Source organism: Mauremys reevesii, linkage group 1, assembly GCF_016161935.1.
Source record: "Mauremys reevesii isolate NIE-2019 linkage group 1, ASM1616193v1, whole genome shotgun sequence".
Classification (NCBI taxonomy): domain Eukaryota; kingdom Metazoa; phylum Chordata; order Testudines; family Geoemydidae; genus Mauremys; species Mauremys reevesii.
Genome location: NC_052623.1, coordinates 33,892,836 through 34,469,551, shown reverse-complemented (window position 1 = coordinate 34,469,551; position 576,716 = coordinate 33,892,836). Strand labels below are relative to the sequence as shown.

General features: G+C 43.8%; 5 protein-coding genes and 4 long non-coding RNA genes across 28 annotated transcripts; 5 read left to right on the top strand and 4 right to left on the bottom strand.

The window, feature by feature from the left end:
* Positions 1–117,492: 117,492 nt before the first annotated feature.
* On the top strand, positions 117,493–143,251 carry CCDC82 (coiled-coil domain containing 82). 6 transcript variants are annotated; one of them, XM_039490619.1, is made up of 8 exons: positions 117,493–117,623; positions 119,250–119,808; positions 120,495–120,714; positions 121,696–121,788; positions 130,662–130,786; positions 132,383–132,553; positions 139,506–139,691; positions 140,999–143,251. In XM_039490619.1, the coding sequence occupies exons 1-8, from the start codon at positions 117,562–117,564 to the stop codon at positions 141,062–141,064; spliced, it is 1,482 nt and encodes a 493-aa protein (XP_039346553.1). In that variant the 5' UTR covers positions 117,493–117,561; the 3' UTR covers positions 141,065–143,251. The 6 variants fall into 6 exon arrangements, with proteins under 6 accessions (XP_039346553.1, XP_039346563.1, XP_039346590.1 ...); XM_039490629.1 differs by lacking the exon at positions 117,493–117,623 and adding an exon at positions 117,632–117,767; XM_039490656.1 differs by lacking the exon at positions 117,493–117,623 and adding an exon at positions 117,808–117,851.
* Positions 143,252–148,148: 4,897 nt separating this feature from the next.
* MAML2 (mastermind like transcriptional coactivator 2) lies at positions 148,149–415,707 on the top strand. Of its 7 annotated transcripts, none has more exons than XM_039501509.1 (6): positions 148,149–148,462; positions 148,783–150,041; positions 329,996–331,420; positions 396,341–396,547; positions 405,012–405,123; positions 409,642–415,707. In XM_039501509.1, the coding sequence occupies exons 2-6, from the start codon at positions 149,616–149,618 to the stop codon at positions 410,619–410,621; spliced, it is 3,150 nt and encodes a 1,049-aa protein (XP_039357443.1). In that variant the 5' UTR covers positions 148,149–148,462; positions 148,783–149,615; the 3' UTR covers positions 410,622–415,707. The 7 variants fall into 7 exon arrangements, with proteins under 7 accessions (XP_039357443.1, XP_039357460.1, XP_039357494.1 ...); XM_039501549.1 differs by lacking the exons at positions 148,149–148,462; positions 148,783–150,041 and adding exons at positions 290,565–290,646; positions 318,840–318,928 and having other exon boundaries at positions 409,642–415,705; XM_039501532.1 differs by lacking the exons at positions 148,149–148,462; positions 148,783–150,041 and adding exons at positions 290,582–290,646; positions 301,832–301,893 and having other exon boundaries at positions 409,642–415,705.
* On the bottom strand, positions 258,063–259,761 carry LOC120383427. The gene is made up of 3 exons (XR_005588474.1): positions 259,632–259,761; positions 259,006–259,115; positions 258,063–258,303 (listed from the first exon to the last, which is right to left on the bottom strand). It is a non-coding gene; the product is annotated as an uncharacterized LOC120383427 (long non-coding RNA).
* Positions 279,835–280,749, top strand: LOC120383434. The gene is made up of 2 exons (XR_005588475.1): positions 279,835–279,968; positions 280,546–280,749. It is a non-coding gene; the product is annotated as an uncharacterized LOC120383434 (long non-coding RNA).
* Positions 386,438–409,699, bottom strand: LOC120383423. The gene is made up of 3 exons (XR_005588471.1): positions 409,612–409,699; positions 391,565–391,750; positions 386,438–386,592 (listed from the first exon to the last, which is right to left on the bottom strand). It is a non-coding gene; the product is annotated as an uncharacterized LOC120383423 (long non-coding RNA).
* Positions 415,708–438,442: 22,735 nt separating the features above from the next.
* On the top strand, positions 438,443–512,092 carry MTMR2 (myotubularin related protein 2). Of its 3 annotated transcripts, XM_039521021.1 has the most exons (16): positions 438,462–438,583; positions 454,266–454,399; positions 464,913–465,018; positions 485,169–485,244; positions 489,382–489,476; positions 489,629–489,739; positions 491,993–492,094; positions 493,891–493,974; positions 498,279–498,428; positions 500,077–500,265; positions 501,629–501,814; positions 503,538–503,744; positions 505,349–505,441; positions 507,250–507,363; positions 509,078–509,254; positions 510,133–512,092. In XM_039521021.1, the coding sequence occupies exons 2-16, from the start codon at positions 454,389–454,391 to the stop codon at positions 510,292–510,294; spliced, it is 1,863 nt and encodes a 620-aa protein (XP_039376955.1). In that variant the 5' UTR covers positions 438,462–438,583; positions 454,266–454,388; the 3' UTR covers positions 510,295–512,092. The 3 variants fall into 3 exon arrangements, with proteins under 3 accessions (XP_039376954.1, XP_039376955.1, XP_039376956.1); XM_039521020.1 differs by lacking the exon at positions 454,266–454,399 and having other exon boundaries at positions 438,443–438,583; XM_039521022.1 differs by lacking the exons at positions 438,462–438,583; positions 454,266–454,399 and adding an exon at positions 463,417–463,440.
* Positions 457,433–482,467, bottom strand: LOC120396104. The gene is made up of 4 exons (XR_005592983.1): positions 482,248–482,467; positions 480,252–480,333; positions 460,794–460,882; positions 457,433–458,101 (listed from the first exon to the last, which is right to left on the bottom strand). It is a non-coding gene; the product is annotated as an uncharacterized LOC120396104 (long non-coding RNA).
* Positions 512,093–513,104: 1,012 nt separating the features above from the next.
* CEP57 (centrosomal protein 57) lies at positions 513,105–539,433 on the bottom strand. The gene is made up of 11 exons (XM_039521023.1): positions 539,277–539,433; positions 532,237–532,393; positions 528,227–528,406; positions 525,028–525,149; positions 524,251–524,367; positions 520,825–520,902; positions 518,359–518,463; positions 518,124–518,204; positions 517,148–517,392; positions 516,196–516,340; positions 513,105–514,410 (listed from the first exon to the last, which is right to left on the bottom strand). Exons 1-11 carry the CDS (start codon positions 539,304–539,306, stop codon positions 514,174–514,176), a joined length of 1,497 nt encoding a protein of 498 aa, XP_039376957.1. The 5' UTR covers positions 539,307–539,433; the 3' UTR covers positions 513,105–514,173.
* A 152-nt stretch (positions 539,434–539,585) lies between these two features.
* On the top strand, positions 539,586–571,058 carry FAM76B (family with sequence similarity 76 member B). 7 transcript variants are annotated; one of them, XM_039521029.1, is made up of 11 exons: positions 539,672–539,814; positions 541,310–541,374; positions 541,799–541,853; positions 543,861–544,016; positions 544,626–544,689; positions 545,217–545,413; positions 548,752–548,799; positions 548,992–549,072; positions 549,723–549,858; positions 556,038–556,139; positions 570,565–571,058. In XM_039521029.1, the coding sequence occupies exons 4-11, from the start codon at positions 543,943–543,945 to the stop codon at positions 570,700–570,702; spliced, it is 840 nt and encodes a 279-aa protein (XP_039376963.1). In that variant the 5' UTR covers positions 539,672–539,814; positions 541,310–541,374; positions 541,799–541,853; positions 543,861–543,942; the 3' UTR covers positions 570,703–571,058. The 7 variants fall into 7 exon arrangements, with proteins under 7 accessions (XP_039376962.1, XP_039376963.1, XP_039376961.1 ...); XM_039521030.1 differs by lacking the exon at positions 539,672–539,814 and adding an exon at positions 539,858–539,876; XM_039521024.1 differs by lacking the exons at positions 539,672–539,814; positions 544,626–544,689 and adding an exon at positions 539,971–540,252 and having other exon boundaries at positions 570,565–571,048.
* The last annotated feature ends 5,658 nt before the right edge of the window (positions 571,059–576,716 follow it).

Below are 576,716 nucleotides of genomic sequence, written 5' to 3'. Positions count from 1 at the left end.
AGCCCCTTTAGTTTGCTCCGGTCAGACTGGTTCTTTGACTCTGAATTTTGGCTGAATCTAAAACCATGCCTCAGTCTCTTAGCTGTGGTCAGGGAAGCAGCCTACTGCAGAGGTGTTGCACTTTTGCTGTCCCAGGCCTTTCTGCCTCTCCCTCCTTTTCTGCACTCTCTCCTTCATAGTAGGCCTAGTTTCCTCTATTGGGCACAGCTGTGAGTGCCTGCATGCATGACTGGCAGCTGTCTGTGGGTGTGATTGAGCTGTTTGCCTGCAGATAGGAGAGGCTCCCTTTCTTCTCCTGCCTAAGCCCAGAATGGGCTTTGTAGACCCCATTACAAGCTCCCATATAGGGTGACCAGACAGCAAGTGTGAAAAATCGGGATGGGGGTGGGGGGTAATAGGAGCCTATATAAGAAAAAGACCCAAAAATCGGGACTGTCCCTATAAAATCAGGACATCTGGTCACCCTACTCCCATGTCAGTTAACAGGAGTTTGCTTCCATCCTCAGTGGAAGCAGGAGCAGGACAGAAAGAAAATCTGAAAAAGCATTCAATAGTTTCATTTTTAAAATTTGCAACCTCACTCGGAATGGGGTAGTTTGACTCTCTCAGAGCTAGTGTTTCAGTGTGTCAGCAGACTAAGACAGACAACGTTGCATCGGGTTGCATAGAGAAGGAACACATCACAGCCATAATGTCTAGAATTCATTTTTTTAAAAGCTTACATTTTCCTAATCCATGTGGGGATCCTTTATCTAGAGAATGTTTGGAAGTTCCAATCACATTTCTAGTGTCAGAGTTTACTCCACCTGTACTTTTGTTCTGTTATGTCCCTAAATTACTTTTCATGACAATGCATGAGCAGTAGTTATGCTTTAATGGGTAAGGGCCACACAGACACACCCAGTGTGAATAAGACATTCACAACACAACTGTTCTTGGGTGTGACTGATCACCAATGTGAGGCACGTGCTCAGAGTCTAGCCCTAAAGCAGTGAGTATGATCCTCCATAGCTTTGTACCTTGTGTAGTTACTAAGACCTGCACAAAATGTATGTAAAATGCTCACCTCCAGTGCCAGAGAGTGGAGAAATCTGAGCTAGCAGCCTTTAACATGCATCTGAGACAGACGCATACAAGCACACAAGGTGCAAGACAGTGGGGAATCTGTTCCCCCCACACTCACACACACCCATCCCATCAAATTTTATTTCAGAAGTATCTAAATTCATTGATTCACAGTAAGGATTAAAGGTGGCCTCCTCCCATCAGAGCTGCAGCATAGATTTCAGATAAGCCCGGGAAATAGTGTTACCTTGGCTTTAGCAGGACAGCAGGCAGGGGAGGCTCTAGGCATTTTGCCGCCCCAAGCACGGCAGGCAGGCTGCCTTCGGCCGCTTGCCTGCGGGATGTCCCCGGTCCCGCGAATTCGGCAGCAGCCTGCGGGAGGTCCGCCAAAGCCACAGGACCAGCGGACCCTCCGCAGGCATGCCGCCGAAGGCAGCCTGCCTGCCGCCCTCGAGGCGACCGGCAGAGCGCCCCCCCGTGGCTTGCCGCCCCAGGCACGCGCTTGGCGTGCTGGTGCCTGGAGCCACCCCTGACAGCAGGGATCCTCAGAATCCCTTGTGCCAGTGCTTTACACTGGATCTGCAACACCTCAGGGCATATTCTCAAAATAGGGAGGGATGTGGCCAAAAAGGGACAGAAATTAATATGGCTGTTCATTATGGTTTCTTGTACAAAAAGCTTATTTGCTTTAAGGTGGCTAGCACCTTTCCCCTCACAAAAAGGCAATATTAATAATCTTCATTATGAAATATTATAACACTTTCCATTCAAGGATCTCAAGTAATTTACAAACAAGAATGAATCCTCACAATAGCTCTGTGAGAAAAGAAAGTATTATTAATGGACCCCGATACTCTCTACTGAATTTCATCAATCTTGCAGGCAACTGCACAAAGCTCTCTCACCACATCCAGACAGCCAGGAGCAAAACTGGATCACACTGCATCAAATTTACCCCCCTTATGTTCTCACCCTATGTTCCTAGAACAGGATAAACTGTCTCAATTATGAACTATTTAACCTACAAATTAAAGGGTAAACTCTCTACAACAGGGAATACTCTACTGTCTCCGCATTTAGTCAGTCCAGCAGCATTCGAGCTGCTTAGCAGTCAGCCCAGTTCTGTTGGTTAAAGTTTTCAGATACTATGCTAGAGACCTCTTATTTAGCCTCTTTTGATAATCACAACCAAAGTATCCAAGGGTGGAGATAGTATGGAGCACTCGTAGCCACTGTTTGAAGTTACTGTTGGAGCTACCGCTACCATTCTGTTCTACATAGGTTCTTGTACTGTGCTCATCACCATAGTCTCTGAATGCCTTCCAGGAGTGCATTAAGCAAGAGAAGTGGCCTGTAGCCCACGAAAGCTTATGCTCAAATAAATTTGTTAGTCTCTAAGGGGCCACAAGTACTCCTGTTCTTTTTGCAGATACAGACTAACACAGCTGCTACTCTGAAACGTGTCTCTTTTTATTTGTTCTCTCACCCACTACCTCTTCACAACTCCATCTAGAGAGCCTGTGAAAATGGAGCTAGGCGTATCAGTGGCCTGTGCTCTACAGACTGCACAGCCATTTGAGGCTACTGCTCTCCTCAAGGGTTCTCTATCCACCGGAGCTGCGGGTGGATAGAGAACGCCTGTGGGAGGTCCACCGGAGCCGCCTGCCACCCTCCCGGCGACCGGCAGAACGCCCCCCGCGGCATGCCGCCCCAAGCACGCGCTTGGCGTGCTGGGGCCTGGAGCCACCCCTGACAACACCATTTACAAGCTTTCCTTCAAATGCTGCACCACATCCTCCTCCTCTTTCTGTCCCCATATCTTTCTGTCCTCCATTGGCTGCCTGAGTCCCATTATCACCACACTTTGTGCATTACTTGTATGATCCAACCTGTTGCTAATAGGCTTTTAGTGGAAAGCATCACTTTCAGAAGCTACTGCATGTACGGGATTCATGACAATCTGGGAATGATTTCCCACCTCTGCATTCCATGCATTACTGCAGGGTAGCTGAAGCTGTTTCATCATGTTAAAAGGAACACAAACAAATATGCTGCAAATGCAATTATGCAAGTTATATTAAATGTGGGCTGTACTGGAACACAGTGTGGTCAGGCTAATAAACAAACACCATACCACCCTTTCCACCATATTTGGTGCCACAACCCAGAAACTATTAAACATAAGTAATTATCACGGCACCTCCCCTGGAACATTATCCACAAAACTGCTCTCAGACAGATTAATGCTTTCTTTTTCTGCAATAAAGTCTTAGTTTTCAATTTTTGGTACAATTAAGGAAAGTTGTAAAACACTTTTATGATCTTTTGCTCTATCAGAGAAGCAATTATTGCACTGTTTGTATATGCAGCAAACTATTCAAGTATTAGTCATTTTCCTTGTTATTCGCTTCTGGCTTAAAATGTGTTATAATGAATTATGGACACATTTGTGATCACACAGAGTTTGTTTCCTTTTGCCACAGTGTGACAGCTACAAATGAAAAAAGACAGCTCATGCACTGGATGTGCGGCTGCAAAGAAGAGATTGCACTGACAATTAAGAATAATAATTTGACATTTGGGGAGTCGGGGGGAACATTTATACACACACATACTTTTAAAGCCTCCCTATAATTGTTGAGTTCCAGGTTTAATCTACATTTATTTACAGAAACAATTTTTCATTTTCATAAATGTCAGACCAAACTCTCTTATGGCATAAGTGCATTGATTTACACCAGCAGGGAATTTGACTCAATGTCTACCACTGGCAGAATTTTGGAACATTGCAGACTAGCAGCCAGGCCTTTAAAGCTACCAGGTAGCTAGCATCTCCAGGCTGCCACCCAATACAGCTGTAACCAACTCATGCACACCACAAGGGTTTGACAGACAGCAGCCCCATGGCTCCTTATTGGCTCCCTGCCCTATATAAACTCAAGAGGCATTCCAGGCAACAGCATGGATCTTCTGTAGCTGCCACAACCATTCCTACTCTTTGCTCTTGAATTCCTGGCTTGACCTTGGCTTTGCCTTGTGAAGCAAGGAGATTCTTCTCCCCAAGAATCAGGCAGGCGCAGACAATACTGAAGAGGTTTATTCACAGCATCGGCAAGACTGATAAACAGCTTCAAAAGTATGGTGTTACAGTGACCAATTATATACCTTTTCTTATTAATTCATTTGCATTTATTTTGTACTTACAGACACAAACATTGTTTGAGAGAGAGAGAGAGAGAGAGAGAACACTTGACATGATAATGACAGGAGCAGAACATACACATAGAAACTATTCTAATTACATCACTTATTTAGGACTGCCCTTAAGGCGAAGGGGCGGGGATGAGTGTTCACAGATATCCGGAGAGTCGTGGAGGGTTTGTATTGTTTTTTCTTACTGAGAGGCTGAGTTACTGGGCAGACATCTGACCATGTACGTTATTAAGTGTTTATAATTGCCATTGTCCTTGGCCTGTGGTATTTCTGCTTGTTTGTTACGTGGGTTTCTGCCTCAGCTGCTAACTGAATTTTTAACTCTTGCCTAACAGGCTCCTGACTCGGATCCTGAAACCTGTTTTGGACTCGGACTCTTGTTATTAACCCTGGCCTGGACCTAACTACCAACTCTTCAGCTACTCCTAGCCTCAGGTTTGTCCCTTCTCTGACCCTTGGCCTTGACTTCCCTTGTTGGGATTCTGACAATTTGCCTGAACCATGCTAGCCCCTGGTGAAGACATACCCTGGGGGGAAATGGAGCCAGCGGGCCACTCCGTGCCCAGCCTATCCCAGAGGGTACTGGAGATGCCTGAACTGGCTGACCGCCCCCTGGAGGTGCTCCCCACGCTTGCAGCCCAGTTATCACAGCTCACAACAGAGAATCAAGCTCTACACAAGTAGTCCACCGAGCTCCATGAAGAAAACTTGGCACTGCAGGCCAACCTGGCACAGCACACCGTAGACAACCAGACATCATGCTGCAGTCGCATACCCAGACCCAGTCCCCCCATCCCCCAGAACATTTCAATGGGGACTGCCAAAAATTCAGTGGCGTTATTAACCAATGCTGTCGGCTGTTTCTGCTCTGTCCCCAGTCCTACCCCACCAACCAAGCAAAAGTAGGACTCATTATTAGCCTCCTGACAAGAGATGCATTGGAGTGGGCCTCACCCCTACTTGAACGAGTGAGCCCAATGCTGTTAAAATGGGATGCCTTCCTTCCAAGCATTCTCTGTCCTATTTGATAATCCCTACTGTGCCTGCTTGACAGAGGTAGCCTTGTGCAAACCCCAGCAGGGACAGGGACCATCCTCTTCCTACACCACCCACTTTCAATTTCTAGTCTCTGACACTGAATGGAATGAAGCAATCAACTCTACCAGTTCCGGCGGAGGCTACATGAGAAGAGTAAGGATAAGCTAGCCCACGTTGAGGCCTCAACCAACCTAGATACCTTTGTGACCCAGGGTTTTCTGAACCCAAAGCTCTTGGTAACTTTACTCTTTGTGAGGCGGTGTCAGGAAATAAATTAGTGGGGATATGCCATGTCCATCTGATACATGTTCAGTATAAACAACATAAACAAGAGTTCTTTTACTTAAAGCTTTTACTTTATTTAGTCTCAAGCATTTACACACATCCACAACAGGTTAGTAGAACATCACAAAAATCAATAACTACCAAAGTCTGAAGCGGTCTTTGAGTGGTATATTGACAGCCTTCCAATGGCCAGTCTTCTGTCTGCCATTGGGGACCCTAAGATGTGTGTGTCCAACTAACTCAGACTTCCCTCCCCTTTTAATTTTGTTAGCGTAACAGTAACATGCCAATCAAAAAAGTTAGGAAAGCAATTTTGAGCCGTTAGTCTTGTAGCTATATTTCCACATAACAACAGTTCTACAGATATAGCCAGACTTCCTGTTCTTCAGGAAGATGCATACCCCAGCAATTTCAAAAGAGAGCTTATCAGGAGAGGTGGAGGGCCATGTTCACTTCTCGTGGTCACTATGTTGCCCCCCTCCCCTCCAACTTGTCTTCGTTATGCTAAAGTTCCTGTAAAGGCCTACTGATTAGCTAAGTTGCTTTTAGCAATAAGCAAATTAATTAATATTCCAGTTACTGGCAATGACCTAAAAGCATTAGGCATTCTGCTGGTTGTCAAAATCCCCCTTACACCTTCATCAACCTTGTCAGACACCATGACAATCAGCTCCACAAACAACATGAGAAAAGGAAGGAGTCTGTGTTACCAGCTGACCAGCGCCCCTCAGTACCTGTCTCCAACCTGGACCTCAAACTCATTCAGCTGAACAGTGCCTATTGTCTTGTGAGGAAAAAGAGCACTGTCATCACCATAAGCTGTGTTTCTGTTGTGGGGGATCCAGCCATGCTCTTGCCAACTGCCAATCCCGAGCTCCAGCATGACACAGTTTGGGAAATGACCACATGCAGGCCCAGTACAGGGGGTTGGCCTGGACAAACCTTAATATAATGTCCCCCTACTCCTCACTGAGGCATGCCCCAGGGATAGCAAACACTCCCCGGACCTAGAAGTCCAGTCCACCTCTGCATTTCAGGGTACCCCTACCAAATTCCACCACAGTGGGCACTGGCGGATTCTGGGTCAATGGACAACTTCATGGATGCTGATATGGTCCAAGCCCAGGGTATTCCAGCTTGACAAAAGACTGCTTCCAACCCGGTGGAAACTATAGATGACTCACTATGTCAATGGGGCCAGTGACATAGGAAACAGTGCCTCTGGAAGTTGTATCCAGGACCAATGAGAGACACTCCAGTTTGGGATGATCCACTCATTACATTTCCCCATAATCCTTGGCATTTCATGGCTGGTGCCTCATGATCCACACATCCTTTGGCATGAGCACCAAGTTAGATTCTGCTCCAAGTTCTGCCAGAAGATCTGCCTAGGAGCCACCTGTTGAACCCCAGAACCAAGACATGCCCCTCCAGCCCTGGCAGTGAATCAGGTGGGACCACCACTAGAGATGACTCCAGTGCTGCCCAGCCCAATTATGGCAACTACAGTGATGTCTTCACAAAAAAGAATGCTGACAGCCTACCACCAGTATTATGACTGCCTGATCAAGCTGCAACCAGGGGCCAAGGTACCATTTGGTCACATCTATGCAATGTCAGAACCCGAGCTGGATGCCCTGCATTTCTGTCTCCAAGAGAACCTGAACAAGGCCCTTATAAAACTGTCCATCTCTCCCAGCAGGGCTCCAGTTCTTTTCTTTAAAAAGAAAGATGGAATCCTGTGCCTATGTGTGGATTACTGGGCCCTTTGTCAGGTTACTATCAGGAAGCAATACGCCCCCTCCACTCGTCCCAGAGCTACTGGACCATGTATGATTAGCCCAGGTATTCACGACGCTCAACCTACAACCTGGTTCAGATCCAAGCTGGGGATGACTGGAAAACTGCTTTTCAAACCTAGTACTGCAATTATGAATACTTGGTAATGCCATTTGGCCTCACACATGCACCTGCAACATTCCAGCACTTTGCGAACAAGACCTTCCATGACATCCTAGATCACTAAATCAAAGTCTACTTGGATGATATCCTCATCTTCTCTGAGGATCCAGAGCAACACACCCAGCATGTCTGGTCGGTCCTGGTACAGATGTGCTCAGCTACAGGGAAGGAGCCCCATCCCAGGGAACTCAAGACAGCAAGCCAGGGACAATACCAAGTCCAGACTGGCTTGTTCTATGTCAGTGGTTCTCAAATCTTTTTTTTCGTGGGCCACTTGAAAATTGCTGAGGGCCTCGGCGAACCACTTCATGATCTTTCCAAATGCTGGTTGTACCGTTAGCTAACTACTGTAAAGCGCTTTGGATAAAAGAGCTATATAAAAAAGTTTAATAATAATTGTTTTTGTTGTAAAAATAAAAGCACACAAATCATATTTTAATATCAGTAGTCTTACCTTTCTAATGCGATGGATGTGCCCTCTTTCACCCGCCGTGGCAGCCCCCAAGCTGGGGCTGGGAAGGAGGGTGGGGTCTCTCCCTTCTCCCCCACCACAGCAGCCCCTGAGCTGAGGATGGGAAGGAGGGGGGTCTCTCCCCCACCACAGCAGCCACAGAACTGAGGCTGGGAAGGAGGGGGGTCTCTCCCCAGCAGCTGTGTCAGTCCCAGACTATTAAAGAGACAAGGTGGGTGAGATAAAATATTTTATTGGACCAACATCTATTGGTGAGAGAGACAAGTTTTTGAGCCATACAGAGCTATTCAGGTCTTGGAGAGGTTCTCCTGGCATCACTGAAAAATGCAAGGTGGAACAGATTGTTTCGCATAAGTAATTAACACATATTGAAAGGGACTATGACTGCAGAGGTGTTAATAGGTGGAGGTTAACATCCCTTAACATAGAACAGAGGTTCTCAATCTATGGTCTGTGGACCACCAGTGGTCCGTGAGCTCCATTCAGGTGGTCCGTAAGTAGTTCCCTCTAAGGTGTGCACCTGGGTGGCCGCACACGAGAGAATGAAGGGTCACCCACCTAATTAGTGGATCTGCACAGGCATGACTCCACTAATTAGGTGCCTGGACCCTGGAGAAGACGCACATGTAAAGTGAGGTAGTGGCCTTGGGGGAATAGGTGTGAGGGGGCAGTGGGGTGAGAAGACAGGATGGAAGGAATTTGGGACATGCAGGGCTGTGGCGGCCAGAGAAAGAGGTGACTTTCCCCTTGGAGATTGCAAACAATAATCATGCCAGAAGGGTGATCGGCTTAGTGGCTTCCTCGCGGCTTTCACCACCCAGCGTCATGCATCTTCGAGTTGAAGACCCTTCTTTTTCCAGGCTAAAAGTCTCTGTTAACTCTATTGTTGGCGTTTCTGTAGCAAGCTGATTTTTACAGGGTGGAGTTGCTAGCCCCACGCCCAACCCTCCTCCTTTACCCTGACTTGGGACAGGCAGATGGCCCCAAAGGACCTCTCTGGTGGAGTTAATCATGCCAGTAGATATACAATAATGTAGTGCGAGGAAATGTATTCTCTGGATTTTTTAAAAACCTACTGTGGATAATTTTTAGTATAATAAACACTTGTGATATTTTAATGCAATTTGGTTTTTTTCTCTAGCCAAACCATCTACACATCAGCAACACCATTGGACCAGAAGAGGACTTCCACACACACACAAAAATCAATCAGATTTCCTAGCACCAAGGAGTACATTTTGTCAAGATTCCAGTCCTGGTAGTGGCATCTGTATAGACTGAGTATCCCTTGCATTTTGTTTTACCTCTAAGTTATGACATCGAGAGGCCTGCTTCTTCTCTCATTTGTAAAAAACAGAGTGATTCTGATTTGGTTAATATGGTGGCAGAAGAGATGTATGCTATGCCTAACAGCAATGTTTAATGGCAGGTTGTTTGTGCAACATTTTTCATTAGGTTCGTTCCTTCACTATCCAGTTAGTTTCTGAAAATTCTACTTTTTCTAGTTTTAAAATAATGTTTATTACTGTTACTGCATAACAAGGTGAGATAGCTCTACTCCTATTTGACTCCAAGTAAGGGTCTGTTCCTCCATTCCTTACTCAGGCAAAACTCCCACTGAAATCACTGGAGCCTTCCATCAGGGGCGGCTTAAAGCCAATTCCCCAGAATCGGGCCCCGCACCTAAGAGGGTCCTGCGCCCAAGAGGGCCCTGCACCTAAGGCGTCTTTTAAAAATTTTTTTTTTACTCACCCAGCGGCAAGGGGGTCCGCTCTGACATTTCAGCAGCGGAGGGGGGGGTCTGCTCTGGGGCTTTGGCAGCATTTCGGCAGTGGGGGGTCCTTCAGTGCCACGGAAGACCCGGAGCGGACCCCCCACCGCCAAAGTGCCACTGAAGCCGCGGTATTGAAATCGGGCCCCGCCGTTCAGAAAGCCAGCCCTGACTTCCATGAGTAAGAGTTCAGGATCAAGCCCTAGAGAAAAATACCATTAAGGCACAAGAACTTGGTCTATCGTAACTGTGACTCAAATGTTCTACTTCCTGTGAAGGCCTTTTCCTTTGTTCTTAAGGGATTCTCTACAAATGATCATACTCCAAGCTTGTATGCTAGCATTTGCCCATCTGCAGCTGACGCAAGGTGGTGACTTTTATCTGACTAAACCCACTGAAATGCCAGGAAATGACCCCTTACTCCTTCCCCTCTGCCCCCACCCAAAAAATAGAGTAAATACCAAAAAGGACAAACACTAGGCTTCTTACATAAAGCAAGGTCTGAACTTTACCTTTTCTCAGACAAAACTTCCGAGTGAATGGCTGTACTAATCTAATTCCCATTTGTTTTGCTTAATGTACCCTTTGTAAAAGGTTAGAATTCCATCTGCCTGTTCTTTCATCAGAGACTCTGAGACGTCCCAGTTGCAGATGTGGCAGCCCCAGTGCAAAATATCAACAGCTTAAACATTCTCACTTCCAGCCTAAATGTGAGAGATTTTTGTCTTGAAGGGAAAAAAATTCTGTCCCAACCTAGCACTTTGTGAGTGTCTCTCTGGGTCTATAAATAAAAGCACAGCATATGGTGGGCACAGCTGCAGATAACCTTGTAAGAGCCTTGATAGACAGATTTCCTCATCTTAACATCTCCCAAGTATAATAATCGTATTCCCTCACCTCTTCTCCCAGGCAGCTTCTGAAGAACACATATCAAAGACTGAACTTCCAATCTGAGGGGTGACCTGACTCACCTACCATGCTGTAGCACCAGTGGAAATGTTTTTAAAAGTCTGTACTACAGAGAAACCCTCTTAGAGGGGAGTCATAAAACTCCATTTCTGCTGAAGTCAGATAATGGGCTTTAATGTTTTTAGTAAACTGTGATGTCACTTGCAGAATTGTAATCTGCACAATTAATAAACCTCATTAATATACTGAAGGTATAAGGGATACCAGTCCTTTGGGGTTAGAGGCGAGCAGCCAGCTGATTAGCCCTGTCTGCTGCACCTGAGAAAGTGCTGGGACTTAATTAGCTGATCCTTACAAAAAGGGCAGCAGGAAATAAAGAGGGAAATTGTAACACCCCCAGAAAGCTGGAGGATGCTATGCTTCTAATGGACTGTTAGAGTTACTGTAGAAAGGAATTGCTCCAGAAACCTAATGGACAAAATGGAGAGCATGTGAAGTCCTTTATTGCTGAGGCTCTGAGGTAAGAGGCAGGAAATTTGGGGTTAAGTTATTGATGTGAGGGACAGACTCGGCCTTCACAGACTTTTGAGGGAAAGTCTGAAGTTCTGATTCTTCTTGTTAATAAGGCTTAAAATAAAACTAACCCTGCTGGAAACGAATTCCCCGATAGAGCTCAGACAGAATTGCCCCAGGGAGTGAGCTGGCTGAGTAGGTGCCCAACCTGGTCAGGTAGGAGGTGGGTTCTATAAGACAGGACTTAATCCTTTATACTCAGTGTATAATTAAGTTCTTTAATTTCTATTCCTAGTTATACAGTATAAGCCAGAAGTAATGGCACTAGTGTCAGTGAAGTAGGGCAAGAGAATGTAAGACATAGCAGTGCATGATCTTGCGTTTGCAGTTGGCTTGCACTGATTGCAGTGGAATTCCACCAGCATAAAGCCACTTCCTTGACCAACCTGAGAGGGCACCAAGGTGCTGCTGAAAACATACAGCTCAGCTGCACACCTTGAACCTGACTCTGATCTCTTTCCCTCAAGTAAAGCATGAATAAATCCCTTTAAATCAATAAAACTACACCAGTATAAAACTAGTGTCACGCCAGAACCAAGGCCTTGAACATACATCTTACCAAGACCCATTTGATCTAATATATAGGGCCATATTTATAACTGCCTTTCTGACCTCTTTGTGCTGGCTGTGTAGGACAGGTTTCTGTCTCCTCACCAGTGCAAAGGACCACTATCCCAAATGCAGTATCAGCTCTGTGCTGCCTCTGCTGAACCTCTGTGGTAGGCAGAGGCATTCCAGGACAGGGGTTTTGGGAACAGACCAAGAGAGCAGATCTGGGGCAGGGACCCACTTGACTGGGTCAGCCCTTAATCCTTGTAACTTTCTGCTGCTACAAACTCTATAAGAGCTACGATGGTGGGGACCTCAGTTTAAATCAGCCGTAGACTGCAAAGGGGCCAAGCAATCTTCCCTCAATCCCTATCACCAGCACAGGGATTAATTTCCCCCGTAATGCCTAAACTGAAGGACAGATGAGAAAAGGTGATACACACAAAATATATCCCACACACACTGTGTGGTGGGGGGACATGTATAGGTCTATCTCCCTTCCCCCATCCTTTGTACTAGTATGCTGCTCTTAAATTGTAACCTCTTTGGGGCAGGGAACTATGTTTTTAACCACACCTAACACACAATCAAGCTGATTGGTGCCTCTGGGTGCTACCCTACTATAAATAAAGCTAGCCTTATCTGTTCACATTTCTTGTGGAATGCTGAGCTCTTACTTTCTGGTTCACAACCTCTTTTCTCATCTGCATATTCTGTGCCAAAGAAAAATACTACTTCAGGACACTCTGAAGAGACAAAGCTTCCACTGAAAACTAAAAACTAATCAGGATGGGGTGGGGAAGAATCTAGAACTAGGAACTCTGTTATGAAAGACATCTGTATACATGTAAATCATTACTAGAGGAAGTGCCGGTAGATGGTGCTAAAGAATACATAGCATAGCTCCTGGGTTTTGCAGGACCAATAAAACTTCTTGTTTGTGTGCACTGCAAATGGTTTCCTTTGTGCAGCTCTTTATATCAGTTGTTAAGTCTGGGATTTGTCTTGCAAAAAGAAGAAAGGAAAAAGCAAAGACTTTAGAGTATGACAGAAAGAATGGAATATAGTATGTTTAACTGAACCCTAATGAGATATGCCAAGAAGGCACATTGACAAAGATGAGATGTGTGAAAACCCTGAGTAGCAGCAGTGACTAGGAGACTGGAACAGAGAGAATAGTTAATACTGTTCTGACTCTTGATAGATATGGATGTTGTGAAGAAATAATTGAAGTACAATACCTTTACCAAAAACCTTGTATGGGATTTTTTTGGCCTCTACTAAATAAGAACAGTCAACACTGAGCACAGAAATAGAAAGTGTTGTCAACAAAATGAATACATGAGAACTCCTGGAGGTAATATGGTGCCTGCTCTGATTTTCTGTGTGGATGGAGGCAGTGGGGATTCTGGATGGCTCAATGGATTAAACTCCCATCCAGTGCCCACTGAAGTCAATAGGAATCTCTTGACATAATGGGCATTGGATCAGGCCCATGACAACCAAACCTTACTGCCATCTGTACTGTGGAGCAATAGCTGTCATAGTGGGGGACAAATTCTGCCCTTAGATCTATGTAAATATGAGTTTACTGAGATCAGAATTTGGCCCAGAGACTTCCACTTACTGAAACTCTTAACTATGTTTTATCCACCATCCTTTTTATAGTCTGATAACTGAGACAGAGGTCACTTCCTGTGGTTGCTAGGATGGCTTCCTGTTTTGGCAGGGGCCAAGGTATGAGTGGGTTCTCACCACTTGAAGTGGATCCTCCAGATAAAGCTTGAGACACATCAGTGAGGAAGCGTGGGGAAGCTTGCATTTCAGTTCCCTGAGCTGCATGTTGACTAGACAGAGGACTTCAGCTTTCAGTGCTATCAATCTAGCAACTTTGACAATCGTCAACTTTTATGATATAAAAGCTTCATATTGATGCTTATTGAAATTGCATGTTGACAACTGGGCAACAGGCAGCTGTGTTAATATAAGGCAGTTCTCGTTCCCTTCTCAAACAAATTCTGGTTTGGAGGAGACAAGCACATCACTGATAAATCTCACTCAGTTCTGTAGAACAGAAATGCATCAGCTAGATTCTACTAGAATAACATGGCAAGATGAGACACAGTCTGAAAATGTTAATGTGGGGTGGGGAAGCAATAGAGCACAAACAGATGCTGTGGGCAACAGTAAATAACAAAAACAAGTGGTTTGAATGGTTTGTCCTATAAAACACTAAATTGGGGACGTGGAGCTGGTTAACCGGCTGTGCATCCTTATTGTGACAAGAAAGCAGCGAGGAGAGCAAGGCAGCATCACAAAAGTGGACCTAGAGGTCAGGAAGGGAGTTTGCCAGGGCTGCATTATTCCAACTAGTCACTTTTGTTTACTCAGATGTTGCTATGAATGACTGACTATATGATTAAAATATTGGTTTCTATCCAGGAAGCAAGTGCTGTGATCTCAGCTATCCTGATATTTATCTTAGAGTCACTGAGAAAGATATTACCTAATTTGTGGGTATGTATTTCCCACAACCTTTGAATGACAGAATCATAGAAATGTAGGGTTGGAAGGGACCTCAAGGAAGGATTAAGTATACCTAGACCATCCCTTATAGGTGTTTATCTAACTTGTACTTAAAGATGCCCAATGATGAGGCTTCCACAACCTCTGCAAGTAAACTGCTGCAGTGCTTAACTATAGTTATTAGAGAAAAATTTCTAACCTTGTCCAACCTAAATCACCTTTGAAAAGCAGAACAGATTCAAGGGGAGTTCCAGGAAAGAACTTAAGATACAAAAAATATTTTAGCTAAAATGATTCAACAGTTTTGTATAATCTAAGAATAATTTGATTAAAACTTCAGTTTGTTTAGAACAGTTTTAAATCTCATGGCTTTCATTCAGAATGAATATTGGAGATGATAGCCCAGTAAATACCTGAATGAATAACCACAACTAGCACTGGAATATTATTCACTGCAATTTCCTTTGATTTTGTTACACCCAATTTTGAAAGTCACAAAGTAGATCACAGTAGTGTCACTTGATAGCATTTAATATAAATTTAGATAAAAGGTTGTATCACTTTTAATATCAGCTTTACTTAGAATGTACTTGGGATGCTGAAACAGCCAGACTGCCATGATCAATAAAAGTGAATATAATTACTGATATTAGAATCTTTCTTCTCTAGTCAGTTTTTCACATAGTACTTCATACCCAAGTCTGTCTAAATTTGCCAGCCTAAAAAATATAATTCGTATATTTAAATGTCAAGTAAGTCTTGAGCTAGAGATCTAATTAAAGTATCCAATTTCATTAGGAACTCACTCCTCAAAGATATATAAGAAACTACTAGAGACGTCTGTCAACATTCTAACAGTATATTTGTTTTGCTAGAACTTAACTTCCTCCTAATAAATCACATTTCAAGAGAGCACCAACATCTAATTACTGATTTACACTTACACGGTATATTATCCTGTAATGAAGATGAAGCCTATCAGAGCAGGCAGTTTACTGCAAGTTCAAATGCTGGGGAATAGTAATTCTGGGATTTCTGCAAGTAAGTATTGGCCTGGGTTTCCTGCTTTGTGCTAGTTCAGCCTGCTGATTCAGTGATAACCGGAGCTGGCTGAACTCTCTGGAAGGAACAAGTTCAGACTGATTTACCCATGAACAGGCTTCTAATTTAGAGACTCTTTAAAGCTCTAATAAAGTACAGTACTTACGTTCTGTACTTGAACCACAGTGAATATGCAGGGCCCTGGTTCTCATTTACACTAAGGGCAGGTCTACACTACCGCTTAAGTCAATCTAACTTATGTCACCCAGGGGTGTGAAAAAGACACACACACACCCCGAGCAACACAAGTTACAGCAACCTAAGCACTGTCCACACCAGCGCTATGTCTCTCGCAGAAGTGAATGAATTATGCCAATGGGAGAGCGCTCTTCCATTGGCATAGAGAGTCTTCATCACACACGCTACAGCAGTGCAGCTGCGCAAATGTAGCACTTCTAGTGTAGACCTGCCCTCAGGCTACTTTGCACACTGGTAGTGTAAAGGGACCTTTGTGAAAATGAGAATCAGGCCTGTAGTTCTTAGACATAGCAAAACAGTGTCAGAGTATTACTTCAGACACCAGGACCATCTCAATCTTCCTAAAAATTGACCTAGAGAATTCATATTTGAATTCTTTAAACATGTTTTGTGTGACATAAGAATGGCCATACTAGGTCAGACCAAAGGTCCATCTAGTCCAGTATCCTGTCTTCTGACAGTGGCAAATGCCAGGTGCCCCAGAGGGAATGAACAGAACAGGTAATTATCAAGTGATCCATCCCCTGTCGCCCATTCCCAGCTTCTGGCAAACAGAAGCTAGGGACACCATCCCTGCCCATCCTGGCTAATAGCCATTGATGGACCTATCCTCTATGAGCTTATCTAGTTATTTTTTGAACCTTGTTATAGTCTTGGCCTTCACAACATCCTCTGGCAAGGAGTTCCACAGGTTGACTGTGCGTTGTGTGAAAAAATACTTCCTTTTGTTTGTTTTAAACCTGATGCCTATTAATTTCATATGGTGATCCCTAGTTCTTGTGTTATGGGAAGAAGTAAATAGCACTTCTTTATTTACTTTCTCCACACCAGTCATGATTTTATAGACCTCAATCATATCCCCCCCTTAGTCATCTCTTGTCCAAGCTGAAAAGTCCCAGTCTTATTAATCTCTCCTCATATGGCAGCTGTTCCATACCCCTAATTATTTTTGTTGCCCTTTTCTGAACCTTTTCCAATTCCAATATATATTTTTGAGGTGGGGCAACCACATCTGGACACAGTATTCAAGATGTGGACATACCATGGATTTATATAGAAGCAATATGGTATATTCTGTTTTATCTATCCCTTTCTTAACAATTCCCAACATTCTGTTCGCTTTTTTGACTGCCACTGCACATTGAGTGGATGTTTTCAGAGAACTATCCACAATGACTCCAAAATCTCTTTCTTGAGCGGTAACAGCTAATTTAGACCCCATCATTTTATATGTATAGTTGGGATTATGTTTTCCAATGTGCATTACTTTGCATTTATCAACATTGAATTTCATCTGCCATTTTGTTGCCCAGTCATCGAGTTTTGAGGGATCCTTTTGTAGCTCTTCACAGTCTGCCTACGACTTAACTATCTTGAGTAGTTTTGTATCATCTGCAAATTTTGCCACCTCACTGTTTACCCCTTTTTCCAGATCATTTATGAATATGTTAAATCGGACTGGTCCCAGTACAGACCCCTGGTCCCCACTATTTACCTCTCTCCATTCTGAAAACTGATAAATTATCCTTATTCTTTGTTTCCTATCTTTCAACCAGTTACCAATCCATGAGAGAACCTTACCTCTTATCCCCTGACTGCTTACTTTGCTTAAGAGCCTTTGGTGAGGGACCTTGTCAACATTCTGAAAATCTAACTACACTATATCCACTGGATCCCCCTTGTCCACATGTTTGTTGACCCCCTCAAAGAATTCTAGTAGATTGGTGAGGCATGATTTCCATTTACAAAAACCACGCTGACTATTCCCCAACAAATTATGTTAATCTATGTGTCTGGTTGAAACTATAGTAAAGAACAAAATTGTCAGTTTCCCGGTATGGAAGGCAGGCCTGTAATTGCTGAGTTCACCTCTGGAGCCCTTTTTTTAAAAAAGTGTCACATTAGCTATCCTCCAGTCATTTAGTACAGAAGCTGATTTAAATGATAGGTTACAGTCTACAGTTAGAAGTCCTGAAATTTCACATTTCAGTTCCTTCAGAACTCTTGGGTGAATCCATCTGGTCCTGGTGATTTATTACTGCTTAGTTTATCAATTTGTTCCAAAACCTCCTCTAGTGACACCTCAATCTGGGACAGTTCCTCAGATTTGTCACCTAAAAAGAATGGCTCAGGTTTGGGAATATCCCTCACAGCCTCAACCGTGAAGACAGATTCAAAGAATTCATTAAGTTTCTCTGCAATGGCCTTATCATCCTTGAATGTTCCTTTAGCAGCTTGATTGTTGTTTAGCAGGGTTCCTGCTTCTGATGTACCTAAAAAAAAAAAGTTTGCTATTACTTTTTGAGTCTTTGGCTAGCTGTACTTCAAATTCTTTTTTGGCCTTCCTAATTATATTTTTACACTTCACTTGCCAGAGTTTATGCTCCTTTCCAATTTCATCACTAGGATTTAACTTCCACTTTTTAAAGGATGCCTTTTTGCCTCTCACTGCTTCTTTAACTTTGTTGGTTAGTCACAGTGTTCTCTTACTATGTTTTTTTTAAATTTAGGGTATATATTTAAGTTGAGCCTCTATTATGGTGTCTTTAAAAAGTTTCCATGCAGCTTGCAGACATTTCACTTTTGGTGCTGTACCTTTTAATTAACCTCCTCGTTTTTTGTGTAGTTCCTCTGTCTGAAATTAAATGGTGACAGGTAGCAGATTGACATCTTTACAAACTGAAGCTCTTTATTTAACCAGATAATTCATACAACACTGGCAGCAGCAGTCCAAGTCTTCGGAAGTATACGGCCAGAAAGCTTTAAGCTCCATGTAGACAGTAACAACTGAAGTGAAGGAACCACAGATTGCCATCTCCTCTGTAAGAGTGCACATCTAAAGGTGTGGAGATCACTGGTATTACACTGGAGTGTAACTGATGCAAGCCAAATATCCCACTCTGGGAATGCAACTCAAAACTTTCTAGCCCATGGGCAAGATTCTTACCAATACAGATAAGCTACACAAATGAGCCATTTCTCCAGCCTCACTTTTGAGCCAAGCAAATAGATTGTAAGAGAACACCCTGTATCAGCAACCCAGGCAACTATTGGAAATTGGAATTAGGAATGAGACAAATGCTGTGATAAATTTAATTCAGTGACAAACACAGAAGAGTATGAGGAACAGAACCACTGTGACAAGAATATCAAGTACAGACTCTGTCAAATCAAGAAGACAAAGGGTAGTTTATAAAACAGAGAAAGAGAAAAGGGCCTTAGACCAAAAACTGAGGTTTGAGAATGAATGTAACAGCACGAGAAACTGATGTGCTTTTGGCACTAAATGACAATTTACATAAAGTTGGGGAAAAATAATTGGTATCAAGCAAAGGAGAAAAAAATACCGAGTAGGAACAAGTGACTGAAGTCATAGCAGATGAAGAGAGATGCAAACACAACAGTAGCCTGCAATAACTGGCATGTGTGAAGAGCCCAATGTGCTTCACTGGCTAGCAGCACTGAAAATGCAGTTATTTCTGGAGTGAAGGGTAACAGTTAGCTAGTGCTCAACACCACCACTCTTTCAAAAGAAATACTATTGGATTTTTAGTGTCCTTCTGTTTAGGACCTTCTGTTTAAGTGATAAGCTGACTTTAGTGGAATCTTTGTTTTAAAAAAAAATCTAGAGTTAGTAGATCTTGAGTTCCCCAGGGAGGGGAGACCCAGACTGGTGGAGTACTGCCCCAGTTAAAAGGGCACCGGGGTCCAGGGAGGGACACAGGGGCCAGAGGACAGGTGTATCACCGGCCTGCAGAGGGTGCTCCAGAGGCTGGAAATTGAGCTAATTCCCAAGCGCAACCAGCAGGAGGTGCCGCAGGGGTGAGTCCGCACGTCTACAGAGTTGTATTCTGGTATCACAAGCAGTGACCACTTCACTGTATGCTGCCTTCAGTTTCTATGGCAACACCTTAAATCCCATAAGGTCACTTTACTTTTTAGTTATCTTTAAATGACCTTCCAAAGCAGAGCCCAGAATTTTTGCCAACCAATCCCATCATTAATTGGCGTTTACTGGCTTGCAGGAGCAGTGCAGCTAAAATCCTACACGATGCTTTGGAAAATTTATTCTTGCTAATCTTGCCTGCCAAATGCACAGAAACCTTTCCTGTGTATTACACCCTGTTGAAGCACATGTATTACAGTGCTTCTCTGCAGCTAAATGTTTTCACGATAACCACATGGATTATGGTTAGAGCCGTGACCACAATACTGTCCCATCTTAGTCTTAGCACTGAGGAGGCAATACAGCTATGAGAGAAGAGTATCTAACTCATGATTCTTCATGCATTAAGACATTTTATTGCTGATGACAATGGCAAAAGAGTGTGTGCCCTTCAGATCAAGGGTGAATTTGCAGTGCTGGCATTCAGGAGAATAACTTTACTTGTAAGTTGAGCTAACTCAATAACTATTAAGACAGAAGATAGGTGGGGACCCCATAGCATCATTCTTTGAATCACTTACTCTCTTTAAATGGAATTGGCCTTTAAGGTGGCAGGGTGGCCTGCTCCTTTAAGCCCCAGGAGCTTGAGCTGGTGAGCCCCATACTACACTTAGGATGCGCTGTGAAGCTAAATTAGTAGAACCAACTGGGATGGAGAAGTGGATTCTCTCATAAAAAAGCATCAGGAAACTGCATAGAATTGCTACAGTGACATCTGGGAGTGAGTAAGCTCCATCAGGGACCCGGAGCCTTTGGGGAAAAGGCTACAGGCAGGAAAGACTCCCTGGGGAAAGACTGGCAGTGAATTGAGACGTTAAGATTTGAGAATGCTGTTTTGAGATTGATATGTGAATAAATTCAGCCCAAGGAGGCATGCTGTGGAATCAGTTGTTGGGTAGCTTGATATAAGAGGTTCTGATCAGAAAAAGGAAACCAAGGCAGTGTGGCTTTATAGTGACCTCAGGCCATAAGGAAGTGCTTGTATATGGGCCAGCCTGGTCATAGAGAGGCAGCTTAATTTATCCCCAGCATAGGAAAGGTATTACTGATCCTTCCTTTCCTCGTCAATTGGTTTAAGCTGATATCAGTTCACCTACTTACTAACTTGACTTTTTTTATTATTATTATTCATTATGTCCATTCTGCTTAGGGCATAACAACAACATGTGAAGTACAGAAACAGTCAATGCTCACTACACAACTTAAGCAGTGCATTCTCTTACCTCAACTAAACCAAAACAACATAAGCATTGTATTTGCTGGTTAACTGAGACTCTCAGGTCTCCTTGGTTCTGCAAGGGCAGTGGCTCTCCTGAAATAGACTGTCTGTAAATGCTAGACTTCTACTGTCCTTTATTTATTAGTTATATTGCCATAGCACCTACAAGCCCTAGTCATGGACCTCCGTGTGTAAAAACACAGAAAGACTGCCCCCAAACAGCTGTTTAGTGCTTCAGGGATCATGCCATGACAGGGGGAGGAAACAGACCAACCCTTAATTACACCTTGTTCAAGTTGTGTATGGATCAAAGGGAATAAACTCAGTAACACTATTTGTTCACAAGTAACCAACACCACTGACAAGGAGTGATATAGATCAGGCTGTGCCATCTGCCAGCCGTGAGAAGAAAGATGGAAAGCAATTAAAAATATTAAACTGGGCTTGAAGTACCGTGTGATTCATCATATGTGAAGAATAGCCAAGATACAAATGCTGTGTTTACTTGAAATAAAATAGAAGCCATTTCTTAGCTTGGTATTTCTAATGTAGTCGAATATTTCCCCAACTGCAGAGAAGTTTATATCAATGCACCATGACTCATTTTAAAAAAACTACCCTCTTTCTTCTTCAAGCATTTGGAAAGGATATAAACCCTACAAAACTCTAGCCACCTAATTTGGGATCCTGATCGTGGATTATTTAATGGTATTTTGTTAGTATCAGCAGTTTAAGTTCAGGGTAGTAGATTGAGTTACATCACCAAATAGAAAGCCTCACTTTAAATCATCAATTCTAATCAACTTTATTTTCTAAAGAAAGGTACATTCACTTTTTGATATAACCATTAAGACATATTTACAACTAAATGGAGCTTTTATACTACTTTTTCTTAGCTTGCAAAAAATATCAGTGGCTTAATATTTTCAGATTCTTAATTGTACGTTTTTAATATACTAGAAAATGGTGAATGATAAATTGCTTATTTACTAGACAAATTAACTCTGTGCTCGTGATTTGTGTCAAGGTGTTTGACTGGTAACAAGTTTAATTAAAACATAATATTAAACAACCTTAAGTGTTAAACTTATCAAAACATTTCATATTTACAACTGCATTATTTATTAAAGGAATAGAGGGATTAATTGTAGTCAGTGAATTAAACTCATTACAGGTCAGCCCCAGGGTGTAGCCACAGGTGGGCCTAGATAGGCCAGAGCCCACCAACTTAGCATTCAGGCCCACTACCATCTCCGCTCTGCTCCAGCCCACACTTGGAGGACGCCGTATGCCAGGTGCACTGCACACACACTAGAGCCCTGTGTGGATACAAATTTATATCCATAGATGCAGATATCAGATAAATCTGTATCCACAGAGCTGCAGGACTCTACTGGGAACCAAAAAGGAGCAGCATGTCAGGCTGCCGCTCCGAGGAGCCAACGCCCCATGCTGGCAGCTCCTCTGGCGTGGCTGTACCGTCTCCAGCCCTGTCCCAAGCCCCACCCACTGGGGCGGGCACCAGGTTCACCGACAGCTGTCCCTGGTCACGCTCGTGTTCAAACAGAGCACAGGCTCCTGGACAGGAGTCTCTTCCACGCAGCGATCTGTGTCTCCTTTCCAAGGCTATGGAAATAGGCTTCAGTATATTCAGCGTATTGTCTACATTTCTCTTTAGTTTGATGTGGACTACTTTGGCTGTGATTAGATTAATCTATTTTGTCACAACTTTGTTCACAAATAATCAGAATAGGCCAGTTCCTCATAAATTGCTCAACAATCAACCACTGAATTTAATAATATATCTTGGCAGAAAATAGTATGAATCCTCCTGTACTCCTCAGTGAAGCTTAAACAGTGGGTATAGAAGTATTTTGCAATTTCAACATTTTCCTTTATTCTTGGAGTTGTACTTAAGACTCTAGCTAAAAGATGCATTGAAATGCGCACTCCAGCCACATATTAGAAATTTCACATTCCCGTCATATCATCTTCTGGATTTCTTCTAATCTTTGCAGCATTCTCTGTGACAGAGGTATACAATTGACACTTGAATTTGTTATAGCTTTTTGTTCTGCTAAAGCATTTAGCAGAATACCCTGGGCATTTCCTGGGGTATCAATTCTATCTAAGATAGACAACACCATTTCTGTTAAATAAGCATATATTATTGGATCCTTGTGTACACTGATGCATCCATCAAGACTCAGATTAACGAGTTTCCCCATCAGTTTTTTGCACCATTGCTCAATTTCCTTCTCTCGTGCTGCATCTAGCAGCCTTCCAGCAGCGCCTGCTCCACTGGCTGGTGCATAGCCTGGTCATAATGATTGAACCAGGTCAATAAAATCTTTGTCTGAACAAAATGAAAGGGGGAATTTGTTAGATGAACTGAGCAATCTTTTCACCTATGGAGTCTTGCTGGAATTCACTGGTGCTGATTACAAACTCATCCATGCTTTATTGGATGAGTCTTTAGATAATCGACTGTCTGATGTATGTTTAGTTGCAGCAATGCTGGTGGTGCTAGCAGAGGACTTGAAGATTTAGACATTGCAGATGGATGTTCAAAACCCCTTGAAGCTTGACAAAATGGTAAAGTCACTCACGGAGTGTTACTCAGTGCACTATCTTAAAAAAAACAGTAAATGAAAGATTCCTCCTACGGCAGCTGTTTGTACCACTGTTTAGGTGATTTGTTCTAAACCAGGTTTTATAGGGAAAAGAATTAGTCATAAGGATTTTTTTAAATCTATTAACCCTTATTGCTAGCAACATACTAAACAGCTTGAAAGTTTTTTTTAAGTGTTAAAAAACCTCAAACCTAAAAGTTTTAAACAGGAAATCTTCACCTAAAATGTTTGACTATCTATTAAGCCATTTCAGAAGTCTAGCAGTTACTTTTTATTGTTATTGATACATACTCCCATAACCATACCAATTGTATTTTGAACACAAACACTTTTAAATTCATAAGTAATCCATCCAAAACTCAAATGACAATCTGAGTTATCCCTTATTAGCATAGTAAGACATGATAGGCAGTCCATAAGAAGAGTGCAAAAATAAATGTACTAACCAGTTGATCCAGATTGTAAAGACCTGTCTTAATCATCTATACAGTCATTGCCTTTTGAGAAATGCTTTTCATAATGTTTCATTCCGACAGCCAGGCCTCGCATCTTTGCTGCACTGTTTCCATTTGGCACATGTTCCTTTTTAACCCAGAGGTACAGGAATTTCTTGAATATATTCTCAAATAGGGTCTCTTACAACCTGCAGCCTTGGCAGTTTTTTCTCCAGTTCCCAGATATTGAAATCAACACTAGAGGCGGCAATCTGGAAAACACTGTTCCTTTTTAGTGTCCTTATAATAGCATGGCACCCACCACACACGAGCATCCCCTGGTCAAGTGCATGTGCCTGCACCCTCTCTGATTGTGGTGACCCCTATTGGTGGTTTCTCAGGCCAGTTTTCAGTGACTCAGTCCTCCAGCCGAGTCTCTCTCACAGTCTGTATGTGAAACAGAACAGACCCCTTCCAGCGTATACAATCCACCAGGTACCTATCCCAGTACCCTTCTGTTGGTATTTCTGCAGCCCTCCCTGGGCTCAATCCTTACTCAGTTCCACCAACCAGCCAGGAGCTCTCTCTTGCTCCCCCAGTCCCTGCCAGCAACTGTCCCTTCCATGGTCCTGCTGCTCCTTCAGCCAGGAACACATTCCTCACTTCTCCAGCTCCAGAAAGGTACTGAATGACTCTGGCCTTGCAGCAACTTTTATCTGAGTCTGCTGGGCCCTGATTGGCTGCTCCCTACAGCCTCCCACATTGGCTGCTTCCCCGCAACCACTCTAGGCCCCTTGGAGGACTTCTATTCTGCTCCTCTCTGGAGCAGAGTGTGGTAGGACCCTGAGGTCTCCAGCAGGGGGCCTGTGGGCATAGTCCACCCTGTCAATCCTTGGCTCTGACACCAGCATTGCTCCTTTCTAGCTGTACACGCTGCTCTTTCTCCCTTGTTATATAATTCTTCCACCCCAGAAAAACAAAGCTGTCCAAGGCTTCTATTTGTAAACCACATTAGGGTGGCCAGGTGTCTGGTTTTTGACCAGAAAGTCCGGTCAAAAAGGGGACCTGATGATTTCTGGTGAGATCTACTGACCAGATATCCAAAGTCCAGTTACTACAGGTGGGGGAAGCACCTTGTCATCACACGCACTAGCCCGTATTCAGCAGGGCCACCTCCTACCTGCATCAGATGGCTGCAGCTCCCAGCCCTGGCTCTGCAGGTGAGTTCCTCATGACCCACGCAGGGAGGTGGGAGAGAGGAAAACAGCGAGCGACAGAGGATGGGGGAAAGAGGAGCAAATAGGGGGCGGAGCTTGGAGGGAAGTGGCAAGGCAGGAGTGGGGCCTCAAGGGGGACGGGCGGGGCAGAGGTGAGGCCTGTGGGGGGGAGAAGGGGTGGGGAAAGGGAGGTTCCGGCACTCCTGCTGGAGTGTCCAGTTTTTAAATATTACAGAGTTGGCAACCCTAACATGCCTTTTGTCTCTAGACAAATATTGCAAAGCAAAGGAAGACAGTTGAGAAATTAATGGAACTGGTTTTTTTGCATTTGTCTATGTACACATGGCATGAGGCAGAGCAAGGCCATTTACTTTGTGCCTAGAACCATCAAAAAAGGAAGGCTGATAGCTACTCGGCAAATCAGTGTTCTTCCATGAGTAGCACAGTAAGCTTCCATGGAGGGTGTAGTCAAGGTTTCATAATTTGAGAAATCAGACAATCAGAGTTATGGTAGGCAGAGGCTATAAAATAGGAGTATGAGACTACCCAGGCAGTCTGTGGATGATGCTGGTGATGCAAGATGTCTCCCTGGAGTCAGAGGCTGCATCCCAACACATCTGATGTGGCCAGTCTCTTGCACCCAATAGCACAGCTCCCTAGGTCCCCTCACAGGATCAATCCCTTAATACAGTGCATGACCTATTGTGCCATGTTTATAAAGCTTGATCTCAAAAATGAGATGGTTTTTCCTCTGATTTTAAGAGACATTTAAAATTTTTAAACAGGCTTATTTTTAAACAGGCTTATTTTTAAAAAGAAAACCTAATTTAAATTTACAAATTTACAAATTTAAATTGGATTTTAAAAATTTATTTTATTCACCTTGATCGATTTTCTTAGTGATCTTCACTTTTGTATTTATCATTTCAGTTGTCATCCCTCTAGGAGTTTTCCATAAGAATGCCTTTTCTAGAGGATTTCTGGGACTCCTGGAGAACTGGATCCTTGCTCTACAATTCTATAGGAGCATTTTAAAACCCTCTAGAACTTGGAGAAATATCTTTTTATATGTTCAAGACATTGCTAGAGAATTTTAGCTTCTCATAGTGAGTTCGTCTGAGGTAAATGAGGGCCAGATTATTTAGGTGCCTAAAGAGGCATGCAGAGATGTACTTCTGAAAATCCCACTATGTACCTATCTGCATCTTAATATCTTTAGAAATCTGGCCCCAAATGCCTTCCCCTAAGAGGTGGTGAATGCAAGCAAAACTTGCTGTCTAAAGAAATGTTAAAATTTGACTCTCAAACCATTTCTCTCTGTATGAGACAGCAAACTAACATTATACAGAGTATCTAATATTTAACCATTTGCCAAGTTATGTTGGCCTCTTACTGTACCAGCCATTTGTGACACAGAATGAGTAGCCAAAGTATGGCTTCTCCAGAGCCAGACAGCATTTCTCTGTGCTCAGGCATAGTTCCAGGACACTCAAGTCCGGGGACCAGAAGAACAGTTTCCGCACGTGGAAATAGACTCCATTGTCAGAAGTTAAGCAATGAGGGGCAGTAATTCTGTTACAGGGTTTTTACTGAACTAGTATGTATATAAATAAAAGGGGAGGGGATATGAACCTGATTCAGCTCCTACTGTAGTCAGACTCTTGCTCATTAATGGGATCTGGCTTAGGCTGTATAAGACGAACTACAAGAGGATTTATATTGCCTTGATGTCAGCAATGGATTCCCCCACCTCTGTTTTAGGTAGAGTGAGCATATTGAAGACAGAGGGGCAGGACAAAACTGTGGGAGGGGGTGGGCACTTTGGGGAGCCGGAACAGTCACTAGGAAACCATTCATCCAATGTATAGCAGTCAATGGGCTGTTGAAAGTCATGATGGAGGTTGTTTGAATCTGGCCTGCTCCAAAATCGGGGGAGTGAAAGAGTAGCCTAGAATAACTAAGGAATATTTTCTATATCTAATATCAGCAGCTAGAAGTGATAGACCAGAATTAGAGTTTCCCCAAATTAGGATCAAAGGCTGCATCCTTACCTGAAGCTCTCCAAAGGATTCTGATTCTGAGTCTTCTTTAGTAGTTCTGAAGCATGATGGACCAGATTTTTAATGACCCACAGTGAGTCCTTTTTAAAAAAAAGTTACCCCCACAATTTTGCACATGTGCAATTTTTTTTCTGGTTTTGGTCATGCAGAAATTTGGATTTGTCAAGACAGACCTGTAGGTCTGTGATTTGCATGTGCGAAGTACAAATCCTAGCTTTTAAGTAGGCAAAAAAAATCAGTATATATTAACAAGCCAAATTTTCTGAAGAGGCCATTTAAAAAGTGAACTTGTTTTGAAGAGACTTTGCTATAGTAACATCAAGAGAACACAGGCTGCCCTCTGAAACAAACAAGACAGGAGTCTTAAAAGTCAGGACTGTTTACTGAAGGTCTGGATAATAGAACCACAAGCACTTGCTATCCTCTAATTAACATTAAATAGGTGAAACCAGATGACACTAAGTTAAATTAAATATTTAGAAAGAAAAAGCAACTGTATTTAGAGAGAAGGCCACAGGTGTAAAAGTTTTGTACAAGAGTGCTGGTGTGTGCATAGCACAGAGAGTGTATATGCACCTTCACTGCAGATACCACTGTAGATACCCAAAAGCATTCCTGGGAAAATTTACCTGCTCAAAAACCACCTATGAAAAGGACCACTGACTTTGAAACAAGAAGCCTGACAATGGATGAGTGAGTATCCCACTCAAGTAACTATTGGTAACAAATTCTACTCTCAACTACGCTAGTGTAAATCTGGAGATAATGTTTCCTGAAACACAGGACTGGGACTCAGGAGATCTGGGATCAACTCCTGCCTCTTGCCATAGATTTCCTGTGTCATCTCAGGAAAGCCACTTAATCTTTGTGCGTCAGTTCTCCATAGGGACAGTATTCCCGTAAGTGGCCTCTGCACATTCCCACCTCACAGAATGTGCCAATGGTGCAACCTGGACTAGAGCAAACCTCTAGAAAGCAGTGTCACTTGGAACAACTTTGTGCCCCTCCCCCCCTCCCTGATAGCTCTGAACAGTTGGAGGGGGAGCACATCAAGGGGGTGAGAGTCACCAAGGACACCCGTTCCATCCAAACATGGTTGCGAGTTGTCTGCCTTACGTATTTAGGCTGCAAGCTCTTCAGAGCAGCAGCTTTCTCTATATAGTACCTAGCACAAAAGGGCCCCAATCTGTGTTGAAGCCAGTCCATGTTATTGGAATACAAATTAACAATAGAGTAACACTGGATTGATGCCACGGTGCGGTGATTGAAAACAACATTCTCGCACACCCACACACCTGCTTTGGGCGTCGTGTAATAGCTGCCTGTTCCTACAGAAGATTTCATTTCAATCAAGTCATTATGATAGCTTCACTTTTAAAAAATTATTTTGCTACACCTGGTCTTTTCTGGACCTATTCTGTAACAGATCACAGCAGTACAAGTGATGCACAGCTACTAGCCGAGTTTAGAATTCTTTCCTGCAGACACTTACCTATATGGTGGCTTCAGACAGAAGGGATTTCTTATACCACTATCAAGAATTGTCAGCATCCGCTTTCACAGAGCTGTCAGATTAGATTCCTCCTCCTTAACTGTCAGCCACTAACTGTTCTTCAGGGTCAGGGGAGAAGAGAAGGTTTGCGGTAATCCTGGTATATAGTAGATGGCCTGCAGGAGAAAGATGTCACTTAATGGCATTTGTAGAACAGCTAATACCAAATGAAATAAAGGGCAGGGGGGGTTAATTTTGCCCTGAACTCCTTGAAGAAATGTTTTTTTTTACTGGTCTTTCTTAAATTGGCTTTGCAATGTAGCTTTGACTTTATCTGAGATTGCTTATAGATCACTGGAAGGGATAACAATCTCTCCCCGTCTTCCCCTCTCCCACTGCATTGACTATCTCCCTTTGCCATTTCTGACTGACAGCATCTTCCTATCATCCTTAGGCAGTGGGCCAATGAAAAGGCAATCACGGCCCTGTTTCCCATTTGATTACTGAACGAAGATTTCCTCTTGGCTGCATCAGAAAGTACTATTGTTGGATACGAGCTACTTTTTCCCCTATATAAAGTAGAATAAAAAGTGTTATCTGAATGTGTCAGGGAAAGGTGTGTAGGTTTTGTGCTGGTCCTTAAATGTTTTGAGCCCCATCTTGCATCCCTACCCACAGGTACAGCCCTTGGATTCCTATTGATTTTATATACGTAGGTAGAGGTTACAAGACCTGGCCCAGAAGGGTTACTTTGCAGGGGTGAGACTATGCTGCACCTCTAATTTTACAGCAGCTTCCCAGGGGTTGCTCTTGGAATCACAGGACTGCCCAGTAACTTCTCAGGGTTGTGGACCAGCCCACAATGTGCCCCTGCTTCCCACTGCACCAGGGTTTGCAAAAGGTCTCCTCAAAAAGCAGCCTAACAACTTTCTTCCATAGGGCCTGCACTGGGGGAGCCAGGGCTTTTAAGGCTCTTTTGCACCTTTTACCCAGGATACGGGTGCTGGATACCTAGATATTAGGGTCCTGCTTATTTCTTCCAGTAAGGCTGCTTTACGGTACTCTGGTAAAGTAAAGAGGCTTTAAGGGAGTGTAGATCTAATTTACATCCACTCTAAGGTCCCTTTAGACTGTCATAGTGGTGTAAACGAGCCTTAGTGCAAGTGAGAATCAGGCCTTTGGCTTTTCCCTGCCCCCATCCTCAGCCACCGATAGCCTCCATGAGAGACCTCTGAGGTTTTCTATGGTTCACTGATTCTGGAAGACGGATGATCTTGTGATTAGTGCACTCAACTGAGATTCCAGAGCTCTGGATTCAGTTCCCAGCTCTGCCTGTGTAACTTCCTGTGTTAGCTGGGGCATGTTTACACTGCAGTTAAACACCCACCGCCAGCCCATGTCAGCTGACTCAGGCTGCAGAATTGTAGTGTACACATTCGGGCTTGTGCTCTGGGACTCCCTAATGGGGGAGGAGAGTCCCAGAGCCCGGACTCCAGCCTGGACCCAAACATTGACACTGCAATTTTACAGCCCCACGAGGCTGAGTCTGCTGACACAGGCCAGCCACAGGTGTTTCCTTGCTGTGTAGGCATACCCTTAATCGCTATTCTTCCAGCTGCCAAATGCAGATAACGCAGCGGGGTGTTGTAAAGCGAAGGGTGTAGATTCCCCATCCCCCAAGGCTCAGATGGTACTAGATGCCTATGTGCCATTTGAGCCTTTGAAAGTCTACCTCACATCCATAAATATTTAGGTGCTCAGCTACTGTGAGGATGAGCGGCTATCGCAATCCCCCCCTTGTAACTGTACACAATATTGCCAGGGTTACTGCCTCAGTTTCCCCTCTGACTCCTTAAAAATTCTACATATGTTCTCGTGTCCAATATTTCCCCTACCTGGGGCCTGCTTGCTGTCCCACACAATGCAAAATAGTCCTTAAAAATCCCAAAGTACAGTCCAACAACTCAGCCTCTTTCAGCCTTCCAGCACTGACTCAGGAAGGTCGGTAAGCTAGCCCTGCCTCCCTATTCCCAGGGAGGCTCTGCAGCTTACTGCTGCAACGTGCTCTCCCTTTTGAGCCCCTTCCTGGAAGCTGACCTCCTTCTCCAGGTGTCTGTCTGGGCTGATTTCCTTGTTTCCCCTTCTGGCTCTCAAGTCTGATTCTCTCCTGACCCCACCCCGGCTAGGATGCACCTGTTCAGTTGCAGGAGAATTGAGACCCTTATCCTTAAAGGGGTTCAGTCGGCATGTTCCAGAGGAGATATAAGCAGATGAACAGCATGGTTTGGACTGAGGGGGGGGGGCAGCAGTTTTACTGTTACATTACCAACAAGTAGTATGGCAGCTTATCTAACTCAACTTTTCTTCGCTAATGGCAATGTACAGTGGAGAGCCTCCAGTGGCAGAGTAGAGGTCATTCAGCATCTGCAGCACTGCAATGGCAAAGGCACCTCAATATCTGAAAATTTGGGCCTAACTTCCATTGATTTCAGTGAAAGTTAAGAGCCTAAATCAAAGGTCCTGTGTAACAGCACGCTCAGCCTCTACCGCAGGGTGCACCGTGAGATATTCTAATTAACCCTGCTGGTCAAGTCAGAGTAGTCTTGACAGAGTCTAGAGGCAGCAGTGTCTAACCCTCCTCACTGGAAGGAAAGATTTTTGTAGGCACAGCGCCTTGAGAGCAAGCTGCTTCAGACTGACAACTAGGGCTAGGCATTAATGAGTTTTATCCTTTAAAGCGTGTACTGGAGCAAACCTAAATACATCCCAAAGGGGAAAAAATAGAATACTGTAGCTAGAGAAACATTACAACAATCAAAAGCAAAGCTTGTTTCATGTCCCATACATAATGTACCAGTAACAGAGTGGCAGTGGTTACAACTTGATTTTAAATCCAACACGTTTAACTTTCCAAATAGTAAATGCACATGCATCACCTGCCTCTAATCCATAGATTCCAAGCCAGAAGAGACCATTGTCATCATCCACTGTGACCTTCTGTATAACACAGGCCATAGAACTGCCCCAAAATAATTCCTGGAGCAGAGTTCTTACAAAAACATCCAATCTTGATTTAAAACTAGTCAGTGATGGAGAATTTACCACAACCCTTGGTAAAGTGTTCCAAGTTACACCTTATTTCCAGTGTGTCCATGTGTCCAGCTTTAACATCCAGCCATGGAATTGTGCTATAACTTTCTCTGATATATTAATGAGTCCTCAGCACTAATACAAGAATCCTCTGGCCCCTCACACAGGGTACATGGATCTCCAGGAGATATGGGCTCCATGCCACATAGGTGGCATCTTCTCCTCTACCCACCCCACCTCCCAGGGAACTGCCCAATATCCTGTTCCCTCATGTTGAACCCTCCACTCCCAGAGTATCTCTGTTCTAAACTCTTAGGTAAAGCTATCAACATACCAATAGCCCTATAGCTACTGCATTCTTCTAAATGAAGATATAACAAGTAGTTTTTCCACTGAGTTGCTACAACTACTATGACCAAATGAATATAGATTTATAATATCAGATTAGGGAATGTAACCATTAAAGCTAAAGATAAATTATTATTGTTGCCATCTGGACTTTGTGAGAAACATCCTTCTGAAGCATGTAATGCATTTTCTACCAAAATAGAATTCGGTGAAAAAGCAAACAAAAAAAGAGCTTAATTTTAACTAAATAGGAGAATAGACATTAATTTAGAATCTACAGCAGGGAGAACTATTGACACTAACAAATGCTATTTGCACAAAAATATTCATGAAATCTTGTAGCTATTTTTTAGCTTGTCAAGCGTATTGATGTAGTAGAATAGCTTCCTGATTATTAGTCCTTTTAGTGAAGATGGTGTAAGCCACATGATCTCAGATGTGAGAATGTTTTGATATTTCCCCCATCCAGCTCCCATAAAGAAATCGGGTTAATCTTGAAGCAGACAATTATTGCATTTAGCTGAAATGTATAATAGTGTTTTGGGTGGCTTCCTTGTGCTGTATACACAGCTGGTGGGGAACTTTGACAAAATATTTGTCAGAAAATGGCAAAGAGAATCCAAAACCATCAATACTCTGACATTCACTTAGGATATGTGTGACACTCTGTACTTCAAAGTAGCACCCTGGAGCCCCCATATTCACCATGGTGATATGAATATGATATGTTTTGTACAAAGTATGCCTTGTGAGGTATCATTTTAAAAGTCTTGATCTGTTGAACATGAATATTCTGTTGGACTGTATGTGAAGCTATGAAGTATTGCTGTCTGTGTCACTGAAATATGTTGTGAGGTTGGGAACACCCACAACCAGCCTTTCAGATACAACAATGGAGTAGACATTCATAGCCAGACGGTCATCAATGGCTCATCAGCACCCATCGAAGAAAGAATCCACTATCCCAGAGACTTCTCAGAGAAAGCATGTATGCAATGGAGACTGTTTGAGCAATGGGGACTGCCTGATCCCCACGTCACAGCAAACATCTTTCCAGCAAGCTGGAAGAAAATATAAAAGAGGGGAAGTGACATCATCACTTGGCCTTTCTCTTGCCCCGCAGCTCAACAGCCGGAGGAACATCTGGAGAACAAAGATTTTGAACTGGAGATGGGTGGTCCCAGGTCAGAAATGGAGACCAGTCTGTGTTTGAAGATCTGAGACTTGTTTGTACCATCTGTCCGGATGAGACACTGCTTGATTCAAATTTTGTTTAGTTTGTAGAACTCAGACTGCAAATTTATTTTTATTTCTTAACTAACCAACTCTGATCTCTATGCCTGTTACTTATAATCACTTAAAATCTATCTTTCTGTAGTTAATAAATCTGTTTTATAGTTTACTTAAAACAGTATTTTGGTTGAAGTGCTTGGGAAATCTCAGCTCAGTTTACAAAGGCTAGTGTGTGTCCTCTCCACATCGAGGGAGGGGTGGACTGGGTAATGAACTTACACGGGCCAGGCTTCTGACTAGTGCAAGAGGGTACAATTCTGGGGTGCAAGACTGGGGAGCTGGGAGGAATTGGCTGGAGCCTCTCCATTGTTGGTTCATGAGTGGCTGGGAGAGCATTTGTGTAACTCAGTTGGGGTGTCCCTGCCAGTGGATGTCTGTAAGTGCAGTACTTGCCAAAAGTTTGTAGCCTGACATCAGCATCACAGTGAGAGAGGCAGCCCAGATTGGTGGGACAGAGGGCTCAGCAGTCCTACCGTCCAGGTTGCACCGTGGTGACTCTGTCACAATATGGGAGACCCATGCTCAAATCCCTGCTGTGCCTGATTTGGAGTGAGGACTTGAATGACTGTCTCCCACATCCAGGTGAGTACCCTAACCTCCAGAGATTAGCTATTCTGGATGCTTTCTCTCCTGCCTCCCCCTCCACCAGTCACATGTAATTCACCTGTCACATCATAAGATTTTAGGGTAGGTATGAATGCAGCTCACATAAGTGTATCTGAGCTAGCTTTGATCTAGGGAGATCAAACAATAGCAGTGTGCCTGTGGCAGCATGGGCTAGCCTCACAAGTCCAACCTCACTCAGGACCCTGGGTATATACTTCAATGGCTAGCTAGTGCCATCCGCCCATGCTGCCATGGCTACAGTGCTACTGTTATTCAAGTTAGCTTTGATCTAGGGAGATCAGCACTAGCTCAGGTATGCCTCCATGAGCTACAACCACCCCTCCTGATTGCAGTGTAGACATAACCAGACTGTTAAGAGTCACCAAACAGATGTTTGTTTGAGGAGGAGAGAGGGAATTAGTGTTCTGATCCTGAAGTCGGTGAGAGTTTGGGGAGTACAAGATATGCAAAATTGGGCTTTGGATGGTGGTAAGGTGAGTCTGAGCCAGTGCTCTTAGGCAAAGAGTATCAGGGCCATAATACAGAGCCCCGAGGATGTTAAGCAGACAGAGCAACAGCTGGTGGATCCTCTGAGTTCAGATGGGAACTCAGAGGTCCCAGTGAAGAACTGAACCATTTTAGAAGAGTGCAGGAGAGTTGTAGAATTTGTATAGGATTCTCTAGGCAATCTCATTCTACTGAAAGAGCCAGCCCATTTTTGCCCATGTATATTAATGATGACGATCACAGGAGGCATTCTCAATTTTCTAGGGAACAGCTGATCAAAGTTCATAAATTCATAAAATATTTTAATGAAACAAGATAATTCATTGTGATGGATATCTGTTCTGTGAGATTCACTGAAATAATAAGTCGTAATTTGCCCTCCAATTTATTTCAAATACAGCATAAATAATCCAATCTGCATCTGAGTCAAGTAAGCTTGCAAAACGTACTTCATAAAGAGAGTTATCACAGAAACAGAAAGTATTTAGTGAAAACCCATTTCCTCTGATTTTTCAGGGCTGACATTTGGATATTTGCTATGCCTTGCTTGCAAGAGCTGGCAAAGTTTAACTTTTGTCAGACTGAAGTAATGTTCAGATGTTCTCCAGATTGAGAACTTGCCTCCTCCTGCATCTTGTCACAGACACAGGGGCGTGCATCAGGAGGAGCAAGCAGGGGCATGGGCTCCCCTAATAATTGATGGGGGCACAGAGCTCTTCCAGGTCCAGGGCAATGATGGAGAGACTGAGTAAGCATGCTCCTCTGACCCCAGGGCCACCGTGGGGGCACAGAACTCCTCTGGCCTAGCTCTCTCTCCTTGCTGCAGCCTGGGGCTGGAGGAGCTCTGTGACCCCCCCCCCAACCCCTCACAGTGATAAATGAAGTTTGGGGGAGCTCCCTACTGTTCTCTACTTGCTTTACCTGTAAAGGGTTAACAAGCCCACAAGTGAAAGAAAAGGAGTGGGCACCTGACCAAAAGGGCCAATGGGAAGGCTAGAACTTTTAAATTTGGGAAAGACACTTTCCCTTTGTCTGTTGTTCTCTGGAGGAGACACCGAGCAGAAACACTGTGTAAGGTTTGAACCAGATATGGAAATTCATCTTCCATACCTAGAAGAAATTATTTGGATAGGGAATGTTTAGACAGACACAATTAGGTTTATTTGTGGACTCCTCTGTGCTAACCCCTGATGCTTTTGTTCACTGGTAACCTTTAAGCTGAACCCCCAAGAAAGCTAGTTTGGGTGCTTAATTTTTTGGAATTGCTCTTTTAAAATCTAGCAAAAGCCTAAATTCTAGATGTATTTTCTTCCTTTTTGTTTTTAATAAAATTGACCTTTTTTAAGAACAGGATTGGATTTTTGGTGCCCTAAGAGGTTTGTGCACATGCTGTTCAATTAGCTGGTAGCAACAGCTAGTTTCCTTTATTTTCTTTTTTCAGCTGGGACCTAGAATAGTGGTGGTCCCAGCTCCCCCCATAGGCCACTGGGGAAGTGGCCTACAATTGGACAGCAATAAATCCCCAGAAGGGGATATGAACTACTTAGTGGCCTAGCTAGGGCCCGAAGGGCCCAGAGAGGGTGAAGCCATTGCCTTCAGTGAGGAAGCCCGGGGGGTACAGCTCAATACCAGGGCTCAGACTGTTTAAAGACTACAGACACACCTGATCAGAAGGGGTGCTCATGAGAGGTGGGTGCCTTGTCATTACAGTGACCCACGAGCAATCACTGAGTTATGTGCTCTAAGTTAGCTATAAAAGATTAAGCAAAGGAATACACTTTGGAGCAGACCAAGGAAACTTTTTTCAGGCAAGGAATTGACACCTAAACTCCTCAGCAGCTGGAGGGCCCCTGGAAGCCCAGCTGGTGATCATTTGAAACAATCTCATACTTTGGATAACTATAATGTTTAGAGTGCTCTGAATCTATTGCTCTGTGTGTGTGTGTGTGTGCGCGCGCACGCACACTTGAGACCTAATAAAAAGTAGCTTTAAGTAAAAGTACTCTGGTTTGCATCAACCATTTATCAGATGGAGGAGCTGTGTCCCTACTGACTTATTCCCAACATTGCCTAGAGAGAAACAGTCAAGTTACCACTACTTTGGGTTCAGAAAACCCTGGGTAACATAGCCTCAAATCTTTTAGAACAAGAGCAAATCCAGCTCAGTTCTGAACCATCCACCAGTCTTCCTGTGGGGTATCCCCAGAATTTCCTTTGTTCCCAAACTCTCTTACTTGTGCATCACTTGCCTCTTAGGGTCTAAAATGCTCCTCTCCACAGGCTGGCTAGCAGGCATATCATTCTGCAGGCAAATCTCTCTTCAGGCACATCTCCATCCACTCTGTTGGCCAGTCAGCCCTGAACTGAGACAGCTCTTTCTTTTCATTCCCCCTCCTGGCTTGGCACTGGTTGCAGGTATAGTGGGGGGGCGGGGCTAGGCAGGCCCATAGATACTCCTTAACCCCTTCTTTGCTGGTGTGTGTCACAAGGCCCCATCCCTTTGCCCATTATTCCTACTTATGGCTAATTACAAATACGTGGGCCTTTTAAATGCTTAGCTATCCCAGGGTCATGATCCATCCCTACTACTTACAATTAGCATCTAAAACTTGTATAGCAAAAGCACATGGTGTGTTGAGCAAGTGACTTTATAGGAGAAAAAAAGAGTGCTGGGAACCCAGGCAGCAACTTGGACAGGATTTCCTCTTTGTGCTCTTGAGCTCCCAGAAGGGAAACCAGCTGATGTGCACCCCACTATTCTATGGCCATGAGGAGGTGCAGTCTGCAAGCTCGAGAGTTGACCACCCCCACCTAGACATGTGGTAGAGCATGGATCTCAGGGAAATGCATGCTATCCTTTTGCAGAGCTCAAATTATGGGCAGGGTCTAGAACATACTACAAGGCCCCCGGCTCGAGCCAGCCATGTACCAGCAGGGCACACTTGAGAGGTTTACACTGATAAGCAGGTACCAGTGTAATCCAAGTGATTTCAGAACCAGATTTAAAATATCAGTAGAAGTTTGTTGTACCATCTCACACACAAATTCCTAGCCTCTTCAGCCCAAATCTACATATCTAATGTAGAACGTTAGTTAAGCCCAGAGGCTACCTTACAGCAGAAACGAACAAAGAAACAGCTTTAGTCAATATAACCCCATTTCATAGAAGGAAAGTGTAGTTTATAATAACCTTACCAAAATGAGATGAAATGGGACTGTTAATTTCATGTAATGCTCCAAGAGCAGCTAAATTTGATGTGCTTATCAGTTCATAACACTGCTGGTCAGAATTTGCATTTTCATATAAATCTCAGTGGTGAGAAACTAACATCGCCAACTGGTGAGAAGTGACACTTGTAAATAAATATGCTTTGTGAAAATCATGTAAGTGCTGCAGCAGCAAAGTATTCTATGTGCTTGCCTTCCTTCCAGTCATCTAAGTACATTTATCCATAAACACCAGAACTGTCATATTTATTAGTTACACTTCTCCTTTTCAGTGTGTTTGAAATGCATTTCAGGACAATTAGGCTATTCTGACACTGACATCTTTGTTAGAAAAAGGTTTAAAAATCTGGTGTTCTGAAATTCCAGAACAGTTTGTTTATGTATCAGGGATACAGAGGGGGGTAACAGCAGCACAGAAAAAAAAATCATGGTCACAAGTTAAGACTGATCTTCCTAGCCCACTCACAGTTATTCTGGGACCAGCTCTCTGGCTCTAGAGATGTCAATGGCTAAGCTCCTGCACTGCTCCCCTGCCTTGAGCCCTCTCCAACCATTGGCTAGGGCTCTAGGGCTTAGAGCCAGCAGACAGCTCCCTCTGGGTGTTCTCCTGCTTTCAGCCTTCTCCCAGGAACCACCTTCTGCTTCCCCCTGCAGCCACTCTAGTCTTCTGGTCTCTGGCAGCTCTCACTTGCCCTTCCTGACTGAACCAGCTCACTGGGACTCCCCCAGGTAGAATCTCTCCTTGATCTTTTATATCATCCAGCTGCTGCCCAGCCCTCATAATTGGCCAAATGGAGCACCTGCTGTGGCACAGGAGCACTGACCTACTTCATTTACTGGGGTCAGCCACCCTACGACAGCATCACAATAAAAACCCCATGTCGTTAAAGGTCTTTACATCACCCAATACTGTAACAATAAATACAGACAACAAAAAAAGTTTGAAGAGCAATATTTAAGGACTGAAATCCATAGATTCACTAATGAAGAGACCACATCCAGTTAAGAACAACTCAAGCTTCTCATTTTCACCACACATTCATCCAAGTGGTGCAAAACATTGCGGGGGGCGGGGGTCCTGTTCTGGCTCCTCAGGTCATCTGGATGACCAGTTAGCGTTATTATCTAAAAATGTCTTTGATCTTCAGCTCGCTAGGAAACTTCTTCCCTCACTCCTGGAGAAGGACCTGGCCACAGTGATCCATGCATCTGTCACCTTCAGGCTGCATTATTATAATTCAGGGTATCTGAAGCTGAATGTGAAGTCAAGACAATGCACAGGCTCCAGCTGGTATAGATTGCAGCTGCCTGTCCTCTCCATGGTTTCGATCCCAGTGAACATCAGTCTCAAGCCCTTCCCCTGGTTCCCAGTCAGTTTCCAATGCCATTTAAGGCTTTGGTCCTTCTCTTTAAAGCAATTCATCGATCGTTAAGACCAAATTTTCTATGGGAGAAGGAGATGGATTGTATTCTGGCTCATGCTTCACCAACAGCAAGATTAACTAAGGCCACAATGAGCAAACACCTATAATCGAGTAAATTTAAGTTCAATCCAGGTACTCCTGTGCATGAAGTTACGTATATAGATTAGTTTATGCAGGCTCAGGGCTTCAGTTCCAATTACTGATTCCAGTTCTGTTGGGGCCTTTACATGCTACTGTAATGCAAATAGATAAATGACACTTGTGATGATGTCGTGACACACTGAGGTTATAATTTACACATTGAACTGGTGGTGTAGCACGCTGGCAGTTAGTCAAACACTTTTCTTCTGCTGAGGAGGGCAAAGTTGATGTGAAAGTCACCTAGCCAACGAGCACTGGACTGCAAAATACCATTTTTACAGCAGGGTTTCACTTCCACCAGAGCCTGTTGTGATTTCATTGCTTCAATTTCATAGAATTAGTCTTAGTTTTGAAAAATAAAAGGGATGATCCTGCAAAGTCAGGCGAGTAGTCCTTATTCTTACAAGTACAGAGATTGACTTAAACAGTAATACTTGCCAGAGTGAAGAGTTCTCAGATAGGTTCAAAGTATGCAATCTTGTCACAGAGTATCACTTACTCAGCTAAATAGCCCCTTTGAAGTCAACAGGGGTACTTGCAAGAGTCAGTACTACTCTGTCTAAGGATTGCAGAATCTAGTCCATGAGTAGGGGGTTTTCAAATTAGACTCTGTGTCTTAGTTTATTCTCTTAGTTCAGTTTTATATCTAGTGCAGGAGTAGGCAACCTATGGCACGGGTGCCAAAGGTGGCACGCGAGCTGGTTTTCAGTGGCACTCACACTGCGCAGGTCCTGGCCACCGGTCTGGGGGGCTCTGCATTTTAATTTAATTTTAAATGAAGCTTCTTAAACATTTTAAAAGCCTTATTTACTTTACATACAACAATAGTTTAGTTATATATTATAGACTTATAGAAAGAGACCTTCTAAAAATGTTAAAATGTATTACTGGCACGTGAAACCTTATATTAGAGGGAATAAATGAAGACTCGGCACACCACTTCTGAAAGGTTGCTGACCCCTGGTCTAGAGCAAGGAAAAGCTATCTTAATTACTGGTAAATCCAATCTGAAACTCTGATTTTTGAGTTTGTTCAATGCATTCTGCTATATAAACTGTATCGCAATTCCTTCTCAGTATAGTCTTGCAACGTAGAGGTACCTAAACATAGCAATTAGTGCAGAGAGAAAAAATGAGACCAAAATAAACAATATAGAGAAAAATAAATTCCAGTTGTTAGTGTTTTGTTTGCTTTCTTTGAAAAAAGAAAAAAAAAGCAAACAAATTCCTCATTGGGGGAAAAATCCCATTTAAATTTGAATTCCATTTCTTCTGCTTCAGCAACAATTTTATATCTATCTATTGTAAAGCCTATCAGCATTTAAAAATTAGTTGAGGTTGTGTTGCTATTACAAAAGGTTAAATGAATAGATTAGGAGATGCACAGATGTTTATGGTTTTGGTTTATAGCTCTGGGACATCCCATTCTGGAGACGGTGTGTTCCAGTTCATTTTAACAGTAATTAGAAGTACCCCCGTAATGAGGTATTTCCTGCTGAAAACAACTTCATTAGTTTGGGTGATTTTATTGGTTTCCTTTAGGGTAAAGAAACTACTGCTAATAGTTGTAATTTAATAGGAAAATTACTGAAGCACGAAATATTCCACTGAATCTTAATGAGGCATTAGACAGAAGTTCCTTTTCCAAATAATGAAATAACAGAAGAGCAGCTACCTGAAGACGTTATCATATGAATACATTTAAGCTGGCATCGCAGAGCCATTTTGTTTAAATATTGTTTAAATAAAGTCATTAGGAAGCTATAGAGAAAAGGCTTGTCAATTAAACAAATTTTAAATAAATTTAGCTATGCCCTTGGGTATTTGCCCTCTGCCCCCAACACTGGTTTTAAAGCAAAGCCCTGTCAACAAAACTGACCTTTAGAAAAATGATCTTCTCTTTCAGTGAAAAGGGACGTTTTTATGGCCCAATCTTTCATGGTACTGAGCTTCTTCGATGGGATGCAGAGCACCCTCAGTACTCACTTACAGCACATCAGTTGCTTGTTATGGTGTGTCACATGCCATGAAGGAGAAAGGATGAACTCATGGCTCAGATCTGGATTTTGTTCTTGCCTCAGTCACAGACTGTTTGACCTTAGAAATAGGGTCAGCGTGTGTCTTTAGACATGCCTGTCACAACCAGGATAAGGGTGATCAGACCCAATAGTCAAAGCAGGAGTCAGGTATCGGGAGGTCAGAGTCCGAGACAGGCCAATCAGACGTCAGGAAGCAGGAGGGTCAGGTTACCAGTAGGTTGTGGTCATGCATAGACAGAAATTAAATAGCAAAGTCAAGGACACACTAGGGTTAGAAGCCGGAGTCTAGGGTCTTTTGCAAGTAGAGACTGCAACACAGAGGAGTCGGCATCTGTGTAATTTCTCGGATAGCTGCCTTTCATGGCTTCCTGGTTTAAGTACTAGTACTGGCTAATCAGGGGACTGTGAGGAGCCACCACTCAGGTCCTGGTGGGCAGTACTTCCTGCCATGCCCAGTCTCGCAAGATCCTCCAGTGGAAGCCAAATTCTTCAGCAAATTAGATTTATTGTCTGGATTTTGGGAGATTCCTTTGCACATTGAGAGCTCCAAAATCTGTACTTTCAATACACCCTTTTCATATACTGCTTCCTAAGACTGCCTGTCAAAATATGGTTGGCTCCAGAAGTATTTAATTGTACAGTGAACCAGATGCTAGAGGGTCTAGCAGGCATAAAAGTGTATGTTGATGACCTCATAATTGGGGGCAGCAGGAACAACTGAGATGAATACTAGGAATTGTGAGAGCTGATAACCTTTAACTGAATAAGATCAAACCATGGAAATGCATACTGGGGAGAGAGACTGCCCTCCGAGGGACTCTTGCCCAGTGAATCAGAGATTCAAGCAACACTGAACATGCTGAAATCTGAAGATAAAAAGGGAATTCAAAGGCTTCTAGGCATGGTGAATTATGTCAGCAAGGCCAAATTTAATTAGACAGCTTGCACAACTCACCTAAGTCATCTCTCCCACAATGTTACTGAATGAATATGAATGTCAGAGCATGAAAGAGTTCAGTGATTTTAAAGCACATTATGACATCAGCTCCAATGCTGCAACTTTTGGGCCCACTGAAAAACAAACTCTTCATGGATGTCTCCAAGCAGGGGCTGGGAGCAGCCCATTAGTGTCATGGAGCTGACTGATTGCCAGTCTCATATCCATCTGCAGCTATGACAGATGTAGAGAAGACATATGCACAGCATTGAAAAAGACACTAGATCTGGCATAAGATTTCATAACTTTCTCTATGGTTGTAGCTTTGAAGCAGAAACTTATCACAAGCCACTGATAATAGACAAAAAAGGGACCTGGAGAAGCACCACCTAGGATTCAGCAACCTACTTTTGAAATATAGAAGTATGATGTGACCCTGACGTTCCAACAGGGGCATCACTTAGTAATGGCAGAGACACAAGAGCATCTGACTACACGGCCTGATGATCTGGAACAAGCAGTAAACATACATGTGATCATGATGAAAGTATTATGTGCTGTAGCTCCAGACATGAGGGATGAATTGGAGACAGAAACCAGTAAAGATGAAAGGCTGCATGCAGTGATGCAAGTGATAAGCAAAGGAGGAAAACATCAACATTTCCCACCTTTCTATTCCCATTATAAAAATGAGCTTTCTGGGAGCTCAGGAGTGCTCTTAAAGGCAACACAAATCATGGTTCTCATTGTGATGAGAAGAAAAATATTGGAACAAATACACAGAGGGCATCTCGGAATGCCCAAATAAAAAAAAAAGAGCTAGTAAAGTTGTATGCTGGCCACAGATGAAGAAATAGTGAGAACAATGTGGAACAAGTCTGCACTACAGAAATTCCCAGCAAAAAGAATCAATGATAATGCACAGACAACTCAATTCCAGGGGACAAGGTTGCATTGATATGTTCAACTTGGAAGACATCATCACCTGGTTATAATAGACTACTGTACCAATTTCCCTGAAGTAGTCACACCTGAAGATACCAGAGCAGCAGCAAGTCAGGCACATTAAGTCTGTATTTGCACATCATGGAATTCCAATATCAATAATAACTGACAGACCACGGTTCAAGAAAAGGGAATTTCTGGATTTCGCTAAAAATGTATGACTTTTACCATGAGACATCTAGCCCCAGGTATCCTCAAGCCAATGGATGAGCTGAATGAGAAGTATATTCAAAAAAAGCTAATATAAACAAATGGAAGAAAGGGAAAGTTGATAGTAATGAATATAAATCAGAAATTAGCTATTATAGAAAATTGATAAGGGAAGCCAAGGGACGTAAGGCACAATCTATGGCCAGCAGAGTTAAGACAATAAGACCGAGTTTTTTAAATATACTAGAAACAAAAAAATTCTGACAATGGTATTAGTCCATTACTAGATGGAAATGGTAAAATTAGCAATAATAATGCAGAAGACACAGAAGTGTTCAATAAATATTTCTGTTCTGTATTTTGGGGAAAAGATGATATAGTCTCATCATACTTGATCATCATGATATAGTCTCATCATTTTTTCCATTACAATAGTATCTCAAGAGAAGGTTCAACAGAAGCTATTGAAGTTAAACATATTTAAGTGAGCAGAGTTGTAAAAGAGCTGGCTGAGGAGCTAGCTGAAACCTTATTGAAAATCAACCTTAAGTCTTGGAGCACTGGCAAAATTCTAGACAGCTGGAAGATAGCTAACATTGTGCTAATTTTTTAAAAAATTAAATGGGATGACCTGGATCATTATAGGTCTCTCAGCCTCACATCAATCGTTGGCAAGATAATGGAGCGACTGATCTGGAACTCGGTTAATAATGAGCTAAAGGAAAGCAAAGTAAATGCAAATCAGCATGGGTTTATGGAAAATAGATCCTGTCAAACTAACAATCTTTTTTTTTTCTTTTTTTGAGTTTACAAGTTTGGTTGATAAAGATAATAGTGTTGACATAACATACTCAGATTTTTATGAGGTATTTGCCTTAGTACCACATGACATTTTGATTTAAAAAAATTCAAATGACATAAAATTAGCACAGCACATGTTAAATGGAGTAAAAACTGGCTAACTGATGGAATGTAATTGTAAATGGGGACTTGTAATCAAGCAGTTTTGTTTCCAGTGGGCCTACACAGGGATTGGTACTTGGTCCTATGCTATTTAACATCTCTGTCAATGACCTGGAAGGAAACAAAATCACTGATAAAGTTTGCAGGTGACACAAAAAAAATGGGGGATTCAGAACTGATTCAGAGCTATCTGGATCACTTCATAAACTGGACAAAAGCAAACATTATATGTTATAATATGGCTAAATGTAAGTGTATACATCTGGTGACAACAAATGTAGGCCATACTCACAGGATGGAGGAGTCTGTCCTGGAAAGCAGTGTCTCTGGAAAAGATCTGGGGATTGTGGTGGATAATCAGCTGAACATGAGCTCCCAAATTGACAATGTAGCTAATGAGCTAATGCCATCCTCACATCCATAAACAGGAGATTCTCAAGTAGGGGTAGAGAGGTTATTTTACCTCTGTATTTGGCTCTGGTGCAACAGCTGCTGGAATTAAAGGATTAGAAAACACACCTTACAGTGACAGACTCAAGGAACTCAATCTATTTATCTTTAAAAAAGAGAAGGTTAAGGGCTGAATTGATTAATCTGTAAGTATCTCCAGGGAAACAAATATTTAATAATGGGCTCTTTAGTCTCTCAAAGAAAGGTATAACACGACCCAGTGGCTGGATGCTGAAGCTAGACAAATTCTGTATGGAAATAAGGTGTTAGTTTATAATGGTGAGACTAATTTACCAAGGGTTGTGTTGGATTCACCTTCACTGACAATTTTTAAGTCAAGGTTGGATATTTTCTAAAAGCTTTGCTTTAGAAATTATTTTGGGAAATGTCTAGGGCCTGTGCTATACAGGGGGTCAGACTAAATGATCACAATGGTCCCTTATGGCCTTGGAATCTATAAATCTACCTAATGAAGAACTTGATCAAATGGATGCAAGAGAAGATCTGTGTTTAGCACTATTAAAAAACAAAGTCTTGGTGAGAATTTAGCAAGATGGACACAGACTAATCAAAGCTTCAGTGATCTAAGAAGAGCCATCTTCCTCATATTCAGTGACAAGGGCGCCGGAACAGTGGGGGCCAGGGGGCCATGCCCCCCCCCCACACTTTTAAAAGGGCATAGCCCTCCCACTTTTTACTGGCCATAAGGACGAGTGACGGGGGCGACAGGGCAGAGAGGAGCAAGCTAAGGTTACCAGGTGCCTGTTTTTTGACCGGAATGCCCGGACAAAAAGGGACCCTGGTGGCGCTGGACAGCACCACTGATCGGGCCATTAAAAGTCCGGTTGGCACAGCTCCCGGAAGCAGCCAACATGTCTGGCTCTTAGGTGGAGGGACAACCAGGGGGGCGCTGCATGCTACCCCTGCCCTGTGCACCGGCTCTGCAGTTCACATTGTCTGGGAACCGCAACCAATGGGAGCTGCAGGGGCAGCACCTACAGGCACCTATGTCTAGGAGCTGAGGTACATGTCACCACTTTTGGGGCACCCACCAAGGTAAGCACCGCCAGGAGCCCACTCCCTGCACCCCCTCCCACACCTCAACCCCCTGCCCCAGCCCTGAGCCCCCTCCCACACCCAAATTCCCTCCCAGAGCCTGCACCCTGCACCCCCCCCTGCACCCCAGCCCCCTGCCTCAGCCCAGAGCAACCTTCCACACTCCAAACCCCTCAGCTCCACTCCCCCAGCCTGGAGCCCCCTCCTGCACACCAAATCCCTCTTCCCCAGCCCCACCCCAGATCCTGGACCCCAACCCCCTGCCCCAGCCCAGAGCCCCCTCCCACACCCTGAACCCCTCATTTCTGGCCCCATCCCAGAGCCCACACCCCCAGCTGGAGTCCTCACCCCATCCTTCACCCCAACCCCCTGCCCCAGCCTGGTGAAAATGAGCGAGAGCGTGAGGGTGTGGGAGAGTGAACAACAGAGGGAGGGGAGATGGAGTGGGCAGGGGTGGGGCCTCAGAGAAGGGGCAGGGCAGGGGCATGGCAAGGGTGTTCGGTTTTGTGCAATTCGAAAGTTGGCAACTCCAGAGCAAGTCGAGGGTGGGGTCTTGTGGGGGAAGAGGCAGCGTGGGAGTGGGGCCTCAGGGAGAAGGGGTGGTGTGGGGTGGTGACTCGGGGGGGCAGGGCAGCACAGAGGGGCAGGGCCATGGGTCAGGCACCTGTGGCCTCCCACTTTTAGGACACTTCCGCCACTCCTGCTCAGTGATCACAGGTGAAGGCAAACTCTTACAAAGGCATCATAAACATTTGTGCTCAAATAACTGACAACTTAGCTAAAAATAGTGAAGTGAGAGCAGCCCTACAAGCTGAAGATAAATGGCGACTGAGTAGTCTGTCCCTGACAAGGACTTGCCTAAAGAAAGCGGGCAATATAGCAGATATGGAAGACTGCGAAACACCCTAAGCATTTGATCGAGATGTTTAAGTTGTGTCAGAGCAACCTGAAGAATTGAGTCAGGAATCGTTTGTTAATTGAATAGTGTTTTACTTCAGTAAAGAACTTTAGAAAGGGAACTAAAAAAAGAAAGACATACTATAGATTAAGCCCTCCAGGTAGTGTAGAGTTGCCACACTTCCTGTATGTTTGGATGCAGTCTTTGGTTTCCTATGACACTTCCTGCTGGGGCAGAAACAAAGAGGCCTGGAGCAGGGCAGTCACAGGTGGCAGCTACACAGGAGAGGAAACTTTGTTATCTCATTTCTGTACACAGTTCTGTTCAGAGTAAAGGGTTTACCTTGAAACTGGTCTACTTGTCATTCCCACTGGTATCAAAACAGGTTTGTTCTCGGCCCAGCTCAACCATGCCTCTGCTGCTGCGACCATAGCTACCCCACTAATTATACTCACGCTAGCTTGGCGAGAGCTAGCGCGAGCATGTGTGCATGAGCAGGGGAATCACACCCACAGTTGCCAACTTTCACGCGGTTAAATAAGCACCTCGATTTTCACAATAAGCCAAAAATCAAACTAATCCCATTTCAAAATAAGCCAATCCCTAAGAATCCCAACACTCTCTGTGATTAGATCCCCCACACCCCGGCGTGCAGTCTGGGACTGTGGTGGGCCTGCTGTGCACCCCTGACTCTCTTCCCCCCCTTACCCCTGCTTGCCCTTACCCCTGCTTGCCCCCTCCCCCTTTCCCCTGCTTGCTGGAAGTCAAGCAAAAAAAAGAAGCAACAAGCTACTAGCCAACAAGCAACTCACAAGCCAAGTAAGCCAAAAACAAGCCCAATTTCTGCATTTTTTTCATGGGTTTGGCATGTCTGATCACACCCCTAGCTAGTAATATAGATGTACCCATAGGCCTGTGTCGTGCTTTGGCAATATCATTAAATAAAAGAATAGTAGCCACTAGTAACAGCTCATCCTGCCTGCTAATTCCATAAATGATGAGTTTCTGAACCCTTCTTTGATGTGCAGGGGAAACTAATCCAAACCGCAGTTTTAAAAGGTATTTAATGAAAGGAAGTGCAATGAGATTTATTCCAAAATGAGCCTAATTAAAGATTCCAAAAAGCAGCTTTTTGACACCTGTGAATAGCAGAGCAAGGAAGGATGAAGTGGTAGAATGTTATCTTTGATCCTAGCCTAAGTCAAGGAAGTTAAAAAAAATGTGCATCTCTCTCAGCAGATCCTTCAGGCCTGGCAGGTACAAGATAAATTTAATAATTAATGTCCAGTGTGGGAAAGGGAAGAAGTCTGAGTCTTCTGATATTTAAACCAACATCAGCTTAACAAGCTTAGTACAAGAATATACCTGAAGGACCCAAATGGACAAAGATATTCAAGACGCAAATTCAAATTCTCAGGCATTGAGAACATACAGACATGAGAAATGTTAGGAAAAGGAAAATGTTATCTGGCCCAAAATGTCCCTTTGTAGAGAAAAGTTCTAGAGTAATGGTCCACAACACTCATTCCTCCAGGGCATAGAATATCAGAGTTGGAAAGGACCTCAGGAGGTCATCTAGTCCAACCCCTTGCTCAAAGCAGGACCACTCCCTAGACAGATTTTTAACCCCAGTTCCCTAAATAACCCCCACCCCAAGGATTAAGCTCACAACCCTAGGTTTAGCAGGCCAATGCTCAAACCACTGAGCTATCTCATAGAATCATAGAATCTCGGGGTTGGAAGGGACCTCAGGAGGTCATCTATTCCAACCCCCTGCTCAAAGCAGGACCAAACCCAACTAAATCATCCCAGCCAGGGCTTTGTCAAGCCTGACCTTAAAAACCTCTAAGGAAGGAGATTCCACTACCTCCCTAGGTAACCCATTCCAGTTCTTCACCACCCTACTAGTGAAAAAGTTTTTCCTAATATCCAACCTAAACCTCCCCCTCTGCAACTTGAGACCATTACTCCTTGTTCTGTCATCTTCTACCACTGAGAACAGTCTAGATCCATCCTCTTTGGAACCCCCTTTCAGGTAGTTGAAAGCAGCTATCAAATCCCCCCTCATTCTTCTCTTCTGCAGACTAAACAATCCCAGTTCCCTCAGCCTCTCCTCATAAGTCATGTGCTCCAGCCCCCTAATCATTTTTGTTGCCCTCCGCTGGACTCTCTCCAATTTATCCACATCCTTCTTGTAGTGTGGGGCCCAAAACTGGACACAGTACTCCAAATGAGGCCTCACCAGTGCTGAGTAGAGGGGAATGATCACATCCCTTGATCTGCTGGAAATGCCCCTACTTATACAACCCAAAATGCCATTAGCCTTCTTGGCAACAAGGGCACACTGTTGACTCATATTCAGCTTTTCGTCCACCGTAACCCCTAGGTCCTTTTCTGCAGAACTGAGAACTCTCACCACCAATCTTCAAGTCTCAGCTCTCCAGACTACAGTATGTCCAGGATGCCACTGCCACCTCCTTACACTTACAAAGAAACGTGAGCCTAGTCTTCAAAAGATTGCAGTTGCCCCCTTTCACCTCAGGATCCGGTTCCAAACTCCAATTTATGCCATTGACTCCTGCTGAAATCAAAGGCAAAACTCCCACCGAGTTCAGTGCGATCAAGAACAGGCCCTCAGGCTTTCAATTCAAACATGAATTATTTCCAGGAAGTTCTATAGCCCGTGTTACACAGTTCAGTCCAGATTATCACAATGGTCTCATCTGGCCTTGGAATCTAACAAATTAAATCTCTAAATGATTTTTATAGCATACCTCACTGGTCTCTTTCTACTCACTTCTCCACACTCCACTCACTTCTCCTCTGTGACTCTCTTCACAGTCTCACCACAGCTGATACCAGACCCTTCCGCTTTGCATCTCCTACCTTCTGGAACATCCATGATGTAGATTTTCCCCAATGACTTATTATTGAATGAGATGGGAACTAAGCTAAAATGTTCTCCCTCAAATGGCTTTTAACTCACTTTTAAGAGGTGACTAGATTTCAAGTTGATACTGAGAGTAAACAATAAATAATAGCACTGTAAGAACAAAATTAAAAATATAGACAAGGACAAAAACTTTTCATCTGGTTGTTGTCATGAGATGATGATGCAATGGACCAAAAGATGATTCCAGAAGACAGGAGCTGCAGGGCTATTGCATCAACTACAGTGTTTAGTGAATGCTGGGTAATAACAAGATGTTTCTAAAAACTAACTTGGATCTTTAGTAAAGAAAACTATTTATAGAGATGTGTCAACTTGAAGCTAGAATTCAAGCCACATGCACACAGACTGACTTCTTGGTACCTCCTCCCAACTCTTCCCTCCTACAATCTGTGTTCCTCCCACCAAGTTCCATGCAGATTGCTGCATGCAGGGCATGTCTACACTACAGGATTCTTTCACCGGTATGTAGTGTACATACATGCATAGCCCCCCAGCACAAGTATAAATAACAGGGTAAAGGGTGACGCGTGGATTAAGCCAGTAAAGACACACTTGGACGGCATGCATATGTATTTGTTCTCTTGTGTGCACATTCTGTACTGTGGGCTACACATTCTGTACTGGTCCAGACCATGCCTTGTCTACATTGTATTTTTAACAATGTAGTGTCCGCTTCTGGAGCCTTTCCCCTCTGCAGGGAAAGGCTCTGGCAGCTAAGGGAAACTGGGAAGTTCCCTGCTGCTGGAGCCTTTCCCCTCTGCAGGGAGAGAGAGACTTTGGCAACAGAGAAAGGTTTCAGAAGCAGGGAACTGCTAGAGCCTCTCCCCTCCTCAGGAGAAAGTTTGGCAGTGGGGATGGAGAGTCTTCCAGCTCCCTGCTGCTGGAGCCCTTCTCCTCTGGTAGTGGGAGAACAAAGCTCTGGCAGCAGGGGCAAAAGGCTCAGCCTTTCCCTGCTGTGTCTCCTCTGCCAGAGCCTTTCACTGACATTTGTAGCTACACACCACAGTGTGCTTTTCACAGTGTGCTTTTCACTGCAGCATGTAGCTACGTGTACACTACATGCCACCTAAAGTGATGCGGAGCGTAGATGCAGAGAGACTGGGAGGAGGCCTCTAGGTACTCAGAACTGTTTACAACGCTTTCTCTACTTTTAACCAAAAGTGGGCAGTTATGTACAGGAGTGTCCAGATTGCTCAAACAGCATCACACACCATATTATCCTGTGGCACCTTATAGACTAACAGACGTTTTGCAGCATGAGCTTTCGTGGGTGAATACCCACTTCTTCGGATGCAAGCCAAAGTGGGTATTCACCCACGAAAGCTCATGCTGCAAAACGTCTGTTAGTCTATAAGGTGCCACAGGATTCTTTGCTGCTTTTACAGATCCAGACTAACACGGCTACCCCTCTGATACTTGACACACCATATTGACAAAGTTTCCACAACTGATTCTTTAAAAGAAGCCAGCAACCTGCCCTCCCTAAAGGAGGCTTTAGCAGCTTCCACAAGCTGTTGACCCAATGCTTACCCACCAGGCTTCACCAGCCAAGGAAGCAACAGACAATCTGTGGAACAAATACCTCTGGGCCTGATCCAAAACCCGCAGATGTCAATGGCAAAAAATCCCATTAACTTCACTGGGCTTTGGAACAGGTTTTCAGGGAGCATCACTGACCTCAGCTCAACCAGAGCAGACTTGCCTTTCTCCCTTCCATCTCACCCTGCATCCTCATAAGCAGCTGGCTTGGTCAGAGTGTGTTTAACCTAATACAGAAAGAACTCCGAAATTTTCTCATAATAGGAAAGAATTTGAAGCAGCCACCAAATCTTTTTAATCATTTTTTAAAATTATATATATTAAAAATAACACATTGCCCCTCCACGCCATCCCACAGGGAGTCTGCACAAGAGGGAATAGATCCCCAGGTTGCATTACCTTTTGCACTCAGCCCCTCTGGGCTCAGTGACTTCCCTTCACAGGTGGATTCCCTATGAGGGAAATAGTGAGCTGGAGGGATCTGAGGGAACCTGAGCCAGCCCAAAGACACAGAGATTGATTGTGCCTAGTGGTCAGGGCACTAGCCTAGCACTTGGGACAATGCAGTTCAATTCTCTGCTCTACCACAGAATGCCTGTGTGATATTGGCCAAGTCACTTTACCTTCCTATGCTTCTGTTCCTCATCTGTAAAATGGAGATAATCCCTCCCCTCATTGGGGTGTTGTGAGGACAGTTACATTCGAGGACTGTCAGGTGTTCAGATACTATTGTAAATACAGCCCAGATGTCTACCTTAGATTAATAAAGTTAAGACAGAAATTTCCATTTTATGAAAGAAGGAACTATTTAAAGGCCTTTTCATTTCCTTTAATCCCATTCTGTTTTTTATTCTGAAGATTCTAATTTATCATATGTTTTTAATAAATGTAAGGAAGGGTTTTGCTATGACTCAGTGGTGGGCTGCATGCAGCCCATCAGGGTAATCTGATTGCATGCTGGCCACCGCTTCCCGCAGTTCCCAGTGGCCTGGAATGGCGAACCGCAGCCAGTGGGAGCTGTGGGGGGCTGTGCCTGTGGATGGTCAGTGTCAGTACAATGTCTCGCGCCTTGCAGGCAGATGACCCTGATGGGCTGCATGCTGCGGGTTGCCCACCACTGCTATAACTGGTTCCTGGAAGGTAACATTGCCTTTGTCAGGTTCTTCAAACATATACTGAAATAGAATAGCACATTATTTGAGAAAGTGAAGTGAATAATGGAGAACTGTGATGATTTTTACACATTACATAATGAGTTTCAATTAAATTAATTGATTAACAAATCAAGCAGATGCCAAATGTTTGCAAAGACTTTTGCCCTCCTGGAACTCAAATCTGTTCTTTAGCCAGGTGTATATTTATTATATTTAAGATAAAGATATTTATCTATTTATTTATTTTAATTCTCACACAACTTTGCACCTGAGGTGAAGGAGAGAAAGAAAGAGACACATGATAGTCTCATCACTTAATGCATATCTGGAAGATGCTCAGATACCACAGTGAAAGACATGGCATCAGAACCTGAACAGAACAGACGTGAAACAGAAATCAAGTGACCTGATTATTTCCTTTTAACTCTGTCCAAATGCAAATACAATAGAGCAAAACTGATCAGCGTGTTACTCTTACTCAGTTTTTACCAACTCAAAGGCAGTTGTGGATGCTTAGCAGTGCTGAAAATCAGGCTATTTACTGCCTAGCTTTAGGTACCTCACTTCGAAAAATGTTGGTTTAAGAAAATACCAAGAAAAGACTTTGGGTAAAATCCTGGCCCCACCCACTGAAGTCAAAGGCAAAACTTCCACTGGGTCAGGATTTGGCTCATAGGCAATAGCACCATTTGTACAAGCGTAAAAATTAATCTCGCCTGGTGCAGGCCAGCCAATGTTCACAGAATATTAGCATGTGGACATGTATTTTTCTGGCTTTCCTGGAATAGACTACTCTTCATAGACCTTATATCTCTTTCCCATAGATTGGTAAAGAGGCAGTCAAGGGATAAGAAGAATGGTCAAAGACCTAAAGACCACGCTCTAGAGTCATTATCTCACCCGCTGGCCCAATGAATATTAATTATTTATACACAGTGGAACAGCTCTAAAGGGATAATTCACTCTATAGCCCAGAGCTCTGAGCACTTGCTAGAAACATGAGAGACTCAGGATCAAATCCCTATTCTGAATCAGATAAACAAGACTTGAACGTGGGTCTTCTACATCTCAAATGCATGGCTTTCTTTTGTGTTTTTCCACAGAAGATGATAGTGGTTCCATTCCACATTGGATCAAACACAAATTTTGAAACCCTAAAATATTTTGGGAGTGGAAGTGGAAATTTTGTTTTCCAGACAGCCCTAATCTCGAGCCCACCTAAATCTTGGTTCAATCCTACTTTATGAAAAGATTCACAGTATCAGGGATTCAACTGGAGAAGTTTAAAAGAAATATCATTGCTAGTGCAGAACTTTTTTTTATATTGTCATAAAGCCAAGAGAAGTCAGTTAGGTCTAGTACTTCATTAATGACCCTCACAAATCACATTTATGGTAAGTTTCATATCTAGTGCTATGCTAGAATGTGCCATTTGGAAAAACTACTTTTTGACACCCTTGTATTATGGCATCGCAGCAACTGCTGGGATAATTAATTTTTACTTGCACAGTGGTGAAACCAAGCAAAACTTTCTAAGACATTTGGCCAATTACAGACTCTTTAGGGCAATGAAGCCTTTGCAGTAAGCTTGGCTTTATATTACTAGTATGATCAAAGCTTTAATGAAATTGCTGCATGGCAGAAACTACTGGACTATTAAGAAAAAACTACAAAAATGAGTGCATAGCTGTGAATTTACAATAAGAGATGTCTTCTAGTTTTCTGTGATTTCCTATTCATTTCCACCTCCAAACAGCCCCACTGTGGGTGGTTCTAATAAATGTTAGAAGACTATGTTTTCTTTTGGGTAAATTAAGGCTAAGTGTGTGTTCTTCATAATGGATCTTTGCATCCCCCCTGTGTTTTATTATTATTTTTCCAGGGAAGAGGTCTTACTTCAAGCTCACGAGGCAAACTTGGAATAACTGGAGTTCTTTTATGGACATATCATTATAAAAGATTACATAGGCGTCACGATAGATGCATGCTGTTTTGCAGCTCTGCCACTACCCATTCCCACTATTACTACATGGGTTGGAATATTGTCAAAAAATGGCAATGAACTTTGAAGAGAGCTCTGAAAATGTGTAGTTTAGCAAGAGACTCAACTTTGAAGTCCTTTCCAAGCTGAGTAGCTCTCCCTGCTCATGTTCTATACAGACAGTCTCCAGGCTTTCTAGCACACAGTAAGTCATGGTGGGACCGGAACGCTGGTAGGCTGATTGTGAGCAGCCCAACTTGGGGGCTACAACAGCAAAGCATTGCAAGGCACCAAAGGTTACAGAGCAAATGATGACACAACCCCGCACTCATATGGATTTGCACACACACACCCAGCCGTGATACCTGGCAACAGCCCTATTAAAAGGAAAGGTCTTTTAAATCTACTTGAGCTAAACTATGTGCACTGTGCCTTTCTGACTTAGGTGCTGCAGAGTATGAGACTAGATGTGTAGGCAGAGCAGTTCTTTTTTAAAAAAAAATCTTATTTTCTCCCTACTCTTAATAAATCTTGGTTTTTTTATTAGACCACACAAGTCTTAGAACCTTGCTTATGAAGGTCAAGTAGCCCATCCCAGAGAACAACCACCACCCTCATCCCTTAAGAGTAGATAGCAAAGGGATGGCATCTGGAGCCTTCCATACTCAGGATGCATTGGCAAAAAGGGCATGGATTATGGAGCGCTTTCCCATGAAGCATGTAATTTGGAAAGCTGGGGCATAACAGGTGCATGAGAAATGCCTAATCAATGCAGATGAGAACCAGGTTTATGGGACAATTTAGAAGAGATTATGAGCACAGAGGCATGAATAAGGTTAGCCCTAAAAATCTCTAATGCTGATTCATGTGTTTTTACTAGAGAGGCAACGCTGTTAAGTGCATACCGCACTGCACTGGGAACCCCGGGTTTCTAGTCCTGGCTGCCACTAGGTAACGCTGAATAAGTCAGTTAACCTCTTTGTGCCTCAGCCCTATTTAAACAGAGATGATAATTACCCACTTTTGTACAGGATTTTGAGATTCTCTGATCAAAACCACTGTGTAAATTCAAAATAGTTTTTAAAACCTTCAGCACAGGCCACCCTACTAACCTCACCAGTGCAAGGATTAATCAGCCTCCAATATGATACCTTGACTCTGATCTCTGTCTTCAGTCTGCCCCATGCTGGGTGGATGCTTCCGAAATTGTTCAGGGCTGGGCTAACTCAGAATAGAAGTTGGTTATGCAAAGAGCCAAAAGGCACATATGCGCGTATGTGTGATTTTTCTGTGATAAACTCCCACTGGCATAAAGAATGCAACATTGTACAGGCAGTTACTGATTTAGATATTGAACTTCGCTCCACCTGTGTTATTAAACATTGCACTGCTGCCAACCTAGACCAGTAGCATAGTCACAAAGTTGATTAACATTATTAACTGTTGCCCAGAAGTGATTATGCTCAACTGGAAAAAGCACAAATCAAGTTTCTCTTTCTCCCTCAATCTAACATAAAAAGATCACATTAGAGAAAACACAGTTTGCTGTATGTGCTTTATGATTTTATATTCCTTCTATCAGAGCATTTTGACATTTACCACCAGGTTTAAAGGGACACTGTCCGTTTGAAAAAGATGCATTATAAAGACATTTCTTGATTTATGTTACTGTTATCACCTTAGGATATGAAAAGTGAATGAAAATTAAAACTCCAAATTATTTATCCCTATTTATGGTTTTCAGTTACTTTTTGCATTTCTTTCAGCTTGGATTATGAAAATCAATAGTGCCATTTTCTTTTATGCCTGCATTATCCTATGAGGTGTTAACTGGCCATTTCGCCTTGAATTGTCCCTGGAAGTGTGTTAACTACTTGTGCTAAACAATCTGTTCCACTTTATATTTAGTTGTGACACTCTTAGACCAGGTCCATCCTACAAATTTATGTCGACTCAAGTTACGTTGGCATACAGTCGCTGCAGTTAGTAAGTACATCGCTTGTATGTGTGCGTACTTGGCTCCTTGTGTCAGCGGTGTGAACACTCACCAGGAGTGCTCGTATTGATGCAGAGTGCAGTGCATCATGGGTAGAGATCCCACTGTTGAACTTGCCACTGTCTTTTGGGAAGTTTTGGCAACGCATGACGGAGCTGAAATGAGTAATGCAGGGCTGAGTGGGAGCATGGGGTCAGCTTCCCAGTTTGCAACGGTCTCCATCCCAAAATGTTATCTGTGTCCTCAACAGCGCCAAGGAACAATTCAATTACTGGCTCAGCCATTTGAATGTGCTTTTGATCATTTGTAGAGAGACTGCCATTGTTTACTCGCATGACTGGACCCCAGTGAGAAAAATATCCCAAGCGTTATAGCTGCCTGCTGTGTCCTGCATAATATTTGTGAAGCAAAGGGGGAAAAGTTTTGGTAGGGTGGAGGTGGAGTGGCTGTCTGCTGAATTTGAACAGCCATATATAAGGGCTAGTAGAAAAGCTGAACACAAAGCTATATGGCTCAGGGAGGCTTTGAAAGGCCATTTTAACAGGGAGCCAGAGTAGCATGTGCTAACTGTAGTGTGCTCTGCCTAGCCCAGCTCTTTTCTGGCCTAGTAGGAATCATGTGGTGCTTGCTGTATATGGAGAGAGATAACATTGTCAATGCACCTATTAATTTTGTTTGCAAATGATCTTATGGGTTGAGTGACACTAGGCAGTAACAGGTAATTGGTTGCTTTCAGAAATGCTGAATGCTCAGCAGCATATGTTGTGAAATAATAAAGATGAATTATGTTCCAAATAATAGAATTTTATTCTGTAACAATCGGTTCAAAAAACCCCAGGCAATTTAAAAACAAATACATTAAAAACTAAGTAAAACTTAATAAATTAAGAGGACAGAACTTCTGAAGGGGAAAGAACATTCATGTCCATTTCAGCTGCACATACACCAACCCTGGCTCTCACAGGTCAGTATATGTGACTCTGTGATTGTCTTTACTGTCCCCCGGGGTGGAGTAGTAGGGGTGGTGTAGCAACCCTTGATGCCATGTGGAATGTTGATGCGGGGGAAGGTGTAGGGAGGTCTCAGTATGAAGTTCTCAATGGGCTTCAGAGGGAGGCGAGCCCACAATTGTTGAACCTGCAAGTTCACCAGAGTCTATAGCATCTGTGCTTGCTGCCTGGAAGGCCACATTATGTCCTGGTGCATCTCCCTCTCCTTTTCCTGATGGGACTTCTGGGCCTTTCTCCTCTCCGCTCTTTCCTTCTCCACTCCAGGCTGTTGGCAGTGTTCATCCTCCAGGCCCTGTGATCACAGTGCAATGCAGCAATGGCTTACAGGATCTCATTGAACATCTCATCCTGAGTCCTCTTATTTCTCCTCCTTATCTGGCTCAGGCATACCATGGGTGTGGAGGGGGAGACACAGAGATACCGTTGTCAGTGTATTCACTACAGAAAGTAAAACTTAGAGATATTGAACTCATTCCCCTTGCTCCCCTAAAGTTTTGAGCACTACATTCTCATTTCCGCTTGGCACTGCTTGTGCACAGCGCAGTCACTGCACCAGCCATGGTGAATATGGCTTGCAGGGAGTTGGCAAAATGATGAAGGAATTATTCAGTTGCATGATTCTAGTAGTATAGGGCAATGGCACTGAATACTGGCACCATTTTCCACAGGCTGTGGTGATTTTAGCTGGTACCTCACTCCTGAGGGTAACAAAGGCAGAGAACACAGCTGCTGCTGATGTCCTGAAGCTGCCCAGGCCCGTATGCTGCTAGCCTGTGTACTGCAATGGTGCCTGCCAAAGTTATCCTTCAGTGGTGTGGGAAAGTGTCCTGCCATGGAGGAGGAAATAAGGCAGCCATCCCTAGAATCCTTTGACAGAGAATTGCAAAGTACCTCCATGGAAGTTTCATCAAGATTTCTCAGGAGGATTCAAGGGACATCCCTGTGTACATAAACAAACTGCTCCACATGGCCCCCACTGACTAACTCTAGCAGGGAATGAAAAGCAGATAGCAACTCTACCTCACTTGGTTGTACCACTACTTCTTCTAGCATGAGTAAATTAATATCAAAAGTCAAAAGACTGTGCCTTGCTACTTTGGGGGGCGGGAGGAGGGAGGGTGACAGAGTGTATAAACCCTGCACTGGAGAGCAGAGGGTTAAAGAGAAGCTCTAGGCTTAGGAGGTCCCGCCCCTCTGCGCTGGCTGAGCATGCTCCAATTGCAGGCGGGGTTTAAAAGGGAGCCAAACAGCTCAGTTGGGGCTGGACAGGGCAGGGAGAAGAACCTGCTCTGGGAGCTCTGGAGCAGGATGTAGCCAGACCCAGGCCGGGACGAGGAATGTCAGCAAGTAGCAGCTCCTACAGGCTGGAGATGTTTAGGCAACCCGCAAACTGTTGTTTAAGTGCACACCTTGCAAATCAGTGCAGGAAAGAGGGAGATGTGACTCAGGGAGGCTAACTTGAGGCCACTCAGGGTGCAAGGTGCCAGACAAGCCTCACAGGGCCCTGGGTCAGGACATGGGGGCATGGAAGAACCAAGTTTCCCCTACCCCTCATGTGGCTGTAACCAAAGCGCAGAGCAACCAGCAGAGACTGTAACCACTAGGTGGCAGGCCATGGACCCATTCACAGGGTACCATCCCTGTAATGAAAAAATTATCTACATGCTTACCTAAAGTTCCTTCCCCTGCATCAGGCTCACCAATGCTCAGCTGGCAGGACTGGCTGCACTGAGGTGGAGTCAAAAACAGGTCCTGGCTCACTGCATAGTTGGACCCCTGTTGGCCTGTTGCCCATACTCCTTCTCCTCCTCCTCCTCCTCCTCACTGTTCACAGCAGTGTTCTCTGATTCGTGGACCTCAGAGATATTCGTGGTGCTGGGGCAGGGGGCTCTGCCGAGCACAGCATGCATCTCTTTGTAAAAGTGGCAGGCCTGTGGCTTGGCACCCGATTGATTGTTGGCCTGCCTGGCCTGCTGGTATGCCTGCCATAGCTCCTTGGCTTTCCCATGGCACTGCTACTGGTCTCTGTCATAGCCCTTCTCCTGCATCCCCCGAGCAATCTGCTCACAGATGTCCACATTTCTACTGCTGGTCCATAGCTCTTCCTGCCACAGGCCCAGGAGATCCAATATCTCCTCTCTACTCCAGGCAGGAGCACATCTGGAGCGTGTAGCCAGCATAGTTAGCTGGGCAATTGCATACAAAAATGGAGCGCTCCTAGGTGTACTTGCTCAACTGGACACTCAGGAAAAGGAATTTAAAAAATTCACAGGGATTTAAAGAGGAAGGCAGGTTTCTCATCTCTGTAACCCCTGGGTAGTAGAGTTCACAATGTTGACCAGAGCGGTTGCCATGGAGCATTGTGGGACAGCTGCTGGAGGACAGTTACAGTCAACATAAGTAACACAGTGTGTACTCTTGTACTGTGTCAACCTAAGTACATTGACAGTGGCTCTACACCCTTCAGAGAGGTAGGTATTACTAGGTTGATATAACAAGGCACTTACAATGGTGGGAGACTAATTTAAGTGTAGAGCCATGCACAACTAGGTTGACATAAGCTGCCTGCCATTGACATAACTTGTAGTGTAGACCAGGCCTGACCATCTTTCCCAGATCCAAAGAAGAGCTCTGTGTGTCTCAGAAGCTGGTCTTTCACCACCAGAAAATGGTCCTGTAAAAGATATTACCTCATCCAGCTTGTCTCTGTAATATTATGGAACCAAAATAGCTATAACAACACTGCAAACAGTTTTCTCTTATACTAAATTTTATTTTCATACTCTTAGAGCTCCAATTTTGGGGAGGGGAATATTTGTGTTTCAAAAGTAACTTGTTTTGCTGAGTGTAACAAATAGGATTTTTTTTAATCTGGCCTTTCAGGTATTCTTTATTTTGTATATACTTCAGTACCTTGTCTGACATGGCCAGCCTATCCTTTGAACTTGAGTCTCCTCTCTCATCAGTTGTACACTAGTGGCATTAACTCCTGATCTATACTAAGGTAAGCGAGATCAAGATTAGGCCCAAAGAATCTCACTTGCACTGAGTCAGCTACAATTCCACTGAGGTCAATGGAGTTTAATGGTGTAAAACTAGCGTGAGAAAAGAATCAGGTCCTAGAAGGCAGTGGGATGGTGTCATAAGGATGATGGTTAGGACTTAACAAGCAGTGGTTAGTCAGGCTCCCCAGGCTTGTTGGAGGGTAGCTAAGGGGTAGAGAAAAGATCCTTTGGAAGAACAGATTTGAGAGATTCCCTTAGGGTAGTAGTTTGTGAATTGAACTTGCAAGTAAAACTGAAGGATGTGGTTTGCTTACAAACCTCATGAACTGAAGAATATTCAGCTCACGCCCAGCCCAGTGGCTAGGGCACAGTGGGCATTATGAGAGATGGGTTCTACTCCGACCCCACCTACCTGGGTGTCACTTGGATGTCTACACTACAGCTGGGAGATATAATTCCCAGCTTGAGTAGATGTACACACTCTAGTTCTGATTGAGCCTGTCTGAGATCCTAGGCATGTCCTCAGGCAGCTAACCTGAGCCTCTGCACTCACACAGCTATTTTTGGTGTGATAGCTTGATCAGAAACTAGCGTGGGTATGTCTACCCAAGCTAAGAATTACATCTCTCTGCTGCAGTGTAGATATACCCTTAGTGACCTTAGCCAAGTGTCTTAGTAACAGTGCCTTTGGTTGCTGATCTGTAAAATGGGGACACTGGTACTTGCTTAAATCACTGTGCAAGGTACTGAAGAAGAGTATAATTTATTAGTAACTGACCAGCTAATCAAATTCTGCAGGCTTTACACCTTTTAGTTTTGTTCTGAGATTCAAGTTTGAATGCATTCAAAACCTTAAAGCAAAACTCAGATGAACCACAGTGTTGTGCCTGGTTTGGTGTAAAAACTCTCATGTGATTTCCACCTGAAATCAGAAGTTTGACCCACAATGAAAGTGACCTGAAAGTCAGCCCAAGTTTACCAAAAAGTTCATGGGTCCCAGGAAAGGCTGCCCAAGACAAGGATTTGTAACTTAATCCAAACCAGCTGAAATGAAGAGTGCAGTGCAGAGTATAGCAGAACCCTGGGGGACATACATAACTGTCATATTAACCAAGAGTTTCAGTTAACTGAGCTTCAGTTAAACAGTTGTACATTCGAAGAGTATAAGTAGCTATCATAACTGAGCAGGCTCATCTTCTGCAGAAGAGTGAAGTTACTGTAGTATTTGGGCTTAGTGGCATACTCATAAAAACCACTAGCGAGATACAGAAAATAATAATGTTTAATGGAGCAAGATTATTAGTTCTCTTCAGTGTGCCATTTATAGCACATACGGCTTGTTCCAGGAAGGGAGACATGCCTTAGAGAGCAGTCCTCACAACACACAGGATATAGTAGGAGCTTTTTTATTCATTTTTGAACTTATCCTTACCATTGGGAGACGTTAACCTCACTTTCTCTATCATGACAAAACTCATATCTGCTTCCACGAGGGCTAAGCCATCTCTTCTATCTCCATGACTGAATCATCTCTCAGTCAGAAAAATGCATTTACTTAGAAAAACATCATCATCTGTCAGAGCCCAGGCAATAATAAAACCTCTGTTGCCAGAATTCACTTACACTGAGTGATGGGTGGGCGGATTCAACAGCCATGAACTCTTAACTAAATGCATCTTTCCTAGAAATTCCCCCTGGTACATTAACTTTTACCAGTAGCAAATAGCTGTGCCATCTCTAAGGAAACTGGTATTAATCTTACCAACCCAGCACTGAAGAAAAATAGCCAACTATTATGTTAAGATACATAACCTGGCCCAGATTCTCCAATGCTTTGCAAGTCATGTAGTCATTTATGCCAGTGCAAAGTTGATACCAAAGCAGAAAGCCACCCACATGGCACAGGGGCAAATACTAGGCTCAATAAAACCCTTGAGTTTACAGAGAGAGAGAGCCCAAAACACTAGAAGCATGAAGTGACTCCACCTTTTTTAAACAGGTTGTAGAATCTGAAGCTTAAATGATGACTGTTTAAGTGATGAGGCTTAACTACTTCAGTGTGGATGATTTTATCAGAAATATCCTACTAATATGTTTACCCCCACAGAGCACTATTTTATGAGTGCTAGCCTCTCCATCTCTCTCCTGATTCTCAGTGCCTGGGTCTGCCTTCCAACTAAGATCCCCACCTCCTTCCAGGAGAGAAGGTCAGGGGATGAGAGTGAGCTGCTGCTGCTGCATTTTCAGTCCCAGGATGAGGGCCCAAGACTTCTGAGTGGGCAGACCAGAACCAAGTGCAGGAAGTACCTTTTCCTACAACTTTGCCTTTTAGCCAGTAGGGGCTACTCTTGAGGCAATTTAGCAAAAAAGTTTGGGAGGGCCATGACCCTATCTCACCCAGGCCTTTGGGGGAGTTTGCTCACCAAGATTAGAAGTCAAGCAATCCCCACTTGCAGAGACTGCTTTTGTGACTGGCCTGTGCAGGGGCTATAGAAGATGGCGAGGGAAGGTGACCAGGCAGGTCTTCAGGAGAGGGAGCCAGAGAGTGGTGTTGAGGGCAGTGCTGATGGGTGACAATAACAAATAAAGGACTTTGGGAGGTGGGAAGAAAAAGGTCTTGATTTCCATTTTACTTGGAAATTGGCATTTTGTTGTGTTCACAGTAATTTTCCCTGGAAAAATTTTTTTTTTCCAAATAGTCCTGTAGGATTAATGGAAACCCTCAACAGCTCAAGGCTCTGAATTCCCAAGGACCAGGGTCAGTGTAACCACTAGGTGAACTAGGCGGCCACCGAGGGTGACAAGATTTGGGGGTGCCAAAAAGCATTGCCCCGGGATTTTTTTTTTTTACACTACATATTCATTTTTGAAAGTTTATAATAAGCGATGCTCCAGAGGAAGGGGAGTGAGATGGGGAAGGGGGGCACAAGTTTGAAGTTTTGCCTAGGGTGCAAAATATCCTTGCACCAGCCCTGCCAGGGACCAATACCTCCAGTTAACATTGTCTTGATCACTTGGCTTTAGTAGGTCAAAGAGTGAAAGCATGTTACAGGAAAAGTCAGTTCAGACATGCAGCCAATTAAGCTAGGGGAACATTCAGGTGAGGAAGCCACATGACTGGGAAGCCCATCTGGAGTTTTGCTGACCACGCTTATCTTAGTAAAAAGCAAGGTTGTCTCGCTTGCTTAGCTTCTCTTAGCTAATATTGTTCCTGGTGGGCTAGGCCACCAGCTCAAACCAAGCTTTGGACTTTGGGCCTATGTGAAAAGTTGCTGACAGGGCCTGTGGTCAGGGTTTTACAAACACAGAAAATGGATTTTGGCCCTTCACTCTGCGCATTGTTCTCGCACCCGCAGGTTCCGCTCCCATTGGTTCCCAGCCAATGGGAGCTGTGGAGCCGGCACTCAGGTGGGGGCAGAATGCAGAGCCTCCCTGTCCACCCATGTACCTAGGGGTTGCAGGGAGCTGACTGCTGCTTCAGTGAGCCACACGGAACCACAGGGGCAGATAGGGAGCCTGGGTTTTTAGAACACTGAAAATCAATCAGGGTTTTAAAAGAAGAATTTTATTTTTAAAAAAAGTAAAAGAATCACACCTGCAAAATCAGGATGGAAGATAACTGTACAGGGTAAATAAAAAGATTTAAAACACAGAGGATTCCCCTCTAGGCTCAACTTCAAAGTTACAAAAAACAGGAATAAAACTCCCTCTTAGCATGGGGAAAATTCACAAACTAAAACAAAAGATAATCTAATGCATTTCCTTGCCTTTACTTACAATTTCTGTCATTTTAGATGTATCATTTCAGGTATCTTTTCAGGAGATGATTTACCTGCTTCGTCTCTCTCTCTATCCAGAGAGGGAACAAACAAAGAGAGCACAAACCCTCCACCTCTAGATTTAAAAGTATCTTCTTTCCTTATTGATCCTTTTGGTCAGGTGCCAACCAGGTTATTTGAGCTTCTTAACCCCTTACAGGTAAAGTGATTCTGCATCTCTGGCCAGGAGGGATTTTATGTTACTACATACATAAAGGTTGTTACCCTTCCCTTTATATTTGACACTTGCACTGATATCTTACTACTCTGTTTATTTCCACAATACTGTTATGAAGTACCACAAATAACTAAAACTCATCTGAAGCTGTCAAAGTAAGTGTACAGAATCTATGCAGCAATCCATCCACTGTTACTTCACCTAGGCTCTGGTTCTGCAATCAGTTGTGCAGATGCAGCACTGAACTCACAAGAGACCACCACCCCACCTGCCTGCTATTAATCACCCTTAATCTCTAAGGGTTTGTTTCCACTTGGAGCAGAGGATGTGATTCCCAGCTCATGTAGACATATTCATGCTTGATCTCATTGAGCTAGCACACTAAAAATAGAGTAGCCATAGTAGCAAGGGGTAGCTGTGCCAAGTACAGACCTCTCTGAATGCTATGGGGACATACAGAGCCTGGACTAGCTGTACTGCTGCTCTTCCCCAGCCTGCACTACCCAAGCCCTCCAAGTTCCAACCATCAGGAGAACAAGGACCATAGAAACTACTCCAGCCCTGAGGGTGGAGCAGCCACAGCAGAACAGATGGGTCCAGTACAAATGCCTAGATAGGCTGGCTAGGTATTCTGGGAAGGATAATTTTCCCATCATGCTTCCTCACAGATCCCCAGCACTTAGCCCAGTTACTCAGGCTATGGATCACTTGACAATTGTCCTGTTCTGTTGATTCCCTCTGAAGCATGTGCCACCACCACTGTCAGAAGACAGGATACCTTGTTAGATGGATCATTAGTCTGACCCAGTATGGCCATTTTTATGGTCATAACACAGCTAATATTGTGCCAATTTTTAAAAGGGTAAACAGGATGACACAGGTCTCTTATCTGGACAGTGATCCCCAGGCAAGATAATGGAGTGGCTGATATGGCACTCTTATTAATAAAGAGTTAAAGGAGAGTAATTAATGCAAATCAACACAGGCTTAGGAAAATAGGTTCTGTCAAACTAACTTTTTTTTGAGTTTACAAGTTTGGTTGATAAAGCTAATACTGTTGACATAATATACTCAGCCTTCTGTAAGGTGTTTGACTTGGTACTGCACAGCACTTTGTTTAAAAAACATGAATGATATAAAATTAACATGGCACACATTAAATGGATTAAAAGATGGCTAACTGATAAGTCTAAAAATGACTTGTAAACAGGGAATCATCACTGAGCGTGTGTGTTTCCAGTGGGGTCCCTCAAGGATCTGTTCTTGACCCTGCACCATTTAACATTTTCATTAATTACCATGAAGAAAACCTAAAATCATCACTGATCAAGTTTGCAGATAGCCCCAATTGGGGAAGTAGTAAATAATGAACAGGACAGGTCACTGATTCAGAGTGATCTCTATTGCTTGGGAAACTGGGTTTTAATACAGCTAAATGTAAAGGTATACATCGAGGAACAAAGACCGTAGGCCATACTCACAGGATGGGGGACTCTATCCTGGGAATCAGTGACTCCAAAATTTTTATGGGGATTATAGTAGATAACCAGCTGAACATGTGCTCCCAATGTGACTCTAATGCGAATGCTATCCTGGGAGGCATAAACAGAGGAATCTTGAATAGGAGTAGAGAAGTTATTTTACCTTTGAATTTGCACTGATGCAACCACTGCTGGAATACTGTGTTGAATTCTGGTTCCCACAATTCAAGAAGGATGTTGATTAAATTGGAAAGAGTTCAGAGAAGAATCACGAGAATGACTAAAGAATTAGAAAACACACCTTATAGTGATAGACTCAAAGAGCTCAACCTATTTAGCTTAACAACGAGAAGGTTAAAGAGTTACTTGTAGACTGTAATCAAGTATTTACATGGAACAATACTGAATAATGCCTTCTCTCTTGCCGAGGAAAGGTATAACCTGATCCTATGTTTGGAAGTTGAAGCTAGACAAAGTCAGACTGGAAATAAGGTATAGATTTATTATAGTGAGAGTAATTAACCATTGGAAAATTTACCAAGGGTTGTGGTGAATTCTCCATCCCTGACCATGTTAAAATCAAGATTGGATGATTTTCTAAAAGCTGTGCTCTAGGAATTATTTTCAGCTAGTTCTATGACTTGTGTTGTACAGGAGGTCAGACTAAATGATTACAATGGTCTTTTCTGGCCTTGGAATCTATGAGTTGCACTTGAAAAGGCTGTGAACACAAGAAGTGAAGTCTGAAGTCTCACACTGACAGGCACAACAGAGACTGACACAGAAATTAGTAGAAGCACTTAATCAGAATCTGGACATGGAAAATTGCACCTGTTAGTTTCCGGAGTTATTCAGCCTAACTGCACCTCAACTCATTAAAGTACCTATTCTGTAGAGACTATCTTTAGGGCAAAAGCCTGCTTCAGTCTCCAAACTTTTTTAAGCTGTGGTCTCTGCTGAAATTACCTTCTAGTGCCAGCTGAGGTGGACACGTCCACTGGGCAATGGAATGAAACCAGTCATTAGATGCTAATGACTTCTTGTTACTAATGATCTGGTCAAGATTTGCCCCAGTGACCTATGGTTGAAAGAGCTCATATCTCATCACCATTATGAATATACTGTGCCTGAGATTAATTTAGAAAACCAGAAAGACTTTACAAGAACTAATGAGCCACTTCATCGTGCATTAAAATAACAGGATTTTTCTTAAAACCAGAAAATTGAGAATTGTGGTTGAAATTTTCAAATATGGCTATCTAAAATAGGCTCCTAAGTCCATATTTAAGCACCTAAATAAGAATGGCCTGAATTTCAAATGTGCTGAGCCCCCACCAATCCTAATGAGTCAAGGGAGCTGCAGATGCTCAGAACCTTTGAAAATTAGGCCATTCTTATTTGGGTGCCTAAATTTGGATTTAGGGGGCTGACTTCAGGCTCTCAGGTTGGGATGTTCAGATGTGCCTAGGTAATTTAAGAGTACAAGGTGCTCTTGAAAACCCCTTTCGAGGGGCTGAAAATTGGGGTCCATGTCTCCAGTTTAGGTCCCTATTCAGCACAGGGAACACTGGATTGAAGGGAAGGTTTGCCTGAGTAAGGAATGATGAATAGGGCCTTGAATCACTAATTTATTCCATTGCACTGTTTTGCCTGTTCTAACAGTGGCTGCAATTCCTGGGCACAATTGCCTAGGGATGGTGACATTTTAATGTGAACTCCGTATGTCCCTGCTTTAATTAAGACCATTAATGTCTATTTTAGGTTCATATAGACCCTTCCCCTTATCACATAATCTGAGTGCTTCACAATTTTTGATATATGTGTCCTCAGAACACTTATGTGAGATAGGAAGTACTTACTTCCATTTTACAGATAGGGAGCTCAGGCCCAGAGAAACTAAGGGCTTGTCTACAAGAGGTGGGTCTACTAGCTAGAGAATACTTAATGCACCCTGGCTACTCCACAATAACTCTCTGCATGGATATGCTTATTTTACTCAGAGTGCCTCTGTGCCATTTGGCACTCTTCATGCAGAATAAGCTAGGGTGTGAACTTAAAGAGCCCTAGATACTCTTCACTAAACTTCCCTTCCATGACTTGCCCAAGCTCATCTAGGGAACTGAACCCCGGTTCTCCCGTTACGGGTAAGCACCCAACCATCCTTCCCCTCTTGTGCTACTTTGAAACAATTTTCTCCTTTAACCAGAATAATAAACTGTAGTGAGACTGTGGCTCATCTATTAGCAAAGCTACATTGTGAAGTGTGCTAATTTAACACAATAGTCAAAGCAATTCTATAATGCTGCCTTTTGCACTATGGGTTGGTCATGCTGGTTTACATGTTTATCTTTTAAAAAGCCCCATATTGGCACTTTGATATAGGCAACAAATAAATTCAAGCTTCAGAGATAAAGCATGTACATATCTCTGTGTTTTTAATTTTGTACAAATGCCGACCAAATATTGTGACTGACACTGCTAAATTATGGAACCAGGGTTTAATGAGATGTAATTATAGGTCCAAAAATACTTTGTGTGTGGAAGAAAAAGCTTACTGTACGCTATTAAAGTGTTTTATGTCCAGATATGCCTGAGACAACACATTATGGGGACTGAATAAGCATAACTGTCCAAGAAGAAATAATTGAAAACAATCCTTTAGATGTCAAAATAAAACCATATATCCTGTGATTTTGTCAGTGGTTATTAAATACCTTTGCTACAATAGACAAGCTTCCTTAGTCCCTCATAACTTGTTACTAGGCGAACAATACTTATAGTCTGCAAGATAAGACCTTTGTTTCAGTAGGTGTCAGCATGGGCACTGCCAGGGGCGGCTCTAGCAATTTCGCCACCCCAAGCACGGCAGCACGCCGCGGGAGGGCGCTCTGGCGGTCGCCGGTCCCGCGGCTCCAGTGGACCTCCTGCAGACGTGCCTGCGGAGGGTCCGCTGGTCCCGCAGCTCCAGTGGAGCATCTGCAGGCATGCCTGTGGGAGGTCCACCAGAGCCGCGGGACCAGCGGACCCTCCACAGGCATGCCTGCGGGAGGTCCACCGGAGCCGCCTGCCGCCCTCCCGGTGACAGGCAGAGCGCCCCCCACGGCATGCCGCCCCAAGCACGCGCTTGGCGCGCTGGGGTCTGGAGCCAGCCCTGGGCACTGCACAATCATATTAGCACTAAAGGGCAAAATCTGTTGGCAAGGCCATACCCTTAATCATTTTTGTTGCCTTTCTCTGCACTTTTTCCAATGCTAATATACCTTTTTTGAGATGGGGCAATGTAGTAAGTCGAGCATTCACTGGCACGGCGCCTCCTGCTAGTCAGTCTCGGGAATTAGCTCCTTAGCCTCAGAGCACCCTCTGCCGGCCAGTGTCTCACCTGCCACAGGCCCCATGTCCCTCTCAGACCCCCGTGCCCTCTCACCCTGGGGTACTGCCTACAGCAGCACCTCCACACTCTGGGTCTCCCTTCCCAGGGGAGGCCCCCTCCCGCTATGCCCACCTGGCCTCAGTGGCGACTGCCAGTCATCATCTAGCTCCCATTCTCTGGGGCAAGATATTCTAGCACTCGAAAAGGTTCAGAAAAGGGCAACTAAAATGATTAGGGGTTTAGAGAGGCTAGGACTCTTCAGCTTGGAAAAAAGAAGACTAAGGGGGGATATGATAGAGGTATATAAAATCATGAGTGATGTTGAGAAAGTGGATAAGGAAAAGTTATTTACTTATTCCCATAATACAAGAACTAGGGGTCACCAAATGAAATTAATAGGCAGCAGGTTTAAAACAAATAAAAGGAAGTTCTTCTTCACGCAGCGCACAGTCAACTTGTGGAAGTCCTTACCTGAGGAGGTTGTGAAGGCTAGGACTATAACAATGTTTAAAAGGGAACTGGATAAATTCATGGTGGCTAAGTCCATAAATGGCTATTAGCCAGGATGGGTAAGAATGGTGTCCCTAGCCTCTGTTCGTCAGAGGGTGGAGATGGATGGCAGGAGAGAGATCACTTGATCATTGCCTGTTAGGTTCACTCCCTCTGGGGCACCTGGCATTGGCCACTGTCAGTAGACAGATACTGGGCTAGATGGACCTTTGGTCTGACCCGGTACGGCCGTTCTTATGCAAACTGCAGTCTGTAATGGCCACTCACCATGGGCATGGGAGTTGAACCTGCTGCCTTTCCCTGCAGCCCCAGTACCTCCCCTGGCCTTTAGCCAGGCCTCAGCCTGGGGACTTGCCTGGCCCAAGCTTCCCAGCTCTGCCTGCCCTTCCCCAGCCCTGCTCTGCTTCAGGTATCCTGTGCACCCAGGCAGCTAAGTCCTTCCCACTCCAAGGCTGAAGTGAGATTCTGTTGGCTCCTCCCTTAGCCCTCATATCAGGGCCAGCTGTGGCCTGACTGAGTGTGGCCACAGCCATGGCTGCCTTTCCAATCAGCCTCCCCTTTTCCCTAGGAGCCGGGGAACTGCCTTGCTACAGGCAACCAGAACTGCACAGTATTACAGGTGTGGCTGTACCATGGATTTATATAGTGGCATTATATTTTTTTCTATCTTATTATCTATCCCTTTCCTAATGGCTGCTAACATTGTTAGCTTTTGTACTCCTGCTGCACATTGAGCAGATTCTCAGACTGTAAGGCCAAAAGAGACCATTATGATCATCCAGTCTGCCCTCATACACATCAAAGGCCACAGAACTGCTCCCAACCACTCCTGCAGTAGACCTATAACCACTGGCTGAATTACTGAAGTCCTCAAATCATGATTTAGAGACTTCCAGGTACAGAGAATCCACCACTTACTCTAGTTCAGGGATTCTCAAACTGGAGGTCATGAGGTTATTACATGGGGGGGTCACGAGCTGTCAGCCTCCACCCAAACCCCGCTTTGCCTGCAGCATTTATAATGGTGTTAAATATATAAAAAGGTGTTTTTAATTTATAAGGGTGGTCGCACTCAGAGGCTTGTTCTGTGAAAGGGGTCACCAGTACAAAAGTTTGAGAACCACTGCTCTAGTTCATACCAGTAAATGACCAATGCCCCATGCTGCAGAGGAAGGCAAAAAAAAAAAAAAACACTCAGAGTCTCTGCCTATTTGACCTGGGTGAAAATTCCTTTCTGACACTAAATACAGTGATCAGTTAAACCCTAAGCATGTGGGCAAGACCCACCTGCCAGAAACCCAGGAAAGAATTCTCTGTAGTAATTCAGAGCCCTGTCATATCTCTGGCTGTTGAAGATATTTACTACTCGTTGTCGGAGGTGGGCCACGAAATCATACCATCTCCTAAACTTATCTCCCCTAAACTTATCAAGCTCACTCTTGAAACCAGTTAGGTTTTTTTGTCCCCACTGCTCCCCTTGGGAGGCTGTTCCAGAACTTCATTCTGCTGATGGTTAGGAACCTTTACCTAATTCCAAGCCTAAACATGTGGATGGCCAGTTTATATCCATTTGTTCTAGTGCCAACATTGGCCCCTAACTTAAATAACTCCTCTCCCTCCCTGGTGTTTATCCCTCTGATGTATGTATAGACAGCAACCATATCTCCCCTCTGCCTTGGTTTTGTTAAACTAAACAAGCCAAGGTTCTTAAGACACCTCCATAACCATCATCTCCATGGAAGATGCAAACCATCATTTCTGTTGTGCCATTTTTAAAGCTGCAGGTGCAACAATTCCACACGGCTTCCAACCATGTTTGAATGAGGATTGCGCAGACTTGCTGAGGCAGTATGAGCAGTCAGGTGATCCAGAGATTACGGAGCATCTTATAGAATCATTGGATGCTGCTCGCTGGGCTCAATGGGAGGAGGCGACAGTTGTGCTTCACTTTACGCGGTCAAGCCAGAAAAGCTTAATTTGTCGACTAAGTGCGGCTCAACATCCATGTACACAAATCAGGCCAGCAGTTACTTCAAATCAGATTGCCAGTCATCTGTTGAAGGTTGCCAAAACTCCTGTTGACAAAGCTGTCGAATGACAGGTATATGATGAATGGTGGCATTTCCTAAGGAGTAATCCCACCGATAGTCAGATGAAGCCATTCACTTGTTTGGAACTGGATAAACTGCTGAATGATTTAAAACCGAGTGCAGCTCCCAGTTATGACAGAACTGCACCTGAATTCATGAAACATCTGGGTCCTCGCACTCAGGAATGGCTTGTTCAGTTTTTCAACAGAGTTCTGCAAGAATCCATACTGCCCAGAATCTGGCACCATGCAGAGGTCATTGCCTTGCTGAAACATGGGAAAGATCCACACTTGTCTTTGAGCTATAGACCAATTTCACTTCTGAGTGTCTGCTTTAAGGTGCTTGAGCAAAGAATTTCACCATCTGTGGAAAGTATGCTGGCACCAGAGCAAGCTGATTTTCGCCACAGTTGTAGTGCCTGTGATCAAGTGCCAGCACTTACAACTTTAATCAAAAATGGATTCCAACATACACTGAAGACTGGTTCAGTTTTTCTTGACCTGACCATGGCATATGATATGGTTTGGCACATGGGGTGAGCAAACTCTTTGGCCTGAGGGCCATATCTGGGTATGGAAATTGTATGGTGGGCCATGAATGCTCATGAAATTGGGGGTTGGTGTGTGGGAGGGGGTGAGGGCTCTGGGGTGGGGCCAGAGATGAGGGGTTTGGGATGCAGGAGAGGGCTGCGTGCTGGGGCAGAGGGTTGGGGTGTGGGAGGGGTTATGGGCTCTGGGCTGGGGGGTGCGGGTTCCAGGATGGGGCCAGAAATAAGTAGTTACGGGTGCGGGAGAGGGCTCCAGGATGGGGCAGGGGTTGGGATGCGAGAGGGGGTGAGAGCTCCGGCTGGGGGTGTGGGCTCTGGGGTGGGGCCAGAGATGAGGAGTTTGGGTGCAGGAGGGGGCTGCAGGCTGGAGGTGCAGAGGGGTTCAGAGTATGGGAGGGGGCTCTGGGCTGAGGCAGGGGGTTGGGGTGTGGGAGGGGTACAGGCTCTGGGCTAGGGGTGTGGCTTCCAGGGTAGGGCCAGAAATGAGGGGTTCAGGGTGCAGGAGAGGGCTCTGGGCTGGGGCAGGGGGCTAGGGCAGGAGGGAGCTCCAGGCTAGGGCAGGGGGTTAGAATGCAAGGGTGGTTGAGGGCTCTGGCTGGGGCTGCAGGCTCTGGGGTGGGGCTGGGAATGCTGGGTTTGGGGTGCAGGAGGGTGCTCTGGGCTGGGACCAAAGGGTTCAGACGGCAGGAGGGGGAATCAGGGCTGGGGCCGGGGGGTGGGGCACAGGCTCCAGGCGGTGCTTACCTCAAGCAGCTCCCAGAAGTAATGGCATGTCCCCTCTCCAGCTCATACGTGGAGGTGCAGCACCAGCCAGGCAGCTCTGCGCGCTGCCCCATCCACAGGCGCTGCCCCTGCAGTTCCCATTGGCCAGGGTTCCTGCCCAATGGGAGCTACAGAGCTGGTGTTTGGTGCAGGGGCAGCATCCGGATCCCCCTGACTGCCCCTATGTGTAGGATCCAGAGGGGAGACATGCTGCTGTTTCCGGGAGCCACACGCAGCCTGGCACGCATGGAGCGGGGCAACCCCCCCAACCCCGCTGCCCAGCTGGAGCGCCAGTGCAGAGCAAGCCCCCGACCCCGCTCCCTGATGAGAGCTCAAGGGCCAGATTAGAAGGTCTGACAGGCTGTAGTTTGCCCACCCCAGTCTACAACTATGCCAAGTTGGTTAATATGTGCAATGGCTTTTTTTTTTTTGAGAAATCACTATTTCCGTGTGCATATTGGTGACAGAACAAGTGCTTGGAGTCACCAGAAGAACAGCCTCCTGCAAGGATCAGTATTATCTCCAATATTATTCAACTTATATTCAAATGACCTACCATATACCGGGTCACTTTTCAGCTTGACACATTATAGGCTCCCCTTTATCCACTTTCTTACCCACCTGTCAAGTCTCATATTAATCCCCATCTTCTCCAATTTAAATGAATAATTTCCCATGTGGAACTGTATCAAATGCCTTATTGACATCCAGATACATTAGATCCACTCTATTTTTCCTTTATCTAAAAAATATCAGTTATCTTCTCAAAGAAAGATCAGATTGGTCTGGCATTTTATCCTAATTACCGTTCACCTCTACGTCCTTAACTACTTTCTCTTTCAAAATTTGTTCCACATCCTTGCATACAATTGAAGTTAAACTAACGGGCCTGTAATTTCCCGGATCACTTTTTCCATGATGACTCCAAGATCTCTTTCAGAGTGGTAACAGTTAATTTAGACTCTATCATTTTGTATGTATAGTTGGGATTATGTTTTCCAATGTGCATTACTTTGCATTTTCAAACACTGAATTTCATCTGCCATTTTGTTGCTCCGTCACCCAGTTTTGTGAGATCCCTTTGGAACTCTTCATAGTCAGCTTTGGACTTAGCTATCTTGAGTAATTTTGTATCATCTGCAAGTTTTGTAACCTCACCATTTACCCTTTTTACCAGATCATTTATGAATATGTTGAACAGCATTGGTCCCAGTACAAATCCTTGAAGGATCCCACTATTTACCGCTCTCCATGCTGAAAAGTGACTATTTATTCTTACCTTTTGTTTCCTATATTCTAACCAGTTATTGATCCATGAAAGGACCTTCCCTCTCATCCCAGGATTGCTTACTTTGCTTAAGAGCCTTTGGCAAGGGACTTTGTCAAAGGCTCCCTCAAAGTCCTAGTACACTATATCAACTGGATCACCCTTGTCCATATGTTTGTTGGCACCTTCAAAGAATTCTAATGAATTAGTGAGGCAAAATTTTCCTTTACAAAATCCATGTTTACTCTTCCCCCAACATATTGCGTTCATCTATGATCATTCTGTTCTTTACTATAGTTTCAGCCAATTTATCTTCCAGTCTTCAGAAACTTCCCTACTGCTGCAAGACCTATAGAAAAAAAATCAACATTAATGGTCCAGACAGCTCATCAGCCATTTATTTTAAAACTCTTGCATGCAAGTTATCTGGACCTCCTGATTTAAAAATGTCTAACTTTAGTTGCTTCTGTTTAACATCCTCCAGAGACACTAGTGGAAGGGAAAGAAAGTTATCACCACCATAAAATGAGACTCACTCCCTCCCATACAGAACAAATGTTTATTTAACACTTCTGCCTTTTCTGTAGTATTACTGATAATACCATTTCCATCTAGTAGTGGACCCGTACCATTGTCAGAATTATTTTGTTCCTAATGTATTTTAAAACCTCCTTCTTATTGTCCTGTGCTCTGCTGGCCATAGATTTCTCCTTGTGTCTTTTTGCTCCCTTTATCGATTTTCTACGATTTCTAGCTTCTGATTTATGTTAATTTCTATCAACTTCCCCTTTCTTCTATTTGCTATATATTATAGATGCCTTCTCTTCCTCACTAAACCTCAATTGTGCAGTTGTGGCTTTGGGGACATGTATTAAGTTGTTCTTACATTATTACTGATCAAAAGTGACTATTTTTAAAAAAGCCTTGTGGGGCTCCATATTTTACACCTTTTACTAGTTTTCACATGAAGTTACAAGCCTGAAGCTCAACCAGGGCTCTGGGAGTCGAGCTCCATCCCCAGTGAAAAACATTCTGCTAATCAAATTAAGGCCTCTTGCATCTTCTTGAACCCATGGTCATCAAGTTATTTCTTCAGGCGACAAAGAGGACATCTATTGTCTTCAGTGAGTTTGTGCAACTGGAACACATTGGAACTTACTGTACCATTCTGTTGCTTATGCACAAGAAGGAACAGAACACAGCTCACAGTCTCAGCTCTCATGGGTCAATAAGAATAAGCAATACAAATGTATTTCTATGCCTATTTTATGTAGATTTGACTCACAATGCACACAAGGAACAGCTCTGAGTAAGGAGGTGCTATTTTTGTATTATTGACCTTTGCTGTTCATTAATTTTATTTTTGCTTCTTGTTCAATTATCAGAAGCTCCTGAAGAGTTTTGGGTAACCTCATGGGAATTGTAAATGTGAATTAATGTAAAGCCTTTGTTTGCGTGGTGTAGAACTCTGAAGTACTTCCGTCACCATGTGTTTATAGTAATTAAACCTTAGTGAAGATTTTATTGCTGAGTAAACCACTTTTGAATGTGCAGCCATGACCTACAGACTATTCACCTTTTGAATATTTTGCAATGTTTTCCTCAACACTCATGCTGCTGAGAAATAAATGAAACTACGGGGGAGCTGTATCTAGTGAACTAATCATTAGAAACCAATATTGCAGATTGTAATCCATACACTTCCCTTTACTACAATAAACAGAGCTTGGCTAGTCACCATGTAAACAGATAGCAGTTATCAAACAACTTTTATATTTTAAGTAATTACCAGGTAAACACAGTAACTCAAGGCCCTGATTCTGGCAGATATTTAAGCACACATCTAATGTAGAACAAGTGATATGTCCCAATTCAATAGGAACAGGAGTACTTGTGGCACCTTAGAGACTAACCAATTTATTTGAGCATAAGCTTTCATGGGCTACAGCCCACTTCTTTGGATGCATAGAATGGAACATATATTGAGGAGATATATATATACACATATAGAGAGCATGAAAAGGTGGGAGTTGTCTTACCAACTCTGAGAAGCCAATTAAGTAAGAAAAATATTTTTAAAGTGATAATCAAGATAGCCCAGTACAGACAGTTTGATAAGAAGTGTGAGAATACTTACAATGTTTGGCTCAGCCATTACAAACATTGAATCTATCTCCCCTTGTAAGCAGGAGAAGGAAGGGGAAGGCGCTGATCTGCAGAGTCTGCCAGTGGGCTGGAGGCACTAGGGGGAGGGGGTCGTAGGGAGGCTGCCAGCTGTGGAGAAAGCAGGCAGCCAAACAACATCAAAGTGGAGCATTGCACAACTTTAAATGAGTATGCTCCCTAACTGATCAGCAACGTAACAACGAAACAACGTTAAGTGGGACGACTTTAAGTGAGGAGTTACTGTACATTAACACAACTTTATGGTTGGTTGAAATTTAAACCCACAAAAAGCCACAGATTTCACAGCTAAGGTTCCTATGGCAACCTTAACTCTACCCTTTAATTCTGCCCTTTCTCATGATGTGTACATACAAGGGAAGGAGGGGGTGAAGTTGAAGTTGTCATGACAACGTTAACTCTAAATTCTCTAGCTTTCATAGATTTGCAGCTTCAGACTTAATGTTGCATTAGTAAAGTTCTTGTCAGTACATTAGTCTCTTAGAAGTAGTTTTACAGGTTAATAAACTTAGACTTAATTTTGATGAGAAGAGGGTGTATGCAAGTATGCATGTGACCCTCTTGCTCTATTAAGAATTCAGAATAAGATCATAACCCTGAACCAGCCTTCAGCTACATCGGACCATTTAATTCCTGCAATCAACAGGCTTATTCTTGCAAAAAATCTCATTTTACAGCCCACCCACCCTCCACATCTCCCGCTCCCCACGCACACACACACACACACACACACACACACACACACACACACACACACACAGTCGATTCTGTCTGCATTGGCAAAGAGAACATAGTCATCACCATCCAGAGCATGATATTTCCAAGCAACTGTATGTGTGTCTTTAGAAGCATCTAACAGCAAACACCTGCCTCTTCCAAGACACAACAAGGTACATTTTCAAAGCAGTATGCGTAGATTTAGCTGCAATGGGAGTTGTGCAGCCAAGTCTCTTTGCATAATACTGATTATTATTCCCCCTGCCCACCCCAGGATTTAAACTCTGGGCTTTTACAGCACAAAGGAAACCTTTTAATATATTTCCCTAGCAGAACACTGGTAAATGTTTAATAAAAGGAGAACGTTGAATACAATAACTATCTTTACAAAGGCAAAGACATCTTCGGCAAAACTGCTGTCTTTCATTTAGTTTTTAGAAAACCCTGATTCAGAAAAATAACAAATGCCTCATTTAATCTTGTGACAGATTTATTACTTTGAAAAGCAATTTCAAAAGTTCTAGCCAGTGATCATTCACAGACCGATTTCTTCTAAGAATATTTTTAAAGTCACATCTGTGAGTCAGGTGCAGATCAATACACTCATTGCAGAAAATGGCATAAAAATTAAAATCTGATCAAATCTATAAGCAGAACTCGGTAAACGTTTTATTTTTTCTTTGTAGGTTTTCTAACACACCTTAAACCAAATCTTCATCTATACCCAAAAGGGAATCTCTGCTGAAACAGGTTTCAGAGTGGTAGCCATGTTAGTCTGTATCAGCAAAAACAACGAGGCGTCCTTGTGGCACCTTAGAGACTAACAAATTTATTTGGGCGTAAGCTTTCGTGGGCTAAAACGTGGGTTTTAGCCCACAAAAGCTTATGCCCAAATAAATTTGTTAGGCTCTAAGGTGGCACAAGGATGCCTCGTTGTTTCTGCTGAAAAAGGGTCCCATGTGGTATGGATTTGTGAGGAACCTCCAACATAATGATGGAGTGATATGAATATAGTGAAACACTTTTATAGAGTCTGATCCAAAGTCCACTGAAGTCAATGGGAATCTTTGAAATTACTTTGATGGGCATAGAATCAATGACCTGCATTGACTTCAATGGACTTTGGATCAGGTCTGTGGTGAAGTCACCTTTTCTCACTAAACAGCAGTGAGCAGAAATGTACTATTAGCAGAATTGCAATTCTCAGTGAACTAAAACATATGTGGAGTTTCACTACATCTGAGTTGACTATGAGTGGGTTCCACTACATGTCTGGACTCAATTAGGTTAGCAAAGTGTTGCTGAAAGGCAGAGTCAGTAGTGCTGCTGGGACTTAGTACAAAGTAGCAATTAAAAGGAACCTCATGGATTGAAATTATGGTGCCAAAAGATCAAAATGGGCCCCTTAGAGAAGAGAACAAGATAGCCAAAGCATGAAAAAAACCCAACAGTACAGATGAAGAAAGGAAGAAACCTGTGAGGAAAGAAAGACAAGACCACGAAAACAGAACAAAGGAGATTAGACAGGAAGATCTGAAAGTCGTGCGGAAAAGTTGTTTTTTGATTGGGGGTGGGGGAAGATGGCTCTTATTTTCCTCATTTCTACTTAGAAAACTCTGCTTTTATCATACATTTAGTAGAGCATTACAAACCTTCATAATGGATTTCACTGAGGCTAATACATTCAGTACATTACTGGTGTAATACCACTGATTGCAAAGGAGTTACACTAGCATTGAACAGGGACCAGTGATGCTTTCTCAGCCTGCTAGTCTCAGTGAAATCCAGCGTGAAGTTTTGCACTCTAAACTGATGCTCTAGGACGAAGAGTTTTCTAGACAGAGATGAGGAGATCTGAAATATGAGCTCCTTCTCTGGCTTTCATCATGATAGTTACACATGCCAAACAACAGAACATTTCAGATGTGTCTTGCACAAGATTCGTGACAGCTCTGTAACAGGGGAAATATATTTTCCTAGATGCAATAACAAGGAACACAATGTCCTTCCGAGCAACTTAGCAAAAGGAATGATCTGGCTCCTAGAAAGCTTTTGCAGACACCACTTTTTCATCTCCAAACCTTCTGCAGTTGTCTGTTTTTGAAACAATAATCCTCTCATGCTGTCTCAGTGAAAGCTTCCTTCCCTGAGGTAGATAAAAAGTATTTTTAATTACTCAGCTTTACAGCATAGCAGGACATACTCTCCTCCTCCAGTCCTAGATCACCTCAGAAGCCGTTCAGACTCTCTTGTTTCATCATCCGCTCCAGATACTTAATTCAAGTTTCTGCCACCAACACTTGTATAGTGCAATACAACAATTCAAATACCTACAACTCTATTGCTTTCAGCCCCAGTTCATCAAGACTCTGAGAAGAAACAATATCTCCTTTCCTTGGGAGATCTTTAGTCCAGGCTGGTGGGGACAGACAGCTAGCTCACTCATTCCCCCTCCCCCAGCTAATACCTCCAGCCAACCTTTTAACAAGCTAGTCAGCTGATGGGCCAATTAGTTCCTTAAATCACCCAGCCTCCCTTTCTGATTAGCTAATTCCTCCCTGTTTCCTCAATCAGCCATCACCAGGGAAACTAATTGAGGCCACAGTGATCAGCCTTAGCCCTCTGTCATAGCAGTAATAAGCTAGGATCACTACTGTATTTTGTTTGCATTTGTACTACAGTAGTGCCTTGAGATTGGGACCCCATTGAGTTTGAATTGTGCATACGCATATTAAGAGATTCATAGATTCATAGACTCTAGGACTGGAAGGGACCTCGAGAGGTCATCGAGTCCAGTCCCCTGCCCTCATGGCAGGACCAAATACTGTCTAGACCATCCCTGATAGACATTTATCTAACCTACTCTTAAATATCTCATAGTCATGACCTTACAGTCTAAATAGCTGAGCCAGGAAAAAGTAAGGAATTATTATTAACCCCATTTTACAGATGGAAAAGGGAGACAGGGTGAGATTAAATTAGTTGCCCAAGGGCACACAAGAAGTCTGGGGCAGAGCTAGGAACTGAAAGAGATCTCCTGAGTCCCAGTCCAGTGTCTTAACCAAAAAAACATGGTCAATATTGCTTCATAATATTGTTTGTTGTTGATTGGCTTATCGTGGGAACTACCAAGGAAGTCAGCCATAAAATCTCTGTGGAAAAGGATTAGGCCTATTTTTGAGCGCCCTTCTCCTACCAGACCAAGCTTTGTTCTTGCTGGGTCAGTTCACTCCCTGGGGATTTCTCAAGGTATCCAGGAAGATGTTTTCAGCAAGGGGTTGTTGTTTTATTTAAGCCTTCTTAACAAAACATAATCAAACTCCTTGCAGACTCTTCCCTCAAAGTCTGTGCAAACAAAGTAGTTCCTTCCATATCTTCGAGCCTCATCAGTAGAGGGCTCCAAACAATCTCCCCTCCTGTCCATTGGTTTTTCTAGACCAGTTCTTCTCCATAGTAACTCTAGTGGCCATCCATTGGTAGCACTGCCCCTGGTCCTGGCCCTAAGCTTTCTGGAGGGTGTTGCAGTTTCTGGTCTCCATTTCCTGATGCCTTCTTTTTTTTTTCTTTTTTTTTTCTTTTTTTTTAAGGGTCACCTAATTAAGTTCCAGCTCTTTCTTATGCTATGTCTACCCTTAAAATGCTACATTGGGACAGCTGTGTCCCTGTAGCACTTCAGTGTTAACACATACTACAGCAATGAGAGGGACTCTACCATCACTGTAGGTAATCCACCTCCTCGCCAGGAAGTAGCTAGGACCTAGCACTGTCTACACTGGATGTTAAATTGGCTTAACTACGTCTCTCAGGGATGTGGATTTTTCACACCCCTGAGAAAAGCAGCTATGCCGATGTAACTTTTGAGTGTAGACAGACAGCTACCCCGAGGCGTCTGATTTCAGAGGAATGGTATTCCTTATACTTCTACATTCTGAAAGGTACTACTACTTTTCATTGAGCTAAAATAATGAAGCTATCTGGATATCAGTTATACTTTATCTGGTCCTCTATGCTTATAAATGCCTTAAAAAAAAGCACTAAGCCTATGAATAAGTGTGTGTGTGGGAATATGTATCTATATATAGATATATATATAATGTTAAAGCATCTCTGTAGCATTTATCACATTGTATTAAATATTCATTTTTCCTTCACTGTAAATAAAATAACCTATTATATATCATATATAATATATAAAATTCCTACTATATAAAAATTCACAGAAGACAAAATATTACAGTCTAGCAGCATTATACCCATAACAAAGAGTTTTTACACACTGCAATACATCTTTTCAAATGTAATCTGTCTAGACCAGGCGGTAGTGCACCTGCAAAATACCAGCTAAAACACATTATTTTTCATCACTTACAGAGATACAGAGTTTTCTGTTTTGAAGCAGAGACAAAATTATTCTAAATTACACGCAGTTTACTTCCCTTTTTATATCATTGTATTGTTATTGCTTTCTCAGGCTGAAGTGTAATCAACTTCTTTCATAGGATACTATTTCTACCTTCCATTTTAAATAAGTTTCTAACATCAGTGCTACCTAACCAAGATTAATATGACTTTCCTACTTAATATAAATCTTTTGATTTGTTGCTGAATGGACTGTTCTCCAGTATTGCTATCTAACTGCAAGGGACAATGCTGTTTATAATTTTCCCCTGAAAGCTGCCATTTAGATCTGTAAAAGCAGCAAAGAGTCCTGTGGCACCTTATAGACTAACAGACGTATTGGAACATGAGCTTTCGTGAGTGAATAGCCACTTCGTCGGATGCATCTTTGCTGCTTTTACAGATCCAGACTAACACGGCTACCCCTCCGATACTTGACATTTAGATCTGGATACTACAGTACTTTGACTTTAAAAACCATGAACTATAAATGTGCTCCTATCAAGAGTGAGCATGAATTCAATGAATAATATTGACTTTACATCTGAAGTACCTTTTACATGTACTTTACATTTATAACATCTGGGTTAAAAAAATACAGCAAAGTGTAGAAGGCATTTGTGGAAACAGCATCTTGCTGGAACTAAAGAAGGTCAGACTTAAGTGCAACATAATTACGGTTTTTGTGTAATAGTAGTAATAATTGGAACTGATTGAAAACTTTCAAATGAAATGTTTTGCTGTCAAGAAACACCAGTTCGTCAAAATTGACATGCTTTGCAGGAATGTTGATTTCAAATAAATTTCACTTTGAAAAAAAAATCAAAGCAGTATATTGATATGGTCTAAATGTTTGAAACATTGATTTTTCATTTCAAAATGATTGTTTCAAAATTCATTTTATTTTATAATATAAAGTCAAAAATAAAAAAACAGTGTGATGTTATCTCATGCAATTACAGTTAACTCATGCAATTAACGCAAAGCAAATTAACTAGATTAAAAAAATCATGATTAATCACAATTTTAATCACACCATTAAACAATAATAGAATACTAATTTACATTTATTATAAATATTTTTGGATTTTGTCTACATTTTCAAATATATTGATTTCAGTTACAACACAGAATATAAAGTATATAGTACTCTATAGTATTTTTGATTACAAGTATTTGCACTGTAAAAAAGATAAAAGAAATAGTATTTTCATTTCACCTTATACAAGTACTGTAGTGCAATCTCTTTATTGTGAAAGTGCAACTTAAAATATAGAATTATTATTTTTATTACATAACGGCGCCTTCCAACAAGACCTTCCAACTGACTCAAATTTTATTCTGCAAGAAATTTAGCAATCCTTGCATTTTGTTCTGATTTAGAACAAAAACAAGTTGCAAAATCATGGAATTTCCCACAAAATGGAAATTCCATTTCCCATACAACTCTAACAATAATATTTACTATTCACACACTACAGTGTCCTTTCCACTGCCAGTCCTCTTCCATAGCTGGTGTGCTGACAGGATTAACTGGAATGGAATATTAGAACATACAGTATATTCAGCAGTTGTCATCAAGAAGTTGATTATTCATACAATGAAACTCTCTGTGCTATAGAAAGGAATCATCTCCTCACTAACCCCAGTGTAGCACAGGGATGAGGCACAGGAATATCTTTTGTAAATTACAAAAAACTAATAGTATTAGTTTAAGACAGATCTCCATCTGATGTAAACTGTTGTAGTTCCCTTGGCTTCAATGGGGTTAAACCCATTTGCACCTGAGAATTTGGCCCTACAGATATATAAATAAAATTTGAACTACAGGTTATATGCCTGTCATCACCGTAACTACCTTGCTTTTAAATTTAGATCTCTTTCTGCTTCCATTCATATATATTTTGTCTCTTCTGCTGTACATTTTATGGGATAGGAACAATGCCTTCTTCTGTGCCCTCTCCTAGCACATTTTGGGCCCCTCCTAATCTAATTTAAAAAAATATTTATTGTTATTACCAGGGCTGTCAAACTATTTAAAAATAATTCCAATTAATCATATTAAAAAATAGTTGTGATTCACCACAGTTTTAATTGCACAGTTAAACAATAACAATTTCAATTCAGCATAGATCATGTCCTCTGGAATGGTGGTCAAAGCATGAAGGGGCATACGAATGTTTAGTATATCTGGCACTTAAATACCTTGCAATGCCGGCTACAATAATGCAATGAAAACACCTGTTCTCACTTTCAAGTGACATTGTAATAAGAAACAGGCAGCATTATCTCCTGCAAATGTAAACAAACTTGTTTTTCTTAGCAATTGGCTGAGCAAGAAGTAGGACTGAGTGGACTTGTAGGCGCTAAAGTTTTACATTGTTTTGTTTTTGAGCGCCATTATGTAATAAAAATAATAATTCTATATTTTAAGTTGCACTTTCACAATAAAGAGATTGCACTACAATACTTGTATAAGGTGAAATGAAAATACTATTTCTTTTATCTTTTTTACAGTGCAAATACTTGTAATCAAAAATACTATAGAGTACTATATACTTTATATTCTGTGTTGTAACTGAAATCAATATATTTGAAAATGTAGACAAAATCCAAAAATATTTATAATAAATATAAATTAGTATTCTATTATTGTTTAATGGTGTGATTAAAATTGTGATTAATCATGATTTTTTTAATCTAGTTAATTTGCTTTGCGTTAATTGCATGAGTTAACTGTAATTAATTAACAGCCCTAGTTATTACTTCACTTCAGAATTAGGCAATTAATCAATTTACATACCTTGTGGGGACTGTTCCTCTTCCCACCGAGGTCAATTGTAACTTATTAACTTCAGTGTGACCAGTATTGGGCCTTGAGGGCTCAATTATGCAAGATGCTGAGCACTGCAGCCCAATTCAGACAACACTTAAGCACATGCTTAATTTTAAGCATGTGATTAGTCCTGTTGACTTCAGTGGGATTACTCAGATGTAGGAGACACAATAAAATATCTTTGCCAATAGGGAAAGGCATATAGTGTGCTGGCTAATGTATATACATGCCACTGCTGCCTCCTCTCTGGAATATAAGACCTGTTCAAGTGGATTCAGTTATGTCACCTTTTAGTGTCTAGCCTACAAAAAATATAAGCCCAAATACTACCACTACCAATAGTAAAGATTCACCTTCAGCTCATTTGCTAAAGGTTATTATTTTGATGCAGAAACTCCTGAGTTCTGTTCTCTATGTCACATGCATGACGTTTAGCTGGGATGTGTCTGTCTATCACAATCATTACAGGTACCCTTCACATTTTACTTCTGATGTGTCTCAGTGAGAACTGGGCACGGTTTAATTCCCTTCTGTTTCAAGGAGGATCTATCAGAGACTGCCTAGAGTGAAATTAAGAAACAATTTTATCTTCTCACTGTTCCCATTTTATCTCCTCTCTCCATTTCATCCTGAAGCTGCTGCCAGTAGTGCTAGCCGTGGAATTAATGTGTTGCCAAAATGGTGAGAAAAGACTTTTAAAACAGTGAGATCTATTAAATTATGCAGTAGTTTCCCCAAGGGAAGTGATGGACACCTTATTGCTTAACTGGTTTAAAAAGGACATGGACAAAAGAAAGCACTCTAAACTATATTCTAGAAACAATCCTGTACTAATCCTCTGGGAATGGATAAGACCACAAAAGCGATCTTTCCTCTTCTCTAACTTTTGTAATTGGCGATTCTCATTGCTTCATTCCATTCAATTCCTTAATTAGTACTATCACTTATGACTGGTTCAGAAGCAAAAGGAACCATTTAGGTACTATAAATAGCACTGGGGAAGGAACATGGGGCCATGTGTTTGTGACACTGTACCCCATATTCTTCACGGTGATAGTATTATGAAATGATTATGGCATATTTCTGATGTATTTTATGCAAGATAGATCATGTAAGATATCTTTGGAAAGGTTATGATTTAGTGAATATTATTATCCTATTTGTATGCAGGTATCATTTTTGTATCTGAAGTTAGGAATATTGACTATATATCTGTATTACAAATGTGTTTGCACCTGGGGAACGCCCGCTAGGCAGAATGCATTTAGTCTAGATGGCTGGCTGGCTGGCTGGAAGGGCCATTGGAGAAAACAATAGGCCTTAGAAGAAGTTTATTTCCCACCGTGGGGTGGCGGGGCCTTCCTGAGGATGCTACAAACAGCCTCTGACTCATTGCTTCTGTGGCACTACAGGGACATGTAACCAGGTCACCTGGTACTGCACTCCATCTTGGAATACCAGTGTTTTTCCACTGACTGGCGTAGGAACTAAGCTTTGAGACAAAGGGTTCCTGCCATATGCAAAAGCTATTTAAGGTAGGGAAGTGACATCATTGCTGTTCTTCACTGACTCCCCACCTCAAAGAGATTCTTGGAAACACCTGAGGAACAAGGACTGAACTGGGGGGAAGTGCTGGACCCAGGCTAAAAGGGATTTTTAGCCTGTGAAAGGAACACCTGTGGTTTTTAAGCTGTAAGCAAGTGCAGCTGCCCCTTAAGAATCTCTGCAGCCTGCTTAAATCATCATTTAGGGTGACAATTTGCTACTCATATCCAATCCCTTTAGTATATTAAGATTAGTTTGCGTGTTTTGTTTGTTTGCTAGGTAATCTGCTTTGATCTGTTTGCTATCTCTTATAATCACTTAAAATCTACCTTTGTAGTTAATAAATTTATCTTTGCTTTGTATAAAAATCAGTGTGTGGGAGTCATAAATTGGGCAAAAAGCTGTTGCATATTCTTCTCCACATTGAGCAGGGGAGAATTTCATGAGCTTACACTGTACAGATCTCTGTTCATATTTGACACTGGAGCTGCTCTGAATGGACACACAGGTCACATTATGTTTCTGCTCCCTGATTGGATGAGCATAACCCTTAAAACTACTTTCTTGTGTAAATACTCAAAATTACCAGTATAAAATTTGCTTTCTGCCAATGGTTTGCAATATTTGCTTTAAAAGTTCTGTTTCAGCAAACTTTCCTATCTCAACACTCATTTGTGAGAATATCTGTGGAAATGAAACACAAGTGAGGTGTGAACACACACAAACTGAATTCATTCAGAAGTTCAAAAGAATATTAACAGAAAATATATTTGCAATACCCAACTTGCTCTGCTTGGCATATTTCTTTCTAACAAAACAAGCTATGTCTGACAGCCGATAGCCTTGACTCTCGTGGATTGTTTTCAACTTTCTATTTTATTATTAAGGTCTTGCTGTCCTTCTGACAAAAAATCCCTGTGTTAATTTAAATAGCTTTGCAACTCTGGCAAATGTGTGCCAGCATTAGGAGAGAGAGAGGATATTTCCCCAGTACCAAAACTATCCAGTTGACTGCAGCTCTTTTAACTTCGCAATTGGAATGAACACCTAGTGAGTGTGGGAAAAAACCCTCTTTTTCTGAGTCTTTTTTGTCCCACTTCTTCAGTGTTTTTAAAGGTGACAAATTGCCACAACGCTGGAGACTGAAGTGTGCTGTGGAATAGGTACAGTACAAGCATCAGCAACAGAAACAAAGCTGCTCTCCTAAGAACGTTCTTTACACCTCACTTGGAGGGAAGCCTTCTAGGACTGAGACGGTAGTTCAGTATCCATGTACATTCAGCACTTTGCCATTTTGAGACTTTTATGCTCATTAGTGCCCATTCCAGCTGTGTAGTATAGTGGGCTTATAATGTGGACCACGTGCCCCACTTAGAATGAGACCAATTCATTTCATGGAGGCCACTGCACACCATCAGATGGCAACTACCTTTCCACAGCTATTGACCTGGGCTGAATTTGGCGACGTGTTAGTGACAGTCACCCCTTTACCAATCTTTTTAGGCCATCTAATCTGCCTGCAAGTTACTGTACACATTTTTATCTCATATACTAGTTTTAAAGCATTTGTACAATAATCTGTTAGGAAGAAATGTGAGAAGAGAGCACTCAGGGAACTCTAACGGAAGGCTAAGTGGGCTGTGAAATGCTCAAATATATGGTCATTATAAACTTAATAGAGTGTGTATTCGGTTCTGATTGGTGATGGTGAGCCATTTAACTATTAGAAAGATACCAATTTGTCAGTATGGCAATTCTGAAATTACATTTAAAACATAATACCAGTGCATTGGGAATTATAATTACTAAAGAACACACTATGTACCTCATTTTATTAAAATATCTTCTCATTTTCTGCCCACAAGAAATTGGGGGCACAAATAGCAAATCTGAGGGATGAGATTTTCAAAAGTGACAAGTGATTTTGTAAGCTTATGAGTGCTCAACTTGAGGCACCTTAATGATGCTTGATTTTCAGAGTGTGGGCACTCGGCATTTTCTGAAAATCTAGTTCTTTAACATGTCTCAGATTAAGCAGCCAAAAAATGAGGCAACCAAAATCACTGGTCACTTTTGAAAATCTGTATATATCTAATTACTTGATTATATTCACAAATCAGGCAGCTATATGTGTCAGGGTATGTCTGCACTTGGACCTGAGGGTGTGATTCCCAGCTTGATGAGACATACCAGGACATACCATCTGGCTTGCATCCAGCCAGCACATTAAAAATAGATGTAGCTTCAGCAGCATGATCAGTAGGGGGAGCTAGCTGCCCTGAGTACACACCTATGGTCTCTGACTGGCATATACTTGGGATGGCTAGCCCTTCCTGGCACTTGTGCTACCATGACTACAGTTTGTCTTTAGCACTCTAGATCGATGAGAGCTAGCATGAGTGTCTCTCTTCAAGCTGGGAATCACACACCCAGCTCCCAGTATACACTTAGTTAATCGTAGGCTCGTTTAAGGTGTGTGTCTATTTTTTATGCCCACAGTATCTTTCAGGGAAAAGTTCTTGGTCAGATTGAGGCTCCCTTAAAATTTGGCCCTACATTTTAACTTTAAAACAATGTTGTATAATGACTATTAATTGTTAATAGAAAATGGAATTTGCATGGACACTAGTAATAGTCACAGAGCTAATGAACACGGGCCACATTCTGGAAGGTGCTGATCATTCATGGTTGGAAGCTGAATGCCCTCCGTTTCCATGGAAATAATTGGGAAGCTGAGGCAGTTCAGCCCCTCTCAGGATATGTACAGCATCTAGCAAAATCAGATCCTGATTTATTAGAGATCATACATCATGGCAATGGAATGGTGTAAGAACCTGAATAGAAATAGGGCCAGACTGACAGGATCAAACATCAGTTACAGTCCCTCTGCTCATGGGAGAAAAGGGACAGTTCCATCCAGGCATTCCATAGGAGGCAAGGAGGAGGTGGCATCATGGCCCAGCCTCCCTCCACACTGGCCCTTGGGTTGGCTGCACTGGAAGATAGTGCATCAGAGAACATGGACAGGGACTGTACCTTCCAAAGGAACAGTCCCTCCCTGAGTTCTCCCTACAGCATTTTAGCTCCCCACTGCCCCATCACAAGATTGCCTTAAAAGCACAATCTAGCTCTTTGGAAGAACATGATTATCAGCTTTGTCTCAAAACCAGACAACTGAGCACCTTGCACATTTATGGCTCTATAAACAACAACAATAATGCATTTACTAACTTCTGGTAATGACTTGTTTCCTGGGGATTACTGATACTTCTACCTCTATGGTAGATAAATCTCTCTGGAACATTTACTCAACTGCTTTCTGAAGACACGAAAATGCTGATGAAATTCCTAATTGCAAATTAGACTTTTGACAGGGAAGGGAGAGCAGACGGACTGAAATAGCCTCAGACTCCCTGTTCTCTTTTTTTCCCCGATAGCAGAAGAAAAGTTCATAATCCAAACATATTAACCGATTGTAACAAACAGCATGAAGGCAGGACCCGGCAATATTGTGTCCTGGCATCTGGCCGCCAGACACAAGAACGGTAAATGAATGAGCAAAGTCCCCAGTGTGGTGGCAAAATGCACATCAAGAGCAACTGAGATGCAATACGGGACATTCTGTGGTCCACAGAAAGCAACTTTATCACTTGGCCAAAGAGGGGAGACTCTCTGCAGATGAGTCAATCGGGGCTGTAATAAACTTGAGTCAGCTGGAAGTCACCCTTTGCATTTCTGATTGGCTAAACTGCTATCATTTTAGCTGAGCTGTCTTTCAGGTGGGTTTAGAATGACACTATCATTACACTTCTATAGCACTTTGAGATTATTTTAGATAGGTGTGTTTTAGTACTGTAAAAAGTGTAAAAAGTGATTCTTTTCCTGCCCAGACACCATAATAGTGCCACTTGATGAAGTAATAATTCTTTGTGTCTCTATAGTGCCTTGCCTCCCAGGTTTTCAGAGCACCTTACAAACATTAATGAACTAAGGACTCAATTTTCAAACTAACTTCAAATGACTCAAAAACTCTGAAAATCAGGCCACTTATTCATGTGCCCTCAACGTGGGTTTAGATACAATCACAGTTTTAGTCAAATCCCCCCTCCTGGGCACTCACCAGACTGATGTGAGGGATCCAACTGCCTCTTGAGTCCAGGACCCCCTGGCACACTCTTGGGAGGCAGATCCTTTGTTTAGCACCCCTCCTGAGAACTAACATCTCATGGTCCAACTTTCCAGCCCCTGCACCTAGAACTGACCCTCCTTCTCCACCTTCCTAAATCCTTCATATCAAACTCCCTCCCTCAGAACTCCAGCCATGTAGGCAGTCTGGATTCACAGGTCAGGGGTGTGTGATAGGTGGGGCCCATAGCACACAGAGACATTCCACAGGACTCTAAAACACCATTAACCTTTACTTACCAGCCCAAGAGAGTCATTTAGAGAGCAAACATCCTGAATGTCATGCCCCTCAGTCTAGCTCACCTTTCTCTTGGGGGATTGTGTGTTCGGAGCAGGGGCGGCTCTAGAAAATAGGCTGCCCCAGGCAGCGCGGTGTGCTGCGCCGCCCTTCCTCGGTCCCGCGGCGGGTCCCCTCTTCCCGCGGCTCCGGTTGAGCTCCCGCGGCAGGTCCACCGGAGCCCCGGGACGAGCGGACCTGCCGCAGGCATGACTGCGGGAGCTCCACCGGAGCCGCGGGAACAGCGGACCTCCCGCGGGCACGGCTGTGGACGGTTCGCGGGTCCGGCGGCTCCGCTTGAGCTGCCACAGTCATACCTGCGGGAGGTCCAGCTGAGCCGCAGGACGAGCGCCCCCTCCGCAGTCATGCCTGCGGCAGGTCCGGTCGTCCGCGGCTCCGGTGGACCTCCCGCAGGCATGACTGCGGCAGGTCCACCGGCCCAGCCTGCCGCCCCCTAAATTTGGCCGCCCTAGGCAACAGCTTGCTTTGCTGGTGCCTAGAGCCGCCCCTGGTTCGGAGGCAGGGTTCCCCCTGACTTACGCGGCTGCTTCCCTCATCTTGAGGTGGTGAAAGTGATCCAAGACCCTAAAGAGAACAGCCTTTATAACCCTTTTATAACCTTCCAGTTTCCTCTGTCAGGAATTTTCCTAGCATGGATGTATTTGAATAGAGGACTATCCCAATGTAATGACTCTCTATTGTCAGTCCTCTATCATTACCCATTGGAATTTCAGTCCAACATAGAGGTAAAACACAGTAAGCAAAAGGCTGCCCCACTGGGTATGGTTTGGAGCTTGGAAAAGATACATACAGAGAGTTCATGATCTCACCCAGAATTCATAAACTGTACAGACAAATCATCACAGGTACTCATGTCTGAAAACTTTACTAAGGGGCTTGCCTGATGCAATACAGAGGTCAGAACAGAACCCAAGTCTCCTAGTTCTGTGCCTCTCTGGGCACAACACTGACCCTTCAAACTCTCCAGTACTAAAACACACCCCTCTTCCAAAACTCCACTCCAAAGGCATGAAGATTCTAGTTTAAAGTGTAAGTCTCTCAGGGGCACACAGCAATTGTGAAGCAGTTGACATACAGAGACACTTTGCTCAGAGTCTACCACATGAATGTTCTTTTATACTTAACCATACAAAGCACAGGAGAGCACAGATCCAAACCCATAACACTAACTGCATGCCTCTGCCTCAGTTTCCTCACTACTCCAGGGCATCCTTTGTGAAGCTAGCCCTTAGTGACTTGCCCAAGGTCACCCAAGAAGTCTGTGGTGGAGCAGTGAATTGAAGCCAAGTTTCCTAAGGCCCAGGCTAGTATTCTAACCACTAAACTATCCTTCATCATTATTGGATTTTATCCTGACTTATACCCTTGTGAGGAAGTATCGCAAGAGTGGCCTTGTTAGAAATCAAAGAAAAACCAAAATACTGAAATAGTAATTTCTGTGACTGGAAGATGGTTATAATGACTTCAGTAGTTCTATTTTATCTTTTCATAGTGCCTTCAACCTTGGGGTCCCAAATCACTTTACCAAGTATTCTGCTCAGCTTCATACCCCGTGCAAGGCTGAAGTAAAAGAAGTTGGCCCAAAATACAAAGGAATCCCTTCACACATCATTGAAATGACTTGCTGCAGTAGAAAAGAGTCGCTGTTCAACAGAGCATAGCATGACATGAGAATAAAAGAGGAAGTGATGTGGTGAAAGTTTTTAAATCCAAATGTCTAGATGAAAGCGGGGAGGAGAGTTTATATAACTGTCACAGATTGTATGCACTGCAAAAGTGAGGTTAGACAATGCAGCGCCTGTAAATGCCTCAGGAGCTGGTTTTAGACAGTGAGGCTTTTGCTATTCTATTGAGTTATTTCATATGCAGGGTCAATACTTCTTTAGAGATTAGCCTTGCAAACCAGTGTTGATTGACTTATACTCAAATCAGCTTACACTGAAGTGTAATGGTAATTGAAACTGCAGGGGGAACGTAGGTAGCCATGTAACCCCAACTACAATTAGGCAACAACTTTGGAGCCACACTTTAGCAAACAACTCTAAAGGCTCTTTCGTGACCACATGTGGTCAAGAAAGACCTTGGTATTGCAACGTACTGAGAAGATAGTGCTACTAGCAAAAAAAAAAAAAGCAAAAGCCTGTTAACCTCCTACTGGAACGTTCATGTACTACTGATTCAGGCTCTGATCTCCCACATTAAGATCCTCTATCACCGATCCCTGTGCCCAGTAGGACTCCACACAGCACAGGAGTCTGTGCCAGCAGATCACAATGCAGAACAGGGGTTTCACATGAGGGTGTATTGACTCACATTTACCAACAGCAGCGGCTGGAGTTCTCTGGAAGTCTAAATAATGACTAAAGCCTCAATCCCACCAAAGCATTTAAGCACCCATTTGACTTTAAGAACATGAATAGTCCCTTTAATTTCAATGGGATTATAGCACATGCTTACCTTTAAGCACATGACAAGTGCTTTGTGGAACCAGAGCATAATTATGCATAACTTGTATGCTTTCACAAGCACACAACCAAAGGTGATACTCTCATGGAAATAGCTCAGGGTGCATATCCTGGAGCAATCAAAAACTTAGTTTCCTATGTGTTCTGTTAATAATATATTTATTTTCTGCAACATTCAGCTAAGCAAATATTTGACTTCTATAACATACTGTGGAAGATTCAACACACAAAAGAGAAACAATTAGCAAGTTATTAAGAGTTAGGTGATTTCTTACACAATAACTGAAATTATGCCTTAAACTCACACAAATAGTGGGAATATGGAGGTGCTGAAAACCATGTAAGAAAAAAAACCCATCATGGGTCAACTTCTTCCGTCCTTGTATATAATATAGAAAATTAGATTACCTAGAAGAGAGCAAGTCTCCAAGCACATTTCTATAATTCTTCCCCCAGTGAGAATAAGAACTGAGTGGACCTTGTTCTCATAGACAGATGCATAATAGAGGGAGTATGCTGTCCTAGACTATAAGATATGACATTATTATTCCTCCACCGCCTTTTTTCATAAGCTCATCAAACATTAAATAAAATACTTGGGCCTGGATTCTCTGTTGGTGTAAATTGGCAAGAGAGCAGCATCACTGCACAAGAGCAGAGAATTTAGTCCTGTTTCTACAGTACTGGAGGTGCTGGTCTGAACATGTAGAAGATGGCACAGTAAGCACTGCACTCTGGAGGCCAGCCAGGGCCATTGCACTGTATAAGATGACTTCTCAGCCTAGACCTCACTTTCAGAACATTTGAACTGAGAAAGCGAAAAGTCTACAAACTTGCTTGGGAACCTGCTAAAGCACAGAGAACTCTACTGAAAGGCATTCGATTAATGCCATGTTTTGTGGCAGCAATAATTTTCAGTACTTTTACATTACTTATTCTCCTTGAAAAGTAACAAGAAAGGGCAAATTTGGCTTATTTTCTCATATCTGTAATGACATTTGCAAATCATTTTCAGAAAGTGTAGATCACAAAAAAAAAAATTCAAATGTGCATTGGAATGAAGCCTGCATGATTTGCAATTTAGATTTTGTTTTATTGATTACAGAAAAGAAAAATCACCACTTGGCAGGTCTCTGACATCATATATTTCCAAAATGATTACACATTTTATTAATGAAGGTCAAAGTGACCTCATTTGCCCAGTGCTGATGAAAACACAGAGGTATGTATTAATTAACAATCACTTCAGCAATGAAAACTAAGATACATTAAAATTACATTGATAGTGGTTTACAGTGTGGGGTTCAGGTGCCATCTACTGGGCAAATCAGGCTATGCAAATACCAAATATATATTGTTTTTCCTCTGGTTTCCCAATTATGGCCCCAGTTTAGGGTGACCAGATAGCAAATGTGAAAAATCAGGTTACTTTTTTTTTTGTGGGGGTGGGGTGGGGGGAAGTATAGTTGCATATATAAAACGAAGCCCCTAATATTGGGATGGTGATGGTCCCAATAATATCAGGACGTCTGGTCACCCTACCCCAAAGCACTTGACAAAGCACTTAACGACAGGCTTACCTTTTAGCGTATGCTTGTGAAATCAATAGGCACTATTTAAGGGTTTTGCTGGGTTGGCGAGTTGTTGCCAAGAATAAGTACTAAAATTTTAACGTATAATAGTCATATAAATCTTTTCTTTATTGGTAAAATATTTGAAGGGTGTAATAACCAAGGAGTGAAAAGAATTATTTAGTCTTGTATAATTCAGAGTAAATGGATAAAATTAAGGAAAGGAAAATTTAGGATGGCTATCAGGAAAGAAATTCTGACACTGAAATATTAAATACCTTGCAAGTTATTAAATACCCCAGGAAGACCTCTTTGTACCCCTGGCTGAGAACCACTGACTCATGTGCAGAATCAGAATGTAGCACTAGATAGAAGGAAGAGAAAGGTCTAGACCCTTAGGGTACATGCTGTCTCCTAAATGTCTTGTGAAATTTGATCCATTTTATTTTTAAATCTTAGGCCATGGACCTGTCATGAGTTTTCTGGGGTGGCATCTTGAGCTGGTGCAGCGCTCCAATGACTTCACTAAGGGTACGTCCATACTACCCGCCCGGGTCGGCAGGTAGCGATCAACTTCTCGGAGTTTGATATATCGCGTCTCATCTAGACGTGATATATCGAACTCAGAACGTGCTCCCGTCGACTCCGGAACTCCACCACCGCGAACGGCAGTGGCGGAGTCGACGGGGGAGCCGCGGACTTCGACCCCGCGCCGTCAGGACGGGTAAGTAGTTCGAACTAAGGTAGTTCGAGTTCAGCTACGCTATTCGCGTAGCTGAACTTGCATACCTTAGTTTGAACCCCCACCCCCCCCCAGTGTAGACCAGGCCTGAGATTCCAGTGGATGGTAGTATAACTGTTGAGTGTTACAGGACCCCCTTTGTGACAATCTAGAGTATATGAGATGATAGAGTCCTACCCTCAAAGCTTTAGCTTAAGTCATGGTAACTTACGCTTTTAGCCCAAGAGGGCCCTGGTTCAATCTTAGAATATCAGCAAGGCAGGTGGCTGTCACATAAGTGGGTCTTGTCTGGATTTGAACCACTGTGAGCCTCAGAGGCTCTGGATAAGCTTCCTTTGAGCAGAGGATGTATGTAATCCACTAGTGAGGGCTTCTCTTCACTACCAGGGTAAATTGACCTAAGCTACGTCCACTCCAGCTACATTATTCACGTAGCTGGAGTCGACGTAGCTTAGGTCGACCTACCCCGGTGTCTTCACTGCGCTGCATTGATGGGAGATGCTCTCCCGTTGCCTTACCTTAATCTTCTTGGGGAGCTGGAGTACCGGGGTCAACTGGAGAGTGCTCTGTCGTTGATTTAGCAGGTCCTCACTAGACCTGCTAAATCAATCTCTGCTGCATCAACTGAAGCAGCGTCGATCTCCCTGTAGTGAAGACCAGTCTGTGTTACTGGTGCCCCTCTATACCAATCCACACAGAAGAAGGAGGTATTATATTCCCCAGCCATATAGCCTAGCTCTTTCGCTCAAGTGGTAGCAGTCTATACTTTTAGCTCTAGAAGTCCTGGGTTCAATCCCTAGCAAGTCAACTATGAGGGTGGCCATCACAGAAGGATCTGTCCCACTGAAGCCAATGGGTCTCTATTCAGACACTAGGGTCAACCCATGCAGATCCAACTGGGACCTTAGATTGTATCAAAAGTAGAAAATGCTGAAGTTAGAATGCAAATTAAGCTACTGGTTTGAGCACAGGCTGACCTCAGGCTCCTCAATTCTTCAGTGATTTACTTGTACTGTAATTAATATTCCCTTCCACATTCTCATATTTTTCTGCTACTTCCTTTCTCTCTCATTAGGACATCTGAGCCACACGCAGCCAGCCTTATGCAGGACTGCACAACCCATCCCAAAAACCTGGAAACTTGGGTCAGCAAATCATATTTCAGTAGTCTGCATCACACACATCTGTACACCACATGTCAACCCTAGATTTCAGGGGAAAGGAAAGGGATGGTTACTTTCATGCCACCAGCTCATGCTCTGATCCTGAAGCACAGGCAGGAGTAAATCTCCATGCTGCATATCACAGCCACTGCTGTCATTAAGTTTCTCCCTTGCATTTGCCTGGCTGCAGCACTTTGCAACATAACATCTAAAAAAAAGAAACTTCTGTCAGAATCCTTATTAATAGAGCCCTTGGAGAAGGAATTAGGCTCCAGAAACCTGTACCCTTCATTACCTCATATTAGAGAATGACGTGTTCACTTCACTTTGAGGCAACCTGCAGGAAATGACCCAAGCAGCAATGAAAGACACATTATATTATTAAAAACAAAACAAGATACACCTCTACCCCGATATAACATTGTCCTCGGGAGCCAAAAAATCTTACCGCATTACAGGTGAAACTGCGTTATATCGCACTTGCTTTGATCCACCGGAGCATGCAGCCCCGCCCCCCCGGAGCGCTGCTTTACCGCGTTATATCCGAATTGGTGTTATATCGAGTCGCATTATATCAGGGTAGAGGTGTATATTAAGAAATAGAGAGAACATGGGAGTAAAGCAAACCTCACTGAATGCTTTGGGAGCTTGGGAAGGCAGGTTCGTCTAAGCTTAATGACTGAAAAAGGAAACTTGCCTCTAAAAACTAATGTCTAGTCTTCCTCTCACCCCTTCATGCCAGAGACCAATTGTCTGCAAACCAGCTCCTTTCAGACAACCCATGATTGTCCAAAAACATTAGGCCAGATCCTCAGCTAGTGTTGATGGAGTTATGCTGATTTACCCCAGTTGAGGATCTGGGCCATTAACTTTAACTCTCAGGACAAATTTTTGATATTGACCTCAACAGAAAGCTAATAAGTGCTTAATATTAAACTGTACAATAATCTCCCAAGGGAATTGGTGGAAACTCCATCCACTTGAGTCATTTAAAATGAAAAGCAAGCAAGAGTGTCCATTCTGCTATTGCTGGGATTCAAATCGGAAGATCTGCAAGATCAGTTACAAGCAAGCTACTCACTTCTTGATAATCTCCATATGCACAACCAGTTTTTAACCCTCACATCCATTTGGAGAAATCTGTGTTCAGAATGGCAACGGACATGTTACAAGGATTCAGCTATAATAATAATAATCTCTTGTATAGCACTTATGCATCAATAGATCTCAAAGTGCTTTATGAAGGAGGTAGGATGGGGTGTATAAACCTCACACTGGAAAGGCAGAGGTTAAACAGCTACTTTAAGCCCAGACAGCCTCTCCCCACTGCACCTGAAAAGCCTGCACAGGCTGGAGGAGGAGCCCAAGGGCAACAGAGGGGTTGTCCAGCGTAGCTCAGTGGCAGGCGCGCAGGCTGTGGAGGTGAGCTGCCCTATGGTCTGAGCTTCTGAGAGAGAGCCCCATGAGAATTCCCGCTGCCTAAGACCTGGTTATAGTGACCTAAGCCTTCAAAGAAGGGACCTGTGACTCTATGAAAGGCAGAGACTTTATCTTTGCCTTTTAGTTCTTTACCCTGTGGGAAGAGAAGAGGCTGGCAGGAAGTGATTCTGCAATGTAGTTGCATAACACCCAGGGTGTAGGACTTCACTGCCGACCAGCGGACACTGAATTGGAACCTGGTGGAAAGCGTGGGTCTGGGCTCCCCTGCCAACATCTACAGTGGGACAACTACAGAGACCTATCTTTAACATGGGGATCCTAGCTGGAGAGAGAAGACCCTGAAGGTGAAAGGTTTTGGGCTGTGAGATCTTGACCCTAGGGGGCGGAGTCCTGAGGCCTCCTACTTAATCCCAAAGGTTCTCCCACTGTTGGACTCCTTGTACAGATCCTGAAAGGGGCAGCCTTGAATACACGATGCAGATGGAGGGCGGAGTCACTGGAAGGACCAACCACCATAGGGTGGAGCAGTAGGAAAATGGGATGTCTGGAAACACAACCTGCTTCACCCCTTCCTGACCACAAGGTGGTGTGCATTCCCTTTCACAACAGGTCCGTATCATTATCTTCATTTGTATACTACATTGATTTCTGCAAGAAACTTGTGGTTTTATATTTACTATACTTGCTTGAGCGGGGGAAAAATCAGTGAGAGATATGTGCCTACATTTCATTTATTAAGGCTCACCACCATGCCTCCAGATTTGTTCTGAGATCTTGAATTAAAGAAGCAAAAAGCAATCCCCACTCTTTCAGCTCTTTTTTTAATAGAGCTGGTCAAAGCCCTCCCCTCCCCCAAACAAATAAAAACAACCTGTTTTCCTGCCCTAAACTGCTGAGATTTTGAAAAGTATTCCCATCCCAAATCAGGACAAAAAGGTAAAGTCTTGAAAATGTTAATGAACCATTCAAAAAATACATATTGAGTCCCCCAAAACACTCTCAAAGAGAAACTGCTGAGCTTCAGTTAATCAGCAAATTTGACACCATCAGCTCAGGATTAAACAAAGACTGTGAATGGCTAGCAACTACAAAAAGCAGTTTCTCCTCCCTTGGTGTTCACACCTCAACTGCTAGAAGAGGGCCTCATCCTCCCTGATTGAACTAACCTCGTTATCTCTAGCCGGATTCTTGCTTGCATATTTATACCTGCCTCTGGAAATTTCCACTACATGCATCCGACAAAGTGGGTATTCACCCACAAAAGCTCATGCTCCAATATGTTTGTTAGTCTACAAAGTGCCACAGGACTCTTTGCCGCTTTTACAGATCCAAATTAACACGGCTACCCCTCTGATCCAGTAACTGCAAATTGTTTCACTTTTGATCCTCTTTTTAAAATTCTAATTAGTTTGTTTCTAAATGAAAAGCTGTTTCCCATTTGGCAACTTCAAAAATTTAAAGTAAAAAAATTCATCAAGACTGACTCTACTGTTTTATACTAAAAGGGCTAGTTTTGACAAATGGGCATTTTTCTACAAAAAGGCTTTAATTGAAACATTACCAACTAGTTCTATTTTTTAATGGCACACCAGCCTGAACTAGTATAGCTCAAAACTTCTTTTAAGTGCCCCAACAAAATGAAAAATGAAAACAAACCCCGCAGAGTTTCTTGAGATCAGGAAAGCACGTTATCTACCAAATCTACAAATCCCACTCCTTCCCATAATAAGAATAGTGTTAAATCATCTACAGTAGTCATATATAAAAAATGCTAAATTAGCACCTACCCAACTAAGAAAGGAATTGTTATCATTAAGTTATCCAGTAGTCACTGTTCTCTTCCTGTCCTCTAAAAGACACTTTGGAAAGTCTATTTGAAATGTTTATTTTAAAGTATTATGGTTAAAATATAACTTTCTATACAAAATATTTTTAGAATTCTTTTTCTCAAATTCTGTGACCACAGAAAGCCAATATGGCAGCAGACATTTCTTTAAAATAGAGATGAAGATCTCTTACATATAAAGTGAATGCTAGTACTAATGAAGGTTGCTGAACTGACAGTCCTCTGACTATTTACAGAAGAGAGACAGCCTGGGCAATGACCAGGCAACCTTTCCCACACTGTCCTGCCAATGTGCCTCAATCCTGACCGCAAGTGATTGCTAACAGAGGTGACAGGTCCTAATCCTGGTCAGTGAAATCCATGGGAGTTTTGGACTCAATGGGTCCTATGTTTACTCAATCCTGGGATTCTCGACTTGCTTCATAGCACTTAATTCTCTAGTTCACCTCAAGTTTTTGTCCCCTCTCTAATAGGAGAAATATACACAGTGGACCAAACTTTACCTTCATTTAATCACTGAATCTAGGGTGAATGACCTAGTTTTTTTCCCTGTCCTTCTCCATTCCATTTGTGCACTGCACCCCAGTGAACTCTTTACTGTACCCTTTTCAAGACAGTGACTTATGATCAAGACCTTATGTTCTCCACAGCATGATGGTACCAAATTCTGCAACAAGCAAACCTGCATTCTGTGGCAATGTTAGTTTATTGTATCTTCATGAAATACTCTTCATTCCTATCACTCCAACTGGAATACATGGGGGACCATGCTGATGAGTGTCTGTTCCCTTATCTTCCTGTTCTCCTTGACATGTGCAGATCCCTGACTGACCCATCAACTAATTTGGGATAGCTTCCTGAGATGTGGTTTCTACCGTTTGGTTTTGCTTCCTCTCACACACAAGCAGAGATTTCCAGCCTAGTGGAAATTCTCTATTGGTTGTAGCTGACCATTTAGGTTTTGAGAAAGAGCATATGTAGAGAGGTCAGTAGGACATAGGAGAGACCAGTCAATCCGACAGTCCCTAGCTGAATCCAACTGAATTTCCACTAGGGTATTACAGCTACCCTTTAGATTTAGCTGGTTTCAAAATGGATTCCTGAGATTTTTCTCTTCTTAAATTGTTTTAAAAAATAAGCTATGCTGGCAGTTCCTGGTTAAGTCTTTGTCTTATTTAAAAGAAACACTTTCTTCCTGGTGGCAGCTCCATAACTAATGACTAGATTTTAGCAAGGATGGGCATTGGCAAGATAAGATGTTACCTTGTGACTCAACTTGAGAATCACTTTAAGGAAATCTGAACAGCATAATGATCGTCCTAAAGGCTGCTTGTGTCTATCTAATGGAGACAAGTATAGAAATAGAGCAAGAGTAGAGGAAGTTGTCTCGCTTTTATATAGTTTGCATCACCACAGCAGTACCTAAGATATTGCTTAAATAGAGTGGAAGGTTAATATAACATTCAGGTATGGTATAGACACCAGCTTCATGGAGGCTACTTTTCTAGGGAGGGTCATTCTATTGAATTTTGCTGGGTTTTATTTTTTTAATCCCATAAGATTATGGTATTGATTAGAACTAGTTTAATTGGTCCTACTATAGCAATAAATATATTGTATATCATCATTCCTCAGAGTTTGACCTTCTCAGAAACGTTCTAAGCGGGACAATTGCATAAATCTTTCAGAATTCGCACAAAGCATATAGAAAAGCATTGGACTTTAGGAGAACTATTTTTTCTCCTTCCCTTTATTTTTCTAGCCTGCAGGGGTCATTGTCAACCAAGCACTGTTATTTCTCACTAGGCTAAATTCTGATATCCTAGCTGCCCAAGCATGGGCAGGAATTGTGGCCAATTTAGAGGATAAATCTCTCCAGCTGCAGGAAATATCAATGCTAATTATTTAATCATGTTCAAGTAGAGTAAGCAATTGGGTGTGAATTTGCCTGAAAAACCTGCTGAATGTATATATGGAGCAAGTTTGTTCCGGACAAAGACGCCCCCTCTTACTTCTTACAGAGCCCCCAGCTTCTAGCTCTTGCACTGTAAGGGGTACGTAGAGAGGAATTAGTAAAGCTACTACAGAAGATTTTTTTTGCCAGAATAGCACTCGAATTCCAAACTCTCCTTAGATTTAACCTACAACATTTACAAGTGTGGAGTCTAAAACAGCTATCACACTAATTTATAGATTCTAAGGTCAGATGAGACTACTGTGACCATCTAGTCCAGGGCTCCTCAGCCTTGCCAGACTACTGTACCCCTTTCAGGAGTCTGATTTGTCTTGCGTCCCCCCAAGTTTCACCTCAACTAAAAACTAGTTGCTTACAAAGTCAGACATAAAAATACAAGTGTCACAGCACACTGTTACTGAACAATTACCTTCTCATTTCTACTGTATAATTATCAAATAAAGCAATTGGAATATAATTATTGTAGTTACATTTCAGTGGATACTTGAGCCTGTTTTTTCACTTATGAGCCTTGCCTAAAGTTCAAGCCCTGCCATCTGGGGCTGAAGCATGTAACTTAGCTTTGTGTGTCCCCCCCTGTGGTGTGGGGCCCTGGGCCATTGCCCTCCTTGCAACCCCCTAATGCCAGCCATGCACTTGCGACCCTCCTAAACACATCCCATGACTCCCGGGGCTGCAACCCCCAGGTTGAGAAACATGATCTAGATGAATACCTCTTGGAAGACCTTTGAGTACCCCCTGGGGTAGATGTACCCCTGGTTGAGCACCCCTGATTGAGCACAGTCTGACCTCTTGTGTAACACATGCCACAGAACTTCCCTGGATTAATTTGTTTGAACTAGAGCAGATCTTCAGGGGGATGGGGGAGAACATCCAATCTTGGTTTAAAAATTGCCAGTGATGGAGAATCCATCACAACCCTTAGTAGGTTGTTCCAATGGCTAATTTCTGTCACTGTTAAAAGCTTGTGCCTTATTTCTAGTCTGAACTTGTCTCGCTTCAAATTCCAGCCATTGCCTCTTGTGAGAGCTTTGTCCGCTAGACTGAAGAGCCCACTATAAATGTTTTGTTCCCCAAGTCAAGTAGGTATTTATAGACGGTTTCACTGTTTCATAGACTCATAGAATCATAGAATATCAGGGTTTGGAAGGGACCTCCGGAGGTCATCTAGTCCAACCCCCAGCTCAAAGCAGGACCAATTCCCAACTAAATCATCCCAGCCAGGGCTTTGTCAAGCCTGACCTTAAAGCCCTCTAAGGAAGGAGATTCCACCACCTCTCTAGGTAACCCATTCCAGTGCTTCACTACTCTCTGAGTGAAAAAGTTTTTCCTAATATCCAACTTTGCTTCCGCCATCTGTTGTATCTACACTTAATCTCTGCCCCAAAGAGCTTACAATTTAAGAATGAGATGAGAGAGAATATTTTTGTTATACATGTCTGTACAGTGCCTAGCACCACTAGGCCTTGACTGGGTCTCTAGAGGCATTACCAGAATAAAATAATCGTAACAATAGTGAGCTGAAATTGAAATAGAATCATAGCACCATATGGTTAGAAGGGACCGCAAGGGTCCTCTAGTCAAGTGGTTCTCAACCAGGAGTACACGTACTCGGGGGGTACACAGAGGTCTTCCAGGGGGTACATCGACTAATCTAGATATTTGCCTAGTTTTACAACAGGCTACATAAAAAGCACTAGTGAAGTCGGTACAAACTAAAATTTCTGACTTGTTTATACTGCTCTAAATGCTATACACTGAAATGTAAGTACAACATTTATATTCTACTTGATTTATTTTATAATTACATGGTAAAAATGAGAAAGTATGCAATTTCGGTAATAGTGTGCTCTGACACTTGCATTTTTGTCTGATTTTTGTAAGCAAGTAATTTTTAAGTGAGATGAAACTTGGGGTACACAAGACAAATCAGACTCCTGAAAGGGGTACTGTAGTCAGGAAGATTGAGAACGACTGATCTAGTCTACCTCCCACCAAGATGCAGGATCTGTTGTATCTAAACCATCCAAGACAGATGGCTATCCAGCTTCCTTTTGAAAACCTCCCAAGGAATTTCCACAATGCCTTACTTCCTTATATTGCAGTAGAGCTCCTCACAACCCCAGTTAAAAATTAGGTCCCCATTGTGCTGTATAAAAACATGGGAAAGCATGCACACTACCTATGTTACAACCCAGTTAGTGTTGTTCTGTCCATGTTCCTTAGCTACTACATTGCACATAAGTAATAAGATTCTTGGAACTTATCAAGACGTAACTTGAACCATCACTTATGTCACATCTGAATTTAGCCTGTCAACTTTTATGGATGAAATTATTGATAATGTAATTTAAGCATTATCATAATACTTTATACACCAATCCTGAAGCAGGCACCTTATGTGAGTGCAAGAATCAGTGCTATTGCATGACATTCACATGCAAGGGCGGCTCTAGCTTTTTTGCCGCCCCAAGCACGGCAGTCAGGCAGCCTTCGGTGAATTGCCGTCGAATCCGCGGGACCGGCAGACCTCCCGCAGGCGCCCTGCTGAAGGCTGCCTGACTGCCACCCTCGCAGGGACCAGCAGGGTGCCCCCTGCGGCTTCCCACCCCAGGCACGTGTTTGGAGCGCTGGTGCCTGGAGCCGCCGCTGTTCACATGGAAGAAACTGGAATTTGTTAACTTTAAGTTACCAGTAATTTGTTATGTGCAATCATAAAAGTTGGTAGCAAATTTTATATTGTGTCAGGCTTGATTATGTTAGTTGAAAAAGCAACTGCATATGTAACAACTTTCTTTTAATTTGCCACGTATTTTTGTGGCATCTGACAAGTAGAAATTGGATTAAATTAAGTTCAATGGAAAGTTTTCCAAGTTTCTTCTGTAAATTTCTGGCGATTCCTATAATTATCTTCAATTTCTGATACCTGATCACAGTTCTAAACAACATGTTGGTGTTTTATTCCATGTTTGTGTTTACTGCTAACAATGGGAAAATCATACTAACTTCCAGGAAAAACAGGCAGTACAGGAATTTAACTGAACAAAAGTATAGTCTTTGTTTGATTTGGAATCAGGCTGCTGACAAATGCCCATGCCTAATGAAAGCAAAACAATTCTCCTCATCCCCAAAATACTTGCTACAGCAATTAACAGGCCTGTTGTGTGGCTTGTATTAGTAATTAATGAACTATGTATCTCAAGTTTAGAATGGAAAAATACACCATTTGCTTAGATAACATCAGAGATTGAAAAGTCCTGGGAACTGAACTTGGTACTACATTATTAACCTAAGAAATCTGAGATAAAATCTGGTCCAAGCCTCTGAGGGCCTCCTTATCTCCTTATCACACAAAAAGCATATTTCATCCTTCACAATGTTATTTGGGCCTCTGTGAAAATTTATATAGAACATGGCTGGCCATTTTTGAGTGGCATTTCTCAGAGCACATTCCACCTCTGCTCCATGGTCTGTGCTAGCTTCCATTTCATTTCTGGGTATGTCATAAGACAATGGTCACCAACCGGTCAATCGCGATCGGCTGCTCGATCCTGGAGACTCTCCCAGTTGATCTTGATCTCCGGCTGCTAAAAGTCCAGTGGTGCAGTGGGGCTGCTGCTAAGGCAGGCTTGCTCCCTGCCTGCTCAAGCCCCATGCTGCCCCCAGAAGAGGCCAGCAGGGGGTGGGGACAGGATGACAGGGGTCAACACATGCTGCTCCTGCAGCCTCCATTGGCCAGGAACGGGGAGCTGTGGCCAATGGGAGCTGTGGTGGTGGTGCCTGCAGAGAGGGGCAGTGCACAGAGCCAAGTGCCCCACCCCAGGGGGCGCAAGGGTGCATTGGTCCCTTCCAGGAGCAGCATGGGGTCGGGGCAGGCAGGGAGTGTGCCTTAACCCTGGTGCGCTGCCAACCGGGAGCTGCACAAGCTAAGTGCTCCCCGGCAGGAGTGTGCACCCACACCCCTAGCCCTGAGCCCCCTCCCAGAACCATCCTCTCCTGCACCCCAACCCCCTGCCCCAGTCCGAAGCCCCTCTTGCACCCAAACTCCCTCCCAGAGCCTGCACCTCTCATGCCCTCCTGCACCCACTCTGCCCCAGCCTAGAGCTCCCTCCTGCACCCAAACTCCCTCCCAGAGCTTGCACCTCTCATCCCCTCCTACACCCCAACCCCCCTGCCACAGGCTCAGCCTGGAGCCCCCTCCCACACTGCGAACCCCTCGGCCCTGCCCAGAGCCCACACCCCCTCCCACACCTCAACTCCCTACCCCAGCCCGGTGAAAGTCAGTGAGGGTGGGGGACAGCAAGTGACGGGGGGGGATGGAGGGAGGCGGGGGGCTCAGGGAAGGGGCAGGGTAGAGCCTGGGTTGCACTAAAGGTTGGCGACCACTGATGTAAGGTATTGGTGTTAACCTGGACAAAATTAATTTGAAGTCCTTCTCCTTCACTTATATGAAGGCTGTTACTAAATGTTTTTGCTCTTTCCACTACTACACTTTGAAAAGTCCAACTCTTCCTTTCTGTCTTGTGTTAAAATACTTGTCTATGCTCATGTCACTTCCCATCCCAATTGCTGTAATCACCTCTCTTCTCTGATTCCTTTGTACCAAGATTGCTCCTCATCTGCCCAAAATGCTGCAGCCAGAATTATCATTTTTTACCCATCAATCACAATGTATCACTCCCCTCTTCGGATTATTCCACTGGCTTTCCCTTGTCCACTGTGTCCAGTTTAAAGTTGTTATCCTTGCCTTCATGACTAGGCACAACTCAGCCCAGGCCAACAGCTCAGCTGTCATCTCCTACTGCATTCCAGCCTCACTCCTTTCCCTGCAGCCTCTACTACTGTCATTTCCTCCTTCTGCTTCCCCCATCGTAAACAGCCTCTCACTGCTACTCTGCTGGGTCATCACCTGCTCCTCATTTAAGTTCCTCCTGAACACCCACTTCCATGAAATCTATAATTACAAAACTAAACTAGATTAAATAAAGGATTTTATATATACACATGTGCCTTCCTCCTCTGGATCAGTGAATCTCTTCTATCTATGCTGGGCTTCTAGGCTCAATCCTGCACCATTAAAGTCAATGGGCCAAAGACTGTCATGTCTAGTGTCAGATTGGACTATAAATAGACACATTGTTCTTGCATATCCCATGCATAAGAATATAACAAAGAATAAAACAGGATAAGCAAATGAATGGATATTGCTACATATTTATTATACTTAATTATTTCTTTACCATTCATAAAATCTTTTCATTGAAATTTAATTTTTTTTTAAATGAAGCAAAGCAAAAAGCTTTTCATGCTTAACAGCTGTTTCCAAACCAGGCCAAAGACTATTAAACTGTGAAGGCCAAGTCTAAACCTGGAAGGTTTTGCTGGCATAGCTATACCAGCATACTGGCAAAGCACTCCTAGCATGGGCACAGCTTATACCAAAGCACTCTTGCCAGTAGAGCTTATTCCTCCATGGCATGTCCCTCCCCTGACCAGAGTTAAAAGCTATACTGCCAAGAGCGCAGTCTTGCCCGTATAACTGCACCTACATAAGTGCTTCTTGCCAGCACAGCTATGCTGGTCACCAAACATACTGTACCCCTGACTGACCTAGCTATGACAGCAAAAGTTTGTAGTGTAGACTTGGCTGAAGAAATGTTGCCTATCAATTAAACTTGAGTACAAGACCTGGAGAAAATTTGACCCAGACAAAAGTTTGATGTAAGCCTTCTAACGAATGTCAAAATGCAAGTGAAACACTAAAATATGAGAGAGCGAGCGAGAGACTCTGAAGCTTCCTTGTGTAGTCTCTGGGGATGTTCATGGGTTAGGTCTTGGGTTCATCTGGTTCAAAACTCACATCAAAATTAGCATGGTGTGGTCTATGCTGCCCAAAGGTTGACACCATTCCAAATAGAACCATTCCATTGCTGGAAACGGATGCCTTGCTGATATGGACGTATGTGATTGATGTTAAATGTCAAATCTAACCTGGAAAGGAAACACTCTGCTCTTCTTTTTTTTTTTTTTAAATGTGGCAGAGTACAATTCAAACCCTCTAAGCCTGATTCACCATTGTATTACTACAGTTTTATGTGTGTAACCTCAGCAAAATCAAAGCCAATAAATTGTTCTTTAAACAAAGCGGTGCTCAATCTTACCTATAGCAGAGCTGGTTCTCTGTTCTAATCAAGCCCTATATATTTAGGCTTTGAAGATAAAAGATTTTAACTCCCCCACAGAAATGGGGAGGTATCAACAATCATGACCAACAAGTTCCATGAACAAGAATTCCCATAGGCATGACAGACAGCTTTTCTAGTAAGAATGATTTACCTCAACAGCACACAAAGAGAACTCTTGTCCATGGAATAGGATTCCAGAATCCCAGGAGGACAGAGCCTTTAGAGAGGCTAAATATTAACTCCATAAAGCCACTTAATTTATGAGTTGCTCTCTGTGAAATTCACTCCTGGGCAGAAAGCAAGAATAAGGATTACAAACCTCATAAATCGCATTTAAAGCCTCAAAACAGGCCTTGTACTGAACTGTTGTGTTGTAGTTTATTTCATTTTCTGTGAAGAACTGATGTTGTTCTGTGTATTAATGAAGCTATGACAAATTCTTTGCATTGCAGATAGGTATAAATGGTTTTAAAGAATAAAATCACTGTTTTAAGATTGTTTTCTTAGCTAGTCATATATTGTGTTCTAATTCCTTTATTACTAAAAGTGTACTAAACATTTTGCTTTATTTCATATTTCTTGCCACTAGATAGGGATGTTATCAGCTGTCTTTTTCTACTTGTGTTTTTGGGGTTTGTTTCCAATAACATCGAGCAAACAGCATAGGGAGAAATACACATAGAATAGTACTCCTGAAATGTAAAATGTCTCACTCTTTGGAGGAAAAAAAATACTAAACTTTGGGTCAATTTCTACCAGCGTGGATAAAAATCAATGATAAATAGATTTTTTTTATTTAAATCGGATTTTTTAATAAAATGTTTTTTGAGGAAAAAACCTATCTAAAGATAGTTTTAATTAAGATGAGATACCTTTGAGCTATAATGTATCATGGAATAGGGATTATACATTCTAATTCTATAGTATGAGACAATATATTTATGTCATGTTTAAGAAAAGTTTGTAAATGAGTTCCAATAGTTCATGGATTAGGGACCCAATCTTATGGGGTTCCAGAGGCTTCTATATATATTATTTAGGTTAATCTTTCTACCTACCAGTGGGACTCAGTGCTCAGTCTAGAAGATACCATCAGAGATGCTTAGTTTTGCTGGTCTCAAACTGTGGATTTGTGTCTCCAGAGATAACATGCTTGTTAACACCAAAAATATTTTTAAATAAATAAATAATAGAGGTGAGAAATAACAGACCTCAACCCTGTTGTTCCTCTGCAAACTTGTGTACACAGAGTCAATCCCTTACCTCTCTCTAAAAGTGCAAAGTTTCAAAAAGTTCAATGAATAGAAGATTGTTGGGGGCGGAATAGATCTGGATAAAGCGAAGAAGTCTGGAGATAAATGTGAGAAGGGAGGGACAGGCAGCAGAAACAAAAGTGAAACTGTTTGAGCAGCATATTCCAGAAGTCTTGAGGTCTTTCTGAGCGTGGCGTTCATTGATTTGAGATCTACCATACCATTCTCTCACTAGAAGGGAAAACCTATAACGCAGCAGGCTGTAAAAGAGACCCAGTTTAGGAATAAGAACGATGCAAGAACTATATGTTTGCTGATGATGTTTTAAAGAAAGTCACACCAGTAAACTGGTGGAAGTCATTTAAGCACTTGGATTCAGAGACTGTTGAAGTGATAATCTCACTTTTAACAGCAGTAGCTTCTTCTGCAGTGTAGAAAGAATATTTTCTTCCTTTGGACTAATTCATTCCAAACTGAGAAATTGTTTGGGACCTGAAAAAGCAGGAAAGCTTGTTTTTCTTTTCCAGATTATGAACAAACAGGAAAATGAAGGTGAAGACAACTGAGTTATCTGCAAAAGCCAATATTTTAAGTTTCTCATGTTGACATGGCTGATGATTTAATTTTTGTTTTAAAAACATATATATATTTCATTTAACTATTTTAGTTAAAAACAATTTTAACAAAAACAAACCTGATTTTTTAAAAAAACTTGAATGTTTAACTAAGTTCAAAAATTCATATGCTTGTTTTGTTAAAATATTATATGTTTGCTGTTGAAGAAAAAAATCCAGAATACATAACGTTGTTGTTTTAGTTGAATAAAACAGTTTAAATGTCTGTCTGGTGATGTTCTCCTCATAATACAGCATGGCAAGAAAATCCTCCAAACATTATTGATTAACCTGTTGAACTGGAGACAGTTCACGTCCCAGTGACTTCATAAATATCTGCTTCAATTACCTTTGGTAAATGAAATAACCAAACAATCATTCATTTTCTGATACAGCTGCAAAACTAATCTGCAAAGTTTTCAAAATAAATCACTTTAAAATGTATAGTGTATACCTTCTAAAAATGAAACCTACATCTAGCTCTGAGTTGTGAAGAATATGTATTAAGGTTATAACAACCAACAAGAATGCACTATTGTCATAACTATAAAGGGAAGGGAACAGCCCTCCTGTGTACAACACTATAAAATCCCTCCTGGCCAGAGACACCAAAATCCTTTTACCTGTAAAGGGTTAAGAAGCTGGCTGACACCTGACCCAAAGGACCAATAAGGGGACAAGACACTTTCAAATCTTGCTGGGAGGAAGGCTTTTGTTTGTGCTCTTTGTTTTGGGGGTGGTTTGCTCTTGGGACTAAGAGGGACAGGACATCAATCCATGCTCTCCAAATCTTTCTGAACAAGTCTCTCATATTTCAAACTTTTAAGTAACAGCCAGGCAAGGTGTATTAGGTTTAACTTTGTTTTCTCAACTTGTAAATGTTCCTTTTGGCTAAGAGAATTTACCTCTGTTTGCTGTAACTTTGAACCTAAGGCTAGAGGGGGTTCCTCTGGGCTCTATGAATCTGATTACCCTGTAAAGTTATTTTCCATCCTGATTTTACAGAGATGATTTTTACCTTTCTTTCTTTCTCTAATTAAAAGCCTTCTTTTTAAGAACCTGATTGATTTTTCCTTGTTTTAAGATCCAAGGGGATTGGAGCTGGACTCACCAGAAATTGGTGGGGGAAAGGAGGGGGGATGGTTAAATTCTCCTTGAGTTAAGATCCAAGGGGTTGGATCGGTGTTCACTAGGAAATTGGTGAAGAAGTCTCTCAAGACTATCCCGGGAAGGGAGTAAGTACTTGGGAGTGGTGGCAGCAAAACCAGATCTAAGCTGGTAATTCAGTTTAGGGGTTCACATGCAGGTCCTCATATCTGTACTCTAAAGTCCAAAGTGGGGAAGGGACTTTGACAAGTCATGTAGAAATCCATGATTAAATCGAGGCTTCCTGATTAGTGATTTAAATCAAATCCACCCTGATTTCTACACAGTGTATTTACACAAGTATTTTATTATGTAATTAGACTTAAAATAATGAAAAATGCCTACCCAAGATAGCTCAGTGGTTTGAGCATTAGCCTGCTAAACCCAGGGTTGTGAGTTCAATGCCTGAAGGGACCGTTAGGGATCTGGGCAAAAATCTGTCTGGGGATTGGCCCTGCTCTGAGCAGGGGGTTGGACTAGATGACCTCCTGAGGTCCCTTCCAACCCTGATATTCTTTGACTCTAGACACCCTCACACACCATTGATAATAAAATCCCAACAGCATTAAAATAATAATTTCAAATAGGAATGCAGCCAACCACCTAAAGAAACTCATATGATTTCCACAATGAACAATGGTATTACTGTGCAAATAAGATGGAAAGGTTTTTGGCCATTTAGTTCATATTATTTCATACCATTGTGATTTTTATTATCACCTATTTTTCCAATAATATACAGAAAGGTCTGCATGTGACTATGACCTTGCTGCAATAATAATGTCAATAGGAATAGGCTGTTCTGTAGGACCAGTATCTGTTGTGCTACTGCAGACCAAGAAGAGGGAAACAATTCTGTGTTGAGTAACATTTTTTTAAATAAATGTTGAACCCCAACCAGAATCAACTGCAACTTCCAGATAGTAAAGACAGACATGTTATCCACCATGTTGGATAACTTTTGATTTGAACTGTTTATAGCTTTCTCAAAAGAATATATTTGTCCAGGAAAAAAGGATGTCTGATGGATGTTGTCAAGGCTGAATCCCAACTCTGTCACTCCGAGTGCAGAAGTGGGGCCGACAAGGATTTTAAAAATTAATACTTGCCACTCCCAGCTTTATTAAACTCCCATGATTACAGCTTTTCTCTGACCTTCGCTTGGTAAACACTGCCACCATCCAAATGCAAAAAAAAAAACAAAAAAAAAAACCCTTTGAACCCAGTAAGGAGCACTTGGGAATTCCTCCCTGTGGGGTACCCTCAAGCCCTTTCAACCCCCCCGCCCCCAACAGCCAGGGAAGAGCTGAGAAAGAAAACAAAGGAAATTAGCTGTAGCTACCAGCTTATCAAACAACATGCACAAACCTCTTAGGACACCAAAAATCCAATCCTAATCTTAAAAAAGGTAAATTTTATTAAAAACAAAAAGAAAGAAAATACATCTGGAACTTAGGCTTTTGCTAGATTTGAAGAGAGCAATTCCAAAAAGCAAGCTCCCAAAATAGCTTTCTTGGGGGTTCAGCTTAAAGGTTACAAGCAAACAAAAGCATCTGGGGTTAGCACAGAGGAGTCCACAAGCCAATAAGAAATAAAAGAAATAACCCTAATCATGTCTAGCTAACCATTCTGATTTACTTACACATTTGGAGTTCAGATAAGTAGTTCTAGACATGATCTGATCATTTATGATCATACCTGGCTTAAGCTGCTTATACCATGGTTGCTCTGTCCCTCCAGCCCAGAGAACAATAGACAAAGGCAAAGTTACTTTCCCAATTTTAAAAAGTTCAATCTTTCCATTGGCTCTTTTGGTCAGGTGCCCACCTTTTTAACCCAGTGGTCCCCAACGCGGTGCCTGTGGGTGCCATGGCACCCGCCAGGGCATTTACGTGCGCCTGCCTAGTGACACAATGTGAAAAGTAGTGGCCAGTTGGGGAGAGAAGCCGCGGCCCCGTGCCTGCCGGGAGCAGAGAACTCCGGGGCAGCAGGCTGCGGGTGCCGGTGTTCTCTGACCCCGGCAGGCACGGGGCCGCGACTTCTCTCCGTGCTGCCCAGAACTGCCAAAAAAAAAAAAAAAAAGTGGAACTGGAGTATTTGGGCCATCAAAATGATATTGTTCTAAAATTCTGCGCAACAGATGAAAACTTTTGGAATCTGGCTGACCGAAAAAAGTTTCCTGCCTTTAAAAATGTAGCATACAAAATAAAATACTATTTCAGTTCCACTTATCTATGCAAAGTTCTGTTTTCAACAGTGAACATCATAAAATCAAAATACAGATCTCGGCTTACAGATGCCCATCTTGATGATTGCTTACGAACGGGAATATGATCCTACTCTCCCAACTATGAAAAACTGGCTGAAGAATTGCAGTGCCAAAAGTCACACTGACTTCATTAGAAAAACCATGTGAATTAACGATACCTATTTTCCATTAAGTGCTGATGAGCGCATATGATTAACTTGTGTTTAACTGTTTTTCATATTTGTTTGTTTGTTTATTGAAATCCAGATACAAGTAACAATACAAAGAATATTTTTAAGTTAACCATAACTGGCTATCTATGTTAAAGTAAGAATAATAAATATATTTGGACCAGCAGTTCAACAATGTTTTACTTTTTTTAAATAAATAAAACTGTTTATGATACCATTTTGAGGCCAATAGCACACTCATGTTTTCAGAAGAGTGTGGCGGGCGTCAACAATTTTTCAAGGCTTATTTTGTATTTGTACATTAAATAATACAAAAAACATCATATTTAATATTACAGAATATATTAACCTATAAGATAAAAAAGGTAATTTTACATGTAAAAGGTATTAATTAAATTATTCGGCAATTACTCTTTCATCTTACCATGTGAATTTGCTCGTTTTTCTCTACCTGTAAGAAAAATTAAGGCGTTTTTACAAAATAAATATCATAAACAGTTTTCATCTTATTTATTCACCATCTTGAAAGGGTTTTTTCTTCTTTGTGAGCAGATGAGCAATTTTAAAGGAAGCAATAGTAGCACTTTTAGACTTTACCACTTGTCTAGTGAAAACAAATTCCTGGGCAGATAGAAGAAAATTAATCAACTCAAATCAAACCTTTCTCATCTCAGTTTTAAGTGGATGGCTAATGTCAAAAGAGCCGTGATTAGTTTGGAAATGGCGTTCAATATTATGTTTTTTCGGCACTGCAACAGTACCACTACACAATAAGCAAACACATTTCCCTTTATTTTCAATAAAACAATAGGGTTCTTCCCACTCTGTGTTAAAATAATACATATGTTGTCTTTTATTTGAACCACTCACTTTGGGGCAAAACGTTAAAAAAATAATAAATCACAAAGCACAAGAAAACAGCAGTATTGGTGCAGCAGAAGAATACTCACATACAGGGCTGGCTCCAGGCACCAGCAGAGCAAGCACGTGCCTGGGGCGGCACATTCTATGGGGTGGCATTCCGTCCATTCTTGGGGCGTCAGAGTCCAAGCGGATTTTTTTTCCTGATTCGGCATTTTGGGCTTTTTTTTTTTTTTTTGGTCAGTTCTGGGCAGCGCGGAGAGAAGCCACAGCCCCGCGCCTGCCAGGGTCAGAGAACACTGGTGCCCGCAGCCTGCAGCTCCGGAGTTCTCTGTCCCTGGCAGGTGCGGGGCCACAGCTTCTCTCCCTTGCTGGGCACTACTTTTCACACCGTGTCACTAGGCGGGCGCACATAAATGCCCCAGTGGGCGCCATGGCGCCGGGGGGCACCGCATTGGGGACCACTGCTTTACAGATAAAGCAAGTAAAGAACAGTGACCAAGAGGGATTTTACAGCTAACTGGCTGTCCATCAAAGGGAGATATCCCCCCTTTTATTTATCACAGATGTCTACATAACAATTACACCTGAAAATAAAATTGAGAACAAGATTCAATATTTATCAACACACCTTAGATCAGTGCAACTGTAATATTTGTTCCAGCTAAAGAATGCTTTGCAAAGGTCATGAAGTCTCAATTCCTACCCAACAAACAACTTGATGGTTTCATACTATAAAATGCTAATCTTGGTCCAAAAATATATATTCTCTTATGTATGTGTGTAAACAGACTATTTATATATATAGTGTATATCTAAATACTGCCCTGCTGCATTGACTTTCGAAGTAGGACTAGCATTAAATATAGAGTATGGCATTCATTGAGAATAGCCAAATTACTTACAAGCGGCAAAGCCATGACTTATGGAGATTATCCCAAAAGAAACATTTTTGTGGGAGGTTACAACTGTTTTGAATAAGTCCCAAGGAGGATAGAATACTTAACAGAGTGCAGCTTAAGTGGTCAAAAGTGCATGAAAAATGCAATTTATCACATGGATATCACCACCAGATGTGCAATATTATGGAGCAGCTATAGCTACTCCACAGTTAGGGCTGCAACTAGCTTCTTCTGTAAAGATTTGATTTCCAACCCAAAATTATATGGGCTGGAAAACTAGAATTGTCAGGTTTGCTCTGAAGGCAAAGGAGAATGTTTTGATTTGGTTTTGTTTGTACAAAGGTTGAAGAAAATTCAAATTATATTTAAGCTAGACGGAGACAAAAACAATAGAAAAAAAGACCATCTCAAATCAGGACAGTGTTTTTTTTTTTTAAAATGACCTGTAACTCAAACACAGCTTGCTACTCCCTCTTCAAACTCTTTATGTGATTAAATCTACTTAGAAATGCATATGCCACTTTAAGTTAATGTATTGTAAAACTAAACAAAATTCTTATTAATAGTTCCATTCCTAGTAGGAGCAGGATTGGTCCCAAACAAACAGATGTCAATGAGGGATTTTTGCCATTAGCTGAATAGGAACAGAATTAAGCACTACAGAACTGACTTTTTGGGGGTATTGAGTATTGACGTCAATGAGCCCTGTGGATGCTCAGCACTTCTGAACATCAGGTCCCATAGCTGAGAATGATAAAGATTAGAACAAATTACTAAAATGTGATGGATTTTTCCATCTCTTCACGTTTTCTGATCAAGACTGGATGCCTTCCTGGAAGATATGTTTTAGTCAAACACAGGTTATTGGGCTCAGTACTGGCGTAACTTGGTGAAATTTAATGTCTTGTAATATACAGGAGATCAGACTAGGTGACCTAAGGATATATTCTGGCCTTATCACTGTGAATTTATAAATAGTTGAGATATGAAACAGGGTGCAGATCCCCAAAACAAAGCATTGACTTCCACAGGAGTTAGTCTCTTAAAAACCTTTGAGGAGTTGGGCTATGGTCCTTTTACAAGGCTGATTTTGATCCATCTTGTGACACAAAACTAAATAGTAAAACACAGTATAAGGGAAAGCTTCATGACTTCAAATTTTGAGAGCTAAGTATCATTGACAACATGAACTTGTTCTGAAAATATTAATAGGCCTTACAGCATGATACAGAAAACATCATCTCTCTCTTCTGAAATATTTGTAAAATATTTAATGATTCTTTACATCTCTCTGTTATCCACTGATTGCACTACACCACAAAATGTGAAACTGCAATAGATTTTTACAGTTGCAAGGGCAGTAATAGTTAAATCTTTACTATTTGAAAAATAAATGCAATTCTGTCAATAAAATGTGGGGGAAGGGGAAGGGAATGACAATAGAGAATACTTGTCAACAGCCTACAAAATGGCCTAAACTACTCTTTAAAACCAAAATAAAATCCTCAATTGATTGAAAAAAGTTCCTGTATTCTTTTGGCATGGGTAACTCAGCCACAGGGCTGCATTGCCCTTCCTCTGTGGTGTACAGTGGGTGTAAAACAGTCCCAAAAAAACAATAGTAGCATTTACACCCACTTAGCACTGGTATAAATGATGATACACAGTTCAGGGAGATGGAGAATCAAGCTTACACTTTCAAAATGACTTGTCAAAGTCCAAAGAGGAAGTTTGTGGTACAGCCAGAGAAAGAACCTCAGGTGGATAAATGTAGGCACAGCCCCCAGTAAGATACAGAGCTGGGTCAGGACCCTGTCTTCTACTGGACTCTGATGTAGGCAAAAGCACACCCACTACTTTACCTTTCCATCAAGTGAGGCATGTTCTGCCTGCGATTCTCAACATAGTATGTGGGCTGATGTGCATAGAGAGCCAACTGAGAGCACTGCAGCCCCCTGGTCACTGTCTCCTTTAGGTCACCATGCCTCTTCCAGGTCAGGCCTGCACAGCCCAGGTCTTTTTCCACTGCCTTGGCCAGCCAAAGATGTACTGATTCCCTACCCTCACTGGGCAAGGTTGGCTCCAGCAGCCTGTCCCCCAGCAGGAGCCAAGAGGGTCCTGGCTCTAGTATTGGTCCCAGGTGCTCGCTCTCCATCTCTCCCCCCGCCTCACCCCGCCCTGCCCAACCCAATGCCAGTCACAGCCAAGCCAGGAACCTCTTCCATCCAACCCAACACCTTGGGACCTTTCTGCCTAGGAGGGAAACAGTTCCCACCCCGGAAGTGACATCATCCTAAACCTCAACCTGCGCCCCAGGCATCTGGCCCAGGCAGGCAGCATGCCGGGTCACGCGACGCCATTCCAACTGCCTCCCAGCACTTCCGTCAACACAGAGTGGGGGTGAGTGACAGGCGGGACGCGCCAATCACTGCCTGCGAGGCCGCTGAACTTGAAGGAAGGAGGGAGGGGCTAGGTGCTGCGCTGGGGGAGCAACGGCAGTCAACGCGGGGACTCCTGGGGGGCGCGCGGCCGGAGCCTTTAAATGTGCGTAACGGGGAGCACCACCTGACCCCCTCCCCTCGGGGTGGAGTCCTGTCGGGGCTGCCGCGAGACCCCCCCCCCCCGGAGGTGCTGGCCCCGCGCGGGGCGCTGACGGTTAAACCTGCCCGCCGCCGCTGTGCGCTCCGGGCTGGGCTATTAGCGGGGCCGCCCCGCCCCTCCCCTCCCAGCACATCGAGCCGGCGCCGGCTCCCCGCCGCGCCACCCCGCCGCCTTCCCCTCGTCCCCGGGCGGTCGGGGGTGGGGGTGTCGCGTAAGGCCCGGCCGCCCGTTTGAGGCGTCCGCGCTGCGCTTGTCTCTCCCCCGCCCCGTGACGGTCCTGGGAAATGGCCGTCGCCCTGGGGCGGACGGAGGCGACGGGCCTCGCCTCGGTGCCGCTGGGGCTGGGGCGGGGCTGGCGGCCTGGAAAGGGCCGGAGCGCGGGGAGCTCTGCCCATGTCGCCGCGCGGTAGCCGTGGGGCGGGCGGGGCAGAAGGGCTACGCGCTTACCAGGATGTGTCGCCCGGCGGGCGGGCGGGCTCAGCTCCTGAGCCGGTGAGGCCCCCATTGCAAAAGCTGCCACCCCAGGTACCGCGCAGTTCCTTGCAGTCCCAGCATCCCGGGGCTCCCCTGCTCAGCTGCCTTCTGCCAGGGCCTCGGTTCGTCAGGACTGAAAAGCCCTTGCTCTGTTTCACCCCAAGGCAGGGGGTTGAGGAGCTGAAGCGTTAGGAATTTGGAATAAACTAAGGAAACTCCCCGTCAAAAAGTCACTGTGCTGGGTATAATGCAGAGATATCGTCATAAGGCCGTGTGAACGAACGGTCCTAGGGAAGCCAGAGTTTGCACAGTAAGAGTAAAGCATGCTAGTGTTTTTGTTACCAAGGAAATGAGATGTTCTGTTAGGGGTATCTTTCAGAGTAGCAGCTGTCTTTTCTGTATCCAAAAAGAACAGGAGTACTTGTAGCCCATAAAAGCTTATGCTCAAATAAATTTTAGTCTCTAAGGTGCCACAAGTACTCTTGGTCTTATTGTTATGGATATGTGTCTCTTGTAGTATTTTCCTATTCTGGTCTTTTTACACGCGCCCTTCCTCTGGACATCACTAAGGGGCAGAGTTAAGGTTGATTAAACACCGTTACTGCACATTTAAATGTAAAAATTAAATTAAAATTTTCAAATTATGGGATTTTTCCCCCTCCCATTTTATTTGTGGGTTTGACTTTCCTCTGTTTCTAATGCCCGGTGTTTGGGAGTGTGTGTGTGTGATTCTTGATAACAATAACATTATTATAAAGTATGTCGTACCATGAAATTATTGCTGTGCACGCTCAGCCATTTTGTCTGAGAGCTTCTCTAAGCAATAGACCATTAATCATAGATTTATTAGGTTAATAATGCATACTCTCATACTGTTTTGAATATCTTGGTATCATAGCTACTCTGGGTTTTTTTTTGGTAATTACAGTTTGTTTTTTATTATTGTGGTAGCCTTTCAATGGAAACAAAACTAGTTATCAGAAGGTATGAAACAAGGAGGAACACAAGAATAGAAGAACCAGCATCCAAATCTCGGGTTGATTGGAGGCGGACTAAAAGAGAGACCATATTGCTTGACAGTGATGAAGAACCCACATCTGCTTCAGAAGATGAACAACTCCCCTCAACGTCAGAAGACGAAGTGGCTGAAAAACAAGAAACTGTAGTTAAGAGGTATAATCTTACAGATCATGAGGAGAAAGGCCATGATGACACAGTCGTAGAGGATGTGGAGGATGAGTGCATCACTCCAGGGAAGCGTAAGAGGTCAAGCACGTCTGTAATGTATGACAGTGACAGGAGTGATGACAGTGACATCCCTGTTAGAAAAGTATTTGCTAAACGTTATTGCATAATGGATGAAGATGAGTGTTCTCAGGAACAGGAACAATATAAAACCCCTACTACAGAAGACGACTTGACTAATGGGAAACAGAAGCAGCTAATGAAACTGAAAGAACTCGCAAGACAAAGATCAACCCGCGCATCCAGTAATAGTAAATATTGTGGGGTATGTTTTTACCTTTGAAATTCAATACTTTGTTTTTTCATACATATCACCTCACAGAATTTTATTCTCAAGATAGGTTGGGGGCTCCTCAAAAGTTGCAAGAGCATCATCCCCTACACTTTCTGCAGATGCATGTTGCAACTATGTAGTGGTACTGTCCCTGATGCCGTTATTTTTGGGTTCTTTTTTATTGCCAAGGTCTGAAGAGCTCCTTTTGTTTGTTCTCATAGTCAGCCAAAGACTGAACTCATTAGAACACATCTGTCCATCTTCTCCAAATAGTTAAGGATATGTTCCCATCATTTTTAATTTTCTTTTAAAATTCCTTTTCTTTAAAAGGACTTGACGGAGATATTGGAGGGGGCTGCCAAACCTCCTCAATGGAGGAACATGCTACCTAATTGAGGTAGCTTAGACTTTTAGAGCTAAGAAAATTGCTACAGACAGACACAGGAACAGAGATCTATATGAATTACATGTGAAAGTAAACTTTCTCTTGTTTGGACTGTTAGTCAATTGAAATCTCTTTTCTTGTTAATTGAACATGCAATATTCAAAGGCCGAGAGAGAGAGAGAGTGTGTGTGTGTTACACACAAAATTGCATATTTTACTAAGCAAATGTTGTTGAAAATTTCAAAGGAGAAGTATTCAAATGATTGTTTTAAGATGTTTTTAATTTACTTAGGATTCTGATGATGATGTGGAAATAATAGAAGAATCATCTTATCATTTACCCCTCACACCAACAGAAAGCAGTGACATTGATGATGATGATGATAGTATGAAAGACTTTATAGTTGAGGATGAGGAAGAATGTGCAGAACATTCTGAGGATGAAAACCAACCACAAGGGAAAGAACTGGCTACATCAAAATTCCAATTACTGGACTATTACATTCCACGCTGTAAGGTTAAAATAAGCCACAAGTTGATATGAATACTTTGCTTGTAAACCCATGATTTGGTGTTTATTAGAACTTGTCTATATTAGCTCAAAATAGCGTGAAAGTGCATGATAGCTTGAAAGTAGAAAATTAAAATTAAAAAATGCTATAACTTATTGTGGAGGCATTGTAGCTTCCATAACAACACTCAATCATTTTATTCCTTTATCATACTGTTGTGGTTTTTTGTTTTGCGGGGAGTTGGTAAGGTGCTGTAAATGTATTTTCAGTTAGAGGTGAGGTAAATTATTCAGCCTCTGATGTTGGGTATCAATCCTATTGAGACACGAAACTTCTGGCTTCTTGTGGTTCTTAAAATTTTTGCTGCATTCTTCAAAATCAGCCAAGTTGTTCTGGCTGAATTCTGTTGTTGGTAATTACTATTCTTGGGTAGCTACCTAAAGTTCCTCCTGCAGTTTCTCTTGGATACAGTATCCTTTGCTTTCTGTCATTAACTATACTGTGTTATTGCCATGTACTGTTCAAGAGAATTTGTGTTAAACCCCTATCTCCAAGGTATAATCAGCTAGTGGAGGGGTGTGTGTGTGTGTGTGTGTGTGTGTGTGTGTGTGTGTGTGTGTGTGTGTGTGTGTGTGTGTGTGTGTGTGTGTGTGTGTGTGTGTGTGTGTGTGTGTGTGTGTGTGTGTGTGTGCGCACACACACACACACATATAGCTTGTATAGTAAAGTTCTTTGATATTGTTTGGGAAGAGAGGCACTGTTTAAATGAAAGATTTTGTACGGAAACAGGACTTTTGAAGTTATATTGAATTGAAATTTTGAATAATTGAAAAATTACTTTAAAAAATTGTATTTAGTATTTGAGATTAGGTAGATCTTTATCAAATTTTGCATGAAACATGTATGGTCTGTATATGAATTTGTTCCTTGTGTTGCTTTTTTACACTGTTAATTGCTTTATCTGGTTGCATTTTTTTCCAGTCTCTCGCTGTGACCATTATGTCCACTTCCAAAGAGTTGTAAAAGCTTTCCTCATCAACACAATTGATGACACTTTTTTGAGCTCATTGTATGGTAAGTAACATTACCTGGCAGAAAATGTAATGCCTATGTGGTAAAACATTATGGTATTTATGCATAAGAAAGTCATGTTTGGTAGTTGGTGTGGGTCTGGGCACTAGAATTCCTGGGTTCTGTTCCCAGGTCTGCCACTGACTTGCTTGTGTGGCTTTAGGCAAATTGCTTAACCTTTCTCTGCTTCAGTTTACTCTATCTGTGAAGTACGGAGAATAATCTAAGGGTTTGGCTGTGTAGAGATTTAGACTTTGTCTACACTACACACCTTTTAGCGGCACAGCCATGCTGCTGAAAGGCATGCAGTGTAGCCACTGTTTGTCGACAGGAGCGCTGTTCACACTGGCGCTTTTCATACACACAACTTTTGTCTTTTCGGTGTGGGGTTTTTTTTTTTTGTTTTTTTTTAACACCTATTTTTAACACTGACACAAGTCTTGTTATTCAGTTGTCAGTGTAGACCAGGGGTCGGCAACCTTTCAGAAGTGGTGTGCCGAGTCTTCATTTATTCACTCTAATTCAAGGTTTTGCGTGCCAGTAATACATTTTAATGTTTTTAGAAGGTCTCTTTCTCTAAGTCTATAATATATAACTAAACTATTGTTGTATGTAAAGAAAATAAGGTTTTTAAAATGTTTAAGAAGCTTAATTTAAATTAAAATGTAGAGCCCCCCCGGATCGGTGGCCAGGACCCAGGCAGTGTGAGTGCCACTGAAAATCAGCTCGCGTGCTGCCTTTGGCACACGTGCCATAGGTTGCCTACCCGTGCTGTAGACAAAGCCCCTGGGTGGGATCCACAAAGGGACTTAGCCCTGGTCTATAGTACAGAATTACTTCAGTATAACTACATTGCTCGGGGCATGAATAATCCATGCCCCCAAGCGACTTAGTTGTACTGACCTAAGTGCTGGTGAGCTTTTTGCCAGCGTAGCTACCGCCTCGCACGGGGGTGGATTAACTAAACCGACAGAAGAGCTCTCCTGTCGGTTTAAAGTGTCTTCATTAAAGCATTACAGTGGCACAGCTGTGTTGAAGTGTAGACCTGCCCTTAGGTGCCATAGTGCTCAGCATTGCAATGCCTAACTTTTAGGGCCCCACATATGACTTAAGTGGACCAATATCTGTCTTTCCCTGTTTGTGAATTGCCCTTGCACTTACGCTGGGAGATAGGTGTCCAGAAACTGAGGGAAGGCAGCAGTGTGCATGCTCAGAGGGGGAAACGGGCATCTAGGGAAAACTTAGACACTGATTGAGTTTAGGTTCCTACAGGATTTGGTGGAGTTTTGTGCATCACAGTGGAGCCAGGGTGTGAAAGTGTGCAGAAGGCTAGGGCGCTGTACAAAGTCACTGGGGACAAACCCTAAAAAGAGTGCTGTAGGGCTTAATTCTTTAAGGTTTGGAAAGTATTTTGAAATCTGGATGAGTTCCTCTCTGTATCAGGGATTTGTCCTTTGAGGCGGATGATATGAGGCTTGATTAATAAATAATTATATTAAATATAATTAATGCCACTCAGCATGGATTTATGGAAAATAGTTTGTGTCATAGAGTTCATAGACTAAGGTCAGAAGGGACCATTATGATTATCTAGTCTGACCTCCTGCACAATGCAGGCCGCAGAATCTCACCCACCTGCTTCTGTATCAAACCTGTGTCAGAGCCATTGAAGTCCTCAAATCATGGTTTAAAGACTTCAAGGTGCGGAGAACCTTCCAGCAAGCCACCCATGCCCCATGCTGCAGAGGAAGGCAAAAAAACCCCGGGGCTTCTACCAATCTGCCCTGGAGGAAAATTCCTTCCTGACCCCAAATATGGCAATTAGCTAAACCCTGAGCATGTGGGCAAGACTCACCAGCCAGACACTCAGGAAAGAATTCTCTATAGTAACTCAGATCCCACCCCATCTAAATTTCCTTCACAAGCCATTGGGCATATTTACCGCTAGTAGTCAAAGATGAATTAATTGCCAAAATTATGCTATCCCATTATACCATCCCCTCCATAAACTTATCAAGCTTAGTCTTCAAGCCAGATATGTCTTTTGCCCCCACTACTCCCCTTGGAAGGCTGTTGCAGAACTTCACTCCTCTGATGGTTAGAAACCTTCATCTAATTTCAAGTCTAAACTTCTGATAGCCAGTTCATATCCGTTTGTTCTTGTGTCCACATTGGTACTGAGCTTAAATAATTCCTCTCCATCCCTGGTATTTATTCCTCTGATACTTATAGAGGACAATCATATCTCCCCTCAGTCTTCTTTTGGTTAGGTTAAACAAGCCAAGCTCTTTGAGTCTCTTTTCATATGACAAATTTTCCAGTTCTCGGATCATCCTAGTAGCCCTTCTCTGTACCTGTTCCAGTATGAATTCATCCTTCTTAAACATGGGAGACCAGAACTGCACACAGTATTCCGGATGAGGTCTCACCAGTGCCTTGTATAACGGTACTAACACCTCCTAATCTCTATTGGAAATACCTTGCCTGATGCATCCCAAGACCGCATTAGCTTTTTTCACAGCCATATCACATTGGCAGCTCATAGTCATCCTGTGATCAACCAGTACTCCGCGGTCCTTCTCCTCCTCTGTTACTTCCACCTGATGCCTCCCCAGCTTATAACAATAGTTCTTGTTATTAATCCCTAAATGCATGACCTTGCACTTTTCACTATTAAATTTCATACTATTACTATTACTCCAGTTTACAAGGTCATCCAGATCTTCCTGTATGATCTCCTGGTCCTTCTCCGTATTGGCAATACCTCCCAGCTTTGTGTCATCCGCAAACTTTATTAGTACATTCCCACTTTTTGTGCCAAGGTCAGTAATAAGAAGATTGGTCCCAAAAAGATCCCTGAGGAACTCCACTAGTAACCTCCCTCCAGCCTGACAATTCACCTTTCAGTATGACCCGTTGTAGTGTCCTCTTTAACCAGTTCCTTATCCACCTTTCAATTTTCATATTGATCCCCATCTTTTCCAATTTAGCTAATAATTCCCCATGTGGAACCATATCAAATGCCTTACTGAAATCGAGGTAAATTAGATCCACTGCATTTCTTTTGTTTAGAAAATCTGTTACCTTCTCAAAGGAGGAGATCAGGTTGGTTTGACATGATCTACCTTTTGTAAAACCATGTTGTATTTTGTCCCAATTACCATTGACCTCAATGTCCTTAACTACTTTTTCCTTCAAATTTTTTTCCAAGATCTTGCATACTACAGATGTCAAACTGACAGGCCTATAGTTGCCCGGATCACTTTTTTTTCCCCCCTTTCTTAAAGATAGGAACTATGTTAGCAATTCTCCAGTTATACAGTACAACCCCTGAGTTTACAGATTCGTTAAAAATTCTTGCTAATTGGCTTGCAATTTCATGTGCCAATCCCTTTAATATTCTTGGATGAAGATTATCTGGGCCCCCTGATTTCATCCCTTTAAGCTGTTCGAGTTTGGCTTCTACTTCGGATGTGGTAATATCTACCTCCATATACTCATTCCTATTTCTCATCCTACTATTATCCTTAAGCTCCTCATTAGCCTCATTAAAGACTGAGGCAAAGTATTTGTTTAGATATTGGGCCATGCCTAGATAATCCTTAACCTCCACTCCATCCTCAGTGTTTAGCGGTCCCTCTTCTTTCTTTGTTTTCTTCTTATTTATATGGCTCTAGAACTTTTACTATTTGCAAGGGAAAACTCTACATGGCTTTTGGCCTTTCTAACTTCATCCCAACGTGTTCTGACCTCAATAAGGTAGCTTACCTTGCTGATCACTCCCATCTTCCATTCCTTGTAGGCTTTCTGCTTTGTCTTAATCACCTCGCTGAGATGCTTGCTCATCCAGCTGGGTCTACAATTCCTGCCTATGAATTTTTTCCTCTTTCTTGGGATGCAGGCTTCTGATAGTTTCTGCAACTTTGACTTGAAGTAATTCCAGGCCTCCTCCACCTTTAGATCCCCAAGTTCTTCAGTCCAATCCACTTCCCTAACTAATTTCCTTCATTCTTTAAAGTTAGCCCTTTTGAAATAAAAAACCCTAGTCACAGATCCATTTTTGTTTATCCTTCCATTTAGTTTAAACTGAATTAGCTCATGATCTCTCAAACCAAGGTTGTCCCCTACAAGCATTTCTTCTATGAGGTCTTCACCACTCACCAAAACCACATCTAAAATGGCATCCCCTCTTGTTGGTTCAGCAACTACTTGGTGAAGGAATCCAGCAGCTATCGCATCTAGGAAAATCTGAGCCCTATCATTAGCACTTGTCCTCCAGTCTATATCTGGGAAGTTAGTTTCCCATGATCACACAATTCCCATTAGTATTTACTTCATTAAAAAGGTCTCTGTCTCTATCCAAATCAGATCCTGGCCGTCTATAGCACACCCCAAGCGCTATCTCAGGGGAGGCTCTTGTATCTTTCTTCCCCAATGTGATTTTTGCCCAGACAGAGTGTCTTATCCATTCCATCCCTTCTTATCTCTTTTCAGTCTACCTCATCATTGATATACAATGCTATTCCACCACCTTTGCCTTTATTTCTGTCTTTCCTAAACAGCACATAGTGTTCAATACCTGTACTCCAGGTATGACTACTATTCCACCATGTTTCTGTTATCCCTATAATAACTGGTTTCACTTCCTGCACCAGTAACTCCTAGTTCCTCCATTTTGTTACCTAGGCTCTTCGCATTGGTGTACAAACATCTTAATTCTTGCTGTTTGGCTTCACTCACATTCTTTACCTGATTAGGCCCAGGCGTTCTACTGCCAGTATCACCTATTAGAATTGTATCTACAGTACCCTTCCTCCGTATGTCCATTCTCCTACCCACAACAGTATCCTTTCTTGCTTCATTTTCTTCCCTCAATGTTAAAATCCGGTGTGGAGATTACCTGGACATCTCCCAACCATCTCCCCCCAATTCCTAGTTTAAAGCTCTGTTAATCAGTTGTCAGCCTCCATCCTAGAAGACTATTTCCCTCCCTACTCGGGTGAAGTCCATCCTGAGAGAACAGTCCTCCGTCCATGAATGCCCCCCAGTGACCATACATTCCAAAGCCCTCCTTACAGCACCACTGCCTGAGCCATCTGTTGATCACCAAAATCTTGTCACACCTTTGTTGCCCTTCTCTAGGAACATACAGAATCCCACTGAAGATCGCCTGAGCCTCAATTTCCTTAAGCATCTTCCCCAGCCTGGCATAGTCTCCCTCGATATGTTCCAGTGAGAACCTAGCCATATCATTCGTTCCCACATGAAGGACAATCAGCGGATTCTTTCCCACTCCCGTTGTAGTAAAAGGAGGCCCTAAGATATAAACCTTGGTATAAGAGGCCTGGTATGAGGCCTGAGGCCTAAACTAAAGTAATGGTCAAGATTTTGCTAACATAAAGCAAAGTTAAGCTGTGAGCCAGAGGCAGGCCCTGCTCACAGAAGCTGGCAAGGAAAGGGCTGATGCTGCAAGAAAATACGTACCTAAAAGGTACTGAACACTAGATATCAGAATATTCACATACTTGTACATTCCACACAAATAACAAGGAACAGGCTGACCCATCCCAATGACAGGGCCAAAAGGGTAATATGATGGATAGAGTTGTTTTGTTCGAACCAACAAGTACAAGGTGAAAGGTGGCACCTTGCTACGTAGAAGGGTTGCACCTCAATACATCAGGAGTGATGTGTAACTTGTTTGTACCTGTGTATAAGAATGCATCCCTGGGGCGGTGTCTTTGTCCGGCCGAGGGGGCAGTGGAAAGTCCCGCCACTGACTGAGCCGGGTCCATTGCCAAGAGGCACTTTCTCGTAGTATGCCCTGAATTAGACTAAGAAATCTACAGGGAACTGCAATTATGTCCAAGATCGCAATAAACCTAGCCGACGTGACTTTGCATCTTACTAGACTCTGTGGTTATTGGGGGTTCTCATCGGGTCTGCTGTGTCAGCTATCTTCGAAGAGCTGGGGCAGCACACAAAGGGAACACACGCATGCAGCTGAGTGATATCAACATTGGAGAAAGCAGAGCACCACACCGGTAGCATCTGACAACACCCGTTAAGATCCTCTTCAGCCTAAGGTTCACATCCCGTATCTTAGCACCGGGCAGACAGCACACCCTTCTGTTCTCTGGATCAGCTCTGGTTACAGGCCTGTCTGTCCTTCTCAGTAAGGAGTCCCCAATCACATAGACCTGCCTTTTCCTGGTGACGGTGCGATTCTTCCGTCTATCCCCTGTTCCCTCTGGCTGCAAGTCCTCTCGATTCCTATTCACCCTTGCAATCCTCTGCAACCCATCGCGTATCCTCCTGGGGCTCATGTTTGGTGTTGTCTCCATTGACTTTTCCCCCCCTCCTTATAGGGCTAGCTGCGCTTCTCTTCCTTGCCCTCTCACCTTCAGCGACCACCTGCTGTGTCCCTTCTTCATTGTCCAACTCCGCAAACCTGTTCCTGAGCTTTATTGCTCCTTCACTAGCCTGTCCTTTTCCTCTGCCTGGTTCGCTTAGTCACATGCTTCCACCATCCACTTTCCTCACCCAGCAGTCTCCCCTCAGAGTTCTTTGGTCCTGCTTCCATCTCAAATCTGATCTTTTCCCTTCAGCCTCATCATGTTTTTGCTCCATCATCCGCTCGATTTCCCCCTTCTAAACTCGACCAGAGTTTTCACTTGCATCTCCAATCCTTGATATCTTTTTCTGGATAAGATTACAAGTTTGGTTGGTCAAAGTAAAACTGTTACATACTTCTGTAAGGTGTTTTGACTTGATACTTGACTGCATGACATTTAGATTACAGAGCTAGAACAATATAAAATTAACATGGCATACATTAAATGGATTAAAAACTGCTTCAAAATGTAATTATAAACAGAGAGTCATCATCAAGTAGATGTACTGTAGGGACCTGTAGGGATTGGTTCTTGGCCTTGTGCTATTTAAGATCTGTATCCATGATCTGGAAGAAAACACAAAATCACTGATGAGGTTTGCAGTTGACACAAATGGAGGAGTGGTAAATAACAGAGAACAGATCACTGATACAGAGCAATCTGGATCGCTTGGTAAGCTAGGTGCAAGCAAACAATATGGACTTTAATATGGCTAACTGTGAATTTATACATCTAGGAACAAAGACTGTAGGCCATGCTTACAGGATGGAGGGGTCTATCCTGGAAATCAATTACTCTGAAAAAGACTTGGGGGTTGTGGTGGATAACCAGCTGAACAGAAGTTCCCTGGGCAATGCTGTGGCCAAAAGGGCTAATGCAGTCCTTGGATGCATAGACAGGAGACTCTTGAGTTAGAAGCAGAGAATTTATTTTATCTCTATTTGGCACTGGTGCAACTGCTGCTGGAATATTGTGTCCAATTGTGGCATTCACTCTTCAAGAAGGATGTTGATAAATTGAAGAGGGCTCAAAAAAGAGCCACAGGAATGATGAAAGGATTAGAAATCATGCCTTACAGTGATGTAGACACAGAGTAGTCAGTCTGTCTTGTTTAACAGAGAAAAAGTTAAGGGGTAACTTGACTACAGTCTGCCTGAGGAACACACATTTTAATAATTAGTTCTTCGGTTTACTAGAGAAAGGTATAACACGATCAAATGCAGATTGGAATTAAGGTGCAAATTTTTAACTGAGAGTAATTAACCATTGGAACAGTTTACATCACTGACCACTTTTAAATCTAAATGGGATGTTTTTGTAAAAGATACGCTCAAGGAGTTACTTTGGGGAAGGTTTGTGACCTGTGCTATACAGGAGGTCAGACTGGATTATCACAGTGTGGTCCTTTTTGGCCTTGGAATCTATGAATCTTTTGAATTATTCTATATTCATCACACACAACATCTTCCAAGGAGGACTTACAAGTAAATCTATTCATTAGTTTGAGTTAAAAATATTTTTTAAATGAGCCATTTTAGCACAGTGTCACACTTTTGTCCTGAACTATCTTAATAATTGACTTAACAGGCACTATTTCTTCAAACTTTCCACATAGTTAAAACTTACTGAAATTTTGCACATATGCTACTTTTGAGGAAATTAGCTGTAATTAAGATAATTAGGTAAAACAGTCAGTAAATATATGATTATATAGACCAGTCATATCCAACTTTAATTTGTTCTGTAATGTTATCATTGAGCAGGAGAAGGGGGGAGAACCTATGTGTTTTAAAAATCCATTGTAATTTAATCTGTGACCACAGAGAGAATAATGATTAGTGCATTTTAGTATGACATTGCTAAGAATGGAAAGTTGAGATTGTTTATATGTTTAACGTATTTGAACTTTGTTTTTATGTAACATTCTGATTTCCTTGGTTTGTAATAAATGTTTTGGGGTTATTTACAATACTGTAATGTTACTATCATGTACTCCCTCTTCACATAAGTTAATTCTGAGATAAAAAGTTAATGGGTCTGTATATAAATATAGTTCATTAAGCAATTATATTACAAACGTAGGGAAGAGGACAGGAGCATCTGTTTTTTCAGACTCTCAATAAGTGTGAGCGGTTATATTTTGAGATTAACAGTTCTCAGATTGAATGGGCAGTTTATTCATATTTTGAGTTTTTATTTCTATTCTCCTTTTTATTATTGTGCAGCACCTACTGTGGACGGGTGTCTTTATGACTATATCAAAGTTAATTTTAATGATTTGTGTATCTTTCCTGGACAACAGATTTTATTGTAAATATCCCTAGTAATCACTGAAGTTACCGTTCTTCAATCAGTAAATAATTATATGGATGCTTTTCAGTGTGCAGACTCATCATCTCCCTGAAGATTTCGTGGCTGGAAGAAAAACATACATTAACTGAACATCATATATTGTATTATAGTGACTCTTTCTTTGAACAGATGGAACAAGGCGAAAGAGATATGCACAAGAAATGGTAACCTCACTCCATTATTTGGATGATCGCTTTATTCAACCTCGTCTTGAAAACTTAATCTCTAGAAGTCGCTGGAAAGAACGATATAAGGTATCTAGCTTCTGTCTTGGTCAATGAAGTGGCTCCAGGTGTCAAAAAATATATATACACTCCACTCCTAACTGAAAATACAAATCCTAATAACTATTTGTCTTTCCATATTTTGGGGCATGATCTTGCCCCCTAGTATGCAGGCATTTCTGCATAGTTTAATTAGCTGTGATTCTTGCTGTGTATCCAGTAGTTAGTTGCACAAACTACATGCTAATACACATCTGAATATTGAGGGGTAGTGTGTAAATCCATCATGGCTGCTTTCCTGTATTTCTGGCTACTTCTGCTCTGAAAGATGTATTAATGCTTGTCCCGCTGACTTCGATAAATGCCCCACACATACACTTCAAAGAGCATCTTTTGACAGTTGTCTCAATAAATTTTTGCAGATTTCTTTTAAAGAAACAAACCAGTACAAAAATTGTATATCTTCCAAGAAATTCATAATGTAGTCCATACAACTTATAATATGAAATCAATGTGAAATAATTCAGTCTCGTGCATGTGAATGAGGAGAATAATTGAAATATGATCAAATAAAGTGAAATAAATGGAATATGAATGGGGTTGGTTAGTGCCCCAAAGACATTGGAGTTGAGGGCACTCAGAATCTCATGTAGTCAAGAGTTTTTGCCTTGGTTTAGGGCAGGGGTCTCAAACACGCGGCCCGCGGGGTTATTTTCTGCAGCCTGCGAGCACCTCGTGGCCCCCCTGCCCTCCTGTAGCATTTACCTAGAGTGGTTCTGGCCCGACGCGCACCGGGGGAAGGGCAGGCTCCCTCCCTGCTCTGGCCTGCCCCCGCGCCGCTCCGGGAAGCGGACAGAACATGAGACGGGGGGGCGGCACAGGGGTCTGTGTGTTGCTCTTGCTTCAGGCAGCGCCCCCAGCAGCTCCCATTGGCTGCGGTTCCCCATTCCTGGCCAATGGGAGCTGCTGGGGGCGATGCCTGAAGAAACAGCAACATACAGACCCCTGTGGCCCTCCTCCCCCAGGTTCCAGCTGCTTCCTGGAAGGGGGTGTGTGTGGCAGGGCGGGTGGGCAGGCAGGCAGGGAATCTGCCCTGCCCTTGGTGCATGCTGGGCCAGAGCCCACCCCCCGAATCCCTGCTGCACCCTGATCCCCTGCTGCACCCTACATCCCCTGCCTGAGCTCTCTGCCGCACCTTGACCCCCTGCCCTGAGCCCCCTGCCGCACCCCACACCCCTCTTGCAGCCCAAACCCCTGTCCTAAGCCCCCTGTTGCACCCTGACCCCCTGCCGCACCCCTCACCCCTCCTGCACCCCACACCCCAACTCCCTGCCCTGATCCCCTGCCACACCCCTCCTGCACCCCCTGGGAGCAGGGAGGGGGCAGAGTTGGGGTGGGGATCTCAGGGAAGGGTTTGGAATGGGGGCAGGGAAGAGGTGGGGCAGGGCCTCATGGAAGGGGTGGAGTGTGGGCAAGGCCGAAGGTGGCGGGGGCTGGGGAGGTGTCAGTAATGTGGCCCTCAGGTCAATGTACTAGTCTTCATGTGGCCCTCGTGGTCATTTGAATTTGAGACCCCTGGTTTAGGGGATATCCTGTTGAAGAGTTTTATGTAATACATCTTTGTAGGAGCGAGTGGATTGTTACCCTGAAGTCCGCATAGTAATGAAGACTCCAATAAATAGATCCTGTCAAGCTTGTGAACTGCATCGGTACTGTAAGTTTGCTGTTTTGCTGTCAGGAAAGCTGTACAACTATAGAACTTTGGAAACCGATGACTTTATGTTGGATGACAAACAGGTAATTTTTTTTTTTAATTCTTGTGTTCTTGGCTGGTCCTTTGTACGTTTCAGATGGTGAAACAATCAGAGATGATCCCATCATCATAACTAATCCCCCAAGGTGGTGTGCATGGGGTTGGGTTTTTTAGTTGCCCTGAATTTAGATGTCGGAATCTTTATTCACCATCATTCTTCACCTTACTGGAGCTATAACCTTGGAAGAACCTTGAGTAGAGGGAAGCAAGTAATTATTGATTGACCAGTGCCTGGTGAAAACACTACATTTCCACCATAAAATGGAAAATTAATATTAAATTTCATGCATGATCTCAGGTTTATCTACACCTTCTACGAAGTCTCCTCCAAAAATACTGTTCTATAGAATATCAATATTTCTTTTATAAGCATAGTTAGTAATTTCTGTTAGATTACTTGAATCTGATTTTATAGGGAACTTCTTGAATTTTATTAATCCATATCTTTCACAGTTTCTTGAACAAATTTTCAACACTATTTTAGCATCATTTGTAAATTGCAAAACTTGATTCTTTTCTTCTAAATTCATATTTGAAATCACCTATCCTAAAGCTCTAGGCACTTGCATAGATATTTAAAAATAAAGAAATTAATCCCATTCAGCTAGTTAACCTATCCATACTTACTCCAATCCACAAAATTTAAATCAAATAATCAGTTAGACTATAACTTGCAGCTCACTGAAAACCTGAGAAAATAGATGAGCCTTGTAGTGTGCCTGACAGTTAACAGATTCGGGCTATTCTATACCAGGGTGATGGGAGTAAGTCCCTGAATCTAGTTTTCTTCTTTTGCTTTATCTGTCACAGGACAGCAATAAATCCTAATGACCTGTGAGGACAAAGTCGGTGTAGAGTGTGTTACAGTCCAATCGTAAATCTTGTATTGCTGCCCTCGGGAAGCACATGGGTCTCCAAGGGCAGACATCAAAACCCCCACCTAAACACAAGGAGGTAATGAATTATTGAGGACAAGGATGTAATCTCTACTCCCTGTTTAGGACCAGAAAAAAGTCAGTAAAAAGTGTCGTGGTTCTCCCTTTATCATCTGCTCAAGGGTGCCTCCTTATATCATGGTACTCCAGCCATCACTCCTCAGTGGGTGATGCCCCTTTAGGTCTGGGCCTCTAAACCAGGGATTTAGGCTTTCAGTCCTCCTGCAGTTTACTGTGATTGTCCCAGCACATCTGACCTGAATCCAGCACCTGCAGTTCACGCTCTCAATGACCAGCCAGCTATCACAGACACAGTACGCTTATTTTTAGGACAAAAGCATTAGAGTTAACATACCAAAAAACAATAAACAATCTATATAAGGGGTCAGCATCCTCTGAAATGCGGCTCGCCAGGGTAAGCACCCTGGCAGACCGGGCCAGTTTGTTTACCTGCCGCGTTGGCAGGCTAGGCCGATTGCAGCTCCCACTGGCTGCAGTTCACCATCCCATGTCCATGGGGGTGGTCGGAAGCCACGGCCAGCACATCCCGCGCTGCTTTCTGCCGGCCAGTGGGAGCCGCAGTCCGCTGAACCTGCCGACGCGGCAGGTAAACAAACTGGCCTGGCCCGCCAGGGTGCTTATCCTGGTGAGCCGCGTGCCAGAGGTTGCCGACCCCTGGTCTATATGAATAATAAGCTTACAAGGTGTTATGCATCACATGGAAACCCTAGTAAGTTTCCAGTTCTTCAAACCCATCCAGCAGGGTTTTTCTCCCTTGGTTACAATCACATGTCAGTTTGAGGAATACTCAGCCAGTTCAGGCTGACCCTTTATATTCAGACTCTGTCTGCTGGGCCTCTTGAGCCAAGCCTCAGTACAGTAACTCCTCACTTAACGTCCTCTCGCTTAACATTCTTTCATAGTTAAGTCGCTACTCAATTAGGGAACATGCTCATTTAAAGTTGTGCAATGCTCCCTTAACGTCGTTTGGCTGCCTGCTCTGTCCACTGCTTGTAAGATTCTTTGGAAGAGCAGCAACTTTACAAGGGAACATTGCACAAGTTCCTCTTCTCCGCCTCCTCCCCCACCCTCCCAGTGCTTCCCTGTCACCAAGCAGCTGTTTGGTGGCGTGCTGCATCTCCACTCCTCCCCCTCCCTCCCAGAAAGTCCTAAGCGCCACCAAACAGCTGTTTCGTGGCAGGGAAGTGCTAAGAGGGAGGGGGAGGAGCAGGGATGCGGCACGCTCCGGAGAGGAGGTGGAATGGGGGTGGGAAGAGGTGGGCCTGGAGTGGAGCGGGAACGGGAAGAGCATCCCTGGGCAAAGTCGGCAGCTGTTCTGCTCCTGGGAAGCTGCCGCTGCTGCAAAGGTGCTTCTTAGCGTCCTTGCCTGCAGTGGGCTGTGCCTGTGTGGGGTAAGCCAGGGGCACTTCCCAACCACAGTACAGTACTATACAGTATATAATGCCTTTTGTCTGCCACAAAAAAATTTCCTTGGAACCTAACCCCCCACATTTACATTAAATCTTATCGGAAAATTGGATTTGTTTATCATTGTTTCACTTAAAGTTGCATTTTTTCAGGAACATAACTACAACGTTAAGTGAGGAGTTAGTGTATATGCAATTTGTTCGTTCTTCTCTAGAGTTGTTTACCTATCGTGGGATCTTTAATAATCAACTGCTACTGACTTTAGTTCCTGGATGAAGCTCGATAACCCTCCCCCATGTAGCTAGAATGCAATCCCTAGTTCACAAAGATACCGAGACAAAACTTTGACTAATCCCTGGACCCATGGCATACAGCACATCTCAGTAGAATAAGTTTCCACAGTTCCCAGGTCTTGCATGTGTCACCAAACAGAATCTTCTTTATTGGGTCACCTCCTGGATGGCCTGTTATCCCAGTTAAGAGCACAAGCCATTTTAAAAATTGGAACAGATGTACAATGCCAGACTGAATTTATAGAGTTACTTTCATTACAGTTCATCTTCTCAGTTTGGGTTGGACTACTCAATAGCAAAAGGCTGGAGCTTAGATTTTCTTTTCTTTTTTAACACTTACACTATGATGGTTATCCTGACCTGCAAAAATGCATCTTTTGGGGAAATGAAAAGGAAGTAGGGTCTAGTTCAGAGGCCACAAAACAAACCAGGGAATGTTACATGACGCTAGATTTGCCCCATTTTGCTACTGTAAAATGGCTCCTGGGAAGCTGCCCACACTACCTCCTTGTTCCTGTGGTGATCCATAATCTGGCCAGTAATGGGTGCTGCTCATTGGTCCAGTGCTGGAAGTTTCATCTGCAGCTTGTTGACCCAAATGTCCTGTCTTTGCTCTTATGGCAATTAGCTTAACTGCAAGAGGACAGCACAATGCTAAACTGACACATCAGGAAAATAACTGACTGAAGAAAAAGTCAGTGCAGCCTCAGTGGATCAGAATGGATGGTACTATGCAATTTGGGTTTTTTTTAAAAATTATATAAAAGCACCCCAGAGAGAGGATGAAAACTTCACTTCAGTCCTTTCTTCTGCACCTCAACACATCCCCTTTAACTGTAACAAGTACAGTTTTCTTTTTCTCTGATCTCTGGATTTTTTTCTTTTCATACCATTGGCAGTGGGTGTGGTTGCTATTTTACTTAGGTTTCCAGTGACTATTTTTGGTTTTTGGGCATAGCCTTCTTTTTCTTTCCTACCCCCTCCTTGGTTAGGCCAAGATGTCATATGTAGTTTAGCATTATAGATGTCAGAGCTTTGCTGCCTTGTGCCGTATTATCTGGACCAGGTCTTCTGCTTGCCAACTTGGTAGTAACATTGTTTATATTAAGAGTAAACATGACAGTTGTGGTGTGTCTTTTCTCATTCTTCTCCTCTGTGGTCAAGTCACTCTGTGCATTCCACATCAACAGGCATAACAAGTTTGGCCAGTAGAGCCACTCAACACAGATAAATTTAAGCATTAGGAAAAAGTCAGTGAGATCTCTGAAATTAACATTAGAATGAATGCAATATATGGACTTTTTCCAAGGCTGAGTTCTAAAGAAGCTTTTGGTAACTTTAACAAAATCTTTCTTGCTTAAAAAAAGTGAAATGTTTTCAGATATAAAGTGTAGATTGTAATATTAAAATTGTACCATATTGGGGAAACTTGAAGGTAAAATTAAAAACATAAAGGATTTTGAATTAGTTAATACAAAAATAATATGCTGAATGCAACAAGCTGGATAGTGAATACAGTGAATACACACATTATTTTCAACTACCCCATAAATATCTATAATCCAGCTCTTGATTGTTGGGCAATCTGGGATGGTGCAATAAGTGAAGCTGGATTCCCCAGGTTACTAGTGATTTTTACAGCATTCTTTGAGGCATAAAGGTTGAAGCCCTCAAACTTTACAACTGTTTCTGGTCTTGAACTCTTGCAGTACCACTGGGACCCAAATACGAGTCCTAATCCTGCAGTTTGTTGTGGGTGGGTGAACAGTGGATCTCCATGTGGGTGCAGCAGTCTGCTCACATGCAGTCACTTGCAGAATCACAGCCATAGCAAATCCTGGACCTCAAGCCAGTGTACTTGCAATCACTGCATATGGGACAGATCCTAAATTGGTGTGTTTCCACTGAAGTTATGCTCATTCACATCACCTGAAGATCTGGCCCTGTATTTTTAATGACCGGAATTAGAGAATTCCATTGAAAATTAGTCCTAAATTTCTACTATCTATCTAGTAATTGCCAACAAAATAAATACAGCAAGTACCAACCTCTGCTGTGGAAAATGAGGTCAAGTATCTGGGACCACTCACATAGGTAAACATTTAGTCACGCGTACTGAAATGCTTACAGAAAAGCTAGGATGTAGACTTTGTTTAAAACCTAGCCTGCTTAAGGTTTAAAAGACCGTAAGCAACCACTTAAGCCACACACAAAAATATTCAGAATATTAACAATAACAATGAAATGTATCATTGCTTTATGACTCAGAGGAGAAAATCCTGCAGCTATAATATGGCTAAGCAAAAATGCATGCAATCTGAGATCACAAATCCCACAGCTTGAGTTAAACACTCTACTTTGAGGAGCAGTGGGCCTTAGCCAGTTAAGTACTTGTTGCACACAAGAAACAAAAATAACCTCAAGCTAAAACAATACTGTACTGCACTGGAAAGATGTCAATCTCTTATTTGTATACCATAAAGCAGTTGCTCTCAACCTTTCCAGACAACTGTACCCCTTTCAGGATCTGATTTGTCTTGGGTACCCCCAATTTACACCTCACTTAAAATCTACATGCTTACAAAATCAGGCATTAAAAATACAAGTGTCACAGCACACTATTACTGAAAAATTGCTTGCTTTCTCATTTTTTTACAATATAATTATAAAAGAAATCAATTGGAATATAAATATTGTACTTACATTTCAGTGTATAGAGTAGTCTAAACAAGTCATTTTATGAAATTTTAGTTTGTATTGACTTTGCTGGTGCTTTTTATATGGTCTACTGTAAAACTAGGCAAATATCTAGATGAGTTGATGTACCCCGTGGAAGACCTCTGCGTACCCCCAGGGGTACACATACTCCTGGCTGAGAACCACTGCCGTAAAGTGAAATCCATTTCTCTTGCATAAAGCCCGAGTTACCTGAGCTGTGTGCAGGGGAAGTGCTGGGCTGGGAAGGTAAAACCCACAAAAAACCCAGGCCAGATGTAACTGTGGGCTTTTTTTTTTATTATTCCCAGAGGCTTTACTCCAACCTATAGGCTAAAGTATCGATCCCTGCCCTTCTGTGCCACTTATACTGGATAAATCCCTCTTCTGATGTGACCCTATAGCCACTCAAAACACGGACCTATGTGAAGCTAGCATGAAGCTCCCTTCTGTGGAATCTAAGGGAGGCATAAGCACACCTGAACTGCTACTCCGCCCATAACTTCTCCTCATGATCTCAACGTGGATTTAAGGATGCAGAGGGTCTCATAGTGAATTTCACTCATTTTTAATAACACCTATGTGTTTACCTGAACATAATCATTCTTCATCAATACCAGCTTTGCATAAAATCTGTTCCAACTACTTAATAGGTATCTGTGTACTTGCTTGTATGTAATATTACTACAGCTAAAACCTGTCTGTGTATATGCATGTATACTTACCATTTGCCTACCTGTAAATATCACTGAGTCACATACTGTTAAATATACAAGGCCATCAAATGCAACATCTATATCTTTGTATCACAGAGGCTTCCCAGGTATAAAATGGTGATGGGTGTGGAATACAAGGATTTATGTTCCCACAGTGCTGTTAACTTAGCCACCGTAAATGCACTGCGTATTTTGTGGTTATATTTAAAACCAGTATTTTGTCAAACTCTTCTATAGCTTTAGCAAGAGGAAAAAGTGAACATGCATATATGTGGATTTGGTGCATCTCTGGAGATTGGGTTTTTTTTTAATTTCCTGAATGTCCAAAATGGTTGTGCATCCTTAGTGTGACCTTGATATAGCTTTTGCTTTTTAGGCTTTTGAGCTTTTATTCTTAATAAGTCCAGACTTTATTGCATACACTTTTTAATTCCTTGAATGTTGAAGTGGCTACATCTTATGACTTCAGCAGGTAGTAAGTATAAACTAGAAAGGATTTAATCAGTTTTCCTCCAAACATCGGGATTTTGTAACAGAGTTGCTCATGTGAATCTACTGGTAGCATTTCACTTTTTCTGCACAGCAGTGCATAGTGGTTCTTGAGGAGCAGGGGCAGACAAAACTGCAGTTGCGTTGAATCACTGGTCATTGCCCCTGCATGGTTGGGGTGCAAAGAATGTGGGGGCTACATTGCTTATAAAATAGAGTAAATCATATAGTATCAAAGGCTGTTTAGTTCATTACTGCAAAATACCAAACTGATTTAGCCATGCATTTTATTGTCAAGATGATCATTGCTTCATGTTAATTTATCTCAGATAACCAAGTTTGTTCACTTTTTTTATATAGGTTTTGAAGGTTGGCAGCGTGTGCGCAAATCGTACAAGGGTTTATCATAATCTGAAACATTTTAAATTCAAGTTGTATCAGCGCTGCCGTTCAGTTACAGAGGTGGAGGGCATTCAGGATGAGCCAGTCAAAGACACAGTCGACAGGCTTTTCAGTCAATTGGAAGAGAGTGGCTGGATTCAGGAGGTATGATGGAATCTGTCATTGAGTTAATTCCTTTGTATCAAAGGAGGTGGTGACAGCAATGCTAAATAAAATTTCCATGGTTTAACTAAGCAATAAGTTGTAAGATGATGTGCATTTGTGGTCTACTGTAGTTCATTCAAGATGGTAAAGGGTAGACATCAGCCATGCAAGACTTGTAATAACTTCCCATAAAATGCAGTTCTGCTCTGAAAGGTGACTCAAAAATAGTACTTATTTACAGAACAAAGCTGCTCCCTGCAAATAATCAGTCTGATTTTTAGTCACAGAAGTAAACAAGTACCTTACTGATTTTTACACTTTTTAGCACTGCTGGAGAGGTAAGATGTGGGAGCCGGATTCTGTTCCACAGCACCAGCAAAATAATTTATTTGGTTCCAATTACAGTTAAAGATTCTGAGTTTGCACAAGTGTAATTCAAAGCATAATATGAAGGCAACAGTGTTACACAAGTGTAACTGAGAATGGAATTTGGCCTGTAGTACTTTTATTAATAGTGACAATGTATGAGTTTGACTATTGGGAAAGGCCCAGTAACTTGACCCAAAGGAGGGAAATCCTTAAACTGAAAGAAAGTGTAAATCAGAGACAAAGGAGGGCTTTGCTTGGGCCATTTAAAATACTTCCAGCTTACATACTTGTCTGATAGACTTTCATCCACTGGATTTCAAATTCAAACTTCCAAGCAAATTCAGCTTCTTTGGCCATTTATTCTTCTCCATTTAAAAATGTGACTTTCAGGCCAACTCTCTTTTGGAATGGACCCATTTTTGCTTTTCTGTTTAAATGGACAACTTCCAGTGGAAATAGTAGGGCCCTTTTAAAATGAGTTATTAAAGCATGAATATTTTTGGCAAAATGAGCCCATATTAATGTCATATCAAAATGCACAATGTAACATTATTAGTAATACATACTAATTTATTTTTATTCTTGTATTTATTTTATTATGTGCTGCTGCAGTAGTCAGTCCATTTGCTACATGGTACAATACTAATGCAAGTACACCTAGATAGTACGATGTATTTCATGGGTAAGCTTCCATAGTGTTTCTGTATCAGGATCAGTTTTTCTTAATTATTTTGATTTTCTTAAAGCTTCATGAAACACTATAGGACAAATTACCTGAGTAGAGCCAGGCTTACCAAATTAGGCTTTGGTTCTCTCTGCTTCTGAATCAGTGCTGCTGCTCTTGTTTATGAATTCAGCTTGGCACAACAAGCAATGTATTTGCTTCATTCCGTTGCTGTCTTTTTGATTAATTGACATGGTTTTTATTTTATATGCAGAGATATGATTATCTGGAAGAATATATGAATGATGCAGATTACTTCCAAGAAGAGAAAATGGACTGAGAGGTCATGCATCTCTTTGAAAGAAGCTTTGTAAAAATCTCTAATTAGCTGTGATATCCACCTGTCCACAAAAAATATCTCCAAATGATTTTCAGGATGTTTTCTTACACTGCATTGTATTTAAGTCTGTAGCTGTGCCTGTAAATTGCTATACATATAAAAAGAAAAAGCAGCATATTCTTTTATACCCCTTAATTTTAAATGTCAAAATAGTGATTTAAAGATGTTTTAGGAACTAAACAACTGTCTGTTATGCATAGGCCACTTGAACTTTCCTTTGTGGTTAAAAAGACTAGTGTCCAAGTACCTATGTATTTATGAAATAAAACTTCTGTATATTGATGCCTAGCTCAATGGCAGAGATGTGAGAGATGGTAAGCCCCAATTAACCCTTTTGGGGGTAGGAATACTTCAATAAAAAGTATAAATTGCATCCCATCACATCCCTGTGAACTTGAAATGAGCATTAACCAGTTAGCCTGGTTATAGTGAGAATGAAACATAACCAGACACATTCATTCTTAATCCAGTATCAAAGCCACCTTCATTTCTCATCCCTGGAGACCTAGAATAGTGCAATTTGCACATGGCCATAGCGTCTGATGTGAAAGATGTCTATATGTAGTACAGACGCCACAATAGCTACTACCATGTTCTGGAAGATAGACTAACTAATAACAGTAATCGCCTGGCTGACAGGGGCAAAGGTGCACAAAACCTTGTTTGTGTTATATCTACTAGCATGTGTGGTGGGGTGTCGTACCTCTCTGGGACATGTAAAGCCCTAACCCAACTTTCTCTCTCCTGGGTCTTCAGAGATGTAGGAGGAGTTTAGTGATGTGGTACACATTAACCCCTTGGCCTACTTGCTGCACATAAAAGAAAGCAGGCTGTGGGGGAGCAGAGAGCTTAGTGATAAGGGGGAAAGGAAATGCTGCTCTTTTTTGCTTGAGTTGTGGACGAGGATAACTACTTCAAACTCTTCTTACCTCCTGGGAAAGTGAAGGACATTTTTTACTGTTGAGTCATTTGTTTAAATCCTACATAGGAACAGATATTAAAGTGAATGTTGTTCTTGGGGTGTAGTCTGATCATACCTATGAAGAGAACCTACCATCTAACAGTGCTTTGTATTCAGTATTATAATACTCCTGTAGTCATTTATGCTTGTCACCCTGGGAATGGTGGTTTTATGGCTGAGCACGTTGCAAGGATAGTCTGAGTTAAAAAAAATTTTTAAATCAACGCAGTAAAATGAATCCATATTAAGTACATGATCTACTCACAGGCAGTATCCATACACTTCAATTATGTAGGTCCTAGTGTGCCTTCACGTCACTAACTGCATGTTGTCAGAATAAAATGTCAATACATTAATCACCCTCCAGATTACCTCTGGTAGATACCCAATTGCCCTGCTTCCCATGCTAGCACTTGTATGATCCCGCAAGGTGTGTGGCAAAGGTATGAGTTAACTCTGCTTTCTGCAGTGAAGACTTGCTTTCCTCCCACTTTTTTTTCCATTGCTATTTGGGGCCTGATGCAAAGCCTGTCAGAGTCAAGGGAGAGACACCTATATTCTTTAATGGATTTTGGATCAGGCTCTTGAGGAAAATCCTACTAGACTTGGCCCTGATCACATCACTTTATAGGAAGACCAGGCCTCTTGTACAGTGCACCAGAAGAATAAAACCTGTGTACCGCATTACACACCACCTTGTCAAATGCACACCGTGCACCAGTTATGGTTGTGCCCTGGGCATTCACAGTTAACACTTGAGGGTGAAATTATTACACAGTACCACTTTACTGTTGCATACTACTTTTCCTTTCATGCAACTTTTTTTTTTGACATTTCTAATAGTCTTCATCTTTGCAGATGAATACAGTTTTGCAACAAGAAATCTATGTTTAACCTCCTTTGCAAAAGTGGGCAACGACACTGATTTTTCCAGCTGATATTTTGTTAGCGTTCAAGAAGGTTTCTGTATGTCTCTAACATTTACCATGATTAAGATTACACTATTCATGTCTAATAGCCTTGAGCACATTATTGTTAAAAAGTACAACTGTGGAAAGTGGTTTTGTACTGCATAATGGAAGATATCTACTGCCACCTCTTCAGTTAAGCTGCACTGACAAAATAGGGGATGCATTTTAATAAAAATGAATGTGCTTTGCACCTTTTCCCACCATTTCTTTCTCATTCATGCAAAAAAAAAGAATTATGAATAACCAGTATTTAATGTAGAGTAAGTGAAGAGTCCTCTTTTAGGTATGTGCCTTCTCCTGTGTTGGCTAGAAACCATATAGTATATTTAATGACTACTTTGTACTATTTTTTTAACATACTTCATATTTTTTCCCACCCAAAATAAAAAGGGGGTTAATTAAAAAAAATAATTTATTTGGTCCACAATAGAAAAAATATTCACCTCACTGTAGAGGCAGTACAGGAACAAATTGATTATCACTCTGGCAAGGAAAGGGCAAAAATGTACTTGCACCAGGGAACCTGCTGCAAGAAGACTGACAGATCAGGTGGCAAAACTGAGACATCTTACTGTAATTACACTGTTTACTAGCTCATGTGGATTGTACCAGCTTAGACACATCCCCATTTACTGATTTGCACATTCCAGCTCTTGTGCATAGCTTCTGAATTTGGCCCTTTCAGTCTTCCCCCATATGAGCAAAAGCAAGAAACAGAGCAAGGCATTAGGGTGAGGGCAGATCAGTAGCTGCAGTGACATTAGCCATTACTTGTTACTGCGCAGAGCAGAGACACGTACTTCACAACAGAACACTGTTTAAGCAGTTATGGCGTGTTGAGAGGGCTTTCCCCAATTTCCAAAAGCCTGGCCTTAATTCCTAGGACTTCGACCAGGATATTCTTGTCAAAGGTAAGAAAATGCAATTAAGGCTGTGGATGGGTTTTTCCGGTAACATTGTGGTATCTGGAAAGGAAGAAGCTGGTGGGAATTGTGGCCAAAGAGGTATTTCAGAACCCTACATGCATTCGCTCCAAAGGGTTACATGGTGCAGCACTGCCACATAGAATAAACAGCTCCTTTCCAGCTCTGCCTCTGTGGCCAGCTAGAATTCCCAGAGAGCCCCAAACACATTTGTTGGAAGTGGGTGAGATGTATGCTGCTTAGCAGCCTTTCCCAACTAGCCCCATCTCCCATTATTACATATGTTACCTTTTGCAAAGTGGAGAGGAACTTATGGTACCTCTTAAAATAATGTGAAATCTTGATTCCACTACAACATTATTCCATCAAATCAAATTCTAGATTTCTGATTTAATATTACTTAAACTGATCACTACAAAATTCAAAAGACTACATTAATGTAATGGTAACAATTTAAACATGCTCTGTAAAGTGATTTTAATTTCCATATATTGAGAATATATATTTTAAATCCTATTAACCATATGACTATGCAGTGTGTGCAATGTGGGAGAGTTAACGTTAATAAGAGATGCTTAACTTTTTCATTTCTTAAAACATTTGCATTTAAATTTGTGACCTAAATTTTGCATTAATATTGGGTTTTGCATTTAATTTCCTTGTTATTTAAGAAAATAAAGTAGAGTCTGTACTTACTTGTTATGGCAGGAGTCACGACATGGGGTTGTCACACACAGTCATCTCACAAGTTACAGTAAACTCCTCACTTAACGTAGTTATGTTCCTGAAAAATGCAACTTTAAGTGAAACAATGTTAAACTAATCCCATTTTCCCATAAGATTTAATGTAAATGCTGGGGATTAGGTTCCAAGGAAAGTTTTTTGGGGACAGACAAAAGGCATTATGTACTGTACAGTATTGTACTGTGGTTGGGAAGTGCCCCTGGCTTACCCCACACAGGCACAGCCCACCGCAGGTAAAGGCACTAGGAAGCACCTTTACAGCAATAGTAGCAGCTTTCCTGGAGAAAAACAGGTGCCCACTTTGCCGGGGGATGCTCCAGGCCCATCTCTTCCCGTCCCTGCTCCATTCCAGGCCCACCTCTTCCCATCCTTACTCCACCTCCTCTCTGGAGCATGCTGCATCCCCGCTCCTCTCCCTCCCTCCCTCCTTCCCTCCCAGCGCTTCGCACTTAGGACTTTCTGGGAGGGAGGGTGAGGAGTGAAGATACAGTGCTTCCCCGCTTTTCCCCTTCCCTCCCAGAAAGTCCTAAGCGTCGCCAAACAGCTATTTGGCAGTGGGGGAAGTGCTGGGAGAGGGAGGAGGTAGAGAAGAGGAACTTGTGCAATGCTCCCTTGTAAAGTCGCTGCTCTTCCACAAAATCTTACAAGTAGTGGACAGAGCAGGCAGTCAAGCAACGTTATAAGGGAGCATTGCACAACTTTAAATGAGCATGTTCCCCAATTGAGCAGCGACATAACTTTGAAACAATGTTAAGCGGGAGGACATTAAGTGAGGCGTTACTGTATTTTCTTATGAGCACCTTTGAATCTTTAAAGAAGGTCTGTGTTAGTTTTGTGATGCAAATTATTTTGGGAGGAGTTGCTGCAAGCAGAACAGCATGTGCTCTCTGCCTCAGTCTCTCTAACTGGAGTCAGTTCTTGGAGCAGAATGGCTTCTTGGGAACTGGGCATTAGTGTTTTTGCTGAAATCTGTGAAAGAGGGGATTGCATAGGTGCTCTTGGTGATCACCTTTCAAAGACTGGTGTATATAGTGTTGGTAAATTCCTAGATTTTTAAGGCCAGAATGGACAATGAGCATCTGGTGTGAGAAAGTAAATTTCTAGCATATCAGAAGGCAATTACATGTATTCCCATATTTAACTTAGCTAGTTTATTTTTATTTGAATAAATAAAGGCCTTCAGCTCTGACCTTCTTTTAGTCATTCTGGATAAACAGTGTGGTTGTGTTAGATAAATACATGTAAATATGGTAAATATCTTGCAGACAGTAAACATGGTCTATAAATTTGAATTACTGATTACATCTTGTTGATTTTTTTTTAAATGAGAAATGTACATTTATAATTTGAGTCCAGAGGTCAGAACCAAAGAGCTTAAGAAAATATATGATGTAGCAAATGTTAGAATGATCATTTTTTCTTTTTACTTCTCTTAAATAGCATTGCAGACAACTGATAGGATACCACACCTTGTTGTTCATTTCATTGTTGTTCATTTCATTAACCTAGATGTTTTATATATATTCAGTGTTACTCTGGGCAATAAATGAATGTGATCTAAAATTGAAAATTTGATATTTGTGAAATAATATGTACACAAGACTAACTCTTAAGGACTCTGCTGTGTTTTTATTAGTTTTTTATATCTTAGAAATGAGTTTTATATTTAAGAGGTCTGTTTTTCAATGTATGCAAAATGTAAGCACATTAACCTCATCCATAATAAGGGCATTGTAGTTGTCCACAAGAAAAAATGGACACAGGATGAACATAGCACTCCTTGAACTTGTTAAGTTAAACAATCCCACAAAAGCTACAGAATGTGTTCAAACAGTATAAATGGGAGCCCAAAGGTTTACAAACTGCAGTCATTTTAATTAGAGACAAGAAGCATCACTGAAAAACTAATTGCTGAAATGGCTCAAAATTCAAGGCCCCAATTTAGTAAAGCACTTTAACAGATGGTTAACTTTAAGCATATTCTTCAGTCCCATTGCAGTCAATGCAACTCTTAAGCAATTTAGGTTTTTCAAAATGTTTGCTTTAGGCATATGAATGCTATTTTCTTTTAAATATATCAAATAAATACCAATAAACTCTTCCACATTCATTCAACCATTCAGGGCTAAACAAAAATCCCCTCTCCACCTTAGCCACACTTCCCTCTTCTTAACTCAGCTCCTTCAAATGCCTGCGATGCCAGACAGGGCTTGCAGCATGCCTTAAAATCAAAGAACTGGGTTCTGTTCGATCAAAAAGAACAGGGCAGTGAGGTTTGGCCCTGCATGTTAACTGTGCTGTGGGACCAGTCCGGCAGTTCTCTTAGGCACAACAACCACTGAGAACCCCTTATGAGTGGTTATTTGAATGTGCAGTTTCTTGGATCACAGTGAAATAAGCATGGCTGGGTTTACTTGCATATATATGTATGTTATATGCATGTATGGTTTAGGTGATTTTTAGAATCCTTTTGCTTCATTATTTCTAAATTTAAGTAAAAAATGATTTGTGTGTGTGTGGAAAGTGATAAGCACCTGAAAATGAAGGCTCATAAATGAGAGTACATTTTCACCTTTAATCAAGCATCTCTAGTGTGTCACTATAACACATCCACATTATTACTATTCCAGTCCTACCAAATGAGAAGGGGGGGGCATTGTACTAGGCACTGTACAATCACAATCACAAGCAGTGCCTTCCCCAAAGATCCTACAGCCTAAATGGAGAAGGCAGACAAAAGAAGTACCATTGTGTTCATTTTACAGAGGGGAATTGAAACACAGAGATTAGAACCCAGATCATTAAAGATATTTAGGCACCTAACTCCTATTTATTTGAATGGGAGTTAGGCATGTAAAGACCTGGGCCTCCATGAGTTGCCCAAGCACACACAGGAAGTCTGTGTCAGAGCTGGGAACTGAACCCAAAGCTCCCAACTCCCAGCCTTGACCACAAAGACCCTTGGTCTGCTCAGATATGTACACACAGCATTGCACAAGAATGACTACTTTTGTTTTTCCACTTATACTGCAGAGCAATGCAGCTGCTAAGAGAGTTCATAGCTGTGATGTATCTGTGACACTCCTAGTAATTGTACAAAGGGCTTGATGCTGGGGCAGGAGGGTAAGCAGGGTGCCCTAATATAATTAGTGGATGATTAGGCAATACCAAGATATATATACACAGAAGGAGGGAAATGCATTCCCTAGGAATAAGGGAAGTTATTGGACCTTCAGAGCCAGGGAAGAGGTAGCATATAAACCTGCGGATGGAAAAGGGGATTTCCTTGGCTTCCATCCATGCAAATAAACCACTGGGATCATAGTTCATAATTTGCTTCTCTCTTCATTCATCTCCTTTGCCGCTTGGAGGCTTCGTGTTTCTCTTTTGCTTCTTCTCTGTGGCTATTACTTCTTCCTGCAGTGACACCGTCCTTCCACTAGGGCTTCCCAAGACGCTTTCTCCTCCGCCGCCGCTCTGCCTTACCCGAGCACAATGAAAGCCTGTGTGTACCCGTAACCCCCGTGCAGTGAGCCAGTATCAGCAAAGCAGCTAACAACAGACAAGAAAGAGAAAGGGATATTACAAGGTACTTTTCACTTATCAAGCCGGGGAATCCAACAGAGTCATCGCTGATAATTGCACCACAAGCACCTAGACCCACTGTTTGGGGGATGGAATATGCAAAAACACAAAAGAAAATCAGTGGACTACTCTGGGTGCGAAATGCTGGAAGTTTGTAAGTTTCACTATCATTTGTAATTGCTCTGAAGAGCGATATGTCTCCGTGTGTGTCTGTGTTGTCTCGTGCTTTTCTTGATATTGTACTTGGAACGGAAATATCGGGGGGAGTGAGAAGTGGGGTATAAGGGAAAATATGCTAAAGGTGATACTTGCCTACGTTCTGAGTTTGCTTTTAATGCCTGGGGTGTCGGGGGTGGCTATAAACACTTAATACGGATTTTACACAGTGGCTGGATTAATAGAAAGCAAAGCATGGTCTGAAAGTCCAGTTACTGACACTGTTACCAACTGGGGATCCATCTCTTTTATTTTTAGAGGCGCTACAATATTAGCAGCAGACAGTCGGAGACAGCAATAAAACAAGAAGACTGGAGAGCAGAGAGAGACGAGAAAACACAAAGACTTAACTCATCTGAACCTCCTCCTCCTCCCGCCCCTTTATCTGCACGTTTACTGAAGGCTTATAAAAAAAATCCTCTCGACCAAATTAAACCAAACCAAAACAAGGGAAAGTCTTTGAGTTCCTCCTGCGCCCCATCACTGCGATTTTCTTCCTCTGGAGAAATTTCCCCTTAAAGAATCTCTCCCTCCTCCCCAAAATTAAATAAATAAAGCCGCCAAGTTTCACTCGTTTGGGAGGGAGAGTCCCTCCGTCTGGGGGACTGGTTCTTTTTTTAAGGCAGTGGCTTGGTGGTTTGATTTGTTTTTATTATTCCCCTTTAGAAAGGTCTCACCCCCAAGCCCCCCTGGATTTTTGCTGTGTTCACCCATGAGCCCTTCGGCCTCCCCCTTGTTCTAATTTGTGTTTATCTCCCTCCTTCAAATGGTTCTCTGCAGTCTTGGGACGCAAACCGCCCATCATCTTTAATTCTATGTTGGCAAATACCTAGCGATCGCGGGTCAGTCCCATCCCGCCCCCACCCCAACTCCTCCAGAGAGGTCAGGTCCGATTGCTAAGGGGTGGGGGTGGGGGAGGCTGATCGAGATTTGGGGACTGCCTGGCCCGGGCCCCCTTCTCCCCCCGAGCCAGCCCATCCCTCCCTCCCCGTCCCCATCCATGTGGCAGTGAGAACAGAGCTCAGCGTTGTCAGGGGCAGCATCGCAGGCGCTACCCAGTCGCAGCAGCGAGCAGCAGCGTGGCCGGCAGGATGGGGGACACGGCTCCCCCCCAGGCCCCGGATCTCGGGGCCGGTCTCCTGGGAGGGGGCTCGGTGGCCCCCCGGGTGCACAGCGCCATCGTGGAGCGGCTGCGAGCCCGCATCGCCGTCTGCCGCCAGCACCACCAGAGCTGCGAGGGACGCTACGAGCGGGGCCGGGCGGAGAGCTCGGACCGCGAGCGGGAGAGCACCCTGCAGCTGCTGAACCTGGTGCAGCACGGCCAGGGGGCCAGGAAGAGCGGCAAGCACAGCAAGGGGGCGGGCAGCGCCGGCCCGGCTCCCCCTGCCGCGCCGCCGGACTATCACCCGCAGCTGCTCAGCAACGGGGCTGCTGGGGGCAGGAGTGGGATCAACGGGGAGCAGCAGCAGCCGGGCTCAGCGGCCGACGGGGGGCAGAGGAACTCGGCCCTCATTGCGGTAAGTCAGACCCTGTCTCCTTCCAGCTCACAGCGCCGCCTGCAGGTGGTGCGCCCCTGGGTGGGCACCTGGTGCCAGTGGGACAGGGGCAGAGACACAGGTGCGGTCCGGTCGATGTGGGGTGTGTGCGCATGGGGTGCCACAGATGCACAGTGTGTGAGCATCAGGCGCCACTGGTGTCGGGAGTTTGGTACTTGGAGCCACAAGTATGAGGCACTGGGTGCCACTGGTGTTGGATGTTGGGGACTAGGTGCCACTGGTATGGGACATTGGGTACTGGGTGTCTCTGATATAGGACATTGGGTGCCTCCAGTATGGGGCATACAGGGTGTCACCAATATGGGATGGGAGTACAGAATGCCACTGGTGTGGGAAATGAGTACCCGGTGCTATTGATGTAGAATGCATGGATACTGAGGGCCATTGGCACAGGTGTGTGAGCATCAGGTGCTGTCAGCCCAAGGGGCATAGGCTCTGGTGCTACTACTGTGGACAGTATGGATAAATGGGGCATGAGCACGGGATGCCACCAATGCAGGGTGCCTGGGCAGCAGATGCTACTAGTGCACTTGTGTGATGTGCGGGAACCTGCTGTCTCCTGTGTTTACTGGCATATATACAAAATGACATGTCTGTCAGTGGCGAAGGCAGGGAAAGCTTCCAGCACGCCCATCACAACTTGTTGTTTCCTGCAAAGGAACTTTATTTGCCACTACGATGATGTATATTTCTGATGTCCCCAGCGTGCTGTGTGTACTGTACATCTATCCCCCCCGCCATTCATGATGGCCTTAAAAATACACCAGCCTAGGCACAACATTTATTCACCCACAATTTAGTTTTATGATTGAGGGGGGAGGGGGGAATCTGGCATTGGGTGAATGAGCAAATAGGATCTTCCAAAGCTGATGTATATGTAATATATATAAATCAATATCTGTAAAAAAACAAGCCAGCTAAATCTCCCCCATACGTACATGTCTCCATTTCAGTTCAATTGAATGAGGCTTTGTTGGCATGACAAGCTATACAAGTGTTTCTAAAGTGTAAAAATACAGTGTAAAATATTACTGTCTAGATGGAGTTCTGTATAGGTGGGTATAGCTACATTTTAACCTTCTTCTGAAGCCACTCTTGGAAACAGGATGCCATACTAGATGGATCATCGCTTTGTTCCAGTCTGGCAATTCTTATGTTTTTACACATGCCGGTACGCATAGGTCTTATCCTGCACTCACTGAAATTAGTGGCAAAACTCCCACTGACTTCAATGCTGCAGGATCAGGCCTGTAGACCTCAATCCTGCAAACACTTGCACATGTTCTTAACTTTACACAGATAAATAGTCTCTGACATGGACAAAGTTAAGCAAGGCTTTGCAGGATCGTGGCCATATGCAGTATCTAGATTGATTTATTAATCTTTTGGATTTTTGAATGATTGTAATCAGTTTATATGTATGCATTTGACCCAAATTAGTATGTGACTTTGCCCTCCAAACTAGCATGATTTGTCATAATTCCACACACAGAAAATACCAATGGTATCATTATATGTCTGCTCTGTGAGCCTCTTTAACTTCCATCTCAAGCAAGCTCTAAGAAAAATACATAATCAGTAAATGGTTAAAACAAAATTTAAAAGGTTAAAATGAATATTTACTGATTTAGAGGACAAAAACAGCATTAAAAATATTCCCAGTGGATTAAATGATCCCTGGTGTATTTTAACGTATTGTCTAAGGCTTCAGACAATCGCAAGAACAATTTTAATTCTGGGCAATAATTTGTTGCTATTGCTTTTGCACCCAGTGACCCAGTCAATATTTATACAGTGTACAGATCGACAGCAAAAAAATGTGTGTGTGTGTGTGTAGGTTAGCTTTAAATTCAGAAGATCAGCAAACACTTAAATATGATGAATTCTTAACATTATATAAGATTGTGTTGCTAAACAACTGCTTCTCAGACTTGGTGTTTAAAGTATGAACTTGACCCAGAAAGGGTTTATTTGCTGTTATCACAGGACACATTTTATGGAGCAAAGTTGCAAGAGTTTTACAGATAATGCCACTTTGTAAATGGCATGATGAATAGACATGTTGAGCTTTTTAAATTGGAAAGTGTAGGCCCGAGTGTTTTAGGTACAAAAGAGGGAAGTCTCACTACTCTTTTTATGAGGGGTCTGCCTTGCTCTTGGAGCATGTACTATGCTGCTTTTCCTCTCTACCACGACTCCAGAAAAACACACAAAGAATGACAGTGATGGTTGTTATTTGAATGACTGAAAATAGCTTCATACACACACACGTGTGCACCCTTTTAATACTTAATTTATTCTAAAATGGGACTAGCGTTGTTGTTTCGCTCATGTTACACTGGTATTCTCTACAATCTGTGGATCTAAATTTGGGGCCACATTATTCGGCATTGTACTGAGGGTGATGATGTAAGCATGAATGTGATAACATTGTGTCCAAAGGGAGTTAGACACTCAGACCAGATCCAGTGTTCAGATTAAATCTCTGAATTTCCCATCACAGCCAAGTAAGCCATTATCTTATTTTTTCAGTGAGTGTTAATTAAATGCTTTGCATTCATCTTTAAAATGATAAAAGGCTTTTGCTTAATCATGTACTTTCCAAAAAGCGTCACTTTCTAATTTCAGTGAGCAGGCCGGTGTGGTTTTTAACTAGTGGTGACGATTATCATCAAATAACTGGAGGCAGCTGGTTGAAAGTGCTACGGATACAAAGAAAGCAAGTCTCAAGAAAATACTTTGATTTTCTTCTTTTGAGTGAAGAAGGCTTTGCCCTTGTTTGTGGAACAGTTTTAAAGGTTGTCTGCCTGCTTTTTGCTGTAAAATGCTGTACTTAGCTTTGATTTCTTGTGCCCCCAGATCAGTTCAAAGTTAACTACAGGATGGAACTAAATTTGTGTGCCCCTGAGAAGAGATTTGAAATAGTCACACTAGTTTTTGTATACCTGCATTTTGAGGGGGTTTTAGATCTTACTAATGCAGTGGATGACTTCCCTGATATGTTTGAATACCCAAACCAAATTGTGACTCTGAAGAAGAGCTAGCTCATGAAGCAGCACTGGTTTAGTGGCATCACTGCACATTACTAATTTTCCTACTTTGTGTTGGACACTATACACAGACATTCTTTTCTGTTTATTTGCTTCTTTGGGAGGACTAGCTGGGTGTTCTCCTTACCAATCGTCCCTTAGAACATTATCTGAGGTATTCAAAACCCCCTGACAGGATATGGGGATGTAAAATTCAAATAGTCAAATATCACATGGCAAGTAGAGGAGAACCTCAGAGTCATGACCACTTCAGGAATGGAGGTTGTTTGTAACTGTGAAAATATTTGTAACTCTGAACAAAATGTCATGGTTGTTCTTTCAAAAGTTTACAGCTGAACATTAACTTAATACAGCTTTGAAACTTTACCATGTAGAAGAAAAATGCTGCTTTCCCTTTATTTTTGTAGTAGTTTACGTTTAACGCAGTACTGTATTGTATTCGGTTTTTTGTTTTGGTCTTTGCTGCTGCCTGACTGTGTACTTCCGGTTCCAAATGAGGTGTGTGGTTGACTGGTCAGTTCATATCTCTGGTGTTTGTAACTCTGAGGTTCTACTGTAGTGTACTGAATTACTCTATTCAATTCTTGTGCTCTCAAAATACAGGACGAAATTATGAGCCAGAGAATAAGACCATGTATACACTAGCACAGGGGTCGGCAACCTTTCCGAAGTGGTGTGCTGAGTCTTCATTTATTCATTCTGATTAAAGGTTTTGCGTGCCAGTAATACATTTTATCGTTTTTAGAAGGTCTCTTTCTATAAGTCTATAATATCTAACTAAATTATTGTTGTATGTAAAGTAAATAAGGTTTTTAAAATGTTTAAGTAGCTTCATTTAAAATTAAATTAAAATTTAGAGCCCCCCGGACCAGGGGCCAGGACCCGGGCAGTGTGAGTTCCACTGAAAATCAGCTCACGTGCCGCCTTTCGCACCTGTGCCATAGGTTGCCTACCCCTGCACTAGCACTTAGGTTGGCAAAACTTTTGTCACTCAGGGATGTGAAAAAAATACCCCCGAGTGACATAAGTTTTGCCGGCATAAGCGCTTGAGTGCACAGAACTGTCAGTGGGAAACACTCTCCCACTGACATAGCTACTGCCGCTTATTGAGCCGGTTTTATTATGTCAATGGGAGAGCTGTGCTGCTGTAAGCTTGTAACTGTAGACATGGCCTAAGGGGACCCTTCATGGGTTCCAGCCATAGCATGGCTGGAGAGAACAAGCCTGGCTCCCCACTAGTCGTTCAGAGTGTGCTCACTGCTTGAAAGGGTGAGGTCCTGGTAGGATTGCCAACTTCCTAATTGCACAAAGCCGAACACCCTTGCCCTGCCCCCTGCCCTGCCTCTTCCCCAAGGCCCTGCCCCCCACTAACTCCATCCCCCCTCCCTCCGTCACTTGCTCTCCCTCACCCTCACTCACTTTCACTGGGCTGGGGCAGAGGGCTGTGGTGTGGGAGGGGGTGCGGGCTCTCGGGTCAGTCTGGGGATAAGGGGCTTGGGGTGCAGGAGGGGCTGTGGGGTGCTCCAGGAGGGAGTTTGGGTGCAGGAGGAGCCTCAGGACTGGGACAGGGAGTTGGGGTGCGGGAGGGGGTGTGGGCTCTGGGAGGGAGTTAGGGTGCAGGAGGGGGTTTGGGAAGCGGACTCTGGCTGGGTGGCGGTTACCTCAGGCGGCTCCCAGAAGCATCTTGCATGTCCAGCTCCTAGGCGGAGGGGCCAGAGGCCTCTGCATGTTGCCTGCACCCGCAAGCGCTCTCCCACAGCTCCCATTGAACACGGTTCTCGGCTGGTGCTCAGGGCAGAGGCAGCACACAGAGCCTCCCTGGCCGCCCCTGAGCCTAGGAACCAGACATGGCGGCCACTTCTGGGAGCCACGCGGAGCCACCTTAGCCCTGCTGTGCCACAGACTGGACTTTTAATGGCCCGATCAGCGGTGCTGACCAGAGCCACCAGGGTCCCTTTTCAGCCAGGCAAGCCTAGGTCCTAGTCCTCTGACCCTTCTTCCCCACACATCAGAAAGTGATGGGTTATGCTAGTAAACTCTCTCCTCACCTTCTCCAAGGGCAGCAGAGCTACTGCTCTGGGGTGCATTCCCATGATCTCGCAAAGGAGCTCTAGCTAAGGTGTTATCTGCACAGAGGATTTTTTGCACTGATTCAACCCCCTAACATGGACACATTGCACATATATGAACTGTGAAGTTGCACTGGTGCAAATCACAGGGGTATTTCAAGGGTGCACTTACCCTGGTGTAATTACCCTCATTGTAGACAAGGCCCTGAGATGGGCATAACAACTTCTGGGGACTCAGGCTGCAGCATAGCCCTTCTGCTTGCATGAGCCAGGATCGAGGTCTACGGTTTATCTGTTGAAGAATGCTGGATCATTACATTTGTTACTCCTGGGGGAATTCTGCGCCAAAAAATTAAAAATTCTGTGCACAATATTTGAAAATTCTGCATATTTTATTTGTCAAAATAATACAATATAATCATGACAGTTTCAATTATTTTGGTAAATTATTTCAAAATACGTGTCAGCAAGTATGTCTGTAACAATATGGACAACAGCAACAACAAAAGATTCAGGGAATGTTTTTTTGACAGATAGATTCCTAACTAGATATATTAATACAGAACGTTGAGTAATTAATTTAAACTACAATACAGGAACGCATTTCCTGCACTCCCCAGAAAAAGTGAAAAGGCTGGGGGAAGTCAGGCATAATGGAGGAGCTGAGGGAGAGGGAAGTAATTGCTGGGGAGGAGCCTGAGAGTGAACCTGGAGGATTACTGAGTATGGGCAGGAGGAGTATGGAACAGTTCTTTTTGTGAGGGGGAGGGATAGTTAGGGAGTTGGGGAGCCTCTCCCATGCAAATCCTGGCTGATTTCCTAGCCTCTCCCATTCAGTCAGGCACATCTGCCCCGTGTGTCCCTGCACCCCCCATCCCCATGTGGCCCTGCAGCCTCCTCCCCCATCCCCATGTGTTCCTAACATCCTATCCCCTGTTCTCATGTGGCTGCAGCCCCCATCACCTGTCCCCATGTGGCACTGCAGCCCACCCCACCTCCCATTCAGCCCCTGGTTCAATGCTGTCACCCACTAGCTCCTGAGCCCACACCCCAGTCTGTCTCTGCCACTAGCCTTTCTGAACCCCAGTCTGTGACACCCCACCCCAAACAGCCCCATGTGCCCCACTCTGTCCATCCAGTGCCACCTCACCTGGCCTCACTGCAAGGAATGCAGCCTTTCTGGCTGGCTGCCATCTCTTCGGGTGCCACAGCAGCCTCTGTTGGGTGAAAGGTGTAACTGCAGAGTCTCTCCAGCAGAATCTGTATTCTTCTGAGAAAAAAAATCAGCGGGGGACATGAATTCTGCACATGCGCAGTGCCACAGAATTCCCCCAGGAGTAATTTGTTTTACAGATCCTGTTAGAAGTTGTTACAAATCCTGGTGCTGTCCAAGTCAGTGGCAAAACTCCCCTTGACTTCAGTGGAAGCAGGAGCTGGTCCTTGGTGAAGAAAGATGAACTGAGTCCACATGCTTTAGGTCAGGTTTTCATATATATAGCAAAGGTACGTCTACACTTCAGTGTAAGCCCTGGGTTCAAACTCAGGCTCGAGCCAAACCCCACTTCTGTCTACCCACAAATCACCCAGGGATTGTATCCAGGGTCCCAGGATCCCATGAGGGTGGAGGGTCCAAACCTGAGTCAAGCTGGGACCCAGGGTTCAAGCCCAAGTACTTTGTAGTATAGATACAGTCCTACTGGAAAATGTGCTTTGGGAGTCCACCAAAAGTGTCCCACAGAATGACTTTCTTTGTTCTCTGGACAGTCAAATTTGGTGGACAGTCAAATTTTCCCACCCTGCACCATGAACAAAGGGCTAGAGTGGCCACATTTTGGGAGGGTGCTAGGAAGTCTTGAATATGAGTGGTTGGACTCAGGCTGCATAATGCAGTGTAAATGCTGGAGCCCCAGGTTGGGACCCAGGGTTCAACAATTCCTAACCTGGGGTTACAGATGAGTATAGACCCTCAAGCCCTAGGTTAACAGACCTAGAGTCTGCTAACATCGAGTTCTATTCCTGAGTTTATGTTGCAGTGTAGACATACCCAAGCAGGCTCCAGTGAAAGATTGGGTGTGGCCATATACAGTCCTTCACATTATTGAAAAGCTATCATGTTTAGGGGTATCGGGTGGATGTTACACAAAAGTAAATATTTGACACCCCATGAAGTTTGAAATATTGTTAGCTATAAAGTGTAAAACAGTTCAGTTAGAACAACTGTGTTGGGTTTTTGATTTGATACTAATCGGTTTCCAGTTAGCAGTTTAAAACAAATATTTTTTTCCCTAGTAAAGCATTTTTGCCAGTAATATTTTCTGACGGGCGAATAAAGACCAGACTTGTTGGCTGAACCCCTGTGACTGTATCTGACCGAGTGACAAATTTCCTCTCTAGGAGAGTGTTAGGAGACCTTATTATGCTGTCTGTATACAGCCATCTTTTCCTAAAGAACTGACCTTTTTTGGTTATTCTTCCCAGCGCAAACTGTAATAGCCAGACTGTTCTGGTTTTCATTACATATCTGTTACAGTTATGTGCCGGAGGCCATTTTCCAGTGGTCTGAACAGTAGATTTGTAATACCTAGAGACTCTGGAACTGCAGGTTCTAATCCTAACAGGGCTGATACATCTCTTTGTTTTTCCAGTGTAGATTGAGTACCTTGCACTGGGGCTTGTAGGGATTTCCTCTCAGAGGCATTACTATTCTCTTCGGGTTCTTATACTATGACCATCATGATGGTATCTGAACTTCTTGCCACAAGTGTGCTAAGTGATGTGACTGTCACTTGTGATATATGATTCTTTCCTACGTTCACTCTTCCTCTCCACTGGGGGAAAACTGCCTGTGGAATTTTTTATTGTTCTTATTTTCTTTATTTTGGAAAGTGACTGGGTGGAAATGGCCTCTTGCTCCACATGTCTTCTCCCTGTGTGTGCCCTGTCTGGTTTGCAGCTCTGTAGAGCGGACATAGCTAACAGAGGGGGCTGGATACTAGCCCTTCTAGTTCACTAAGTTCCAATCAGTCACACCTGTGCAAACCTATGGATGGCAATGGGTTTGCACAGTGTCGCTGAGAGCTTAAGTGGAAGGCAGTAAGAGTGCACAGCTGAATTTGGCTTGTAGAACTTTTATTACAGGTGGTTATGCTGGACATCATGGAGAGACAGTAAACACTGAGCCCTCACCACGCCAATGCCAGTTTGAAAGTCATGTTTCAGGGTAGATTCACACTTGAAATACTGAGGTTTGGTCTGCTCATTAAAGACCTTCTGGCACTTTCTGTAAGAGTAGGTGCTTCACCCTAGTATCCTCGGCCCCAAGTTTTCCCCTCCGTTACCCCTGTGCTACTCATTGTGAATGAGAGTTGATTGCCAGTCTCCGCCCCCAGAAGTGGTTGCATTTCACTGAAGCCTGGTCTACACTAGAATTTTACACCAGTATGTCTCTGAGGGGTGTGAAAAATCCACCCCCCAAGAGACATATGAACGGCCAGACTGGGTCAGACCAAAGGTCCATCTAGCCTAGTATCCTATCTTCCGATAGTGGCCAATCTCTGGTGCCCCAGAGGGAATGAACAGAACAGGTAATCATCAAGTGATCCATCCCCTGTCGCCCATTCCCAGCTTCTGGCAAACAGAGGCTAGGGACACCATCCCTGCCCATCCTGGCTAATAGCCATAGAAGTAGCTTTACCGACCCAACCTCCGGTGTAGACAACACTAGGCTGACAGAAGAATTCTTCCACTGACCTAGCTACCACCTCATGGGTAGGTGGATTAACGACACCAATGGGAGAATCACTCCTGTTGGCATAGGTAGTGTCCACACTGAAGCGCTACAGCTGTGCCATGGTAGCACTTTAAACGTTGACAAGCCCTGGTTCTGGATGTTTTAAAGCTTGTTAGGCTGCAGTGTGCTGCAGCTGTGTGCTGATAAGGGAAGTTTATGTATCTGAATCAGATAGAAATGCATCAGCTCTGATCACTTTGTGGGTAGAAAGGCTTTGAGTCACTGTTGAGAGACCTTTGGCCTGCAGGGAACCATTGTTTAGATTGGATCTGGGCCCCTTTTGTCTTAATCTACTTTGGCTGTACAACCATTCTCTGAACCAAAATCTGGGGGAACCCTTGGGAGCCATATAAAGTGTATTTTTAATTAAATGTTGAGTAAGTTACACTTGTTAAGTGTCTGCTAGTTGAGAAGCTTGGCCAGGCTTGTTCAGGTCTAGCTTCCCAGCCAAAGCACCTGCTTCCTTTGAAGCCTTTACACCATTGAGTAACTTTCATGGAATTCCCCTCCATTCTTCAGTAGTTTAACTTGCAGTTTTTACCTGCAGGGCTTCTGTAGCTATCAAGCAGCAAAACAAATTTCAAATATGACTTGTCCTGACAAATCATCCAAGCCAAAAGAATTGGTTAGTTAGCCTCCATTGGCCCTTTTGCCATATTTCACAGCATGGTTTACACATGTGCTGTTACTCATCTCCAGATCCCTGGTGTGTGCTACCCAAGCAGAGGAGAGTGGTAATGCTTCTAATTCCTCTGTGCTGAGAAGTGTGACTCCAGCGAAAATGTAAATATCTCTGTGGGGAAGTCTGAACTCTTGAAAGGGTGACTGTGCTTCTGTGAGTCACATGAGCTGCTTCTCCAAAACCTTGACTTAACTTGGTATTATAATTTTGTCAACAACCTTAAGATTTCCCCCCAGGCCCGAAGGAAAGCTGCCTGCCTAAGTGCAAAAGAAGGTGTACGTGGTCTGAAGTTGTAGTAGAGTTTACAAATGATCAGGACTGGAAAAATTTGCTAGACACCAACTAGCCAGAAGACTAAACTAACTAGCCAAAGTCTTAGATGAAAGTGTCAAGTATCAGAGGGGTAACCGTGTTAGTCTGGATCTGTAAAAGCAGCAAAGAGTCCTGTGGCACCTTATAGACTAACAGACGTATTGGAGCATGAGCTTTCGTGGGTGAATACCCACTTCATGCATCCGACGAAGTGGTATTCACCCATGAAAGCTCATGCTCCAATATGTCTGTTAGTCTATAAGGTGCCACAGGACTCTTTGCTAGATGAAAGTGGGATCCCCACTAGTTAAATGCAATAGAAGTATAGGATGGTTAAATAAGCCTCTGTTCAATAGTGTAGGTTTTTAGCAGTAATTTCAGTAGAGTACATTACATTTATACAGAACCCATGAATCTCTATCCATCCCCCAGCCTTGTGGCCTCTGTCAAGAGAAGAAGGAAATGAGGTCTTGGATCTTCTGCCCCTCCCCTGTCGCCAAATCTTGGGTCCCACTCCCCAGGGGGTGCCTCTCATAGCTTTGCCAACAGCAGCAGGATGGAGCTGATGTGATTCTCGACAGCACATTGCTTTCCAAAGAGCTCAGATTAGGAGCAGTGAAATGACAGGGCTCTTACCCATTTTGCTCTGCTGCTGCCCAGAAGAGCTCTGAGCAGTGAATGAGGCATCTGTATTAGCTGCAGACTCAGAAAAACCACATTGTACCGGTTGATATTTGGATCACTTTTACATCATAGCAACCACAAAGGCTGGATTTTATTGTAAATGGAAGCATACACTGGTGATATATGTCCCCTCACTTGCCAGGGGAAGGCTTCCCATTTGCCACTGGAGAGTTGGCACAGGGATAATTAATTAATTATAATTAATAATAATTATTATTATGTAAGTGCCAACGCTATGCCAAGCAGAAAATGCTGACAGTTCCCCAACAAAGGTGCTTGTAGAGGCCGAGCTGGGACTAGAAATCGCTTTGCCTGATTCTCAATCTAGCACTCTAGTCACTAGACCACGCTGGTATAAATCAGCTCAGTTCTTTTTGCATCAGTTTCCCCATCATAAGTCATCAACCGCAAAAATTCAGCTATCATGAGTCAGGCTCCCAAAAATCATGAGATTGGTTTAAAAATCATGAGGTTTTTTTATATAACAAAATTTGGCTTCTTTTTACTTGCCTTCTGTTTTTCTGAGCCATCATGGTGCCCTCAGGTCACATTTTCAAGCTTTTCTCTATGGCCACGAGGGTTATAAAGTTATTTTAAAAAACAACAAAGTGAAAGCTGCGAGTCTCGCGTGATCACATGACTCCAGGAGCTAAGGCTTTTTGTAAGGCGTCAAATATTGCAAGACTCACATTAAAATCCTAAGTGTTGACTGTAACTGTCCCTCCTTTTTAGAGAAGAAGGTGGCATTCTCATCTGAAAGCCTTTTACATTATTATCATTTATATTTGGGTGTATTTTGTTGCATGTCTGTCGTCTTGCTGGCTGTTTTGCCTCTGATTATTGTCTTACTCAAACTGGCTGCCTCCGTGCAGTGCTGCTGCTCAGCACTTGTGCTAACTAGTGACAGACAGTGGGAGTGGAATCACGAGCATACCCAAGGCAGCTGCTGTTCAGATAGGCAGCACAAGCACTGCCCAGCGGCAGCTGGCAGCAGTGTGTTTTCACGGCTATTCACATTACCTGTTGTTAAAACTGTGATTCCACCCTGGTAGCATCATGGGCAGATTCATGGCTGCTGCCGCTGGGAGTCACATTTGGAGAAATTATCTGAAAAGGAAATAATTAACAATCAAAAAATCAAAAAATAATTATTTCCGAAATACATTTTATTTCAAATCCACCAAAAGAACTTTGACAGCCTAATGGTTTGATTTCTGTTGAGTTCACCCACTCCGATGCCTGTGCCCTTGGGTCATTTGACTTGCATCATTCTTGTCAGGTCTCCTGCTGAGCTGTGGAGCCAAGCAGCAGCAGTATATCAAGGAAACTGGCATGGATGGCATATGGGCATGGAAGAGCTCAGACATGGAAATGTGCCATTAGAAAGTTCAGTGAGATTACTGGCAAAGCAATCTACCTGCTGTGGAAACAAAAAAAAACCCCACGCACTTGCTGCAAATCAGAAACCTAACTGATGTTTGCAAGAAACCAGTAAGATACTGCACCAGCAAATAAATCATTACAAAGGGTTTGTACTGTCTTCTCTCTGTTGTCACCAAACGCATTTATATGCTGTATGCCTTAATATGGTACCCAAGCCACTATTGTTATTGTAATGATTTTATTTATTAAAGTACTGGCTAGATGCCCCAACCAAATTTGAGGCCCTGTTGTGCCAGGCACTGTACAAATACCTAGTGAGAGACATTCCCTGCTCTGAAATCTAAAAAGACAAGACAGACGAGTGGTTGGAGGAGAAACAGAAGCACAAAGGGGTGAAGTGCCTTGCTCATGGTCAGACAGTGGATCAGTGGCAAAACTGGGAATAGTGCCCGGATTTCCTGACTCCCAGTCCAGGCCCCATTAATCATGTCTTTGCTTTGTGTGCCGGGACCTGTAGGGAATGTAGGGAGAACTTTGCAAAAGCTTCAGAGTCAATTTTTAGTTTTGGTAACTAAATCACCAGCGTAACGTTGAACAAAAGAGGTCATGTACTGCATTGCCATGCACTGCCGTCACTGGCCATAAGGGGGTTATCCCATTATACGTGATCCTTCAGCTGTGTAGGGGGCAAGCATTCAGATCTAACTGATGTTTTGGTGGATGACATGCTAATCTCATTATAGGGCACGGGCAAGGTATTCTGCATAATTTAAAAAATACCATTGCTTATAATCTCTTGGCGTTTCCAAGCGGAAATCTTTCCCAGTTTTGTTTCCTTCCATTGTTTGCACCCTGGTTTATTGTTATAGGGTTACTCATGACTGTTGAGTATTTAGCACTGATGCTTTTGCTGTAAATTATTGATTGCGTGGAAGCATGTTACAACAGTTATTTTTCATGGAGTTTACCCTGTGTACTAATAAAACATGCAGCAAGTAAACAATCAGCAGTAAAGAGATACTTGAGATTTGCATTTATTTTCATTCCTGGCTGTGCGATGCTGTCTCCTTCTGAAGAAGCCTTAAAATTGGATTGTCTTGAACAGAAAGTTAATTGCATCGGTGGTTTCTTTCTTCAGAAATGTGACTGGAGGCAAAACTCTGGCCAGAGCGGTAATGACTTGTCAAGAGCCTGTAGTAAACAACGGGAGAATCCCTTTCTTATAGTCATGGTGACAGCGGTGTAAAGAAGCAGGCTTGCTGAACGCAGTGCGCACTGTCTGCTGAATAACGGGCACCATGTTAAGCACATACTGTTGATTTCTGCAGGTCTCCAGAATATTAATTATTCAGCAGCATTAACCCTCCTTTGGAAGATCTCTTGGAGACAGGCCTGTTTTGTGCCAGCTGGGGAAGGATGCGTGTCAGTTCTGATCACGTTGTGTCTGATTGCTGCAAACGGCCTTGTGCAGTGTGCTCTTGGGGCCTGATCCAGCACTCACTGAAGTCAAAGAGAGTCTTTCCGTTCGCTTTAATGGGCTCTGGATGAGGACCTTTTCAGAGCAAACAAGAGCATGCTGCGTATCAGCAGGGCCACAACTGCCTCCATTCCCACGGTTGGGTAGTACTGCAGCACAAAACGGGAGGTAAATATAGGTCGGAAAAATTCTTTGATTAGGCAGGCTGCGGAAGCAATGCCTAGTGTAAGGGAATACAGGGGTCATTCCAGCTCAGGTTCCCCCGTCCCTCGCATAGGTGCTGAGTGGATGCATGATAGGTCAAGTGGGGAGAATGCCTTTGAGAATCCAGGACTTCATGCTAAAGCGCTGAGCTGAATCCCAAACTGGGGAGTTTTCAATGATTTTCCTGCTTATGGTAATTTTTCCCTCCGCTTTCTTATTAGAATAATTAGCCCTGCAGGAAAAGACCTTGCTGACAGCAGCAGTTGTTTTCTGTGTAGCCAGTCCACCAGATTTCAGACATGTCACTGCAATGCCATTTGGCGAAAGTGCCATAAAGGTTGTTCAGTTTAGGCTTCTCACTTTAGAAAATCAGACAACATATTTACGAGCCCAACTATGGCTTTAGAAGGCTAATTTTAGGCACTTGCCTTTCTATTCTGTTCTGTACAGGTTATTAGACTGTCTTCATCACTGTAGTATCTGAGCATCTGAGCTTTGAGAATCTTGACCCCAATTTGTAATGCACTAAGCAATCAGCAGCTCCCATTGCAATACTTCAGTGGGAGATGTTGGGTACACAGCACCTTAATAATCAGTCACCTATTTAGAATTTAGGACCCTCATTTTTCTGTCATTACCACTCTGTAATAGTTGCAAGAGATGTTTCAGTGCAATAAATATTCTTGTAAGACCCAGGTCCCTAAGCCTCTGTCCTATTTGCTTGCAAGGAAAGGAGAGAGAGTAGACAACTGCATAGGGATTGGCAGGTGTTTGAGGCTCAAGATAAAAAACTACTGCTAGAGAGATTTCCACAGGAATGTGGGTTTGATCTGGATCCCATTCAAGTCCATGGGAAAACTTCCATTAATTTGAATATATGTTAGTGTACAATCAGAGATGGTTGCAGAGAAGTGTATTGATTTCCATCCCATGAAAGGATTTGATTCTGTGGCATTCTGAGATAGATTTATTTAGATTGCATGATCTTCAAGACAGGGGCAGTCAATCTCTATGGCCCTGATCATGCAAATACTTATGCATGTGCTTAACTTTATATGCTTGGGTAGTCGCATTGAAGTCAATAGGACTATTCTTGTGTAAAATGAAAATGTACATAAGTATTTGAGTTTGTTCAATACCTAACACAGCAGGCCCCAATCCTGACAGGGGCCTCTGTGCATTTTAATAAATAAATAAGGAATAAGTAATAATAATAAATTAATAAATAAGTAGCATCTTTATTGGTGTTTGACTTGTTTTCTTAACACAGCCAATCACATACTTTTTCTCTTTTAAACTACTTTCTACTTTTACTGACAGTCCAATTGATCTTAACTTCATATCCATGCCTTCACTTTTCCTTCTGATTGTTTAACTCCCCAGTAGATTCCAGCAATTGACCTGGTGATCCATTTTCACAAGTTGAGTTCTTTCTTTAGTTTCTCCCTACTGACTTTGTATATTCAGATAATCAGTTTCTATTATACTTTTTTGGCCAGCTTTTGAGGAGAAAGAGGGTCATGGGTTTTTGGCCCTTAACTTCTGAGTAGAATATTAAATATAATCCTTATAATGATAGCAGTTCTGCTTGTGGTTCAGGCTGTGTCAGTGTGTCACCAAAAGCTCTCTTTCTCAGGAGCTGGAACACACTTGTGAACATTTGCTGTAGACTGAATTGACATTTGATGGCCAACAGCTGGGAACACTTTTTTTTCTTCTTTTTGCAAGTTGACTTTAAAAGAATCGTTTAACTTTTGCAAAGTTATGAATTTACAAAACAGACTCTGTGCTAAGTCATATTCCACCACCGATTGACTTCAGTGTGGATGCATGGATATGAGTAACTCAGAGCAGAAATTTGCACTAAAAGATTAAGACACATTTTTTTCCCACCAGTATAGTTGAAAAACAGGTTTGAGTTGCAAAATAAAATTTGGCATCGAATTACTCTGTGACATGATCCAGTCACATTTGGTAGTTAGAAACCAACAATGTTGTAACCGGAGGTATTTAGCTTTGAAAAGTTTATTTTGCACATACACAGTAACTACTTTTCATAAGGACTTTTAACACACATATTTGCAGGGTAGACCAGAATAGCTCAGAGGAAGTTAATCCAGTCTGTTGGGTAAACAGCATGTACTTTAAAAATTTTCTATATATACACACATATATAAAACCTTCAACAGGCGTATTTACTATACCTGATAAATTCTAGTCACTTCATTAATGCCATGACGGCATGTGAAGTCAATAACATCCCTTATGAAAACTCTCTATATGGGCTGTGTATTTATTCTGTTTGGCCCATAGTTCATAAATATGCATTTGGATCACCCATGTATCTAAAGGCCTATTTACAGAAATACTCCATAACGTTGCTGTAATGTATATTACTCCCAGGGTGTACTGTATGTACCTGGATCTCAGAAAGTCCCCCACCAAAAACCACCCTCAAATCCGTCCCTAGTGGTTGACTGCTCCTCTGCCCCCAACCCCCTCCTTAACTGTCCTTCTTTATCCGCATTCACTCCCCTTTCACCTGGGGTCTCCCCCTGCCTTCCCTCCTTTCATGCTCCTGACACTACCTTGTAATGTTGTTTTTCTACTGAGCTAGAGGCAGACTAACACAGACTTGCTGAACACATGGTTTCCACGTGTTCTCCTCATCTCTCCTAATGTTTCTTCTATAACAATATCTCCCCATTCTCACCCTGGTCATGTAACATTTCTCTTTTTGCCTCCTATTTCCTCCTCTCTCTCTCCTTGAACTGATCGTTTAATGATAGTATGTGCACTCCTTCCCTTTTGTTAAATGTTTCTATGGGACTAGTTCAGGAGTGTTATTTTTTCATTGTTATAAGAAATTCAGGGCAAAAAACTATATTAATATACACTAAGATTGTGGATTTTATATGGCTGGAGTTTAACCACATAATATTGAAGCACACACATGACTGTGCATGAAAAGTCTTGCATCCAGGAAAACACTTAAAGCACATGCTTAAATGCTTTTCTTACAGCTTTTCTCATAGCACACGCTTTGCTGAATCAGGGCCTAATTTCTGAGAATCTGGTTTTATGGTCCTGTTTCATCAAGATATCAGACTTTAAGCAAGTGAATAGTCTCATTGCCCCAGACTGTCCAGGGTTTGAAAAAAACCCAACCAACTTGCCATTGTCACAGTTCTGCATCCAAGAAGAAACTGTTTCACATTCATGTCGATGTGCAGATTATCTTGGCAAATTAAAAATAAATGAAGACGCATTAAGGTTAAAATTAAAATGTTCTTGCAAATTCAATGCAATGTCTGTGACCCTGTCAGTTTGTGAGATGTAGGCAAATAAAATAGTCAGGAGATGCCTGGCTGAGCATGTCTGATCACAAGTGCCTTTGATTAATATGCTGCATCCACTCATTGATCAAGTACCACAGACAGTGATGCAGAAGAAAATGCATCAGGCCCTGAGGACTGTCCGACTAAAGAAAGAAAGGGGCGAGCTGTTCTCATCTCAGTTTGAAGACAATGGGTAATATTTTAAGTATCTAAGTGACTTAGGAGGTGATGTCCCATTTTCAAAAGTGACTTAGTCACTTAGGGCCAGATCCTCAAAGGTATTTAGGCTCCTAATTTCCACTGTAATCTGAATAAAGACGGAGGAGGGCCTATGTCCCAATGATGATGCACCCATATAACTGAGAGCAGAAATGAGTCCATAGTCTTAGCTTAAGAATTCATTGTACTTCCTGGATTCATGTGATTATGAGACAATCTCAGCTTTATTTAAGAAAAATTAAATTTCTAGCCCTTATGGTTATGGAGGAAAGCTTGAAAATGAGACCTGAGTGCACCCTAGAGGCTCAGAAACCAGAAGACAAAATGAACCCAAAATGTATTTGAAAAAAAACCCAAACTCCTGATTTTTAATCCTATCTCATGATTTGGGGGGGGGGCTGACTCATGATTTTTGAATGCTGGGGCTTGGCAACACTGCAGTAAGTCGTAAATGCACTGTAGATAACTGCACCATTAGTTCATTATTCGTTTTACTTTTGTTTTTAAAAGAGTCTGTCCAAGGTTTTAGATGCTTATACAAAATATTAAACATATGCAAAGTAAGAATAACAGTTACACTGGGAGCAAGAAGACACGTTAGAGACTATGTTCCAAATGGAACAGCCCACTGATCAGAAAAATAATATGTAGGATTACTGCCAGAAAAATCATTGATACAGCCCAGCCCAGTGCACAGCAGTGATAGAATAGGCAATCTAGGTACAAGGTTATATTATTAGTGCTCTAGAATACAACACTAAAGAGATTATACTATTGCTGTATAACGCATATGTTAGGCCTCCATTCAAAACTGGTGAAGAGATTCCACTCTGTAATCTGTTTTATCTTATCTAAAGTATCAGCATTTCTAATTCATTTATTACCTTGTTATCCAGGAATGACAAGAATGATATTAGTGCCTTGGTAGAAACATAGTGTAGAGACACAGAAATGAGACCTGAGGTTCATAATCTAACTGACAAGTTAAAAGTCTGGGACCATGACCCTGCAAAGTGTTCCACATGGCAAATCCTTGTGGAGTCCCACTGAGTTCCACCAGACTCAGCAGTGATAAGGGGTTGCCTGCACAGATTGGTTGCTGGGATCACAGACTTGCACTTATCTTCATTAAAAATAAGAGACCGTGAGATGATGTAGCTGATGTGCCGGTTGTTGAGTGGTTTCAAATGGCTTAATAATATTCCTGCCATTTAGAAAAAAATCACATTGAAAAAAGCAAAAAAAAAAAAAAAAAAGTGCTTTCGCGGTGTTACTAATAATATCTCTGATTATTCAAATTGCCATAATATTAATGAGATGTTTTCCCCCCCATTCATACTGTTTCTGCACTGTCTGGATTTCACTCAGTTTGGGGATTGGAATGGGCTATAGTCAGTTTTACTTTTATTTGTAGTCAATTTCACTTTCTGGTTCTCTGCAGATGTGTGGGTGAAACAACCCTGACATTTTCAAAAAAAATAATAATCCCAAACCTGTTTTCACTTATGTTAATGGTTTTTAAATCATGAAAGCCTTCCCATTGACTCCTTTTACAAAGCGTAGATATTGAGCCCAAAGGACTTGATGTTATCCCTTAAGCAGAAGTTTATAAAATTATTAAAATACTGAGAGATGCACAATATTTATATTTCTGAAGCGTTCAAAAACTAGAGTGTGACAGGATGCTGGACTTTGGGTGCGTGTGCGCATCCCAGAGCACCTGTTCTGGCCTTTTAAAACTGGGAACTGTAGTCTTTGAGCACATGATTAGGAATAAACGTGACCTACAGACAGATACAGGGTTTGTTGCCTGTTAGGCAGAGGCAGGAATGTTGTTGCCGGAGGTATCTTCTGCCTTCCCATTTTACAGGCAAGGTCTCTGTCACTGAGGCCACATCTACTCTGTGGACCTTACAGCGGCATAGCTGTACCGCTTCAGCTGCGCTGTTGTAAGGTCTCCCGTGTAGCTGCTCTATGCCAGTGTGAGAGAGCTCTCCTGCCGCCGGCATAATTAAACCATGCCCAATGAGCAGCGGTAGCTATGTTGGCGGGAGGGCGTCTCCCCGACCGACATAGCACTGTCCACACTGGCATTTTTGTCAGCGAAACTTGTGTCGGTCGGGGTGTGAGTGTGTGTGTTTTTTCACACTCCCGATCAACAAAAGTTTTGCCAACAAAAGTACTAGTGTAGACAAAGCCTAAGTAGTTTATACTTTGAGCCTTTTGCAGCTTCTGTTTATTTAATAAAGCACACCCTGAGGAAAGGGACCTGGAACTAAACTTGGGCGTTTAGGTTTGATTGGACTGCCCTGGCTGGTGAATCCACCCTTCAATTTATCTAAAGCTGATAATCTAACAGTAAATAGTGGTAAATACTAGCACCCACAGAGTGAGAGGGGCAGATGATAGAAATACATAAAAGTGAAAAATGGGGCCAAGATCTTCAGTTAATGGGAACTGAGCATCTACTTCCCCAAGGCACCTTTGAAAATGTGAGCCTCCATTTTGTTTCTGGAGTGGGAAGAGATGGCACCATAAAGAAGGAAGGTGGGATTAAGAACTCCGAATATTTCCCTATCCTGGGTTAAATTGTTCCTCGTCCTGTGTAGCAATGCTGGAAGAATGGTAAGGAGCTCTTCCCCCGGTGCAATCACGGAGTGGGCAGGCACCACCAGCCTCCTCGCACTGGAGTGTTCAAGGGTGCCTGAAATACTGACCATCTCCAGCAGGGCTGTTTCTGGGTAAGCAGTGGATGCGGATGCAGGGTCTGATTAGCCTCTCCCCAGATTTACACATGTGTAACCCCAATTGACTCTTGATTTACATCAGTGTGAGAGGAGAATCACATTCTACCTGTGCCTATGGAAAGAAGGCTGAAATTCCATCTCAGGTTAATAAACCATTTGATCTTTGCTCTCTCCTGGGTTATGATGTCACTGGAATCCCTCGGTGGAATTACATCCTTATTACATCCAACTTGGTGAATGTTATCCCTTATAAGGTAACTCAAAACACAGTTGCTATGATCGTGTTGGAGGCTGCTAGAGTCAGTGGGAGTTTCATCATGGCGTTAAATGGGAGCTGGATCACGCCCTAAGTATCTAAATGAAATTTTGTTTTGAATCCTGAAACTGTCTGTATATAATACTAGGAAAGAATTTTCTTGCAGGAGTCAGACTTTTACTTTGCTATTATTACTCAGGCCTGAAGTCAGCACTGAACTACTGTGTAATATATATATATATATATATATATATATATATATATATATATATATATATACACACAGTGAAACCCCCCCAACTCTGCCGCTCTTCCTCATGTTCATTTTACCTTAGTATGCAAGTACTTGAAAGGCAACAGGGATCAAATCACAAGCCCCTGCAGCTTGAGCTAAAGAGACAACTTTTTAGAGAGAGTCATATCCTCTGGGGCTCAGGCACAAAGGAGCCTGCATGACACATACTGGCCAGTGGGCTCCATTTGTAGTAAGGGTGACAGAATCTGACTCACATTGGTGACTTGATCCCTCTGGTGATTAATAAAGGGGTAAGGGGGATTCTGTCTTTCACTTGAGGTTGCTAGTTAGAATCTAACATAAGGTCCCGGCCACGGGTTATTAGCATCTGACAGCTGTTCAGTTGCCTACGTGAAATATATCGGTGGTCTCCCTTCAGTTCTTTCTGGACAAAAGTCTGTTTTAAAAAAAGACCAGCACTGCTGCTGGTACTGACTGGCATCCTTCCTGGCAGTGTGGTTTAGGGAGTGAGCAGTGAGGGCAGGTGGTGGGTAGACGTGCCTCCTGGCTATTGAATCGTCCCTCCAGGTTGGGGTTGAAATACATTGGTTGGGCTGTGTGGAAGCTTGGATGGCTGCTGCCCAGCCTGCACTTGTGTTGGAGCTAATGTGAGGGGCTGAATCTCAGAGCTTTGATTTTTAACACCTTTCACCAGCACAAGGTTAACTTATTTGGGGCGTTTTTAACGTGCATAAGAAATGGTGTCGGGTCAGTCCTGTGATGTGTGTGAATGGTTTGGTGGGAGTACTAGAGGATGAAGCAGGTGGGGATGTGATCCGAATTTGGGGCTTGTCATTATGTTAGAGTAACAGGGCTTTTTTAAAATGTGCCTCAAAGTGGGTGTCACTGTGATTTTGCTAATTCACAGAACACTGTTTTCATTTGTGTGTAATTTATTTATTCTCAGCTCCTTTTGTCAGCCTTAGCCCAGCAGATATTGGGCCTAGCATATGGGCACTGCAAAGGCAGCTTGAAGTGGGTAGAAAACAATTTTACATCCACTTGAAGGCCCCATTACAGTGCTGGAATGGCGTCAAGCAGCTTTAATGGGAATGAGAATTAGGTCCATTGTTTGAGAAAACCAGACCTGATTCTCACTAAGACCCCTTTAACACTGCTCTGGTACGTGTAATTTACACCCACTCCAAGGCCTCCTGTGGTCCCAGAACAGGGTAAATAAGAATCAGGCCCACCAAGTTTAACACCAAATTGGAGACAGAGTTTGAACTTGTAACAATGAAGCCATTTTTCAAACACAATGAAAGAAGTGGGACAGTTTTGTGAAGCATGAAATACGCCCTTTTGCACAGGGAGATGACTCCAAAGGGGCCCAGTGGAATTTTACCAAACTTACCCCCAAAAAAATTCATTTGGGGGTCTGAGAAACTTCAGCCTGGTGGGCCTGATTCTCATGTACAATAAGAGTGCTTTACTCAGCTTTAGGGGTGTAATGCACCCTTCATATGGGTGTCAGTGTAATTTCCTACTTTAAGGCCCCTTTGCATGGCCAGAGAGATGCAAAGTGGTCTTAGTGTAAGACTAAGAGCCCAAAGGTACTTTTTTCTGGAAAAGTGTTTACCTGATTATAGTGGTTTCGAAAAAACGATGGGGCTGATTCTCGTTTACACTAATGGCTTGTCTATTCTAGAAAGTTGAGCTGCTTTAACTATGCCAGGATAGTGAAACTAGCAAACCCCTCCTCGACCACACTCGCAGTGTAAAAGTGCATATCCTGGTATAAGTGCACGCACTTCAGGGTTTATACTGGTCTGGCTATATCTGCAAAAAATCACTCCCTAAACCACATAGCTAAAATGGTATAACATTGTTAATGTGGACCAGAGCTAGGGCCCTTTGGTACTGCTCTGACAGTGTAAAGGGGCCTTGAAGTGAGGGCATGTCTACACTATAAACTTAAGTCGACATACAGCCACCTCGGTAATTACTGTGTTTTTTCATGTCCACACTACCCTCCTTCTGCTGGTGGAGTGTGTCCTCACCGGAAGTGCTTGCACAGACTTACGAAGGCTCCCGGCTCCCCGCTCCAAGCTGCTGGGGCTCCCAGCTCCTGGATCCCCGCTCCAAGCCAGACTGTTGCCCGAGCTCCCAGCTCCAAGCCCAGGCAGCAGCTGGGCTTAGAGCTGGGCGCCCGGACAGTAGCCCAGCTTGAAGTGGGGAACATGGAGCCGAGAGCATGGGTGGCAGCAGGGCTCCCAGTGGGGAGCAGGGAGCCCGGGTGGCAGCCAGGCTACAGCCGGACGCCCACACCAAAGCTGTGAGCCAGGCAGGAGACTACCTGCCTTTCTTGTCAATGTCACAGCTCCAGTACAGAGCTGTGACATTAACAAGAAGGACAGCCAACAGTCAGGCCATGCCTACACCAGACAGCTTACGGCAGCACAGCTGTACCAATGCAGCAGTGATGATGTAAAATCTCCCGTGTCGCTGCTCTATGCCGATGGATAATTAAACTACCGCAAATGAGCGGCAGTAGCTCTGTGGGCGGGAGACGCTCTCCCGTTGACAGCGCCGTCCACACCGGTGCTTGTGTATGCATAACTCATGTTGCTCAGGATCGGGTTTTTTCACCCCACCTCCGAGCGACATAAGTGATACCGACAGATGCGCTAGTGTAGACGTAGCCTTGGTAACGCAGTGTCTGCACGGACACTGCGTCGCCCTAACTACACCGACCTAAGCCCTACACCTCTCGGGGAGGTGGAGTTATTATGCTGGTGTAGTAAGGCACTGACATCGGCGGGAGCAAGGCTGTAGTGTAGCCATAAGCTACCTTACGTCGCCCTAACTCTGTAGTGTAGACAGGCCTGAATGTAAAGGGAATCCAGCAGTATAAAGGAGCTATCGTGGAAATGAGATTTGGGGCTCTATAGGCCTTATTTGCCATGGCCTTGCAGCTTGTGTAGTCATTTGCACCTGTGCAAAGTGGATGTAAAATGCGACCAGTGGTGTTTTAACCCCACTTTGCACAGGTGCAAATTACCATGTCAGGTGCAAGGCAGTGGCAAGCCAGGCTCTTTGGTTCTGCTTAAGCTCTCACACCTGTGTACATCAGGAGTAGTAGTACTGAAATCAGGCGGTCAGGGGCAGGTATCAGTTGCACTGTGAAGGTCTGGAGTAAATCCGCTGAAGTCAGAATCTGGCCCAGTGGAGCCACATGTGGGTAAGTGAGAGAAGAATCAGGCTTTCAGACGCTATAGACTGTAGCAGGGTTCTGGAGAGATAAGTAAATCACTCAGGCTTGAGGAACACACTTATGCATACATTTTTTCAGCAGTTATACACCGGGCATACAGCACCGGTCTTGTCTTTTTAAGAAAAAGTACATCTAAAAATGTTCAGCATTTCTATGCCTGTTCCTTCCTTTGATCTCTTTTAAAGCTGGGAGCAGAGGGTAACTTGCTCTCAGACTCGCTCTCCTTTCATGGATGATAATTAGTACAGGTCCAGGAGCTGGGTGCAATGATATCCTTCTCTGTGCTACAAGGGGAGACGCAGAATGGACTGGAGTGATTGTTTGCTGTGTTGATCACTGTGATGTTGCCATGGCAAAGCTGGAGACTTCAGGGGAGTTTGTGTTTTGTTGGGCAGCAAGCCAAGCTGTTTTGACTTATTACAACTGTGTGAGTGAGCGAGCCCTGCAGAACTATATCCCTGTGTAGCAATTCAAAGGAGGAGGGGGAAAGCACAGGATTGCTCTAATGAGGGAGCAAGAAAGAGTGCACTTTACCAAGTCTGCCTTTCAATCAATATGGGAGATGCAAACAAAAAATCTGTTTTCTTCTTTGGAAAACTGTTCTACTTACTCGTAAGTACTGGATTCTGAGCAGTAAAAACAATAAGATCTCAAGTAATCCCCCCCTAGAAGCCAACAGAACTGTTTAATTGCCTGTATCTGCACAGAAAGGAGCTCTTAAAGTTCCGCCGAGCCTGAGTCCATTAAAGCCTTTGATCTATTCCAGAAACAAAAGTGGAAAGAGACTAGACTGTTTTTGCTATCTCAGCTGAATGAAGTGCAAAAAGTAAATAAGAAGGGTAAATAGTGCAATGTAAATGAATGTTCTGATCCTGCAAAGTAGTCCCATTACTCATGGTGTGTAAAGTTAATAATTCTTAGTTCTGATCTGATGCTTTTTCATCAGCACATCTCAAAGTGCTTTACAAAGGAGGTCAGTATCATTAGCCCCTTTTTACATAAGGGGAAACTGAGGCAAAAAGCAGCAAAGTGATTTGCCCAAGGTCACCCAGCACATCAGTGGAACAGAACCTGAGACTCCAGAGTGACAGGGCAGTGGATTATCTACGTAGATCACTGCCTCCTAAGTTAAGTGCCTACATAAGTCTCTGCAGGATCTGGGCCTAGGTTTTAAAAAAATCTATCCAAGAATTATTCACACAGCATTTTTTTAAATACAAGACTTTTATGCTGACTGCATTCCTTTGATGTGATCTGCTACACCCTGTTTTCATGTAGGTGTGTGGGTATTTTGTGAGTGCATCTTGGGGTGCTGAAGAGCCATTTGCTCCAGTTAAATACTGCTTTTTTTGTTTTGTTTTGTTCCAAACAGTGCTGAAAAAGATGCACTTAGGAATTATATTTTAAAATGCACATCTCAGGGGTTGATGATTTAAATGTACTAATAAAATAGGGGTATTAACTTGCAAAAGTCCATTTTTCTAAAACAAATTCTGATCTAAGCTTTTGAAGGAAACCATTTCTGAGTGAGTTTTTTGTTTAGAATTTGGTATAAGAATATAGGATGAAAATCTGGTTCTATTGACGTCAATAGCAAAACTCCCATTAACTTCAATCAAGCCAGGATTTCACTCCTAGGGTGAGTCCTGCAAACCCTTTTGTCATGATGTGACCGAACCTATGAGGACCACTGGCTTCGGTGGAGCCATGGTGATTATCTATCTGACCCATGGTTTTCACTGAGAAGTTTGGGTCCAGGCGCTGCAGACACTGACGGCAATGATGAAACCTTCTGCTGACTTATTGGGAGCTGGACAAGGTCCTAAAACTGTGTGCTTTGCTGTACTTAGCAAGATATATTTGGCTTAGTTAAAAAACAAGTTTCTAAATATTTCAGTGTCTGAGTTTTCCAAAGTATACAGTTGTTGAAATGTGCGGGGGGAGGGAGAAATCAAAGATAGAGAAACCTTGAAGTGGATAAAAAAAACATAAAGCCACAGACCCTCAGCTGATGTAAATGTCATGTCTCTATTGACTTCAGTGGAACTATGACTATTTACGCAAGCTGAGGATCTGCCCCAAAGAATCTGTGACTTTTGCTTTAAAGTTGATGAGCTGTTGTAACTGTTTTTATATATTCCTTATTCCCCTTTTCTTTTAATATCAGCTGTTTTGTGGTGGTAACATTTTGGAACGCAAAGTCAAGTCCACAAATTCAAGCTAGAGTTGGAGTCGCTGCCCATTCAGGGACTCTCCAACTTAATGAGAACTTCAAGATTTGTAATCATACCTCTCAGACTGCCAAGTCTGGGATGCAGTCTGTGACAAAGAGCAAAAATGAGGGTCATAAGAAACGTGTTCACTCAGGAAACTGAAACTGCCCTGTGAGTCATTCTTCTAGGGTAAATCACCCTTTCTGTAACCTCAGTTTCCTGAGTCTTTATTTCTCATGTAGATGGGCCAAATTGGTGACACGCCACTGAGTTCAGTGGAGATGCTCTCATTTATACCAGCAGAAAATTTGGCCTGATAATGTTCAACAATAGACACCAGATATGTATGGAATGTAGATAACTTTGGGATTAAAGTGAATGATGTTCCTTGAAAGGAGAAGATATATTACATTGGTGGACGTGCAGGTGAATGAACCGGTGATTGGACCTCCGGGATGTTTGTGTAGAGAGCCTCTCATCCATGGTGGCTAGGATGGTGTTTCTGGAACACCATCACCGGTTCATTCACCTGCACGCCACCATATACAAAAACCTGTAGAGAACACTTTCACTCTCTGGCCACACAATAGCAGATTTTTGGCCATCCTCCATCAAAAAACCTCTGATCCTTGAAAGGAGGGGGATGTTTTTACTAGCTGATAGGCCAAATAGACTACTGGCATTAGGGGGCACAACTCCACCATTGGCTTCCAAAGAGAATGTTGCTACTCAGTACAGACTAAACCCATCCAAATACACAGCTTTTAAATCAAAGGCACTAACCTCCAAATCAACCCAGGTGTTGTCAGTGCACGTTCTCCTGGGTAGTGCTTGCACATCTCATTCTTCATAACCTTCATGTTTCCTTCCCTAGAACTTTTCATTCTTCATCTTCCTTCCATTACGTTGGTCTGCCAAGAGTTCTGCAGGAAGAACTGGTATAGACAGTCAGAGTAGCTTTCTGTAGTAACACAGACTGTGGAGTCAGAGATAGTCAGGACGTCAGCTTCCAAGCTCTCCTGGTTTGTTTTTCTTCCCCCTGGGAAAATGGTCCTAGCAGATACAGAGCAGCTAGTGGATCACGTCCAGCCAAGGAAAGAAACAACATCAGGGCAAACTGCAATGGTTTATATGGCTTCCCAGCCCCAAATGATGGTCTCAGAGGCTTACATATTCTTCTACAAGCATCAGGGAATGAAATCCAACAGACCTGTGTTAGGAGTCTGCACTCCATGCTTCCTCCTTCCCTGACTCTGTGGAAACTCACATTGGGCTTGTCTACCCTAGAACAATGGGCTGGGATTGAATTGGGGAATTAACTAACCACAACCTTGTCCCTAGTGTGGACTCATTGTGATGCCTTTTGCCTTGATTGAGTAGGTCAGGGTGTGTAATGGCTCCCTCAAAACACACTTTGGCCTGCCCAGTCGAGGTAGAAGTTATTGTAATGTCGCCATGCTAGGAGAAAGGTCATGGTTTGGTGGAGGTTAGTTAACATACCCAACCTGGCCTTGATTCTTTTTGCTAGAGTTGACGTTACCCATTGTGGTAGACTGGGCTGTGTGGATCAAGCAGTAGGCATGTAGGCTCTCTGCCGGACCACAAGGCTCAATAGGGAGCATGCTAAACTGCTAACCTTAGTTGCTGTAAGCACTGTGAAATCCTACTTCGTTTCTGCACTCCATGAAGAGGGCGGGAGGTTTCCCTGAACCCAGGCAGAGTATCCAGTGACAGTCTGCACCATAGCAGCAGTACTGCAGCTTCCGTTCTCCTAGACGTCTCTAGAAGCTGCAGAGTTTGGAGGCCATATCCCCCACTGCTCAACGGCATCTTAACCCCCACCCCCCACTCCCTAAGACGAGAAACCAAAGGAACCTCTGTAAAGTGGACCTTGTGGAGTCCCCTAGGTCCTCTGGTGCCCCTCTGTATTATACCCCCAGAGGACTTTGTCCTAGCTGTTTAGCTACACATGTAGACCAGCATGCCTTGGGGCCGGATGCAACACCCAGTGAAGTCAGTGCAGAGACCCACACTCCCATTAAATTCAATGGACAAGCGATCAGGCCCCTCTTACCTTATACTGTCTTAATACAGCTCCCAGTTTAGGAAAGCATTTAAGTTTCATTGACTCCAGTGGGATCTAAAAATGTGCTTAAAGCCACGCATGTGCTTCCTGAATAGTGGTGCTTTGCCGAATCAGGGCGACAGGGCTTCGCTCAACTGAGTGTTTGTTGTTGCTGTTTTGTTTTGTTTTTTTAAATCAAAGAAGAGATTTAAAACAACAACAAGCTCTGTGGAAACAGCATGAAAATAATTATATTACACTGGGCAGATTACAATCTGAGTGAATCTTCAGTAGTTCATAACTCCATCCATACGTGTTTCAAGGGCCCTGCAGTAGTTCCAACATGTTACAACTAATAAATCCATTTATTGCTGGGGTTGTTTGTTTCAGCCACCAAGCAGAAAGTTCACTTGCAGGTGCAGAAGGCCTGTGTATAGAAGCAGAATTCAGATTTACAGCTGTTGTGACTTATCCCAGTCTCTATTGCAACAAATCATTTTGTTAGGGGAAGAGAAATGTGCTGTTGGCTGACCAAGACACACAGTCAGGCATGTGAAATGTGGCTTTGTTTGTTTAAAAGAGAACATCGCCTCAGATGTTGCATTGGGTTGTTTTATAAAGATTTAGAAAAATCAGTCATAAATCGAATGCTGGTTTAAGCTACACACGTCTTGTTTTCCATCATCAAAGAAGTCATTTACTATCTTCTTTCTCTTTAATCGTAAGTGTGGATCAAGCACAGGGTTGTAAAATTTCAGCAATATCCCTCTAAGGCCAGTTATTACTTCCGTCTGTGATCTTGTTTGATTTTCTAAAAATGAGTCAGTTACTTTCTTTAAAGCCTTGTAACAGCTTGGTGCATGTAAGCTGCACTCTTAGCTTCACAGGCTAAGCAAGTCTGCACAATAGAAGACTTCCTTACAGCCTGAATCTGCCAAGTCTGCGCTCAGTGCTGCATGGAGGAGTCATGTTACTGTTCAGCAAGGTCATACAGGCCTAAAATAATCCCTGATGTTTATCCTTCCCAGAGGGTAGTAAGCACTCCGCAAACACCGGCACAAGAAAACCCATTAAGAAAAAGAAAGACGTTTCAGAATAAAACATCGCTGGTAGCTTTTGACATCAGCGATCAATAGGAAAGCCTGGGGAGCACCCATTATTAGTTTGTGATCTCAGAAATCATCTGCTAGGGCAGGGAGGCCACTTGATCATCTCTGCATTGCCAGGTTGTCCCCAAAGATTGCCGGGTATATTTTTAATAATGCTGCACCTTGAGTTTGTACAGGAAAGGAAAAGCATGGTGAGGTGTTGCTATTCTTAGGCTTCCCCCCATGGATAGGGAGAGCTGGCTGACAGGCTAGTTCAACTGATATCTTAGAGGCTATATAGCTGCCCCCAACACGGCAGTATCTGAGCACCTCACGATGGGTAATGGGTTTGTCCTCACCACACCCCTGGGAAGTGCCACCAGCACACAGTAGCTTGCCCAGGCTCACATAAGAAATCTGTGGCCAACCAGGAAATTGATCTGTTGCCTCCTATTCCCAAAGCCAGTCAATTCCACTTGGTAGGTATGTTGTTTTGCTGCTGACCCAGCCCTGTAGTGACTCTGCTGCACCGGGAAGACCTTGTGGAGGAGAAGGAATCGATAGGAGAAAATGGCTCGCTGGGGAGTGCGAGATATGTCCCTAATGCTCCTCCTTCAGCGGGGAGACTTGGCAGGCAGAAACTTATCTCACACAGGTTCTTTATTTTCCCAAGACTTTGCTCGCTATTTAGGGCGCGATAGCTCTGACTTTAGCCAGCCGTTTTACTGGCAGATGCTATGTAAGCTTTCCACCCAGCTCTGCAATCCTGACCTGCAACAATCCAGCTATTCCAGTCCGGGGTCTGTCTTGAGCAGAGATTGCTATCTGTGCCAAATTGCGTGGTGGTTTTCTGATGTGAACAGATGGGACTGGAGGGCAGGCTACATCTGCTCACAGAATTCTTCCGCCTTCGCAGTTGTTTTGAATGGGTGAGAGTTCTTGGGGGATTATTGATTTGGGCTCAGATGCTCCTTTGCTGTAATGCTCGTTGTGCTGGCGAGGGAACCCGCACTGCAAATCACAGAATCAGGCTGAGGAGGAAAAGACATGTTAGTTCATCCAGCCCTTCTCCTTCCCCGTGAAGGATTGAACCCTGCAGGACCTTTGCTTGTGCTTCATTTAATTTAGCTTAAAAGTTCCAACCGCAGGAACTTCCCCTGTTCCACAGCCTAATACAGCTCTCCGGCAGCACATGTTTCCTGATATTCAGCCTAGCTCTCTCCTCTCTTCATTGCATGCGTGATTCCGGGTTACACCCGCCTGCAGCAGCCTAAGGGCCAGGTTTTTAAAAAGGGCCCAGCACCCAAAATTGGGGCTGGATCTTCAAAAGAGCTCAGCTCCTGTTTGTTGTGGCACCTCAGGCGTGCCCAGATGGGGAGCAGGGGAGTGCTGAGAAATGTTGGAAAATAAGTTGCTTTCCTGCTTGCTTTTTGCACCCTTCAATATTTGCAGCTCGTTATCAGGCAGGCCCTCTCTCCCCAGTTGTTTCAGAGCCAAACTATGCAGAGTTTTCCTCATAAATCAATCCCTCCTGCCCCTGGGCTGAGGCCTCTGTTGTGCCAAGAGGAAGTTGGGAGGGGGTGGAGGGAAGGTGGATCTCAGCCACTTTTCCACTCCCCTAATCCTGGGCCGGACAGGGACACAGAAACAGCCCCCAGCATCATTTAAAACCACCTCAGGACTGCTCTGAGTGATGCTGCCTGCAGTCTGAGGGGCTGGTGGAGTGCTATGTATTCTGCCCCAGCACGTTCCCTATAGGGAAGGGGGGTGTAGAACTGGCTACGCTGGCCTTGTGCCACCTATGGAGGCCTGTGTCCTTATTCTCCTTTAGGGCAGCCAGAACCAGGGCCAAGGATTGAGCCACCAGGGTTTTTTTGTTAAAGGTAATAATTGGAGATATACCAATCTCCTAGAACTGGAAGGGACCTTGAAAGGTCATTGAGTCCAGCCCCCTGCCTTCACTAGCAGGACCAATTTTTGCCCCAGATCCCTAAGTGGCCTCCTCAAGGATTGAACTCACAATCCTGGGTTTAGCAGGCCAATGCTCAAACCACTGAGCTATCCCTCCCCCTCTCAAAAGTCTCTTTGGTTCATCAGCATCTGTCTGGTCCAAAAGTTCCTAGCTCAGGCCACCCTATTCTAGGTGCGATCACTCAGTATCGATACAGCCAGGGACTCATGCCTCCTAGCTCCATGACAGGGTGCCTTGGAGGATGTGTTCCAGAACCAAGTCACATTGCAAACTCATGGTTAATTTGTGGCTCGCTATCACCCCTAGATCTCTGTCAGCATTAGCCCTTCCCAGGTTTTCCCATCTCAATGAGTGAATGTGTGTCAGGTGGTTATTCCCCATATGTAGCAGCACGTATTTTTCCATGTTGCATCTCAGGCTGTTATGGTTTCTGCCCATGTTTCTGTCCTCGCTAGGTCCCTTTGCATCTGTCCTCGTTGTTTGCTGTTTGTCTGTCTTAACGTTGATACGTGCATCACGCCCCCCATGACTTGCTACACTGCCATCTCGTAGCCATTGATTATGCTCTTCCAGCCAGTGTTCAGTCCATCTGATAGTGTCCCTAGCCAAGCAAATCTGATTTCACTTCTCATTAAAGATTTTGTCCACTAATAATTTTGTAATTCTAACAAACAAACAAAAAAAACAATCAGGTTTGTCTGGCAAAACTCATTGTTTTAAACCCATGCTGCCTCTTATTCCTGGCTCCATTACCCTCTATCTGCTTCCGTATTTTTCTTCCTTAATATTAGCTCCATTATGTTACTCTGGAGAGTGACTGGAATTAAGAGATTATAATTACCAGGACCGCTCTTCAAGTCTTCTTTAGAAATTGGTCCTAGTGCTGCTTTTCTTGAATCTTTGGCTTGGGTTTGGTTTACCTTGATGTTTAAGGATTGTCAGTCGGGTAGTAAGTCCGTTACCTAATTCCTTTAATACCTTATGATGATGATGTGCAGCAAGGCAAGAAGCACGGGGGTCTCGGGGGTTAATCAAGGACTGAGAGCAATAGACTCCTTCATTCTAATCATGGCGTGGAGATGGTCTCTCTGCATGGGCTTGGTCAAATCCTCTGAAATGGGAGGATTAATACTTATTGTCATGGGGACAATTTGAAAAGTTCTATTCATGTGCTAAAAATCCACCAGAACTCACATAAATAGGACTTGATTAGCCCAGTAGTGTTGGAACTATTTGGCTAACACTCCCTTGCAAAACTGTGTACTGTGTTGGCAACTATGCACAGCCCCAAGCATCTGGATTTTGCTTCTCTTTAAGCATGAACTTGGTACTAGAAAGACCTGAGGTTCACTGTTTAGCTTAAATGAGTCAGTTAAGCTGCTGTACCTCTCTAAGAATCATCTCATTAACCCTCCTCCAGATTTTCAGGCTGTGCCCTGTGCATGCAGTGTGCTCATTAGGACAGGCTGCATATGCTGTGAATAACTTTTACATACCCACCCAAAACTACCTCCACTAACTCTGGTTACTCATTTCAGTAGATAGCTACTGCCACACAACAAAATACCCAGGGCAGGAAGGAAGGGAGAGGGGGGTCAAAATGTCCCTGCCTTTTTAATGGGAGCAAAATTATACACATTCGTCACGCAGCTACAATCAAACTCTAGCTGGCTCTAGTCAACTCTTGTTAAATGCTGGCTGGAGACGTCGGTTTTTACTGCTGTTCTCAAGCTTCCAAGAAAGGAAATGTGACTTTGCTAAATTAAATTTCATTCACAGTGCTGTTTTCTTCTACATACCTGCCGTGGCAGTTTTGTTTCTGAGATGGATAGTTGGCAGATATATTTTAGACTGTGAATCAGTTATTGTGAGTTCATGCATGTTAAAAATTAATGTGCAATTTGTGTTTATGGTTTTTAAAGCTTTTGGTATGGCTTGTGAAGTATACTTCCTAAGTGGTGCCGTCGTTTGTGATTTTTATCATAAGTCTCATGATAGTGTTTTTTCTTCAATCCCTAGCTCCTGGAGTCATGTGATTATGAGAGACTCTCAATTTCCAATACGTTTTATCCCTTGTGGTTGGTGAAGAGCAGTTGAAAGCATGAACCTTGAAAGCACGAAATCCAGAAGGCAAATATAAAGAACCTGACATGTAGCACCTCCCATGTTTAGGGCATCACTGGGCTCTTACATTCTCTGGTGAAGAGCAGCTTCTAGTTGCCTTGCTGTTCTGCAACTTGCTCCCTTCCTGGTGACTTTGCATTTTAGGGGCTCTGTATCTTGGTTTATACCAGCAGAATAGATGTACAGTTCAAAGCAGTGTGAATGGAGTATGCTTTGGAGATCATGGGGTATAGCGTGCGTGTTGTGACTAACAAGAGGTGCCCATGAGGATATTTTGGTGTTTGGGTTGTCTTCTTTGTAGACAGCACAGGAGTATGTGGTATCTTTCAGATAAATAAAGGGTACATTCCCTCCCTGAAAGAGCTCACCATCTGCACTGGCCCTGGTTTAGAAAGAGACAGCCATGGGCAATAGGCTTTCAATTATAATTGGACCCATTTTCAGCAGTATTATCTCCTCGGTGTGGGAAGAAATAATGCGAGTCTCAATCCGAATTTCCTCTGAGTTTTTTCTTCCCTCTAGTACAGGTAGAATGGTCCCTTAAATCCTCAGAGGCTAATGCTATCCACACAGGAGCCGTGTGCCTCCTCATTGATTCCCAGTACAGTTCCCCTATGCTGACTCCTTTGTCCAGTTCCTCAGAATCCCCATCAGGGTGTCAGAGAAGCAGCGTAACAAAGTGATTACAGCGTGTGCATTCTTTTGGTCAGGGAATGCCTATGAAGTTGAATTTGGGGTGATGGGGGATATAGAAAGGGGCCATTTCTCTCAGCCCCTGCTTGATGCAACTGCCAAAGCCCAATCCCTGTGATGCAACCTCAGCAGGGCATTCTGCGCAGCAAGCTTCTGCTCCTTCCATCCACCCTACAGCCCAGATATGCCTGCCCTGGGTTCCCTGGGCTTCCAGAAGTGGGGAGACAGTTGGGCGCATTTAAGGGGTAATAGGAGAAAAACAAACAAACAAAACCAAAAACTCTCCTTGAAGTTTGGCTTTAGAAAGTAAAGACCCTGCATTTCAGAAATCTCCAGGTAAATGAGTAGCTGTCCTGAGAGACAAGTAGCAGGACTTTATTGCTCCTTGGCTGCCATCTCACAAGTGCTTCTTCAGATCCAATGTGAAATCAGCAAGCCATCCTGCAGCCTTTAGATTAGCCTCCTAGCGTCTTGGATTGATCCTGCCAGGTGCTGGGTGCCCTCACCTCCCATTGATGTCAGTGGGAGAGGAGGGCATTGAGCACCTTCCAAGAAGCGGTCTTCAGTGCAGGTCTTGGGTGCTCTTCTGCCTTCTTTTGTCCGTGTCTGTTAACAGCCCCTGGGCAGTGGGGCTAAGACTTTGGCTTCAGCCCCGAGCCCCAGCAAGTCTAACGCCAGCCCTGTCTAATGCCAGTCCCGACCCACAGTTTGAGAACTGCTGGTACAGACCATCTGCAAGGTGTGGGTCTAATCCTCTGAGTTTCTGAGCACTTCCTGGACAGTGCTGGGCCTCTGAACTCTAAATGGGAACTGAGGACAAGTCTACACTTAAAAGGCTGCATTGGCGCAGTTGCATCAATGCAGTTGCACCACTGTAGTGCTTTAATGAAGACACTCTATGCCGATGGGAGAGAGAGAGCTCTCCCATTAGGTTAGTTGATCCACCTCCTTGAGAGGCTGTTGCTATGTCAACAGGAGAAGCTCTCCCACCAACATAGCGCTGTCGACATGGGATGTTAGGTTGGTATAACTGTGTCGCTCAGGGGTGTGGAATTTTCACACCCCTGAGTGACATAGTTATTCCACTATAGGTCTGTAACGTAGGCCAGACCTGAGGGTAAGTCTACACTTAAAATATTTCGGTGGCACAGCTGCAACGCTGGGGCTAGGGCCAGCTCCAGGCACCAGCTCAGCAAGCAGGTGCTTGAGGCGGCCAAAGGAAAGGGGCAGCAAGTCGGGCTCTTCGGCGGCAATTCAGCGGCGGGTCCCTTGGTCCCTCTCGGAGGGAGGGACCTGCTGCCGAATTGCCGAAGAAGAAGAAAGCAGTGCAGTGGAGCTGCCGCCGATCACGATCGCGGCTTGTTTGTTTTTTTCCGCTGCTTGGGGCAGCAAAAACCCTGGAGCCGGCCCTGGCTGGGGCTGTACCGCTATCATGTTTCAGCTTAGACACCAACAGGAGGGGTTCTCCCATCGCTGTAATTAATACACCTCCCCAGGAGGTGATAGCTAGGGTGATGGAAGAATTATCCCATCGACCTAGCAGGCCTACACTGGGGGTCAGCTCGTATAGCTATGTCGCCCAGGAGTGTGAACTATTCGCATCTCCGAAGGAAGTAGCTATCCAAATGTAAGATCCTAGTGTTGACCACCCCTGAGGCTCTCAGTAGATATTCTGCACCTTCCAGAATTGGGTCATCACTTAAAGACAGTGTATACTGCAATTAGGCAGCATAGTGCACTATGGATTATCTTAATTAGCTACGATGGGACTATTTGAGGTAACAGGGTCAGTTTAATTGGTTTCTACAGAACACGGGGTGCCCAGTGACCAAATGCAGTGGTGACGTTTAAAAAAGAGAGCATTTACTAACTGTAGCCTCTTCCTTAGGGCAGTGTTTTTCAACTTCTGAGTTAAAATGAAAGTGACCAATGAGAGCAGAGGACCAAGTAGTAAGGGACCAATCGCCTGCTTCCTTTGCAGTCAATTGGAGGCTTGCCATTGCCTTCAACGGGTGCAGAATCGAGCCCGAGGCACTGTGTCAACCGCTGGCAGATGGGGCTGTTCACTGTTATGCAAATATTTTTTCCAGAAAGCCTGGCACGTCTGTTATTTCTGCAGTGCATGCAAGAGTCACCAGAAAGTTGGAGACTCCAGGTGCCATTTGCCTGTTCCTAACAAACCACGCTTCAAAATTACCAGTAAACAAAGGATAGGTGGTCAGGTCTAGGACCCAAACTCTGCCCTCACTTGATTGTAATGGGGTTGTGTGAGGGCCAGACTCGTCTCTGGTGTCAATTCATTACAGTCCAGGGATGAATAAATCCAAGTGAGTTTATTCCAATATGTTCCACCCTGCCCCCGCTCCCTTGTACTGTTCTTTGTTTTTTTAACCTAGATTTTAATTGAAAAAGTTCCAATACACAATAAGCAGAAAGACACAAAAGAGGAGGTGAGGCCAATGTGCTGAGGCCAGTGTGGTTCAATCCCTCTTCGCACTCTTTCGGGATGGATAAATATTATGTGCCGTGTCCTCTGTTCAGATCCCGATTGCTTAGCACAAAGCAGCTGGAAAGCAGAGGCTCTCCAGTGACAGAGGGGGGCCCTGGGGTGATGTGGAGGAGCTTAAATGGCTCCTTGCCATCCACTTCTCCACTTCCACATTGGGGGGGGGGGGGAGGAAGGGAAGCATGGTGAAGGCGGGAGGGGCGGAGTGCACACCCCCCCGCCTGACCTCAACCGATGTGGCAGTGCCTGTGGGCTCCGGGCCACTGTCCTTCTCTCTCCCCTCAGCTGCACCAAGTGTAAACTGGTCTTGTGAGTCCATGCAAAATGTCAAGTTAAAACACGCGCCCTCTGAGTAAAAGTACTGGCGTCTGGGCATGTCGAGGAACAGATTATTAATGTGAGTTTGGATTGTGTTTGGGGTGCCAAGCTAGCACGGCCATGCCTGAAGGCCTGATCCTGTGTGGTGCTGAGCACCCTCGGCACATCATAATTAGACAGAGCTGACAGCCAGGCCTTGGCTGCACACCTATGGGAAGGTTCTCCTCTCGTTTACCCCAGTGGCTGCAAGGCCCCAGGGGCCATCCGGCCCAGGGTCAGTAATAGAACTCAGGCCTCCTTGTTCCCAGCGCGTGGTGTAACCTCCAGGCCAGGCTCCTCCCCTCAGCATGCTGCTGTGAATGGTCTGTTTTAGCTTTAAAATCTTTTGTCCATATATCACACCAGACAGCGCCTGTTAATCAAAGTTACATTCTCCAGAGTATCTCCCATCAGATTAATATCCCCAAATGGCCTGTTAACTGCCCTCAGCCCTTATAAATTTCTGACTGTGGCTATTATCTGGAGTGAATTCCCCCAGATGTTATTGCTAAAGTACATGAAGCTACTGCTTTTCTTCCTTTGCTGATGGTGTGATGCCCTGTGATGGTTATTTTGTCATAGTGTCTCTTCTCTCTCACCAGCACCAAGAGCTGTACCTTTCCCCCGCATTGTGAGAGCCAGCTTTCTTTTGTTGGCTCACCTGACACTGCATTGTTTTCTTGATATAGCTTTGTTGTTTAGGGCTTATAGCAATATTTTCCACTTTGTAGCTGATGGTTGACTATTTAGAATCATAGAATCATAGAATCATAGAATTCAAGATCAGAAGGGACCATTATGATCATCTAGTCTGACCTCCTGCAAGATCACTATTTGCTAGTATAATTCTTGTATACCGTTGTATTCTGTATCAGAGGGGTAGCCATGATAGTCTGGATCTGTAAAAGCAGCAAAGAGTCCTGTGGCACCTTATAGACTAACAGACGTTTTGGAGCATGAGCTTTTGTGGGTGAATACCCGCTTCGTCGGATGCATGCATGTATTCACCCACGAAAGCTCATGCTCCAAAACTTCTGTTAGTCTATAAGGTGCCACAGGACTCTTTGCTACGTTGTATTCTGGTCAGCTTTTATTTTGATACCCAAGAGGGTAATTGTGCATAGGCTCATGAGTGCAGGTATCTGCTTTGCAGGCACAGGTACCTGTTGTGTAGTCAGCAGTCCTTTCTACAATTGCTCGTTTTCTGCCAGCATTTAGGCCCATCCTTTGCAATGACTTACTGTGACCCCAGATGCGTTCCTGAGTCTATAAACTAAAGAGCATTGTTGCCAGAACCTATGTGTTTTCTACACCTGATTTCTGACTCCTCTCTTCCACGGGGAACACAATAACTGCCTGTGTGAACTTGTAAATGGGGATTTTGCAGGAATAATTTAGGCAGTTATTGTGGCAGGGTTGCAACCCTATTTAAGAAAAATACTTAAGCACATGCTTAAATCCATCCTTATTCATCAGAATACTTACGCATAGACGTTAAGCACATGCTTAAGTGCTTTGCTGAATTGCGATGGTTTGCTGAATCAGGGCCCTGACCCTTACTGAAAATTATTCTTTTGTCTCTGTTGACAGATTTTAATCACTGGTGTGAGAAGTATTTTCAAGTGTGTGATTATGGTTTGTTTTCTTTTCCAAGGGATTCTGTCCCACCCCTCACCTTTCACTGGTTACCTGACAATTGCCAGCTATTTTATTAATTTTTTTCATAGTTCTCCTTGCATTTTAAATAACCGAGCCAAAGTTAAAGCTGACGGCTTACACCCCCTTTTGTTTGTCATTGCTGATGGATCAGTTTCTGCCTAGAATAGAAATAATTAAATGATAAGAAAGGATCTTGTTTGCTTCTTATTCCCTGGCATCATTTATGGAAAAATATTGCCGTTGGTTGAATTGTCTATTAGAAATTAGCCTTTAAAGGAGAACAAACAGAAGGGAGTTGTGCAAGTGGGTCCTTTAGGGCTGGTTCAAAACAAGGAAGGAGAAAGCAGATGACTGTGTTCATGTACTTGTGGATTAATTTATCAGTCGTTATGGGTACATGAAAAGAAAATTATGGCTACCTATAAAGGTCTAATTAGGGCACCCAGTGTCAATTTTCTGCAGCTAATCTGTTGCAGATCATAAAAACACAATAAAAGCATTATCATGTGTTGCACATTAAATGGACTGTTTTCAGCTAATGAGGCCAAATTAAAAAAAGATCTAGCTGGAAAGCACACTCTTTGTAGGTCTTAAATGCAGGATAACTCTTTAAAAACCCCCATGTGTTTACTGTGTAGCCCAATAATGACTAACATATGCTGCCTCCACATTATTGGTCAAATTCTGCCCTTTTGAGAGCATTTGGCCAGTTGCGTTCATTTTTTGTTTGTTCACGGGACAGAGCTCATGCAATTCTAAGTAAGTCCCACGGATGGGCATTTACTCATGCAAGCAATGCCAATTGCACTACTCACTTGAGTAAGGGTTTTACACTCAGGCTTTTAGATAGGACAGCTGAGAATTCAGAAAACCTGCAAATGAAAAATCTTTGGCAAAACCTCAATTCTAGCAGAAAATAGACATTCACAGAGAATTAGGTACAATTAGTCAAACTCCTGATACCTCCAAACATGAAGACCGACTGAAATTATAGCCATTCAAAACACTACTGCAAAGATAGCTGGTCTCTTTGACCATGTCATGCATATTTGGTGTCCCTTCCACTGTCTCCATCATATCAGATGTAAGCTACTTGTCTTCACTTTCAAAGCCCTTCACAGCTTAGCTTTCATACACTACTGAGAAATAGCCTCCTGTCTCTGATCAGCCAGTGATGCCAGCTTCCACCGGTTACATTTTCAAACAAACACCTTTGTGCATTCTCCCACACTGCCCCTCACAATTAGGAGGAGCTCTCCACAGACATCCACAAAGCTATCTTATTATCCTCCCTCAAACTCTCCTTTGCCATGGTGCTTATGCAACACCAACAGACCCTGGTTGTCGGTGGGCAGGATTGAACCAGGGACCTCTGGAGCTTAGTACATGAACTTTTACCGCATGAGCTGAAAGCCAACTTGCTGTTAGCTAAGGCTGTAGAGCAAACTCATTTAACTTTCTCTCTGAGTGGTCTCGGTCAGGGGCGGCTCTAGCTTTTTTGCCGCCCCAAGCACAGCAGTCAGGTAGCCTTTGGGTCCTGGGTCCCCAGTCCCGCGGCTTCGGCAGCTTGCCTGTGGGAGGTCCACCAGTCACGCGGCTTCGGTGTATCCGCCGCCGAATTGCCACTGAATCCACGGGACTGGCGGACCTCCTGAAGGCAAGCTGCTGAAGGCTGCCTGACTGCCGCCCTCGCAAGGACCGGCAGGGCGCCCCCTGCGGCTTGCTGCCCCAGGCATGCGCTTGGAGCGCTGGTGCCTGGAGCCACCACTGGTCTCGGTGCTACTGGATGGGACAGAACACCACACCCAGGACGTGTGGGGTTACATACTTTCCCTAGCTGAGGAAGCGCATCCTAAGCTTCAGAGACTTCCCAGTTGAAATCCCGGACGAGCCCACACTTGTAACACCGACATAGCCCAGTCGTCAGCGGGCAGGATTGAACTGGGGATCTCTGGCGCTTAGTGCATGAGCCTCTACCGCATGAGCTAAAAACCAACTGGCTGTTAGCTAAGGCTGTAGAGCAGACTCATTAATCTCTCTCTTTAAGTGGTTTTAGTGCCACTAGATGGTACAGAACACCACACCCAGGAGGTGTGTGGGTTACACTTACACAAAACGTGATGCTAGTTAGACAGCTGGTATACTCAATCCAGTGTCTGTCATGCTGACCATACTGTCTCACTGTATCCTTGTGCTCCTCTGTCGGCCTGTATCTGCCTGTCCACTCTTGTCTTATACTTAGATTGCAAACTGTTGGGGTCATGGACCATGTTTGTGTCCTGTTGGTATAGCACCTAGCACCTGACTGGAGATCTAAGGTGATACTGCAATACAAATAATAATACAGAAGGAGAGGCAGGAGCTTTATACCTTCAAGGATGACGATGGGCATTCTGCCTTCTTGCAAATCAGTGGCCAGCTCCACTTTCAGAGTGGTCATTTTCTGGAATGGGAGTATTTTCAGGAGATGAATGAATCCTGTGCTCCCTCTGCTCCAGCCTGCAGGAAGCACTTTTCAGAACCTTAACTCCACTCCTGTGGTCCCTGCTTTCTTGGCTGGTGTGGAGAGGGCAAAGATAAATCTGCCTCAGCCAAACGACTTTGGGTGTACTACAGGCCAGCCACACCTCCCTCCATGCCAAAGGTACTGTGGAGACTAGTATGATACACAAATAGAAGTAAACAGAGATGAAAGGCAGAATCTCGTACATAAATGACATTGTTAATGAGATTGGATCCTTTTCTGGATATACAGGAAATGTTCTTGGTAACCCTATTTGTATCCATGTCTTAATGATCCCTTCTAGCAGGCGGTTCCAGACTCTGTGTGTCATGCAAATGCTGACTCGGAAGATTTTTAGGTCCAAATGATCAGGCCAGTTGGTTGGTGGAGGAGGGGAGCCGTTCGAAGACCTGGCATTCTTTAACATTAAGTTGACTGCCTTTAGCAGAACCATTCTGATGTATTTGTTGCTGGAGAAAAATGTTACGGTGCAGAGAATCATAGGACTGGAAGGGACCTCAAGAGGTCATCTAGTCCAGTCCTCTGCACTCATGGCAGGACTAGGTATTATCTAGACCAACCCCCACAGGTGTTTGTCTAAACTGCTCTTAAAAATCTCCAATGACGGAGATTCCACAACCTCCCTAGGCAATTTATTCCAGTGCTTAACCACCCTGACAGTTAGGAAGTTTTTCCTAATGTCCAACTAAACCACCCTTGCTGCAATTTAAGCCCATTGCTTCTAGTCCTGTCCTCAGAGGTTAAGGAGAACAGTTTTTCTCCCTCCTCCTTGTAACAACCTTTTATGTACTTGAAATGTGCCGAGGAAACTTGTTTTTAAACATTAAAAAATATATATTTTTGGTGTGAAAATATTAAAGCTGCAAGAGTTCACAATACAGACTAATGTGCTGTACAATAGCATTTTATTGTAGCTGCTTTTTCAGCTACTAAAGCGTATGCAGAGGAAAAGGCTGCACTGCAAATTGCGGAGTGAATTTTTGTATCTAATTTATAAGCCCTTGCAAACAGGGGTGTATATCAGGGAAATGCTGATGTGCTGGAATGGCTCTAGCAAAAATCCCAGCAAGCGACTTTCGTAGTTCTGTGTCTATGTTGTCAGCAGAGGGCTATCCTGTATTTCAGATATAATACCTGTGAAGTGCTCTGCAGCAGCCTGAGTCTGCTCCTGCTTACGCTGGGTTTACACCTGTGTAACTCCATTGACTTCAGTGGAGTTGCTCCCGATTTGAATGGGCGGGAGAGGAGAAACTGGCTATCACTGGACATGAACTGGGAGGCCATGGGGTGAGGAGAGAGTTTTCTCTTCCCTTAGTCCCCTGTCTGGGGGCTTGGCCCAATCATACCCTTTGAACTCAGAGGAACACAAGTCGTATGACAGTCTAGCGCCACTGCCAGCACTAGACATCTCTCCGGGGTGGAGAGGGATGGGGCTACATTGTCACTCTCCTCCCCCTCGTGCCATCCACAGAGATGGGAGGGAACCTGGCCAAAGAGCAGTGCAGTGGCCATTATGCCTGCCGGAAGAGCAACGTTTCTAGGAGCCCCGGCTGAACGGGTGCAGCTCCATACTGCTCCATACCATGCACTGTAGCTTACAACTAGACTTGAGCCCTTCGGTTGGGATGTTCAAAAGGGCTGATGAGGGTTAGGCACCCAAATACCACTGGCATGTATTGAGAATTGGGTGCCTGTGCAAATCCCAGTCTCGGTGCTCAAGAGGACTGATTCCACAGCCTGAAGCAAACCCTGAGCGCTTACATAGCATGGTATGTCTTCAAAGCCCCGGACCAGCATTGCATTAATCCTTCTAACGTTAAGCACTTAATGGAAATAGGCTGTAGGAGGACGATCGCACAGCTGATGTGCCCCCTTGTATAAAACACTCCGATCTGAAAGCTGCTCTGTCTTTAGCTGAGTACACTCAGGCACGCTCCTACATATCTCCCCATTGGGCATCTCAGTGAATTTTTTTGGTTGTGGGAACCAAAATATGAAAGTGACCTCCTTCGGCTGGGAGTTGCCAGGGACATGTTTGCCTTGGCTGAATTATGCAGCCATATCTGTAAATTTCCTTTTTTTTGTCAGCTTGTGTCACAACCTTCATGTTATTTAAACAAGTGGGAGGGGCAGTTTGTGTCCAACAGTCATTCTTAGGCATTTTTTACTCTCATCTTATCAATTATTTACAGAAATAAAGCATTTCAAAGTAAGGCCAGTCCTCCCAGGATATTCAAATCCTCTGGCACCATCCCACGGATGAAGTAAACATTTCCATACCTTGCGGATCCAGTGCATCCCAGCTCCCTGCCTCTACATGCTCCTTACGTACATCCCAGGAAAGCATCGCTCAATATATAGAGGATGCTTTCCAGGGATGTTTTCCAGCCTGGATGTCAGGGCACATCCTGCCCCTGCAACTGCGTAGGCATCCTTGGAAGCAGAGGCATTGCACACCAGGGGCGGGATTCTGTGGGGCTCTGGTCCATGGGGCATGGGGCTCTGGTCCATGAGCAGTGGCCCCCTGCATGGCAGGTGGTGGGTAGTGGCCAGGGAATCTCTCTCTGCAGTCTCGGGTATGGTGGGGCTTAGCACGATGTCACAGAGTTACACCACAGCCATTCTGCAGGCTTGAGCTAAGATTCCTCCCCCATTTCCTTAGGCATCTGTCCAGTCCCAGCTTGGCTATTCAGGCCAGGTGCTGCTTAGAAAGTTTGTTAAAACAGCATAAAACGACTCCGAATTCATTCTTGCAAATAGGTATTTTAGCATCCTTCTTTCAGCAGCTCTTTATCCTTCCTCAGATCCTGCTCCAATTGAAGTCAATGCAGGTGGGGCGGGGTTTGCGTTTGATTTCAACAGGAGCAGTATCCGACTCAATCCAGTGCAGGCCTTTAACAATGAGAATGGCAGGCACAAAAATACAGAAGCCATTCAGCTGTCTTAAAGGAGCCATTGGAAACTTTCACTTGCACGCTCCCATTTTCAGAACTGAAAAAGATTTGGGGGCCGACCAAGCCCCACAAGGATCTGATGTGCAAAAAGCCAGCAGGCTTTTGATCTGTGCTGAGTCACAGCTGGGTTTGTACCAAATGCTCCTTTGCTCTTGCACACAGTTTGTTGTCATCTTCACCAAGCCCCTTCCATAAAGTCAGGTTTTATTGTCTCACTCTCATGGTTACACCATTTGTGGACAATTATTCACAGGAAAAATATTTCTCCTGTTTTCCCATCTCATTTCTACACATGCCAAATCTTCTCACCCTTTCCAGTAAGTCTAAATGCCCATGAAGAGTCCATAACTAACATTTTTGTCCATTTAATCTGCTAAAGAATACATTGGAATGAACAGATCCACTCTGACTGCCTTGTCTAACCCAGTCTATTATGTATAGTGCATTATTCTAAAGTAATATAGGGTCTAATTGTCTCCTGGCATCAGTCCCTTGAAGTCAATGAAGTTACATCAGTGGCAGATTTCACCTACAGTGGTTGACTATCTTTTGTGTAAAAACTAATGTGAATTTGCATTTGAAGCATGACCAGCTCCTTGCAATATTTGCTGTGTGTTGTAAAGCCCTAGCCTCTGGAAGCGTGTGATTAGGTGAGAATCTCAGCTTTATTTGTATTTTTTTTCCTGTATGTTTCTAGTTCCCATGGTTACAGAGAAATGAAAATGTTTGAAAACATAAGCAAATGCACTCAGAGGCTCAGAAACAAGAAGGGGTGCTGGAACTAAGGGTGCTGGAGGTGCTGCTACCCCCCCGGCTTGAAGTGTTTTCCATCATATACAGGGTTTACAGTTTGATTCAATGGCTTTAAGCACCCCCATGATACAAATTGTTCCAGCACCCCTGGAAACCAGAAGGAAATAAGTATTGGATTCTTTTTATTATTATTTTAAGCCAATCTCATGATTTTTGAAGTCAGTCATAGTTTCAGAGGGCCCAGCTTATGACTTTTAAAAGCGTGGGGTTGGGAGTACTGCATTTTAATGAATTTTATGGCTTATTTTAAAACGTCAGTGTTATAAACGAGGGAGCTTAGGACATCTGCCAGACATTTGAAATATACAATTACTTCCTGATTAAAAACCTACTGTCATTCCAGAATATAGTGGACTTATGGCTGAAGCAAGATACGAGACAGATCCATGGTGTGTGTGTGTGAGGTTTTGATTCTAGCCCCTGTGGTAGGAAAGTTTATGTGCAGTTTCCTCTTCTTTAATAGTTTTTTAGAATAAGAGTAAAGGGTGTTTGTGCCATTTGGGACCAAATCCTTCTTATGGCAGTAATCTCATGTGAAGGGTCCAGGACTAGTTATGGGCCTTATCCACAGGTTGCCGTTGAATCAGGCTCGAAGGTCTAATCTTTCTACACGGTCCACTAATATGGGTGCTACAGTTCCTGAGTGTCACAGGACTGGGACATGGGCAGTCTGACCTAGTGGTTGGAGCAGGGGTCAGGCCTAATGGTCAGAGCCAGACTCAAGAACCAAGCAAGAATCAGATCCAGTGCAGCAACCAGTCACTTAGATAAGTGGGGCTGGTCAGCATCCCCAGTCAGGATCCTCATAGGCTGTGCCTCGGGGAAGGTCAGAGATCTGCTAGCCCCTCACTTCCAGTAGTCCTGGGTGGGCTGCCTAGTGGCAGGGTGTGAGGGCTGTGTGTGAGGGCTGCTGGGGAAGCCATGGGTCCTTACATCATGCCTGATGTGTGTCCTGATGTTCAGAGGTACTGAGCACTCATAGCCCTCCCTTGACATCAGCTGGAGGGGTTCTGTGCTCAGCACAGGAAGAAGACCCAAAAATGCAGTCCCCCAAAATTATAAGTCAATTTGCAAAATTAGGCCTAAGTGAGCAGATATGCAAGTGAGAGTTAGCTTATGAAATTCAAGGTTTACTTATGGCTTTTAGAACAGGTGGTTCGCTGGGCAAGGAAAGGAGGTGCAGCAAACACCTGGCAGCGGATGGATGATCTGTGCCTGTAGGCGTAAGGACAATGCAGATATAACGCCTCCCGCGGGTGCTGGAACATGGTCAGCAGCCACCAAACCAGCTGGAGTTTGGCCCCCATCTCCCACTGCCACCAACAGTGCTGGGTCTAGTGGGTATGAAAATCAAATCAGCAGGCTTGTCAGAAAAGCTCTGCACTCAAATATTATTATTTGTTTGTATTGTGGTAGCAGCCGGCAGGTGCTGTACAAGCAGAACAAAGAGCTCCGAAGAGCTAATAGTCTGTTTAGAATGAGGCTTACATGAAGGCACTTTAAAGTTAGCATAGTGAACCTTGCAAAACAACCTACTCGTTAATTGAGATAAACACTGTGCAGACTACAGCTCACAACAGACTGGCTTAGCAGCATCTCTGGGTATTTGATTTTCCTCCAGTTTTCTAGGCAGAACATCCTCAGCTCTGCTCGCTTTTAGGAGAAAAAGCCAAAAGAACTCCTGAGGGACTGATAGAATTGTCCTTGTCCAGGGATAGCGACATGGGAAGAGCTGGGGACGCTGCCTGCTGAGGCTGGCCCAAGGAACAGATCTCGATACCATAAAATAAGCAAGGAACGATAAAGGGCAATAAACATACGGAATAAAGTACCAGGAAAGGCTATTGAAGCAAAGAGTATGCGGGAGTACAAGCAAAACCTAGATTTGTTTGTGGAAGGGAGAATTGATGAGTATGGCGAAAAAGCAGGAAGTTGGGATTAAGATAAATCAGAAAAAAAGGGGAAGGCATGTTGGACCAGATGACCTTTCCCTTGTTTCTGAAATATCTTGTCTCCTAAGCAGGGCAGAGGGACAAGAGTCATGAGGAGAAGGAGTCTGAAAGAGGGACAAGGGGCAGGAGTGACGTGGGGAAAAGAGAAAGGAGACAAGGACCTCAGTTCTCAAGTGACCCCCAACCTCTGTATAGTGCAGGAGCCAGAGGAGGAAAAGATGGCAAGGGTGACTGCGTATGCTGGGGCTGGCTAGTAGTTTGGTCCCTTCTGTATGTAGAGCACCCCCAGGGCTATTCTGGTAGGAGGAGCTGGAGCCCAGTTGCACTCTGGAACTCCTCCACAATCTTTAGCCCTATCCATGCTCCCAACTTTCATGCCATTTTGTTGGCTCTGCAGCAGGTGAGGACACCTGGCTTACCAGGAGGATTCCCAGTTGGCCCATTTTGCCAGCTGTATGGTCTCTTTGTCTAAGGCCATCAGGAAGCCAGAAGGGGAAGAACCGAGGGATTCTGAAGGCCCCAGACTGGGGTGAGAACAGCAACAGTAGGAAAAAAGAGAAGAGCTGGAGCTTGGAAGATGGGAGACAACCAGGAAAGCGCAGCATCTATGAGGAATATTTTCTCTTTTGTAACATGCTGCTGTCCACATTTGCTCCAAAATATAATATAAAATACAGGAAATCTGCGAACTATGTTATAAACACATACATAAATGGCTCAGATTTCACTCTTCTGGGTTGTGATTGTTTCACCAGAACTTTGAACTGTATTTATAACTTTCTAAGCTGGAATATTGTAAGACCCGTTCCTTGTTTTAGAGCGGTTACAGGCACTGTGGCCTGGAGGAGTGATCAGAGCACGGACAGTCAGGAGGTCTGGAATCCTGCCACTGATTCACTGTGTGGCCTTGGGGAAGTCACTTCATCTCTGTGTCTCGGTTCCCCCCCATAATAAAGATGTGGGACTAGTCATACCCACAATAGTATGAGGATCAGTTAATGTGAACACTGTAATAAACAAATAAAGAACCTAGCACACTTTTGGTGCTAAACAGATAATGGTGCTGCTGATTTATAATAATAGCTAGCTACATAATAATTAGTGCAGGGGAACGGAAGCTGCCGGTTGGGTCCCATCAGTTATTCTCAGGACATTTTGAAGGGAGTGGCACTAGGGATCATGCCTACTTGTGTATTAGTGTCTAGCACAACAGCGGCCAGGGCTTAAATTCTCAGAGTATTTCCCAGGGCCTCAGGGCTTCTGTCCCGCAGGAGACACCAGGGTTTGGGGCTTCTGCCCGTGGGAGGTGCCAGGGCTCAGGGCTTCTGCCTTGAGAGTTTAAAAATATTTACCAGAGCGCTGCTCCAGATAGCTCCGGCTGAATTTAAGCCCTGACAGTGGTCTATCCTGACTGGGATCTCTGGCTGCTACTGCAATACAGAAAGAGAAGAAACAGCCTGGAAGGGAGCTGTTGGCCACAAACAAACAAACAAAACCACAGTTCTTTCGCAACGTAATCTTAAACATTAGAAACTGTACTTCCGTACGTTTTGTTAACCCTGAAATTCTCATGGTTTTTAATGTCGTGTGGCCCACTCAATAAAGAACACATCTAAGGGTACGCCTACACGGCAACAAAACACCTGTGGCTGGCCTGTGTCAGCTGACTCAGGCTCATGGGGCTATAAAATGGCAGGGCAGATGTTCAGGTTTAGGACCCTGCAAGGAGGAGAAGGTTCTAGAGCCCAGGCTTCAGCCCAAATGTCTATACTGCAGTTTTATAGCCCCACACTGGCCTGCCAGCGGTGTCTTTCTGCCATGTAGATATACCCTAAGGTACCTATGTGTCCTCCCCACAGTTCCAAGCATCTCACAGTCTTTAATGCTTGTATCCTCGCAACATCCCCTGGGATGAGGAAGTGAGGCCCAGGGTCATGCAGGAAGTATGTAGCAGAGTGGGGATATGAACCCAGATCTCTCAAATTGTAGACTGGTGCCCTAATCACTGGAATGTTCTTCCTCTATAACACTGGTTCATTATTTTCCTGGTATCTCCTTTCTGTAAATGCCAAGCAAACAGAAACAAGCTCCTCACTAAATTTGTCCAGGTGATCATTTTACTGGAGTCATGATATGTAGTAGTGTCATATTTTGAAAGTCTCTTATCTCTAGTGAACAAAGTGTTTTGCAAGGTTAATTACCACAAATGGCTCTGCTAAGTAAAAATTGATGGCTTATTTTGACAAATTTTTGCATGAATGAAAATCAAGTTCGTAACTTTAAGAGTTGCTCACAAGTGGTAGGAGTACAAAAGGCTTTTCTCTCTTTTAGCACATTCCTCTCCTCAACCTGTACAATGCTGTGAGCCGGGAGATTATGATATCTTGGCAGAAGGATTTTTATGTTGAAATTATGCACTGTGCTAAACCCCGTCCCCCACCCAACGCACTCTCTGTGCACTCCATAGCATGAGGAAACTGCTGATCTCAACTGGACAACAAATGATAATTCTGATAACACTTCACACTTGAAGAGTTGCCAGCTTTCAGTTTTTTATCATGTCACTTGATAGTTGACATTTTCCTTCATAGGCGTTGACTCCGTGGGTGCTGCGGGGCTCAAGCACCCAGCACCCACCAGCCACAACTGTTGGGCGGGGCTTCTGATCAGCTGTTGGGCAGGGCTGCCGATCAGCTATTGGGCAGCTGGCGGGAGGTGCTTGAAGAGCAGCGAGTTGGGGGGTGGTCTCGGGGAGGAGGGCGGAGTAGTAGCAGGAAGAAGTGGAGTGAGTGCGAGGCCTCAGGGTGGGAGGAGGCAGGGCGAGTCTTGGGGGAGGGGGCAGAGTAGGGGCAGGGCCTCAAGGCAGAGCGGAGATGGAGCACCCACTGCGAAAAATAAGTCCGTGCCTGTTCCCGGAGTGTTGTGGTTATTACTAATTTGTATTAGCATAGCACCTATGAGCTGTAGTCACGGACCAGGAACCTACTGTACTAGGCAGCGTACAAAATTTAAAAACACATTTCTAGCCCTCATGGTTGTGGAGAAAACCTTGAAAACATGAACATGAAAGACTCCAACCCAGAAAATGAATATAAATAAAAACCCTACTTTTTTTTTTTTAATATCTCATGATTTTTAAGCCAATCTCATGGTTGTTTTTTTTTTTGATCACTTGGGGGTTGGAATGTGGCACTGCTGCAGAGCCTTGTAATCAGTGATCTTCAAGTGCTTTCTAAACATTAATTCTTTAAAGTTTCACACCATCCGCTTTGCGGTGATAAAGGATAAAGTGAGCCCATTTACAGATGGGGGCAGAGAGACGGTTACGCCAAAGTTTCCATACCTGGATAACTAAAGTTAGGATCCTAAATCTATATTTAGGCCTGTAAATTTAATATGGATTTAGGGGTCTAATTGTAATTGTAAGCCAGATTCATCCTTCTGATCCAGTCAAACAATTCCTTTGTTCCTATGTCTGCGGGTCAAAGGCCCATCTAGTTCACTGTGCTACCTCTGAGAATGGCCATCACCAAATGCTTCAGAAGTAGGGGCAAGACACCCCACAGTAGGCAGATTTGGTTATCCCCCTTTTTGCCTCCCCCAAATATGCCAGCACCGGAACACAGGGAGGCAGTTTGGGCATAGCCTATTAAGGGGTTGGGGCCTTTCAAAGTCCATGCCAGCCTCCTTGCCTCAGGCTCCTGTCAGAGTTCTCACTGCTTCCAGAGCTACTGCACAGGAGGTACAGAGATGATGAAGCCAGCATTGCACCTGGTATGGGGAACCAACCCTCTGGCACCAGGGGTATTTCCTAGAAGTCCTGTGCCCACAGTAGCCTAGCTGATGTAGAGGGGGAGCAGCAAAATGTTGAATCAGGCTCCCCTCCTGCCAAGTTTTGAAAACATTGGCCTAAGTCAAACACTGACCAATCCCAGGAGTCTTGCCTCCTGGTCCCCCTGTGCTACATATTAGCATATATGGCTGTCATGGCTCTGCAAGAATATGAACATTTGCACAAAGAGGAGCAGAAGAGATAGATTGGCCAAATTCCGATGTCCCTTACAGTGTGAATCCAGAAGACTGAACTCCACTGATCCTCCTGGAGTTACACTGGACCAAACCTGCTGTCAGTGAGATCAGAACCGGACTCAGTGCCATCCAGGCTGTTACTCTGGTTTTACACTGATGTCACTGAGTGCTGAATATGGCCAAATAGCCTGACAGGGCTGTATCCTTTTTTCAAGGAGCCGCTGTGGAATCAATTTTTGTAACAGTGGAATATGGCAAGGCCCTGTTAGTATTTCAGCTCTGATCCTCAGGGCTCTGATTTAAAAGAAATTTCGCCAACAGTTTCATGACTATCTGAGCAGAAAGTCTGGTTTGCTTGTAAATAAGACTTTGTAGAAAAATGGCAAGAGGCAGAGATACCATGAACCTGTAAATGTTTCCAGATGGGGGGATTTCTGGTGAACTTTTTACTCCTGCATCTAAATGAGGCATTATTAGCATTTTAAAAGGTTGCAAAGATTTGAAAGTTAGGATGAAGTTAGGATCAGTTCCCACAGCTTCACTTTGAACGAGGCAGCTTCACAGTAGGATTGGGGAGGAAACACTGTCTTATTAAAATATATATCTTAGTTTATTCCCAGAAGCATAGAACAGAAAGAGAGCGTGTGTGCACGCCCAACATCTGACAGTAATAGGAACAAGTCAGGGGAACATCTTGAAAGGAACTGGGCTTGTCTTAGGAAATTAAAGACACATGAGTAGCCATTAAGAAGCCTGAGAAAGAAAAGGGGCTGGGGTTCTCGGGTAAAGCAGTCCTGCAGGAGTGGTTTACCAGAGCTAGGAGCAGTAGCATGCGTGACTTTAATCTGGTGTTGGAAATTATTGGTTCTAAGTAGGCTGGAAGAAATGAAGACCAAACAAGGTGTTCCAGTTCTAGAATTGCCGTTTTTGATGCTTTAGGAAAGTAATTTGATTGCAACAAATGGGTCCCAGGGACAGGAACTTAGTCCATAAATATCACCGAACCACGTCATTTAAAGAAAAAACAAAAACCTCACTCTACTCAATTTTTTTTTGCAGAGTTAATATTCTTTGACATAAGAGGCCTGCAGCTGAGTCAGCAGAGAGATTGATTTCTCTCTCCCTTTAAGAGAGAGAAAGAAGGTCCCTTTGGGTCAGGATTAAGGGCTTGGAAGGGGCCTAATGGGAAAGTTCATCTCACAGCCACCAGTACTATCCAGTACTAGGCCCAGGGATAACAACAGGATGTGGGTTGTGAGCACTGTCAGCTCCTCCATGATGTATTTCTTTTTAATTTTCTTCTTTGAAAATACACCAGCAAAGAACATTCTTTATTATCATAACAAAAGCTCTGCTTGACTGACTTTAAGACATTCCTAATTGTTTTAAATCTGTCAGGAGCACTTTCAGTTTACATTTCTGCAACCACTCAAGAGATTGCTGTAAAGAAAACAAACAAAAATGGACTGGCTGGCTCAGAAGGTGGGTAATGGGTTATAGTGTTTTCTCCTCTAGCTCACTGCTTCTGATCACTGACCAGAACAGGACTTGTCTACCTGTTGTTTAATGGCCTTTCTGAAATGAACTGGTTGGTACCATTCAGTTCTCAGGGGACAAGTGTTAATTCTGGTGGTGGTTTCTGTGATGCTGACATTAGTTGGCAAACTTGTTTGCCAGTTAAATAACTGAATGTATATAATAATCAGCAGATAAAAACTAGGTCTCATTGCAGTAGGGCACACCTACCCTCCCAAAACCGGAAAAGGATGTACATAAGATGTTAAGGGGAAGACTTGTGCGTTTCTCTCCACCTTCATGTTGCCCCCAATTCTAAATCGACAAACTGTGATGCTCTGTTGGGTTTCACTTCCATCTCCAACAGTTACGTACCCCAACTCCGTCAAACTGACCCTGCAATGCAAACCTTAACAATGACCCCAGCAACAGTCTGGTGGAATAGCTTCCCAAGCGCATGGCACACGTACATTCAAATGTCCTGACATGTTGACAGGATTGATATAAAAGCTTATGATATCAGCAGCTTTATACCATCATAACTAAATCAACACTACGAAGTTGTACTGTTTTTTTCTAAGTCAACATAGAGCAGTACACAAGCTGCATGGAGGACACCCAGGTCTCCCTGTGCCATGGAAATATCTGTGTGGAGAATTTGGGGGCACAGACACCATGGCAGGGTAACCATGGGATATCTCCAGAATCTCTTCCTGTGTGTGTGTGTTGCCTCCCACCAAACAGAAAACATTCTGTTATTCGTATTTGTTTTACAGCGGTGCCGCTCACAGGTGCCATCTTTCTGAATTGCTGGGGGAAGAGGGGTGTGCTCGACCACTGGTCCACCCCAGTGGTCCACCACTCCACCCCTTCCCCCAAGCCCCACCCCTGCCCCACCTCTTCCCGCCCCGCCCAGTTCTGCACCTTCCCCCGAGCACACCCCACCTTGCTCCTCCCCAGTGCCTCCTGCACACCGCTAAACAGCTGATTGTGGTGGCCGAGGGGAGGGGCAGGAGCTGACCGGGGGGCTGCTGGATGGTGCTAAGCACCCGCTATTTTTTTTTTCCTTGAGTGCTCCAGCCCCAGAGCTAGACACACATCAAGAGACAGGCCGCCACACTCTGAAGCATTGCCGCCTAACTAGACAAAGGATGGGGAGAAAGGGCTACAACATACAAACAGAAGATCAGGGACTGAATCGCAGCAAGAGTAAGGTCCTGACTCAATGAATATTGAAGGCTTCCCAGTGCCTTTGGAGCGAGCCCATCAGGATTCCTTAAGCTCGCACAGGCAGCAGATGGAAGAGCCAGGAGCTGAACGTGGTTCTTCTGAATCACAGCTTAGGGCTTTAACCACAAGACCATGCAGCTCCATGGAATCTATGCTGCCCAGGCTTTTTCCAGATGCCTCTGCCCCAACTGTCTCTCTATTTCCGAGGCTGGTGGGGAGGGGAACCATAGGAGAGGCAATGCAGGCTTTGCCCATGTAAACAAAAATAAAGCCAGATGACTGTTATTTAAATGCACAGATAGATAGTTCATCACCCTGGTATCTGCTGAACCAATGTCAGCTCACAATAATAAAGAAATCTGAAGACACACGCACACAATTTTTTTTCAGAGACCCAGCCACTCAAGTCATACCCTCAAGAAAAGCCTGAGAAAGTAGTTAGTACTTGTGACATGCCCTGACAGTCAGCAAAATCTGGCTCTGTCAGAATCAGGAGCACCGTGGGCGTCAGGGTTGAGAGCTTTCATTGAGAAGGGAGGAAGGAGGGGCCAGTGGTTGGGGCACTGGCTTGGAATGCAGAAGATGTGGCCTAAGTTCACTGCACTGCCACGGACCCCTGTGTGACCTGGGTCAAGTCACCTAGGCCTCATCTCTGCTGGCAGCAGCGTGTAGGGTCCGTGTAACTACACACCACAGTGAAAAGCAGGCTGTGTCCACACTGCAGCGTGTAGCTATACCTGGCACTGAGAGGCTCTGGCAGGGGGGAAAATAGCAGGACTTTACACAGCTAAAAATAGCAGAGTAGACATGGGAGGCACCGCTCGGGTGTGTAGGAGCCCGTGCGGAATACACAACTCGTAGTTCTGGTGTGTCTGTACTCTGCTTGTGAAAGCAGTGCCCCACCGGCTACACTGCTGCATATACCAGTGCTAGCTGGGTGTGCAACATCTGTCCTCTACACACCGCTATCAGTGTAGGGCCTACCCTGAGTCACCCTGGGCCTCAGTTCCCCAACTGTAAAATGGGGATAAAACCCCTACCTCAGAGGGATGTTGTGAGGATTAAAGACCGTGAGATGCTCAGATATTACAATCGTGGGGGCCATATAAGAACCTTAGATAAACATGCTTTGTGCCCTGGGGAGCAAATTTAAAGGACCGTCATCAAGTGCTCTGGTTTACCTGCATAATCAGAGTGAAACACACAGAGAACCAGGGCCTGATCCTCCCCTGCCTTGCCTAGGTCATTGACCTTATGCGCAGTGGGTGTCTAATGCTACTGTTTGGATTGGGCCATGTTTTGCGCCCACCCTGTATGAGCCTAAATGGTTCTGCAAGGTGCCAATTGCTGAAGAACCAGGCCTCTAGTTTCCACCAGGAGTGTGGGACACAGGAGATGAGCTCACTTGGAACATAGTGGAAGCTGCCACGGTAACCAAAAGGCAATGGGAAATTCTGAAAAACTGTTCATTCAGAAGCAATTTCTGTGTACGTGTAATATTTTCTGAATTTCTTACCCTTCCCTGCTCACTACTCAGAGCACTTCCATGGAAAAGAGGGCCAGGTCCCCTGCTGAGATTTATCGCAGCTGAGGAGCTGGCCTGGGGGTCTTTGTTTCTTTTGCGATCCTCTGCTTCTGATCTCCCCTCTCTCTGCCTCCTCCCAAAGTCCTTCATGCCTCCTTGTGATGACATAATTTCTACTGCAACTTGTGTGATGCCAGAGGTGGAACAACATGACTTCAGGTGGAACAGGAGCAGATCGACTCTATCATCTCGTCAGTGATAAAGAATGAGTGAAGAAAAATGCAAAATGTAAATATTTGTCTCTATTATTTGGGTGCCTTCTTCTCTATATTACAGCTGTGTTCACCAGGATTAACTTCACTGCACTCATAGGAGTTATATCAGGGAAAGGAAAATCAGCCCTTTCATCTTTCCAATTGCCCATCTGCACAGTGGAATTCCTAATACTTCACAGGTTGTGAAATTTAACCAGTTAGTGTTTGTAAGACAGTGACATCTTGGGATGTCAGCGTTGTTTAAAAAAAAAAAAAAAACTTGACAAATTACGATTTCTGTCGTCTCTTGATTTCAGTAAAACTCTGCATTTTCTTAGAACTCTTCCACTTCCTGGTTGTCTTCGGGGAAGAATTCAAATTTCTGTTAAAATGATAGAGTTTTTTTTAAAGTTCAAGCAAATGCTGGCTTTGTAACACTCAGCAAATAAGTGTTCTTTGGCGACAGTGCTTCCAGCAGTAATTGTGCCTCAGCAGGTAGTTAATTAGTTTAGGCTACTGGGCTGTGGGTCACTACTGAGGAAATTAGATGTTTTGAAGTTGCAATATATACAGCATGTAGGTACAGGTAGAAGGCATTGTATTCCTATGTCCATGAATCTCTGCAACAACCTCAAAGACAATCCCAGGCTTCCAGTCCATGGGTTTTTTCTGTTTTGTGCTAGTCATTAATCTCAGAAATGCATACAAAATTGATTTCCTTTTCATGACATTGTTTTCAAATGACTCTTCTGTTTTCTTCGGCTCATTTTGGCAGCCTCTGTAGCTTTGGAGCTGTATAGAATCTAACAGATTCATCCGTGTAGCCGTCTTTTAGTGTCTTCTGTATTTCAGGGGGGAAGACATGTTACTGGGGTTAAAATAACAGTGAAAGCTTTGGAACCCCAAATGGTTCTCTTTAGCTGTGCACATCAGCCTTGCATGCCGGGGCGGGGGGGGGGGGGAATAAATGCAGCAGCATTCCTTTCACACTCCTACTCGCCTCTGAGGTTCTTCCACTTCCTTCCTATGGCTTTTTTTAGAAGCTAGTGTGTTTTTCTCACGTCCGGCAACAAAGGATGTTTTGTGCTGCTGCTGAGGTTGTTGAGTTGTCTTTTTTTTTTTTTTTTAAACTTCAGTTTGTAGCTAACACGTTTGAAAGGGGAGCTCTTGTTTGCGTGGGAGCCCTGAAGCTTTTCACTCTATAGCACCTTGAGACAGATCAAATGCAAGGGACTGTTTGCTTTTTTTTGCCTTCCACTAGTTTACATTTGTATTTTCCTGAAACGGTCTCATTTTCATGTACCACTTGCATTCTCACAAACTGAAACATAGGGCCAAATTCAGCCCTCATTTCCACCAGTGGAAGTCTGCAGGGACTCGACTGTTCTTAGTCACACTTGGATTTACATGTGTGGAATTGAGGGCAGAACTGGGCCTGTGAACTTTTTAGTGCTTTGTTAGTTTTTGGCACAAAAACCTAGAAAAAGTTGATACATTTAACATATACCACATCTTAGAAAACCAATTTCCATTCTGCCCATGCTGTGGTCCTAATTTACCACTGCTACTCCAATTATATGCTGTGTAACCTCATTTACTCGAGTTTATTTCCACTGATTTCAAACTGGAGTAATGCTGTGACAGATCAAGTCTTTTATTTTGAATATATTTTTAAACGTTATTGTCTCCTTCTACCATAGCTGTATCACTGCCACCATAATACATTAACTGTGGTCACATACGTTGGCATTACATGTTTCAGGGAGAGAAACGCCAAAGGGAAACACGGGTGCACAACCAGCCACAATGTCAGGGAGCCTGGATATTGGATACTTTGGTATTAGGTGTTTCCAATGGATTATTATTTGTGGGCCGTTAGACAAGGTGAGGCCAAAATACCCCTAGACAGCCTGGAATTGTATCAAAAATCTCAGACAGCACTAATGTAATCTTTAAGTCTGTTTGTGGATCCTTAGATAGAGAGCGTGAGTTATAGCTTGGGCCTGATTTTGATCTCTCCCATACCGGTTTTACACAGGTGTGACTCCATTGGTTTCACTGAGTTACTCCTGATTTACCGCAGTGCAGATGAGATCAGAATTGGGCACAGCACGCTGTCAGATCTTTCCTTTTACCCTATGCATATAATTTGTTTGCAGGAATATGTTATTGGGGATACACCCTGCCAACTCACATACGAGCTGCCCTCAGATTACGTGTTGCAGATTTCAGAGCAATACACATAATTGCAACTTTTTAATATTATCAGTAATATCCAGTAGCTTGCATGGGCTGTTACCAAGAGTGTTTTGACCATGGTGGATTAAAAAAAATTGGACTATTTTAAATTTAAATTAAGTATACTTTTGTTTTTAAAAATAAACCAAATTTAAAATTAATTTGAAATTAGGACAACCTCTATGGCCTGAATTTACTATAATCTATTAATCATTTACATTAAATAAAAATATTATTGAGCAGTATACATTTGCTGCTGAAGTTTTAAAGAAAGTCAAAGCATTGAACTGGTGGAAGTCATTGCCTGAAGACCCTGGCACCAGAGTTTGTTGAAATGCTAATCCAGCTTTTGACAAGAGCCTCTTCTCCATTTCAGTTTTTCAACTAGCTCACTTCCATTACTAGTTCATTCAAAGTTAAAAAGCTGATTGGGAGTTGAAAAGGCAGGAAAGCTATGAATAAAACTAGGTGGGAGAGGATAAAAACTACTACTTCTAAAGGACAAGAAACAATCAGTTCAATTCACTAACTGTAGATGAAACTTCCTTTGTTTATTAAATCAGTTCACTTAAAATGCAAGACATGTTTTGATAGACTTTTTTCTTGTGTATCCAGCTCATTTAAGGTAGTTTTATTTAACTAGTAAAAAACCACAAATACTGTTTTTGCACATTTTTAATTGAATTCCAATTTCCTTTTGAATAGAGCTTGACACAAATCCCAAGTAAAACAAATCAATCAGAAGAAATGCATCATTTTCCATTTTCTAGCATAACCAAAGATATGTGAAAATTAAGAATCTGAGTAAATGTATGTTAATATACATAATTGATTAAATAAATGTATATAGATCTAGGGCATTGTCCTGGTTAGCAAAAAGAGGTACCAAATTTACTGTAAAGACTATTTGGTTCTCATTGGCTGGTAGCCATTAAAATAGGTTGATTTCCAAACTTTTCTTTAAAAAAAACAAACAAAAAACCTAAGTAGTACAAATACAAAACAAGATTAAAATTGATGATTTATATCAAGGTTTCCTGCTTGTTGATTTAAATCATTATAATTGGTGATTTAAAATCAAGCCACCCTGGCCTTGACCAGGAAAAATGGTCAAGGCAGTCTGTAACTTATTTACGTTAATGAGTTGCTGGGTTCAGACCATTTCCACGCAGGCTCCGCAGAAGGGAGAGGCAAGTTCTCCCATAAGACACAACAAACAGTAGCGTAGCTAGCGGGGTTCAGTGGAAGCAGCCGCTTCCCCTCAGGGCGGCAGGCACGGAAGCGGCGCCTGCTGGCCGGCGCTGCCAGCAGCATGGCCGGAGGAGCCGTGGGGCGGCCGGCCGGTGCGGAAGCAGCGCCTGCCGGCCGGCGCTGCCAGGAACACAGCCTCACTCCGGAGGAGCCGTGGGGCGGCAGCGGCAGGCCGGCGCAGAAGTGGCGCCTGATGGCTGGCTCTGGCAGCAGCACAGCCAGAGGAGCCATGCAGGGGTGGCAGGGGCGGCCGGAGGAGCGAGGGGGCTGGCTCCTCGGCTCAGGGCTCGGCGGCCAAGCACTCCCCGCCCCCCCCGCCCCTTGCTAATGTGGCGGGCGGGGGGGGAGGCGAAAGGGCCCCTGTGTCTTTTAGGCCGCCTGGCTGGCGAGCCCCGCGTGGAGCGCGCCCAGCGCTGGGAGCAGGCCGGGGACAGGCGGCAGCGCAGGACGGAAGGTGAGCGGGGTGGTGGTGGTGGTCCGGTCAGGGGGCATGGCCAGAGGAGGAGCCAAGGGGGGGCACCTTTTTCATGTTTGCTCTCCCTACACTGAAAACCTGGCTACGCCACTGACAACAAATATATTTCTATAGAATGGCATGGTTTACTGTAGTGCAAAGAACCATGGCATGTGCCCCCAGAAACCTTCCCTCTACACATACGGGAGTAGAGCTCCAGAGGGGGTGTTCCACTAGCCCTTAGAGAACTCAGCTGTTATTCTGTAGGGTGGTTGCTTTCCCTCATGATGGTTCTCAAACTGGGGGGTCAGGACCCCTCAGGGGGTCGTGAGGTTATTACATGGGGGGGGGTCACGAGCTGTCAGCCTCCACCCCAAACCCCGCTTTGCATCCAGCATTTATAATGATGTTAAATATATTAAAAAGTGTTTTTAATTTATAAGGGGGAGGGGTCACACTCAGAGGCTTGCTATGTGAAAGGGGTCACCAGTACAAAAGTTTGAGAACCACTGGGCTAACTCAAGGGAAGTAACTCGGCGGTAGATCACTAAATTTAACTATGGACATACATCCTCTGTCAGGCTTAATGTGCTGGCTAAACCCAACCTAAACTTATCCTTTTCCATAGTGCAGATAGAGGGTAATCCCTTTAGCCTAATTTTAACTGATCAAGTGGTTGTACTCTAGCCCAAGTATCTCAGGCTACGTCTGTACTGCAGTGGAAGGTAACTGCTTGTCCTCTCAAAGCAGTCAGGGTGCTGGTTTTTAGGGAGTAGTCGAGATTTCTGCTATTGAAATCGTATTGAGACTTTATGGCTATTACGTGGGGCCTAGTATAAGGTAATAAAAACAACAGTACTTTGCAGCTTCAGAGCACCTTCCATCCAGGATCACCAAGGTGCTTTGCAAACAGTAACGAACCACCCTTTGAGGTAGGGAAGTGTTGTATCCTAATTTTACAGGCTAGGAACTCAGAACAGGGAAGTTGTGTAACCCTCCCAGAGTCACACTGTGGCAGAGCCGGGCATTTCAGACAGCCCAGTGCCCTAGTGGGCTCAGTTAGACAATGCTTTTCTCATCAGATGGCACTTTTACTCAGTGAGCCAGTCAGCTCCAACCTCAGAAGGTCCCTGCTCCAGACTGTGAGGTTACATATGAATTGAAAATGGTTCACAATCAGTTATAAGTGACAGTTCTCTAGAAATTGAGAGTGGGGGAAGGGTGGAGCTTGCAGACATTGAGTCACAGAAGTCAGTAAGGCATCAAGAAGTTATGGGCACACTGAAATCCCAGGGAGAGGGCCGCTCTGGGAAGTTAGCCCAGCTCACACTCTTGTAGAGCATATTTTTAATCCTAGTTTATTGTCACAGTAGATTGTGATGGGCTGTTCTCTCAGTGAGCTGGTCTCAGGGTAAAGGGATCTTTAGACCTATGGCAGGAGTTCTACTATCTTGCTGCAGATTCTTGTGGCATTTGTGAGGACAAATGGCTAATACACATGGGTAATAATTACTCATCAGATATTTAGCAGCCATTTCACATTTTAAAAAAGCAAAAGCAATTACACCTAGCAGAGTGGTGTCTATAGTGCTACTTATAAGGTCTGGTTAAGGTCATATTTGACACTACCATGTGACTCAACCCACACAACATCTCCCAAAACACCTTGTTTCAACTCAGAACGCAGCAAGCCTGATTCTCCTCTCACTTATGCTGGTGAGAATGAGGAGTTACCTGACTAAAATCAATGGAGCATCACAGATGTAAAGCTACTGAACAAGCAGCAGCTCATCTGACCTGAACTGCAGCCACTACAGGTTTGAGGCTATCCAGCTAGGTCAAAAGATTTAAAAAAATAATAAATAAATAAAAGCTAAGAGTCTTTGGCCTCCCAAAGTCCTGCTGCTTTGCCAATGAAGATCAAACCCAAACTAACCCAGAATTTGAGTGTGCTTGAGCTAAACCTACATGGCTTTAATTTTCTCTTCATCAGTGGTTGTGTGCACGGAGTCTTCGGGCCTGGACAGTGAGAGTCAAGCCCTGGTTTCCTGTATAGTGGTGCAAAACACTAACCACAAGGTTGCTAGGCTGGCCCCAAGATCCGGTACTTTTATTTTATTCACCTCTCTTCCCCCCTAGTTGTACCTAGCCCAGCTAGAGCCATACATGCAAAGAAACTCTTGTTCCAGCCTTCTGAATTACAATATTCTCTGGCAACAAACGGTCAGTTATAGAAACATTATTGTGAAGTACATTTAAATGTGGTCTCTGTAACCTTTCTGTGGTAGCCCATACAAGGATGCAGGCGTAGCAAATCTTAATGGATATCCAGGCCCACATTAAAGAACTTTGGGGCCTTGTGCATTATGAAAGTTGTCCCCGCTTCCTTACACTAGACAGAGCATGTGATATACAAGACAACTATCACCCTAGGCAAAACTTCAGCCTGCCACTCCCCTGCTGCCCTCCTAGAAGAGAGGGTCTCAGCTTTCTGGGGGAGCACGACAAGTCTTCTGATGGGTCAGTGGTTACGGTCGAAGTGAGGCAGGGCCAGCACCAGGTCGCAGTGCCTCTCACTCAGGTTTGTCCCAGATACCCCTCTGTCACGATGGAAGGGCAGCTGGACCAAATCTGAGCAAGGGATGTTGTGAGCTGGTGCATGGGGTTGCAGCACCACTCAGCCTTTGCGTTGCTTTCCCCAGTGGTCAAAGGCCCCCCACCATAGGCACTGAGTTTTATTTTTCCACAGTGATGTTCCACCCTGGCTCTGCCCCAAGAACTCGCCCCCACCCCCGCTCTGCCCCAAGAACTCGCCCCCACTCCACCCCTTCCCCTGAGGCCCTACCCCCGCTCTGCCCCTCCCTGAGACTCCACCCTCACTCTGTCTTTTCCCACCCCTGCTCCAGCCCCTCCCCCGAGGTCCCCACTCACCCACCGCTCGCTGCTCTCCACCCTCCCCCAGCCGCCAAACAGCTGATCAGCTGTGCCACCAAGCAGCTGTGGGTGCTGAACACTCACTATTTTTTTTCGTGGGTGCTTGAGCCCTGGAGTACCCACAGAGTCCGTGCCTGGGCCCCCACTGAAATGAGGGCCCTGTGCAGGTACACCAAGTGCACATAGTTAATCTGGGGCTGTGGACACTCAGAAAGGAGTCAGACAATTAGTTATTTAAGCTCTACAGATATTACATGTCACCAAATGCCTCTTCATTCTGCAGATCGCAAAGTGCTTCACCCACTCTGGCTGAGATTCGGGGCAGGTGCCATTCCAGGACCCACCTTTGTGCCATCTAGATGCTGTACCACACCAAGGGCTGAATCAGCCCTCAACATAAATTAGATCAGCCCTAGGGGTGTGTTAATGTTCAGCTGCCTATTGCATACCCTTTACATGGAGGCTTATGAGGGGTCCAGCATATGTTGTATCTACACTGAGGGAAATTCTGCCGCAGCCCCTTATGGTACAATTCTAGTCTGTGCACATGGTCTGTTGGCGGACAGGATCGAACCGGGGACCTCTGGAGCTTAGTGCATGAACCTCTACTGCAGGGATCGGCAACCTTTGGCACGTGGCTCGCCAGGGTCGGTTTGTTTATCTGCCGCATCTGCAGGTCCGGCCAATCGCGACTCCCACTGGCCGCGGTTCGCTGCTCCAGGCCAATGGGGGCGGCGGGAAGTGGTGTGGGCCGAGGGATGTGCTGGCCGCCGCTTCCCGCCACCCCCATTGGCCTGGAGTGGTGAACCGCGGCCAGTGGGAGCTGCGATCGGCCGAACCTGCGGATGCAGCAAGTAAACAAACCGGCCTGGCCCAGCCCTGGCGAGACGCATGCCAAAGGTTGCGGATCCCAGCTCTACTACATGAGCTAAAAGCCAATTGCCTGTTAGCTAAGGCTATAGAGCAGACTCATTAATCACTCTCTCTTTAAGTGGTCTTGGTGCCACTAGATGGGACAGGACACCACACCCAGACAGTGTGTGGGTTACACACAGACTAGAGCAGGAGAAGAGAATCTGCCCCTCCGTATCTGCATATAGATGCATATATCATAAACATGCAGCACCACAGTGAAATACAGCTGGCTGGAAAATTTCAGCAAAAACATTTAAAAAACAAAATGAAAACAGAAGTGACCCTCCCCACCAACTTTCTCACCAGCTCCATATGAGTCTGGTAAACTGATGCACTCTCCTCTTCTAACAGGATGTACTGTGGCACTATAGGGGTAAGTGGACTTAGGAGTAAGTGGTTTCCATCATGTACAGGGTTTACAGTTTGATTCAATGGCTCCCAGCACCCCCACTATACAAATTGTTCCAGCACCTCTCTGTGGTACTGTTACAAGGTCAGCCATCTCCTGAGCACCTCCGCACCCACCCACCCATGGCGAGAGGCCACTCTGCAGCACCCTGCCTCTATTTCCCCTCTTCAGGGCCCCTCAATAATTCAGTCCAAAAGTAACTAATTTTTCCCCTCCTGAGGTCAAATTTATTTGGTCTTTATAGTGGCCCTCCAGGCCCAATCCCCCACTCCCTAGCGCTCTCCCCTTGGGTAGGGGATTCTCAGCCTTTCTAATGAGAGCTGGGACCCAGTTCACCAGTCACTCCCAGGCTTTACCTGGCTGCAGCTCAGCTTCCAGGCTCATGGCTTCCAGACTCCCCCAGTATCAGGATCATTGTGCACGATCCTTTCCTCGCTCCCTACCACAACTTTCCCCCTTTATTGCTGCCTCCTGCTGGTCTTTGTAGGGCAATCACCTGGTTCATCATCTCCCAGGTGTGTCTCCTTAGTAATCAGGGCTGGAGACACAGGTCTTCCAGCCCTGAGCACCAGCCACCCTCCTACAGACATCTTTTAAAGTCCATCTCTTAATATCCTGGTTGCCCTACTCCCACCAAACACCCTTTCCCTTGATTTGTAAGGGCTCATCTAACAGACCCCTCCCGCTAGGATTTCTCCTTGCCTGCGATTCCTGTGCTGTATGTCACAGTGCCGAGAAAGGCAGTACGGTCTAGTGGATTGAGCGCTAGTGCGGGAGCGCAGCATTCCTGGTATCTTATTGCCAGTCTTACCACTTGCTCTGGGCAATTCATGTGAGCCCCTTTATAGCTCCGTTTTTCCATTTGTAAAATGGGGATAATAATATTTGCCTACCTACCTCACAGGGCTGGCATGGAGATTAATTCATTCAGATTTGTAGAACAGTTTGGAAATATTAAGGGCCAGATTCTCATTGAAAATAAATCTCCTTTACGCTGCCAGTGCAGTGTTAGTGTCAATTAGATTCTGTCCCTTTGCACCAAATTTAATTACTGTACTTTAGCGTGTGGTTCTTGGGAACCTGGCTGTTCCAGATCAGACCACTTAATTATCTCCCTCTAGTCCCCTTACTGAGCACACACTTATATTTAGTTTCCCTGATTGTTAAATGCCAGAAACTAATTTCATTTTAAATTATCTTTAATATCACACATTTTATAAAAGGCTACAAAGCTCCCACGCTTCAGAATAGCAACTTGACATCCAGTTCCCATCTGTCTCCTATTAACAAAAACAACCCAGATAATCTAAGGCTACCTGTTGAGTGGGATATGAAAAATTAACAAGAGATCATACAGTGTAGACCACCAACCAGATCCAGTCAATAGTCATCCCAGTGCTACAGATCTTACTCAGTGTGAAGTTTAAGGAAAGAGCAGCTGAAAATGAGGAGATACAATTAATGTACAAAGGGAATGCCGATCTAATGAAACTCCACTTATAGATAAATCCCATATTGTCTCAGTGCATTGCAAACAGCAATTCCATTTACAGTGACTCTCTGGTTATAAGGTCAAACCTCAGCCCAAGGAACCTGGGGGAGACATGCATGGGGTGGCTTGGATGACTCATCCTTGCCCTATGCTGCTCCACTGAGGTTACTCAAAGTCCTGAACTGAAGTAGACCTTTGCACTCCTAATAGCCAACCAGTGGGGGTGGTAGGATTGGAGGATGCCCACTGACCCGTCTGATATAGACTCATAACGCTGTAGGGCTGGAAGGGACCTTGAGAAGTCATCTAGTCCAGCCCCCATCTCCATTCACCCTGGCTCTGCGTTGCCCCGGCATCGTGCATCCCTTGCGTGATGATAGCACAGTAGTTCTGCCTCTTGGGCGGTGGGGAAGGCTCCGCAGCTGAAGAGGTGGGGGCTGGATTTGACCCAGAGTGAAGCTCTATGGGGAAAAAAAGACAGGAACCCCGCCACAATCCTTCTCATAACAATCTCCAGAGCCCATTTTCCTGTTTACATGGTATCGGATAGTCATTACTGCCTTTCTTGTTAACAAACAGCTTGGTTTCAGTGAGCTGAACAGGCAAAGGTGATCTTTGAGTGAAGTTCCCCACACGTAATTAACTAACAGAAAAACAAGGACTCCCCACCCCTGCTTTTCACTTTGAACCCCAGTATACTCAAAGAGATGGACTGAGTTTGCTGGGGTGAACAGCAGGTCTCTAGGGAAGGTCTCTAGGGTTGCCAATTTTGGTTGGACATATTTCTGGAAATTTAATCTCGGGACATAATCTTTAATTAAAGATAAATCTTTAATTCCTGGAGACTCCAGGCCAATCCTGGAGGGTTGGCAACCGTAAAGGTCTCAGAGAAGGCAGACTGCTCCTTGGCTGAAAGCTGAGGCTGCCTGTCTGCAGAACGAATGGGAGGGTTTGCAGACGCACAGCGAGTTCTTTATGTTAGGAGGATCACACGCAATTTTTGTCCTTGCAGAATTCCACTCTGTGTAATTATCCTTTTGATCATGTTCAACATGAAAAGAGAAGCAACTGTGTGTGAATCATGGCCTTGTTCCGCGGTGAATTAACAGTTTGGACAGGGTACGGAGGCAGGGAGAACTGCTGGGCGGAGAGACGGGTCCATGACGAGTTCCTCATTTTCAAATGTGTAAATATTTCAGGAAACCGTGCTGCTGTCAGGACAAGCGGGACCGTCCCGGAACTGCTTTCGTGGTCGTTAGCAAAGTGGAAGTCCTGTGTAGTGTTTGCTTTAGGCCTAGGCAGCTGCACGGGGCCCCAGCACTTCAAAGGCCTCTTACTGCACTCACCCCAGAGCACCACTCCTGATTTCCTAACCACAGTCTCCTCTGATTTGGGGCCTGGTTCTTCTCTCCTTTCGCTTTTGCTAAGGTGCACTGCTCTAACTTCACGGGATGGACACCACCGAGAGGGTGAGGAGAATAAAGCCCTTTGGTTTCAGTGAGACACAGAAGAAATTGAAATGCTTTATCCCCACGACCCCACCCTTCCTCTTTGGAAAGATGCACTTCAGCTCCATCTCCCACTTCTTCCTCTATTTGAGGGAAGTGGGTCTTTCCAAAAAGGAAGGGTGGGGATAAAGTGTGTCTGTAGATAGTGGGAACGTGGAGGTGGGGGACCTGATCATGGGAACAGAAGAAGGTGACCCCCCCCCCCCCCGCCCCGCCAGAATCTCATTGGTAGGGCTTGAAAACCTGAGAGCCGACCCTGAGTCTTACTTTGGGAAAACAGCTGCACCAAACTAGTGGGTTTTGCCTTAATAGGATTAAGGAGAGGTTTTTCTTCCCTTCAGCTTTTTCATCCATCAAATACAGGCCTGAACCAAAGCCCCAAATTTGAACACCTGGAACGCTAGAAGAGTTTGGATCTGGCTCAGAACTTTGAACCTGGCCCCTCTCCTTATGGCGTGCTGAACCAATCCCCCAGATCTGGAACTCTTCTGCCTTGACCTGAGGAAACATTCAGAGCTGGCTCTCACAGGAGCTCTTGAAAATACATTGCAAATTGTATTTTAAAAGGAGTAAGAGGCAGGTTCTTGCCTGCAGCCCTTACTTCTTTTTAGGTTGCAACTGCCTGATCTCAAGTTTCCTGGCCTTGGTGCAAGTTAGAGCCGCAAAGGAGAAACTCCAACTAATGGCACTGTCCTCAGGGCCCCCAGGGCCTGCCTGCCATGAGCTACCTCCAATATACCCCCTTCCTCCCCTTATGCTGTGGGCTAGGGTGGTATCTGGTGCAAACAGTAGCCGTGCTGGCAGAGTTCCCTTAAACACAAAGAATTTTCTACTGGCCATCTCTTAAATCCACTTTGAGCAGTGGACTAGAGAGTACAACTGGAGATTCCCTCGAGGTTTTAGGAATATTTGCTATTTGTGGGTCTCGCAGATCTTACAAAGACTAAGGCAATTTGAGAGGCAAAGGAGACTGTTGCCCTCTAGGGCCCTGTCCTGAACCTGCCACAACTTATATACAGTTAAACACGTGCTAGGTCTTTACAGAATCAGGGCCTTACTGCCCGGTCCTGGTCCCACTGAAGCCAATGACAAATTTCCATTGACGTCACTGGGAGCAGAGTTGGGCCCTAAATCTAAGTGCGTGTACACCAGCACCAACAGCAAAAGCCTTCTGTGATACACTAACGGAGAGGTCAGTAATATTTTCTGCCATCTAGTTTGCTGTAAGATTGTACATACATACAGCTACGTGCGAGACGAAAAGTCTCCATGCAATTCCAGCTGAATGCCCAGTCAAACAAGTTTGATTAAGCTGGAGTTCAAGTTGTGAAGAAAAACAAAATTACTGGAGAACAGCAAAAACTGAAAGGGCCTGATTCACCACGGAGCTACTCCAGTTTTACACCAGTGTAACTCCATTTGCTTCACTGGGGTTACACTGGCAAAAAAACAGTAGATCAGTGCTGAATGAGGCCTGAAGTGAACTACTCTTTAAAAGAGCAATTGCACTTCAAAAAACACCCCCCACATTGGAAAGCCGGTTTCTACTGTCATGTTAGCTTTCGGACACTCGCAAGAAGTGTCCCCTGCACCTCACTCCTTTTGAGACATGATGTGACACAAAAGCATTAAGAATTTGCCACTCCAGCAAATTGACTACATTTTTCAAACACCCAAATCTCAGAATCAGCTGGGCCAATTAATGTCAAATTTTGGCAAGTGATTCTTCTTGACCTTGCTCCCTCATGCCTTTTTTCTGAGCCTTTTGAAAAGATGTCAAACATCTGGTATACATTGTGAATGACACTGGAACCCTAACTACTGCGAGGCTGCTGTTTCTCCCTAACATAGCCTTCTCCTCCAGCCCTAAACCTTCCCAGTGTTATGGCTGTCTCTCTTGGGATTGTCTATCGAACACATCATGGTATTATTTAGTCACTGTTATGCTCTGTTAAACAGCTCCATGTTTCAGCCCAGAGCTGACTACAGTTTGATGGTGGATGAAGTAATACCACTATATATTTTGTATAGTGGGTCACTAAGCTGGAAAAGCGGTTAGGGATCCTGTAGGTAGAAGTCACTTCACAGTGCTGTGCCTCGGTTTCCCCATCTGTAAAATGGGGGTAATGATACTGACTTCCTTAGTAAAGTGCTTTGAGATCTCCTGATGAAAAGTGCTATATAAGAGATGGGCATTATATTAATTTATTATTAATTATTATTATGTACCAGTTCTTTAAAAAAATATTTAATTGAAAGAATGTATTTGACGTTTCACTGGAATGATGTAATTTTGTTAGACGCCTGGGAGGAAATATGGAACCACCTGAAAGTGCAAAACATGTAGATAGAAAAAGTTTTGATTCCACCTTTGCTAGAAAATGGCGCACACAACATTTAAGGACAGCAAGGGGCGAGATCAGACAGCTGAGGTCCATCACTTGCATAAACAAATAAATAGCGTAGGCCAGGAAATCGTGAGACTAGTGAAAGAGGCTTAATTGCATTATAATTCCATTAAATGGAATATATATACACCTCTACCCCGATATAACGTGAATCCAGATATAACGCGGTAAAGCAGTGCTCCGGAGCAGCGGGGCTGCGCACTCCGGTGGATCAAAGCAAGTTCGATATAACGCGGTTTCACCTATAACACGGTAAGATTTTTTGGCTCCTGAGGACAGCGTTATATCGGGGTAGAGGTGTATATATAAAGGATGTGTTCAGCTTTTCTCGCAGACTGAACATCTGGGCCTTCTGATTTGGGCTCAGCTGCACTCCGCCACTCGAGGGCTGATGACAGAGGACCGGTGACACTTCTGCTAACTCGCCCCAGCAGCCGTTTCGCAGTCCTGAGGTGCTCAACTTTGAGCAACACCTCCTGCTTCCCTCTGTGGCCTTCTGTGCTGGATTTATGTTTGGCTAGCGTGGGCCTCCTCCAGCAGGAAGTGGCTGCCATTTAAGGCGTGCAAGTGATTCTTGGCACGGCTGCCAGCAAAACAGCCCAAACACTTGTTCCTGATTGGCCAAAAGGCAAAGGGCTGTTTAAGCTTGTGAATGTGTGAGCAGTTTAAAAAATGTCTTCTTTTGTCAGTCTGAGATTTCCCAGAATTTAGAAGCGGAAAGAAAGAGAAGGGTACAAGGAAACTATTAAAGATATATAAAATAAACTTGAACTGGGAAAGCCTGTTTCATTGAGAAACTGCCTGCTGTATTCAAGGGAAGTATTGGTGAATGCTTATTATTTTAATAAAGACTTTTTCTGTCGTGAACAGGAGAAGCAGATGTTTAAAAGACGGACAGGAAGTGGCTGTGACAAATGAAAGGATTTTTGATTGAATTAATGAGCTGTGCTTCCTGCCAGTAATTCATTCAACTCTAGGCTACATAAAACACATAGTATTATGGTTTAATCAGCTCATTTTTTAACATGAAGCCAGAACATACAATTCTTGGTGCTACAGGTAAAAAAATCATTAGTATTGTCAGCTGGTGTTTGAGCTCATGATTCATTTTTTTATTTAATCAGATAGTCTGTCCGTGAGCAAACACCTGAGAACTTCCTAGAGCAATGTTTTGGGAGTTTGTTTAAGAAGGTGTAGAAAGGACTTAGCACTTTCTGAGCTTGGCAAATGGAAACATGCTGTTTAAAGGTGCAACACGACTCTCCGAATTCAACTGCCATTAAAGTCAGTGAAAGACTTAAAAACCAAACTGGCACAAGGATTTTTTTTCTCGGCACGATTCTGCTGAAAAGGAGTTTTTGCGTGTATCTGATAATTAGGGTGTTTTCTGCCTCTATTCCTTTCTCCTTAATGAATTCTGTTTGTTTACTGCCGCAAGGAAAGCTTGTCACTAGAAATTTCCTTTCGAATTTTCAGCTTGAGGATTTCACAACAGCAGAACCATTGCAACATAGTGATAAACAAGCCTACGAAAGAGTCTCTGGGGAATTGAAGCTTTGCTTTTTCACAATTGAGTTAAGTAAATAGTTACAGAATGTGTCAGGAGATGGAGAATGTGGGCCATCCATAAAAGTATTATGAAAAGTTGATTTTGGAACGGTTATTACACTGAACAGCCGACGCTGCTTCTTCTGCATAATGGGTCAGGTCTTTGGATCTGGCTCACAGCACAGTCGGGGTGACAAAAAGTTCACTCACACAGTCCAGGGGTTACTGGGTGCAGGGCCGGTCCCCAAGCATAAGACAGAGCAGACTGATGCCTGGAAACAACCACAGGGGATTAGGGCAGCATTTAGGTAACCCAACTCCATCCCCTTTCCTCTGGCCATACCCGGACACCAGCAGAAGGGAGTGCAGTGATGAAGAAGCTTCTATACCAGATCTGCACCTCCAGAGGGGCATTACAATGGTTTGATCTTCCTGGGGCCAGATTAACTGGCTCTGTGGTCAAAAGGCACTGGCGCTGAGGTACTAAGCAACTGCGCTGCAGCAGAGGAACTGGCCCAATGACATTTGTGGAAAACAACAGCAATGCATGAGCTTTCGACAGCCACCTGTTTCTTTTTTGCCACTGGGTTCTATTGGAGAGATTGGGTGTGTAATCTGGTGGCTAGGATGGAGATCTGCTGTATTGATCTTGCAAAGTGCTGAGGGCCCTGCAATTTACCTGTGAATTGAGAGTGCTGAGCATCTCCTAGGAGACATTCAGCACCTTGCAGGATCAAGCCCTAGGAGTAAGGACTCTGCCACTGAGTCACTGTGTAAACTGGTGAACCTCTCTTTGCTTCTGTTTAGCTATCCTAAAGGGTATATCAATAAATCCTGCATCATAGGGGCATTTAAGGGCTTAATAAATTGATGCTTCCAAAGCGCTTTGAGATCCTCCCCTGAAAGGCACTTAGTTAGGTGTGAGGCATTATTCTTGCTACTAGGGAACATGAGAATCAGGCGCCTCCTTCATATAGGGGGCACACACCTCATGCTGCATGGCATGCTTAAAGAACTGATTCAGGAGGCCAGAATCACCAAAGGGACAGTGGTAATGGGACAAACTGTATCCTTGCTCTGCTCCAGAGGGCTAGCGACGGGGTGGGGCAGAGGTGTGCCGAGGCACTCCCCAGGGAGCATGCTGCTTAGCACGACTTACAGCTGATTTTGAAAGAAGCAGCATACGTTCCTCAGAGTGCCTGCCAGCTGCAAAGGACCTGGGGCTTGGTGTCACAGGGCGGGGTTCCCTCACCCTTAATTCCTTACTGCAAACAGTCCTCACACGCTTCTGCATTGGTTCACCACCGCCTGCTTTATTTACAATGTGCTAGTCAAGTCCTTGTCCCCCCACAACATAGGGCTTTTACCTTCTCCCCAGGCACAGAGCAAGTGGAGGGGGGAGGAGGGGCTCTGAGCTCCTAGGCTTCTCTGCCCCTTCCTTCTGGCCTTCCTCTCCTCAGTGTGGCCCATGGAGGGACACTTGCAAAGAGTGATGAGTCAAGGCTTCTCTACACTGGCTACAGTGATACAGCTACAGCTCTGCAGTGTAGACACTACTTATGCCGACCGGAGGGGTTCTCCCGTTGCTGTAGGGAATCCACCTTCCTGAGAGGTGGTAGCTAGGTTGACCTAGAACTGTCTACACCAGGGGTCAGGTCGGCTTAACTACGTCTCTCAGGCGTGTGGATTTTTCACACCGCTGAGCAACGTAGCTGGGTCAACCTGACCTTGTAGTGTCGACCAGCCTTAGGCTAATCACATTCTGTCACTCACCTTCCCCCTCTTCCCCCCCCCTCCGCCTTTCCCTCCTCTCCTGGGCTCAGCCTTTCCTCTGGGAGCTACTGTCCCCACTGATGGACAAGGTTTCTCTCAACTGGCTCTCTAGGATCACTATGGAAGCCTTCTCTGTCTTCCACCTGCAAAAGGTGTATTCAGATGGGTCACATCTGTCTCTGCCCCCCTGCTCTCACACTGGAGGCAACCCTGTCCCCCACTGGACTCCTCCTCTGCTTGTAAGGTCTCCCTTGCTCCTACCTCACCCAAGTTACTTCCAATGTTCAAACCAAATTGTGCGTGCTCAGGGGCCTTCTGGTCCTCATCCCCTTAAGCCTTCTTTCTCCACTAAATCCTGTTCCATTTTTGCCCCCTTTTCAGTCCCCTCTACCTTAGGGTGTTCTCCCAGGCCTTTGGATTCTTGGCTTGTCTTCTGACTAGCATGCCCCGTTTCTTCTTTCTGTAGCCCTCCTGTTGCTTCCTGACCTATTCCTTGGTACCTCACCCACCCTGGTCGTGTCCTTTCTGGCCATTTGGATCTCCGTGAATTCCTTCCCTTCCTAAAAGAAAAGGGCTCCAATCTCTTGTGATTAATAGCAGCTGGGGCTAGGTCCTGATCACCCTAACCTGCTGCCTTCTAAATGTTCCCCACATGTCCAGAGGTACTCTGGGCAGATTTTCTCCTCCCCATGAATACACATCAGTTTTAAACTCTCTCCCAGCACCATCTCATAGGGCTTCACCCAGTCGCTCCTGACCAATGAGCATCCTGTGACAGTCTATCAGGCCAGTCCCTTGTGGGTGCCCTCGTCTCACGGAGATGGTGGGTGTCCCCAGGGTTTCTGTTCACCCACAGAACTCAGCAAAATTATAGTCCATGTGGGACAGTTCCTTTTCAAATATTCTGACACCCCCCCCACACACACACACGCTGATAACTCTTCATTGGATGGTGAGTGGGTGCGGTCTCCTTGTTGGCCCTCTTCTTTATTGGTGTCCTTTTCATTGGTGGGTCCCTGCCTTTCTCCCTTGGGTTGTGTCCTCTAAATGGATGGGCTGGTTCATTGGGGTGTCCGCCTTCACAAACTCCTCAGAGAGTTTTACAGCAATGTCTCATGTGGTGGGCTGGTGTCTCTGCAGCCAAACCCTAGTGACCGCAGGGAGACTGTGTGCTCCAGAATAAGAGTAATAGTAATAATCCCAGCTCCTCAGTCATCCAGTCTCAGCCTCCTAGTGGCCTCAATCAGGTAAGTTTTGGACAAAGGCCCTAGACCGTGTTCCCTCTGACCATCTTGCCGACCATAACATCTGCCGGTACCGTTCAGCAGATACTCCCATTCAGTCTAGAATGGCTGCTTTCACTATATCAGAGTCAGCTGCTTGTACATCACTCACCACCATATACACAGCTTGTGCCTCTCCTGAGAGGAAGGGAGCTAATCGGAAAGCCAAACCCTCTTCTCCTGGCCCACTCCTGAATGTTAACAAAAAGGTATTGGTGTCAGGCCCATTTTGCACAGCCCTATGCCCATCGCCCAGCGTTCCCTGCCAGGGGCTCACCAACTTCTCCGTGAGCTGTTGCTGCACCTGCGCCTGGCTCGTAATAAATTGCTGGAGGCTTCATTGTTGGCCTGCCTGCCAGGATAGCCAGGACTGTCTACTCTTGTCGCCAGGTTTGCTGAAACTCTTGGAGGTTTTCTGCGACTCCTTTTGCTGTTTGGCTACCTGGCACACGGGGTGCTCCATGCTCCCCGGTCTGCCATGCCATCTTATTGGCATATTGGAGAGTGGAGGCTTTTGGCCAAGCCCCCAGGATGGATACACATTGTAACCAGCCAGCAGTGCAGTTTGGGGCTGTGGAGTGGCACTAGGTTCAGTGATCGGGCCTAGAATTCAGGGGAACACTAGATGCCAATCATTTCTATCTCTGGTGGGGGCAAAGCAGAGGTTCCCTGTGCCTTTTTCTACTCTCACTGCATTTCTACAGAATTTTGCCCAGTGAACAGCTGCTTTTTGGTAAACACTGCGATCATTAAATGTCAGTTACTGTTTATGGTTTAACTGCTCTTGAAGGCTAGTGAGCCGCTCTCTATTTACAGCAACCTGGCATTTCACACATTTGGGATTGTGCTGTTAGCTGCACAATAGAGAGGTCAGTTTTCTGTAAATGTTGAGATTTGGTAATTATAACCAGACAGTCATTAAAACTCAAAAACAGATAGAAGACTCTGCTGCTGAATCTGCTGTGGGCAAACCTCCTTACAGTAAAGGGGATGTTATCAGTGTGATGTGCAGGGACTGAGCTGCCATATTTTATTAACAGTACATTAATGAGCTAAATCCCCACACACCACAAGGAAAATAAGAACATAAGAACATAAGAAAGGCCGTACCGGGTCAGACCAAAGGTCCATCTAGCCCAGTATCTGTCTACCGACAGTGGCCAATGCCAGGTGCCCCTGAGGGAGTGAACCTAACAGGCAATGATCAAGTGATCTCTCTCCTGCCATCCATCTCCATCCTCTGACGAACAGAGGCTAGGGACACCATTCTTACCCATCCTGGCTAATAGCCGTTTATGTACCCTGAAGTGGCACAGATGGGCTCAGAAGCCAAAGACATACAATGGAGAACCTAGGAAATATATCCAGATGAAATATAAAACTGGAAAGGCCAGTATTTGCTGACTGTGCCTCATTATGGTATGGATCCCAGAATAAAGGGCAATCTTAGACATTATGGGAGACATACTGACCCCACTGAAGTCAGTGGGAGTTCTGTATAGTTTGTGCTTCAATACCAGTGCAGAAAACACTGTACATTGACTTTGTGCTGTATTTGCAGCTCCTCTGAAACTCGTATCCGAAGTGCCTGGAACACTAGCAATTCAGGCTTTGCAATAATTGCATCTGTGGATGGAAGGCAGCGTCTCCTGCCTAGTGGTTAGAGCCTAAGGTGGCAGTAATCCCCATGGTTGGTCTCCAGCGACAGCCTCGCCTAGTGGGCGCAGCTCTCGAGTAACAACTCTGCCTGATGGGTACAGTTCTGGACAGCAGCCCCGGCTTGTGGGTGCAGTTCATGGGTGGCTGCTCTGCTTGATAGGTACAGTTCACAGGTGGAATATGGGAACTCCACTGGGTTCTGACTCAGGGCCTTGGGAGCCTGGTTTGGCTTTGTTCACCCAGTGGTGCCTGATGTCAGCCTCAAGTGAGCTTCCCTGGGTCACTTCCTACCTCCCTCTGCATCCCAGCTGGCCGCCGTCTGTCCCTGGAGAGTGCCACCTTCTGGGCTTCCAGCCCTGATCCCAGTCTCTGGGTGCTGCGCCTCCCCCATTCCCTGGCTTACATCCTTCCCTGGAGCTCCCAGAACATGTCCTTCTCCCTGGCCTGCCAGCCCCTGACTGAGCTGTCTGGCTCCCTTTTAAATCCTGCCTAGAAACCAAGGTGCTCAGCTTAGCCAGAGTTGCTCCTTAAGCCCCTCCTGTCCAGTGAGGGATTTATACACCCGGTCACAGCATCAATAACATATTTTGAATGTCAGTGGAATTTTGTGACAAGATTTTATTGATTCTTTTTTCAATGTTGATTTCCAGGATATAAAAATACCTGATTTGCACCAACAGGGAGACCTGATGCATGTTACCAAAATCGGCAAGATCAGCGAGCAAACCCCATTGAAAAAAGCACAGAATGTCATGTAGTGGTATGTTATTAATGATACCCAGAGTGTACTGGTAAACCTACCACAGAATCTTTTGCAAGAGTAATGAAATCTTAGCAACAAGAGAGGCACTAGTGTTCCTTACTAGTGAATTTTTGCTGAGAATCAGCATGTGACCACACTTATTTTTAAAAAAGAATTACCTGTTTTGCGGACTGTCCATCTATGCCCCATCACTGGATCTGAGCATCCTTAGTGAGGGAAAATGCAAAATTAAAATCAAGCCAGTTTATAGTTAGGAATGCTAGCAATAGCAACCTTGCCTGCCCTGCTTGCAGGGATCATTCCTGGCAACACTGTGTGTAACTACCACTTTTTGCTACTCCTGCGCATAAAGTAATATTATTATTATCCTGAGCATTCCTGAATTTGATCCAAGGTAACATTTCTGCCGGTTCTGCATGGGAATGAAAATGAAATGCAAAGGCTTTCAAAACTCCTTGCCACACCATGAAAAAGGTGTTTGCCTACACACTATCCAGCACAGCCATCTTGCCGTGCCAGGAGGATGGGCCAATTGTCCGACCCATGCCTCTCCAGATATGCCATCCTGAACCACCTCTGTTACGTACAGAGAGACACGGAACAGGGAAGGCTGCTACACCATGCAGTTGTGTGTGTGAGATAGTGAGACATGTGGAAGTAGAGAAAGAACTGACAGGGATTTGTAGGGGATTGTAATGCATGAGAGTCTCTGTTAGCAACCCTGTGTCCTAGGGCTCTTTCTCTCTCTATGCAATTGTAAAGAGAAAATAAAGTATTTGATTTTGCTGCACCCAAACGAAAAGTGAGAACTGAGTTTTTCTCCGACAGACGGAAAACTACATAGAGACCTGATACAGTCCCCTGTGTTTAGTCCTTAGCAAAGGACTGTCAAACATCTTTTTCACGGTAAGGCAAGGAGTGCCCCTAACTGTTTAGTCCCCAACAGGTCAGGTGGAATTATGCCTTCCTGGCACCACCGCACAGGTGGTGTCCCTCCTGCCTCTCCCCTACCTGAGTGAGCATTGTGGGAGACATAATCTGGTCCCAGGCATGTAGCAGCTTCCAGCAGCTGTCAGTGGAGTCTGCATTTCAGCTCATTGTGCTGAATTGTGGATACAGAGTGGCTGGACTAACACGAAAAGACAGCCTAATAAGGAAGGAGGTGGGCAAAAACCTAAGGACTGCAGGGATCACCTCACGTTCAGCACCTTGATGAATCAGGACTCTAGTCAGGAAGGTGAGAGGCCCCTCAGTATGGATCATTGCAAGGGTTCATGGCGCCAGAGCCCATGAAGCAGGAAAGTACTTTCAAGCAGATTTTCATAGTCCTCTGCTATGGCTAAAAATAGAGAACAACCAATAAAGTAAAGCAACCAAATGCACTGATTAAATGTACAGAGTGATCATTTTTATGCTCTGATATTTCAGGAGTGCAGGCGACAGACATTCCCACGCATACGCTCTGTGTAGCTGAAGTGGAATTTTTATTAGTGGCATTTTCTGATTAGAGAGGACTTGTGTTTCCTCCTAATACAAGGCACTTCTCCTTCTCCTCAGCTGTTTTCATGGTAGAGGAAAACCAGTTTGTACATCTGGGCATTATTGGGAACACTAAGCTCGGCCTCGGCTGTAATTTGGTAATTGTAGTCTCAGCCGAACTGTGCCAATGCACTATAAATACATTTGCAACTGAGCATGCGATATTGACACATGGCAGTTCACAGACCTTTTTGGGACAGTGTGAGAAACTGACAGTGTCTTTCTGTATATGTGCGGTAAACCTCTGCAAAATAAAAACCTCACCAGTGCAGCAAAACACATCAGTATACAACCCAGTGTAAAACTTAACAACAGCTTGTTTGCCAAATGGTTTGTTTTCTGGGGGGATTCCATTGCTCATGTACAAAAGCTTGCTTCTAGTCTTTTGCAACCAAAAGACACCAAACCAAAATAGTAAATTTTTACTCTTTGTTGGTCCTCTCTGCTAAACAACAACACATGACATCTGGTACACCACAGAACCCAGAAACCTAATGCAGAACATGACAGCACACTTCTGGCAGCATCCTGTACTTTATAAAGCAAAAGGGGAAGGTAGTGTAGGGACCAGCAGAGATCTAATGTGGAGGGGGGCATATGACGTCGGGGCCTCGCTTCCTCCTCATCTTGACCAATCAAAGGCAACTTAAACATTTTTGGGCAGAACCAGTAAAACAATACTCCCCTCCCCACCCCCCCACAATTTATATCCATTCCTATCACACTTAGATATACAACAGCACTGGCCTGAGGATCTGGGGGAGGCAGAGTGAGAGGACTCTTTGGAGTACACACCCCACACTCAGCTGACTCACTTGAAATCAAGAAGTGTTGTAGAGGGAAGGATGGAAGGGGTTGGGGGGACATGGAACTTTAGGCAGCTTCCTGCTGCAGATGTTTAAGAAAATGAAAGCAGAGACTCTTCATTTCTAGACCCCACCCCCAATCAGGGGGCTCCCAGCCATGGATTTTGAAAGACCCAAAGGCTGACATCTGTGACAAAGAGTTTAAGCCAAGGAGACCTCACTTTTCCAAAGCAAGTACTTGAGATGGCAGATCATTCCAACCGGGGTCCTCAAAATTCCACCGGCCCCAGGATTCTTGGAGCATTCATTTCCTCATATCATATTCAATATCCTTCGTCTTTCAGTTAGAGGCACTTGCAATGGGCTCCTGCTGACACAATGGAGAGAGATAAATAGCGGGGACCAGTATGGGGACCAGTCCTGTTCAGCATTTTGTAATGATCTGGAAAAGGGGTTGAACAGTGAGATGGCAAAATTTTCAGATGGTACAAAATTACTCAAGACTGTTAAGTCCACAGCGGATGGTGACAAGTTATAAAGGGATCTCACCAAACTGGGAGACTGGGCGGCAAAATGGCAGATGAAATTCAGTGTTGGTAAGTGCAAAGTAATGCATGTTGTAAATAATAATCCCAACTATACACACAAACTGATGGGGTCTAAATTAGCTGTTGCCACTCAAAAAAGAGATCTTGGAGTCACTGTGGATGGTTCTCTCAAAACATTTACTCAAAGTGCAGCCGCAGTCAAAAAAGCTAACAGGATGTTAGGAACCATTGGTTAAGGGATAGAAAATATCACAATGGCACTGTATAAATCCATGGTACACCACACCTTGCAGTTCTGGTCACCCCATCTTAAAAAAGATATATTAGAATGGGAAAAGATGTAGAGAACAGCAAAGAAAATAGTTAGGGGAGTGGAACAGCTTCCACACAGGAGAGATTATAAAGATGGGGGCTGTTCATCTAAGAACAGAGATGACTAAGAGGGATAGGGTAGAGGTCTATAAAATCTTGACTGGTGTGGAGAAAGGAAGTGTTATTTACTGCTTCACACAACACAAGAACTAGGGATTACCTGATGAAATTAACAAAAGGAAGTCGTTTTTTACACAGCATGCAGTCAGCCTCTAGAACGTGTTGTCATGGGATGTTGTGAGGGTTCAAAAAAGAATTCCATAAGTTTATGGAGAATCGGTCCAACGGCTATTAGCCCAGATGGGATGCAACCCCATGCTCCATGTGTCCCTAAACCTCCAACTGCCGGAAGCTGGGACTGGACGACTGGGGATGGATCACTCTAAATTGCCCTCTTCTGTTCATTTCCTCTGAAGCATCTGGCACTGGCCCATGTCAGACACAGAATACTGGTCTAGATGGACCATTGGTCTGACCCAATGTGGCTGTTCCTATGTATGATGCTCTGATACTATGGTGATGAGTGTAGTATAAGAAAGTATAGAATAGAACTTTAAATTTGACTGCAGTTACAGCAGTTGCTGATGTAACTTGCTGAATCAGGGCCGTAATGTCACAGAGGACCAAGCACAGCCCCTTCGCGGCCCTATGTTCCCAAGGTGTAGGAGTTTCTGGGTCTGGTGTGGGAATAATATATGGCACCTTTCTGATATTTTAATTCACTTATATGTGGCATTGTGTACTGCATTGATGGTATTTGTAGTAGAGATGGTTTTATGACACAAAATTTGGACTCAGATCTGGATGTCACAGATATTGGAGATGCTCGAATCGGATGTTTAGAGTGTATATGGCCCAGTGCCTAGCTGTCTTTGTCCTTGCAAGAAAGTGTGAAACATACTGCAGCCATAGTGAGCCAGCCCTTTGAAAAGCAAAGAGGTGCGGCATTATGGGAGCATTGCAACCCTTTTATCTCTGACCTCTTCTCAACACACCTTTGTAGTGGCACATTGCGACACAAGTCTTAACGTTTTGTTTTTCGCCCCCATATTCCAAACCTTTAAGTGACATTGGGTGGACTGACACATGCATCACGAAAGTGCCTATGTGTATTCACTGGGGTGTTCTGGCGCTAAAAACAAAAGGGTTGATCCTGCAGGCATCTCCATATACAAATCACCCATTGACTTCAGTGGGAGTTACGCTAAGAGGAAGAGTAGGACTGGACTCAGAATAAAAGAAGAGGCACTGGGCGCATGGCAGGATCAGGCCCCGAATGCATACACACAACAGAAGAGACAGAAATTTCTCTTACATGTATAGCACATGGAAACGTAAAGCCTGCGTCCCTTCTTTGATTCTCAGTAAATTTCCCACTCTATTTTCAGATTGTATCTGCCAGGCTCTTCAGCTGCTGTAAATCAGTATAGTTCTAGTGATGGAGCTACAGTGACATAACAGCCGTAGGATCTGGCCCTAATTCTGTAACCAAAAGATACCCATTTTTTTTTGTGAACAGGGAAAAATACATCCTTTTTGTTTGACTAAAATGGAATAAACCATCCAGTTAGCTGCTGAAAAGGAAAATTAACTTCATCTTTAGCCTTATGCTTTATTGGTACAAATATTGCGGCTCTATTATCCATTCCACATAAAACCCCATACAACATACCCTTTTAATTGTCTGGCTAATTGTTTGGCCTCCGAGCTGGCTATTTCCGATTGTCTAATTCTCATTAGAATGCCAGCTGACAGTGAGTCCTCAAAAGCTCCTTTTAACCACTTATATTCTAACTGGGAAGTGCTGAAAACACTTCCAGAAAGGCAATCAACAGTAAGAAACGCAGTGTGAGTGTTCCTCTTCTGTAATACATTTCAAAATTTGAAATCCTGTTCTAAAGTCGTGTTGGTGCTGGTTTAAATTAGTATGTCCCTACAAATTCACAGCATGTTTATTAGTGTTCAGAAAGGTGCAAAACACATGGATTGAAGATCTAGGGACAAACCCTGCAGTCATTATTCAAGGAAATCTCCCCGTGAAGTTAGTGGAATTTTATTCTTGAGTAAGGGACAGATAATGATGGCAGGGTTTGGGCCGTAGACTAGAGCAGTGCATGGTCATGCATAGTTATAGTACAGTACTCCCAACCATTTGTGTTAAGTGTTTCAGAGGAAGCTGTCTTGATACTGTAAGGCTACGTCTATACTACCCGCCTGGGTCGGCGGCTAGCATTCGACTTCTCGGAGTTCAATATATCGCGTCTCATCTAGACGCAATATATCGAACTCCGAACGCGCTCCCGTCGACTCCGGAACTCCACCACCGCGAACGGCGGTGGCAGAGTCGACGGGGGAGCCGCGGACTTCAATCCCGCGGTGTCTGGACGGGTGAGTAGTTCGAACTAAGGTAGTTCGAGTTCAGCTACGCTATTCGCGTAGCTGAACTTGCGTACCTTAGTTCGACACCCCCCGCCCCCAGTGTAGACCAGGCCTAAGAGTCAAAATCTTGCGTTCATGTTTTAAACCAAATCAGACAAATTCTGTCCATGCAGCTCTCCATTCATTTCAGTGGAAGCTATAGGCACAACTCTGGGGGCAGAATTTGGCCCACTGGGTAGGATTAGCTGGCATATTTCTCTGTTGTCTATTCCTTCCCTTTTTTTCTTCGTAGCCCTTTCCCAAAGTGGTGTAAGATCTGGGGCTGGAGCAACATATTCTTGGGAAGCGATCCCACATTGCCTTCAAAATGTACAAGCACAGTCTAGTATAAAGACTCTCTTGTTCAAACCTATTTGAAGTTCATATGGAGATGACTACAGCTCTGCTCAGTATTAACTAGTGTTGGGCTGAGAGGGATGGGTTTGGGGTTAGAGACTACTCATCAATCAGATTTTGCATTTGCAGGCCTCATTTTAGCAAAACCAAACTGCAAAACTCTGGAATGGATGGGGAGGGATTCAATGCAAGATTTTGGTGGTGCCTTGACTTCATAGCAGGCAAACAGAGATAATTTTCATTTCTCTTGCAAGACTTTATTGATTGAAGTTTGGTTTTGCTAACCTAAAACCATGGTGGCTTGGATGTGGGTTCTATGCTATCCAAGCTACTGAGGTTTGAGGATTTAGATAAAAAGTTCTGCTTTGGTTTTATCATGAATATTACACTGAGGTATTTCAGACGTGCAAGAGAAGAGTTATATTGAGTGGTTTAAACACTTGTAAGGTGATGAGTGCCCTCAGGTCTCATGGAAACCAATGGAAGCTGAAGTCTATGGGAGGTGACAGTGCAGAGCATGTGTTAAACTGGGCCCCATGTGAAGGAGTTTGATCAGTTTCACCTTATTCAGTGCTGGGCTGTGTGAAACAGACAAGAATCATGTCAATTTCAGTTAGCAGGTGCCAGGAATCCTGGGGAGCTTATTTCCTTTTGGAAATTATATATTTTGGGTTTTTCCAAAATGAAATATTGCAGGATTTTCAGTCCCACAAAAATATTTGAGTTTTTGGCTTTTCATCCCCATTCAGGAGGGGGGGGAAATTCTGAAAACTTGAAAATTTTCCCAGGACTAAAATTTGGTTTCCTGGCCAGCTCTAGAAAATGCTCTTTACTGCTCCCCTGAAAACAATACAGTTGAATTCATTCTTCACTGCACAATGATCCCCCCAAGATATGGTAAATATATGTGGTAGCATGAGCAACGGTCAGTACTATTAATGACATTTCCTGCTAATGAGGGTAGACCATATGCCTGGCATAAATGTTTGTTCTGTTTATATCTAGTTCAGAGGATGTAGTAGCAGGGTTTGATATCAACAATCTCTTCTGTTGTGAAAGATAAAATGGTAAAGAGAATAAATATTTATCCCACCTCCCAGCTCAACGTATTTGTTCTAAAAGCCAGTCCCAGAGACCACAAGCAGAGCTATTGTAGTTCTTAGACCCATGTTACCACAATGGAATTTATTCATACTAGCAGCAGTGTTTCTTTTGCTAAGATGAAGAAGAAAATCCTTACATTTAGAAAGATAACCTCAATTTTTCATTATAAGTTTTATTGCACTGTTATCTTTACTGAATGTTCTGTTTAAAGTACTTTATCTGCTTTAACATGGATTACACTTGCATTATTTTTTTTTCCTTTAAGAAAGCCCTGAATCTTTCTTCACGTTCTTTCTCTTTGCATGGAAAAAAGATGCTGTTGCCTTACAGGAGTTTCTTTCCGTTGTGCAAATTAATCAATAGAATTTCTGTTTTTATAGTTTTCTTATTTAAAAGCCTGGGAAATTTCATCCAAAGAACTTTTTATCCATTCACTTTCTATATCTCTTTACATCAGGGGTCGGCAACCTTTCAGAAGTGGTGTGCCGAGTCTTCATTTATTCACTCTAATTTAAGGTTTCGCGTGCCAGTCATACATTTTAACATTTTTAGAAGGTCTTTCTATAAGTCTATAATATATAACTAAACTATTGTTGTATGTAAAGTAAATAAGGTTTTTAAAATGTTTAAGAAGCTTCATTTAAAATGAAATTAAAATGCAGAGCCCCCCGGACCGGTGGCCAGGATCCGGGCAGTGTGAGTGCCACTGAAAATCAGCTCACGTGCCACATTTGGCACGCATGCCATAGGTTGTCTACCCCTGCTCTACGTCATTCTCTGCAAACCTTTCAATTCCTGCTGCACGGAGCAGGAGATCTATGCTTGACTTTGAGTAATGTTTATTTTTGTGTGCCTTCTGGGAGGAGGGTATTCTTAACCAATGTATAAGAAGACAGATCCCTGCCCCAAAGGGATTGCATTCTGCACAGAAAACACTCGCACGCACTCCTTTGTATATATGTTGTAAAAATGACATGGAAAGGCTGTGGGAGAGATGCAGCACTAGACTTTTTTTTTCTTTATATTCACCTGCTAGGTTTGTATCTGTGTTTTAACCCGGTGCTACCATTAAGGCAAACTAGGCGGTTGCCTAGGGCGCCAAGATTTGGGGGCGCCAAAAAGCGGTGCCCCCAATTTTTTTTTAACAGCGGTTCCTCCCCGAGTGCGCAGTTGCTGCTCCACTTCTCCCGCCTCCCAGGCTTGCAGCACCAATCAGCTGTTTGGCGCCGCAAGGTTGGGAGGAGAATTAGAGCGGGGGCGGCGTGCTCAGGGAGGATGCGGAGCAGAGGTGAGCTGGGGTGGGGAGGTGCCACACGGCTCCCCGGGGGGGGGGAGCTGCCGCGGAGGGGGGCCTCAGAGTGGAGGGGGGGCAGGGAGCTGACAAAGGGCTGGGGGGGGCGCAAGGTGGAAGTTTCGCCTCCCTTTGTCAATTTTTTGCCTGCATTTCTCATTGTTAAAGAGTAATCTGGACTATCTGGTTAATTTTCCTTTTTTAAGTATAAAGCATGAATAAACCCTTTCCCTTTTGCTGTTGTGTGGTAGTTCTGTTAAGGCCAAGATTTTCAAAAATAGGAGCCTAAAGTTGGGCTCTTTAAATCTATTGGTAGGCACCTGAAAAAGTGGACTAATTTTCAAAAATGCTAAGCACCCAAAAGTCAATGGGAGTTGCTGGGGGCTCAGTGATTTTGAAAATCAGGACATTCCTCCATGATTGTGGTTAGAGGAGCTTAGGGACCTAAATCCAGGTATAGGCACCTAAATGCAAGGGAGCTGATTTTCAGAGATGTTGAACATCTGCAACTCCAGTTGAAAGCAATGGCTTAGCAACTATGAAGATTAGAGAACTTCCTTAGGAATCTAGGTAGGATTTAGGTGATGTTAAGCCCCACTTTTGAAAATGTTGGCCTAGGGTGAGAGTTTCAAAACTGTTCATGTTGGCCTAACTCTGCTCCCAGTGAAGCCAGTGGAATCCTGGGAGTGGAGTTAGGTGAATGCAGAACACTTTTGAAAATCTCACCCTCAGTGCATGAACATTTTGTGTTTAACAAGGATGCAGCAATAGAATATGATACACATCTGTCCCATGGCTGAATTAACATTGTGGGAGAACCTTTAGCTTCTGGAATTCTCACACCTGAGTGCTTGAATTTGCAGCTTCAGTGCTCCATGAATACTACTAGATTTTTTGCATTTAATTTCCCAGTGTGTGTGCTGTGGGGTTTTTTAAAGAAAAAATGGAAAAACACAGAGCAGTTGGCTTGCAAAGTTTGCAAGTTCCACAGGTGTTGCCACCTGGCAAACTCTTGCACTGAAACTGCTGGTGGAGTTACAATTGTTCTGTAAACTCCTTCAGATGCTGCACTGAATTCAGCGGGGCTTTGTGATGATGTAGGGGTTTGTCCGTGCAGAGCATCTTAAAGGATCTCTACCTTAAACTGAAACCAAGCAGCTTTTTAACTCTTTCTTAACTCCAAACTGGTTGGCAGGATTTTGACCAAACGGTTGTTATTTTTTTATGATGATCTTCTTTACGGTCTGATCCTGCATAATATTTAATCACTGACTGAACTGGAAGCCGGATCAGATCTTTAGAGACCAAGTATGGAAAAGCTCAGTCCAAAAGGTGTGAAAACGGGATTAGAATGGTATAACAATACAGGAGAAGCAGCATTATTTAGCTAACAGAGGCAGGTTTTTGAACATCAGCTGTAGATGATTTACCACCTTTCCTTTGACAGCTACAGGATTACATGTCCTCTTGAGTCAGAGATAGCTGCCTATCAGGAGATTTATCTGTGAATGTTTCCCCTGAGTGAGACAATCTGGATTTAATAAAGATGCCAGATGTACCATGAGAAAATGTGAGGCTACAGAGGCCCTCATGATTAAGTGACAAAAGGGAGGTGGAAACTGGGAGGAAATGAGGAGAAGCACAAGGGAACACCAAATTCAGAATATGTCCTGAAAGCCAAGAGAGGCTAGAAACCTGGGTAGAAGCTTTGAGAGGCTCCTCGGTGGCAAGAGACTGGCTCACACAGTGCCCAGGTACCCTTGGATAGAACTGGCCTTGAGTCTTTGCTTGTCTTTTCCTTGAAAATGTGGCAAAATACTGCAAAGGTTTCTAGTGCTATTTCTAGAAATAAGATAAAATGAAAGACAGGTTTGGGGTTAGTAAAACTTTGTGGTTCAAGAGCTGTAAAACCAAAAGTCTGCTTCGGATTCAGACCCACTGGATCTGAGTCCTCTGTTCAGGGAGAGGAGCATTCATTGACATGGGCCCAGTTTTTTTCTGCTTGCTAATAAATCTCGTCAGTCAGGCAGCCTGCCCCGGATAACTGCTATGAACCCCTTGTGATAGGCATGCCGTATTTTAGATCAGTTCAGCTCTGCCCGCTTGTTCGAACTTGAACAAACTCAATCATTTAATCTGGAAAAGTTTCCCAATGCAAGCGGGTGGTTTTGTGGTTGAAGGTTTAAAACACATCTTTGAAAAGCTGACTCTAAAGACTTGGGAATCTCTTTCCATCTCTGTGTGTGAGGATCTGCGTGTGTAACAGCCAATACAGAAAGGTTAAACAGCCCTGCAGCTGGGAGGTGTAATTCCCAGCTGGGGGGAGTGCACTAAGGATAGCAGAGTGGCTGCGGCAGTCACCTGAGTAATAACCTAGGATCTCAGACAGGGTTGTACACAGGTGACTAGCCCAAGCAGCCTCCCACGCCCCCATGGATACACTGCTCTTCTTTGGGCAGGTCTGCACTCAAAGCATTGCACTGGTGCAGCTGTGCCACTGCAGCACTTAAGTGAAGATGCTACACCAGTAGCAGAGTTTCTCGTAGGGTGGCCTGGAGGAAAGGAGAGGGCAAGTGGGGCAATTTGCCCCAGGCCCCGGGTCCCGCAGGGGCCCCCACAAGAATATAGTATCTATAGTATTGCAACTTTTTTTTATGGAAGGGGCCCCCGAAATTGCTTTGCCCCAGGCCCCCTGAATCCTCTGGGCAGCCCCGGTTTCTCCCATCATTGTAGTTAATCCACCTTCCCAAGAGGCAGTAACTAGGTTGACAGGAAAAGCTCTCCTGCTGATATAGCCTGTCAGGCTGACCAGACAGCAAGTGTGAAAAATCGGGACAGAGAGTGGAGGGTAATAGGAGCCTATATAAGAAAAAGCCCCAAATATCGAGAGTGTCCCTATAAAATTGGGACATCTGGTCACCCTAAGCACTGTCCACATGGGGGTGGGGGTTAGGTCGGTATAACTGCGTCGCTCAGGGGAGTGGATCGTTCACACCGATATAGGTCTGTAGTATAGACCTGGGCTCAGTGCGCTAGTTCAAGCAGAGCTAACACATGCCTGTCTACCTGAGCTGGGAATTACACCTCCCAGCTGTAGTGTAGACATAGCCTTTGGGGCAAATTTTCAAAACAGGCACCTCAGATTTGCCAGGAAAAGTTGAATATGCACCCACTGCACACACAACATCCATACGCACAAATTGCATGTGCAGACAAGCAGTTAGGTGCACATTTGCCAAGTTTGCAGGCACAAATGACCCTTTGCCTATGCAAATGGAGGGTTTTCAAACATTACAGTCTCTGTGTGTGTGCACATCTGGAGGAGACATCATAGGTGCTGCCTTAGAAATCTGGGCTTAATTTTAGTTTTATTCAATATTCAAGTGAAATTAACCTGTAAAACATATGGTACAAATAGTGCTCACCTAAGAGGATTGCGCAGTTCAGGTTTGATTTGTGACCCTGTTTTAAATTCCCATTCGTGTGGGAGTCCACTATTGGCCTTTAAACAGAATAAACTGAAACCTTCCACAGCTGCCTTTCATCACTGACACTGTTGCAGACAGATTCCAAAGCAGACAGTCTTTATCTGGTGGAGTTGTTGGAACTACCGTGGATTATTTCATGCAGAGCAAACCTAAGTTGAGCATTGTCAGGAACAAAGAAACCATGTTGTTTAATTCCCCAACTTGTGCCTGTTCGTATTTGATATAAATGTTAGTTTTATGTACCAAAGCAGATTGTGAAGAACTTCAAAAAGATCTCACAAAACTAAGTGATTGGGCAACAAAATGGCAAATGAAATTTAATGTGGATAAATGTAAAGTAATGCACATTGGAAAAAATAACCCACTATACATACAACATCCATACGGGCAAATTGCATGTGCAGACAAGCAGTTAGGTGCACATTTGCCAAGTGTGCAGGCACAAATGACCCTTTGCCTATGCAAATGGAGGGTTTTCAAACATTACAGTCTCTGTGTGTGTGGTCATCTGGAGGAGACATCATAGGTGCTGCCTTAGAAATCTGGATGCTTAATTTTAGTTTTATTCAATATTCAAGTGAAATTAATAGCCTGTAAAACATATAAAGGTACAAATAGTGGACTCACCTAAGAGGATTGTGCAGTTCAGGTTTGATTTGTGACCCTGTTTTAAATTCCCATTCGTGTGGGAGTCCACTATTGGCCTTTAAACAGAATAAACTGAAACCTTCCACAGCTGCCTTTCATCACTGACACTGTTGCAGACAGATTCCAAAGCAGACAGTCTTTATCTGGTGGAGTTGTTGGAACTACCGTGGATTATTTCATGCAGAGCAAACCTAAGTTGAGCATTGTCAGGAACAAAGAAACCATGTTGTTTAATTCCCCAACTTGTGCCTGTTCGTATTTGATATAAATGTTAGTTTTATGTACAATAATTCAGTTTGAGGGAAAAAAAACTTTCTTAAAAATGGAGATTTGACAGTGGATTTTAAATCACATTTGGACATCACACTTTTGAATTCACAATTTCCATAGATTACTGGCATCTGTGGACCCTAGATAGTCTGTAATCACTAAGATTGGTCTAATCTTCCTCTGGAAGGTTTTCAAAGGAAGTATTGAATTACACAGATTGTTAGGAGGACTGGGTTTTAACTTGCAAGAAAGTACTTTAAAGGAAAATGCGTACATTAGTGCAAGAGCTATAAAGTAAGGATATAATGCTTGTAACATTCAGACATCCTGATGTGCAATTTGTTATCCAAATAATAAAACTTCCTGGCAGACAGTCTCTGCTGTATTCAGTGGTAAGCATGTAAACACACTAGCAAGCCATTGTTCTCATCTCTGAATCTTTTCTGCACCTCTCCTTTTCACTTTTTCTCTGCTGTTTGTTAATATCACACTATGAAGTTAGGGAAAAGCTATGGAGCAGTGACATAGCTAGAGACCTAAATGGTATGAAAAGCAGCATATGAATAAAATAACAAGAAAGAACAGAGCTGCATTTTCCAGAGGAGAATGCGATTTAGATTTAGATTCCTGCTAAATGTTTGGACTGTAAAGGAGGAAAATCAGAAACCTTCAATATCATGGGCCTGATTCTGCTCACACTTAAAATGGTGAAAGTTAAGATTAACTCTACTGAAGTCAATGGACAGCCACCAGTGTGAAACTGGTGTAAAATCAGAATGAAGCCGGTTGTGTCAGTTTGACCTCCATTAAAACTAATGGAGTGGCACCAGGGATTATTCTGGCCTGTTAAGCGTTTTATGCTAGTTAACCCTTGACTTTACTGGAGATAGAAGTTTTGTCTCCTGTATGAGCGCTCGGCAGCAGAATACCTTCACTCCAATGTGAGGGGATTAAATGCATATCTGAGGATTGCAAAAAGGATGTGGAAAATGTAAACCAAAAGAGAGTCATTGGCTAAAAGTGAAGTCATATTTTTAAAAATGTTTGCACTGCTGACAGCTTTCCAAGATAAAATGCAACATGCTAGCAGTAACCAGCGTTGTAGTGTTTGGCCTGACCTGAGTCTGCACAGAGGGAGAAGAGGGGTAAGGGAGAACCATACCTAACCCATCACTATAGCCGGGAAGCATCAGGGCAGGATGCTGTCCTTGTGCTGTCTTGGCGTGGGAGCCTGACGTCATGCCCAACTGTGCATGGAGGAAGTGTGCTCTGCGCTTGGAGGCATAGTCAGTGCTGCATGTGTATGAGTGACGGTGCAGGCACATAGTCTGTGGCTGGCAGCGTGCACCAGTGGGATGAACTCTTGCTCCTGATTGAGGCAGCAGGAGTGGTGCATGCCCTGCCATCCTCTCCTGAGCTAAGCAGTGCAAAGGGAAACGCTTCCCTGCTCTGACATCAGAATAGTTGACCCACTCAACAGTGGGTGCAACCCTGCTCTCTAACTGGGTACCAGAGCACGGAAGTGTTTCCCTTTGCATTACGTCTCATTTGGGACAAAGGTTTCTGAAACTTGAGGGAAGTGTCACAAAATGTAAATGAAATCGAAGGGAATGTTCAGTCTTCCTGGGGCAGAGCGGAGCTGAGCTGGATGGATCAGATGTTCGGAACAAATCCATGTTTTATTGTATTACTTTGTTATCAAAATATTGTAAGTTGAGTGAAGGAGGAACATTCCTGTCAGGGAATTGGCAGGCAACACTTCTTAGGGCGGAATCTGAGCTTCCAGCTTTGGGTTTAAACTGGAAAAGTCCTTTTTTGGTTTGCATTGCTGCCGACTGTAGAAAAATCATTCTCCAGAGCTGTGCAAAACCCATGACATCCCGGGAAAACATTTGTTCTGCTCACATGTTGATATAATATTAATGAAAACTTTAACATTTTGTTGGGTGTGACATGACGCCGTGACAGTGAATTGTCACATTGTGGTAGGATGCAATTGGGACACAGCAGAGTGTCTTCACATTCTGGTGCCCACATATCACAGAGGTGACTTGAACTACCTGGCCACACACCAGAGTAAAGACCCCCCATAACATCCCTGTGCAAGCCACCTGGACTTTGGTTCTGGGTATGCGGATGTCTGCTCAGTCTTCTCCAGATGGGTGGTGTTACAGCCCTGGCCGACTGCCCCTTTGTGGATCGTTACCAGCCTGCTGTGCTGAATTCGGCTTTTGGATTCTGTGTGCTTTCTAGCCAACTGAGCAGCATCCCGACACTGTCTCTAATTCCAGCATCTCAGAGACACTCCTGTGGTGCAGACTTCCTATCTGGTACCCTTCCTTGGAATGCGAGGCCCAGGTGTATTCTCTCCTCAGTAGTGTACACACATACTCTTCCCAGAACTCCACCTCGGGGGCACACTAGTGTATAGTTTAACTCTTTGGGGACCAACGGACAGTTAAAGCAAGGAACTCACAGGCTTTTTGCAAAGGAACTCTTAAAGACACCCACTTTATTCATAGGAAGCAAAGAGTTACAGAGCAATGGACAAGCAACAAACTCCTACGTGCAAACTTTTCCCTCTCTGTCCTGTCAGCACCATTCCTGAGAGCAAGAGAGTGTCCATGCCTCCTCTTCTCCTGCTCAGCCTTCTGGTTCTGGTCATGGACTCCCCCTAATATGCTGCACATATAGGCTAGCGAGAGCAAGGGGATATCAGGGAGGGAATCATAGCCCGATAGGCTGGACTTACAGGGAGGCTAAGCAACCTGAACTCCAGCTGAAGTCACTGGGGGTGGGGGAGGATTTGTGATGTTAATTGCTTTATGGGGGATGGTCTACTTGATCTAATAGGTCATCCCTGTCTCTGGTTTCTACAGTTTTCTGCTTTGTGGGTTATTCTAAATACAGATGTTGCACCAGTTCAACAACATGGATGATGATAATAATATAATACATTCTGATAGGTGATATTGCATTGATTTTGGGTAAACTGGAGCTGCTTTGTGAGTGGACACTCTCCGTTGCTTTAAACCTGGCTTACATCAGTTAAATCAATCCAATAACAGCAGCAATATAAACCGGGCTTAAAGTGATGTCGAATATCCACACTTAAAGTTAAACTGGTGCAGCTTCTGCGTACAGACTAGGCCATAAGAGAAGAACATTTTAGAAGCTGGAGGGAGGAACAAAACATGCCTTATAGAGATAGACACAAGGAGCTCAATCTGTTTAGTTTAACAAAGAGAAGATTAAGGGGTAACTTGATTACCATCTATAAGCATCGACATGAGGAACAAAGATTTAATAATGGACTCTTCAATCTAACAGAGAAAGGTAGAACATGATCCAATCGCTGAAAATTGAAGCTAGGCAAATTCAGAGTGGAAATAAAATATAAATATGTAACAGTGAGAGTAATTAACCACTGGAACAATTTACCAAGGGTCGTGGTGGATTCTCTCTCACTGACAAATTTTAAATCAAGATTGGATATTTTTTTAAAAGATCTGCTCTAAGAACTATTTTGGGGATGTTCTATAACCTGTGTTATACAGGAGGTCAGACTTAGGGTGACCATACGTCCCGTTTTGGCCAGGACCGTCCCTTTTTTAAGCCCTGTCCTGGCGATCCTAACTTGTTTCGCAAAAGTTGGCATTTGTCCTGTTTGATCAGTTGGCAACTTGATCGGTTGGCAAGAGCAAACTGGACAAGTGCCCACGTTTGTCCAAAAGTGGGGTGTGGAGGAATGTGCAGGAGGCGAGTGGCTATGCCAGGCCTGTGGCGTGGTGGAGGCAGGGGGTAGGCAGGGCTCAAGCGAGCAGTGATGCCACTGTCAGCCTCACGCAGGGGGCAGGCAGGGTGAGCGGCTCGGACCCGCCCTGCAGAGGGAGGGGTGGAGGGCTTGGGCCAGCCCCACACGGTGTTCACAGTGGTCCTTTCTGGCTTTGGAACAAATGAATATATTAATCTGTTAGACCAGCTAGTGGGTTAAGCAAACCAGGAACAAGGCATTCTTATTCTGGAATAAGAGGGCTCACACATGGAGTTAATCAGGAACAACTCTATGTGTAGACAAGCCCTAAGTCTTCTGAATGCAAGTCTGACAGTCTAGCACTATTCACAAGCACGAGACTCACTTAAAAAATCCCAGTGCACTATTGTTACTTGACAATATCAAGCAATCATTCCCTTTCCCCAGTACACATATACACATCTGTCTTGTGTTTGCTCCCTTCCGAAATGTAGCTTGTCCAGTGAACAATGGCCTCCAAGAAGCGGCATTTTGGCACATTGCATCCACAAACTAAGGAGGTCGGGAGTTATTTTCAAATCAGGAAAAAGACAGGACACAAACACACCCTGCAGCATGAGGCTAAGACCAGTAGAAGGTCAGCGCATGTATGCTGCCTCTAGACTAGACATAAGACTGATAACTGTGCCAAAGACCGTCCTTGGATTTCGTCAATGTGTCTCTGCAGCTCTTAGTACCTCAGCAAGGGCTGGCACTGTGATTGAAGTGGCTGGATACATTGATTCACTGTATGTGCGTTCAGTTAGCAGCAGGATCGTAAAACGTGTGCCCTCTGGCCGATTATTCTTCACAAGGGAGATTTGTTTTCTTTGTCCTTTAGCTTTTTCAGTTTAAAATCATTGATTTGGTAACTGAAGGGAAATACGGAGTGGCAATGGGCCTGATTCTGCACTGACATAAGCCATGGTGAATCAGAACTATCTCTACAGAAGACAATGGGATGCTAACAATATAACACTCATGCAAAAGCAAATAAAGGCTTATTTATAGAAAATTCAAAAATGCTTAAGCAGTTTAGGAGCCTAAATCCTATTTATTTTCAATGGGATCAGGTTCCTAAACAGAGCTGGGCAGGCAAGAGTTTTCCCATCATGGGAAACTATTTTAAAAAAAATTTCCCATCCTGAAAAGTCAAAATTTCTAAAATTTCACAAACTGGCAAAACAAAAGAAAAAAAATCAGTTTGGGTAAATCAAAATGATTCCTTTAGAGTATTTATTTATTTTTAACTATAATTACCCTGAATTGTGAAATGGAAATGAACCAAAAAACCAAAACCATTTTGTTTCAGAAATGTCAAAACGGGACATTTAGCCATTTTGAAATCTTTTCTTTCCACATTTTTTCAAGTCAAGAAATTTGTCAGACCTGACCCCTTCTCACAAAGAGTTTTCGTTTTGAAAAACTGGCATTTTCAATGAGAAAATGTCTTGTAGAAAAAATCCTGACTAGTTCTATTAATAAATCACTTAGTGAGACAAGGTGGGGGAGGTAATATCTTTTACTGGACCAACTTCTTTTGGTGAGAGAGACAAGCTTTCGAGCTCAGACAGAGTTTGTCTTCATGTCTGAGAGAGGTACCTGAAGAAGAGCTCTGTGTAAGCGTGAAAGCTTGTCTCTTTCACCAGCAAAAGGTGGTCCAGTAAAAGATATTACCTCAACCACTTTGTCTCTCTCCTGTCCTGGGGCCAACACAGCTACAACACTGCAAACAATGTCACTTCGGTGCTTTTGAAAATGCTATTCATTGTGCCTAATGGTTAGAGCAGGGACCTGGGCGTGGACTCTGAGTTTCTGTCTCTGTGGCTACCACTGGCACTCTGTGTAGATATAAATAGTAACTGTCAAGTGTTTTTAATAATTACTATGGCCACCTTGTGTAAGATACTTTAACCCCAGCTCTGGGTTACCCATCTGTAACGTAATATAATATATATAATGTATAATAATATTTACCTCTCCCATATGAGTTGGGTAGGTTAATAAGGGCCTTCCTTTATTCATGTGGTGTAGCACCTTCCTCAGTAAGAGTCCTGTGTAATTCAGTGGGGGCATTTGGGGGGAGTATGCAGTCTGAGTAAGGATATCAGAATCTAGCCTCCGTGTTTGAGTGCTCTGAGATCCTCAGATGAAAGGTGCAGCAGCACAGCACTGATATTTTTATTTTAAATATTTCAGAAGGGCTGCTAGTTAACAGTACTTTGTGCTTATTGGGTCTGATCCTGGCTGGTGCTCAGTAACCTCATCTAATCTTCCACTGACTTGCTGGCTCAAATGAGTCAGTGGGGATTGTGGGAGGGCAGTCCCTTGTAGGGTCAGGCCCCTATAGAGCCGTCCATCTGCAGAACTCAGAGGGCTTTGCTGATACAAATGAATTTGGCATGGCACCAACCCTGTGAGGCAGGAGAAAGGAAGTGCTATTGTCCCCATTTTAAAGAGGGGGAGATGAGGCTCAGCGAGATTAAGCAACCTGGCCAAAGTCACACAGAGAGTCTGGGGCAGAACTCGGAACTGAACCTACATCTCCTGACTCCTAGTCATGTGGCTCAACAATAGGGCATCCTTCCTAGTGCCCCCCTCAACAACTGGAAGAGCAAAGCACAGCAACCAGGCCATAGATTGAAAATCTCACTCTCCTTTTAGTGTCCGTATGTCTGTCATTGCCCCACTGCTTAGAGTTAAATGATCATTGTATATGAATGGAATCAGTAGAAAGCTATGTGGAAGGAAGGATGTTTTAACCTTGCCATGTGTTCCCTTTCCAAACACAGAAATAAGTTCTTTCTAAGTTCTAACAGGGTGTTATAATGTTGGTTGGGGTCACGCTGCATTAGTCTGATGAAAATGGGCTGTTTCACATCCTACAGACTGAAGACAGTCCCATGGGGGAGAAGGGTAGTCCTCACAGAGTGTATCGGTTTAAACCCACGTTTAATTTTGTGAAATTCAGACTAAATTGGAAGGGGAAGAAAAGTATAATGCATCTCTAACGAACTGTGCCACCTTCTTCCATTAGATGACTAATGGCGCGGAGCCTTAAACCTTATCCTTTGGTATCTTTTGGATTCCTGACAACTCCACTCTCTCCTGGGACGAATAAATATCAGCCTGTTCCCAGGAAGATTAACTCGTACAATGATGGAGAAAAAACCAGCTACTTTTCAGAGTGCTCCACTTAAACTGCCACCCAAACTTTTACCTCCCCAGCCTCCTCTGCCATTTGCTTTCGTGGTACTTTCATTTGTTAAACTCTGTAATATTTTGGTGTGTTTAAAAAGAGCCCAGTTTTCTCACTGTGATAAGTGATTAGACCTGGGATTTCATCTGCTCATTTAAAACATGTGGTTAGCCATGGGAAGAGGGTCAGAAAATTACTATCAGTTATGTCATCCTTTTCTCTGACATCACGGAATCTATTCCATCTTGGCTGGTTCAGAAACAGTTCTGCACTGAGTGGAGCTCAGATGGTATGTTAGGTGTTTTACAGACAGGCATGGAGACAAAGGGTGAAATCCTGGTCCTATTGGGTATATCTACACTGCACACTAAGCCTGGGCTTGAGCTTCATCCAGACACAAGACAGTCTGACTTGGGTCAGCAAGCACTCAGGACCCAGGTCCTAGGATTTCGCTAAGGAGATGGGTCAGAGTCCAAGTCCCATTGTAACTTGGGTCCAAGCCTTGTCGTTTTGCAGTGTGGATGCAGCTCGAGCCACAGACCTGAGTCAGAAGGTCTGTGTAGTGCTATGTGGACGCAGTAGCATGGCTGTGAGACCCAGGTCCAGCAATTGTAAGCCCAGGTTTACAATGCAGTGTGGACGCTCATGCGTGGGCTTGGAAACACCGAGTCCACAGCCCCAGGTCCAGCAGTCCAGGTTTACATTGTAATTTAGACACACCCATTGAGGTCAATGGCAAAACTTCCATTGACAACAACAGGGCCAGAATTTCACACAAGGTCCCTGCCCTGAAGACTTGACAGTCTAGCTAACTAGACAATGTAAATAGGTAACGTTCAACTAGGAAAGGGGGAACTGGGAAGCAGCAAGGGCAAAGTTTAGCACAAGTCTTACCAGTGTAACCACTTTCAGTTAGACGTTGTGTGACAGACCCAGACCAGTGGGGTACAGGAGTCTGGTAGAGGGCAAATATACTGGTCAGTGGATGAATAGTTTTCTGTTCCCTGAGTGACCAGGGCAGGGGCTGCACTAGAGTAATCAGGAACCTGCTAGCACCAATTAAGGCAGACAGGCTGATTAGAACACCTGCAGCCAATCAAGGCAGGCTAATCAGGGCACCTGGGTTTAAAAAGGAGCTCACTCCAGTCAGGCGAGGGGGAGCCAGAGGAGAGGAAGTGCGTGTGAGGAGCTGGGAGCAAGAGGCACAAGGAGCTGAGAGTGAGAGGCTGTGCTGCTGGAGAACTAAGGAGTACAAGCGTTATCAGACACCAGGAGGAAGGTCCTGTGGTGAGGATAAAGAAGGTGTTTGGAGGAGGCCATGGGGAAGTAGCCCAGGGAGTTGTAGCCGTTATGGAGCTGTTACAAGAGGCACTATAGACAGCTGCAATCCACAGGGCCCTGGGCTGGAACCCGGAGTAGAGGGTGGGCCCAGGTTCCCCTCAAACCTCCCAACTCCTGATCAGACACAGGAGGAGTTGACCCAGACTGTGGGGAAGATCACTGAGGTGAGCAAATCTGCCAATAAGTGCAGGACCCACCAAGGTAGAGGAGGAACTTTGTCACAGTAGGGAGCAATTCACCATGCCTTGTCTAGTCATGAATATCCCTACAAAGAGAGTGTAAAATACTATCACATCCGAATGGCAGCATATTCCACACGTCTTGCTTTCCTTTTTCCACTGGTGCAAAATGGAGAATCTGGCACTTCCCATCTAGTTTACTCATAGTGCTTGTTTAAGGAAGTACTAAAATAATTTATACTGGTCTTCTGTGCTGTCTGACTCTCTAAAGGGTCTCAGATGCAGTTTGTATAACAGATACTATACATACAGGAGCAGATCCTCAGCATTTTATGCCAGCTAATGATCTGTTCCGCACTTTCTTTCTTCACTTTCTATTGTATTGTATTTAATTATCCAGATAGATAATACACTACCACTTTTCACTTCCATATATTGTCCTATCCAAGGCTCTCACAGCACTTTACACACATTAACGAGTTAAGCATCGCTCCGTTGAGGTATCAAATTTACTGATCTGTAAAATGAGACATACAGAAGTTAAGTGACTTATCCAAGGTCACACTATGAGGGCATGTCTACACTTACCAGGGATTGATGCTGTGGCTATTGCTGCACTGGGGGGTCTTCACTAGACCCGCAAAATCGACCGCAGATGACACTCTCGTCGACTCCGGTATTTCACCGGAATGAGAAGAGTAAGGGAAGTCAACAGGAGAGTGTCTCCCATTGACGCAGCATGGTCTAGACACTGCAGTTAGTCGACCTAAGCTACATTGACTCCAGCTACGTTATTCTGAAGTTGGGTGACTTAGGTCGACTTACCCCCATAGTGTAGACAAGGCCATAGTCACTGTTAAAGTGAGGAACTCCTGATTTCTAATCTGCTGCTCTACACACTAGGAGGCACTGCCTCTTCTAAGATAACAGCTCATGCATGAAAAGCTGTAAGACCTTCTATTTTTTAACTACTTTTAAATTGCTAATGGTATGAATACTTTTTTGGTCATTTTTCACATAGCAGGTTGTAGCTAAACGTTAGATCTGCTGTAGCTCTCTATGACTTGGCTGATAAAAATCCACATGAGTCATTAATACTTAAATAGCACCTCCTGAACTACACGTGTAATCATTGTTTGGAAATGTGTAAGCCACTGTTGGATTCAAAGATAATGTAATACCAGGCTTTGGGGATTAGCAGGGGAAAAAAGAACACTTGGGATCCAGGTCCGGCAGGAAATGAATGGTCTTAGGAAGTTCTCCAGTTTGTGGGGAGAGGGCTCAAGGGAATCCCAGAGCCAAAATTCTCACTGCTGCTAGATTAAAGGAAGCGCATGCATCTGTGTCTGTGGCAATGGACTGGGAAAATGGAGGACACCATCATATTTTCCTTCCCGATCTTCAGTTCACTTCTCTATAGCTGATGGCTTAAAATTGTACATTCCAAAAACGAGCACACACTAGTTGGAGGTATTTCCTTAGTCATCGCAGTGCAGCTGTTTGACTCTCATGGCTCTCAAGACTGCTGTGAAGCTGCATACTATGAATCTCCTTGCAAAAAGATCAGAACATACCCTATACGGAATGACTGCTAGTCTCAGCTCCCCGAGGTGCACTTGTTCCCGCACCTCCTGATCTACGCACACCCTGTCCGGGGCCCCACAAAGTCACGAGACCTCCTTGTCAATCTTCTGGTGCTGGCCAAAGTGGCCATCTATAAAACTAGGAGGAGCATGCTGGGTGGAGATGTGCTCTGCGACTCTGGAGCCTATTTCTGTTCCTCCCTTCAATCACGTATCCAGTCAGAGTTCCTCTAAGCCACATCAGCTGGCTCCTTAGATATCTTTGAGGAGCAGTGAGTGCAGTCTGGGATTCTCTGCTTGGTGTCCCCCTCAGTTTCCCTACTTCTGGCCCTATGCCCTTACTACCATTCCTGTTTTCTTATTAGTTGTTCCCCAGAATCATATGAGCCCAGGTTCTGTCGCTCCGCCCCATAGGCTGTGGAAGGGACCTTCAGATGCCCGCCTGCTCCCAGATCTCAATAGGTATTAGGCTGTCTCTTCAGCACAGGCTGGGGATCACTGGTTTGAGGAGGCTGACACTCACTTCAGTATCCTTTGGTGTGTTTGTTTCAGGAGCTGGGCCTGTCTGGTCCTTCATACTGCAGTGGGACTGGCAGAAGTTAAAAAAAAATGCACCCTAAACTTATGAGGAAGACTCTATCTACTCTGCATTTGTGCCTTCCTTTGTGGCTCTAACTGTCTGGGATCCAGAGCTATTCAGGCATGGATAACTTTCTGAATTTCTACCTTTGTATTCAAATGAATAGCTTATATTTAACTGTAGCAGAAGCTAGATTAGATGTGCCCTGGGCGTCTGAGCAAGTAGCATTAATATCTAAATTGTTGATGATTTACACATTCAGTGTGTAATTTGTATTAAGGCATATAGATGGTAATCTATGTCAAACACTTATGTGGCTCTTCTTAGATATCGGGGTAAAGAGAGATGCATATTGTTTAGTTCTTGTGAATTACTCTCCGCATAACTATATTGCATGGACATTATCATTAAAAATATCATGTTTTCAGGACGATTTTTTTTTAAATTGGGGTTAGATTTTGAGTTAATTTTCTGTGTGTATCGGGGTAGCAACCCAGAGTCAGGATCCAAGAGTCACAATTTGACTCTCAGGTACCCTGCTTCTTTGATGAGGGAAAAAAACTGCTCTGAGTCTGTACCTGGTTTATACAGGAGGAAGGGGAGGAGGTATGCCTCTGCCCAGTCTCCACCCCTTTCTGCCTTGTAAGTGGCTTTGCAGGGCCTACTTCCATTCTCACATTGGTACTGGAGGTACCATGGTATGGGCGTGAGAGAGGAAAGGGAATGACTAATGGGATGAACCATGATCTGTCCCTAAGAAGTTTTAGAATCTAGGTTGCCAGATCTGATCTCACTGGTATCAGTGTGATTTTGCCTTTGGAGAAGGATCTGGCCAATTTTACTGTCCTGTGTTTTTTGTTTATTTTGTTCTGCCTTTTGTATTTCTCTCAGCTGGGGCAATGAAGTAAACTCGTCAGTTTCACTTTTGTTTCTAGTCCATCTGGGCCAAATTTTGCCTTTATTGCAAATTTCCAATGAGAGTAGAATGTGACCCATTCACTTCCAGGTTCTTAGTCTTTATTTAAATTCAGGGTCAGATCCTGCAGCCCTTAAGTGTCTGAATCAGCAATCCATCCCTGAATCAGCAAAACACTTGTGCATATACTTAATTCCCGTTGACGTCAGTGGAACTCAGGCACATGCCTAAACTTAAGAACATACTTATATGCTTGGCTGAACTGAGTCATAAGTGAGCAAAGCACCCGCTGACTCCTGTGGGAGTTCTCCTTAATATAAAGACAGCAGAATTCAGCCGTATTGCCCTTCTAAAACAGAGTTCCCCAAAATGTGGGGTGCACCCCCCTAAGTGGGCACGGAGGGACGTTCGGGGGTCCACAGCTGGGGCCCGGGCCAGCTCCCATGGGTGATGGGGAGGAAGTGCCACCTAGCTCCACTCCTGGCCCCGGCTGCTGGCTCCGCTCCCAGCTCCGCCCCCACCCCACCCCACCCCCATCTGTGGCCCCAGATTGGCCCCCTTACCCCTGTCCACATCCCCCCCTCCCCGGAGCCGTGGCCCCGCTCCCGGCCCCAGCTTGTGGGGGGCAGGAGGGAGGGCAGACTGGGGTAAGGGGATGCGCGAGGTAAAAAGTTGGGGCACTGCTGTTGTAAAAGGTGCAACAGTTTTAGTTTTAATTCCTGCAAACTTTGAGCATAAAAACTCTTTGCTTAAGTGGAAACGGCACAAATATAAGGGCTGCAAGATGTTTGCAATTGACGGACCAAATAACTGTAGCTAGTCTCTTGTCAGATCTTTCAGAATATCAGCTATAGACCATTTTGAGGCTTGTTGTTTGCAATAAAATTATATATAATTTCAGGCAGCAGGTGAAACACTGAGGGAAAAAATTAAAACTTTTTGGTGAAGCACTCTGCAACATGGTTGCTTACCCCTGCCTGTAGTATGTCTAAAAATAACAGCACTTGGAATGGGAAGCTTACAAGATCTGTTGATTTATAATGTTTTTTTCCGGGTTTATTGCTTGACTGCCCTCCCCACTGAGATTTGATGTTGCAACCAGACTGCCATTAGATAGTAAAGGAACTCTCTTTTCTTTGCTAATGTACAGTGCTCTGAACTGTATGGTATGAGCTTTGTTTTTTAGCATCACACGGATAAATGAGAAAGATGGCTTCTAAACGAAGTAAAAAAAGGTGTTCCCTTCCAAATGGTGGTCTTTAATATATATATAGGCCCAGGAAAAAATACTGATAGAGTATCTTTGGATCTGACTTGAATGTACAAAGCAGTCTTGAGTTGGAATTATTTTTTATTTCAGGATGTCAGACACAAGTTTGTATCAAGGAGAACACTTATGATTAAAAATAAAAACGAGGGGTGGGGGAGTCTGGGCCACATTCCATTATAATTGCAGAGTTAATCCTGTTGACACTACTACAACACAGACATGAGTCTATTGATCTCATTGTATATTTTTACTTTTAGGGACCCAGCAGATCATATGCTAGGCAAGTAATATTCTGTACGGTTTGTGGAAAATAAATGTGTTTTATCCTTGCAGTAAAAAAGCAGCCAGATGTTTAGAGGAACGTACACCATATTGAGGAGGCTTAGAGTCATAGGACTTGCTAAAACCGTGCAAAGCTGCTATTATGGAGAAAACAGGAAGACAGCTTCCTCCATGAACCTACACCATTTCCCAAGGAGGAAGCAGGGGCTTTTTTTTTTCCTTTCTTTCGTCTTTTTCTTTGCTCTTTGTTGATTTTGAAACAGAGAGACAACTATTAAGTGATGACCATAAAAGGCTTATACTAGCAATGACATCAACGGTAAAAAGAGAAAAAAACCAACCACCTTAAATAAACACAAGTTTTAAAGGACTTTGACTTCCCCTGTAAAAATGTAGATGTGTAGCCCTGCATTGCTTTGCTTGTTTTATTGCCAACACGCATTCTGTAATAGCCGCGTCTCTAAACTTTCTATTTTATGGTCACATTGTCAGCTATTAAGTTGGGTGGATTGCAGCCACCTTGCATTGACTTAATTATTTTATTTAGATTTATAACCTAAAAATAAACAAAAACATCTCCCCGTAATGCAGAGGTGCAGCCCACCGCATCCCAGAGTGTGCCTGGCTCTAACTTGATCTAAATGGAAGGCTGCAGATTATTGTTAATTCAGTGGCAGGATGTCATCTTCCAAGTCCAAATATTATTCCTGACAGGCAGTTTGAACAGAGTAGAGCTAAGTGTAACCTGTCAGCGAAATGTGGCCCACAGAGTTTGACACCATGTCCATGGACTGCATTCATTTTTAATATGGAGGGAAGCTTGCAGAAACTGGGGGGGGGGGTGTCCCTAGCATGCAAAACTTGATGACATGATCTGATGAGACCTGTAGTTTTCATATGGCGCACGTAGAGTTAGGATGGCTACATTCTGCACTGGAGACCTAAGTGTTCTCAGTTCTTGTGATTTTGGCCCCCAAGTCTCATGATGATTGGTGTGTGCTCCAGGTGATTTCACAGGAATTTTTTTAATGATTATTATTGCGGGTTTTTTAAGGAAAGCTGAGTTTTTAGCCCTCATGCCTGAAATTGTGACTAGAGTGCACCCTAAAGGCACCAGAAGGCCAATAAATAGACTTTCCAAATGTATCATTTATTGTAAAATCTCATAAATTTTAACCCAGTCTCATGATTTTTAGTGGGTTTGATTCTAGATTTTTGATGCTTGTGACTGGCAATGATGAAAACTCTGTGGGCTTCATTTGTCCCCTGACTTTCACCTGAACAAGTGTGGCAAATTTTATTGTAAGAATAAAATCCATGCTTTGAAGATGAATTCTTATCTTTATATGTATATAGTATATGTCAGCGGTAGGCAACCTATGGCACGCGTGCTGAAGGTGGCACACGAGCTGATTTTCAGTGGCACTCATACTGCCTGGGTCCTGGCCACTGCTCCGGGCGGCTCTGCTTTTTAATTTAATTTTAAATGAAGCTTCTTATACATTTAAAAAACCTTATTTACTTTACATACAACAATAGTTTAGTTATATATTATAGACTCATAGAAAGAGACCTTCTAAAACATTAAAATGTATTACTGGCACGCAAAATCTTAAATTAGAGTGAATAAATGTAGACTCGGCACACCACGTCAGAAAGGTTGCTGACCCCTGGTATATGTACATGCGTATAGATACACACACATCCCTTAGGTCGAAATGGAGCATTACATGCCAGGACATATAGGACAAGCCTCTGAAATAAAGATAAGGAATAGCCTGACTGAAGCGCCATTTTGTTCCTATTTGGGGCCTGATCTTGCAAACACTTATGTAGATGTCTCTGGGTGAAGTCACCTGTGTAAGTGGTTGCAGGATGCAGCCTGGTGTGTTAACTCATACTTGGAAAGTTGCCAAGGTGAAGCTCCTCCACCCTCAAATCAATATAAAACAGAAGCTTTTTTGTTTCCAAATTGTTTTATCACACCAGACGGTTTCTTCCATGGCGTTTTTAATAGGTGCCAGCGGCACTGTATTAACTACTTTGCCAGCTCACCTACTACCCTTTAAAAGGCTTAAGAGATAGGCCAGCCAATAATTAATAAGACACCCTCTGCTGCACTGAGTTTCAGAGCAGAAAGATCACACACACACACTCACACAAAGCACTTCTCAGAGCACCCAAAGCCACAGATTTTACAATTGCACTAAGAGATTTGCTGCAACAGTTTCAAGAAGACAAAAGCTTTTATTGCGATAGGAATATATCTCTTTATGAAACAATACGGGGAGAAAATTTCCTTGGATTATCTTGGAGGACTGTTTAGGCTGTAATTTTATTATGTTTATTCAGAGGAATGGAATATTTTCCCTCTTTTATCCTTCGAGGTCTACATGTTCTCTTCTCACTTTGGGTTTCCCTGCTTTGCCGCTGGGTCCTGTTTAATCTTGATTTTTTTTTCTTCCCTAATCCTGATCCTTGGTCAATTTATCTCTTTGTCCCTCTTGCAGACCCTGATCCTGCAAGGTGCTAGGCACCTCCTATTTGTTGCTGAGCTTAAAAATAAAGGCCCCCAGTCAGCAGATGAACTGGGGGCTCCATGCGAGAGAACTATGTTAAAACTCCCCCTGATCTTCAAGCCAAGTGAAGGATCCCACAAGGAGAGGATTCAGTTGTAATTGACAACCTTGCCTTTCTCTAAATCCACCGTCAATGCTGAGTGCCCTCAACTCTCATTGAAATCCATGCGAGGTGAGGGGACAGAGCGGCTCACAGAAGGTACAGAAGGTCTTACAAGATCAGACCCAGAGTTTGAAAGGGACAAAAAGTGCTTTCCTAATAATCAAAGTAAAACGGGCCCCATTTATACTGAGCTGGGTTGCAGTGAACCAGGGGGAGATTTGCAAATGCCTCACTCTCAGAGCTAGGCACCCAACTGCCATTTGTGCTTTTAAAAATCTCACTCACACCACTCATGAGGTGAAATGATGCCATCTGCGTAGAGTATGGGTAATCTAGCATTACATGGGTGAAACGAGGAAGGGCTGGGGGGTAGAGTAGGAGCTGAGAAGTTTGTGTCCTTGACTACACAGGTGAGTAACTTTACCCAGGTGAATGAACTAATGGGTCTGTTCACATGCATTGAGTTCCTTTCATAAGTGTTTGCAGCATTGGTACCTACCTGTGTGTGACAACATGACTGAGGGGAGGCTAAATCACAGAATTGGTGTTTGCTACTGAGGGCTTTTTCTGTGGGGCCATTGTTAACTCTTGCTGAGTGGATTCCCTAATCTAGTCCTGCCCTATAAAAGATCTGTGTTCTGCACTCCTTTAGGACAGGTCTGCACTACATACCTATATTGGTCTAACTATGTGGCTCAGGGGTATGAAAAATCCTCACTCCTGAGCAACTTATTTATACCAACCTAACCCTCCACCCCATTGACTGCGCTATATTGGTGGGAGAGCTTCTCCCACCAACTTAGCTACAGCCTCTCGGGGAGGTGCATTAACTACAACAACGGGATAAGCGCTCCTGTCGGCGTAGGAGCACCTTCACTGATGCAACTGCAGCACTGTACATGAACACAGTGGTACTTAAGCTCCTGAAAATGGGCCTTAAAATCCTAGGTTACTAAGGCATTTTTGAAAATTTTACCCACTGACTTCACTCCCTTGAAGCTTGTACCCATTGTGTATTCATCTAACACAATGCACAGAAGCATTCAAAAGAGGATCGGTGTATGTAGAATAGAGAACAGCTACCAAAGCTATGAATCCCTCATTTTTCCTGGATGGAGAAAAGAAGTTAACAAAGTGAAAAGTTATTCGGGATGACAGTAAAATAAAAAAGTGCTCTCAGAGGAGGTTGTCAGACCCCTTTTGTTGTGCTACACAAAATGATTGTGCATAGGGAGGAGCGGGAGTGAATTTAAATGGAAAAAAATAGCATTTGGAATAAAAGGTTGAGTGAAAGGCCCATGACCCCTACTCCAACAGGCCCTGCATCCTTAGGAGAAGGATAAAGAAAAGTTTTAAACAAAGATAGGTCGTTCTCAAAAAGAAAAAAAAAAGAAATGGACATTCTGCTTTAAATGGACAGTGTATTTTGCAAAGGGGTCAACTAATTTCCTTTTCTGGGCTGTACACAAAGGCTTTGTCTACACTGGTGAGCATGCTTGAGTACTGACTCAGGCACATGCCTGTACATGCTCCCCATACCCACGCTGAGTGTTGACGTTATGCTGGACTGGACACAGGTATAATGCTGTGTACATGCATATACTCGTGTCCACACTGCCGCTGTTGTTACGCAATGTTAGAGCTACCATTTCAGGGACAGCATCCCAGGATTCTGTGTGTCTAGGAACTGCTTTGCTGTGTCTTATCGGTACTGTCCCCCACCTCACACAGTTCCTGATCAAGTCACCCCTCACTGTTATTCCCGGCCACACTGACTTGAAGATAATGGAGCAATGAGATGATGATCTGGTTCTGCTCCTGCTCCTGCTCCGTGTTGCAGGACACATTTTTAGGCAGTGGAGTAGACCATTGGTGGCATGCTGAATGGAATTTGGGCAGAACTTTTTGACATGTCAGTGATGGCTGACCTTGAGTGTCAATGACAATTTATTTAGCTCACATGGTACTGTTATGGTGAATGCCAGTATGGGGTAGACCATCACTTCTGGTGCAGGAGAACCAGCACGGTGTGGTGGGATCACATTATTTTGGAAACTTTGGATGAAGAACAGGGACTTCAGAACTTCTGAATGAAGACACAGACCTTCATGGAGCTGTGTGAGGCGCTTGCACCAAACCTCCACTGCCAGGACATGTGATTCAGGGAAGCCACACGCCGGTGGGGAAGCAAATGGCTATTGCCCTGTGGAAGCTGAAAATACCAAACAACTGTAGGTCCGTTGCAAACCACTTTGGGGTTGCAAAATCCACTGTAGGTTTATAGTTGTGCAAATCTGTGAGGCAGTTAACACTGTGATTTACCCACGGGTGGTTGCAGTAAGAAACAATAGCTGGATTTGAGAGGATGGGGTTTCTGAACTGTGCAGGGGTCATCGATGGCATCCATATCCCAATACTTTGCTCACCACAAGGGGTGAGTGAGTATGTGAACCCAAACTGTTACTATTCACTTGTTCTGAAAGGCTTAGTGGATCACAGATTCATGAATATCTTTGTGGGAAACACTGAAAAAGTTCATGACACCAAAGCGCTGAGGAGATCAGGATTGTACTTGAAAGGGAAAGAAGGGACTTTATTCCCCAGAAATGAAATTGTTCTGCATGGTATGTCTGTGCCAACTATTATTTTGGTGGACCTTGCATACTCGCTCCTAAGTGGGCTCATGAAACCATACCCTGACATCAGTCTCTCTGGAAAAAAGGGAATTCATTACAAGCTCATTAGCTGCAGAATGGTTGTAGAGTGTGTGTTTGGTAGACTGAAATCTCATTTGCGGTGCCTATGTACTCGTCTGGATGTGGCAAATGCTCTTTGTATAATTGTCACCTGCTGCACATGCCATAATGTTTGTGAGAGTAAAGGGGAGTGCTTCTGTCCTGAGTTGGCTCAGGACAAGACTGATTTACAAACTCATTACAGGAAGCCGGGCCCCATCTACATGCACACTGGTCCTGAGACAAGGGAAATCAGGGATTCCATATGTACACACCTCTTGGCACAGCAGCTAGTTCCTTAAGTACACTAGGATGAATTTCTTCAGGCCCTGCCAACTTGAATACATCTAACTTATCTAAATATTCTTTAACCTGTTCATTCCCTAGTTAGGCTTTCTTTCTTCCCCCTTGTTGTTAATATTAATCGTGGTGAGTAAGTGGTATTTAATGAATCTCTTCTCATTGCCATTTTGGGGTGAGTGGAGTGGGGACTGGATGGAGGGGGGAAATTTGGAGAAGTCCGGTAAGGGGATAAGGCATGACAGTGCTGTGGCTTTAGTTTAAACTCACAAAGGCATAGCAATGTGTGGCATGTTATCCAGGAAGAAAAAGTCAGTGCACAGTACTTCAAATGCTCAGTGTATTAAAATTAGGAATTTAGCACCAGAGCAAGAGGGGATATTGGCGGGGAGGGTGGAGGTCCATTGTAACGTACCAGCTTCAGCAGGTTCTGGTTCCTGCCACAACTCCAGGTCCTTCTTGGGTTCGTCAGTGCAGGGCTTCCTCAACTGGCTCCTCTGGGCAGAGATGCAGAATCATAGGCTCCTCATCCTGTAGGTCTTCCAAGGCATCCTCTGTGGTACCTGTTTTCTCCTTGCCCTGGCCCTCATCAGCATCCCATTGGACAATGAAGCCCGGTACGGTTGATGAGTGGGTTGTGAGCCACTTGAGGTTTTGTACTGTGAGCCCTTGACATCACCCCGTCAAGCTCCTCCTAGAAAGAACATGTATGATGAGCCCTCCTGGAGTGACTGTTGGAGTCATTTGTCTTCCTGTACAGTGAAAACAGGGGGACAGGGACCTGTATAGACTGGGTAGGGGTCAGGAAATTGTTGGAAAGAACTATTGAAATTTGAGACCCGGTACATGCCCCTTACACTGTGACATTACCTAGGGTACACTCTGGATTGATGAACAGCTGTGTGTCCTCCCTTGCAGTTCTCCAACCTGAGATGCCTTTTACACTGCTTTGCTGTGAGAGCGACCACATCTGGTCTGCTCACACACAGCCTCCAGCATGTAAATTACAGCTATACGGTCTGAATGCTATGGCCAGCCACTCTTGAATTACACTGCAGAGAAAAACCAGCAAATTCCCAGTCCCAGACTTCCCCCAGAAATGTGCATCTTGTACTACCCAGCCCAATCCTGGACAACACAAGCTCATTTTAACACAAGTCCATCATTTTATTAATAGAAAATTATATGCACAATGGAGTTTCCCAAACATTTTAATCTAAGCCCTGGTTTAGCTAAAACAATAAAACAAGTTTATTAATTGCAGAAAAATAGATTTTAAGAGGTTACAAGTAATGAGGCATAAAAGTCAGAATTGGTTACAAGAAAATAAAAGTAAAATGCAACTAATATCTAACTCTCAACAAGCTAAGTGAATTCAAGCAAATGTCTCTCTCACCACATGCTTCAGCAGTCTTACTGGTTGAATTCCAATAAGGGATCCTGATTCCAGACAGGATCCCTTACTCAGTCCAAAGCTCTTTCTTTGTTCCTCAAGTGTTGTGGCTGCTGTGTATAGAGACAGGGAAGAATAACTTGGGGTGTCTGTTTCCCACTCTTACACTTTTTACTCTTCTTTGAGAATGATCTCCAGCTGGGGTTCAGGAGACAGAAAGTCTGTGGGGATGGGAACCTCCAGCTGTTTCTTTGCTAAGATGTAAATTTCACCCACACATCCTTTTTTCTGTCAAAGAACAGCCTCGTTAACCAGGTGAATGTCCATTTGATTTCATTGACACCTGGCTGAGGAGTCAGTTTGCCTTTTGTCTTGGAGGAACTGGTTTGTGGCTGCTTTTGTAAACTTGGAACATATCTCACTAATGTTATACAGTAGAATTTTATAACTTTACATACAATGTTGCCACACATATTTTACCAGGACAATAATGACCAGCAAATTATGCACAAAATGTATCATAGTCTTGAAAAAGGGGTGAACATAGGGGTACAGACTGTCACATATCCCATTCACACTAAAAACTGGCACAGGTATGGGGCTGTGCCACAGATGTGGCATGTACTTACCCACAACCCTCAGACATGCTAGTTTACTTCCCCTCTGACATATGCTTCTGGGGTTTAGGTGTGGACAATAGTGGGGTGATGGCACAACCACAGGCATGGACATATGACCAGTGTAAGGCCCAGGAGGTCTCAAACCCAGGCCTGCCCATCTCCATTCTGCCACCCCACAGCAGCTATAACCAGCTTGTACACCACTATTCATGACCTGCTGTTGACACAGACTATGGGAAGTGCTGCCTCAAGAGATCTGACAGGCAGCAGCCTCATGGCTCCTGATTAGCTCCCTCACCCTATATAAACCCAAGGGGCTTTCCAGGAAGTATCCAGGCAACAGTGTGGAGCTTCTATAGCTGCCACAGTCAGTCCTGCTCCTTGTTCTTGTTCTATTGGCTTTGACCTCACCTCCAGACCCTGTAATAGACTCTGATCCTTAGTATCAATCCTGGCCTAGAACTTGATTACAAACTCCTCTGCTCCTCTCAGCCTCTGGTTTGACCTTGCTCTGACCCTTGGTCCTGACGGCCCTTGTCAGGATTCTGACATAGGCACTAGTGTAGATGTACTCAGTGAACAGGGGGGCCAAGGGGCTATAGCCCTCCCAATTTTTGAAAGTGGACAGGCCTGGACCACCCACTTTTCGCCAGGGGCCCAGTCCCCTTCTCCTCCTCTTCCCCCCCAAGGCCCTGCACCCCAGCCAGGCCAGAAGCGAAACCCAGATGGGGAGCCTGGGCAGCTGTGGGGAGCTGCAGACCCTCCACCTGCCCTGGATGGGGGGCCTAGGGCATGGGGGGCTGCTTTTGGACCCCCCCCTCCATCCCAGGCAGGTGGAGGGGCTTGGGCTCCCAGGCCCATCTCTGACTTCTGGCTTGGAGAGGGTGGGGCCTCGGGGCAGAGATGAGGCAGGGGTGGGGCCACAAAGGGGGCAGGGCCTTGTGGGTCCCCCACATTTAGGCAGAATCTGTCGCCCCTGACTCAGTGATACACTCTGGCTTGGTAGCAGTTATGGAATAGGGGGTTTCTGTGCTGTTATTGTATTGGCCATCGTATTTTGTAATACAGTAGTCACTTTTTAATAGCCTTCTTTAGGGTAAGTCAGTTTTATCGAGGGTGTGACCCTGCAGCTCTGTTCGTAAGGCAAAAATCTCACAGCAGTCAAGGAGGGTTTTGTCTGGGTCAGGACTGCAGCATCAGACCCCTTATCATGCCCACACTGTCCCTCTGGTCTCTTCTGTGTAATGCCATATAGTCCTTGAATGTAGAGGTGAAGGGATGTGTGCCAAATTTCTCAACATTTCCCCCTTTTTGAAAACTATTTTCCACTCCCCACATTGTTCCACCATGATTCTCTTTCTCTGGCTACGAGAGAGCATTGGCTCGGGAAAGGACCAGGGTGTAGCCCATGGGTCCACAATTACACAGAGCTAGTGACCACAAACGCCCACATAAGGTATCTGTAGGGATTTCAAACACTATCCCTGAAGCAAAAATAGTGACCACAAAGGGACTGTGGAGCAACCCTGCACCCTGCCTGCCTGTGCTGGAGGTTGATTCCAATCCCTGTGTTCTTGGCACAAACCCCATTGACTCAGGCCTTGAGGGAGAGGCAGGAACTTACTCAACAAGAATATCAAACAGCACGACAGAGTAACCGTGCCACAAAGATTCAGAAAATAACTAGAGTAAAGGCCCGTTGTAAGCCAGGTCTGAGAATGCTGGTGTGCAAAAAGGGAATTCCACAAGCTTGGAGCCAGGTGTATTGAAGCCATTGGTGCTGGCACAATTTTTGAACCAGAATGTTGTCTGCTCACATGGTAGGATGTGAGGCCGCGGCCGAGTTCCAAGGGACTTTCCTCTGTTACTGTCAATACAATAACTTGGTTCATTGCCAACTTTGTTTCTTTCTTGACTTCTTGTTGGCAATACATATGCAAACTGGCCAGCCTTGTGCTTTTGCTGCTGTTTCAAGCTCATCAGAACAAAGTGCTGGCTCATGAGTTTTCTTTATTTGACTCCCTTCCAAAAAGTTTTTCATATTGGAATTGTTTCCTTTGCCCACTCCCTCTGTACACAACCAAGTGCCTTATGCACATTAATTCACCCATTTCCCTCCAGCCTCCTAAATCCACAGTGCCTTTATAGGTAGAAAAGATGTAGGGTTTTTATGATGGGGGTGTGAAGCTCTTGCCTGACACTCAGGTCTTTCTGAAGGCCAACTGTTCATAAACAGTTGTGTTCCAGTGATTATTCAGTCCGTGCTGCCATAGCTCCCCACGTGTTGTTATAATGAACATAATCAACAGGATTCAACTTTTGAGACCTGCAGCTCCTGCCATTGTCAGTGAATCTCATGGTGCTTCAGAAAAGTTTTACTTTAGCTTTAAACCTTTTCCAAACAAGGTACAATGAAAGAGTCAAATCTTAGTGCCCTTTGTCAGTACCCCCCTCGTTTTCTGATGACCACAGAGTGACAGACCATGTATCGCAATGAAAGATGAGATTAGGGGTCTGACTTTGAGAAGGGCTGAGCTTCTCAAAGATGAAGTCAGTGGGAGCTATGGGGTACTCAGCACCTCGGAAAATCAGGCCCTACCAAGCCACATTTTGCCCTCTTTTATGACACATCAATGCAACCCTATTGAGATTAGTTGTACGACATCAGTGTAACAGTGCAGGATTTGGGACCCCACCAATTCTTCTGTAGTGTAAAGAAGCAGCATCTCAGCCTGACAACCTCATTGACTTTGGAAATCTCTAATCTTTTTATTAGAATAGGCAGGTGTCTTTAATGTTTAGGCACTTAGCACCTTTCATCCAAGGATCTCAGAGCACTTTATACACATTTTCTGCACCAGGAATAGAATCCAGGGGCCTAATTTTCCACTCTGTTACTCTGTCGAAGAATAAGGCCCCACCAGTCTTGATACAAGTTCTTTGCTCTAATGATTAAGCAACATTCCTTTTCATATTAACTGACAGCATGGTGAAGATGGATCAAGTATTTGATCTCATGTTATCAGAGCCAGGTCTTATTGTGCATTTGACCAGAACATTTGATTCATTATTTCAGGTAGACCTACAGCTCTGCATATTGTCCCTAGTCACCACAGCCTAGATCCTTGGAGGTATTTAGGCCCGCCCTCCAAGGTAAATTATTCTTTCCTGGGTATTTTACCAAACTTGAATGCAGGGATCTGTAGAAGCCCTGGGAAGTTCAGAACTTTGGAAACATTTAGTTTAGTATTAATATTATGTACTGCAATTACAACTTTGTGATTAAAGGTTGTGTTACAAGCAACATTTAAAAGCTAAGTTTAGGGACTTATAACTTGGGGAAAAAATTCACTTGGGGATGAAACTTGTCTTTTCCTGCAACTGTGTGGGTGTTAGCCAATATCTTTGAATTTCTTGGCTTTGAGTCACAATTTCAATGTTACTGAGACCTGAATTTCTGCATTTAATAGTTAAACTTGTATCTGTTGTCTTCACACCTGGGATATACAGTAGCTGTGAACATAATAGTTTCTCATTCATATGACCTAAAAATAATTATATTTCTTGTGTTCATAGGTAGAAAATTGGTCAATTGCAGGCTGATTAATTCAGTAACACAACCCACATGATGCTGCTTTGCCTTTTTCTTTCTTGTGCAGGTGTCTAACAAAACTCATTCCGCTGAGAAGCTGTAACATCCCTTCCCTGTTGCATAGGTATTGATTGGTCATTAACATTTTAAAGGTGCTTTAAAATTGTCTGATGGAAGATGTTATAAAAGTGCCAAGTATTATTGTTAATTACTGTACATACTTGGTAGATTAAAATCTAATTGATCCCAGCTGTAAATTGAAATGATAGTTGCTTTTACCCATGTTTGCTGGATTGGCATTGTTTTTCCTGACTTGATGCCTAAAGGGTCACAAAGTACTGAGAATATAGCAACTTTCACTGGGGGCTCCCATGGCGCTTTGTAAACATGTACATTAGCCTTGCAGCACCTCTGAGGCAGGTATTCCATCAAAACACCAGATTTGCAGATGAGTCAGCTAAGTAACTCACCCAAGGTCCTGTAGAAAGTCAGTGGAATAGCTTAGTATATTATTTGTATTATGGAAACACCTAGGAGCCCTAGTCATGGACCAGGACTCCATTGTGTTAGGTGCTGTACAAACAGAATGAAAAAATGGTTCATGCCCCAAAGAGTTTACGATCTAAGAATAGAATCCAGGAGTCTTGTCTTCTGTCTAATGGTTAGGACACAACTGGAAATGTTCATCATTAGGGTTTTTGCTCCTTCATTTTCCTTGCTCCTTAGATTCCAGGGTGATGGGTGCATATGAAAACTAGAGACAGCCGATAGGTTTATGGTAGCATTGTAAAACAGATTAAGAGGACTCCCTCTCTTATCACCGCCACCAGTTATTTTGCAACTGGAGTATGCGGTTGTGAAATGGAAATGAAATATCACAAGTTAGACTTCTGGGTTTAAGGGAAATGGAATGAGAACAAGAGATTAGCTCCAGCCATCCCACACTGCTGTTCTGGATATCCTGTAGTTGCCTTAGAATGCACCACTGTATTAAACCTCTGCAAATAGAGTCCCAAAGAGATACTCCTTAGGAGAATGGCACTTCTCCAGCTGCCAGAAGAACCCTTACTGCTGCTGACCAATATTAATCAACTGTGATTATGTGCTAAACAGAAAGTAGTCCATAAGATGAACACATTGTTACAAGAATCATCATTACAATTCTCACTCATTTGTATTTTTTATCTGTTATTCTAAATTGTAGAGAGGCTTTCTGTTAATCAGTGAGGAGCCTGAACCAATCTGATCCAAACAGCCCTGAACTTTAGAAAAATTCAGATCCTCGTCCAAAACTGAATGTCACAGATGCCCCAGTCTATTATGAGATGAACCAAAACATGGTTCTGAATACCTTCAAGTACTGGAAGAGTCTGGACTGGGAGCTGAACTCTTCAGGCCAGACCTGTCTCCAGCAATATTTAGACTCTTCAGAGCAAAGTATATGTGACACTCCTGGTACTTTGTAGGATGCATAATAGCATTTACACCGAGGGTATCTTTATGATCTTTCTATAATCCCTAGCACTCACTACAGAATTCAAAGATGTGAAAAAATATTTGGATTACCTATAGTCACTAATGTGGGTTGCTTTTGTTTGGGGGTTGGGAGGTCACTGGAAAAACTCTATTAAAAATGGGGAGTTGGGAGTTTTATTTAAATCAGATCTCCTTCTGTCCACATGAAATGGAATTTAAGGCCCCCATACACGTATGGGTTTCAATGGAAGTTTCACTTATTGAACACTGAAGAATAAGGCCCAAATTGAATCCTAAATATGATATTTAGTGAAACATTTACCCTTGGCTATTTCCAAGCTGGAATTTTAAAAGAAGGAAGGAATCAATATTTGCTACCCACGAATTAGATTAAGTTTGAACTACGCGGTTGTAATGTGTGAATATCTGGCCCGCCGCTGTGACCTCTAGATCAGACAGTGATGACGACACCCAGCATTTGGCCAAAGCCTTTGTTTTGAACTTTGCAAGCATCAGCCTAAAAATCCTATTGTGGACTTCTTACAAAGCTGGAAATATGAGAGAAGGGTTCTTATTTCTTCTATCAGGTGATCAAAGCAGTTTTCTAACACGCTTGCTGCTTTTCTTACAAATACATCCTGTAGACAATAGTTCCATATTGTTTTTTGGGGAAAGCAATGCACTATTAATCATTATGAAGAGGTACATGCTGGCAGGGGGGGGGGGAAGAGGAGAAGGGGAGAGTGAGGCTCTTTGTAGAAATAAGTGGATCTAAGGATTTAGGAATAGTTTGGAAATCCATATCCACAATATTTTCTCAGGCTTTTTTTTTTTTCAGTCCAAATTACCCATGTGTCTTTGCCTTTGGGCATCTGAGCTCCTTTCCTCTTTGCCATAAGCAAAATAGCATGCATTATTTAATGAGCCTGCTCGGGCCTTCCATTTTATTTCATAAGCTTTTAGGAAGTAAGGTCACTTCAGGTTCACACATTGATACTTTCTTGCCGTGCAGAAACATAGTGCCATATCCAATAACACAGCACCTGGAGCTCAGGTGAGCATGTCCAAGTACTCATGAAGGAAAGGCAGGCTAAGGGTATGTCTACACTACCCACTGGATGGGCGGGCAGCAATCGATCCAGTGGGAATTGATTTGTCTAGTCTAGGCATGATAAATCGACCCCTGAGCGCTCTCCCGTTGACTCCTGTACTTCACTGCCTTGAGAGGCACAGGCAGAGTCGACGGGGGAGCGGCAGCAGTCGACTCACCACAGTGAAGACACTGCAGTGAGTAGGTCTAAGTACATAGACTTCAGCTATGTTATTCACGTAGCTGAAGTTGTATGTGTAACTTAGATTGATTCCCCCCCAACCCCCCAGTGTAGACCAGGCCTAAGGGGTGAAAGGAGCAAGAAATGGATGGCTCACAAGGAAGAGAAGTTGCATCTCCTGCCATATAAGTCACTCTGTGAATAATTTATGACAGAAAGGGCACTATGGATTTCAAAGGGCTGTAACTGGTAAGGTGGGAGCAAACCTGTGGGACAGCCAAACAATAGACATTATGATCACTCTTTATATTAAGGATACATTTATAAGTAAATCATAAGAGTTAATACATGATTAAAAGATTTTTAATAATCAGTCTAATACTGCCCAACAGGCCAGTAGGTTGCTTATAACCATCCGAGAACACCTTCTAATGAAGAGTTATCAATGGCTATAAATATAACAGTAGAAGAAGTTGTTAATATGTGACCCATTGGTGAGCAGGCATTATAGGTTACCCCTTTGTGCCTAATCCACAGAGAATGTGACTCTGTGATAGCTGCATTCTAGGGTCTTGGCTTTTTAGCTCATGCTTTTCGCTCTGGAGGTCCCTAGTATGTTGGCCAAGATGATGGCTGTCACAGAAGCACGTTACTCATGTCTGTAACATGCTTGTAACATCTATTAATTTATTAACCCTTAATATAAAGTGTGACTGAAATTGCATTACAGTTTAGCATGTAAGTACTGTTATGACTCTAAAAAATGATGCCACAAAAATGTCCTAGTCTTTATTTTGAAATATGGCTCCCTTAGTCTTTAGGAGCCAGGGGAGTCCTTGCTGCCAGCCAACCTGCTGCTGAGAGGCTGGGAATTAAAGTGCCTGAAGTATCCTATCTATACTGCTCCACCCTTCCTCCACCAAGCACCATGCACTGCACCCTGCTACCGGAGACACACAGTTCCCATGCAGATAGTCAGCCGTGTCCCTTCCCCAGTATGGCTAACCCCACTCCTCGGATGAGATGATTTCTTGGAACTGGTGAGAGTGAGAATGAGCCAGGTTTTCCATTAAGCTCTGGCCCTCCTACAGGCTTGTCACATTGGGGAACATAATCTGGCTTGAAGTTATTTTTCAAGATAGTATCTATCAAATCAAATTCTGGAGTGTACATAGCAAGAGCTGCGCTGGAGGAACACATGGTTCATTGTACTACAGAAGTGTTTCTCAAACTGGGGTCTGAGGATACTCCGGGGGGTCCGCCAGCCCCGCTGATCAACTCCTCTCCCTCACTCCCTCCCTCCTCCCCCTCCCTCCCTGTGCCTCCTGCATGCCGGGGAACAGCTGTTCAGTGCAGGAGGCACTGGGAGGGAGGGGGAGAAGCGGGGATGGGGCGCACTTGGGGGAGGGGGAGAAAAGAGGCGGGGCAGGGGTGGGAAGAAGTGGGGCGGGGTTGGGGCCTTGGGGGAAGGGGTGGAGTGGGGGCAGGGCCTGGGACTGAGCAGGGGTTGGGGGTCTGCAAAAAAAATTAAATCAAAATGGGGGTCCTCGGGTTGCTAAAGTTTGAGAACCGCTGTGCTACAGTCTAGTTAAACCCTATCCCTTTGCTACAGCAATACTACCAGAGTGTGACTCTCCACAAAATAAGAATGATGCCTATTTCTTCTGTAGCGCTTTTCATCAGATTTCAAAGCATTCACAATCTTTAACGTAGTTATTCCCACGGCACCCCGGGGAGGTAGGGAAATGCATTATCCCCATTTTATAGGCCCAAAGAGCCTAAGTGACCTGCCCAGGGTGACACAGGAAGTCCATGACAGAGGACGGTAGAGAATTAGCAGAATGTATGGGTATACGTTTGCTTTGCTGCCTCTTTCCCTGGGCCACTTGGACATAAGTATCGTGGTGTGGTAGCACCACTATAGTTAAGGTTTTGTCACAACCTTAACTGTTTAAAGGTCAACCTTTCTAATTCCTCTAAACTCAACATGTTTAGTTGGTTTTCTTTGAAATGTGGCGTGCCATAGGAAGGTGCAGGGTAGAGTAGGTGACCAAAATTTGGGGTAATTTGAGCCAGGAGTTGTGGAGATCTAAGTCCTGAAACAAACAGCCATTTCCCAAAAATCTTATTGGTTTTATTGTTTGCTTTGGGGTCTTATGCACAGAGATAGAGATCAAACTATTTATGTCTCAATCTGTTGAGGGTTACCCAAGGTAGGGTATGAGACCCACTAAATCTTTGCCAACTCTGCCCACATATCTACACCAGCGACACCATCACAGGACCTAACCAGATCAGCCACACCATCACCGGTTCATTCATTTGCACGTCCGCCAATGTAATATACACCATCGTATGCCAGCAATGCCCCTCTGCTATGTACATCGGCCAAACTGGACAGTCTCTATGGAAAAGGATAAATGGACACAAATCAGATATCAATATACAAAAACCTATAGGAGAACACTTCAACCTCCCTGGCCACACAACAGCAGATCTTAAGGTGGCCATCCTGCAGCAAAAAAACTTCAGGACCAGACTTCAAAGAGAAACTGCTGAGCTTCAGTTCATCTGCAAATTTGACACCATCAGCTCAGGATTAAACAAAGACTGTGAATGGCTTGCCAACTACAGAACCAGTTTCTCCTCCCTTGGTTTTCACACCTCAGCTGCTAGAAGAGGGCCTCATCCTCCCTGATTGAACTAACCTCGTTATCTCTAGCCTGCTTCTTGCTTGCTTATATATACCTGCCCCAGGAGATTTACACTACATGCATCCGACGAAGTGGGTATTCACCCACAAAAGCTCATGCTCCAAAACGTCTGTTAGTCTATAAGGTGCCACAAGACTCTTTGCTGCTTTTACTAAATCTTTGGGGGACCTAAATTAAGAACGATATTTAAGAAAAGTACATCTTTTTACAGTGCACGTGTGCTAATACAAACAGGGCCGGCTCCAGACCCCAGCGCGCCAAGCGCGCGCTTGAGGCGGCATTTTGCCGGCAGGGCGGCAGGCGGCTCCAGCGGACCTCCCACAGGCATGACTGCGGAGGGTCCGCTGGTCCCGCGGCTCCGGTGGACCCTCCGCAGGCATGCCGGAGCTGCGGGACCGGTGACCGCCAGAGCGCGCCCCGCGGCGCGCCGCTCTGCTTGGGGCAGCGGAATTCCTAGAGCTGCCCCATAATACAAACAACCAGCTAAAGGGTTTCCATTCCTTCCTACTATTTTAGGTGCTTTAACGCTCAACTTTTGTGTGCTATAAAATCTGAATGGTTACTCGGATTGCTTTGAAATTTAGTGCACCTCATGGGAGCATAGGATAGCATTAGTTGACCAAATTTGGGATCATTTCATCAAGGCCCTCCCAAATTACAGCCTCCCACAAAAAAAAGTTTCCTTTTGCTGCCTTATACTGTTAAATTGAGCAGTACTAATGACTGGATGAATCACAGACCTCATTGAGATTGATGGCTGTGAACTCACTCTTCAATTAACATAACTAAGGATAAGTTAATCACAAGCCCCCATCAAAGACAAATGAAGTTTTTGGACTGAGTGGTGGAAGGTTGCTATAATTTGAGTCATGGGTAGCAATTTCATTTTGAGGCAAATGTAATCAGAGTATTGGGGGGCGGGGAATTAGATGTAAATGCTTCTCGGGAGGAGTATCAGGGAGTGGGGGATGGGGGAGTGGGGTTGGGGGCTGCAGTGAAGGAAGGGGTGGTTATGGGGATGGATGGTAGGGGAGAGAGGTGGGGGATGGGAGGTACACTGGGATGGGGGGGTGAATGGCAGAGGGACTGGGGAAGAATAGCAGCAGAAGCACCTGTCAGTACCACATTCTTCCCTCCCATGTGTGCCCGGGGGGGGGGGGGAGGCGGTGAGGGGGGGCTTGCCCTTTTAGGGGGTCTGAGCCCCTCTCACTGCCCCTGTGTGTGTGCCAGGACGTTGGACCCGCCCTACTCCTCCTCATGAGTGCTGGGTTTAGGAGTGCTTGTCCTTTTGCAAGGATCTGAGGCCCATTTCCTGTCCCCATGTGAGCCAGGATCTGGGGAAATCCTTCCCCTTTGGCCAGGCCGCTGAGAACAGGCATGCGTCCTGCATGTCACAGGTTCTGAGGCACTCTGGGGGCGGGGGATTGGGAACACCTGCTGAGATGAATGGAACAGGTCACAGGTCTCAGAGCCATTCTTTCAGGTTATAGTCCTCTACCTGGGGTGCTCTCATGCAGTCGAGATGAACAGGCCACTCCGCACCTTTCAGACCCTCCTGTGCTGCCAATGGATGTATAGAGGAGCCCTCGCCCTCCAACATCATTCTATCCTTCCTGTTTCCAGGACAACACTCCTAAGTGCTCTAAAATCCTTGTGCTTGCACAGGTTTTCTTGGAATTTTCTATGCCTTGTGGCAGTGCAGTATGATCCAAATTTGGGATTTGGAGATATAAGCCCTCCCCTCCCCCATGCAAAATAGCAGTTTTTCAGTCTTGAGGGGTTTGTGTGTTTGGGGTTTTTTTGCGCAGAACTGGAGTTCCAACTATTTCTGTGATACAGGCCAAGATGGGCTCAATGAGTCAGATTTTACCCCGGTGAACAGCCTGCCACTATGCTTCTATCCGAATCTTTGCACACCTGTCCAGTACATTTTTCATAATTCATGTTGCTTGCTACAAGCTGCCTCTGTGGTATAACATGTTTTTATTTTATGGGGAGGTTTACTGTGAACACACCAGAATAGTCAGCTGGCCCAACCAAAATGTTTGTTGTGTTGGGTGGGGAGGAGCCAGAACCAGAGGACTTAGTGTGTATGGTTGTGGGTCGGGAATACTGGAACAAGGAGAGGGGTTGCAGCTGGGGAGGAGTTGAGAAATGAGGACCAGAGGTATGATGTAAGCCTTGGGTTGGTTGATTGAGCGGGGCGGGGGAGGGGGGAGAGGAATTGGCTACTTCCTGATCTCGGGCAGATTAATGTGGTGTTTCCAAAGACACACAGGGTATGTCTACACTTCAAAGAAAAACCCATGGCAGCAAGTCTCAGATCCCTGGGTCAATTGACTCAGGTTGTGGGGCTTGGGCTGTGAGGCTAAAAATAGCTGTGTAGATACTGTTGGGGACACCCACCTGGGGGAGAGGCAGGAGCACATGGGCCAGCTGCTGGGGTGAGGTGAGGGATGGGACAAGGTGCTGGCACCTGGGTGGGGAGCAGAGGGGCCTCAGTGCACAGGGCACCAGCTGCGGAGCAGTCGGGGGTGGGACACAGGGCATCAGGTACCTAGAAACAGCAGGAGGAATTACCAAGACTCCCCTACCCAGGCTGGTGCAGGCTGACTCCCTGACTCTGAGTCTCAGTAGCCCCTCTCACTCCCCCACTTATTCTCCACCCCCTATTCACAGTGAGTGCTCTCCCCACACCTCCCCCCTGTATTCAAGTGCCTAAAGATGCCAGTAGGTGACTAGTGCAATTTTCAAAAGTGCTTAAGCACCAAACTCCCACTGAAGGATTTAGGCACTTAATCTGTTTAGGTGCTTTTGTAAATCACACTAGGCAACCTTGGACACGTCAGAATCTTTGTAAATCTGGCCCTAAGGGCATAAGTCACTTTTGAAAATGGGACTTATTCTCCTAACTCACTTAAGCCCTGATTCTCAAAGGGGCCTAATTCCCATTGAAATCAATGTGTGTTGGACACATACATATCTTTGAGGATTTGGGCCTTTGATGCTCTTGGAATTTTACCTTGTGATGACATGGATAGGCTTGATACAAAGGGCTTTATTCTTACGCCAGTTTCACGCTGGTAAATCATGACAGCATGTGGGGACACTGACCATCACAGACTGGTAATCTTGTAAAGCCTACTTGAGAGGCCCAGGAATGAAATTGTATTAGGGGGTTGCTCTTGAATTGCTTTCTTCTACAACAAAGTTGCAGGGCCGGCTCCAGACCCCAACGCGCCAAGCGCGTGCTTGGGGCAGCATTTTGCCAGGAGGGTGGCAGGCGGCTCCGGCGGACCTCCCGCAGGCATGACTGCGGAGGGTCCGCTGGTCCGCGGCTCCGGTGGTCCTCCCGCAGACGTGCTTGCGGAGGGTTCGCTGGTCCCGCGGCTTCAGTGGAGCATCCGCAGGCATGCCTGCGGGAGGTCCACCAGAGCCGCGAGACCAGCGGACCCTCCGCAGGCACGTCTGCAAGAGGTCCCCCGGAGCCGCGGGACCGGCGACCGCCAGAGCGCCCCACATGGCGCGCCACCCTGCTTGGGGCGGCGGAAATCCTAGAGCCGCCCCTGCAAAGTTGGGTGGGAATAACTCTACATTGGCACCTGTAAGGACCTGAATGCCAGCCACTCCCTTTAAGTTACAGGAAGTGCTCAGCACCTCAAAGGATCATGTCCTTGTTGTATACAATTCTACTCACTACTGTGGTTGTTTAAACCCCTTCCCCCGCCTTTATCATCAGTGTGCACTGTGCTAAGCAGAGGTGGCCCTAGGTTTCTAGAAAAGGGGTGCCGGTTATGTTGTTATACTTCGTAGGCTAGTGCTAAGGCAGTGCTCTGTGTCCTCTATAGATCAAAAATCTGGAAAGGACATGAAACTGAATTACTCAGATTTTCCCATCTTTGCTCATGTACTTCACTGGTGTTAAATTATCAGCGTGAGGGCCTGGTAGCTTCATAATATACACAGAGAGAGAGATTCCCACAGATTTTTTTTTTTGATTGAAGCCAGCTGAGTAAATTCGTAGGCAGTTGTAATAGGACAAGTGAAATGAATACTCACATTCCCTGGGAATACAAGATCCCCTAACACATACAGTATTTCATGTGAAATTTATTTTAGAAGACACCGTACTACACAGTTTTAAAATGTAGTGATGAAAAAGTTATCACTTTCAAATGAAATAAGGTGACATGGTATCCCTCCCCACACACACATAATTTTTAAAAAGAAGAGATTAACTTCTCACTTATTCTGGGTCACTTTTCAAATGTATTACTAATTACCAAACTACTTCAAAATGTAGCTTAAATTTAAACTCAGCTGTAATGACTTAATTTGTGTTTGAAATTATGCTGGTAAAGGTTCTCCAGTCTGCTCTGCCATTTTTATCTCAACTCTGCTCATTCTTTCTTAGCTGACTAGCAATGAAAGCATGGTCTTGTGATAAAGTATTTACCTCAGGCCTCCAGAGTTTTAGGTTCAAGTCCTGTCCCTTCTACTGAGTCCCTCTGTGAGCTTCCAGAATTTAGAGAAGCCAGATTCTCACTATGTGGTGGTCACATTGATTTATACCCACTGAGGACCTGTCTGTGTACCTCAACTTGCTATTGTAAAATGGGCAATAGAGCTGATCTGGAGTTAGTGGGAGTCCTTGTAGTGAGTTCAGTGAGTTTTGAATCAGGCCCAGTAACAGTGATCTCACAGGAGCATTGTGGAGATAATGTCACTAATATTTGTGAGGTGCTCAGGTTGTTTGGGAGAGGGAGGGGCTGTCTAATTACATAGAGTATTCTGCTGAGTAAGGATTACTCCTGAGAGGAAGGGCTGCAGAACTGGGATCCTGTTCTTGAGTGAAAACAATGAGGAGTCCTTGTGGCACCTTAGAGACTAACAAATTTATTTGGGCATAAGCTTTCGTCGCTCCCTACTGTATTTTCCACTCCATGCATCTGATGAAGTGGGTTTTAGCCCATGAAAGCTTATGCCCAGATAAATTGGTTAGTTTGTAAGGTGGAACAAGGACTCCTCGTTGTTATTGCTGATTCAGACTAACACAGCTACCACTCTGAAACCTGTTCTTGAGTGGTGATTGCCCAATTTACATTGTTTTTGTGGTGTGGACAAATATCTACTAGGAGTAGGATCAGACCCACACTGAATTTCTGTGTGACCTAAACCAGGATCTGATTCCAGACTTTCAGAAGTGAACAGATTATGCGTTAATTCTGAAACTAAAATGTGCAAGTAACTTATTGCTCATATTACAGGTTAAGCTGTAGGTGCATTTACAGCTGTAAAGGGGAGGGGTAGCTTAGTGGTTTGAGCATTGGCTTGCTAAACCCAGGGTTGTGAGTTCAATCCTTGAGGAGGCCACTTAGGAATCTGGGGCAAAAATTGGTCCTGCTAGTGAAGGCAGGGGGCTGGACTCAATAACCTTTCAAGGTCCCTTCCAGTTTTAGGAGATTGGTATATCTCCAAACATTACCTTTTTTTTATTACCTTTAGGAATTGCTTCTGCAAAATCTCATTCATGAGTAGCCCAATTGACTTCAGTGGTGCTACTCTCATGAGTTGGCAGGGTTGAGTTCCAAGTATTTAGCAGCTGTTAGAGTTGCTAATAAGCACATGCAATGTAAACAAATGTAGCACATTATAAAGTTTGCATTTGTAACCTGTGACTGGAAGGCTGGGTGGGTTTTACAGGTCCCCCTTAGTGCCCCATCTGTAAAGGTTATGAGGCCCGGTCTACATTATATGGTTTGGTGGACATAAGCTGCCTTGCGTCAGCCTAGCATGGAAGCATCTTCACTTAAATTTGGATCTAGTAACACCACCTCCCCAAGCAGTGTAGAGTCATGGTGGATGTAATTAAGTGGACACAGAGTCAGTGTAGACACTGTGTTGCTTTCATCGACTGTTACTGGCTTTCAGGAGCCATCCCACAATGCCCCACACTGACAATACAATCAATACAAGCGCTCCTGGTGAGGACGTGCATCACCAATGCAAGAAGCCAAGTGTGCACACACACAAGTGATTTAATTACTGCGGTGGCTGTATGTTGACATAAGTTAGGTCAGGGGTCGGCAACCTTTCAGAAGTGCTGTGCCGAATCTTCATAAATTCACTCTAATTTAAGGTTTCACGTGCCAGTAATACATTTGAACATTTTTAGGTCTCTTTCTATAAGTCTATAATATATAACTAAATTATTGTTGTATGTAAAGTAAATGAGGCTTTTAAAATGTTTAAGAAGCTTCATTTAAAATTAAATTAAAATGCAGAGCCCCCCGGACTGGTGGCCAGGACCCGGGCAGTGTGAGTGCCACTGAAAATCAGCTCGAGTGACGCCTTTGGCGTGCATGCCATAGGTTGCCTACCCCTGAGTTAGGTCGATATAATTTTGTAGTGTAGACCTGGCCTGAGTCTGTTACAGCCCCAACCTGTAGCAGCTCATGCTTTTAGCCCTAGAGGACCCCAGAGTGTAGGCCAGGACCATCACACAATTATCTAGTGCCAATATACAGGGGGCTTTCTATCCTCTTCTGCCCTGATTTTTATTTAGTCTTGTAAAAATAAAGAAAGAAATCAAAGCATTTAAATTGGAAAAACTCCGATGGTGCTTTCAGCTTACTTGTAAAATATTTGTGTTAGCCGTCAGTAGCTGAGGGTCACGTTAGGAGCCTGAGCTATGTTATTTATGGTTCAGGGTTACCGGGAAGAGATCAGCCTTTTAGGGCATGTGTTCCCTGCAGTCGTGGGGTGTGATTGCAGACATACCCGAGCTTGCTTTAATGTAACTAGCTCAGGTCCAGGAGCAGTGAAGCCATGGCAGTATGAGTTTCAGCAGAGGCTAGCTGCCTGAATAATTACCCAGGGTTCTGGGCAGGCTGGTACAGCCTGTGTATCTGCAGCTTCACTGCTGTAGTATTAACGCTGGCGTTCTTATTCTACACAAGCTGCAGTCACACCCTGTGGTGCCCATGTAGACACCAGGGCCAGGCCCCAGCACGCCAAGCGCGTGCTTGGGGCGGCATGCCGCGGGGGGCGCTCCGCCGGTTGCCGGGAGGGCGGCAGGCGGCTCCGGTGGACCTCCTGCAGACGTGCCTGCAGAGGGTCCACTGGTCCCGCGGCTCCGGTGGACCTCCCGCAGGCATGCCTGTGGAGGCTCCACCGGAGCCGCGGGACCAGCGGACCTCCGCAGGCACGTCTGCAGGAGGTCCACCGGAGCCGCGGGACCGGCGACCACCAGAGCGCCCCCCGCGGCGTGCCGCCGTGCTTGGGGCGGCGAAATTGCTAGAGCCGCCCCTGGTAGACATACCCTGGGATTTGTTCTCTTTCATAGTCTAAGAGTGGGATTTTCAAAGGGGCTGCCAGGACATGGGTGCCCAGCTCCCACTGAAACTCCCAGACTTCATTCATTAAGCATCGCACATGGGTTTTGTGTACCGTAACACTGATATATCTTTCAACTAAGTGAGGGCATAATCCTGCAAATCCTTACTCATGCCAGTCGTCAGTCCTGTTGGCTTCGGCAGGATTACTTGTGAGAGTATGGCTTGCTCAAGTAAGTGAGGGTTTGAAGGATCAAGTCCTTGATAACCTTATGTTCCAATAATAGGACCCAATCCCAGTCACCCTCTTCAGGCTGTCAACATGGTTCCTGTTCTTCTCACAGCACAGTGAGAGCACATGGCACCGAGCAGCGGACGAATAACGAGTTCCTTGCTCTGAAGGGCTAAGGGGCACAATCCTGCTCTCATTGACTTCATGGGGTGCAGGATCTTGCCATAACGACCACCTCCTGCCCATCTTCTGTATTGTCTCCAACGCTGTGTATCGTACCATGCTATTCTGAACCATACTGGCTTGTGCCCTCTGGAACTGATCCTATGCGCTCAGCAGTGGAATTAGTCAGAAAAATTCTGACAACACATTTCTTCCTTGGAATTTGTTGATTTGTTGAAATTGGACTGTTTTGTGTAAACGGTTCAGTTTTGAAGTTCTGCCAGAAACCTGTCAGCAGGCAGATGTCCATGGGGAACCTACCTGATTTCCTGCCAGCGCAATCACCTGGCTCCTGGGTGTCTGCCTGTGAGCAGCTCTGGGGCAGCTCACCAAGCGGAGTGCCTTGGAGCTCTCATGGCGAACTTTGAAAATGTTGGATTTCATTCCGAATCAAAATGAAACCAAATTTCAAAATTCTCTGTGAAACGGGGCTGCCTTTCTCCATGCAGCTTTGCTCAGCACCTCTCCAGATCGGGCCTTGGGATTGTTATATGAGGGCCCAGTCCTGCTTTCACTGGTTTCGGTGAGAGCAGGATCAGCTGCCTACCCCTTTGGGCTCTGACAGGGCTGTGATAAGGGCAGTGATCATGATGACAGCCTGAAGAGGGTGGTGAGATTTCCCCAGCGGAAAACAGCATGATGGTAGCTGGAAAGAAGGAGGATGCTTCTTTCCCAAAAGTCCATTGTCTTAACTAATGCTCCACCCTCCCCCCCAAAAAATTACCCTCTCAATTAGTGCTTCTCCTTCAGTGATTTGCCGGTCTCTCGGGCTGCTGCTCCCCTCCTCACTTCCACCCCCCTTAAGGGAGCAGGACTCTTTGCTGTTTCCTCCCCTCTTCTGGAAATACCATTGGCTGCAGCTGCTCCTCTCCTTCCCTCCATCTCTTGACTAAGCGAGAGCTGTGGCCTTCTCCCTCCCTCCCTAACACTGAACAGTGTTTCTAGTGAGAACTCAAATGCTTTTCAAACTATATTCTCTCTTCTCTTCTTGTTGAGAAGGTCACAGGTCTGGTTATATTGGCTATATATGCTGGCAGTATTCAAGCTTTCCAACACAGCTCTGTCAACGCAGCTCAGTCTTGACCAGCAACTCCCTCAAGCAATATCTGTCACTTGGGCTTAGTTTCCTAACCAAGAAAAATATTTACTAGGGACTAAATTGAAGATGCCAGATTAACCCATTCTCTGCCTGACGTTCACATAGTTAAGGTTTCCTTGTATGCAAATTTAAGGATTAGCTATAACACTCATGGCACACATTTAAAAATAAAAATCCTATCATAATGCTGCAGAAAGAGTAGAAATCCCCACCTACTCTGTGTTGGCTCAGTTACAGGCTCATGGAATTTTGCAGCATGTTCTCATTCTGAAATGAGATATTCCATAGTACTAATGACATGGGATCCTTCAGCACCAGTTATTTCTCATGCCGAAAATGTACGTTAGCTTCCCAAAGTTCACACTGATTGCCAAGCCCCTCCTTTAGGATGAGAGTCCATTTTTACGATGTCTCCATCAAGGTTATCAGCATGTGAACAATAAACAACTCAAGAATGCAAGGTTCTGTGTGGCAGAGACAGCTAAAGTATTTGCCAGTAAGACCTTGAAGGAGGTTGGGTTCAAAACTTTCCAAAGATTAGCAGCCACCACCATTATATTTATATGTCGCTACAGACCCACTCTCTCCTCCCCAAATTCTCATACAACAAGGATGAAACAGTTTATAAAAGACAGACACAAAACTTGCGTCTAAATGGAGCTGCAGAGCAATGTATACTTGAGGCTGCTACTAGATTACTTGGAGCTGATCCTCAGCTGGTTTAAATTAACATAACTCCATTGAAATCGGTGGATCTGCCCCTTTACATTTCTAATGCTCCGTTTAAAAAGGCAGAAATGTAGAGAATTTTAACTTTAAACAACTCAATTGTAGCTATTGTATGCACACACTTTGTATGTAAAAATCCCTTTAAAAATCCTATTCCCTCCCCCCTTTTTCTTTTGCATTGTGGCATGCTTTTACTGACATCACCTTTTAGGCATTTTATATTAAAATATATGTGACAACCACCAGATCCACGTCCCTGCAGCTGGGCAGCATGTTATTTTTTTTGTACTAATACGCCATAACAGTTCTTCTGTGTACAGTTATCTAGAGATCAGATTCACCACATGTTCACTGTGTTTTTTGGCTACCGGGTCAGGAGCAATGGGGAGAAAGAGCTGAAGCCTGTATGTTAACAATTCACGTTGAGTCCATGAAACATGCTCTTCATATTTAGGGAATGAAGGAAACCATTTTTCTAGTCTCCCTGTATGGTTTTTGTCAGGGAGTCTGACCACTTCATCGAGATTCAAGACTAAGGAAACCATTTGCTATGAGACGGTCACTGTCCACAACCAGGGGATGATTTAATGTTATTTGATACAAAACCTTATTCCACGCACTCCTAGGGTTTCTCATACAAAAATCATCCTCGAACTTGCTCTGCTGTCAGATTTCACCTATGAGAAAATTTGAGTCACTGGCCGAGCCATGGCCAGAAGAAATGATTAAAGGGTCTGGGTCCGCTCTCATAATTGTGCCAAATAGCAGTGGAGTAAGTGGGCGTCTGGGGTTCGAATCAGATCTTAGTTACACCAGTGTAAGCGCCAGATTCTGCATACAGTTACACTCAGGTGCACAAAGGCCTGCTCATGCATATGAGAGCTCCAGATTTAGCTCTAAATCCAGAGTAATGCCATTTAAATAATGATTCTTTAAACCCAATAAGCTAAACTCAGTCCTGCTGCAAGTCGTTAGGACTCAAATGTGAGTTCCCCACTTTGAAGGGGCACTTCCTCCCATTTGAATCTTCTGTAAGGAAATGAGGCAATTTCCTGAGAGGACACCTGGGAATCTTCTCCATCTTATGGAGAGAGGTTTAACCTTTAGTCCTTCTGACATGGGATAGATTCTGCATACCCTTTGCTATCATTTCATTTATCAGGAGATACGATTCACCCACTTCCTGTCACATTCTGCTGTGGTTTGGGCCTGATACACAAAGACATTCGTTTCTTATTTCCATTATTTCCTATGACTGCTGGCAACCTCAAGATGGTGAAAGATGCACATCTCATCCGTAAGTCAATTATTGGACAGTGTCACTGTTTGACTCTAATATTAGTGGATATTTTATACGTTGACTAGTTAACCTTTTCCATTCAGTGATGCCAAGTGCAAAGCCCCGAGGCTGCTTTTTAGCTACTGATTAGTAGATCTGACTTTTATACTCCTACAGAAAACTGATGAGTTATACAGCTTTCAATACTGTTAGATTCAGTTTGATTAAATTCTGTTTCTCTCTGTAGTCTTGGCCCTCCAAAAAGGTGTCTTGCCTTATTCTAAGACATGGACTTGAGCTGGATTTTGAACACCCCAAGATTTTTCAACGTTCTGGGATTTTTGTTTGGCTCCATCTCAGCTTTCTAGCCAGGCTTCTCTATAAGGCCCGTACTCCAGGTAAAGCTGTTCTGTGATGTACTGGTGGCAAATAGAGCTGGGTGAAGCTTTCTGTGCTAATCATTTGTTTTGCCAAAAAAATGCAGATTTGAGTTGTTGACTGAAACAATTTGAGTGTGGGTTGCTTTTTTTATGTGGCAAATTATTCCAATTGAATTTTTAAAAATGGAAAATGTCACAAAGGCCTGTTTTGGCATTTCCAATCAATGTTTCAACTTTTTGTTTTGGAAAGATGTTTTGTTTCAGAATTTCACTATTTTATTTTTAAAAAAATCATTTCTATTTTTTTAACCCAAAATGAAATTTTCAACTTCTTTGTATCCACCAGGAAAAAAATGGAAATGGGTTGACCCATTTTTTGTTTTTTTACTTTTCAGTTCAGTCACTGAACTGAAAAAAATCAATGATTCACACAGCTCTATCAGCAGCACAAACAGCAGCAAAGAGTTTTGCTTTGCAAACTGTCTTGTTTTAATGATTATTCAGGATCTTTTTGTGTGCTATTCAAGAGAGTAGGAGTTTTGAAATGTCAGTCAAAATGCACTCTGACTAATCATGGGTTTTTTTTCCATCCCAGATTTGCTAACACCAACACTAATGTGCAAGGAATTATTATATCTGGATGTTTCCAAAGCTGAAAGAACAACATCTTTGGAAATCTACTCCTCCCTGACCACATGTGCAATAAATGTAAAAATGCAAATTAAATAAGCACAAGCCAAGCAGGGTAGCTCCTATGTGTCCCAGAGCTCCCCTCCTGGGCTTGTGACCAAAACACCAACTTCTCCTTCCCTCTGTGAGAGAATAACATCCCCTTCTTCTTAAGTTTTTTAGCCTAAATAGATTCAGCTGCATCTGTTTAGCTCACTACTGGTACCTCCTTTGAACACTGGCTGGGCATTAACCCTTGAAAGCCTAGCTCACTGGCTGCTTTGTCAGAGCCTTCTCTTAGATACACTGAGTTGGGGTACAATAGGACTTGGGGTTCACTTTAAGGAACCAAAAGACTGTGTACCTACTACACAGACAGTGCAGTACACTAGTCCATATGGACAAGATTTACAAAAGTTGGGCTCAGGTGCATAAAACTTGAGCACCTAAACCCCAGTTTTAGAAGCCACAAAATTCCCACTCAAATGCCGCTGAGCCCTATAAGAATTAAACTCACTCTGCTCCTAAATTTCTGCTGTACAAGTTCCCTGGGCACCTGTGTTTCTGTCTCTGGCATGTGCATTGCTGCCTCCCCCTAGTTGTTCAGATGCCTAAGCCCCACAGCAATCCATGAACTGAGGGAAGAGAGACACTCCTCTGCCTGTCTCACCAATGGGGGGTCTGATCCAGTAGGCTTGCTCAGAGGTCACCTTCCAGATCAGGTCCCATTAAAAGTCCAGCCAGAGCCAGAAGAGTTGGTGGTGCTAGTAGCGGTGCCCATCCAATAATTCTTAGCTCAGTGCTTCAAGTACTCTCCCTGAGCATTCAAATCCTTTCTCCCCCTCTGCCCTGAGGGAGTAATTGAATCTGGGTCTGCTGCATCCCAGGTGAGTGCTCTAACCACTTCCTAAAAGTTGTAATCTGGGCATCACCATCTCATCCTCCTGGCCATTTTGTGTGAAGTTCAGTGCCTGCCTCACTTGCTCTCATGATTTGGGCACTTAAGCTGGCTGACTCCCGGAGAGCGGTTCCCTGTTGTGGATCACAAGCAGAGATAAGCACCTCGCTGAAGCCCAGATTTAGGTGCCAAACTCTGAGAGGAGTGGGACTTAAGACCTACCCCTCTGATTGGTGTCTCCCATTGGCTATTTTAGGAGCCTCCCTGCCTAGCATGCTGGTTTTGGTGAATCACATTCTAAGGCACCGGTCTCTCCCCCTGCATTGTTTTAGGAGCCGAGGTGCCTAATTCAGGCTTTGTAGATCGCAATGACTTTCTAGGCACCTAAAAGTTAGGCGTTGTTATGCTTAATGTCTCAGTGCCTAAGTCCTTTTGTAACTCTGGGCCAAGATGTCTAAAGTTAGGGTCCTAAATTCATACTTAAACGCCTAAAGCAGCCTGATTTTCAAAAGTGCTGAACATGTAATAGCTCCCATTAACATCAGTGGAAGTTTGCAGATCTGCCATTTAAAAAAACAACCCTGTAGTTGTTCTTGTAAATGGAGCAAATCTGATAGAGAGAGACTGGCTGAAATACATATTGTCTCTCAATGTAATCCAGGGGCGTAGTGCTGCCGGAGGAGTCCACAGCATCACTCTAGCACCGGAAATCTGGAGTGATGCTCCAACACTTGGTACACTGGCAAAATCAATGAAATTTGGCCACAGCCCAATGTCCCTGCTAAGCCATGCCCACGCTTACTGCGGCAGTAAGTACCATGTGGCTGGGACTCGAGAGTGTGGCCGGAACCTTGTCCTGCTCTGCCTACTGTCTTGCCAGAACCTGCAGTAGCCCCCTTTATACTGGGGAAGCCTTGAGCCACCAGGGTAAGGAGTGGGGTGTGGACTTCTGCTGGGAGGGAGCCCGGTCGGCTGGCCCCTGCTCTGTCTGAAGGGCCCTCCTGACAGAACTCATGTCTGAGACCTACACAGCCTCTCCATGCTTGAGACCTACACAGCCCCTCCACACAACTCCTTGAACCTCCCTGCTTTTTCCTCCGGTAGACTTGGTCTTTTTCTCTTGACCCCGACCCCCAGAAAGGCTGCTGGGTCCATGGGAGTTTTGCCCTGCCCTCAATCTCTGGCTGCTGTATACACCCCCCTGTCCTGGGCCAGGGTCTTAGTGACCCCCTGAACCTGATCCATCCACTTAGCCCAGTCAGCTCAGCTGGGCATCAGCTTCATAAGGCTCAGGCCAGGAGTGGACCAGCGTTCAGCACATTGGTGGCCATTACACACACTCACAGGGTGTGGTGCCCTTTAGCCTCAAATTTCAGCTTGTTCCATAGTGGTCCTTCTTCCAGCAGCTTTTGTCCTCTGAGACCATCATTTTGAAGGCCTGGTCCCAGGCTCCCCACATTTGGCTAGTGTGAGCCAGGGCTGCCCTCCCTTCCTGCTTCTACCCGGATGGTAATTTACACTTCCAGAGAGCTGCCTGCTTCGTTCAGCATTTGAGTCAGGACCAATACTCGGGCCTTGTCTACACTACAGAGTTTTGTCGATGCAAGTTACGCTCACATACAGCCACTGCTGTTATTAAACCGCTGCTGCATGTCCACACTATGCTCTTTGTGTCGGTGAAGCGCAGCCGCAATACCAGCTCTTGCATCAACACACCAGAGAGCAGTGCACTATGGGTAGCTATCCCACTGTGCAACTGGCCGCAGGGTGCTTTGGGAAGGGTTTGCAATGCCTCATGGGGCAGGCACAGCGTCGCATAATGCTGGTTTCTCAATCCCATTGTTCCATGGGCATCCTACTAGATTGCCAGCTGCTTTTCAACTGCCCTGGTAACCTGCAACCCAGCCATCTCTGTCGGAAAGCATGGATCCTGCACTGCTCTTTGGTATTGTGATGTGCGTTATGAACACAAGGCTATAAGAGGAGCCCAATGGGGGGCTATTTGGCTGGGGGATGCCTTGAAGGAGCATATTAACACTGAGCCACAGTAAAGCGTGTTGCTCTAGTGTGCTGAGCCTGGCATTGTTTGTTTGCACCATGCTATGAACCTTGCAATGATTGCTGGGTGTGCCCCAAAAGTAACACAGTTTAATCACTTCTTGAAGTAGCGCTCGGAAATATGACCAAACTGACATTGCTGAACACTAATACATGGAGCCCACAGAAGTGTGGGGAGGGGAGTGTGTTTGACAGGGAATGTGTGTGTGTGTGAGAGAGAGTGTGAGACAGAGTGTGTATTAGGGGAGTGTGTGTTGGGGGAGAGTATGTCAGCACGCTCTCTTTAAGTTCAGACAACAGCTGGAAGCAACGAATCCTGAGGCAGAAGCTGGTGCACAGACCGCTGGTGTCCCCGTCTCCCCACCCTAGCTCAGTGGAGACTGGCACACTGGTGGGGGTGTGGGGACACCCTGACATCAGCCCCGGCTCTGCACAGCACAGCAGTCTCTCCCCGCATTCCCCACAGCAGCCGTTGCAGTCCTAGTGCTGGGGAGAGCAGGATTCCGTGTTAATGTTTTGATTCTGTGATTCCCTCCGAGTTCTCCCACAGCCTCCTCTCCCCGCAGACCCAGGAGATCCACCCCCTCCCCTGTAGTCCAAGCAGGAGCGTCTTTGCTGGCAGGAGTCGGCATGCTCAGCTGGGCAGTAGCTATGTGAGCTCCCCACATTGAGCAGTGTCAGAACTTCCCAGGGCTTTGAGAGGGGAGGGGTGCGTGCCTGTGTAGCTGGGTGCAGGACAGCGGAGTTCAAAACAGTGAGCAGAGCGGTCACGGTGGGCATTGTAGGATACCTCCTGAAGGCCAGTTATGGCAACATAACAAATGCAGCATCTACGCTGACGCTTTGTGGTTCTAACTTTGCCTCAAAAAGCTCCACGCCACTCATGAGATGGTTTATTTTATCGGCAAAGCAGGAGAGTTTTGTCGGCAGGAGGAGCATCGTAATATAACAAAACTGTATAGTATAGACAAGGCCTCAGTCTTTGTGGCCAGGAGCAAAGAGGGGAAGGGAGGAGAAAGGGAAGGAGGAGGGGAAAAGAGAAGGGGAAGAGGAGATGGGGAGGGGAAGGAGAGGAGAGAGGGGATGGAGGAATGAGAGAGGCACAGGACTACAGCTCCCCGACCCCCTACTGCAGCTGCTCCATATCCTTGTCCAGGGGCCATTCTAGCCATAGGCAAACAAACTAGGCAGTTGTTCCCTAGGATGACAGGCTGATTTCTGGGAGAAGTGGTACCACAGACTATTCGGTAGAGAGGGGTAAATTGCAGAGCGCTCTAATCTGTAGCACTTTAACTACTCAGTATAGACCCTGGTGAGGCAAATGAAAAGGTGCTGTGCACAGATGATACCTTTAGGGAAAGAAACGCTCAACGGAGGGAGAAAAAAACTGTGTATTTTTATTGGTGCCATCAGAAAATTGATTTCAGTACTTCACCTGGGGCATGGTTATAAGTCCTTGTACTTAGCACAGTCTAGGAATATGAGCTACATTTCAAAGAACTTAGGGTAACCATCAGCTTCTTCAATCCAGTATTTAACAGAATGGAAGATGCTGTGGCTAATTACACATTGACTGGGTAATGAAAATGAATAGATTGGGAAGGCAAAGATCTGTGTAAACAGGATGAAAATATAATGATAAGCTAAAATCAAATGAGCGTGTCCCCTGCTCTCTCTGTCTTTATACTGATTAACATATAATAAGGGTCAAAGATGGGGCTTTTGGTTTTTTAGTTGGCTGTTTTAATAGTCTTTTTTTTTTAGTTGCATGGCAGTATGGATCCTTATGTTTGGTTTCTGGGACACAGTGAGCACGTTTTCAAGAGTGGTCTGTGTATTTGTGACAACACTTCTTTGCATTAGGTGCCCAGCCCCATGATTGGTGAATGCAAAGCAAATGCTGTTTGAGCTCAAATTGCACGTTTTTCTGTGAGCAAAATTGTGGGTTCAGATATCAAGATTTGGGGGTTGATTCCCATTGCATAACTCCCTCTTTGCAGTAGTGTAACTCCATTCATTTAGTTCCAGTAGATTTGAAAACTGGAGTAACCAATTTGAAACTGGAGTAACACAGTGGTGACTCACGCCTTGGCTGAGACCCTTTTGAAAACTCAGTCAAAGTAGCACAGTCACATGCCACAGAGGCCCCATGAGTAATTGCTGAAGTTAACAAAGGAAAAGTGTTAATTCTCACTATTAGCTGTGTGACATTAAGCAGACAGAAAATGTCCCATTGTGCACCTTTGTTCATAATCCTGCTCTAGGAGAGACGTCGGTAATCCTTTATTTTAGAGTAAACCTCCTGATACCATTCCAAATTTGCAGACTTTAAATTTAAAGTCTGAGTAAAGTTTGAGACCAGTGTAAAAATGCTTGGAATCTTAAAGTGTATATTCAAAATATCTTTAAAATAAGTTCTCTGCTTCAGAGGAAGTCAGGAAAGTTCTCACATCACAGCACAGGAGTAATGTGAGTGTTCTGGAGCCAGAGTTCTGCAAAAGTTGCAAATCCCTCAAGGAAGTACTGTAGAACAGAGACCTGTAAATAATGGATTACAGTAATCCAGCCAGGAAGTGATAATGGCATGTCTAAATATTTTCCTTAATTGATTGCAAATTATGTCCATTATCCTCCTTCCAAAAAGATGTTTGTAGCTGTTGTTAGTCTTCCTTTGCATTGTCTAAATGGTTGAGCAGGCCTGATGTCATTCGTAATGAGAACTTCGGCTCCGATTGTAAAAGGTATTTAGGCACTTAACTCCCACTGAAGATATGGGCCTTCAGCTCTACAAGACAAATCAAAAGCATGTGGATGGGAGTTTTTTCACAACATTTTAATGCTGTCAGTTAAACCTAATTATGTCAAACTCTGAAATTTTGCTGAGCATAGTAGAGAATTAAAGCCTATGGGTGAAATCCTGGCCTCATTGAAATCAAGGGGGGAGCTTTGCTATTGGTTTCAATGGGGCCAAGATTTTCATTCAAATTCTCCACTCTGTTTCACCAGTTTTATGCTGGTGTGGCTCCCCTGAGTCTCAGCTGGAGGTGGACAGGTCAGACAAATCAATCAGAACAAACCTGTGCCCCAAAACAATATTAATAATTCTCAAGTAAAAATTCCACCAAACTGGCCTAACTCTCAGCCTTCTACAGCTTGCAAATTCCAAGAAGGATTAAGTCCCTTTTGTCAGTCTTGTGAAGCAAACAGAAACTTAACTAAGGGTTTGTTTGTTTGTTTTTTAAATCTAACACTTTATAACAGATGCAGCAGACTAGGAGAGAATAGGGCTTTAGAACAAAAGCACAGCTATGATTCAAAGGAACTTTAGGGGATTCCTCATTTACCTATTATTGCCATTCTCCCAGCATTGTAGGCCTTGTCTGCACACAGAAGCTGCACTTGTTTTTCTTTTTTAAAACCAAATTAGCAAAACCCTTTCAGTTTATGAGTAGCCAGTAGTGGTTTAGCTTGCATCTACAACACACGTTTAGTCAAACCAGTGCAACTTTGGGCACGTCAACATAGGAAGTTAAGCCACATTAACTAAAGGGGTGAATTTAAAGTGCATTAAATCCCTGTGTAGATGCTCTCATTCAGAAACAAAGTGACCTTAGTTTGCTTTTGATTTAGAAGTGAATTAAGCTAACTATAGGATTCTGTGCTACCTCTGAGTCTGAGCCTGCCTAAGCCTGAGAGTATGCGTACACTGCAATAAACTCCTGTGGATGGCCCATGTCAGTTAAGGTGACCAGATGTCCCAATTTTATAGGGAGAGTTCTGATATTCTGGGCTTTTTCTTATATAGGTGCCTATTACCCCCATTCCCTGTCCTGATTTTTCACACTTGCTTTCTGGTCACCCTGGTATCAGTTGACTCAAGCTGCAAGACTAGATGGATATTTGTGCTCAGGCTGGAGCCTGAGCTCTGGGACCCTGCAGAGGGGAGAGTCCCAGAGCTCAGGCTCCAGCCTGAGCACAACTATGTATCTGCAGTTTTATAGTCCTGCAGCTCAAGCCCTGTGAGCCCAAATCAGCTGACCCAGGCCAGCAGTGGGTATTTTATTGCATACTCTGAGTTACCTTTGAGCCCAAGCCTGCGTAAGCCTGATGAGTCATCTCTGCACCAGAGTGGGATGAGTCACCAGAGGCAGTTACCTGAGGTCTTGAGATAAGCCCCATGCCATTCCTTCAACCAGGGTTCAGCCAATCCACAGGTGAGGACCCATCCAGGTGATCCCAAGCCAAGTATATAGGGTCCTAAGGGAAGCATCTTTCCAATCTGCTCAGTGTCGCTACTGGGTTGGGAGCATTCTCATTGCTAGTAGTTTCAACAGACTGCTCCTACTCTGGCCTGTGCCAACCAGGTCCTGCTCTAGCCTGCATCTGCTGCTGCCTCGGTCAGCTGCTTGGCAATTCTGACAGGTTCATGGGGTGGAGGGGGTTAGTGCAGTTTAACTAATATACTTTAAATTCACACCTTTTGTTAATTTGGTTTAACTTCCTATGTAGACCACCCCGAATTGCACTGGTTCAGCTAAAGGTGTGTTAGAGAAGAGTCTAGCCCAAGGTATGTATAGCTCCCTTCTAAAATTCCTTGGGGTGTTTAGTTTTGGTGGCTTTTTTAGTTTTCATTGTGATACTGCTGCTGTGGATGAAGCTTATCAATATGAGTCTTATTACATAAGAGCTGCCATAACGGATCAGAATAATGGTCCATTTAGTCCTGTGTCCTGTCAATGACATTGACCATTACCAGGTATTTTGGAGGAAAGTGAAAGAAACTCCTATAATAGAAAAATATGGAATAACTTACCAATAGAAACATCAGACTGGGCACATGATATGCCTGAATGTGCTCATATTACCATGTTGCAGCAGAGAATTTAGATGGCTAAAAGAAGGATTATTCTAGACCCTACACAGAGTTGTAAACAAAATACAGGCTCAAGAGAGCAAAAATCTGATTCCTCTCCCATTTACACTATATTAAAGTCAAAATGAATTCTACTGAAATCCATGAAGTTACAATGGGTATGAAACTGGTACAATGAGAGGAGAATCAGGGCTGTGATCTCTAGCCTGTTTGTACCACATAATAATGAAACTTGTTTGTAGAATAGAGATGAAAAGTGATGCTCAGCTTCCTGGCTTAATTTCTTTGCCCTCTTGAGGGATGGAAATGTTGTAGGTACACAGTGGTTTTTGTTTACACAGTATTCTTTGTTTCCAAATGATCAGCACAGAAATGGGCATATTTCTCAGATCTCCTTTTGTTTAAAAACTCTTAGGTCTTGCTCCCACATATCCTATTTAATTCTGTTAAGGTTGTTATACCATGCCTATCACTGTAGTAATCTGAGAGCCTTCCAGAGGTGCATTAAGCAATGTAACTAGCCTATGTCACATGTGATTCTACCTTATTCTGTTATTCTCCCTAGCAGATAAATGGTATATTTTTTTATTAATTTTTTTGGGGGTAATTTTTTTTAACACTTCATTTTTACGTTATGTCTGCTACGCCCTGTTCTTATTATTGAAGTTGAGGTCATTGAAGTGCAATAGCTCTGGGAATGGACAGTGGCAAGGTGTTTGGTGGCTCTGTGGAGTTCTTTCCACAGTCTTGGACCAGCCCCACAGAGAACTCTGTCTCCTGTACAGATGAGCTTTCCCCTTGCTGTGGACGTTGTGCATTGTGCCTGTTGACCCCAGTCCTCAGGCTGGAGACTGGGATGATCTTTTAGGTATTCTTGTTTCAGGACATTGAGCTCCTTGATGAGAAGGGCTGAGACTGAATTTTACTGTATACCAGGGGTTCCCAGACTGTGGTATGTGTACATAAACTTGATATTCCATCCACTCAATTCATAACAATTGTTATGAAGGTGGGATGTGAACCAGTGAAGGTTGGGAACCATAGCTACATCCTATAATAGACGTTTTCAGAATGTATCCTTCTGTCTTTAGACTGGCATGGAGGTCCTGATTCTCATTGTCACTTAGCCCCCTTAACCTTTTTCTGGCAATGTTAAGGGGTCTGAAAGCAGGTGTAAATTTACCCACCCCTTAAAGCGATTGAACCTTAAAGTGGATGTAAATCTACTGCTACAGTGGTTGTGATGGGAGGTACCAGGCCCTTTGAGGCCCCCTGCTGGAGGCCTTGTGGTCTACCACACCTTGTCCCAGGAGAAGAGCAGTGAAGGTGGGTCCTTCAGCCTTGCCTAGAAAGGCTGCAGGGAAGCAGCCAATCAGAGTGCAGCAGGCTCAGATAAAAGGAGCTGCAAGGCCTGAGCAGGTTAGTTACTGGCTGGGACCAGAAGGGTGAGAAAGGACTGGAAGATGGAGAAACTCTCCAGGTGAGGCAGCATGGGCGAGACCCTGCTCAAGCAGGGAACAGAAAGAGAATCCAATGACCTGTAAGCCTAGGGTAACAGGTAAAGGTGATGGAACTGAGTGGGAATGCAGCAGGAAGAACCATTAAAGGAAGCAGTATGTGGCTGCTGTTTATCGGGTCCCTGGGTTGGGACCCTGAGTCACAAGTGGGCCTGGGTTCCCCCACTGGTCAACAGGGAAAGGGCCTAAGCCCCAAGGAGGGGATCAGACTCTTTACTAAAAGCCCAAGAAAGGGGCTGGGGTTTAAACAGGCCCAGAGATGGGGGCTCAAGACCCTGGAGAGGGCCAGCCGTTTACTGAACCTTTGTTACCCTGGAAGGGGACTAACCTCAAGGGATGACTTGGCTGGAGAGCTGGGACACCAAAGAACAGGTGAAGACAGAGTCTTGAGGGAGAAAGTCCTTGAGGCAGTGCTCTGTAACAGGGCAGGGATGGACTTAAAGCTAGTCCAGAAGGGGCTGAGAACTGAGTCCAGAGACAGGGCTAAAGACACCGACAGGGGCACAGCGATAGGCCCTTTGTTACCTCAGAAGGGGTTCAGTCACTCATTGTTGACTGTGTGGCTTGGGCAGAGGGCTGAGCCACCGAAGACCTGCCTGACTAGGTCAACACCCTACAGGGGGCGCTAGGAAAAACCGAAAGTTGCAGCACCACACCTAGCTGACAGGAGGAACTCTTGAGGTGAGTGTACTTCCTCACAGTGGTGTAAAGGGGCCTTAGTGTAAATGAGATTCAGGCCCTTCATCTCCATAATGACTTGTATTAGTGTATAAACCAAATCTGTACAGGAAAGAAAGGGAGACCTAGTACTAAGGAGGAGCACAACACATTTTCCATATAAAAAACACAGGATATTTTCAGGAAAAGGTCAGTGTTTGAATGGACGCTGCTAGGCAGGCATTCAGAGAAACCTTTACAACAGCGCTTATGTCAACACCTTTCAGAATGCAAATCTGCTCTGTGAGAAGAGTCACAGTAAAAGTTACACATGAAACCTATAACTGAGACTATAGTGAGAGCACTGATTCAAGCCATTTTAGGAAAAGAGCTCTGCAGTTAACTCTTTGTACAGGACCAAACTAAATGGTTGACCTAGGCTATCCTTGACAATGCCAAGCAAAGGAGCTTTATTTTTCATGTGTGTCTGCACAGATTTATTTCAAATAACATCTTGTACTGAAAAACAATTGTCTTGGTACTTTAGGTGCTCTATTTGTGGAGAAGTTCTGCAGCTAAAAGCATTCCTCCCACCTTTACAGAGAAAGCAAAGCTCTTAGGGAAAAATCTTGGATCTATACTCTGGATTTCTTCTCCAGAGTGTGGTTGTTACTGCATTTTTTTTTTCACTTGGACCTCATGCAGAACTCCCATTAAGATCAGCAGTGAGGATCAAAGAGCAGAATTTTGCCCTAAGGGAACAACAAGGCAGACCTCCTGTGGGTAATCTAACACCTGCAAATTCCCTTAGCTGGCAAGGAAAGGCTGTGTCTATTTTTTGTTGTTGTTGCCAAAATTGAGTTCAGATAGTGGTATTTTTTGTCTTGTGTTTCTCAGATATGATGTTTTCTATTTTCTCAGTCAAGGCCTTTTTTTTGCATTTAATTTAACTAAGGCGTGGTCAACACTAAAAAATTAGATTGACTTAGCTGTGTTGCTCAGGGTGATGAAAAATTTCACAGCCTGTGCAATGTTGTTAGCTTGAGCTAACCCCCAGCGTAGACACAGTCAACCTAGCTGAAGCCTGTCGGACAACTGGATTAACTACTTTGACAGAAAAAACTCTCAGACAGTGCCGGAAGCATCTATGCTCCGATGCTACAGTGGCACAGCTGCAGCCACTGTAGCGGCTGTAGTGTAGACATACCCTAAGTTATCCAAAATACAATGGTCCATATTCTTACCTGGTGTCCGTTTGCCATAATTCCATTCAATTGATCTGGCTCTTTATATTTAATAAAGGTATTTAAATACCCTTTTGATGAACAAACTAGATAGAGTGGGCCAGATTTACCACTTTATTACTCCAGTTCTATGCCAATGCAATTCTACTGAATTCAGTGGAGTTATACTAATTTTACGGCAGCATAACAGCTGTGACTCAAGCTCCTTGTATGATGTCAAATCATTTCTGATGCATACAGATCTTGGTTTGCGGTAAAGTAGCACACTTTGGGCCAGATCCTCAGGTGATGTAAATCAATTTTACGCCAGCTATGGATCTGGTCTTCTATTTCAACATTTTAGCCTTTATATTTTAATATTTTAACTATTGTTTTCTTTGTAAGTCTTGTGGCTTGGGATATCTCCCATCACTGCAGTATCAAAATGCTCCTACATTATCATGTATTAGCTTCTAATGGCTGAGCTAAAAGCCTGCTTAGTCTAAAGAACAACGTATTGGCTTGCCATTACGAGTGGCTGAAATTCTTTCCTTTTAATTTTTTTAACAAAATACTTTTTAAAAATGTTTTTTAAAAATGAAAAAAATTAGGAAATTTTAACTGTCTTGTTTCTTCCAATGAGAGCTGAAAGCTTAAACACTGAAATTGAAAATTTTGGTTTCCTTTTTTTTCCTGTTGGATTAAAAAAAATACTTCAAACCCCTCTTTTGTTTTTTCCATTGTGTTCCTGCGAAAAGAGGAAGGGAGTGGGGGGAATCCTGAAAACCAATCTGAAAAGCAAAACTTTTTTTTCAGCTTTCCAGAAACCAGAAAACTTTGTAAGTTTTGACTCTTTGTTTAACTACAAAGCTTCTTAAAACATTGCTTTACAAAATATAAAATGTCTTCATATTCTTTACAAATTTTCATAATCTTTTTTTAACTAAATCTACTTTATATATTCAAAAGTAATAAATTCCTTAAAGTTTAAATAAAACTTCATAATCACATTTTCTAATTTGTTATAATTAAATAATTACTTTTATTACATTAGAAGAAAGGCAATAGAGCTTTTTATATCTTTGCATTTATAGATGCTGTACCAGTAGGGCCAAATTTGTGCCAGCAGGTATCACTGTCAGTGACACGGTGGGGCATGATACGTAAAAGGACAGGAGCTGATAAGTATGGAGGGTCATCATTTTGCAGGAACTTGAAGGCAATTATATTATATGACCACAAAATAATCTCATAATTTTTGTGCTTTTTCAACTAGCCAACTGCCAGCAATAAGAAATATTTTGCTAATGTTACTGGCCAGTTAGCTACAGGTATTCAGAGCAGGGACCCTATTTCACTTACTAGAATAGTACAAGTAGTATTCAGATTAGGCTAGGCTAAGCAATGTGTTGTAAGAGTCCTGATGCGTATGTTTGCACTGAACATACTGCTTGAAACATCATCTAAAAAACATCCTACCACACACTCCTTATCTCTACCGTCAGAAGAGATAATAGCTGTATTGACTCTTGAGCATTTGTATCATTTCACCATGAAAAAGGATTCTTGGTATGGAAATTTTTCACAGCAGTAAGGCACTTCCTGATTTCAGTTTAAAGAATGTAAGCATTCATTAATGCATTACAGTAGTAAAGTGCATAGTGACTTTCATCTGAGATACTGAAAGCACTTTAAATGATAATGCTCAGCTGTTATATACGCCTTTTCATCAGTAGCTCTCAAAGCATTTTACAAAGGAGGTCATAATCGTTATCCCATTTTACAGATGGGGAAACTGAGGGACAGAGAGGAGAAGTGACTTGTCCAAGGTCACTCATCAGGCTAGTGTTTGGGCCTGATATGTAAAGATCTCAGTTAAAGTTCTTTGCAGTATATGCGGGAAAGGCGACAGTATCACAATTTATATTAAAAATGAGATTGAAATCATTTGTGGGTTGTATTATGATTAATCAGGACCCCATTGGGTTGGTGCAGTACAAAAACAGAGGTAATCAGTGTCTTCCACAGAACACCAGTACTAGTTCCAGTTCCACTCCATCTATTAACTTTGCCTCTATGATGAGTAATGGAGAGGTTTTTTGGCAACTGTCTCTGGCTATAATACTGCAGCAAGACAAATATCTTACGCTCGCTTCTCTTTTACATTCAGAAATCTGACAAGTCATACAGGTTTCACTCATGCCAGCCTTTGTGTCTGAGGGGAACTGTACCTGCACAGCCATTGACTGTGCTTTTTGGCACTAACATTTCATTACTTAGTGCCCTTGTTTGCTTGCAAACACTCTGATAATGCAACAATACTCTACTCTCTCTAGTAAGGGTGAATTTCCAAAGAAGTGGAGTTTGGAATCCATTCAGATGATATTGCCAACTTCAGATGCTTACTGGAGTAGTCCCTAGAGTCTGCAGAGTTGGTTTGAAAATCTCCTGAGAACAAATTTTCTCATCAGATTTCTGGCAACTTCTGTTTCTAGTACCAGCTGGAAAGTCTATGAGAACATCTTACATAGGGTATTTTGCCACTTTCAATTCCAGACCACGTGGGGGAAAATATGACTTCAGAAATGGTTTGGTGTAAACTGATTCTCAAGGTATGTCTACACTGACATTAAAAACCTGTGGCTGGCCTATGTCAGCTGAATCTGGCTTGGGCTAAGGGGCTGTTTAATTGCAGTGTAGCTGTTTGGGCTCAGACTGGAGCCTGGGCTCTAAGACCCTGCGAGGTGGGAGGGTCCCAGAGCTTGGGCTGCAGCCTGAGCCTGAATGTCTACAGTGCTGTTAAACAGGCCCTTAGCCTGAACCCAAGTCAGCTGGCACAGGTCTGACCGCAGGTGTCTAATGACAGTGTAGACATAGCCTAATAGTAGGGGAAGATTCAGGGTCTCATTTGACTTGAAGTGGTTCACCCAACACTGTCTGGAAGGTAATTTGGGACTTACACAAATAAGAGATTGGGACATACGGGGAGCTGCCTAGTTCACTAGGTCATCTAGCTCATCTTCCTGCCGGTACAGAATTGTTCCCTACAGTTCATTTTCTAGTATTGTGTCCAGTCCACTTTAAATAACTCAAGCAAAACGGCTTCTACCACTTCCCGGAGGAGACTTCTGCACAGCCTAATACACTTCACACTTTAAAAGTTTTTGATATTCAGCCTGCCTTTGAATGTTCTTAGTTTTACGCTGTTGCTCCTAGTTACACACCCTCTACTATACTAAATAATTAACTCGCCCTGCTCTGTGTTCATATCAAGTGTCCTCTCACTGAGCCCACTTATACATAGTTACAACTTTGAATCCTTCCTCATAAATCAACCCTGATCACTTTTGTTGTGTTTTCTGAGTGCCGTCCAATTTGTGAATATTTTCTGGTATTTACATGCCCAGCACTATGTGTAATTCCAGGTGGTCACATCAGAGATCTAGAAGCACCTCAAAACCAAGAGTTTAGCTTTGGGTATAATTGGAGAGTTGAGTGACAAACTATGCACTTTAACACTTTCAAATAATTAGATATATTTTTTTAAGGTCAGCTCTGAATTTTCAGGCTTATGTTTTGTGTATTTGGACATCATGACAGTATTGTCACATGGATTTCCCCTCCTCCCCTTAAAGTATTATTCTATTTTGAACACTGGCTCTTTTAAAAGACTTTCATGTTGGGCCCTGTTTCTTGTGTCTCAGTTATTCACAGATCAAATTTGATCACTTTGCAGATAAAGATAGTCTCTCGCCCGGCATGTCAGCTCTGCAAACTTAATCTGCGAATCTGAAAATTGAGCAGGGTTCTTTCCTGCTCATACATCATCACTAGTAATCTTTACCTTAATGAGGTGTATTACTGGTGTAGTTAAGGTCAATTTGAGATGTAGTGTAAAAATTCAAAAGCACCTAAAGCCTCATTTTCAAAAGTGACTTGGTATATTTAAAAGCTAAGTCCTATTGACTTTCATTGCTCCTAAGTGACTGAGACACTTTTGAGAATGGAACGTGTGCTTATACAGGTAATGCTTATAAAAATGTCTGGGAAACTGAGCAAATGTGATCTGGAAATCACTGAGAGGTAATAACATGGAACCCCAAAATGTTATTTTAAATAGAACTACACTTTAAGTAATTGATAGATAATTTGTGCCATGCTGCAGCTGGTGTACATCAGCATTCAGTGGAGTTCACTGAAGCAATACTGACTTACACCTGCTGAGAGTTTGGCCATTTAACCCTGGACTGCATTTTACCTTGAGTTTTGCCTAGGAAAATTGTTAAATGTCCTGAAATTGAAGAGAAGAGCAATCACTGCCTCAGTGCTTTATTCTAAGTCAGCTAATGGACTTTGTTCGGCAATGGAAAGCCAATTCGAAAGCACTTTCTGTGCATCAGTCTCTTTGCCTGCTGTTCTTTATGCTTACGTTCTCTCATCAGAGAGTGTTGCGCGCACACAGCTGCTGACTGGTTGAAGCTGAGATAGAAACAGACGTCTACTGTAGATGAAAGCATTTTACAAACGGCACTTATCACAACGGGCCAAATTCATCTCCAGTATCACATCACTGATTACTGTGGACTTATGACAGATGCATTGGCCTTATGTGTAGCTATGATGGTGTGAGAATAACAGCGGAACTCAAACTCTGTTCTCCCAGAAAACTAGAGCTCTTTGGGGCACGGACCATCTCTGTGTTTGTACTGTACCTTGCACAGTGGTGTCCTGATCCATGACTAGGGTGCTACAGTAATACTGCTAATAAACTCAAGTCCGACAGTAACCTGACCCTACCTAGAAAGGAGCATGGAGAATCATATTGTTTTAAATGGGTTTTAGTTACATGCTAACCAGGGGTGGCTCCAGGCCCCAGCACGCCAAGCGCGTGCTTGGGGCGGCATGCCGCGGGGGGCGCTCTGCCGGTCGCCTGGTGGGACCAGCGGACCCTCCGCAGGCACGCCTGCGGGAGGTCCACTGGAGCCGCGAGACCGGCGACCGGCAGAGCGCCTCCCGCGGCATGCCGCCATGCTTGGGGCGGTGAAATGTCTAGAGCCGCCCCTGATGCTAACCTCTTCATCAGTTAACGCACCGGGATGGAAAGTTGTAGGAGCCAAGGGAAAACAGTTAGGAGCTTAGAGAAGGCAGCTGCTCAGTATTTTTTTAGGCCAAGTAAGCAAATCCTTGAAGATATGGTTGAAAACAAGAGACCTAACTAACACCCCATTTACCTACTCCTTACTCTGATCTTACGCTTGTGTAGAGAGACTGTGTTCTAAGGGTTTATAAAGCTTTATCTATTTTAATCTTGATGTCTGGTGTCATTAAATAATTGTCTGACTGTGAAAATTTAAATTGATTTAAAAAATAAACATTATCAGTCAAAATTATAAATAAAAAAAATCTGCCAAGCCTAGGTGTAAGCTAAAGTAGAATTTGGCCCCAAGGTTTGTTCAAAGATATATACAGGTTTGGATAGTTTATATCCACACTAGTAGGCTGGGATGTGAGGTGTCAGACACTGAAGGGTTTCCATGCTTTCTGATTTGAAGTCATTCATTTGAATCTTCACAAATTCACATATTTCTCAACAGCACTTGGCGTGTTTTTGTAATTAGGCATATTTAGCTGTGCCTTGTTTTACTGCTCTGGGAAGAATCTCATTTGTCAGCAGTTTTAAGCTTTGCCAAATAAAGGCTTATTGGCAAACTGCATTGAACACTCTGATAATGACCCAACTTTAGAAAACAAACACCCTGCTGTGCTGTATTCAAGCCACAGTTCTTTTGAAATAAAAAGGGGAGACAATGCCTGCTTTCAAAAACTAGAGGTTCTTTGTATTCTTATACAAGCCTAAATTAATGTTTTAAAAGGTTATTGCTATTTTTTCCCAGTTAGCTGGCACTGTTTGTAAATTTTATTTAGGCAAGTTCCTATGTCGTTTCAGTATTTTTTTAACACATCTGCCTTAGATGATATTTCTGAAATTCATTAGTCCAGCCTGATCACTCTTCTTTCTAATTTGATTAGAAGGCTGTTTCTAGGCATTGAGGAATCTATTCTGTGATGTGCGTTGTGACGACACAAACAGGGAGCGCCAATATTTCTTACCTAGCCTAAAGGACATACAGCAAAAATAACCTAATTGTTCCTGCATTTCAGGTTGAGGCATCCATGTGAGGTCCTTTTTTTAAATTTTTTATTAAAGCAAAGTAGTAGGAACTATGTATAGTTTAATCACTTTGGCTTTTGATAAGTTTCCTTCAGCTTTTAAACAGTGCTTTAGGACAGTAGTTCTCAGCCAGGGGTCTGGGGCCCCCTGGAGGGGGCCGCAAGTAGTTTTCAGGGGGTCCGCCAAGCATGGCTGGCATTAGATTCACTAGGGCTCAGGGCAGAGAGCCAAAGTCCCGCCTTGCTTTCCCCAAGCCCCACTGCCCGCGGCTGAAGCCAAAGCCTGAGCAACTTAGCTTCGCAGTGCCCCCTAAGGTGTGGGGCCCCAGGCAATTGCTCTCCTTGCTACCTCCCTAACACTGGCCCTGGCTTTGATATGCAGAAAAACAGCTGTGGCCACAGCTGGGCTGTGGAGTTTTTCTATCATGTTGTGGGAGCCTCAGAAAGAAAAAGGTTGAGAACCCCTCAACTAGGCAATGGGAAAGTATAGTCTCTGCTTATGAAATTCCACAACACTGATGCAGTAAGCCTATACAATAGTTTTGAATGTAAACGGCACTTTATGTAGTATTATAACCTTATGTAATTCTTAACTCTATAAATCCTAGCTTTGAATCCCATTCTGGCAGTTCAGCAGAGCAAGCAGAGGAATGTTTCCTGCAGTTCATTGTTCAGTTAGGTTGTGTGGGCTGCCTGTGAACGTCAGGGCTGTGTAAGAAACTTAGACTGAACTTTACAAAAACTTGTATTCACAGACAAAAAGTCCTCCGGTCCCAATCCCTGAACCTGATCCTGAGCGATATCCTTATCTGGGTTTTCTTTTTTCAGAAGCAGTTGTGGGGAGGCACCCTTCTGAATTACACAGCCCAGGTTATGTAACATTAAGGGAGCTTTTGGGGGAAGGCAAGTTAGCACTTAGCATTACTGCTGTGGAACTCTGTTGGTGACAGACCGCAGTATGACAGAAGATGTAAAGGTAGTGCTAAGTCCAAACCAGGGCAAAGATCAAGCCAAAGTAGAAAGACTTTTCGGGCACTACCAGCCATTTGAGACACTGCCACAATCCAAAGCCACATACTGGGACTTTGTAAAGCCAGTTCGTTGCTTTGTTCTGAGATTGGCACTGCCAATGCTTTCTGGCATGGCCTGTCTTCAGATTACCCTTGTAGTAGGAAGACAGCCTGAGACATAAGCCCTTGTATCAAAGGCCTGGGCTAACGTAGTAGTCAAAGCTCTACTAATATAAAGCAAAGAAAAGCTGTGAGCAAGAGGCAGGACCTGCTCACAGAGTCTGGCCAGAACAGGGCTGATATTGCAGAAATACACATTCCTAAGAAGTGCTAGGCACAGAGAACTCACACAAACACATCCCGATATCAAGTGGTACCAGAACGTCCCAATATTAAGGATGGTACAAAAACATTCCCCACGGATAACAGGGACACACTGACCCCTCCTGAAAGATAAGGTCAGGATGAGTGTGTGTAATAGAGATGTTTTGATCAAACCAACATGATAACTAGCCATGTCAGGGGGCAGTAGCTAACTATGTCAGAGGGGCAATATATAACTTGTTTGTATCAGGGTATAAAGAGGTATCTCAGAGCGAGTGTCTTTGTCTGGCCTGGGGAGGAACGGAAAGTCCCGCCGTTCACTGAGCTGGTCTGTTGTTACAGGCATTCATGTACTAGTGGTGTGGTAGAGTCTGCGGGATACTAGTACTGTGCTTCGTCAACAATAAACCTGGCCGGGTGCCTCCATACCTTAACGGATCTTGTGGTCCTTGGGCGGTTTGCTCGAGGTCTGCCGTGCCAGCTGTCTGCACAGAGCTGGGGCGGCACACAGAGGGAACACACACGCAGCCAAACACCTAACCACAACCCTCATTCAGCAAGACAGGCTGTTCAGTGGCAACTGCAGGACTGTGACAGTCCCACTCTTAGCCTAGCTTTTACCTGCCATTAATTGGAGGCTGCATGCAAAGAAAGGAGACTGTGGTTTATAAGTGGGAAAACAGAGCGAGGATTGTCAAACTATGTACACTATGAGTGTGCCTCCAAGGCACAGCCCTACATTAGGGAAGGTTGGGTTGCACCACTCCAGTGCCTCGGAAGATTTTGCTCTCTAGTGTTTAGGGGAAATGCAGTTACTCTACAGGCACCACCCGTTACCAGATGCTGTGTCCACTCCCCACTGCAGCAAACCAGTGATGTGGAGAGAGGGCAGTGCCACTGACTCTGCACTCCCTTGTGGACATGGGTAACAAGTTAGTCCCCCAGTGTCTTGAGTACAAGGACTGGGTCTCTGTCCTGTCCCTGCGCAGGTACGCAAAGGGGGTTCCTTGAACACTCTCCTTTAATGCAACAAACCAAGCCCAATCTACTGTGAAGGAAGGACTTTGCCATTCTTTGTGTATTGAATAGCACCAAGCATGCTGATGATATTCAACAAAGAATGCTAATTATAACAGTAATTCTGATACTAATTAGATCTCAAGGATCTTAAAGGACTTTACCAAGACTGATTTAGCCTCACAAACCCATGCAGTAGGAGGTAGCATTATGATCTCCATTTTGAAGATGGAGAAAGTGAGGGACAGAGAAACTGAGGCCATGTCTATATGTACAGCACTGCAGCAGCGCAGCTGTACCGATAGAGCAACGCTGCTGCAGCGTGTCTGGCGCCGATACTCTATGCCAACAGGAGAGCCCTCGCCTGTTGGCATAAAAAAACCACCTCCGTTAGTGGCATAAATGATGTTGGCAAAAGAAGCTCTCCTGCAAATGTAGCGCTGTGCATATGAGCGCAGATGTCAGTGTAAGTTATGTTGCTCGGGGGTAGTTTGTTTACACCCCTGAGCGGCATAGGTTATGCTGGCATAGGCTGTAGTGTAGACAGAGCCTATGTGACTTGCCCACATAGACAGTCAATATTGGAGCTGGGAATGTACCCCAGGAGTCCTGCCTCCCAATACTGTGTGCTCCAAATCACAGATATCATTGCCTCGGAGCCCACTTTATTTCAGTATGGATGCAATCAGGATGACCATATTACAGAATTGTAATCTAATGGCATTAATGACCTGGAAAGACTGTTTATGTTGGGGATGATCCATTCGGCCTGATCTGTTTTTATTGATGCAAAGAGCACAAACATTGGGCCAAAACTAACCAGAAATCACCAAGTGGTCACAATCATTCATCCCCTCCCCTCCCCATTCAGGCTGAACCAATATGAACAGCCTTCTGATTTAATTTTCAGATGTCTAGTACTAAATATCTACACCCCACCCATAAAGGTTATGAGTGGCACAAAGCAAGAAAATGAAAAGTTAAAAGTTTATTCCCTTCTTATCTTTGTTCCCACCCTGTCCTCAGTTCACCTTGTTGTACATGGAGCTGGGATGCCACAATAAATCTGTTACAGCTACACATGATCTGTGCAGCAGTAACTAGAGGCAAAAGGGTTTATTGAGGAGACCTAAATCATCTACTGAGGCAGCAGGCAATTAGCCTATAGACAGCCAAACTGCCTCAGTGATGAGCAAGAGCAGTTTAGCTGTATTCTGTACTGTAGGTTTTCAATAAACTTCCCTTATTTATGGCAGCTTCCTTAATTTAATAGATTTTACAAGGGCTGAATTATGCCTGACTACTCCAATAAAAGCCACATATGTGGGTGGGAATTAACTTTAAAAGAAAAGTACCATGGAGAATTCAAAGATTCCTAATCTTTAATCTGCACCTTTCCCTCCTTTAACCTTGTATCTCTTTTTTTGTTGTTTATCATCTGGTAATTCCCTGACCGCTCATCAGGAGCCATTACATGACAACAGCTGACACGAATGGACTTTGTCCACCATTAATCAAGTAAAAACGTAAGAAGATCTTATTTGAATAAGATGAATGTGTTTGGGCTAAATTCTGCTCCTCTTCACTTCAGCTGTCTAATGAGTCCTCTAGAACTTAACTAGTAGTGTTCTTTTGACATTTAGGACCAAAATGCGATGAGGCCACAGTGGTAAGCACTCAGTGGCACTACTTCTGTGAGTAACTGCTCAACTGTGTGAGTAGGAGCTATGCAGTCTGCTCCATATTCATAGGCTTTTAAGGCCAGAAAGGACCTTTATGATCATCTGGCCTAACATTCTGCATAGCGTAGGCCGTAGAATTTCACCCATCATAGGCTCCAAGTCAGAAGGCACCCTGTGGTCATCTAGTCTGACCTCTTGCATGACACAGGTCATACAACATCCCTGAAATAATTCCTGTTTGAACCCAAACCTGCCATCCAATCTTGATTTAAAGACTTCTGATACTAGAGAATCCATCACATCCCTTAGCAAGATGCTCCAATGGTTAACTACCCTAATTATTTTTTTAAAATGACTTATTTCCAATCTGCATTTATCTGGCTTCAGCTTCCTGCCATTGGATCCTGGTATGCCTTAGTTTATTACGGCTGGTCTACCCTGAAAACTTACATCATCATAACTATGTCTCAGCTATGTGTAAAAAATCTACACCCCTAAGAGACGTAGCTCTGACGACCTAACCTCAGTGTAGACAGGGCTAGGTAGATGGAAGAACTTTCCACCAACATAGCTACTGCCTTTTGGGGAGGTGGATTAACTATAGCGATGGGAGAAGCTGCCTCCCTCCCCCGGCCCTCACTGTAGGAAGTGTTGAGACAGAAGCACTACAGAGCTGCAGCTGCAGCATTTCAAGTGTAGACATAGCCTCTGATTAGAGAGTCCTCTATTATCAGAAATCACCTAGAGAGTTGAATAGAGATAAGATCCTTTCAACAGGTTTATTAAAGGCAAGACATAGAATTCTCTAGTCGCGATGTCACTTTCTAATAATTCTGTAGGATGTTTCTGTAAGAGTGTCCGGTGAGTTGCTGAACATCCTCAGTTGCTCGGCCCTCAAAGAGGATCTGAGCACCTTGCAGGACCAGGGCCTTATTTGGTACCTGTATTCTGAATAGCCTGTCCAACCCCACAGACCCTTCCTCCACCCATGCAGATTATATGGGAGGATACAAGAAATCCCGGTGGGGAAGAGTGCACAGGGGATCAGTGATGATCCATGTTGAAATGCACATTCAGCACCCCCTGCACTGTTCTGTTGCCCGAGCACCTGCACAAATACGAACTTCGCAAATTTGTTTTTGGGAGAAGGAGATGAAAGATTAGAAATTTTGTCACACTTAGACTCATCTGTCAGCACTAAGAGCAAACACAACAAAAAATCTAGCTCATCAAGCAACATTATTGGTGCAGAAGAGGCCGATGGGGTTGAGAATAAACGGATTGCTCTAACTCAGCGGTTCTCAAACTAGGGGCCGTGGCCTCAGAGTGGGTCATGACCCCATTTTAATGGGGTCGGCAGGGCTGGCATAGACTTGCTGAAGTCTGAGCCCCACCGCCCGGGGCTGAAGCTGAAGCTCAAGGGTGGCAGGACTCAGGTTACAGGCCTCCTGCCTGGGGCTGAAGCCCTTGAGCTTCAGCTTTGCCCCCCGCCCTGCACCCCCCACCTGGAGCGGTTGGGCTTGGGCTTTGGCCCCCCGCCTGGGGCAGTTGGGCTTCAGTGGGCTCAGGCTTCAGTCCCTCTCCTCTCCTACCCCTCCAGGGTCATATAGTAATTTTTTTGTTGTCAGAAGGGGATCACGGTGCAATGAAGTTTGAGAACCCCTGCCTAACTTTAAGGGATAACAATACTAAACATTAAAGGGTCCCAAGTATGGCATCCAACTCTCACTGACTTTCATATAAGAACTGGGTGCCTAGCTCCTTTGCAAATCCCATCCTAGTGGATTAGATGGCATGCATGCACATCGGAGTAAGGGTCGGTTCTTCCCCTTCAACAGCTGTGAATCTGCTGCACAACAGAAAAACTGACTCTCTAAAAGAACCCATGACTAGGGCTGTATTCTTGGTGTGCCTGTTTATAAAGTGTTGATCTTTCTGTAGTCAGACTAGCTGTGGAGTTGAATGTTGCAAAAATGCATGTTGCTTTTTGCAGTGAAGACTGTAATTCATTTAAAAAAAAGACTCCAAACCCACCCAACTCAGTTTGTTAGGAATGCTTGCAACTTTCAGGTATCTAAAAGGGTGTCATAAGGAGGAGGGAGAAAACTTGTTCACCTTAGCCTCTAAGGATAGAACAAGAAGCAATGGGCTTAAACTGCAGCAATGGAGGTTTAGGTTGGACATTAGGAAAAAGTTCGTAACTGTCAGGGTGGTTAAACACTGGAATAAATTGCCTAGGGAGGTTGTAGAATCTCCATCTCTGGAGATATTTAAGAGTAGGTTAGATAAATGTCTATCCGGGATGGTCTAGACAGTATTTGGTCCTGCCTTGAGGGCAGGGGACTGGACTCGATGACCTCTCGAGGTCCCTTCCAGTCCTAGAATCTATGAATATATGAATCTGATCAGAATGATTTTGCCTTTCTGTGAATAGGTTTAAACCAAGTGCTTTAAGGTTGCAGAGTGCCAAAGTACTGTGCGTCACCATTGAAAAAAGAATGAAACATCAATGTCTGTTAAGAACAGACAGGAAACTCTGAGCTGCATCATCCAACAGCTCTGCCACAACACACCAGCAAATGCACTTGTTCTGTACGACCGAAGAACCTGAAGGCTCATTATGGGTTTAACAAAGTCTAAGAAATTGTCCCACTTGGAGGTGAATTTTGGTAAAGTGTATAGACATGGAGAGCAAGATCCTCAGCTGCTGTAAATCAGTATAGCTCCATTGTTTTTTTGGCTTCTATTTCTGGCATGTCAGCGTAAAAGACACCCAGGCTTGGCAATGGTTTTGGTTCTCCATCATCACAGTAACAAACTTTTCTGTGCTGCTTCTTTTTTTTAATTATTATTTCAATTGTCATCCTTGATATTATGGATACTTCATGTAGAACGAGGAATTGACATTTGCAGAGTAACATACTATCTGTTCTCATAAATATATGTAGCTGGTAGCAAAGTATTCTAAGTGGAAGGTCTATATCAGTGGCAGTTCCTCCTTCCAATGTTCTACCAGAGCCTGATGTTCGACATCAAATGGTCAACATTTAATTCATTCCAAGGCCTTTGTGTTGAGTGGGGGTATATCTTGTGACCACTAGGCCTTGAATGATACCATAAATAATTGTTACACTGAACACAAGAGAGACCAATATATGAAGTCAGAATTCCATTATCTAAAGATCATCCCAGTTTATTCCTATTCCTGTAACACCGAAAAAAAGTCTCTACAGTGGTTTGGTTAAGGTGTGGGAATACACCCTTGTCCTCTGAAAAGCCCATCCTCAGCCTGAAATGCCAGCCAACAGTTCTCTCTAACTGACTAGGAGATTTTGACAGCTAAGGGGAACTGCAAGCACCCCTGTAAGGTACAGGCTTTTCCAGGGACCGCTCACCGGATTCTGATATCATTTATGGTGGTTTTATGCCACTGAAGGTAGAATCTTGCCTACCATGTGGCTTTGAGGACAGAATTGAGCCTTTTAACTCAACAGTATGTAAACTTTGTGATTCCAAGATTATCACTGATAGCTTGACACTGGGCACTGATGGTTGTGCCTAACTTGCATATGAAACTACATACTCTAAGAACGATAACTGCACGCAGCCATTCTGTTTTCCTCTATTTCTGTCTTCCTTGACAGATGCAGTATTGCCAGCCCAAGCGTTCATAAATCATGAATTTGGCTTAAAAATCAAATTTGGCTTCTTTTTGCCTTCTAGCTTTTGAGACTTTAAGGTGCACTTGCTTCACATTTACCAGTTTGCCCTGCAACCATGAAGGCTGGAAACATTTAAAAAAAAACACCTGAAATTCTTAACTCCACCTGACTCCAGCAGGTGGGGCACCAAATATTGTGCAACTCATGATAAAATCGCGAGAGTTGGCAACACAACCTGGCAGTTTCTAGTCATGTTGGCTGAGAACTCAAGCACAGAAAAACAAACCTGTTAGAGGAATCTGACTTGGTCTCATTCCCATTAGAATGATCATTCTCCATGGACTGTATCTCCAAATCTAAGAGAGCAAACTGGAGGAGAGCCATAAACTGCATTTGATCTTTTGTCTACTTCTTGGTCCCTGTGTTTTCATAGATATGGTTTATAAAATGTACAATCCACCCCTGGGGAAGAATGAATATTTAAGTACAAATCTCAAAGAGAAATACTTTGCGACATTGATACGTTTTGCTATAAATCACAATTACTTAGAAATTCAAATGTAGTACAAATGGCCAGTGCAGTGATCATTAGCACTAAAAGTACGTCTGGTTCAGCCTCCTTTCAGTGTATAGATGTTCCCTATAAAATATCTACTAGTGCATTGTGCACTTGGAAGACTGTGGAAACTCAGGGATACAAGGTAAACTCAGATCAAATCCAATACATAGTTTCAGGCTGTAAACAAATAATAAAGCTAATCATTAATTCACAAAGCTTGTACAGTGGAAAACTTCCGTTTAATACAAACAGCAAACCCATTTTTTAAGGAAGACTTTGATTCCCATTCACTCTTGGATCTTTCTTTTGGCAAAGGTTTTTAATTCCCCTGGTATTTTAGATTAAGTATACTATAGAGTTTTCCCTTTCTGAGTAAAGAATGAATCAGTGTTATAGTTATGCTGCCCGCTTACAGATCTGTCTACTCACTTTCTTATTGGCAAATTGTTATAAACTGAATCTAATTAGATTTATCCAGCATGCAGAATTCCACTGCTCTGATTTAATTACATTAATAGTAGAGGTCATGGATCTGATTTTTACAATATTAGCGGGCACCCAATTGCATGCAATTCTGCACCTGATTTGCACATACAGTTATGTTAATTGCATATTTGAATTGAGTAATTACATGCACAAATGATCAGATCTGATCATTTGCATACACAATTACTTCATTTGCTCAAGCAGGCATAGTAACTGCACTCGCAAATTGGGTGTGCAGTTTTGTCTCTAGCCATTTTAAAAACCAAGCCCAATCTGTATAAGATTCTACTGATAATTTTCTTGTTTGACAGGCCTGTTGCAAACAGTTAATAACATAGGCTTCCCTTAAAGCAATTTCCATCAGGTACTTTGCATGCATTTGATATCTGCCAGTGCTGTGCATTAGGCTGCCTGAACTCATGGAAAGTTGAGGACCTTGGTGGTGGTTGTAGTGAGCTTTTATTGAGTTCCCTGATGGCTGTATTTTAAAAGCAGTTTAAGAAAAACTAACACTGACGCCTACTTAAATATGCTTTTGGAACATGCCTTGGTTTCGAGAATGTATTCAAAGAGATTCTAGCCACATACATGTAGATGATTTGACATTCTTTTGCAGTATAGAAACATAAATAAACCTAGGGAATAGAATAATTATTCTATGTTCAAACTATTCAATAGAATTCCTCTCTTCTAAGAGGTTTTCACTAACACAGATTGCTGTCTGAGTGAAAGGTCAGCTTTCAGAATAAGTGTAAAGTTATTTACAGGAAGTGAAGCGGAAAGTGGGGTTTTCAGAGTTGTTCAAATGTCTCAGTTCTGCAGGGAGAAATAGATTGTGCTCCTTGTAGGCAGAGACACAGAAGCCTGTCCTGATGTACTAATGATCAACAAATCTCTAGCCTATGAAAAATGTGTTTGATAAACACAGCCTTTTGAAATGACAAGGGTTTTATCCCCCCTTTCTGGATGTGAAAGAGGAATATAAACAACTCCTGTAGATTAAATAAGCAGTGTGCAAATTAAACATAACAAGATACAAGGATAAGAGCATTGTTCTACTGACACAGGGAGATTACTGTATTAAAAAGGAGCAACCAGAGAAACGAGCCCAATTCTGAGAGGTGCTAAATACTATCAGCTTGCACTGAAGACAGTGGGAGGCAGCATCTGGTGTGAATTGTCATAGTGCCATTAAGTGGAGTTATGAGGATTTTCACCAGCTAAACATCTACCCCGGAGAGTTCAGGTTACTCAGTATCTCACAGTAGGTGCACAGGTCCTGGAAGGGGACTATAAATAAATAATACCCCCATATCGGAGTTCCATTAGAAAATCCTAGGATTAGATCAAACTATAATTAAATAATAGAAATAATTGACAAGGTCCATCCTTATCACAACAAGTAGTCCCAATGATTTCAGTGGGATTATTTGCAAAATAAATTATTACTCAGTAATCTGGTCCTAAGGAATCAGAAAGAAAGGGGATTTTGTTAATTTTGTGGAGATACATTTTTTACATCCTAGAGGCAAGTAGAAGAGCTATGAAAAGGTCAGATAAGGAGGATGTGTTATATGGAAGTGATTATTAAATAGGGTGACCAAATGTCCCGTTTTTAAAGGGACAGTCACTTTTTTTGGGACTTTTTCTTATATAGGCGCCTATTACCCCTCACCCCCGTCCCATTTTTTCACAGTTGCTCTCTGGTCACCCTACTATTAAAGATAGTTTGGGAAATGGTGATATCCTTCTTCTCTCTCATCTGTTTATATAGTTCCAATCACCATAACTTCTAGGAACTAATAAGGTTCCAAATGCCAAGCACTGAAGGGAGCTGGGATACAATAACAGGTACATTAAATATGTAAACGGTTCGGTTTGCTCAAATGAAGACTATATTAAGCAAAAACAGAATGACTGTTTTTATTGGCAAGAGATGCTGCAGATGAAAGTTTGCTAAGTTTAAAGAGGTGGAGTTGGCGCAGGAGAAGTGTACACCACTACGTCAGACTAAACACTAACTTTACAAACAATGTGGGTGAGTGATAAATTGGTTTCCCACCCATCCCCACTGCCCCACGTTAATAGCCATTAAAAAACAGAGCTTTAAACAGCTACAGGGAGCAAAACAACTGCAGCATTGTTAGCTTTATCAAGAGAAACACAGAGAATGTAGAGGGTGAAAAAATAAGACAACCAAGAGACCATTAATAAGAAAACAAAGACTTAGGATTTGATCCTACAAACCCACCCTTACTCAAGTGGCTGTTACTGACATGAGTAGTCACACTGGGCTTGTTTCTCCTTTCATTAATAAGGAAGGGCTCCATTTAAACCAGTGGGCCAAATCCAGAGGTGAAAATCAGTATGATTTACACCTTCTTCTAAGTGTGTAAATTCAACTAACTAAGGCCTTGATCCTTCAGTTAACTTCAGAGGGGTTCCACACAGGCCCAGATTCTGCTTGCAGAGTGGGAGATCTAGGGACAATTCTGGCTGTTGTTTTGGTGTACATTTGGAGTTACTCTGCTGAAGTCAATGGAATTATTTTGGATAGAAGGCCTGATCCAGAGCTCACTGAAATCAGTGGAAAGATTCCCATTGACTTCAATCAGGTTTGGCCCAAGCCTTTACTCCAATTTGGCCCTTGGATTCCCAGCCACTTACTGACCTGTAACTTATGTCCCCAGCACACTGCCTCTTAGTCTAAGGAAGTCTACCCTGGTGTATGTCAGATGCTGAGGGGACGGAAGAGTGGGTTGTATCAGGAAAATAAATTAATAAGTAGAGGTGCATGTGTGTGCACATGGGAGAGTGGTTTTGCTCCCCTCTGGCACAAAACAACAGTGGAGAGGTTTTTTTTAACAAAAATTAACAGTTTAAATTTGACTAGAAGTGACAGAGCTGTCCTTAGACTCTCCATTGCCAGCTTCTGGTCTCGTCTTAATTGGTTTAGTTGCGCTCAAAAATTATATATTTGGGGTGAAATCCTGGCTTCATTGAAGTCAATGACAAAACATGCACTGACTGCAGTGGAGCTGGGATTTCACCACTGGAAAATACTATGCCAGCCTGTTTCATAATACAAATATGTATAAGTTGATCTCTCAGATATGTAGATAGCGGTGTGAGGAACTGGATGTCTGATCCTTGTGGAGATGCTACTGAAAGGATTATGCTTATGATTTTTCTGTGGCTTGTTTCATATTGCAGCGGGTTAGTTTGGACTTAGTCCTCTGAGAGACGTTTAGAAGGTTATTTAAAATAAAAAGGCACTGTGGAACTCTGTGCTTTGGTAAGCTATGTACTAGATCGGGGGTGGGCAAACTTTTTGGCCCGAGGGCCACATCAGGGTTGTGAAATGGTATGGAGGGCCGGGTAGGGAAGGCTGTGCCTCCCCAAACAGCCTGCCCTCCACCCCCATCCGTCCCCTCCCACTTCCTGCCCCCTGACTGCCCCCCCTCAAAATCCCCAATCCATCCAGCCCCCCCTGCTCCTTGTCCCCTGACCACCCTCTCCCAGGATCCCTGCCCCCTATCCAATCCCCCCTGCTCCCTGTCCCCTGACTTCCCCCTCCTGGGACCCCCTGCCCCTAACCGCCCCCCAGGACCCACCCCTAACCCCCTCTCCCTGTCCCCTGAACGCCCCCTCCCAGGGCCCCCTGCCCCCTGGACCTCCCCCCCGCCCAAGTAGGGTGACCAGATGTCCCGATTTTATAGGGACAGCCCCGATTTTTGGGTCTTTTTCTTATATAGGCTCCTATTACCCCCCACCCCCATTCTGATTTTTCACATTGGCTGTCTGATCACCCTACCCCCAAGTCCCTTTCGGAATGAGGCCCTGCGAACACAGGCGGAGGACTCAGCAGGAGCAGGGGCAGCTGCGCAGCTGGAGAGAAGCGGCTGTTTCCCCTTCAAAGCGCCGCTTCTCTCCAGCCGGGTGCGCGGCCGCCTGGTGCTTCTCCTGAGTCCTCTGGCCACATTCCCCAAGCTCCTGCCCATCCGCTCCTCTGCCCCCGCAGTGCAGCCCCTCCCACCCTGTGGGGGGGGGTGCCGGTGCTGAGCTGCCTGAGTGCCTGGCCCTGGGGACCCCTGTTCTTGGGGGGCCTGTGCCAGGGCACCCTGTGTTCAATGGTAAATCTGCCCCAAGACGCGGTGCCCGGCCAGAACCACGCTGCCGGCACGGCGAGCTGAGGCACGCTGCTGGCACGGCGAGCTGAGGCTGCAGGGGACGGGGGACAGTAGGGGAGGGGCCGGGCAGGACGGCCTCCGCGGGCTGGATGTGGCCTGCACGCCATAGTTTGCCCACCTCCGTACTAGAGTCAATGCATTCCTTGGGCAAATAGTTACACCAAAAATTTCAAACATGGGTGCCCCAAGTTAGGACTCTATTGCCGAAATGCAGCTTTAGATTTATGTGCATTTCAAAGATGCTGTCAGGAGTGGCCCTAGGCATTTTGCCAGCCAGAGAATCAGCAAAACAAACAACATCCATGTGGCACAGCAGTACAGCACCCCTTGGAAGTTTGCACCCAAGGTGACCGCTCTGTTTGCCTTCCCCTGGAACTGACACTGGGTATATTGGACAGCTACAGTTCCTTTTGTCTTCAGTGGGAGTCATGAGTAATCAGATGTTAGTGAAATGAAGATCTGTTTCTGATCCAGTGAAATGGTTTTAAATTAACCAAAACAAATTTTTGCAGAAATTAACACTGGGTAATCCCCACAGCAGTGGCTACTATTGTTTTGGAGCAGGTTCACCAATGTCAGCATCTTGGAAACAGGAAAGATCCCTTTAAAGTTGTTTAAGATTATATTGCATTAGCAGTCAAGTGAGCACCCCATTATGCTAGCTGCTGTATAAATATATTATAAATGACGGTGCCTGCACCGAAGACTTTACAGCCGACAAGATTCTCCAAGTCTTTTCTGTGGATTATATTGTCTGCATGGTGGGTTTGAGGTTGGGAGTGTTCTGCGGCTCAAGAAAGACTTTGAACTCAGTTTTCAATAAATCAGGTTGTTCAGCAGTATCTATTACTCAGCTTGGATGTCATATATTTAAATTGGTCTGGGACCATGCTGCAGAGGCTGGAAACATTAAATAATGTAATATGCAGGTTTGTACTTCCTTGTGAACATCATTGCATGACATCTACAATAGACTGGGTTTGCCAAGACTTTCTGAACAAAGGCAGTGGCTTTAGTTTACTATGTTGTATAAATGGATTCACAGTTTGGTTCCAGCATATTTTATGTTCCCTCTTTTTCCAGCACAGCTATGCCCTTTGCTTAAATCACCCTATTTAGAGCTGGAACTGATCCTGGAAGGCAAGCTTTTTTGGGTTTCAACCCACAAGAAGAAGAATCAACTACCTGTGCCACTGGAACAGCTAGTCTTATTGATTAGTTTAATAAATAACCGTAATCCCTTATTTTAAGAAATCTTGTCAGATGTAAAACAAACTAAGAATGTGACTTGTTGGCTGCTCTTGTAGATTGAGAGTTTGTCCTGCATTCTGTTGTTTATCATGGGCCGAAACAGGCTGCCGTAAGATTATATGTCTGTTAATCTCTTGGGATTGATAATTGCATTGAAGACCATATGTGGTTAATTATTTAACTTTGTCTTTAGGTGAGTGATTCGAGCTAAATGAGTTCCTCATACACAGTTAAATAGTGAAGATGAATCAAATGCTTTCTTAGGAATGGGTAATTATAAAATCTTCCAGTGCAGGTCACCTCTGAAAAGTGAGCATGTCAAAATAGCATTGAGGAGTTCCATGTGTATTGTCTCAGGGGGTGAAATATGCTCTTATTTCTAGCTCTAATATGTTTATTTTACAAGTAGAAGCCTGTTGTGGTGGTCTTTTGACTGCCAGTCCTGCAAACTCAGCTGAGGCTCTGAGTCAAACTAAGGGCTGTTTTTATTCTTGCGCATCAAACCCGGCGATAAAAATTCTGCAAGTAAAATTAGCCTCCAAGCCACACATCTGCAAGCCTACCATCTTCAGATTATGCTCTCAGTAACAGTGCTGCAGCCCCACTGGCTTTGAGCAGCTGGAGTTGATGAGAACTTACTAAAGAATTTTTTGAGATTCATAAAATGGAATAAAATGCATTTCCCTCTCTCTTAGCGGTGCTGGCTTGTGCAGTGCTAAGAAGAAAGGAGAAAGAGGGAGGGGGAAAAAAGCAAGTGAAAGCTTTCCTCTCCCACCCGATTCCCAGAAGATAGGATTCCGAACACACAAAGGAAACAGATTGTCTCAGTAAGAAGATGCCAGTTTAACATAGTCACCAAACTCTAGGCCAGATCACAAGCTAGTGTAAATCTGCAAAGCATCACTGAAGACAGCTAAGCTAATTCACGCCACTGGGGATCTGGCCCAGAATGCAAGGCCATATAATCCCCTCTGATTCCCTTCAATTGTGACAAATCTGGGTGTATGGAGAAGAGATGGGTTTAAGTATCAGGGCCCATTGGGAAGTGAAATGGAGGACCAAAGGGCGGGACCCAGCTTGGAAGATAGGGAGGCTGTTTGTGGTGGAGGAGTGAGTGGCAGGAGATGGAAAACAGGAGCAGTGGGTGGAAAGCTAAAGGGGGAGTTCAGAGTAGGATTTAGGGGGTTGAGGATGGGGGAGCAGTTCAGTGTATTCATGTTGCTGATGGGTTTGTAGCATCAGAGTGCCTCCACCATAAATGAATAATTAACTCCTTGTGCCTGCCTTGCTCTGAGTCTTTCCCTTCACTTACCTTTTCCTTTCTTCTTTACCTCTCCTGATATCTCAGCTCACTTCGTCCTCCATTGTTTTCAGTGTTCTTTTCTTCAGGCTAAAGCTCCCATAGACCTAAGGTGTTTAGTCTCTTTCCTTGTCCCCTGAGCAAAAGAAGAAAAGCCCCATATCTAAATGACATGGCACAGAGGAGCTATCCTTGTCCTCAGCGGTCCTGTTTGCTTTGATGCAAAACTGGTGCATGTGTAACCTGCACACCTGCTGGGTGTGGTGTTCTAGCTCATCTAGTGGCACAGAGACCACTTATAGAGCGAGATTAATGAGTCTGCTCTACAGCCTTAGCTATCAGGCAGTTGGCTTTTAGCTCATGCGGTAGAGGCTCATATACTAGGTCCCAGGTTCAGTCCTGCCCGCTGACGACCAGGGTCTGTCGGCATTACACATGCAAAAGTAGCTACCAGTCCAAATACATATCTAGGTCCTGAAAAAGGCCATTTCAGAGAAGCTGTAGTTAGCCCAAGCAAATTTCAAGTAAATTAATTGTGGAACAACATGGTGTGTGTTTTTGGCCTCCTAAAATGGAACATACTCCTTATAAAATAGGCATGCTGGGCAGCTCTGACATTTCCAAGTGAAACAATAGAGCCACTAGAATGGAAAGTCTGCAGGAACAGCAGAGGAGGAAAGAAGTTTAGGTTGAACAAAGGTTTTTTTTCATTTTTACAGCCCCTAGAGGCAGAACAATACTGTACAGAAGCTGCTAATGGAGCTGGATTGGAAGGCAGAAATCTGTGCCAAGATCTAAATGTGTTTTTACTCTGAACTCTCCAGCTGTCCAGTTACACTACAGAATTTCCAGCTGGTGTGAACCCTACAGAATTGTTGGACCAAAAAAATAAAACAAACCAAGAGCAAAAAAAAATATATCCACTATGCACTTTCTTCCTTCATTTGCACTACTTTTCTCCTCCTTGATAACTCCAGTTAACTTCCACTAAGAAGCAAATTATTTTGTTGACTGAAAAAATATTTAGTTGACCTTAACTCATAGGTTCTAGTAAGGAACTGTGTTGTGCTGAGTAGCTTGCATAGGTAACTATGGTAACTCGTCTTGGTTAGCATTTGTATGAACTGTTCATAAGTGAAAACAGCTTCAACCTACTGTTGCTGTTTAATAAATAGTCCTCCAGTAGAGGAGAATTCAGACTTGGGGAAATCATACTCTTTTAAACTAGGTACTATTAATAATTGGAAAATGAGGCAGTGAAATTCTGCACAAGGCAGTTTTGCAATGTTTCCATTACATGATTTGTTCCTGCAGGATATTAACAAATCACACACATATATCCCCACAAGTCTTTACAAATGTGAAGAACACATAGAGGAACTCTTCAGGTCACTGCTGGTTTCCGAGCAGGTAGGTAGAAAAACTAGGGCTTAGATCCTATGGCTAGTAAACCTTCAGCCACACTGTCAAACTGATCTCATTATTTGAGGTCTATATGACAAAATAAGAAATTTCCTTCTACTAAGTAGTCCCAATAAGATTATTGGAACTTCTCACATGCTTGACATTAGGCAAGCGTTTGAGAACCTTGCTAAATCAGGGCCTTGGTTACTCTTGCGTAACTCCATTGAAGTCCATCTGGTTGACCGAATCGGATCAGATTTTGGCCTGCTGTTACAACTGGTTACATTTTGTTTGAATTTTTGACATTTTCGCAGAACACGTTTTGCTTTTTTCAAGCTGGCTGTGGTGAAATGTGTTTGGAAATTTTGAAACTGTGATGAATTCTCATGGAAAATGTTCAAAAGAAATGTTCCCCAAATGTTTTCCAACCAGCTCTGCTTACAGCAAATCTGGCCAGGTCATCCTCTACATGATAAAATCTGGAAGAAGAGCAGAAACTTGAACCAGGACTGGGTTAATGCTTCGGTTCCTGGACCATTTTTTGTCATGAGCCAGCCTGCAGGCTGAGCCACACAGATGGACCCTTACCAGGGCCTTGCTGAAGTCAACATGGCTCTGCATAGGCACAACAGTCCAGCCTCAAAGCTCAGTTCACAGGATTGGGGCCAAGGTTTTTATTTTGTTGTGCAAAGAATCTCTCCTTTGATACAAGCCAACTAAGGGCTCAGTCCTGCAGACACAAACACGCTCAACTTTGCGCACACAAACCCCAATTATTATTTGTGTTGCTGTAGCACTGAGGCCCTCTAGGAATGGGCCAGGACCCCATTGTGCTAGGTGCTATACAAACAAACAAACAGAACAAAATGATGGCCCTTGCTCAAGCAAGCTTGCGTCAGATTTCCAAAGGTACCTGTGCTTCATTTGTGCCAAGGCTACCTCTAGGCATGGCAGTTCATAGACTCAGCACCTCTCGGCTTGCTTTTATATCTGGTGCCTCATATACAATTCAGACTGAAACGTATCTAATAAATGGATGACTCAAAGCTCTAGACCAAACCCAGCATTCCCATTATATTAAAAGGCATGTTATTTAGATATCATCATGCCTAGGAGCCCCAGTCAGACCAGGGTCCCATTGTGCTATGCACTGTACAAACACAGAACAAAAAGACAGTCCCTGCCCCAAAACACTTAACGTCTAAGTATACGGTAAGAACCAACAGGACAGCTACAGACAGCTGGACATGAAAAGACAAGGAAACAATAAACTAATGGGAGTTAAACATTTAGGTGCTTTTGAAAATCCTTCAAGGTGCCTGTCTGCATCTTTAGGCCCCTAAATACCTTTATAGATCTGGCCCTTCCAATCTAAGTACAATGGTGCATTAGGGCAGACACTGTCCCTGCAGATTCCCATTGACATCACCATTGTGTCCACCCACAGTCCCTTTTGTGAGCTTGTCAGTTTGCAGGATTAAGGCCTAATAGACACACACTAGTTTTTCTGAACTTACCTGTCTTTAAGGAGCTCCTTTTCGTGACTCTTTCTGGCAGCATTTGATACATTTTAAGAAGACAAATGTTCTTCTCCTCTAGCTGAGAAATTTGATCCCTGCATTCTTGTCTTTTGAAAGAGTGCAGACAAGTCGTTATTTCAGAAGCCTGATTCTACTAAAATTTAATACGTTAATACTGAAGCTTGTGTAGTGAAGATCACCTGTTGGTGGGAGAACATGTTGACCTGGGTAGAGATCTCCAGTAAATACATATTAGTGAATCAAAATGCACGTATTTACCTAATTTCTTACAATAACCAGTGAGCATCCATCCTGTGTGGTGAGTGACCTCACATCATTTAAGCTCCAAGCCTAAAATCAGGTCTGTGTCAGCAAAACTCCATTGAATTCACTGGAGCTCCTTGAGTGCAGAGAATTCAGCCTGTGCTGAGCTGATTGCAAGATCAGCTCCTTAGTTAGCAATTAACAAAGCCAAATAATGGATCGTTGTCCCCACACAATAAATAACCCATCTACAGAAATGATCATTTCTCTCTCCCCACACACAATCTAAAAAAGCCTTCAATATGAGCCAGTTAAATACGTTCTATACCATCCATCTCCCCCTTCTCCCAAAGAAGCTGATCCAGTGCCCATTGCAGCCAGTGGAAAGATGATTGTAGACTTTAGGGTGCCTTGGAGCAGATCCCAAATGATGGTTAACAGATTTAACATGCAGTGACTGCCTTATTACATCTACAACAATGTAAATGAAATTTAAGACTCTTAATTGAAAGTGTTATTGATTAAGGTAATTAAATTGAAAGACCCTATTAATTATATTAGAATGCAAAATTAGTATCTAATGGGGCACCTCTCTTGGGAAAGTGTCTTGCCCAGTAAAATGCTGCATGTAATTTGAATTGCTTTGAAATCATTTTTAAAAGACAGGTGCATGTGCTGTTTGTAAAATACATATTATTTTTTTGATCTTCTGTCTGGGACCCCTGCCTGAAGTAGGCACAGATAGAGTTTTAATTCCATGGCAGCCACCATCTTTCCAAGCTAAAATCCCACATTATTAAAACATCTAAATCAGGAGGCGAGGATTACAAACATCCTGGGTTGGATTTTTTATTAAAAAGTGAACATTTATGTGAAGGTGCCTGCAGTTTAAAAGTCATATAAGACTGTGGCTGAACTGAACACTTAACAGGAAAGAAAGAGCCTCTTGTTGCGCTGTTTGGCCTGTGCTATCAGACCTTTGCCTGGTGCTTTAACCACAGCCACCCCAATGCAAAATTTACCTTTAATTAAAACATCTAGCTGTTAGGCTTCTTAGGCTCTGGATCTATTTTTCCTACTTTTTAAATAAAAATGGAAACTTTATCTCAGTAGAGCAGCTGCTAGAAATACATATTTTATGTTGTCATAGTGATACATCTTCACCTCTCTCCGCAAGGCAAGTCTCCTATTGACAATGGTGCTTTGGAGACAGCAGACCGAGTGGTACCTTGGGTTACACTCATTCAGCCTTATTAACTTCAGTGGGTAAAGAATATTTTACTTTAAAAATTCCCTGTTTCTAAAAGAAAAGCCTGGGCAATTGCTCTTTGTTTCTTAATATTTTAATTAAATGCAAACTGATTTTAGAAATTTAGTGGAGATCAGACACTAAGCACACTCCAGCATTCTTTCCTGATGCTCAATATTTTTCCATGAGGCAAGTTCAATGAGAATGGGCATACTTGCGTAAATGCAAAAACTCTGTTTCTAAACTGACAATATGGATGTCAGCACAGCCACTGACAGCACAGGCCTTTCAGCCTGCCAGATTTTGTGTCTAATAGCTTCGAAAACAGAGGGAAGGAAAAAGTCAGACATTGTTAATTCATTGTCCCAGCTACCCACCAGCTCTATATCCTTAAGGACTTCTTTTTTGCTCTTCTCAGATGGTCAAGAGATGTTAATATCCTGCCTGCTCTACTGAATTATTTCAATAAAAGTCTGTATTGCAGGAGAAAAAAAAGCAAGGTGTCTATTGCAACAGACATCCAACAAAAGTTCCTGGTGGAATCTACAGTTACAGTAAATGCTGGTTCATAAGATCTCAGCCTTCAGCATGGATTCATAAAAGCACTGGGCCAGCCAAAGGTGCTACACCAGTTTACACCAGCTGAGACTCTGGCCCACTATTTCATTTGATTTAAACACTGATTCACACTGCATATATTTATGCAGCTGAATACTGGTATGTATACAGTTGGGAAGTGGAATTCCACTTATGAATAGTGGGAAAACATTCTTTTCCCACTCTTTTCCCCATCCCAAGCCATCATGCAAGGGGCATGATTGACAGCTCTTAGATTTAAGTCATCCATGTCTACCAGAGCACCAGCAGCCCTGGAGAATAACTCTTAATTCTCATCCATACCTCAGATTTGCAAGCTGCAAGGCCTACTTCTTTGTCAAGACTTTTCCTGGAGGGGCGGGAAATGGAATGGGGAGAATTCTATCTACAATAGATTGTAAGTTTTGTTTTTAGATATGGATCTCTTTGAATTTTTGTAGATGTTTTCTTAGGTTGTAAAATGCCTACTAGACACTCACTAAATAGGAATATATATGTATCCATCCGAACAGGTCTAACTTGCAAGCTTTTACCACACTGCCCTGAGAACCAGCCTTTCTGGAGGGCCACTTGAAGGATGAAAGGTTGATTCTTCTTCAAGTGTTGATGTCTATATGTATTCTACTATGGGGAGGTGGCAGTATGCATGAGCTACATGTGCCAGAGACTGGAAGACTCTTGCTAGCAGTGTCCATTGGTCCGCACCTGTGTTCTTCCTCTCCTTGGACTCTGATCCAACGCCCAATGAAGTCCTTTGAAATACTCTTATGGACTCCAATGGGTTGTGGATCAGGCCGAAAGAAAGTCATTGGCTCCCTTAGCAACTCTGCTTCATCTTATTCAGAATCTGTTGGCTTGGTCAACAGTTGGATTATCTATGCTAATTAAGAGCCACCAATACAATGCTCTCCCTTGATTCTAAGAGCCTAATACTTCCCCCTCCCATATGTAGAGTTTGTTTGATACTAGAAAAATGACTAGGTACACTGAAGTGGGTTTTCAACTCAGAAGCAATGACTGTGAACTATAAATTGCCCTGAAGAAGACCTCAAGGCCAAATGGTTGGCATGAGTCTCCGATGTGACATGTGTTGATTTGCAAGAAATGTGAGTGGTCTGGTTATTTCCTTGTTTCTGGTGTTGGCTAGATGTCTGCTCTCTCTCTCTCTACATTGACTGAACGTTTAAAACCCGGCTGGTGTTGTGTAGGATACTGGGGCACAGACAGGTAATACAAATCTATGGGTGGGGTATATATATGTACATGTGCAGGCATTGCTGCATTGAAAACAATTGCCAGACTGCACCCAGTAATCTCTTCATTTAAATCTACTGTGTGGTAGTGTCTAAAGGCAAATCAAATCACAGCAGCCACATTTTTGAGGATTAGGAGCTTCCTGTGTGAGACAGTATGTGTTTTAAATATTTTAAGCTGATTTACAAAACTGGTAAACAATGTGCAGGGTGGTGTTGGGTGACCTCTTTTACATGCCTGATTATCCTGTCAACATTTATAATGCCCTTGATATTTCCTTCTCATCAGGATGGAATCAGTTAAGCATTTGTATTTCCCCAAGATCAGATTGCATTACTCTTTGCTCCACGTTTCATGGCAATAAATGTTGACATTAATTTCTGTAGATTTCACATAAAGTGATTGTTAATTTATTCATGCTTGAAAGGAATCGAAGAGAGGAAAGAAGGGAGCATTCTCTAAAAGAAAAATACACAGCGCATAGCATAAGGAATGCAGATCTTTCATGCCTATTTGTTTTGCACAGAATTACAAATGCTATATCCTGATTAGCAATTGTGACCTATTTAAAGCTGTACTGTTTCTCTCTGTTCCTATTTTCCTTAAACACTAAGAACTAGACATGAGATTTTATAATCCATCAGATGTAGAATCTGCGTAAGAGATATAATTATTGTGCTTCAGCAACTTGGACCAAAGCCCTGTTGTTGTATTTCTAGACAGTACGCTGTGCATAATATACATGCATTTTTACGTTGGTAATTTCAGTTGGCAAGAGATGTTGTGTTTCCATAAATGAAGGTAAATTGTGGGATTTTAACACACTGATTACTATTCCAGCCTTGTCCCCAACTAACGAGAATTAAATGGATACTTGTCAGCTGGAGAACATCCTTATCTGTTACTATGATTTCTGATTTAGTAATGTTTATTATGGTAAATGGGGGAAATACTTGTATCACTTCTTAATCATTTGATTAGCAAGATAATTAATTGTGTTGTGCTACTATCGTCTGTAAGGGTGACTGGAGGATGATTGAGTTCCCAGAATTCAATCCGCCTTGAACAATTACGATTTTTTCCAAGATGAACTTCACCCTGGAGATTGGACTTTGTCCTAAAATCTCCATAACATGTGTCATGTTTGTGCAGACTCTGTGCTTTAAGCCAGGACAGGTAAAATTTAATATCAAGATAAAAAAATGTAGGATTTCAGCTTTGTCCTTTATGCAGCAAACATGCACTAGAAGTCTGCTGATCAAAACAAGAGTGAGCATATTAAATCTTGAGAAGAGCCAGTGAAGTGAGCCAGCCCGCACCATAGTTCAGCGCTGTATTGCAACGGGGTCAGGTCCACATTCAGCAGAAGAGAACTGTCAAAGCAGCTGGATGATTTAAGAATAGAGTTGGTGGGAGGTCATTTTCCCCTGGTCTTAATGGCAACCTTTGTCTTGTAAGGGTATAGTAAGAAGTCTCGTTCTTTCCTGGGCCCAGGGGGCTTGTGTTGCAGCATCAATAAAGGAGCACTTGAGTTCTGTGGAACATTCAGTTCTGTGGAAGAAGAAGCTTTGCACTGTTCTGGAGATGTTACACTGGTAGGGAGCAAAGGGTGTTCCATTCCGTCTCTTTGGAGTCTTCAGCCTCCACTCCAATGGGAAAAGACATAACATGGGGAGGCCCTCAGGCACCTTTCTGGGATTCTCCTGGTTGGACCAAGTCCAGGTGAAATTAAGATTGTGCAGGGTGCTGAGTGTCTCATTGGGTGTGCTCCTGAAATAATTCAAACAGTGGGAGGAATGGTTTTAATGGCATCTTGCAGATTTAGGTCATAAATACTTAAGGAGGCCCACTGTCATGTCCAGGTATTGGAAGACACACAGTGCCTAGCACAATGGGATCCTGAGGGCAAGTCTACACTACCGTGCTACACTGGTGCAGCTGCGCCACTGTAGCATGTCTGGTGAAGATGCACTATGCCGACGGGTCGGCGCACTCCCATTGGCATAATTACTCCTCCTCCGCAAGAGGCAGAAGCTAGGTCGGTGGCAGAACATATCCTGCCAACATAGAATGGTGTGGACACAGCTTTAGGTTGATGTAACTTATGCCAGTCACAGGGTATCACACCCCTGAGCGATGTAAGTTATATCGACTTAAACAGTAGTGTAGACCAGCCCTGAGCCCTGATAGAGGCTCCTAGTGCTACTGTAACCCACACACCTCCTGGGCATGGTTCTGTCCTATCTAGTGGCACCAAGACCACTTAGAGAGCAATGAATGAGTCTGCTCCTACAGCCCTAGCTAACAGTGAGTTTGCTTTTAGCTCATGTGGTAGAGGCTCAGGCACTAAGATTCAGAGGTCCCCGGTTTGATCCTTCCTGCTGACAACTGGGGTCTGTCAGCGTGACGCTATCACCATACAAATAATAAAATATCTGCAATGTATTTTCCTTCTTTCAAATGGTTCCTTTTTAATTTTGTCATCCTTCTGTACAAATTTTCTGGCAAAACCCCTTCTTTGATTATTTTCAGTATTTTTCATATAGCTAATTTAAAATCCTACCTACTTTCCAAAATATAAAAGATATTGTTAACAGTGCCTCCATCAATGCAATCAGCGCACACGTACAACAGATCTAAGACTGGGAAAAGGAAGACATCCTCTAAAGCAGCTTTGATTATATTTTATGTTTTTACAAGAGCAGGTGCAAAGATGTTTGTATTCATGTCAAAACGATTACACCCTTTTTAATGTCACCATGTCATCTGCCTCACCACATTTCCAAGTATGACGATCACTTGTTTTGAAGTTGGTAGTAACTTTCATGAAGTTTTTGCATGAGTTTGTGCTGCATATCATCCATTGTTCTAAAGTAGAAGTTAATACTGCCACAGCTCTGAGTATGGAATTTCCAGTGATGGGAGAGTGGATGTTTTAGGAGATTGGAGATCTTTCCCCACTAGGTCTTCAGCCAGCCTAGGTTGGTAATGACTTAAAGTTGTTACTATCTGAAGTTTGCTTAATAGCTTACATGAAATAAGTTGGTGGTTCAGTCCAGCCCTTAGTGGCTAGGTACAGACATTTAAAGAAGACAGACGTTCACAGCTGATACAAATTGATAATCTCTGCAAGCAGATCAAGGATTGATTAGGCATGGAAACTGAGCTTCTCTGCTGTCCATAGAAGAAAGCCCTTCCAGGTCACCATAGAGATACACTGACAGGCCAGAGTGGGGAGACGCTGCGTTACCTGGTCTGTGGAAAGCCAAAAGACTTAAGTCTGCAAGATTGTCAATTTAGAACTTTTCACAAGTACCACATTCACACACAATATTTAAAAGTAAAGGGAAAATAGGAACTGTGGAGTGTTTTCCAACAGAAGAACCGGCACCAAGCAAACCGTTATAAGGAAATGGAGACTAAATCAAAAAGGAATTTTAAAAAGCATTCTTGTCATTTGCCAATAGTGATGGCCAAAATTTGTCCTTGGTCACCTATGTGCAACTCCTGCAAGGGTCAGTGACATTCCTCTGCATGCGGCCAATGTCAGAATCAAGCCCTCATGTTGTTAGAAGAGCTGGTTGAAAAATGCCAGTTATTTTCCCCTGGAAATTTTGAAATGTTTTCTATTGTTTTCTAAACTTCCCATAAAAACATCTAGTTTTTTCAACAAAAATTTTAAACCATTTTTCAGCATTTTTAATAATGATTTTCAGGGGGGAAAAGGTTTAGTTTTAAGTTTGGGGTTTTCAACAAAAAAACGGAAATTTCCCCCAGTGTTTTTTGCTCCACTCTAATGACTAGATCAATGGAATTACTCCAGATTTACAACAGTGTCAATGAGAGTGAAATTTGGCCCCTATGCCTTTGCAACGTTGACAAAAATTTACCACCATCGTCCTCATTTTAAACGCTGTAGTTTTGTAACATTCACCCCTCAGCAGAGGAGCCAGCACAAGATTTATACATCTCCTAAATCCCATTTAAGTCCTCACAATAGGGTTTAAGTGTGAAGTGATTGAGCCCTTTGTGCAGAGTGAATATCACTCGGTGACATTTGGACCAGTCATCTCTAGAGTTTTACATTCTATTGGCACTATTCTACCGCAGGATCAGTAAAAGCACTACCCTGTCTCTTAAGCAGTATTTTAAGCAGTTAGTAATCCAGAGCTTCCTTGCTGTAAGTGTATGAACCCATGCTGACTCCTCAGCACCCCGTTTATCAAGAGATCTTACAATAATATTATCTGCCAGGAAACACTTTGATGTTAAGTACTGCCTACCTGTTGTGGAATAGCATTGTACAAAGGGCTTCTTCAGCTCCCACTTTCTGTCATTTTACAGATTTCCCATCATAGATGTTTTCAGTATTTCACAGTTCAGATCACTGTAAATTTATAATCACAAACACCTCTAGCCTGAGAAATGTGTTTGTGTTAGGTGCAAAAAGTCACGTATACAGGGAGCCAAATCTTAAAATCCTCACTTACAACATAAACTGCTGATGCTTGAAAATGAAGTGGCTGGTTTTTTCCTCCTGAGGTGCACATACTTTGCTTGTGCAATTAAAAAAAGTTATCAGCAACCGAAAAATTAGTTCTGAGCATGTTCAATAGGCGCCTTCTTTTTTTTTTTTAAAGCAGGATGAAGTCTGATCCCTTCTTCCTCTGCCCGCATGCACAGAATGTTCAGATGTTACAGCGATGGATGCCAACATAAAAACATAGCTAATGAGATTAGATTGGTTGGTTGGTTGATTGATTGATTCCCTCTATAGAGGCATGGTTCTTCTCAAGCTTCTGATGGGGCACTTTGCATAAGGGAGATTATAACTTGCCCAAACACAACACAACCCATCTCCAAACACAGAGGTGAAAACCCTTGCAGTGCAAAGTGATTGCAGTTTTCAGAACTTGATACTGCTGAAGAGAGGATGAAAAATGGCTCTTGGATTGATCTAGTCCTATGAGACTGCACCAGCCAATCAAGAATGAGTGCTTTGGCCCCACCCTTTGTATGTTTCCCTTTCCTGTCCCCTCCCCCATATCTAAACAGGGGAGGGAAATCGGTCTCATACATCAGAGAGAATCCTCTGCAACCCCTTTTGAGCTGCTCAAAGGTCCCTTTGTACCTCTTGGGGAGCACAGAGTTATCCTAGCAGGGCATGAGGATCTGTCCCTTATTCTTTCTGTCTCAGTTGCAGTTCTGTAAAATAGGCATAACAGTATGTACCTACCTCCACAGCTATTGTTGGGGATTAATTAATTAATATTTGCAAAATGTTTTGAAGATTTAAAAAAAAATGAATGGGCCCTTTTTGCAAGCATTTTAGCAGGATGCAGATAAGGAAACACAAGATGTATCAGAGAACAATACATTCATATTGTTATACCTAGCATACATTATAGTATCATTACATAATTAGCTTACAGAAGAAGGAATGTAGTCCAGTGGCCAGGTCAGTGGTTTGGATGTCGGGACACCTGGGTTCTATTTGCAGCTCTGCCAGTGACCTTGAGCAAATCATGTCCCTTTTCTGTGCCTCAGTTTACCCATCTGTAAAATGGGGATAATGAAACTGACCTACTTTGTGATTCATGAGTGATAAGTGCTATATAAAAGGTAGGTGGTATTATTACTGGTATTACCACTGATTTGTGTGTCGCCCTGTTACTTCATCTCTCTCTATGGCAGGAGTCTCAAGTATGCAGTGTTGTTATAGCCATGTTGGTCCCAGGGTGTTAGAGAGACAAGGTGGATGAGATAACACCTTTTATTGGACCAACTTCTGTTGGTGAGAGAGACAAGCTTTCGAGCTACACAGAGCTTTATTTGAGATCTGAGAAACATACTCAGAGTGTCACAGCAAAATACAAGGTGGAACAGATTGTTTAGCATAAGTAGTTAACACACATTTCAAGGGTCCATTCAAGGTGAAGTGGGGGGAAAGGAAGGGAGGTGGTGGGGGGAAAAGCAGCTGGCCGAGGGGCTTTAGTAGATTATAGATTGTTGTGATAAACCATAAATCCAGTGTCTCTGTTAATCCATGATTTTTAGTGTCTAGCAAAGTTACGAATTTAAGCTCCCAGGCTTGTCTTTTGAAGGTGTTGTAGTTTCCTTTTGAGGATGAGGACTTAGTGGTCAGATATAGAGTGATCACTTTGTGAAAATTGATCTCCCACAGGTGCTAGGGTGTTTTTGTCTTTTATCATTTTCCTGTGTGAGTTCATTTGAGAGCATAGTGATTGTCTGGTTTCTCCCACATAATTGTTTTTGGGGCATTTGTGCACTGGAGGAGGCACACCAGATGTTCTGATAGGCATGTATAGATCCTGTGGACCTTGAAAGGTGTGTTGTGGGGGGTGCTGATCATTGTAGCAGTAGAGAGATGTCTGCATGTTTTGTATCTGTTGATCTGGCGGTGTCTGGTTCCACTTTGAGCTGGTGTGTCCTGGTTTGTGGGGAGCTTGCTTCTCCCAAGCCTCTCCAACCTTAGCATGAGTTGTTTGAAGGCCAAGAGGGGGATCAGAAAAGACTTCTTTCAGGATGGGGTCTGTGGAAAGCCAAAAGGTTGTTGTTGTTGTTTGATTATACTCCATATCGGTTCCAACTTGGGGTGATAGGTGACAACTAAGGGTGCACAGTCAGAGAGGGTTTTATTTCTGTATTCTGCAGTCTCGAAGTGGCCCATTCCATAATGCAATCTACTTCTCTAGAGCGTTCTTGTTTGGCGAAGGCAGTTTTGAGTGTATTAAGATGTATATTCCGGATTTTCTCCTTGGAGCATATTCTGTGGTATCTGAGTGCCTGGCTGTAGATAACAGATTTCTTGGTGTGTTTCGGGTTGTTATTGGATCTATGAAGGTAGGTGTGGTGATCCATGGGTTTCTTGTATATAGTTGTCTGTAGAGTTCCATTGTTGAAGTAGTCTCATGTGGCATTGTTTACATCTGTCTATTAGGTTTCAGAGTAGCAGCCGTGTTAGTCTGTATCCGCAAAAAGAACAGGAGTACTTGTGGCACCTTAGAGACTAACAAATTTATTTCAGCATAAGTTTTCGTGGGCTACAGCTCACTTCTTTGGATGCATAGAATGGAACACACAGACAGGAGATATTTATACATACAGAGAACATGAAAAGGTGGAAGTATGCATACCAACAGGAAGAGTCTAATCAATTGAGATGAGCTATCATCAGCAGGAGAAAAAAAACTTTTGAAGTGATAATTGAGATGACCCATAGAAGGTGTGAGGAGAACTTAACAGAGGGAAATAGATTCAATTAGTGTAATGACCCAACCATTCCCAGTCTCTGTTTAAACCTAAGTTAATTGTATCTAATTTGCATATTAATTCGAGTTCAGCAGTCTATTAGTTAATTCAAATATTATTTTAAGTATCAGATACACATAGTGCTGTTCAGTAACAACATTGTTAATCACATCAGGGCCCATTGTCCAAGGATTTTGAGAGTATGTGGACATTTTAAACAGCTAGTCATGTTTCAAAATGCCAATGCAAATGCAAAGTTCACAAGAAAGGCGTAAGTTCCAGGTAACCCACTTGTATGCAGAGAATACATTATTCATCATCTCTTTAGTCCTTCTGTCAGCAAAACGTAAGAGAGCAAAACATGTACTTTGACTAGGGACGTCCCCATTTCCCATAAAGAAGAATCTGTGGACTTGAGAATGATTTCTAATAAGCAAAATGATAGCAAAGATGATGGTGAAAGGAAATGTAGTTTTCTGGTTTTATGCAAAGGAAAGTACAGTGACTCATGTGTTACGAAGAAACGTGCTACCCAGATTACAGTCACTGCACTCTGTAGTATGAATGACCACCCAAACATCTCACTCACCGTGCCATGAAAGAGAAAATACAAACTCAGTGTACTGAATGCACCCAGTTATGTGGGTGAAAATAGAACAGACGCCAGCATGTCTTCAGCTATAAAGTGAAAGAACAAAACTACATTGTAGATTTGCAAATGGCAGTTCATCCCACTATCTTTGGAACATGATGTTTGTTCTTTCATGCTAGGAGTGGGGTGGACAGACTTGTATATCTTCCCCGTGCTGTTTCGAGGGGATTACTCAGTGACCTGAACGGTACAAAAGGATAGGCACCGACTGTATCTAAGGGCTTGTCTACACATGAAGTTGTTCCTGATTAATTCCATGGGTGTACACATATTTCAGAATAAGAGTATCCACTCAGAGTGATAAGGAACAGCTAATCAGGAACAACTCCAGACAAGTCCTTAAATTCAGGGGTCACAGGTCAGAATACTGTTCTACAAAGTCAAGGCCATCTGTATGTGAAAGGGTATAGTATAAATGTGATTTTTATGGTATCATATGTCACCATAGTTGGCAAAAACATGGCGTATGCAGGGGTGAAAGTAACTTAAAGGACTTACCGGAACTCCGGATCCTTAGGAGGGGCGGAGCCTCAACCGGAAGAGGCGTGGCCTCTGCCGGAAGAGGTGGGGCCTTTAAATCACCATCGGAGGGGGCTCCCAGCTGCCACCACTACCCCGGAGCCCCGGCCTCTGGCGAAGCTTTAAAGGGCCTGGAGCTCTGCTGCAGTAGCGGCAGCTAGGAGCCCTGGGCCCTTTAAATTGCTGCCTAAGCCCCACCGCCACTTCCCCAGGGCTCCGGCAGCAGGGCTCTGGTGGCAATTTAAAGGGCCCGGGGTTCCAGCCGCTGCTAGGAGCCGCAGGCCCTTTAAATTGCCGCCAGGAGAAGCTGATCTGTACTGCGGCGTACCGGCTTACTTTCACCTCTGGGCATATGTTACCGGAGACTGGGCTTGTCAGTTTTTTGGTTTTGCCCCAGATAGTCACAAGACATCATACCTTGACATGGGCCCTGGTTTCTTAGACCAAAGTGAAAACCAGGCCATTCATCAAATGACATATTATCATAAATCACCTGGGACAATGTACTTATGGTTAAGGGACAAAAATGAAAGCAACGCCCCTACCCCACACACACCAGTATAGTACTTCTTTAAATAGTTTGTAAGCGTTCTAGTAGCAATGACTGTGTTCTTTGCTGCAGAAGCTAGCCAGAGCATATGTAGCTAGGCTTGGATATTGTGTATATTTAATAAATACAGTTGTTTGGAGCCTACTGTGCTGGGATGGTTCCTTCATAGTACAGTGGTTGTGTAAAGAGCAAAAGACACGACAAGAGCATTAACATTAATGTGAATGCATACAGTCAGTTATAAAGTGTTTCTGAAATTCTGCTTATAGGTACTGGAGGATGCATACATTGTCCTGTATTTCAAACATGCAGTTGCCTAGTTGCTTTTATATACTGTAAAGGTGTGCAGAATTATGCTCCTGATTTGTATATGTGCAAGATGGGAATTTGCACACCCAAATATGTGATAAAGCATGCCCAATTGTGGTAGTTGAGCATACATTAGGTGTGCAATTGTATGTGCATATTTTTCAATATCTGGCCCACACTGTTTGTGAGTGTATAAAAATATATACGTAAATGTTCAAAAGCAAGGAGATGAAACAGTTATGGGTCTCAGATCAGTGTTAGCTGGGGCATGTTGCATAGCCTGTATTTAATTTTATAGCAGACATTTCACAACATAAATGTCTAGGGCCTAATTCTGCCCTAATAAATTAACATACATAGTTGGAAAAAATAGTACAGTAGTAGAAGGTATCTCATGGGCCAGATCTTTAGCTGAAATTGGCATAACTCCACTGCCTCAAATTCAGTATGTGAACAAGGTAAAATTCTCCTAGTAGTGTTATTTCAGACATATTTGAATATCTGGGGACAGTGGGAGCTGGATGGCTAATTATTCATTTTGCCTTTGAAAACATCTCTCAGAGAGTCCATAGATTCTATACCAGCCAGTCAGAACAATCTTATGGAGTAGATGCTGGAATCACTGGGTGAAATTCTATGCCCAGTGTGACATAGGAGGTCAGATTAGATTATCGTAAGGAACTCTGCTAGTCTAAAAATTTATTAAATCTATTCCAATTCCATTAATTTTAGTATCACAAATTTCTGCTAATTTCCAGAGTATCCTACTGTATTGCACAACATTTGTTAATTAATTTTTCAAGATCTCATGTTATGAGCATCAAATTAGTATTAACCTGCTTTTGAGTTGACTCTGGACTGGATCTTGAATATCAATTAATTATTTATTTTTTCCTCACTTCTTTCAGCTCCAGGGCTCCTTGAAGAGGAAGTTGGTGGTAAATCTATCACCTGTTAACAACAAGAGACCCAATGGTATTTCAGATAACTCTTTCCTTGATATTAAGAGGATACGAGTGGGTGATAATCTTTCTATGGGACAAGGCGGACATGTTAACAATTGCCAAAGCCAGTCAATGTCAGGAACCTTGTCTGTGGGGCAAGGATCACAAAGAAAGACCAGCAACCTAACAAACAGTACCCACCCTAGTGGGCATATATTTAATATGCCTTTGAAAGAGGTCAAGAAAGAACCAGGAGAAACTATATCTTGCAGCAAACACCTGGATGATCAGATGGCCCATGAAAACATTTTCCCTAACAGATATGGGGAAGATACAGGGGAACAGATGATGGACCCAGAGCTTCAGGAGCTGTTTAATGAACTGACTAACATATCGGTGCCACCAATGAGTGACCTTGAACTAGAAAATATGATAAATGCCACCATAAAACAAGATGAGCCGTTTAACATTGATCTTGGACAGCAAAACCAGAGAGGCGCTGCTAGATCTTCTCTGCAGATGGAGAAAATAGTGATAAAGAGTGAATATTCGCCAGGCTTGAATCAGGCACCTGTGGGCTCCCCTCAAATGAGGCCTTCTTCTACAGGACCAGCCTTCACTATGTCCAGCGCTGCCATGTCCACCTCTTCACCAATCCCTTCGGTGCCTCAGAATCAAGCACAGTCGTCACAGGTCTCTTCTGTATCAAATCGATCATTGACTAACTGGCAAGAAGTATCTCACGCCCAGCAGCTAAAACAAATAGCAGCCAACCGACAACAGCATGCCTTGATTCAGCAGCAGCAGCAGCAAAACCAGCCATCCAGCTGGCCCACCTTGTCCCCATCAGGCCCTTCCCCAGGACAATTCGTACAAGAGAAAATTCCCAGCCCTTCCTTTCGTCAACAGCAGTTTAGCCCCCAAAGCTCAGCCATGCCTGGGGTACCTGTCAATGGGAATCAGTCCAAAGCGATGAATAACTACATCTATAAACCAAACGCCACAACCCAGAGCAGCCCCATTGACATCGTAATGCAACCAAAGCCTCAGGATCTCAATAGAAACTTTATAAACAACACTCAATCACCACTAGAGCAGCATCATGGCAACACAAAACCTTTGTGTCATTTTAACTCAGAGCAAACTAACCAGCAGATGCCTTCAGTTTTGGGATCCCAAAGCAAGCCTTCTATTCTGCACTATCCTCAGCAGCTACAGAGCCCTGTTGCAGTGCAACAGCAGCAACCTACTCAACCTCTCCAAAACCAGCCTCTTCAAAGGCCACCAAACGTATCCTTAGCATTGCAGCAGAAGATGATACTTCAGAAAATGCAGCAAAGCCAACAAATCTCAGGACTGCAGTATCCCGTCTCTCAACAGCACAGACAGGTAAGATGTGTTCCTCCTAAACAGTAGTAAAACAGTCATTTTCTGTGCAATAGACTCTGTTGTGGTTCCCAGTGAGATTGGGCTAAAGAAATGTGTAATGAAATGCAAAGGCTACTCTCACGTAATGGAGATCCTTTGCACAAGAGTTGATGATGGGATATTGACTCTAACTTGACAAAAACTTTTGTCTGGGAATTGTTTTGTCTGTTTGTAAAGAAAAATCTAAAACTGCTCATATGTTGTTTCTGGGTTTGCCTAGCACCATTTTAAGTATTAATTTTCTTGGAAAATTTGTTTATAATAGAATGGAAAAATAAATTCTAACCATGTAAAGGCTCATAACTGTGTGTATGTATAGACTGAATGGTGGGCATCAGTTAAAAAAAAATCTCTTTCACGTAGGCTCAGTAGGCTTATGAAGTAACTATATGTGGTAGACATGATCAAGGACAAGAAAATAGCAGGAAGTAGATAACTCAGGGTGGGCACTAAAAACTGAGACACTCAGAATTACAGGCTTCTTTTTGATAAATTTGGCCTTAATCTCACAAGGCTTGATTCACCAGTGCCCTTGTATAGTCATTTATATTTGTGCAAAGTGACTACCATTGCATAAATGGCTGTACAAGTTAGAAGGCACCAGAGAATCATTGTCTCTGTGCTTCACTTCTTCATCTGGGAAATGGGAATAGTAAATACAGGGGCGGCTCCAGGCACCAGCACGCCAAGCACGTGCCTGGGGCGGCAAGCCATGGGGGGCACTCTGCCGGTCGCTGCAAGGGCGGCAGGCAAGTTGCCTTCGGCGGCATGCCTGCGGAGGATCCACTGGTCCCGCTGCTTCGCCGGACCTCCCGCAGGTATGCTGCCGAATCCGCGGGACCGGGGACCTCCCACAGGCAAGCCGCCAAAGGCAGCCTGCCTGCCGTGCTTGGGGCAGCAAAATACCTAGAGCCTCCCCTGAGTAAATATTTGCCTCACGGGGTGGTGTGAGAATAAAATTCACTGATGCACATGAGGAGCTTAGATGCTTAGTGAGGAGCACTATACAATTACCTACAGATAAATGCAGTGTTGCAAACTCTTGCAATTTTTTTATCATGAATCTAGTGATAGCTGCTTCATTTCCTAAAGCTCCAGCTCTTGGAGTCATGTGATTAGAGGAGAATCTCAGCTTTTGTTTTAAAAAAAGTACATTTCTATCATTCATGGTTGTAGAGTAAAGCTTGAAAATGTGACCCAAATGTAACCTACAGGCTCAGAAACCAGAAAGCAAATTTTAAAAGAATGTTATTGGAGGTTTTTTAATCTCATGATTTCAAGCTAATGTGATGATTTTGGGGGGCCTGACTTATGATTGAATTCTTGGGGTTAGCAATATTTCAAATGTATAAAGTCTGCTAAGTAACCTGTGAATTTCTCATAGCTGGGGAAAAAATCCTATAACTAATGATTGAAAATGGAAAAATAAAACTTTCCAAATAGTAATTGAAAGCACCAGTATAAATGGTTCAAACAAAACTGGAATGTCTAGGCCAACCTGTTTTGAGATGGAATCTGGTGGTACAAAAAGTAGAAATCCAAATAAATAAATTAGAAGACTTGTACAACTGAAAACTCATTTTCAACTTCCGAAACAATTTGGTCAATAAATCATAAACTGCCCCAAAATCTCATCTCCTTGTAGGAGACAGCATATGAGAAATTTCAGGCAGAAAGGATTTCTTTTTATTTTTGGTTTGAAGAAGCTGGAGAGGGAGCAGCTGTGGGAATCAGCTTTGACTATGTTATGTTGATAGTGTAATAAGTAATAAGATAATAAGCAATAGCCACCATGGATTGATTTGTCAAGAACAAATCATGCCAAACCAACTTAACTTCCTTCTTTGACAGGGTTACTGGCATAGTGGATGGGGAGAAGCAGAAGACATAATATATCTTGATTTTAGTAAGTCTTTTGACAGTCCCACATGACATTCTCATAAGAAAACTATGAAAATATGGTCTAGATGAAATTCCGACAAAGGGGGGTGCACAACTGGTTGAAATATCATATTCAGAGTCGTTATCAATGGTTTGCTGTCAAATTGGAAGGACTTATATAAGTGGAGTGCCACAGGGGTCTGTCCAGGGTCCAGTACTTTTCAACATTTTCATTAATGACTTGCATAATGAACTGGAAAGCAGGCTTATAACATTTGCGGATGACACCAAACTGGGAGGAGTTGCAAGCATATTGGAGGACAAGACTAGAATTCAAAACAACCTCAACAAATTGGAGAATTGCTCTGATTCCACAAGATTAAATTCAATAAAGACAAATACAAAGTAGTACACTTAGAAAGGAAAAATCAAATGCATAAATTGAATTAGAAATGCACAACTACAAAATGGGGAATAAATGGCTACGTGGTAGTACTGCTGAAAAGTATCTGGGGGCTAAAGTGGATCATAATTTTAATATGAGCCAAGAATGTGATGCAGTTGCAAAAACAGCTAATATTCTGGGATATAGTAACAGGATTGTCCTGTGTAAGACAGGGGATATAACTGTCCTGCTCTACTCAGCACTGATGAGGCCTCACCTGGAGTACTGTGTCCATGTTTTGGCACGATACTGTAGGAAAGAGGTGGACAGATTGGAGAGAGTCCAGCGTAGAGCAACAAAAATGTTAGAAGGTTTAGAAAACCTGAATTAGTCCTGAGGAAAAAATCTTGGGGATGAGGGAGGGGGTGGGGGGGTCTTATAACATATTTGAAGACTGTTGTGGGCTGTTATAGCCTAGGGAGGTTGTGGAATCTCCATCTCTGGAGATATTTAAGAGTAGGTTAGATAAATGTCTATCAGGGATGGTCTAGATGGTATTTGGTCCTGCCATGAGGGCAGGGGACTGGACTCAATGACCTCTCGAGGTCCCTTCCAGTCCTAGAATCTATGAATCTATATAGAAGTGGATGATAAATTGTTCTCCATGTTCACTGAAGGTAGGACTGAAAGTAATTGGGTTAATCTGCAGCAAGAAATATTTGTTAGATATTGGGGGGAAAAAACTTTTTAACTATAAGGATAGTTAAGCACTAATAGATTTCCAAAGGAGGTTGTGGAACCCCCGTCATTGGAGGTTTTAAGAACGGGTTAGACAAACACCTGTCTGGGATGATCTAGGTTTACTCGGTCCTGCCTCAGTGCGGGGGGCTGGACTAGATGACCTCTTGAGGTCTCTTCCAGCCCAGCCTTTTCATGATTCTGTGTTGCAGGGGATCTGTTGCTCCTTGGCTGTATCTCTCTGTTAGTTAGCCATTGTACTTTAACGGTCTTCAAGGAGTGTTTCCCGACTCTCTTAACAGACTGGCAGTCAGATGGATTTGAACAGGCTCGTTATGCAGCCATGATGGTGCTCCTCCAGCAATCTGTCAGCGTAGGCAAGACAGGCAGGACTTTTATAAACATGAACATTTTTTGCAAAATACGCCAGACAACATTCTGGATGCAAATTAAAACACTAACAGTAACTTGCTTGAAGCAGTGTTAGCTTCCTACTGTGTCCCTTGCCCAGCTGCTGCTGAGCAAGCTTCAGGGTCATGGATATGGAAGGACTGCTCCTACTGGAGCAATACTGCCAGAGGGCAGGGACCAGCCAAGCAATATGGAGGCATGAGATTTATGTGCAAAATGTCTCCTCCTTATGCAGATCTGGGATCTCTTCTCTGTGCATTCACAGGATCAACTGGCTTGGGAGGCTTTCTCCATGTGAACTTTTTCAGGGCCCCAATCACTTCTCACTGTAAGGAATGCTTAGCAGTAGCTTCTGCAAGGGAGATTTCCTGATCGCCTCCCACAGGTTTGTGAGCACAGTGGGGCAGTCTGGCCCATAGCAGTGCTGTTGTGTAAAGCTTTGGAAAGGTAAGCATAGGTTGTGAGAGTTTTGTAGCAAGAACTCTGGAACATCTACACTCTGAAGTAAGGTGACCAGATGTCCCGATTTTATAGGGACAGTCCCGATATTTGAGGGTTTTTCTTATATAGAAGCCTATTACCGCCCGCCCCCGTCCCGATTTTTCACACTTGCTGTCTGGTCACCCTACTCTGAAGTGATAACTCATCCTCTTTTAGCCCCACAGCGATCACTCCAAAGCTCTGTAGCAGTCACTACACAGTGGTGAAATTCTTTAGAAGCAGGAGCTACCGTATATACTTGTTCATAAGCCGAATATTTTTGGTAAAAAAATGATGCATCAAAGAGCAAGGGTCGGCTTATAAATGGGTCTACACCAAAATTTGATGATTTTAAACTCTATGGAATCATTGAATTGAATATCTAATACATTGTCATTTTGTTTACCTGGAGTGTCTGCATGCATGGAGCCCCTCAGCTCCCTGTGGCTACGGTTCGCCATTCCCAGCCAATGGGAGATGCGGGAAGTGGGCGCTCCATGCCTGCAGATGATTCAAGTAAACAAAACGCCCCGACCAGCCAGTAGCTTACTCTGATGGGCCGGGAGCCAAAGTTTTCCAACCTCTGAAATATAGGGTCGGCTTATGAAAGGGTCATACAGTTTTTGCTATTTTTACCTATCCATTTGTGGGGGGTCGGCTTATAAACGAACAGGCTAATGAATGAGTATATATGGTATGTTTACACAGAGATATTGTTGATCCACAGTTGACCTGCAGTATTTGTAATTGTCATGCTGTTCACCTGCTAAACTTCTTTGTACGGGGCATTTTAGCTGCCAAAGCCAACAGACTCCTTAGGCTGAGCTGGCAGAATATGTAAGCACCTTCAACTGGCTGTTTGAGCTCCAGACATTACGAAGTCTGAAGGATGTGCAACAGGAGATGTTAAGCTTTTCAGCTTCTTGAATGCTAGGGATTTAGGTGGTGGAGTTTCTTGATTCTGAAAGCTTTTGCTTTGGACCCGATAAATGCTTCAAGAGCTCTCAAGAAGCTTATAAACCCTGTTGAAACCTCTCTGAATTGTCAGGTTTCAGAGTGGTAGCCCTATTAGTCTGTATCAGCAAAAGCAACAAGGAGTTCTTGTCCTTGATTAGTCTCTAAGGTGCCACAAGGACTCCTCCTTGTTTTTTCTGAATTGTCAGGTGTTCCCACCAAACCAGTCCCACAACCTTTCATAAAATCACTGAAAGGTAATAAACCTCAGGAAAGACATACAATGTATATAAAGCACAGTGTGGAGTGTCTGCTCAAAGTCAGATTTGAGATATGGCATTCCAAAAAAAATCACGTAAGATGTTTCTACAAAGCTTTTTCTGATTATCATCAAATATTCCACAGAAAATGATCATCCAGCCCGAGATAGCCTATGCAGAAACTGAGACAGAAAGCTGTTTTTTATAGGTTGTGTGAGAGGCTTCAGGTATCTCCAAATTGGACTTTTAATGAAATGAAAAGTAAATTACAACTTTAGTTATGAAGTTATTGACATGTTTTCATAAGAAGAGGGTTTTTTTTGTTTTTATTAAAACATGTTAAAATTGAAACTGCATCTAAGGCATCCTCATCTGAGTAGGGGAAAGGATCTTGAGCTATATGGAGGGGCATGGCATGGAAGTACACAGGCTGCAAGAACTTTGGGGGAAATATGGGACTAAATTCATTTTTGGAGTAACTCCAGTAAAGCTAATGTGGATCCTAACTCTACAGATCTTGTAAAGGGAAAGGATCATGTCTTGTAGACTCCACTCCCTTCCTTCCATAAGCTTCACCTCCTGCCTTGTGAGGCTTTCCACTCCTTAATAAGAACAGTAAACTATTAATTACTAATGGTTAATCATTGACTTTATTATTTCATCTGCCTAATTCCTCAATGAGAAATCAGTGCTTTATTATACTAGATACTGTACAAAGTGTAAAGCAGAGCGTGGAATCTGGCCCTTCATTAGTGTGGCTGAGAGATGGAAGCATGAGTACACAGTTCACGGAGAGCTTCTGTAACTCCACCATCGAGTGGCCCTATGCAGCTATCAGCTATCAATTCACATGCTTTAGATAATTCCCTGGTTTGAAGTCCCCAGAAAGCATTTGGACATGACTTTATGGCTTTAAAGCTCGCTAAATGGAGTGCCAGGCTTATAATTTCTCTGCCTGTCTCAGTCACTTTGTGTTACACTGGAGGTTTTCAGTGGGATTTGCTAATTTAGATGCTTTTTAGCCTCTAGGGACAAGCCATGGCAATGAAATAGTCTTGGTTTCCTGAAAGAGGCTGCATTGAATTGGGGTTTTGTTTGCTTGTGTGTTTTATTCTCTATCTGTGTTGTGGGGACTCGCCTTTCCCACTCTCTACCAGTAAGTGTCCAGTCATAGCAAAACTCTCTTGTAATAAAATTCCAAACTCTCTTGCTTTCAGGTTTCATTATAAGCCAAAGTTCAGCCCATGCTCAATGAAGTTTGCAACCCTTTTAATGAACCTGGGCTGGGTTTGGGGAAAGCCTGGATGACTGAGTTTGGGGAGAAATTTGAAGTCAAGTTTTCACTGAGTTTTGAGAGAAGATGGACCAGTCACTGAAGGATGGTCTTGGGGTGAGACTTAGGGTTTGGGGCGGAAACCCTCCAAAACTCAGTCATTTTGACTAGAGTTGAATAAATTCCGCGCGTATTTCTGAAAGCTTTTGATCAGCTGTGTGGCTTATTGAATATGATTAATCAAATAATTAAAACAAAATTGAACAGAATATGTGCCCAGGTTCACCAAACAAATATTGTTTGACCACCTCTGGTTCTTATGTACTTATATGGCTGCCATCACTCTAACATCTAAGTGCCTCACAATCTTTAACACCTCTGTGCAGTTGGGTAGTACTATTATTCCTATGTTACAGATGGGGAACTGAAGCACAGAGAGGCTAAGTGACTTGCCCAAGGTCACACAGAAAATCTGTGGCAGTGCCAGGAACTAAACCCAGGTCTCTCAAGCCCTAGACCACCCCTGGACCATCCTTCCTCTTATGGTTTTGATCCAAAAGCATGTTAAACTCAGAAGTTTCAGCTTAGAGTCCCTTTTTTTCATTTGTATTCACCATGGGAGGGGAAAGAACTCAGGTGAACAGAAACCAGAATGAATTCACCAAACCCTCAGTGGAACAAAGCCACAGCGATTCATACAGCTCTAGGCATGTGCCATTATGTCCTGATAGCTGTATTGAGTCAGTGACTCCCAGATCTTGGGGTCAGTTTAGGTGGGAGTCATGAGAGCTTCACCCACTACTTCATATGGGCAACCAGTTGTCCTTATTTTTAAAACTCTGACTCTCCCTGTGCATCTTCTGAAATTACACCCAGGGACAGTGTCATTTTATACAGAGCTGAGTGCATTGTCAGCACTTACATAATAAATCATCTTTTTCATAATCCCTTCTAGGGATGGCTCATCCTCTGGGAGTTGTGGGGAGGACATTACTCCACCTGCTTGGCAGGCTAGCAGTGTATTTCTTCTTTCCAAAACCCTGGAAATTTGCTGAGATTAGTCACTGTTCTGGGGGGAGTTAGCCCCCACTTGCCCAAGTCCGGTCATGCACTAGATCTCTTCCCTGTACCAGGGCCTTGACCAGCTGGGCTGATGTGCTCTTCTGCCGCGCTGACAGAGCTTTGTACCATCCCTTAAGGGAACCCGGAACAGTTCAGAAGTGCTCGAGGCTGAGAGCCGCACCTCTCCTGGCCCAATCTGTGAGCCTTGATCTCAGCCAAATTCTCCTTGAACCCTTATGCTAAGCCGTGAGGAAGATGGTCACAAAATTGCTGTTCTTGATATTTCATTAGCATGAATCAGGAGCTTGTTTATATAACTTCTGCAGCTCTATGTATATTTGTCTATGCTTTACAGTGATATGAATGGGGTTTGAGTGGCTCAACTAAGCCTATGGGTCTATAGAGACTTTGGGACAGATTCTGCTCTCAGTTACCCCAGTGTAAATCCACAGGAACGCGGTTTGGTTTTGGTGGAAATGGTTTACATTTACGCTGGTATAAATGGCAGAATCTGGCTTTTACTCTTATCCATGGACACGCCACTTCTTTAGTGAAGAGCGCTTATTGTAACGTGCAGACTGTTAGAACTCGGGCTCTGGAGTGGGGCTGGGAAGGAGGGGTTTGGGGTGCAGACTTCCTGGGGGCTGCAGCGGGGAGAGAGGACTCCCCCAGCTCTCTCTCCCCGCAGCAGCACCTGGGCTGGGGGGAGAGGCACCTCTCCCCCTGCCACGGGGCAGGTCCATGTTGGGGGAGAGGCATCTCTCCCTGCTGCAGGCCTGAGCTCCTGCATGGGGCTTAATAGGCAGCAGCGCGGCCGTGCAGCATAGATGGAATTTAGGCTGCGGACTAGGGATTAACCTGGATTTAGATTAAAAGTGGAAAGGGCTCTGTAGCTTCTGGATCTGCAGTCAAAGAAGCTGAACCCTACTTGAGGAGGAGAGTAGTGCACCCTTCTTTACATGCTGACTACCGAAAATCCTCTCAGCCTAGGTGCTAGCTCCATTTTGGGTGCATTTCTTCATACAAGGGTTAAATGATCTGATCTGAGTAATAATTTGAATGTGTACTGGCAGTCAGCATCGATTACATGGACACTCATTGGTTTACGGGTGTGAAGCCCGACAGAGAATGTCACAAATCCTACACTCTCCATTTCAGTGTCCAAATTGGCTGAAAAATGTGTAAAGCCACAATTAGGATATGTCTACACTGCAATTAAAAACCTGCAGCTAGCCCATGCCAGCTGACTCGGGCTAAGGGGCCCGGGCTAATGGGCTGTTTAATTGTGGTATAGGCATTCGGGCTCTGTCTGCAGCCCGAGCTCTAGGACCCTCTCGCAGAGGTTAGGGGTTTATTATAGGAGTGGGTTGGTGAGGTTCTCTGGCCTGCATTGTGCAGGAGGTCAGACTAGATGATCACAATGGTTCCTTCTGACCTTAAAATGTATGAGTCCACACTGCAATTAAACAGCTCTTAGCCCGCACAACATGAGCCTGAATCAACTGGCACCGGCCCGTCACGGCTTTTTAATGACAGTGTAGCCATATCCTTAGACAGTTAGCTCCCTGAGAACTTCATATTTGAGGAGGCTTATGTGTAATGTTTATTCCAGCAGTGGTCTGGGGTTACTTAAAACTCACGCAGTGTGTTGTTTATTTTTTGTTTGTTTCTGAGGGTAGAGTTTGGAGCTAGGCCCCAACTGAAATTCACTGGGATTTGGGTGCCTCACTCCTTTAGTTTCCATAGAAAATCCCAGCCTAACTTTGTAAAGCATTATACTAGCAATGTTTAGCCCTTCCATAGTTGGGAAATCTATGAACGCTGGGTGAGTAAGGATCATTATCCCTATTGTACAGGCAGGCAGAGTGAGGTGGCGAGCGGCTAACTGATTTATCCGGGTCAGTGAGTGAGTCAGTGGAAGAACCAGGAATTAGAGCCAAGGTGACTCCAGGTCCCTTGTCTTTTGGGTTACACTGCCTCTGGGCTACAGCCTGTAGGACACACACAATGTCAGATTGATTGGATGAGAATATGTAATAAGAGGTCCCAATTAAGACCTCAGTTGTGCATTTGCCTTGAGCCCCAGGAAAGGGGCAGTGTGTTACTGTGCTTCCTGTTGAACAGAACAGGACTCAGATTGTTCCTCTGCAAGTTACAATCTGCCTCGTGGCACTGCCACCCTTCCCCACCCTTCCTGGTGCAGTATACACCGTCCCGTGTGCTGGCACAGCTATGGGGACCAATGAGGGATGGATCTGTGGCTCCACCCAGTTTCCACCCCCTCCCATCTGCCTGCACAGGGGTGGAGAGAAACACAGAGCCTCCATCCCCTCCTGTACTACCACCTGCAGTATGAGGAGCCAGCACAAGGGAGTCATGTGGAACCTTGCACCCCCTTATTTCTTCACACTACTGCCCTGTTCTGTTCATTCCCTCTAAAGCACCTGGCACTGGTCACTGCTGGAAGACAGGATACTGGACCATTGATCTGACCCAGTATGGCCATTCTTATACACAAGCTGGGCCACAGTTGGGCTCTAAGTGTACGGTGAATGACTAAAGGGTTAATGGTTTCGTTGAGGTTCGAAGAGCAACCGAGTTTATCCAGTGCTTATCTAAACTCATCTGAACTGCTCTAAACTATAAACCTAGCAAAAAACAGGCTTTCTTGGGACAATTTCAGTGTTTTCTGGTTTCAGCTAGAATGGCAATAATACAAAACAGCCTCTTTCATGCAGTCTTGCTGGTTTCTGCTGGAACCATGCAAAGATATAGTAATTAACAGAACTGTTTAGAACGGTAAAGATTCAAATTCATAGCAGATGGTGTAAGTTGGTTCTGGCTCCTCATACTTAGTCCAAACACATCTGTTCCCTCCCAGTTTGTCCTAAGAATTATATCTTTACTGTCATACACTTGCAAATATGCTCCAGGAATGAAAACACATTAACTTTAACCTTGCTCCTGAAGCTGCAAATTTGTCCCTGCTGGGTGCTAATTTAACTGCTTCCAGGGTATCTGCTGGGCGCTCGCTTTTATTTCTTTAGTGTTGCACACATCTGGCACGGTGCAATACGCCAGGGCACCACAAAGGAAAGTGCCGAACCTGATAGACTTAACCCTTTGTGGAAAAATACAAATATGGTGGATGTGGGACCCGCACATCTCTCTCATCTTTTCATGCTGGTGAGAGTTTCGTTCCTCTGGGAGAACAGAATTGTAATAGCAGCCCGGATGGTCTAGTCAGGATTACTTGCTAAGGGCGTCCGTGCTATATTGATCTTCCCCTTCTCAGAACTGGGCCTTCACATGGAGGATCCTGGCCTCCTGTGGGATCATAAGTTCTGGGATGGCTTTGCTGTCTTTTTCCTAGGATGGAAAGTTTCCCATTGATTTCAGTAAGCTTTGAATGAGGCTGTTACTGTCTCAGTGCCTCCGTTCCCCATCTGTAAAGGGAGGTAATAATACTTCCTTTCTCCCACACTTTGTCTGGCTTGCTTAGTAGATTGTAAGTTCAAGGCAAGGGCTGTCTCTTCCTATGTGTATATGAAGTGTCAAGCACAACTAGTCCAGGGAAAAGACGAACAGATGGGTTTGGATTGGTTCCCTTTGGCTTTTGAGAATGCCATGGGCTGGGGGGCAGCAGGGCGGGGGGCATTTTATGGGGAGACATAAACCAATCCTTCCTCCAGAAATGATCCTAAGGGGCCTTCATCCTTCTGGAATTTTCCATCCCCTCCCTTCCTGTGGGTGGAGCTGGTCAAAATAATTGGAATTTCAAAAATTCCCAGCAAAAAAATGGACTATTTTTTCCCTGGAAACTTTTGCAAAACATTTATCCCTATTTTGACCAGTGCTACCTGTGGGATATTTCCATGGCAGGGAACTGATCCAGACTAATGAATAACTTACATGATTACAGCAACAGACACAGTGATGTTCCTTTAATGTAGTGTTTTAGGTGTGCATTAACCATTTATGTGCCACACTGACCAAACCAAAACACAAACTGAGCCAATCCAAAACCATCTGCCTGTCTCATTTCCTAGCATTGCTGATGCTCTGGCCAGTTAATTAACCTGCCCTGCCCTGCTGATTGTCTGTTTAATTAGTGGTTTGTATCATTTAGCTAGCTTGCTAGTTTCCCTAATTTATTCTTGTTAATTTCATAGCTACATTTACTATCCCTTCTTGACTTAGGCTGGGATTTTCAAAAAGCGCCTGAGGGAGTTAGCCACCCAAAATTCAATGACTCTTTTGAAAACCTCAGCCTTGCAGCTGAATGATTTCCCTGCCACACTCTGCCCTCTCTTCTTTGCTCTCACCTCCCTCGATTATCTCATTGAATTCCTCCATCCCATTTTTCACTCATTGCCCCTTTCCTCTCGCCTCAAAGTCTTTCCCACCGTCACCCCTTCAAGGTCTGATCCCTCCACTCCTCTGTAGCTGAACACTTCTTAAGTGGTGTTGGCCCACCATGTGGTCTGGCACCTCGAGAAAGAAGTCATCCCCTTTGGGCTCAGATGTAGGAGACCCTTCCATATCCCTTCCCTTGGGTTTGGAACTCAGTAGCCTTCTGATAGAGTTTTCAGGGCTGAATTTTATTTTTAAAGTAGGTAAATAACTTGTGGATTATTTGCAGTCCACAAACTAAATCCTCCTTAGCAAACATGGAAATTTACTCTTGAGCTAAAGACAGCTGGGTTCTAGCTTCATCCTAAAAATGCTGTTCAGATCGGTACTTTTCACAAGCAGTAGGGCCTGATCCAGAGTACATTGGAATCAATGGGAGTCTTTCCGTTCTCTCAGCAGGCTTTGGACTGGGCTCTTCGTAGCCGTTTTTAATAGCCACATGCATGCAGCAAATTATTTTGTAAAACAAAGTAATGCATAGTGCGTTTAGTCCTTGCTGAGATGTAGTCACTTGTTATGGACTAATAACTTGGAAATATTCACTTAAGGAATTTGGCCCTGGATTTGTAGAGGTGTAAAAATGAATCTTAAAATGTCCAGGCTGTGATTTTTAAAGCCACATCATGGGATTTGGACATCTATGTCCAAATTGTTTACCCAGCTCTGGGGAAGAGTCTCAGCTAAAGAAAACTAGGCATGTTGCTGGGTGGATTCTGTGACTTTAACATTTCCAGGCCTGTTTTATTTCTCCAGATTTCCCAGTTCCTGCCCCTTCCCCGCCGGGCCAGTACACAAGCTCTCATGAGCTGAGACATTGATTTGTCCTCTTGCTGTGTGTTCGTGTGTGCCTCTTGATAATGGAGGCTAATGGGAACTTTGTGGGCATGTACTCAGCAGAATACAGGCCCTTAGAAGGGGACGATTGTGTGTGTGTGTGTGCGTGCGCGCGCCATACATTTAGCACAGCTAACACAAAGGACCCTGGCTGTGCTAGTTATCATTAGTTTTGTCTATTGTTATCTGTTCAGGAGCGTTTTTTCTTTTCTTTTTTTTTTTTTCGCCCAGTGGAATCCAAAGTGAGTCAGAAACCATTAGACTGATACTCCAATCATTGCATTTGCACATTGATAGTTAATGAAAATCATTTGTGGAAAAAAAAGAAATGAAAGGCCCTAGATATTTTCTATAAGGACCTCTAAATTAGATACCCGGGCGTGTAAAAATGTTCGGACTGCTCTGATCAAAGGGATGCAATGCTAATGGACTGTTTTATTCATCATTGTTGTTTTTCAAGCAGAGGAGGCCACTATGCAAAACCAAACCAAACGAAAAGCAGTTCTATGGCTACTAATTAGAGAACTCTGGCTTGAAATTTGCATTTGATGCAATGGATCTGAACAATAAAGTAGCACGTTAGTCTAAGGGAAAGAGAGTGTGTAAAGCAGAACAAGTGGTTGATTTCCTGTTGCAGCCTCACTACAATGAAGTTTTCAAGATCCCTGGGCCTCTCGGAAAAAGAGCAGCATTTCTCAGAGTAATTACTCTGGGTGTGTGTGGGCTCTTGTACAGGTGTCTGTGTTTCTAACAACTTTTTCTAGTGGCCCCGCAAGCCATTTATAGTGACAAAACAATGCTATAGCTGGACTGAGAGGATATCAGTTCCCAGATGGTAAATGACCAGTTTTTGCATTATTTCAGCCTCATGCTAGAAGTGCCCAATTAAAAATGCACAAATGAGATAGTTGGGGGAGAGAAGATGGTCCTTTGTTGTGGCATCTGAATTCCAATACTGTGTAGTAATAATAAATAAATAAATATGTAGCATCTTCAAATTATTTTACATCCATTAATTAATTCATCCCACCACACCTGTGATGCCAGTTACTAAGGCTACGTCTATACTACCCGCCCGGGTCGGCGGGTAGCGTTCGACTTCTCGGAGTTCGATATATCGCGTATCGAACTCCGAACACGCTCCCGTCGACTCCGGAACTCCACCACCGCAAACGGCGGTGGCGGAGTCGACGGTGGAGCTGCGGACTTCGATCCCGCGGTGTCTGGACGGGTGAGTAGTTCGAACTAAGGTAGTTCGAGTTCAGCTACGCTATTCGTGTAGCTGAACTTGCGTACCTTAGTTCAACCCCCCCAGTGTAGACCAGGCCTAAGAAACCAACTTACAGATAAAGAAACTGAGACAGAGGTTAAAGTCAACATTTTCAAACTTGGGTGGCCAAAAGTTAGGTACTTAAAGCCACAATAAGGCATCTAAGTAGATGAATTGATTTTCCAAGGTGCCAAGCAAGCACCCTTTCAAGTCAGTGACTTGGAACCTAATAACATTCTTTTCACACAGTTCTTTGTATGTAATTTCCTAGGTTTATTTTAAAAAAGGAAAGCCCAAGTTTTTTTTTTTTACGTACAGCTGTATCAACCACCCCATCATGTATCAGCAGCAAGTTTCAAACCCTGAACTTTTACCACCGTAGTGCAGAGATCGCCCACTTGAGCTCCAAAGCTAACTGCTTGCATCCGAAGAAGTGGGTATTCACCCATGAAAGCTCATGCTGCAAAACGTCTGTTAGTCTATAAGGTGCCACAGGATTCTTTGCTGCTTCTACAGAACCAGACTAACACGGCTACCCCTCTGAAAGCTAACTATGTTTGCTAGTAGCAGGAGTAGGCTGTTACTCCAGCAGGGGATGGGCTACTGAGGCAATGTGTGGGATCTAGGGGTAGTCAGTGGGAGCTCAGCCTGGCTCTGGCTCTCCCACTGAAGTAGTGGATCTCCAGCCCATGTGGTACCCACCAAGGAGGAAAGGACGGCAGAGACCGTGTGTTGGATCCAGAAAGGTAGTTGTGGCAAACCCAGCTCGACTCTCTTCCCCTCCCCCCCACCTGGAGCTGGGGGATCTCTTGGCCATGTGGTGCTCTCAGAGGAAAGGTCATGTGCTGGATTTGGGGAGAAGGCTCCCTTCTTTTCCTCCCCCATTGCTACAGCTGCTCTGGTACTTTCCAGGTGTTCCTAGTGCAGCATGTGCTGCTGCTGCAACTTTGGCCCATCTGTTCAGAATGTTAACGTTCCGTTATTATTTTGCCACGGTGCCAGGATTTTCCTGAGGAACACTAGCAGCGGAAAGCAAGTGATGATTTTCAACCGTCCAAATCTGAACGAAATTTCATGGGGAAGTGAAAGGCCTGTCTCTAGCTTCAGGGCTCTGTCCCTGCTGAATTTCAAAGGTTTGCTGCAAACGGTAGAAGTGTTAGAACTTCTCAAAAATGGCTGCAAGAATCTTTTAGAACATAAAGTGTTAGGCAGCCTAAATCTAGGGGTGGCTTCCAGCTTCCCCTATAATATCCAAAAAGACTTTCTGCTGATTTGTATAAGGCAGTTGAAATGAATTGCCAGTGTCCTGCAAAAATAGCTGTGGAGGTATTAACTTTTCCATTTTTTGTTTTATTATTCTCTGCTGTCGAAAAACTGTAAGCAAAAGACTCTGAGCCTGATCCTCATTAAACCTAAGACCCTTTCCCACCGTTCTGGCAGTAGAAAAGGCCCTTAAAGAGGGTGGAAATAGAATTACACATTAAGGTGCACTTTGTTGTAAAGGGGCCTTAGTGGTAATGAGTCAGTCCCTACATTTTCCAAATGCTGTTTAAAAAAAGAAAACCATGTGGAAAGTAAACTCAGAATAATTAATTCAGCAGCAGCAGCGGCAGCAAAGAAACCCGATATATTCATCAATCAACACTGGAGACCTGTTTGTTTGGACTAGTTAGAAAGTGATGAATAGGTCCTCTGTTTAAAACATTCAGCTACAGTGAGAAAGGGTCATAAATTATATGTTTTTTAATTGTATATACCATATGCATAGAAAGCACAAAAAATTGTTAATACACTGTAACAGTGACAGACACTTCTAGCGCCCCAAGAGCCTTAACTCGTTACCGTTAAACTTTACTTGTGGAGACCTCATTGGTGTTTCACGGTGTATTGGAGGTAGGAGAAGCTTGTCTATTACACACTCCATGATGAGTGTGGTATAAGAACTTGTATGGAACAGAATGTAGTGGTGTGAGTGGCTGAGAGCCATAAGTTCAGCACAGTGGGAATGAGTTATGGGTGATATGGAAGTGGTCTTGTCATTTGAACACTCTCTGAGTATATTTCTATCTTTTCTGCTGACAAGATCAGTCAAATCAGCTGTAGGCTTCACTGTACTTCTTTGTCTGCAGCAGCAGCAGAGAAAGAAAGAGAACTGCCAAAGTGGGACTGGCATAGGAGAAGACAAAATCAGATTTCATCCAGAAATGCCATTGTATTGTTTGGGTTTGACACTGCCTTGTCCCATGATGACCTGTGGGACATGGACCCTCAAACTTTGGACAAGATCCTTGCCCTTTGTGACTTGTGAAGGTGAACACGCTATGGGACCTATTTTCAAGGCTTCTTTGAAGAGGAGCAGAGAGCCAGCTCAGCAGAAATATGTCAAAGAATGGCTGAAAAAACCATCACTGCACACTGAGGATCTAGTCTCAAACCTCCCTTTTGGGGGGAAGGTGCTGAAGAAGTTTACAGCTGGGCAACTGAAGTGTCCTGGATAGAATTCTCTGGTGTGTTCCAATCTGGTTTTCAGACCACAGTACAGCCTGGAGCTGGTGGGAGCAGGTTTTCAAAGACCATCTCTGAATTTTGCAGCTTAGGTCTGTCTCTTATTTCTTTGATCTATTTTAGTTTTCAGCTACAAAGAAAAAGCTTTCATCAGCTTCAAAAGTTTCCTTTTTTGCCCCGCCTTGTTCCATCAGATGACTGTGCTCTTGTAAAATTCTGTACACATTATTACACTCACTTGTATTTCAGTTGAGGCAAAATGGATGCAAATTCAGTCTAAAACATGAGCTTACAAATTGAAGTTGCTTTTCAGAAATCCTTACTGTTTGGTCAGCCTGTTTGTATTGTCGAGGGAGTTCCGAATGTAAAATGATCCAAAGTCGTGTATTTATAATGACCCTAAACTAACAGTACAGGATAAAACACAATTGGGTTTTTTGTAAATCATCTCAGAGGAGATGAACGGTTTAAGAATTTGCTTCACTTTGCATAGGCTGGCTTTTCTCCAGCATTTGCTCCTCAAGTCAAGGCAGTGAGGAAATGAGTCTAATGTATGAGAATGTTGCCATGCTGTTAAATGGTGGTGTAAAAGCTGTGCTTACTTCCATGGGAATGAGATCCTTTGCCAAAAGTGAGATGCCTGAGCTTTCCCCTGGGACCACATCCTAGCTTGGAATGAATGGAGGAAGTTACTGTGAGAAGTCAAACCAGGGAGCAGTAATGATGTGGATCTGTGTAAGTGTATGTCAGTAGGAACAGAGGAGCAGCCTGCCATCCTGCTCTTTGTGGCACATGTGGTATCAGTTTAAAAGTTTATAGAGAGAACAACCGCCTGTACCTATCTCTTTGTACCTAACGTACATTTCAGACCACTGCTCAGTTTTTTCAAACATATACTCATTTCAAAAGGAGGCAGATTCTGCTCTCTGTTACGCCATTGTGCAAATCCAGAGTAACTCCACTGAAGTCAGTGGAATTACTCCAGTTTTGTGCACGGATATACAGAGAGCAGAATTTTGCCTGTGGGCTTCAGAAGATTTGAATGGGCTACTAAGTGTATTGCAGTGATCTGACCAGATCCTCAACTGGTGTAAATCAGCATAGCTCCATTGACTTCACTGACTCTAGGGAGGGGACTCATCATCTTAGTCTACACATTCAAAATAACTTTTTTTTAAATACAGAATAGGTATGTTTGGGTTTTTTTAAATACAGCTCATTTCAAACCCCCGCCAGCAAAAAGGAGATTTTTTAGTTATTTTTATTTGATTGGAAGAGGGGAGAACTCATTAACTTTGCCATTTTGAAAGCCTAGAACTGTAGCTTAGCAGAGCACAGACGAATACTGTTCATTAAAATATTCATGTTTGATGTTTGAGGTAATGCTTCCACAAATCCTCAGGGAGATGATTCTGCAGAGCTAAAACAATATTTCTCACAGCCAAATGGCACAAATTCATTAATAACGTTTTGTGGTCAAGATGAAAGGTACACATAGTAATTGCTGAGTGTAAACGTATTTTTCAAATATACCCTTATTGCCCATGGATAATAGACTGATGTAGATTGTTGCATTTCATCCTTTCCTCTCCCTCCTTCCTCCCCAGACTGGTTCACCAGCAATTTATGTGGAAGAGATTTAAAGAATGATGGGAATTTCTGTCTGGCCAAATCCTATCATTCTGCTGGCACTCATCTGGCATTATAAAACAGACAGATTTGTTAACTGCAACCCAGGGATGTGAATTTTGCTCACAGGAAATGGCTTTTTAAAACCTTAATTTCTGCCTCACCGGAGTCTGTTTCTAGACTTCCAACAAGATATAAACAAGGAACAAAACACACATGAGGCAATGGGTTTAGTTTTGGAAAATCGAGCTGTAGATGATAAGCTGCTTGGGGGTTTAAAGGAGAGTGAGAAAATGTGCATGTGCGATAAAATCATAACTCTCCTCCCCATTTCTTTTGACCACATAGTCTTTGGGGAGAAAAAAAATGGGCATGCATTCAGTGGTGGTACATGACTCTAACTAAGATAGCATCTGAACCCTTTTACTGCAAATAACTTTGAAATGAAACTGCAGTACAGTTTGAGCCCCCTGATGGTCTGGTAGTTACATACTGTGTTTTACCTACCTGGGAGGTTTGACTAAAGAAGCAAGATAAATAACACCATCCTTAACTTGACTTTTTCTGCTACTTTATGGCGAGCTAGTCAGAGTCATAACTGAAGCCTTTAAATCAGGAACTTAAACCCTATTCCCATGTCATATATGAATTTATGGCTCTTCAGCAATGAGTCATTTGTTAATCTTTCTCATATTGTGCTTGTTCTATATCCTTCATGTTCACAAATATGAACACAGAGGGCCCAGTCCTGCTCCCAGTGAAGAGGATGGCAGTGGGAGCAGGAGCAGACCCAAAATGTAGCCCAGGGATAATGTATTTCTGGAAAGGTTACGGTGCTTCAGCTAATGTAAAAGTTAAGAAATAGTGGCATAGGGTTGTCTACGGGGAAAATAATGCTGCAGATGTTCAGATGATAAATTCTCACTCTTCTGTGCTGTAACCTTATAATTCATGATGCAAATTTTTATTTTTCATTATCAAAAAAAGATTTATTAGCCTTTATAAATGACATCAAAGCTGCATGAAAGATGCACACGTGAGCAAAACTACTCCAAGTGGAGTGTGACGCTAACAGAGGGAAAATTCTGCTTGTCACCAGTGAAGCAGCATTTTCACTCATCAGAGGAAAAGAGAGACTGTTTGCATCACTTGGTCTTGATCTGAGAACTTTGCCCATGTGACCAGCAGTTCTCATTGTCACAAGTTCGAGTCATGAATCAAGATGACCACATTCTCATATACACTAAGCCCCTTTTATGCTGTACTGGCAGTGTAAAGGGGCCTTAAAGTAAGTGCAATAAATTACAGTTAAATCCACTCCAAGGCCTTTTTACACTTTGAGAGCGGTGAAAAGGTGCCACAGAGTATATAACAATTGACACCATGAATTCCAAATATACAGTGGGACCAGCTCTTAGTTACACTAGATCCCCCTTGCAGTGGCAGCGTAAAGTATGAGCCATTTACATTGACCCCACTTAAAGCCCACTTTAAACTGCCAAAGTGTACATCAGAATCAAACAGCATGTGGTTTTAAATGGCACGTTATCACAAATGGGGGGCACATTGTCAGAAGTGCTCAGGTGCCATTAAGGCCCCCAAATAAAGTGGCTGCATAGCCATGAGAACAAGAGCTGCTGGCTGGGCACTTCGAAAAATCTGCCCAGCTTCATGCAGGAGCCTGAATGAGAGCTGGTGGGTGTGGAGCTGGTGTGAAAATCTGGCCCTGAACGGTTACATTCTTCTGGATTTTCAGAAGAGCCTCGGATCAGGTTTTTGAGGCTCAGTGCCCAGCAGCTCTCAGAGATTCTCGTGGGTACATTTTCAAAAGAGCTCAGCAGCCGACGTGCACCCAACATGCAGAGCTCTTCTGAACATCTGTCCATATATATTGGTGCGTAAAATGGAAGTCGAAGTCTTTTGAAAAGCCGGCTCACAGGATTAATAGCTGGTGGCTTTCTTCTGTGTGTGGCTGTCGTTTAAAAGTAGAGTTTGAACCATTGGTGCCGACTCCATGGGTATTGCAGGGCTCAAGCACCCACTGAAAAAAAAATAGGCAGTGCTCAGCACTGGCAGGGCCGGATTAATCTTTTGTGGGTCATGGAGCCCAGACCATGGCCCCATCTCCCGCTCCGCTTGTGCTCCACCCAGAGGCCCCACCCCCACTTGGCCTCTTTCCGCTCAGGTTCCAACCTCCGCTCACATGGGGGGCAATGGAGGGGCAGAGAGGAGCACCCACCATCAAAAACAAAAGTCAGAGCCTGTAGCTTAAACTATCAACACATGTAACAAAGAAATATTTGAGAAGGAAACACGTACCAAAGAATATTTACCTCTGTTTAGACCTTTGTTTTAGACACACAAAGGGAACCCCAGAGATGAACTTGGCCCATTAGAGAATTTCTGCAGTTTGTAACAGTTCAGTGCACTGTTGACTGGAATATTGAAGTTGATGACTAGAAATATAATATGATTCCAGCCCTGGGCAAAGGATCTTTGTCATCACATCGTGGAATTGTCATGGGATGCAGTTATAGTTATTAGCTCTTTCACTAGAAGCAGAGCTAGCAGGGAGAAATAAAATAATAGAAAACCAGGGAGAAATAAAAGGGGAAGGAGAATAAAATTAACTTAATAACCGCATAGGCTAAATCTCCATTTGTGTACCAACAAAGAAGGCTTTTGCAAGAAAATAGTGTAAGATAACCCAATTATGCTACTCAGTACTATTGCAATAGTAACCCAAAGGCCACAGTTCCACGGGTTCATATTAAAGTATGGTGATAGTTAGAAGAGTGAAGATGTAAAAAAGGCACTTTCTTACTCAACTGATCTGGCCCCGGCGTGCACTCAAAGTAGGGTGACCAGATGTCCCGATTTTATAGGGACAGTCCCGATATATGGGGCTTTTTCTTATACAGGCGCTTATTACCCCACAACCCCGTCCCGATTTTTCACACTTTCTATCTGGTCACCCTAACTCAGTGTCATATCTACTTACTTTACTGCTACAAACAAGTCTTTACTATTTTCCCCCTCCCATTAGCAATGCAGTGCAGCGACATCTAAGGGAGAACTGACTAGATCATAGTCTGGCTCTCACATCATCAACAGAATTGGTAACTATGTTTGGATTGCGGAAACTTTATTACTGCTGGTGATGCATAGGCTAGAAAGAACACAGTCTGACTTTCAAACCTCAGGTGGAGTTGGCACTGCTGACAGCTGGGAAGCTTTGATATGTGATTCTGCAATGAAAAGTAAATCTGAACATGGCCATGTGAAGTTGTATGTTTTTGGCATCTCAGTGACTCAGAGATTTCAACCTTTTTAAACTATAAAAATGAAATGTCTCCCCTTTAAAAAATGTCACTTGGATGCAAGACCTGAATCTACTGATGAACACCAAGGACCAGCAATAATGTCTCAGCATAGTGTGTTGCAGTGTTTAAGCATGTGTTGCAGAGTCAACATCGGAAGGAGTAGGAGCAGAATGACAGTTTAAAAGGATTTCCTGTTAATGGACACTGAAGTTTAAAACTGTCTCTGAATACCTGCCTGCCTTCCATAGCCACATAATTAATTCTACCCAAGGACATTGTCTGACCCAAAACTAAGAGAATAATATTTTTAAAAATTGAAATTCCTTTCTAAAAACTTTCATTATTTTAAAACTGAGTCTTATCCAAAGTGCTCTCAAAAGTTGTGACTATAATTTAAGATGGTTGCATTTTTATTGTTATTTGTCATGTCCCAAAATATGCTAGATGTTATGCTAAATCCCCCGTTGACTTCATTAGACACTTGATAAGACTGAAATGCATGTAACAAAATAGGTTCCTGTCTTGAAGAGCTTATAGTATAAGACTCTTCCACAGACATTAATGTGTGCATTTAATGCGACTCATGTGAGGAGTCCCATTGCAGTCAGTGTTTGCAGGATCCGAGCTATAAACATAACCGTTTGGGTATTATTATTATTATTTCTTAATAACATTTAGATTTCAGTAGAAGCTAAATGAAAACCAGGTCAGGGCCCCATTGTGCTGGGTGCTAGTCAAACATAAAATAAATGACAGTCCCTGCCCTGTAGAGCTTACAATCGAAAGATGTGGCCACATGAGTACTCTCTTTACTAATGAATTTATATCTCCCAGGAGTTACTGTATATTCGTGTATATGATCTGACTCATCTACAAGCTAAGATTTCATTATCAATAACTAAACAGAATGACTCGTGCAAAAGTTCACCGCCATTTCTGTATTCTTGTTTTTAGTGCAAGGCAGAGGAACAGAATTGCTGCAGAGGCTGTCTGTCTATAACCAAATCTTCTTGTATAGCCCTTCATCGCCATAGTATGAGAACACTTCTGTATGTCCACTGTATGCTCCTATTGCATGCAGGGAATTACCTGGCTCCCCCTCAGTTTTGCCCTCTTGATTTTAGTGTGAGATACAGTACCAAGAGTTCTGTAGCACAAAGGGCTTTGGAGTTGGTCCTGCTTTGAGCAGGGGGTTGGACTAGATGATCTCCTGAGGTCCCTTCCAACCCTGATATTCTATTCTATTCTATGTATTTTTCAGTATAACATTCTTTCACACTTTTTCATATTGGGAAAAACAGGGGTTTCCTACCGCCGAGTGTGTGTAAGGGACTTTGAGAAATAGGTAGAGTCTGAGGAAGACTGAATGTAAGGCAAAACTCTCCTGGTAAGATCTTTTTAATCCATATTGACCTTTCCTAAGAGTACCTTAAATGCTGCATTAATCATGAGGCATAGTAGAGAGGAGGAATGTCTTTTCACTTAATCATTCATGACCAATATGTTTCTTGTAAACTTGATTCACTGTCTTGCCTTGCAATTATTTTTTTTTTCGGTCACTCATTTTTAAGCCACAAGCTGCTGCTTATCCTGAAAACAGTTCTTCTTTTTAGGTCAAAAACTGTATGAAGCCATTTTTTCCTTTGCCGAGGCATGTTGCCAGGACAGAGGAGGTCCAGGGTCTTGCCATTCAGTGTCAGAAATAAAGTCCTGACAGTGATAAACAGTGTCAAGATGTGAATCTGATTCACAACTCAGCACAGGGGATGTCTAGGAAGACAAGGTTTTACATTGTTGTGAATGTCTTGTTTAGGGTGACCAGATGTCCTGATTTTATAGGGACAGTCCCGATATTTGGGGCTTTTTCTTACATGGATGCCTATTACCCCCCCACCCCCCGTCTCAATTTTTCACACTTGCTATCTGGTCACCCTTGTCTTGTTGCTTCAGAAAAAGCTGTTGCTCTTTTACTGTCAAACCAGAAAAGCAACATAGCTCATGATTTTCCTTATCTGTAGGGGTGAGGGCTGTTTGAGTCTGTTTTTGTCATCACCATCAAGCTGGAAGTTCAAAAAAAAAAAAGTAATCTATACAAAGGTCAGTGAAAGCTTAAAGTTTGCAACTTGAAACCACTAGCATGAAACCATGGCACTTCGTTTCTCTTTGGAAAGGTGCATGTTTGTGGAATCAGATCAAAAGGTTCTTCTGAATCTAGTGATTGTGTAATTATATATATATATACAGAGAGAGAGAGAAATCTATGTATGTATGTATGTATGTATGTATGTATAAGTTTTAAGTCTCTAAGGGGCAGTTTTGATTCTAAATCCTTCATTACCAGTGGCTTATTAAAGAGAATGATAATTTAAAATAAAAACCCTCAAATGGGGATTTAATCCTCAAGAGAAGAAGTACTCCATTTATTGGAACCTTACTTATCTCACAGAGAATAAGGGGATTATGTGATTGCTTTTGTGTTCTGAATGATTGTGGCTAGACAGTTACAGACATAATAGACTTGCCTACTGAAACAGAAGCATTACTGTTACATGGATGTGCAGCTGGTTGCAAGAAACATATTTATCTGAACAGAAATGGCCCTTGTAATTTGCTGAAATGCACGCTCTGAATGTGGAAGGCAGGCATTTTTGGAAGACATACACTGCCTTTTGTTACTGTTTTTGACACAGCATAGCCTCTGGAGATACTGACCTTAGTGCACTGCAGAATTAGCCAAGGGACCTGAGCTTGTGAACCTTTGAGAACAGAAAATACAGCCGATCAACTGAAGACTGAGTGCATCGTGGAGGATAAGGACTGGCTTCAGAAATACACAGCACTAGCTAAAGTAATGGCAAGCAAACACAGAACAAGAGCCTCATATTTTTAAAGGCGCCTAAAGGAGTCAGGTACCCAACTCTCATGGACTTTCAATGGGAGTTGGGCACCCAGGTCCCTGGGACTACTTTGAAAGAAAGATTAATACTGTAGAGAGATTTTTATACAGCACCTCCCCACACACACTCGCTAGTTCCTTACAATGAAATGACAACCAGCCCTCTGATTTATCACCTCCAGCCTCTAAGCACTGAGGGCAAGGAGGCTTTTTTCCTCCTCTTGGCTGCCGCTTCTTCTCCTCCCTTTCCCTTTGTGGCTGGCCCAGCCTGCCATTCTATGCAAATATGCAAGGAAAGCCACCAGTTAGGGTGGGAAGAGGTGCAAGGGGGAAGAAAAGGTACAGGTAAGTAGACAAAAGTAAAGCACTGGGGGATACCTAAAGGTACGTGGATTTATACTGATTCAAGAGTGCTGGAAGCAAAATATTGCCCTTCTGCTGTAAGGGCCATTTCTCCTGGATTGCACAGAGTACAAGCTCTTTGTGGTAAGTGTTGTCTGTTCTAAATACTGCTAAATGAGCTCCACTGGCAAAGCGTCTCAACGAGAAATCTTGCTGTGCTAATCCACATTCAGAACTAAATTCTGTCCTCCAGATGCACACATAGGGTTCTTGTTAACTTCAGTGTGAGCTCTATGCAGACATCTAAGGGCAGAATTTCATGCTATTTTGTCCTTGTACAGTGACTACTCAAGAATGTTCATGGCAGCTCCTCTGTGAGGTAGGAAAGTACTAACCCCATTTTTACAGATGAGGAACCGAAGGCACAGAACATTAAGGTTGGCTAAGGTCACATGGGAAATCTGTGGCAGACAGAGCAGAACCTATTTCCTCTCCCTCCCACTTCCATGCATTATCCACCTTCTGCTCTTTTTGAACCACTAAATCCCATCTCACATCAAAGTAATTCATGCCCAACATCTTTATAGGGACAAGTCATGTAAACATTAAAGGTGGGACTTTCCAAAGCCCTCACCACTGGCCTACCTCTGCTGCTAGCATTTTATCATTGACTTCAATAGGAACCTGGGTAGGCCAAGGCTGAAGGCTAAACCTGCTCAAATAGGATTGCCAGCTGTCTTGTTTTCTACCGGAAAGCCCAGTTGAAAAGGGACCATGGTGGCTCTGGTCAGCACTACTGACTGGGCCATTAAAAATCCAGTCAGTGGCACAACAGAGCTAAGGCAGGCTTCCTGCCTGCCATGGCTCCTCGTTCCCAGAAGCAGCGGCACATCCCCCCTCTGGCTCCTACACATAAGGGGCAGCCAGGAGGCTCTGCATGGCCAATGGATGCTGCAGGGACAGTGCCTGTGGATGGGGCAGCGCGCAGAGCTGCCTGGCCACACCTCTGCATAGGAGCTGGAGGTGGGGGACATACCGCTGCTTCCAGTAGCTGCTTGAGGTAAATGCCACCTGGAGCCTGGGCCCCTGACCCCCTCCCGTGCCCTGATCCCCCTCTTGCCCTCCAAACCCCTCGGCCCCAGCCCAGACCCCCCTCCTACACCTCAAATCCCTCATCTGGCCCCCATACAGCCCTGCACACTCAGCCCCAGAAACCCCCTCCCCCCCCCCCCCAGCCCCCTCTCCCCCAGCCCTCCTCTCCTCCCCCCCTCAGCTCCATCCCTCCCCCCCCCCCCCCCCCTGCCCCCCTCCCCCCCACTCCCCCCCCCCCCCCCCCCCCCATCCCCCCGCGCCCCATCCCGCCCCCCGCCCCCTTCCGCTCCCCATCCCAAGCCCCCCCCCCCCCCTCCCCGCCCCTGACCCCCACCCCCACCCCCCCCCCCCACAGCCCCGCCCCCCCCCGCCCCCCCCCCCCCCCCACCCCCCCGCCCCCCCCCCCCCCCCCTCCCCCCCCTCCCCCCGCCCCTCCCACACCCCTCCAGGAGCCCTGGTGGGGTGATGAGGGTGAGTGGGGGGGGGGAGAGGAAGGGGGAGAGGAGGGGAGGGAGAGGGGCCTCCAGCCGGGCCTCGAAGAGGGGGGGGAGAGGAGGAGGCGGGGCGGGGCAGAGCAAGAGTGTTGGTGAGTTGTGAGTAAAAGAAAGTGTGCAAAAAAAAATTTTCCATTCACTGGCAATTCAAAAAAATAAAAATACTGTATTTGTTTCAGATCATAGAATCATAGAATATCATGGTTGGAAGGGACCACAGGAGGTCATCTAGTCCAACCCCCTGCTCAAAGCAGGACTAATTCCCAACTAAATCATCCCAGCCAGGGCTTTTTCAAGCCTGACCTTAAAAACCTCTAAGGAAGGAGATTCCACCACCTCACCTAGGTAACCCATTCCAGTGCTTCACCACCCTCCTAGTGAAAAAGGTTTTCCTAATATCCAACCAAAACCTCCCCCACTGCAACTTGAGACCATTACTCCTTGTTCTGTCATCTTCTACCACTGAGAACAGTCTAGATCCATCCTCTTTGGAACCCCCTTTCAGGTAGTTGAAAGCAGCTATCAAATTCCCCCTCATTCTTCTCTTCTGCAGACTAAACAATCCCAGTTCCCTCAGCATCTCCTCATAAATCATGTGCTCCAACCCCCTAATCATTTTTGTTGCCCTCCACTGGACTCTTTCCAATTTTTCCACATCCTTCTTGTAGTGAGGGGCCCAAAACTGGACACAATACTCCAGATGAGGCCTCACCAATGTCGAATAGAGGGGAATGATCATGTCCCTCGATCTGCTGGCAATGCCCCTTCTTATACAGCCCAAAATGCCATTAGCTTTCTTGGCAACAAGGGCACACTGTTGACGCATATCCAGCTTCTCGTCCACTGTAACCCCTAGGTCCTTCTCTGCAGAACTGCTGCCTAGCCATTCGGTCCCTAGTCTGTAGCAGTGCATGGGAACCCATGAACCAAATTTTTCAAAATTTTTAGCAAATTGAAAAGTCAGGGTTTTTTTTTTTCAAACTTAATGTTTCCTTTCGATAAAACAGAAATGTTTCTATTTGATTTTCACCATTTTGGGGTGCATCCACACACTGACCGTACACATATATTCATCCAGTTTGCTGTTATGCACTGCCTCCACACAGGCGCTGCACTCAGTTGTTTGAGCTGCATTGACTCCTGGGCATACATCCTCCAACGGCAGCTGGGCTGATCCCTTGGAAATGGAGTAGCCACACAGGCCACTTTAGGGGAATTTGCAGGGTGGTATGGGACAACATTGGAATACTAGATTGCATCGCTTGTTGTCCCCCAGCCACACTAGCTAGCATGGCTGACCTAGACATAATTCTGGGATCAGCAATAGCCAGACCACACTCTAAATATCACTTTGTGTTTGGACAGAGGGTGGCTTAGAGTTTGTCTAGAAGGAACAAATAATGTTGATCATGCACTTTCTTTTAGACAACACCTAAGGCCTTTTCTGCATTTAAAAGGGTTTGTCAATTTAATTCTATCTGTATAGCTATACCAGCAAACCCTCCTAATGTAGACTCATTTAATACCGTCCAGAAAGGATTTTTGCCAGGACAGCTGATACCAGTTCCCTGAGCAAAATAAGCCAGACCGGCAAAAGGACTTTTTTGCCAATATAACTCCCTCTACACTAGGGCTTTTGTCAACATAACTGTGTTGGCACAAAATCATATAGCTATGCCGGCAAAATTTTTAAGTATAGACCAGGGCTACGTAGAGTGAAGCTTCTATTTAAGCAGAGTACAAGTCTGTTGACAAGCGCTGAATCGATTTGGGATTTTCCCTCCTCTTAGTTCAAGGAAGAAGAAGATCTTATTTCGCACATAGGTGCAAGGCAGAACAGATACATATGACCTCTCCTGTGAGAGTTCATAGATATTTTCAGTTCTTCTATGCTGCTCCTGCTTCATGTCTTTGTTCTGTATGTGTATAGACCAGAAGGCCAATTGTCTTTCAGCTTCAGATGACTAGCTATGGTATGGTATTAGTTGGTTTCAATTCCCAGATGAAGCAATATTAACTCTTTTTTTGGAGATGCACCATTCTCTCTTACACCTATAAATTGATTTCCTTATTGATTTCCTTATTGAAGAGTTATTATTAATGGAGTCTCATTTGGGGTTTTATTTGCCCCAAGTCCTTAAATGGATCCAAAATTTCTCTTCAAGAGCAATGAAGGGTTCACGTGTGGTGACGCCATAAAACTGCTGAGTTACAAGCAAGGGCCTGTCTCTACTGGGGATTTTTTCTACTGGTGCAGCTACACCAAATAGATGCACCACACTGATGTAAAACAGGGCCGTGTAGCCCACTATTCAGCATGCTCTGTGTGTCCCCTTGTGTGTCTGATACCTGGAGGATGTGAGTCTGCGGCTACGTCTACACACTCCGCCGATCGGGCGGGGTAGCGCGATTTTTTTTCGATATATCGGCGTATCATCTCTAGCGCGATATCGATCCCCCGCACGCGCTTTTTCGACTTTCCCTCCCAACCCCCGCGACGGCGGGTGGCGGCGCGTACATGGAGAGCCCGGACATCGCCGTCGTGCGGCGGGGGATTAGTAAGATATTGATATAGATATTCTCACTTCAGCTATTCGTCCGTTCAGCTACTTTGCTCGATATTTTATTTCCCATTAGTACCCTGCTACAGATCTCAGTTGGGAGACTTAAGGCTGAGTCCAAAGCCCATCCAATGAAAAGACTCCTAGTGACTTCATTGGGCTTTAGGTCAGGGCTTTATTCCTTTAAATCAGTCTGCAGAGGCTCACGTCCTTTCTCTAGAGATGCCTAGTTCAGTACCACAGGACACCCAAAATAACAGTTGTTATGCTTCTTTATATGGGGCAAGCCCTGTGTTACATCACTACAGCACATCTACCTTGTTGGATGGCATCAGTGTAGCTACACCAGTACTAATATCCCCATCCCCAGTAGACACAGGTTCCTTAGAAGTTTAGAACTTATTCAAGACTTGGCTCCATAGGCTGCCTGTTTCTTTTGCTCCCCCTCCCTGTTTCTTTTGTGTGAGCTACAAAAGAAGGGGGCCTCCCGGATCATCTGGAAGTGGATCAGTGTATTCATGTGTGAAGTTTACAAAGCACTGGAGCACAGGTGTCATTAGACGTTAGAAGTCATTCAATCACACTCATGTCTTCATCCGTGGTAAAATGAAGGGAGGGTCTGCATCCATAAACCAGCCATGTAAATCTCTGCTTGATTCATTCATTCATAGCATACTCTTTGGTGGTAACTGCCTCTTTCTTAGAGAGGGAGTACATGGGCATTGTTATGTTGTTGTTGTTTCCTTATTTTATTTCACTCGGTGAGATTACAGACTGCTTTTATCTACTTGGTTAGATGATAGACTGCTGCGTAGCTGATAGGCTACACAACAATCTAGAATGATTATACCAATAGATTCCTTTTGTTATTGTTTGCAGTGTTGCTGTGGCCATGTTGGTCCCAGGATATGAGACACACAAGATGTCTATAAGTTGGTCCCATAAAAGATATTAACTCACCCACCTTGTCTCTGTACTAATAGATTCGATCACAGAGGGAACTGGCCTAAACTATTAATTTGTTCTTTGTGCTGACCTGTTCCTAAATTGTGGCTCTCATCACACTCTGAAAGCCTGTGGTGTTACTGTGAACACAGAGAGCAGCAACCTAACAGCTCAAACTGCAGGGCATAAATGGCATGGTACAGATTTATTCTTGTCTGCTTTTCATTTAGCATTTTCCACCATAGATATAATGTAAAAAATATATTTGTGGTTGAAAAATAAAGTATTCAACTATTATAAAATAGAAATACTTTTAATTGCCTTTGGATGCAAAGTAAACATTGCTAGAAGTTAGAGACAGGTGCCATCTGCTGGATGTTACAGACATTGTCAAAAAGAGAAGCAAAAACAAACACTCTGTACTCAAAATAAGGTGGGGGCTGAAATTAATTATCAAGTGACCAATAGTCAGTCAGCAGCAATTGGCAGGGCCTGAATTCCACCTTTTCTGTTCTTGTACAATTAGACTACTAAATTACTGGGTCTGTTTTGTCTGAGACAGATGAGACTACAGAGGAATGTATAGGGAGGAGCAAGATGGGAGACGGCAAAATGGAAGATCTGGTGCAATTAGTAAAAGAGGATATTAAGGGAGAATGAAAAGTAAAAACATAAAGAATGGTAAAGAGTGGAGAAAATAAATCCACAAAGGCATTTTGAAAGGGAAATTACTAAACCATAATAATAATAATAATAAATTAGTTATCATCATAGAACCATAGAATATCAGGGTTGGAAGGGACCTCAGGAGGTCATCTAGTCCAATCCCCTGCTCAAAGCAGGACCAATCCCCAACTAAATCATCCCAGCCAGGGCTTTGTCAAGCCTGACCTTAAAAACCTCTAAGGAAGGAGATTCCACCACCTCCCCAGGTAACCCATTCCAGTGCTTTACCACCCTCCTAGTGAAAAAGGTTTTCCTAATATCCAACCTAATAAAAGCGACCTCCCCACTTGTGCCGTCCGTTAACATCAATAGGTATATCCAAAACATAGGCCCTGACCTGATCCTGCAAACGTACACGCACACACATTTAACTGTACTTAGGTGAGTAGCTTCACTAAAGTCATGGGAGTAAAGTTAATCTCCTATGCAAATATTTGTAGGACCTTGGCCCACACAATCTAAAAATAAAACAAAAACAGAGGTAGAAAGCAACATACCAGGAATAAAACTTTCTTTGATCTAATTCTCCATTTCTCTGATACTCATTACTATTACCTTGTAACCCACTGTGTTTCACTGAAACTTTGAAATTTGCACAACAGCACTACAGGAGATATATATTTTAGCACTTCTATTTGTTTCTCCTTGTGAATAATAATAGATTTTTAAAATCACAAAACAGTACGGGAGACATCAGATATGAGTTATCAGAGAATATTTCATGCCAGCCAAACTTATTATAGAAAGACAAACCAAACATCATATACACTGGTGCCCATCTATATAACATTAATTGGTAGCCTTCAAGAAAGAAGCTCTCTTTTCACTGCAGTCGGATTAGTAGATAATTAATTACTGCATTGGTTATGTGAAATAAGAGATATGATATCTCGCAGCACATATTGACAGAAATAAGATGACTCAAGATACCAGGGTTCTTCATGGTTCTTAAAATCTAACCATATCTTGTTAAGAGGCAGCGGTACTACTTTAATTAAAATCAGGGCACTGGAGGTGGGATTTTAAAAAATATTTAGCATTGCCCCAACTCTGTTCCTGTTGAAGTCAATGGGAATAAGTCTGCTCCCATTGAAATCAATGGTAAAACTCCCTTTGATTTTGATGGAAGTGGAGTTAGGGGAATATTAAGACCTTTTGAAAACTCTAGCCACAGAATACACATTTTAAAAACATTGTGTTCAGTACAATGAAGTAATGCCAGTTTACACTGGCAGAGAATCTGGCCCAGTATGTGCTTCATAGATTGTTGCTGGAGTAACCAGAAGGGTAGATGCTCTTTTAGAATGTGTGCACACCTGTTGTGTGATGGAATCACATGAGCTGCTGTTTTCCTGTTGGTTAGAAGTTGACTGCCTCTGTCTCAAATAACACTTGTGCTGTGTGTTCTGTGCAGTTTCTCCACAGCTCAGCAACCAATCAGCTGAAAAGTGTGAAATCTGTACCTGGCTGGGAGGAGGTCTGGTCTGTGGTTCTTCACAGCTTTGATGGGGAGCAGGGTTTTCAGGCTGACCACATCCTGGGCAGTAGAGATAAAGGGGAGAAAGGAAGGGGAAAAACAAACAGAGAGAAGGAACTGAATCGGGAAAAGGGGTGGGAAGAGGAGCACTGGATGTACAGAAAAGGACAGAGGAGAGAGTAGAACCGTGGCCACCCAAAATGGATAAATGTGTCTGTACTGCGTTATCAGTCTAATTTAACTAGTAAGTGCCACATTTTCCTTCATAATTCAGCATCTAACACAGTGAAGGCATTCAATAATTAACAGCTAATGGTAATGGAATCTTTGAATTCTTGAATATATGAAGCTCAAACAAACCTCTTTGGTCTGGAGGTGTTCAGAGATCATTGTGAGGAAGGGTGTGTGTGCGAGAAAGAAAGAAAGTGTATCTGGAATTCTTGTCTGATCTGCATTTCATTCTTTTGAGATTTTGGAAATTTTCTCATTTACTTTGGTCCTTAAAATGGCATTTTGGTCATTAAAGTCCCAGAATGTTCCTAATGATGCTGGACTATATGGGTGGGGTTTCCAATAGTCTAGAACATTCTGGGACTGTAGGTCTTAGAATCGGCTAAATGACAATCAAGAGGCAGAGTCAGGACGAGGAAAATGCTTTACCCTCCCACTGCTTCAGGACATGGGAAGACCAGGCGGACTAACCACCCCTCAATATAACTGGTTGATTAGAGTGACAGCATGCACAATTGCCAGGACCCCTCACAACCAAGGAGGAGGACTAAAGTTGGAGTGGGACACAAGGTTTCTTTGTGCACTACCACCTCCTCGCCAACCTAACCTAGTGAGAAATAGCCAGTAAATATAGTGACCTACCAGTGGTTCTGGATAAGTAATGGCCAGTAGGAAAACCCAGGGATTGTTAGGAGGAGAAGGGGAAGAGGGAAGTCAGGATGATATATGGATTTGGATGCTATTGAGATTCAAGGCTCACTAAGGCCCCCAGAATTTATTAGCCATGTCTGAATATCCTCCATTTCACTCACCCCTAGTTTCTAGCACCTAAAAAAACCCCTTATTGTCAGAGTTCATAAATGTCTGAAATGGGGAGAGGGGGCATTGAGGGGGAGAACCAAGGCCAGAGGGTGTGGGGGATGTGCAAGGAGAATTCGACACAAATTAAGAACCCAGAAGCAACATATCTGTTCTCAATCCTGTGAAACTTCCTCCCCCCTTGTATTAAACAAGGTACATTACCCATCTCAAAACACGTCAAATAACCCATTAAAGAATTCCAGCACTAAAATCTTACCTGGAATATCAGAGCAGTTGCTGAACAGCTATCTTATTATTATTATCATCATAAAAATTGACAGCTTTTTGCAAATATGTATAGGTGAATGTTTTGTTTACTTTTAATATGTTTGAACATATGCATGTGCAAAAAGTTTAAATTCTTCCAACAGAGCTTAGCGTTGAATTTTTCTGGTCTTGGTTTGCTTGCGCCATGGATTTGTCAGCAGAAGGAATGTACAAGTTGGTACAAAAAGTTGATACAGTCTCATTGTCAAATAAACTTAAAAACGGGGGGGAGGGGAATGAAAAGAATGTGAAGGCACATTTTATACGTCAAAACTGGCATTTTTCTGAAGTTTGAACAGATAAAAAAAGAAACTGAAATACCTTAGTTTCACCATCTAAAACAAGTGTTCCAAACAGGAAACTTGGCATGCAAGACATGTATTAAATCAGATGAGAGATCATTTTTTGGGAAACGAGATAAATTTCAAACTCAAGTTTTTTAGGCAATCATAGTAAGTCAATTTTTCCTTCTCCTCCAAAAAAGTATAGTAAAAAATGTTCACAAATAAAACAACTTCCATATGCAAAAATTACATTCCGTTTAAAAAATCTTTTCCCCCTGTTTGGGTGTATCTGCAGTATATGAAAGATTAATATAATCTTTTAAGAGTGTGATTGTATCAGAATGTTTTCCTCCTCCTGTCATTATTGTTAACCTATAGCAAAGAAAACATGTGAGTAAATTGCAAAAGAACACCACAGACTCAGCACGATTCAGCATTCGCTATGGCTGACAGGAGGGAGCAGCTGATTGTAGAGACAATACTGTGGCAAATTCATCTTCAGCCTTCAAGTCTCCATTGTCAGTTTGTTCTGATGTTTTCTGTGTGAGGAACTCATACTTTATAGGAAATAGATAACAGTCTCAGATACACCAGATCCTCCCTCCGCAGAGCAAAAGGTGCAGGTTGATAGGACTCTGTAGCACGCTTCCTCAAGTTCCCATAAGGATGACAGTGGGGGGGCAACTCTGTTAACTGAAGATCTCTCCTTGTTGCCTCTGTTCCCTAAAGATCCCAGCATATAACTAGGAGAGATAATGTCCCCATTTATGCCCTTCAAATTTCTCATCAAAATTCCACCTGATCATCTTGCCTTCAGCAGGGGACAAGGGGTAAGAGAATTAGGAGAGATCCTTGTGATGTCTTTTGATCCAAAGGATCTAAATTGTGCAACCCTTGCTTATGGTAGTAAATGCTTATGTGAGTTCTACCATTGACATATGAGCTCTCCGAGCCACAGAGTCAATGGGACTACTCATCTGAGCCATCACAAGGATGAGTCAGTGGTGCACAGTAAAGCCTTCAGCAAGGAGCAGATTTTTCAAGGAATGTTCCAAATGGGGCAGAGATAATCACAACAGATCAATGTACCTTTATCTTCTCCAATGGATTTTCAGTCCACTCTCCACTCCTACTTCAAATGATGCACCCTTTGCTGTCTGAAGACTATTGATGGGAGAGTCTCAAACGGTCCAGATAAATATTGAAAAGTTCAGATGTCTAAGGAAGCCTGCTCAAATGTAGCCTAACATCTGGTCATGAAAGCATCCAGGGGCAATAAAAAGCCAGGTTTTCTTCAGTCTTACTGTATAAGAGTCAAATTATCAAGTTCTGGTGGCTTGTTATAACCATTATATTGCTGGTCATAGAATCATCCAGGTAGCCTTTTTAAATGAACTATCTAGGAAGAGTTGGAATGGTTTAAGCATTCATACAACTGCTTTGGACATCTCTGTCACAAATATGTATGCCAGGTTATCTTGACATCAGGCATAAATTCTAAGTGTGTAGTTATAATGTCAATTGTATACACCAAGCACTCTTCCTTCCAAAGGAAAACCCAAGAGAGGACAACTCAGTGATGCTCCCCCTTTGTGGTATTTCCACTGAATTCTTCCTTCAGAGGGTGGGATGTACTACGAGGAGAGGGATGTTTTACCCCCAAGCTCATCAGATCCTTCAGTATTTATTACATATACAAGGCCATACACGTATAGCCAACTCCACACTGCCCCTCTGCCACCTGCGGCTCTTCTTTCCTCCCATCAGGCACTAAGATGGCTGGCTGGCCTGCCCTTGAAACTGTGCACATCTTTAGGGAAAACAAACCTATAGTTATTTCCATCTTCAAAGTCTATAAAAACAATACTGAATTAATCCTCAATCCAGGTCTCTTCTTCAGAGGTACCAGGTTATGTTCTTGGCCTACTTTTTGAAGAATATCCTATTTCCTTCCAAGATGTATTATTTATTTATTCACTTACTTATTACCTTTAAATATTGCTTAACTGCTGCACAGACAGGGCCAATGTTAGTAGAGAGAGCTACAAGGTAATAGCCTTTCCACAGAGGGCTGCACCATTTCTCTCATGAACATGGGCTTTGTGGTTGTTCTCAGAAGCTCTCAGTTTGGCTCCCTTGTCTTCTTCCCATGCTCCTTTTCAGCAATCACTCTGAAGGTTTAATTGCAAAAACAGAGTCAAAGGTTTACTCCTCTCTTCTCTTCATACCCAGTGTGGTGGCAGTTTCCCACAGCCACTTTCACTCCCTTCTTTCTATCAACCATTTCTCACACCTTCTTGCTCTCACAAGATTCTGCTTGCAGAGCCCAGCCCTTCTTCCCACAAAGAAAAAGGGGTTTACTGCCATTGTTTCCTCATTCTAAAAAGCATGGGGACCGTTGTTCCTTTGCAGACCTCAGGAAGAAATTCAGTCATTACTTCTCTCTCCTCCTTGGCTCTTGGCGAAGAAATATGTATTAGCTCAGAAGATACCTCTCTGTCCTAGTGCTTGGGAGTGGCTGGGAAAACTCTTTCAGCACAGAATTCTGCCTTAGCTGTAGAATATTTACCAAGTACTTGACAGTGGAAAGACACCTCTATTCTAACTACATCTCCAGGTTTGTTCCCTGGACTAATGTCTTTTAAAATCTCAGGTGAAAGGTTTAGGGACTAAAGTCCAAGCTTTTTCAACTTGTACTTTTCTCTTAGTGGAGCTTATCAGCCACCTTGGGAAATTTCCACTTCAGGAGCTGTGTTGTTACAGCAGTAATCAGTTCAGCCAGGACAAGACACTGGGGACAGGGGAGATGGTGCTGACAGTGGGAATCTGCCCATAAGACAATAACAGTCCAGATTTGAGAGTGGGGGATAATTAAACATGGCTTAATTCCAAACGAAAGGTCCATTCTTGGCCCCCAGCTCCATCCGTTTTTGCTGCTCCAGTAGTGCAAGAGAGGACCTCTAGAAGACATAAAGACAGCATAGCCAGCTCTACTCCTCTCTCTCTCTCTCTCTCCTCCCCACAAGCATAGGCATCATTCTTGATTGGGCCAGGGCCTGCTTGCAGGGAGCCTGGGCAAAGCATAGTGCATTTCAGTGGTCTTCAGTTAGCAAAGTAGTCCCTAGGAGACTATTCTAGCTGGCATCAGTTAGACCTGACCTAGGTCACACTAGGGGCTGGTATGGTAACTATTTATTAGACATTGCTGGAATGTTGAGTATCAAGATTCCTGGGTTTTAGTCCTGACTCTGGAAGCAAAGTGTGGTTTCGTGGTTACAGTTAGGACAGCCAAGCACATAATTTGGCACCTTCATTCTGAAAGTGTGGTCAAGTGAATGACTGGGCTGTGCAATAACAGAGACCCAGGTTCTGTTCCCAGTTCTTGAAGTGACCTGATACAACCTCTCCGTTATCTCACCTGTAAAGCCAGAAGAATGCTAGTGGCCTCCCCCGAAGGTTGGGATACAGGCCCAGATTTTCAGAAGTATTTAGACATTGAAGTGCTCATCCTATTGACACTCAATGGGATTTAGGCTCCTAAGTGCTTAAATCCCTTTTGAAAATGAGACTTAGGCTCTTTAGTCAGTCTAGACATTGATGCATTCCGTGCGGCAGTGGCTCAGTATCTTTAAAAAAATGGGCCACGATGCCTTGGTTAATAATAAGGGTTGTGACATGCACAGAAATATTAACAGCAATGAATGGAGAAGAGGGGACCACAACTGATGATCGCCTAGCTTCAAGTCAGTCCAGCTTCCCAAGGCTACAGGGCATTTTTCAGGAGAGCTTTCTCACTTTTTCATACACTAATCCACTCTGGGATGTAATTTACATAATCAAGTGGTGGACCCCAACATAGAGCTACTTTTCATTGTGGTGGTCACCACATGTCCTTATTTTTATTGGAGAGGGACCAGAAAGCCAGCGCCCCCTTGGAGGCCTGGGAACAATATTTCCTTTATTCCATCCCTCCAATTCCTCTCATTCCTCCGCAGCTCAGGGAGGTGCTTGCGTGGTCCTTACTGGTACTTCTACAATCTCCTGCCATGTCCTTGGGAACTTTCCATCCGTGTCTCATTGCAGCTGATTCATCTCTCTCAAAGGACAGACAGAATCTCTTACCCAGAGCCAGCTACCTTTCAACTAGAAACACATGGCTAGATTGAGTCCTGACTTACACCAGCTTCTACTAACACGCTGTAATCCCCTCTCTACTGCCGCAAGTCCCATTGACTGGAATGTGAGGAAAACTATATACGTGTGTTATAGTTTGCAGGATTGGGCCCCATCATAACACAAAGGTAAATCAAATAAAGTTGCAGCTGCTTGTTAACTTCATGTGCTTTTTACAGTTGGATTTTGGATGACATTAGGGGAAAAAGCTGTTGTAATCAACAACATTTAATATTGAAAATTTATATGCAACCTTGTTGTATCATGGGTGTGACATTGACTCAAGTGCTGCTTTAAAACAGCAGGGAAACCACAAAGCCAGAGTTTCTGCTGAGGCATCAGTTACTGTGAGGACAACCAGCCATCGTTTTGCTTGTAGGCAGCAATTTCCCAGAATGCATCCCAGGTAATTGGGTTGAACTGGTGCTTTGGCAAATCTCCCAAACATATTGGCTCCTCACTCTGGTACAGGAACAAACCTAGTCAGTATTCTAAAACTGGGGTCAAATTCTCCAGGATGGATCTGATTCAAAAGAATCTGCTCGGTTTCACAGATCTATTGTGGTGCACAAAGTCAAGGGGTTATGGTACCTGGGGGGCAAAAGTCAGAAGCTGAGACTGACAGAAGGCATTTCAGCTTTATTAAATTGTTGGCTGCATACCAGCCACTTAGGGCAATACAGAAATTTTTGTATTTAAAATAATAATAGTACAGTTTAGCATATACCTGTTGAGAGTCACTGAGAATAATTCCAATATATATTATTTCATCATGCTGACACTGTTATTAGTTAATTACTTTATTTATGTATTATTAACAGCTAGTGGCCCCAGCTGAGATCAGGATCCCATTGTGCTAGTACATAAAAATGATGAGAGAGTCCCTGCCCTGTGAGCTTAAAATCTTAATAGACGTGCCAGATGAAGGACTGGAGAAAGGAGATATTGTTATTCCCATATTAGATGGGGAAATGAGAGAAAGAGGTAGGGATCTGCTCAGTTAAACTCCCATTGACTTCTGTGGGCTTTGGATCAGACATTTACTACAGAGGCAGAGTTGAGATAAATCCTGTTTACTCCCAAAATAATGCACTGTTCTCCAGGGAGAGTGGATTTTTTCTTGGCTAGGTGTATACTCCATAGGTATGCAATGGCATCTGCAGGAGTGAGGAATGTATTAAAAAATGGGCTTGAACTGAAAGGCTCTTGTTAGCAAATTTTAAAACCAAGTGTATCTTAGTTTGTGCATGTTCCCTCCATGGAAGAGTGTCTTATCCAGTTCATGAGACTGTAGCTCTGACTGTAGTGATGAGCAGCTAGTTTTCAACATAATCAGAATTTACTGTGAGTCTTCCTACATTTTGTGTCACACCAGCATCATTACAGAACTTCACCATGCCAAATAAAACATGTTTTTAAAACAGTCTTTGAGGATTGAGTGACATATTAGATGTGTAGTTTGCAGTGTTCTAGCCACATTGGGTCCCAGGATATGAGAGTGACAACGTGGGGGAGGTAATATCTTTTACTGGACCGACTTCTGTTGGTGGAAGGGACAAGTTTTTGAGCTACACAGAGTTGTGCTACAGATCTGGAGAGCGTTTGGGTTACCTACTTATTAGATAAGGAATAACATTTTACCTCTCTTTTGGGGACTAGAGGAGGAATTTAAGGCAGAAATGGAAGCTATTACGGTTCAATGACTATTTTCTTTATCAGGAATTAAAAATCACCAATAATCAAGATCAGTGAGACGGGGATCCTGTATTCCAAAGCTCCCTCAAGAACAATGACACCAAAGATGTTGAAATATCTGTCAACTGTGAAGGGGATTGTCCCTCTTTATTAGGATTGCGCTAATCAGCAATGTATTTTTAGCTATGTAACTGCTAGGCCATCTATCCCATAGATTGTCTGTGTGCTGTCTCTTTAAATCGCTAAGGATTCTGCTCCCTGCAGAGACAAGCAGTCATTCTGTGTTCAGCGCTCTGCAGACTGTCAGAAGGGATACACAAGACTAGATCCACAAGGGGATTAGGCACCTGATTTAATTTAATTTAATTTAATCAGATGATTATATAAACAAACTACTACTCATGGCTGGTGCTGGATCAAGTGCATTGTTGAAAGGTAGAGAACTGTTACATTTTAGTGTATTTAAAGTTTTACATCTAGTTGACTAAGGAATTATTGATGTGTGAGAATTCCTCATTATTATCTTCATGTGGTAGCTAAAAAAGGTGGCTGGTTTGTTGGTTGAGCCCTAGCTTGGCCATCATCATAGGCTTTCATAGTCTATAGGCCCAGATTCAAGGTGAAAATTTGTGAGAACAGTCTTGTACAGTGAGTTTCATGAGGACACATATTTGAAATTTTTGGACATTATCCCTCTGTCCGTATCCATGTCTGTGTTTACTATATATATGTCATCCATTTGTCTTTAGCTCAGCTGGTTAAATTATACCTTGCGTGCTTGAGTTTTGATTCACACCAGAAAATTTCAAGTGTGGACAGGCTACATATTGACCAGATAGATCACTATGAAGAGGAGATTTGAAAGTGGTGGAAGCAAGAGACCGCAAAAACAACTGAGTGAAGCAGCAGCTAAGAGCTCAAAGCCAATAACTTCACTTCTCAAACCACTGGAAAACACACCTTACCCAACAAACAATGCTACAGATAATGAAAACTCTGCAACTGCAACAGGTGATATTTCAATGCCAACACCTGAACATGAGGACAGTAGTCAGGGAAGTGTGCCAACAGTAACAGATGCAGCAGAAGATCCTGTGTACAATCAAGAAACTCAGCAGCAACAGGAAGATGTAGATCTGACGCAGCAAGAGCAATGCATGAGTACTACAGGTTTGACTGTGACTGACATTGGAATTATTGACAAAAGCAATGCTGCCCAAATGCAGTCTTTTCTTCAAATTAGTTGTTTTGAAATTCCAAGTAACATTCCATGAGATGCTGATAGTCATGCTTTCCCTACTCATCTGCTGACAAAAACTCTTCCAAATGGTGGGACCCACACAAGAGACTGTTTTTCCATACTCCAGCATAACCAGTCTCTGTACTGTGCACCCTGCTTCATTTTGAACAAAAGTGCTGCAAATGTATCAGTTCTCTCTGATCAATCAGGATGGAGCTTCAACAGAGGTTGGAGGAAGTTGAAAGACCAAATACCATCACATGAGAGTTCAACGTCACACAATGAAAACTATGTTACATGAAAATCAGCCAGTAGAGCAGCATCAGCTGAAAGTTCAGCTGATAATTTACTCTTGACTGAATTCTCTACAGAAACTAACAACTGAAAAAAACTTCTTGAGCACATCCTGAAGGCCATCCTTTTTCTTTCTGAGCGAGGATTGGCTTTCTTTGGTTCCAGTCAACGTATTGGTGATCATGCAAATGGAAACTTTCTAGACATAGTTGAGCTCCTCAGCAAATATGACCCACTTTTATCAGAGCATGTTAAACGTGTTCAAGAATCGCAAGAGTCAAAAGCACATGCAAGTCCATTATCTCTCCATACGCATACAAAACATGTCTATTGAGCTATGTGGGTCATTCGTGCAAACAACAGTTCTTGATGAGATTCAAAATGCCAAGTATTTTTCAATCATGTTGATGCTACTCCAGATTGTTCTCACAAGGAACAGACTATGATTATTCAATATGTTAAGACTGTAGACAGCTCAAAATTTTCAATTGAAGAAAGGTTTATTTTGTTTGATAATTTCACAAGAAAAACTGGAAAAGAAATTGCTGCTCGAGTACTAGCAATTCTAGAAGGTTTTAAGTTAGATTTTCAAATCTGCATTGGTCAAGCCTATGACAATGGATCTAATATGTCTGGGAAGTACAAAGGTGTACAAGCAGTTCTGCTTGAGCATAATTCAAACTGTATTTTCTCCAGCTGCGGAAACCACCCACTAAACCTTGTAGGTGTTGACTGTGCTGAATCATGCAACTGATTGAAACTGTTCAGCAAACATACAGTCTCTTCAGTAGCAGTCCACAAAGGTGGGACATTCTGAAGCAATATCTTCCTGTCTCACTGCATGGGATGTCCAAAACTAGATGATCTGCATGGATTGATTGTGTTCAGCCACTTGCGTAGCATTTGAATTCAGTGAGGAAGGCTTTAAATGAGCTTGAATCTCTCAATCTCACTGCACAACTTCAGTCTGTTGTGCAGCACATGTCCAAATTTGAATGCATTCTGATGTCATCTGTGTGGATGAAGCTACTTACAATGATCCACCAAACTAATCTGGTAATTCAAGCACACAATACTACACTTGATGTTGAGAGGGATAACATAGAAAGTCTTATCAATGACATTCAACAGATTGGTGTGTCATAGGTCTCACCCCACTTAGAGCTGTTGGGTTCACAAGATGGGGACCTGCATGGACTCCTCTAAACTAAAATCCTAGTTTAGATCTGGTAAAAGCTGCCACCACCCAATAATGTATGTGTATTGGGACACAGTCCTTCCCCAAAATCCTTGGGGATCCCAAGAGCCCCAAAAATCCATGGCCCCTTACCACCAGAAACAATAAACCATTCCCCTCTCCTCTCCTCCCCTCCCTCCCTCCTCCTCCTCCAGAGACAACAGAGAGCCTCCTCCCCTTCCCCCCCCTTCCTTTCCCCCTCCTGAAAGAAAAGAAAGTCCTAAAGATCAAAGAAGAAAGAAACAAAAGAAAGAAGAAAAGAAAGAATAAAAGAAAGTAAACAATACCAAACAGGGTCTAAATCTATTAACTTCTGGAAGAATCCCTTATCCTCTCCTCTGAGAGAATCAAAAAGAATAAAAACAAAAAAGCAAATAAAAAATTAAAAACAAGAAAATTAAATATACACCCAGGAGAAATAAACCATCCCCCTCTTCCCTCCTCCTCCCTTTTCTAGAGAGATATAAGAATCCAGACTACTACAGACTCCTCCCCTTCCCCCTCCTCCTCCCCTTTCCCAAAACCACCAAAAAAACTAACCAACACCTTAAAAGATTTAAAAAAGATAAAAAAGAGAAAAAAAATGTCTCTGTAATGTAATAAGATGGAAATACACACAAGGGTCTAAACTTATTAATCTGAATCTCCTCTCCTTCTTTTCTCAGCAAAGCAATAACAAAGCAGAATTAAAAAGAAATTCTATACAAAACACAGAAAACACAGAAAAAGTATAAGAATACTAGTTCCTAATACTGCTAATACTCACTAGCTTGAATAGAAGAATTATTTGCAGAAACTGGGAGGACTTGATTTAAGATGTGACTCTCTCTTAACTCCCAAGAGACTCTCAAAAAAAAAAAGAAAGAAAAAAAAGCCTCCACCCTGAAATTAATTTGTCCTCTTATCTCTGATTGGTCCAGGTGTCCTGGTGAACAATGAGATGTGATCCTGACTGAATCCAAATTAGTAGCACAGAATATTGACATTCATCTGAGTTCTCCACCAATTGCAACTTACCTACTGAATCCAATGCTGAGCAGCATTATAGGGTTAATGTCTTCCTTGTCATCATCGACTCTCTTCAATCAGGTCTTACACGTTGATTTGAGTCACTGCGACTAATTTGTACCCTTTTGGGGTTTCTTTGGCAATTTAACAGACTGACTAATGAAGATCTACTTTCTGCAGCTGAACAATTTCAGCAACAGTACAACAAAGAAATCTCAAAAGATCTCAGTGACGAGGGCATCTTCCTCAAACAAATATATTCCATGAACTTTAAATTGGATTGCAAGCCAAAGGAATTGCTTCAAGAAATACTCAAACTTGGACTCTTTGGGGTGTTTCTTAATATCACAATTGCATTGCGTATTTTTGTCAATTTGCCTGCATCAGTGGCTTCAGGTGAACTCACTTTCAGTGTGTGGAAGCAGGTAAAAAACTATCACCGTTCAACTATGGACAAGAGCATTTGAATGGGCTCGCCATGCTTAATATCAACTGTGACATTGCACACAAAAGCTAGATTTTTCCTCAATAATTAGTGCATTGGCACAGAAAAAGGCTAGAAAAGCATTTGTTAAATTTAAAAACAAATTATGTCTCACTCTTTTTTGATGCCTTATTTTGTTTTCATGTGTCGTCATTTTTTATTTTTATTATGGCGAGGGGCCTCAAAGGCTGGAAGTGGTCCAGGCCTCTCTGGACCTCTGAGAGGGCCTGCCCAGATGAGTTCTCTGACCACTGGGTATAGGGTATTTGGGTGGTAATCTCGCCTCTTGAAGCTGTTCAACTTTTTATAAAATATTTAAATGTTCATTGGCGCAGGGCTGGGTCTCCCAGGAGAGAGTGGGAATCACTAAGCTTTAGGGCAGGGGTTCTCAAACTGGGAATAGGGACCCCTCAGGGGGTCTTGAGGTTATTACATGGGGAGTCGCGAACTGTCAGCCTCCACCCCAAACCCTGCTTTGTCTCCAGCATTTATAGTGGTGTTAAATATATTAAAAAGTGTTTTAAATTTATAAGGGGGGGGGTCACATTCAGAGGCTTGCTACGTGAAAGGGGTCACCAGTACAAAAGTTTGAGAACCACTGCTTTAGGGTCATTTTCCCTCTCTGGTCTCTACTCCAAACTTGGCTGAATGGGAGTTTTGAGCTATACACTCCATGTGTTCTTTCGTAGGATTCATTTGTGAAATGGGCTGTGTGCTCTCACAGGAATATGAGGGCATGGGCTACCCACATCATGAATCACAGCACTGGTAGGAGACCAGTCACTTCCAGGCTTCTACCCGATCCTGGGTAGGAGTGGGTCGGCAGGGGTGAGGGATATAGTCTTGGCACTGCCCACTGTGCCAGCCAGCACAGCTGAACTGGTGCAGAGAGAAGAGTTAGTTGTGCCAGGAAAAGGGCTGGCGTAGCTTATTTCCCTCATGGAGCAAGAGGGAAGAAGAGACCATGTTGTGACTCTCTGGATACCCTTACTAATGGCATATTGCAAGGTGCCAATCTAGCTCTTGGGGAATTTTTGTTTGTTTTTTCTTTGTTGTTGTTATTGTTTTTCTTTTTAATAACTCTAAACCAACAGTCATTCTGACTGAAAGTATGATGGAAGTATGGCTGCTTCTTATGTGTGGAAACTTATAAGATTGTTAAACCAAAATGGGGACATCTAACCTCGGTCTGATTGCACTGGACCTAACTGATCTCTAATACTGGCAGCTACCTAGTGTAAACTGAAATATTCTCCTTAAAGGTTGTCAGTAGAAGTGGCAATGAAATCCTGCCCACTTGGCCTCTGATCTGGCTATCTGAACCAGCTTTTAGCAGCTTAGATGGACTGATCATAGAAAATCAGTTCACACAATGTATGTACGGTGGGGACAAGAAAGACCAGAGAACTTTGATTTAACAAGGCTCTTTATGACGTAGGATCACAGAATTTAAAACAGAAAATACTTTAGATCGTCCCTGCCATTGCAAAATTACGCATAAACAAGATAGATGTCATTTCGGAGGTAATGTCCTGAAATGCCCTCATGTGGAACAGATTGAAAATACACAAATCTGCACAAAAGAGTATTTTAGAATTTGAACTCCTAAGGGTAATTCCTTCCCCATGTGACTGTCAGATGTTGTACCTGGCAGCATCAGACAGGTAGTAAAGAGAGAACTCCTATCAAAAGTAGGATGGTTAAAAAAGAAAGAATGTCTTTTAATGTTTTTAAGGCATGTAAATTAGGATTAAGCTACACTGGGACAGAATCTTCTTGCAAGGTTTCCTTTCCATGCTGTTTGTATGGTATGATCTTTACAAAGAACAATACAAATCGTAGGTACAGTTCTGCTCTGAACAGTGACTGTAAAAATGCCATTGTGGGACACAGTGTTTATTTTGTCAGTCATTCCAGATCAAATGTGTTCAGTATGGGCTGTGATTCAATGCCCATTGCAGACAGTGGAAGTCTTCCCATTGTCTGCAAAACAGATTTTACCCCAAGCCCTATTTTACTAACTTCCAGCTTTGCCCAATCAACCTGGGCTCTGAATCAAGCTGGGTTCTTTCTTTCTCATGCATCACCACCAGTATTAAAGATTCTACAGGCTAATTTATGCCCTTCTGTCACCTATTCAGCCCCATTCTGTCCTCAGAGGTGGAAGTGATAGAAACTTAATAAACTGTTCTGCTGCTGATGCACAAGAAGACAATTCAGGTCTGGTAGCTGTGTTGGTTGTGCAGAGTTTGCAGGAGACAAAAGTCATAAAAAAGGATATTTGGTCATTACAATGAAGAGCTCTGACTCACGGGGACCGGGCCTGCTGAGAGAGAAGGTGCCATGTTTACATTCACTCTTCAGCGCAGAACCGGATTTCAGTGTAACAAGCAATATTACGTTTGTATTGTTCTTTTTGGTTTATAAATCTGTACACCTTAGAAATGGCAGAAGTGAAGCCAGGAGAAGGGGCCAAGACAGAGAAACCTTGCAGACAAAAAATGCTGGAGGTGCCACAAAAGAGCCGTCCTCTTTGCAGGTCCGTTTGCCTTCTCACTCTTTTGTGACTGAAAAGCAGGCTACCTTCCCCTTTCTCTTCCCCAGCTGTCTCTCTCTGGCTAAATCTCAGTATTTGTTTTAGTTAAGAACCTTCCTTTATGGCAGTGGGAGTCTTTCCACTGATTTTGGATCTGGCTCTCAAGACACATAAGGCAAATTTAATGCCCCAAACCCTAAACAAAATAATTTGTGGAGTGCGGGGGGGCGGGGGGGGGCTTCTGGTGATCCTTGAAGAGCAGCTTTTCCATTTGGGTAAAATTCACCCCTATACCAGGCATCACAAAGCTAATACATCACTTAAATCCCATTTGGGCCCTATGTTGAATGGATAATAGGCTTGTGCTGACCCAGGGCACAGGAGTGAATCCAACCTTTCCTCATTAGTCCAGGAAACGGTGTTGGTCGCTCCACCTGCTGTGAACTATACTGGTTGTTGGTATGTCAAAAGCTACAATTCATGAATCCCCAGAGGCCCCAAGCAAAATTGGAATCACATGTGCTCGGCACTGTACATATACAGAGTAAGAGACAGTCCCTGCCCCAAAGAGCTTACAGTATAATTAGATAAGACAGACAACAAGCAGGAAAAGAAACAGAGGCAGGTCAAGTTAATCACACCAGGTTAGCAGCCATGGGTGGAACTAGAACCCACATACTCTAATTAGTAGGAGAGGGCACTAACCACTAGACCACACGGCCTTATTGTCAATAAAACAGAGAAATTGTGGTACATGACTTCCTGCTCGCTAGCTCTCTCTTTTTTAATTATAAGAATATGTTCATTGGAAAATGAGAGTGAAGTGGGGAAGAGGCTGTTTAATTGCCCTCGTAGAAGAGTGATACAAGAGGAACAGAAGAGGCCTGTCATGGCTGTTTATTGGCAGCCAAGCTTTCCAACAGCATGAATGGCACTTTATCAGGTGTAAGAAGGGCATTTCTGTATTATCTAGTTGTATTGTAGCATAATTAGGGCATTGTAAATAATAAACGCTATAATTATCATTCTCTTTTGTCTCTTTATTTAAGGAAGCATTTTCCCAAACAGTTTCTCAGAGGCATATTGCCCAAGAGAGAATTAGTCTATTGTGGACCGAACTATTCTCACCCCATTAGCTGGCCCTATTTAGATTATCAAAAGACTGGATATAGTGATGAACAAATGAAATAATTTAGTGCAGACATACACACACGCACCCTCACAAACCTTTCTGTTTGCTCCGCATAGTCCGACTCCAGCATCTCTGGGAAGAGTCCGTAAGCTGTGTATTAATATTAGCATGCAACCACACATGGTGCTTCATTTCACAGTTCCCATGCCAAGTAATGCCAGAGGTTAAACAGAGTAAATATATGAGGACACATGACAAAATCGCACTGAGTTACCATTTCTTGACACACACACAAAAGATGCTTTAAAACCCCTTAAGTGCTCTTTGGAGAACCTTCTTGGTTCACATTTTAATAAAACTACTTTTGGCCTAGATTAAAAATTGTGCAGATCTGTCTAACCCTGAGACTGCCATCATTGCCCATAGGCATCCTTTACCACACTCACTTGGATGGCAAAACAGAGGGATGACAGCAGCCCTTAACTATAAGTCAGTCCTTCAAATTAAGCACCAATATAGACCCTGGGTCTCTTATAACAGAGGCAGCGTTAATTCCAAATGGAGGCTTATAGGGGAAATGTAGCTGTGTGGTTTTGTGCTTTATTTACAACTGCTATATACTTGGGTAGCTATTTAAAACTAAGTATCCAGGTCATTACAATAGATGGGTAATTTTGCCTGCTCGGACGGAACTGTGTGCTGCCCAATCAGACCTATACCCAGTTGTCCACAGCTGGGAAACCATTAATTCCCTGCTCTGTCCCCAGAGACACCTAACCCGCATCCTGATGCCTTGGTTCCTAATTATGTAATTCATTATTAGAGAATATGTAGCTTGGAAACAAGTCCTCCAATGCAACAACGTGTTTTAAATCTCTCGCACAGGGGGTTAATCAGCACATTTGGAGGCTGCAGGCAGATCCAGGCTACGAGACGTTATCCGTACAGTAGAAGTATTGCTTTTCAGTGTTCAGCATTGTTTTCCATCTGAGTTCAGAGTTCAGGGTTGTTAGTTTAGAAAGTTGATCCCAGGAGGCTCCAGTTTAAAGATGTTCATGTTCTTGCGGTGCATTCACAGCAGGAGTGCTTTGATCTTATTATGTGCCACTGACAGTTATGTCATCTGTGTCGTGTCCGTTTGTATGAAAGTGTTCAGTCACCAGCTCTGTGGGCTTTTTTGTTGATGGTGTTCTTTGTATTTCTTAATTATTTTCCTTTCTTCATTAAACATTTTAGTTCAGGTTGATGTCCCCCTCCCCCTATGTAAAACTCAGACCCTTTGAATACTGAGTGTTGTTTGTTTAGGGTTTTTTTTTCCCTGAGTGAGGTTTTATAATTATTTCATTGCTTTATTTTCATTTAGAAGCAAAGCAAATTAGTTTAAATTAGCAGATATGGCTGAATAAAGGGTGGATAAATATCAGTGGCAAAAATTAAAACAGACTGGTGATTAGCCTGAAAATTAAAGCGATACGAAAGTAAATGTAATTTGCTGGTGTATTGTAAGTTGTATTGGTACTAAGTACTGAGGAAAAACTGATCTTTTCACACCCTTTGTGTGTGTGTAGTTTTGTGTCCATTATATGTCTAAGAAAGTCACTAATTGAGAGCTACAGTGTTAGCACCTGACCCTGCAACCCACACTTACAGGAGTACTCTTCGTTCCCAGGGACAGTCACAAATCAATAAGACTCTTTGGACACCCAAGGATTATTCACAGGAGAAAAGAACTGCAGATCTTTTGTATGTACTACTTCAATTTCATCATTTGCTTCAAAGCTGCAATTAGGAAATGTAAATCTCATTGTACATATAAATTAGGGTGACCAGACAGCAAATTTGAAAAATTGGGACGGGGGTGGGGGGTAATAGGTGCCTATATAAGAAAAAAAAACAAAAATCGAGACTGTCCCTATAAAATCGGTACATCTGGTCACCCTAATATAAATGTATGTAGCATAGTATTCATAGAGGAGAGAGAGAGACAAAGGGGTGTGTTGGTGTATGCGCACACACGGGTGTGTCTGTCTGTCTCTCTCTCACACACACACACACAGACGCACACACACTAAAGGTTTTAGTTTATTGCAGTATGTGCATTGAAGTTTACTTTCCTGTTAACAGCTTTGAAATAAATGATAATGTTGAAGTAGAACAGGTAATACTTATTTTGTGGGAATAATCATTTCTCATGCAAATAAACCCATTCACTTTAATATAAATAAGAGCATGTGGAACATTTAAAACTGCATACTTCCACCTTTTCATGTTCTCTGTATGTATAAATATCTCCTGTCTGTGTGTTCCATTCTATGCATCCGAAGAAGTGAGCTGTAGCTCACGAAAGCTTATGCTGAAATAAATTTGTTAGTCTCTGAGGGCAGGTCCATACTCACCGCGCGGGTCGACGCAGTGAGTTCGACTTCACGGAGTTCGAACTATCACGTCTGATCTAGACGCGATAGTTCGAACTCCGGAAGTGCCGCGGTCGACTCCGGTACTCCACCACTGCAAACGGCGGTGGTGGAGTCGACGGGGGAGCCGCAGAGTTCGACCCCGCCGCGTCTGGACGGGTGAGTAGTTCGAATTAGGGTACTTCGAATTCAGCTACGCTATTCCCGTAGCTGAATTTGCGTACCCTAATTCAAACCCCCTTTTTAGTGTGGACCAGGCCTAAGGTGCCACAAGTACTCCTGTTCTTTTTGCGGATACAGACTAACATGTCTGCTACTCTGAAATCTGAGAAAACACTGCCACTGTAGGTGGCTAGAGACATGAAGTGAACCCCTATTCCCATTTTAGGCGATGGGAGTTTTGCCATTAACTTTAATGGAACCAGAATTTCACCCGTGATCTCTGATGTAGACATTTTACAGTAACCTTATGTGTTGATATTTCAACACATGAGTGTTATTTTCATTACAAATAACCAAAATCTTTCCAAAGTGGAGACCTTTAAATATACCACTTAGGCCAGAAGATCACATTAAAATATTATCCTGGTTTACTTGGGAAAATTCTAATAATATATCATTGAAATCTCTGGGGAAATGTTTCATGTGGACAAATCTCTATTCAGGTCATTTCCACAGAATGTATAGTAATCAGATGTATAAGGGAGGGTTTCTTATTTTTGCAGAATGCGCATGCATTCAGAATTTGCCATACTCAGAATAAGAGACAAGATGTTCAGCTGTGTGTTTAGCTTTTGCAAAAGGCTTCTCTGTCTGCCCAGGCATGGGCACTGTGTAGCACAGACAGGAAGTATGCCAGACTGACTCTGCAGGAGGCTGCATAGAACACGTGCAGAAAGGAACAAGAAACTGCTTAATGATTAATCACTGTCAACCTTTGTTCTTGTTAAAGACTTGATTGTTGGACAAGGCTAGTAATGAGGCACTGTTTCCGTGTCTGTTGCTATGAGATTGTGCAAGTACTGAATCTGCTCTTCAGCCCATGCAGAAAATGCAATTCTGTCTTTGCCCAGGTTTTCATGAGCTAGAGCGAAAGCACTTTCATAGCAGCGCCTGCTAGTGGCTACACCGTCTTTCAGCATTTCACACATAAACCCCCATGTTCCTAGGTTGATAGCAAAAATATGTTTAAAAAAACAACACTGCAAGCCAAAACTTGGCACACACAGGCTCAGGAATGAGTAGCTTGATTTTGTTAAATTAAAAAAACAAAGTGATTAAAAGTGTTTATAGTAAAAACTGCGCAAATAACTAAGTTGATTTTTTTTCTCATCTATAATTTGAAAGTGGTTGTTTAAGAAAGGTGTTTGCTGATTGGATATGATTCTATACATCGGCCAAGTTAGTACATGTAAAGTAACTATTATTATTATAATTTATTTTATTATTTTGCTATTGCTGCTTTACATTTCCAAGGGAACAGAAAATGATATTGGAGAGATGCCAGGATAAAATGATTGTGCAATTAAGAAAGGGAAAGCGGGATTTCTTGGTAGCAAAGTTAGTAATTTTTCACTCATTGTCACTCAATGGTGTCCCAGGCACAGACCCACATCTTCAGCTGTTATAGGAGAGACTGGCCCGTAGAGAGGAAGGGTGGTCCAGTCAGTAGGGTTCTCACTTTGGATGCTGCAGAACTAGGCTTAATGCTCTGCTCTTCCACAGGCTTCCTGTGTGACTTTTCACAAGTCAGATTGATTTCATTAGGAGTTAAGTATCAGAGGGGTAGCCGTGTTAGTCTGGATCTGTAAAAGCAGCAAAGAGTCTTGTGGCACCTTACAGACTAACAGAAGCATGAGCTTTCGTGGGTGAAGTGGGTATTCACCCACGAAAGCTCATGCTCCAATACGTCTGTTAGTCTATAAGGTGCCACAGGAGTCTTTGCTGCTATTAGGAGTTAAGTGCTTTTGAAAATCCCACTAGGTGCCTATCTGCATATGTAGGTGTCTGGATACCTTCAAAACTCCCGTCCTTAGTCTCTTTGTGCCTCAGTTCCTCATTTGTACAATGGGGATCATAGTAATTCCCTATCTCACAATGGTGTTGTGAAGGTAATACGTTACCAACTGTGAAGTACTCAGAGTCTACAGTAACGGGGCCACATAAGCACCTTAAATAGATATAAATTGGTGGTCCTGCCTTTGGTCAGGACCTTGGCGGAGCTACTTTTCAGCCTAGGACACTGTAAGGCATTAATGCCCTGTAGTGCTTTAAATATATAGTGAAGCTGGATGACTCAGATTATTCTCTGATCCTGCTGCTTCCAGATGGATTGGTAGGTCCATCTGCCCACATAAATCCTTTCCTGAATTACAGATGAGTTGGGGACAGAGGGGCCCCTGCATGGAATATCTAGGAGCCAATCGTTATTCCATAAATATATTATTATTTTCAAATGTTTTTGGTGACGTTCTTTTCAAATTTTGCACTCTTTGGACTGATTCATGTGTATTTGCACTTTGAGCTGTGTACCTCGGCTGTGGTTGGTCAGAGAAGTCACACATAGGTTATTTCCTTTCTCTTATTGGAGGACAGCACAAGCAAGTCTGGCAGCCAATTCTTGCTTGTGCAGTTGTAAAATGTGGTTGCCACAGATCCTCATACACATGCCTTTGAAATGTGACTTCCACAGTTTTGCCAATCAAGGTGGACAGCTCAAGATGTTCATGGAAGGCAAATGCAGAAGTGGGGCCATGTGATCGAGGGAAAGTTTTTGTGAACATTTAAAAAAATTATCGAAGGAAAATATTTTGCATTGTTCACCTGGAATTTTTGATTTCAAGATGTTTGACACCAAAAGTGATCACGTGCTTTTCCAATCTTCGGTTCTTTCAAATGCTGGAACAGTGTTTGGCCCCAGTCTTGCGCTTACAGTCGTGTTTAACTTTATCCATGTGAGTAGTCGCATTAGAGCCTGTTAGGATACTGACAGGCATATAAACTTTTTTGTGTTGGCAGGATCTGGCTCTGTAAAAGCATCTGAATAGATTATGATCTGATATACTTTAAGGTAGCTCTGTACATTAAAACAATATCCTTAGTCTCAAAACAATGGACATGATTTGCCACTGCCTTACACCTTGTGTCATCTTGTACACATGTGCAAAGTGAGAGTAAAAAGAGTGTAAGATGCTACCAAACAAAATGGTAGAGTTTTATACCTACTTTGACTAAGCAAGGTACAAGGCAATAGAGAATTAGGCCCACTGTGCTTTGTAAGTCCTGTCTGCATAACATTATTTTTATCCAGCTCTGATACGTGTTGGTCAAATTTCCAGCTGGTATAATTTGGCATAGGTTCATTGACATCAATGGAGCTATGTTGATTTACACCTGTAGAAGATCTGGCCCTATACATTCTGCTATTATTGAAATTAATAGATTATTTAACTTATTCCTAGTAATAATTAATAATAATTCTACTTCACAGGGTATGTCTACACTGCAATTAAAACCTGCGGCTGGCTCGTGCCAGCTGACTCAGGCTCGCTGAGTTCGGACTAAGGGGCTGTTTAATTGCAGTGTAGACGTTCGGGTTCAGGCTGGAGAGTCTGGGCTGTAGGACATTGCGAGGTGGGAGGGTCCCAGAGCAGCCCAGGTCCAAAGATCTACACCACAATTAAACAGTGCCTTAGCCCGAGTCCTACGAGTCCGAGTCGGCTGGCCAGTCGTAAGTGTCTAATTGCAGTGTAGACGTACCCACAGAGTGTCTGCAGCCATTCCTGCTTATGCTATGATCTCATAACCAATTTTCCAGTTTGGTGGCCGAACCAAAACATCCCAAATAAGTGGTTTCATTTCAATGCAAACATTTTAATGAATTTTTTTGTTTGTTTGTTGTCAAAACTGTTAGGTAAATTTGACACAAATTGTTGAAATGTTTCAATTGACCCAAATCTGCTGGTTTTGGCAAAAAAAAAATGTCAGAACAATTCTGCCGAGCTCTGTGTCTCGCAGTGGAAGCAAGGTCAGGCTAGGTCAGTACTTGTAAGCGAGACCTCCAGGAAAAGCCCAGCGACTGCAGAAAGTAGACTTTGCGCTTCAGTAGATTCCTTTTCAGAATGGGGCTAGCAAGTATTATGCTCTTGAAAGTGCCACCTTACGGATGAGCGAGAGGCCAACATTTGGGTTGTTCAAATTAGTTAGTAAGGACTCCTCATTTGTGTAGGGCTTGCAGGTACAACCTACAGGGTTATACAGTAGCCTGGAATATTTTGCGAGCAAGTTTAACTACTTAGTAGACGAAAATAAATCTATGTAGAAGCCTTGATCTGCACCATGAATAGCCTGCTATGGTGACTGAGGCAACTGAGACCCACTGCTTAAGAAAAATGAACAAAATGTACAGAATTAGTTGCCAGACAAACAAAATGTTACACAGCTTCTCCCCTGGAGAGAGCTGGAGCTAGGTTTTCATCAGCCAAACATCAGACCGTGGGCAGACTTTAGTGAATACATCTGAAGAACTTTACTGTATTTGTTTCGTTAAACCAGCACTAATGTAAGGAGAGGAGAAAGGTTAGAGCTGTTTCTCTGAGCCTGACAGTCAAAACAAAATGAGCCACTCTGTGGTGTCACAGAAGGGAGGGAAAAATGTCTGCTCCTTTTGACAGAAAATCTTAGAGAACTAGAACCCCATCATGTCACAAATACCAACTCTCCCTGGTTAGGAGGCAAACTCTCTGAGGGAGCTGTGGTTTAGCAAACATTATTTTCATTCTCTCCCACTAAAAATAATATTCACCAACTCCAGCGCCCTTTGGGGGATGGGGGGAAGCTAAAGTTTTGGGTCCATTTTTCCAACCAAATTTCCATAAAATGCCTTTGAATTATGTGTTCAGAAATGAAAACTTGCAGAGGTAAAACTTGCAAGCTGACAGGGAGAGAAATCTGAGGGGGAGGCTCAGAATGTCAACTTTTGCTCTTTGCTTTGTGGTGTCTGTCTATCATCATGTTTCTATAACCATTATTGCTGTAATATCGAAGCACGGATCAGGAACATTCCCTGCTTCCCTTTGTGATGCTGCCTATAAAAATAATGCTTTCCTTTACTACACAGCCTTTCCTCTCACCTCACAAGCTCAACACAGGACTCGCTAAGAGGGGTGTGGAAGAGAGATGCCAAGGGGTTGGAGTTTCCGGTGTTGCTCTCAAAGAATTGCCCTGGGCCTAGCCAAGAGTAGTGTTTGATTCTGGGGGAGCCATGGTCAGCTGTCCTCAATCCGCAGTGAGGGCTCCGGTCACTACAGGGTCTCTGGGGAAGGCTCTATAAGGGGAAAAAATAGAAAATAGCAGCAATAATATTTAGTACCTAACCATATATGCTGCTTTACTTCCAATGGGAGAGGCAGGTGCTCAACACCACTGAAAATCAGGGCACTTATTAAGGTGGCTAACATTAGGCACCTGAGTTTGACAAGGCTGGCCTAAGTGACGTGCCTAAAGTTGCACAGAACCTATGACAGTCTTTTATCTCAGTGGAGTTACACAGATTTATACCTGGCCTGTAGAGGGCTACAGGCTACTTTGCAAGACTCCATGAGCTGCATTTTTCCCATTGGCCAACTCTGCCTGGCCATATCAAGTTGAGTACATCAGTCCTAGAATTCTGTAATGTACAGACACAATAACGGCTACTTTGCACTGCTAGAGCAGTATGAAGGGGCCTTAGTGTAAATGAGACTCAAGCCCTTAATGTGTTTTTACAGGTAAATAATTATAATTTCTTATAGATCTGTGTCATGCATACAAGGCACATTTAAAGCTGCTGCTACTGGATGAAGGTGCTAGGCTGAGATTTCTATAAGGTAGGGGAATGTCCTGTCATGTCCTATAAATGCATTTGATGCTCCAGTGTGGCATTAAGCCCAGCCCAGTGGTAGGTGGCAATACAGAGGTGCACTACCCCAATAGGTGCTCTTGATGCATTGTGCTTCAGACAAGCAAAGTGCCCCAGGGAACCCCAAGTGTGGTCGCAAGAAAAAACTTGTAAGGTATTTCCACACTACAGGGACTATACCGGCATAGCTGCAGTGCTGTGGCTATGCTGGCACAACCACGTAGTGTAGACATAGCCGGGGGGGTTTCCTGTAGGATCATCACTCCTCTCAACCACTCCTTTCCTAGGTCAATGGAAGCATTCATCTGTAGATACAGCTGCGTCTGCACCAGGGGATAGGTCGCCATGGTGACATCAGTCAGGAGTGTGGATTTTTCATTCCCCTGTCCAGTGTAGCTATGTCAACCTACATTTTAAGTTTAGACCAGGCCAGAGCACCTGTTCTGAGTCAGAACAGTGAGAACACGTCACCAAAGAGGAGGACAAAGAAAGAAGAATTCCAGGAAGAAGCGGGCTTCAAGAAGGCAATTTGAAGAAGGAGCGAGAGGGGTCTTGATGGAATGCAAGTGGGAGACTGTAGATGTAGTGGGGGCCAGGATGATACAAGGCATGGAGCCAAGGTGAATGTGAAAGAACGGTGAAGGGAGCAGCAAGATGAAAGGCTGGAGAGTGGCATTGTAAAATGTTTTGGGTCCTTGTGGTAGAAGTGCTCAGTTACTGCAGTATAAAAGCCTAAACAGAAGAGAATAGAATATTTTACATAGACTATTTCACTATGGTATTACACGGTGAACAGAAGCCCAAGGTATGTCAGACTGTAGGTACCTTTTACCAATATAAAACAAAGGGAGAATTCTTGTGATACTCAGGGCTCCAGATACCTAGGCAGCACAGTTATGAATATAGCCACATATAGAACAAATGGAGAGAAGTACGTAAACAGTTTAATTACACAAGTAAAGGATGACTGCGTAACCCATCTGGGGTGGAATAAAGCTGACCCATGAGTCAGCTGTGCATGGGTCAGCCCCAATGAGAGAGCAAAAATTGTTTTCTTCCATGTGTCAGTGTTTCCATTATTAATGACTGTTTCAGGGATATGTAACTTGGCTGTAGAAATCTGGTCAGAATTCCTTACTTCTCGGTATATGTCGTATCAGGCCAGGGTCACTTTTGGTGATTTTTAGCACATTTTCATAACAATGATTGAGCTGCCTTTGAGTTATAGGTGATATCACCCATATGGTGATATCAACAAATAATGGCGTTAGAGCCTGGGGGGTGGAGGTTGGATGTGCAGTGGGTAGAACTAAATTAAGATCTTCGTCTGGCATTTTTGTTGCATTTTACACTTCATGTACCCATAAGAAACAAAGGAAAGTCTGTTTTAACATTTACGTGTGTACATTTGGAGCCAAATTCTCCCCCTCAATTATACTACTGCAACCCCCGGACATAAACTGGGGTAGCAGCAGTAAAATGGAAAAGAAAATTTGATTCTGAATGTTTTGATTTGCTGGTTACATAAATGTATTTAAAATTCCTCTTGGTTTCCATGAACAAACCCAGGGAGTATTACTTGCTTAGAGGATTTCTTGAGTTATTATCTAATCTGTTCATCTCTCTCTGTTTATCTTAGTGTTTTATACTGCGGCCCATCACCAGAGTAGCTGAGCCCCTTCCCCATAATAGCAATAGCCAAGTCTCTCATGTACTTCATAGTCACTGGTTCTTTGCCCGTTGATTTGTTACAGATTTTTTTCTATTTATTTACTCATTCGTTGTTTGGAGGAGAGAGGTGTGTGTGTTGTGAATGCCATTCTTGCTATAGTGGAAATGTGTCTTTGGAGAGGAAGGTGTTAAAATCTGGCCCTGTGCCCCTCTATGTGAGAGCAATCTGTTGCAAGTGAACCCAATAGCGGGATCCAACGTGCTTCGGAAGGAAACTGGGTCTGGGTAGAGTCTAGTCACTGTTTCTAGCTCTGGAACCATAGGACACACTTGTAGGCACCGACCTCTTGTCCGATGCCCTTCTTTGGGAGATGGGACTCCGCAGTCCAGTTGGCCCAGACTCCAAAACCAGTGATTCAGATCTCTGAGCCCCCCTAGTCTTTTTCATGTGCTCTCTCAGAGTCCCACCTAGGCTGTGGGCTCTCTGGGCTTCTAGTTTAACCCCTTTGGGGACAACGCGACAGGGAATCATGGAACACACGCTTAGCATAGGAATTTCTTCACCACAGTCACTTTACTCTTCAAAGCACCCTCTCCTTGTCTGATCTCACCCCTCTGTGAGTCTGAGGTATGTTAACAGGCAGGGGTGGCTCTAGCAATTTCGCCGCCCCAAGCACGGCAGCACGCCGCGGGGAGCGCTTTGGTGGTCGCCGGTCCCACGGCTCCGGTGGACCTCCTGCAGACGTGTCTGCGGAGGGTCCGCTGGTCCCGCGGCTCCGGTGGAAGATCTGCAGGCATGCCTGCGTGAGGTCCACCGGAGCTGCCTGCCGCCCTCCCGGCGACCGGCAGAGCGCCCCCCGCGGCATGCCGCCCCAAGCACGCGCTTGGCGTGTGGGGCCTGGAGCCGGCCCTGTTAACAGGTTTCAGAGGGGTAGCCATGTTAGTCTGTATCAGCAAAAACAACGAGGAGTCCTTGTGGCACCTTAGAGACTAAATAAATTTGTTAGTCTCTAAGGTGCCACAAGGAGTCCTCATTGTTGTTTTTTTAGCTATGTTAGTATTTCAGGCTTGGCAAAGTCTGTCTTGCCCTCTTGTTCCTGCAAGCCTTTTAGATTTGTGGTGATGGATGCTCCCCCTGATCAGAGCAGCACTCCTGCTTAAATATAGTCTCCTTTAGCAATATGTTCTGCTGGAAAGCTTGTCCCTTTTTCCTTCAGGTCCCTGAATAGAAGGTGCATTGTTCCAGGAGGAGAGTGGGCCAGCAATTGACAGACCATCAAAGCTGATGGCCCTAGATTGCTTTCTTGATGGCTTCTCCATTATGATCCTTCAACAAGGTGTCAATTATCTTTCCCCAGCAACATGGCTATGTGGAATGCAATTCCATAGGCTTGCTTTGTGAAAGGTTATCACGCCGCGTAATCTGCTTCAGTTATCTCAGCCCTCTAGCACTCCAGACTCAGTGTAACAATTCATGTCTGGAGATAGTGGATACAATGCTGCCCGTGTTAAATGTTGTCATTTCTGTGTCTACAGTGACCTTGACTGGACTGCCCAGATGTTCAACATCACAGAGCAGGATTCATTAAACAGCAATCCAGACATGGCATATCACCATTGCCCTCTTGTGTTAATGAAATGTTGTGTGTCTGTCTGTCTGTCAAGGAAGTTTTTTCTTTTCAATAAAACAATTCTTGGCTTTGAAAACAGTCTTTATTATAGCAGATAGTGAAAGATAAAGAGGCACTGCAAATCATATTATTATTATGGATAATAGAATAAACATTACTGTTGGCTTTCAGCCTCAAATTCTTCCCTCAAGGCATCCCTAATCCTTGAAGCCCTGTGCTGGGCCTCTCTATTAGCCCTGCTCTCTGGCTGTGCATATTCAGCCTCCAGGACTTGAACCTCGGTGGTCCATGCCTCACTGAATGTTTCAAATATTATGGACCCAAGTCTAGCTTCCCATACAAACATCTCTGTGATCTTCCTGTCCTGCCTGCATCTTCCTGAACAGGCCACTGTTCCTGGAGAACCATGATGCCAGGTGGGGCAGAATAGGAATATCTCCACAGTTAAGTCACGGTCTTTCTTAGCAGGATGATTTGCCATCTTCCAGATTGCATTCTGCAGCCACTGCTCATCATCCCAGACTTCCATGAGACAAATCCATATTGATATCAGTTGTGCTGGTGACACTCATCAGCAGAGTCCTCAGCAGATCGGGCTCCATTTGCCACAGAAATCGCGATTGAAAGAGTGAATGCTAGCCCTTAGATATGTTCAGCACATGATACAAGATTAAGGTGACCATATGTCCCATTTTGGCGAGGACAGTCCCCTTTTTAAGCCCTGTCCCGGACCGCCTGACTTTTTTTTGGCAAAACTGAGCATTTGGTCTTGTTTTGCCCTAGGGGGACAAGGAGGAAAATTGGATAGGGCAAGCAGCGATGCTGGGCAGCGGGGCTCGGGTGGTCGGCCCCAGCCCCAGGTGGCAGGACTTGGGTGGGTGGCAATGCCAGTGGGCTCGGCTTGGGAGCGAGAGGCCTCGGGTCAGCCCCATGCGCGGTAGGGGCTCAGATGAGCAATAACACCAGGTGGCTCAGGCGAGCCCCATGCAGGAGGAGTAGGAGGGCCTTGGGCCAGACCTGCACGGTGTCCTGTTTTCACTTGGGGAAATATGGTCACCCTATACAAGATGGAGGTCCTAATAGAAACCAGAATTTACCATTTGATAATGACACGTCCTGTTCTGTCACAGAAGGTTTGGCAGCATTTCCTAAAAGTCTGTCTGACTTTGGATTTGCCTCATTTCCTCAGGAAGTTCCTTCCACAGGCCAATCCCATCGAACATCAGTTTCATCCTCCATTCTGGAAGATGAAATGGTCTAATGTTGCCCAGTATACTTGGTGTCTAGTTAAAAAGGAAAGACAATTCCAGTAAAATATTCGTTATTATTAGATATAAAACACATTGTGCCAAATTCTACTCTCAACTACAGCAGTGTAAATCCACTCAGGACAGAATTTCTCACTGTACATGTATATTTTAAAAAACTGTATCTTGTTAGACAAAATCTGATCTCACTTGCACCTCTTTTACTGTGGTGCAGCTCTATGGACTCTTGATTTATATTGGTGGAAGTGAGAGGAGAATCAGGCCCAATAGCACCAGTTCTTTAAGGGTCAGTCTGCAGCACAACTAATCCTCTGCATCAAGTATGATTTATTAGGCAATTGCTCACCTCAAATCGCCTCCTCTGGAACACCAGGAAGTCGGACAAATAACACATTATAGATTCATAGACTAACACTCTCGTTTCTTGGACAGCAAAAAAAATAAAACAGCTCAAATTTCATGATTTACATTGCTCTTGCAGTGTCTTTTTCCCAAATGGCTATTTTTTGTGCCAACTGCTATTCTAAATATGATTATTAAAAATCATTTATTAGGTATCGAGAAGTGAAACTGTCCAGCTTATCTGAAAATAAAACCCAAGTTACCTGGGCAATGGGGGGATAAATCTACATATATAACCATGAATTTCGAAAGCATACATTGGGGAAGTCTGCATTTTCTGTGCAATGAGAAAACAGATGAATTCTATTAATGGATGTAACATGTGGGATGGGTTTAAGCTAGAGTGTAGTTTGAATGTGGATGTCAAAACCAATGTATTGTAACATATTTTTCCTTTCAAAATATTTTAAGAAGTACAAAAGTTTGCACAACATCTTGGCAAGCTGGTCTGTGGAAAGGAATACTTTCTGTCTCACAGCTAACATAAGGGCTGAAGAATGTGGCAGTGGCTGAGCAATTCTGGATTATTTCTTGAATTGAAAAGAATGTGTGCAAGACAGAATTGTGTAAAAGTCCATTACATTTTCAGAGGTGCAATTGTAATGCTGCCCTGGGGGCTGCAGGTGGCTCCAAAAGAAAGTTGTGTGTTTTATGTCATATTTAGATTGTTAAACACTTTACTTATATGGCCCTGTCTGAATGCCGCAGAATTATTTTAAATTAGAAGTAGCAATAGCCATCAACAGAGATCACATCAGCCACACTATCAGAGGCTCATTCACCTGCACATCTACCAATGTGGCATATGCCATCATGTGCCAGCAATGTCCCTCTGCCATGTACATTGGTCAAACCGGACAGTCTCTACGTAAAAGAATAAATGGACATAAATCAGATGTCAAAAATTATAACATTCAAAAACCAGTTGGAGAACACTTCAATCTCCTTGGTCACTCGATTACAGACCTAAAAGTCACAATATTATGACAAAAAAACTTAAAAACCAGACTCCAATGAGAGACTGCTGAATTGGAATTAATTTGCAAAATGGACACCATTAAATTAGGCTTGAATAAAGACTGGGAGTGGATGGGTCATTACACAAAGTAAAACTATTTCCCCATGTTTATTGCCCCGCCACACTGTTCCTCACAACTTCTTGTCAACTGCTCCAAATGGACCATTTTGATTACCACTACAAAAAGTTTTTTCTCTCCTGCTGGTAATAGCTCACCTTAACTGATCACTCTCGTTAGAGTGTGTATGGTAACACCCATTGTTTCATGTTCTCTGTGTATATATATATCTTCCTACTGTATTTTCCACTGCATGCATCCGATGAAGTGGGCTATAGCCCATGAAAGCTTATGCTCAAATACATTTGTTAATCTCTAAAGTGCCACAAGTACTCCTGTTCTTTTTGCATCAACAGAGAGACAAAGTGGGTGAGGTAAGATCTGTTGTTGAACCAACTTCTGTTGATGAGAGAGACAAGCTTTCAGGATCCACAAAGGACCTGAAGAAGAGCTCTGTGGAGCATGAAAGCTTTCCTCTTTCCCCACTAGAAGTTGGTCCAGTGAAAGACATTATATCACTCTCCCATATCCTGGGATCAACATGGCTATAACAATACTGTGAACAGTGGCCAGCAATGTATTTTTTCCTTCCCAGCTGGTAGGAGAAGTAATTGGATTAATTTACAGTTAGTTTTTCATGTATGTTTTGGTTTTGTGAGTGTGTTTGTATGTGTGTAGAACTTGTTGAGGGAAAGCAAAGTCACAGAAATAAACTTTGCATGTAGTTCTCAAGGTAGCCATTCCTGTTTCTTGTGACAGTGAGTTCTATAGTCTAGGATTGGTGCCTGTGAAAATTTTGACTCTGGCACTCATGAGTCTCTGCCGTTGGTGAAATATAATTATCCCAGTGGAATGTAGCTGTCATGGAAGATCATAGTCATGGAGGGAGAGGTGGTCTCTCAAGTAGCTAGAAGAATCCAGTGGACAGAATCCTGGAGTTAGACTCTAATCACTAGGGAAGCCCGTGCAGACAGTGGAGCACCAGGGTGATGTGTTCTTGGACACCTATGGTGTGGAGCAGACAATCTGCTGCATATTGTATCAGCTGGAGCTTTTTCAGATTGGGTGGCTTCGTTTCTATGAGTTGTAATGATTGAGCCTAAAAGTCATAAAAATGATGTCCCCATAATTTTAGCTAACTCCCCAGTAGCGCCTGTCTGAGCTATAGCTGTGCAACTTTGTGCTCCAGGTTTTTGTGTGATAACACAGGGACAGAGGTAGCTCTTTTTCTATATTTATGGAAGGGTGGAGGTCTGTCTACTGGGGAAATGACTCAACAGAAAGCATCTTGCTGTCAGCAAAACCTTTTTTTCTGTCTAGTTTGTAACAAGAAAGTAAACACAACACATATAGCCGAAAGAGGAGGAGCAGGGGGTGGAGTCTCAGGGGAAGAGGAGGGGCCAGGGCAGGTCCATGGAGAGGGTGGGGCTCCTGCTTTTGCCTTTTGAAAAGATGTTCACCCTACTCTTCTTCTCCGCACCCAGTGTGGCCTTGTGTGGAAAACTACAGAGAGGAGCCAGCCGGTTGGGCCAGAAGCAGCCAAAGCAGGGACCACTGGACATTCAGAGAACTTCAGCAGTGTTGATTGGACTTGCTCTGCCTTGTGCTGATTGGCCGTTTGCTCCAACCCTCCTCCCCCTCTCTCATTGTCTCTTCACCTCAGGTTCACTCCACACCTCCTTTACCTTCTGACCCCTTTTCCTCCCTCCCTTCTCCTTTCTTCCCATTTAGAGAATCCCCTCCTAACTCACCCCTCCCCACCAAAAAAAAATTCATGGAACTACCATGCCGTTTGCTGCCATCACATTGTTCCCTCTGCTCGTGTATCAGACCCCTCTCCCCACCCTGCGTCTGTCTTGTCCCATTAGATTGTAAACGCTTTGGGGTGCTTCTCTTTGTCGGCCCTTAGGCCAGAGGCAGATTATGGTTTCGTGGGGTCGTGGGCCAGAGCAAGTGGGAGACCCCTCCCCATTCTTCCCCTTCTGCCTGCAGCACTGTCCGCAGCCCCACCCCGTTCTGCTCCTTCCCTCTGTGGCCCCGCCAGGTCCGCAGCGGGGAGTGAGAGCTCCCCCAGCCCTGAGGCCGTGGCAGGAAGCCAGAGCTCCTCCAGGCCCGCGGCCACAACTGGGGTCTAAACTCCGGGGCTTCCCCCGGCGCATCTGCCAGGGAGCAGGGTTGGGGTCCGGGGGCTTCCCCCACCTCGCCCTGCCCACCTGGTGCTTCTGCCAGGGAGCAGGGTCAGGGTCCAGGGGATTCCCCCCGCCCAACACTTCTGCCAGGGAGCAGGGTCGGGGTCTGGGGTCTTCCTCCACTGCCCGACACGTCTGCCAGGGAGCAGGATCGGGGCCCCGGGGCTTCCCCCACTACCCGACTCTTCTGCCAGGGAGCAGGGTCAGGGTACAGGGGTTTCTCCCACCCAACGCTTCTGCCACCCTGCAGCAGCTGTCTGCCGGGGCCAGGGCCCCTGGGCTCGGGCCCCATTCGCTAATCCGCCACTGTCTTAGGCACTACTGGAAAAAACACGATCAATAATAATAACTGGAGATAATTCTGCAGCACCAGAATTTCCTCTTTTCTTTCACCAAGATTGTTCCTGGGGGCACATGAAGGAGCCAATGAAAAGGCACCAGTCATTGCACTGTAAAGTGACTACTAACCACGTTCTTGTTTTCTAACAAGGTTACAAATAGCTGTCACTTCTAATAGAGAGTCTCAATATAATAGTTGTTGTTCCTAACCAGATTTTAGGTGTCAGTAGATGCAGTGTTTGTTGCCATGTAATCATACGAATTGCCATGTGTTCTTATGGGAGTTCCCTGTAAAAGTCCCAGGACAGCTCAGTTACTTCCTTTGAGGTTCCATAAACTTCTGTTAAAATGTCAAGGTTTCCCACTGAAACCACATGGTAGGTTTTCAAAGCTTTCCATACAGCATTAGAGTTACTTCCTCGGCTTGATTCTTTATATGAGCCTTTGTTATCAGTCTCTTGTCCTGCAGTTTAAAGAGCAGGGTCCCACACTTGATCTTTAATAATCTAAGTGTGTAAAAAGAGTCATTGCCTTTTCTTGATAATTTTTAATTTTATTTTATTCATTTTATCATTCATAAGATCTTTCTTCTTTTTCAGGATCAACACTCTGTGATAGGCCAAGGTACAGGCCCCAGTCCAAGTTCCAGTACTTGCTCAAATCCAAACACTGGAAGTGGTTACATGAACTCATCCCAGCAATCAGCGTTGAATCAGCAACTGATGGAAAAGAAACAGGCGTTGCAGAGGCAGATGATGGAGCAAAAGCAGCAGCTCCTTCTACAGCAGCAGATGTTGGCAGAAACAGTAAATTTTCTAATTCCTATTTTATGTCTAATAAATTTTCATCGGATTTATAAAAATGAGAGATGGAAAAGATGGGTTAGGTCACTTTGTCCATCCACTGAACATTCACGGTTGTTCCCTATAGAATATTCTTGATGGCTCTGTTCAGCCTATTTTAAATTATTCAAGCACTGAAGCTTCCACTACTTCCTCTGGGAGACTATTCCACAGTCTAACTCTTCTCACCATTAGGAGATTTTTCCTGATATTGAGCCTAAATTTCCCTTAGCTCAGTTTCATTTTAATACTCCAGATTATGGCCCCAATCCAGCAAAGCACATGCTTAATTTTAAGCATGTGAGTGGCCCCAATGGACCTGATTCTCATTTATACTGAAGCCACTGTGGCCACTCTGGCTATGTAGAATGGCTAAAGTGATGTAACTTATGTTTACACCCACTTTAAAACTTCTTCACATGGGCAGAGTGTTGTAAAGTGGTCTTAGTATAAAGGGGAATCAGGAGCATTGACTTCAATGTCAGGTGCTTAAAATTAAGCACTTGCTTAAGTGTTTTGCTGGATCATGGGTTGTATAAATCCCATTTCATATTGTTGACACACCTTTAGATACTAGCAACCAGTTATCATACTTCCCCTTCAATGTGAAGGAAAGCAGAGAGTTTCTCTTGGTGTAGCAGGATCATCATGTTATGAGTTACAGGATGTGCACATGCTCCCTTATTTGTAGATCTGAATCCTAAGGGCCCGATCCTTTGTTACCCTGTAGCTTGTGCAGCCATTGACACTATTGTAAAGTGGATGTGAAATCATACCAGTTTGATTGATAGCTCCTTATATCCACTTTAAACTGGTGTTGATTACTGTGCAAAGGGTGGAACAATGGACAATCAGGCCCTACATGCATCTTGAGAAGTGCTAAAGGGAAAGTAAACAAAAGTTAAAGGGAAAATTAAAATAATAACTGCAGGGTGACTCCCTCTGTGGATCAGCTTGTATTTGTTTTTGTTCTGTACTTGTTGTACACACACAAGTGCACAGACATACACATAAAACAATCTCAGTTGCAATTTAAAGGAATTGCTGCAGACCAAGATTTTTATGGGAGCTAAAAGGTTTCTGTTCTTCACAAGGGTTCAGGCTGAATAGTTCATTAAGATTAGCCTGATAAATCTTAATCAGACCACAGGTTCCAAAACTGAAGTATGGAAATGCCTGAATACCACAACAAAGAGTGTTCTCACATTGTTTATAACCATGGCTGGAAGCAGAAGCAGGGGCGGCTCTAGGAATCCCGCCGCCCCAAGCAGGGCGGCGCGCTGCGGGGCGCGCTCTGGCGGTCGCCGGTCCCGCGGCTCTGGGGGACCTCTTGCAGACATGCCTGCAGAGGTTCCGCTGGTCCCGCGGCTCCGGTGGAGCATCCGCAGGCATGCCTGCGGGCGGTCCCCCGGCCCCCCGGGACCAGTGGACCCTCCGCAGTCATGCCTGCGGGAGGTCCACTGAAGCCGCGGTACCAGTGGACCCTCCGCAGTCATGCCTGCGGGAGGGTCCCGCAGCTCCGGTGGACCTCCCGCAGGCATGACTGCGGAAGGTCCGCCAGAGCCGCCTGCCGCCCTAATGCCGCCCCAAGCGCGTGCTTGGCACGCTGGGGTCTGGAGCCGGCCCTGAGCAGAAGAACCAGATTTCTTACAAGGTCTGTTTGTGTGAGATTTCAGGCAGAAAAGGTCGGAATAGTTCTGATTTCTGATCAGCTTCAGATAAACATCCAGAGCCTGATTCTTATTTAAACCAAAGTCCCTTTTCACGTTCTGGCAGTGTAAAGAATCTTGAAAAGAAATTGTAAGTTACATCTGCTTTTAATGCCCCTGGACATTGCCAGAGTGGTGTACAGGAGCCTTGGTGTAAATGAGAAACCTCCCTCCCCTTCCCCACCCCAAAGCTTTTGGATACTTAGACCATGTCTACAGAGTTAAGTCGACTTAAGTTGTGTTGATGATCATAAGCCGCTTTAATTACATCGGTTGTGCACATCCACACAATACTCCTTGTGTTGGTGGAGCGCTTCCACAGTTGGTGCTCTTGCATTGACAGAGAGAGAGCATTGCATCATAGGTAGCTCTCCCTCTATGGAACTCACCACCCTGTGCCACTGGGAGATCTGGGAACAGATTGCAATGCATCATGGGGGTATGTTCACTGTCCCATGATACAGTACTTTCTGTCTCACCATTCCATGGGCTTCTGACTTTGTTTTGCACCATTTTTGAACAGCCCTTGTAAACTGTGCTCCTGCCATCTCTGCCTGAAAGCATGGATCCTGAACTGCTAACTAGTCTGGTGATTAGTGTTATGAACACAATGCAGCTAGGCCTGCAGTATTTCATGAGCTGCGAAATAGAAAGTGAATCTGTGGTGCCTGCCCTGCTGTGTGCAATGGAAAGTAACCATTCAAGATTGCTGCTGGCATTCATGGAGCAGATGCATATGATAGACTATCAGTACTGGGCTTGGGAAACAAGCACTGAGTGCGGGATTGCATTGTAATGCATGTATAGGATAACAAGCAGTCGCTGCAGAATGTTTGGATATGCAGAGCCACCTTCCTGGAACTATGTGCAGAGCTGGCCCTTGCCTTGTGGTGCAAGGACATCAGAATGACAGCTGCCCTCACAGTGGAAAAATGAGTGGTGACTGAACACGTTAACAGAAAGGGCTATTTCTCCATGGTCTTGAAGGCGCTGGTGGATCGCTCTGTTTCACTGACATCAATGCGGGTTGATCAGGGAAGGTTCATGATACACGCATCTTTACGAAGACTAGAGTGTACAGAAAGCTGCATGTGAGGGCTTTCTTTCCAGACCAGAAGATTCCAATAGGGGATGTTCAAATGCCCAGAGTGATCCTGGGAGATCCCGCCTATCCCTTGCTCCCGTGGCTCATGAAGCCTTACACCAGAAGCCTAGACAACAGCAAGGAGCACTTCAACAATAGGCTCAGCTAGTGCCGAATGATTGTTGAATATGCCTTTGGCAGATTAAAAGGTCATTGGCGCTGCCTTTTTGGCAGGTTAGACCTCATTGAGGACAATATTGCGATGGTTGTAGCAGCCTGCTGTTCTCTACATAACATTTGCAAAGTGAAGGGGGAAAAGTTTCCCCGGAGGTGAGGTGGGTCGGCTGACTGCTGATTTTGAGCAGCCAGATACCCAAGCAATTAGAGAGGCTCCTCAGCAGGGTGGTATTTGAATCAGGGAGGCTTTGAAGGAGCATTTTGACAGTGAGCCCCAGTAAAGTGTCTTTATGTGATGCATTTGGCCAGGCAATGTTTACTTGCCACCTTGAGTGACCCCTGTAATGCTTGCTTCCTGAGCTTTAATTGTTCCTGAGCAAATGTTCCTGTCTATAGAAACTGTGCTTTAATTTTTACAGCAACTACCATGAGTCTTGCCCAGAGGTGCTCAGACTATAGCACTGTGAGGGACTTGAGCATCTCTGTCTGGCCCTCCAGTAGCTTTATCATCCACTCCTGTCCATCTGTCATCCACTCCTGCCCCTGTGTCCTCTCCAGGCTATCCGGTCTGAGTTTTCATTAACTGTCTCCATCCACCCTCTTGTTTCGCTGTCTGCTGTATCTCTAGACTGCAGCGCTTTGCAAAACATCCTCCTTATTCCTCCTGGGTCTCCTCCTTGCCTGATGGAGGCGCTCTGCCCGTGTGTATGAGTTGGCCCTCAAGGGCATATCTGCAGAAGCAAAAGAAACAGTGAACAGAGACAGTATTGTGAGTGAATCATAAAAGTTACATACTCCTCTTCCTCACTGTCCCTTGGCTAGCACACAAGTCAGCGCAAGTCCCAAGTATGGTGAGTTCAGAGGTGGGTGTTTGGGAAGGGGGAATGAGCAAGAGGGGATAATTGGTCTGGGTGGTTTGCGAAGAAGGCCTAGGGAGACTATTCTGAATATTGGTACCCTTTTCCATAGACTGGGGTAATCAAGCCCAATATCTCACTCCTGAGGGTAACCCAGGATGCAAAGGTGCATCTTCTGCATGCGTGTGGCTTCAGACCGGGTCCACGTGCTGCTCACCTGTGTGACACTTTGGTCCCTGCAGAAATAATTGTCGGTTGGCATGGCAAAGTTTCCTACAGTTGGGGGAGAAACAAGGCAGATCTACCAAGGAACCTTCGGCAGAGGATTGCAGGGTATCTACACGAAAGTTTCCTAGAGATCTCTATGGAGGATTCCCTGGACATCCCAGTGTGCATTAACAACCTTTTCCGCCAGGGCCCCACTGCGTAGCTGTATAGACTCTGTCATTAATTTCTATCCCTTATCCCTCCTCTACCATATAACAAAATAAATGAGGCCTCAACCTCCTATCACTGTGCAGTATCAAAGCAAAATGCATGCTTACCAGAGATTGCCTCTCCTGCTTCATGCACTCCACAACCGGAGTCCTGGAACTAGCTAGACCTCTCCAGAGTCAAAAACAGGTCTTGGCTCGCCATGCCACCAGACGACCCTGTCGCATGTGCCACATCCTCCAGCTCCACTTCCTCATCTACCAATTTATCCTCAGGGCTGACTCTGCTGGCTGCTGCCTCCTGTCCCTCCGAAGTATCCACGGGGCTCTTGGCAGCAGAGATGGGGTCGCTGCTGAGGATGGCGAGCAGCTCCTCGTAGAAGCGGCATGTCTTTGGCGGTGCACCAAAACAACGGTTGGTCTCCCTTGCCTTCTGGCACACCTGCCTCAGCTCCTTGATCTTAGCACAGCACTGCTGCGTGTCCCTTTTGTGTCTCTTCTCCTGCATGCAACGAGCAATCTGCCCGAGCAAAGCTGCGACTGCACAGCCTCCTCTCCCCACAGACCCAGCAGATCCAACAGCTCCAGTGTATTCCAGGCAGGAGTGCGGAAAGCCGGCATGGTCAGCTGGGAAGATGCTGTGTGAACGGTCCACGCTGAGCAAACAAGAAGAGGAATTTTAAAAGTTCCCGGGCCTTTAAACAGGGGAGGGGTGCATGCCCGTGTACCTGCAGGGAAACGGAGTTTAAACTGCTGACCAGAGCGGTCAGGATGGGCATTGTGGGACACCTCCTGGAGATCAATTAGGGCAACATAAGCCAGGGCAGTGTCTACGTTGCTCTAACTACATCACAAAAAGCTCTATGCTGCTCATCGGGGTGGTTTAATTTTGTCGCATACCAGGGGAGTTACATCGGCGGGAGGAGCATTTCAGTGTGTACACCTCCACTGTTTGGTTGACGAAAGCTGACTTTTGTCGCCAAAACTGTGTAACGGAGACAAGGCCTTATTCTAACTGTGATTCTGAAATTTGTGCCCTTTGAGGTTTGCAGATTACTACTTGCCACCTTCTTCAGCTCTGATCAGAAAATCTCCTCTTTTCCTCACCCCATATATAGCTTATGTTTCAGCTAAAGGAGAGAGTTTGAGCAGACTTTGCTGGCAGGTTGACAAAGAGAGCAGGTTGCAGAGCCTCAGAGCTGTTTGGATACAGAGGATGTTCAGCTCCCCTTGCTAGCAGATGGTAGGAATCTTCAGAGACCACCCACATGTTGCCTCTGTGAACCTTCAGAGGGCACTCCCCTGCTCACTGATGTGCACGCTGGGTTGTTAGATGTGAGCAGCTTCCTTCTGTCTGAAGTTTTGACGACTCATGAAGAGTGTCACAACTTGGGCTTCTGGTTTTTGGCATGTATTTGTTGAGGGCAAAAGGGGGAATATACCTACCACTTTTCACAAACGGAGCATTATGCCAAGGGGCCCAGTTTCTGAGATTATTTTCCCAGCATTTTTTTTGGTGGAGGCTGTTCCTGCTCTGCCTGCCTCAGCCCAAGGCCCATACTGTTCCCAAGGATGAAACGCAAGTGCAGTGTGTAGCCTGCTGAGGAGAAAGGGTGAGATTCAGGAGGTAAGGGACAGTAAACACAATTCCAGGGACAACTGTGTGTAAATCAGCACTGCTGGTTTAGTAGTTTATTATTATATACAAATACTATAAACAAATAAAGGTGAAAGCCCAAATCCTTCCTCAGACTTGCTGACGCCGAGGCTCATTCCTGGGAGGAGTCATTGGTTGTGAGCTTATGGGCAGCACTCTGGAGACATAGATTTTTGAGACAAACAAGTTTGTATTTGCTTACACACTCCAGGAACAGTATTGGGCCTGGTCTTGTACCATTAAAATCAATGGGAGTTTTGCCACTGTGTTCAATGTGTGTTGGCTCAAGCCCTTAATGAGGACAACATGATTTGTGCTGTTGACATGGTCAGATTATGAATCTAGCACCTTGAACTTCATGCCTGCAAGGTGGTGGGCTCCCTCAGCAGCGCAGGAAGAATTCAGTGTTATGGCCAAGTCTCTTTTCAGGCCTTTTCCTCAGGGGAAAAAAAACAAACAGAAGCTCTTCCCTTGGAGCAAACAGGCTGCATCTCTGTCTCCCTGGAAGAGGATACGTCCCTCCCTTTACAGCCCAGCTGAATTATGTGACAAGCAGCCCTTAACCATGTGCTGGCCGTTCCACCCTGTCACAGTGCTCCTCTCTTCTCCCTCTGTCGCAGACATGGCCGCAGTGCAGAATCCTCTCCCCACCACAGGGTTTGGCTTCTTCAGCTCCCAAGGCCATTTTCCTACAGGAGCGTGCACTTTCTGCTACCAGCATCTCTGCGTCATCTCTTAGAGCAGGGGCGGGCAAACCAGAGGGCCGCATCGGGTTTTGGAAATTGTATGGAGGGCTGGTTAGGGGAGGTTGTGCCTCCCCAAACAGCCAGGTGTGGCCCGGCCCCCTCCCCTTATACCCCCCTGCTTCTCGTCCCCTGAAGCCCCCTGCCCCCAGGACTCCTGCCCCATCCAACCCCCCCATTCCCTGACAGCCCCCCCTGGGGCCCCGGGCTCATCCACCCCCCCGCTCCCTGTCCCCTGACCGCCCCCAGAACCCCCGCCCCAACTGCCCCCCATCACCCCATCCAACCCCTTCTCTCATTCCTGACTGCCCCCCCGGGACCCCTACCCCATCCAACCACCCCTTCTCCATCCAGCCACGCACCACGCAGCACAGAGACCGGGTCAGGCTGGGCTCTGCAGCTGCAGTGCCCCAGGAGCTCGCAGCCCCACCACCCAGAGCATTGTGCTGGTGGCGGGGCGAACTGAGGCTGTAGGGGAGGGGCCGGGGGCGAGCCTCCCGGGGCAGGAGCTCAGGGGCCAGGCAGGAGGGTCCCACAGGCCAGATGTGGCCCACGGGCCTCTGTCTTAGAGGCATGGGCTTTCCCAGGGCACACCTCTTAGGAGGATTAGACTGACAGGCTCGGTACAAGGGTTACAGCCAGAAGGTGGAACGGAGGGGATTTCATCAGGGGTGTGGTCTATGCAGAACGGCGCAATGGAGAGGAAGGAGGTGGATGGAAGGGATTGACATTGGGAAGAAGGGAAGAGTAGGAAGCCTGAAAGTCACAGGCTCAAACTTCAGTTCCCAAACCTCAGTTTTTCAGTTTCTTGCTTTTTCTTCTTCGAGAAGAGGCTAGTATTATTTTGGTTATTTATTCATATTGTGTCAGCGCCCAATGTCCCCAATTTGGATCACGGCTTGATGGCATTAGACCCGGTGCAGACTCATAGTCCCTCCTCCAAACAGCTTCTAATCTAACGTTATATGGAATTTGTTCTTTGAGACAAATTTTATTCCAACAATAGCGATCACCACGTTAAATAACTGGTAACATGCAGTTTTGTTGGCTGCATTTGACATCATTCAAGCAGCATGGGTCTGTAATGCTGTTTTCGCCCTTTAGCTATACAACAATCCAAGAAGTGCCCGGGCATAAATAAGAGCAGAGCAAGGGACTTTTTTACAGAGAGGGTTCTTGTCATTTGTTACATACAGTAAGCTATTAGTTATTTGTATAGCAGCAATGCCAAAAAGGTCTTGTCAAGGATTGGGCCCCCTTCTATTTGGCACTGTACACACACACACAGAGCGAAAGACTGTGCCTGCCAGTCTTCAAGTTCTTTCTCTATGCCGATGTATAAAGGAGTATATAGGAGTATATAGGAGAGAAAGCTCATTCAGATGATGAGTCAAAATCCCCATTGCCAAGTGAGTGCACTGACGTTAATGGAGTTACAGTCACTTATGCCATTGGTGAATTGGATTGAGGCAGAGTTTTCAGAGTTAGTGGTACACAAAATAATGAAAAACAGATGACTAGACTGCTGGAGCTTGAAGCAGCACACCATAATTTTAATGGGAGTAGAACCAGACTCAAGCCCCTTGAAATCAAAGGAAAGACTTCCACTGGCTTCAATAGATTGGCCCCTAAAGAGCAATGTCAACACTTTGGTTAGCATTACCACTGTGGCAGGGTGGGGCAATGGGAAGGAACAGCTTCCACTTCGTAAGGGCAAATAGAAAGCAAACCAAATAACATATTTCCATTTCTGCTCTAATTCTCTAGGAGAAAATCGCTCCTCAAGATCAATTGAACAGACACTTGACGAGGCCACCACCAGATTACAAAGACCAGAGAAGGAATGTGGTCAGCATGCAACAAGCAAACCAGTATTCTGGTAAGCGTACTTAGCCAAAAAGAAAACCATGGTTATGAAGACCAGCCAGACGGCCCTGGCAAGTACTGACAAGATGGGCCTGATTCTTTGTGTAGTCACTTGCATCAGTGCAAAAGCACGTGCCAAGTGGGTGTAAAATGCCATCACTCTAATGTGGCAACATTGTACACCCTTCTTGCACTAGTGTAAATAACTGTACATGGAGTAATGGAGAATAATGTCTTGACGGTTCCTCCACCCTCAGGAAATGTTCAGGGGGAACCGTTCGGATTGAAACACATCTCCTCCTGCAGGTTCTGCAGGTTGCTCCTATACTGTACATTTCTAAAACCTCAATATTATAGGTATGGCATTATTGAAAAATGCTGATTAATAATAATAATGGGAATTAGCCAGTGTTTCCTACAGTCTGGTATCCAGTATCTGACATTGGCCAATACCAGCTGCTTCAGAGGAATAGGCAAGAAACCCCCTTAATGGAAGAATCTACTCAACAGTAAGCAGTTGGTTTATGTCTTGAAATCTGAGGGCCTATATCCCTAATTCATTGATTTTTATCCTATCTGATATAATTATGGATGATCTCAATAACCATTTAACCATCTACTCCTTTTTTTAAGCTTTGGCCCCAATGATATCTTGTAGCAGTGAGTTCCACAGGTCAGTTAGTGTTGTGTAAAAAAAAAAGTTCTTTTGATCCATTTTAAATTTGATGCCTTTCATTTTCCTTGCCCAAACTAACAGAGATAATTAGCAATATTCCAGAATAATCCCTTTGGGCCAAGTCCTTTCTTCAGTGGGAGTTGTGCCTAAATAAGGACTAAAGATGGATGAATTTGGACTTTTATTCTGTTTTTGTCCCCACAGCAATGGAATAAGAAAGAGATACAGGGAGAGGAGGGCAGGACGTAAGGAAAAGGCAGCAGACGAGATTAGAGTGGGATTTTATTCTGAAGAATGACCCTGTAAAAACAGGATTGTGGGCTTCGGTAGCATTTGCCTTTCAGTGATCTCCATATCTAATGTGCTCAGTTCACAAGTAAAAAGGACTTTATTTTCTAACTGCCTGCCTTGTAAACTCAGTTTGGGATCTGAGAGTCCAGCTGGGTTCTTTCCTTCCCATATGTCTACTTCAGTAACAAAGTTCTTCAGGTCAAGTTATGCTCTTAGTGACATTTGCTCAGATCCATTGTCTTCAGCAAGTTTTCACAGGTGTCAGTGACTCAAATTTAGCAAACAGTTCTGTCACAGAGTGTACCTTCCCTTTAGTGCCCCCTGTTGGCCAAGTCTGGAATTGTACAGAGGGGCTCCCTGCTTCAGTCTCCCTTGATATAATCACTGAATTCACCAAGGCTTTACATAGGGAACAATACCCTTTCTGAGGGATCTATTTTATTAACCAAAGACCCAATGAAAATACAAGCAAGTCTTCACCTAATGTCTTAGTGGGTTGACAAAGTCAGTCTCAGTTTATCCATTGCCAGCTGTATCCACCACTCCCCTCCAGAAGTGTTCTCTCAGTTTGGGTCCGTTCCCTAGAACCAGGTCTCTTTCCACTATCTGAAAGAATCCTTCCCCAGAGCCAGGGGTCTGCAAAGATGTGTCAGCCACAGCTCTTCTCTGAGGCAGCCTGTAGTTCCTGACTGGCTGGGTTCCTGACACTACTTGGGAGCACATCTTCATGGCTCCTTGTTCTGGAGAGTTCTCTTGCTCAGCTTTCCTGGGAGCAACTCTCCTCAGGAGCATCCTCCAAGAACATAAGAATGGCAATATTGGGTCAGACCAATGGTCCATCTAGCCCAGAATCCTGTCTTCCAACAGCAGTTAGTGCCAGATACTTCAGAGGGAGTGAAGGGGACAGAGCAATTGATTGATTGATCCACCCCTGTCATCCAGGCCCAGCTCTCTGGGAACCACCCCAGTGGAGCCCTGGTAACCCTTTATCTGGCTCATTAGTTAATTAGCACAACCAGCCACATAGGGATTTAGTTGCTTCCGGGTGGGGCTAGGTTGACTTGTTCTCCCTTATAGGAGCCTGTCACAGGTAGGTTGGTCCCTGGCTGTCCTGAAAGGGCCAGCTCCAATGGCAGTGACCCAGAAAGAATAGAACCCAGTTTGTCTGTGCTGTATCATCACCTGCAGTGCAACCAAGAGTGAAAACGCCATCAGTTCTTGCAGTTTGATTGGGCATCTTAAGATATTTTTTTTCTTAAAGCCCCAACTCCTGGAGTCCTATGATTAACTGAGACTTTCTGCTTTTATTTTAAAAAGAATAACTTTCTAGCCCTCGTAGTTGTGGAGAAAAGTTTGGAAATCTGACCCAAATGCACCCTAAAACTCAAAAATCAGAAGTCAAATAAAAATAACCCAAATTTTTTTTTAATCTCACAAATGTTATGCCAGCCTCATGACACTTTGGGGCCTGACTCCTTATTTTTGAAGGTTTGGGCTTGGCAGTACCAGAATCCTAGAAATGTAGAACTGGAAAGGACCTCAAGAAGTCAGCTAGTCCATCCCCCCATGCCAAAGCAGGATTGAGTATACTGTTATTCTGTCCCTTAAGTCACTAGCAATGATTGAATATACACAGGGAGCAGAGCAGCTTTTCTGAGTAGAACAGGAGATGGGGCTTTGCTATGAGCTTACAGGGAAACCACCAGATGAACTGATTAGGAAACTGTTGCACAAGGGAGCAACAGCTGGGAATCTGTTGCTTGTTTCTGGGAATAGCTGTGCTCAAGTAATGGAAGAAGGGAAACAGCTCAGAACAGCAAGAAGTTAAATGAAATACTGTGGAGACACTGAGAGACGTTGTTAAGCATTGCATTCCTGGGCTCTTTTCCTCTCTAATACAATAAACCCCAGGACAATGGCAGGTGAATCCGGCAATAAATTCTCCTCAGTACCACTGTGTCTCTTGGTGTCTAAGCACTGGATATGTTGTCTGCACAACACTGCAATGAAAGAAATCTCTTCCCATCTGGAAGAAATTAGAGTGAAAAATATTTTGGTTTAAAATACAAGGATAAAAATAGTAACACAAAGAAAGAGCAAACTTTGTCTTTTGGAGGAGATATGGAAGCAAGGTCCTGTGCACATCTGACTTGTAACAGTCTCATGGGAAGGCACTTGAGTTGGGGGGTGGTAATACTTGGGGGTTGTTAAAGAGCTGGTATGTTCCACCTGAGGAATGGCTTCAGGCCAGCAGTAAGTAAAGTGATTCTGTAAATGTATTAAGGCTCCTTTATTTAACCTGGTAAGAGTCCCAATTCTCCTCTTACATTAATTCCATTGAAGCTATTCCTCATTTACACTGGTGCTAATGAATCATAGATTACCAGGGTTGGAAGGGACCTCAGGAGGTCATCTAGTCCAACCTCCTGCTCAAAGCAGGACCAATCCCCAGACAGATTTTTGTCCCAGATTCCTTAATGGCCCCCTCAAGCATTGAGCTCACAAGCCTGGGTTTAGCAGACTAATGTTCAAACCACTGAGCTATCCCTCCCCAAGAGAATCAGGCCCCACGTCTTCTTTGGTACCACTGACAAATGTTACCATATTTCAAAGAAACAGTAGGGAAGGCATGAATTGTTATTGCAGTCAAAGTTGGAGATTAATTAATGAGGTTAGTGACTCAGCACTGATATTTACTTTGATTACAAAAGAATAGTGCAGCCCAGTGGCCTATTGATAGCACTCTTTGAGACTAGGTGCCCGGGATGCACTTTGTGGTAGAACCAGGCTGGATTCTCCCAGTCTCTCATACTCTTAGGGCTGCTCCTGCTGTTGAAGTTCAGTCATGTTGATTTGGAGAATATAATATATATTATAAGACCATGTCTAGGAACCAGACCGAGGGAAGTTTGTGGAGGGGTTGAAAAATGGGTGAAGATAATTAGTTTCTTGCTGATTGTGGCCCACTGCACAGATTGTGGCCCAGATACAGAGGCACAGGGATAGTGAGTATATATCCCTAGTTTACATATAGGGAAACTCAGAATGGTTAAGTGACTTGACCAAAGTCAGACAGGGAATCAGTGGCAGAATGAATAAGAAATCAGAAGTCCTGATCCCTGCTCTGCTGGTCTCTAATTACTTAAATATACTGCCTCCCATACTTAGTGTTGTATCACCGTGAAAATACAGTAAATTCCTCTCCCCTCAGCAGTGGTTGTCAATTTTATTGCCAAGGGCCTTTTTTTGTTGTTTCTAATGTTTGGAAGAAGAAGTATTGCAGACTACTGATACTGCAGTCAAGGACTATGGATCTGACCCAGCTCCCACTTAAGTCAATGGAGAGACCACCACTGGCTTAAATGGAAGTTGGATCTGGTCTTTCTTTGGTTCTTATGCATTTTGTAGACCTTGCCAACCAGTAACGTCTTCATCAGTCCACCAAGGACAACATACACCATTTGAGAGCTTATGCTATAGGGAAATTAGATTTTAACTACTGCACATGTTAATGAAACAATTAACAATACAGACCTTTGTTTGTGTTTTCTTTTCATTTTCTAGGTGGTTCTCCGGGAGTGAGTATGAGCTCCAATCTGACTTTGTCAAATCCTATTTCAACTCATAGCATTTTGTCACAGAATTCTAGCCTTTTGTCAACTCCCCATGGAACCAGAATGCCTTCTATTCCAGCAGCCCGGAACATGGGCTGTTACGGAAACATTCCTTGCAATCCACCAAGCTCATACAACGTGACGTCAGGAATGAACCAAGTGCAGCAACACAGAAACCAAAACCAAATCATAACCAGTCAAAATAACCTCATGATGTCTCGCCAGCCAGCCCTGGCACAAGGAAACAACGTAACAGCTTTTGGGACTGGGTCAGCGGTTAACTCTCAGCAAGTGAGAGCAGGTTTAAACCACGGAGCGACAGGTATCCCAGCACAAAGACCATCGAATGTGATGATCACTTCCAGTGCTGCTGCTCAGAACTGGGCCCCTCAAGAGGCAGCAACGAAGCAGCAGGATGCACTGAAACCTACAGGAGTTCGTTTCCCGACGAGCACTCCATATCCTAACCAGTCTCTGCAGCGCTCCATAGGCAACGCGCAGTTTCCTCAGCATGCTATGGCACCTCCAAACCAATTAACAACAGCAGCGCAAATGAGACTTCCTCTGAACCAAATGAACCAAACAATAAATGGACAACCTGTTGGATCACTAAGAGGTTTAAGTGTAGGAGCTAACCAGATCAGAGCACAGACTGTGCCTAACGTGAATCACCCAGGAACAAGTATGACACCACCATCATCCCTGCCGTCAACCAGTTTTACATCTACCAACCAAAACTCTAGGGCTTACCAAGGAACTGACCATGGGAATGACTTAGCCTTTGACTTTCTTAACCAGCATGGTGACAATATAGGGCCTGCACTCAACAGTGATTCAGACTTTATAGACTCTTTATTGAAAACAGAGCCTGGTAATGATGACTGGATGAAAGAAATCAACCTTGATGAAATCTTGGGGAACCACTCATAAGAGACAATGCTGATGATAAAACATACATGCTCTAAGTACTAGGAGGCAGGATTGACTATAGCTTTCTCTTGAAGTTCCAACAATCTTCTTTATTAATTTACTCTCCAGTGGTTGGGCTGTCTAAGAACCAATGGTTTAAAATAAGGATCCAAGTGGAGAGATTGTCTAAGAACAAAATCTGATTCTAAATCTTACCCCAGATAAAGTATAATGTAGGGTGATAGTTATACTTGTCAAGCTAAAAACAGATGAGGGGGTTTGTGGCCAATGCGTTAGAAGTGCACCCGTTGTTCTCATGGGAGCTGTCTGCATTTGGCTTAGGATTGTGTATTGCATGCATTCTGCAAACAGAGGTCCTGAACGGTGTGCAGATCATGAAACTTCATATCTCAGATGCAAGTGGTCACCTCACTATGGGCTTGACTCCATGCAGTCCGGAATAAATTGCTCAGTGCTCTCCACTCTCATTGAGAGTACTCAGTGCCTCCCAAAATCAGGCCCTCTGTACAACTAATTCTTGTATGTTATAAAAATTGTTTACTTCGACATAATAGAAACTCGCATTTTTCCTTTCGATTGATTTCATTTTAAACCACCTAACTTGTGTAGAAAAGGGCAAATGGTTCCTTTCAAGGAAGGAGGAAAGCGGTTTGTGTGAGACACACCCCAGAGTGGTCACTAGCTCTTACTCTGTCTCCTGGGATTTGGTTTGTTGTAACAAGGGAAGCTGTTTCTCCAATAGGTAACAAGTTCGGTGTAGTTTCTGGTGTAAATATGCCAAAGTTCAAGGGCCAAATTCTGCTCCTTTGCTCTCACAGATGGTGCCAGTGACTTGAATGAACAGCTTGAGTGAGATAGAGGTGGAAGATTTGGCCCCAAAAGAATACTTCCCCTCTCTGTATCTGAGTTCCACATGTACCCAGCTATTTGCTTCATCCTTGCTCAAGCGCTGGGATATATCTGCGTATGGGAAGACTTCCATTTTGATTCAGTCTGACAACATGCGGCGTGACTCCTGTGGAGAATATCCGTAGCTCTCTCATTCACCCGGTCGAGGGAGTCAGAAGAGAGACACGCTTGAGCACTAAAAGTGCTGATAACGGTTTGATGGATGCTCGCTGTGGGCCAGATTCCGATCCTTTACTCAGGTTGAGTCGTCCCTTGCTCTCTGAGTTGTCCCTCTGAAACCAGGATGTACAGCTGATGTATTGAAATCAATGGGACTGCTTGCAGAGTGAGGTACCCTTCAGCCAGAGTCAAGGTACCAGAATCTGGCCCTACAAACTAGTTAATTCACAGCCTGGTTAAAACAATGGGGAGTCAGACTAACATGGCTACCCCTCTGAAACCTGACAGCCTGGTTACTCTCCCAGTCACTCTCCTAGCAGGAGGATGAGGGAAGGGATTCTGCCGGCAAGGTGAGAAAGATGTTGCTTGCGCTGATGTGGTGAGGATCCTTCAAGAGGTTGTCTGAGTCAGATAAGGCTAGGGAATATACAGCCCATTTGCAGATGCCTGGAGATGACCAGAAACATATTGCTTCAAAAGGTATCACTATACCACCATTACAGGTTTAATTGATCCATCATTTCTTTGTGGAGAAGTTCCTTCTTGAGGACTCCTGGCATATACACACAAGAGCAGCAGCTTCAGCACCCTTGGAGAGGGGGCAACATGTTCCCACAATGCACTTGCCCAGCTGTGCTGGCCGGGGCAGGTGGGGTCAGAGCCATGGTCCTATCCTTGCCTCTCCCCCTTTCAGACACCACGAAGGTGAAATGGAGGTGGGTGAGGAGGAAACTTCTCTACACCCTCCCTGCTTTATGTGCCTGTGCAGAGCCTGGCCAGAGTTTTACTCTGAGCAATCAGGTATGACTCCAGGAAGGAGAGCTGCTTTGGGATGGTGGAGAGGGGAAGACATGCATGGCGCAAGAGGTGGTGATGTCTGGAGGGATTTATCTCCAAGGAGACTCAGATCAGCAGCCTCTTAGACACCTTTAGAAAAGGTACGTCAGCCTCCCAGTGAAGGGGGCCAGGGCTCTGACTACATTTCTAACCCGCCCAGACACTCCCTTTCTGGAATGTTCAGCACTGCCAGAACCAATAGCCGCTCTCCCCCAGCCACACCCCTCGGGCTCAGGGAGCAGGACTGCCTCCTCTATCTGATCACTAAGGAATGGAAGGGCAGATATTACTTAGCCCAAAAAACAAAACAGCTTTTCAGCACAAGTCACATAACGTCCCACCTTGATTTAGAGAGAAGCGATATGGACATATAGGAATAGAGTGATACCAGGGGTGTGAGCCTGCGCTCCCTGGCACCTGTAGAAATCAGGAGCAGTTCCATTTCTGTAATGGAGTTACACCAGTTTAAATCAGGTGTAGGATCAAAATCAGCCCACCTCTGTCACCCATACACAGTGTCAGTGAGCTGGTCAGCAGCGATGCTAAAGCTCTTGCGTGAGTGAGTGATTTCCTGTTCAACAGTGGCTGAGTATGCACTCCTCCCTCATTGCTTTTATCACGAGCCCTGAGCAAGTGGGCTGGTAACCACCTGACACAGCCTATGTACTCATGTGCCACTGCTGTCCAATAGCAAGGAGCCCCCTACCACAGTCCTGACTCAGGCAAAACTTGCATTTTTTTCCTGAACATTGAAGACCAGATCCTCAGCTGGTCTAAATGGGAACAGCTGAGAATCCACCCCAAACACTACACGATTTGGCCCTCAGCCTAATCCAGCATCCGTTGAAGTTAATGGGAATCTTTCCATTGATGGCCAGCATTGGATAAGGCCCTTAATTGAGTCTAAATTCTGTCACAATCGTATTAAACAATGTATATTTTAAATAAATTTAAACTCACATGCAGCAACGGCCATTTACTGCCCCGTTAAGATATACACGTTACATTTTAAATGTGAGCTTATGAATGACTCTTGTGACCAAAACTTGAAACCAGTCTCAGTTCTTAAGAACCCCGGTCTTTTTAAAATGATCTCTCTCTGTGTAACAATGGCTGCATGCACTACCCTTATATTATATTTTTCACCCTAGACCAGGAGCTCTTTGCAGTATTGGGTTGTAAATATAAAGATTTATTTGTTTTGTAAACTTTTGTAAAAACAAGAAATTAATAATAATATTTTGGTAGGAATAATAAAATCATATTCTTTGGGTTATATTTATATATATGTGAAATAAATATACTATCTACAAAGTTGTATTTTATACAAAAAGTAAATGGTTACCTTTTGTATTCTAATATACAAAGTTTTGTATGGTATGATTGCTTATTTTCATCCTCGGACTTAAACATTGGGTTGTGGGGGAGGACAGAATGGGACCTTTGGGATCTTTCCATTGATTTCAAGTGGCTTTGGATCAAGTCTTTAAAAATACTTCAGATACATTCAAATCTGAAGCTGTCCTGAAACCTCAATATGAAAACATTCCAGGTTTCAACACTTTTTTTATTGTAGCTTTTGGGTTTTTTTATATGTAACTGTCATGTCCTTGTTGCATGTATGTCTGCTTTATACTTTCTCATATTATAAAACAGTATTTCTCTATACAAACTGAAAGGAAAAATTGCTGTACATAAATGTTTGTGTTTTATGCATTTTTACATGTGGCTGTATATACCTCCTAGTACTATGCAGTGACACTTATTTGACTCCATTTATTTTTCACCTAAACATTAATAGTATGTTTTTTTTCAATAGCTATCAAAATTCCACCAAGTAAATCAGTCAAAATGTCCTGGATGTCTCTTTCCTTAATGTGAATTTCATCATTAATGTCTATTTATTCAGATATTCATTTGTTTAATTAAATTACAGGAATATTTTGAAAAAAAGCATCCTACAACTTCTATTTGCTAAGACTGTCCATTTGAGAGGGAGATTTGATTTTTCTATAGGTTGAGGCAATATCTTCATTATTATAAGTAATTACTACAGTAAAGTTATATGTATCACAACATTTTAAAACCTGGCTCACACTTTATATGAAGGCTCCATTCATAAATAGATTATAAGGCACTTATTATTAAGAGTTAATAAATGATGAATAGATTTTTTAGTAAAGGATAAATCTATTGTTACAGAGCTTAGCTGGTCAATCATTTGCTTATAACCGTATATAATATCTTCCACTGGTGTGCTTATAACCATTTGTAAACTCATATTTATAACATACTTGTAGCATATATTAATAATTTACTAATCCTTTATAAGCCTTTTATAAATGGAACCTTAATAGAAAGGTGTGACAAAAATCTGCATGTTTTGAGCTATTGGAATATGATTTGACATTTACATGAGTCAGAAATATCAGAGTACTAGAATATTTTAAATGGAACTAACATTTTTTCTCGAGTCTAAATTGTGTCTATTAAGCAGTGATTCCCTTCTAGTTTGATTTAAATTCAGTATCCATGTATCATTACATGTTATCGTAATCTCAAAGAATTTCAACATGTACAAGATTATTTTGTATTGTGTGTGATTTCACATGGTTTAAAATATTAATCGTAGCCTGGCTATTTTTAGATGTTCCACAAGTTCTGTGGAATTGATTTCTTGGCAATGACAAACTTTTCCTGCACTTCAGCTACTGTTTTAGTCTCTTGGTGGGTTATGAATTAGTTCCCATAAAATCAAGGCTAGTGGGCACCTGTTCTAAGGGGAAATGTTCAATGCCAGTTTCAGCAGAAGGATTTCTTGTGCCATTTCCGATTTGGGGGTTAGTTAAGGCTTTCTGCATCTTAACCACTATGCTGCTGCCCAATATACCAGGCCTGTGGGTCAAGACACACAGAGTGAGTTTAACCGCTTATACGCAAGGGCCAACACAAAGCATATTAACTCCTTGAGTCCCATTTACCAACTCTAAATGGGGTAAGTCGGACTGAAGTAGTTCATAAGTCTTGTCCCAGCACTGCCAAATGTCACGCACCTTGCACAGTACTCATGCATTTTCCTACCCGCCTACAGAGCAACTGTGATTGCATACACAGCTACAGAAAAGCAATACATTCAAGGGACATGCCACCGGCCCTTTAAGGGCCCGATGTGGGAGAGTAGCAGCTCATATTGCCCAGAAAGGAGCAGGCCAAGGAGTGAGAGCTGCCCCCAGCTAGTGAAGGCCCCCCTGACTGCTTCAGCCCAAATCCTCCGACTCCCCTTCCTCAGCCCTGCACCCTCACAACACTATTCCAGCCATCCGGACCTGACCCCCATGTCCCAGCCCCCAAACTCACCCCAACCCCCCAGCTCCGGTCACTTGATCTTCCATGCTTCTGCCTGCCCAATCCTCCAACCCACACACTGCTCCAGATATCTTGACCCCTATATTATTATTCCTGACTTTCCCTGCTCCTCCAACATTTTTGCACCACTCCTCTCTACTCCAGTTACTCAGTTGTGGGCGGCTAACCCCCAGAATTGCTCCTGCCCCCACTGCCTTAAAATTACTACTGCTCTAATGTCCATCCTCTCCTAAGTCTATGGGGATGGCCCAGTGGCCTTTCCATTCTCCCTTCTGGTGTGGTCTGGGAGTGATCGGCTGCTCCAGCCTCATTCTATAAGGGATTGCGCCTGGGGCTTGCTGCCCCCCAGTCCGTCGGGGAACACATCCCCTTGTGCTGGCTGTGCTAATCAGCTCCTGCACTTAGCTGGCTTGGGGAAGCCCTCTCCCTGCGCCCACCGCAATAGGATGGGAATTCCTTTGGGGGAAGCCCCGACATTGGGGGGAGGAGCCTTTCCCGGGCTCTACTTTGCATGGCAAAGGCTGAGCCAACTCTCAGCCCCCTGCACATAGAGTCAGGGGAATCCTTGTCCCCCACCTCTGTCCATGGGGAAGGGCCCAGCCCTTTCTGCCCCCTCCACCCCCTAGTGCTATTGAGCCCTCACCATCACCACCACTGCCCCAGGGACAGACCTGTTGGCACAGGGAGGCTTTGCTTCCCCAATGGCTGTGCAGCCGGCTACAGAGTTCAAGGCATTCTTGCCCCCAAGAGATTAGTTCCACCTTCACAGCCTCAAGCACCGCCTCCTCCGCTTGCAACCTTGTTCCACTCCAGAACTGGCTTTCCAGCAGCTGCTCCATCTGGCTAGGAGGAGTGACGATGGCAACACATTCCCAGTATTCCTGAAGTCTGGCCCAGGGCTCCCTGGTCCTAGGGTGACCAGATGTCCCAATTTTATAGGGACAGTCCTGATATTTGGGACTTATGCACCTATTACCCCCCACCCCATCCCGATTTTTCACACTTGCTGTCTGGTCACTCTACCTGGGCCCCAGGAGAGCAGCAGCATCAGGATGCACAGATGTAGGGGACACTCATGACTTTTGGGGAGAGGGGTCGGTAGTTGCAAATGACTTTGTGTAGGGTGGCGGAGACTATGCAGCTACTTGTGACACATCTGGCTAATGCAAAAACATCACCCACTAGGCCCAGCCCCAGCTGTGAGAGAAGGTGGGAGGGAGAAGGGATCTCAAGAACAGCCTGGTCCCTGGCTAGCGGGACAGTGACCTTCTGGGGGAGTAGAGTGACCAGATGTCCCAGTTTTATAGGGACAGTCCCGATATTTGGGGCTGTGTCTTATATAGGTGCCTATTACCCTCCACCGCCTGTCCTGATTTTTCACACTTACTGTCTGGTCATCCTATGGGGGAGACTGATGATCTCTTATTCCTGGCAAGTAAAATCACACACGGAACTCCACAAAATGTCGAACAGGGCTGACCTTCACCCATGCAGCTGATTTGACTCGCAGGAACTGCCACTATTGCAGCACTTTAAAGAATGCCACCCTATCCCACTGTAATACTGACGCTGCAGGGAAAAGCAACAAAGGGGGGGAAACAAGGATACTGTCAAAATAAAAGTCATATATGTTCTTAGCTTCCAGCCCTGTGTTACAAATAACGTCGTGGATAATTAAAACTGAATGACTTTTAAAATTCCCAATTGCTTTACACTGTTTATGCAGTTTGGTTTCTTTTTTGTGGGGTGTTCGCTCAGTTGGAGCAATGAAACTACAGGTCTGGTTCAGTTTTGTTTCTAGTCAGTTTCATTTCCTGGATCCCAGGCACTGCCACAAAGCTGTTGTTTCTAGGATCACAACTCTGAAAAGGGAATGTTTAAATTCCCCAATTTCTTTCTTCTTTGCATTTTTAAAAGAGTCTCGTGAAAATATTGGCATGTGCAGTGTAAAAACCACCATCTTGTTTTAAAAAAAAATAAGAACCTGAATGTTTGGTGTAAACCAGGGGCAGGGAACCTGTGGCACGGGTACCGAAGGCGGCACGCGAGCTGATTTTCAGTGGCACTCACACTGCCCGGGTCCTGGCCACTGGTCCCGGGGGCTCTGCATTTTAATTTAGTTTTAAATGAAGCTTCTTAAACATTTTAAAAAGCTTATTTACTTTACATACAACAATAGTTTTAGTTATATATTATAGACTTATAGAAAGAGACCTTCTAAAAATGTTAAAATGTATTATTGGCACGCGAAACCTTAAATTAGAGTGAATAAATGAAGACTCGGCACACCACTTCGGAAAGGTTGCTGACCCCTGGTGTAAACCAAGTTGCCAGAGTCCCTGTGATGCCAGCTCAATCAGACTCATAAACTTAAAGGCCAGAAGGGACCATCATGATCAGCTAATCTGACCTGTGCATCCCAGGCCACAAAACCTCACTCACTCCTGTAATAGACCCATAACCTGTGGCTCAGTTACTGACGTCCTCAAATCTTGATTTAAAGACTTCAAGTTACAGAGAATTCACTATTTACTCTAGTTCAAACCAGCTAGTGACTCATTCCCCACACTGCAGAGGCAGGCAAAAAAACCCCAGGGCCTCTGCCAATCTGTTCTGCGGGATATATTCCTTCCCAACCCCAAATAAGGTGATCAGGTATGTCTACACTACGAAATTAGGTAAAAATTATTTAAGTTGACATTTAGCCACCGATTTTACAAAGTCGATGCTGCATGTCCCCACTATGCACATTCCATCGGCATAGCGCATCCTCACTACCTAGCATCGACTCACGAAGCGATGTACTGTGGGCAGCTATCCCACAGTTCCTACTGCCAATTGGAATTCTGGATTAGGCTCCCAAAGCCTGATGGGACAAAAACATTTTCGCGGGTTGTTTTGGGTACATGTCATCAGCCTCCCATGATGCACTTGCCTCCTTCCTCCCTCCATCCCTGAAAGCACTGGCAGACAATCATTTTCATGCCTAAGCCTGGGTTACCCATGCAGACGCTCAAGCATGGACCCCACTCAGCTGTACACTGTGGTTGTGAGCGTCACAAACACCTCGCACATCATCCTGCAGTATTTGCAGAGCCTATCCAGGAGCCGCCGTGCAGAAGAATGTGATGGCACACAAATAGCCGTGCTGGAAGCCTGGAATGGAGCAATTTGCACATGGTGGCGGCAGCAGCCAGGCCTGTTGACATGGTTGAACACCACTTCTGGGCCCAGGAAACAGGCACAGACTGTTGGGACCGCATAGTTATGCAGGTATGGGATGAGGAGCAGTGGCTGCCTAACTGTCGAATGCTTAAGGCCACTTTCATGGAACTTTGCGAATTGCTTTCTCCAGCCCTAAAGCACAGAAATACCAAAATGAGACCTGCTCTGACAGTTGAGAAGCAAGTGGTGATGGCACTGTGGAAGCTTGCAAAACCAGATTGCTACCAGTCAGTCGGGAAACAGTTTGGAGTGGGTAAATCAACCATGGGGGCTGCTGTGATCCAAGTAGCCTGGGTAATCAATTCACTTCTGCTAAGAAGGGTAGTCACTCTGGAAAACATGCAGGATATAGTGGATGGCTTTGCCACAATGGGATTCCCTAACTGTGGTGGGGCGATAGACGGAATGCACATCCCTATCTTGGCACCAGGCCACCTTGCCAAAGAGTACATAAACCACAAGGGGTACTTCTCAATGGTGTTGCAAGCACTAGTGGATCACAAGGGCCGTTTCACCGACATCAACGGGATGGTCAGGAAACGTACATGACACGCGCATCTTTAGGAACTCCGGTCTCTTCAGAAAGCTGCAAGAAGGAACTTTCTTCCCAGACCAGAAAATTACTGTTGGTGACATTGAAATGCCAACAGTTATCCTTGGAGACCCAGCCTACCCCTTGCTCCCATGGCTCATGAAGCCGTACACAGACAGCCTGAACAGCAGTAAGGAGCAGTTCATACATAGGCTAAGCAAGTGCAGAATGGTGGTAGAATGTGTCTTTGGACATTTAAAGGTGCGCTGGCGCAGTTTACTCACTGGGTTAGACCTCAGTGAAACCAATATTCCTATTGTTGTTGCTGCTTGCTGTGTGCTCCATAATATCTGTGAAAGTTTGCGGGGGGGAGTTTCGGGCAGGGTGGGGCCTTAGGGAGATCACCTGGCTGCCAATTAGGAGCAGCCAGACACCAGGGAAATAAGAAGAGCACATCGAGGTGCACGGCATCTCCGAGAGGCTTTGAACGTCAGTTTAGTGAATTATACAACACCGATGTGGTAGTTCTGTTGTGTTGTTCCTTACCAAGCTGCCCCCTTTTTTGCACATACTGCCCTGTAAACTAAACCCCCACCAATCACAGTGTGCACAATGAATAAAGAGCCTCTTGTCCTCAATCCATGCATTTTTATTATGCTAACAAACACTGAACAGAGACAGCAATGAAAAGCAAAGATAACCCACGTCTAAGGGCCTGATAACGCAAGTGGGGAGGGGCAAGCACACATAGCTTATTACAATTGCATTGTCTAGCAGTCAAAGCTGTGGGAATGGGAGCCTTCTGCTCCATGAACCATCCCCTGAAGTTGAGTTCAAGGGATAACAGAACTTCCCCTCCCCCGCATTGTAGGACGTCTGCGGGAGGAGGATATGGAACTTGATGAGGAGGGCAGCTGGTTCCAGGGCGGGACTTGCCATGACGTGAACTGAGGCGGCCGCCTCAGGTGCCAGACTGTGGTGGGGGCGCCACAAGGACCCAGAGTGTAGAAAATCATGTCTGCTGCTGGTGCATATGTATTCTCTCTGCTCTAGATGCACAGAGATGGTGGAGTGTTGTGCTGGAGGAAGGAGGGCACAAGAGACATAACAGGCAGGCAGGAGAAAAGGTGAGAGAGAATAACAGAAAGCAGCAGGAGCTGCAGGGAGAGAGAGGAGGAGGAGCCTCTTATGTACCTCTCTAGCACCCCCAGGAGCCTGGACTGATTAACACCAGCTTCTCAGGGAGCTTCCTGTTTCCTGCTGTTTTCCTGAATCCACTTGAGACCAGGCAGTCAGCTGAAGTAGTAGGAGCCAGTAGGCCCTTAAGATGCTGATATCTTCCCTCACTCAGGCCCTGTGACCAGCCTGCTTATTTGTCCCCTTCACTTGAGTGTTGAGAGCCACTATAGCTGGCACAGAACAGCACGTCATGAGTGAAAGAAGAAAACACCCCTCTGGGGCAGCATTCAGAAAAAGAAAGCAAGCAAAGGAAGCTTTTCTATCTAAGCAGGAAGGAGCTCTCCTGAGATACATAGAGACAAATGTTCACGGTGAGCCTTCTGGCCCCAGTGAGGATGTCAGTGGTGAGGAGATGCCTGATCTTCCAGTTAGTCAGAGTGCAGATGACCTGGCAGCTACTGCAGCATCCATATCTCCATCTCAAATGGATGTAACCATGCACATTCCTGAAGAAAATCAGAGAAGAGTGTGGTGGAGGCACAAGAAACACCTGCTGCTGAGTTTAGTTCCTTAAGTCTAGATAATCCAGGACTGTGGACCCACTTGAGCAGTAGCCTGAGGGACTTCCTTGTACTGCATGGGCCACAGAGAGTGAAAAACTTCATGTTCCCCAAAGACAATGAAAATAGAAGTTTCCATCCAACACATTACTGGTGTGAAATCCCCAATGGTGTCAAAGTGGAGAGGCCATGGCTTATGTACTAAAAAACCCAGAATGCTGCGTACTGTTTTTCTTGCAAATTCTTCCAGTCTAATGTTTCAGCCACATTGGGTTCTACAGGAACAAAGGACTGGAAAAATCTGGCTAGAAATCTGGCATGCCATGAGAAAGCAGCAAATCACCAGAGAGCATTCAATAGGTGGAAAGAGCTTGAGATGAGACTAAGGTTAAAGGCCACCATAGATGATCAGCGTCAAGAGAAGATTGCACCAGAGTCCCTTTACTGGCAAAATGTTCTGAAAAGGCTCATTGTCATTGTGAGAATGCTTTCTACTCAAAACCTAGCACTGTGTGGCACTTCAGATCAGCTGTACGTGCCAAACAGTGGAAACTTCCTTAAAATTGTGGAGCTGATGGCTGAGTTTGATGCTGTACTCCAGGAACATCTAAGAAGAGTCACCACCCAAGAAATGTACACACCCCACTACCTTGGAAAAACAATTCAAAATGAGATCATACAGTTACTGGCAACAAAAGTCAAACAGAAGATTGTGGCAGATCTGAAGTCAGCAAGATAGTACACTGTTATTCTGGACTGCACACCTGACCTCAGCCATACGGAACAAATGACTTTAATGGTGTGTTTTGTAACAACAACAGAACCTAGTGAAAATGTCCCTGCAATGGTAACTGTCAGAAAGCTTTTCCTAGAATGTATGGACATTGATGATACTACAGGAGCTAGTATGACAAATGTGCTTCTTAAAAAGCTGGAAGATACGGGAATTGCGCTAGCTGACATGAGAGGTCAGGGCTGCAATAATGGTGCCAACATGAGAGCAAAGAACAGAGGATTCAGACATGGATCCGAGAGTTAAGAGGGCAACAAAAATGATTAGGGGGCTGGAGCACATGACTTATGAAGAGAGGCTGAGTGAACTGGGATTGTTTAGTCTGCAAAAGAGAAGAATGAGGTGGGATTTGATAGCTGCTTTCAACTACCTGAAAGGGGGTTCCAACGAGAATGGATCTAGACTGTTCTCAGTGGTACTTGATGACAGAACAAGGAGTAATGGTCTCAAGTTGCAGTAGGGGAGGTTTAGGTTGGATATTAGGAAAAACTTTTTTCACTAGGAGGGTGGTGAAGCACTGGAATGGGTTACCTAGGGAGGTGATGGAATCTCCTTCCTTAGAAAGCAACAATGAGTCCTGTGGCAGCTTAAAGACTAACAGATGTATTGGAACATAAGCTTTCGTGGGTGAATACCCACTTCGTCAGACACAGTGGGTATTCACTCACAAAAGCTTATGAACTTGTTGCTTTTTACAGATCCAGACTAACACAGCTACCCCTCTGATACTCCTTCTGTAGAGGTTTTTAAGGTCAGGCTTGACAAAGCCGTGGCTGGGATGATTTAGTTGGGGATTGGTCCTGCTTTGAACAGGGGGTTGGACCTCCTGAGGTCCCTTCCAACCCTGATATTTTATGATTCGAAAGGCAGAATTGGGCCCTAGCTACATCCTCTCTGGTGTTTACAACTTTTGTTTAGCAAAAATTAATATTTCAGTGTCAGAATTTTGGAGAAAAGACAGAGAAAATAGAATCAGATTGAATCATAGAATCATTGGTGCAAGATAGTTTTGTAATTTATGAACCAATGTATAATAAGGAATTCTTAAAACACTTTCCTTCATTCACCGATGTCATTGTTTGAATGCAATCGTTCTATTTCCAAACTACAAAAATACTGCTGTAGTCATGAGCGCGTTCTGTCCATGCTGTTCTGCTGCTGCCTTAGTTCTCTTCTTTATATACATATAAGATGAACATAAGAAAACCTATTATTCATACCTTCGTGAAAAAGAGTTTTTTTATTCAAAGCTTCCCCTTTGTGTTAAAGTGACCAAGGCACATTGGTTAATCATTGGTACGATCAGGAGGTCTGAGGGATGCCTAAATCCAGTCCTGAGCATGTCTAAATTGATGTCTTTGTTCATTTCACCAAACCAAACAAGAGTAGTGTGTGTGAGGATTAGATATCTGCAATTCAATCCAGATGAATGCTTTATTATGTAAAAAACATCCCACTCCACGCCTCCCAGAAAGATAGTCACCATGGAAAGAAGTATTACAGGCTTCTGTTCAGATCTGATGAAGCTGCAAAGCTAAAAGAAGAGTTAGAGGAAGACATACAGCTTCTAAAGAACCAGGCTTAAACGTGTGTGAGTGCAATGTGCTTTTGTGGATATTTAAAAGATTAGTAAAGAATTAACTGTTTGGCTTTCTTCGCTCTTCAATACAACTTCAAAGCTGTTGGATGATAGTAAAATAACTATTTTCCTTTTTAAATCCAGGATCAGGAACGATTGAACCATTTTTTAAAAAAGACTCTTGGAAAATGCATACATGATCTACAGATCTATACATGGATGTGTCAGACATTCCTTTTTGTATGTATTAAAAAAATCTCCATCGTATTATCTGAGCATGTGGGCTGGCAGTATACAACACTAATGAACAAACCCCACCGTGGACAAAATGCCAGCTCAACGCTTTCTTTCGGAAAAGGTCAAGGAACACTGCAGTCTCCAAAAGAAACCAGAGTAGCTTTGTCGCTACTTTCTCAATAACCTTTTCTAAACAGGATGGTTAGAATCAGAACATTCTGATAGCGAGATTGTCAGCTCCATCTTGAGAGAAGGCCTAACCAAAGGCCACTTGAGCAAAGATAGCACCCTGGCCTACAAAGGAAAGAGTTGACAATCTCCAAAACACGGAGCCCCATACCACTCAACAGATTTAACCAGCCCAGATAGCTGAGGGTCCAATTTGCAGGTCAGAAACTGTAGTTCTCCCAGCACATCTACAGATTTAGCCTTTAACTAGCCAGACTGGTGGAAACTAAATCAGAAAAGACATTGGGTGAGCGTCCATGCTGTACCTCTAAGGTGGCTTTAAGACACCTTTGTGCTCTCTCAATCCTACGCTGCTCTGCAGAACTTAGACTAGCCCTGAGTCCTGGTCTAAGGGTATGTCTACACTACGAAATTAGGTCAAATTTATAGAAGTCAGTTCTTTAGAAATCATTTTTATGCAGTCAATTGTGTGTGTCCCCACACAAAATGCTCTAAGTACATTAAGTTGGCGGACTGTGTCCACAGTACCGAGACTAGCGTCGACTTCCAGAGTGTTGCACTATGGGTAGCTGTGAGTAGCTATCCCACAATTCCCGCAGTCTCCGCTGCGCATTTGGATTCTGGGTTGAGATGCCTGATGGGGAAAAAACAGTGTTGCGGGTGGTTCTGGGTAAATGTCGTCAGGCCCCCCATCCTTCCCTCCCTCCGTGAAAGCAACGGCAGACAATGGTTTTGCACCTTTTTTCCTGGGTTACCTCTGCAGACGCCATACCATGGCAAGTATGGAGCCCGCACAGTTGACAGTCATCGTAACTCTCCTGGGTGCTGGCGGACGTGGGACTGCATTGCTACATAGCAGCAGCTCCTTGCCTTTTGGCAGCAGACAGTGTGTTATGATCAGTAGCCGTCGTCGTCGTATTTCTGGGTGCTCTTTTAATCAACCTTGGTGAGGTCAGTCACGGACGCCTGGGCAGACTCCTTCTGCTGAGCACCCAGGAGATGACAATAGCTGCAGTCAAACTGCACCATCTGCTGCCACCCTAAAGATGTAAAGGATAGATGGAGTGGATCAAAACAAGAAATAGAACCGATTTGTTTTGTATTCATTTGCTTCCTCCCGCCCTCCATGAAATCAACGGCCTGCTAAACCCAGGGTTTTGAGTTCGATCCTTGAGGGGGCCATTCTGTGTGTGACAGTTGTTTGTGTTTCTCCTTGATGCAAAGCCACTCCCTTTGTGGACTGTAATTCCCTGTAAGCCATGTCGTCAGTTGCCCCTCCCTCCGTCAGAGCAGACAATCGTTTCACGCCTTTTTTCAGCCCAGACGCCATAGCACTGGGATCATGGAGCCCGCTGAGATCACCGCGGCAATTATGAGCACTGTAAACACCACACGCAGCATCTTGGAGTGTATGCAGAACCAGAACCTGCCAAAGCAAAACCAGGTGAGGAAGCGACGGCAGCATGTTGACGAGACTGATGAGGACATAGACAGTGGTAAGCTGGAGCCGGTTCACACCGGTTCGCATGAACCGGTTGTTAAATTTAGAAGCCCTATTAGAACCGATTGTTCGGGGACAACTGGTTCTATAAGGGCTTTATTTAACAAAGGCTCAGGCGGCTGTCCACTCTGCCCCCAGCCCCAGCTCACGTCTCCCTCCGCCCCTGAACACTCCTCCCCCCTTCTCCTCCCCCTCCCCTGCTTCCCGCGAATCAGATGTTCGCGGGAAGCCTGAAACAAGCAGCAGACACGCAGGTAAGCTACGGTGCGGGGGAGGGAGGGAGGTGCGGCCAGCACAGCCCTGCCGAGCGGCTCCCTCCAGCCCGGCTCCTAGTCCCGGCTGAGCGGCTCCCTCCAGCCTGGCACCCCTGGCCAAGCGCCCCCAGCCCGGTCCCGGCCCCAGCCGAGTGCCCCTGGCTCTGGCCCCGAGGCTCCCTCCAGCCCGGCTCCTGGTCCCAGCCGAGCGCCCCTAGCCCCGTCCAGTCCCGACCCCAGCCAAGCGCCCCCAGCTCCGGCCCCGCAGCTCTGGTTTGGCTGCCGCAGCGCCAGTACCGGCCTGGCGGCTCTGGCCTGGCTCGGCCTCCGCTGCACCGGCACTGGTCCCGGCCCCGTGGTTCCGGCCCGGCTTGGCCCCCGCGGCGCCGGCGCTGGTCCCAGCCCCGCGGCTCCGGCCCGGCCCGGCTTGGCCCCCGCAGCACCGGTGCTGGGCCCGGCCCTGTGGCTCTGGCCCGGCTTGGCCCCTGCGGAGCCGGCGCCGGTGCTGGTGCTGGTCCCGGCTCCACGGCTCTGTCCCGGCTTGGGTCCCATGGCGCCGGTGCTGGTTGCGGCCCCGCGGCTCCAGGCAGTGCGGTAAGGGGGCAGGGAGCAGGGAGGGGGTGTTGGAAGAGGGCTGGGGAGTTGGGGGGTGGATAGGGGTGGGGCGGTCAGAGGGCAGGGACCAGGGGGATTGAATGGGGGCAAGGGTCCCCGGGGGCAGTCAGGAAGGAGCAGGGGTTGGATGGGGTGGCAGGGGGCAGTCAGGGGCAGGGGTTCCAGAGGTAGTCGGGGATACAGAGAAGGGGTGGTTGGATGGGGTAGGGGTTCTGGGGTGCTATCAGGAATGAGAGGAGGGGTTGGATGGGGCGGCAGGGGGCAATCAGGGGACAGGGAAGGGGGGTGGATGGGGCAGGAGTCCCGGGGGTGTGTGGCCACGACCCTCTCGTGGGGTGAGGAGGAGGGAACATGTTGTTAATATTTTGGCAGCTCATCACTGCCCATGGCCATTTGTATTCTTGTTTTCACTCATCTCGTGTATATTCTCAAGTCTGCAGGCCCTTTGTGCATGTGCTCCTCAGTTTCTTCTGCCTAGAAGTAAAAAAGGGTGTCAGATAACAAGAGAATTTGGCTACACTTCACAGTACTTTCCTGCTACATAGAAAGAAAGAAAGAAAGAAAGAAAGAAAGTCATAGACTCGTAGAACTGGAAGGGGCCTCGAGAGGTCATCTAGTCCAGTCCCCTGCACTCATGGAAGGACTAAGTATTATCTAGACCATCCCTGACACGTGTTTGTCTAACTTGTTCTTAATAAACTGCAGTGATGGAGATTCCACAACCTCCCTAGGCAATTTATTCCAGTCCTTAACCACCCTGACAGTTAGGAAATTTTTCCTAATGTCCAACCTAAACCACCCTTGCTGCAATTTAAGCTCATTGCTTCTTGTCCTATCCTCAGAGGTTAAGAACAATTTTTCTCCCTCCTACTTATAACAACCTTTTATGTACTTGAAAACTGTTAAGTCCCCTCTCAATCTTCTCTTCTCCAGACTAAATAAACCCAATTTTTTCAATCTTCCCTCAGAGGTCATGTTTTCTAGACCTTTAATCATTTTTGTTGCTCTTCTCTGGACTCTCTCCAATTTGTCCACATCTTTCCTGAAATGTGGTGCCCAAAACTGGACACAATTCTCCAGATGAGGCCTAATCAGCACAGAGTAGAGGAGAAGACCTATTTTTTGTGTCTTGCTTGCAACACTCCTGCTAATACATCCCACAATGATGTTTAGGTTTTTTTTGCCACAGTGTTACAATGTTGACTCATATTCAGCTTGTGATCCAATATGACCCCCAGATCCCTTTCTGCAGTACTCCTTCCTAGGCAATTATTTCCCATATTATATGTGTGCAACTGATCGTTCCTTCCTTAGTGGAGTACTTTGCACTTGTCCTTATTGACTTTTGAAAGAAAGCTTAATTTCTAAGTTTGGCAAAACACCATCAAACAAGTCAGTCCTCTAGAGTGTTTGCACCTGCTCTTAAGTCTGTACCTCCTCATCCAGTTAATAACGAAATCTGCACACCTTATTGATTCTAAAACAAGTTAGGCAGCTTTGCAAGAACTGGTACAGTGAATCTGAAATTGTTCTGGCAAATGAAGGATCAAAATGCATCCATTCCTACTTTATTCCTACATCCATCCTCCCCCAGGGGAGAGGATGAGAAAACAAACAACACGTGACAGATGAGTAGTTGCTTAATGCACGACTACTGGAAGGTGCTCAGATACTATGTTGATGTGGTTTTAAGACCCTATATAGAATAGAATATTTGTTTTGTGTGTCCTATCTCTGTCTCTCCAGTTTTAAGACCACTTTCTGCAATTAACATCACCGCATGGTTTTGCTTCGTGTGAATGTCATTTCCGTCAGAGACACATGAACGTAAGTGAAACAGAATTTATGCATGTTAATTATTTTAGTTGCAGTAGCACTTACATGCACCAGTTGGGGATCAGAGCCCCACTGTGCGAAGCACTGTACACACATATAACAAGAAGACAGTCCCTGTCCCAAAGAGTCTGTCATCTATGTACACATGTTGACTATTTATTTCTTTGAAAAATCAGCGTTTAGTTCTAGACTGTAAGACTAACTCCAAGGCCCCAGTTCCGTGACTCAGAAGCATACTGAATAATAACACTCACATGGACTTCAGAGGAACTGTTCAATGTAAGGGTTGCAGACTGAGGGCCCAGCTTTTTAGGGATTCACCAATTCCTAATAATTGAGACTGGTACCTAGAATTTTCTTACTCAAGCTTCTCACAAGCGCTCTGACTACTCTAAAAGTGGTCCTGCCGCAAAGGACCTGACAACACACTTCTAACAGTGGTGGTTTAGTTTTAATGGGCACATAACTGTGACCCAGGCGCAGAATTTCAGTGGGATGCAATGGCTATGGACCAGAGCCTACCGGCCTGGCTCATGTGAGAAATCCTTATACGAGCACTGTGATGGGTTGGATCACAGAAACCCCCTTGGGAACTGCCAATTGATGTGCCAAGACTACTTCTGCCCCTGCTTTCCCTGCCAGCTTGGGACTCCCGCACCCTGTCTTGTTGAGCCAGACACGCCAGTCTGCTCCAACACAGACTCAGGGTCTGAAGCACGTGCCCCAAAGCTGCAGCCTTAACTGAAAGCCACTTAAGAAGTGTTCCTGTCTTTAACACTCAGATGCTCAACTCCCAATGGGGTCCAAACCCCAAATAAATCTGTTTTACCTGTATAAAGCTTATACAGGGTAAACTCATAAATTGTTCATCCTCTAGATAGAGAGTTATGCCCCAGGGCTTTGGAGCGGAGCCTGGAGCTGGAGCCCGGAGCAGCTCTGGAACAGTGGAGCTGCAGGTTTTTGCCTGGAGCTGGAGCGGAGCCGGAGCACAGCTCCAAAGCCCTGATATGCACTGCTGTTTGCCCCCCCCCCAGGTATTAATGCATACTCTGGATTAATTAATAAGTAAAAAGTGATTTTTATTAAATACAGAAAGTAGGATTTAAGTGATTACAAGTAATAGCAGACAGAACAAAGTGAATTACCAAGCAAAATAAAATACAACACGTAAGTCTATGTCTAAGAAAACCGAATACAGATAAAACCTCACCAGTTCCAGTAAGCTTCCTTTTACAGACTAGTCTCCTTCTAGTCTGGGTCCAGCAATCACTCACACCCCCTGTAGTTACTGTCCTTTGTTCCAGTGTCTTTCAGATATCCTTGGGGTGGAGATGCTCTCTCTTTAGCCAGTTGAAGACAAAATGGAGGGATCTCCCACGGGCTTAAATAGACTTTCTCTTGTGGGTGGAGACCCCCTCCTCTCTCCTATGCAAAGACCAGCTCCAAGATGGAGTTCTGGAGTCACCTGGGCAAGTCACATGTCCATGTATAACTCACAGTTTTTACAGGCAGAAGCCATTGCCCACATGGTATCTTGAATGTCTCCAGGAAGACTACTTATGTGGATTGGGTCATTCCAAGATGCATTGTTCCTTAAGTGCTTCTTGATTGGGCACATAACTTTGCGAATTCCTTTCTCCCAGAACTGACCAAATGTTCTACTAAAGTTATTTAGAAATCAAACCAGTACACGGGCAATATTCATAACTTTGAATACAAAAATGATACATGCATACAAATAGGATTAATAGATTCAGTAGATCATAACCTTTACATAGATATGTTACATGGCATATGTAGCACAGAACATATTCCAGTTATGTCATATATATTCATACACATATTTCCATAAAGCCTTATGTGGGGGGCGCCGTCACACAGGGAAAGCAGATATGGTCACGCTCAAGGGCTTGAGTCAGCAGGGGACCCAGTCCAGCTGGGAGCCAGTACTCAGGGGTGTGTCTTTCCACTCCCCTCCTGACTCTGACCGTTCAGTGCTGTGGCCTGAGGGCAGATGCTACCCCTCATCCCCAAAGGCAGTGGACCCCACTGATGCCCTTCCCTTGAAGAGCCAGGAGCAAAAGCTCTGACCTCACTCCCCCAAAAAGAGCCAAAGCTTCAGGTCCCCCCTTTATCATAAGCAAGCTCCAGCTGGCCTCTGTCCCCCAGGGGCTCTTGTGGGGGCGGAGGCAGCTGAGGTCCCTTGGTCTTGCCCATCACACACATTCCTTTCGGCCCTGGGACTGCCACTGTGCCAGCTCAGCCCACAGAGCCTGGGTCTCCTGCAGCAGGCAAGGAGATATGGGGAGGGGTGGGAGTGGGGGCAGATAAAGGAGACAGAGCCTGTTACCCTAGTCAGAGAAGAGGTTCAGCCCTAGAGAACTGGGGTAGAGGGGTGAGGGGGGGTGACACAGAGACCAGTTTGGTCCAAGATGGAGGACACTGATGACAGATGGCCCACGGGGAGGTGGAGGAGGTGGGGTGGGCTGTGGCATATGAACAGCTAGGGTGTTTTGGAAGGGGTGGGGCAGCGCATTGTGGGGGGAGTGATGGGAGGTGTGGAGTGGAGGAACCCCAAGTTTGGGACAGGGGAACCCTGGGTTTGTCGGGGGAGTGCCCAGTCAGGAAAATGAGTGAGTCCGGCTGCCAGCAACAGGCCAAGGATGCTCCTGCTGGCAGCTTCATGCTCCATTCTGGCGAGGGATGGCTGGCTGGGGATTGCACCGTGCACAGCCTGCAATGGAGGGAGGAGTGGCTCCTAGCATGGACAGTGGAGATGGGAGGGGGGAAGAGGACAGGTCAGTGCCCTGGGGAGAGGGGTCTCCCAACCCCCCACTGCAAAACCGCACACCCACACCCTGCCGCTGGCAACTGAGATGGAGGGGGACAGCTCAGTGCATGGGGGGCGGGGAGTGTCTCTGTTACTCCCCACTGCAAAATAGCAACTCCCCTCTCTTGCTGCCTGCAAGCCAGATACCGAGGAAGGGAGGAGGAAACCTTCCAGCTGCACCTTTGCTGCTCCCTTAACCCCAGCTTCTCCCCACCCACAAAATCCCTCTCTTCCAGACCTCCCCCCCAAAAAACCTCCTCCCTACACATGCTCTCCACCAAGGCAGGACTGTGTGCTCTGGAGCTGTGCTAAGGGCCAGGGTTGGGAGGGAAGTGGAAAGATGCAGTTTGAGGGGCAACACCCCTACCTACCCCCCCACCCCCATCTCCACCCCTGGTGCTAAACAAATGAAATATCATACACTGGGGCCTAAAAGCCATTTCATTCTGCCTCTAGTGGACATGCATGAGATGCAAGGTGAAAGCACCATCAGGGTGCTGTTAGGACCAAAAAGAACGACGTTGTGGCTGATCATCTCTGGATGTTAGCGTAACTAATCTGCCTCAGTGTGACCTCTTGTCCAGCAATCTTGAGGACAACCTAAGTGCAGCCTTAGGCACCCATGCTGGTTTCGCTGGTTTTGACTGGCACCTATGCTGGCAAGAAAAGCATCATTCATGAGCAAGAACTGTTGCACATTCCCCATGACCATCTTGTAACAGGTGTTCCTGAAACCACCAGCAGCTATAATCCCACATTCAATACGTGGCAGCTTGTTCTTCGTCAGCCTCCCTGCGAGTTGTCAGGGCTCTCACTGCTCCTGCCCTGACCCTATATGCTGCAATCAGTGATATAGCTTGACAAAAACAACACATACCACCTCCAGTGTGATTCATGGACAATACATCCCTGCGTAGTCTAGCCGGTGACAATTCATCCTTTTTTTCCTCAGCTGCCCATTGCCCTTAAACTGTGCAGACAAGAAAATGTAATAAATCTGAGAGCCATTTTAATGAATCTAAGGGAGAAACCAGGGTGTCTCTGGTTGTGTGGTTTTAGAACAATTATTGGACTGAGTCATGCTGCAGATTTGTCGGAGCCTGATGCAGATACTACAGACGCAAGCACACTGTGTGAAACTGGCAGGGCCATGAACTATTTAAAGAGTTGGCTAGAAAGAGTCAGGCAGTGACACAGGAATTTATGAGTAAGGAGAGGAAATATGGAGGCTTCTAAGAGCTCCAACAGACAGAACTGGTTTTAGGATTTTGCAGGACCCCTCCAGAGAAGTTTTTCTTTGGCCATTTCCAAAAGCGATCAGGATCCAGTGATGATTTATTTGTATTGCAGAGAGTAGAGCCTATGAGTTCCAAGCATGGACCAGGGCCATGTTACCCTAAGAGAGAGTCCCTGCTCTGAAGATCTTACCGTCTAAATGGACAGGACAAACATTATCTGAATTTTACAGATGGAAAATTGAGCCCCAGGGTTTGATTCTTCTCCCACTTATACCAGTTTTACACCAGCAAGAGGAGACCCAGACCCTATATGACTTGCTCAAGCTCACATAGCGAGTAGGACTGAACTAAGAACCGTTAAAGCCCAGGCTAAGTCCCAAACCACAAGCCCACCCTTTCTTTTGATCTTTCAGCTAATGGCTGCCATAGGGGCTAAGCACCTCTGAAAGTCAGTCAAATGTTTTTTAAGCTCATAAAAGATGTTACGGAGTGGGAGACTATGAAGCACAATTAACAATGGGATTTTTTAGGACATCTGACAATCCTCCTTTTCGGATAGTAGCCTTAATGAATTTTCTCAAACAACTTTCTCTCTATCTCTGACTCTCGGGATTTCATTTAACTTACCCGTGTCAACTCGAAATATTTAAAGATGAGCACATGAAACCGTGTTACTTATTTGGTGTGGTTTTAATTTTCTAATAATATTTTCTATGTTTTGAATCATTACATCACAGTTAGGCTGTCCTCTCTAAAGGAACAGTTTCTAATGTGATTTGTAAGACAATAGTAAGGGATCTGGCAAGAAAAACTAGGCTGAGACTGAGCTCTGCTCATTTTACACCAGTTATAAAACTGTTCTGTGAATTGCCTTTAATTGGTTTTGGTTACGGTTGGAGCCTTTCATTAATTCTCTGGCGTTTGTAAGAGCCCTGAGGTAACTCACTTCACAGAGAGAAATTCTTGCTGACTTTAAAAAAGAGGTATTGCTGGGCAAAAAGACTCACTGTGCAGATTGTTAGTTGTTTTCAACAGCAAGACAGATCCAGGAGGTGATTAGCTTTGTTCTCATTTACTAAGCATCAATGGGGATTTCTATAGGGTTTCACAGTCCCTGGGGATAAGGCCAAGAACAAAACAGGGAAGTGAAAAGCAAACAGAGCACTTCATCAATAAACTACTTAGCAATGCCACATCAATGGCAAATTAGGAAGAAAGGAAGGCGCTTTAATACTTTCACATAGCAAAGGAGGATGTATTTTTTGTAATTCCTACTTGACTTTTGTAACAATTGCACCATTATCAAACTATGGTCAACAGAGGCAGTAAAGGTAATATCTAAACATAGATAATTAAAGGCTCTGTACGAAAGTCTTGAAGATAGAAAAAATATTGTACGTTGTCTTGGGAATTCAGTTTTGAGAAGGGCTGGCAAATGGACTGTATCATCAGGAATGGGTAAGATTTAATTTAATCTCTTACAAAGATGCAAGTTTTCTGCTGTTAGTGCACCCCCTGATGGCTGATTCATGAAGAAATGTCAGCATTCACTTTGAAGGATATTTGCCTGTCTACCCAGTGTTCCACAATAGCAGCCTATAGTGGGAAAGGGTGAGTGGAAAAAGGAACAGAATGGGGAAAACAGGCATCACTGGAATGGGAGAAGGCAAAATCCACTTCCTGCTGGATGAGTTATTATCTGGAGATATTACTTCTACAGGTATCAGAGAAAACAAGAAATCTTGTGACTTAGCTCACAACTTATTAAAGCAGGTGATTAGTCACACACATATTAGAGGGATACTGTACAGAAGCCCTGATAGAACAGATTATTATAGTGGTGACTGATCCTATTCTAAGCAAGGTTGGTGTATATTTAAGTTTGCAAAAATGCTTCCCTATTCATAAGTCCCTGCTATTGCTTGCTCATAAACACTGATATGTTTAGTCTGACATTTTCCATGGTTCCTGCCTGACAAAGTTGTAATTTTTGCTAGAAACCTTGTTTGAGTTATGGGAAATATTTTCCCAATTTAAAATTCTTTTTCTAAACACACTTTTTTAAATGACAAGGTCACAGCAAAAATGGCTGAAATTAAAACAAAACTTGGCACAGATTCCTCACTTAGAAGTGGTGCGTTTACTTGGTTTGAAAAGAGAATTGGTTTTTTTGAAGGAAGTTACAAGCATGTGAAAACTCATTTTCAGCCTGCACAGAAGACAATCTATCAAGACACTAATAACCAGACTTAACCAGTTTCTGCCATAAGGTGTAAACATCATAAAACATGAAGTACACCTGTGTAACACATTGGCCTGGTTAGGGTTTGTAATATCTAAAAGCCGGACACTCCAGCAGGAGTGCTGGAACCTCTCCTTCCCTGCCTCTTCCTCCTGAAAACCCTCTCCTGCCCCTTCCTTCTAGGCCCTGCCCCCTAGGCCTCACTCCTGCCCCACAGGCACTGCGTTGGATACCACTGGTGTAGTGTAACTGTTTTATGGAAATCATGTTTTATAGAAATATACTTATGAGTGTGAATATAATGTAACTGGAATATGCTTCATACAAAAGGTGACTTGTAAGGTGCATTACAAAGCTTATGATCTACTAAGTGTGTTCATCCTATTTGTTCGCATGTATTATTTCTATGTCTGAAGTTAGGAAAATAAGATATAAACTTGTATTACTGATGTAAACCCATTAAGTGAAAGCCATTAAGGGTGCTTCAGAATCAATGACCTGTAAATGGCTCTTTACTTGCGAACCTTCCTGGGCATAGGCACCAACTTTTCCCGGCGCCGGTGGGTGCTTGCGCCCTCCTGTCCCCATTCCAACCCCTTCCCCAAAGTCCCCTCCCCAACTCCATCCCCTCCCTGCCCCTATTGGACCCCTGCCCAAATTCCCACCCCAGCCCTGCCTCTTCCCCTGAGCGTGCCACGTTCCCCCTCCCTCCCAGTGCCTGCCGCTGCAAAACAGCTGTTCTGTGGCACAAGCCCTGGGAGCTGGGGAAAAAGAGGACAGGTGGCGCACTCAGGGGAAGAGGCGGAGTGGAGGTGGGCAGGGAGCTGCTGGTGGGTGCAGAGCACCCACCAATTTTTCCCCATGGGTGCTCCAGCCCCGGAGCATTCACGGAGTCAGCGCCTATGTTCCTGGGTACATGTGGGCCAGCCCTGGAAGAACGGAGGCTGGGATCTCACAGGACATGTGAACATGTCACCTGATACTGGAATCCATCTTAAACCTGGTGCTTTTCCATTTAGAAGGGAGGAGTAGGGACCCAGAGAGACAAAAGATTCCCACCTTGTGCCAAAGATGGCTGCAGTCATAAGAAATCCTCTGTTTTCCACCTAAGATGTCTGCTGGAACTAACAAGGACTGTGCCAGGGGAAAGGATTGGGCCCAGACTAGGAAGGAGTCTAGTCTGTGAAAGAAGCTTATTGGAACGTCTCTGAGGGTGAGATTTTATCTGCAAACAGTTTCTTAATGCATTAGGCTTAGACTTGCATGTTTTTGCTTTATTTTGCTTGGTGACTTACTTTGTTGTGTCTGTTATTACTTGAAATCACTTAAATCCTACTTTTTATACTTAATAAAATCACTTTTGTTTATTAACCCAGAGTAAGTGATTAATACCTGGGGGATCAAACAGCTGTGCATATCAGTGTTATAGAGGGTGGACAATTTATGAGTTTACCCTGTATAAGCTTTATACAGAGTAAAACAGATTTATTTGGGGTTTGGATACCATTGGGAACTGGGTGTCTGGATGCTGGAGATAGGTGACCTGCTGAGCAGTTTTTGGTTAAAGTCTGCAACTTTGGGAGTGTGGACCAGACCTGGGTCTGTGTTGGAGCAGCCTAGAGTGTCTGGCTCAACAAGGCAGGGTTCTGGAGTCCCAAGCTGGCAGGGAAAACAGGCTCAAAGGTAATTCTAGCACATAAGGTGACAGTCCCAAGGGAGTCTCTGTGACCAAACCCATCACAGTAATATTACTGCTAACAGTCACCTCAGGGAGTTTTGTAGGCACAAACCCTTCTAGGGAATAGCAGGAGAATTGGTGCAGCATTCCATGGCCTTTAGAAGCGGCTTGCATCTCCAAGGGCACTAGACAGGGGAGTTTGGGGATTACCATTGCACCGGACCTTGAGGAAGAGGCACATAGTGGAGTGGGGAAGGTTCCTTGTGACCTCCTGCCCAGGACTTCAACAAGCTCTCTCCCACATGCCTAACTTCTGTGTGATCCCACAGAACAGTCACAGCCCTGCATTTGTCATCTGCCGTCCTGTAACATGGAAATAAATGTGCTGTCATTGCATCTGCAGGATGGAGTTGGGAGAGAGGCTAGGAAGAAGAAAAGCCCTTTTTGTTTAAATGTAAATACCTTTAGTGATTAGCACTGGAGAATATACTGTAGGGAGCAATCCTTCCTCCATAACCCTGCTCTCTCCCCCGCCCCCCAAACACACACACATGAACCCCTTAGGGGGGCTACTAGACAGGGTGTTTCCAGCTCTACTCTCTATGATCTTATAATAGTTAACAAATGTGGAAGGCAAAAAATGATAGACAAGAATGAAACATGACTGACTGTTAGGCTGGTGTTTTTTTTTTTTTTTTAAGAGATCTGAATGTTTTTCTTGGAGTTAAAATCCTTCTTTAAGGTGTCATCTGTCTAGTTCCTACTAAACAGATGCCCCTCTCTCAACCTCTTCAGGAGGCTATAACACATCACAGATTAAATCCCAAATAAATGCTTTTGAAGTGTCCTTCCAGCAACTGCACTAAGCAGAAAATTACAGGCCTCCTGGGCCTAATTCCTTCTGCTTGTTACCACCATATCCATCCATCTTTTGTATTATCCCTGGGTCTCTCTCCTCTTTCTGCTCTGCTGGGCAGGGAATGATCTCCAGACTTGTGGCCCCCCTCCAGAAGGATCCTACCCCTACCCAGTTCCTGCTGTCATCACCAGCAATGTGTCTCTGGCCCCTGCGCCTTCTGTCTTAGCTGAGAGAGGGGAAAGGCCGGTGGTCTCCAGCAAGGTGTTCATCCCACCCCCGCCTCTTAGCAACTTCATGGTGGCTGTTTATCACCCCCATGGGCCAAGTTAATCCCTTGACAGAACACTTTGGTATCAAAGGGTGGTGAAGCACTGGAATGGGTTACCTAGGGAGGAGGTGGAATCTCCAGCCTTAGAGGTTTTTAAGGCCCGGCTTGACAAAGCCCTGGCTGGGATGATTTAGTTGGTGTTGGTCCTTCCAACACTGATATTCTATGATTCTGTGAAAGGCATCAGGGATGAATGGGGTCCCCTTTCCCCTCCTCCTGCCTTTCTGCCCTACATAGAAACTCATTTTGGGCTGAGGCTGGTCTGGCTCCATCACTGCGCTGGTCCCACCCACCCTGCGACCACTGCTGCCTTAGCAGCATGATTTCCCCTGACCTCCCCTCCTCCTGCACGGCTGGCCAGGGGATGAGAAAGGGAGGGGGCTTCTTGCACTGTCAGGCCTACCCTCCACCCCACCCTGCTTAGCACCAATCTCCCCCGCTCAATCTCTGCTGCTGCGGGACCAGGCCTTGCCTCGGGCATCTCCTCCGCCGGGCCGGGAATGGGAAGGGGCGGGAGTGGCTGCTCTCCAGCCTGGATCTCAGGCGTCGCGGGCCGGCCATCCATCCTCCCCAGGCTTGACTGAGGGGCGCACCCCGCTCCCGCTCCCGGGGGCTGGCCGAGGGCACTGGGCAGGAGGCCCGGCCTGCGCCCCGCGGGGGGAGGCTGGGTGGCCGGACGGTCCCAGCCTCCTCCTAGCTCGGGGGCGTCTCTCCTCCCCTTCCCCGCCGGGGGGACTGCGGGGCCGGGGGGCTGGTTCTTCCCCCGCCCCCTCGCGCTGCACGCCGGGCGGACATGGCAGCCGCCCGGCCCCACCTCGGCCGCCCTGCTGCAGCCCGCGGGCAGCCCGCCGGCCCCGGGCCCCGAGCCTGAGCGGCCGCCGGCGGGCCGCCCTTCCCATCCCCATCCCCATCCCCCGCTCGCCGCCGCCGCCCGCGATGGAGAAGAGCTCCAGCTGCGAGAGCCTCGGCTCCAGGCCGGCTGCAGCCCGCCAGCCCAGCGTGGACTCGCTCTCCAGGTACCCCGGCTCCCCCCCTCCCCAGCCACCGCCCGCGGCAGCGGGGCCGGGCTCCGGCTTTGGAGCTGCCGCCCGCGGGGCCTGCCTGGCCCGCGAAGGAAGCCACCGGGGGGGGGGTCTGGCGAAGGCTGCAATAACCCCACACCCCAGCGTGGGAGCAGCTGCTGCTGGGGCTATTTCCCCCCCTGCCCCAGACTGGGGATATTCTGCCCCTACTTCGCTTGTGGCCGCCCGGGCTCCAGCAGTCACATCCCTGCACCGGGGGTCATCTAGTCCAACCCCCTGTTCAAAGCAGTTTCTTGAAGGTGGGGGTGGAAATCAGGTTTCTGGGTCCGTTGGTGATCTGGGGTGGTCCCCGTAAACAGCCCTTAGAAGAGGATATGGGTCCGGTGAGTGATGGGTCTTTACACAAAAACAAAAAAGCCACTGCCAACAAAGCAAAGAAACGGTGGATAAAAGCGATGGAACTGGTGCAGTTTTTATCCAGCAGGGGAAAGGGATTGCGGTCCCATGTAGGGCAGGGCTCCGTGATTTGACATTTGTCCTTGGATTCAGCCTGGATTGATGGCTCAGGCTGAAGCTGAAATTGAGGCTCAGGAATAGCATATACATTTTTAATGTAGTGATTTGCAGTTGAATCTGTGTTGATTTAAAAAAAAATGGACAAAGAAAAAGAAAATCCCCTAAGAATGAGTTTGAAAACTTCCAGTTTTTTGTGATTACTTGATATTTTGTAAAGGCGTTTGCAAATGCATAATTTTTACTTGTTTTAAAACATAACTTTTGCTTGAAAATCAGTAAGAACTCTAAGAATATTGTGTAATTATATAATTCAGAATGTCTTAAAAATCTCTCTGGTTTATCCACTGGATCCCTTAAGATGTGATTGTTTGTGTTTTTGTGTTTACAAAATTACACTTGTATAATTATCAGTAATGATGCTTCTGGGATATGTTGATAGTGATGTTTGACCATTTATATTGTAGCAGTCGTAACTTTTGAGTGGTTGATTTTGTATCCTTAATAATTTGCTTACAGTGCTGTAACTGTGTTGGTCCCAGGATATTAGCGAGACAAGGTGGGTGAGGTAATATCTTTTATTGGATCAACTTCATTGGAACTTCATTCCAACTTTTATTGGAAGTTGGCTCAATAAAAGATATTACCTCACCCACCTTGTTTCTGTAACAACCTTAATAATCTTGTTGTTTCTGTATAATTTCCTAGGTTTTCAAAAAAGCAAATAGAAAAAACAGAATTTCTATCATGTGGCATCATATTTACACTCGCATGGGTCATCAGCAAGGTTGGAACCTTTAGATCAGTGGTTCTCAAACTTTTGTACTGGTGACCCCTTTCACATAACAAGGCTCTGAGTGCGACCCCCCCCCCTATAAATTAAAAACACATTTTAATATATATAAACACCATTATAAATGCTGGAGGCAAAGCGGGGTTGGGGTGGAGGCTGACAGCTCGCAACCCCCCCATGTAATAACCTCGTGACCCCCTGAGGGGTCCAACCCCCAGTTTGAGAACCCCTGCTTTAGATTCTCCCACAAGGACCCCTGCCGCTTGAGCTAACTGAGTTACTGATAGAACTAGTAGGTTGTCATCCTCTATTGTGGACCAGCACTAAAAGGGAGTGGGACACTTTGCCAGTGGGTTTTACAGATGTTTGCTGATATCAGAGGAATGGTGAGACTCAGGAATCTTAGGCTCCATTCCAGGCTCTGGAGGGGAGTGTAAATCTCAACTCTCTGGAGTCTTCAGTCCACCCAATCTTGTTGCCCAGCCATTCGCAAGTTCCGTTCTCCCAGGTCCTCATCTGATCTGTTTCCCCCACCCTGGCCTGAAATCAATCCCCTTGCTGAATCACAGCGCTTCCCCTTCCCCTACCCGGCTCCTTGTCAAATTTGTATCTCCTCCACCCTACTGGTTCTCAGTCCCAGTCCCCTTGCCCAGCCAGTCCCAGTTGCTCAGCTCCTCATCTAATCTCATTTCCTGCCCCCCACCCCAGCTCCCAGTTTACCCCTTGGTTTCTCTTCCTGGATCCCAGTCCCCATCACCCCACCACCACCCCAACTCCCAGTTTCTCTCTACACCCCTCCATGCCATCCCTCAGTGCCAGGTTTTGGCTCCCTGTCCCAATCTACTCCCCTTTCCCTTCCCATGGGTCCAGCTCTTCACCCCTCTTCATTAAAATCAAGACGCTTTCTCCATGCTGATCATTGAGGGTATGTCTACACTTTGAGCTGGGAGTTTGCTTCCCATGTCAAGGAGGCATACTCACCCTAGGTCTGGAGAATTTGACGAAGGTTTCTAACCATCAGAGGAGTGAAGTTCTGGAACAGCCTCCCAAGGGGAGCAATGGGGGCAAAAAAACCTAACTTGTTTCAAGACTGAGCTTGTTAAGTTTATGGAGAGGATGGTATGACAAGACTGCCTACAATGGCATGTAGCTGAGGTGTGGCTGCTAGCAGCAAATCTAATGGTTGGTGATGGGATGCTAGGTGGGGAGGGCTCTGAGCTACTACAGCAAATTCTTTCCCCGTTGTCTGGCTGATGGGTCTTGCCCACGTGCTCAGTGTATAACTGATTGCCATATGTGGGGTTGGGAAGGAATTTTCCCCCGGGTTGGATTGGCAGACACCCTGGGCTTTTTCATCTTCCTCTGCAGCATGGGTCACGGGTCACTTGCAGGTTTAAACTAGTGTAAATGGTGGATTCTTTGTAACTTGAAGTCTTTTAAATCATGATTTGAAGACTTCAGGAGGTCAGACTAGATGATGATCCCTTAGCCTTAAAGTCTGTCTATGAGTCTGATTTGAGCTAGCATGCTAAAAATAAACTGTAATGGTAGCAGCTTGAGCAGCAGGTGGTGCTAGTCATCCCAAGTATGTACCCATCGGAGAAGCTAGGTGACTTGCCCCTTCTGCTGGTGGCACTACCATGGCTGAAGTCTATATTTAACTGGCCAGCTCAATCAAACCTAGCGTTGGTATGGCTCCTTGAACTGGGAATCACACCCCCAGTTTGAAGTGTAGATGTACCCTGAAAACTCACGAGTGACAGCTCCCCACTCTCAGTTCAGGTGACCAGACCTAGCATGGTCCAGAGCTGCGGTTGCAGGGAAAGTCCTGCTCAGCCTTGGGCTGGAGCATGCCCTGTGTGGATGGAATCTTTGGGATTTAGCTGCTAAAATCCAAGAAGTCTCTACTAAGCATGTGTGAACTGTGGTCTTCCCACACACCCCCAAGGCTTATCTCTGAGCCAAATTTGGGTGAATTTTCACGGGGATGGCAAAAATCACATTCCTGACACAAAGGCTGTTCCCCATACAAATTTCAAGTCCCTGCTCCGAAGGTCACCAGAATTTTTTAACATGAGCATAACAATATATTTTTCCTTAGCTTTGTTCTTAGCAATGGCTGAACTGCTTTAGCTGAAATTTTTCATTAAAATTCAGCCAAGTCAGACCCCTGGCATTAAAAATTTCATCCCAAGCTATTAAAGACTGGTCAAGTTATAAGCAACTGAAAACAGAGTGTTCTAATTGGAAGTATTACTGCATAATATATGGTAGTACCATCCCCTCCTGTAATTCTAGTGATTCGGTTGCGGAAGGAAATAGTTTTCCTATGGACTAAACAACAGATTTTCTGTTTGCCTGTCTCTCTCACAGGGTTATTTATTAATTAAGGCTCCAGTCCTGTGAAGATGTGAGTATATATGTAATTTTATGCCCATGAGTAGTGTCATTGAATTCAGTTGAATTACTTATGCATAAAGTTACACGCACTTACATTTTGTAGGATTGGGGCCTAGCCAGTAACACCTTCCCTGGAGACAGTTGTGATTTACTTCTTTAAGTCTTACTTATCATAGTTTGATCTGCTAGACTACAGTAATGTTGAGTTGTTACAGTGTGATTGTAGTGATGTGCTATAGTTGCACTATACCTGCTTGCTAAAAAATAAATAAAAAAATCTTACATTTTTATGGGGATGGTGTCGGGAGTAGAGTGTACTGTGCAGGTGCCATAATTAATTTTATAAATCTGGCTTTCTTATTTAATAGTAATAATCACCTTCTGACTATAGATATAATTCATTCAAAATTCACGACTCTTACCTATGTAAGCATGAAACCTTGTGGGGTTATAGGAGCATGATTATTCATTTTAAATGACATTAAAAAAACTGGAAAAGTGAAAGATGACCTGACAGATATGATGCATTTATACCGCACCCTGACATAATTTTATCATACGGCTTTCTTAGATCTGATTGCAAAGTTAGGTCAGTTGTGTATGCCTGTAAGTTCATAGGATGTGTTCCTGGAAACACACGTGCATACCTTAGAGCTCACATAAGTAAAGGTACTTGCATGAGAAAGTGCTTTCAGGATGATACTGTAGTCTTTTGGGAGTTAGTTTTTTCTTTGTAGTGAAGTGTGTGGGATACGTCAGCAATGGTATTTGACATTTTATGTACTTTAAAATGGAAGGATGGTCTAGTGGTTAGGGCACTAGCCTAGGACTTGGGAGGTCTAGGTTCAGTTCCTTGCTCTGTCACAGACATCCTGTCTGATCTTGTGCTTCAGTTCTCCATCTCTAAAAATGGGGATCGTAAAACTTCCTATCTCACAGGGGTGTTTGTAGGACAAATGCATTAAAGATTGTGAAATGCTTTGGTATCTATTGATGAGAAGCACTATATAAGGGCTAGGTGATATGATTACACCTCTACCCTGATATAACACGAATTCAGATATTATGCGGTAAAGCAGCGCTCCAGGGGGGTGGGGCTCCGCACTCTGGTGGATCAAAGCAAGTTCGATATAACGCAGTTTCACCTATAACGTGTTAAGATTTTTTTGGCTCCCAAGGACAGCATTATATCGAGGTAGAGGTGTGTTAATAGAACCTGGTATGTGTGCATTTCATGCAACTTTTACTCCAGTGAGTAACATGCAGAAATAACTCTTCATGGGACTAAACAAACTGTTGCACGCAGAAGGCGATGACGAGCTTGACCATAAAAATTGATTCCATTTTGCAGTGTATGGTGTTAAATCTTTGTCAACAGGACAGATAAGGAGTTAGTGATTTTTTTCTCTCTGTTATGGAGGAGTCTTTCTCCCGTGTCTTCTCCCATGATGATATGTCACTGAATTTGTCTGCTTTCACTTTACCACTACTTGTCAATCAGCTGGCTTGGGCACTGGTATTTCTCCATTCATTACTCAGCACAACTGACTTTGTCGTTGAATGGAAAATGAACACCATCTATCCATAGAGTTTTTAGCTTTGGCTTTAAAAGACAATGCAAAATATTTTCCCCTTGCTCATAAACTTGCATTTAACAATCACAGTATAGAGCTTTGGGGTAGAATTTTCAAAGATGACTTAAAGTCCGTTAGCTTTCAGGAAAACTTAGGCTCTTAAGTTCCTAAGGGCTAGACTTTTAAAAAATTATTTAGGCACCTGAAGATGCAGATATGCACCTATAGGAATTAGGCAGTTAATGGGATTTTCAAAAGTATCTATCTGCCTCTTCAGGTGCCTAAATACTTTAAAAAATCTGCCCTTAAGTGCCTGTCACTACTGAAAATGGGACTTAGCCTAAGTCCTGTAAGTGCTTTTGAAAAATTTACTTTTGGTAAAATATTGACGGGTTTCTCTTCAGCGTATTAAAAAAAAGTAATAACCTATCTGAACACCAGACAGGTATAACAGAACTTAATTTCCTCAAGCAATTAAAGATGTCTGACAAAGAAAGCAGATTATAAAGGAATGCAAATCATATATATCTGAGGTAGCACACAGTATTTTTAAAAGGTATTTGGAATAGATCTCCAGCTCTGGGTTCTGTTGTTGTGCCAGATGGATGGGGGTGAGACTAGCAACTAATGAGAGGTGGAGTAGTGGGAGGAAGTGTTCAACTATCTCTCACCAAAGAGCATTCACGTGCTTTGGGGAATCCTACCAGCTAGCAACCTCCACCAATTCCTTTATTCTAGAGCTCTGTATCTACAGCATTCATGTTATTCTTTGCCCTGCTTTCTGAGAAGTGATACTTTAAATTCTTAGCTCTTTCATTTTGATGGTTCTGCTTTCTTTTCATGTCAATCTGTTTTACTACTTCTGCATGTAAGTTAGCTTAGCTGCAAAAGGAAAGGTAACTCCAGAACTCAGAACATCTCATTTTTGTGGATGTTGTCTTGAACGGTAAAGACTGGATAGTTTGCATTTAACCTTTTTAAAAAAATCCTGATTTCTTCTATAAGTCCATTTTGTTGTAATAAAAGGTCTTTGTGGCACAGTCCAAAATGTTGGATGGCCTAGCACAGGTGGAAAGGTTTATTGCTCACTCAAGAACCCTGGTCATTTTAATTGTATTGAAATGTATATATCAGCTGAGAAAGTTAGGTCTCATGCTCCCAACACTGTCTTAGCTCACCATGCAATGTCTTCAGGACCCTGGAATCTGTAGTTTACAATGACCTAGTATCTGAAGTTTTGACTTCTGGAGAATTACTTGATGACTTTAACTCAGAAATAAACTGAATTTGGCTTAACCATTGTTAAAACAAACTGTTTCTAAAATTTATCAGTGAAAGCCCCCAACGAGTGATGTTCATTTTGAAATCAAGCTACGTAACCACACAGGTGATGTGAACACACCCCACAGTTAGGATTTATGAAGTTTGTTGTCCCATTGAGTAGCAATAGTCCAATGCAATACTCAAGCAACAGTCTGTTCTAAGAAACAGATTCAAAGTGCATGTGTGAAGTTATGGAGGCACTTGAATACTAAATAAACCATATTATGGGAAAAGAGGTAACAATTAATATTCTAACCCTATTTCATGAATAGTACAACTAGTTCTAACAGCAATAGTTTAGTTCAGGGGTTCTTAAAGTACGGATTGTAACCTCTGGAGAGTCACAATCATTCTCCATTTTCTTCCCTTTCTTAAAATAATTATACTGCTTACTGTTATGGTTCTGTTGATAACTTTGATAACATGAATTGAGCATAAACAGATGCAGAGATGCCTGCCTGAATCTGCAGACAGGCTGAAACAATAGCTGTAAGTGGTGTGAAGGGCCTTGTTCGTCTTGATTATGGTCCTATGGACACCTGCTTGGACAGCAATTTAAGGTCCTAGTTGAAGAATTTTCCCCCGAGAACAAGGCTAACATCGGAAGGAGATGGATTTGTAATCCCTTTGGGGGCTTTCTCTCTGAATTTTTGACACCAAAACCACATTACTGCCAGATGTATCACATTGGTGGATTGAGTTGCCTTGTGATGACTCATTGAAGTTACAGTTTGAAAGAGAAGATTTTTTTTGCCGGTTTTGGTGGTCAGTGAAGCACAAATATCCATCACTTTTTTCACAGGCTGTGAGAATGCTTCTTCCTTTTGGTTCCTCATATATATGTGAGGCAGGATTTTCAAGGATGGGTGCCATTAGAAATAAGTACAGTCGGTAGCTGTGTGTTGAGAATGAGCTACGTTTGTGTCTGAAAAACTTCACGCTGTGTCTAGAACCTGTTAACGACTCCAGACAGGCTTATCCGTTCTCAATAATCATTAATGCTAATATGTGAAAGATAAATTATTACACTTAATTGAAACAGAAATACATTTGGGTGCTAATTTGTACAACTGTACATTTTTGTGTATGTTGCTAACATAATGAATGGATTATAAAGCCTAACAATTCATTTGTATCATAGGGAAAGTCCATTATCAGGGGCTGAGGATTTTGGGAAGGAATTGTGAAAATACTGGTAGCCTAAAAGGAGGTGACAGTTTTGAAAAGTTTGGGAATCACTGACTGAGGAAAAAATAAAATCTTCCAGGAGCTGTCAAAATAGCAATCTTCAACCTACTTTGGTAATCTCTACTTTTAGCTGATGTAGGTTCTAAACATCCTTGAGTCTAAGATTCCACCTTCTGCTCTGACCTTCTCTTCTGTTAGATACATGCAAACTTCTTTGTTCATGCAACTATTATTGAAAAGATAAATGTCTCCAAGGGACTATGTATTTAAAAAGTGCTATGTGTGACCATTTAAAAAATAAAATACAGTAGACACTCATCTGTTTCTTTAATTCTTGTCAAGTATCAGAGGGGTAGCTTTGTTAGTCTGGATCTGTAAAAGCAGCAGAGAGTCCTGTGGGACCTTATAGACTAACAGACGTATTGGAGCATGAGCTTTCGTGGGTGAATACCCACTTCATTGGACATGCATCTGACGAAATGGGTATTCACCCACGAAAGCTCAAGCTCCAATACGTCTGTTAGTCTATAAGGCGCCACAGGACTCTTTTTGCTGCTTTTAGTTCTTGTATTATAATTAGCACGGGGAGAGAGAATCTCTGCCCTGGAGAGCTTGGGGCTAGGGTTTTAAAGATATTTTTGCAGATGTGCCAGATAGGTGCCTAGTGAGTTTTTCAGAAGTGCCTAGCTGCTTGACTGCGATTGATCGAGGCACCGAACAACCTTTAAAAATGTGGCCTTTGGAGTCTAAATAGACAAGATAGGCAGAGGGTGGGGAGGGGAAACAGTGTCACACAGAGATGACATGACTTGCGCAAGGACACACAGCTAGTTAGAGGTAAAGCTAGGATTGGAACGCAGGTCCCTGACTCCCAGTCCGGTGCCTATTTGCTTGACCGTGCTGCCTTCTTTAGAGATGGAAACTTATCTTTTTTTTGTTTAATAATCTGTTTGCTTAACTACAGATTATTTACAATTAAAAAAATAATTATCCAACCTGCTTATACTTCAGAATTACCTATTTTATTGTCAAACTACATAATTTGTGGCTGTTTCCTGGCCCTATAGACCATGGAGGTCCTTGGCTGCTCTCACAATTCGCCTCAGCATTTTTTTGTCAAGGGCATATTTTGCCCAATGATGGTAATTCATACTAAGAACTCTTGGGTTTTGGTCAACATTATCCCTCCATCTTCTGTTTAGTCAGATACCATAAGGGTATCTGTCTTCCATCATCTCAACTATAAGTCCTGCTCACAGAAGTAGTTGCTTACATCATTTTCTCCCTTTAAATTATTGTCCTGTTAGCTATGCTCCTTTAATTATATATAACTTTTACTTCTGCTGTTTTCTTAACACTGTCCTTCTTTTCTAATTCATTTATAGCCTCTGTGCAAAGACAGGAACTAATTCTCCTTCATGATCCTTTTTCTCTTGACCTACTTTGCTGCTGTTGTTTATTCAGTGCGTATAATGTGTCTGGTGCTGTATAAAGAGGCATGAAAAAGATTTGAGGGGTGGTGGTGGATAGTCAGCTGAACATGAGTTCCCAGCACAACACTCTGGCCAGAAGAGCTGAAGTGTTGCTTGGATGCATAAACAGGAGAATCTCAAGTAGAAGTAGGTGGTTTAGGAAGAGCACAGGAAGTGAGAGGGGAAGTGGGAATAAATGAAATGAGGAATCCTATTACAGTTAAGTTTCACTCCCAATAATCAGTAGTGCATTGTAAGACAGTTAAAATGAAGGGTGGGTCTGTTTTTAGCCGCTATAACTATCCCTACACTTCTGCAAGGGTTGGTTGAAAAAATGCAACGAGACCCAGAAAAAAAATTCAGTGGAATTTTTCGTGTTCTTGTTTCCCCATTTGTCTACTGTCTCTATTTTCTTTTGGCAGATAGTTTTTAGTTATCTAGCCATGGTGGGACTTTCTCCTACTTTTCTCTGGTCTTTTACACTCCATTAATTCTTTTCCATTCCTTTCCAACTTCCCACCTACCTTATGGAGCGAAAGAGCTAGTGGTTCTCTAATCTACACCCCCAGATGCAGTAAATAACATTTGAAGTGCAGTTCTAGTCAATAAAGTGACTATGTAAAAATGTCACCATTTTACAGATCTCTGTATACTCAGTCATCTGTTGACTTTGATGAGAAAAATAAATCCTCATTCCTTTTTATGCATGTTAGTCCTGTAGAGCCAACACAGCTGAGAGAGAGGGAGCTGGATTCTACTCCATCTTGTGGCTCATAAACATACTTATTTATTATGTTTTAGTCAGTTACACCTGTGCAAACCAATTGAAGACAAATAGAGGTTGCCCAGGTGGTGTTGAGTGCATTAGTTAAAGCCAATGCGGTTGCACAGATGTAATTGAATTCTTCTTACTAGAGATGATCTGCAAGATAGAAAGAACCTTGCTTAACCCTCATGTTGTGTTGGCTGGGTTGACGGTTGAAAAAATGCAAACAAACCCAAAGATCATCTTTTTACTTGTAAACTGAACACATTTGATCCAGAACCTCTGCAATATCTTTTTAACAAAGTCACTCTTCAGAGTAAGCTGAGATTTGAAATTTAGGCTGTCCTTACAACTGAAAACAGGAGTCCCACTGCCTTATTGAGATGGAATGATCTCAGCTCCTTGGACAGCTGTTGTGTCCCCAGTTACTGGGAGCACCTTACATCAATGTACAGAAGCTCAAAGGCCCAGATCCTCAAAAGTATTTAGGCTCTTCACTCCGATTGATTTCAGTGGAAGGTAGGAACCTAAATACCTCTGTGGATTTGGGCCACAGTAACTATGTAAGTATAAGCTTTATTGGAGATGTATCCCCAGAGCACCTCACTAACCTCTGAAAGTCATGGCCCAGCGTGCAATGGTCTGTGTAAAACCTCAGAAGAATTTTCAGAGGAGGGAGCCCCACGGTGGGAGGGGCAGGCAATCTCTTTTGTGGTTGTTCCAAAGCCCCAGTCAGGAATTTGGAGGGGAATGTTCCCAGAACAGTGTGATGCTGGATGAGCCATTCTGGAGAGGGGGGAAAATGTAGTAGAGTTTCCTACTGGATGCCATCACTTATGAGCTAATATCTGCTGTCAAGCAGCTGATCAGCTGTGACCCATTACTTATGTGATTACATAAGAATGGCCATACTGGGTCAGACCAAAGGTCCATCTAGCCCAGTATCCTGTCTTCTGACAGTGGCCAATGCCAGTTGCTTCAGAGGGAATGAACAGAACAGGTAATCATCAAGTGTTCCATCCCATGTTGCCTATTCCCACCTTCAGGCTAGGGACAGCATTAGCAACATCAGCATTAGCAACATAGCTTCTGGTGATCTAATGGGGGCAGGATCATAACCAACTTCTTCATTGGTTGTGATAGGACAGCTACACTCCAGTGCAGTAGATGGATGTATTTCTAGGTTAATATGTTCTGATTCCAGACCATGACTCCAAGTGGTCTCAAGCAAGGAAAAGCAGATTGCCCTATTGCTACATTGCTAAAAAAGTTACCTCCACTCAGCAGAAGAGGTGCCCTGGCCTTAGATTTTTCCCTCTTTTAGGAGGAGAGGAACTATATAAATACTTTTTTTTTTCTTACTTAGGTGTTTAAATCCATTGGCAGCTCAGGAAAGATGAGTAGTTATTTTCTTTAGCAGAATAAATTCTTTTCTGGGTGGGGCAAACATAACTTCCATTATTTATGGAGATAACCTTTACTGTTAGGTGAGCAATCTTGCAAGATTATCCCCAGTATATAGATGTGACAATTGATATATGGAGCGGTTGGGGACTCACCTTTTCAAAAGTGTTCCCTCATTTTGGATGTCTCCATTTTTGGGTGCTCAGCTTGAGAGAGACAGAACCAGATTTTCCAAACACCATTTAGACACCTTCAGAAGTGGTGAGTATGTCAAGTGCTAAACTCTTTTGAAATCCTGCCCATGCGTCACAATGGGAGCTGCTGGCTGCTGAGCTCTTTTTAAAAAATCTTTATTTAGGTACCTATTGGAGTTGGGCTTTTTTAGAAATCTGGTCCTAATTGTGGGTGCTGAACACTTGGAAATCTGGACTGTGGGGTCTGATTTTCAGAAATGCTGAGAACCCACATCTCCAGTAGATGTTGATTTACCTAGGGACATGTAACAGTTCAGTGGCTGACCTGGGATTAGAAAGTAGGGTTCTGATCCCCGTTCCAGGCTTCATCTGCAGTCAGAGCACACTGCATCTCAACATCCGACTGCTAGAGAATATCTAGGTATCCTGTTGGAGGATTTCTACTGGATAATCAGTGACTCTCCAAATGGGGGTGTATTTATATGCTGTATTCAAAAATACCTTTTCTTCTTTCTTTTAATTAATCCGTCTGGAATTACAAATGTCAGTGATTAGTCATTTGCTGGTATTCTTAGTAACTAGTTTTTTAAGGAAAGATAAACAGCATATTTGACAGTACAAGTTATTTTCTTATGCGAGTGTTTAAAAATAGAAAAAGGAATGCAACAGAATAAGGACTGAGTTATGGTAGGTATACAGACTTACTGTTAAATCGGTGTGTGCAGCGGCTAGCATAATAGGGTCCTGTTCCGTGACTGGAACTCTTTCTTTGTAGTGCAGTAGTACCTAGAAGTTATTTTATCTGTTCATCCTATTTGGGCTATCTTCCTTTGGTGTCCTACCAACAAGTACAAAGTTTTCCGGTCTTTTTCTTGATCCAGTTCATGAAAGTTTTGTTGCCCTAATTATTACTTGGTAAAGATTTAAGATCATCAATTAGTTTCAGTTTCTTATTTTTTTTCCTTGCACACACTGGGCTGTTCTAATGTGCTGACTAGTAAGGGCCCCTAACAAACTGTTCTCTGAGGAATCGCTGGAATACATCAGCATTTTGGCCATGGCTTCATCCCTATCCCTGCTCCTCAGAGAAACTGTGCAACATATACAATCTCTCTCTCTTTTTTTAATAGTCTGTTTGTTTTCTTGACCCTGAAATACTACCTCCACTTTCTATTCTCAGGGGGAACCTTCTTCATTCAGAGTTCAGTCCTGCTCTCTGCTGTGTTACACCTTTTGGAAAGCACTGAGTAGGCCTGGAAGATTTTCTGACCTTCACAGTAAGAACATAAGAAAGGCCGTACCGGGTCAGACCAAAGGTCCATCTAGCCCAGTATCTGTCTACCGACAGTGGCCAATGCCAGGTGCCCCAGAGGGAGTGAATCTAACAGGCAATGATCAAGTGATCTCTCTCCTGCCATCCATCTCCATCCTCTGACGAACAGAGGCTAGGGACACCATTCTTACCCATCCTGGCTAATAGCCATTTATGGACTTAGCCACCATGAATTTATCCAGTTCCCTTTTAAACATTGTTATAGTCCTAGCCTTCACAACCTCCTCAGGTAAGGACTTCCACAAGTTGACTGTGCGCTGCGTGAAGAAGAACTTCCTTTTATTTGTTTTAAACCTGCTGCCTATTAATTTCATTTGGTGACCCCTAGTTCTTGTATTATGGGAATAAGTAAATAACTTTTCCTTATCCACTTTCTCAACATCACTCATGATTTTATATACCTCTATCATGTCCCCCCTTAGTCTTCTCTTTTCCAAGCTGAAGAGTCCTAGCCTCTTTAATCTTTCCTCATATGGGACCCTCTCTAAACCCCTAATCATTTTAGTTGCCCTTTTCTGAACCTTTTCTAGTGCTAGAATATCTTTTTTGAGGTGAGGAGACCACATCTGTACACAGTATTCGAGATGTGGGCGTACCATGGATTTATATAAGGGCAATAATATATTCTCAGTCTTATTCTCTATCCCCTTTTTAATGATTCCTAACATCCTGTTTGCTTTTTTGACTGCCTCTGCACACTGCGTGGACATCTTCAGAGAACTATCCACGATGACGCCAAGATCTTTTTCCTGACTCGTTGTAGCTAAATTAGCCCCCATCATGTTGTATGTATAGTTGGGGTTATTTTTTCCAACGTGCATTACTTTACATTTATCCACATTAAATTTCATTTGCCATTTTGTTGCCCAATCACTTAGTTTTGTTAGATCTTTTTTGAAGTTCTTCACAATCTGCTTTGGTCTTAACTATCTTGAGTAGTTTAGTATCATCTGCAAACTTTGCCACCTCACTGTTTACCCCTTTCTCCAGATCATTTATGAATAAATTGAATAGGATTGGTCCCAGGACTGACCCTTGGGGAACACCACTAGTTATCCCTCTCCATTCTGAGAATTTACCATTAATTCCTACCCTTTGTTCCCTGTCCTTTAACCAGTTCTCAATCCATGAAAGGACTTTCCTTTTATCCCATGACAGCTTAATTTACGTAAGAGCCTTTGGTGAGGACCTTGTCAAAGGCTTTCTGAAATCTAAGTACACTATGTCCACGGATCCCCTTGTCCACATGTTTGTTGACCCCTTCAAAGAACTCTAATAGATTAGTAAGACACGATTTCCCTTTACAGAAACCATGTTGACTATTGCTCAAGAGTTTATGTTTTTCTATGTGTCTGACAATTTTATTCTTTACTATTGTTTCAACTAATTTGCCCGGTACCGACGTTAGACTTACCGGTCTGTAATTGCCGGGATCACCCCTAGAGCCCTTTTTAAATATTGGCGTTACATTAGCTAACTTCCAGTCATTGGGTACCGAAGCCGATTTAAAGGACAAGTTACAAACCATAGTTAATAGTTCCGCAACTTCACATTTGAGTTCTTTCAGAACTCTTGGGTGAATGCCATCTGGTCCCGGTGACTTGTTAATGTTGAGTTTATCAATTAATTCAAGTACTCTTCTACCCCATCTTTTAGCAGTGGCCCACTGTGTGTGAGAGGGCTGAACTGAGTAATCCCTTAGCAGGCAGTGTTGTTTGAGCTGACCGTAACCTACAAGGACTCTAATTTAGGTTACATACCCAGTGTACGTTTTTGAACCTCCACCCTTTAAATGTAATTTATTTATTTTTTATTTTAAATGTTAAGTGAAGTTTTAGTGATTAGAAATGGGACCAGATTGGAAATCCTATAAACAGAAAACCTCAGAGTGCAAAACAGGCCCAACTTAGGTTTCCCTACACTGACACACAGGACCGACTCTAGGCACCAGTAAACTAAACACGTGGTTGGGGTGGCACAATTTCAGGGGTGGCATTTCGGCCATCTTTTTTTTTTTTTTTTTAATTTGCTTTGGCAGTTGCGCTTTCAGAGTTGTTGGTTTTTTTTTTTTTTTTGCTTGGGACAGCAAAAAATGTAGAGCCAGCCCTGCTGACCCAACAGTGTGCCTCAATCTTTATTAGGGTGGCTGGGAGAATTAATTGGCCCGCCCTCATCATAATATCCGAGCACCTTACCATCTTTAATATATTTATCCTCAAAATCCCTGTGAGGTTGGGATCATTATTCCCATTTACACATAGGCAACAGTGGCACAGAGAGACTAAGGCCCAGTTTCTTAAAGGCATTTACGTGTCTAACTCCCATTGATTTCAATGAGAATTAGGCACCCAAATAACTTTGAGGGGCTGTACTTTAGGGCCTAAATCCTAATGACTTTCAGTGAGACCTAGGCTCCGAAGTGTCTAAGTCACCTTTCAAAATGGGCCCGAAGTGTCTAAGTCACCTGGGACATACACCGCTAAGCAGAGCAACTCTTAAACACCTTTACAAATATGGGCCTGAGTGACTTGCCTGAGGTCACACAGGAAGTTTGTGGCAGAGCAGGGAATTGAACCTGGGTCTCCTAAGTACTAGGAGAGTACCTTAACCATCCAACAATCTTTCTTCTCACTCTTCCTTCTTGGGAGTGGGGATTCATTTGCCCTGCCCATCATTCTGCAACCAAAATGACCAGTGATGGTGGTGTTTTTTGCAGTGCAGACACTGATCCAGAAGGAACTGGACTGAGACCAGCTAAGTCACTTCACATGGGTTTATCCATCTGCTTTCAGATCATTAGAAATTTTGATCCTTCCTGACATGGACTGAATTTCAACCGATGATGCAGAGGTAAAATGTGGTGTATTCCCAGTACTCGTCTAAAATCTTTTGGATAAGAATATTATTTTGGCTTTTCCTTTGCAGCTGAGTGCCATCCTGCACCAGCCTGGAGCCTGTTACTAGGCGGATTCCTCTTTTGTTTCTCTCATGAATACAGATCATGATGTCGTCGTCTTCCACGTGATGTTTTTGATTTGGGCCTATGTCACTTGTATTCTTCTGTTTTTACCTTCTGGGCTGTTTGACTCAGGAAAGCGTGATACCGAGGGCTGCTTGTTGTTATTAATTATGTGCTGCTTTTCAGTTAGGCTTTGGGTGTTGGCTTTCTGTCCTTGGAACCTTGCTAATATCTCAGACAATTGGCCTGTTGTTTAGCCAGTGCTGCAGGCCTTTTGTGAATTTTGGTTAAAAAAATAATAATAAAAGAATGACTAATTGAGCATGAGCAATGCTGGTGAGACTGTAGTCCATTGTGTAACTATTGAGAGCAAAATTTGCATTCCTAGAAAAGCTTGTTCACGGTCAAAATATAGGGCACTCTCTTTATTGCTCATGGGAAAACATGTACTATATATTCAGCTCAGGATGCTATTTAAAAGAATCAACTTTATAAAAAGTGACATTTACTTTGCTTGGAACACTGAAGTCAGATTGAAACCCTGGTTTGCTTGGCAACAGAAGTGAATCTTTCTTATTCAGGCAAGTATCGCGGGGGCTATTTTAAGTCTGTCACACACACGCACAATGATTTGTGTGCTGAAGTGGCTTCTTTTAAGATTGTTTAGCACTGTGACATGGCCAAATCTTTTGAAGGGGAAGGCTACAGTCCTATGTTATATAACTGTCTGCCTCTTCTGAGTGCCAGAAGAGGCAGACAGTTTGTCTGTGGCTTTTTTCCTGAGATGTGTAAGTCAAGCAGAAGATAAAGTAGGTATCTAACAATGTTCAGAGAAATCATGACTTCTAGGTAACTCTTAAATGTAGTCAGTTGTATACTGGGTACATGTACAGTATAAATACAGTATGCCGAGCTTTTGTATGTGTGCACGTTTTATATAAATGTATAATAGATTAAATTGCTGTCTGTATGTGCATTCTGTTGTAGGTAGGATAATCTGGTTTTTTGGTGTGAAGATTCAAGTCTGACTCATCGATGAATGGGGGATAATTGTTCCTTTGTCCATCTTCTCTGTTTAGACCAGTGTTTCTCAAATGCGGCCACCAGGGGCTTTTCTTACGGCCACAGCCTCCTGGGCAGTGATTAGGGGGGTGGGGCGGACGCAAAGCATTGGCCCCTCCCCAGGGGCCACCAGGAGTGGTTGGGCCCTGCCCCCCTTTGGAGAGATACAAGCTGGAGGAACAGGCAGCCAGTGAATTCCCCACATTCCCAGGGGCAGTGGGATTGGGCTTCAGCCCTCAGGTGGCAGGCTCCAGCCACGGGGCTTCAGGCTCTGTCTCCTGGGCATGGGGCTTTGGGCTCCATACCCTGGCTGTGTGGTGATGGGCTCTGGCCCCAAGCTCGTTCCCCCATCACCTTTGCCCCCCACTGCCTCCCCCAGTGCCCCATCACTCCGACCCCTGCTGTCTCTGTACCTACCTCCCTATCCAAGGCTTAATTTGTCCCCGGGCTTGCCGGGGCTGAAAAAGTCTGTTGTGAAAAGTGATATTTGTATGTTTGTTAATATAACTTTTCACAGCATACTTAGTAGCTAGCAAGTCTTTTTAAAAAAAGCAACCAAAAAAAGCAACAGAAACAATAAGAAAAATGACAAGAATGATCAAAGCACTTTATTTGTGTTTCTATTCTGTTTAGGTCCAATAAAGAATAGAGACCACTGTATACTATTTTTATTATTGAGTCTGTTAAAAAAAAACAAAAAAACCCACCCTACATAGATAGATTACAATGATTTGGACATGTACCCGGGCTAATTTATTTCTTTTTTCTAAAGTTAATGAAGTATTTTAGGAAAAATTGTCACAGCAAGCGTTGGTGGTCGCACTCAGAGGCCATGAAAAAATTTGTTGTGAGAACCCCTGGTTTAGAGTGAGAGAGTTCTTTGGGGCCCAGACTGTCTGGTCCACTGTGTATGTACAGTGCCTAGCACAGTGGGGCCCAAATCTCAATTGTGGCTTTTAGGTGTCAGTGTCTACAAATCAATTAAAATAGTAATCTTTAAATGTTGTAGTGTGGGATCCTATTCTACAGCCCTTACGGAGGCACAAGCACTCTACTCCTGCCGATAGGCCAAGCAAGCATCTGTTTCAGTACTTTGCAGAATTGTGCCATTAAGGGGTGCTGCATAGTCACTGGGATCCTTGCGTGAATGAGGGTTTAGGCCAGAGGTGGGCAAACTACGGGCCACATCCAGCCCCTGGGACCCTCCTGCCCGGCCCCTGAGCTCCTGGCCCTTCCCCTGCAGTTCCTCCTCCCCCGCAGCCTCAGCTCGCTCTGCCGCCAGTGCAATACGCTGAGTGGGCGGGTGGGGCTGTGAGCCTCTGGGGCAGTGCAACTGCAGAGCCCGGCCTGACCTGGTGCTCTGTGCTGCACGGTGGTGATGGCGTGGCTGGTTCCAGCCGGGCGGCGCAGCTGTAGCACCACCAGCCTCCGGTGCTCCAGGCAGCGCGGTAAGGGGGCAGGGAGTGGGGGGTTGGATAGAGGGCAGGGGAGTTCGGTGGGTGATCAGGGGGTGGGGGTGTGGATAGGGGTCAGAGGGCAGGGAACAGGGGGGTTGGATAGTGGCAGGGGTACCGGGGGGGCAGTTAGGAAGGAGCGGGGTTGGATGGGGCGACGGGAGTAGTCAGGGGACAGGGAGAAGGGGTGGTTGGACGGGGCAGGGGTCCCTGGGGGGCAGTCAGGAATGGGGGGGGTTGGATGGGATGGTGGGGGACAGTCAGGGGCAGGGATTCCAGGGGAAGTCAGGGGACAGGGAGCAGGGGGGCGTGGATGGGGCAGGGGTCCCGGCGGGACCATCAGGAATCAGGGTGGATTGGATGGGGCAGGAGTCCCAGGGAGGGAGGTGGATGGGGGTGGGTGCCAGGCCACGACCGCCTCCCCTAACCGGCCCTCCATACAATTTCCAAAACCCGATGCGGCTCTCAGGCCAAAAAGTTTGCCCACCTCTGGTTTAGGCCCTTAGTAAACTGCTAAAGGGGAAACATGTATTGAACAGCAAGGTGGACTTCTTGTCTTCTGGTCAGCACTGGCTGGATGGAGCAGAGTAGTGATATCTCAGAGGAATGGGTTCTGTTCTGATATGACCCAAACTTTCTTCAGTATTTCTTTTTCCTTCTGGGAAGGAGAGAGAGGAGCAGGGAAGAGAGTTGAAAGGGAAGTGTTGCCATCTTGGATGTTGAAAATGAGCAGGGAGTGCTCAATAACTCTGTTTATTTATGCTTTAAAAGAAAGTACACGAGGTACTAGAAGTGCTCCTATGCATGGCCCGACTACAAAATTCAAACCAATTGGATGCTAGTTTTCTGGCATTTGGAATTTCCAAATTAAATTGTTTTTGCCACTAGTCATGATTAATTTGCAGTTTTCACCTTGCATTTTCAGGATTGCACATAAAGAGAAACTTTGAGGAAAAACAGGAAGAGAGGAAATGGAAAGTATATTCTGCAGTGCTTCTCTCCTTTATGACCTCTTCAGCTGAAACAACATAGCACAGTGCTGCATTTTATCACCTGTTTTCCATATCAGTTCAGTGGCTGCAGAAAGAAAATATACAGTTTGTTAAAGTGAAAATGTGTGAGCAGCTTATACCAATTAGTATCCGAGCAGCTGTCACACCTCTGCAAGCAAAAAGCAGCTATTCGTTGCAGCAGCAGGCAGGAACATTCATAAAGAAAGCATTGGCGAATCAATCTGGCGTCTTATGAGGTTATTTTGCTTGCTTTCCTCATGAGAATGAGCCTGGCAAAGATTTTCAAGCTTAGGACACTAAATTTGGTACCCAACATATTTTTCAGTCACCCTAAATGAAAGTGGCCCTACTTTCAGAAGTGCTGACCACCCCCACCCATCCCATTGAGTTCACTAGGAATTGCAGATGCTCAACACCTTTGAAAATCAGGTCAAACTTATATTTAGGAGCATAAATAAGGATTTAAGAGACTAATTTTAGGCACTCAAGTTTGAAAATTTTGGCCATTATTTTTTTCTTTCAGAGAGATGGAGGCATCTGTCCCACTCTCTCCCTTCAGAGGCTGAACAAGTATAGCAGAAAAATAAAGTTTCGGACGGTTTCCTTGGGAAACACCCCATCCCAAGCTGCACAGGGTTGGTTGAGGCTATTGGTCTGCCACATGTGTGCTTTCCTGTGTTTCTGTTGATCAAGAGGTGGAAACAATTAAGATGCTGCTTCGGAAATTACCATTATAGTAATTACAAGTCCTGATGGCTGATTCATCTTACACAGTTTCTCACAGGGACAAAGTAGTGTTATGACTTTATTCTAAATTCTTGCCAAAAGTTGTCACAGTGCTTGAGCTTCATATAAATCGGTAAAATTTGTTGCCACAACTTTATTTTCAAAACCCATGACCTACGAGGAAAGGTTATGTTGTATACTTGGGATGTGAAAAAAACCCATAGGTTTTATTTTCACAGAAGAAACCTTTCTGGAATTCCCCTAGGATATCTATTTCCTTTTTAGAAAAATCTTAATTTCAGACTATTTAAGTACAAAAGATATCCAAATAGATCAATTTACCTGCTACAGGAGAAGGCTAGGTACTATATGGGGTGAGATTTCATTACTGCTTAAATAGTGTGGCAATCTGCATCAAGTTTAAATTTTCTTTTTTCACCTTCAAGGTCCGTCATAGTTTGACTAACTTCAGCTTCTATGTCCTTCCTTCCTTATCTGCTCTTATTCCTTATTGCATCTTCCCATCTTCACACTGCCAGATTGTATGCTTCTTCCAAACAGAATCGATGCTTTCTTCTGCACATGGAATGCCCTTATTGAACGAGTCTGGAGGGCCGAAACCCCCTCCTCCTTCCAATCCCTTTTACAAGAATGTGAACTAATAACGGGCAAAGCAAATAACTGATAATACATTTTTAAAAATCACTGTATGTTTTATTTCTGTCCTTCACCGTTTGTATGTGGCTTGCTTTTTTAGATTGTGAGTTCTTTGGAGCAGGGACTGCATTTTATTATGTTTGGAAAGGATCTAGCCTCTTGTGGGTAATCCTAGTAATGATCAGCACCCTACCAACAGCTGAGCCACTGAATTTAGTTCTCATTATAATTCCCTTATTAATTGCATATATCTGCTCCCCATAGCCCAGGGCTCAATAATGAGGGTAAATATTAAAAGAGGGCATTGCGGACTCCATCCTCTGGTCAAATCTTGGTCTAATTTATAGTTAGAAACCTGGCCTTTAGAAATGCATTTAACTGTTCTGCTAATGTAAAATATAATTATCAGGATGAGGAGTAGACTGTACATCGGTGGTAGGCATACCCCCAAACTGCTTGTGATTGCAGGGACAAATTAGGATCGAAATAGCAAGAATACCCTGTATGGTCATTCTTGGTCATTTCCCCAACAGTGCCTTAGAATCACTGCGGGGATCTCTGTTCCCATTTAATAGTGGTAGCAAAAAGGAAGTAGGCAGAGCAGCTGGGTTTTGGAGCTTGGGGTGAGCAGAGGTTAGGAGGTACTTGGGAGACTAAGGTGCATTCTAAAGGATCAGTAATATAATACTTAGCACTTCCAAAGAGCTCCAGGTATTTTGAAAACATTAGTGAATGTAGGTGCACAGCATCCTTGTGAGGGGTCAGAAATCTAAGTATCCCCATGGTGACGTAGCCCCATTGACTACAGTGGAGCTGTGCTGATTTACACCTGCTGAGGTCTAGCTGTTAGAGTACTCACACATACATGGCCATCCCATTTTTTGGGTGCCCCTTCGAAAATTCAAAACCAGCAATTACACAGGACCATTAAAATCCACAGCCACCCATCCGTACGGTCACAATTCACCCCCATCCCATACTGCCATTATTCCCCAGGTAACAAATTCCTCCCTGACATCGTCATCTCAGCCCCTCCATAAATACCTGCAAAAATGGACAGTTTTACAGTGGGTCTGGAAGGCTAACAAATCCCTGGGAGTGAAGGCGCATTGCAGAATCTAAGGACCCTCATAGAGAGTGCCCGGGCAGCAGCTCTCTCTGTTCCATATTAAGGAATCTCCACCTCGAGTGCCTCCACTGATTGTAACTGCAGTAGTGTGGAGCAAGAAGAGAGGGGGTCTGCTGGGTAGCCTAGACCCATGTCATTTAATGGTTCAAACAAACATCTTGAACTGAACCCAGATGCCCACAGACTGCCAGTGCAGCTCCCAGAACACTGGTAGAATGTGCTCCCACTGCAAAACACCACATACCAGGCAGGGCTGGATTTACACCTTATGCGCCACTAGGCACAGCATCTTCTTCGGCGTCCCCCCTGGCCCACAGCTGACCTTTGTGTTTTCTGTAAAAAATGAAACGAAAAGAAATATAAACACAGCCTCCCCAGGAAGGCACAAGACCCTCTGCCATGCATGGTGCTCCCTGCCTGAGCTGGGGCACAGCCCACCTGTCCCAGGCAAGATGCAAGGGGGGACTGTACCTCTCCACAAGGCGAATGGTCCCTGTGTGTCTTCCATCCCTATCGCAGCTCGGTCTGCCTGTGCAGGTGAACGGGGTGCTGGCCACACCGCTCCCTCTCTCTCCCCTGCATGGGGCAGGGGCAGCGGACGGGCGAGATTGGGAAAGGGCTGGGATGCTCCCAGCTCTTTCAGTAGCTGCCCCGACCATCCGCGGCTCACAGCGCCCCCAGGCTGACTTGGACGCTCATCCTGCTCCAGCCCCACATGCTGGGCAGCCACCAACCCGTGCCAGTAACCTGGCTGCCCGCAGGGGAGCTGTATGTATTGACTTTTAGGCACCCCTAAAATGCTGGTGACCCTAGGCACATGCCTACTGTACCTAATTGGAAATCTGTCCCTGATAGGCAATTTGCCAATTTTCAGCCTAAGCGCAGCTTCTGAATGAGCCCAAGCAGAGTGCCGTATAGTGGTCTAATCTCAGGGTGGCAAACGGGCGGCTCTAGGATTTGCGCTGCCCCAAGCAGGGCGGCACGCCGCGGGGGGCGCTCTGGCGGTCGCCGGTCCCACGGCTCCGGTGGACCTCCTGCAGGCACGCCTGCGGATGCTCCACTGGAGCCGCGGGACCAGCGGACCCTCCGCAGGCACGTCTGTGGGAGGTCCACCGGAGCCACCTGCCGCCCTCCCGCGGGACGCCGCCCCAAGCGCGCACTTGGCGCGCTGGGGTCTGGAGCCGGCCCTGGTGGCAAAGGCTTTGATACGCTGGAGAGACGACAACACAGAGAGGTTAAATAATTTGTCCAAATCTCACACAATGTCTGTGGCAGACCTAAGAACATCTCAGTTCTTCTCATTCCTGGTCTGTGTTAGCTGCAAAACTATCTTTCCTTTCAAGGAGTATTAGGCCACATGGCTTCAGGTTTTTTTCACATAGGAGAACTCCACATTAGCTGAACCACTGAAGGTAATAAATGTTGTGTGTAAAGGGACATCGGGTTAATTAGTTTGCTCAGTGGAGCCATGTCAACACAAACCTGACTGATACTAATAGGAGGAAGAATGTCATGAGCCAACTGAGTTTAAGTTCTTTGTTAAGTCAGTGTTTGTTCCTTAGCTTCATTTCAGTTCAGTATTAATGATTGATGAGGTGAATAGAGGCACTGAGCCAAACACATGCAACCTGTGTATACTCTTCAGAGCTGCCTAATCCAGCTATGTCATAAGTGTTGTTTGCTGTGTATGCAGGGTAGGTCTTTCAAAAGTGCTCATGTTGGCCTAGCTCTGCTGTCACTGATGTTAAGCCAATGAAAATTTTGCTTAGAATGTGCAAACATTTACCTGCATTAAAAACCATTTGGGACTAAGCATGATCAACAAATACGAAATGCTCTTACAATCTCAACTGAATGTCCACTGCCTTGTCCCTTAGGTAGTCATTTCTCCCTGTGCAAAGTGAGCCTAAAACTCTAACAGCCAGATTTGGTAGCATTTTACTTACACTTTGGATCAGTGGACACACAATGCAAGGCAGTGGAGAATTTGGCCCCTGCCATACAGGTCTGGACTCAGATGCAAGGAATTGAAGAAAGGAGAACTGGAAGTGATATTAATGATGGGGACTTTTGCATATAAGTGACACTTTATGGGATGACTCCCATAACTGAAATGTTGATGCTGATGGGGAGGAGTCTGCATAGGTGGTGAGAGAGGAGGGTTAGAAGAGGTAGCATTGTGTGCCCCAGGTGCGTACAGTGCCAGTGAGCTGATGTCTGTAGGTCCTGCGCTTTATTGGCGGATTTCTTCCCCAGTGTTTTTTCCCTTGGAACCCCATAGATTGGATCAACTACTCCTATGTCTGATTAGGAGTAGCGGGGCTAGGGGGAACCCGGCCCTGCCTCTACGGGTTGTTCCAGCCCAGGCCTGTGAATTGCACAGTCTCTATAGGTGTTACTTGTAAACCGCCCTTGACCGACTACAGCCCCCTGGCTACTTCCCCCTAGCTCCCTCTTCTTCTTTATCCTTTTATCCATCCTCCCTCCTCCTCTGATGCTGTGCTTGCTTGTTGTATTATTTTTTCTCAAATCCTCCAGTAGTACCACCCTCTTAGTCTGTGTGTCTCTGCTCCCCAGCTCCTCCTCCTACTGAGCTCCCTTTATACCAGGTGCCTTGATTAGCCTGTCCTGATTGCCATTTGGTGCTCCAATCAATGTAGCTCTCTCTTAGCCTGCTAGAAAAGTTCTTAATTGGCCCTTCCTGCTAGCATGCCATGGCAACTGCCATTTTTTTTGGTTCCATGGTGGTTTGTTGCTTGAGCTGCTGCCTGGAGCTCCTCTGCTCTCTCCTCAAGCCTCGGCCTTGCTCCATCACACTGTCTAAAGACCTGATCCTGTGAACCTTTGCTCGGGATTTGTCCACACACAAAGTCGCACCAGATGAACTAAAGGTCTGATTATTATTTTTTTTTTAAGTTAAACCTTTGTAAATCCCTGGGTGGATACTTGGAAGGCGCAAGCCAAACTGATATAAAACAGGCTTAAACTGATTTAAGAGGGTCCATCAAGGGGTTTGCACTGGTTTAACTAAACTGGTATAAGTAAATCAGTGCATGCTGTGTAGACAAGGCCTTGCACAAGTAAGGCCATGCCTAAGTGAGGGAGTGTTGTGGGATTGGGCTTTACATTATTTTTTTTCCAGGACTTTGCTTCATTTATTGTCTGTGAAGCACTGGATGTACAAGTGATTCAGTGATAACACCCAAAATACAGCATTGCCTTAGTGTATATTAATTCCCAGAACTAAGTAGTTTGGAAATGAAGTGATTGGCAGTCCAATGGTGTACAGTAAATTAACCACACTGAATTGTTCATCTCAAGTTCTTATTTTAAATAATTTATTCTTGAGTCCATTTCTGAAACTTCAAATGAAAATAATTATTCGTCACCTAGTGGTAGGATAAAAAGTTACCATTGCATTTTTATCCTTGTAGCCAAATTATTTACTCCTAGCCAGAGCCACATTTGCTGTAGTAATCCCTCGCTTTTTTTTAAATGTCACCTGTGTAGGCTTTCCCCAGACTTGAAAGCAGGGAAATTGAATGTTTTTTGTAATTTGATATTTGTTTGTTTTTACCGGTGAAAGAGTCAAGTAGCAGGGGGGAAAAAAACCCTGTGAGATAACTAACAGGTCTCCAGACCTATCGAAAGCCTACACCTAGATGTTTCCAGCATGTGATGTCACATGCTCAACTAATACAACAGCTGATGGTGACATTAAGGCTGGACTTTAGCCCTTGGCCGAAGCTAGGTTTGGCCCCTGCAAGCTATGTGTGCAAGTTCTTTCTCCCTACACAGAGCCCCACTGAAGTCAGTGGGGCTCCATGTGGACGCAAGGTTCCACCCATACGGAGTTCATTGCTGCATTGGGACCTTTATGAGTATCATTGGAGGTAGGATCTTTTGCTACAGTTGCACAGCACTTCAGGAGTGCTAATGCTAAGTGTAAACTGTTGAGGTTAAAGGGAATGTTTCAGCTTGAATATACAGTGCAACAGTACTAATTTTATTTATGCACAGCCATACTGGAGGGGCAATATAGAAAAACAGGATGATGCCATGATGTTATAGTTTCTCAAATGGTGCTGCATGTCACCAGGGGTGTACGAGGATCTAGGGAAAGAGCCTGTGGTAGTGCATGAGAGTTATACTAAAACCCAAAGGGACAAAGTTACAACTGATGGAAGAAACTTTTCGTTTGTTCTGATTTCATTTTCCCAGCTTCCATGGTAAATATATGGTCAGGCCGGTAAATCCCATAGTAACACAGTAACATCTCTTATATAAATGTTGGAAATTGAGGCTTTTTGCTTTAGTTCGACTCAGAAATACACAAGTCTGACGTGTATTTGTCTCTTTATAGTGCGTCCACCTCTCACTCGGACCAGTCAGTGCATACAAAATCTGCTTCGGTTGTGTCATCAGATTCTGTCTCCACCTCCACAGACAACTTTTCTCCAGATTTGAGGGTACGTATTCCCTTTTTTGAGGCTACAGTGAGATCCCAAGTACATTGTTTGGTGGTGGCGCAAGACTTCAGCCTCCAGATTAACAGCACAGTTTATTTAGCAGGAGCTGGAGAGGGACACAGAACCCAACAGCTGAAATAGGAATTAGTTTGATCTCTACACCATTGCTTCCTTTGTTACTGAAAAAAAAGTCTTGTAAGTGGTCCCACATTTGGGACCAGACTTTCAAAAGAGTTCAGCTTCCAGGAGTTCAGTCCACCTAAATAAGGGCCTGATTCAGCACCCAGCTGCTCTCACAGCACCTTAATTTGGTGCCTTGGTGGAAGCTGATCCTCTGAAAATCTGGCCCCCTGAGTTATTAGTTTTCAAATGATACCTCACAAGGCATATTTTGTAAAAGATTATTGCAATGGCGTGTAGAGTGTGAACATTGGAGTGTATTCCATCAGAGGGTGCTCAGCACTTTTGAAAATCAGACCATTTATTTCGGTATTTAAAATTGGTTATACATTTGCTTAAAGTGTGTACTGGTTTGAGATAGATTTTCATGTACCTATAATGGGGGATATTGGTAGAACCATTAATAGCTTTCAAAGTATGGCCACTACTTTGTAGTTAATATCATTTTCATTATTTTTAGTATTAATTTATTATTTATATGACAATAGCATCCAGATGCCTCAGTCAAGATCATGGGCCCATTGTGTAAGATGCTCTGTGAACCTGTATGAAGACATGATCTCTGCCCAAAGAAGAGCTTAAAGTATTGCCAAAAGTATTAAAAATCATGCATCTTCCTTAAAAATCATGGGATTTTAAAAAAATAGGGATCCACTTATTTTCCTTCTAGTTTCTTTTCTATTCAGTGTTCATGTTCTCAAGCTTGTCTGCAAATATAAGGTCTAGAAACTTTTTTTTTCTAAATGAAAGCTGAGATTTTCATAATCACAAAACTCCAGGAACTGGGGCTATAAAACAAACACCATATGCTCACAATAAAATTGTAAGAGTTGGCAAAAGCAACACAGGCCTTTTTCTTTTTTATACTGTGGCTTGTGTTAAGTTTAGTCTCAGTGCTGTTTTGGCGAGTGTAATTTTTTCCACGGCTGGTATCTTTCCGCAGCTAACAGAAAATCCCCTAGTTTTACTATTACAAGGACTTGATTGTTTCCATTTGAAGAAGGTACTTGACTCTTTGAGGCTTCTCAGCCATTTGTAGTTAAACATTAGGCTGCAGTTTGAAAATTGAACAAATGTTCCTATTTTCTGATGATAATTTTCATGTCTTTAGTATCTTCCATCTGAGGATCCCCATCTGCAACACAAACACTCATGAATTCATCCTCACAACAACCTGATGAGGCAGATAAATATGTAAATATATAGCTTCCCCCACTGCAAAATAGGGATGTTGAAATAAGGAAGTTAAGTGTTTTATTCATGTTCAGAACTGGGACCAGATCACAAGACAGTCTGATTCCTGGTCTCATTGCTTAGACCATGCCTAAGATTGGAAGCGCCGTTACAACTTTAACTGCAATTATATCAAATTCTTATTCATTCCCTCAATTCAGACCATGCAACTCCCACTTAAATTAACCAATGTTTGATTTGTATGTGTGCATGCCTGTGTGTGTGTGTGTGTGTATGTATTGTGACATTGCACTCTATATGATTTTATGAAAATATCCTAATGAGTGTAAATATAATGTAACTGGAATATGCTTCATGCAAAAGGTTTCTTGTAAGGTATTATTACAAAGCTTATAATCTACTGAGTGTGGTCATCCTATTTGTATAAATGTATCACTCTTGTATCTGAAACTAGAAAAATGAAATATAACTCTGAGGTCCTATTGTAGTTATACAAAGTGTGGGCCATTAATGGTGGTTTGGAATCTAGATGGCTTCCAGCAACCAGGACAATTGACTGTGGATGGCTCTGTTTGCTTGCAGGCCTTCCTGTGAGTCAGGCTGGGAGGAACGAGGGCTTGAAGTCTTGCAGTGACATGTGATCATGTCACCTGAACTGGAATCCATCTTTAACCTGGTGCTTTTCCATTTAGAAAGAGGGGTGGGAACCCAGAGAGGGACAAAGGATTCCCGCCTTGTGCAAAAGATATATAAGAGGGTGGAACAGAACAAAGGGGGCTTCAGTCATGAGAAATCCCCTAGCTACCACCTGAGCTGGAACAAGGGCTGTACCAGGGGAAAGGATTGTGCCCAGACTAGGAAGGCATCCAGTCTGTGACAGAAGCTTATTAAAACATCTCAGAGGGTGAGATTTTCATCTGTAATTACTTTTTTACTGTATTAGGTTTAGACTTGCGTGTTTTTATTTTATTTTGCTTGGTAATTCACTTTGTTCTGTCTCTTATTACTTGAAACCACTTAAATCCTACTTTTTGTATTTAATAAAATCACTTTTTACTTATTAATTAACCAGAGTATGTATTAATACCTGTGGGGGGAGGGCAAACAGCTGTGCATATCTCTCAATCAGTGTTATAGAGGGTGAACAATTTATGAGTTTATCTTGTATAAGCTTTATTCAGGGTAAAATGGATTTATTTGAGGTTTGGACCCCATTGGAAGCTGGGCATCTGAGTATTGGAGACAGGAACACTTTTTAAGCTGTTTTCAGTTAATCCTGCAGCTTTTGGGGGACGTTGTTCAGACCTGGGTCTGCATTTGTAGCAGGCTAGCATGTCTGGCTCAAACCAGGCAGGGCACTGAAGTCCCAAGCTGGCAGGAAAAATGGGCTCAGAGGTAGTCTCGACACATCAGGTGGCAGTCCCAAAGGGGGTTTCTGTGATGCAGCCCGTCACGTGTATTTATGTATGTATGTATGTATTCATTTATTCTTGGGCTAAAACTACACAGATGATGGAGAGATGAGTGGAAAAAGCAGTAATGGACATTAAAAAGAAATTTCGATTGGACCTCTTTTCCTCAGCTGAAAGAATTCTCTTTAAATGGTTACTCTACTTTTCTGTCCTCATGCACAAGTTTAATGTAGATCAGCAAGTACTGTTGCCATTGAAAATGCTGTAAACACCTACTGTTATCTTGGAGATTATCTTCCACAAATGGAAAATCAAACAGTACTTAACAGATTACTAAATACTGCTCTTTTAGGATCCAATCCTCTAAAGTGCCTGGTGTTTTTTTCATTCCATTCACTGAACTGGATGTTGAGGTCACTCAGCACCTTAGAGAAGGGGGCCCATCAGTGGTACCGCTTTAATGAAGCCTAAGTCATGAAAGGAGGAAAATATCAGTAAGTTTACTAAACAGCCACTTTTGATCCCTTGTGTTTTGATTGCACCAGAGACTGTATTTTCCCAACATTTCCCTCTTGAGCAATTATTATGATGGAAGGAATTCTGCATCTGTCTAAATCTGAGATTGTGAAATCTGGTTTGTATGTGGGTACTTTTCCATCTCTTGGACCTTGCTAGCTGACCTTTTGATTTCCAGCTTCTCTTCTTACCAGAAGTGGTGTGATGTTACCTTATTTTAGTGACAACATTGGCAGCTGTCTTGGCAGATATGTCCTCTCAAGTTTCATACATCTGTAGGTTTTTTTGGTTTGTCTTTATTTTTTGCTGACCACGAAAAAGACGGAAGAGTTTGCTCAATGGCTCATTTAATTAAATCAGAACCAGAGGGCAAAGGGGTTAAATATGCCACCCCTCTTAGGTTTTTGGCCTGTAAGAGTGAGCATATTTTCAAAGAACCCAGCCTTGTTCTAGATTTTATTTTTTCTTTAGTGCATAGTGGTTTCTGCTGCAATAGCTAGTACTTAACTGCATGCTTTTGTGATTCTATAAAAAAATAAATAGATTCTCCCCTCCCCCCATAAAATGCAACATTAGGGATGGGTATTTAAACACACATTCAAAAATAAGGTCACCATGGCAGTATCACCTCAGCTACATTAAATACACTTCAGCCAAAATGTACAGGCTTATTTACAATCCTCACATCTCACACTATATCACATGTACACAATCCTCGCACTATATCACATGCACACTCCAATTCCTAATTTTCCCCCAAATGCCACTTCCCCTACTGTAGCCCAAGAGCAGGGAGTAAGAGAGTTAGGCTTGGCTACACTACAGAGTTTTTGTCGACAAAAGTCAGCTGTCATCAACAAAACAGTAGAGGTGTACACACTACAATGCTCCTCCTGCCAACAAACTTTCTCGCTTTGCCGACAAAGTAAAACCACCGTGATGAGAGGCATAGAGCTTTTTGCAGCAAAGTTACATTGATAAAGTGTCAGTGTAGACACTGGTTGGTTATGTTGCTGTAAATGGCCTCCAGGAGGCGTCCCACAATGCCCATCCTGACTGCTCTGGTCAGCAGTTTTAACTCCACTGCCCTGCACCTAGGTACACAGGCTTCTGTCCCTCCCCCTTTAAAGGCCCAGGAATTTAAAAAATTCTACTTCCTGTTTGCTCAGTGTGGACAGCTCACATCGCATCTTCCCAGCTGACCATGGCAGATCCACAAAGCAAGCACTCTCCTGCTTAAAGCACACCTGAGTTGTTGGATCTGCTGGGTCTGTGGGGAGAAGAGGCTGTGCAGCCCCAGCTCCGCTCCAGCCATGGGAACTTAGATACCTATGGTCAGATTTCTCCTGGCATGTTGGATAAGGGCTACAGACGAGACACACATTGGTGCCATGTGAAGATAAAGGAGCTGAGGCAGGCGTACTGTTAGGATATCGATATTCAGGCCTGTCTGCAAAGGCCTATACTTTAAGAATTTAGGTGTATTCTTATCACTTAGCTAGTTACAGAGGTATAAAAGAGAGAATCAAAATTACTGTCTGCCTGTGTAAGGGCCTTCTCTTACTGTGACAGTATGAGGCCCTGTTTTTAGGCTAAGGCCTTCGGCTGAGCAGCAGAGGCAGCCATAAGCTGGGAAGTGTATGGTTACATCCTCACATTCCAAACTAGTCACACTGAAATAAGGTGCTATTGGGCTGTTAGGACTATCAGGACAGGATTGTATTCCTATCACCTTCAGAGAAAGGGAAGAGCCTAGAAGATGTAAAAGGAAACTTCGTTTGATAGCATCCTGTCTGGCAAGAACTCACTTATCAATAACTGGGATGTGAAATCCTCATTTCTGTATTGTTCTATCACTGTAGTCTCCACTTCCCTATTGTTTGTCTGTATAATCTCTCTCTGGTTCTGTGATTGTTTCTGTCTGATGTATAATTAATTTTGTTGGGTGTAAACCAATTAAGGTGGTGGGATGTAATTGGTTAAATAATCATGTTACAATATGTTAGAATTGGTTAGTTACATTTCAGTAAAATGATCGGTTAAGGTATAGCTAAGCAGAACTCAAGTTTTACTATATAGCCTGCAGTCAATCAGGAAGTAAGGATGGTGAATGGGAACAGGGAATGGGGGTCGGGGACTTGGAATCATGTTTTGCTAAGTGGGGGAATGGGAACAGGGACACAGGCAAGGCTCTGTGGTGTCAGAGCTGGGAAAGGGGACACCGAGGAAGGAAACTGGAATCATGCTTGCTGGAAGTTCACCTCAATAAACATCAAATTGTTTGCACCTTCGGACTTCGGGTATTGTTGCTCTCTGTTCATGCGAGGAGGACCAGGGGAGTGAGAGGGTGAAGGAATAAGCCCTCTAACACGTACAGGAAGGCAAGGGAGTCAAACCGTTGATCTGGTGCTGTGGCAAAGACCTGCTACTTCTATAAGGAGTTGGACGCCATCCTCAGTGTCAAGCCCACCTCCGCCACCAAGAGCCCTGTGAATACTTTGGCAGGGCTGGAGACCGCGGACAGCGGACTCAACCCCGAGGACAAAGTTGTGGATGAGAAGGTTGAGTTGGAGGATGATATGAAGCACACGGCAGGGTCGTCTGGTGGTGCAGTGAGTCAGGACCTTTTTTTCCACTCTGGAGGGGTCCAGTCAGTCCCAGCAGTCCATCTCTGGTGCACATGAGGCAGGAGAGGAGAGGTCTGGTAAGTGATCTTTTGATGCTGCTCGGTTACATGAGGTAGAGCTGTCCTTTGCTCTGTATATTCTAGAAGAGGGTGAAGGGATAGGAATGTACAAGACTAGCTGTGTTTGTGTGCTTCACATTCCCTTGTGCAGCTAAGCAGTGCTGTGGAACAGTGTGTTAATGCACACTGAGATTTCACAGGAAACTTCCAGAGAGATCTCTAGGAAACTTTCCTGGAGGTACTCGCCAATCCTCTGCTGGAGGTTCCTTGGCAAAGCTTCCTTGTTCCTTCCCCACATTGTAGAAAACTTTCCCATGCCATTCGGCAATCACTTGTGCCGGGACCAAAGCGGCACACAGGCGAGCTGCATAGGGACCTTGTCTGACACCACACGCATGCAGGAGATGCACCCTTGCATCCTTGCTTACTCTCAGGAGTGACATATCAGCTTCAGTGACCCCCGCCCGTGGAAAAGGTGTCCAAATTTACAATATTGTCCCTCGTCGCCTGCAGTGATCCCCTTTTAAAACACTGAGATCCTTTCCCCCATTTTCAGTGCTCTCCCCCCGGGCTGAACTCACCATGTTCAGGGTGTTCGCCGAGCTGTGTACTTGCCAACGGACAGTGAGAAACTGATTCATATTTTTAAAAAAGGTGCATTTTACTATAATGATTTGATGCTGTGCGTGCACTAACAATCATGCTTCTGTTTATTGTTTCTTGTACTTCTGCAGATGTAGCCTTCATAGGAACCCTACACACCTGCGGAGCACCTCCGCCAGATAAGGAGGAGACCAAGGAGGAGCAAAGAGGACATGTTTCGAGAGGTGCTCCAATCCTCAGAGGCCAAAAAACAAGAACGCGGGGCGTAGAGAGAAACTTTAAAAGAAAATGATGGACTAGTACAGAAAGGAGGAGCAAACTGAGATGTTGAAGTCTCTAATCAAGCTGCAGGCTGAATTCATACGTACTCACACCCTCCCTCCCCCTGCAGCTGATACAGAACTACTTTCCATGCCATCCCCAAACTCCTCCCACACATTCCTTGCAGCATCCCAGCCTGTCTCAGTACCCTGTTCACTCTACTCCTTCGGACAGATGCCAAAATGATAGCTGGACTTGCATGCAGCTATAAGAGCCTACACTGCCCTTCATTGTTATCTCCCTTCCCACCAAGCCTTTTATGTGTGTTGTTAATTGGTATTTAATAAAAACATACTCTCTGAAAGATAACCAATCTTTATTTGTCTCCTACACATCTGTAGTTGCTGCTGGAATTTATACACAGTGGCAATTTGATCATTTACTGAGTACAAATCATGGTCAGGAATCATCAACATTTTCATGCAAGGCAGCAAGTTAACAAATCATGGAAGAGTGCTGTATAGAAAGACCCGTTACTGGAGCTCATTGTCAAAATGGTGCCTCAAAGCCTCCCTGATTCGAATAGCCCCCCATTGTGCCCCTCTAATAGCCCTGGTGTCTGGCTGCTCAAAATCAGCCATCAGGTGATCTGCCTCTGTGCTCCACCCCAGAGGCAACTTTTCACCCTTAGCCTCACAGATATTAGGGAGTGCACTGCAGGCTGCTATGACCATGGGAATATTTTCCTCATTTAGCTCTAATCTGCTGTAAAGGCAGTGCCAGCGTGTTTTTAATCTGCCAAAGGCACATTCTACGGTCATCCGGTACCTGCTCAGCCTATTGTTGAAGCGCTCCTTGCTGCTGTCCAAATTTCCCATGTAAGGCTTCATGAGCCATGGGAGTAAGTGGGGACGCTGGGTCTCCCAAGATCACTATGGGCATTTCAACATCCCCCACTGGAATCTTCTGGTCTGGAAACAAACCCTCTGCTTGCAGCTTTTCATAAAGGCCAGCGTTCCTGAAGATGCGTCTGTCATGCACCTTCCTGGATCACCCCACGTTGATGTCAATGAAACAGCCACAATGATGTGCAGTATGATAGAGAAGTATCCCTTTCTATTGATGTACTCCGTCGCAAGATGGTCCAGCGTTAAAATTGGAATATGCATCCCATCTATCGCCTCACCACATGCAGGAATCCCATGCTGCAAAGCCATCCACCATTTCACACACATTGCCAAGAGTCACAGTCTTTCGTGGCAGGATGTGATTTAATGGCTCTGCACACTTGCATTGACGCAGTCTGAACGGTGGACTTCCCGACTACAAATTGATTCACGACTGACTGGTGGTAGTCTGGAGTTGCCAGCTTCCACACAATGATTGCCATGCACTCCTCCATTGAGAGAGCAGCTCTCATTTTGGTGTCTTTGCACCCAGTGCTGGGGCGAGCTCTGCACACAGTTCTAGGTGTCTTTCCACTTCCTAAAGTTCTGTAGTCACTGCTCATCATCCCAGACCTGCATAAAGATGCAATCCCACCACTCAGTGCTAGTCCAAAAGCGATGGTCCACCATGTGCAGCTGCTCTGAATGCCAAAAGTAGCCTGGTGTTGTTTCTTTCCCTGGCACACCTCTGATTCCTGTTCAGATTGGGTGCTCATGAAATACTGCATGGCCAGTCATGATGCATTCATAAGAGTGACAACAACAGTGGAGAGCAGTGGGACAGAGATGGTGGGCACGCAGTAAATGGGTCATTGAAAAATGCTGTGAAATGCAGTCGGAAGCCTGTGGAAAGATGGGATGGAAAAAACTGCATCATGGGACATTGAACGCGCGCTCCTGATACACTGCGATCCACTTCACCTTCCCACAATTCCTAGCGGCAGAAACTCGCTGTGGCAAGTAGCACAGTGGGATAGCTACCCACAGTGCACTGCTCTGTTTGTCAGTGCTAGAGCACCAACTGTGGACGTGCTCTGCTGACAGGTGGAGTGTTGTGTGAACGTGCACAAGCAATGTACTTATACTGGTTTTTGATTGTCGGCGTAATTTGCGTCGACAAAACTGTAGTGTAGACAAGGCATTAGAAGCCACAGATACCAATCTCTGCACACCTTTAAAATGAGTGAAACTGCTCTGGTAACCTATCAATAGGTGCTTCTTCCCTGTTCAGGATGGGGAGTGGGGCTCCGTCCTTCCCGCAGCAGGAAGGTTGGGTAGGACATTCTGCATGGCTGTCTAGCCCCTGCTATGCTAGCAGCTCTTGTCGTTTCTGCCAGTGAGTGAGGACATGTTTCACAGTGGTCCCAAGTGCCCCAAGGGAAGGTCCAGTTCAGGGGCTATCAAATGGCTCATGGAATCTATTACTTTAGATACAGAGTGTTCATATAGTCATTAGGAAGGCCCATCTCAATCACTGGCTCCAAATGGAACAGAAGTAGCTGTATGTAGCTTTATAACTTGTCTTGAGTTCCCAAGATGTCAAGAGAAGTATACACAATACCTCCTCACTACATCATTTACAGGACATTTCTGGTTACCATTACTTTTTCCCCTTTGTGTTCTCAGTTTTTATAAGCAACCCGAGTAGCACAGGACTATAGAACAAATAGTGCTAACCGTCCATTATTTGCCGATTTTAGAATGATGAGCTACGAGAGATGAAGGAATGAATGCAGCTATTTTTATTGCTTGAATCTGGGGTCCCCTAAAACAGAAAAACTTCTGTTCATGGCTACTGATTTTTTTTCTATCTGTCTATAAAAGCAAGAGTTTTTGTTGCTATTTTTACTTTACTCGCCCCAGCACTGGGTGCAAAGACACCAAAATGAGAGCTGCTCTCTCAATGGAGGAGTGCATGGCAATCATTGTGTGGAAGCTGGCAACTCCAGACTACCACCAGTCAAAAGATTTTTTTTTTTTTTGCTTTACTCTGATATGCTTGGAGTCTCAGTTGCAGCCATCTTTATAACACACACACAAGGCCCTTTTGTCCCTTTCCACGCCTTGGACGTATCTTCCGTGGAAGGTGAGAGGATGACCTCCATGGCATTATTCCCCCTCTGCTTTGCCTGACCACTTGACAGTCTCTCTGGGGGGGATTCCCGGTGCTTGGGCTCCATGCCTGGAGAGGAGACCGTAAGAGTCGGGACTGCAGGAGAAGGGGAGACTGCTGCTCTCTGACATCATTCTCCCTTCTCATTGCATCCCACCAAAAAGGCTCTTATCGTTTTACTTGCGTGCCTTCCCCAGCCATGTTGTGGAACCACGTCCCAGCCTGATATTTCTCCATACGGCAGGTTCAGGGGGAAAACATGTAGCCGCGGAGTACCCAATGTCATGTTCTCTGAAGCCAAAGAGGGCCAGGTGGGGGTCAGAAGCACTGGTACATAGGAATTGCTATACTGGATCAAAATCAAAGCCCCATCCATCTGGTATCTTGTCTCTGATAGCGGCCAGTGCCAGATGCTGTAAGCACTGGTTTCCAAACTTTTTGTATTGGTGACCCTTTTCACACAGCAAGCCTCTGAGTGTGACCCCCACCGCTTATAAATTAAAAATTAGGGAGGGTTAATGTAATGGGGGCTCAGAGCTATCAGCCTCATGGAGTTGACAGCTCCTGATCCCCATGTAATCACCTTGCGACCCGCTGAGGGGTCACGACCCCCAGTTTGAGAGCCCCTGTGTAGAGGAAGGTATAAGGGAGTAGACCACTACACAGTAAGCAGAGGAGGGGTAATCTGCTGCTGTCCTTATCGCTAATAGTTAGAGACTGACGTAAGCCCTGAAGCAGTAGGTTTAATATTCCTTCCACAAAATTGGTTATCCTTGATCATTCTGGATGTTCTCGATATCCACATAAATGCCCAGCCCCTTATGGAATCTTGTTAAGGTCTTAGGCTCAGTGACTTTCTGTGGCAATGAGTTTAATCACACATTGTGTATGGGGAAAAACATATTTCCTTAAGTGGTTTTGAATTCCCCACCTTTTAATTTCACCAAGTGTCCCCTTGTGATTGTGTTATGAGACAGAGAGAACAGAAGATCCTGATCTCCATTTTCTAGACCATAGAATATAGTTTTATCATGTCCTCTCTTATTCATCTTCTTTCTAAGGTAGATAATCCCAATCTTTTCAATCTGTGTTCATATGAGAATTTTTCCAGTCACCTTGATCATACTTGTCATCCTCTGAACCCGCTCTAGTGCTGCAATATCCTTTTTTGAGATGGGGTGACCAATGCTGCACACAGTATTCCAGATCAGGCTGCACTATTGACTTATATAAAGGCATTTGAAAATTATCTGTACCATTTTTTTTTCACATCCTAACATCATCTTTGCTGTTTTGGCCACATCTGTGCACTGTCGCACAAGCCAGAGTAGATGCACAGGGCTTCCACCTAGATGGTCCTGAGATCTGAAGGGAACTTGAGGGAGCATCTTATTTATTTTCTATTCTGAAAATCTTCTGTCTCTGTGTGGAATCGCTTACGTGGGAGACAATAGACACAAAATGATTGGGGCCTGTGATGGTCTTATAAAGAAGGTGCCTTGTAGGAGCATTTTAAAAAAGCATCTTTCAGATTTTGAAGTGATTCTGTCACTCACTGAAAATGCACTTGTGGTGTGTAACTAAAGCATCACTGCTAGAATAATCTGCTACATGGATCTATCACTCCTACCTCTGCTTGATCTCTTGCTCTGCGTATGAGTCAGCTCAATTCTAGAAATTAAAGCTCTGTGGCAATGGAAAAACACTCTATTGTAGCTTCAGCAAGGCAATTTGCACTAGTTCTTCCTGTGGGGAATTTTTAGCAGAATTGATTTGTGTTCTCCCCTGTGGACTCCTACTTTTCTCTAGTCTCTCTGTGCCTGCAGACTTCTTCTGGGCAACAATTTAAGTGTGTGTGTGTGTGTTTGTGTGTCTTGGAGGTGAGGGGGCAAGAGAGACTATTACTAGTGATTCCTACAGTGTGCGTTTTCAGTATTCTTAAGTCTTTGATGCATCTTATAACTTATCTAAAGCTTTTTATAGTAAACATTTTGATACCTGGATCTAAGATTAAATCCACCCTTCACTGCAATTTACAGAATTTTTCACTTCATAAATCCAACATTAAGTAATATTTAGCTGCTACAATCAGCAGTATTAAGCTGTATGCATTGTTGGATTGTCTCTTGACTAAAGAAGCTTAGAATCTGATGTAGGGAATGCACTTTCCCCCCTGCCACATGTATTAGCGTAAGCCATCAACCTGCTACCAGACAGGAACAGAATTAATTCAAAGTGAAAATCCCTTGGAAAAGCCATGATGTTTTGTATAGTTAGGGTGAGATTTTAAAAGGCACCAAAGTGACTTAAGTGCATAATGGGAATCATGCTCCTAAATCCCTTAGATGCTTTGGAAAATCCCCCTAAATGCTTACAATCATGTATGTTTAGCTATTGTACATCTCACTAGTCATTTTGTAACTAGTGCTCTGTCATCCTTATGGGATACATTCCTAGAGATTGGCACCTCCACTTGGCTCTTCACTCATAGGAAAATGCTTGGTTCACTACATTCAAACTTTGGAGTAGTTCTTGGTAAAAGAATCGAATTCACTCCCAAGGTACCACCTGTAGGTAGAAAGCCATGGATAAGGTGGTATGGAAATTGTCAGCAAACTCCTCTGAATAGTCGAATGTTTGCCCTTAATCTGCATTAAGGCCTGTGTGTTCCTTTATGGACTATAAAACTGGGAGGAGCAGAGCTGTTTTTTATGGGCAGGGAATAGGACCCATAACTATGTTGCTGGGAAGTGGAAAGAGGAATGGTTTACTGGTAGTATAGTCAATATTAACCTCCCAATGAAACCTTATGAAGCAGGGGATTGCTCGCTGGAGCTATGCCATCAGTGATGAAGGCTTGTCCAAAATATCGCCTGGAGCATTATGCAAGGTGGACAGATTCAACGTGAACCCTGAAAATGATGGCTAACAAAGGCTGCAGGGCAGCAGCTGCACCTATCTACCTGAGGCCAAGGAAGCCTCTGAGAAAGACTCAATGGCTCGGGTCACACAGCGTGAAGCCAGTACTGATAGACCAGGAAAAGAGTCGCGTTACTGTGCCTCCGTCTCATCCCAGTGGGTCGAAGTATTTCCCGGGATAATCGTTCACTCTGGGTTTTTTGGACCATGAATAACCTAGTACTCAGCACCAGAGTTAAAGCCCCTGCCTTACTTTCAGCCGTAGATGCCTTGTTGGTGCCATCTCCCCACAGTGCAAACGTGACGGGTTTGTGCCAAAGCCCCTCTGGGGATGTGCGTCCTCTGATGTTGGCAGGCACTGTGACAATGCATCCAATTGTATCTGGGGTTTCCAACAGTCCACCAAAATTGCAACTTGGAATGTTGCAACTCTTCACAGGCCTGGTCATCAGGTCGCTGTCTCACGCGAAGTGGACCGGCTTGGTATATCGATCACAGGCCTAACAGAAGCAAGACTGATAGATCACGGACGTCACAAGGTGGAAGATTCTTTACTTCTGTATTCTGGCGGCCCCAACCATCTATATGGGGTAGCACCACTTCTGCAAGGTGAGGCCAAGTCCTCACCTGGACACCTGTGTCTCCTTGTTTACTTACTGCACGTCTTAAACATCGGCATGGTTCCTCACTGTCATAGTAGTCTATGCGCCGACAGAGGAATCTGTTGACTCCGTTAAAGATCATTTCTACGATCAATTGGAACATTTAGTATGCACAGTCCCTCCACATGATAATCTTGTGATCCTGGATGACCTAAATGCAGTTACTAGCTCCCTGCAAACTGGGTTTGAACAGGTCATTGGTCGTTATTGTTCAGGCACACCCAATGGTAACTCTTGCCACTTGCTTACATTCTGTGCCTCCCAGAATCTTTCCATTCTTGGGTCATGGTTCAAGTGGCAATGCATACACCAGATATCATGGATCTCTCGTGATGGTGTCACTCAGAAGGAGTTGGACCACATCATTACACATGATAGGTGTCTCTTCGCCTCTTGTAGATTATATTGTGGTGTGGAATGCGTGGAGAACACAGATCTAGTGATCAACCGTATGGTGTTGATGCTCCAACGAGCACGTAAGCCCTCTGCAATGATGAAGAAATTTGACATGGATGCACTCTGTGTGCCGGTTTTAGCCAACAGGTTTTGTATTGACAGATTCTCAGCTCTAACTAATTTGCCAGACGACGTGGAGGTTGCCTGGTCCCTGATCACTTCTACCGTCAACCAATCTGCTGAGCAGACGATTGTCTATAGGCATCCAGCACGCTGACCATGGCTATCAGAGGAGGCCTTCCAGATAATTAAACTGAAGGCTGCAGCCCACAAACGTGGTGATAAGCGCACTCGTAATCAGCTGAAGCGAAAATTTAACACCTGCGATCGTGAGGCATATTATAACCAAGTGGTGGATGATGTTGAATTTTGCTTAGCCAGGGGTGACTTGAAGCCGGCATTCCAAGCCATTCTCAACCTCAGCAGTCAAGAGGTAGTCACTACAAACAGCATCCTGAATGACAGCCAAAGCCATCCATGTAAATCAGATGATGACATTCTCTCACACTGGATGGAACGCTATCACAGTGTCCTGAACCATCCTCCAGTTGCTGCTTGTTCAGAACTGGATGATCTGGCAGTCACTGCGGTTCTGGATCCAGACATTTGTACTGATGCACCAACATTGGATGAAGTGAAGTGTGCCATCTCTAAACTGAAAAACGGATGCACAGCCAGTGCTGATGGCATCCCCTCGGAGCTGTTAAAATGTGCTATTGATCCTGTAGCAGAATCACTTCTGGCCATCTTTCGTTTGATGTGGAGAACTAGAACCCTGCCAACCTTTATGCATGTTTTGCTGGCACGCCTGGCACCTTTGCTACATCGGAAGCGTCGTCCCCAACAGTCAGGCTTTACTAGGAACAGGACCACCATAGATGCCATTTTGGTCCTTTACTTGTTGTCAGAGATACATCGCAAGTTCAGGAAGCCCCTGCACTTAGTGTATGTTGATCTTAAGGTTGCATTTGATTCAATAGACCATATTGCGTTATGGAAAGCCTTAAAGGGTGTAGGTGTCCCTACCACTCTGCTGGACTTGATTTGAAAGCTTCATAATGGAACCATTGCCTGTGTTCGCCTGGGGAACTGGATGTCAGCGTGTATTAAATCAGTATCTGGTGTTAGGTAGGGTTGCATTCTGGCCCCTGCACTCTTTTGTCGGGCACTGGATTTCATAATGCAGCATTCCGTCTGGTCCATAGGCATTGAGATCTCTTGCTCACAGACCTGTCTACGCTGATGATGTTGTTCTTTTAAAGGATATTACCTCACCAGCCTTACCTCTTTAATGTAGGCAAGGCCTTTGGGAAGCAGCCAGTCACAGCAGTTGTTTTTTTTTCTCTTGCTCCTCTTTTTCTGCTTCCTAAATAGAAGATAAAGTTGGTCAAATGGGACAGGCATTCCCCCCACCAAACTCTGTCCTGCATCTGGCAGGAGAACAGGCTGGAGTGGGAACTGGACTTGCATTCTTCTCTAGAACAATAAGCTATCGATGAACAGAGATGCAAAGGACTGAGTGGTTACAAAGACTGAATTATGCTCTTGTCCCTCAGCACACTCATTTCTGGAATGGCATGCTGGTGATGAGTGAGCAGCCTCTGCCTATGCAATAGTGTTTTTGCTGAGATAAGGCTCAAGTCTCCAGCGCTATAAATATGGAATATTTCATGAGAGTTGCCATCTCATTTTTCAGCTGCCTTGTGATGGGGAAGATTTTGCTTGTTTGAGCAGGATTATCCTTCTCATGTTTTCCCACCCTCTTTTTATACCTCCATCATTATACACCAGCCAGACTTCAGGTTGCAGGATATTGACTTAATGCAAATTAGATGGGGGGAAAAAAGCCAGACGGGGTCAATTTTCTGTCTCTGTTAGATGAAAATAATATCCCCTGAGCACTCATCTGGTCAGAAGACAGCAGAAGTGGCTAACATTAATATACCTGAATGTTTTAATATAAACTAATGTAAAATAAAGAAAAAACTCTGGAATCATTTATGATTGTCATCCATAAGGAATAGAAACCTAAAGAGAATAAGCAAATGGCCTTCAGATATTTCTGCTGATTTTTTCTTAGCTGCAAAGTTCCTGAATTCTCCTTTCTGCTGAGTAGAACTAGAGAAGAGGTTATGTTTTTTCCAGATAAATATTCAGTATGCTGGAGTAAGAAGCCAACAGGAGTGCAGTACTGTACTCTAATAAGAGTCTTCATAAGGGTGACTGCATTCAATACTTTGCTCAGATTTGATTTTCTGTGGGTTTAGTTGTCTTTGCACTAGGAGTGCTATTTTTTCCTCCTCTTTTTGCATGTGGTATATGATTGTAGACAAATAGTTGTCATTTCACATCTGGAACTTCTACTTTACTTAGCGCTATTTCCTAAGTGAAATTAGTACCTTGATCTGAAAGCCAATTTTGTATGGTTTGGCATGGTTTGCAGAGTTTATCACAAACGCTCAATCAACCAGAGCATTGATTTTTACTTTTAATTTTATGTTACTTACCAGCTCATTCACAAAAGGTAAACTTATCTGCCGCAGACTGGAGCTTTGGACTTCATTAATGTGCATTTTTAGGATTAGTTTATTTCTTTCATTGAGAGCTTTAATGGTTTAACCTATCACTCTAGGAATCTGTTTAACGAATGGAAAATAATTAAAAAGTGGATGCAGAAAGGCCATGTCAAAATATATTGGATAGCCGTTGCTCATGAACAGAACAGTTGTCTCCCAAGACACCATTGGAGCTGAAGAAAGCTCTGTATTAAAAATCTTGAACTTGTTTGAATAGATATTTTCTGTGATATTCTGTGCCAGAGGGGCTGACATGTTGAGTAGGTGATGGCTTGCAGTAGGAGCCTATTGAGACAACTTTGGAAGGACAAAGCCACATAAACTTGCAGAGAGAGAGGAGACCATTCAGCTCCCATTTTGTGGCCCTTAACAATGAATTCCTTTGAATTTCTAACCCTCAGCTCACATTCACATGTCAGTTTGAAGGGCCCAGAAATTACTACAGCCCAAGAAATGACTAAAGTGCCTGCACAGCTGGGACTGGGAGTGGGTGGATAGGGAGGTTAGTCATGAAAAACAAAACAAAAATAAACCAGGAAAACACTGCAGTGAGACTTATGTTCCCCTCCACTGGAAACCATCTTCATTTCCTTGGTGGTCTTAGTTATTTAAAAAGAACCTAATCTTCTGGCCATAAACCTTTTTAAAGCTCTTCAAGCCATGGCAAGTAGGCAAGTGGATTTTTCAAGCCTTGTTATACTTACATGAAACATACAAGACGCAGCGGCAGGTGAATTTTATTTAGTTTGCTTGCTTGCTTGTGTTTGTTCAAGGCTTGGAAAGCTATCACTGGAAGGCACTTGCATTGTGCATTTTATCAGATGGTGGTTCTCCAGAATAGAGAGAGGCACAGCCTAATAGTCTCTGGCTTAATTATAATTGGAATGAGAGTTTTGTTATCTTAAAGCAGGTTGAGAGAATGTCTTCAGCCTGATGTTCTGTTCTAAACTGAATGGAACGCTGTGAGAGAATTCCTGTGGGCAGATTGGCCATTGTACAGAATGTTGGATCCCTTGGATGTACCATTTTGAAGTGATCCATATGCCTTTGCTGTTTTGTTCAATTCCCATTTTCACTTTGTAACAGCCAAAAGATTAAGACACTGTCATTTCCATGGGATTAACGACATGCTGGGCTGAATGGTTGTATTCAGCCCATCTGGTCATTAATCCCCAGAAAAGGCCCTATGGCACAGTCCTGCAGTCGTCCTGCCATTATGCTCTATAGATAGTCTGGTTATGGTATCCCCAGTGATTCTAAAGTAATCCACAAAAGCCCATTTTACTCACTCAGTTTATAATTTATTACATTTTCAGTAAGAAACATAGCACAAAAATCCTTCCAAAGTGCCATTGAAATAGTCCTAAATGACAGCAGAAAATCTCTCTGAAGATGTACAATATTTGCAGAGCACTGTGGGATTTATCTGGTAAACATAATTACTGTTTTATAGTTGATATAATTTAGCATTAAGGAAACAGAAGCATCTTGCTAGCAAAATTCCAGAAAAACAATGCCCTCAAAATCGGCTCTGTCTCTGTAGGAAAAGTTTTGATCAGTGGAGAAATTAATGCACCAGTGATTAATAATCCCTTTTGCATTCCCAATCTCTGAACTCTCACCCATTCGTTTTTCAGAGCTCCCTGTCAATTTTACATTGGCCAATGGCACGTCACTGACAGTGAGACAGTATGGGGGTGGGCGTGGGGGGGGCGGTGAGCAAAGAAGAGAGTGGGCAAAAAATGGATTAAAAAAAATTAATCTTCCAGCTAACAATTTATTTGCTGATAAAACATCCATGGATTCAAAATCTAGTACCAAAAGGGCAGTAACCCTTTAAGATCCCTCAGTAAACCCTTTATCTAATTGATTACTTTAATGGGTTATGCAAGGAAAACATATTCCTGAATATTATATCCAAAACTTTTTTTGAAAAAAATGCAGTTCTTCTGAGTGTAAGCACATACTTCAATTCTTTCCCAAATAAAGATCCTTCCCTGAATCACGGCCTTATATCGTAAATTGTTAGCTGGAAGATTAATTTTTTTAATCCATTTTTTGCCCACTCCCTTCTTTGCTCACCGCCCCCCCCACGCCCACCTCCATACTGTCTCACTGTCACTGACGTGCCATTGGCCAATGTAAAATTGACAGGGAGCTCTGAAAAATGAATGGGTGAGAGTTCAGAGATTGGGAATGCAAAAGGGATTATTACTGTTCTGTTCTGGTATGCTGAGGGGCCAGCTGAGACAGGGGAATTGGGTATAATGTGTAAGCACAGGTTGAACAGAGCGACGGTTTGCCAATGCCATGTTAGTGTCACCATTTTGGTCCTTTTGGGTGTGTTGTTGTTTCAAACCTTTTGGGTGGGGGTTTAGTGAGGAGGGGATTAGCTGGACGGGAAAACCAACAAAAAGGTCAAGTTTGGCTTTGTAAAAGGAGGCTGTTAATCCTGACCGTAATGTTGGCAGTTTGGGGCGACATAAAACCTGGAGCCGGCCCTGTAAATAGCAGTTTCATATGGGAACCTGTAGCCTCCCCTTACGTTGCATAACACAAGGAGATGACGGTTGGAGTCAGGACTCAAGTGCACAGGCCAGATTAGACCATGTGACCGTGGGTTTCATTTCTTGATGGCTTTACTGTGCAGATTTTGCTGCTCAGAAATCAGGTAGAAACAACACAAAAAATAATTTCAGACCGGTGCAAGTAAATGATGTATATAAACACCTGAGATTCCCCCCCTTTGTCTCCTCCCACTGCCAGCTTCCTAACCGCTTTCTGCCCCAATGCTTGGGGCAGGCTCCCCTTCTTCCTGTGTACTAAGCCCTCTTCCTTTTTCTCCAGCAGTTTCCTGTTTAGAACCCACTTCTTTTGGGTGACCTGCTTACATGGGGCTCATTGCCAATTCCTGGGGGTCGTGAAGTGCTCTCCCCAGCTTCATGTATGTTTTTACCAGTATTACAGCCCACTACTGCTCACTCTTACTACTGGGCACTGTCCTGTTAATGTCAATGGGAGAATAGTAAGCACTGCCTCTGGTAGAAGTGTTAACAGCATCAGACCTTTACATCGCCAGCTGTTTGGGGGTGGGGAACTTTTCCTGTGTTTTGCATAATGTCGTGTACACGTGTGGTGATCTGTGTTGTGATGATGTTCTCCCTAGATGAAGTTGGCAATTAATACTGAAATTATAAAGAATAATTGGCCCAAAGCTGCTCTGTCAAGATGGAGTAAATCCAGAGTCAACCCATTGACTTCAGTAAAGTTATTGCGGGATTACTCTGATGTGACTGAGAGCAGAATTTGACACAATAATAGGACCCAAGTTGCATTTCTTTACTTTTGCAATTGCTGAGTTGGCTGTAATAAAGACAGTGCTGTATATTATTTTCCCAGCCTCATTCTAATGCATTTAAAAAAAATCATAGTTATCATAGGAATCTCATGAGGCTTACTCAGTTCATATTTGAGAACTGAGCTCCAGGTGGAAGGTCCTATCAGAGTGCTGAGGGTTTATTTCTGTTGATATTATTGACCAATTGCATTACATCAAAAGGGTGAGATTTTGATGTATGAAAATTTAATTTGATTCATTTTTTTTTCTTGTTGCATTTTTGTGTAGGTCCTGAGGGAGTCTAATAAATTGGCTGAAATGGAAGAACCTCCTTTGTTGCCAGGAGAAACCATTAAAGACATGGGTATGTGAACATGGCTCTAATTGCTTTTTTTATTGATTAGACAGAATTCCCATAATCCCTAGTAACTATTGAATGGATTCATTGTCAGCCACAGGCATGGGCCAGGCTAAGTAACTACAGTCTGCCCAGTAGTCAAATTTGTCCTGCAAGTCAATGTCTGAAACCTGTCTGTGTTTCTTTCTACTGAGACAACTGGAAAGTTTGCAGGCTTAGGGTTAGAATCATAGAATCATAGACTTTAAGGTCAGAAGGGACCATTATGATCATCTACTCTAACCTCCTGCACAATGCAGGCCACAGAATCTCACCCACCCACTCCTGTATCAAACCTGTGTCTGAGCCAGGGCCGGCTCCAGGGTTTTTGCCGCCCCAAGCAGCAAAAAGAAAAAAAAGAAAAAAAAATGTGATTGTGATCTGCAGCTCTACTGTCACCGTGTCATTCTTCGGCGGCAATTCAGCGGCTGGTCCTTCGCTCCGAGAGGGAGTGAGGGACCCACTGCTGAATTGCTGCTGAAGACCTGGACGTGCCACCCCTCACGGTTGGCCGCCCCAAACAGCTGTTTGCTGGGCTGGTGCCTGGAGCCGGCCCAGGCCATTGAAGTCCTCAAATCATGGTTTGAAGACTTCAAGGTGCAGAGAGCCTTCCAGCAAGTGACCCGTGCCCCACGCTGCAGAGGAAAGCCAAAAACCCCCAGGGCTTCTGCCAATCTGCCCTGGAGGAAAATTCCTTCCCGACCCTAGATATGGTGATCAGCTAAACCCTGAGCATGTGGGCAAGACTCACCAGCCTGACACCCAGGAAAGAATTCTCTGTAGTAACTCAGATCCCACCCCATCTAACATCCCATCACAAGCCATTGGGCATATTTACCGCTAGTAGTCAAAGACTAATTAATTGTCAAAATTAGGCTATCCTGTTATACCATCCCCTCCATAAATTTATCAAGCTTAGTCTTGAAGCCAGATATGTCTTTTGCCCCCACTACTCCCCTTGAAAGGCTGTTCCAGAACTTCACTCCTCTGATGGTTAGAAACCTTCCTCTAATTTTTTGGGTTTGGTTTTGTTCTGGCTTTTTTCATTGAGGCTCTTTGATGTGATTGAGCACAGTAGGTTTGCTGGTGAATTCCATGGAATGAAATTCTAATCAAGCCTCTCATGCTTTCATTTGTGTCGGGGATTCTAAAATGGGACATCTCATAAATAACAGCGTTGGATAGTTGACCTGCCATGCTAGTCTTTTCCCTCGCCTCATTGCCTTCCCCTAAAAAATGACCTTATGTAGTCTTGGAAGAATAGATGATTGCTGAAAAGCTCATGTCTTTCCCCCCAAAACTCCAAACACTCAGTAATAATCAGTGGCTGGATGCTGACATTTAAACCATCCTGTGCCCCACAGGTGCATGTTATTTCTCACATGTGGATAGTTGTTGAATATCTTCAGCTATTAAGGGGTTGCAGACATTTCCCAGGAAATCTAAGGACAACAATGTCGATTTCTTGGCTGAGTAGACATGCTCTGGAGAGCTCCTGGGGAGCCATTTAAATATATAGAATTGCTAATATTTGTATCTGTTTGTAAAAGATACTGCAGAATATATAGGTTCTAAAAACAAATACAGAAAGATGGCACATGCTGTAGGTTCTAATAGGGAATTACAGAATTTTTAAACCAATCTATAGGATTCCATAGCTGAGATACCTTTTTCCATTAAATGCTATTGAGTGTTAGAGTCCTTTCTGTAGACCCTTATAGGTTTCATTCTGATTCCATTGTATAGGACAGAGATTGGCAATCTTTGGCACGCGGCTCGCCAGGGTAAGCATCCTGGGGGTCTGGGCTGGTTTGTTTACCTGCCACATCCGAGGGATGTGCTGGCCACCGCTTCCCGCAGCACCCATTGGCCTGGAGCGGCGAACTGCGGCCAGTGGGAGCTGTGATCGGCCAAACCTGCGGACATGACAGGTAAACAAACCAGCACGGCCCGCCAGGGTAAGCACCTTGGCGAGCTGCGTGCCAAAGGTTGCCGATCCCTGGTATAGGAGTAGATTTTATTTACTTTTGAAAATGTTTTTTTGCCCTGTGAATGGTTTAGGTTAGCTTCACTATTTTAGAAACTCTACCAAGATGCCTTTTTTCCTCCCCATTATTTGGTTTCAAATATTTCCTTTTCTTTGTAAAATGCCATTGGGATCTGTAGGTGAAAAACACGCTGTAAGAACTAAGTATTTATTATTTTAATTAGAACTGGTCAAAAATGTTCAGAATTTCCAAATTTAACAAAATGGTTGATCAGAGTTTCAGTGAGAAAACAAAATTGTTGAAAATTGCAATCTTTTCCCCACAAAAAATTCTCTGCTCCCTCATTTACTCCAACCCCTGCCTCCACACACTCTAAGAACCCGCAAGTAACCAGTCAGGACTCTGTCTCGCCTGTCAGTATAGGACCCTATCAATGTAATTCCTGACTTGACTCAAAGGGTCAGTAATGAGCAACACAAACTGCTTCCACCCAAGCTCCTGTCCTGCCCCATCGACTCCTGAGCTGAGTGCACTTAGTCCACCCGGCATCCAACACTGGCAACCTGGGGAACCCAGTGATCCCCACGCTCTTGTTGCCAGACTGCCAGGCAAGCTCTCCCACCAACTTCACTGGGAGTCACATGCTGTGACAAATGGGTCCGGCAGGGTTTCTAAAGGAGGTCTGTTCTTTGTAAGCTGCTTGAATTTGGCAGCTGTAGTCAATAAGCCTTTTCTGAAAAGATAGTTTGTGCCTCTGACGGCGAGGGCGTGCTGGTACCTCTCATTGCAGAGTGCTGCAAGCTGGTGCCATAGCACAGAGCCTGCAGAGTGTTTTAGTGACACGAGATGTGGAGTGGCACTGACTGAAAGTGGGAGGTGGGTAAAAAGTCTCTTGACTGTTGGCATTTTTAACTGACATGAAACAGAAGGGTTGTTAGGGGAGGTATTCCCAGTAGAGAGCCAGCAGCACCTCTTGCCTAGAATGAATGAGCAGCATTGATCGCCTTTTCAGAAGGGGACTGTTTTGAGTCATCGTCACTCAACCCAAAAAATAATCATGTGTGGCAGATTGACTTTATTGCTGAATTAAAGATTAAAATCGTTGGCAATTGGCAAAAAAACTCTTTCAGTCAGATCCACAGCTGGTGTAAATTGGTGTAGCTCCATTGGCTTCAACAGAGCTATAATTATTTGTACCAGTCAGATGCAGGTCACTGTCTGAGAGTTAATTGAAGGATCAGGACCTACTCATGCTAAAAGCAGCCATGGGAAAAGTGGCTTCTTGCATTTATGATGGTATCTGAATTGGTATCACAGCAGTGACCAGGATCCATGTTTAGTTTGATGCTGTTTTTTACACAACGTTAACTATTTGCCCTTCAGGGCAGTGATGGTCTCTTTTCTATGTTTGTGTCACGTCCAACACAATGGGGCCCCCCAGTCCTCATTAGAGTGTTTAATAAAGGCTAATAGTAATAGTTTTTTTTTATGAATCAACTGTGTGACCATATGTAACTTATGGTTTCTTCTCTTTGTGAACTGTTGTTTTATTTTGTTTTTTTCCCCTGTCTTTTTTCTAGTTATAGTGCCCCCATACAAAGATCAAAGGACTGATATTTTTTGGTGTGCTAGTAGTAAAACAAATGTCTCTTAAAATTGCACGGTTGTTCCACAAAGTTTCTGTTGGTGTTAGTGTGGTGCGTGATTTGTGCTAAAACTTAGATGCTCTTTCCTTTGCAAACTTCTACCTTATTTCTGGATAAGCATTGACTGGACAGTGATATTGAAAGCAATGTGTGTAACCTAGAGATGTGCTTACGTGGTGGTATTTGTATGCAGGTTCAGTTTCGTACCGGAGCACAAATAGCCTTTACTTTGAACCCTTACTTTATAACAGTAATGGAAATTGCACTCCTAATTCTGGGCAGGATTGTGCAACCCTTGATCATACCTGGGAGTACTTGCTCATGCAAGTCGCGCCATTAATTTCAGTGGGGCTGCCCATGTGAGTAAGAGTCACAAAACTGTAAATGTAAGTTACTACTATTAGGTTTTTGCTCCCAGACATTAACCTTAAACTTGCACTAGCTGCTTTTCTCTTTCTTTCACTTATTAGCCAAAGATGTGACTTACATCTGCCCGTTCACTGGAGCTGTAAGAGGAACCCTGACTGTTACAAACTACAGACTATATTTCAAAAGCATGGAAAGGGTAAGTTTTGTAACCATTTAATTCCTTGGTCTACTGTATGTTCTGAAGCGCTGGGCCCTCCGTTATTACTCTGTATACGTAGCAGTTATATGTTTTGGTGTTTGGTTTATTTGTTTTTTCCTTTTAAACTAACAAATTTCGACTGTCTCCAGGACCCACCGTTTGTCCTAGATGCTTCTTTAGGTGTGATCAACAGAGTGGAGAAAATTGGAGGTGCTTCCAGCCGTGGTGAGAATTCTTATGGGCTGGAGATTGTATGCAAGGTAAGTGGGCCTGGGGAGAAGATTTCTTTTTAAAGAAGTGTCCCGCTGCCTGGTATGGGGCACAGGTAAGAGCGCCAAGCTCAGACTGCCAGAAAACAGGGCATGTTCCCCAAACGGGTGGTACACTCTATAATAAGATTTCTGCAAGCCCAGTGACAAATGTATGCTTCCAAAATACTATACTAGTTATTATGGAGCCACAGACAGTTCCCTTCAGGCCCTCTAGCCCCTTATGCACCACCGAGACTAACCAGACTTCTGTGATAAATGATTATTAAAACCAGAAATCACATATATTAGGTTCGTCCAGTTCCAAAGAACCAGATGTCCACCCCAGGTCAAAATATACTTCAGATCTTATCCAAAAACCACACTGGTAGCTAATCCCTTAGAAAACTAAAGGTTTATTAATACAAAAAAAGGGAAGAGAGTTATTAAATGCTTAAAGTGAATCATATACATCATAGTTGATTTCAGAGTTTGTAGACCAGGATAATAGCAGTGATGTTAAATCTGCTATCTTGCAATAAATCTGCATCACCCAAAAGATGGGGGTTCCTCAGTCCATTGTTCAAAGCTTCCCTTTGTTAGAAATCATAATCCAGAAAGGTGGAGCAGGAAAAAGGCAAAGAGGTGGTGTCACAGATTCCATTTATATCCTCAGCCAATGTGTATGGAAAGGTACTGTCTCAAACATGGAGTCAAGGATCACATGTTCTACGTGACCTGCTGAATCAGTGGGCCTCCATTGTCCAATGCTCTCTGAGGGGTTCTCAGGAGGGGCCCACTGAAACAGCTCTTACAGGGGAGATTGTGTGTGTGTGTGAGAGAAACTGACTCTGTAGGTCAATCCCGTGGGATGTGGGAGATACAGGTTCAAGTTCCTCCTCTGAATCGGGGTATTATGGGATCAGTTTTGACCAGAAATTCCATCCTGGACCCAAAAAACTTTCCTGATGAAAGTTTTATCGAAACTGATATATTTCCATGAAAAGTTTTGGTGTCAATGACTCAGCATTTTCCAACCAAAAAACGATTAGTTGAAAAATTCCCTACCAGCCCTAGAGAGCACACAAATTTTCTTCCAGATCATTAACCAGTCTTCACCTCTTGTACATAGTCCATAGCAAGGGAAGGACAAGGGGATCCAGGGCCTTCGTTGAATGATTTATTTATTCATTTATTTCAATTTAATAAATTGAAAAGAATACCCGTCCTGCGATCTTAGATCAATTAACTGTACAATCTTAATACAACCAGCATATCATCCCCTAACATCTAGCCACCACTTAACCAGACCATAAATAAATAAATAAAGCCCCTACCTAACCCCGGCCAGCCACCACAAATGATTGCACACAATGGCAGATGTTGTTTTGTGCCCAGAAGATCATCAAAGCTGGGCTATGTCAGACCAAGGTAGGGAAGGGGAAAAATGAATTCCAAAGGCAACACCCTACCTGTAGATTCTTCCCTTATACAGCAAGGGAGCTCCGGCTCAGGCATCCCTGTTGGTCTGTATGGGGAGAAAGGTGGTTTCTGAAGTAAGCTGAACTCAGGCCTTTAGGACAAGGCCCATGTCCAAGAGGAAAGGATACTACAGCTTCTTGGACAAGCGATTGGAAAAAAGGCAGTCCTGGTCTCTGCTACTGTTTGAGCAGGTGGGATTCTACCGAGACTCCCAAACTGTGAACATGCTTAGTCAAGGGAATTGTATATAATCTGAGACAAATCCTCTAGTTGCTTCCTCAGTACACCATAGTTGTTGTCTTCTCTGGACACTGTATCTCCTGAAATTTCCTCTGTGTGAGAAGCAGGATCCAGATCCAAGCAAGGCAGCCATCTATTTTCTTTAGCTGTTTCTCTCATTTTTTCTTTTGGCCTGACTCCTCATACATGAAAGAGGGATATTCGTGTATATGAACCCTCTAGCGTGACCACCATTTTCCATTGGTTACTATAGGCTCTTAAATTGTTTACTACAAATCTCTGTGTTTTGGGTGAGGAGTTTCTCCCTTTTGGGTAAAATGTATTGAACCTGGCTTCTTCTAGCTTCAGAATTCTGGTTTTGTAGGAGAGTACAGTGTATTGGTCTTTGTGATCTAGCCGGACCATTGACCTTGTTCATAGAAACGGTTCAGATGTAGAAACCCGGGTTACAGTTCTCCTTGGATTCCTCGGAATCACTATGCACATTCAAGTTGTATTTAAGGTAATAACAGTTTGATGTGATGGTTTGTTTAACTTTTCTAGGACATTCGAAACTTACGGTTTGCTCATAAACCTGAGGGACGAACTAGGCGATCCATATTTGAGAACTTAATGAAATACGCTTTTCCAGTGTCCAATAATTTGGTAGGTATTTCTCCTGCTGTTACTAGAAGATGCAGAACGTTGGTGCACAGCTTTGTTCAGATAATGCACTATTTTTATGGGGCGACTTTATTTGTGAGAGGAGAAATGCTGATCTTAAATCCTTTCTGGGTATGTCTACGCTGTGCCAGCTGACTTGGGCTAAGGGGCTCAGCCTAAGAGGGTGTTTAATTGCCGTGTAGACATTGGGGCTTGGGCTGCAGACAGAGTTCTGGGACCCTCCCATCTCTCAGGGTTCCAGAACCTGAACATCTACAGTGCAGTTCAACAGCCCCTTAGCCCGAATCAGCTGGCATAGGCCTGCCGCAGGTTTTTAATTGCAGCGTAGACGTACCCTATGTGGACAAAATGCTGCTTAGAATGAGATCTTCTGGAATTCCAGGTATGTTGAAAAGACAGGAGGTCTGGTCTAGTGATTAAAGCACAAGATCAGGAGTCCAAAGGTTGGATTCTGTTCCTGTATCTGTCACAGACATTGAATATGACCTTGGGCAAGTCACTTTTTTGTCTCATTTCTAAAATAATAATAAATTGCTTACTCCCCAGGAGTGCTGAGACTTTATTAATTAATATATGTAAAGCACTGGGATGTTAAATGGAAAGTATTCTAAGTGTAAAGTATTATTATTATTTATTAATAGTTATTAAATACCTGTACAGCCTCAAAGCCTGATCCAACTATACTAAAGTCAACGGGAGTCTTTTCAGTGACTTCATGGGCGTTAGAGCAGCAGTTTGTCACATTTTACATGAAATTGTTTGAGCAAAGGGAGAATGCCCGGTTCATAAATTCCCCAATCCTGCAACTTTGTGTGCATGTGCATTCCGTGCCTGCACCATGGAGATCCACTGATGTGAGCATCAGCAAGAGAACTCCCCTGTGCCACGCTTGAGTGGGACCTACTTATTTCAGTGGGGCTCTGTGCAGACAGATTGGTGCGTCCACATGCAAGCAGTTGCAGGATCATGCCATATTTTGTAACTGAAATATAGTATAGTATATTCTTCTTCATGTGTAAAGGAAATGCAACTCCTCTGTGTCACTGTACAATTATTTGAGAAGCCTGGGCGGGGAGTTTTCTCACTGATGCTCACATGCTTGTAATGGAGCAAAATGTTCAGGGTACAATTAAATCTGTTAGAGGTTCACAGTCAATATTTGGCTGACTACTCTCACATCTGCAGAACAGCTGGTCCGTTCAAGGATATGACGACCATGCAGTTATTGCTTTAGATCAGGGATTCTCAAACTGGGGGTTGGGACCCCTCAAGAGGTCGCAAGGTTGTTATATGGGGGACCGTGAGCTGTCAGCCTCCACCCCAAACCCCGCTTTGCCTCCAGCATTTATAATGGTGTGAAAGATATAAAAAAGTGTTTTTAATTTATAAGGGAGGTCACACTCAGAGGCTTGCTATGAGAAAGGGGTCATCAGTACAAAAGTTTGAGAACCACTGCTTTAGATGCTGGTGGGTAAAGGATGTACTTCTACATAATGTGTGAGAGGGGCCTTCTTGCCACACAAGTCATTTTCTTTTAACAGTAAACACCTTTTGTCCCTGTGATGTAGGAGGCAATGGATCAGTGTGATAATGAACATGGAAGAATGTACATTAGTGTGTTAATTACACCGTAGAACGGGAGTGTCAATTACTTTACAAAGGCTTAAAGAAAAGGAGTGTAGTAGAAACAAAAGAAGAGTCGCAGGTTATTATCTGAGATGTCAGATAACATGAAAAATGAACGTTGAGTATTTAATGCTAAATGTTCTTTCTCTCAGCCCCTTTTTGCATTTGAATACAGAGAGGTTTTCCCTGAAAATGGCTGGAAGGTGTATGATCCTATTTTGGAGTACAGAAGACAGGTAGGTGCTTGTTTCACATTCTTGCTCCTGTATGTTATTCTTCGAAAGTTAAAGTTTTTGCTGGAATATAATTACTGATTGTATGTAAGGAGGAATAACCCTAATCAGAAGTGTCTGCAGGATCAGGGCATTGGTCAGCATATTTCAGTAACTGACAGCAGAGGTACAGCTGCACAGGCAGTAACAACACCTTAAATATTAGTGTAAATGGGATTCAGGATGCCGGCTATTTTCATGATAATGTGGTAAAAATACCCTGTGGCCCTGTCTACACTATCGGCTACACGGTTGCTGGCAGCTCCTGAAATGAGGGCTAATTTTGCTAGTGGAGACACAAGCCCATTGAACTTTCTAGGGTATGTCTATGCTTAAAACCACTACCGTGGTTCTCTGATCGCTGTAGTTAATTCACCTGCCTGAGACATGGTAGCTAGGTCGATGGAAGAATTCTTCTGACAGACTAGCACTGTCTGTACCAGAAGTAAGAGGATTTTTACACCCTGAGAGACATAGCTATACCAATGTAAGTTTTCAGTGTAAATCAGCCTCTATTCAGTGATGGGTTACAGTTTTTCCATCGTGCTTTAATTAGTTTTAATCCTTTTTCTATACATTTACAGTTTCCTAAGGGTTTTTCTTTTTAAATGAAAAAGTTTCTTTAAAGAGTTTTTTAAATATGTTTTAAGTAGGAAGTTGGAAGGAGAAAATCCATATAAATGTTGAAATAGATACTGTATGTTGTCTTGGGGACTATTTTAAGGGATCAGCCTAGGCAGGGTAAGGTACAAATGTTCGTAGGCTGGAACAAAGGTTTGGAGTATATCCAGACTGGCCTTTACAAAGCTGTTAATTACTTTGAGTTAATTGGCAATCAGTTAACTTGAGGTAATGAACTCTAGGGGTACGTCTACACTGCAATAAAAGACCCATGGCCTGGGTCAGCTGACTTGGGGTTGCGGGGCTTGGGGTGCCGGGCTATAAAATTGCAGTGTAGATGTTCAGGGCGCAGGGTGGGGAACCCTATCAACTTCTTCCTAGTGTAAATACTGCCTCGGATTATGTCTTCTCTGCAAGAAAAGTGAGTTATTTGCACTGAGATAACTCTCTCAGTGTAAAATCAAAGGGGAGACAACGCTCAGGTATGTATCTAGTTGAGATCAACCATCTTTCTTCCCCCACCCCATCCCTCAAGCCTAGGGTTTACTTTGACTAGTTACATGAAGGTAACAATTACAAAGCCTTGTCTCCTCTAGGATGTTACATTGAGTTAGCTATCTTGGTGTGAAAACACACCTGGGTTTTGCAGTGAAGACAAGCCATGATCTGAATTCTGACTGTGATGGAACATAGTCATTACCATACCAGATCAGACCCAACATCCATCTTGTCTTCCAAAACAATTGGTACCAGCTGCTAAAGAGCAAGACACAAGCAGTCCTTCAGTAGGCAGTTATGGTATGACCTGGCCCCCTTTAATTAGAGGTTTGCTTAGGTCCTTATGAAGTGTGAACAGAAATCACAGAGGCAAAATGTATGTGTTATCTAGAGAACCTCTGGAACGGATTTAAAACAATTCTGAGAGAGCTGGTCTTGGCACAAGCAATGCATTGGTTCTATGGGGACCCTGTGGTCTTGCATGTTAATTGGCATCTCACAGACCAAGTGAATCTTCTCCCTCTGGGTGTGGGAGTAGAGGGCAACAAGTAGAATCCAGCTGTCAGGCATTCAGAAAAGGCCTGACTTCTGGAGGGGAATAGGGTTGCCAGTGCCAGATGTGTTTGAACCTATGGATGTGATGTGATCTCTTCAGATTTGTATAAATGATCTAGAGGACATTGCTACAATAGAGATCCTGGAGATTAGGAAGGATGTTTAGTGAACCCAAAACTACTCTGTAAATGTCCCTGAGAAAAGAGAGAAACGTGTAACTTATTAAAAATTTATCGGTCATATAAAATGACGGAGAATAATAAACAATGTGTAGAGAACAAAAGGACCTCAGAGAGGCTTGGGTCTGAGTTGGTAATTGAGAGCATCTGTGGCAAATTAAATTTCAAACTGAAATCGCTCCCTGATTTTTATTACACTGGCAAAATATGAAACAGAACTGCCAAACTAATAAAATTCAGCTAAACCCAAAAGGCTTCTAGATTACTTGGGAATAACGTAAAGCTTTCAAGTTTCAAACAAGGTGGGGAGCAATTGGAAAATCTTACAAGGGGTTCTGAAACTCGAAATGTGGGATGTTTCCCTAAGGAAGCCATGCTGGAATGATACTATGCTCTGGTTAGATGCTTAGTGGAACCACAGCATGCAGGCTTCAGAACAAACAAATAGGAAAAGATACTTGAAGTGGTGCTGTAGAGGGAAGAGCATCAGTGCTTACCCAAAAGCAGAAAGGTAGAGAAAGAGAACAGATTTTTAAAGGGGAACATTTCCTAGGAAGGGAAAACAGGAATTGATCGGAAACGGTTCAAAATGAGGCTTAGTGTAGAATCTGCCCTCAATTAGACTCTGATCCAGTAAAGCAGTTAAGCCCGTGCTTAACTTTAAGCATGAGAGTAGTCAGTGGAAAGTACTTATGCTTAACTTTAAGCACATGTGCTTATGGGATTGTGGCTGTCATACCCAGTCTGATTCAATGTTTGCACTTTCACCATGTGACCAGCAGGGGGGAGTGATTCAGTTGAATAAAAGTTTATATGCTGCATGTTTAGATAATGTGAATGTAAGTAAGTGATTAAAGAATAACATGAGTCAATACCACGAGGCAGATTGTGTCTGGCCCCTGATTGGAGGGGGCATAAGTTGCTTTCCTCCTTGGGCCCTCATGCAGAGAGTATGAACAGATGCAACTCTTGATGCTCCTGAGTTCAGGGACTGCAAGTGGTGCTAGCCTACCTGGAGAAGATAAACCATCTCCCTACCAGGCATCCATACCTCTCTGTGTGCCAGCTTGTCTCCCTGTCAGATCTCACTGACTGCTGCTCCCTGCTTCAGGGAGTGTCACTTTAAATCTTCCAGTCCTTTAATCACCTCCCTTCACAGGAATCTAGTCCCTTTGTAACTGTTCATAGCTCTTTGATCTGCTAATGCCCCGCTTTAGCAAAACAAGGCATGCAGCCTGACAGAGACAGGAGGTAGGAAGGGTCTTTGCAACTCATAGCCTCCCTCATTCTCTTCCAAGTGTGTACCAGGATGTTCTCATCTGGGAAGCCATTGTGTTGCCTTCCTGCTCAGCCCCCATTGAATTGAAGCATTACAGGCATATAATAAACACTCCACTGCTCCCAATACAAGTTAAATTAGTACAATTATACAGGAAATTCTAATAACCTACCACAGTTATACAGTAGGCTCACCTCGCTGACCAGGCCCCTTTCAGTGTTCATAAAACTCTTCCATCTCAGTATTCTTAGATTATTACATCCTAGTTCCACAACTGCCACACTAGGCGCTATAGCAAAAAGTGCTTCTGGATCCCAGAATTCACAGGTGCAGCCACATGCCAAAACAGTTGTGTCAAAACAGAATTGGTGTGTGGACACACTAAACCAGAGCTTCTCAGTTCCTTATGAACTTGGCTTGGGGGACTGGTTGATGGGAACCCCGTGTCCTCTGAACCGTGTCCTGACACAGCTGCTAACATTGCACCTTTATTTTCTCTCTCGTTTTTCCATTGTCTGTCGCCCCCCCCCCCTTCTCTTTTCCATGTGCTTTACTGGCTCTTCTCCATTCTGGTCTCCCCTCCACCTTGTCTGGTGGCTCCCATCCCCACTCTCCCACTCACCAAAAAGGTGAGCGTCACTGGGGCACCATCCAGGGCTGAGCTGAGCAACAGAGAAAAGGAGAAGCTTGGGCTAGCCGGCTCCTGTCCTGCGCTCTGTAGTCATGAGCTGTTCCTGCCGCTTGTTACGTTAGGGGCCACAATGGGAGCAGGGAGAAAGTTGCTCTCAAAGCATTGCTTCACCTGCTTCACAGTATATTTTCCATGAGTGTGATTCTGGGTCTTGTAGTTTTACCCACCTTCCCTGATATTCTCCACTGCTCTGTCTCCATGAACTAAATCACTGTCCCTCTTGCAGGGGAGCACTTTACCAACTCATCACAAAGACAAGGGAGGTAACCGGCCATTTCATACAATCTGTGTTGCTGCCATAAGTTTCCTGCCTTAATACAGACACGCTTGTATGTGCCCTTGAATTTAAATTCTTAGAAGTGACGGCAAAGTCCGCTGGTCTCTTTTCCTTGGGTTGGGGACCCTGTAGTAGTTATTTTCTAAACTACTGTTGTTTCATATGCAGGGAATTCCCAATGAAAGCTGGAGAATAACCAAGATAAATGAGCGCTACGAGCTGTGTGATACATATCCTGCCATTCTAGTCGTGCCCGTGAATATTCCAGATGAAGAATTAAAGAGAGTGGCATCTTTCAGATCAAGGGGTCGCATACCAGTGAGTATGACAAAGGAAGACACTTTGATGTGGTTTTATAAAGACCTTTGTACCATAGAAACCTGATGAGGTTCAACAAGAACAAGGGCAGAGTCCTGCCCTTAGGACGGAAGAATCCCAGGCACTGCTACAGACTAGGGACCGAATGGCTAGACAGCAGTTCTGCAGGAAAGGACCTAGGGGTTACAGTGGACGAGAAGCTGGATATGAGTCAACAGTGTGCCCTTGTTGCCAAGAAGGCTAATGGCATTTTGGGCTGTATAAGTAGGGGCATTGCCAGCAGATCGAGGGATGTGATCATTCCCCTCTATTCGACATTGGTGAGGCCTCATCTGGAGTACTGTGCCCAGTTTTGGGCCCTACAGTACAAGAAGGATGTGGAAAAATTGGAAAGAGTCCAGCGGAGGGCAATAAAAATGATTAGGGGGCTGGAGCACATAAATTATGAGGAAAGGCTGAGGGAACTAGGATTGTTTAGTCTGCAGAAGAGAAGAGAAGAATGAGGGGGGATTTGATAGCTGCTTTCAACTACCTGAAAGGGGGGCTCCAAAGAGGATGGATCTAGACTGTTCTCAGTGGTACCAGAAGACAGAACAAGGAGTAATGGTCTCAAATTGCAGTGGGGGAGGTTTAGATTTGATATTAGAAAAAACTTTTTCACTAGGAGGGTGGTGAAGCACTGGAATGGGTTACCTAAGGAGGTGGTGGAATCTCCTTCCTTAGAGGTTTTTAAGGTCAGGCTTGACAAAGCCCTGGCTGGGATGATTTAGTTGGCGATTGGTCCTGCTTTGAGCAGGGGGTTGGACTAGATGACCTCCTGAGGTCCCTTCCAACCCTGATATTCTATGATTTTATGATAAATAATGCAATGATCAGACAAAGAGGATGCCAGGGAGCAAACCCAAATGGTTGATGGATAATAAAAGCAATGGGGAGACCTCTGCAAGGAGTTTGAAGGCAGCATTTTCTGTGGAATTAATGTCATGAAAGAGACATAGACTAAACTGAAGTGCTAAGAAGATAAGAAAATTGAACTAAATCCAGACTTAATTTTCTAGGATACAAAATTAGCCCTGTTAATTATTCACAATTTTCTGCCTTTTCTGATTTTGGGGGGTAACTGAATACTTTTTTTCTAAAATCCTTTATTCCTGTTAAAGAAGATTCTTATTTAACATCACGTTGTAAATAAGGAATGTCATAATCATTACCTTTATTTCAGAAGCAGACAATATTATGCTGTTTCCTTCACAGATATATAAAAAGACAAGTCCCTGCCCAAAGGAGCTTACAGTTTAAATGGGGAACACTAAAACAAAATTCAGCACAATAGGCATGCGTGAAAAGGGGTCTGTCTTACTCAGCTCGTAACTGAATGGCAGGAGAATTAGCTGTACTCCATTTAAAAGTCAGGTTTAAGCATATTCATACATTTGTAAGTGGATTCCAGCTTCGGGAATGTACTGAAGTGAAAGAACAAAATACAGGACAGTGCTGTCACTTTAATTCAGTCACGACTTAATTTGATCCAATCCTCTGGAACCAAATCAAATACAAGGAATGGATCCAATGGAATCAGCTACAGGTAAATCATTTCACTATCCTACTGAATTCCTGTCTCCATTTTTCCCCCTGTGTATTGTTAAAGGTTTTGTCATGGATTCATCCTGAAAGCCAAGCTACGATCACGCGCTGTAGCCAGCCGATGGTTGGAGTGAGTGGAAAGCGAAGCAAAGAGGATGAAAAGTATCTTCAGTCCATCATGGATTCCAATGCTCAGTCCCATAAAATCTTCATCTTTGACGCGAGACCTAGCGTTAATGCTGTAGCCAATAAGGTTAGATGTGCTCTCCTCTCTCAACGGCAGGGGATGTTGCAATTCAGAGCTAGCCTACCACCGTCCTTTAATAGTATCCGCGAGGATGAAGATGCGGTTGCCGTGATAGAATTGTTGCATTGACAATGGCTCCAATCCTGCAGCTAGATCCGTGCAGGCAGAGCCTTGCCACCTGCACAGAGTCCTGCTGAATTCAGTGGAACTCCACCTGCATGAATCCAGCTGCAGGATCAGGGCCTCAAACTGTGGAGGAAGAAAGGACCACCAAGCCAGCCACAGAGGGTTTAAGAACAGGCTTTGTTCAGGGTGTTTTGATCAGCAGTTCGGAACAGAGATTCTGGCACCTTGAATCTTGGATGCTTCTGTTTTTCTGTGCCCAGCAGCTTGGGCCTGATTCCAAAAGTGTTGAGCACCCTCTGTGCATGTTGACTTTAACAGGGCCTGTGGATGTTCAGGACCATTGAAAATAGGGCCTGAGATGCCTCACGCTGGGCACCTGACATCCATGGTTGCTTTTGAAAATTTGATGGCCTGTCGTGTGATTTCTCAGCGTCAGACAGAGATTCAGTGGAATGGCTAGGGATGCAGCCCAGGACCAGACCCACGTTTTAATGTTACATAACATACAATAGATATCGAGCTTTGTTTACATGCAAGAATCCCTTTGCTGCCTAGGCTCTGGATTTTCTCTGTGTTCATCACCCCCAGGGTTCTCAGACTTTTGTACTGGTGACCCCTTTCACATACCAAGCCTCTGAGTGCGACCCCTTCCCCTTATACATTAAAAACACTCTTTTATATATTTAACACTACTATAAATGCTGGAGGCAAAGCGGGGTTTGGGGTGGAGGCTGACAGCTCGTGACCCCCCCATGTAATAACCACGTGACCCCCTGAGGGGTCCTGACCCCCAGTTTGAGAACCCCTGCCTTAAAGGGCAATTACCAGTGGGGAAAATGTAGCCTTCCCATAGGATCCCAAAGTGGGACTGCCAGACTGTAATATAGTGAGTCTGATGAATTTGTAACTTCAGCCATGGTAACTAATAATTTTCAAAAAGAAAAATTAACCCCTGTATATGATACTCAGCAGTTTAACATAGGTAAAAATTACTGTATTAAGGAAAAATACTGCAGGAAAAATCTATTAAGATTATGTACAGGAATAGCCTTGTCCCCATTTGTAAAAAGGAATACAATGCACAGGTCTGTTTCCTGCTTTCTTTCATCATGATTTTGATAGCTGATTTGTAATTGTTTTGATAATACATATCAAATAATATTTGTCCTGTAAACGCTACTGGGTTGAAAGACCAAATACATTTTTGTTAATGATTTCCTGTGGGTTTGTTTTTATTTCCCAGGCTAAAGGAGGGGGTTATGAAAGTGAGGATGCCTATCAGAATGCAGAATTAGTTTTCTTGGACATTCACAATATTCATGTTATGAGAGAATCATTGAGAAAACTGAAGGAGATCGTATATCCTAACATTGAAGAGACTCATTGGCTGTCCAATTTGGAATCCACTCATTGGCTGGAACATATCAAGGTGTGCATGTGTGTTAGTATCCGCGATGCATGTATCTGTCGAACTGAAAGGAGGGGTCATTCTGCTTTCTGCTTTTATAAAAGCAGAAGAGTCTGTTTACTCCTGGGACAGTTGCAAGGCAGCTGCTACTTTGTGTTTCATTTCAGACTCAGAATATTATAGAATAAGATCCTGATCCAGCAAAGACTTACACATCTGCTTAACTTTATGCACTCTCAGGAGTTCCATTGTGGTCAATGGGAAGTTCACTGGGACTCAGGATAGTGAGCAAAGTTAAGCCCATGCATATAGCTAAGCACATGTGCACGTCTTTGCAGGATTGGGGCCAAAGTCCAAGTGTTCTCTCTCACAGAAACTTTATATTAATTCTTTCTTTCATTCTTGTTTTTCTTATTTTTCTATAAAAGTATTCTGCACTGAAAATATATGTTTTTCACTTTGTATGGGAGAAAATATAATGGCACCAGATGAATTATTAAGTCATTTTCATCCCCCGGAGGGAAATCTTTTTAAATAAGATGCTCTATAATCCTGATAAACCAAGAGAGAGGAAAAAAATGACCGGCTTATTTGTGTAAAGTGCTGAGTGCCATCAGCTTCCCCTGCTTTAGATGAGTATTAAGGGCTCCCAGTTGCAAACAGCCCTAGAGAGAGAGAAAAAAAAAAGTCATTTACTTATAAAAAAAGAAGCTTCCAGCTGCCACATTAACATAGATTTTTTTCCTAGATTTGACCTATGATTTTTATCACATGTTGTCATTTCACTGAAAATCAGTGAGAGTTTCTCCTCTCCAAAATGTAAACTTTGTATGTGGGTACATACTACACAGATGTCCCAGGTAAAGCCAGCAGTTTCAAGTCTAAAAGTGGGATGTAGCAAGCCAAATCTTTGGGAAGAGTAGTACACTGTGTTGTTTTGTCCTGCACTGTTCCTTACAGCTGAGTAGGGTGATGTCAGCTGTTCAGTTGGTAGAAAATATTTAGACAAAGTAAATCAGTATTCCACGGGTGAATGTGTTTATAGATAGATAATTTTGGGGGTGAATAACCTATTAATGTAATAATGTCTAATGCACTAACACTTGGAACAAGGGCTTGTCTACATGGGGAAATTGACCAGTTTAGCTACAGTAGGAATAATTATTCCTCTATAGTTATACCAGCCAATTTCCCTATGTACACACGCCCCAAGTCTCACTCATCTGACAAAATTAGAATACCTGTATTTGCAGGGTTGGCACATAAAGGTCAACTCCCTGAAATTATGCATTTACATGAAAAAAAGGATAGTACAGAGCTGTTTTTGGAAAAGCAGGCTTGCCAGTTTCTTCCTTTGGCAAAATATAACCAGTCTAGTTTTCCCATGTACACTACTGCTGTAGCCAAGACAAGGGTCTTAGTTACAGCAGCACTGTTCCCTGACATGGTTAAAACAGGATTAAAATTGTAGTGTAGATGGGATTTAATTGTGTCCAGGTAACTGGGTTTAAATCCTGGACTGTCCCAAGTATTTAATCTGGCTGCTGGGACACTTCCAGAGTCATGTCTACCCTACAACTTGTAACCTCACTGGGGCATAACCACCTTGTAACCAAGCCCCTGTCTCGGTTATAATTGTGAAGCAGACATGGCCCTTGTCTTGTCTAGAGATGTCACAGGCAATTCTCCACTTGTAGTTCATAGTCTGTGGAGAAACTTCACTAATCCCCTGTCTGTGTCGCAGCTAATTCTTGCCGGCGCTCTTCGGATTGCTGATAAGGTGGAGTCGGGGAAAACCTCTGTGGTTGTGCACTGCAGCGATGGTTGGGACCGAACAGCTCAGCTCACTTCTCTGTCCATGCTCATTCTCGATGGCTACTATCGAACAATAAGGGGGTTCGAGGTGCTTGTGGAGAAGGAATGGCTGAGCTTTGGGCACAGATTTCAGCTGGTGAGTCAATAGCCTTTTGAGCAGATTCAATTGCTGGGTGTTCAACGAAGAGTATCTCACTGGATTAGTTACATAGTTATATATGTTCCTTTAATCAACATTACTTGATCACAGCTGAGCTCACAGAGTAAAGGTGAATGCCACTGATACGCATTCTGGCACATTACATTCTTTGTTGATTTTTGCTCATTGTCCTTAGACTGCAGTCAGTTGATGTTGGTTAAGGTTGTCTGATCTAATACTGTATACTTACCTATCTTATAGAGCTGGAAGGGACCTTGAAAGGTCATCAAGTCCAGCCCCCTGCCTTCACTAGCAGGACCAAGTACTGATTTTACCCCAGATCTGTAAGTGGCTCCCTCAAGGATTGAACTCACAATTTTGGGTTTAGCAGGCCAATGCTCAAATCACTGAGCTATCCCTCCCCTCATAAAAACTTTAGGACCTACAAGTCCACTCAGTCCTATTTCAGCCAATCATAGAATATCAGGGTTGGAAGGGACCTCAGGAGGTCACCTAGTCCAACACACTGCTCAAAGCAGGACCAATCCCCAGACAGATTTTTGCCCCAGTTCCCTAAATGGTCCCCTCAAGGATTGAGCTCACAACCCTGGGTTTAACAGGCCAATGCTCAAACCACTGAGCTATCCCTGCTGCCCTAAAGCACTGATTTCATTGTGTGATTTTGGGTGGTCACTTAGGTTTTTCTATCTCCATACTTGTGATGTTATCCCCATTTTACATGTGGGGAAACTGAGGTAGTTGAGTGATTGAGGGCCCAATCCAGCAAAACAGTAAACCATGTGCTTGAACTGTAAGGAGATGATTAGTCCCATCTATACAACGGAGATAATGATGCTGATCATCTTTGTAAAGCACTTTGAGATCTACATATGAAGGTATTCTATAAGAGAGAGGTATTATTATTACCTACATGCTTGAGACCAGACGAGTGGCTATACTGGGTCAAACCGTGTGGTCCTCCATACCTCTTAGCCTTCCTCCAGCCTTTAGTTTAAAAACTCTTCTACGACCTCTGTGCCTTCAGAATTGGGACCTTAAGTGATTTGCCCAAGGCCACACAGCAAGGTCAGTGTCAGAGGCCTACTTCTTAGGGGCACTTTCGTAACTACCTCTCATGGGGTGGTGAGGTTGAGCTAGTGTTTGTACAGGGCATGGCAGCTAGGAAGTGCTATGTTATAATTATCATTAGGTGCTGTGTTTCTGTGTAACTCTTGGATGATGATGATATATATAATTTAAAGGAACAAAAGTGTAAACTTTTTCTAGTCTTTTGAACACTAACTGTTAAATGAAGTCAGTGCCAGAATAACATCTGGAGCTTCTATTCAGATCACTTTTGTTTTTAGTTCTTTCTTAAGTGCACTTAGCAAGTCCCTGAGAAAGGAACTCACTTCAAAGACTAGTTCTGGACAGCTACTCCTCTTCTGCACTTACTAATATAAACATAGCAAAATCAGGACACTTTTAGACCATCTTACAGCTATTGTGGGCTGCTGCATTGGTAACCCGGGTACACAGAATCCAAGCTATTTCTTTGTGAAGCACTGTGCTATTCATGTTCTTTTTTTGTTTTGTATCAGAGAGTTGGCCATGGAGATAAGAATCATGCAGATGCAGACAGATCTCCCGTTTTTCTCCAGTTCATTGATTGTGTCTGGCAAATGACAAGACAGGTAAATTTCTAAGCTGCAAACTTGCTTTATGCAGGACTTAAATGGGTGCGTCTGGCTAGTGATCTTGCTGCTCGACTTCGAAATTAAAATACAGCATCTTCTGTGTGGTTTTTTTTGTTCTTTTCTGTTTTTGTTTGGGTACAATTGTCAAAAGTAACTGAATGAGTTAGGAGCCTGTCATTGAATGCCTATGGGATTTAGGAACCTAAGGGCCTAAGACACTTTTGAAAATAGGACTTAGGCTCCTTAGTCATTTAGTGGCTTTTGAAAATTTTATTTTCCCCGAGTGGCGTTAATTGTGTGAGGGGAGAAGGGATTGAAGACAGCTGGGTTTTGTTTCACTTTAACCTCTTCTAAAAGTGAATGCATTGCTCCTAAATTGTGCATGATTATCAACACTGGATTGTCTCCTTTACCCACAGACCAGGTACTGTACGAGCAGGGCCACTTAAATTCCTCTGCTCTTAAGGGAACATCTCTAGTGGCTTAGAGTGAGAGCCATGCCGCTGTGTCCACTCTGCATTTGGCCTCTGCACCAGGGCCTGTAGGTTGTATTTTTATCCTTTTGACAAAGGTGCCTAGACACCATTGAAAAAAACGACCTATGGTGAAGAGGGATGCCATTTTAGATGGTACTTTTCAGTCGCCAAATAGGAGAGGTGGCAGCATGTCCCTTTCTTGGATGTTGCTAAAGCATCCTTTGCAGTGGTCTTCTTAATCCTTCTCTCATCAAGTTCCTTGGGTGGAGTAGGTGTTTGGGATGGACTGAAAGGCAGCCGATGACATAGACTCTTAGGCATCAGAGATGGGAAAGACCTGTTATATCATCTGGCCTTGGGAATAGGGCTCTGAAGCCAGGGAGGACAGGATGGTAAGGGTTACAGAACAGGATTTCCTGCTGTCCCCTTGTGTTCCCCCCAACCACATCGTTTCAAATCACCCCCACACTTCTCTCTGTCCCCTGGCCCTGCTCTGACTGTCTCTCCCCCACTCCACACCCACACACGCACCATATCACACTCACACACAACTCCAGATCGGGACACAGTTTTCACACCTTTTCCCCCCGCAGGCTTTCCACCCTATATAAAGGGAGTCAGAATTATTCAATATTCAGAAAAGTTCTGATGAAATTTTGAAAAACTATTTTTAAAACAAAAGGGGGGGAAATGTTGTGAAGTTTTCTACCTGTTTTCCAAGCAGCTCAGATTGTTGTTATACCTTTATATTACAATAGACCTAGAGGCTTCAGCCAATGTTAAGGCCTTGCATGTGATGGCAATTCCTAGGTTCCCACGACCTATTCCCAGCATGTGAACTAGTTTCATGGCCTTCTGCTGCAGCCTCATGGAAAACTCTCAATTGGATGCGTGAATTGTTTCCATTTAACTAGATGGAGCTTTCATTCCTACTTAGCATTTGTTTATTTTATATCTGCTGCACCCTTTTGTTCATAACCTCATTACGGTTCTGGCATTGGAGATCTGTGCAAGCTCCAGTTTAAGCAGCTCTGGGTATATATAAATACAGTGATCAGACCCTTCAGGCCTCTGGCTTTTGCTCAGAATTCCTTATTGCACATGTAAAGCAGATTTTTGAGTGAAGCGTTTGCTCTGAGAAAGTAGTAGTATGATTTTGGAGACAGGGGCAGCCAAATAACACTAACGAATCCTGCATTAGAATTGCATAGGGGACGTATTCAGCTCATTAACTAACACGATTGGCTGTTACAGTGATATGTGTGTTCATTAGCAATGAGCAATGTACTAACAAAAATAAACTTGCAATATTCCTGGTTGTGTTTGAAGTTTCCTACAGCATTTGAATTCAATGACTGTTTCCTGATGATCATTCTGGACCACCTGTACAGCTGTTTGTTTGGGACGTTCCTGTGTAGCAGTGAGCAGCAGAGGGTGAAGGAGGTAAGGGCTCACCTCTTTCCAAGATGACTGCAATTCTCAGTGTTCCTAAAATGGGCGAATCATAGAATATCAGGGTTTGGAAGGGACCTCAAGAGGTCTTCTAGTCCAACCCCTGCTCAAAGCAGGTCCAATCCCCAGACAGATTTTTACCCCAGTTCCCTAAATGGCCCCCTCAAGGATTGAACTCACAACTCGGGGTTTGGCAGGCCAATGTGAATGATGCTGATGGAATTGTTCCCATTCCCAGTGACTCCCATGGGAGCAAGTTTTGGCCCTGACAGATCTTCCAGCTGAACAGTTGGCATTCAGGATTCCTCCCCGCTGTAAACTGGTGTAAACTACTCATAGCTTAATTTCTATACTTGAGACTTTTGTACATTTCAGTGTATTCAGAATCTCTAAAGGCACCTTCAACCGTTAGCCTCTGTCTTAACAGCTATCAGTTGCCTAGGAGATGTTTATCTAAAGTTCAAACAAAATCATACTTTCAACTACCTGCCCAGTAATACTAGAAAGTGAGCTGATTGTAGAAACTAAAATGTGCTCATAGTCATACCGTACATCCAGCTGACAACATGGAAGTAACAGGGTGCCAGATGTGCATTTTTCCCTGGAGAGACTGGAACTGCTAGCTATTACAGGGAATGTGGCTGTAGTTCGTTACATTGGATAGTTCTGTACTCTAGCCTGGCCTACTTTGGCAGAGCTCAAAGCAGTTACAAGACCCAGAGTGCAAGTGGAGGAATGTTGTGTACATTTGCATGACTTAAAACACTAATCCAAAGTTACAAGTACAACCCCAACCTGAAATCAAAAGGAAAATGAATGGCGCTCACTCAGTCTCAGCTTGCTAAAGCTGGAAGCACCATTTAATTACACAAAGGTTTCATCTACACTAGGAAAAATGGCATCTGTAATTCTCCACTGGGGATGGCAACAGTGGAGGCTGTAGTCTAGTCAGGGCTATGGTGTTTAATCACTGTGTTGCATAGACGTGCACTGAGCTGAATTTAACAGCACAGTGGTCAAAATCACTATTAAAACCACATTGCTGGTGAATTGTGTGTCCCAGTTTGCCCAGTATACATGAGGCTGGAATATTTGTCATTCCAAAGAAGCAAACACATGCTCTGTTTGCTGTCTCTTTAAGGCTCATCAGTCTAGCAAAGCACTTAAACCCATATGTAGTCCCAGTGCCCATATGTAGTCCCAGTGATTTCACTAGGACTACTCACATACTTCAGCTATTTTGCTAGATTGAGGCCTAGAACACATGCTTTTTCCTTGCAATTAAATACCCTGGGCCCTTTTTTGAGAGCATTTGAAAGATGGGAAGCTTAACAAAAATAATGGTCATGTATCTCCTGTCCTTTAAATCTTCAGAAAACCCCATCTCCTCTCCGGGCAGCCTTCCCCTTTTTGTGCCAATGGCGATTCCCTTGATTGTGTTGCAGGTTGAGCTGGGAATAAGGGATGTTTGCATGCCACGCTGTATATGTATATGCCTGCCTGCATGTGTTTATATTCTAGAGAAAAAGCATAAAATGTATGTTTTTAGTTATGAAAATGCAGCCAGATTTTTATTAATATGTATATGCATATGCATGTATTTTAAACATGTGTTTGCTGGTATAAATACTCATAAAGCTGTGTAGATAAATACTAGTGTTCATATGGCTGGGTCTGTAAAACAGCTTTTATTTTTTCCTTAAAGGGCCTTCCAAAAAAGACTGTGTCACTGTGGTCTTACATCAATAGCCAACTTGAAGACTTCACTAATCCCTTGTATGTGTGCTACGCCAACCATGTCTTGTATCCTGTGGCCAGCATGCGCCACCTAGAGCTTTGGGTGGGTTATTACATCAGATGGAATCCAAGGATGAAACCACAGGTGACCATTTTGTTTCTAAAATACTGTGTTTGTCAAAAATCTTGTCTCTGATGTTCCTAAGGAACCAGTCACCTTGGCCTCTGGGAGCTGCACAACAGTAAGCAATACTTTCCAAGCCCAAGCTGCCACAGCTTAAGTTTAAAAACAAAACTTAATTGCAAGCACTACACCTGCGACATGTAATTGAACTGGGCGCCAACTTTAGTTTTAAAAATATCAGCCACGATTTTAAAAACTGGGTGTCTGACTTTAGACTTCCAAATAAGTGGATTGGAAATCCCTGGGAGCTGTAGGTGCTCAGCACCTTGAGAAATCAAATCACTTGAGCAGGCGTAGCATTTTCAAAAGCGCCAGGTCCCACTTGCAGGAGGGACTCAGGCGCCCGAGCCTCATTGAACGTCAGTGGGACTTAGTTGAACATTTAAGACAAGTTAGAGATACTTAGAAGACTCTCCAAAGTGCCTTTATTCTATATCTACTTAATTATCAACAGTATTGAGATGCCAAGGGGATAGGTGACCGAGAGATCTGCAGGTCTCAGCTTTTACAATTCACAGTGCTTATGTTATTAACCTGTTAGTTTGTCTCATTCCCAAATCAGCTTTGTAAATAAAATACAGCAGCTGAGGACAATAAGCATCAGGGCCCTGGAACTAGCAGGCTGCAAGAGTGCAGGTGACAGATAAGTGGCAAGGTATGTGGAAGTCAGTACAGCTAATTCATTTGCTTCTGGGCTGTAACAGGAGAGGATGGCGTAACCCTACAAACTACAAAATGGATAAAGAGCAACTGAGGCAACAAAGACATTTAGTGGTTTAGCAGACTTGGCCTGTGCAGCCTTTTGTTGCCACTCAGCTGCACGTTCTTTTGCGTTGCAGGAACCTGTCCACAGTCGATACAAGGAACTTCTTGCCAAACGGGCCGAGTTGCAGAAGAAAGTGGAGGAGCTCCAGAGAGAGATTACCAACCGATCGACCTCATCCTCGGAGAGAGCTGGCTCTCCTGCACAGTGTGTCACTCCTGTACAGACAGTTGTATAATGTGGACTTCTATTAAATATTTCCCAGGACCACCTTAAAAGGGCAGCTCTAGTAGGAAACCCTTTGAATTTAGATCCTGGTGTCTTGGAGGCACCAACTACCTTATTTATTACATTTCTCTCCAGGGTAATTTATTAGTACTGTAGCACTAGAGGAAGCTTAAGCTAAAAAAAAGGGGCAGACCCCTATGCAATCTTTTTGGTGGCTAGATGATGCTAAAACTAATTGCACTTGCCATCTAAAAACAAAACCGAGCGCTCTCACTGACTTAGCTGTTAGAAATCATTTTGCTTTGAATGAGCGACTACTGCTTGGCAGGAAGTATTCTGTAAGGAAAGTATCTACAGCGGAGGAGGAGGACTCTGAAAATTCTCCACCTCGCTGAAAGGAAACAAAAAGAGACTGAAGTAAGAAATCAGTCTGCAGAATTCATATCTGATTCAAACGTTTAGAATAGAGCCATTGAATAGTTTGACTTATCAATGTCAATATAGATATCACTGTCGGTTGCATTGTTTTGCCAACGTCTCACTGGGAGACAGATGCTGATAGGACCCGAGTAATAGAATGTTTTTTACTAGTTAGATTGGCTCTTTCCTATCACTTTGATATACATCAGAAGCCAGACCAAGTTCTGCGACTTTACTTCTGTCATGGAGGTGGAACTTAAAAGAAACAGATTTCATTGTTTGTTAGGTATATACCCAATACTGCAAAGCGATGCCTTATTTACAGGAAGGGCAGCTTCTACCTGTAGGACATGGTAGTGGATGAGCCCCTTGTATCCCTTAGCTTGTCCTTTTGGGGACCAAGTTTACCTCCATCCCCCTCACCTGGAATCATCACTTATTTTCATCCAATTCAGTACAATGAAGCAACTGTTAATTACTGAGGGGGTGGGAAACAGATCCCCCAGTAGTTTCTGCAGCCCTTTTTTGGGGGTGGGGGGGCCTCATATCCAAGAGCTGGCAAAGCAAATGATATAAAACATGGCAAGTAAAACACTTGCTGGGATCAACTCAATTTAATTTTGCTTAGGTAAGTGTAAACAGTTATTTCCATATTTCAATGTGGGATCGTGATGATGTACTTAAAATTCAAACTATTTTACTTCTCTTCTGTTGACAGTAAGTGTATCGACCAAAGAGAGCTTTCTGCATGTATTACAATCGCAATGTAAAAGTAGTGCTCAGTTGCTGGAGTGGTGTAGTCTGCTAGCATAATATTTCAGCACTAGCGTAATACTTTTTACTCTGTCAGAGAAGAGAATACAGTGTACTTGGAGCAAAGAATCATTGCCAACTGCACAATGATCAATTAAACTTTGTCCAAAATCAAGTTTAATAACTTTATTATAGAAATCAGGGTGAAAAGAGTCAATTTTTTGGTGATTATTTTTGTTGAACTGATTTTTTTCATTTTAATTGTCTTTCCAAATACAGGCATATGCACTTGAATGAGAAGGTTGGGGGTGTAGCAAAAGTCAAAATATTTATAAGGGCTTTTTAGCTTTGCCTCTGGATCTCATTTCCATATGCAGCTGTATGTTCTGATCAGAGTAGTTGGGCTGATTTTTGTCGAGGCAGTATCTGTATATTGCCTCTGAGGGGCTGCATTCCCTCTAAGGCAGTGGAATTCCCTTTGGAAAACTACTGTGTGCCTCCCTCTTTCTCCTGCAGCTATGTCAACCCATTAGGGTGAAGTTTTCTCTTGTGGATGGCCCAGCATTAAGATGAAGTGTAAACATCACTGCATTTGTTAGGGTAACATGAGCCTTAATGAGATTAAAAAAAAAAAAATCAGCTTGTGCTCATTTTTGCACCATATGATGTATGGGGAGTGGACAACTTGCTTTAAGTCCACGTGTGTGAGAGAGACTGACTGGTGGCCTGTCCTGTCACTATATAAAATGCATTGGTCTTAAGTTCTCAGGGACTGCAGTGCAGTATGAGAACCTATATGGAAGAGTCCTTTACCTTTTTACCCTCACTGTGGCAGTTTCACTAGGTACGTATTATTGTCCCTTTAATGTTTTGTTTCCTTAAGGTTAATACTAAGCGGTGAGTGGCTGTGGTTTTTTCTCCTTGGGCCCTGCTCTCCCTCCCACTAGTATTTAGTTGTTCTTTATTTAAAAAAAAAAGAAAACCAAACCCTGAATGTTGACATGTCAGTTGTATCACTGAACCGTAACCATTTCAGAAGTCAGAGTAAAGTGGAGAAAAGATGAAACGTCTGTATGGCATTCTCAGTAAGCAGTGTGGTTTTGCTGATATTCAAGCTTTGTAGATGTAGAATTACTGTAACATAATTGCTTTGTATACGACTAGAGCAACTTCCTGTTCAAAGGGTGTTTTCCTTTGGCTACTGTCCCAGTAACAATCCCTGGGAAGTTTATGAATTTTCTCATTATCTCAAATATTTGCTAGCTCAAAATTATTTAACATGAGCACCTTACACTTAATATCTAGCCTCACAATACCCCTCCGAGGTAGGGAAACAAACACAGAGTGAAGGAGTTACCTGAGGTTAAAAGATACCTGTGGCAGAGCAGGAAATTTAACCCCAGTCTTCCAAGTGCCAGGCTCCCATCTTCACTACTTACCTATCCTTCCTCTCTATTCGTGCCACCTAACACCTCTGCTCAGGCAATGCTTGAGGTGAGTTTTAGTGCAGCAGCACTTTTTAAATAACACTCTGATATTCAATTCAAAGAGTAAATAGTATTAGTGTCTTTGAGGAGTAACAAGTCACAGCTAGATAATTAGAAAGTTAGTAAAGAGAAATTTCAACTTACTTCACTCAAATTTGCAAGTTAATTTTATTGGTTTCCAATCATAAAACTTTATAGACACAGGTAATTTGAATCTGTCTTCTGTACATGCCATTACTATGACATTCTTTACATTATTAATATAATAAATAACATTTACTTAAGTGTGTGAGTCATTTAGCACTCATACCTGCACCACTAAAAAAAAGCAGATATCCAAGTCAAAATGAATACTATTTCAAGTTAAAATTAAGCAAGCTGCCAGCACTGAATGGCATGATTAAGGCACTTGCAAATTAAAAATGTCTGCACTTTACTGCTCCAGCCAAAGTGCACTGGTAAATGATAGATTTTATCCCAATATTCCACATCAGAAGACTTCTCTCTCCAGTCTTAAGACATCATTACTATTAAATGAGAGTCAACTGGTAAGAAAAACTAGTCCAAAAGATAATTACTTTGTTCTTTCTTTGTGAGTGAGTTGAAGTGTCCATTGCAATTAACAATGGCTAATGGAAGGTAGCAGACCTGGAACTGGATAGTTAAACAAAACACTTATGAGGTTCGCCTGCTTTTTCTTATGTTCTCAAAGGCTGTGCTGTCAGCAACTGTGTATACATCCAGCAACTGATAACACCTGGTAGACTCATGGCTAAAGCTTCATTTTTGAATGGTGATATGCCTTTAAGCAGCCCCATGCAGAAGTTCAATAGCAAGAGTTGTGAAACCACACATACCTTTTAGACAAGCCACTCATGTGAATAATGAAATAGAACATTGTGCAGCAGGCATGGAGGAAGGAGGCTAGAAGGAAAGACTTAGAGGAAGGATACAGCTGACAAAGGGGGAGATAATGGAGGGTTGCATATGGACTCAGTAGTTAGATACATTAGAAATGAGGCCTTGCTTTCTCTAATCGGTGTTGTGGATGGATTAGAACCATAATAAATCAGACCTACAGATGCAAAATGGGGGGGTTACATTTAAAAAGTGCACTTCGTATACAGTAGTCTCTTTCACACAGTAGGAAAGGCATCTCTTTTAGACCTGGAATGTGAGACAAAGTTCAGACTGGTGGAGTTTAAGGAAAATATCAACCAGTATAGAAATCAGTAGTCCCAGCTGACATCATCTTTCTGAAGGGAAGTCTGTATACTCTGCATATCCCGCAACAATTGAAGGTTTTTCCGGCTTTTCTCTCCAGGTTTCACTTTGATGGGGCCAGCATCCTTCCCCCTGGTTGTCACGGTGGTTGTTACTTTCACCTCACTAACTCCACTCCGGCTGTCTCGTGTTTCTTCAGCACGACACTTTTTGGACTTACATTCTTTCTTGAGTTTCTCCAGCTGAAAGGAAAGCCCAAAGAGAAACATTAAGAGCAGCCCGGCTTCAGTTTACTTATTTCTCCCAAAGGAATTAAAATCTCCCCTTTCACTCGTGCCTGTGACTCCGATAGAAAGCTGAGAATCTATTACCAAGACAGCCAATCTCCTGGAATACTTAAGAAAACTTCTCCTATACAGCATATATATTTACTGCTATAGCCAGGTAATAATGTCATAAATCTTTATGAATATGGAGATAAAATCTGATTCCAGTGCAGTTTGTGTTCTGAATTAGTGTTAGCTATTTTAGAAATCCTCTAACTGACTCTAGGGGAGTTTCTCCAATCGTGAGGCCATGTGGGTAAGAACTGACTTAAGTCTCCAATCTACACAGCCACTGCCCACCTTTTCCCAGTGATTACTAAAAATTAAGTTTTCCATTTACCTATTGCAGATTGTACAGGCCACTCACTGTCCTTAGAAAGCAGCTACCTGAGGTATCACTTTCAAGAGCTCTAAAACACACTGGTGGTATGAAGAACTGGCATCAGCTGTAAATATGTGTAAATAGGACAGTATGCGACTCTCAATACTACAGTGGTGCAGGAAATTTTTTACTAGTCAGGGACATACAGTACTCATGCGGAACCATGTGTATCGCCATACAATGTCAACACTGCTACACCTGCCAGTCTGCAACAACTGTTTCAGTTTCTTGACAGAAGTAACTAATAAACTGTCTTCTTCCACTGACCCAGACATTCCTCTGCAGAATAGCTTAATGGCTATGAATTCTTCGGTCATCTGATTGGAAATCTAGTGCATTGGTTCTCAACCAGGGGCTGGGGCCCCCTAAGGGTCCTCAAACAGTTTTCAGGGAGGCCTCCAAGCAGGTCCAGCATTAGACTCACTAGGGCCCAGGGCAGAAGGGGGATGAAGCCCAGGTCCCTGAGCCTCACCTGGGGCTGAAGCCTGAGCAAATGTAGCTTCATGGGGGCCCCAAGTAACTGCCCTGCTTGCTGCCCCTTAACGCTAGCCCTGGCTTTTATATGCAGGAGTTTTTAGAGCATGTTTGGGGAGGAAGGGGGGGCTCAGAAAGAAAAAGGTTGAGAACCTCTGATCTAGTGAAGGTGTGGGAAACATGCTCAACTGCCTTTGATTTCAGATGACATCTGCAGTTTAAGTCTTCAACACTTTAACTTTAGGCAGATGAAGTTTCTGTCCTTAGCACACACACAATGTCAACGCTGGAGATGAGGGGGTTGAAAACTGCACAAAGATATGCTACACAGCAATGTAAACTGAACAGGCTTGCCACACTGTATTTGATCTCTGGGACAAAACAAACTTCACTAAGATGAAGGAAGACTGGAGAAAGAAGAATTAGATACGGGATTAAAGTCTTTGATCAAAGTATCTATCTTTAACTTTCCCTCCAATATTTGTGAAATGTACATTCTAAAGCAAGACTAGATAGATCAGCATATGCAAAGCAGAGGAGGACTGGCCAGAAATGTAGTGCAACAGCGAAAATGGAGCCTGGGAACCCAAACCTTTTCCTGAGTAAAGTCTGGGTGACCAAAAAACAAAACTAACTTATTTTCCTCAAAGTATGTTAAAGTCTTTTGACAACTTGCAGAATGTCTTTGTGGGATTTCCCCCCATGTACAAATGGCTCTCTCCCGTGACCACACAAGGCAGGTCATGTCTGCTGCTTCCAAATTCAGCTATAGCAGCAGTTCAGACAGTGACAGATTCCTCACAATAATCATTTTACAGAAGCGCAACTGCAGGCAACTGACTTACCCGTGTCCGATGTTTCCGGACTTTACTTATTTGGTCTGCCTTTGCCTCCATTCTTCTCACCAATGCCTCAAGTTCCCGCTCCAGGTCTTCCCTCAGGCCACCAGTTGGGGTTTCGTGGATTAGCTTTGCTAGCTGTTGGTGATCACTTACACAAAGACGGAAAAAAAGCCTGCATGTGATTTTCTCAACTTTACACTGTTTGCCCACTTGCCTGAGAAATGACATCTCTAGGGAGGCATATTATTAGTAACCAGAAACTGTCTCAATATAGTTCAGCTATGATGGCATAACAGGACTCTGTAATGTTCTTGTTGGTGAGCGCTGTCAACGTGGAATGCATACATGGGCCACTGCTGCTGCACTAGATAACTGATCAAATTAGTTAGGCCTAAATATTACTAATTTAAGATTACATGGGTGGCCTCCTTTAGCCATAGTCTTAGTGCTCAGTCCGTTCTGAGGAGAGAGTCCTATTTCCCATTCTGCAGTTCCTTGGTTCATTTGCATTAGCTGCTATTTCAGGTCTGTGCTCCTACTATGGATGATACATGAGACTAGTGAAGCAGTTTAGATCCTGATAACTAGATGACTATTTTAGCAGAAAGAACAGCAAGGCAGCCCTCACAAAAAGGTAGTCACATTTACTCACTTGTCTGATGTGTTATGAATAAACTCAGAGGTGCGCCTCTTGGAACTGCTGCTTGTAAATACTGCAGGGTTCTTTGCATTAGTATGTAGTAATAACCGAAGCTGAATGTTAATCAGTGTTACAGGGGAAAAAGGCTGCCATGATTGGACAGAACTAAATCCTGACCCACCCCTGCCTAAAAGCATGCATCATCTTTGGATAAGGGACTGTATAACCCCTCTCCCTCCAGAAAACTCCCACCACCAAACCAAAATCACTGGCAGTATAAAACATTCACACTTGTAATTTAATGACAGGACTCACAAACTCATCTGCCCAAATTCATCCTGCAAAGTCAGCAACACTTCAGAAAGCTCTTCCTGGGATGCAGAGGAGCCTGTCGAGAGAGAGGACTTTCTGCCTTTGCTGGGGTGAGGTGCGTTGCCAGTCGGCTTAGGTGGTGGAACATCATTGATCACACGATCGTTACACAGAGCTTTAGAGTGTTGTTTCATTAGATGCAACACATGTTGTACATTGGCTCCAACAGAATGGCTGGGACTAGTAGACTGAAGGGGAAAAGTAAAGTAGATGTGAATAGATCTCTTAACAACCTAGAGCAAGAGAGAGATTGTAGGACATTTTATTTAGAGACAACTCTAATTATGTGGTTTTTCTCTTGATTTGCTGTTAGTGACTTTAAGAAGAGCTTTGTATATGAGTGAATCCATGCTTGTGAAAAGTGCTTGACTAGCAGCCCTGAGCGCAGAGGAGATGGTTCTGAGCATGCCAGCTCGGTGTTACAGAAGACAAAATGTATTGCAGGAAAGGCTGGAGGGAAAATTACAAGTTTAAAGGAAAATAGAACTGTTAAGTAGTCTGACCACTAGGTGTCACGAAAGCACCAAACAAGATGCCAAACCTGCGGAAAAAATGCAGAAATTGGGCTTGTTTTTTACTTAAATGGCTTGAGTGTTGCTTGCTGGCTAGTAGCTTCTTTTTTGATTGGCTCCCAACAAGGGGGGGGAGGGGAGGGAGGGAAGGAGAGTGTCAGGGGTCACAGTCCCAGACTGCATGCTGGGGGATCTAGTCACACAGTGTTGGGGTTCTTAGGGATTGGCTTGTTTTGAAATGGGATTAGCTTGATTTTTGGCTTACTGTGCAAGTCGGGGTGCTTATTTACTGTGTGAAAGTTGGCAACCATGACCTGGAGCCCCATCTTCTGAACTAACTTCATACTCAAAGTGTAAAATTCTCCAGAGCTTGCTACTTGTAGACATTCAGAATTAACCCCACTCACCTTTCCAGCGACAAATGGCACATCACCCAGACACAGCCTGTAATGGGGTTGTGCATGGAAATGTCTTGTGAGAGGGCGTTTCTAAGAAGAGAGAAACTGTCATTAGATGTGACCCTGCCAAACCCATACCCCTCTGCTTTCTAGGAAAAAGGAGCCAGCTACCTGATCTCTCTCTCTCACCCACCCACTTCATCCTCCTTCCTTCCCAATACAATTTACAATGACAGCATGCTACCTTGTCTGGCTGCTTGGCTTTCTTCTTTGTTTTCCTTGGCTTTGGAGGAACTGATGGCGTTCCTGCCTGCAACAGTATTCGGTTAGTCTCCAGTCCTGTCTGAAGCTGTGAATGGAGTTAAACAGTGGGAATTATGATTTTTTTTGAAAATAACTAGAAGGTGTTAAAAAAACAAACAACAACAACAACAAAACAACCAAACCCTGAAGTCTGGGACTGGCCAGCCAAGGAGCAATTTTTAGACAGTAAGCTCTTTGCGGCAGGGTCTGTCCTTTACTGTAGGTCTTGTACATGCCTAGAACAAAAGTACGCCCATGTGGTTGAGGCCTCTAGGTATTACTGCAATGTTAAACACCTACAATATGACACCGAGTACATCTAGCCAGAGGTTCCAAAACTTTATTAGTTCATATACCCCCTTAAAAAGTTATTGGAAAGTGCATGGATGGATCAAACTCATGTACCAGTTTCACAACCTCTGATCTAAACAACTACCATGAATTCTGGCTCAATGAAGAATTACCAGTCATAATGAGAGGCTGAATGAGCCACAAGCCACTTCCCTGCAGGCAAGTGTGAAATAACATTACAGTCATGCACTTCCTTTACATCTCTGCTGACTGTCAAAGTATTAGCCCTGCCTCATCAGTAAATGATGCCACATCTCTGAGGACATCCCAGTTCCTTCCACTTTGGTTGACTCGTGTTGAATACATTCCATATTTTACTGAAAAAGTTGAGGTTTGGAGTGATCACTGTGCAAATGGATCAATATAAAAAGTTTAATTCTTTTCCTCAAAAGTTCTAAGACATGACTTCAGAAATCATTATTTCCAGCCACCAGTGAACATGCAGGATTAGTGTGAGAACCTCTCCATAAGCATCAGTGCTGGCATTCAGTGTTACCTTCCAGCTATTTTAGCACACAGAGGATTATTTATTATAGTGTCAATGATGTACATGGCACCAAAGTTAAGGTCATTGGCCTGAGAGGTTTATATCCTGATGCAGGCAATACTGGTTTGATGGTATCCTTTTGTCCTCCACACATGGCTAGTTATTGTAAAGTGTTGACTCAATTTTTTTTCCTTGATCCTACTTAAAGCATAGTTCTGCTCTGAAGAGATTTTAAATTTAGAATTGTGGGATTCCCTGTTAATTGTGCCAACATCTCCATAAACTGCTAGTCCTGCAAACTTAATCTGGGCTGAATGGCAGCTCTAGATTCCCCTCCCCCTGCCTCCCATCACCAATAACAAGTCCCACTAAGATGCAGGCCAAATTATGCCTTTAGTTATAACCATCCAACTATAACAGCCTTCAAATACAGCAGTATCCATGTAACTGATGCTTATTATGGATGCTTATAAAGAATCCAGCTTTATGCTGAGTCCAGGTTGAGTCTGTAGGGTTAGCAGTTGAAAAAACACAGCTCTTACTTGGACACTGAGCAAATGCAATATGGATTCCGACACAAACATGGAACCTCCACCATGCTATTTTTACAGGTACCCTTAATGGAGGTGTGAACTTAATTGTCAAGAAACCAATAGATAATCTACAGAAATCACTTAAAATAAAAACACCCTTGAATTCAGTAGAAAAAAATATTTTCTATCCATCCTAAAACAGGCCTAGAGTTCCATCCTAGGTCATTTAGGAGAGGTCAAAAACCTCTAGGAAGTCAATCATTTTCTATTCAACTTTTCGGAGCAGAACCAAACAAAGCTAACTCAGCTGAGTCCTGTGATGTGGTCTCTACCAAACACGAGTGCTTTGGGACTTATAGTTCAGTAGCCTTGGGAATGGCAGGCCGTTAAAGCATGCTTGGTATAAAAAGACCTGTTTTCCTCAGTCTGGGGAGTAGAGGGTAGGATGTGTTGCAAATGACTGCCAATGTGGAGACTCAGGAAGGGCAGCAGTCCTAATCTTTCCTAGGGCAAAAAGGGCTTGAGGAAGAAGCATGTGAGGAAGCCTTGGAAAGGAACTGGACAATAGATGATTTGGAAGCCTCGAATGAAGAGACGCTCCACCCAGCTCAGGGTGAGGGGGCTATATAGGCCAGGGAGTTTGATTTAGCTGGAGTTGAAAGCCATCCAGTTAATTGGGTGCACTGGCCAGATCTGGTAATGGTAAATTGCATCCTCATCATCCTAGCTGGAGATTATCTGAAGGAAACATCAGACTAAGTTTGTGTTTTTATAGTAAAATATAACTTACTGGACACCCTCTTCTTGACAGGACTGGGGAAGTCACAAAATGTCACCCTTCCCCAATTCCCAGGCCTGCCAGAGAAAGTTTTCCACCATTTCATGCAAAAGAACAGAAGAAGAGAAAGTGGTGCCTTTGGTATTCTTGGATTCCATCACCAGCCAGACTGCATCGAGCTTTTCATTGCACATGAGAGATCCGACGAGTGAGCTTAAATGAAAGTTTAATAAGAGGGAAAGATTACTTGCTGGTTACCTCAGCTGCCTTCTCCTGCACAAGCTTCCTTGCATGTTCCTCCTCTTGGAGCTTCTGTTCCAGTTCTTTCATTTTTTTCTAATTGAAGTTCAATAAGAAAAATGTTGTTACTGGTGGAATGCCTGGTTCCTTTTTTCTGAAGTCTTAAAATAGGAACTTGAACAAAATTAAAACTAAATAGTTCAATGCATTGTTTTAGACCGAAGACTCCCTTCAGATTCAGAATATCTGTTGATGACTCTCATCGTCTTTAACAAGTACAAGCAGGCCTGAATATTTAAAATTGAACACACTGGATTTTCCCATGTTTATTTCAATAAGACATTAATTACAATGCCTGAAAGGCTAGAGCAAGTTAGTGAAGGGTGTAACCTACAAAGAGGAAAAAATGAGGAGACTGCCTTTCTTTAAAAATACATAACAGGCCTAAAAATGGTTTAACATGTTTTTTTTATATTAAAATTTAGGTCTTGTCCAGTGTCTCAGGCCAAAGAGACAGCTAAAGAACTAGCAAATTTTTGATGTCAGATACTGTGCAAGGTAGAATAGAGACCTGAAACATATTTTGGGTTTATTTTTAACATCTGTAACTAAAATGCCTCAAACATTTGCGACAATGGAGGTCTTTGAACATCCAGACTGTAAGTTGACAACAGAGGTCAACAATCCATAAGAGACATCCAAGTGGTCTTCTAGCAAAGCCGGAGAAGACTGACTTCACATTCCTGATATTTCTAAGTAAAATACCAGGCCAAAAAAAAAAAAAAGTGCACCCTTTGAAAAATCCTTCCAGGGATTCTTTATACATCATGAAGCAGTAAAAAAGCACCCATTTTCCTGTGCAGATCACTCCTAAGATGAAAACCTTGGCTTAATGAGATGAAGTCACAGCTTTGTGATAAGCATGACAGGTCTCATAAAAATCAGAACCTTAGAATGGACAGTAAAAAAGGCCCAGGGCTCTAGAACATGGCTTAACCTTCACACTGAAGATTAAACATTGGACCCTAATATAATCCAAAATCAAGCTGTCGTCAGAAAAACAAACGTACGTTGTATTCCAATTGCTATGTAAATAAATGGAAGCATATTTGTTATTTTTTAAATATTACATTTCCCCCCCAACACAGTTATGTGCATTACTAAGTCTATGCAGTATTGTTGTAGCTGTGTTAGTCCCAGATACTAGAGAAACAAGGTGTGGGAGTAATATCTTTTATTGGATCAACTTCTGTTGGTGAGAGAAGCTTTCAAGCTTACAGCGAGCTCCTCTTCAGGTCTGGGAAAGGTACTCCCAGTGTCAAAGCTAAAGACAAGGTGGGATGGTTGTTTAGCACCCCGCCACATACAGGGGGAAAGAAATGGGAGAGAAGGTAGCTCGGAGGAAGAGGGGTTTGTTAATGGGTTAGAGACTGTTGTAATAAACCATAAATCCAGTTTCTCTATTCAGGCTATGATTTTTAGCACCTTGCTAGTCATTGGAAAACTAAGAGCCTATTTTATGCTGGTGTAACTGCACTAAAGTCAATGAAGTTTCACACTCCCTAGCTGACATAGTTATACTGGCAAAGCCCTGTTGCAAACACAACTATGCTATAGAAGAGTGCCTCTGTCAACTTGGCTAGTGTTGTTTACGCTGGCAGAAGAACTCCGGTCTTACATAGCATCTCCACCAGGGGCTATACCAGCACTGCTATACCAGCAAAGGCTCTGTAGTTTAGAAAAGGTCTTAGTCGCAAGAGTTGATCAAAACTTCCTGGCTCAGATTTTCCACAGGGAGGGGAAAAAAACAAAATTCGATTTTGCCCCAAAATATCTAAATTCTTCAAGAAAACAAATATTTCATTTTTGGGTCACTCGGACCTGAATTAGAATATTGCATTGTGTTGAACTGACCCAAAATATTTAGTTTCAAATAGGGAAACAGTTTATTTTTATGGAACTATCAGCGTGTTGCCTTCTGGGCACTGTAGTTCAAGCCCCCATTCTCTCCTATGAGCCAAGCTCCCTGGCTGGACTACATCTTCCATAATGCAATACAGATTTGCCTCTGACAACATTGCGTGTGGTGCAGAAGATTACCACCTTTGAAATGATGGGTCCCCAACACGGCCATCCCACCACAACCCCAAACTCCAACCACAAGGCAACATTCCCCCTGCCCCCCAACAGCCCATTTATAGTATCTAAAGAGAGAATACATATAGATAAGATTGATAACATCATGTCTCCTCACTCTCACGTGACTCAAACCCTCTAACACATGCACGTGATGTGCTTGTGTGCTGGTGGGCAGAAAGCTGCTGTATTTTCAACAGTTTTGATCTGTCATCACAGGGGTAGGCAACCTATGGTACGTGTGCTGAAAGTGGCACGGGAGCTGATTTTCAGTGGCACTCACACTGCCCGTATCCTGGCCACCAGTCCGGAGGACTCTGCATTTTAATTTCATTTTATATGAAGCTTCAAACATTTTAAAAATCTTATTTGCTTTACATACAACAATAGTTTAGTTATATATTATAGACTTATAGAAAGAGACCTTCTAAAAACGTTAAAATGTATTACTGGCACGTGAAACCTTAAATTAGAGTGAATAAATGAAGACTCAGCACACCACTTCTGAAAGGCTGCCGACCCCTGGGTTATCGCGTAAACTGCGAAAGTGGGAACATGAGCATCTTTAACTGAACACAAACTTTTAACATTAGATATCCCAGTGCACTGTGAGAATGCAAATCTTTAGGCCCACGTAAAAAAAAAAAAAGGCATATTAAATTATTTTTCTGGCAAATCCATAAAAAAACTGGCCAGGCCGGTCAAATACCAGCCAGCTGGTAACCCTAGTGGTGCATCATGGTAGATGTCGTCCAGCAAGGGAGTCTGGTCAGTGAGCGAATGGATACAGCGGGTTCCCAAACTACAACTCCTATAAAGCAACATGCGCCAGTAAGACAATGCAGTTTAATGTTGAAATGACTATAAATGAAGAGTTTGGGGTCTTTTAAGCAAAAAAAAAATGAAACCGCTCAATTTTGGGAATGTTTAAATGGGATAGCTCAGTGGTTTGAGCACTAGCCTGCTAAACCCAGGGTTGTGAGTTCAATCCTTGAGGGGGCCATTTAGGGATCTGGGGCAAAAATCTGTCTGGGGATTAGTCCTGCTTTGAGCAGGGGGTTGGACTAGATGACCTCCTGAGGTCCCTTCCAACTCTGATAGTCTATGAAACGTAAACAATTCAGAATTTGTTCCATACAAAAAATTCAACTTTACATCCTGATTTGGGTCAAAAATGTTAAAAAATATCAGAATTTCCTGCAGGATGCACATTCAGCTCTATTAGTGATCTTTTGGTAGAGGACCAAAACATGCTCAATACTCATGACCAAGACAAATCTGATTTAGTGTGCAAGAGGAATGACGGACCTCTGCTAGAGCCTGCATTGCAGTTAGTTTGGTGTATTCTTGTTCCAGCAAATCCAGCTTTTCCAATTTAGATTGAACATGAGATTGATCTAGAAGTCGGTCTCTCTCTAAAGTGACCTACAAAGAGAAAAGGAAAAAGCAAAAAACTGTTAGAAATGCACCACCACCAAAGCCTCAACAATCATCCAAACCTTGAGTTTGAGAACATGCAGAAGCATCACATAATGCAAGGAGAAAACCAGGATAAGTCTCTACAAATGTTTTAAGGATATAAACATCTGGGGGGAGAGGGGAATTATTTATAGATGAGGAGTGGGGTGACCAGATGTCCCGATTTTTGGGTCTTTTTCTTATATAGGCTCCTATTACCCCCCTGCCCTCTGTCCCGATTTTTCACAGTTGCTGTCTGGTCACCCTAACGAGGAGTTTGGAGGGGTTGCAGGCAGGACTAAGCACTGTCCTAGAGGTATGGATCTGTCATTGGAGGGAACTAAGACTCAGGATTTATTGATTCAGCATCATAATGTGAGAGCACATCTACCGACTTCAACAAGAGATGTGTTCATAAGGAGAAAGCAAAATATCAGTGTTGAAATAGGACTGGCAGATATGAGCAGAGAACTTTATTCTTAATTTCTTTAGCTTAAAGACAAATTAAAACAGCATAGAGAATCACATTTCAGGGTGCCAGAATTACAATGATTACTCAACATCATGCCTTAATTCATTAAACTTCTCTAGTATAACTAGCAGGTAAACTTGGATTGGGGAATTTACCTGTTTCTCCAAGACACTTGTCTTTTCATTTTCTGCATGCTTTATCATATTCCTCATATATTCCAGCTGCTTCTCTAAAAGCCTGCAACGAGACTCAGCAGCTGCCAGCTGAGAAGACAGTTCTAAGATAGAGAAAGTGGAAATGTGAGATCAGTCAGTAAATTCACTTCCGATAGCATCCCCCTAAGTGCTGCTCCAAAACAAAGGAACAGTCTCTGCCCCTAAAGAGCTCACAGTTTAAAAATCCTTCCATGACACCAATCATCCAGTAGAACAGAGCCTTGCAACGGGACTGGGATTCTGCGTGTTCCACAGGACCCACTGCCATAATAGTGGGAGTGGGTACAAATTTTATTATGGGCAAGATTGGGTGGGCAAAAAAAAAAAAGTCAGACAATGGTAATTTGCAAGAAAATACTTTAAAAAAACCCCTTTTAATACTTAAATTTAAGCGAGAAAAGATGTGATGTCTATTATAACAGTTAAAGTATATTTTTTACATGGCTTAAGCAAGATTTGTTTTATTCTTGTAGTGGTAAAAATTGTCTCTGAATTCCATTTATATTTATAATATATTAACTGACTTTTTTTGTAGCATGGGGGAAATATGACTCTCAAACAGGATCTAAGGTTTTTGCAGATGGGAGCAGGATAAAAATGTAAGAAACAATACGAGAGTGGGTGGGAGAGAGAGTGGGTATTGCAGAGCGATATGGGACCAGGAATTAAAAAAAAAAACTGTCCTGCACAGGGCTCTACAATAGAGTAAAATCTGTAGGAAGCTTTCATGTGAACTAGGACATCTCTCCCTCCTCCACAGCTTAACAGAAAAAGTAATCTGTGATTTAAAAAAAAAAAAAGTCTCTCAAAACAGTTCTCTAGTTCAGTGGCACAACCAACACATCTTTTCCTACTCTGAGGAAATCAGTCTGGCCACGTTGCCTGAAAAATCCTGGTGCTAATTGCTGGAATGTCTGTAAATTTTCTCACACTCACAATGTACAGTCTCTACAACTAGGCAAGCAATCAGAATCCTGCAAATCCTGCTCAATGACAGACAAGATACGGTAACAGGAACTGTTACCCATGTATCACAGACCACTAGCTTCATTTGAGCACAACTGGAATTACACCTCTACCCCGATATAACGCTGTCGTCGGGAGACAAAAAAATCTCACCGCGTTATAGGTGAGACCGCGTTATATCAAACTTGCTTTGGCTCCCCCTGTTCCTTGACCGTCCCCTCCAGAGACCCCCGTCCCTAATCACCCCCAGGACCCCACCCCCTATGCAACCCCCCTGTCCCCTGACTGCTCCAACCCCTATCCACCCCCAACCCCCACCCCCTGACAGGCACTCACCGGCCCCAGCCTGTTCCGCTTTCCTTGCCCCAGCCCCAGCCATGTTGCTGGGGGCGGCTGGGGAAAGCTCCTGCACTCACCCGCCCGGGGGGAAGTGGAGCGGCACGGCTGGGAGCTGGCGGAGTGGAGCTGGCTGGGGCTGGGCTACTCTGCTTCCCGCTGCCAGTGAGTGTGGAGGGTGTCCTTTCCCCAACCTCCCCACACTCACCTGTGGCGAGAAGCGGAGCGAGGCGCCACCAGCCCACTCCACTCCGCCACCTCCCAGCCGCAGCGCTCCGCTTCCCACCGCAGGTGAGTGCGGGGAAAGGACACCCCCCATACTCACCTGCGGCGGGAAGCGGAGCGCCGTGGCTGGGAGCTGGCAGAGTGGAGCGGGCTGGGGCCGGGCTGCTCCACTTCTGCTGCTGCCGGTGAGTGCAGGGGGGGATCCCTTCCCCCAAGCGACACAGCTGGGGTCGGGGCAAGGGAAGCAGAGGGGGCTGCTCCCGGCCCCCGGCTAATCTCCTGGGCCTCTCTGGGACTGCGAGGCCCCCAAAAGGGCCCTCCCACAGCTCCTGCCCCCCAGACCGGAGGGGAAGGGGGGGCCACAGCGGGAAGGGAGCCCTGGACCGCTCCCGAGACCCTCTGGCCCTTATTGAACCCCTCGGCCTCGCCCTGGCCCGGCACCCTTAATACGCTGCTCAGAGCAGCGTATCAGAGCTTTACCGCCTTGTATGCGAACCCGCCTTATATCAGGTCGCGCGATATCGGGGTAGAGGTGTATTCCATTTGTTTTCTAGAGAGTGACTTCACCTCTTCATCTCCAATCCTGCTGAACATAGTACAAGGCTACACTCCGAACAAGATCAAAATGTGCCACCGTTGGAAGCCCTTCCAGAGCTCTAATAATGCAGAAAAATGTAACTTTTCCCAGTGTAGACAAGGTCTAATGCATTAAAGGAGTGTATATATGGCTAGGTCTACACTACAGCTGGGATCGAGGCTCTGAGATTGATCCACCAGCAGTCGATTTAGCAGGTCTAGTGAAGACCCGCCAAATCGACACTGGAGAGCGATCTGCTGTTCACCCCTTTACTGTCTCCCCAATGAGAAGAATAAGGCAAGTCAATGGGAGAGTTTCTCCCATCAATCCCCGGCGATGTAGACCCCCATGGTAACCTGACCTAAGGCATGTCGACTCCAGCTACGTTATTCGTGTAGCTGGAGTTGCGTAGCATAGGTCGACTTACCGCAGTAGTTTAGACATAGCCTATGAGTAAATTACTCCAGAATAATGTAGGGTGTAAATTTAAAGTACAACAGCTATTCTGGAATAATTCCCCACGTGGACATTCTTATTCTGGAATCGGAGTGTCCACACAGGGAGCTATTCCAGAATAGCTTGTGCAGACAAGCCCTAAAGCCTGGCCTATGCTAGAAAATTAAGTCGGTTTAACTACATTAGTCAGGGTGTGAAAAATCCACCCCCCTGAGCAATGCTGTTAAGCCTATCTAAATCCATGGGTACACAGCACTAGGTCACTGGAAGAATTCTTCCATCAACCTAGCTATCACTTCTAGGGGAAGTGGATTACCTACACTGATGGGAGAACCCCTCCTGTCAGGGTACGTAAGTTGTGTCTATGCTGAAGTGCTACAACGGTGAAGTTGCAGTGGCGCAGCTGTGCCACTGTAGCATTTTAAGTGTAGACAAGCCCTAAGTCTCTGTGGGCGCAACACACAAACAGTTCGTTCCTGGCAGAATGTTCCCACACGATACACTAAAGCCAGTTAGCGACCTTGGGTGGAGTTTGTATTGTTAGCACCCTGACCACGCAAAGGCTACATGTGAACAAACCTTGATTTTGCTTGGACACCTCCGTCTTGGAGTGCTCCCTCTGTTGTATTTGGTCACTTAGCACTTTCTTATAGTCAGATGTTTCTTTACTCAGGTGTTTCACATTCTCCTCTGCCTGAATCCGTTCCAGCTCTAGTCGGCGAATTTTCTCCTGAAGATTCTTCAGAGCAGAAAATATTGCTGTAATTGAATTAGGCATCCTCGTTACATGCCAGTAAGAGACAGTGCCTCAGGTTGCCACCTGAATATTAAACGGTTTATTTTTAAATGTGTTAATAGATTAACAAATGCCAACCACTCCCTCCACATGCCAAGGCCCATGCAACACCCATGTCCCTTAAGTCTGGTCAATACAGGGGAAATTTCCCCCACGGTCCTAACTGATTTTTAAAGCATCTCAGCTGAATAGAGTTTCAAAGTGCGTGAGGTATTGGGTAAACCAGACTGCATTGGCCTGAACAAACTTGCTTCAGTTGATCCGGTTTTGAAATCAGTTAGCGGTTTGGGGACAACTTCTACAGGACAGCCCCTACTGCCAGGCCCCTTTGCCCACAAGTTGATTTTGGCCCTTGACAATATCACAAGAGTCACTGGCTATCTTTGCTGGGCAGTGTTGGTCCCCACTCCCTCTTTCAACTCTACCTGAACTGAAAACATACTGGACAAGTGGAGCTAGTGCTCAGTGACAGAGAAATTGCCTTTAAATTAATATAATCCACAACAGATTTCCTGACTGCATCTCTCATTCTATCGGATAGGTAGAAGAAGGCTGGCACTCAAGTGGTAGTAAGGTGCAAGCCTGATACCCCACTATAAGCTCAATGGGATATATAAACCAGGGGTGGGCAAACTTTTTGGCCTCCAGGCCACATCTGGGTGGGGAAATTGCATGCAGGGCCATGAATGCAGAGCTGGGGTGCGGGAGGGAGTGCAGGGTGTAGGAGGGGGTGCGGTGTGCAGGAAGGGGCTCAGGGCAAGGGGCTGGAGTGCCGGAGGGGTACAGGATGCAGGAGAGGGCTCAGGGCAGGGGGTTGGGGTTCAGGGTGCGGGAACTTACCTCAAGCGGCTCCAGGATGCAGGTTCCCTGCCTGCCCTGGCCCCCCGCCACTCCCAGAAGTGGCCAGCATGTCCGGCAGTGGCTCCTGGGGGTGGGGTGGGGTGCAGCGGAGCAGGCGACTCTGCCGCACACTGCCCTCGCCTGTGGGTACCACCCCCGAAGCTCCCATTGGCTGCAGTTTCCCATTCCCGGCCAATGGGAGCTGTGGGGGACAGTGCCTGCAGGCGAGGGCAGCACACTGAGCCCTCTGCCCCCCCTCTCCTCCAGGGGCTGCAGGGATGTGGTGTTGGCCGGTTCCGGGAGCAGAGCAGGCAGGGTAGCCTGCCTGAGCCCCGCTGCGCCATGGGGCCGGCGATCCCGCAGGCCAGATTGAGAGCCCTGACAGGCCAGATTCGGCCCCCGGGCCGTAGTTTGCCCTCCCCTGATATAAACAATTACTTGCTAGCATTTCAGTGTGACTACAGCCTCAACCAGTGCATGATTGTACACTGTGAATACTCACTGAAACCAGGGAGGCGAATGTGAGTCAGAAGAGATGCAAAAATCCTCTTCTCCAGAGTGTGGCTCTATTTTCCTCCTAAGCTGCCCTTTTGGGTGCCCCTTTTGTATCCTTCTCCCATTGCTGTTTTTTTCCCCTTGGATCTGGAACTCCCTCCCCACTTCACTTGCACCCTTAATTCAAATTCCTCCTTTAACCACCAATTATCCCACAGAATCTTTAGACAGTCAACTACCACAAAAAAAGAAACTGCATCATCTTGAGCTGAAACCTTATGCTGGTCATCTAAGGTACTGTGGATCTACACTGTATTGTCCAATGCAGGCCCCAGTTCTGCAAAAGGATCCACACCCTTACCCCCATGTGAAGTCCCATTAAAGTAGAATACATCTATACAGAGACCACATGTGCAGATTAGTATTGTTAAAGTCACATTAATATGACACCTCTATACTGAAGCCCACACTGAAGGTAATAAAGCAGGTGCATTTATTAAAAAGATTAATACATGCAAGGGTGGATATTGACATCTTGGTGTAAGATCACAAAAGGGAAAGAACAGTTACTACACTACAGTGGGAAAATTCTGAAGCAAAGACGTCAAACTCTGAATTGTAGACAAACAAAAACCATTGCTACTCTTCAAGTAGCTAATTAATAAATAATAATATATAAATGAATGATAAGTGCCTGGGTGTATATTTTTATACATTACAGCTATAGAAACTGTAGGATTTAGAAGTATGGACACAAATAGTCAGTGGAAAGTAGCTTTGGGGATGGGAGGGATAGCTCAGTAGTTTGAGCATGGGCCTGCTAAACCCAGGGTTGTGAGTTCAATCCTTGAGGGGGGCCACTTAGGGATCTGGGGCAAAAATTGGTGCTAGTGAGGGGGGGGGCTGGCTGACTTTTGATTTCCTTCCTCCTTCCCTTCTAGATTGGTATATGGTATATTATTATTACCTTTTAGCTAAATATTTGCATGAGCTCACAGGCTGACAGGGTTTTAGACAGCATGGCTCTGTTCCCAATGCGACAGCAAGAGACTGGATTTTTGTTTGTTTTTTCATTACGGTACAGATCACACAGCACGGTTTTTGAATTAAAAAAAACCTCTCTCACATTTTTGCTACCAGACTATTTTACAAGTCAATGTTCTGGAGTTAACAGGTCTTCAGCGCTGAACAATGAAAACCAGAAGGGATTACTACCAGCTGCACACCCTGGCTTCAGTTTACCACTAGGCAATATATGAAAATACACCTTCATCAATAATTCTCAGGAGAGCTCTTCCTGCACTACTGAATACTTCTATGTTTCAGCCACAGTGCTCCTTTAATTATGTACCAACAGCACTATCAGGACAGAAAGCAGTTTATGTGCCAGAGTGCATGTTACATTTAAAAAGCACTCTGTGCTAGGAGTTTACTACACTGGCCATTAAGGACCAGGCCTTTCCCAAGTCAGACTGCACAACAACAGCCACTCCAACCACGTTATGCTACTTTATAACCTAGAGTTTGAATCCTGTTGTTTAGGTTCAGCTTAATCCTTCCCTTTCTTCCATCTTCCCCCCAGGAATCTCAAACTCTTCACAAATCCACCCCTCCATACAACTCTGCTCTCATTTCATACCCCCTCATGTGTAGTGCTTTTCCGTGTCCTCTAAATGTTCCTCTGGCAATTCTTCCCCTTTTACCTTTTGTATCCTGCCCCTTCCCCTGCACTGAGTGCCTCCCCTCTCCTTCAAACCCACTTCTGAGCTCAAATTAAAGCCCTAATCACTGGGGGAGTTGGGAAGGCAGGACCATATGTCAGTCATAGGCTACATTATAAGGTCATCAGCCAGCTACCCATCCATCCAGGGAATTGCACTCGTTTTCAGTGCAGCTTGACTGGCTCCAAATCAGACTTTTAGGCACAGGAGGTAGAAGATTCTCAGCCATGGGACTCCAGCTATGGCAGGGGTTCTCAAACTGGGGGTTGGGGTCACAAGCTGTCCACCTCCACCCCAAACCCCACTTCACCTCCAGCAATTATAAAAGTGCTAAATAAAAAAAAGTGTTTTTAAATTATAAAGGAGGGGTGTCTCACTCAGAGGTTTGCTGTGTGAAAGGGATCACCAATACAAGAGAACCACTGAGCTATGGAGTGAATATTGCTCTGGGCTGTACTAAATAGTGTTTAGATCCAAATAAAAGCAGCACCTCTTTGATTAGACCTTTCCCTGGGAGCAGTATCACCCTCAGACAGATCCATAATGGGACAGTGAGGAGGGCAAAACAGGAGGAACTAAGGAAAGAGAAATGACATGAAAGAGAGGAGAGATTAAACTACACCTCCCCTGGGTAAAAGCAGGAGAGATGGTGAGATTACAGCCCTTTGTGGGCATGCTCTATGCTTGTTACATGGCACCTAGATCCCAGGGCAATAGATGCTGGACTGAGCTATTACCTCTGCTGTTACTTTCTGGATATGGAATTACTGGTTTCTCAGGGGAGCGCCGCAAATCAGAATTAATGAAGGGTTTGTATTTCGGATAATCTACAAATGACGCTGCAGAGAGTCCATCTGTGATTGATGCAGATTTACAACTTCCACGTAGAGTACCCTGAAAAATGAAACAAAGTTGTTATTTGCAACCCTCATTTTCCAGTCACTAATTGCAACAAGCAGGGAGAATCAGATGTATATGGTGGTCATTATGCCATCAGGTTCTGCTACAGAAGCACGGGGAGAGGCTAATGGATGCCCTCTGAAGAGCCTGGGAAGGAGAGCTGGCAAATTAATCCAGCCTATGGTACACAATTCTCCTCCCCAGCTCCTAATTACTGACAGAGTGCTCAGCTGCATTTTGATTTTCATGAGCACTGCAAGAGATTAACAATATAATTACATTGCAAAGGCCAGATTTCCTGCCCCACAATCTGGGACTATGAGCTTCATTTTCACCCTAACTCATATCAAAAACAGGGTCTGATGTAAATAAGAAAAAAAATGTTTTGTTCTATTCCCTTGTTTCACTTTACTTGCCCCAGCACCAGACTTTTAACCCTTTACTCCCCACAACTGAAGGGGACAGGCTGGGTGCATACTGGCACCCAGCATATATATAACACGTCTTCAGGATTCAGGAAAACATGTTTGCATGGAAAAGCCTAGGGACGTATAATCAACTGCGGTTTTCTTTATTTGCTTAAGTGGCACCTAGCCACCAACAAGCATAATTTTTTTTTCAGATAGTCTATTTAAACTCTTGGACATTAAATTCCATAAAGCAAAATAAATATTTGCCCCTTTTACTTATTTGAATTTCCCTTGAGAACAATCTGGCTACAAGTCATGTTCATTCAGTTAATCTCTGTTTGAATGTTGCACTGAAGAGTCAATATAGCCATCCACTTTGGATCAATGTTGACAACCCCCAGCTTGTCTATACCATTGTATAGTTCAGACAAACGTTTCTTGCCACAGCCCAAATAATATCATGCTGTCAAGTACATTTTACTTATGAATGTGACCAAGGAACAGTTTCATATGCTATTCCACAAACAGACAGGACTGAACTGTTCCAGATGTTCTGTAACTTACTGAAAAATAGTGAGTTTTACAGAGACTTGGCTATTTGAATTTTAAAAGGTTCAAGAACAGCTTATATAGCAGCAGTAAGAGAGCACTCATCACCCCAATCAAATCACAACCTCACCAACTCAAACGTCATGACAGACCCCCCAATCCCCACAAAAAAACCATGAGATTGGCTTAAAAAGAAATAATGTTACAAAAAGAATTAATTTTTTTTTCTGATTTTGGAACTCTTACGGGAAGGACCCCCGTTGTATGTGATGTTTCAGGAAATACAACCTGAAATGTACAAAAATTAACATGAAAATGGAGGGACCGTCATCAGGGTCAGTCTAACTCATGGACCATATTCACCAACCACAGCTTCTCTTCCCTTTCCTGGGCGTTACCCCCGTGACAAAAGTGCTCGTGTAGACAGCACTATGTTGGCAGGAGAGTGTCTCCCGATGCCACAGCTACCACTGCTCATTGGGGGTGGTTTTATTATGTTGGCAGGAGAGCACAGAGCGGCTACACAGACCTACAGCGGTGCAGCTGCAGCGGTGCAGCTGTAGGTCCGTAGTGTGGACATAGCATAAATAATACTCTTAGGGTACGTCCATACTACCCGCCAGATCGGCGGGTAGCAATCGACTTCTCGGAGTTCGATATATCGCGTCTCATCTAGACGCGATATATCGAACTCTGAACGCGCTCCCGTCAACTCCGGAACTCCACCACCGCGAACGGCGGTGGCGGAGTCGACGGGGGAGCCGCGGACTTCGATCCCGCGCCGTGAGGACGGGTAAGTAGTTCAAATTAAGGAGTTCGACTTCAGCTACGCTATTCGCGTAGCTGAAGTTGCGTACCTTAGTTCGACCCACCCCCAGTGTAGACCAGGCCTTAGACTTAACAGGAGAAAAATTAAGAGGTACAAGCAAGGGAGCAAACACCTTTTTAGATTAGATTTGTACAGGCTGTACACAAGTTAGATGAGATTATAAAGAAATGGAAAACCCAGGAGGCGGAAAGGCAAAGGAGGGTTCTTCCAGATAGTAACTGTAGTAACCTTGCATAAAGGCAGCAAGAAGAGGCGGGCGCAAGATGAAGAGAGTCAGCAGGGAGGGACGTGGAGTGGGAGAGGATTCATGAGATTTTGAATTTGGATCCAGGCATGAATGGAGAAAGTGGGTGGAGTCTGAAGCTCCAGATGACAGCAGGTACTAGCACCCAACTCCTTTACATTCCTAATGGGCAAAGCTGCCTAGGAATTTTGCAGTTGAGTTTTTCTGCAGGCAGTATCTAGGTTCAGTACCTTTTTAGAGGAAAGGAATAGCAATTTGATTGACTTATGCTGGGTGGCACAAATGCAGGGTGAGACAGATTCACATAGATAATAGTCATACCCTGATCTTCAGCCTAGATATCAAGATAGAGGACATTACACTGTCTTGGACAGACCATCACCTCACGAAAGCCAATGGCTCAGGCAATAGAAAAGACCAGTCATCCTGATTTGACCACGAGGGCTCATGAACTCCAACCAATTCCAAAGCCTGCTAAGTGGCAGCAGCACTCCAGTCACAGGATGAGAGTCAAGGACCTGTGGAATAATCACCATTCTACACTGGCCTCAGCCATTGACATGCTGTCTTACAAATTAACCCTTCCTCCCCATCACCAACACAGACACCCTTAGTTTTTTGGGTGTGTGGGAGCAGCTCCTAGCTGGAGGGGCAAGGGGGCTCCGAACACTGCTGCGGTTCCCAGCCAGTGGGAGCTGCAGAGCTGGCGCTTGTGGCGAGAGCAGTGCGTGGAGCCTCCTGGCCGCCCCTCCCCTAGGAGCTGCAGGGACCCGCTGGTCAGAGCCTGCTAGCCCCACCAACCCTCCTTCTCCCCTGCCCCCCACCCCCGCCAACACTAGCAGGGGTCCTGATCTGCATGCTGCCACCCCAAGCAGGGTCCCAGGCCACACGCTGCAGCCCACACACATACACCTCCACCAATGTGGGACCAAAGCCGCACGCCACCATAGCCTCCCCGCAGCACCAGCAGGGGTCCTGGGCCACCTCCACCCCCCAGCACTTGCAGCACCCCAGACCGTCCCCACACCCCACCCCTGGCACCCACATCCCCTGGCCCATGTTTTAGTTAGGGGTATATAGTAAAAGTCTTGGACAGGTCACGGGCCATGAATTCTTGTTTACTGCCAGTGACCTGTCCATGACTTTTACAAAAAATATCTGTGCCAAATCCCTCCCCAAGGGGCTTTCCACCTGCCTGCATTTCCCCGAGTTCAATACATTCACTCATCAAGCAATTCTTGACACCATGAAGGAGTCCTGATGTAACACTTGTAAATCCAACCCATGCCCTTCCTGGCTTGTGGAAGAGAATCATGAACAACTGGTGCCATTCCTGACCAAAACACTTCATTCAGAGACTGAATCTTCCCTTCTTCCTTCACACACATGGAAGTTCAACCAACACTGAAGAAACCCACCCTGGATACTTCAGTCTTAGCCATCCATTGCCCAGTGTCAAACCTGCACAAGCTCATAGAGAAGCCAGCCAAAGGTCAACTACAAGCTCATGTAACTGAAGCCAACATTCTAGATAGACCCAGTATAATCAGAAGTAAAACTGCCTTAGTGTGGCGCTTGCTATTCCAAAGTCTGAAGAGCTAGCATTGTCACTTCTCACTCCACCAACATTGAGAATTCTAACAGAGCAGGTACAGTAAACCCCCAGCTGAGGATGGGTTTCCACTTTTAAAAGCCCACATCTTAACACTATATTCGAGATTACCCTTATTATTCAATCCTCTCTCTGATTTGAGGCCAAGACTGTTGCTCTGACTTCTGTCCCATCAGAAGAAATAACATTCAGAATGCCCACCTAGGGACTATGCCGAGAAGACTACAAGCATCCCTACATCCCACTCCCCTCCCCTATAAACTCTGACTGCTGCAGGTGGAAAGCTGGGGCCACAGCAGTGGAGAAAGCTTAGTGAGACAAACTTGAGGAAGCTAAGCAGGGTTAGGCCATGTCTACACTACAGGGGCAGCAACAGCACAACTACAGTGCTGCAGCCAAACAACTGTAGCAGCACAGTGTAGAGCAGGGATCGGCAAGCTTTGGCACACGGCGCGCCAGGGAAAGCTGCTGGCAGGCCGGTTTGTTTACCTGCAGCGTCTGCAGGTTCAGCCAATCGCTGCTCCTACTGGCCGTGGTTCACTGCTCCAGGCCAATTGGGGGCTGTGGGAAGCAGCACAGGCGGAGGGATGTGTTGGCCACCCTTCCCACAGCCCCCATTGGCCTGGGACAACAAACTGCGGCCAGTGAGAGCCGCGATCGGCCAAATCTGCAGACGTGGCAGGTAAACAAACTGGCCTGGCCCGCCAGAGGCTTTCCCTGATGGCCCGCATGCCACAGGTTGCCGATCCCTGGTGTAGAGGTTTCCTCCAGCAATTGAAGTTTTTCAGTCGCTATAGGAACAGTAGCTAGGTCAAAAGAAGCATTCTTCCACGAGCCTAACTGTGCCTACTCCAGGGGCTGGGTCAGCATAGCTCCAGCACTCAGCATGTGGATTTTTCACACCCCTGAGCACTGTAACTACATCAACTTAAGTTTAAGCATAGCCCAGGCTTCAGTCATACCAGGCAGCTGATTCTAACCTGTAGCCCAGGAAGTGGGAATAGCGCTTTCATCGAATGGTTTATGGCCCGTTGCCAGAAGTTCTCAGAAGTCAGGCTCATGCACCACGCCCTCCCAGCAGCTGCACATCCTCTCACAAACGCAGCTGCTAGCAAAAAGAGCGGACTTCACTTCTGAGGGCAACGAATGTCAGGTGAAGGCAGCAGACCAGGAAAGTGTGGGGAAACGACATTCTCATGGCTATTCTCGCTTCACTGGCCAGGCAATTCTCTAGGATCACCTGTAGTGGTAGCCTACGGACCACTACAGCACCCTCAATTGTGTCCTATTGTGCTCCCCACAACAGTCATGCTTTCTTCCTCTCCCTACTCTGACTTCCATGAGAAGGGGAGAGGAGGGTCCCACTGTGCTTCCCTGAGCTAGGCTTCTTGGGAAAGATGCATGTGGGGACAGTTGAGGCAAGTCTACACTGCAGCCTCCCACCCTAGGCAGACAAGACTCAAGCTAGCACAATAAAAAATAACTGTGTAAACATTGTCGCTCAGCCTGGCACTCCCAAGTTCAGAGCCAGGGGGCCATGAAAGCTTGAAAGCCTGAGTTACAATGTCTACAGCACTATTTTTAGCACATTAGCTTGAGCTGAGCTAGTGTAAGTTCGCCTACTCAGCCTGGGAGGCTCTCTCCCAGCTGCAGTGAAGACATACCTTTCTGGTCTCTAGACTGTGATTCTTTGGGCTTTTAGGCCTTGATTTAGCAGGGTTCTTAAGCAAATGCCTAATTTTAAGCCTGTTTAGTGCTGAAATGAGCCTATGATGAGTCCTAGAGCAGACATCATCAAACCAACAACCATGGCAGACACCAGAAAGTGCTGGAAAATACAAATTCAATGTAAAATTAAACTATTAGAACATTCTATTTCTTTTGTATCAAAAAGTCCTTTAGATGGGAATGTACCCTCCTCACTACACCAGAGTTTGAGGGAACAGCAACACTTTTAAAAGGGCCAGCCTTTTAACATCTGAAGCATTATCAGATCTGTCACAGAAATGCACCACTAGACTGAAGACATTTAAAGTTCAAAATTTCACTTGCTCTTGCAAACATGTTTTTTAGATGTTCGATATCTTTTAGTAATTTATTCTGCTTGGATTAGGTTTTGGCTTCAGCTTCTAGTAACATAAACACCTCTTCTTATCAAACTGTGTTGGTCTCCACTACTTCTCTGGTGGCCACAGATACCAGACTGTGCTGTGCAATAGAGAGACTCCCACTAAAAACCAGTAATATCGCTGAGAGGTTTTACACTCAGAGATCTGTATATTTTTCTGCATCACACACACACAAAATATTATAAGTTTTCTTAATAGAAATTTGTAGCCCTTTGTAAGTAAACATGTGCCATTAGCTTATTAGATTCCATGCAGCATCACCATGATGTTACCCATCCAGAATTCTTTAGCCAGCTCCAAGCTGCTGAGGGATGGTAAGAAACAGCTGGATACCAAGAGATGTATAAAAGCTATCAATATTATTTATTTGCATTACAGTAGTGCCTAGAAGTCTCAAAGCATGGAGATGCTTGGGGGGCACCGTCTCCAACCAACCGAGGTCAGTGCTCAGGGCGGGTGAGTAGAATTCCCACCAAGATTTGTCCTGGGGAGAGGAGATGTGCTCCTGGGGGGTCTTTCCCCACCAGGATCTTTGCTGGAGGAGGGGATTGATTCTAGCAGTCTTTCCCAGCCAGGTCTGTGCTTAGTAACAGAGCAGGTCAGAATCTGGCTGTCTTTGCTCAGGAGGGGGTCTAGAGGGGGTCTTTGCAGGGGGAGCCCCCGCAGAATCCCTGTTGGGGGGGGGGGGGATGAGAGGGGGATCCAGGCTGCAGGGGAGTGATCGTGGATCTTTCCGAGCCAGCTCCATGCTGTGGGGGTGACAGGGGGGAATCCCCACCAGGATCTGTGCTGGGGGAGTTTCAGATGATCCGGGGGATCTTTCCCAGCCAGCTCCGTGCTCTGGGGTAACAGGGGGGATCCCCACCAGGATCTGTGCCGGGGGGAGTCTCAGCTGATCCGGGGGATCTTTCCCAGCCAGCTCCATGCTCTGGATGGGTAACAGCGGGGGATCCCCACCAGGATCTGTGCCGGGGGGAGTCTCAGCTGATCCGGGGGATCTTTCCCAGCCAGGTCCAGCCTCCCCGGGGCTAGGCTGACAGGAGCTTGCCCCCCGGCTCGTACTGGTGGACAGGGGAGCGCCCCCACCCCGTCGCCATTTCTCACCATGTGCTGGGGGTCACCAGCCGCCGCCATGTCCCCAAAGGGCGGCCACAGCAGGTGCGGGCCCCTTTAAGTCCGCGACGCCCATACAGCCGCCACCCCCACTCCCGTACCAGAGGCGCCTCTACGCCAACAAGGTGGTGCCTGACTGACATGGCAACTGACCAATGAGAAGGGAGAGGGGTTGCCCAGCATAGACACCGCCCCTTATGAAATACAACGTCTGTGCGTCACAAGCCAACGTTTGATTGACATGTCAGTTGTCCAATCAAATTATAACTATAGCAGTTTGCCCAATAGAAGGGGAAGGTTTGGCGGAAGGGGCGTAGCCTCGTTCTCAATCGCTTGCCCTGACCAACCGAATCGGAGAAGAGTAGTGACGTCAAGGTTTGTTGTTGAAATAAGATATTTCTTGCTCAGGCGCATATCGCGGCCGGCGGAAGAGGACGGTCTTTGTCAGGGTGCTCGCGTGTTCTCTTAGCCAATGAGAAATCAGAACAGGCCTTGAGCAGGCCAATCGGAGCAGCGAGTGAAGAAGAGGGTAAGAGATCCAATCAATAGAAACCGCAGGACGTGAATCCGAGCTTTGATTGGTTACTGCAGGTGCGGGCGGGGTTTACCATTGGGTTACAAGGTTTGAAGGTTGGCTTGGCGCGCGGCGTTGATTGGCTGGGGTGCGTGTGGGCGGGGCCGGCAACGGGGCGACGCCGATGCCGACACAAGGAAGCGGCTTCGCGGCCCAGGCTCTGCGCGGGGCCTAGCGGCGCAGCGGGCACGGCTGGAGGCCGCGGGCGGAGGGTTATTGGCGCGCTTGGGCCGTTGGCGTCGGCCCCGCCTCCCTCCCTCCCCGCAGCTCGCGCCCTCCCTGTCGGCGGCGCGGATGGCTGCGGCGGCGGCGGCCCCGGCTCTGTACGCCTGCACCAAGTGCAACCAGCGCTACCCCTTCGAGGAGCTCTCCCAGGGCCAGCAGCTCTGCAAGGTCCGCCGGGGCCGGGGCCGCGGGTTCCGCCCGCTCGGGGGGTGGGGGTGCGCCGGGGGGCCGAGGCGGGACCGGTAGGTTGGAGGGGAGGCCAGGGAGAGGCTGGGGGTGCTGAGGCGGGGGGCAGCCGAGAGGAGGAAGTGGAGGGAAGGGGAGCAGGAGGGGACCAGAGGAGAGGTTGAGGGTGGGGGGCAGGAGGGGGAAGAAGAAGGGGGGCTGAGGGGGGCTGTTACTGGGCACAGGGTTTCTGTCGCTACCCCATCTGCTCCCCGCCTGCCCCTGTCTGTAATGCTCCGCCAGCTCCTTGTTCAGGACAGCCAGTCCCCCGGCTTCCGATGATGCCCGAGGGGGCCTTTTTGCCCTGGCGAAGGGATGAGCCAGTGCGAGCTCTCGCACCACTTTACAAAACCAGCTGCACTCCCAGCATCTGGCTCTGCTCACCGGTCTGCCTAGAGCTACAGCCTGGGTGAGCCAGGATGCAGTGCCATTGTAGTGTCACTTCTGGGCTATGGTTAAATACTAGCACTTACCTTCACCCCCACACCAGCGTTGAGCATTAGTCACGCTAATCCTCTGCTTAGCTCTACCTGGAAGAAAATGATAATAGTGGGTTTTAAACATCCCTCCTTCAAAAATTGTTTTCTGTTTTATGATAAATGTCATAGCCCCTTCACGCTCTCTGCATTCTGTTTCCTGTGGGGAAAAAAGGGGTTTTGTTCTTTATTAAATCTGTTACATGGGACAGTTGCTACAAAAGTAGGTGTCGGAGAACAAGTTGTAGGATAAACTATTGCGTGTGTAGTTTTTTTTTTAAACCACTCAAGCATGAATGTATAGTGCGTAGCGGATGTATAAAATAACAATATATAAAAGCTATGTGAAGAAGTCAGATGAGACTAACTTGTAATGTAACTTGCATCCGACGAAGTGGGCATTCACCCACGAAAGCTCATGCTGCAAAACGTCTGTTAGTCTATAAGGTGCCACAGGATTCTTTGCTGCTTGTAATGTCATGGTTGTTTGCTTTGATAAATAGTGACTGACATTTTTCTTTCAGGAATGTCGAATTGCACATCCCATTGTAAAATGTACTTACTGCCGATCAGAATTCCAACAAGAGAGGTATGTATGTGTTCTGAAACTATTTCAGCCTTCAGAAAGGAGTATTAAATTGGCACCAAACACTTCCTTCATGTGTGTGGCTAAAATCTCAACTCCACAAACATTGCTGTGGATTATCAATAATATCTGCAGAGAAACACTGTCCCTTAAATCATGTGTTGCAATAATGCAAATAATTATCAGTGAAAGTATTAGGCTTTTGGAAGTGAATTCTATGAGTTGGCATTAAACTTGCTTTCTGTAGTCCCCCAAATGTACTATATAAACATAAAAGAAGGCAGACTCCCTCCATACCTGGTTTGCTTTAACTAGACATTGGGTGTAGCTTATGTTTGTATGCATATTATGTGGTAATTGCATATGGGAAAGAATTTGAAATTTTGTGCTTGTTGTTAAATTCAACTTTGCAAAATCTTCTCTCTAGCAAAACTAACACAATATGCAAGAAATGTGCCCAAAACGTGAAGCAGTTTGGAACGGTGAGTTGGCAGTTCATTGTCAAAAATACATACAAATTTCAGTTAGTCTACAGAGGCAAAACATGTTGCAAAGAGTATCTTGGTATTATAAGGTTATTTAGATTGTCATTAGTTAAGATTGTAAAATATTTTCAGTTATAGACACTTTTTTACACACACATATCCCTCTTCCTGAAAAATTAAGCTTTTGGAATTGAAGTTTCTGTGCTTACTCTCTGACCTAAGAAAAATCCTCTGAAAAGCTTAAGGAAAAAGCCCTCAGCTATTTGTGTTTTTTTTCCCACTTATAAAAATTGGCATACTTTTTTCACAAAATTTAAAAAATGGTTCAGTTTCAAACGATTCATTCAGGGAAATTCACAACCAACTTTGGTAGTTATGAATCATTGAAACTTGTTCATCCTGCACATGTAGTAGAAATTAAAGTCTGTGTGCATTTTATATGTACACAGTAAATCCCTGCCTGTTTTCATAAATGCTCACTTAACAAGATATGCTGCTAGCTATCTGAGAGGCATAGTGTTCCCTTACTATTTTCTAATGAGTGACTCAATGTGAAAATCTGGTTATGCAGTATGAAGGTTCCATTATTAAATAATACAAAAATGAAGGTTCCGAAGGAATGTTGACTCCATGTGCTGTCAAGCGTACCATCAAATTCTATTTGTGTAATGCGGCCTGGTTAATATTACTGTAGGAATGATTTATATTTCCTCATCTTTATTTGTAACTTAGTGCTGTGTTAGAAAAGTTTTGCATGTAATAGTTGAGTCCATATTCATGAACAGTTAAATTACACTGTATGCTTTTAAAGAAGGCATTGTTGGTAATGCATAGCAATTTCTCAAGTGAACAGAAGCACTTAAATCTTGTAAACTATGCCCTTAGAGTAACACATTTCTACATGAGATTCAATGTATTATACTAGTTCAGTGTAAAAATTACCAGCATGTAATTTACCCAGCTCTTTGTAAACTTAAACTGGATAAAGTAGGATCTCTTTTGGAAGTTCGAAAGGGTTGTAATACATGTCACCAAGCATAATATAGGTGCACTAACATTTGGGGCACTACTTTATCAAAAAAAGCAAAATAAGGTCATATATGAACTAGAAGGGAATTTTTTAGAAACTGATTACTGTAATTTTTAGTTTCTAATTGCAGGTCTTTATTGGCTTCATTTTACAGTAAAGGTTAAACTCAATTAACTGACCTTAAGGCCTGGTCTACACTGGGGCGGGAGTGGATGGATCTAAGATATGCAACTTCAGCTACGAGAATAACATAGCTGAAGTAGACTTATCTTAGATCGACTTAGAATCACTTAGTTTGCGTCCTCGTGGTACGGAATCGACGGCCACTGCTGCCCCGTCGTCTTTGCTTCCGCCTCTCACCGAGCTAGAGTTCAGCAGTTGACGGGAGAGTGCTCGGGGATTGATTTATCACGTATACATTACACGCGATAAATCAATCCATCTATAAGGGATCGCTCTCTGCAGATCTGGCAGGTAATGTAGACTTACCTTAGTTAGCTGAAGGTTTGTTTTACTCCCCATAGAGTTGTAGGAGCAGGCTTTATATCTGAAGCCTGTGCCTGCAGTGCTCAAGTCCCTTGGGTAGCTGAAGGGTCGTCTTTGTTCTCAGAAACCTTCAGAGAAGTGCAAATGATCTAATTACTCTTTTTAGGTTTAGGTAGATTTCTCGACAGAAAAAGTGTTTGACCTGGTAAATTGGAGAAGGCAACATCCAAAAAAGTATGCACTTCTTTCACAGAGCATGTACGCAGGTTTGTGTGCAAAACACTGTTTTTTGTCTCAGTTGAGCTAGCATCACTTTAAAACATAGCAAAAAAACTAGGGCCATCATTGATTTAAATATCAAATTTTCCTACTGTTCTTACCTTCAACTTCTAAAGACTAGTTTAGAAGCATGATTTTTTAATAATTGTAGTGCTAATTTGTTAAGCACTTTTTAATGTACTAATTTCTAATTCACCATTATTTTTCAGCCCAAGCCTTGCCAGTACTGTAATATTATTGCAGCATTTATTGGCACTAAATGCCAGCGTTGCACAAATTCAGAAAAGAAATATGGACCACCTCAGACGTGTGAACAGTGCAAGCAGCAATGTGCTTTTGATCGCAAAGAGGAGGGAAGAAGGAAGGTATGCTTTGATGTGGTGGTACTGTAAAGGCTGGATCTGAAAACAAAAGATACAGTTCGAAATATTTCCCTCTTAAAAAATAGCAGGAGTTAATTTCACAAGTAGCAACGTGGAATAAAGAGAATTTAGTTAGGCTTTCTAACATAAAGATCTGACATAGCATTCTGTATTAAACTTTTGAGTCGTGGCGATTCAATGCTTCTCTACTGACTTATTCTGGAATAAATTCATTATTTTTTTAATAAACCAAAAATAATCTGACCATGGCAGTCGAGTAGTCTGTTTTTTTTAACCCCTCCCCCTAACCTTCAACACTACAAATTTCCTTAGCTTGGATCTGCCACTTCCACCTTGTCCTATCCTTCAGTTTGCAAGGGTTCCTTTTAACCATAGAATATGGATGAAGAGAGGAAAGAGACTGCTCTCAGCAGACCTGTGCATTTTAATTTCTTAGAGGGGCACTTGCCAAAACCATTTGTCCAGAAAGTGGTGGTGAAATGACATTATGGGTGATCACACTTTTTAATTGAACTCCAGAACAGTGCTGTCAACAAGAAACTTCTTTTCTCCTTAACTGCTAAAAAATAATTTACTTGGTTTGTATTGCAGCTGGTCTAAGCATTCTGATGCTGCCCTGAGTAAAGAAGACTTGAGTGGCTGCATGATGCCTAAAGTAAAAAATTTACTTAGGAGTAGGGATTTTCCTCTTTTTTGTGGGAGAGAGGGGTTGGCATTGGGGAAGGAATATTTTACATATGTCCAACACATGTTATATAGCCACTTCTACAAGGCAACTAAAATGCTGAAGAGGAGAGAATTCACTTTTCAGAAGTGTAACTTAACTAGAAAAGATGATGCAGTATGTTGAGTTGACTTCATTGGTGTCATTTATTGTAGAAGGTAACTACTGGCCTTCATTGCCACGTCCCACAGTGTATAGTAAATAAAAAAAATTGCAGCACAAAAATGGACTGTTACTAACTTTTCTAACTTTTTTGTGTATATTAAAGAATAAAATCCATATTCTGGAGTCCCAGTAGTGGTATTTGGTTGTAAAGGTTTAGCCAAAAGTCTTAACTGGTTTGGTTAGAATTCTATCTATTATCCCTGTGCAAGTCAAAGTAGAGTTTTTCCTCTAGAGTTATCTTTCTCCTAGCACTAAGTACAGTTGCCCACTTTTTGTGAATTTTTTCCTGAAAGGTTGATGGGAAGCTGTTGTGTTGGCTTTGTACGCTGTCCTACAAGAGAGTACTGCAGAAGACAAAGGAACAGAGGAAGAGCCTAGGGTCTTCACATTCTAATTCGTCATCCTCGTCCCTTGCTGAGAAAGACCAGCATCATTCGAAACACCATCATCACCACCACCATCATCATCGTCACAGCAGCAGCCATCACAAGTAAGTACTCTGAAACTTTATGGAACTTGAAAAATCTTGTAATTTTTATGTGACAGGATTAGTAGTGAAACAAAAGTAGCTGTTTACATTACTGAATTGAAAATAGGAATAACATTTTGTGAATTTATTCCACAAACCCAGCAGAGTTTCAGTATTGCTATAAATGGAATGGACTAGAATTGACTTAGTAGCAAGGAAAACCTTTTGGCAGTCTAATTACTAGCTGATGTTGAAACTGCCCATAAGTCTAGAAATGCTAATAGGGTTACTTATCTGAGAAGCAGATAAATGATGTCATGGCACCATCTTCAGGCTAGAAGCAGTTCACCTCTGATTTTCCCCAATTATTATAGTAAATGTAATTCTTGCCAGAATATCCAATGGTAACTGACATTCATGGAGTTACCTGCACACTCTAAGGCACCCCACCTTTACCCTTCTGTGGGCTCAAGGCGTAACCCGGTTAATTTAGGCACCTGCATGCTTTCCTAGGGCCAAAGGCACCTGCCCTTACCCAGTTCTTAGGGCTCGGAGAGTGATCTTCTACATGTTTGCGAGGCCTTTTACCAGTGAAAGAGCCTTACACAGTAATAGTCTTAATCTCTTTATTAACAGTTACCAAAACAGAACACACACACACACCATACAGTGCTCACCACTCCCAATAAGGCAGATGAACTTTTCCTGGTGGCCTGTCAAGATCAGGCCAGCTGGGGCTCCTCCAACTTCTGCACAACATGGTTGGCAAGGTGTCGAGGTCTGGCAGCTCTGATCTTGGGCTGTGTCCTGGAGTTGGTTCCAAAGAACTTCCTTTTGGACCCCCAGTTTGTATAGTTAAACTTGAATCTGCTTAACTATATCTAGGGCCCTGCCAAATTCACAGCCATGAAAAATGCATTATGGACCTTGAAATCTGGTCTTTTGTGTGCTTTTATCCTATACTGTACAGATTTCATGGAGGAGACCAGTGTTTCTCAAATGGGATCCTGACCCAAAAGGTGGCTGCGGGAGGTAGGAGGGCTGCAGTATTGCCACCCTTACTTCTGCGCTGCCTTTGGAGCTGTGCAGCCAGAGGGGGGGTGGCTGCTCTAAAGGCAGTAGCGCAGGAGTAAGGGTGGCAATACCATGCCATCCTTATTCTGTGCTGCTGCTGTGAGTTGTTCTGTCTTCAGAGCTGGGCTCCTGGCCAGCAGCCGCCGCTTTCTGGCCAGCCAGATCTGAAGGTAGCGCCGACACCACCAGCAGCACAGACAGGTAGTGGTACCGCAACCCCCCTACAATAAGCTTGCGACCTCCCTCCCCCCGCACTCCTTTTTGCATCATGACCCCTACAATTACAACAGTATGAAATTTCAGATTTAAATATCTGAAATCATGAAATTTACGATTTTAAAAATCCTATGACCGTAAAATTGACCAAAATGGGCCATGAATTTGATAGGACCCTAGCTATACCTTAACCAACCATTTTAAACTAAAGTACTACAAAATAATTCTTTTACCAGTCCGAACATATTGCAAAACAGTTCTTCACTCAATCATACCCCACCACCTTAGTTGATTTAAATCTTGCAAAATTAGTTATGCAACATACAGAAACAATCAAAGAAACAGACAGAAACCATACAGCTAAACAATAGGGAAGTAAGGACCATAAAGACAAAACAATAAAGAAATGTAGATTTCACAGTCACAACTGTTAAAATGATTCCTTGCCAGGCAGAATGCTATCAAGCAAAGTTTTCTTTCAATGTCTTAAGATCTGTTTCTTTATCTGGTGGTGGGTGGGTACTATTAGGACGGGATCTCCATCTTAACAGACAAATATTTCATTGTTTTAATGTAATTTAGATGGAATGTGATGATGTGATTTTTCTGCTCTTTTAGCTCATGGCAGCTGCTCCCCTAATGTGGCTGCAGAAAAAGGCCTCAGACCTTATAATGGGTGGCTGTCACATCAGTAGCAGGGCAATGCTATTGTCATTTTAATTATTTTAAACTTGTCACTCTAATCATGCTTCAGAGTGTTTTGCAGCTGTCTGGCTGTGGGTTAAACAGTGTACCAATTTCTTTGTCCATGTAGCTCTAGTTTTGTCCACTTGTAAATACTTATCAGTCTTTGTAGGCAGCTGCTTCCTAAGATTTAGTGTTTGTTTTACCATTCTGTTAAAAGGACACTGGTGTAAGAATCATACAGATGTTATCTGTAGGCTTGAAATAGTTGTACTTTAGCACCTCTTTATAACATTTTGTATTTCTCAGATTGAACAATGAAAAATTATAGCTGGAATGCATGGATTCCTACGGCCACCCTAAACATTTTCATTATAAACTTCATTTTTCAGTTGCTAAAGACATTCTTACTATCTTCTAAGCTTAAACTTTTGCAGGTCTGATCTAACAAAATATTACTTTTTTAAAGGGGAAAATTGGTTCAATTGCTCTTGAAAATGAAGACCGGGGAGGGGAAATAAATTGCAATTTTCCCGTTATATCTCTGTCAGAAGAAGAAAGTGACTTTTGGCAAGCAAATTAATTTTAGGAAGGATAGGTGCCTTACAATGTCTGATGAAAATCCATTTTGACTTACCCAAGATATAACTGGTTAAATCTTATTTTTAAATAACTTATTGGTGTCATAAAGAGAAGAACTTCAGTGTGTATGCATGTATTTGCTTATATTTATTAAAATGCACAGTTCCAAACTTAAACAGAGTTGATAGCTCCAATCAACAGGCACCTTCCTTTGTAAACCGCCTCTGTGGTTTCCCATCAACTTGCACTATCCAGTTTTATTAGTATTGTTGGTAGGGCAGTGTGCACATAGAGGTTTAAAGTGTGTAATGAATTAAATTGGGCTGTGCAGGAGCTCAGTTTCATTCAATGCAGTCTTCTAAGTTGCACATATGTTGAGCGTAACCATTTCACTTGTGCTCTCCGGTCAGCTTACGTTGGAAATGAATGAAGGTACAACTTCTACTTTAAAAAAAAAAAAAAAAATCAAGTTCTGTTCAAAATTGTCAAGTATTAAAATAATATAAAGTTTGCAGAAGTAGGAAATACTAAAACAAAGACTGAATTGTCAACCCTAATTCTGCCCCTTGTGCCTTATGATAGCATGCAATAGTTTAAAGACTGTTTTCAAATGAGCCTGGCCTTGATGAGGAGTAATCCCAAATGTGCTTACTAGGTGCCTTGCTAATTAGCCATCCAATTAAAAATTCATAAACTGAGCTGCTCTGCTGCACAAAACTTAGATATGGATGCTTTTTCAGTTACAGACAGTGGTAATGGAAGTTGACCTGTTGCTGAATGTGTATTAATTGCATGTATTTCAGAATCAGCAATCTGAGTCCAGAACAAGATCAGGGAATGTGGAAACAGAGGTAATTACACTGCCCATTTCTGAATTTGTATTCTTTATTTGAAAGGTAATTTTTTTTCATACTTGCATCTCTGATTGTTCAAGACTAATCTCTATGTGTATGAGTCATTTTATATGTAAATAATAGGTTGGTCAATTTTGCAGTCTGAGACAGTTCTGCTTTTGATTTATAATATTTGTTGTTTGATTTCAGCCATAAATCCTCTGCAGCTATTCAGAATGAAACTCCAAAGAAAAAACCCAAACTGGAATCCAAGCCATCCAATGGAGATAGGTAAATTTATATTCTACAGCTGAGATAGTTGAACCAAGTAGGCCATCGGTTTGCTGCCAGTTGCTGTTTTTGTTTGGCAGATTAGAAAGGCGAAAAATTACACTTTCATCCTGGTAACTTTTAGGGTTTTATGGCAGAGTGCTGTCAGTCAGTTGAATGTTTATCAGTAGAAAGCTGGCACCATTTTTGTAGCTGCTTTGGGAAAAGGGAAGCAAAAGTAGAGCATAAGGCCACAGTTACCAAACAAAGAATATTCTGACATCAGTGGCTTTTTTCAGAAGGACACAGATTTTGAATCTGGTGCTTTAAACTGATGTAGTATCTAGAAAATGTCTTTGGGCCTAAATGTGTGAGACTGAACAACTTATTCTGTCTCTGATCAACAGTTGGAATAAATGTACAAAGAGGCTGCTTCACTTAAGAAGAATTTGACCCCCTCAAAGCTAATACTCAATTATATTTCTGCAGGTGTATGTAATGTGTGCCATTAGTAAGGTAATTTGCCAGTTGCATCCATTTCTGTCAGGTACATACTTTTTTTGCATTAGTCCTTAAGGATTTTTGTGGAATTGTTAATTAAGCAATTTGAACTTTTGAAAAATGTGTTATTCTGTTGATGTTGCAAGTAACAGGGTTTTTTTTTATTTTAGTAGCTCTATAAATCAGTCAACAGACAGTGGGGGAACTGACAACTTTGTCCTCATAAGTCAGTTGAAAGAAGAAGTGATGTCACTCAAACGTCTTTTGCAGCAAAGAGATCAGACTATCTTAGAAAAAGATAAAAAGGTAAAGGCTACAGCTGCTTAATAAGACCTTTATTAATTTTTTTGTTGTATCTTGCAAACTCAAGGAGCTGTCAACCTTACAGTTTGAATGTTAAAACAAAATTAATACCAGAAATTTGTTTTGTGAATAGAGATTATAACATTACCAAATTGTCCTTCTAAAAAGTTAAGTAGCAGACTTACCCAGCTTGGATGTATTTTAGCTGTAAGGCAGCTCTCCCTGAACGTAATGACTAGTATGAAATGTATACAAGAGACCCACCTTTCAGGCAGCTTACTGTCTTAAAAACAGTCCCAAATATTTTCATTTTGCTAAACCTTTATTAGAAGCTCATCTCTTAAGCAACTGACTTGTTGGCCAGTTTAAGGTTGTGTCCTTGATGTAAATGGGTGCTGTTGGGACTGCAATGTTAGGTTCTTGTATTGGTATATTGAATCTTTGAGGCTAAACTAATTAATCTGGGCCACTTTTAGAATGCTTAGAAAGTCCTTATCTCTAGCTATTCAGTGGCTAAAGTGAAATGAATTGGGCAGTCCAATTCATAATACAAAAGCTACCATTACCTTTTCTGGTAGTCCCTCAGTGCTTGCCCTCTGAAGAGTTTTTTGTCAAATTCTCACTGAATTCAGTCAGTGGGAGGCCTTAAATCAGTATGAAAACTGAAACTACAGTTTGACTCTTTTTAAATTTGATCTAGGTGAAACACCAAAAGGGCAGTGTGAGGAAGCTTAGGTGAACAGTTGGAGTACAAAGTGGGCACACAGTAATGTGCATTTGTGCCCTTTTTACAAGCAAAACACTAAACTGAATTTTGTTGCTCTGTTTTTATATTCTGGAATCATTGGTCTTTGCGCATAGTTTCACCTTACAGTACAATTTTCATTAAATAACTGTTTCACTGAAAGCTAATGCAGTACTTAATCTGGCTGGTCCCATTTATTAACATTAATGTTCATATGTCCCCCTTTGATTTCACTTCATGTACTCTTAACTTGGTGGTGGTTGAGTTCCAAGCATTTGTCAGAACACTTATCTTTAACTCTAGAATAGTGATTGTTGGTGCAATTAGCCCTTTTACATAAGCACTATAATCAAATAACTAAGACGACCAGTGAATAGATACTGTAGCTAAACATTTACAGAGTGTGTGTATATATAATACTGTGAGCTGTTTTAATACAGTTCTTCACTGGTCCAACTTTCTCCATAACTCACCAAGAAGATATTTGATAGAACTGATGTTTTGCTAATCATATTAGCTAGGAGGTCCAGTTTGGTGTAGATTAGAACAGACAAAATGCAGCTCACAGTTTGAATGATTGAGAAGACAGAGGACAATACTTGTGTTAGAGGCAATGATTAGGCTCATGCTACATTTTATTTGTCACTTAATGTTGTGATTGCAAAATCCTTGTTTCAGAATTGCTAGCTGAGCCATTTTAAATATAGCTATTCATTACTTTAAGGTGCAGAGGATGTATTATAGAATATATTCTACTTTTGAAAATGTAAATTCACTTTCCTCTGTGGCGGATTCTCACTCCTGGGTCTCGGCTCCTTAATGCAAAATAGCTGGAACTCCCCACGGTTTAGGTCAGCAGTAGCAAATAGCAGCACAAGTAGTCCTCAGCTAGTGGTGGTATGATATCTCATGATTTAACCACTACTCTCAGAACCTTCCAGTTTCTTTTTGATCTTGATAGCTCTCCACAGGAGCTGCACCTCTTCAGCTCTTTAACACTCAGTACCTAACTGTTATGAATATATTTTTGTCTTCACATTTTTTCTTACCCTGTGGCCTCTGTTTCCCTAGGAGCATTGATAAGGTTGCCAACCTCTGGGGATCATAGAGAAACTTCTGTTTGGCCTGAGTTTTTGTTTTGGCAACTTGTGCTTCAGCGTCTTAGTATTACTGTTGTTAGAACCTTTTTCTTGGCACCTCAGTTCTCTGAACTTCAAAGCTTTTTCAGGTATTAATTTCTTTCAGAATAACATCCATTTCCTCAGCACCTGGGTGGGAAGGAAGACCAGTATCTGTGTGGCTGAAAGGTCCATTATAAATGATCATATTTACAGAATCCTCAGCCTGGGAGTTAATAATTCAAAGTAGTGGGACAGCATGTGCATGGCCTTCAGATGTTTGCCTTGTGCACCCAAGCACTGAGAAATGTCTTGAAGCCCTCCTTAACACATTCCCCAGAGACTCCCATAAGTTCAGCATGTGGCCAGCCTGGTAAGCTCTGAAGGAAAAAATATAGAAATACAAGCCTTAATCAGCCTCTGACCACCTGGACTCTATGCCTGCAGTGCCCACATCTGTGCAGACCTTGTTTCCCTCTAAGCCCAGCAAACTAGTTCCCATGGGAGGTGAGGGGGGGGTGGATTCTGTTTCATCCCATCCAAATCCAAGGACTCTACCACAAATCAGGGTCTCAGCGCTCAATGTCTATGGTACTGACTTTTGTCACATCAGACTAGGAATTTTCTTTCAAACAAATAATTAGCAGGAGACACTAGAAGAGAGCTACCTGCCCTCCAACTCACCACTTTCAAAGACTTCAGGCAGCTTCACATTATAGACTGCAGCATCTTCTCTTCACATTGATTCAGGACAGGGAAGACTGCTTTGGGGAGCCTCCATGGTGTGTTCAGCAGCCTAGCCATGTCTCCCCTGGTGATTTCGTACAGTGTAGTGCCATCACTCTGATCCTTCATCAAGATAAGCCTCAGTTTGATACCTGTACCCCAGGATTGGCTCCTTCAGTGAACAAAGTACTGGCCTTTAATAGCAGTACACAAACCCCACAGCTCCTGTGTTGAGGGTCTGGGCACAGCCATTGTTGATGCCTTTTGAGATAGTTAATGTGCCAAAGTACCCCTGTGGCTCACTACTTTGCTGTCTTAGTAGAAGCATAATGTTGGTCAGGGATACAATATCTGCCTCCTGGATGCAGAACAGATTAACTGAAGGAGTAACAAGGCGTGCTCTAAGGATTTAACTTCCTCTAATGCATAAAGTTGGTGGGATCTGGATTAGCACCAGTCCAGGAATTTACAAGGGCCACAATTAGTATGTACATGGAACAAGAGCATCCATCCAGTAGGGTGGCCATATTCTTGCATCCTATTTTGGACCACTTGGCAAAGGTGTATTAGACAACTCACACTGCTTCTTTTGTGTCAAACATTGCTGAGAAGTACATACTGCCCAGGACTCTACCAGCAATGTCTCCCATCCCAGTGAAAAGCTTGGTGGTCAAGACAACCATGGCTAGAGAAAATATCAGGCAATTATCCTTCACATCAGAAACTGCCAGGCCTTCATGGCCCAATGGCATATTAAATACTGGGGAACTGACTGAATGTAGTCCACAGGACAGATACCAGGAGCTCAAAGATGGTGGATAAAAATGTGGGCCTGAGTCAGTACCGGGTGCAGTACTGCACTTTATATGCAAGTGACAAGGTACCAAGAGCTGTTGCCTCAGGAATGGATGTCTGTAGGTCTCCTTGCCTGCAAGTATCTGGGTTCCACAAGGAGATTCAGAAAAAATTCTGTTCTGAGAATATTACATAGCTGGTATGTCAGAAGATGAAGAATTACGTGTAGTTCTGCATCCCAGAAGATGTCATCTTGCAGGATTTTCACTTTCCCAACTCCATTCAGAGTGGAGAGGAATCTTTGTAAGGTTACTGCTTTTTCAACCCTTTTGTTATGACTGGCTTATTTGCCTCTGGGAGGCTTCACTTCCTGATAAACTTGACTAGAAGGATTCAGGGGTGGCACTACAGGTCTTAGATGGCTTGTGCTTCTGCCCACTGCCTTTGGGGATCAGTATGCCTCTAAAGCATTTATTTCTCCCTGTTTCATGCTTGGTATCTGAGACCTAGGGTCAAGGAACCTGTAAGGTAGTCTTCAGAGGAGAATTAAAAGATAAGTAACTTTTCTCTATAAACTTCACTTGTGATTTAATTCTCCTATCAATGCAATGTTTGCAGTGGCAATTATAGATTTCTTGGAATTTACACTCCATTTAGGAATGAGATATAATAGACTTATTCTTCAGAATCATTTTATTATGTCTCTGTAGATATTTGCCATGTAAATTACAACTTTATGCTAATTAACTGTTGCCATAGTCCCTTTTAGCCAGTATCCTGTACCTAACAATGGCCCGTAGTAGGGCTTCAGGGGAGTTTACAAAACAGGGCAATTATGCAGTAATTCACCCATCTTCCACCCGAGCTTCTGGTAGTCAGAGGTTGAGGGCCATCCTGAGCTTGGGATTGTGCTCTGACCATCTTGGCTAATAGCCATTGATGGACCTATGTTATACTTGTTATACTTTTGACCATCACAATGAGTTCCACAGGTTACTTGTGTGCTGTGTGGAAAAGTACTTCCTCTTGTTTGTATTAAAACTATTAATTTCCTTGTGTGACCCTTGGTTTTGTATTGTGTGAAAGAGTAAATAATGCTTCTCTATTCACTTTTCCAAACCAGTCTTGATTTTTATAGATTTAGTCATCTCTTTTCTAAGCTGAACAGTCTTACTCTTTTCCTTGTATGGAAGCCGTTCCATACCTTTAGTAATCTTTGTTGTCCTTCTTTGAACTTTGCACTATGTCCTTTTTTTGAGATGGGGTAACCAACACTTGACAGAGTATTCGAGGTGTGGGGACACCATGGACTTGCATAGTGGCATTATGATATTTTAACTATCCCTTTCCTAATAATTCCTAACATACGTTAGACTTTTTGACTGCTGCTGTGCATTGAGCAGAAGTTTTCAGAGAGCTATCCCTAGTGACTCCAAAGTCTATCTTGGGTGGTGACATTTAATTTAGAACCCACCATTGTATATGTATAGTAAGGATTATTTTTTCCAGTGCATTACTTTGCACGAATCAATGTCAAATGTTATCTGCTGTTCTGTTGCCCAGTCATCAAATCATGGAAATGGAAGAGACCTCCAGAGGTCATCTAGTCCAGTCCCCTGCGCTCATGGCAGGATTAAGTGTTAACTCAGTCAACCAGTTTTGTGAGATTCCTCTAACTTCTTGCAGTCTGCTTTGTACTTACTAGCATGAATAATTTTATATCATCTGCTAACTTTGCCACTTAACTGTTTACCTCGTTTTTCCAGATCATTAATGAATATGTTGAACAGCATGGGTCCCTATGCAGATCTTGGGGGAACCCCTCTGTTCACCTCTCCATTTTGAAAACTGACCATTTATTCCTATCACGTTTCTTGTCTTTCAACCACTTACTGATCCATGAGAGGACCTTTCCTCTTAACTCAGGGCTACTTAGTTTCCTTGAAACTTTGGTGAAACTTTCCTTTGGTGACAGACCTTGTCAAAGGAATTCTGAAAGTCCAGGTACACTGTATCAACACGCTTGTTGACTCCCTCAAAGAATTCTAGTAGATTGGTGAGGCATGACTTCTCTTTATAAATGCCACATTGACTAGTCCCCAACAAATCCTGTTTATGTATGATAATTCTGTTCTTAGTTTCTACCAGTTTGCCTGGTATTGAAGTTAGGCTCACTGACCTGTAATTGCCAGGATCTCTTCTGGAGCCCTTTTTAAAAATTGATGTTATAGTAGCTACCTTCCAGTCATCTGGGACAGAGGCTGATTTCAGTGACAGGTTCCATACAACAGTTAGTAGTTCTGCAGTTTCATATTTCAGTTCCTTCAGAACTCTTGAGTGAGTACCACCTGATCGTGGTGACTTATAACTGTTTAACTTATTAGTTTGTTCTAAAACCTCTTCTACTGGCATATCAATTTTGGACTGTACTTCAGATTTGTTGCCCAAAAAACAGCTTTGTGCCAGTGTCATAGCTAAGGCCTGTCAGACAAGTCTCATGGCTGAAAATAAAGCTGAGTATTGTAAATCAGTGTGATCCAATGTCTGAAAATACTTTGAAGGACTAGTCTTCCATATCCAGTTCCCAAATGGGACTTTCACATGTAAAAGAGATATTTGACTTGTGGTGTAATATATTTTTAACCATGTCAACACAAGAAGCAGGAAATGAAGAAAGTAGTCAGTGTCCCCGAGAAACTCTTTTTAGATCCATAAAATAATTTTTTGAGGCATAAGAGTTGGTTAAAAATACGTATGAGGTAGGCTTCCAAAATATCCTCATAGAAGTTGTTTCTTAGTTGACAGAGTTGAAGGCAGACTTTCAGTACCAGGAGTCTAATTTAAGGACAAAAATGAACAGTATGGAAAAAGCTCACAAGGAAACAGTGGAACAACTGCAGGTAAATACTTAAATAGTTTTAATTGCGTTGGTGTCAAAATATTTTGTATATTTGCTTTGAGAAATGAAATAGTTTAAATAGAAGCATTGTGCACCGTCATCCTTGCATGAGTTACCAGTCACTGAAATGGATGGGTCAGTTCCCATCTCTGACCTGTTACATGCTCACTCGCTCTCACTCTCTGAGTTACACCTGCATTATCTTCAGTTTTCTTTTCAAATGTAACCACTGGATAGATACTTTTTTAGAGCAATTGAGGCACATCCTCTCCTCTCAGGTAGTTCCTCATGCCCCCCTTCTCAAGGGGCATACCTCATACTTTAAGAAACACTGATATACCTGTTCTAGGTGATATAATGACCTAGCATAACTGCACGATTTTATTGCAGTGCAAGAAGCTAATCTTGCAATGATGTAACCCACATTGAAAGTACAACTGTTTAAGCAGCAGGAAAACCTGAAACGCTTTATAAATTCTAGACTGAACAGAAATATCTATCTACAATGCAGAAGATATATTGATTTTGCAAATCCGTGTGAGGGATTTGGCTTTATATCTTCCTTTATAAAACTAGTGGAAGATGTGGAGCTTAAATACCTACGCTGTGCTGAAAACTTCTGCCATTATGTTGATTTATTCTCAGGAACAGAAGTTTTATACGGGGGTGGCTTTATAACTTCAGCAAGACAGTTGTGCATGGCACTGTTGAATAATTGCTCCCTCCTATTCAAGAAGTTTGTTCATCTCTTTCTGCAGTGTATCACTGATGGATATAGTACTGGAATTAAGAGTAACTATTAGGACTTTTGAACAGTGTTTCTGTTATGTTTAAACAGAAGAGAAAGTGTTTCTATAAATCTTTCTTTTTATCTATATTACAGGCCAAAAACAGAGAACTACTCAAACAGGTTGCCGCACTGTCAAAGGGTAAAAAGTTTGATAAAAGTGGAAGTATACTAACATCTCCATGAGGAGATTACTACTCAATGTAAATTTGAGTAATTCTGTGAAGCCCTTAAAATCCTGTGTAGTGGAAAAATATTTTTGCACACAAGATTACTCGGCATATGTTTCCTACACATTTTTATAACTAATATGCAGCTTTTTAGTTAAACTGTTAAGATAAAGTACTTCAACTGGCTTGAAGAAATTTTTTATTTTACTTTTTTTATATTGGGAACTTTTTGCCAGCAATAGTATTTAACAGTTGCAGAGGGGTAATACAGTAGTTCTCTCTTTAAAACACATCATGCAATAACACAATAGGTGTACTTTCTACAGAGTTCAAAGCAGCAGCTGAATCCCTTAAACTATGCTAAGTTTGGCCAAAAGTTCAGTTTCAAGTTTGTAAATCTGCAAGGACAACACTTTTGGAATAGGAATATGGACACTGGGTTCTGGCAACTGTTCTTTTGCTTTGTATTAAAATATAGGACATTTAGGATGGAAATCATGGTGCTCTTAAATGAAACTCAAAAGATGTATACATATGTGTAAATACAATTGTAACAGTTATATTCTTAGTGATAACAAGTGAGTAACTAGTGTTTTACATTCTTGTGATAGGAATTTATTGAAAGATTATCTATTGTACAGTACCAGAGGCAAAGTGTGGTTTTTTTTTTAAGATTTACTGTAGACTTTTTTCTTGCAAGTGCCTTTCTCCAACTGTTTATTTATAGGAATGTTGGTATTTTGTACATAACGTTTTTGTTTTAAGATCATGTTTAATAAATGTTTGTGTATATATAAATGTGTGTACAGAGGAATCAAAAACAAAGATCAAAGTTGCTAGTGCAGTGCTTGAAGCAGCATTAAGAACTAGCCAATTGATGGACAGTGTGTATTGACTTTTTTAACCTTATTAGATTGCATCTGTGGGGTTTGTTGAATCTGGTTAGCGATTATTATGCCAAACACTTCCTAAATAAACAATTTATATGTTTTTTGCCACACTAAACTATAATGCTTTATGTATTTTTCCTGTTAGCCCAGGGCTAACTTTTTAAAATCGCATAGCGAGCATTGTACTCCCATGGTTATATCCTGAATTAGCAGTATAGTTAATACTCACTACTTTGTTTTTAAAACTTGCATATTCAGTTTGTCTTGGTTTTAACTGTACTTAGTTGTAACTTAAGGTCACTTTTTAAAAATTAAGTAATTAGATTGACATGTACTTAGTTTAGTAAAGATACACATCGAGAAAACAGTAGCCAAAACTGTAGTGGTCAGTACATAAATAAAGGGAATGGATGTGGTGTCAAATGAAAGCTTATTGTTCAACCCCTTGAATGGAATCTTCTGTTTTTTACATTCACTTAGTTCAGTTTTAGCTCTGCTCCTAATGGACATCAGTACAAGTGACTTAGTAGGATGAAACAACTTGGCATAACTGGAGTACACTGTTTAGGAAAGCAAGTTCTAAACCAGCCTGACTTGGAATAGTTAGTTGTCTGTCAGATGGTAGCTCTAGTTCAGATGTGGATGTTGATTTGGTGACTTGGGAGCTGCTTGCACTTCAGCTAGCTTTATTGTCTGATATCTTGCTGCTTGGAGGACTAATCTAAAGTCCTCTGGCTATCTACCCAGATGCTACTGAATTGTGAACAACTTCAACAGCTTAGAGAAGACTTAGTCTATGGAATAATTATAATTTGGAAAAATCAAGCTAGCTTGTTTCTTACAGTGAAGATGTATTTGATTTTTTTTTTGTACATGAAGATCAACTTTGTAAGTTTATAAAAACTGTTCTTTAAACTTACTAATAATGCTAGGATAGAAAATGCTGCTGCTATCCTATTGGGATGTTTGTATTGAGAGGTTTTTTAAAAAAAAATTAAGTTTTTTTTCTGACTTTCATTAGTTCAGAATAATATGTTGATACTGGGGACTTTTCTCTCCAGTTTACTGGCCACCAGTCCATGGTGCATGTGGATTTTAAAAACCAATTCAGAACCATGCACATCAAATTGATGAATTATCCCATTAAGTGATTCTTATTCAAACAACCTTGAGCTGCAATATAAATTCTTCTTTTTTTTTTTAAAGGAAAAGTTCATTATTATACTTGAGCTTTATAGATCCCAATACTAAAAACATTTAGGGGCTTCACAGTGTTTAGTTATAATTAAATACTTGATCTCTTTATTCTGTAACCGAATTTTTAACTTTAAATTTTAAAGTTTGTAAACTAGCAAATTGAATCCCAGTCCTGACGAATGCGATCCTGGAGCTGTAGGCTATTGACACAATGAACTGATGTTCTTTTAATGTTGATCTAGAAAGAGAGATGTTGTACTTGTAATGTGCTTTTTAGCCTGTTTTTAGTTGTCAATTAACATTGACAGGTGATTGCCACTTTGGCTCAAGTTATTTATGTATTTTAAGTCTGTGAATATTGCAGTCCCTTTTTAGATAGTATGTCTAAATATGCATCCTGCAGTGAAGCTATTCAGCTGTCCACATGTATAGACTATTGAAATACTGTATTGACACACATCTGATTGACATTTTGTACCTTTTTCTAAATCCAATATTTCACAATAAAAGCTTCTCAAAACATTTAGTTGCCTCTTTTATATTACTCAGTCATAATTTGTTTTAAACATCTGTAGTGGCAAACATTAACCAGAACTCAACATCAGTTGCGCTTTTAAGGGGAATCATGAAGGATCTGTTCAAAGAACTAAGCTGCCACGGAAATTACATACATAGAGCATTCTTCAAATTGTAACAAGTGATAATTTTGGAATAATTACCTACTTTAGTGATTCAATGTATTAAATTATTGCTATTCTGTATTACAATGTACAGAGTGATAATGCATGGAACTGCTTCAAGGCAGTGACTACATGTGTAACTCAAGAGAAATAGGCCCGGTATAGACCTGAAACTTAGGCCAACTTAGCTGCATCGCTCAAGGCTGTGAAAATTTTCACTCTCTGTGCGATGTAGTTAAGCTGACCTAACTTCCATTGTAGATGCAGCTATGCTGACAGAAGAGTTATTCCTTTGACCTAGCTACTGTCTGAAGAGGGTCAATTTACCACAGCGATGGAAAAAATCCCTTTTGTTGCTGAAGTGTCTGCACTACAATGGCTCTAGCTCCCACCCTGCAGTTGCGTTACAGTAATGCTTGTAGTGTAGACATACCCTTCGTGAGACTTTCTAAGCATTCAACAAAAACTTAGATGCCGTAAAATTGGGAAAGTTTAACTGAAAGATTCTCATCTAACTTAACAGAATTTCCTCATATTTAGTTTTGATAGAGCTGGTTCATTAAACTGCAGGCTATTTCTCTATTCCACATGCTTCACCTTCAAAAACCTGATTACTTCATTTTATCATCTTCTTATGTTCTCTCCAGAGAGAACAAGATATTTTATTGGAGTTTACTTTGCCCTGAACATCAGCCTTCCAAAATAGTGTTTCCATGATTTTCTTAAAGCCTGCTTTACATTAAACTCTTTTTACATATATGAACCATCCACATCACCATTCTAGGAAATGGGTTGGATGGGCTTATTAACGTATGGCATCTTAGAATTAATGTGAGGTCATAGCCTGTGAATTTTGAAACTGCTTAAACTGACCCACATTCCATTATTGGAAGGACTCCGATACTAATCTCACAATCTTCAGTATGTTGGCTTGGCTTGGCTCAGCTCAGGTGCCAGCCACTGCTATTACAAATCCTGTCATCACTACAATGAAACCAGTCTCCACAGAACAATGCTCTTAGGCCAGTGCAAACTTGGGTCAGGCCCAGAGCTGAAGAAGAGCTCTGTGTAGCTCACAAGCTTGTCTCTCACCAACAGAAGTTGGTCCAATTAAAAAAAAAAAAAAAAAAATTACCTCACCTACCTTGTCTCTAATTATGTGATTTTTAAAGCAGAGTGAGTTGCATGTGTGGACATTACTTATATAAACCAGGTTTAAAATGAGTCAACTTGAGTCACCGGATGAATCAGTAAACCCAATTAAAAGTGCCTGCACAGGGTTTTGTATTGTTTAATAAAATCTGATTTTAAATTGGTGCAAGTTGTGTATGATACAAGATCTCTGTTCTTGGCAGTTTGCAGCACCTCCAAGAAGCACTGAATTTACACTTTTTTTTAAACAAGTTGTGAATGCCAGTTGTCTCATCTGTTATCTTTAGCAGAGTAAAAAGTTGTGTGCAGCATCCTTATTTTGTATACATGTCCCTTTTTATTGTGTTCTTGAAGTTTGACCAGTCTGTAAAACTAGCATAATAGAAAGTAATAGTGGAGAATGCAGCATTTTACCTTAAGCTTTTCTACCAAGGAGCCCAACATTTGATAGCTGTTGGCAAAGTAAATGTGGCTTGTGTATCTTAAAGAACAAGCACTGCTACAAAGGTGCATCATGCAAAAGAAGTATTTAAAAAAAACAAATAACTCTTTAGTGTGTATGTACAGAAGAAACTGGGTGGAAAATATAACTGTTCACTTGAAAAGAGAGCACTCTATCCTACTGACCCACTTGAGGCAAGACAGGAGTTTCCGTTTACCTTACAAGTGACTTGACTTCACTTTGTCTACTTGCATTCTTAGGCGTGGGCCAGCAAATGTTCTTCAAAATAAGACACTAGCTGTATCATTGTACAGTCATAGAATTTTAAAGCTAGAGGGGACAAGCAGATCATTTAGTCTGACTCAGGTATATCGCAGGCCACCAACACCCTCCAGCACCCACACACTAACCCCCACAACCAGAATTAGACCAAAATATTACAGCCCACAAGAGATTAGACTGTTGGGTGCTGCAGGCAAAGAATAGGAGGGAGTGAGGTGTACCAGTCCTCAAGGCCCTTGCAATGGCAGGGAAGTGAGATATACCCAGTGACCTGCACCCCATGCTGAAGAGGAAGATGAAAAACCACCAAGGTGACTTCCAATCTGACTTTGGGGGAAATTCCTTACCAACCCCACATATGGTGATCCATTACAAACAGCATATAAACAAAAACCAGCCAGCCAAGCACCTGAGAATCCTGGTCCTCCCTGTCTAATGTCCCATCTCCAGCTATGGCCATCCCTCATGCTTCAGAGGAGATCAAACAAAAACTAAAATATAGTGGGAGGAAATTATGCCATTTTCATTGAGAGAGAATGGGAGAATACCTCCAGCATTTATAATAGAGTTAAATATAAATAAATGTGGTTTTTAATTTATAAGTGGGGAGTCCCACTTGGAGGCTTGCTGTGTAAAAGGAGTCACCAGTAAAAAAGTTTGAGAACCACTGAAGCGCAAGCTGTGCTTGGTGAACTTGGTTTAGTAGTTTGAGATAAGCTATCTCAGGCAAGTATTTGCATAAGTTTAACATTTCACAGGATTTATAGATTTCTCCTCCTGCATTTATGCACTCAAAATGTCGCACTGCCACAAAAAAGGCTAGAGTTAAATATCTCCAGTTCCTGCTCCTCTTCCAGTCTGACACATTTAGGCTAGTCTTTCCTTTAAAGTTTTACCGATACAACTGTTTTTTCCCCTGAAATTGTTATATCCTTCTTGATGGTATAAGCTTCTAATATTACAAGCATAATTTTACCAGTATAATCATGTCTCGGGGGGTTGTATCACTTAATTATACCCTATAGTTAGAGGTACAGCTTTCTAGTGTAGACAAAACCGGGAAGGGACCACATACTAAGGCTTGTCCACGGCAGAAAAACTTTTGGAAATCTTTCCCGCCACACCTCTCACTGGGTCAGAAAAATCAGTAGCAGCGATAGTGGAATCCTTAACTTAGCTTAGTATCTCCCAACAATTTTACTTTTGTTAGGGGTGAAATAGTGATATCCACAAATCCAGAGAGAGTGTGCTCACCCAAACCCTCTGCCTGGGAAGATGTGACCACTTCCTGTGTAAGACACTTTCTTCTGGAAGTGGCTATTGCAAGAGGGAGTGACTTAACCAATATAAATCAGTGAATTTCCCTTGCTGTTTTTGGTTAAAGAAATCTTGTTCTTTCAGACTGGTCCTGTTTGTGGAGTATGACTCTTAATATCACTTGTTTCACTTTTTCAGCCATTGTGTATTGAAGATAGTGAGTGTGACGCTGGTGAGCCAAGTGCCAGCTGTAGCCAAGGTGTAGGTGTCATAAATATAAAGGGAAGGGTAACAACCTTTATGTATGCAGTAACATAAAAACCCTCCGGGCCAGAGGTACAGAATCACTTTACCTGTAAGGGGTTAAGAAGCTCAAATAACCTGGTTGGCACCTGACCAAAAGGACCAAGAAGGAAAGAAGATACTTTCAAATCGGGGTGTGGGGAAAGGTTTTTGTGCTTCTTTGTTTGTTCCCCTCTCAGGACAGAGAGAGAGACCAAGCTGGTAAGCCATCTCTTGAAAAGATACCTGAAATGATACATCTAAAATTACAGAAATTGTAAGTAAAGGCAAAGAAATGCATTAGATTATCTTTTTGTTTTAGCTTGTGAATTTTCCCCATGCTAAGAGGGAGTTTTTTTTTCCTGTTTTTTTGTAACTTTGAAGCTGCGCCTAGAGGGAAATCCTCTGTGTTTTAAAATCTTTGTATTTACCTGTAAAATTACCTTCCATCCTGATTTTGCAGGTGTGATTCTTTTACTTTTTTTTTTTAAATAAAATTCTTCTTTTAAGAACCTGATTGATTTTCAGTGTCCTAAAAACCCAGGGGTTTGGTCTGTGCTCACTTTGTAACCAATTGGTTAGTATACAGCAGACCCTTGCTAGAACACGCATATTTATAGCGCAAATTCGGTTATAGCACGGGACCACACATGGATCACAAATTTAATTACCTTCATTGGAATCCATGGTAACGTGGTCCCTGCATTAATACGGGACCGCGCATGGATCCAACACCCCTCCCCCCAGTGTATTATTCTCAAGCCTCCCCAGGAAAGAGGGTGATGGGGGAATATTTTGGGGAAATGGGGACTCCACGTGGCCCCTTTTCCTGGATTTTTGTCTAAATCACTTGGTGGTGGCAGCAATACTGTCCAAGGACAAGGAAAGGATTTGTGCCTTGGGGAAGTTATAACCTAAACTGGTAGAAATAAGCTTAGGGGGTCTTTCATGTGGGTCCCAACATCTGTACCCCAGAGTTCAGAGTGGGGAGGGAACCCTGACAATAGGCGTCAGCAAAAAAGTGACAAACTTGCAGCTGGAATCCAGACCAATTCATTTGTGTATTAGGATAGATGAAAGTGGTTGTTGAATGTGTTTGGGGTTTAAACCTCATGAAAACGAATGGGATGTTGTATGCATTATATTCCCTTATCAGTATCGTATTAGAATGAAATAGCAAACATTTATATTGTATATACCTTATACCTAAGTGACTGATCAAACATAAGGAAACCATGTGTGATTCAAACTATAACAGGAAGGTGCTAATTCCTGCACATTTCAAAGCAAGTGGCCATTGTGTGTGATGATCAGAGACTCTAAATGCCCCACTCCATCATCAAAGAGCCCACATGGGTAGCCGAACTGTCAACTTGTTCTTCTGTGAAAAGAAGCTATAAGTGTGGACACAAGGAACAAATTCTCCAACTCTAGACTGTTTGGATTCTAACAGGGCAGCATAACTGAATGAGAAGATGGAGATCTCCAGAGTTAAGACTTGGGAAGCTGGCAGATTACTACATCTGTGCTACCTTTTGAAATTGTAGACTCTGACTCACCTGTACATATATATTTACCTGCTTTAGCCTCTCAAGAACTCTCATTCCATTTGGCTTAGCTAACAAACCTTTAGTTAGTTTACTATAGGATTGGCTACCAGTGTTGTCTTTGGTGTGAGATCAAGGATGCAAATCGACCTAGGTGAGAAACTGGTCTCTTGAGACTGGGGGTAATCTGAATATTATTGTGATTTTTTTGGTGTAATGACCATTTATCACAGAGTTCAGCTTGCCTGGGTGACAAGATAGAGCAGCGTGTCTAAGGGGATTGTCTGTGACTCCATTATAAGGGTATGTCTACACTACAAGAGTAGTTCGATTCAACTTAATTCGAATTTGTGGAATCGACCTTACGAAGTCAAATTTGTGTATCCACACTAAGGACACTAATTCGATTTTGTGATTCCACACTAACGGGGCCAGCGTCGACTTTGGAAGTGGTGCACTGTGGGAAGCTATCCCACAGTTCCCGCAGTCCCCGCTGCCCATTGGAATGCTGGGTAGAGCCCCCAATGCCTGCTGGGGGAAAAAATGTGTCGAGGGTGGTTTTGGGTAACTGTCATCATTGAACCATCAATCACGCCCTCCCTTCCTCCCCGAAAGCGCCGCGGGCATCTGTTTGTTGTTTTTTTTGTCAGTGACAGCGCGCCGCCCAGCACTGCGAGCATGGAGAGAGCCCGCGCTGCATGGCCGTTATTTCCTTACCTTCTACCACCCACCTCTTCACAGTCAGCTGCTGATCTGGCTGCTTTTACTTTTCAATGGTGCTGCAAGCAGCAGGGGAGGAGGGGATGTCAACGCCAACATCAGGGGGGCCAGCCAGGCATGCATTCATGCGTTGCCAGGAACTGTGGTCTGTTTAGACACCTGCAGGAAGGTAGTGCAGGAAGGTAGTTCAAAAAAAAAATGGGGATGTAATGCATGCCTGCATGCAGATTCCTATAGGACCCCCGCCCACGCTAATGCCCTGGCTCATGCCCTGGCTCATGAAGCCCTAGCGGACACAGACAAGGAACTCGCTCAGAGCCAGCAGTGAGCAGAGTGAGCGAGATGTGTTGACTTGTCAGTTTTGAACTGAGAAGCTGAACCCTGCCCTCTTACTCCCCGTTTACTGTTGTTGACTGCAGTTTGCACTTCCCCCACCTTCCCCTTCCCCCCTTCCAAAAATCAAATAAAAAATAAATAAAATTAAAAAACATGTAACTCTTTATTAATTACTTTTATTAAAAGGGCTAAAGAAAGGGCTGCAGGGGGTTGAAACTGGTGTGCAGGTGCTGTAATGTAAAGATGGTCTGAACTCGAGACAGGCTGCTCCTGAGCTCCTAGACCGCTCCGCCTAGATGTTGTGGGTGTGACACTGGCCCTTGATTGAGGCTTTTTGGATCCGGTTGGGGGTGGGGTGTGGTGTGTGGGCGGAGTGGATGAGGATACCTCTGCCTCTGACTCATCAGCCTCTGCTGACCTGCATGCTGCATGTAACCGCCAACCGCTGCCGCCCCGCCGCCCCCCCCCCCCACCACCACACCCCACACACACACCAAACCACCACTGCCTCCTGTGTGACCGACCTGTGTGCTGCCTGACTGCTGCTGTGTGTGCACTGTGTGTGTATCTGCCCCTGTGTCTGTACCCCCCCCCCCACCTACCCCCCCCTTCCCACACAAAAGCATGACGGAAACAGTAATTAACAGCAAAAATTTTTTTTAAAAAACTAGACAGGGGGGGGATGAACTGGGGGGGGGGGCTTGGGTGAGGAAGGAGGAGGAAGGACTTATGTTTATTAGCTGTTGTTTACTTTTGAGCACTCTGCTCTGAGTGTGTGTGCAGTGCCCCCGCCCCCCCACCCTCCTTCTTTTGGGTTTGGGTTGGGGGGTGGGTTTGGGGGCGGGGGGGGGGCGGGCAGGATACTGCAGGGGGGGGGGTCCTGCCCTCTGCCTGCTGCAGAACAGCACACAACATGCATGTGTGTCGTGTGTCTGTTTTCTCCCCCAAGCAGCTTGAGCGCTGCTTGTGTTTCTCCACTCTCCTCCCCTCCCTCCCGTTCGCTGTGTGGCTGTGGAGAGGAGAGTAGAGAGCTGCTCCTCTCCACCTCGCTGGCTGGTAGCCCCATAAGTTCAGCATAATCAGCGAATCTCATCTTTTCTCTTTTTTTTCTGCTTTTTTTCTTTTGCCAGCCTCTGTGAGGGGGATGCTGGGGCAGGTCTGGAGACAGTCGAAGCTGTGTGATGGGAAAAAGGGAGTGAATTCCTTGCAAAGATACATTTTTGCGAACAATGAACACAGTCTAGTCTGTGTCTGTGAACAAGAGCATGCACAGCACCTATCTTGTGCGCACTCCTGCTGCAGGCAATCCGGAAAGCATAAACTCTGCCCCTGTTCCACCCCATCGCAGTGTCCCCTGACCCTTGGAATTCCTGGTTGAGATCCCAGTGCCTGATGGTGCAAATTTCATTGTCGCGGGTGGTTCTGGGTACATGTAGTCACTCATTCCTTCCTCCGGGAAAGCAACGGCAGATAATCATTTCGAGCCCGTTTTCCCTGGATTACCCTGGCAGACGCCATAGCGTGGCAACCATGGAGCCTGTTTTGCCTTTTGTCACTGTCACCGTATGTGTACTAGATGCCGCGGACAGAGGCGATTCAGCAGCGCTACACAGCAGCATTCATTTGCTTTTGCAAATTTTGCCATATTGTACCATCTACCATGCCATTGTAAATTGGCAAGGTGATGATGGTTACCAGCCGTATTGCATTATACCTTCTGCTGCTGTCATAGGTGCAGCCGGGGGCGCAAAAGACAAAACTGGGAATGACTCCCCGAGTCAATCCCTCCTTTATGGTATCTAAAAATAGAATAATTCCTGTATAGAATATAGGGCTAGTGTAGTAGAGATCCAGTGTTTCAGAGAACCAGAGAGCACAGCTGCTCCGTGTCAGATTATGCAGGAATGATGAGCTGCATGGCATTCACAGGGGGTGCTCCTGCAACAACCCCACCTGTTGCTTCCCTCCTCCCCCAGCCTTCCCGGGCTACCGTTGCAGTGTCCCCTGATTTGTGTGCTGAAGTAATAAAGAATGCAGGAATAAGAAACAGTGACTTGTTACTGAAATGAAATGAGGGGAAGGCAGCCTCCAGCTGCTATGATTGTCCAGACAGGACATTAAGCAGTGTGGGGGAGAGGAAAACAGCATACTGCTGCTATGACAGTCCAGGCAGTACAGAATCTTTTCTTTACACATGAAGGGCGGGGGCTGATGGAGCTCAGCCCCCTGTTGCTGTGATGAAGACAGTTAGCAGGCCGTCTACTTATGGGCTGATGACGAGGACGGGTACCAGTCGTATTGCATACACCATCTACAGCAAGGCTGATGATGATGACGACGGATATCAGTCTTATTGCACCATCAGCCACCCATGAGGCGGGGGGTGGGGGGAGAGAGGATGCTACAGTACAGTGCCGCAGCATCGCGTCTACCAGCAGCATTCAGTACACATAGGGTGACATTTAAAAGAATCAAGAGACTATTTTTTTTCCATTTCCTTCTGGGGGTGGAGGAGGGGGGTACATTGACGAGCTATGCCCTGAACCGCCGCGGACAATGTGTTTGACCGTACAGGTATTGGGAGATCAGCCAAGAATGCAAATGCTTTTCGGAGACTGCAGGAACTGTGGGATAGCTTGCGTCCTCAGTCCCCCCCTCCCTCCATGAGCGTCCATTTGATTCTTTGGCTTTCCGTTACGCTTGTCATGCAGCAGCGTGCTGAGTCTCTGCTATGCCGTCTGTCTGCAGATTTTTTAAAAATACTTTGGACCAGGCGTAACATTACAGTAATTCCCCTAATTAGATGCAGGAGTCTCCGAGCGAGCTCACCCTGAGGACGGTCACTGAAGGAGATAGAGATCGCATGCTGCGTGAAAGCCGGCACAAACCAGGGGCCTATGCAGCCGTGCTCGGGGAGGCAATGCTCCCTGAGTACCTCATGAAAGCCTGGCGCGGAAAGGTGTGCTACCACGGAGCACCCAATAAGGCAGCTCTCCCCAGGAACCTCCTGCGGAGGCTTTTCAATTACCTCCAGGAGAGCTTCGTGGAGATCTCCCAGGAGGATTTCTGTTCTATCCCCATATATATATACCTCCTTTTCACATAGTTCAGATTCCTGTTCCATTAATAATAAAAGTTTACATGCTTAAAGCACTTACCGACTGATCCTTCCCCTGATTCAGGGTCCGGGTTAACGGCCGGGGAGGGTTGGTAGGGGCTCTCCGTGAGGGTGATGAAGAGATCCTGGCTGTCGGGGAAACCAGTGTTCTAAGCGCTGTCGCCTGCCTCGTCCTCCACAAACCCTTCCTCATCTTCCCCGTCCGCGAACATCGCCGAGGAACTGGCCGTCGACACTATCCCATCGTCAGAGTCCACGTTCACTGGTGGGGCAGTGGTGGCAGGCTCCGGAGCGTCCGTTTGCCACTTTGGTCTTCTGGTAGCCTTGTCTCAGGTCCTTGATTTTCAGGCGGCGCTGCGTTGCATCCCGGCTGGATCCTCTGTCTGTCATGGCTTTGGAGACCTTCTCGTAGGTCTTTGCATTCCGTTTTTTGGAGCGCAGCTCCTAAAGCACAGACTCCTCGCCCCACACACCGAGCAGATCCAAGACTTCCTGGTCAGTCTATGCTGGGGCCCTCTTTCTATTCAGAGATTGCCTGGACTCCTCTGCTGGAGAGCTCTGCATCGTTGCCGGTGCTGCTGAGCTCGCCCTGATGTCCAACAGGAAATGAGATTCAAACTGGCCAGACAGGAAAAGGAATTCAAATTTTCCCGGGGCTTTTCCTGTGTGGCTGATCAGAACATCCAAGCTCGGACTGCTGTCCAGAGCCTCAACAGAGTGGTGCAATGTGGGATAGCTCCCGGAGCTACTAAGGTCGATTTCTGTCCACACCTAGCCTACTTCGACATGGCCATGTCGAATTTAGCGCTACTCCCCTCGTCGGGGAGGAGTACAGAATTCGAACTAAAGAGCCCTCTATGTCGAATTAAATGGCTTCCTGGTGTGGACGGGTGCACGGTTAATTCGAATTAACGCTGCTAAATTCGAATTAAAGTCCTAGTGTGGACCAGGCCTAAGACTACTGTAGTGCTTTGGGAATTCACGTTTATTATTGGGTTGGTGAAATCTAATAATAGAACATATCACCAGTTTGGGGTGTCCACCCTGTTTTTGACAGTTTGGCCTTACGGAGGCACTCAGAGTTGTGAGCCACTCCAGACAGTGTGACAGTGAGTGCATGTCCACAGAAAGTTTTGTTTATAGCAAACTCTCCTTTAAATGTTGATTACAGAAAGCATATTGTGGCGTTTACCCAAGTCCTTGCCCTTATTACCTAAACACTGAATTTTTAAAATGAGCCTTGAGCTGAATGTGAATGGCTGCTTGTTCAGCATTAACCACTAGATGTTGCTTCAACCACATGCTTTCTCCCAAGCATATGCTGTACAATGTATTGCTGCACACATCCAGCAGCGACACAAGAGATTTCATTGGAGAGCTAGGAATTCTCTGTCCTTCCAAAGTCACCAAAATAAAAACACCTTGGCTGCTTAAATTGCTATATTCTCTAGATCCGTTTTAGTAGATCTGTAAAGTGAAAATACAAAAGCTATTTTGGATAACAAACTAAAAATCTTTTTAGTAATTCAACAATCCTTGTCACTTAAATTGTGATTTTTTTTTCAGCTACAGATCTTAAATCATTGTACTCGGAGAAAAATATATTGCCATTTTATGAGGCCCAGAGGTAACTGTCAAGCAGCAATACAATGGTGGAACTGGAAATTGGATCTTGGTCTCCTGATGCCCAGGCTATGGCATTAGCCACTGGACAGTGCTGTCAGTTTCTATATAAAGTAACAAGGAAATAAATAATTTTGGAATTTAAATGCCATATTCCCAGGTTCAGTATATATCGGCAAAAGAAGTACCCCTTTGGCACTAAATCTAATTAGGTTGACTATTTTCCTCTTTCTTTCTCTCTTTCACATAATTCTGATCCAGATGTCTTCCAAACTGATTGTAGTAGCAGAAATATTTGAGATCATGTGGACTTGCCAACAAAGGATATAATTCAGGTCATCATTTAAGAACTCAGGGGTCTACTTGAATTGAGTCCTGAAGCTTTAAGGGCATAATAACTTCAATTCTGATAAACAGATTATTAAACAACCAAGCCTTTTCATCAGCAGCTCCACATGTTGTGCAGGGCATTTTTGAATACTGAATATGTGTGTTTTGAGAGCAAGAAGACCTGATCCTGGAACCTACACATGGTGAATGAAAAATTAATAGTGTTAATTCATGTGGACCATTGTATTGTGGAAGACTTGCTCTCTAGCCTAATTTTGATGTTTCTGATTGAGTGTTGTCAGGAATTACTTCCATACTCATACAATTTTATACCTTCTGCTCCTTGTTTTCAGTTCTGTTATATGAAAGAGTCAAGAGACAGTAATTTTTGCATTAACAATCTAACTAGTAAGCAAAATGTAATATAGGGGTTAGTTTTAATTTGAAATAGAGAATTGGCAAGTAATCCTTAACTATAGTCTGCTGAGCTTGTAATCGGAATGTTTCTGCATGAAGAAGCATTTTCAAGAGCTATTTTGGGAAGAAAGCTTCAAGTACACAGGGCACGAAGCAGTGACCTCTCACCTACTTCTTCCTTGCTAATCTGTTAACAATGTGAGATAATTTTCATACTATGAAAATGCAGAGAAATGTCTGACAATGTTTATTGTACCTTATTTCCTTGATTTTTAAGACAGGTGTTGGGTAAAATTCTCAAGAGCATTTTCAAAAGTGAGTTAAGCCTGGATCCACAAATGGACTTAGATGTTGTGACACTGAGCAAAGCCTAACTTTTAGGGATCTAGAAAATTACAGGAACAACACAGCGATCCACAAAGCCTGAGTTAGGTGCCTAGGCTTCCCGTACAATGAGGGGGGAGAGGCAGGCCCCTTAGAACAGGATCCACAAAGTCAGCATGCTAGGTGGGGAGCTGTCTAAGTTAGCCAGTGGGAGATACCAAGGAGAAGGGTGTATCTTAAACCCCTCCCTTCTCATGGAGATAGGCACCGAAGTCTAGACTGCAGTGAGGCACTTACCTCTGCTAGAAATCCACAACTGGGAACCCCTCTCCTGGAGTCAGGTGCCTTAGGTGCCTAAGTTGTTTCTTGTGAGCGTGATTGAAGCAGGGGCTCCATACAAAGCTGGGATGGAGGAAGAGGAGGTGCTGCTGCCACGTCTCCCCTTATAATTTTAAAGCCAGTGGTGGTTGGTACACTCATCTGGGACGCGGGAGATTCAAGTTCAGTTCCCCCCAAGCTGAAGGGATTGAACAGGGGTCTCCCACCTCGCAGGAGAGTGCACTAACCACTGAGCTATGAGATATTCTGATGTGGAGTTCCCTCAGTCTCTCCTATTAAAGTTGTTCCACTTTGGATAAATACTTAAAGAGTCACTGGGCCGGAGAGAGAATGATACTAGTATACTAATGAATATTGAGCAAAGGAAATTAATTTGTCTCCAGACTAATAGTGTGACTAATAGTGAGTAGTGGACATGAGAGTGTCTACACACTTGATTCTTCGGGTGGAATTGTAACCACACTGCAGTGACACAGGCACGCGAGTTGTATAAGAAACTAAATGGATGAATGACTATGGAGGAGCATTACATTTTGCAAAATTTCCAAACAAAACTAGAATTAGAATAAAAGCGATTGCCATACTAGTTCAAACCAATAGTCCAAATTTCTTGGAGAGTGTCCTGGATCTGCTATTTCAGTGGAAGGTGTAAGAAGCCCTGCAGTAGGCAGTTATGAAATTACATGTCCACAGGGAGGTTGCTTCCTAAGCCCCATTAATTGGAAGTTATCTCATACCCCAAAGCCTGATGATTTATATTCCTCATTACCACAATGGTATCTTGTGGCAATGAGTTCCACAGACTAATTGTTGATTGCACAGTGGCTCTTTCTCAGTTTAATCCAATTTTGGGCTTAGATTTTATAGGCTGTAGCTCTGGCCTCCAGAATTAAAGTATTCATACAAGCAGTTAGTATTTTTGTTCAGCTAAACTACTTTACATTTGTGTGTACTTCTTGGCACCATAACCCTTCCATTCTCAGAGTCAGAGCTGTCCCTCCAGAAATACATCATATGCATTTTCCCCAGAGTAACCAAATAGCACATGTGAAAAATCAGGACGGGGTGGGGGGTAATAGGTGCCTGTATAAGACAAAGCCCCGACTATCAGGACTGTCCCTATAAAATTGGGACACCTAGTCACCCTAAGTTTCCCAGAGCTGCTAGGTCTGGTTTTTCTGTATACAAAAGTGTCTGCCTTTGTCCCAATGTGAGATACGTTTTCTGTCGGCTTGAGCTGTGGAACGTTCTAGTGACACTTCCCCCTGCTGTTTTTCCTGAGGGGCGGGCCCTGTGGCAACCAGCCAAGCCCAGCGCTTGAGAGAAGTCTTGGCTATTCACCACTGGTGGCATATCTAAGGAGAAATGCTATTGCCCCATGGCTGCTGTGGCCTACCCAGGGAGATGACTCTGATCCCCTAGCCCCCACCCCACAATGTGGGTTGCTTTCGCACACAATGGGCTAAATTCTACTCTTCCAACCCATTCACGCAGTTCCCACTCAGGCCAATTGCCGTGGCACACACTTGTCTGAGAGTCTCCCCGTTCTATTCCATTTTGGTGTTTCATACACACTCTAAGTGGCATTTTAAAAGTCAGAAATTGATTATTGTGAAATGCAAGCAGAGAGAGAGTGATAGCTTGTGCTGTCTGTTTCCCATGCTGATGTAGGGGTGGGCAGGTGTGTGGGCTCGTCACTCATGTAGCGATTGTGGGTGACACTGTGCACCAGAGAGAATGGTCTAGCTGACTGAGCACAGGATTGGGAACTGCTAGACCCTAGTGCTGACTCTGACACTCTCTATGGCCTTGGGCATGTCACCTAGACTAAAATTTTCAAAGCTGACCTCTGATTTGGATGCCTGAGTTCTTAGGTGCAAGCAGGTGGATGTTTAAACATGCCAAGAACCCAGCCACCATACATAGCAGCAGTGATGAGCTGCCAAAATCTTAACAACTGGTTCCCTACCGGGTCTCGGGCGTCACTTCAGTCCTTCACTCTCTCCGGGTCTTCGGCGGCCCTTCAGCGGTGGGTCCTTCAACAGCCCCTTTAACAGCTGGCTCTACACTGGCTTCTAAATTTAATAACCGGTTCTTGCAAACCGGTGGGAACCGGCTCCAGTTCACCACTGCATAGCAGCCTTTCCCCCCAGCTAGCCAAAGAGCTGGCTCTGCCAGAGTGTGTGTCCTGGCCATGTGACTCTCCCGTCATAGAGACGGGTTTACCTTTGAAGGTCAGGAGTTAGTACTCCATTTACTTCACCTTCTGGTCAATCCATAAATATTAGTAGGATTTCCTTTGACCTGGGTTTTGTTTTCAGCTTGAAACAAATGTCATTATATTTTTTCCTGGCTCACTGTAACGATGCTGGTTCTGGCGGGACCCAACTGAGAGTGCCACTTCAGGACAAATTGCTTAAAACAGGGCAGTTACAGCCCAACGCTGGGGTTTTTTCACCGCTAAGGCAAACCAAACCAGCCAGACTAAGAGGACTTTGGTTTCACCCCACTGGCTAACCACAAGTCACACAAGCAATTCCCTTAAACACTCCAGTTTCCCAGTATCACCACCAGTGCCACTCGTTATGGGGACAAATGGTTATGAAAACCAATACCCAGTAAAAGAAAAAAAGGTTCTCTCGATCCCAAAGAATCAAGCCCCAGACCCAGGTCAATATACAAATCAGATCTTACCCACAAATCATGCTGTTGCCAATCCTTTAGAATCTAAAATCTAAAGGTTTATTCATAAAAGGAAAAAGATATAAATGAGAGCTAGAATTGGTTAAATGGAATCAATTACATACAGTAATGGCAAAGTCTTGGTTCAGGCTTGTAGCAGCGATAGAATAAACTGCAGGGATCGGTCCTCAGTCCTTTGTTAAGAGCTTCAGTTTGTAGCAAAATCCATCCAGAGATAAGAAGCAGGACTGAAGACAAGATGGAGATGGGGTATCATCCTTTTATAGTCTTTTTCCAGGTGTAAGAACACCTCTTTGTCCTTACTGTGGAAAATTACAGCAAAATGGAGTCTGGAGTCACATGGGTAAGTCCCTGCATACTTTGCTGAGTTACAAGGTGTATCTGCCTTCTCTCAATGGGTTAATTGTATAGCTGATGGTCCTTAATGGGCCATCAAGCAGGCTAGGTAGAGACACCAACTTGTCTGGGGTGTCACCCAGAAGCACAGCATAATTTTGAAATACAGACAGTACAGAGCCAATACTTATAACTTTAAATACAAAAATGATATATACATACAGATAGTGAAATCATAACCAGCAGCCTTGTCTTAGACACCTCATTTGACCCCCTTTATACAAGATTTGGTGCCACTACAGGACTTTGGTTGCAACCATGTTCTATACAGTCCCAGTTCAAGTCAATAACGTGACACTCACACATACCTAACTGTCAGGTAATGTTTTCTCTAAATACCCATTTCACAGTGGGATTCTTTTCCAATACAAACTTTCCTCCCAAGGAGGTGTCACTGCTCTTCCCATCAAGTATTGCCAGCTCTCCATTTCCCCCACTACACCAACAGGTCTTACATTAATGGCATCAGCCACTCAACTATTCCAAAAAAATCCCCTTGAGAGGCCTCACTTGGGTATTGTGTTAATTGGGCAGAGCTGTAGAACTGACTTCTCAACCTCTAGGGTGAAGATTATTTAACTGAAGGTAAAAATTATGTCCAGAAAAGATATCGGATGGAATTAGAAACTCCACAAGTTGGATATACTGAACAGTCACTCAACAGTGATTTCACTGTAATTTCACTAGTAATTTCAATAAGCATCAACCAATCCAGGAGCAGTACAAGACACAAAGTGAGACACTCCTTTCCCTAATTAGCTAGTTGTCTAAAAGGCACCTAAAAGAGAAGACGGGGCTGAGCCTAAATGGAGAATCTCTTAGGAATGTACTTAAGTTTCATTTCCTATGTACCAAAAGCAAATTGCTTTCAAGCCAACTCGTGCATCCTTTGCTTTTAACAGAAAATTTACAGAATGTGGTTTATTGAACTGTTTTTTCCCTTTGTCTGGTTCCCCTTATACTTCTGCAAACTCTCTGTGAGACAAATTCTTTTTTTTCAGAAAGAATGGAAAATTTTGTTACTGGGGGGATGCAGTGCTTCTGAAGATACATGACTCAGCATCACAACCAATAACTAGTAACTGAACTGCGTATTTTAGACAAATCCTGCTTTCTGCTATAGACTACCAAACATCATATGTGTTTAGCAGTAGTAGCATATTTCCAACCATCTGCATTTGCCTCCCACTCACATACACTTAGTCACTGCATACAAACATACACCTTCTGCTGAACTTTAGAATTATGTTCTTCTCTCCTAAAACTCATTAAGTTTTTAGCAGTATGGTATTCTACAAAGCCTTTTCTGGCAACCTTTAGAGCCCAATAATCTGGATTTATTGCCAAGGCATGCAAAGTACATAATTTAACCCAATCATTATTGTAACTTCGCTTTCGCATGCATTCAATAACACTTTGATAATGTTTTACTAAAAAACCCTCTTGTTTTATTGGTTAAGTTGCACCAGGGGAAGGTATACATGGCACTGTAGAAAGAATCCTATAGAATTTAATTAATAGGGATGGAGCCAGTATAGTTCTATAGAAAACACTCTAAAACCAACAGAATTGAATAGAATATTATC

Coding starts and splice junctions, on each gene's coding strand:
- MTMR2 (XM_039521020.1), top strand. CDS start 438,504: ATGGAGAAGAGCTCCAGCTGCGAGAGCCTCGGCTCCAGGCCGGCTGCA. Junction 493,975..498,278: donor TTTTGGAGTACAGAAGACAG/GTAGGTGCTTGT, acceptor TTTCATATGCAG/GGAATTCCCAATGAAAGCTG. Junction 507,364..509,077: donor AGCAGCAGAGGGTGAAGGAG/GTAAGGGCTCAC, acceptor TTTTCCTTAAAG/GGCCTTCCAAAAAAGACTGT.
- CCDC82 (XM_039490619.1), top strand. CDS start 117,562: ATGCCGGGTCACGCGACGCCATTCCAACTGCCTCCCAGCACTTCCGTC. Junction 120,715..121,695: donor GGACTATTACATTCCACGCT/GTAAGGTTAAAA, acceptor ATTTTTTTCCAG/TCTCTCGCTGTGACCATTAT. Junction 121,789..130,661: donor TTTTTTGAGCTCATTGTATG/GTAAGTAACATT, acceptor TTCTTTGAACAG/ATGGAACAAGGCGAAAGAGA.
- MAML2 (XM_039501509.1), top strand. CDS start 149,616: ATGGGGGACACGGCTCCCCCCCAGGCCCCGGATCTCGGGGCCGGTCTC. Junction 150,042..329,995: donor GGAACTCGGCCCTCATTGCG/GTAAGTCAGACC, acceptor CACTTCTTTCAG/CTCCAGGGCTCCTTGAAGAG. Junction 396,548..405,011: donor AGCAGATGTTGGCAGAAACA/GTAAATTTTCTA, acceptor CTAATTCTCTAG/GAGAAAATCGCTCCTCAAGA.
- FAM76B (XM_039521024.1), top strand. CDS start 540,154: ATGGCTGCGGCGGCGGCGGCCCCGGCTCTGTACGCCTGCACCAAGTGC. Junction 545,414..548,751: donor CACAGCAGCAGCCATCACAA/GTAAGTACTCTG, acceptor CATGTATTTCAG/AATCAGCAATCTGAGTCCAG. Junction 556,140..570,564: donor AAACAGTGGAACAACTGCAG/GTAAATACTTAA, acceptor TTTTTTTTTCAG/CTACAGATCTTAAATCATTG.
- CEP57 (XM_039521023.1), bottom strand. CDS start 539,306: ATGGCGGCGGCTGGTGACCCCCAGCACATG. Junction 525,150..528,226: donor GGTGTCCAAGCAAAATCAAG/GTTTGTTCACAT, acceptor TCTCTATCTTAG/AACTGTCTTCTCAGCTGGCA. Junction 516,341..517,147: donor GAATTTGGGCAGATGAGTTT/GTGAGTCCTGTC, acceptor TCTTTGTGTAAG/TGATCACCAACAGCTAGCAA.